The sequence below is a fragment of the Ranitomeya imitator genome, chromosome 1, assembly GCF_032444005.1.
Source record: "Ranitomeya imitator isolate aRanImi1 chromosome 1, aRanImi1.pri, whole genome shotgun sequence".
In the NCBI taxonomy this organism is placed as follows: domain Eukaryota; kingdom Metazoa; phylum Chordata; class Amphibia; order Anura; family Dendrobatidae; genus Ranitomeya; species Ranitomeya imitator.
Window position 1 is genome coordinate 307583154 of NC_091282.1, and position 440163 is coordinate 308023316.

General features: G+C 44.6%; 2 protein-coding genes across 3 annotated transcripts; one reads left to right on the forward strand and one right to left on the reverse strand.

Annotated features, from left to right (window-relative positions):
- The first annotated feature begins 36187 nt into the window (after positions 1–36187).
- CIT (citron rho-interacting serine/threonine kinase) lies at positions 36188–291049 on the forward strand. Of its 2 annotated transcripts, XM_069758420.1 has the most exons (49): positions 36188–36224; positions 57567–57664; positions 63378–63525; positions 65954–66129; positions 66678–66779; positions 74367–74509; positions 76794–76887; positions 76972–77175; positions 77255–77408; positions 126177–126360; positions 128368–128473; positions 129223–129366; positions 141156–141275; positions 150140–150310; positions 153710–153763; positions 173670–173723; positions 191265–191405; positions 191683–191808; positions 192529–192624; positions 197282–197398; positions 197840–197949; positions 198049–198223; positions 219047–219244; positions 219341–219394; positions 223113–223310; positions 224402–224595; positions 225705–225752; positions 241666–241801; positions 248270–248374; positions 248453–248593; positions 248670–248777; positions 248885–249047; positions 259259–259423; positions 259557–259694; positions 259818–259998; positions 261780–261871; positions 262059–262163; positions 263677–263846; positions 267277–267357; positions 267623–267758; positions 270363–270502; positions 272101–272193; positions 278057–278165; positions 279652–279780; positions 279879–279959; positions 280102–280180; positions 280258–280437; positions 281345–281645; positions 289866–291049. In XM_069758420.1, the coding sequence occupies exons 2-49, from the start codon at positions 57569–57571 to the stop codon at positions 289887–289889; spliced, it is 6264 nt and encodes a 2087-aa protein (XP_069614521.1). In that variant the 5' UTR covers positions 36188–36224; positions 57567–57568; the 3' UTR covers positions 289890–291049. The 2 variants fall into 2 exon arrangements, with proteins under 2 accessions (XP_069614521.1, XP_069614530.1); XM_069758429.1 differs by lacking the exon at positions 225705–225752.
- Positions 291050–335710: 44661 nt separating this feature from the next.
- Positions 335711–365376, reverse strand: PRKAB1 (protein kinase AMP-activated non-catalytic subunit beta 1). Its single transcript, XM_069758441.1, has 7 exons — positions 365158–365376; positions 342238–342404; positions 339355–339448; positions 337969–338083; positions 337596–337729; positions 335941–336009; positions 335711–335867 (listed from the first exon to the last, which is right to left on the reverse strand). The coding sequence occupies exons 1-7, from the start codon at positions 365299–365301 to the stop codon at positions 335790–335792; spliced, it is 801 nt and encodes a 266-aa protein (XP_069614542.1). The 5' UTR covers positions 365302–365376; the 3' UTR covers positions 335711–335789.
- Between the last annotated feature and the right edge of the window lie 74787 nt (positions 365377–440163).

Here is a 440163-nt window from a genome sequence, read left to right on the forward strand (position 1 = left end):
GAACCTCTGTCCGAGACGATGTTCTCTGGAATGCCATGCAAACGAACCACATGCTGGAAAAACAATGGCACCAAATCAGAGGAGGAAGGCAATTTAGACAAGGGTACCAAATGGACCATCTTAGAGAAGCGATCACAAACCACCCAAATGACCGACATCCTTTGAGAAACAGGGAGATCAGAAATAAAATCCATGGAAATATGCATCCAGGGCCTCTTCGGGAACGGCAAGGGCAAAAGCAACCCACTGGCACGAGAACAGCAGGGCTTAGCCCGAGCACAAGTCCCACAGGACTGCACAAAAGAACGCACATCCCGTGACAAAGAAGGCCACCAAAAGGATCTAGCCACCAAATCTCTGGTACTAAAGATTCCAGGATGACCAGCCAACACCGAACAATGAACCTCAGAGATAACTCTACTAGTCCATCTATCAGGGACAAACAGTTTCTCCGTAGGACAACGGTCAGGTCTATCAGCCTGAAACTTCTGCAGCACGCGCCGCAAATCAGGGGAGATGGCAGACAAAATTACCCCCTCTTTAAGAATACCCGCCGGCTCCGGAACACCCGGAGAGTCAGGCACAAAACTCCTTGACAGGGCATCAGCCTTCACATTCTTAGATCCCGGAAGGTATGAAACCACAAAATCAAAACGGGAGAAAAAGAGCGACCATCGAGCCTGTCTAGGATTCAACCGTTTGGCAGACTCGAGATAAGTCAAATTCTTGTGATCCGTCAAGACCACCACGCGATGTTTAGCTCCTTCAAGCCAATGTCGCCACTCCTCGAATGCCCACTTCATGGCCAACAACTCTCGATTGCCAACATCATAATTGCGCTCAGCAGGCGAGAATTTTCTAGAAAAGAAGGCACAGGGTTTCATCACCGAGCCATCAGAACTTCTTTGCGACAAAACAGCCCCTGCTCCAATCTCAGAAGCATCCACCTCAACCTGAAACGGGAGCGAAACATCTGGCTGGCACAACACAGGGGCAGAAGAAAAACGACGCTTCAACTCTTGAAAAGCCTCTACCGCCGCAGAGGACCAATTGACCACATCAGCACCTTTCTTGGTCAAATCAGTCAACGGTTTAGCAATACTAGAAAAATTAGCGATGAAGCGACGGTAAAAATTAGCAAAGCCCAGGAACTTCTGCAGGCTCTTCACAGATGTCGGCTGAGTCCAATCGTAAATGGCCTGAACTTTAACAGGGTCCATCTCGATAGTAGAAGGGAAAAAAATGAAACCCAAAAATGAAACCTTCTGAACACCAAAGAGACACTTTGACCCCTTCACAAACAAGGAATTAGCACGAAGGACCTGGAACACCATTCTGACCTGCTTCACATGAGACTCCCAATCATCCGAAAAGACCAAAATGTCATCCAAATATACAATCATGAATCTATCCAGGTACTCTCGGAAGATGTCATGCATAAAGGACTGAAACACAGATGGAGCATTAGAAAGCCCGAATGGCATAACCAGGTACTCAAAATGGCCCTCGGGCGTATTAAATGCTGTTTTCCATTAATCGCCCTGTTTAATTCGCACAAGATTATACGCCCCTCGAAGATCTATCTTGGGGAACCAACTAGCCCCCTTAATCCGAGCAAACAAATCAGACAGCAGCGGCAAAGGATACTGAAATTTGACTGTGATCTTTGTTGTGAATTCTGTGGTCAAGCTCCCTCCTGTGGTCATGAGTGGTACTTCGGCTGGTTCTGTCTATGAGCTTCCTCTGGTGGATGTGAGTGGGGCTGCGGCTTCTGAGTTTCCTTCCTCAGGTGACGAGGTTAAGTCGTTAGGTGCTGCTCTATTTAACTCCACCTAGTTCTTTGTTCCTGGCCTCCAGTCAATGTTCCAGTATTGGTCTTGCTCTCTCCTGGATCGTTCTTGTGGCCTGTCTGCCCTGCATAAGCTAAGTTTTGCTTGTGTTATTTTTGTTTGCTATATTTTCTGTCCAGCTTGCTATATTGGTTTTTCTTGCTTGCTGGAAGCTCTGAGACGCAGAGGGAGCACCTCCGTACCGTTAGTTGGTGCGGAGGGTCTTTTTGCCCCCTCTGCGTGGTTGTTTGTAGGTTTTTGTGCTGACCGCAAAGCTATCTTTCCTATCCTCGGTCTATTCAGTAAGTCGGGCCTCACTTTGCTAAAATCTATTTCATCTCTGTGTTTGTATTTTCATCTTAACTCACAGTCATTATATGTGGGGGGCTGCCTTTTCCTTTGGGGAATTTCTCTGAGGCAAGGTAGGCTTACTTTTCTATCTTCAGGGCTAGCTAGTTTCTCAGGCTGTGCCGAGTTGCATAGGGAGCGTTAGGAGCAATCCACGGCTACCTCTAGTGTGGTATGATAGGATTAGGGATTGCGGTCAGCAGAGTTCCCACGTCTCAGAGCTCGTCCTATGTTAGTAACTATCAGATCACTTTGTGTGCTCTTAACCACTAGGTCCACTGTGGTTCTGAATCACCTGTTCATAACAGTACTGGAGGCCCAAAGTACTAATGCTTCTCAATAGAGGGAAAAGAGAAGTTCTGAGACCATTTTTTTTTTCTCTGTACTGTGTTTTGTCTTTCTTTTCCCCTAGACATTTGGGTGGTTCAGGACACAGGTGTAGTGATGGACATTAAAGGTCTGTCTTCTTGTGTGGATCATCTCACTGCAAGAGTACAAAATATTCAAGACTTTGTGGTTCAGAATTCTATGTTGAAGCCAAGAATTCCTATTCCTGATTTGTTTTCTGGAGATAGAGCTAAGTTTCTGAGCTTTAAGAATAATTGTAAACTGTTTCTGGCTTTGAAACCCCGCTCCTCTGGTGACCCAGTTCAACAAGTTAAGATCATTATTTCTTTATTACGTGGCGACCCTCAAGACTGGGCATTTTCCCTTGCGCCAGGAGATCCTGCATTATGTAATATTGATGCGTTTTTTTCTGGCGCTCGGATTGCTGTATGATGAACCTAATTCAGTGGATCAGGCAGAGAAAAATTTGCTGGCTCTGTGTCAGGGTCAGGATGAGGTAGAGATATATTGTCAGAAGTTTAGGAAGTGGTCTGTGCTCACTCAATGGAATGAATGTGCGCTGGCAGCAATTTTCAGAAAAGGTCTCTCTGAAGCCCTTAAGGATGTCATGGTGGGATTTCCTATGCCTGCTGGTCTGAATGAGTCTATGTCTTTGGCCATTCAGATCGGTCGACGCTTGCGTGAGCGTAAAACTGTGCACCATTTGGCGGTATTATCTGAGCATGGACCTGAGCCTATGCAGTGCGATAGGACTTTGACCAGAGCTGAACGGCAAAAACACAGACGTCAGAATGGGCTGTGTTTTTACTGTGGTGATTCCACTCATGCTATCTCCGATTGTCCTAAGCGCACTAAGCGGTTCGCTAGGTCTGCCACCATTGGTACGGTACAGTCGAAATTTCTTTTGTCCGTTACTTTGATGTGCTCTTTGTCATTCTATTCTGTCATGGCATTTGTGGATTCAGGCGCTGCCCTGAATTTGATGGACTTGGAGTATGCTAGGCGCTGTGGGTTTTTCTTGGAGCCCTTGCAGTATCCTATTCCATTGAGAGGAATTGATGCTACGCCTTTGGCCAAGAATAAGCCTCAGTACTGGACCCAGCTGACCATGTGCATGGCTCCTGCGCATCAGGAGGATATTCGCTTTTTGGTGTTGCATAATCTGCATGATGTGGTCGTGTTGGGGTTGCCATGGCTACAAGTCCATAACCCAGTATTGGATTGGAAATCAATGTCTGTGTCCAGCTGGGGTTGTCAGGGGGTACATGGTGATGTTCCATTTCTGTCTATTTCATCATCCACCCCTTCTGAGGTCCCAGAGTTCTTGTCGGATTACCGGGATGTATTTGATGAGCCCAAGTCCAGTGCCCTACCTCCGCATAGGGATTGTGATTGTGCTATCGATTTGATTCCTGGTAGTAAGTTTCCTAAAGGTCGTCTGTTTAATTTGTCTGTGCCTGAGCACGCCGCTATGCGGAGTTACGTAAAGGAATCCTTGGAGAAGGGTCATATTCGCCCGTCGTCGTCGCCATTGGGAGCAGGGTTCTTTTTTGTGGCCAAGAAGGATGGTTCGCTGAGACCTTGTATTGATTACCGCCTTCTAAATAAAATCACGGTCAAATTTCAGTACCCCTTGCCGCTGCTGTCTGATTTGTTTGCTCGGATTAAGGGGGCTAGTTGGTTCACCAAAATAGATCTTTGTGGTGCGTATAATCTTGTGCGTATTAAACAGGGCGATGAATGGAAAACAGCATTTAATACGCTCGAGGGCCATTTTGAGTACCTGGTTATGCCATTCGGGCTTTCTAATGCTCCATCAGTGTTTCAGTCCTTTATGCATGACATCTTCCGAGAGTACCTGGATAAATTCCTGATTGTATACTTGGATGATATTTTGGTCTTCTCGGATGATTGGGAGTCTGACGTGAAGCAGGTCAGAATGGTGTTCCAGGTCCTGCGTGCGAATTCTTTGTTTGTGAAGGGGTCAAAGTGTCTCTTTGGTGTTCAGAAGGTTTCATTTTTGGGTTTCATCTTTTCCCCTTCTACTATCGAGATGGACCCTGTTAAAGTTCAGGCCATTTATGATTGGACTCAGCCGACGTCTCTGAAGAGTCTGCAAAAGTTCCTGGGCTTTGCTAATTTTTATCGTCGCTTCATCAATAATTTTTCTAGTATTGCTAAACCGTTGACTGATTTAACCAAGAAGGGTGCTGATGTGGTCAATTGGTCTTCTTCTGCTGTGGAAGCTTTTCAAGAGTTGAAGCGTCGTTTTTCTTCTGCCCCTGTGTTGTGCCAACCAGATGTTTCGCTCCCGTTCCAGGTCGAGGTTGATGCTTCTGAGATTGGAGCAGGGGCTGTTTTGTCGCAAAGAAGTTCTGATGGCTCGGTGATGAAACCATGCGCCTTCTTTTCCAGGAAGTTTTCGCCTGCTGAGCGTAATTATGATGTGGGCAATCGAGAGTTGCTGGCCATGAAGTGGGCATTCGAGGAGTGGCGTCATTGGCTTGAAGGAGCTAAGCATCGCGTGGTGGTCTTGACTGATCCCAAGAACTTGACTTATCTCGAGTCTGCCAAACGGTTGAATCCTAGACAGGCTCGTTGGTCGCTGTTTTTCTCCCGTTTTGACTTTGTGGTTTCGTACCTTCCGGGCTCTAAAAATGTGAAGGCGGATGCCCTGTCTAGGAGTTTTGTGCCCGACTCTCCGGGTTTGTCTGAGCCGGCGGGTATTCTCAAAGCGGGGGTAATTTTGTCTGCCATCTCCCCTGATTTGTGGCGGGTGCTGCAAAAATTTCAGGCTAATAGACCTGACCGTTGCCCAGCGGAGAAACTGTTTGTCCCTGATAAATGGATGAGTAGAGTTATCTCTGAGGTTTATTGTTCGGTGTTGGCTGGTCATCCTGGAATCTTTGGTACCAGAGATTTGGTGGCTAGATCCTTTTGGTGGCCGTCTCTGTCGCGGGATGTGCGTTCGTTTGTGCAGTCCTGTGGGATTTGTGCTCGGGCTAAGCCCTGCTGTTCTCGTGCCAGTGGGTTGCTTTTGCCCTTGCCAGTCCCGAAGAGGCCCTGGACACATATCTCTATGGATTTTATTTCGGATCTCCCCGTCTCTCAAAAAATGTCGGTCATTTGGGTTGTTTGTGATCGCTTCTCTAAGATGGTCCATTTGGTACCCTTGTCTAAATTGCCTTCCTCCTCTGATTTGGTGCCATTGTTCTTCCAGCATGTGGTTCGTTTACATGGCATTCCGGAGAATATCGTTTCTGACAGAGGTTCCCAGTTTGTTTCGAGGTTTTGGCGAGCCTTTTGTGCTAGGATGGGCATTGATTTGTCTTTTTCCTCGGCTTTCCATCCTCAGACAAATGGCCAGACTGAACGAACCAATCAGACCTTGGAAACATATCTGAGATGTTTTGTTTCTGCCGATCAGGATGATTGGGTGTCCTTTTTGCCTTTGGCTGAGTTCGCCCTTAATAATCGGGCCAGCTCGGCTACTTTGGTTTCGCCGTTTTTCTGCAATTCTGGTTTCCATCCTCGTTTCTCTTCAGGGCAGGTTGAGTCTTCTGACTGTCCTGGTGTGGATACTGTGGTGGATAGGTTGCAGCAGATTTGGACTCATGTGGTGGACAATTTGACATTGTCTCAGGAGAAGGCTCAACGTTTCGCTAACCGCAGGCGCTGTGTGAGTCCCCGACTTCGTGTTGGGGATTTGGTTTGGTTGTCATCTCGTTATATTCCTATGAAAGTTTCCTCTCCTATGTTTAAGCCTCGTTTCATTGGTCCGTATAGGATTTCTGAGGTTCGTAATCCTGTGTCTTTTCGTTTGACCCTTCCAGCTTCTTTTTCCATCCATAACGTATTCCATTGGTCATTGTTGCGGAGATACGTGGCACCACTTTAAGGGAGGATATTAGCGAAGGGAATGAGGATGTCGAGTCCATATGGGTCGAAATTCATGGAGGGAAAAATGGTAACAAAATTCTCATTGGGGTCTGTTACAAACCCCCAAATATAACAGAAACCATGGAAAGTCTACTTCTAAAGCAGATAGATGAAGCTGCAACCCATAATGAGGTCCTGGTTATGGGGGACTTTAACTACCCGGATATTAACTGGGAAACAGAAACCTGTGAAACCCATAAAGGCAACAGGTTTCTGCTAATAACCAAGAAAAATTATCTTTCACAATTGGTGCAGAATCCAACCAGAGGAGCAGCACTTTTAGACCTAATACTATCTAATAGACCTGACAGAATAACAAATCTGCAGGTGGTTGGGCATTTAGGAAATAGCGACCACAATATTGTGCAGTTTCACCTGTCTTTCACTAGGGGGACTTGTCAGGGAGTCACAAAAACACTGAACTTTAGGAAGGCAAAGTTTGACCAGCTTAGAGATGCCCTTAATCTGGTAGACTGGGACAATATCCTCAGAAATGAGAATACAGATAATAAATGGGAAATGTTTAAGAACATCCTAAATAGGCAGTGTAAGCGGTTTATACCTTGTGGGAATAAAAGGACTAGAAATAGGAAAAACCCAATGTGGCTAAACAAAGAAGTAAGACAGGCAATTAACAGTAAAAAGAAAGCATTTGCACTACTAAAGCAGGATGGCACCATTGAAGCTCTAAAAAACTATAGGGAGAAAAATACTTTATCTAAAAAACTAATTAAAGCTGCCAAAAAGGAAACAGAGAAGCACATTGCTAAGGAGAGTAAAACTAATCCCAAACTGTTCTTCAACTATATCAATAGTAAAAGAATAAAAACTGAAAATGTAGGCCCCTTAAAAAATAGTGAGGAAAGAATGGTTGTAGATGACGAGGAAAAAGCTAACATATTAAACACCTTCTTCTCCACGGTATTCACGGTGGAAAATGAAATGCTAGGTGAAATCCCAAGAAACAATGAAAACCCTATATTAAGGGTCACCAATCTAACCCAAGAAGAGGTGCGAAACCGGCTAAATAAGATTAAAATAGATAAATCTCCGGGTCCGGATGGCATACACCCACGAGTACTAAGAGAACTAAGTAATGTAATAGATAAACCATTATTTCTTATTTTTAGTGACTCTATAGCGACAGGGTCTGTTCCGCAGGACTGGCGCATAGCAAATGTGGTGCCAATATTCAAAAAGGGCTCTAAAAGTGAACCTGGAAATTATAGGCCAGTAAGTCTAACCTCTATTGTTGGTAAAATATTTGAAGGGTTTCTGAGGGATGTTATTCTGGATTATCTCAATGAGAATAACTGTTTAACTCCATATCAGCATGGGTTTATGAGAAATCGCTCCTGTCAAACCAATCTAATCAGTTTTTATGAAGAGGTAAGCTATAGACTGGACCACGGTGAGTCATTGGACGTGGTATATCTCGATTTTTCCAAAGCGTTTGATACCGTGCCGCACAAGAGGTTGGTACACAAAATGAGAATGCTTGGTCTGGGGGAAAATGTGTGTAAATGGGTTAGTAACTGGCTTAGTGATAGAAAGCAGAGGGTGGTTATAAATGGTATAGTCTCTAACTGGGTCGCTGTGACCAGTGGGGTACCGCAGGGGTCAGTATTGGGACCTGTTCTCTTCAACATATTCATTAATGATCTGGTAGAAGGTTTACACAGTAAAATATCGATATTTGCAGATGATACAAAACTATGTAAAGCAGTTAATACAAGAGAAGATAGTATTCTGCTACAGATGGATCTGGATAAGTTGGAAACTTGGACTGAAAGGTGGCAGATGAGGTTTAACAATGATAAATGTAAGGTTATACACATGGGAAGAAGGAATCAATATCACCATTACACACTGAACGGGAAACCACTGGGTAAATCTGACAGGGAGAAGGACTTGGGGATCCTAGTTAATGATAAACTTACCTGGAGCAGCCAGTGCCAGGCAGCAGCTGCCAAGGCAAACAGGATCATGGGGTGCATTAAAAGAGGTCTGGATACACATGATGAGAGCATTATACTGCCTCTGTACAAATCCCTAGTTAGACCGCACATGGAGTACTGTGTCCAGTTTTGGGCACCGGTGCTCAGGAAGGATATAATGGAACTAGAGAGAGTACAAAGGAGGGCAACAAAATTAATAAAGGGGATGGGAGAACTACAATACCCAGATAGATTAGCGAAATTAGGATTATTTAGTCTAGAAAAAAGACGACTGAGGGGCGATCTAATAACCATGTATAAGTATATAAGGGGACAATACAAATATCTCGCTGAGGATCTGTTTATACCAAGGAAGGTGACGGGCACAAGGGGGCATTCTTTGCGTCTGGAGGAGAGAAGGTTTTTCCACCAACATAGAAGAGGATTCTTTACTGTTAGGGCAGTGAGAATCTGGAATTGCTTGCCTGAGGAGGTGGTGATGGCGAACTCAGTCGAGGGGTTCAAGAGAGGCCTGGATGTCTTCCTGGAGCAGAACAATATTGTATCATACAATTATTAGGTTCTGTAGAAGGACGTAGATCTGGGTATTTATTATGATGGAATATAGGCTGAACTGGATGGACAAATGTCTTTTTTCGGCCTTACTAACTATGTTACTATGTTACTATGTTACCTGTGGTTCCATCCGTTGATCCTCCTGCCCCGGTTTTAGTTGAGGGGGAGTTGGAGTATATAGTGGAGAAGATTTTGGATTCTCGTATTTCGAGACGGAAACTCCAGTACCTGGTTAAGTGGAAGGGTTATGGTCATGAAGATAATTCCTGGGTCTTTGCCTCTGATGTTCATGCTGCCGATCTGGTTCGTGCCTTTTATTTGGCTCATCCTGGCCGGCCTGGGGGCTCTGGTGAGGGTTCGGTGACCCCTTCTCAAGGGGGGGGGGGTACTGTTGTGAATTCTGTGGTCAAGCTCCCTCCTGTGGTCATGAGTGGTACTTCGGCTGGTTCTGTCTATGAGCTTCCTCTGGTGGATGTGAGTGGGGCTGCGGCTTCTGAGTTTCCTTCCTCAGGTGACGAGGTTAAGTCGTTAGGTGCTGCTCTATTTAACTCCACCTAGTTCTTTGTTCCTGGCCTCCAGTCAATGTTCCAGTATTGGTCTTGCTCTCTCCTGGATCGTTCTTGTGGCCTGTCTGCCCTGCATAAGCTAAGTTTTGCTTGTGTTATTTTTGTTTGCTATATTTTCTGTCCAGCTTTCTATATTGGTTTTTCTTGCTTGCTGGAAGCTCTGAGACGCAGAGGGAGCACCTCCGTACCGTTAGTCGGTGCGGAGGGTCTTTTTGCCCCCTCTGCGTGGTTGTTTGTAGGTTTTTGTGCTGACCGCAAAGCTATCTTTCCTATCCTCGGTCTATTCAGTAAGTCGGGCCTCACTTTGCTAAAATCTATTTCATCTCTGTGTTTGTATTTTCATCTTAACTCACAGTCATTATATGTGGGGGGCTGCCTTTTCCTTTGGGGAATTTCTCTGAGGCAAGGTAGGCTTTATTTTCTATATGTAGGGCTAGCTAACTCTTAGGCTGTGAGTAAAGATGAAAGTCACAAACGCAGAAATGAAACAGGTTTCAGCAAAGGGAGGCCAGACTTACTAAACAGACAGAGGATAGGAAAGGTATCTTTGCGGTCAGCACAAAAAACTACAAAAGACCACGCAGAGTGTGCAAAAAGACCTCCGCACCGACTCACGGTGCGGAGGTGCCATTCTGCATCCCAGAGCTTCCAGCTAGCAAGACAAAATCATGATAACCAGCTGGACAAGGAAACAATTAACAAATAATAACTATCAGGAACTTAGCTTCTGCTGGAGAAGACAGGTCACCAGAAAGATCCAAGAGCGAACTGAACCAATGCAGGAACATTGACAGCTGGCATGGAGTAACGATCTGAGTGGAGTTAAATAGAGCAGCCAACCAAAGGATAAACCATGTCACCTGTGTAAGGAACCTCAGAAGCAGCAGCTTCACTCACAGCCACCAGAGGGAGCCCATAGACAGAACTCGCCGAAGTACCATTCACGACCACAGGAGGGAGTTCAACAACAGAATTCACAACATAGCCCCAACCCTAACCCTAACTTTAGCCCCAACCCTAACTGTAGCCTTAACCCTAGCCCCAACCCTAACCCTAGCCCTAACCCTAGCCCTAACACTAGCCCTAACCCTGGCCCTAACCTTACCCCTAGCCCTAACCCTAACCCTAGCCCTAACCCTAATGGAAATAAATACATTTTTTTAAATTTTTAAATTTTTCCCTAAGGGGGTGATGAAGGGGGGTTTGATTTACTTTTATAGCGGGTTTTTTAGCGGATTTTTATAATTGGCAGCCGTCACACACTGAAAGACGCTTTTTATTGCAAAAAATATTTTTTGCGTTACCACATTTTGAGAGCTATAATTTTTCCATATTTGAGTCCACAGAGTCATGTGAGGTCTTGTTTTTTGCGGGACGAGTTGACGTGTTTATTGGTAACATTTTCGGGCACGTGACATTTTTTGATCGGTTTTTATTCCGATTTTTGTGAGGCAGAATGACCAAAATCCAGCTATTCATGAATTTCTTTTGGGGGAGGCGTTTATACCGTTTTGGTAAAATTGATAAAGCAGTTTTATTCTTTGGGTCAGTACGATTACAGCGATACCTCATTTATATCATTTTTGTATATTTTGGCGCTTTTATACGATAAAAACTATTTTATAGAAAAAATAATTATTTTTGCATCGCTTTATTCTGAGGACTATAACTTTTTTATTTTTTCGCTGATGATGCTATATGGTGGCTTGTTTTTTGCAGGACAAGGTTACGTTTTCAGCAGTACCATGGATATTTATATCCGTCTTTTTGATCGCATGTTATTCCACTTTTTGTTTGGCGGTATGAGAATAAAGCGTTGTGTTTTGCCTCATTTTTTTTTTTTTTTAAACGGTGTTCACTGAAGGAGTTAACTAGTGATATAGTTTTATAGGTGGGGTCGTTACGGACGCTGCGATATTAAATATGTGTAATTTTATTGTTTTTTTATTATTTAGATAAAGAAATGTATTTATAGGAACAATATATATACAGGTCCTTCTCAAAAAATTAGCATATAGTGTTAAATTTCATTATTTACCATAATGTAATGATTACAATTAAACTTTCATATATTATAGATTCATTATCCACCAACTGAAATTTGTCAGGTCTTTTATTGTTTTAATACTGATGATTTTGGCATACAACTCCTGATAACCCAAAAAACCTGTTTCAATAAATTAGCATATTTCACCCATCCAATCAAATAAAAGTGTTTTTTAATAACAAACAAAAAAAACATCAAATAATAATGTTCAGTTATGCACTCAATACTTGGTCGGGAATCCTTTGGCAGAAATGACTGCTTCAATGCGGCGTGGTATGGAGGCAATCAGCCTGTGACACTGCTGAGATGTTATGGAGGCCCAGGATGCTTCAATAGCGGCCTTAAGCTCATCCAGAGTGTTGGGTCTTGCGTCTCTCAACTTTCTCTTCACAATATCCCACAGATTCTCTATGGGGTTCAGGTCAGGAGAGTTGGCAGGCCAATTGAGCACAGTAATACCATGGTCAGTAAACCATTTACCAGTGGTTTTGGCACTGTGAGCAGGTGCCAGGTCGTGCTGAAAAATGAAATCTTCATCTCCATAAAGCATTTCAGCCGATGGAAGCTGCCCTTGATGAAACACAGTGGACCAACACCAGCAGCTGACATGGCACCCCACACCATCACTGACTGTGGGTACTTGACACTGGACTTCAGGCATTTTGGCATTTCCTTCTCCCCAGTCTTCCTCCAGACTCTGGCACCTTGATTTCCGAATGACATGCAAAATTTGCTTTCATCAGAAAAAAGTACTTGGGACCACTTAGCAACAGTCCAGTTCTGCTTCTCTGTAGCCCAGGTCAGGCGCCTCTGCCGCTGTTTATGGTTCAAAAGTGGCTTTACCTGGGGAATGCGGCACCTGTAGCCCATTTCCTGCACACGCCTGTGCACGGTGGCTCTGGATGTTTCCACACCAGACTCAGTCCACTGCTTCCTCAGGTTCCCCAAGGTCTGGAATCGGTCCTTCTCCACAATCTTCCTCAGGGTCCGGTCTCCTCTTCTCGTTGTACAGCGTTTTCTGCCACATTGTTTCCTTCCAACAGACTTACCATTGAGGTGCCTTGATACAGCACTCTGGGAACAGCCTATTTGTTGAGAAATTTCTTTCTGGGTCTTACCCTCTTGCTTGAGGGTGTCAATGATGGCCTTCTTGACATCTGTCAGGTCGCTAGTCTTACCCATGATGGGGGTTTTGAGTAATGAACCAGGCAGTCAGTTTATAAAAGCCTCAGTTATCTTTTGCATGTGTTTAGAGTTAATTAGTTGATTCAGAAGATTAGGGTAATAGGTCGTTTAGAGAACCTTTTCTTGATATGCTAATTTATTGAGACAGGTTTTTTGGGTTATCAGGAGTTGTATGCCAAAATCATCAGTATTAAAACAATAAAAGACCTGACAAATTTCAGTTGGTGGATAATGAATCTATAATATATGAAAGTTTAATTGTAATCATTACATTATGGTAAATAATGAAATTTAACACTATATGCTAATTTTTTGAGAAGGACCTGTATATATTTTTATTTCTTTTGTTTGAATTTTTATTTTTTTATTTTTTTTTACACATGTGAATATTTTTTTTTACACTATAACATTGCCCCAGAGGGGGCATCATGTTATAGTGTAATGGCCCTTTCACATTAAGCGACGCTGCAGCGATACCGACAACGATCCGGATCGCTGCAGCGTCGCTGTTTGGTCGCTGGAGAGCTGTCACACAGACAGCACTCCAGCGACCAACGATCCCGAAGTCCCCGGGTAATCAGGGTAAACATCGGGTAACTAAGCGCAGGGCCGCGCTTAGTAACCCGATGTTTACCCTGGTTACCAGCGTAAAAGTAAAAAAAAAAAAAAACACTACATACTTACCTACCGCTGTCTGTCCCCGGCGCTCTGCTTCTCTGCACTCCTCCTGTACTGGCTGTGAGCACAGCGGCCGGAAAGCAGAGCGGTGACGTCACCGCTCTGCTTTCCGGCTGGCCGACGCTCACAGCCAGTACAGGAGGAGTGCAGAGCACAGCGCCGGGGACAGACAGCGTTAGGTAAGTATGTAGTGTTTGTTTTTTTTTACTTTTACGCTGGTAACCAGGGTAAACATCGGGTTACTAAGCGCGGCCCTGCGCTTAGTTACCCGATGTTTACCCTGGTTACCAGTGAAGACATCGCTGGATCGGTGTCACACACCCCGATCCAGCGATGTCCACGGGAGATCCAGCGACGAAATAAAGTTCTGGACTTTGTTCAGCGACCAACGATCTCCCAGCAGGGGCCTGATCGTTGGTCGCTGTCACACTGAACGATATCCTTAACGATATCGTTGCTACATCACAAAAAGCAACGATATCATTAACGATATCGTTATGTGTGAAGGTACCTTAAGATCGCTGATCTGACACTTTGCTGTGCATTGTGTCAGATCAGCGATCTGACGTGCACTTTTCTTATGCTTCCCAGTGCCTGCTCTGAGCAAGCGCAGTGAAGCCACCTCCCTGCAGGACCCGGATGCCGCGGCCTTCTTGGATCTGGGCCTGCAAGGAGGAGTAGGAGGTAAGAGACCCTCGCAGCAACGCGATCACATCGCGTTGCTGCGGGGGTCTCAGGGAAGCCCGCAGGGAGCCCCCTCCGTGCGCGATGCTTCCCTATAGCGCCGGCACACCGCGATCATGATTGATCGCGGTGTGCCAGGTGTTAATGTGCCGGGGGCGGTCCGTGACCGCTCCTGGCACATAGTGCCGGATGTCAGCTGCGATAGGCAGCTGACACCCGGCCGCGATGTGCCGCGCTCCCCCCGTGAGCGCGGCCGATCGCGCTGGACGTACTATTCCGTCCTTGGGAATTAGGGCCCACCCCACATCGACGGAATAGTACGTCCAATGTCAGAAAGGGGTTAAAATTACTCAGAAAGCCAAATTTATTGAACTACTTCATCACGGTGGGCAGGTAAATATGGGCTTGAGAGACGTGTAATAGGAGAGTATCTGTGTATAGAGTAGTGATGAGCGAATATACTCGTTGCTCGGGTTTTCCCGAGCATGCTCGGATGGTCTCTGAGTATTTATGACTGCTCGGAGAATTAGTTTTCATCGCCGCAGCTGAATGATTTACAGCTGCTAGCCAGCATATGTACTTGTGGGGGTTGACTGGTTGCTAGGGAATCCCCACATGTACTCAGCCTGGCTAGTAGCCGTAAATCATTCAGCTGCTGCGATAAAAACTAAATCTCCGAGCAATCATAAATACTCGGAGACCACCCGAGCATGCTCAGGAAAACCCGAGCAACGAGTATATTCGCTCATCACTAGTGTAGAGCTGATTTTTAATTTAGTTTATCTGATGCTGCTTTTCCCATCCTTCGCATTTAGCACCCACCGGTCTCAAGCTTCTCGGATATCCACATTATCAGCGAGCTCTAGCAGCTGGATATCAGCCTGTGGGCCAAATCCTGACTAATGACAGCCCATTCTTGTGCTTTGAATTTATCAAAATTCCTGTATTCTTGTTTTTCCATTTGATGGGATTAAGATCTGTGGAGTTATGAAGCAGATATATAAAGCGAGGTCAGGAGATGAGACTGCCCCGTTCGTGGCAGACAATGGCTTTGTTTTCAGCCATCATCAGCCTCTAAGAGCAGCAGGTGGAGGTGATTGCTGAGCTTCTGCATTTCAGATGTCAATCTCCTACAGTAGTATTTATAGTGCGCAGTCCAGGGTGAGTTTCATTCCACCCACCCTTTGCCCCTTGATGCGGTTGTAAGGTGTTGATGGGTCACCATGGCTGCTGAAGATCGCCGTGCCTGCTATGACAGTATTCTTGTATAAGTGATCAAATTGTTGCAGGTTGACGTTCGCTAAGGGGATTAAAAAAAAAAAATAGAAAACATAAAAAATTGAATCAACCATCTTTCCTCCATTAAAAATAAAGACAATAAAAAAATGTGAAAATAAGCATGATATTGCTGCATCCGTGAAAGTTGGATCTATCAAAATTTAAAATTACGGTAACACAATTGGTAACCCTGTAAAGATAAAATTGAAAACCCATGTTTTACACAAAGAAAAGGTCCCAGTATACAGTATATCTTCTAAAAACAGTTTTTATCCTTAGGTGTTTGCACCACATAGAGTACCTTCTGTTTCAGTCATAGGGATGGTGCTTTGTAACGGTTCAGTCACGGTCAGCCAGGATCCTATTGTAATTATTCACGTCCGCCGCATTATGATTGACTGCAGTGACTGGCCCGATGTCAAAGCAACCACCTAGCAAATCCCACATTGCCCATTCGCTTCCCGGGCATGCACACTGGGTGTACAGTTTAAGCTTTGTATCGGAGGTGCACAAACTTCACACTAGACCTCAAGCAGCTTGGATTGTGTGCCTCTCCACCCTTCCTCCAGACTCTTGGACCTCAATTTCCAAATGAAATGCAAAATTTACTTTCATTTAAAAACAACACCTTGGACCACTGAGCAACAGTCCAGTTCTTTTTCTCCTTGGCCCAGCTAAGATGCTTCTGGCATTGTCTATTGGTCATGAGTGGCTTGGCACAAGGAATGCGACACTTGTAGCTCATATCCTGGATAAGTCTATGTGTGGTGGCTCTTGAAGCAATGACTCCAGCAGCAGTCGACTCCTTGTGAATCTCCCCCCAAATTTTTTAATGTCCTGTTCTTAACAATCCTTTCAAGGCTGCGGTTATCCCGGTTGCTTGTGCACCTTTTTCCTTCCACTCAACTTTCCATTAATATGCTTCGATACAGCACTCTGTGAGAAGCCAGCTTCTTTAGTCATGACCTTTTGTGACTTACCCTCCATATAGAGTGTGTCACTGACTGCCTTCTGGACATCTGTCAAGTCAGCAGTCTTCCACATGATTGTAGAGCCTACTGAAACAGACTAAGGGACCATTTTAAACAGTTCCCTGTGCCGCTGCGTAGCTGAACATGTGCTGTGATGTCTTTGCTCTGCTGCATGACCAGCTGCATGTGCGGTCCCTGGCTGCCGCTGTAGAAGCTATCCACTGGTTGCAAAATCATCTGCAGCTGGTGCATGACTTTCCATGTGTGTTCGAGCTAGCAGTCGCTGCCAGGTGCCCTAAGCCACAGTTCCTGTGCTGTCTGTGCTGTAATGGTTTCTGTTTGTGCTTAGGGTGCGTGCGGCCACACCTACCCTGCTTTTATTAGGGTTTGTGTGTACACCTGTGTTGCTTGCCTCAGCCTATCGCTGAGGGGCAGCACCTACAGTATGTAAACTCCCTCTTTCCTGTTGGGCGTTGCCAGAGCATTGCATTGTGTTTCTGAGACTTGCCTTGTGTGTGAGGTATCCAGCTCCTGTTCTGTCTGCATTATGTTCTGGGAGAACCGATACCTGTTTTTCTGCCTATTTTGGGGGCAGAGTTCCCAGATCCGATAGCATCTTGTTTTTCCGCCTGTTCTGGGGCAAAGTACCCAGATCCCTTAGTATCTTGTTTTTCCGCCTGTTCTGGGGGCAGAGTACCCAGATCCCTTAGCAAGGCTGGCTCCAGATTTTTGTGGGCCTCGGGCGAAAGAGCCTCAGTGGGCCCCCCTCTTTAGCACATACCACGATTCATGATGCACAGATACAGCAGAGAAATATACCACGGCCAAGTAGCATATAACACAGCCCACGTAGCATATAACACAGCCCACGTAGCATATAGCACAGCCATGTAGAATATAACAGCCACGTAGCATATTGCATAGCCACGTAGTATATAGCACAGCCCACGTAGTATATAGCACAGCCCACATAGTATATAGCACAGCCCACGCAGTGTATAACACAGCCCATGCAGTGTATAACACAGCCCACGTAGTATATAGCACAGCCCACACAGTGTATAGCACAGCCCATGCAGTATATAGCCCAACCCACGTATTATATAACACAGGCCACGTAGTATATAACACAGCCCACATAGTATATAACACAGCCACGTAGTATATTGCCAAGCCATGTAGGATATAGCACAGCCATGTAGTATATAGTGTTATGATCTGGTGGCCTTGGAGCAGCATGAGACGTACTCTGGAGAAGGTGGTCCCTGTACTGACCGCAAACCCTGAACCTAGCAGCGCAACTAGAAGTAGCCGTGGGGGGTACCTAACACTCCCTAGACCCCTCGGCACAGCCTAAGATCTAACTACCCCTAAAGACAGAAACAGGAAACCTATCTTGCCTCAGAGAAAATCCCCAAAGGATAGATAGCCCCCCACAAATATTGACTGTGAGAGGAGAGGAAAATAACATACGCAGATATGAAATCAGATTTTAGCATAGGAGGCCATACTAGCTAAAAAGAAAGAATAGAACAGAGTACTATGCGGTCAGTATAAAACACTAGAAAATATCCACCGCAGAAAATATGGATCACCACATCTGACTAAAGACATGGGGGTATATCTGCATCTCCAGAGAAATAGCTAGGCTGCAAAAAATCCTTCACAGACCAAGCTGGACAAGACAAAAACATGAAAATGCACAGAACTATAAGGTCCACTGCAGGTGGACAGCAAAAACAAAGCCAGGACTTATCTTTGTAGAAAAACACAGCAAACTGGAGAGACCAGCAGGGAAGTGAATCCTTCAAGAACAATGGACAACTGGAACTGACTAAAGGATCCAGCAAAGCTATATACCCCAGTCAGTTTTGCAATTAGTAGATACACCTGTCCACTCCTGCAGTCCAGGCACAACTGCATTACCCTCTACAACCACCGGAGGGAGCCCAAAAGCTGAATTCACAACAGTACCGCCCCCCTTGAGGAGGGGTCACAGAACCCTCACCAGAGCCCCCAGGCCGATCAGGATGAGCCCGATGAAAGGCACGAACCAAATCAGCAGCATGGACATCAGAGGCAGAAACCCAAGAATTATCCTCCTGGCCATAACCCTTCCACTTGACAAGGTACTGAAGCTTCCGCCTCGAAAAACGGGAATCCAAAATCTTCTCAACAACATATTCCAACTCCCCATCGACCAATACAGGGGCCGGAGGATCAACAGAGGGAACAACGAGCTCCACATATTTCCGCAACAAAGATCTATGGAAGACATTATAAATAGCAAAAGAGGCCGGAAGCGCCAGGCGAAAGGACACCGGATTAATAATCTCAGAAATCCTATAAGGACCAATAAATCGAGGCTTAAACTTAGGGGAAGAAACCTTCATAGGAACATGACGGGAAGATAACCAAACCAGATCACCAACCCGAAGCCGGGAACCAAAACACCGACGACGGTTAGCAAAACGCTGAGCCTCCTCCTGAGACAGCACCAAATTGTCCACCACACAAGCCCAAATCTGCTGCAACCTGTCGACCACAGAATCCACACCAGGAAGGTCAGAAGGCTCAACCTGCCCAGAAGAAAAACAAGGATGAAAACCAAAATTACAAAAAAAAAGGCGAAACCAAAGTAGCCGAACTAGCCCGATTATTAAGGGCAAACTCGGCCAATGGCAAAAAAGCCACCCAATCATCCTGATCAGCAGACACAAAGCATCTCAAATAGGTCTCCAAGGTCTGATTAGTTAGCTCAGTCTGGCCATTTGTCTGAGGATGAAATGCAGAGGAAAAATACAAATAAATGCCCAGCTTGGCACAAAAGGCCCGCCAAAACCTAGAAACAAACTGGGAACCTCTGTCGGACACAATATTCTCTGGAATACCATGCAAACGTACCACATGCTAAAAAAACAACGGAACCAAATCAGAAGGAGAAGGCAATTTAGGCAAAGGCACCAAATGAACCATCTTAGAAAATCGGTCACAGACAACCCAGATAACCGACAGTCTTTGGGAAACAGGAAGATCGGAAATAAAATCCATAGAAATATGCGTCCAAGGTCTCTCAGGGACCGGCAATGGCAAAAGCAACCTACTAGCGCGGGAACATCAAGGCTTAGCCCGCGCACAAATCCCACAGGACTGCACAAAAGAACGCACATCCCGTGACAAAGAAGGCCACCAAAAGGACCTACCAACCAAATCTCTGGTACCAAAAATCCCAGGATGGCCAGCCAACACAGAACAATGAACCTCAGAAATCACTTTACTAGTCCATCTATCGGGAACAAACAGTTTCCCCACAGGACAGCGGTCAGGCTTATCAGCCTGAAATTCCTGAAGAACCCGTCGCAAATCAGGGGAGATGGCAGAAAGAATCACCCTTTCCTTCAAAATGCCGACCGGCTCAAGAACCCCAGGGGAATCAGGAAAAAAACTCCTAGAGAGGGCATCCGCCTTAACATTCTTAGTACCAGGAATGTACGAGACCACAAAATCAAAATGGGAGAAAAACAGGGACCATCGAGCCTGTCTAGGATTCAGCCGTTTGGCAGACTCGAGGTAAATCAGATTCTTATGACCGGTCAGGACCACAATACGGTGCTTGGCCCCCTCAAGCCAATGTCGCCACTCCTCAAATGCCCACTTCATAGCCAACAACTCCCGATTGCTGACATCATAATTGCGTTCCGCAGGCGAAAACTTCCGAGAAAAGAAGGCACACGGTTTCATCAAGGAACCATCAGAATTCCTCTGAGACAAAACGGCCCCTGCCCCAATCTCAGACGCGTCAACCTCAACCTGAAATGGAAGAGAAACATCTGGCTGACGCAACACAGGGGCAGAAGTAAATCGGCGTTTAAGCTCCTGAAAGGCAGAAACAGCCGCGGAGGACCAATTCGTCACATCAGCGCCTTTCTTGGTCAAATCGGTTAGAGGTTTAACCACACTGGAGAAGTTGGCAATGAAACGACGATAAAAATTAGCAAAGCCCAAGAATTTCTGAAGGCTCTTCACAGATGTGGGCTGAATCCAATCATGAATGGCCTGAACCTTAACCGGATCCATTTCTATAGATGAGGGAGAAAAAATGAAACCCAAAAAAGAAACCTTCTGCACTCCAAAGAGGCACTTTGACCCCTTCACAAACAAAGCATTATTACGGAGGATCTGAAATACCATCCTGACCTGTTTCACATGAGACTCCCAATCATTGGAAAAAATCAAAATATCATCCAAATATACAACCATGAATTTATCAAGATAACTCCGAAAGATATCATGCATGAAGGATTGGAACACAGATGGGGCATTAGAGAGTCCGAATGGCATCACAAGGTATTCAAAATGGCCTTCGGGCGTATTAAATGCAGTTTTCCATTCGTCACCCTGCTTGATGCGAATAAGATTATATGCCCCTCGAAGGTCAATCTTAGTAAACCAGCTAGACCCCTTAATCCTAGCAAACAAATCAGTAAGCAAAGGCAGCAAGGGAAAACCACAACGTCTGGCAAATTCTAAGTCCATTAAGTTCAGAGCGGCGCCTGAATCCACAAATGCCATGACAGAAAATGATTATAATGAGCAGATTAAGGTCAAAGATAACAGAAATTTTGGTTGTATAGTACTGATGGCAACAGAACTAGCGATTCTCTTAGTACGCTTAGGGTAATCAGAAATTACATGAGCAGAATCGCCGCAGTAAAAACACAACCTATTCTGACGCCTGAATGTTTGACGTTCAGCTCTAGACAAAATCCTATCACACTGCATAGGCTCAGGGCTCCGCTCAGAGGACAACGCCACAGTGTGCACAATTCTGCGCTCGCGCAAGCGCCGATCAATCTGAATGGCCAGAGACATAGAATCACTCAGACAAGCAGGCGTGGGGAACCCCACCATAACATCTTTAACGGATTCAGAAAGACCCTTTCTGAAAATTGCCGCCAAGGCATCCTCATTCCATTTAGTCAGTACAGACCATTTTCTAAATTTCTGGCAATACAATTCTGCCACTTCTTGACCTTGACACAGGGCTAACAAGATTTTCTCAGCCTGATCCACAGAATTAGGCTCATCATACAACAACCCCAATGCCTGAAAGAACGAATCAACATTAAGCAAAGCAGGATTTCCAGATTCCAGGCAAAATGCCCAATCCTGTGGGTCACCACACAGCAGAGATATGATGATTTTAACCTGCTGAATAGGATCACCAGAAGACCGGGGTCTTAATGCAAAAAAACAGTTTACAGTTATTTTTGAAACTCGAAAATTTGGATCTGTCACCAAAGAATAAATCAGGAGTGGGAATCTTAGGCTCTAAGGCAGGAGTCTGAACAATGAAATCTGAAATACCCTGTACCCTAGCAGCAAGCTGATCCACCCGAGAAACTAACTCCTGAACATTCATGTTAATACTAGACTCCGTAGCCACCCAGAGGTAAAGAGGGAGGAACAGACCAAACAGGCTAAGGAAAAAAAAATGGCTCAAAATCTTTCCACCCTTCTTCTGAGATGCAATTAACTCATTGTCGGCCAGTTGTACTGTTATGATCTGGTGGCCTTGGAGCAGCATGAGACGCACTCTGGAGAAGGTGGTCCCTGTACTGACCGCAAACCCTGAACCTAGCAGCGCAACTAGAAGTAGCCGTGGGGGGTACCTAACACTCCCTAGACCCCTCGGCACAGCCTAAGATCTAACTACCCCTAAAGACAGAAACAGGAAACCTATCTTGCCTCAGAGAAAATCCCCAAAGGATAGATAGCCCCCCACAAATATTGACTGTGAGAGGAGAGGAAAATAACATACGCAGATATGAAATCAGATTTTAGCATAGGAGGCCATACTAGCTAAAAAGAAAGAATAGAACAGAGTACTATGCGGTCAGTATAAAACACTAGAAAATATCCACCGCAGAAAATATGGATCACCACATCTGACTAAAGACATGGGGGTATATCTGCATCTCCAGAGAAATAGCTAGGCTGCAAAAAATCCTTCACAGACCAAGCTGGACAAGACAAAAACATGAAAATGCACAGAACTATAAGGTCCACTGCAGGTGGACAGCAAAAACAAAGCCAGGACTTATCTTTGTAGAAAAACACAGCAAACTGGAGAGACCAGCAGGGAAGTGAATCCTTCAAGAACAATGGACAACTGGCACTGACTAAAGGATCCAGCAAAGCTATATACCCCAGTCAGTTTTGCAATTAGTAGATACACCTGTCCACTCCTGCAGTCCAGGCACAACTGCATTACCCTCTACAACCACCGGAGGGAGCCCAAAAGCTGAATTCACAACAATATAGCACAGCCACATAGTATATAGCACAGCCACGTAGTATATTGCACAGCTACGTAGTATATAGCACATAGCACAGCCCACGTAGTATATAGCACAGCTCACATAGTATATAGCACAGCTCACGCAGTATATAACAAAGCCACGTAGTATATTTCCCAGCCACATAATATATTGCACAGCTACGTAGTATATAGCACAGCTCACGTACGTAGTATATAGCATAGCCCATGCAGACGCAGTATATAGCACAGCCCATGCAGTATATAGCACAGACTTTCATCCATTTAGTATAGACAGTCTAGGCTAGGACTAGTCAACCAGGCCTGGCTCACAGCAGGCTGCAATTCCGACCCCCCCACCCCCGCAATGCATTGGGACCAGGTCCAGGAACTTGGAGGAAGACTCACTCACTCGATGTTGCTTCCATTGTGGACACAGCCTGGGACCGGGTGCACCGTTCGTGCACCTGACTGCTGCTCCTGCCTCCTGTTCTGCTCATCATTCTTTTTGGCGCTGCCACTGCACCTGCGCTGCCGCTGGACTCCTGGATGGTGGACACGTGGATGACAGCAGCCGGATCTCTTCTCTGAGCTCTTAGGATGACGAGATCTCACGACCGGAAGTGTCAGGATAGAGCGACCACCGGCCCGGAAGTGACTCGTATCCATGGTGATGGCGGCGCAGGCGGTGACTGGTGAGTATTGCAGCTGTGTGAAACTCAGTCCCAGCAGCAGGCCCGGCCCGGCAGTGACTCTGGCTGCGTATCCATGGTGACGGACGGTCCCGACTCCCGGAGGTGAGTATTCCGGCTGCAGCTGCGCACCGTAAATGGGCCCCCCGTCTCGCCAGGGCCCCGGCACTTGCCCGGGTACGCCGGGTGCTGACGCCGGCCCTGTCCCTTAGTATCTTGTTTTTTTGCCTGTTCTGGGGGCAGAGTACCTAGATCCCTTAGTATCTTGTTTTTCCGCCTGTTCTGGGGGCAGAGTACCAAGATCCCTTAGTATCTTGTTTTTCCGCCTGTTCTGGGGGCAGAGTACCCAGATCCCTTAGTATCTTGCTTTTCCGCCTGTTCTGGGGCAGAGTACCCAGATCCCTTAGTATCTTGTTTTTCCACCTGTTCTCTGGGCAGAGTACCCAGATCACTCCCTGACGAAGCAACGTGTGAAACCCGCATTGGAGTGAGTGGTAGCATTGGCACCACGTGGGAAATGAATCCTGGTTAGTATATGGACATATACACTATATTTCTTAAATCCCCTTGCTAGGAATTATCATATATGACTTGCACTTTGGCACTTTATGATATATTTTAAGCTATATGCACTATGTTAATTATGCACTGAAAACACTGTATTTATTTGGGTACTACCAGGATTTCATATGTATACAGCACTTTATGGACTATGTAGTCTGATGAATAATGAAATTATTAGTATGATATATGCATTTCCCTGTTATTAAGGATCTATATAGCACCTTGTTTATTGTAGATCAAAATTAAATCATGTGTGGTTATCTGCTCTCCTTGTTTTTATTTTTGTCTTATGTGTTCTTTTATCATGTTTTTGTGTAAATAAATCTGATTGGTGTCTTTAATAAATTATTTATACTTTGAAGATAATGTGGTTGATTATGTGGTTATTATAGTTTTAGTTGTTCAAGTGGTTTTCTTTTGGTATAAGAGTACCCAGATCCGCCTATCCTTGAGGCTGCATATCCAGTACCTCACCCTGTCTGAACTGTGTCCTCTGTGTTATGTTCCTGAAGTCCTTTTGTGTCTGGCTATGAACGTCCTGGGCTCATCTCTTAAAGATGGAGTCCGGTGTTTTTGCTGAACGTTTACTATGTTGTGCTCAGCCTGTTATGCGGTGCTAACTCCGTCTGGCCCAGGTCCAGTCTGGCGGTCTTGCACCATCCCGCCTGAGTTCCTTCCTAGGTCCGATGCCCGGAGCCTGACGGCCGTACCTAGGGACCTGATGACTACTGCTGCCTGGTCCTGTGCCATCCGTGTCCCAGCTGATGACCTGGGCTGCCTCGCCAGTATCCTAGATGTTTATCCAGTGTCCCTGATGTCCTGATGTAACCGATGCCCTGACGCCTGTGTCCCAGATGTCTCTCCGATGCCCTGTGCTGCCACACCTGTGTCCCAGATGTCTTTCCGGTGTCCCCGATGTCCTGATGCCCTGCCTGTGTCCTGATGTCTAGCCTGTGTCCTGATGTCAGCCAGTGTCCTGATGTCTAGCCAGTGTCCTGATGTCCAGCCAGTGTCCTGATGTCCAGCCTGTCTCCTGATGTCCAGCCTGTCTCCTGATGTCCAGCCTGTTTCCTGATGTCCAGCCTGTCTCCTGATTTCCAGCCTGTCTCCTGATGTCCAGCCTGTCTCCTGATGTCCAGCCTGTCTCCTGATGTCCTGATGTCCAGCCTGTCTCCTGATGTCCAGCCTGTGTCCGATATCCTGTGGTCCAGCCTGTGTCTGATGTCCTGTGGTCCAGCCTGTGTCTGATGTCCTGTGGTCCAGCCTGTGTCCGATGTCCTGTGGTCCAGCCTGTGTCCGATAGCCTGTGGTCCAGCCGATGTCCAATAGCCTGTGTCCTGTCTTCCAGCCTGTGTCTGATAGCCTGTGTCCTGTGGTCCAGCCGGTGTCCAATAACCTGTGTCTTATGGTCCAGCCTGTGTCCGATAGCCTGTGTCTTGTGGTCCAGCCGGTGTCCAATAGCCTGTGTCCTGTGGTCCAGCCTGTGTCTGATAGCCTGTGTCCTGATGTCCAGCCAGTGACCCGATGTTCCACCGATTCCCTGGGGTCAGCCTTGTGATGACGTTTTTCCTCGGTCGGTGTCTGTTGTTCTCCTGCTGAGCCTGTGCTACGCCTGAGGCCTGAGAGAGAGGCCGCCCTAGTATGCCCATGCCAGATGACCCTGAACTGCATCAACCCGTGATGACCCCTGACGTCTGTCCAAGGTCGGTGTCTGATGTTCTCCTGCTGAGCCTGTGCTACGCCTGAGGCCTGAGAGAGAGGCTGTGCTAGTATGCCGTGCCAGATGACCCTGGACTGCATCAACCCGTGATGTCCTCCTGCCTTTGTCTGTTATCCTGAGACGTGTATCCTTCCTTAATGTGTGGAATCGGGATCCTGACATCATTGTTTTGTTTATGTACTATGATTTCATTTAAGTAAACTTTGTTTCTTCATACCTGAAGTGTGTAGTGTAATCTAGTTCTGCATATTGCCATCTGCTCAGCAGCCACAGACCCTGTTTGCTGCCCTTCCCTAGTCTGGGTAGGTCTAGGTTACTCTATGTGGTCCAGTGGGTCCACATTCCGTTCCCTCTTGGGATGCTCGCCCACGTCGTCATGGTCTGGTGACGTGGAGGTGTTGGCTCGGCCGCGTCTGCGGTCGCAGTCGTAACAATAACTTTTGGGTTTTCATTGGCTGCAAGCCATAATCATCAACATGAACAGAAACACTAGTTCATTCTGTTTGTAATGACTCTATATAATATGAGTTTCGCTTTTAGTATTGAAGAACTGAAAAAAAAAAATTACTTCTTGATATTATAATTTAGTGAGAAGCACCTGTATCTTAGCATTGCATAAGCCAATAGAGAAAAACGAAGGAACAATATGATCTACAGTGCAATTTTATTAACAATAACAAATAAGTACATATACAAAATGACAATATCATAAATATGGAGTGCCCCCAGACACAGGGCCACGAGTTCTCGGTACCGGGCCTCTCTGGTTCGGTTCTGAGGCTGTCACGGTGGCTAGATCCAGTCCGTGACCCTGCTAAGGGGCGTCCAGTAAAGGGATTTGTACAGTCTGTCAATGGTTCGTGACGCCACCTGTGGTGTTCGGTCAGGGCGACCGACGCTACTGTGGGGTCCACTGGGGTGATGGAATGGCAGCTTGATGGTATAACTTCCCACAGGTGAAGTATGTCCACAGAGCTTCCCAGCAAGGTGGATGGTGATGGTGTAAGGCGCAGTCAATAACGAGGACACAAGGTTGCAGTCTCTTTACCTCTTTACTGAAGGCATCAGGATCTTCAATCCAGAGCACGTTTAACAGGGCTCTCAGAGACTGGCCGGTCCGATGGGCACATCCAGAGTTTCCCTCGCAGATGGAAATAACGCCTGTATGTTGTAGTCCTACCCTGCTGAGCATTCGGAATAGTCCTCACAACTGCTGTTCTCGTTCGTTCGTTCTCTACAGCTCTCTCTCTCTCTCGTTCTTTGGTTCCAGATGTTGCTAGTTTCTAACGTCCCCCAGATATGTTATGGCTAGGACGCCACCCGTTTGACGGGAAGGCTTGGAGGTCTTCCGGGACCCTAGAGACGCCCCTCTCCCAATGTTGCCCCCTATGTCTTCGTAGGTGTAAAAGGTAGACAGCCAACCTATAATCAACTGTCCAGCGGAATTTGAAGTAAGGCCTGAAGTCAGTTACTCCTACGGTGATCCGGCCACCGACTACGCGCCTCAGTAAGATGTTGCCTTCCTCTCTCGGCACGACTCTTACTGGCTCTCCTTTGTGCTGATCTCGTTTACACTGTTCCACAATATTCTTCCCCTCTTGTCTCTCTCTTAGGATACCACCGCAAGGTGTGCAGGTGCGGTTCCGTTACGTTCTGTTCTGTTCGCTAGGCGCCTGCCAGGTTCCCACGCCTGACAGGGACCCCCCTGTGTCTTCTCCCTGCAACACCCCCTGCCACGGGATGTTGCCTGGTTCCAACCCAGTCAGCTTCTGACTATCTTCCTCCCCAGCCCCTAGTTTTACCAGTGTGAGGAGTGGCCCAATAAATAAAGCCTTTTGCTCCCCCTAGTGGCCGGAGTGTGAAGTGTAATGTGTTCTGGTGATGCCTGGTCAGGATAACTCTTTAGTGCCATCAGACGTACCGCTGCTCCCCTTAGTGGCAGAGCGCTATACTGCAACGACCAGGTCTCTGGGGCGCTGCACTACCCCCCGGTTAAATCCAGTACTCCTGGACTGGGAAGAAGAACAACAATATAATGCAGTGAAAGACATACAAAATTTTGAATGCTAAGAAGAAGTAAATAGAAAATGTGCTTCCCTTTATGGGAGGTAAGGACACTTGAACGTTACAAACAAAAATAACAGTTAAATATTTTTAAATAACATTATGACTATGAATAACTCTCAGTACCCAGCCGGGTATGCTACTAAGTGCAAATTTTTGAACCATAAACTAACTCTTCCTTTAAGGGCGTATAAGCTGAACCCACTAAGGGCCTACTATCAAGTACTACAACAACTCAACTTTCTTTTCCGTTCTCACTTCACCAATGCAGGACCGCCTAGCTCCTTGGCTGGGCCTACTGTAATTGTGCCGACCATCTTCCTACAGTTCTCAGGAGGACTCTCTCTCTAACCCCTACGGGTTCACTTTAAGCTTTCCTGTCCTCAATCTCTATCAACATTATCTAAATTTGAACATCATTAACATTTTAACTTTTATTGCAATCATGTAAACATTCCCTTTAAGAGGGACCCAAGTCTCTAGTGCAGACTCTCTCTCTGTCTGCAAGTTCCCGGAAAGCAAGACCTTCTGCGTCATGTCCAGCAGCATTATCTTCGCAAAGTCTTCTTTCCCTTGTAAAACCAGTAGGGAGCACCTTTAAGAAGGTGCAAACTATATACAAAACAGTTCTGAATCATTCACCGTCCATGATCCGGCAGTCTTTAAACAATGATGAACTTGTACAAAAGCAGAAAAAGGAATGGAAGACAATAGGGATCCCGGGTAAACAAAGGGATCCCTAGGAGTTAACCCTGGACGGTTTTAAAGCAGCAGCAACATCAGGAAACAGTTAACTATGTACATTGTTCAGGTTTTCGAGGTTTATTTCCTCGGCGTTATTGGCTGTGACAACTCCACCGGCAGCAGTGGGCGGGGCCATCCCCCCGGGTACTTGCGGGCACTCGGTGTTGTGACAGGAGATCCCGGGCTCCAGTCAGGGGTCTGTGTGGCGATTGTTCTAGACCTCGCAGCAACCGAGGCGCCAACCACTCCCGAAGTCGAGCTCTCCGCCACCACTGTAGTGACAGTATCCACAGTGCAAGTGGTGGTTTTCACAACAATACATGTAGGGGCCACCACCGTGGTCTTGGTGACGGTCGTGGTCTGATCACAAGGGGGCACCCTCGCCACGGGGGACGGCTTCTCCAGCACCTTGTTTGGTGATGGCATGGGGCCTGGCTGCCTGCGTACGTTGAGGGCGAACCATCCCCTCTCCCCGAAGTGCCGGGTGTAGGTCACTTCGTCCCCCTTGTATAGATCCCGATCCGGGTGGCCTTCCCTGAGATGGGACTCCACATCTCTCCGGTTGACGAAGACCTCGGAGTATAGATCCGGCTCCTTGATGAAGCCCCATCCTCCACGGAGCCTGAACTCTACAACGGTGCCCTGCCTGCGCGGGGCCTGGTGGGTGGTGCAGTCCTTACGGGCCCGGTCTTTCACTGCGAGGTCCCGCCGGTAGTGGGCTTCTCGCTGGGCCTGGTGCTGTCTCTCCTTCTCCTCCCACTGCCGATCCAGCTGGACCTGGTACTGCTCCCAGCTAAGAGCCTCCACCATCTCTCCCTCCTGCGTCTTCACCCCGGGGAACCCCATGATGTTCGACCCCGGGTTCACCCAGTGGCACACCGTATGCTCCGCGTAGACCTCGCCTGGTATGGTAAGCGGCGAGATCGGGGCCTTTAGGAAGTGCTCCATGCCCGTGGATTGGTCCCATTGTGAAAGGCGCTGGAGTCTACGGGTCCCAGGGAGAGGGGGCGCAGCGACCGGGCCTATCAGCAGGTCTTCCGCGTCCGGGGTGGGATCAGCGGACTCACCAATCGATGCGGCGTCCTCCGGTGCGACCGACTCCAACGGGGGTGAAGGTTCCAGAGTCGGGAGTCCCTCTGCAGGTACCTCTTGGCACGAGGCCTCTGTCTCACGCCGCCACTGGAGAAGCTGCTCCACAAGCCCCTCCATCTCACCCTGTAGGAGTCCGGTCCCGGATGTGGGGCTCTGGCTGTTGCACTCGTCCGGGTAGCTGGGGGAGCCCTCCGCTTCAACCCCACTGTCTGGGCCTGAGCGGTCAGCCATGGCGTCAGCCACGTGGGTCGCTTCCTGGTCTCTTTCCCGCTCTCTTCTTCGTGGGCGGTTGCGTTTCTTGTTCCTCCGCCCCCCATTGAGGATCAGGAGGCGGATCTCTGCTGCTGACGGACACATCCTCACGGTGCAAAAGTATTTAGACTGGGCGGCCATTATCTTTTGCGCTCTCCAGCTTACTCACGCCCACTTCCACGCCCTTCTTCTTCTCCTGCGCCCCTCGTGGCGCTACAATGGCGGTGGTTTTGGTGGGAATCTTGCAACAATATCAGTACACAGTCTTTGCAATAAATCACAGTCCAGCACGTTTCAGTCACAGTTCCAAGGCACACATGACCTGCTTCTCAGGCTTAAGTACGATCCTGTTCGTGACGCCAAGTTGGAGCGCCCCCAGACACAGGGCCACGAGTTCTCGGTACCGGGCCTCTCTGGTTCGGTTCTGAGGCTGTCACGGTGGCTAGACCCGGTCCGTGACCCTGCTAAGGGGCGTCCAGTAAAGGGATTTGTACAGTCTGTCAATGGTTCGTGACGCCACCTGTGGTGTTCGGTCAGGGCGACCGACGCTACTGTGGGGTCCACTGGGGTGATGGAATGGCAGCTGGATGGTATAACTTCCCACAGGTGAAGTATGTCCCCAGGGCTTCCCAGTAAGGTGGATGGTGATGGTGTAAGGCGCAGTCAATAACGAGGACACAAGGTTGCAGTCTCTTTACCTCTTTACTGAAGGCTTCAGGATCCTCAATCCAGAGTATGTTTAACAGGGCTCTCAGAGACCGGCCGGTCCGATGGGCACATCCAGAGTTTCCCTCGCAGATGGAAATCGTTGCCTACCAATAGCGCCTGTATGTTGTAGTCCTACCCTGCTGAGCATTCGGAATAGTCCTCACAACTGCTGTTCTCGTTCGTTCATTCTCTACAGCTCTCTCTCTCTCTCGTTCTTTGGTTCCAGATGTTGCTAGTTTCTAACGTCCCCCAGATATGTTATGGCTAGGACGCCACCCGTTTGACGGGAAGGCTTGGAGGTCTTCCAGGACCCTAGAGACGCCCCTCTCCCAATGTTGCCCCCTATGTCTTCGTAGGTGTAAAAGGTAGACAGCCAACCTATAATCAACTGTCCAGCGGAATTTGAAGTAAGACCTGAAGTCAGTTACTCCTACGGTGATCCGGCCACCGACTACGCGCCTCAGTAAGATGTTGCCTTCCTCTCTCGGCACGACTCTTACTGGCTCTCCTTTGTGCTGATCTCGTTTACACTGTTCCACAATATTCTTCCCCTCTTGTCTCTCTCTTAGGATACCGCCGCAAGGTGTGCAGGCGCGGTTCCGTTACGTTCTGTTCTGTTCACTAGGCGCCTGCCAGGTTCCCACGCCTGACAGGGACCCCCCTGTGTCTTCTCCCTGCAACACCCCCTGCCACGGGATGTTGCCTGGTTCCAACCCAGTCAGCTTCTGACTATCTTCCTCCCCAGCCCCTAGTTTTACCAGTGTGAGGAGTGGCCCAATAAATAAAGCCTTTTGCTCCCCCTAGTGGCCGGAGTGTGAAGTGTAATGTGTTCTGGTGATACCTGGTCAGGATAACTCTTTAGTGCCATCAGACGTACCGCTGCTCCCCGTAGTGGCAGAGCGCTATACTGCAACGACCAGGTCTCTGGGGCGCTGCAAATATATTCTACAAAAATGTAAAAAGTACATGCAAAATATTATAACCTAGTTAAAGGGACTGGCTGCAAAACATAGGAAAAGATAGGACCACGGATCTATACGAATTCCATGTTCAAATAACATATCATTGCCACATTAGAGACAACACAAAAATGTATCTGTTGTAATTCTACATACAGTTGTCTCCTAAATTGGTACAAAAATGGTTGGACTAATAATAGTACCATGCAGGAACATTGTGCACTGCCCAACTAAAATATGTACTCTGATAATAGTTGTGAGCAGAAGCACACAAGTTATGATGAACTACAATGGTGTTATATAATATACATAATCCCACCAACATGACAACAGTCTGGGAGACAAACCCCCCAAAAAAGGAGTTTCTTTGGGCACCCAGACAAACTAAATCCGCTCCAAAACTATCAAATGATATCCGGAGGACAAGGAGCCAAACATGGAATAAATTTAAGATCTTTATTAGTAGATACAAAACATTAAAAGTAAACAATCCTAAATGAGTCAGAGTAAAAACGTTACCAGTGAACATATAAAGGGGAAAATCCCCTCCCCCAACAATCCCTCATGTATCGTACATAGACGCAAGAAGAGGCAGAGTGTGATGCGAGCCTAACAGGAACACCAAATAGTGAAGCCCATGTAAGTAGGGGCACACTGAATATCATACGTAATCTATCCCAAATGTATGGGGGTAAAACAGTGTACCCAGCGAACAAGGAGGGCAAAAAAGATAAAAGTGACCAGGTGGCTTACTGTAAGAGGGATGAGGAGGGAAGGGCGCAGCCAGAGAGCGACCCCCGACGCGCGTTTCGTGGCGCTGCACGCCGCTTTCTCAAGGGGATAAGGAGTGATGAAAAATAGGACCTTAAAATGCCCCCCGACCCCGGTCACATGGGTGTAACCGGCCAATGAGCGTGGCGCAAGCGGCGCATGCGCCCTGCAGCAGCAAGGCCCTGGCATGAAGATCCGGCGTCAAAGAGTCCTGGAGCAGGCGCAAAAGGTGGAGAGATGCCCGCCCCCATGTCAGAAGCGGCCGCATACAGCGCGATGCGCACGGTCACCAGAGAGGGAGAACCACCGCAAATAGCAGGCACAAATAGGTATAACATTAGGTAAATGCAGCGTGAGGAATGGATACATAGTAATCATGCATGCAAAAAACAGTTTACAAGACGCTGTCATGCTAATGCATATAGGGTCTGCTTGTGCGGTAGTCAGCCACTTCATGGTCCAGTTAGGATGTAATTGCTTGTAATTAATCGGATCCATACGTGGTCGGGCCGGTAAAAATAAGGTCCATATAGTCATATACTGGTAATGAAGAAAAAAGAAAATAAGAACAATTAAAAACACAGCAAGAATGACGGCAACTCTGACAAACATGGTGGAAAACCCAAAGAAGAGAAGAAACAGGAGATGATAAATACAATCACAGAAGGGGGTACATGCAATCATAAAGTTGCATTATAGATAAGGCGCGAAACTCAAGGATTCATTTAGGCCTTTAGGGGTCACAGTGTCTAATAAGACGATCCACTTAGTTTCAATCTGAGCCAGGCGTTTCTTGTTGTCACCACCCCTAATACCCAAGTGGAGCGCATCAATCCCTCTAACAGAAAGTAATCTCGCATCGCAGTTATGGTATAACCTAAAATGACGAGGAATCGTCTTAAGGCACTGTCCTGGCCGCAACAATGTCCCGCACGTGCTCCCGTACGCGAACACGAAGTTCGCGGGTAGTAAGACCAACGTATACCTTAGGGCACAGACAGGTGGCATAATATATAACATTGGTAGTGCCGCAGGTTATACGCTGTCTTATTTGGAATTCTCTAGAACCATCGCTTGAAAAAAAGTTTGAGCAGCGCAGGACATTGGTGCAGGCAAGACAGTGCCCACATGAGTAAGAGCCAGGACGAGGGCCACCAGAACCAAAGACATTTATAGGGGCAGGAACATAATGGCTCCTAACCAGAATGTCACTAAGATTTTTACATCTTTTAGGAGTCATGAGAGGGAGATCGCCCAGGGAGGCAGCCAGGGAGGGTTCAGTTTGGAGGACAGACCAGTGCATTGTGAGGATGGAGCGCATATTTTCCCACTCATGATTATAGGTAGAAATAAATCTGATGGGTGCACTCCCACCCACAGCACGACGTCGTTTATTAGAATGTAATAGGTTACTCCGAGGAGTCTGTCTGGCACGATCATAGCCGGCTTTAATTGATCTGCGGCTGTAACCGCGGGCCATGAACCTTTGCCTTAGATCATTGGCTTGATGCTCAAATCTAGTCTCAGAAGAACAAATTCGCCGCATCCTGAGAAACTGCCCGACCGGGACGGCCCTGACAGTGGCTAGATAGTGTGCAGAGGTGGCGTGCAACAACGAGTTAACAGACGTAGGCTTCCTGAAGACATCCGTCTGGATGCGCTGGTCAGAATCAGAATGATGTCCAGGAAATCAACAGTAGTTGCGTTGAAAGTATAGGTAAGACGTATATTGCACGAATTGTCATTAAGACTCCTCATAAATTCCCCGAGCTGGTGGACGGACCCCCCCCCCACAAGAACAGAATGTCGTCAATATAGCGATACCAGCACAGCACATGGGCAGCGAGCGGTGGGCCTCCGTTGCCAACAGTCTGGGAGACAAAACCCCCAAAAAAGGAGTTTCTTTGGGCACCCAGACAAACTAAATGAGCTCCAAAACTATCAAATGATATCCGGAGGACAAGGAGCCAAACATGGAATAAATGGTGTTATATGCCCATCAAATAGAACATACTGATAACGTGTTCTGCTGTAAAAACAGCAATGCATCGTTTAACCTGCTAAACAATAGTATAACAATAGTATAACATGTCATTACTAGGGCTACATCAGTATAACCATAAATTACCTGCAGTCATTGCGCAACCGAGATGTGTGGTCTACCAGCTCACCTCGACGCGCGTTTCACCGCCTCTGCAGTTTTGTCAGGAGGTAAGTAAACGCTGTGTCTGTGAATGTTTCATACTTGGTGTTGATTGCGTCACGAAGAGGAGAGCGGCGCTCAAGGGGAGCGTCCCCAAGAATGTATTTACTTACCATAGTTTTGCAATTGCAGAATATTTTGGAATCAGTCACAATCCGTCAAAGTGTTGAAAAGACGGATCCTGTGCTGATTGTCAAAAACGGATGCAATGGATCCGTTTTTTTAATGGATCCGTCGAAGCAGAGGCTGCAGGAATTTTAAAGGAATAGAGTTTGAGAGAGAGAGAGAGAGATTTTCCCTGAATGGAAAAATGGGTTAAATTAAAGGAATAGAAATTCTTCCAGCCATGCTCAGTTCCAAAAAATGGAATCTGTCGCTGGATTCCGTCTTTTGACGGACAGCGACGGGTCCTGCGCCCATAGGTTTCCATTATAGCCAACGACGGACGGCGCAGGATCTGTCTCAATCCTCCTAACAAAGCTGCAGAGGTGGTGAAACGCGCGTCGAGGTGAGCTGGTGGACCACACATCTAGGTTGCACAATGACTGCAGGTAATTTATGGTTATACTGATGTAGCCCTAATGACATGTTATACTATTGTTATACTATTGTTTAGCAGGTTGAACCATGCATTGCAGTTTTTACAGCAGAACACGTGATCAGTATGTTCTATTTGATGGGCATATAACACCATTGTAGTTCATCATATAAACTTGTGTGCTTCTGCTCACAACTATTATCAGAGTACACATTTTAGTTGGGCAGTGCACAATGTTCCTGCATGGTACTATTATTAGTCCATTTTTGTACCAATTTAGGAGACAACTGTATGTAGAATTAGGACAGATACATCTTTCTGCTGCCTCTAATGTGGCAATGATATGTTATTTGAACGTGGAATTTGTATAGATCCGTGGTCCTATCTTTTCCTATGTTTTGCAGCCAGTCCCTTTAGCTAGGTTATACGATTTTGCATGTACTTTTTACGTTTTTGTAGAATATATTTATGACATTGCCATTTTGTATATGTACTGGTTATTGTTAATAAAATTGCACTGTAGATCATATTGTTCCTTCATTTTTCTCTATTGGCTTATGGTCTGTATTGAAGGGATCATCATTTAATGATTTGTGAGGTACAATTCCTTTGGCTCATTGCAGTCTGCTCCTTTGCTTTTTCTTCAGCGTGTGGTGAGGCGGATTCTGCCTCTCCTGGCATACGGCCTAGTGTTTGTTTTTTATTTTTTAATTAGCTTTTCCTTACTTTGTTTTTTTTTTATCAACCCCAGGATAAGAAGCAAAAAAGGTTAACTGTCTCGGTTTATAAAAAGGTCGCCGAGTCCTGGCCCCTGGGGGGGGGTGCAGACCCCCGTGTGACTGGCTGTCATTGCCATCGTACACGAGCAGCGCGGAGCTAAATAATGACAGTTGGCCAGTGTGCTGGACTACCACTAGAGGGCGCTACAAGCTGGAGGTGAGAGGAGTGACTGTGAGGCCGGAGAGGACATGTTTCTTATGGGAAAACATGGCGGAGCCTCTCGTCAGCGATGCAGGCAGCCGTTGTGAGACTCGGCATTGGTTATCCTGGGAGAAGGAGGCCAACACTAGGCGCGGACCAAGAGAAATGGTGTAGATACATCCAAGTACAGGGCGTCCTGTGAGGGCAGCCGCCGCCGGGACCGCCCCGGAAGTGACGTCACACGGTTCTCATATGTTGTTTGAATTTAATGGCGGTAAGGAGCGGAGACCGGTGAGTCCGCGGTGCGGGGGTCGGTGTGCCGGGGGTCGCTCGTCAGCTGTCTCCCTGTATAATACATATGGAGCTGTAGACCGCTGCTGTATTGGAGCACAACCAGTGTTGTGTACTTCTGGGGGGCACAGACCCCCTGTATAAGTGATGGGGCTCCTTATTGTGGGGTCAGTCTGGGGTCGGTTGTGTGCTTGTTTGTAGGGATAAGATGGGGATTAATACGTGTGACGGGTAATGGGCCCCTGTCAGCAGGAACACGCAGGTATGGTGTAGAAATCTGCAGCCGCTTATTGTTAATCTTCATGATAAATGTTGGGGTAACATGGATATTCCTGCTGGCCGGTTCTCTTGAAGCCACACACAAGTGCCGCTTTTTGACATGACCCCCTGAAGCTGCACTGAGACCTTGGGTTGTAACAGGGTGGTCTTCTTAAATGTAACCAGCGCACAAAGTTTGGGTTAAAAATGTGTAAGAAGAGCGCTGAGTAAGGGTGGTCCTCACTATTCCCACTGCAGCGTTCTACGATGGTTCCAATTCTTCATATTTTCATTAGCGTGCTGCCAGTGATTTAGGGTCACATGCTGCATACCCCGCGTACTACACGGACCCTCCATCCCCAGCCCTGATATCATCCAAGTGGATGCAAATGTCACCAGCCTTGACAAAAAAGAAGTGACATGCTACTTTTAAACCGCAGCGGATTTTCCGCAAAGTGTGCACAGCATTTTTTTTTTTCTCATTGATTTACATTGTACTGTAAATCAATTGCGGATCTGCAGCGTTTCTGCACCTCAAAAAACGCTGCGGATCCGCAACATGTGCACATACCCTAAGAGTTTTGGCAGGGTAAATGCTGTGTAAGGCTACGTTCACATTTGCGTTGTGCGCCGCTGCGTCGGCGATGCAACGCACAACGCAAATAAAAACGCACCAAAACGCTGCGTTTTGCGACGCATGCGTAGTTTTTTGCCGAAATTTGGACGCAAGAAAAATGCAATTTGTTGCGTTTCCTGCGCCCGATGTTTGCGGCAAAAAAAACGCATGCGTCGCACAACGCATGTCCATGCGTCCCCCATGTTAAATATATAAATAAATATAAATAATATACGCTGCATCGGGAAACGCTAATGTGAACGTTACCTAAAACATACTCGGTTTTTGCATGCGTTTTTGCTGCATTTTTACTTGCCTTCCCTCCACCCCATTAACTTGCATGGGTTATAAATGCTGAAAGAGCCAACCTGCTGCAGACTTGAAGAAAGAACCCTCCTTTGATGGTTCAAATCTGCAAGACAAACCTAAGCAGCATATGCATGAGATGTCCAAAATCTCACTCACTTTGCTGGTATTGTAAAACGCTGCGTTTATTCTGCGGCAAAAACACAATGTGCCAACAAACCCTAATCATTGGTGTGACTGTACAGTATGTGAGCACGTGATTTATTGCAAGGACTCTGTCAGCACAGAATGACTGTTCAAACCAAGTACAGGCGCTCGGTTCTTCATGGTGGCGCCAATCATTTCTATGCACCTTCCCACCTGCTGGTTTTCCCTATATCTCCACCCTCCGTCTTCTTTCTTTGACAGCTCTGCCTTCATAGAGCCAGAGAAGGATGGAAACCAAGCAGTTTGGAAGGTGTATATAAATGATGCACCGAGCGCCTGTACTTGGTTTGAACAGTCATTCTGTGCCGACAGTCGATTCATGGTGCCCCAAACAAGGATGGCATGAATCAGAGCTTGACTGCACAATTATGTAGAGGAATGTTTTTCTTTGAAACACTGTAGCACGGGGGCCCGACAGGCTCCTTCCTGCACCGCTTCGGGTGAGTGACAGTTCGCTCCCATGTGTGCACATTAGAAGAGGCCTGTCACTCAGCTAGAGCAGTGCAGGGAGCAGTCGGCAGGGCCCACATCGCGCTAGGCGGTCTCTTCTGGTCTTGAAACTGCTTTCTCTGAAATGCTGGTGCTGAATTCGTGCAGCCAGGGCCTCACTAATGCTGCCTTTTTTTTGGACAGCATGGATCTACTACCAGACTTCCTTTATAAATGTAAAGTGTTTGGTTTTTACAGCCTCCTTTCTAAGTAAATATCAGGCCCCATTGAAAATAAAAACAATGAATTCTCGCTTTCAACAGTGTCGCCATTCCTGCAATGTCGGCAATATTATTGCATAACATGGTTTCATAGTTTTGAGCTTGAAGGTAGATTTAAAGGGGTATTCCTATCTCCAACATCCTATCTCAATATGTAGTACGTGTAACAAATAATAATGGCAAATGCTTCCAATTAGAAATGATGTAGTATAGTTTTTCTGATTCGCTATATCGCTTACCCCTTGTGCCGCGCTTGGTTGTTCATGGTTACGACCACTCGTATAGTGAGTTAGCTGTTCATCATCGTAACCATGGATACCTAAGCCACTGCAATGCCCTGCACAGGGGGAAAGCTACATGGCAAATCAGAAGAATTATACTACTTTTCTAAGGCAAACAGGATCATGGGGTGCATTAAAAGAGGTCTGGATACACATGATGAGAGCATTATACTGCCTCTGTACAAATCCCTAGTTAGACCGCACATGGAGTACTGTGTCCAGTTTTGGGCACCGGTGCTCAGGAAGGATATAATGGAACTAGAGAGAGTACAAAGGAGGGCAACAAAATTAATAAAGGGGATGGGAGAACTACAATACCCAGATCAGATAGATTAGCGAAATTAGGATTATTTAGTCTAGAAAAAAGACGACTGAGGGGCAATCTAATAACCATGTATAAGTATATAAGGGGACAATACAAATATCTCGCTGAGGATCTGTTTATACCAAGGAAGGTGACGGGCACAAGGGGGCATTCTTTGCGTCTGGAGAAGAGAAGGTTTTTCCACCAACATAGAAGAGGATTCTTTACTGTTAGGGCAGTGAGAATCTGGAATTGCTTGCCTGAGGAGGTGGTGATGGCGAACTCAGTCGAGGGGTTCAAGAGAGGCCTGGATGTCTTCCTGGAGCAGAACAATATTGTATCATATTATTAGGTTCTGTAGAAGGACGTAGATCTGGGGATTTATTATGATGGAATATAGGCTGAACTGGATGGACAAATGTCTTTTTTCGGCCTTACTAACTATGTTACTATGTTACTATATAATTATTATTACACCTGCTACATATTGGGACAGGATCTTTGAGATTGGAATACCCCTTTAAGTCCATCGGGTTCAACCTACAGCCTAATATGTTGATCCAGAGGAAGGTAAAGTCCCCATGGAGCAGACATTAGTTGCTCTATTGCTCCATATTAGGAAAAAAATTCCTTCCCAACTCCATACATCAACCAGACTAGCTCCCTGGATCAACGCCCCATCACAGGATCTAGTGGCTGTAACCTGGAGCCAATCAGTGGCCGCTGGTCGGCTACTACCTTGACTATTTTGTCAGGGCAGCCCTCCACTCTGATGGAGTATTGATGAGGTAAAGCTGATTATCTGCCATTTATGCAGTGGTTATGTGACACAACAATGACGAGCCATGTACCATGAATAGCGGCACTGACATAGGAACAGCAGAAGGTGAGTATCCATTGCTTTTATTTTAAATGAGGCACTGAAGTAGTTAAGTGGGGGTTATCCAGTAGTCGACAACACCTTTAAACGATTTCTCCCTTTTTCAAATAATATTGCTCCAAATTCTCATAGGGGGGGGAAGCTCACTCAGCCACCCAGTGTCCAGCGACACATTTTCACTGCTGCTCCGTTTTTTGTTGATTAGCTGCAGCAATGACGTTATATCGTCATTGCTGCAGCCAATCACAGGACTCAGTTGCTTATGCACTTTGTCTACTAGGAGTTTAAGGATTGACCAGTGTTTTCAAGGTGACATCGTGCTGCAGCCAATCAACAGACCAGAGCATCTGAAAGAGGCAATATTGGATCCCGCGGAGTAAAAGCTGTTTATTTTTTTTTTTTTGCCTATGTGAACATTTGGAGCAATAATCTTTGTCAGTGAGCATGTACTATGGCAGCATCAGTAACTCTTATCACTCTTCTCCTGAATGATACTATGCTGTGGTTATAAATCTGCTCAGAAGAGGAGAGATAATGGCCATGAGCTCTGCTATCGGAACAAACGCACTGACCGGTATGATTATTGTCACGTGTTAGATTCCAGAAGAGTTTTGCCTAAAATCTGGGATAATCCTTTTTCCACATCAGTTTTGAGTCTATTGACACCACCTCAATTTTTATAGTTCTCTACAGCCTCAAACCAGTAAGAAATAAAAAAATAAATGATTTTGGAATATCTCCCCTTTGCAATTATTCTTCTGACCGGAGCTATGACTTTGCTGTATCATCCAATCATGGGAAACCTGTAGGGATTCTGACGCCGCACTGCCCGTCCAGGGAAATGATTGTCAGATTATTAGGTGTAGATTAATGCTTTGTTAATATCAGATCACTGTGTTTCAGGGTGGCACCAACTTCCTTCTCCCTTATGGTGTCGGTGTGACTCTGGAACATGTTGATCAGTTATCTATAAATCATTAGTCTGCACTTAATAGTCTGTTGTTTATATTTCCGGTGGAGCAGGACAGCATGAAAGTCCAATCACTAAAGGGGACAGTGACGTGTCACATTAGTTCTTTCTCATATATTGACCTGTTCCAAGATTATATATTACGGTACATTTTTATTAGTGATGAGCGAGTGTACTCGTTCCTCGGGTGACCTCTGAGTATTTATGAATGTTCAGATTTAGTTTTCATCACGGCAGCTGAATGATTTACAGCTACTGCCCACCTTGAATACATGTGGGGATTCCCTAGCAACCAGGCAAGCCCCACATGTACTTATGCTGGCTAGTAGCTGTAAATCATTCAGCTGCCGGGGATGAAAACTAAATCTCCGAGCAGTCATAAATACTCGGAGGTCACCCGAGCCTGCTCTGGAAAACCCGAGCAACGAGAATACTCACTCATCACTAATTTTTATGTTAAATTTAGACATCACACTTTCCAATTAACTAATTTCTACTGCTCAGAGCCTCTTATCAACAGACGGCAGATTGAGTCCTACTATTGTGCAAGCCAATGAGATTTGGCACATTAAGAGCCACTAAAGAATGAACAGATGATTATTCATACTATTGAGACTGGGAATACACAAGGAGCTCACCCAAGACATTTATCGGGACCCTATGGCAGTTTATGAGAAACAGGCAAGGAGAACATCCTAGCAGCTAGTGTATGCAGCTAAAAGCGACTCTGTGATCAGGATTTTGCTCTGTAAACTACAGACATTGTCAGGTTGTTGCTGTTATACTGATTAAGATGATACCTTGGTTGATGAAATCTTGTTGTTCTTGTTTAATCTGTATTTGCAGTTTTCAGTTTGTGGGGCTTCGGGGTGGCCTGTGGGCGGGACTTTGTGTGGTGCTCTGCTTAGATATTCATACTGATGGCTTTTGACAGGTCACTGGCCCTTCAGTGACCTGCCCCATATTTTCCATACTGCATATCATATTGTGTGGTTGCAAAAAATAGACGCTACTGCACATCCGCTTCCGGCACCATTTTGCTGGACGAAAAAAAATTGTCTGCAGCTAAATAGTGGCGGTTGCACAGTAGCATCTATTGGTAAGAAATAGATGTTACTGCGTAGGCGCCGCTACCGCCAATTTGTTGGATGTAAATTTTTGTTCTAAGCCCACAATATTATATGCATTATGTAAAAAAAGGAAACAGGTTACTGAAGGATCAGTGACCTGTCATAAGCGAATAAGAATACATATGTAAACAGGTCACCACATAAAGACCCGTCCACAGGCCGCCCCGGTGCACGAGAACTTCAATATCTGAAAACTGCAAATACAGATTAATCACTAACCACAAGATGGATTTCATCACCAGGTATCATTTTAATCAGTATAAAAGTGTCAATCTGACAGCGTCTGTAGTTTACTTAGCAAAATCCTGATGACAGGTTCGCTTTAAAAGGGTTCAAGCACGACTTGAAACAGATGTTTTTAAGCGATGTTAGAGCAGGTTCTTGTCAGGCTTAGTACCAGCTTTGTGGATGACCTTAAGGTCAAATTCATGTGTTCAGTATTTCAGTGTTCAGTATTTGGTCAGTATTTTCCATCAGTATTTGTAATCCAAAACCAGGAGTGGGTGATAAATGCAGAAGTGGTGCAAGTTTTTCTATTATGTTTTCCCTGATTGTTCCACTCACAAATTCTGATGTAAAATACTGACCTAATACTGACCTTGTGAACATGGCCTAATTGTTCTGCTCAGTCATCCTGACAGTTGTACACGCGTTCTGCTCAGTCATCCTGGCAGTTGTACACCCGTTCTGCTCAGTCATCCTGGCAGTTGTACACCCGTTCTGCTCAGTCATCCTGACAGTTGTACACCCGTTCTGCTCAGTCATCCTGGCAGTTGTACACCCGTTCTGCTCAGTCATCCTGGCAGTTGTACACCCGTTCTGCTCAGTCAGCCTGACAGTTGTACACCCGTTCTGCTCAGTCAGCCTGACAGTTGTACACCCGTTCTGCTCAGTCAGCCTGACAGTTGTACACCCGTTCTGCTCAGTCAGCCTGACAGTTGTACACCCGTTCTGCTCAGTCAGCCTGACAGTTGTACACCCGTTCTGCTCAGTCATCCTGGCAGTTGTACACCCGTTCTGCTCAGTCAGCCTGACAGTTGTACACCCGTTCTGCTCAGTCAGCCTGACAGTTGTACACCCGTTCTGCTCAGTCAGCCTGACAGTTGTACACCCGTTCTGCTCAGTCAGCCTGACAGTTGTACACCCGTTCTGCTCAGTCAGCCTGACAGTTGTACACCCGTTCTGCTCAGTCAGCCTGACAGTTGTACACCCGTTCTGCTCAGTCAGCCTGACAGTTGTACACCCGTTCTGCTCACTCAGCCTGACAGTTGTACACCCGTTCTGCTCAGTCAGCCTGACAGTTGTACACCCGTTCTGCTCAGTCAGCCTGACAGTTGTACACCCGTTCTGCTCAGTCAGCCTGACAGTTGTACACCCGTTCTGCTCAGTCAGCCTGACAGTTGTACACCCGTTCTGCTCACTCAGCCTGACAGTTGTACACCCGTTCTGCTCACTCAGCCTGACAGTTGTACACCCGTTCTGCTCACTCAGCCTGACAGTTGTACACCCGTTCTGCTCACTCAGCCTGACAGTTGTACACCCGTTCTGCTCACTCAGCCTGACAGTTGTACACCCGTTCTGCTCACTCAGCCTGACAGTTGTACACCCGTACTGCTCACTCAGCCTGACAGTTGTACACCCGTTCTGCTCACTCAGCCTGACAGTTGTACACCCGTTCTGCTCACTCAGCCTGACAGTTGTACACCCGTTTTGCTTCACTCAGCCTGACAGTTGTACACCCGTTTTGCTTCACTCAGCCTGACAGTTGTACACCCGTTCTGCTTCACTCAGCCTGACAGTTGTACACCCGTTCTGCTCACTCAGCCTGACAGTTGTAAACAACTTTCGGCTTTGTTAGCATCACATGCTGGGCACAAAGATTGACTGGTTGGGTTTACAACAAAGTATGGAACAGGACTGAAGCAAGTAAAAGAAAGCCCATTCTGCTCAGTCAGCTGAGCATGTTTTTTTTTTTCTTTCCCCTTCCTGGAATGAGTTGCAGCTTGAAATATTTGACGGCGGGCATTGTGGACAGCTCAGATAACCACTTTTAGGGCGGTTTCACACGTCCAGATAATTCCGGTACCGGAGTTGTCCGTGTACTCACGTGGCACATCCGTGTGTCACATGTGCAGCAGCCTTCTGCCGCCCGTGTGCCGCATCAGGACCACACGGATGGCCGCCGTGAAGCAGCTCTCCAGTTAGTGCTGTCCTCTGCTTGTGGTGCTGAAGCCGGCTGTCATCGCTTCTTCCCTGCTCGGCCACCGATAAGCGCGAGCCAGGGAGAATGAAAGAAAGCAAACCCGACGTGGGGTTCCCCCCTACATTATACAGCCAACCCGGCAAAATTCAAAGGTGCGGGCTGGTAAGGGGCCATGGATATGGCCACCCCAGCCTAAAAACAGCAGCCCGCAGCTGCCCAGAAAAGGTGCATCTATTTGATGTGCCAATTCTGGAGCTTTGCCCAGTTCTTCCCACTGCCCTGTAGCACTGGCATACCTATCCATTACTAATCACACAGATGTTAAATGTTTAATAAAACACACACACAGTAAGAAAAAAGTATTTTAACCCCTTTACCCCCAAGGGTGGTTTGCACGTTAATGACCAGGCCAATTTTTACAATTCTGACCTCTGTCCCTTTATGAGGTTATAACTCTGGAACGCTTCAACCGATCCCGGTGATTCTGACATTGTTTTCTCGTGACATATTGTACTTCATGATAGTGGTAAAATTTCTTTGATATTACCTGCGTTTATTTATGAAATAAACGGAAATTTGGCGAAAATTTTGAAAATTTCGCAATTTTCCAACTTTAAATTTTTATGCAATTAAATCACAGAGATATGTCACACAAAATACTTAATAAGTAACATTTCCCACATGTCTACTTTACATCAGCACAATTTTGGAACCAAATTTTTTTTTTTTGTTAGGGAGTTATAAGGGTTAAAAGTTGACCAGCAATTTCTCATTTTTACAACACCATTTTTTTTTAGGGACCACATCTCATTTGAAGTCATTTTGAGGGGTCTATATGAAAGAAAATGAACAAGTGTGACACCATTCTAAAAACTGCACCCCTCAAGGTGCTCAAAACCACATTTAAGAAATTTATTAACCCTTCTGGTGTTTCACGGGAATTTTTAGAATGTTTAAATAAAAATGAACATTTAACTTTTTTTTCACAAAAAAATTAATTCAGCTCCAATTTGTTTTATTTTCCCATGGGTAAGAGACGAAATTGGACCCCAAACTTTGTTGTAAAATTTATCCTGAGTACGCTGATACCCCATATGTGGGGGTAAACCACTGTGTGGGTGCATGGCAGAGCTCGGAAGGGAAGGAGCGCCATTTGACTTTTCAATGCAAACTTGACAGGAATTGAGATGGGACGCCATGTTGCGTTTGGAGAGCCACTGATGTGCCTAAACATTGAAACCCTCCACAAGTGAGACCATTTTGGAAAGTAGACGCCCTAAGAAACTTATCTAGATGTGTGGTGAGCACTTTGACCCACCAAGTGCTTCACAGAAGTTTATAATGCAGAGCCGTAAAAATAAAAAATCATATTTTTTTCGCAAAAATGATCTTTTCGCCCCCAATCTTTTATTTTCCCAAGGGTAAGAGAAGAAATTGGACCCCAAAAGTTGTTGTACAATTTGTCCTGAGTACGCTGATACCCTATATGTGGGGGTAAACCACTGTTTGGACGCATGGCAGAGCTCGGAAGGGAAGGAGCGCCATTTGACTTTTCAATGCAAAATTGTCTGGAATTGAGATGGGACGCCATGTTGCGTTGAGAGCCATTGATGTGCCTAAACATTGAACCCCCCCCCCCACAAGTGACACCATTTTGGAAAGTAGACCCCCTAAGGAACTTATCTAGGTGTGTTGTGAGAACTTTGAACCCCCAAGTGTTTCACTACAGTTTATAACGCAGAGCCGTGAAAATAAAAAAATCTTGTTTTTCCCACAAAAATTATTTTTTAGCCCCCAGTTTTGTATTTTCCCAAGGGTAACAGGAGAAATAGGACCACAAAAGTTGTTGTCCAATTTGTCCTGAGTACACTGATACCCCATATGTGGGGGAGGGGGGGGGGAACCACCGTTTGGGCACATGGGAGAGCTCGGAAGGGAAGGGGCGCCATTTGGAATGCAGACTTAGATGGAATGGTCTGCAGACGTCACATTGCGTTTGCAGAGCCCCTAATGTACCTAAACAGTAGAAACCCCCCACAAGTGACCCCATATTGGAAACTAGACCCCCCAAGGAACTTATCTAGATATGTTGAGAACTTTGAACCCCCAAGTGTTTCACTACAGTTTATAACGCAGAGCCGTAAAAATAAAAAAATTTTTTTTTTCCACAAAAATTATTTTTTAGCCCCAGTTTTGTATTTTCCCAAGGGTAACAGGAGAAATTGGACCCCAAAAGTTGTTGTCCAATGTGTCCTGAGTACGCTGATACCCCATATGTTGGGGTAAACCCCTGTGTGGGCACACGGGAGAGCTCGGAAGGGAAGGAGCACTGTTTTACTTTTTCAACGCAGAATTAGCTGGAATTGAGATCAGATGCCATGTCGCGTTTGGAGAGCCCCTGACGTGCCTAAACAGTGGAAACCCCCCAATTATAACTGAAACCCTAATCCAAACACACCCCTAACCCTAATCTCACTGGTAACCCTAAACACGCCCCTAACCCTAATCCCAACCCTATTCCCAACCGTAAATGCACAGCTGCAGGCTTCACAGTGCCTGCTCTGAGCAGGCGCTGTGAAGCCACCTCCCTCCCTGCAGGACCCGAATGCCGCGGCCATCTTGGATCCGGGCCTGCAAGGAGAAGGAGGACGTAAGAGACCCTCGAAGCAACGCGATCACATCGTGTTGCTGTGGCGGTCTCAGGGAAGCCCGCAAGGAGCACCCTCCCTGCGTGATGCTTCCCTATACCGCCGGCACACCGCGATCATGTTTGATTGCGGTATGCCGGGGGTTAATGTGCCGGGAGCATGTCCGTGACCGCTTCTGGCACATTGTGCTGGATGTCAGCTGCGATAGTTAGCTGACACTCGGCCGCGCTCCCCCTCGAGAGCGCGGCCGATCGCTATGATGTACTATCCCGTCGGTGGTCATACGGGCCCACCCCACCTCGACGGAATAGTACGTCAGATGTCAGAAAGGGGTTAATGAAATAAAACGATACACGCAGTTTTTTCACCTTTATTCTTTTGCCATTCCAAGCGAAGCCATCGATCTCCTGGAAAAAAGTCAAAATAAAAAACCAACAATATACCCATACCTGTCCGCCATATAGTCAAGTCCCACGCAGTAATCTATATCTGGGGGCATTTACATTTTACAACCAGGAGCAATGCTAATGCGGCCGCTCCCGGCTGTAAACGACTGGGGAATGAATGAAATGCAGGGAGCGGAGCCTCAGTGACGTCATCGAAGCTGCGTCCACTGGCAGCATGAACTCAAATGAACTCTGCAGCGTGGGAAAATCAGTTGGCATTAGTTCATGCCGCCAGGGGGTGCAGCTTCGGTGAATACATGTGGGGATTCCCTAACAAACAGGCAATCCCTGCATGTATTGAGGCTGTCTAACAGCTGCAAATCATGCAGCTGCGGCGACACAAACATAATCTACGAGCACTCCCAAGATACTCGGAGAACACCCGAACATGCTCGGAAACCCTGAGTAAAGAGTATACTCGCTCATCACTATCTAGCAGTTGTTTTTTTTTTTGGGTGGGGGGTGTACTGAAGAGGAGAGCAGTCTGGCAGCAGCTTATAGTACTCCCCTCTTAAGGTACCGTTACACTAAACGATTTACCAACGATCACGACCAGCGATACGACCTGGCCGTGATCGTTGGTAAATCGTTGTGTGGTCGCTGGGGAGCTGTCACACAGACAGCTCTCTCCAGTGACCAACGATCCAGGGAACAACTTCGGCATCGTTGAAACTGTCTTCAACGATGCCGAAGTCCCCGGGTAACCAGGGTAAACATCGGGTTACGAAGTGCAGGGCCGCGCTTAGTAACCCGATGGTTACCATTGTAAAAGTAAAAAAACAAACACTACATACTTACATTCTGATGTCTGTCACGTCCCCTGGCGTCAGCTTCCCGCACTGTGTAAGCGCCGGCCGTAAAGCAGAGCGGTGACGTCACCGCTGTGCTCTGCTTTACGGCTGGCGCTGACACAGTCAGTGCGGGAAGCTGACGCCGGGGGACGTGATAGACATCGGAATGTGAGAATGTACTGTTTTTTTTTTTTTTTTACTTTTACAATTGTAACCAGGGTAAATATCGGGTTACTAAGCGCGGCCCTGCGCTTAGTAACCCGATGTTTACCCTGGTTACTAGTGAACACATCGCTGGATCGGCGTCACACACGCCGATTCAGCGATGACAGCAGGTGATCAGCGACCAAAAAAAGGTCCTGATCATTCCCAGCAACCAACGATCTCCTAGCAGGGGTGATCGTTGGTCGCTGTCACGCATAACGATTTAGTTAACGGCGGTATCGTTGCTACATCACAAAGAGCAACGATATCGTTAACGAAATCGTTATGTGTGAAGGTACCTTTACTGAGAACAGATGGTCAGGCTGAGCATGTGTGTACAAGGTGAAAGGGGGTTTTCTTAAAGCTAGCTTGTTCATGTAACAGTTATATAATGTTGTTGGCTAGATAATTGCCAGAAGACATTTTACTAAAATCTGCTATGAAGGTTCTGTGTATGATTACCAAAGACATCATATTCAACACATTGTATCCAACTTAGCTGTATCTGCTAATGGTCTGCAGCAGAGGTGGGCAATTAATTTTTCTGAGGGGGGCTACATGATACTGTGACTGTTGTGGAGGGCCGAACCAATAGGCTGAAATTAATTAAGCTCAATATTAATATCAATATATAATTATGAATATAATAATTATAATATTAATTATCACTCAATATTGAGCAGAATTAAGTATGAGAAAGTATGAGAAGCTTTGAGAAAGCTGGACCGCGAAACGCGCGTCAGGGGCATCTAGGGAGGCTGTGGGAGACGTCCCTACTCATGGGTAAGCGCTGATTTATTTGCAGGAGTTCTGGACATATGGGTTATGGATTGTAACATAGAATTGTGATGGCCGAGTCCTTGAACTCTGCTGGATTTGATTATAACTCTTCTGACACCATGAGGGAATACATTTTGTCTCTCATTTACTCTCTAGTCTATCACTAGTTTTTTTTTCTTTGGCCTCCTGTGTATTTGGGTCTACATTGGAATATGTATACTGATGTATTTGTACACATTATATTGAATAAAAATTTATATTTTTATAATGATTGGTGGGACATTTTGCTTACTCCATCTTTTTGTGTATACTGTTTTTGAGAGTAGTCTCTTTCAGTTACCTTTTTTGGGTGACTATGATGGGAGAGTGGTACTTGTTCACCCTCGGCCACAGTGTTATAGTGCGCTTAACGACTTTTCGATTGAATGATACTGTGACTGTTGTGGAGGGCCGAACCAATAGGCTGAAATGAATTAAGCTCAATATTAATATCAATATATAATTATGAATATAATTATATTAATTATCACTCAATATTGAGCAGAATTAAGTATTCCGACATTACCCTATGTACCGTTTGAACCTGAATACAGCCTCTTCTGTATATCGTATGAGCCCAAGTTACAGCCAAAGGCAAAGAGACGTACATATGAGCAAGGATCACAATAAAAAAATTACAAATTTTATTAGTACATTCAATACCACAGATAAGATTTAAAAACATTTAAAAAGAAGCGATGATTGGCACCCAATACAAAAAATAAATACATGTATGTAAACATTGTATAATAGCTGGTCATCCAAACACAAGCATCATTATTGGAAAAATATGAAAACCACACTGACACTTCCTGCCCCTGATGAAGTGTCAGTGGTGATAACGCGGGTTGGGCTGACAGGAGCCGCTCTCTGCCTTTGCACCGTCATTACTGCACAATAAGCTTTGGTCCTGTGAGCGTATCCTAGCTACTCATAGCAATCAAATGGTTATTTGCTTAATTGATTATGGATACATTGAGTTAGCTGAGCTCTGAACCCAATCCTTTGGGACACTCTATATTGTTGGTTTATTTTCTCTGGATACATATCATTAGACGGTTTTGATATTTTTCCAATAATGATGCTTGTGTTTGGATGATCAGCTATTATATAATGTTTACCTACATGTACTTATTTTTGTATTGGGTGCCCATCATCGCTTCTTTAGTTCACCTAAATGAATGAGACATGATATTGTTACAGGTCTGTACTTTCTCTTGAACCACAATACTGTTTATAACATCTCTATGTACCCTTTTCAGCGGCACATATACTCGTTGTTTGGAGGTATATTTATATGTGTTATTTATTGGTGCTAGTTGGCAATCTGCAGCTCCTGCACACAATGGTTATATATGGTGTAACCTTTTTAAATCTCATATTTGGTGTTGAATGTACTAATAAAATTTGTAAAATTTGTTTTCTTGACATATTGCAGGTTGATCCCTCTAAATATACACTTGATGGTGCCCTCCTTTTGTGTTTTTATGGATATCGTATGAGGCCCACACGGCCTCCCCACGTCCAGCATATGAGGCCCACATGGCCTCCCCACGTCCAGCATATGAGCAACACACAGCCTCCCCATGTCCAGTACATGAGGCCCACACAGCCTCTCGATGTCCTGAATGTGAAGCCCACGCGGCCTCCCCATGTCCACAGTAAGACCCCCATAGCCTCCCCCATGTCCACAGTAAGACCCCCATAGCCTCCCCATGTCCACAGTAAGACTCCCATAGCCCCCATGTCTACAGTAAGATCCCCATAGCCCCCCCTTGTCCACAGTAAGACCCCCCTAGCCTCCCCATGTCCACAGTGACACCCATAGCTTCCTCATGTCCACAGTAAGACCTCTATAGCCTCCCCATGTCCACAGTTAGACCCCCCCCAGCCTCCCCATGCCCACAGTTAGACCCCATAGCCTCCCCATGTCCACAGTAAGACCCCCATAGCCTCCCCATGTCCACAGTAAGATCCCCATAGCCCCCCTTGTCCACAGTAAGACCCCCATAGCCTCCCCATGTCCACAGTAAGATCCCCATAGCCCCCCTTGTCCACAGTAAGACCCCCATTGCCTCCCCATGTCCACAGTAAGACACCCATAGCTTCCTCATGTCCACAGTAAGACCCCCATAGCCTCCCCATGTCCACAGTAAGACACCCATAGCCTCCCCATGTCCACAGTAAGACCCCCATAGCCTCCCCATGTCCACAGTAAGACACCCATAGCTTCCTAATGCCCACAGTTAGCCCCATTGCCTCCCCAAGTCCGCAATAAGACCCCCACAGCCCCCCCATGTCCGCAATAAGACCCCCATAGCCCCCCATGTCCACAGTAAGACTCCCATAGCCCCCCATGTCCACAGTAAGACCCCCATAGCCTCCCCATGTCCACAGTAAGACACCCATAGCTTCCTCATGCCCACAGTAAGACCTCTATAGCCTCCCCATGCCCACAGTAAGAAACCCATATCCTCCCCATGTCCACAATAAGACCTCTATAGCCTCCCCATATCCACAGTAAGACACCCATAGCTTCCTCATGTCCACAGTAAGACCTCTATAGTCTCCCCATATCCACAGTAAGACACCCATAGCCTCCCCATGTCCACAGTAAGACCTCTATAGCCTCCCCATATCCACAGTAAGACACCCATAGCTTCCTCATGCCCACAGTAAGACCTCTATAGCCTCCCCATACCCACAGTAAGAAACCCATATCCTCCACATGTCCACAATAAGACCTCTATAGCCTCCCCATATCCGCAGTAAGACACCCATATCTTCCTCATGTCTACAGTAAGACCTCTATAGCCTCCCCATATAAGCAGTAAGACACCCATATCTTCCTCATGTCTACAGTAAGACCTCTATAGCTTCCCCATATCCGCATTAAGACCTCTATAGCCTCCCCATGTCCACAGTAAGACACCCATAGCCTCCCCATGTCCACAGTAAGACCTCTATAGCCTCCCCATATCCACAGTAAGACACCCATAGCTTCCTCATGTCCACAGTAAGACCTCTATAGTCTCCCCATATCCACAGTAAGACACCCATAGCCTCCCCATGTCCACAGTAAGACCTCTATAGCCTCCCCATATCCACAGTAAGACACCTATAGCTTCCTCATGTCCACAGTAAGACCTCTATAGCCTCCCCATGTCCACAGTAAGACCCCCATAGCCTCCCCATGTCTACAGTAAGACCCCTATAGCTTCCTCATGTCCACAGTAAGACATCTATAGCCTCCCCATGTCCACAGTAAGACACCCATAGCTTCCTCATGTCCACAGTAAGACCCCCATAGCCTCCCCATGTCCACAGTAAGATCCCCATAGCCCCCCTTGTCCACAGTAAGACCCCCCTAGCCTCCCCATGTCCACAGTGACACCCATAGCTTGCTCATGTCCACAGTAAGACTATAGCCTCCCCATGTCCACAGTAAGACCCCCATAGACTCCCCATGTCTACAGTAAGACCCCCATAGCTTCCTCATGTCCACAGTAAGACATCTATAGCCTCCCCATGTCCACAGTAAGACCCCCATTGCCTCCCCATGTCCACAGTAAGACACCCATAGCTTCCTCATGTCCACAGTAAGACCCCCATAGCCTCCCCATGTCCACAGTAAGACACCCATAGCCTCCCCATGTCCACAGTAAGACCCCCATAGCCTCCCCATGTCCACAGTAAGACACCCATAGCTTCCTAATGCCCACAGTTAGCCCCATTGCCTCCCCATGTCCGCAATAAGACCCCCACAGCCTCCCCATGTCCGCAATAAGACCCCCATAGCCCCCCATGTCCACAGTAAGACTCCCATAGCCCCCCATGTCCACAGTAAGACCCCCATAGCCTCCCCATGTCCACAGTAAGACCCCCATAGCCTCCCCATGTCCACAGTAAGACCCCCATAGCCTCCCCATGTCCACAGTAAGACCCCCATAGCCTCCCCATGTCCACAGTAAGACCCCCATAGCCTCCCCATGTCCACAGTAAGACACCCATAGCTTCCTCATGCCCACAGTAAGACCTCTATAGCCTCCCCATGCCCACAGTAAGAAACCCATATCCTCCACATGTCCACAATAAGACCTCTATAGCCTCCCCATATCCGCAGTAAGACACCCATATCTTCCTCATGTCTACAGTAAGACCTCTATAGCCTCCCCATATCCGCAGTACGACACCCATATCTTCCTCATGTCTATAGTAAGACCTCTATAGCCTCCCCATATAAGCAGTAAGACACCCATATCTTCCTCATGTCTACAGTAAGACCTCTATAGCTTCCCCATATCCGCATTAAGACCTCTATAGCCTCCCCATGTCCACAGTAAGACACCCATAGCCTCCCCATGTCCACAGTAAGACCTCTATAGCCTCCCCATATCCACAGTAAGACACCCATAGCTTCCTCATGTCCACAGTAAGACCTCTATAGCCTCCCCATATCCGCAGTACGACACCCATATCTTCCTCATGTCTATAGTAAGACCTCTATAGCCTCCCCATATCCGCAGTAAGACCTCTATAGCCTCCCCATGTCCACAGTAAGACACCCATAGCCTCCCCATGTCCACAGTAAGACCTCTATAGCCTCCCCATGTCCACAGTAAGACCCCCATAGCCTCCCCATGTCTACAGTAAGACCCCCATAGCTTCCTCATGTCCACAGTAAGACATCTATAGCCTCCCCATGTCCACAGAAAGACCCCCATTGCCTCCCCATGTCCACAGTAAGACACCCATAGCTTCCTCATGTCCACAGTAAGACCCCCATAGCCTCCCCATGTCCACAGTAAGACACCCATAGCCTCCCCATGTCCACAGTAAGACCCCCATAGCCTCCCCATGTCCACAGTAAGACACCCATAGCTTCCTAATGCCCACAGTTAGCCCCATTGCCTCCCCATGTCCGCAATAAGACCCCCACAGCCCCCCATGTCCGCAATAAGACCCCCATAGCCCCCCATGTCCACAGTAAGACTCCCATAGCCCCCCATGTCCACAGTAAGACCCCCATAGCCTCCCCATGTCCACAGTAAGACCCCCATAGCCTCCCCATGTCCACAGTAAGACCCCCATAGCCTCCCCATGTCCACAGTAAGACCCCCATAGCCTCCCCATGTCCACAGTAAGACCCCCATAGCCTCCCCATGTCCACAGTAAGACACCCATAGCTTCCTCATGCCCACAGTAAGACCTCTATAGCCTCCCCATGCCCACAGTAAGAAACCCATATCCTCCACATGTCCACAATAAGACCTCTATAGCCTCCCCATATCCGCAGTAAGACACCCATATCTTCCTCATGTCTACAGTAAGACCTCTATAGCCTCCCCATATCCGCAGTACGACACCCATATCTTCCTCATGTCTATAGTAAGACCTCTATAGCCTCCCCATATCCGCAGTAAGACCTCTATAGCCTCCCCATGTCCACAGTAAGACACCCATAGCCTCCCCATGTCCACAGTAAGACCTCTATAGCCTCCCCATATCCACAGTAAGACACCCATAGCTTCCTCATGTCCACAGTAAGACCTCTATAGTCTCCCCATGTCCACAGTAAGACCCCCATAGCCTCCCCATGTCCACAGTAAGACCCCCATAGCCTCCCCATGTCCACAGTAAGACACCCATGGCTTCCTAATGCCCACAGTTAGCCCCATTGCCTCCCCATGTCCGCAATAAGACCCCCATAGCCCCCCCATGTCCGCAATAAGACCCCCATAGCCCCCCATGTCCACAGTAAGACTCCCATAGCCCCCCATGTCCACAATAAGACCCCCATAGCCTCCCCATGTCCACAGTAAGACCCCCATAGCCTCCCCATGTCCACAGTAAGACACCCATAGCTTCCTCATGCCCACAGTAAGACCTCTATAGCCTCCCCATGCCCACAGTAAGACCCCCATAGCCTCACCATGTCGACAGTAAGACCCCCATAGCCTCCCCATGTCCACAGTAAGACACCCATAGCTTCCTCATGCCCACAGTAAGACCTCTATAGCCTCCCCATGCCCATAGTAAGAAACCCATATCCTCCACATGTCCACAAAAAGACCTCTATAGCCTCCCCATATCCGCAGTAAGACACCCATATCTTCCTCATGTCTACAGTAAGACCTCTAAAGCCTCCCCATATCCGCAGTAAGACCTCTATAGCCTCCCCATGTCCACAGTAAGACACCCATAGCCTCCCCATGTCCACAGTAAGACCTCTATAGCCTCCCCATATCCACAGTAAGACACCCATAGCTTCCTCATGTCCACAGTAAGACCTCTATAGTCTCCCCATATCCACAGTAAGACACCTATAGCTTCCTCATGTCCACAGTAAGACCTCTATAGCCTCCCCATGTCCACAGTAAGACCCCCATAGCCTCCCCATGTCTACAGTAAGACCCCTATAGCTTCCTCATGTCCACAGTAAGACATCTATAGCCTCCCCATGTCCACAGTAAGACACCCATAGCTTCCTCTTGTCCACAGTAAGACCCCCATAGCCTCCCCATGTCCACAGTAAGACCCCCATAGCCTCCCCATGTCCACAGTAAGATCCCCATAGCCTCCCCATGTCCACAGTAAGACCCCCATAGCCTCCCCATGTCCACAGTAAGACCCCCATAGCCTCCCCATGTCCACAGTAAGACCCCCATAGCCTCCCCATGTCCACAGTAAGACACCCATGGCTTCCTAATGCCCACAGTTAGCCCCATTGCCTCCCCATGTCCGCAATAAGACCCCCATAGCCCCCCCATGTCCGCAATAAGACCCCCAAAGCCCCCCCATGTCCACAGTAAGACTCCCATAGCCCCACATGTCCACAATAAGACCCCCATAGCCTCCCCATGTCCACAGTAAGACCCCCATAGCCTCCCCATATCCACAGTAAAGGAACCTTCACACTGAACGATATTGCTAGCAATCCGTGACGTTGCAGCATCCTGGCTAGCGATATCATTCAGTTTGACACGCAGCAGCGTTCAGGATCCTGCTGTGATATCGTTGGTCGCTGCAGAAAGTCCAGAACTTTATTTCGTCGCTGGACTCCCTGCAAACATCGCTGAATCGGCGTGTGTGACGCCGATTCAGCGATGTCTTCACTGGTAACCAGGGTAAACATCGGGTTACTAAGCGCAGGGCCGCGCTTAGTAACCCGATGTTTACCCTGGTTACCAGCGTAAAAGTAAAAAAAAACAAACACTACATACTTACCTTCCGCTGTCTGTCCTCCGAAGACCTCTATAGCCTCCCCATATCCACAGCAAGACACCCATAGCTTCCTCATGTCCACAGTAAGACCTCTATAGCCTCCCCATGTCCACAGTAAGACCTCTATAGTCTCCCCATATCCACAGTAAGACCCCCATAGCCTCACCATGTCCACAGTAAGACCCCCATAGCCTCCCCATGTCCACAGTAAGACACCCATAGCTTCCTCATGCCCACAGTAAGACCTCTATAGCCTCCCCATGCCCACAGTAAGAAACCCATATCCTCCACATGTCCACAAAAAGACCTCTATAGCCTCCCCATATCCGCAGTAAGACACCCATATCTTCCTCATGTCTACAGTAAGACCTCTATAGCCTCCCCATATCCGCAGTAAGACCTCTATAGCCTCCCCATGTCCACAGTAAGACACCCATAGCCTCCCCATGTCCACAGTAAGACCTCTATAGCCTCCCCATAACCACAGTAAGACACCTATAGCTTCCTCATGTCCACAGTAAGACCTCTATAGCCTCCCCATATCCACAGTAAGACACCCATAGCTTCCTCATGTCCACAGTAAGACCTCTATAGCCTCCCCATGTCCACAGTAAGACCTCTATAGCCTCCCCATGTCCACAGTAAGACCTCTATAGTCTCCCCATATCCACAGTAAGACACCCATAGCCTCCTCATGTCCACAGTAAGACCTCTATAGCCTCCCCATGTCCACAATAAGACACCCATAGCTTCCTCATGTCCACAGTAAGACTTCTATAGGCTCCCCGACACTCTGCTTCTGCTCCTGTCTTGGTGTCTCCTGTGCGCTGACTCTCCGCAGTACACAGATGACGCGATGAAATGATGTCATCGCATTAGCTGTTTCTCACGCTGATTGGTGGAAGTAGTGGCCTGAGGCCCCTCCTCCACCAATGCAGTCAGCATGGATATAGACAGCGGAGACATCGAGTGGGCACGGTGTGGACCGTGGGCCACTGTTTTCTGCCCCATAGCTGTCCGCGGCCCGGACTGAGACAACCAGAGGGCCGGATCTGGCCCGCGGGCCGCACTTTGCCCAGGTCACGTTTGCAGGTATAAATCTCAGTGTATGGCTTTCTAAAGCTGAGCTCAGGAAAATTTAGGATGAATCCTACAAAGGGAGAAAACTGCTAGAAAAATATCACACAGGTGATCTTGTGGTTAGAGATACTGCCTTTGTGTCCAGGCCTCTTCAGAAAATTCACCTGTAATCGTCGGTACGCTTTTAATACTGACAGAAGGCTATTATAATTTCCTGCCTTTAATATGCACTGTCATTTTCTAATATAATTATATTTTTTTCTAGAAATGTTGAAGTTCAAAGTTGGAATTCGTGGTGGAGCAGACAGTCTATCATCAGAGCCCCTCACCAGCAGAGCTACACGGCTCCATAACTTTTTACAGGTGTTTTGTATATGTAGTTTCTTTAGTGTCCTCCCAAATTCACAAGTTTTCCCCTATCCTTTAGGCCCGGATGCAGACTGCCATATTTTCGGTCTCAGTGTGATCCAGCAAAACATCGGTTTGCACTCGGGCCAATGTCTATAGGACCGTTCATATGTCCAACATTTTCCTCGAACGAAAATTTGCTGCATGCCTGAGTTTGATCCGATATTCGGATCCCACTCAGCCATGCAAGTCAGTGAGTCCGTGGAAAATATTGGAATGTGCTTGGATGTCATCTGAGTCCAGTCTGATTTAGGCTACTTTCACACATCAGGTTTTTGCCGTCAGGCACAATCTGGCAAGTTTTGAAAAAAACGGATCCGTTTTTTTCTCATAGAGTTGTATTAGCGCCGGATTGTGCCTGATGGCCACACGTTTCATCTGTTTTTTGCCAGATCCGTCCAAAATTTCTTTTCTGGCGGACTGAGAAAACGTCCATATGAACGATTTTTCTGTCTGGGAACAGGAAGTCAGAATTTTAAGCCCGATAAACCAAAACTGATCCAGCAAAAAAACGGATCCGGCGCATCAGTTTTTCGCAATTTGCACCAAATCCTTCTTCTTTTTTTTTTTTAATGGACGGATTATGCCTGAAGGCAAAAAACTGATGTGTGAAAGTAGCCTAAAGCTGACTGACAGAACGGATAGGATGAAGTAATTTTTTCTCCATCTTCTCATTCGCGAGAATCCGATCACACTCGAATCACAGTTTGATTTTCGTAGTTGACCCGTATACTGTGAGATGAAAGAATCTACTGTTATTTGCACCTGCCCTTAGTCATAGGATCCATATCATTAACAGATCTCCATATGTATTCATATGGGAGAGACCTGTCAATCACTTGGAGCATGGCAAAGCCGATTAGTGGCTGTGGTGGACTGGTTAAGATTAAGACATACCCAGCTGCAATTACGCAGCCTGGCTATATAATTCATGTTGCACATGGGTTGGATAGCATGAATCTAGTAACAAGTTCACTTTTAATAATATTGAAGTGAAAACAATTATGATTGACGATGCAGAAAATAAAGGAGATGCAGGAGTACTAATCGTAGAAATACACTGTGTTCCAAATTATTATGCAAATTGGATTTAAGTGTCATAAAGATTTAATTGTTTTGTTTTTCAAATAAACTTGTGGATGTTATTGTGTCTCAGGGCTCAATAAATAGCTGAAATCAATCTTAAACACATGTGATAATTAGTTTTCCAGGTGATTCTAATTAAAAGAAAACTACTTAAAAATGATGTTCCACATTATTAAGCAGGCCAAAGGTTTCAAGAAATATAAGAAATAAAAAGGATCTCTCTGCTGCTGAAAAGCGTTAAATAGTGCAACGCCTTGGACAAGGTATGAAAAAATTAGATACTTCATAAAAACTTTGTGATCATCATACTGTGAAGAGATTTGTGACTGAAACAGAGCACAGACAGAGTTCATGCAGATAAAGGCATAATGAGGAAGGTTTCTGCCAGACAAATTCATTGAATTAAGAGAGCAGCTGCCAAAATACCATTACAAAGCAGCAAACCGTTATTTGAAGCTGCTGGTGCCTCTGGAGTCCCTCGAACCTCAAGGTATATGATCCTTCAAAGGCTTGCTGTGGTGCATAAACCTAATATTCAGCCACCCCTAAACAGTGTTCACAAGCAGAAACGGTTGCAGTGGGCCCAGACATACATGAAGACTAATTTTCAAACAGTCTTGTTTACTGATGAGTGTCGAGCAACCCTGGATGGTCCAGATGGATGGAGTAGTGGATGGTTGGTGGATGGCCACCATGTCGCAACAAGGCTGCGACGTCAGCAAGGAGGTGGAGAAATCATGTTTTGGGCCGGAATCATGGGGAAACAGCTGGTGGGGCCCTTTAAGGTTCCTGAAGATGTGAAAATGACCTCTGTAAAGTATATAGTGTTTCTGACTGACAACTTTCTTCCATGGTCTAAAAGCAGAAATGTGCCTTCAGGAGCAAAATCATCTTCATGCATGACAATGCCCCATCTCATGCTGCAAATAATACCTCTGAGTCATTGGCTGCTATGGGCATAAAAGGAGATAAACTCATGGTGTGGCCACCATCTTCCCCTGATCTCAACATGATAGAGAACCTTTGGAGTATCATCCAGCACAAGATCTATGAGGGTGGGAGGCAGTTCACATCAAAACAGCAGCTCTGGGAAGCTATTCTGACTTCATGCAAAGACGTACAAGCAGAACCTCTCCAAAAACTCAAGAATGCAAGAATTGTGAAGGTGATATCAAAGAAGGGGTCCTATGTAATGTAACTTGGCCTGTTAAGATGTTTTGGAGTTACCGTATTTTTCGGACTACAAGACGCACTTCCCCCCCCCCCCAAAAAAAAGGGGGAAAATTGGGGGTGCGTCTAATAGTCGCAATGCAGATTTACCATGGCGGCAGAGGTGCGGGGATGAGGAGGCGCAGTAAGCGGGGTCCCTTTCTCCGGTGAGGTGATGCAGCAGCCCGGTAAGCAGCAGAGCCGGGTGAATCCTGTTGTTATCGGTGGGGGCGGCCATCTTCCTGAAGCCGCGCGTGCGCAGATGAAGCGCTCTGCTTCCCGAGGCTTCAGGAAAATGGCCGCCGCGATCTCCATCTGCGCACGCGCGGCCTCCCGCGGCCATTTTCATGAAGCCCCGGGAAGCAGAGCGCTTCATCTGTATCACCTCACCGGGGAAAGGGAGCCCTCTCACGCCATACCTCTCACTGCGCCTCATCCCAGCACCTCCTCATCCCAGCACCTCTGCCGGTAATCACTGCTGCAACCCTCCCATGGACACCAGGCCGTGGCATCGCCCACCTAAGCAGGAAGGGACCCTGCTCAGGTGCACACCACACCGCATCACCCCACCTCTGCCGACACCATGCCTTCTGTGACCCTGCTCTGCCACCGCCAGCCCTCAGGTAAGATATTGTACATTCGGACAATAAGACGGACCCCCATCTTATAAAAAAATCTTTTTTTTCTGCAATTTTCACCCCAAATTTGGGGTGCGTCTTATGGTCCGGTGCGTCTTATAGTCCGAAAAATACTGTAAATGGCTTTTTTGTTCAGTGAATGTGACCTCCTAATGCTGCAAATTCCACAAATGAGCATTTTCAGTTCTTTAAAACATATCAAATGTTTAGAAATTCTACTGTGCCTAATACCGTAATTTGGAACAGTGCATTTTGAGTTTTTATTCATTTTGGAGATTATACTGTCATCATTGGGAGGTTTCTTCAATAAAATTCGATGTATACTCTAACGGGTGATGACTTTAATTAGACTGACTGTCATTTGCACCGACCATTTAGGAAAATCCGAGAAAAATATCATCTGCATAATAATTTGGAACATAGTGAACATGAAGTATGACTGCGGTACAACTGTCAATGTGAAAGTGGTATCGCAATCTGAATTCTGTTCTGCTGAAGGATTCTGCAACCCATGTAGCATAAATGTAGAAAATCTCAGCACTCAGAAAATTGATGCAAAAAGATACAATTGCTAGACATCACATGATGAGAATATTACAAGCACTTGATCCAAAATGCATGTAAGAGCCAATACTGCTAGACATTTAAATGGAACCTGTAGCCTCAAAAAACATTATCTGCAGATATAGTGATAATCAGCAGGTAAATAGTATTTAATCCTGTCCAAGCTGTCTTACTGGAAATGTGCTGAGTACATTTCTGACGGTGTTGTCACACACCAGTCAAGATGATCGCCTCCATGCCATGCTGCATTGATGCAAAAGGAGCCCCAACCAAGTATTGAGCGCATCTACTGAACATACATTTCAGTAGGCCAACATTTCAGATATTCTAATTTACTGAGATAATGACTTTTAGGTTTTCATTGGCTGTAAGCCATAATCATCAACATTAACAGAAATAAACACTTGAAATAGATCACTCTGTAATGACTCTATATAATACGAGTTTCACTTTTTGTATTGAAGAACTGAAATAAATTAACTTACTGATGATATTGTAATTTTGTGAGAGACACCTGTATTTCATTAACCCCTTTCCGACATTGGGCATAATAATACGCCGATGTTGGACACCCTCCCTTTGATGTGGGTTCCGGCGGTGAGCCCACATCTTTTCCGGCACATGTCAGCTGTTTTGAACAGCTGACATGGGCTGCTAACAGTTGCTGGAGGAATCGCAACAGCGGAATTTAAAGATGCGTTTCCGGCAAGCGCGCAGGAAATCCCACCCATCGGCACCCGTGTCACATGACCGCGGGTCGCCGATGGGTTGGCATGACAACCAGGGGTCTCCAGCAGACCTCTATGATTGTCACTGCCGGATTGCTATGAGCGCCTCCTGGTGGTCGACGCTCATAGCAAGTGAACAATTCTACATACAGGCGATCTGATCATCGCCTGTATGTAGCAAAGGCAATTGGGTTACGGCAACTTCTATAAAAAGCATGGCAAAAGTAAAAAAATCTTTTTTTTAGAAATATTAAAAAAAATAAATCAATATATATGTATATATATATGTATATGTATGTGTGTATATATATATATATATATATATATATATATATATATATATATATATATATACACACACATATATGTTCAAATCACCCCCCTTTTGCCCCCATTCGAAATAAAACAATACAAAATAATCAAACATACACATATTTGGTATTGCCGCATTCAGAATCGCCCGTTCTATCAATATAAAAAAAATTAACCCGATTGGCAAATGGCGTAACGAGAAAAAAAGTCAAAACGATAGAATTACATTTTTTTGGTTGCTGCAACATTGCATTAAAATGCAAAAGATCGTATCTGCACCAAAATGGTGTATTTAAAAACGTCAGCTCGGCACACAAAAATAAGCCCTCATCCAACCCGAGATCATGAAAATTGGAGCCGCTATGGTATCGGACCGGATCGGAAAATGGCGCAATTTTTTTTTTTAACAGTTTGGAATTTTTTTTCACTACTTAGATAAAAAATGAACCTAGACATGTTTGGTGTCTATGAACTCGTAATAACCTGGAGAATAATAAAGGCATGTCACTTCTAGGATTTAGTTAACATAAGTGCCCCCCCCACGACATGTTAAAACCAATGGTGTCGTTGAAAAGTACAACTCATCCCGCAATAAACAAGCCCTCACATGGCCATATTGACAAAAAATAAAAAGGTTATGGCTCTGTGAAGAAGGGGTGCAAAAAATGAAAATACCTCCATCATAACTTTCCCACTAAGAAAGTTAATTTTAATCAACATTTTAATCAATATGTCTTTGAATAATAATAACTTTTGATGATTATACCACAGCTCCTGGGCAGGGGAGGAAAGAAAAGATTATAGAGACAGGACAGCAGGGGTTCACAGCTGATTCTTTGAGGTAAAAAGAGGGAAATGTTTTACCTGACAGAAAGAATCAGCAGCAATCCCCTGCTGTAATGTTTGTGTCCTTTCTTTTGCTTCCTCCCCTGCCCAGGTATGGTGCCGGCACTAGAGGTGTTATTATTTTACTGGGGGGAAAACTGGTGAACAGAATGGTTTATCCAAGTACTGGACAACCCTTTAAAAGAAACAGTACTGATAGAGGTTCACAGGCAGATTATACATGGAGCAGACTCTAACATTACTGTTATATGCTGATGTTCTTTATTGAGTATTATTTGTTTCTAGGGAAAATCATCATGTCAGTTTCCTTTGCAACAACAACTGTGTGCTCTGACGAGGGAAGGGCTTCTGGATTCCTTATTTGTCCTCTTTGAAGAATGTAACAGTCCAGCATTACTGAAGATTAAACATGTGTCTAACTTTGTCAAAAAATGTAAGTTTAGTTCAGTTAACTTTAAATCATCTTGGTCTCATTTATCACAAGCGCCTACCTGAGAAATAGGCCTTGCTGCTTATAGCAACCAATCAGGGCTCTGTTTGTATAAACTGCTTGAGGGCTTTTCCCAAATTGTACGTTATCACCATCCATAGGATATGCACTTACTCATCGCCTGGACTCTCAGCAATCCCCGAAAAAAGGACTCTGCGGGGCTCTGCCTGAGTGGAGCTGAGGTAAAAGCGTGCGCACCGAGTTTCATTATGTGACTGCTGAAATAAGCATGTGCTATAGTCTGCTAACTTTGCCTGTCCTATAGTCAGAGAATGCACCGGAGCATCATCCTCTGCTTAGTTTAGACAGGGCCCTCTATATAACCTACTGTCTTGGGGAATTACCTTTAAAGAAAAGTAGAAGCCTGTGTATGGGTAGAGAATCACATCACAAACAGGTTTCTCAGAGTGTGTATGAGGGTAGCCTCTAAATATACAGGGTGGGCCATTTATATGGAGACACCTGGGTGAGCCATTTATAAAGTTGGATCCAAAATGGCTGACTTCAAAATGGCCGCCATGGTCACCACCCATCTTGGAAAGTTTTCCCCCTCCCTTATACTAATGTGCCACAAACAGGAAGTTGATATCACCAACCATTCCCATTTTATTTAGGAGTATCCATATAAATGGCCTACCCAGGTGTATCCATATAAATGGCCCACCCTGTAATGCCCTCTCAGGCCGCACTTCGTTTGACGACACAGAAACCCAAAACGAAATTTCAAGACGGAGTTAGTAGATTTTACAAATATATAGTTGATTTTACTTTAGCACTTGACGGCACATTTATGCAGAGGATTGCAAGTGCAAAACTTAAAGGGGCTGTCCGGTCCCAATCGATAAGTCTGCAGTCCATCTGTGTGAGTGGATTCGCAGCTTTCTGAGCCGGGATCAGAATGTATGTATGATTTATACATACTCCTGCTTAGAGCCTTTCCAGTTGTATAGAGTGAGGCCGTGGCCCATCAAGTGATGCTGACGTCTAGTGGGCGTGGCCGGCTGGAGGGCGTGGCCTTGCACCATACAAATATGTAGAATGGAGGCTGCGCCCACTGGCCACCAGTATGTATAACTCGTGTACCTGCTGGTCCCGGGTCAGAAACCAGTGAATCCCTGCAGTGCACAGTGTGTACGTTGAGGGGGTATTCATAAGTCTGCAGTCACACAGAGTGACTTCGATCTTCTTCTTATCCCTATGACACACTCACTATCATGTTCTGCTGCAGAACTCTTGCTGCAGGGCCTGGCTAGTTGTTAACCCTTCCCTGCCCAGGGGAAGATAGGGTGCTACCTGTTTTCCCATTAACTTCACATAAAAGGATTACAATAAACAATAACAATAACCATAAAATCACAGCATCTGCCACAGTAGAAAGATATGTCAATCTAATATATGCTAAACTGTGTGTCATGCAGTAACATACAAATAGGCCATGTAATCGTATCCGTAAACACTTTATCGATGTGCCTGCTTCATCTATCTGTCCAAGGTGCACTTTGATTGTTTTTACAGACAAATAAAAACCACTAGATAAACAGTTATAAATGAGATATAGGCTTCAATTCATCAAGATGGCAATTGCTATTTTCCCTCCCTTCAATGAATGGACCACACTGCTTGCTGAGTGATGTAGTTCTTTCACAGTTTCTCTGCACATAAATGCTCTTCATCTGCGAACTACAACACAGTCTTATTCATTGTGAAGACATTTGCAATATATACCCATTCAATAAGTTGTCCTGAGTACTGCTGTGCTGGAAAAAGCCAAACTGGCCCTTAATGCTTTGCTCTCTGTCAGCGAGTACCAGGGGTCGACTACCCACTGATCATAATGGCACAGAATGGTGGATGCCCTTAGGGGATACAATTTCCGTGAAAGGACATACTTGGCCTGCAACAATGTTTAGGTCAACGTACCACGCACATAAATGATGGGACCCGAGGTTTTCCAGCGAACATTGCCCAATCAGACTGCCTCTGTTATCTTGTCGTATTCATCAGAACAGGCCACCACCTTCCTTCATTTCAAGATCCAGTTTTGATGCTCATGTCCATTCTATGTGCTTTCAACTGTGAACAGAGTTGTCCTTTCTTGAACCCCTTTTAGTAGGTACTGTCCACTCTATACCAGGTACATCTCATCAGATCAAATGTTTTGGAGAGTTTATGACCCAGTTGTGTAGCCATCACCATGAAGCTTTTGTCAAATTACTCAGGTTCTTGCCTATTTTTCCAACTTCAATGACTAATTGTTCACTCACTGCCTCATTTATTCCACATTTTGACATGTGCCATTATCACAAGATAACATTAAATCTTCTCCGTGTTTTATGGCTGATCAGTGTATATTCTTGTTGTCTTTCTTCAGATTCTGAAACCATTGCAGAGTTGCGTGAGCTCCAGCCTAACATTAAGGATTTTGAATTAAAGAATGTAATCGGACGCGGTCACTTTGCAGATGTACATGTTGTCAAGGAGAAGCCTACCGGAGACATATATGCTATGAAAATGATGAAGAAGAAAACACTTCTTGCACAGGAGCAGGTTTTTTGCAGCTTTTTTTTTTAACTAAAGAGGGCTGCGATTTGGGGCTTTCACTTTGGGATGTATAATGAACTTAGCTTTAGTTAAAGGGGATTGTATCATCTTCTTAAACCGTCAACAGAACAGAGCAGAAAAGAAGCCTCTGCTCTGTCAATGTGACGTCAACAGAGGCAGCTGAATCTCTGGCAGGAGCAGTTTGTGCCGGTGAAGAACGGTGCTTGGCACAACCGGCAGGTTTTATGCCAAGTCCTCGATGTCCCCTTGAAGGGTTCATTCACAGTATTTGGTCAGTATTTTGTATGTGTTTGCCAAAACCAGGAGTGGAATTTACAGATAAGACCTATAATTGAAAGATTGACACCTGGTCTGTGTTTTGCCGACACATCTGGTTTTTACATACAATACTGATCAAAATACTGATGTGTGAATAAAGCCTAAATAGATCTGTATAGATGTTTTTGATGGCATAATAAAAAGTTGTGTATTGATAAGGTTGAAATGAAATATTTCATAAGATATGATGGTATTTTATTGCCTACTTTGTTTAGGTTTCTTTCTTTGAAGAAGAACGAAATATATTAAGTAACCATAATAGTCCATGGATACCAACACTACATTATGCCTTCCAGGATAGGGAGCACCTTTACCTAGTAAGTAATCTGATGAATCTAACGAATTCAAATGCAGCATTTTACAGAGGTCAAGCAGAATTGGTATTCAATTCCAGAGCAAAACTGTCCAAATAATATGATGAGAGATTCTAACTCTGTAAGGGTGGTTTGTCACAAACTGGGCAGAGCTTCAAATTTAAAGCGAGGCTATACATGTGCTTTAGAAGGAAAATGCTTTGTTTTAATCGTGAAGTTTTTTAGTTTTTTTTTTAAATAACAATTATACTTTCTGTTGATAGGAAAAACATTTTTTTTACTCTATAAGACTTTAAAACCACTTGTAAAATATTGTAAATATGAATTATGCCACCCAAAAAGCACATTTATAAAATGCTTAAAATCTTTGTGTTTTTGTAGTAGCAAGAAGATTCATAAAATCATGTGTGTGAAGTAGGAGTTAGGCCACATTCACACGTTGCTTTTTATTCTGCGGGTTCTCCCGCAGCGGATTTGATAAATCTGCAGGGCAAACCCGCTGTGGTTATCCCTGCAGATTTATCGCGGTTTGTCCTGCAGGTTCCGCTGCGGGACTTACCCCTACTATTGATGCTGCATATGCAGCAATATGCAGCATCAATAGTAATGTTAAAAATAATAAAATCATGATGATATACTCACCCTCCGACGTCCCGATCTCCTGGGCGCTGCAGGCGGCGGTACGGTTCCAAAGATGCTGTGTGACCAGGACCTTCGGTGACGTCACGGTCATGTGACCGCGATGTCACCGAAGGACCTGGTCGCATAGCAAACCTGAGACCGGACGGCCGCGTGCAGCGCTGAGACTTCCGAGGGTGAGTATATCATTATTTTTTATTTTTATTCTTTTTTTTAAATACAAATATGGTTCCCGGGGCCTGGAGGAGAGTCTCCTCTCCTCCACCTCGGGTATAACCCGCACATTATCCGCATTACTTCCCGCATGGTGGGCACAGCCCCATGCGGGAAGTAAGCGGATCAATGCACTTCTATGGGTGCAGAATCGCTGCGATTCTGCACAAAGAAGTGACATGGTCCTTCTTTTTTTCCGCAGCAATTCAGCGCTGTTTTTTTCGGGTTTTTCCGCATCATGTGCACTGCGGTTTCTGTTTTCCATAGGGTAACATTGTACTGTACCCTGCATGGAAAACAGCTGCGGACCCGCAGCGGCAAAATCGCCGCGGTTCCGCAGTAAAAACCGCATAGTGTGAACATGGCCTTAAAAGGGAGTCTGTCAACACAAAAATTATTGTTAAAACCATCAGGGCTGTGGAGTCCGAGTCGGAGCCCGTTTGGTGGAGATGGAGTCGGTATAAAATGGACTGACTCAAACTCCTAAAATATACAGGTCCTTCTCAAAAAATTAGCATATAGTGTTAAATTTCATTATTTACCATAATGTAATGATTACAATTAAACTTTCATATATTATAGATTCATTATCCACCAACTGAAATTTGTCAGGTCTTTTATTGTTTTAATACTGATGATTTTGGCATACAACTCCTGATAACCCAAAAAACCTGTCTCAATAAATTAGCATATCAAGAAAAGGTTCTCTAAACGACCTATTACCCTAATCTTCTGAATCAACTAATTAACTCTAAACACATGCAAAAGATACCTGAGGCTTTTATAAACTCCCTGCCTGGTTCATTACTCAAAACCCCCATCATGGGTAAGACTAGCGACCTGACAGATGTCAAGAAGGCCATCATTGACACCCTCAAGCAAGAGGGTAAGACCCAGAAAGAAATTTCTCAACAAATAGGCTGTTCCCAGAGTGCTGTATCAAGGCACCTCAATGGTAAGTCTGTTGGAAGGAAACAATGTGGCAGAAAACGCTGTACAACGAGAAGAGGAGACCGGACCCTGAGGAAGATTGTGGAGAAGGACCGATTCCAGACCTTGGGGAACCTGAGGAAGCAGTGGACTGAGTCTGGTGTGGAAACATCCAGAGCCACCGTGCACAGGCGTGTGCAGGAAATGGGCTACAGGTGCCGCATTCCCCAGGTAAAGCCACTTTTGAACCATAAACAGCGGCAGAGGCGCCTGACCTGGGCTACAGAGAAGCAGCACTGGACTGTTGCTAAGTGGTCCCAAGTACTTTTTTCTGATGAAAGCAAATTTTGCATGTCATTAGGAAATCAAGGTGCCAGAGTCTGGAGGAAGACTGGGGAGAAGGAAATGCCAAAATGCCTGAAGTCCAGTGTCAAGTACCCACAGTCAGTAATGGTGTGGGGTGCCATGTCAGCTGCTGGTGTTGGTCCACTGTGTTTCATCAAGGGCAGGGTCAATGCAGCTAGCTATCAGGAGATTTTGGAGCACTTCATGCTTCCATCGGCTGAAATGCTTTATGGAGATGAAGATTTCATTTTTCAGCACGACCTGGCACCTGCTCACAGTGCCAAAACCACTGGTAAATGGTTTACTGACCATGGTATTACTGTGCTCAATTGGCCTGCCAACTCTCCTGACCTGAACCCCATAGAGAATCTGTGGGATATTGTGAAGAGAAAGTTGAGAGACGCAAGACCCAACACTCTGGATGAGCTTAAGGCCGCTATTGAAGCATCCTGGGCCTCCATAACATCTCAGCAGTGTCACAGGCTGATTGCCTCCATGCCACGCCGCATTGAAGCAGTCATTTCTGCCAAAGGATTCCCGACCAAGTATTGAGTGCATAACTGAACATTATTATTTGTTGGTTTTTTTGTTTGTTATTAAAAAACACTTTTATTTGATTGGATGGGTGAAATATGCTAATTTATTGAGACAGGTTTTTTGGGTTATCAGGAGTTGTATGCCAAAATCATCAGTATTAAAACAATAAAAGACCTGACAAATTTCAGTTGGTGGATAATGAATCTATAATATATGAAAGTTTAATTGTAATCATTACATTATGGTAAATAATGAAATTTAACACTATATGCTAATTTTTTGAGAAGGACCATTTACATTTACAAAGCTGTGACTGAAAAAGATCACAGCAGCACCAAGAAACCAGAGACCAGCACTTCCCACCAGGCAAAGGATGAGGAAAGAGCATCTCAGACGTCAGTTACAAGATATTTTGTAAGTGACAAAGTTACTGTAACAATGACAGCAGATGTGTTTAAAAGACAGCTCATCAAGCTTGTTGTGAAGAACTGTGTACCATTACCATTATTTGCACGACCAGCTTTTACAACTCTTAATGGAGAAATAGGTCGCAAACTTGGTGTTTCTCTGGAAAGAGAAAGTATTAGAAAATTAGTGATTGAAGAAGCCCTTAACCAAAAGGAAGATCTTAAAAAGATTCTCGAGACGTTTTGTATTTCTTAAAATGGATGCTTGGACACGTCACAGAGTGAACTATTTTGCTATCAACATTCGATATGTTTGTGACAACAAAAAAAAATTGTTACTAAGACACTGGCAGTAAAAAATACTAAAGATCATCACAGCAGCCAGTTTCTCCAGACCTTAGTGGAAAAAGTTCTGCAAGATTATGATCTAAAAAAAGAACAGGTTCTTGCTATTGTAACTGATAATGCTTCAAACATAAGTACAATTAAACTGATGCTTCAAACATAAGTACAATTAAACTGATGAACGAGAATAATGAAGGTGAACAGCAGCTAGAAGAACATTTTACATTCAGTATGTTGGAGATGGAATGCCACAGTCCTGTTCCCATAACGGAGGAACAATCAAATATTACTACAGAAGAACAGCAAAATGATTCTTTACAATTAGATGATCTAGTTGAAGCTGCTTCACACCTCTTAACTATTTATCACATGCACTGTGTTGTGCACACGCTGCAGCTGTCAATAAGAGATAGTCTGCAAGAGGGACATGCTGGCACTCTGATTAGCAAAGTGAGGAAATTGTCTATTGATTCCATCTTGAAGAGATGTGGTGGAAAAGGGGCTATTGTGGTTCAAGCCACTCGGTGGGGCAGCATCTATTCAATGATTGAGTGATTGCTTGAGCTGAAACCCTTCCTTGTAGATATGGCCAACCCTCAGGTTACACTACATGAGTCAATGGACACAGGTGGCTGAATTGAAGGAATTTCTTCGTCACTCATTTACAGTGACTAAAACCTTATAAGCTGAGGATTTACCGTATTTTTCGCTTTATAAGACGCTCCGGATTATAAGACACACCCCAAATTTTGAGGAGAAAAATAGTAAAAAAAACTTTTTTAATAAAATGGTGGTGCTTCTTATAATCCATGTATCTTATTGCTTAGCGGGGTGGTGGCTGTGGTGAAGCGGGGTCTCAGCGTTGCTGCTGGAGGAGGTGGGTGTTGCCGTCTCACTCTATCCCATGCTGCCACCATGCTGTGTCCCCGAAGCTTGCCATCGCACTCTGTCCCTTGCTACCGGGTGCTGCCACCATGCTGTGTCCCTGATGCTTGCTGCCACACTCTTTTACTGGGTGCTGCTGCCGCGTTGTATCCCTGATGCTTGCTGCCACGCTCTTTTACCGGGTGATGCTGCCGTGCTGTGTCCCCGATGCTTGACGCCATGTTCTATCTAATGCCGCTGCTCTCTGTCCTGTGCTGCATGGGGAGGTCTGCAGTTCCATCCATGCTTTCCTGTGCGGTGGATTCCTTCTGTGAAAATGGCCACCGGGAGGTGGCGCATGTGCAGATGGAGATCTCGGCAACAAGATCTTGGGAGATGAGATTTCAGCACTGAGATCTCATCTCCAGAGACCTCCCGGCGGCCATTTTCCTGGAAAGAATCCACCGCACAGGAAAGCATGTATGGAACTGCAGAGCCCCCCCCACGCAGCACGGGATAGAGAGCGGCAGCAAGCACCTGTGACACAGCGTGGCGGCAGCACAGGGGACACAGCGTGGCAGCAGCAGCACACGGCAGCATCTGGGATAGTGTGGCGGCAAGCATCGGACACCCGCAGCGGCAGCGCCGATAAGGTATGTCCGCATTGTAAGACGCACCCCCCATTTTCCCAAAAAATTTTGGGGAAAAAAGTGCGTCTTACAAAGCAGAAAATACGGTAACTCCTGGCATTTTTTATAAAGAAACTTTATAAAGAACTTGTTGTTTTGCTTGTCCCAAAGAGGAGGTTTAATCGCAGATGGCATTGCTGCTTCAATGAAACGAAGAGCGAGACACCGCTATTAGAAAATAACATTCATCTGGCAGCTGTTTATGTGGACCCGAGTCATCGTATATTGATGGATGATCAACAGCTTACTAAAGGAAGAGAAGCTCTGATTGAGGTAGCAGTTAGGATGAGTGGGCTACAGGATGGCCAAGAGCAAGAGGACTCGGGTTATGCCAGTGTTGCTGCTGCCGTTCCTTCATCCTCATCAGATGAGGAGTTTGATTTCGACAAGTATTTGGATGACATGGAGCAGGCAAAGCGTTGCTGCAGGGAAAAAGATTCCACTCCCATAGAAAACAGATTGATGATATTTCAGCAAAATTTTTCACTTGCTGTCAAAGAAGTAGAAGAGTTCAATCGTTCTTCAAAACTGACTGTGCACGAGGCAATTCCTTTATACCCTGAAATTGTTAGAGATGTTGCCCATGTGGTTACTGCTTTGCCACCAACCCATGTTAGTGTAGAGAGGTTGCTCTCTAGTCTTAAAATAATTAGGTCAGATTTGAGGTAATCTATGATGGAGGTGATACTATTTCTCAGAACAAATTCATACACTGCACAAATGCTATTCAGTACGTTTTTGTTGAAAACGTTTTTTTTCCCCACTTGTTGCAGAGTGTATACTAAATTGTAAATATGCTAAGTTTTTTTTGTTCTAAAGTTGTATTTCAATAAATATATATATTTTATGTTCTATCTAAATGGCTTGATTATTGTATCATAATAAAGATTAAAAGCCTGATGTTACCATTTTACTACAGTAAATTTATCACTTAAACTTAAACATGAGCCATGTATGAGGGAGTCGTGGAGTTGGAGTTGGAGTCGGTGTCATGGAAATTGAGGATTCGGAGTTGAAGTCGGAGGTTTGGCTTACCGACTCCACAGCCCTAAAAACCATGCACAGGTGCTCGGTGCACCCTTGGCATCACCAAAGAGTTCAATGCCCCTTCAACCATACTTGTTTTGCATTTATGCCCCCCCCATTCCTTTGACAACTCTGCTTTTACAGGAGTGAAAGAAGAGCAGAGATAGAATATATGTAGGTGGGAAGGTGCCATTCAAAATGCACTTGAGTACATGTGCTTGGTTTGAACAGTCATATTGGGCTGATGGACTTCCTTTAAAAAAAAGTTGTCCACTACTTGTAAAACTTCTTCTCATACCCCACGCTTGGCAAAATAAAAAAGCCTATACTCTTCTCCCATGCCGGTGCCGTTCCTGCGGTGTTGGCACTCTCTCTCCCTGGGGCTTCTGTGCCGTTGTTGTGACATGTGACCCCTGCGCCCAATCAGTGCTGCAGTCACTGTCCCACCTCCTGTCTATTTAAACATGAAGAGGAAGTCAGAAATCCGCTGTAGCCCAGACTTCCTCTTCATGTTCAATTTGTCTGAAGGCAGCGACAGTGACTCCAGCGCGGATTGGGCGCCAGGAGCCCATGTCACAACAACCGCACGATAGCCCTGGGACCGTAAGTGCTGACACCGCTTTAACGGCGCCAGCACAGGAGGTGAGTAAAGATTTTTATTTTATCAGGGCCAAACATTTAGGAAGGGGTTGTCTAAGTAGTGGACAACTCCTTTAAGAGTGTCTTATCACAGACAGCACGTTGAGTATGGCAGCTGATTCTATGGGGAAAAAAGCTGTGATCAGCAAGACCTATCCTCTACAAACACTTTGATCCACTCTTTTAGAACCTCTGCTTTGCTTTAACCCCACATGTCCTTATTCTCTAACAGTGCTTCTGGACAGTGATTATCTTCTTGTCTCATCACAGTGTATGAGGAATATGTTCTGGATGGCTTATGACAGCTGTTTTGCTCGTGTATAATTATCACTTTTGTGCAGACAGAAATGGTCCTTTTATTCACATATCACTTGCAGACTAATATATCTTCAAGGTTTTCTTTTTGATAGTTTTTTTTTCTTAACCTATAAAATCTCTTAAAAACACAACTGGTTCGTGCTTTCAACTTGGACAGGGCCATTGAGGTCACTTTTTGGCTGCAGTGCTGTCAGATGACAAGGCCTCCGCAATCACCCAACTTCAACCCAACTGAGATATTATTGGATGACTTAATTTCTGGAAAACCCTTAAAAACTGTTGGGGTGCCAATGCATGAACAGAGGTGTCTAAACTTTTCAGCAGCAGCATGTGTGTAAATATATATATTTTATGTATTTGACATATCACAGAGGAAAATTGCAACATAATATTTACTTAAAAGGCACATTTGTTGGATATGGCCTGTACATCTGATACATACGGTGGGTATTTAGATATTCCGGAGAAGTACGGACAATTTGACTGAAGCTGAAATCATAGAAACTGTCTTGCCTAATGTAAGCTATTACCATACATTCCGCTTTTATAATCTTTGTTTTGATTTTTATTTAATGCAATTTTTAGGCAACTTAATTATATTAGCAAAAATTGACTGTAACCTGTTGAAAACTCTGTAGGTTATGCAGTACCAGCCCGGAGGAGACTTGTTGTCCTTATTGAATCGCTATGATGACCAGTTTGATGAAAGTATGGCCCAGTTTTATTTGGCAGAAATAGTCCTTGCAATTCATAGTGTTCACCAGCTGGGATATGTACACAGGTGAGGAACGGGACATGTTATCCGAGACAAGCAGTTGTTTAGTTCAGTGATTCATCTGCCTATTGGTGCACACAGTAGCATAATGGGGGCAATATGCTCATGATACACTGTGGAGGAGTAAACCAGGAATTAAATCTACTGACTGCTATCCTTTAATATAAGCCACATTGCTATATAAATATGTTTTTACTTTAAAAAGTATTCACACGAACCTGCTCTGATTGACAGAACGGGAAATGTTTATCCTTCGAATAGATTGCCCGTACTCATGGCTCATGCTCAATCACTGCTCCATTCATTCCCTATGGGCCTGCTGAGGGCTGCACTCGAGAGTTAGGCTCCGTGCCTACCATCAGGAATAGTAGCGTTGTGGATGTGCGTCCAAAATGCTGCGTTCTAATTACCGAACTTGTGTTTAGGTACATGAGAATTATCCGCATGTCATGACATTCTATTGTTGAATATACGCAGCAGAGACTAGCATTTCCGCTACAGAAATTGACATGCTGCGGCACATAATCCCGCACCGCGGGTGAATTTACGCAGCGTTAAATAGAAGCACAGTGGTCATGGGATTTCTATAAATCAATAAACAGCAAAGAGTCAGAAGTTATCTGATCTACATAAGCCTAACCAATATAGTACAATGAAATTACAGCAGGGTTAGGAAATAAATAAAACATAACCTTTAATATAATACCTAAAATAAAGTAGCCAAAAAACATATAAGACTACAGACCATTATAATCACAAAGTGCAAGTGCTCATGTGTAACTGCTCAAGTAAAAAATTGATTTGATCTCACCAACGTAAATTCATTCTCTCAGTTTTTAATCCACCATTGAACACCATTGAAGAGAAAAAGGCGGGAGGGAGGGGCCTAATTGGTGTACCCGATGGTTACCCTATTGGTGTCCGTGTCACTATTTAGGGAAAATTTGGTCCAATTTTTCCCTGGACAGGGGCACTGACACCAATAGTCAGCTAGCCAGGATTGACTTGTCACTGCAAGCACCCACATTGTTCTTATTCCCCTCCCCCCGATGAACCCCCTGAACAGGGGGAGAAACACGTTGGGCGGTTACACTGGTCGTTTGGGTAATCAAGGAACAGGCTCACACTTGGCTACTTGTCAGGTCAGGAGTAAAGCAGGGACACGACAAGGAATAATATAGGGATTTATACTAACTTTATCCCATCATTAGGCCCCTCCTCCCACCTCTCTTTCTCTTCAATGGTGGATTAAAAGCGGAGAGAATGAATTTACGCTGGTGAGATCAAACCAATTTTTTATTTGAGCACAGTTACACATGAGCACTTGCACTTTGTGATTATAATGGTATATTGTCTTATATGTTTTTTGGCTGCTTTATTTTAGGTATTATATTAAAGGTTATGATTTCTATAAATCCCATCCACTGTGCTTGCAGTGTAGAAAGCTATGTCTAAAACACTGCTATTTCTGATTGTGGGCATGTAGCATTAATGGAGTGGTGGTTGGGCCTATCTATAGTCTCCCATGTAGCTAAAGATATTGGTGAAAACTTATGAAACTGTATTAAAGATAAAACGCCTTTGTCACTAAAATACATTTGAACTTAGTTAGGATATGCCATGAATGCAAGATTGGATGCGTCTGAGCTATGTGACCCCAGTAAGTAGGTTAAAGTTAGTGGCACTAGGAAGGCATCGGGTTCCTCTGGCTTGAGCTCCACTATTTTTTTTTTTTTTTGTGGAGTTCACATTATTGAAATTTGCCTTTAAAAGGAATATGTCAGCAGGTTTTTGTTTTGTAATCTGTGAGCAGCACAATGTAGGAACCTTTTGCCTGACTTCAGTGATGTGTTTTTTACTATGCTCGGTGTTGCTGTTTCAATAAAAACAATGTTTTATCAGCAAGATCCGTACGGATTAGGTGTCTTGTGACTCCTAGTCAACTTCTCTTCGTCACCCCGTCCCCGCCAGCGATTAACAGTTTTCTTTCCATGTACTGTGTACACAGCAAGCTGCCAACCAGTGATGTGGACAGTCATGCAGGGCTCAGCATTCTGAGCACTGCTAGATCTGCAGCAAATATTGTATAAAATTAACACCATGCAGACTCTCTGGAATCCGGGTCTCAGCCCCTACACCATGCTGCTCTCGGGTTACATAACAGAAACATGCTGACAGATTCCCTTTAATGCATCCGCCAGAGCTGACATTATTTGATACTGTAAACAGTGATTTTATAATCCTGTGTGAGAGCATTAATTTACTATAAATGTTATGTCTTATTCAATAGAGATATTAAACCAGAGAATATTCTCATCGATCGCACTGGTCATGTTAAACTAGTAGATTTTGGGTCTGCAGCAAGGCTAACATCAAGTAAAGTGGTAAGTCCATTGAGTGTCCTTGGGCTATAACAATCTGATCTCTGCACTCTGCTGCCCTATTACATGTCATGCCTCTCATTTCAGATGAATGCACAGCTGCCTATTGGTACACCAGATTATATGGCTCCAGAAGTGCTCATGGTGATGAATGGGGATGGAAAAGCTGCTTATGGTCCTGAATGTGATTGGTGGTCTCTGGGCATCATTGCTTATGAAATGTTTTATGGAAAATCTCCATTTACAGAAGGAACAGCCATAAAAACATTTAACAACATCATGAACTTTCAGGTTACTAAATTATTTTCTTGTTTTATTGGATATGTTATTACCTTTTGCATAGTTTAATTGTCCTTAATTGGTTTTGCAGCGTTTTCTAAAGTTTCCAGATGAACCCAAAATCAGCAAAAATTTTCTTGATCTTATTCAAAGTTTACTCTGTGGACAAAGGGAAAGATTGAAATATGAAGATTTGTGCTGTCATCCATTTTTTGTAAACGCTGACTGGGACAATATCCGAAACAGTGAGTGATTAATAAATATATATAATATGTGTGTGGGAGGGTGTCTTAAAGGTGTAGAAAAAAATTCTGTAAAGTATGAGTTCTTTCAAACACAGAAATGTTGATAGTTTAATTTTGTCCCTGGTAAAAAATGCAAATTGAATGAACAAAAGAGAAATATAAATCAAATCAATATTTATTGTGACCACCCTTTGTATTCAAAATGGCATAAAACATCAGTTTTTGATGCATCAGCTTTTGAAGGGACTTGTCAGAGAAGATTGTTCCAAACAGAATCATAGAATGTTAAGGTACTGTCACACTAGACGATATCGCTAGCGATCCGTGACGTTGCAGCGTCCTCGCTAGCGATATCGTCCAGTGTGACAGGCAGCAGCGATCAGGCCCCTGCTGGGAGATCGCTGGTCGGGGAAGAAAGTCCAGAACTTTATTTCATCACTGGACTCCCCGTAGACATCGCTGAATCGGCGTGTGTGACACCGATTCAGCGATGTCTTCACTGGTAACCAGGGTAAACATCGGGTAACTAAAGCAGAGCACAGCCACAGCGGTGAGTCACCGCTGTGTGACTCACCGCTGTGCTGTGCTTTCACTTTCACTTTACGGCCAGCAGTCAGTGCAGGAACCACACGGCAAGGGACAGACAGCTGAATGTAAGTATGTACTGTTTGTTTTTTTTACGCTGGTAACCAGGGTAAACATCGGGTTACTAAGCGCGGCCCTGCGCTTAGTTACCCGATGTTTACCCTGGTTACCGGGGACCTCGGGATCGTTGGTCGCTGGAGAGCTGTCTGTGTGACAGCTCTCCAGCGACCAAACAGCGACGCTGCAGCGATCCGGATCGTTGTCGGTATCGCTGCAGCGTCGCTAAGTGTGACGGTACCTTTAGAGTTGGAAGGGACCTCCAGGCTCAATGCAGGATTCACTAAATCATCTCAGGCAGATGTCTGTCCAGCCTCAGGGCAGATAAGTACGCCTGCAGACTATGTGGATGATGCAGGGACGTGTCATCCACATGAACCAAGAAGGAGGACACCTTCGCAAGAAGATGGGAGGTGCTGGACCAAGAAGAGCGACACCCCTCGGACTGGACCTCTCCACAGGTGAGTATAATAAAAACATATATTTTATTTTATTTTTTTTTATTTTTAAAAATATTTTCTCCTTTGCCTTATTGGGGGACACAGACCCTGGGTGTATGCTGCTGCCATTAGGAGGCTGACACTAAGTTGAAACAAAAAGTTAGCTCATCCTCTGCAGTATACACCCTCTTGCTCGCTCCCAGAGAACCACTTCTTGCTTAGTGTCCGTAGGGGGCACATGGATGGGTCTGCTATTCAGACCCAAAACTCCTTATTATTTTACTTTTTAATTTTGACTTTTTACTTTTTTAATTTTTATTTTTTCCATCGACGAATCCTTTCAATGTTCCAATCTCCCCGAACCTTCAACAGGCGAGCACGGAGAGTGTCGCCTCTCCGTATCCTCTCCTGCGACGTGGGATGCCAAGCCTGGGCTGATTCTTAGGGGCGACGGGTCCCTTTAATGATACTGAACTCCCCACACCTTCAACGGACGAGCACATGGAGTGTCGCCTCCACGTATCCTCTTCCACAGCCAGGCCTATTGCCGGACATTCAGCACTGTCCCATCCTAGGTGATTAACCCTTTGGACGTACAGAGTCCACCTCGTGGTGTCCGAGCAGCCCCCACTGCACCACCACTGTTAAAGCGGATGGTACAAGGAGGCGGACGGTCCCTCTCCACCTCCCTATAAAAGGGATGGTGGATTGAGGGTTATCCCCTCATCCCTGCACCGTCAAAGACAGCAGCGGCAGCAAGGGGACTTCAGCACCTGCCGCATACAGCTGGGTTATCTGCCATCTAGCAGCTTCTCCAGGTAAGTGCCGGGCCTGGGGGGCTCTGGACAGGCGGTCTGGGGCAACGCTGACAAGGGGGCTCATTCTGGCTGTGAGGGTGCACTGCTGGATCCCTTTTTCCATCGGCGCCGGCCGGTGCCAAAAAATGTAGCCTCCGGCTTTGGCCGATGTGTAGGCTGCATCCCGGAAGCCGCGCCCACACTCGCCTGAGACAGGAGCGCTCATTTTTCTCGCCAATCCCCCCCTACGCCCCCACACTCTACCCCTGGTAACACTCCCGCTGGCTGCAGAATTTTAGGCCCCGGCTTGGGCCTATTCATGGAAGTCATGAGGCTCCGCCCAATAAATTACATCACGGCTGTGGCTCCGCCCCCTTATTGGGCGCCTCTCGCTTTCTGCGAGACTTTACCGCCTCTGCAATTCCCGGTGGCCATCTTGGTCCACCCAGCCGGCTCACACAGGGGCGACGGCTTTGCATTACAGGGGCACAACGACTTTGCACAAGACCTGGCAGGCGACTCTTAGCGCAAAAACATAGCGCTAATTCAATGCGGACTCCAAGAACATCAGTACCCGGGTAAGGAAGCACTGCGCTCTTCCCTTCCAGTTTCCCCCTGTAGTATTTCCCAGTCTTAAAGGCGCCATGACACATTGTCACGGTCCAAGCTCCCAAAGGGTCTAAAAAAACTATTAGTCTTATTTAATTTGCAAAGCCCGCGACCTCAAACACGTTCAGGAGCCCTCCGCCGCCCCAATGCCAGTGTACCTAGTTCCCCTGAGTGGGCTGCGTAACTGAAGCAATCTATGGCTTTGCTGGCCAGAGATTGAATTCCTCCGTGATTCCTCTGTGGATCGGAGCATGAGCAGGTCTGATTTTAAATGGATCCTCTCCTACACGGAGAGGCTAGCAGGGGCTGCAAGTACTCTAGAAACGTACAGGCGTCTAGAAATTTGATCAGGGGTCCGTGAGCTCTGTTTCTCGCTCTCCCTCACCAGAGATTTGCAGAACAAGACTGAGTTTGAATTGGATGTTTTCCCGGTTCTGCAATCGCCAGTGTTCCAGAAAATGGGGAACTCTCTTATTGAAGCCGTCAATCAGACTCTAATGGTTGACGAGGATTCTGGTTCTGTCCCGTAACACACAATCCCTTCAAGAGGACTAATCACCCTCATACAGCGTTTACCATTCACCCGGTGGTCCGGTTTATACTTTTCCAGCGCTGAGAGCGACCTGATAAACGCTTAACAGGTCAGAAGCCTCTCGTGCGAGGTACCCCCTGTTTCAGCTAATCTTCGGAAAGATTGAGCTGAATCTCCTGCTGTGAACCCGCCAGTATTTTGTCCGCTATTTGGAATCCTATCCTTGCTGGATGGATCTTCACCCACCCACCGTCAGAGAATTGGACTCGCTCTGTCTTTGAGGCCTCGGGTTTAGCACTATCTATTGTTTGCCGCGGCGTGAGTAGCTAAAGCCATGGTCTCCTGGATGCCTCTTTGGATGCGGCCAGCTGCGCTGCACTATCAGCAGCAAATGCCATCACGTTCAGAAGGACATTATGGCTCAGTGAATAGAAAACTGACTGTGTGCAAAAAGTCTCTGACATCTCTTCCTTACTAGATTGGTTGTTTATTTAGAGTGAAGCTGGTTCAGCTTGTCTCTGATGCTACGGGAGGAAAGAGCAAATTTCCTCCGCAGCAAGGCTTAGACGTCATTTTTTTGGCATCAACAACAAATCCTTTTTCGGACACCACAGATTCACGCTAAGCTCAAAGGGTTTCTTCTCTAACCTGTTTGAAGTTCGGTCATTACTTTGGCTGCATGTCGTCCTGGGATCAAAATCCCACCATAGTTTCTCGGAGCTGCAGCACCCTTGGGCAACAGTCCTGGGTAAGTGCTCTGACCCTGAGGCCCCATTGGTTTTCCCTGCAAAGGATGCATGGGATTAACGTGTCATGGGGTATTCTGTGGTACAGCCTCATTTTGCTGGGGCTGGGATCTAGACTGCACTATACCCCCCGAGTGGGTTTCGTCGCTATCACAGGCCAGGGCGTCACTGGTCACAGCGATACAGTCCCTTCATGATCCTTCCCCTATCAGTCAGGGTCTTCACTAGCCTGTCTCGGATGATTCCTCCATCTCTAACGCAGCACGTTGATTCAGTGGTTAGGACTACAGCCTTGCAGCGCTGGAATCAGATCCCACCAAGGATCATGCAAACTCTCCAATAAAAGAGGGGTTTTTCTAGCATCCATCGACAACGGGATGCTTTCCTCCATATTCCGATTTTCCCCTGTCTAGACATTCCTGTTCTTCGCCATTCCCAAACAGCATTTTCAGTTCACACAGTGCTCTTGAAGGTCATGACGGCCGTTTCGTCCATCTTGCACTCTCCGGGCGTGATCGTTCTGCCCTACTAAGACGACTTTCTCATCAGGGGTCCGTCCTTCCAGGACTGCGCAAAGTGCCTTCGCATCAGTGGTGATACTCTTCCGCACCTGAGCTCGCTGATAAACGTATACAGGCTTTCCCTCATTCCAGCCCTTTTGAGAAATGACCCTGGATACCTTCGAGGGTTAGTGATTCTCTCTCAGGACAAGGTCTGAGCCCTTCAACAGGGAGCCCTCGCACTTAGCCACTCATCCCATCCTTCTATCCGGTTTGCCATGAGGGCACTGGGGAAAAATGCAGCAATTAAAGCGGTCTTTTTTCGTTCAGCTGCTTCTCCGTCCCCTGCAGCATGAACCCGTTCTCGATCGCCAGTGCCGCTTGCCCCGGTGGGTCAGGCAAACTCTCAAGTGGTGGACATTTGAGATTATCTCTCTTCCAAGGAAAAATTCTTTCTCCCGGTTTAATGGCTAGTGATGACTACCGATGCCATTCTCCTTGGCTGAGGAGTAGTCTTCGTCACCTCAGAGCTCAGGGGTGCTGGTCAACTCGGGAGAAGAGCCTTCCAATTAATGTCTGGGAAATCCAAGCAATCAGGATAGCCCTGCAGCAGTTCCATTATCTCCAGGCGGGTCACCCCATCCAAATTCAATCAGACAAAGCCATGGCTGTCGCATGTATCAATCATTAAAGGGGGTAACCCGCAGCAGGGTGGCCATGCACGAGGTAGCCCATATTCTCCGATGGGCAGAGAGGAACCTCTCAGTATTTTCAGCAGTCCATATCCCAGGCGTAAAAAAAACAAAAGAAAAAACTGGGCGGCAGTCTTTCATATCCGTCAAAGTCTCGCCTCAGGACAGTGGGAGGTCTTTCGACAGATATGTATTCGTTTAAGGACTCCAGACGTGGATCTGATGGCTTCAAGATTGAACGCCAAGGTTCTCCACTTCAGAGCTCGGTCTCGGGATCCTTAGACCGTCAAGGTGCATGCACGGGTCTCTCCTTAGCTTCACTTTCTTTAGTTCCGAGAGTCATCAGGAAGATCTAAGCGGAGGGGACTCCAGTAATCTTTGTTGTCCAGGTTTGGCCACACTGGGCGTGATATGCTGATCTACTGCAGATAGTCGCCGATGTCCCATGGCGACTGCGGGATCATCCAGATCTGCTCTGCCTTTGTCCGTTTTTGTCATGAGAACTCAGGGGCCCTATGTTTAATAGCTTGGCTGTTGAAGCCTACGAGCGATCTCTAGCTGGGTTCTCTCATCAGAGGTTTCCCATCATGATTAGCGTGTCAAGCCTGCATCGGCTAGCATCTATCGCACACCTGACCTGATAACCTTTTTTCGCATGGTGCAGGCACTGCGGACGTTCTCATGTCTTTGTTCCTACCATTTTGGGAATTTCTCCAGAATGGTCTGGAATCAGGTTTGGCGCTCAGCTCTTTCTCCCTCTCTCTCAAAGGCCAGATCTTGGCCTTATCTGTTTTATTCCAGCGCAGGATTACTTCCATTCTGTAAGTGAGCATTTTCTTTCAGGGAGTCTCCCATGCGGTATTCCCCTATGATATGCAGTTAGAGGCCTGGGACCTTATACTGGTCCTGGGTGCTCTTTAGCAGACGCCTTTCAAACCGTTGCAGGATGTCTCTGAAAGTCATTTTTTCCTGTCGCAGTGATGTCTATCAGACAAGTCTCTGAGCTAGCCACTGTGTCCGGTCGAGTTCCTTTCCTTTCATTGAATCGTCTACGTTCTCTGTTTTCCAAGGTGGTCTTGTCTTTCCACCTTTTTGTCCAGCACCAGTACATCAGGTGGAATGAGCTCCTCACACCCTGGACATAGTAAGGGCTCTCAGAAGGTGCATCTCGAAGACGGTGCCCTTCAGTAAGTCAGACGCCCTATTTGTGCTTCCTGAGGGTCTCAGGTAGGGTTTAGCCGCTTCAGGCCACAATACCAAATGGATTCACTTGGTTTTTCAGAAGTCCTACTGCGTCAGAGACAAACCTATCCCAGTGGGGGTTAAGGCACACTCTACTCAGTCGGGGGACGTTCTTTTTGTGTCATTCGGCTTCAGGCATCGGCAGAACAGGTCTGCAAGGCTGCAACTTGATACAACCTATGCTCTCAGACTTCTGCACATGCGGCCCCTTGCAGACGTATTCTGGAAGCGGCGGTAGTGCAACTTTAGTCAGTTGGTACATGGGGTTTGATCTGTGATGTGATTCCCCACCCAGGGACTGCTTTGGGACATCCCATGGTCTGTGTCCCCCAATGAGGTGAAGGAGAAATAGGGATTTTTGTGTACTCACCGTAAAATCCTTTTCTCCGAGCCAATCATTGGGGGACACAGCACCCACCCTCTTAATCTTTTGGCTTGCGCTTGTTTTTCTTTAATTTGATGTGTTGTACTTTGATATGATGATAATGATCTTCTACTGCTTTTGAACTGAACTGGTTCTCTGGGAGCCAGCATGAGGGTGTATACTGCAGAGGAGGAGCTAACTTTTTGTTTCAACTTAGGCTGCTGCCACTAGGAGGCTGACACTAACACCCAATGGTCTGTGTCCCCCAATGATTGGCTCGGAGAAAAGGATTTTACGGTGAGTACACAAAATCCCTATTTTAACCTCTTTCTCACATTGGGTGTAATAATACGTCCCTGTGCCCTGGGCCTTTTTAACCAGAGAAGGATTATTACGTCTAGGCTGTGTGTAAGCGCGCGATCGCCGCTGGGTGTTAGCGGATTCTGACAGCTGACACCTGGCACTTAGTGCCATTAGCGATTACGCACCGCCCACGGCACTTTAACCCCCTAAATGCAGAGATTGAAAGCGATGGCAGCATTCCTTGAGCTGGTAGAGGGATGACAGCCCCTCTGCCCTTGGATCCGAGACCCCACAGCGGGACTTGGGGTCTGGATCGTTGTTATGGTGACCCAATGTCGTCATGACATCGGGTCATCAGAACTAGGAAAGTTGCTGATCATGCGCAGTGCATGATCAGCAACTTTCTTTGTCAGTGCAGAGCTGACAGTTTGTACAGCATGAGGATGCTGCTGCATCCCCATGCTATACAATTGACCAGCCTGCAAAACATGATAGTCCCATAGTGGGACAGTGAAATTTATTTTTTAAATAATTTTAAAAGTATTTTTCAAAAAATAATAAAAAAATCAAAAGATATTGTACCCATAAATAAATATTTGTATGAAAAAAAAAATACACATATTTGGTATTGCAGTGACCGGAACGACCTGGCCTATAAAACTGTCCCACTAGTTAGCCCCTTTAGTGAACACCATAAAAAATATAAATAAAAAACAAGGCAGAAAACAATGCTTTATCATTATACCGCCGAACAAAATATGGAATAAACCACAATCAAACAGAAGGATATAAATAAACATGGTACCACTGAAAACGTCATCTTGTCCCGCAATAAACAAGCCACCATAAAGCTCCACCAGCGGAAAAATAAAAGTTCTAGCTCTAACAATAAAGCAATGCAAAAATAATAATTTTTTTATGTAAAATAGTTTTTGTGTAAAAGCGCCAATAAATAAAAATATATAAATGAGGTATCGCTGTAATCGTACTGACCCGAAGAATAAAACTGCCTTATCAATTTTACCACACGCGGAATTACATAACCTGGTCAAAAGTTCACATACCCTGTTGATTCTGGCCTGATAACATGCACAGAAGTTGACACAAATGGGTTTGAATGGCTACTAAAGGTAACATCCTCACCTGTGACTTGTTTGCTTGTAATCAGGGTGTGTGCATAAAAGCTGAGTGAGTTTCTGGATCCAGACAGACTCTTGCATCTTTCATCCTGCCGCCGATGTTTCTGGATTATAAGTCATGGGGAAAGCAAAAGAATTGTCAACGGATCTACGGGAAAAGGTAGTTGAACTGTATAAAACAGGAAAGGGATACAAAAAGATATCCAAGGAATTGATAATGCCAGTCAGCAACATTCAAACTGTGACTAACAAATGGAAAATCAGGGGCTCTGTGAAAACAAAACCATGGTCAGGTAGACCAACAAAAATGTCATCCACAACTGCCAGGAAGATTGTTTGGGATGCAAAGAAGAACCCACAAATAACATCAGCTGAAATACTGGAGTCTCTGAAAACTAGCAGTGTGGCAGTTTCAAGATGCACGATATTTGAAGAAAAATGGGCTGCATAATCGAGTCGCCAGAAGAAAGCCATTACTGTGCAAATGCCACAAAGTATCTCGCCTACAGTATGCAAAACAGCACATAGACAAGCCTGAACTTTTTGGCCACAACCATAAACGTTACATTTGGAGAACGGTCAACAAAGTTGAAGGAAAGATGAATGCAGCACATTATCAGCAAATATTGGTAAATTTGCACTTATCAGCCCAGGAGCTGCACATGGGACGTTCTTGGACGTTCCAACATTTGACTTTGAATGTAAAATTTCCTGGAATCATTAGTAAACGTCATGTCCCGTTTGATGAGCCCCTGATGAACCTAAACAGTGGAAACCCTCAAGTGACCCCATTTTGGAAACTAGACACCTTAAAGAATGTATTTAGATGGGTGGTGAGCACCTTGAACCCCCAGGTGCTCACAGAAGTTTATAATGTTGAGCCGTGAAAATGATAAAATCACAGAGCCCGATTTTCCATTTGTTAATCACAGTTTGAACGCTACTGACTGGCATTATCAATTCCTTGGATGTATTTTTGTGTCCCTTTCATTTTATATAGGTCATCTACCATTTACCGTAGATCCGTTGACAATTCTTTTGCTTTCCCCATGAATCACAATCCAGAAACGTCAGAGGTTGGATGAAAGATGCAAGAGTCTGTCTGGATTCCAGAAACTCACTCAGCTTTTATGCGCACACACACTGATTACAAGCAAACAGGTCACAGGTGAGGATGTTTCCTTTAGTAGGCATTCAAACCCATTTGTGTCAACTTGTGCATGTTATCAGGCCAGAATCACCAGGGTATGTGAACTTTTGGCCAGGGTCATTTGGATGTTTTGGGTTGTCATTATGATTTAAAAAGAGAAAACACAGTAGTTTGACAATAAATGGCTTCACCCATCGACTAACTATGAGTGGAGAAAAATTTTTGGTGTTATCATTCATATTCTCTGAAAAAAGGCCAAGAAAGACAAATTTTTTTGCCTGCGGTATGTAAACTTTTGAGCACAATTGTATACCTGGATGGGCTCATTATACCAGAAATGAGGCACATATATTCGAGGATGGGACACATATATACCTGGATGTGGCACATATATGTCAGGAAAGGACACATTATAGCATGATGGGGCACATTATAGCATGATGAGGCACATTATAGCAGGATGGGGCACGTTCTAGCAGGATGGGGCACGTTCTAGCAGGATGGGGCACGTTCTAGCAGGATGGGGCACGTTTTAGCAGGATGGGACACTTTTTAGCAGGATGGGGCACGTCCTTGCAGGATGGGGCACGTCCTAGCAGGATGGGGCACGTCCTAGCAGGATGGGGCACGTTCTAACAGGATGGGGCACATGTATAACAGGACGGGGGACATGTATAGCAGGACAGGGGGATAGCAAGTAATGGTAAACTGACTGAAAGGAGAACTAGTCTGAACTGGTGCATAACCAAAAACATCTTACATAGCAAATTCATGAATGGCTGCACTCAATTGTACTAAAGCAAGGGAATGTGTGATACATGAAATGTGAATAGCATAATGGCTTGTGAAATGTATGAAAAAACACATGAGATGCTTAGCACAAAATTTGGCCAAAAAAGTGAGATCATCCACCAACGTCAAGGTAATCTCATGGATTGGATGGGTCCCTGACCTGACTGCCTAGTGTGAACACTTACCTCTGGCTAATATCATGGTAAAGCCTGCATTTATAGGAAGGTCGGAACCAAATGTGTTTGGATGTAATTAAAATCACCGCATGGTGAAGGGCGGGGCGTTCAAGTCAGAAAAAATAGTACATAGCAAGTAATGGTAAACTGACTGAACAGGCTTTACCATGATATTAGCCAGAGGTAAGAACAGAATGCTATAAATAACGAGAATCCAATAAGTAAGAGATGTTGCTGTACATAACAAGAGAGGGAACTATGTAATAAGGGACAACAATACACATAACGAGTAGAGGCTATGATAGATATAAAATATTTACCGGTACACACAATCTTGGCTGCCATTAAAGCATTTCTTGCCCAAGGGCCCCAAGCGGTCCATGTTCGCCTCTGTACTGCACTTTATCTCCCATTCACTTCTTACAGACAGGTCATCAGTAGTTTAGATGTACAAAAAGTAAATGCCAGCTCACCTGCTTGCAGCTCAATTAAAATAAACAGGAGCACAGAAAACGTCCTGATGTAGACGTGAAGCATGCAATAGAAAAAACAATGGTTTCCAGCTCCAATAAAACATGAATTTATTTGTTTTTATTAGAGCTGAAAATCGTCATTTTTCTATCAATAGTTTAGTCTTACACAACCCCATTAGTTCAGAACCTGCTTCATCTGCAGGATGGGCAATTATAATATGTATAGGGGTCTGTAGAGTCTCTGCCAATGGCAAAAGTCATTCTGTGTCTGATGTTTTGTTGCAGTGAGAGACAAGGCTACTTTCACTCCAGCGTCGGTACGGGGCCATTGCCATGCGTCGGCCCGACGCAAACTGCGAAAATAATGAACAACGGGGGCAGCGGATGCAGTTTTACAACGCATCCGCTTCCCCATTGTAATGTCCGGGGAGGAGGGGGCGGAGTTTCGGCCGCGCATGCGCGGTCGGAAATGGCGGACTCGACAGACAAAAAAACGTTACATGTAACGTTTTTTGTGCCGACGGTGCACCAAAACATGATGCATCCGTCGCACGACGGATTCGACGTGTGGCCATGCGTCGCTAGTGCAAGTCTATGGAGAAAAAAAAGGCATCCTGCAAGCACATTTGCAGGATGCGTTTTTTCTCCAAAACGACGCATTGCGACGTACAGCAAACAACGCTAGTGTGAAAGTAGCCTAAGCTGCTTCTAGAAGGGTCTGATAGCGGTTTTTGGCCCCCTTGAAGTAAACAAACATGCTAGACTCAGGATACAAAGATATTTTAGCAGCACAACAAATAAAGTTATGCTGGTGAACCACCACACGCTCAAAATTGCTTAATAGTGTCTGTCATTTTCAACCAAAAAGTCTTTGACCATTATAGTGTTAATGTATCAGGAATGACTTGCATAAGATTGTGCAGAAAACTGAGTCATTGTGGTAGTCATGTCACTAAATGTGCAGTTTCCTAGGTAGCATTGCTTTGTAAGGATCAAGAAACTCAGACGTGGTTAACAGTAAACCTCCTTGGCATTGATTTGCCAGTAAAGATGAAAAGATCCTCACTCGCTTTACTGTACTTATAGGCAGTGTGTCAACTCTAAGATCCATGTCAAAGTAAGTTCATATCCTTCTAAGGGACGGGGTGCTCATTCCTAGTTATCATAATTATCAGTAGAAGCAAAATTGTATTTACCCCCAGATCGTGCCTTTGTCGATGTGTACAGCTGAGGCCGATCCACGTGGCAATCAGTGAGGGTCCTGGGGAGGAGACCCTTACCAGTCAATGATAGATCCTGTATAGGGCGCGACCAGTTAGTGAAGCGTGGACTGCGTCTGTCGCTGATTGTTCGCGGCCGTCCGGGGCTGACCAATCAGTGAAGCCAGGGCCGGCTCCAGGTTTTTGAGGGCCCTGGGCGAAAGAGTCTCACAGCCCACAAAGCATATAACACAGCCCACGTAGTATATAACACAGCCCACGTAGTATATAGCACAGCCATGTAGTATATAACACAGCCACGTAGTATATAGCACAGCCACGTAGTATATAGCACAGCCACGTAGTATACAGCACAGCCCACGCAGTATACAACACAGCCCACGCAGTATACAACACAGCCCACGCAGTATATAACACAGCCCACGCAGTATATAACACAGCCCACGCAGTATATAACACAGCCCACGCAGTATATAACACAGCCCACGCAGTATATAACACAGCCCACGCAGTATATAACACAGCCCACGCAGTATATAACACAGCCCACGCAGTATATAACACAGCCCACGCAGTATATAACACAGCCCACGCAGTATATAACACAGCCCACGCAGTATATAACACAGCCCACGCAGTATATAGCAATGTGGGCACCATATCCCTGTTAAAAAAAAAAAAAAAAAAAATTAAAATGAAAAATAGTTATATACTCACCTTCCAGCGTCCCCCGGATCCAGCCCAGGCCTTTAGCGATGCTCCTCGTGACGCTCCGTTCCCAGTAATGCCTTGCAGCAATAACCCGTGATGATGTAGAGGTCTCGCGAGACCGCTACGTCATCTGGGGTCATTGCCGCAATGCATTCTTGGGACCGGAGCGTCGCGAGGAGCGGGAAAGGCTGCTGTGGACGCCGGAATGTGAGAATATAATGATTTTTTTTTTTTTTTTTTTAACATATGTTTTTACTATTGATGCTGCATAGGCATCAATAGTAAAAAGTTGGTCACACGTACAGGGTTAATGGCAGCGTTAACGGACTGCGTTACACCGCGTTATGGACCTTAGTCAATTATGTATATACTAGATCAGGGGTCCCCAACCTGTAGCTCGGGAGCCACATGTGGCTCGCGGTCCCATGAATTGTGGCTCGCGGATGTCTGTCAGCTTGGTGCATTAGCTCCAGTTCTAGAAAACAGGTATGAAGAGCACATCTGAAAATGGTGAATTTTGTGAGCAGCCCTGCACAGAAGAGCAGATCTGGATTTACATATACTGGTCTTAGGGGTTTTGAGAAAATTTAAGTATGGTACACTGGAGACAAGATGACACCACTCGTCAGAGGAGATGTTTGAAGCTGGATGTGACAGTGTCTTGGGAGTGCTTTATAGGAGAATACTGAGTGGGGGTATTGTAGGAACCCCTGGATCTTAGTATACTGCTTTGGGGTGATTGATTTTTGTGGAAAAGCTTTGGTTACTATTATGCCTGTAATGGGGGCTTTGGTTGCCACTATTGTGAGGGGGCGGGAGCTGAATGTGGCTCGCGACCCTCTCTCAAGGCTGGATGTGGCTCGGGGCCCTCTGTCAGAGCTGAATGTGGCTCTCCAGGTCAGAAACGTTGGGGACCACTGTACTAGATGGTGGCCCGATTCTAACGCATCGGGTATTCTAGAATATGCATGTCCACGTAGTATATTGCACAGCCCACGTAGTATATTGCCCAGCCACGTAGTATATTGCCCAGCCACGTAGTATATTGCCCAGTTACGTAGTATATTGCCCAGTGACGTAGTATACAGCAGGGGTGTCAAACTGCATTCCTCGAGGGCCGCAAACCATGCGCGTTTTCAAGATTTCCTTTGCTTTGCACAAGGTGCTGTAATCGTTGTGTGTAGGTGATTAAATTATCACCTGTGCAGTACAAGGAAATCCTGAAACATGACCTGTTTGCAGCCCTTGAGGATTGCAGTTTGACACCCCTGGTATACAGCACAGAGCCATGTAGTATATTGGTCAGTCACGTAAAATATTGCCCAGCCACGTATGTCACAGGTTAAAAAATAAACATATACTCACCTTCCGAGGGCCCCTTGTAGTTCGGTCACATGACCGTGACGTCATGGCAGGTCATTCTCACGCAGGACCTGTGATGACGTTGCGGTCACATGACCGTGACGTCATGACAGGTCCTTGTCCCATACCATTCTTCGCATCGGAACCTGCCGGAGGTCACCGGAGCGTCGCGAAAGGTGAGTATATAATGATTTGTTATTTTTTAAATTATTTTTAACATTAGATGTTTTTACTATTGACTCTGCATAGGCAGCATCAATAGTAAAAACTTGGTCACACAGGGTTAATAGCGGCGGTAACGGAGTGAGTTACCCGCGGCATAACGCGGTCCGTTACCGCTGGCATTAACCCTGTGTGAGCGGTGACTGAGGGGAGTATGGAGCGGGCGCCGACTGCAGGGGAGTAGGGAGGGACTAATCGGTCTGTGGCCATCGCTGATTGGTCGCGGCAGCCATGACAGGTAGCTGGCGAGACCAATCAGCGACTTGGATTCCATGGCAGACAGAGGCCGCGACCAATGAATATCCGTGAAAGACAGAAGGACAGAAAGATGGAAGTGACCCTTAGACAATTATATAGTAGATAGATGCGCCAGAGATACACTAACCATAGATCTATTACCTCCCTACTATCCACCAGTGCATTAAAATTAGTGCCATTGACTCGTCCTCCTCTTTGCAGGACCAGGTAAGTTTTAGTGGAGAATGTTGTCCTATTTTCTGTCGTCTAAATTTGGAGTGGTTTTTATACTAATGAAAAATACGGTGTGTATATATATAAATTTTCTTTGGACAGTAGACTTCAGTGCTTAAAGGTGTTTTCATTACTATTTGACCCCTTTTATATGTCCTAATTCCACCCCATCAGTGACTTCTTCTTGTCATTCTATCTGATTCTGATTCAGTTAATAACTATGCAGGTCACAAAAAGCAGGCTTTTTTTTACATAAATAGTACCAGAGTTCTGGAGCTTTTCCTTTATATATCTGCTTCCTGAAGTTAAACTGTAGTCACAGATCACATAGTTGCTGTTATGGATCTGACCTAATAAGCAGCCAAGGAACATGATCTATTAAACAAATTGCATTTAACCTTACTCTGGAGATAGTGACTTGCATATTATTTTTTTTAGCTTGCTTTAATTGTTATATAATGCCCTCAGCACCAGGTACCCTGTCTAAAAAGTAACCCATAATGCAGTCCCCTTAAAGAGCACACTCATCAAATCTTTTATCATCAATATATCATAGTCCTCATATAGCTCTGTGTACTTACAATTGCTCATTGTGTCCTGTTGTCCAGCTAATTCTTCTCTTCTCTGCTCAATGTGGAAACAGGAAGTCTCTTTTCCCTGCATTTATCATTCCTCTGGTCAGCTCCAGCCCCCCCCAGTAACTTTTGCAGTGACTCAGGACTCACACAGGGAAAATTGACTTCCTGTTTCGACATACAGTTTAACCCCTTCATGACCGCCAATACGTCTTTTTACTGACGTGAGATATAAGAGAATAGCCTCCCCATACAGGTGACAATCCAGCAGCTGTCGGCTATAGCTGACAACTTGTTTGCACCGTCCATATCTGTTTAACCCCTTAGATGCTGCAGTCAAGTGACTACATTATATAAATGGTTAACAGAGTGTGGGGGCTTCCTATTTAACACCCAGAGATCATGATTTTCTGGCCCTGATGTTTGCCATGGCAATTTGCCGCCTTAGAGTCTGCCGGCTACAGTGGTCTGCTTAGAAGTTAGCAATCACAGTTTTTAATATGTCGAAAGGTGCAGTTTTTAAAATGGTATCACTTTGGGGGTTTTTCCAATATATAGGACAAAGTCACTTCAAACCTGGGTAGATCCCTAAAATAAATGAATGTTGTAAATTTCCATGAAAAAGTACTGCTACATTTTTAAACCTCTTAAAACGCTAACAAAATAAAACAACATTTTACAAACGGTGCTGATGTAAAGCCGACATGTGGGAAATGGTATTTATTAATGTTTCTCTGGTATGAATATCTGGATTAAAGGGATAATCATTCAAAGTTTGAAAATTGCACATTTTTTTTATACATTTTTGACAATTTTTTTTTAGAAATAAACTCAAAACATATTGACCTAAATTTACCATTATTATAAATTATAAAAAGCGATCAAAAAATGTCACGTGCCCGAAAATGTTACCAATAAAAACGTTAACTCGTCCCGCAAAAAACAAGACCTCACATGACTCTGTGGACTCAAATATGGAAAAATTATAGCTCTCAAAATGTGGTAGCTCAAAAAATATTTTTTGCAATAAAAAGCGTCTTTCAGTGTGTGACGGCTGCCAATCCGAAAAATCCGCTAAATAACCCGCTATAAAAGTAAATCAAACCCCCCTTCATCACTCCCTTAGTTAGGGAAAAATAAAAAAATTGTGCTGATGTAAAGTAGACATGTGGGAAATGTTACTTATTAAGTATTTTGTGTGACATATCTTTATGATTTTGGAAGTGCATTTGAACAGCAAGGTGGATTGCTGTTGAGGGGAACTAGGGAAAAAAAAAATCTATAAATCTTCAGCATAGTGAGTGTGAGCGAGCTGAGTGTGACCAAGAGCGTAAGGGTACTTTCACACTAGCGTTTTTTTTAATCCGTCACAATGCGTCGTTTTGCAAAAAAAACGCATCCTGCAAAAGTGCTTGCAGGATACGTTTTTTCCCCATAGACTTGTATTGACGACGCATTTGCGACGGATTGCCACACTTCGCATCCGTCTTGCAACGGATGCGTCGTGCTTTGGCGGACCGTCAGGAGCAAAAAACGCTACATGTAACGTTTTTTCTCCTGACGGACCGCTTTTTCCGACTGCGCATGCGCGGCCGGAACTCCGCCCCCACCTCCCTGCACCTTACAATGGGGCAGCGGATGCGCCGGAAAAATGCATCCGCTGCACCCATTGTGCAATGCAGCAAACGCTAGCTTTGGAATCTCTCCCCGACGCATTGCGACGGGGAGATTGCGAAGCTAGTGTGAAAGAAGCCAGAGTGTGGACGGCGGTAAGTGTGACTTGTGATTCAGTGAAGAGGTATTTGGAAAGCCTTTAACAAATACCTGTGTGAATTGGGTGAGTTGCTGAATTGGGAGTAGCTATATTCATAAGGGGTTAACCTAGGGTGGGGGCTCATAGTTAAGGGTTTATAAGGGGCAGCTGTTGGGGGCTCAAGTCCTTTTTGGAAGTGCATTTGAACAGCAAGGTGGATTGCTGTTGAGGGGAACTAGAGAAAAAAAAATTCTATAAATCTTCAGCATAGCAAGTGTGAGCGAGCGGAGTGTGACCAGAGCGTAAGTGTGGACGGCGGTAAGTGTGACTTGTGATTCAGTGACTTTGGAGTCAGGGAGTTTCCAAGGGAGGAATTACTGAATTGCTGTCTGTTTTGTATTAATACTTTGTATTTATTTATTTATTTTTTTATTATTTAACTTTTCTGTCTGGTGCAATCCCCATTAGGAAATGTGCTCCACTCTTGTTAATGGCTACAGGCTCTACGCTAGGGATGGACTGCACCTCAATGGGGAAGGTGCAGCTGTGCTGGGGGAGAAAATGGCTAGAAGGTTGGAGGATTGTTTAAACTAGGGATTGGGGGGGAGGGTATTCAATTTATAGGAGGGGAAGATAGTGCAGACAGAGACCTGGGCACAAATAAGGAAGTTGGGGGTGGCGGTGGCATGGGGGGTGGGGTTAGAACACTTAATAATTTAAGAAAGAGTAGAGGTACAGAGAGGAACATCAAGTGCATGTATACTAATGCCAGAAGCCTCGCCAACAAAATGGACGAATTAGAACTAATGTTGTTGGAGCATAATTATGACATGGTGGGGATATCTGAAACGTGGCTGGATGAGAGCCATGACTGGGCTGTTAACTTGCAGGGCTATAGCCTGTTCAGAAATGACCGTACAGATAAACGAGGGGGTGGGGTGTGTCTATATGTAAAATCGTCCTTAAAACCCATCCGGCGTGATAATATAGGTGAATTTAATGAAAATGTAGAATCCCTGTGGGTGGAGATAAGGGGAGGGGGAAAAAATAATAAATTACTGATAGGGGTTTGTTATAAATCTCCAAAAATAATGGAAGCAATGGAGAATATCCTTGTAAAGCAAATAGATGAAGCTGCGACTCAAGGAGAAGTCATTATTATGGGGGACTTCAACGAGCCTGAAATAGATTGGGGAACAGAAACCTGCAGTTCCAGCAAAGGTAATCGGTTTTTGACAACTATGAGAGACAATTACCTTTCACAACTGGTTCAGGACCCAACAAGAAGGGGGCACTGCTAGACCTAATATTAACCAACAGGCCAGACCGCATAGCAAATATAAGGGTTGGGGGTTACTTGGGAAGTAGCGATCACAAAATAATAAGTTTTCATGTATCCTTTAAAAAGATGTGTAATAGAGGGGTTACAAGGACACTAAACTTCAGGAGGGCAAATTTCCAACGGATGAGAGAGGATCTTGGTGCAATTAAATGGGATGATATCCTGAGACACGGGGGGCGTGACCGGATGTGGAGCTGAACGGACATTCCTGTTCTTCGCCATTCCCAAACAGCATTTTCAGTTCACACAGTGCTCTTGAAGGTCATGACGGCCGTTTCGTCCATCTTGCACTCTCCGGGCGTGATCGTTCTGCCCTACTAAGACGACTTTCTCATCAGGGGTCCGTCCTTCCAGGACTGCGCAAAGTGCCTTCGCATCAGTGGTGATACTCTTCCGCACCTGAGCTCGCTGATAAACGTATACAGGCTTTCCCTCATTCCAGCCCTTTTGAGAAATGACCCTGGATACCTTCGAGGGTTAGTGATTCTCTCTCAGGACAAGGTCTGAGCCCTTCAACAGGGAGCCCTCGCACTTAGCCACTCATCCCATCCTTCTATCCGGTTTGCCATGAGGGCACTGGGGAAAAATGCAGCAATTAAAGCGGTCTTTTTTCGTTCAGCTGCTTCTCCGTCCCCTGCAGCATGAACCCGTTCTCGATCGCCAGTGCCGCTTGCCCCGGTGGGTCAGGCAAACTCTCAAGTGGTGGACATTTGAGATTATCTCTCTTCCAAGGAAAAATTCTTTCTCCCGGTTTAATGGCTAGTGATGACTACCGATGCCATTCTCCTTGGCTGAGGAGTAGTCTTCGTCACCTCAGAGCTCAGGGGTGCTGGTCAACTCGGGAGAAGAGCCTTCCAATTAATGTCTGGGAAATCCAAGCAATCAGGATAGCCCTGCAGCAGTTCCATTATCTCCAGGCGGGTCACCCCATCCAAATTCAATCAGACAAAGCCATGGCTGTCGCATGTATCAATCATTAAAGGGGGTAACCCGCAGCAGGGTGGCCATGCACGAGGTAGCCCATATTCTCCGATGGGCAGAGAGGAACCTCTCAGTATTTTCAGCAGTCCATATCCCAGGCGTAAAAAAAACAAAAGAAAAAACTGGGCGGCAGTCTTTCATATCCGTCAAAGTCTCGCCTCAGGACAGTGGGAGGTCTTTCGACAGATATGTATTCGTTTAAGGACTCCAGACGTGGATCTGATGGCTTCAAGATTGAACGCCAAGGTTCTCCACTTCAGAGCTCGGTCTCGGGATCCTTAGACCGTCAAGGTGCATGCACGGGTCTCTCCTTAGCTTCACTTTCTTTAGTTCCGAGAGTCATCAGGAAGATCTAAGCGGAGGGGACTCCAGTAATCTTTGTTGTCCAGGTTTGGCCACACTGGGCGTGATATGCTGATCTACTGCAGATAGTCGCCGATGTCCCATGGCGACTGCGGGATCATCCAGATCTGCTCTGCCTTTGTCCGTTTTTGTCATGAGAACTCAGGGGCCCTATGTTTAATAGCTTGGCTGTTGAAGCCTACGAGCGATCTCTAGCTGGGTTCTCTCATCAGAGGTTTCCCATCATGATTAGCGTGTCAAGCCTGCATCGGCTAGCATCTATCGCACACCTGACCTGATAACCTTTTTTCGCATGGTGCAGGCACTGCGGACGTTCTCATGTCTTTGTTCCTACCATTTTGGGAATTTCTCCAGAATGGTCTGGAATCAGGTTTGGCGCTCAGCTCTTTCTCCCTCTCTCTCAAAGGCCAGATCTTGGCCTTATCTGTTTTATTCCAGCGCAGGATTACTTCCATTCTGTAAGTGAGCATTTTCTTTCAGGGAGTCTCCCATGCGGTATTCCCCTATGATATGCAGTTAGAGGCCTGGGACCTTATACTGGTCCTGGGTGCTCTTTAGCAGACGCCTTTCAAACCGTTGCAGGATGTCTCTGAAAGTCATTTTTTCCTGTCGCAGTGATGTCTATCAGACAAGTCTCTGAGCTAGCCACTGTGTCCGGTCGAGTTCCTTTCCTTTCATTGAATCGTCTACGTTCTCTGTTTTCCAAGGTGGTCTTGTCTTTCCACCTTTTTGTCCAGCACCAGTACATCAGGTGGAATGAGCTCCTCACACCCTGGACATAGTAAGGGCTCTCAGAAGGTGCATCTCGAAGACGGTGCCCTTCAGTAAGTCAGACGCCCTATTTGTGCTTCCTGAGGGTCTCAGGTAGGGTTTAGCCGCTTCAGGCCACAATACCAAATGGATTCACTTGGTTTTTCAGAAGTCCTACTGCGTCAGAGACAAACCTATCCCAGTGGGGGTTAAGGCACACTCTACTCAGTCGGGGGACGTTCTTTTTGTGTCATTCGGCTTCAGGCATCGGCAGAACAGGTCTGCAAGGCTGCAACTTGATACAACCTATGCTCTCAGACTTCTGCACATGCGGCCCCTTGCAGACGTATTCTGGAAGCGGCGGTAGTGCAACTTTAGTCAGTTGGTACATGGGGTTTGATCTGTGATGTGATTCCCCACCCAGGGACTGCTTTGGGACATCCCATGGTCTGTGTCCCCCAATGAGGTGAAGGAGAAATAGGGATTTTTGTGTACTCACCGTAAAATCCTTTTCTCCGAGCCAATCATTGGGGGACACAGCACCCACCCTCTTAATCTTTTGGCTTGCGCTTGTTTTTCTTTAATTTGATGTGTTGTACTTTGATATGATGATAATGATCTTCTACTGCTTTTGAACTGAACTGGTTCTCTGGGAGCCAGCATGAGGGTGTATACTGCAGAGGAGGAGCTAACTTTTTGTTTCAACTTAGGCTGCTGCCACTAGGAGGCTGACACTAACACCCAATGGTCTGTGTCCCCCAATGATTGGCTCGGAGAAAAGGATTTTACGGTGAGTACACAAAATCCCTATTTTAACCTCTTTCTCACATTGGGTGTAATAATACGTCCCTGTGCCCTGGGCCTTTTTAACCAGAGAAGGATTATTACGTCTAGGCTGTGTGTAAGCGCGCGATCGCCGCTGGGTGTTAGCGGATTCTGACAGCTGACACCTGGCACTTAGTGCCATTAGCGATTACGCACCGCCCACGGCACTTTAACCCCCTAAATGCAGAGATTGAAAGCGATGGCAGCATTCCTTGAGCTGGTAGAGGGATGACAGCCCCTCTGCCCTTGGATCCGAGACCCCACAGCGGGACTTGGGGTCTGGATCGTTGTTATGGTGACCCAATGTCGTCATGACATCGGGTCATCAGAACTAGGAAAGTTGCTGATCATGCGCAGTGCATGATCAGCAACTTTCTTTGTCAGTGCAGAGCTGACAGTTTGTACAGCATGAGGATGCTGCTGCATCCCCATGCTATACAATTGACCAGCCTGCAAAACATGATAGTCCCATAGTGGGACAGTGAAATTTATTTTTTAAATAATTTTAAAAGTATTTTTCAAAAAATAATAAAAAAATCAAAAGATATTGTACCCATAAATAAATATTTGTATGAAAAAAAAAATACACATATTTGGTATTGCAGTGACCGGAACGACCTGGCCTATAAAACTGTCCCACTAGTTAGCCCCTTTAGTGAACACCATAAAAAATATAAATAAAAAACAAGGCAGAAAACAATGCTTTATCATTATACCGCCGAACAAAATATGGAATAAACCACAATCAAACAGAAGGATATAAATAAACATGGTACCACTGAAAACGTCATCTTGTCCCGCAATAAACAAGCCACCATAAAGCTCCACCAGCGGAAAAATAAAAGTTCTAGCTCTAACAATAAAGCAATGCAAAAATAATAATTTTTTTATGTAAAATAGTTTTTGTGTAAAAGCGCCAATAAATAAAAATATATAAATGAGGTATCGCTGTAATCGTACTGACCCGAAGAATAAAACTGCCTTATCAATTTTACCACACGCGGAATTACATAACCTGGTCAAAAGTTCACATACCCTGTTGATTCTGGCCTGATAACATGCACAGAAGTTGACACAAATGGGTTTGAATGGCTACTAAAGGTAACATCCTCACCTGTGACTTGTTTGCTTGTAATCAGGGTGTGTGCATAAAAGCTGAGTGAGTTTCTGGATCCAGACAGACTCTTGCATCTTTCATCCTGCCGCCGATGTTTCTGGATTATAAGTCATGGGGAAAGCAAAAGAATTGTCAACGGATCTACGGGAAAAGGTAGTTGAACTGTATAAAACAGGAAAGGGATACAAAAAGATATCCAAGGAATTGATAATGCCAGTCAGCAACATTCAAACTGTGACTAACAAATGGAAAATCAGGGGCTCTGTGAAAACAAAACCATGGTCAGGTAGACCAACAAAAATGTCATCCACAACTGCCAGGAAGATTGTTTGGGATGCAAAGAAGAACCCACAAATAACATCAGCTGAAATACTGGAGTCTCTGAAAACTAGCAGTGTGGCAGTTTCAAGATGCACGATATTTGAAGAAAAATGGGCTGCATAATCGAGTCGCCAGAAGAAAGCCATTACTGTGCAAATGCCACAAAGTATCTCGCCTACAGTATGCAAAACAGCACATAGACAAGCCTGAACTTTTTGGCCACAACCATAAACGTTACATTTGGAGAACGGTCAACAAAGTTGAAGGAAAGATGAATGCAGCACATTATCAGCAAATATTGGTAAATTTGCACTTATCAGCCCAGGAGCTGCACATGGGACGTTCTTGGACGTTCCAACATTTGACTTTGAATGTAAAATTTCCTGGAATCATTAGTAAACGTCATGTCCCGTTTGATGAGCCCCTGATGAACCTAAACAGTGGAAACCCTCAAGTGACCCCATTTTGGAAACTAGACACCTTAAAGAATGTATTTAGATGGGTGGTGAGCACCTTGAACCCCCAGGTGCTCACAGAAGTTTATAATGTTGAGCCGTGAAAATGATAAAATCACAGAGCCCGATTTTCCATTTGTTAATCACAGTTTGAACGCTACTGACTGGCATTATCAATTCCTTGGATGTATTTTTGTGTCCCTTTCATTTTATATAGGTCATCTACCATTTACCGTAGATCCGTTGACAATTCTTTTGCTTTCCCCATGAATCACAATCCAGAAACGTCAGAGGTTGGATGAAAGATGCAAGAGTCTGTCTGGATTCCAGAAACTCACTCAGCTTTTATGCGCACACACACTGATTACAAGCAAACAGGTCACAGGTGAGGATGTTTCCTTTAGTAGGCATTCAAACCCATTTGTGTCAACTTGTGCATGTTATCAGGCCAGAATCACCAGGGTATGTGAACTTTTGGCCAGGGTCATTTGGATGTTTTGGGTTGTCATTATGATTTAAAAAGAGAAAACACAGTAGTTTGACAATAAATGGCTTCACCCATCGACTAACTATGAGTGGAGAAAAATTTTTGGTGTTATCATTCATATTCTCTGAAAAAAGGCCAAGAAAGACAAATTTTTTTGCCTGCGGTATGTAAACTTTTGAGCACAATTGTATACCTGGATGGGCTCATTATACCAGAAATGAGGCACATATATTCGAGGATGGGACACATATATACCTGGATGTGGCACATATATGTCAGGAAAGGACACATTATAGCATGATGGGGCACATTATAGCATGATGAGGCACATTATAGCAGGATGGGGCACGTTCTAGCAGGATGGGGCACGTTCTAGCAGGATGGGGCACGTTCTAGCAGGATGGGGCACGTTTTAGCAGGATGGGACACTTTTTAGCAGGATGGGGCACGTCCTTGCAGGATGGGGCACGTCCTAGCAGGATGGGGCACGTCCTAGCAGGATGGGGCACGTTCTAACAGGATGGGGCACATGTATAACAGGACGGGGGACATGTATAGCAGGACAGGGGGATAGCAAGTAATGGTAAACTGACTGAAAGGAGAACTAGTCTGAACTGGTGCATAACCAAAAACATCTTACATAGCAAATTCATGAATGGCTGCACTCAATTGTACTAAAGCAAGGGAATGTGTGATACATGAAATGTGAATAGCATAATGGCTTGTGAAATGTATGAAAAAACACATGAGATGCTTAGCACAAAATTTGGCCAAAAAAGTGAGATCATCCACCAACGTCAAGGTAATCTCATGGATTGGATGGGTCCCTGACCTGACTGCCTAGTGTGAACACTTACCTCTGGCTAATATCATGGTAAAGCCTGCATTTATAGGAAGGTCGGAACCAAATGTGTTTGGATGTAATTAAAATCACCGCATGGTGAAGGGCGGGGCGTTCAAGTCAGAAAAAATAGTACATAGCAAGTAATGGTAAACTGACTGAACAGGCTTTACCATGATATTAGCCAGAGGTAAGAACAGAATGCTATAAATAACGAGAATCCAATAAGTAAGAGATGTTGCTGTACATAACAAGAGAGGGAACTATGTAATAAGGGACAACAATACACATAACGAGTAGAGGCTATGATAGATATAAAATATTTACCGGTACACACAATCTTGGCTGCCATTAAAGCATTTCTTGCCCAAGGGCCCCAAGCGGTCCATGTTCGCCTCTGTACTGCACTTTATCTCCCATTCACTTCTTACAGACAGGTCATCAGTAGTTTAGATGTACAAAAAGTAAATGCCAGCTCACCTGCTTGCAGCTCAATTAAAATAAACAGGAGCACAGAAAACGTCCTGATGTAGACGTGAAGCATGCAATAGAAAAAACAATGGTTTCCAGCTCCAATAAAACATGAATTTATTTGTTTTTATTAGAGCTGAAAATCGTCATTTTTCTATCAATAGTTTAGTCTTACACAACCCCATTAGTTCAGAACCTGCTTCATCTGCAGGATGGGCAATTATAATATGTATAGGGGTCTGTAGAGTCTCTGCCAATGGCAAAAGTCATTCTGTGTCTGATGTTTTGTTGCAGTGAGAGACAAGGCTACTTTCACTCCAGCGTCGGTACGGGGCCATTGCCATGCGTCGGCCCGACGCAAACTGCGAAAATAATGAACAACGGGGGCAGCGGATGCAGTTTTACAACGCATCCGCTTCCCCATTGTAATGTCCGGGGAGGAGGGGGCGGAGTTTCGGCCGCGCATGCGCGGTCGGAAATGGCGGACTCGACAGACAAAAAAACGTTACATGTAACGTTTTTTGTGCCGACGGTGCACCAAAACATGATGCATCCGTCGCACGACGGATTCGACGTGTGGCCATGCGTCGCTAGTGCAAGTCTATGGAGAAAAAAAAGGCATCCTGCAAGCACATTTGCAGGATGCGTTTTTTCTCCAAAACGACGCATTGCGACGTACAGCAAACAACGCTAGTGTGAAAGTAGCCTAAGCTGCTTCTAGAAGGGTCTGATAGCGGTTTTTGGCCCCCTTGAAGTAAACAAACATGCTAGACTCAGGATACAAAGATATTTTAGCAGCACAACAAATAAAGTTATGCTGGTGAACCACCACACGCTCAAAATTGCTTAATAGTGTCTGTCATTTTCAACCAAAAAGTCTTTGACCATTATAGTGTTAATGTATCAGGAATGACTTGCATAAGATTGTGCAGAAAACTGAGTCATTGTGGTAGTCATGTCACTAAATGTGCAGTTTCCTAGGTAGCATTGCTTTGTAAGGATCAAGAAACTCAGACGTGGTTAACAGTAAACCTCCTTGGCATTGATTTGCCAGTAAAGATGAAAAGATCCTCACTCGCTTTACTGTACTTATAGGCAGTGTGTCAACTCTAAGATCCATGTCAAAGTAAGTTCATATCCTTCTAAGGGACGGGGTGCTCATTCCTAGTTATCATAATTATCAGTAGAAGCAAAATTGTATTTACCCCCAGATCGTGCCTTTGTCGATGTGTACAGCTGAGGCCGATCCACGTGGCAATCAGTGAGGGTCCTGGGGAGGAGACCCTTACCAGTCAATGATAGATCCTGTATAGGGCGCGACCAGTTAGTGAAGCGTGGACTGCGTCTGTCGCTGATTGTTCGCGGCCGTCCGGGGCTGACCAATCAGTGAAGCCAGGGCCGGCTCCAGGTTTTTGAGGGCCCTGGGCGAAAGAGTCTCACAGCCCACAAAGCATATAACACAGCCCACGTAGTATATAACACAGCCCACGTAGTATATAGCACAGCCATGTAGTATATAACACAGCCACGTAGTATATAGCACAGCCACGTAGTATATAGCACAGCCACGTAGTATACAGCACAGCCCACGCAGTATACAACACAGCCCACGCAGTATACAACACAGCCCACGCAGTATATAACACAGCCCACGCAGTATATAACACAGCCCACGCAGTATATAACACAGCCCACGCAGTATATAACACAGCCCACGCAGTATATAACACAGCCCACGCAGTATATAACACAGCCCACGCAGTATATAACACAGCCCACGCAGTATATAACACAGCCCACGCAGTATATAACACAGCCCACGCAGTATATAACACAGCCCACGCAGTATATAACACAGCCCACGCAGTATATAGCAATGTGGGCACCATATCCCTGTTAAAAAAAAAAAAAAAAAAAATTAAAATGAAAAATAGTTATATACTCACCTTCCAGCGTCCCCCGGATCCAGCCCAGGCCTTTAGCGATGCTCCTCGTGACGCTCCGTTCCCAGTAATGCCTTGCAGCAATAACCCGTGATGATGTAGAGGTCTCGCGAGACCGCTACGTCATCTGGGGTCATTGCCGCAATGCATTCTTGGGACCGGAGCGTCGCGAGGAGCGGGAAAGGCTGCTGTGGACGCCGGAATGTGAGAATATAATGATTTTTTTTTTTTTTTTTTTAACATATGTTTTTACTATTGATGCTGCATAGGCATCAATAGTAAAAAGTTGGTCACACGTACAGGGTTAATGGCAGCGTTAACGGACTGCGTTACACCGCGTTATGGACCTTAGTCAATTATGTATATACTAGATCAGGGGTCCCCAACCTGTAGCTCGGGAGCCACATGTGGCTCGCGGTCCCATGAATTGTGGCTCGCGGATGTCTGTCAGCTTGGTGCATTAGCTCCAGTTCTAGAAAACAGGTATGAAGAGCACATCTGAAAATGGTGAATTTTGTGAGCAGCCCTGCACAGAAGAGCAGATCTGGATTTACATATACTGGTCTTAGGGGTTTTGAGAAAATTTAAGTATGGTACACTGGAGACAAGATGACACCACTCGTCAGAGGAGATGTTTGAAGCTGGATGTGACAGTGTCTTGGGAGTGCTTTATAGGAGAATACTGAGTGGGGGTATTGTAGGAACCCCTGGATCTTAGTATACTGCTTTGGGGTGATTGATTTTTGTGGAAAAGCTTTGGTTACTATTATGCCTGTAATGGGGGCTTTGGTTGCCACTATTGTGAGGGGGCGGGAGCTGAATGTGGCTCGCGACCCTCTCTCAAGGCTGGATGTGGCTCGGGGCCCTCTGTCAGAGCTGAATGTGGCTCTCCAGGTCAGAAACGTTGGGGACCACTGTACTAGATGGTGGCCCGATTCTAACGCATCGGGTATTCTAGAATATGCATGTCCACGTAGTATATTGCACAGCCCACGTAGTATATTGCCCAGCCACGTAGTATATTGCCCAGCCACGTAGTATATTGCCCAGTTACGTAGTATATTGCCCAGTGACGTAGTATACAGCAGGGGTGTCAAACTGCATTCCTCGAGGGCCGCAAACCATGCGCGTTTTCAAGATTTCCTTTGCTTTGCACAAGGTGCTGTAATCGTTGTGTGTAGGTGATTAAATTATCACCTGTGCAGTACAAGGAAATCCTGAAACATGACCTGTTTGCAGCCCTTGAGGATTGCAGTTTGACACCCCTGGTATACAGCACAGAGCCATGTAGTATATTGGTCAGTCACGTAAAATATTGCCCAGCCACGTATGTCACAGGTTAAAAAATAAACATATACTCACCTTCCGAGGGCCCCTTGTAGTTCGGTCACATGACCGTGACGTCATGGCAGGTCATTCTCACGCAGGACCTGTGATGACGTTGCGGTCACATGACCGTGACGTCATGACAGGTCCTTGTCCCATACCATTCTTCGCATCGGAACCTGCCGGAGGTCACCGGAGCGTCGCGAAAGGTGAGTATATAATGATTTGTTATTTTTTAAATTATTTTTAACATTAGATGTTTTTACTATTGACTCTGCATAGGCAGCATCAATAGTAAAAACTTGGTCACACAGGGTTAATAGCGGCGGTAACGGAGTGAGTTACCCGCGGCATAACGCGGTCCGTTACCGCTGGCATTAACCCTGTGTGAGCGGTGACTGCGGGGAGTATGGAGCGGGCGCCGACTGCAGGGGAGTAGGGAGGGACTAATCGGTCTGTGGCCATCGCTGATTGGTCGCGGCAGCCATGACAGGTAGCTGGCGAGACCAATCAGCGACTTGGATTCCATGGCAGACAGAGGCCGCGACCAATGAATATCCGTGAAAGACAGAAGGACAGAAAGATGGAAGTGACCCTTAGACAATTATATAGTAGATAGATGCGCCAGAGATACACTAACCATAGATCTATTACCTCCCTACTATCCACCAGTGCATTAAAATTAGTGCCATTGACTCGTCCTCCTCTTTGCAGGACCAGGTAAGTTTTAGTGGAGAATGTTGTCCTATTTTCTGTCGTCTAAATTTGGAGTGGTTTTTATACTAATGAAAAATACGGTGTGTATATATATAAATTTTCTTTGGACAGTAGACTTCAGTGCTTAAAGGTGTTTTCATTACTATTTGACCCCTTTTATATGTCCTAATTCCACCCCATCAGTGACTTCTTCTTGTCATTCTATCTGATTCTGATTCAGTTAATAACTATGCAGGTCACAAAAAGCAGGCTTTTTTTTACATAAATAGTACCAGAGTTCTGGAGCTTTTCCTTTATATATCTGCTTCCTGAAGTTAAACTGTAGTCACAGATCACATAGTTGCTGTTATGGATCTGACCTAATAAGCAGCCAAGGAACATGATCTATTAAACAAATTGCATTTAACCTTACTCTGGAGATAGTGACTTGCATATTATTTTTTTTAGCTTGCTTTAATTGTTATATAATGCCCTCAGCACCAGGTACCCTGTCTAAAAAGTAACCCATAATGCAGTCCCCTTAAAGAGCACACTCATCAAATCTTTTATCATCAATATATCATAGTCCTCATATAGCTCTGTGTACTTACAATTGCTCATTGTGTCCTGTTGTCCAGCTAATTCTTCTCTTCTCTGCTCAATGTGGAAACAGGAAGTCTCTTTTCCCTGCATTTATCATTCCTCTGGTCAGCTCCAGCCCCCCCCAGTAACTTTTGCAGTGACTCAGGACTCACACAGGGAAAATTGACTTCCTGTTTCGACATACAGTTTAACCCCTTCATGACCGCCAATACGTCTTTTTACTGACGTGAGATATAAGAGAATAGCCTCCCCATACAGGTGACAATCCAGCAGCTGTCGGCTATAGCTGACAACTTGTTTGCACCGTCCATATCTGTTTAACCCCTTAGATGCTGCAGTCAAGTGACTACATTATATAAATGGTTAACAGAGTGTGGGGGCTTCCTATTTAACACCCAGAGATCATGATTTTCTGGCCCTGATGTTTGCCATGGCAATTTGCCGCCTTAGAGTCTGCCGGCTACAGTGGTCTGCTTAGAAGTTAGCAATCACAGTTTTTAATATGTCGAAAGGTGCAGTTTTTAAAATGGTATCACTTTGGGGGTTTTTCCAATATATAGGACAAAGTCACTTCAAACCTGGGTAGATCCCTAAAATAAATGAATGTTGTAAATTTCCATGAAAAAGTACTGCTACATTTTTAAACCTCTTAAAACGCTAACAAAATAAAACAACATTTTACAAACGGTGCTGATGTAAAGCCGACATGTGGGAAATGGTATTTATTAATGTTTCTCTGGTATGAATATCTGGATTAAAGGGATAATCATTCAAAGTTTGAAAATTGCACATTTTTTTTATACATTTTTGACAATTTTTTTTTAGAAATAAACTCAAAACATATTGACCTAAATTTACCATTATTATAAATTATAAAAAGCGATCAAAAAATGTCACGTGCCCGAAAATGTTACCAATAAAAACGTTAACTCGTCCCGCAAAAAACAAGACCTCACATGACTCTGTGGACTCAAATATGGAAAAATTATAGCTCTCAAAATGTGGTAGCTCAAAAAATATTTTTTGCAATAAAAAGCGTCTTTCAGTGTGTGACGGCTGCCAATCCGAAAAATCCGCTAAATAACCCGCTATAAAAGTAAATCAAACCCCCCTTCATCACTCCCTTAGTTAGGGAAAAATAAAAAAATTGTGCTGATGTAAAGTAGACATGTGGGAAATGTTACTTATTAAGTATTTTGTGTGACATATCTTTATGATTTTGGAAGTGCATTTGAACAGCAAGGTGGATTGCTGTTGAGGGGAACTAGGGAAAAAAAAAATCTATAAATCTTCAGCATAGTGAGTGTGAGCGAGCTGAGTGTGACCAAGAGCGTAAGGGTACTTTCACACTAGCGTTTTTTTTAATCCGTCACAATGCGTCGTTTTGCAAAAAAAACGCATCCTGCAAAAGTGCTTGCAGGATACGTTTTTTCCCCATAGACTTGTATTGACGACGCATTTGCGACGGATTGCCACACTTCGCATCCGTCTTGCAACGGATGCGTCGTGCTTTGGCGGACCGTCAGGAGCAAAAAACGCTACATGTAACGTTTTTTCTCCTGACGGACCGCTTTTTCCGACTGCGCATGCGCGGCCGGAACTCCGCCCCCACCTCCCTGCACCTTACAATGGGGCAGCGGATGCGCCGGAAAAATGCATCCGCTGCACCCATTGTGCAATGCAGCAAACGCTAGCTTTGGAATCTCTCCCCGACGCATTGCGACGGGGAGATTGCGAAGCTAGTGTGAAAGAAGCCAGAGTGTGGACGGCGGTAAGTGTGACTTGTGATTCAGTGAAGAGGTATTTGGAAAGCCTTTAACAAATACCTGTGTGAATTGGGTGAGTTGCTGAATTGGGAGTAGCTATATTCATAAGGGGTTAACCTAGGGTGGGGGCTCATAGTTAAGGGTTTATAAGGGGCAGCTGTTGGGGGCTCAAGTCCTTTTTGGAAGTGCATTTGAACAGCAAGGTGGATTGCTGTTGAGGGGAACTAGAGAAAAAAAAATTCTATAAATCTTCAGCATAGCAAGTGTGAGCGAGCGGAGTGTGACCAGAGCGTAAGTGTGGACGGCGGTAAGTGTGACTTGTGATTCAGTGACTTTGGAGTCAGGGAGTTTCCAAGGGAGGAATTACTGAATTGCTGTCTGTTTTGTATTAATACTTTGTATTTATTTATTTATTTTTTTATTATTTAACTTTTCTGTCTGGTGCAATCCCCATTAGGAAATGTGCTCCACTCTTGTTAATGGCTACAGGCTCTACGCTAGGGATGGACTGCACCTCAATGGGGAAGGTGCAGCTGTGCTGGGGGAGAAAATGGCTAGAAGGTTGGAGGATTGTTTAAACTAGGGATTGGGGGGGAGGGTATTCAATTTATAGGAGGGGAAGATAGTGCAGACAGAGACCTGGGCACAAATAAGGAAGTTGGGGGTGGCGGTGGCATGGGGGGTGGGGTTAGAACACTTAATAATTTAAGAAAGAGTAGAGGTACAGAGAGGAACATCAAGTGCATGTATACTAATGCCAGAAGCCTCGCCAACAAAATGGACGAATTAGAACTAATGTTGTTGGAGCATAATTATGACATGGTGGGGATATCTGAAACGTGGCTGGATGAGAGCCATGACTGGGCTGTTAACTTGCAGGGCTATAGCCTGTTCAGAAATGACCGTACAGATAAACGAGGGGGTGGGGTGTGTCTATATGTAAAATCGTCCTTAAAACCCATCCGGCGTGATAATATAGGTGAATTTAATGAAAATGTAGAATCCCTGTGGGTGGAGATAAGGGGAGGGGGAAAAAATAATAAATTACTGATAGGGGTTTGTTATAAATCTCCAAAAATAATGGAAGCAATGGAGAATATCCTTGTAAAGCAAATAGATGAAGCTGCGACTCAAGGAGAAGTCATTATTATGGGGGACTTCAACGAGCCTGAAATAGATTGGGGAACAGAAACCTGCAGTTCCAGCAAAGGTAATCGGTTTTTGACAACTATGAGAGACAATTACCTTTCACAACTGGTTCAGGACCCAACAAGAAGGGGGCACTGCTAGACCTAATATTAACCAACAGGCCAGACCGCATAGCAAATATAAGGGTTGGGGGTTACTTGGGAAGTAGCGATCACAAAATAATAAGTTTTCATGTATCCTTTAAAAAGATGTGTAATAGAGGGGTTACAAGGACACTAAACTTCAGGAGGGCAAATTTCCAACGGATGAGAGAGGATCTTGGTGCAATTAAATGGGATGATATCCTGAGACACGGGGGGCGTGACCGGATGTGGAGCTGAACGGACGTGCGAGGCTCGAGCTCCCTAACCACCAGCTATCATAAGCGGCCCAAAGCACAGTGAGGTGACCGGAGGAGGTCAGATCCGAAGGTAAGATAAGCCAGGCGGTGGTGCACTCCAGGAATGAAGCGAGGGAGAAGGAGGGGGCAGGCGCCCAGCAGGGTCCAGGTCTTTGAAGCGATGGGTAGCTGGATCCAAGATGGCGACCGCAGCTCTCACCACGCGGCCGCCGGCAGCAGCAGGAGTAATGGCAGTGTGAAGCAAAGGTCAGAGCTGCGCAGTGAATCACTCCACCAGCCCCAAACTCCCAGCAAAACTGCAAGATCCCTGAGCACACAGAGCTATTCACCAACGCTGCAGTCCCTGCTTTCCCCCCCTGCTAGGAATGCTGAAGGTTCAGAGCCTGAAGATTTACAGCCACTAAACACAGCCCTGACCGTCTCCTCAGACTCTCCTATTACAGATTCCAATTCTGCCCCAGTCACTGTAGCCACACTCAGATCCCTGCTGGGAGACCTGAAGCAAGCCATTCACACTGATATCACAACGGCTTTCACTGAGCTACATAAAGAAATAACGCAGATTGGCGACAGAACCTCACACATAGAGGGGAAACTGGAGGAATATACTACGGCGCACAACGAACTAGTAGACGCGCATAATGAAGCGGACGAAGAAATCATGGCCCTAAAACTGAAGCTTGCAGACCTAGAAGACCGATCCAGGCGCAATAACCTACGTTTCAGAGGAATCCGAGAGTGTGTCAGCGCACACACTAAAGGAGTTTCTAATGGACTTCTTCATAATTCTGGTGCCGTCAGCAGAACAGAGGGACCTGCTGATTGACAGGGCACATTGGATCCCCAAACCAAAGTCTGCTCCCAGCTCCGCACCGCGAGACGTGATAGCCAGGCTGCACTTCTACCACTTCAAGGAGGCAGTGACCAAGTCAGCGTCAGCAAAGCAAGAGCTTCCAGAAAGATTCCGGAACATTCTAGTGTTCACCGACTTGTCTGCGACAACCCTGAACAGGAGGCAAGAATTCTCATCCGCAACCAAGATTCTACGGGACAACAGTATTGTCTACAAGTGGGGATATCCAGTAAAGCTCATCGTGACGAAAAACGGAACTTCACACGTCCTTGCGTCTCCCAGAGAGGCCATGACCCTGCTCCAGGATTGGTCCCTGACATCAGTGGATGAAGATACCAGCTCCCCACTAAAGAAAAGACCCCCAACGCTGAACAAAGAATGGACCTGATTCTCACGCAAGTAAACTGTTACCATATGTATCCCCTGTGTGCCTATGCCGGGACACCACACTGTTATTTTTTTTTTGCCTGGCAGGTTGAAGGGGCATGAGAATATTGCTTTCGTTTTTTCTATTCTCTCCCCCCTTTAATACTGGATAGGAACGACTATCCAGTTGGTTCACATAGAACCGGACTCTGAGTTGTACAAGTTGTACTTGTTCTGGTTGTTGTTAATTACTTTAACCCCTTTGTTTCCCTTATTATTATCCTGTATCTGGTGACTGATTGAATTTTTTTTCTTTTTTGTAACTGATGGTATTTCAAATATCTAGCATTAATGCGAAAGGCCTAAACAGCCCTTTCAAGAGATCGTTATTATGGAAAGAAGCCCAGGCACTCAAAGCGGACATACTATGTGTCCAAGAAACTCATTTAAATTGTGAAGATACACATAGACCACAACATAAAAATTTCCCCCATATCTATGTGTCATATGCGGCGAAAAAGAAGAGAGGGGTAGCGATTGCAATAAAAGACACTGTAGCGTTCCAGCTTGTTGATAGCGTTCTGGATGATGAAGGCAGATATGTAATATTGATATGTAGTATCAATAACAAGGTGTATACAATTGCATCTATATATGCACCCAATACAGGTCAAATCACTTTTATTAAAGACCTCATAACTAAATTATCCAAAATAAAACAAGGATCCCTGCTAATCTGTGGAGATTTTAACATCGTCCCGATCCCCAATATAGACAAATCTTGGTGCTCAAAGAAAAAGTCCCAATCCCATGCGTTGTCCCAGTGTCTTATATCAGAAGAACTGTATGACACGTGGAGGGTCCTTCATGCTTCTGAAAGGGATTATACATATTACTCCCACCCACACAAAGTATATTCAAGAATAGATCTAATAGTAGTGGATAAATGGCTCCTACAAAATATACAATCAGCAAAAATTGGGAACATAACCTGGTCGGACCACGCTCCTGTAACATGCCAAATTAAAGAGACGTACAATAATTTAACTTATTCTCCGTGGAGAATTAATAACTTCTTAATAGCCTCAGATAATATTAAATCCCAACTTAACAACCTTCTCCAGGAATTTTTTGATATCAATAGTACCCCTGACATATCCCCGACCACAGTGTGGTGCGCCCACAAGGCCTATATAAGAGGGCGGCTAATACAGATAGCAGCGCAACACAAAAAATTGAGAATGCGACAAATAGAAGAGCTCAATAAAAATATAGCAACATTGGAAAACATCCATAAACATAGCCCATCACCCACGGTATATAGAAAACTGCAAAAGGCAAGATACGAACTATATCAGCTATTCCAATATAAATATGAGCAGAATTTGAGGCGGAATAAAGCGAAATATTATTGGCAGGGGAATAAGGCGAGTAAAATACTTGCCAATAAGATTAAAGTGAGATTAACAAAGCAAAAAATAGCTCACATACAAGATGATCAAAAGAACAAAATATACAACCCTAAAGAAATTGCGAATACTTTCGCAAAATATTACTCCTCACTCTATAATCTCAAGACCGACAACCTTATCCCACAACCCAACGCTGAGCTAATTAATAATTTCCTGAATAGCATATCCCTACCCCAAATCCCAGAGGATAAATTGATGGCAATAAATCAACCTATAAGCCAAAAAGAAATCCAACAAACCATTCAGGCAACAAAAAATAATAAATCCCCAGGACCGGATGGTATAACTAATGAATACTTGAAGTTATTCAACCAAATATTGTCCCCACATCTATTATTAGTCTTCCAAAATATATTTGAAACAGGCAAAATACGAGAAGAAATGTTACAAGCGACTATAGTCCACCTCCCCAAGCCAGGGAAAACGCCCGATCATCCAAGTAATTTCAGGCCAATATCCCTTCTAAATACTGACCTCAAGCTGTACTCAAAAATCCTAGCAAATAGACTCTCCGATGTGATCCCTTCCCTGGTGCACAGAGACCAGGTTGGATTTATCAAATCTAGACAGACATTGGACGGCACCAGACGAATGATTGACCTCATCCATGTGGCGGGGAAGGACAGGACGCCTTCTCTGCTCCTATCCCTGGACGCGGAGAAGGCGTTCGATCGGGTGCATTGGGGATACCTGTTTGAGGTTCTGGCCAGATTCGGATTTACGGGTAATATTGCTAAAGCAATCACTCTGCTATATTCTCACCCATCAGCATCGGTTTCTGTCTCTGGAATGATGTCGGACAGGTTTACTATTACTAACGGGACGAGACAGGGGTGTCCGCTATCACCCCTTATATTTGCTTTGGTGATTGAGCCTCTAGTGCAGAAAATTAGATCACACTCGATGATATCAGGAATTCAGGTGAATAAAACGGAACACAAAATAGGTTTATTTGCTGATGACATCATTCTAGCGTTAACAAACCCGACAGAATCATTACCGGCAGCAATGCAAGTAATCGATTCATATACTAAAATATCATATTATAAGCTGAACGTGTCTAAATGCCAGGTATTAAACCCAACCCCTCTCACAAAACACCCCAAAAACTTTGAGAATAAATACCCTTTTAAGTGGGAAAATGACCATATTAAGTATTTAGGTACTCGGCTGACACTCTCGGCAGATAAAATGCTATCATTGAATTATGAGTCTGTGAGGAAGAAAATCCAAACTGACATGTTACGTATGAAGAAACACGAACTATCATGGCTGGGCAGGATTGCTTCGGTGAAAATGTTCATTCTCCCACAAATACTGTATTTGTTCCGCAATCTCCCCATCATATTCCCAATGAAAATATTAAAAGAGATTCAAGCAATGATTTTAAAATACATTTGGCAAGAGAGAAAACCCAGAGTCCAAGCGGACACGCGTTACATCCCTATGAGTAAGGGTGCCCCTCAGTGGTCCGGTACTACAGGGCCGCATTATTCGAACAGTTACGATTCATGTGGAATAATGATGATGATCGGCACTGGATAGCAATTGAAAAACATTTGATGAGAACCTCCAATGTCTCAGCTTTTTACCATGCACATCAAACTAAAGTCCCTAATAGAAACCTAAAAATGTCCCCAACAATAGACGCGGCTCTGGAGCTATGGAGAGTGTTGACTAATAAATTAGGCTTTATACAAACCGCATTCCTCAAAGCTCCTATAGAGACACTGAAGCATTGTATCCCGGACCTCAAACTTAAAAATTGGAATTTACCCAAATCCACCTCAATTGGGAACTTGTATGAGGGGGAGGAATTAATTACTTTTACATCAGTGAGAGATAAATACAATGTTCCTCAAAGGGATTTTTACAAATATTTGCAGATCCGGCATTTTCTAACTGAAAGGAAAAAACAGATGCCTGCACCGCCATCTAAACTTTACTCTATGCTGATGAACCCGACATCACAGATTAGGGCGCTGTCCACAAGCTACGACTGTATGTTGGAGAATACCCTGCCCTCTCTAACTACATACCTGCAAAAGTGGGAAAAAGACCTAAACTGCACATTCACACCGGATCAGTGGAGGGCAGCCTTCTTAGTTATTGGAAGCCAATCTAAATGTACTAACCACATAGAAAACGCCAAGAAATTGTTATATCGGTGGTATTTCACTCCCAGTAGATTGTCTAGGATGTTCCGCACTTCCCCAGACACGTGCTGGAGGTGTGGGAGACCCCTGTGCAGACATGTTACATATATGGTGGAGTTGTGACAGAATTAGACGTCTGTGGGAAGCCATAGATCTTCTGATGTCCCAGATTTGTGGTATACCGGTGAATCTTAATGCACAGCAGGCGTTACTCGCTATTGATTTGGACTCGTTTCCCTATGAGTTCCGTACAGTGATTGTACATATTATTGTAGCAACAAGAATCAAAATTGCTAGTTACTGGAAAAACTCCAAGTGCCCCTCACTGCCCGAGGTCGTATCACTTATCAACGAAAATTGCCTATCAGAAAAAATAATCGCTACATCTAATAATAATATAGCTCAATTTCATAAAAAATGGAACAATTGGTTATCTTTCCGTTTAAATACCGTTCTTAAATAACTTTGCAGATTCGCATATAGAGAATGTGATTGGATAGTTATTGTAATGTCACCATATCCCCTATCCTCTTCCCTTCCCTAATCCCCATAACGTTGTGTTAATTATTAAGAATTTAATGTCAATAAGATGTAATGCTCGACACAATTTGTAAATAAATAAAAATTTATGTTTCAAAAAAAGATATCCTGAGACACAAAAATACACAATGAAAATGGGAGACGTTTATTAACATCCTGGATAGGACCTGTGCACAGTATATACCGTATGGGAATAAACATACTAGAAATAGGAGGAAACCAATATGGCTAAATAGAGCTGTAAGGGACCCAATAAGTGACAAAAAGAAAGCATTTAGAGAATTAAAGGAAGTAGGTATTGAGGAGGCATTAAATAAATACAAAAAAATAAATAAATTCTGTAAAAAGCAAATCAAGGCAGCAAAGATTGAGACAGAGAGACTCATTGCCAGAGAGAGTAAAAATAATCCCAAAATATTCTTTAACTACATAAATAGTAAGAAACTAAAAAATGATAGTGTTGGCCCCCTTAACCCCTTTCTGCCATCTGACGTACTATTGCGTCCATGTGGGGTGGGCCCTACTTCCCAAGGACGCAATAGTACGTCATGCCCTTTAATGCGACACTGCGACTTAAGTCGCAGTGATCGCATTAAAATTCCGACGCCATCTTACCTGCAGGAAGATGGTGTCGGCATCCTAGGGCCTGTCGCCGCCCCCCCGGCCTCCCGATCGCTGTGATTGGCTGCTCAATTCTGAGCAGCCAATCGCAGCCTTTCTCATTGTTTCAGCCAATCAATTTGGCTGAAACAGTGAGGTCCCAGCCTAGGATCGAGTACCGATGTACTCGATCCTAGGCCAGTGCCTGGCAATGCCAGGCATGTGCCCAAACCCCCCCGGGATTGGCGCGATCGCGATAGATCGATCGCGCCAATCGCAGGGCACAGCGGCGGTGTTACCGCTCTGTGCCCTGCCCCTATCTGCGCACTCTGCAGCCCCTGGCCATGGCTCCGGATCTCCTGCCATGGCTCCGGAGCATTCAACTCTGATTGGCGCGATCGACGATCACATCGATCGCGCCAATCGCAGGACACAGCGACGGTGTTACCGCCGCTGCTGTGTCCTGCCTACCTGCGCGCTCTGCAGCCCCGTGTTCCCAGTCTGATTGGCGCGATCGATGTGATCGTCGATCGCGCCAATCACAGGGCACAGCAGCGGTGTGACCGCGCTGTGCCCTGCCGGTGACCTGCCGGTCACCTGCCTGTCACCTGCTGGTGACCTGCCGGTGACCTGCCTATGATCGGAGCTGTGAGCTCCGATCATAGGCTGGTGCATAGCAACACCAGCGTCACCAGGGCCTTCTTTGATTGGTGGGATCGATGTGATCATCGATCCCACCAATCACAGGTCACAGCAGCGGTGTGACCGCTCTGTGACCTGTCTCACCTGCCCCTGACCTGTGTAACTGCTCTGAAGGAATCCTCACACTTGGTGAGGATTCCTTCAGAGCGGTCACGCTTTGAGATCCCCTCCTGTGCTGAGACTTGTGGTGCCACAGTAGCCTGTGACACCACAATTCTAGCTAAAGAAAGAAGAGAGAAGAAAGAAGAGAGACTACAAACCGTAAGTGTTGATACCCCGATCCCGGCCCGAGCTCTATTCATCCCCCCTTCTCCCGTCCCCCCTTCTTCCATCCCCCCTTCTTCCATCCCCCCTTCTCCCATCCCCCCTTCTCCAATCCCCCCTCCTTGCGCCGTATCCGTGCCCAAATTTAGCAGCCGCCGAGCGTTGATTGGTGACGCAGTTCACCTATCAACACTCGTGCTCGCTTTTTTTTTCCCCATCCCCGTGCGCTCCTCCAGCCGCTGCGTCTAATCCGTGCCTTTTCTTTTTTTTTTCCCCCATCCCCTTGCGCTCCCCCAGCCGCCGCATCTAATCTGTGCCTTCCCTTTTCTTTTTTTCTCTTTCCCCATCTCCGTGCGCTCCTCCAGCCGCTGCGTCTAATCCGTGCCTTTTCTTTCTTTTTTTTCCCCCATCCCCTTGCGCTCCCCCAGCCGCCGCATCTAATCTGTGCCTTCCCTTTTCTTTTTTTTTCTTTCCCCATCTCCGTGCGCTCCTCCAGCCGCTGTGTCTAATCCGTGCCTTTTCTTTTTTTTTTCCCCCATCCCCTTGCGCTCCCCCAGCTGCCGCGTCTAATCTGTGCCTTCCCTTTTCTTTTTTTTTTCTTTCCCCATCTCCGTGCGCTCCTCCAGCCGCTGCGTCTAATCCGTGCCTTTTCTTTTTTTTTTTCCCCCATCCCCTTGCGCTCCCCCAGCCGCCGCGTCTAATCTGTGCCTTCCCTTTTCTTTTTTTTTTCTTTCCCCATCTCCGTGCGCTCCTCCAGCCTCTGCGTCTAATCCGTGCCTTTTCTTTTTTTTTTCCCCCATCCCCTTGCGCTCCCCCAGCCGCCGCATCTAATCTGTGCCTTCCCTTTTCTTTTTTTCTCTTTCCCCATCTCCGTGCGCTCCTCCAGCCGCTGCGTCTAATCCGTGCCTTTTCTTTCTTTTTTTTCCCCCATCCCCTTGCCCTCCCCCAGCCGCCGCATCTAATCTGTGCCTTCCCTTTTCTTTTTTTTTCTTTCCCCATCTCCGTGCGCTCCTCCAGCCGCTGCGTCTAATCCGTGCCTTTTTTTTTTTTTTTCCCCCATCCCCTTGCGCTCCCCCAGCCGCCGCATCTTATCTGTGCCTTCCCTTTTCACATCCCCGTTCGCACACCCAGCAGCCACCGAACTCTGATAAGTGAACCGTGTCACTTAGAGCTCTCGTGCCTGGCGTTTTTTCTACATCCCAGTTCGTACACCCAGCAGGCGCCGAAATTTGACGCGGTTCACTTATCAGAGCTAGGGCCTGCTGTTTTAGACTTTTCCTTTCACAAGTATTTTTTTCTCCCCTTTACTTTTTCTTTCCCTTTAGCTTTTTCTTTTAAGAATAGTTTGCACCAAACACTATCCCCCCACACGTACACATAGTTCCCAATAAATTACACCCAAGCACCATACTCATAAAAAAAATGTCCCGCTCGTCCCGTTCGTCCCAACAGCGCTATTCAGCGGAGGAGGCATATGCTTTCCTTGCCTCCGACACTGATAGCGAGGGAGAGGATCCCACTTTTCATTATTTTTCTGATTCTTCCTCATCCTCTTCCTCCTCCTCATCTTCCTCCTCCGGCCCTGCGGAACCGCCACGCAGACGCCGCAGGACAGAAGTGCCCATCATTCATGAAGATGAAGATGAGGCAGGGCCCACTCCTGAAGATGAACCAGCGCGCCCCTCTTCGGACCCCGTATGGACCTCGCCCCCCGAAAATTACGAGCCACTGATTCCTGATTTTGTGGCAGAATCAGGAATCAGTTTTGACACCACCGGCCTCACAGAAATAGACTTTTTCAAAGTCTTTTTCTCTGAGGATTTTGTTAACCTCATGGTGGAGCAAACTAATTTGTATGCTCGTCAATTTTTGGAGCAAAACACCAGTTCATCATATTCTAACTGGTCTCCTGTAGACGCAGTTGAAATGATGCAGTTTTGGGGCCTGATGCTTCATATGGGGCTCCTGAAGAAGCCAGAAGTTCGGCAATATTGGAGTGCTGATATTTTATTCAACACTCCAGTGTTCCGAATGGTCATGGTCCGAACGCGTTTTGAGGCCATCCATAAATTCCTGCATTATTCCGATAATGCACAGTGTCCCGCACGAGATGACCCCAACTTTGACCGTCTGTTCAAAGTTCGGCCTGTCATCGAACACTTCAACAAAAAGTTCGGTGAAGTGTATGTGCCCAAAAGGGACATCTGCGTGGATGAGTCCTTGGTTCATTTTAAGGGGCGGCTCAGATTCCGTCAATACCTGCCCAGCAAGAGGGCCAGGTACGGAATCAAACTCTACAAGCTGTGTGAGAGTACCTCAGGGTACACCTACAGCTTTAGAGTCTACGAGGGGAAGGACAGCAGGATTGAACCGCCTGAGTGTCCCCCTGTCCTGGGAGTGAGTGGGAAAATAGTGTGGGATTTGGTGCACCCACTGCTGGATAAAGGTTATCACCTCTATACTGATAACTTTTATACCAGCATCCCACTCTACAAATCCCTCTCTGCGCGAGGTACCGCAGCCTGCGGTACTGTCCGCAAAAATCAGAGAGGCCTCCCAAAGACGCTACTTGGGCAGATGCTCAGAAAAGGTGAGAGCAGAGCCCAATGTAGCGACCACCTGCTGGTGGTCAAGTACAAGGACAAGAGGGATGTCCTTCTCTTGACCACCATACACGGTGATGGCAGTGCCCTCAGCACTGTACGGGGTACCTCTACACAGGTCTGCAAACCGGACTGTGTACTGGGGTACAACCAAAAGCATGGGGGGCGTTGATCTCTCCGATCAGCTCCTCCAACCGTACAGTGCTTTGAGGAAGGCCAAGGTGTGGTACAAAAAGCTGTCCGTGTACATCGTACAAATGGCAATGCTCAACGCTTTCCTGCTGTCACAATGTGCACGCCACAGCGATACGTCGTACCTTCAGTTCCAGGAGGTAGTGGTTAAGGCCCTGTTATTTGGCACGAGGGAAGGAGCGGGCCCCAGTACTTCCGGAACTGAAGGTGCTCGTATCGTACCAGGTCAGCATTTCCCGGGGGAGGTCCCGCAAACTGCAAAAAGAGGTAGGTCGCAAAAAAGGTGCCGAGTGTGTTACAAAAGGGGAATACGCAAGGACACCACTTATCAATGCGACACCTGCCCCGAAAAACCTGGCCTGTGTATGAAGGATTGCTTCAGATTGTACCACACCTCCATGCACTACTAATTTACTTTACAGGAAACAGTAGATTAGTTCCAAAAAGGGGGCACATCTATGTAAGTTCATTGGGGGTCTAGTTTACAAAATGTCACTTGTGGTTTTTTTTTTTACTGTTTGGGCACATCAGGGGCTGTGCAAACGGAACATGATGTCCGCGTACCATTCCATCAAAGTCTGCTTTTCAAAGCGTCATTACTTCCCTTCCGAGCCCCGAAGTGTACCCAAACAGTAGTTTTCTCCCACATGTGGGGTATCAGCGTACTCAGGACAAATTGGACAACAACTTTTGGGGTCCAATTTCTCCTGTTACACTTGGGAAAATTAAAAATTGGGGACTAAATGATCATTTTTGTAGGAAAAAATAGGATATTTTATTTTCACGCCCGGGCGTTATAAATTTAAGTGAAACACTTGGGGGTTCAAAATTCTCACCACACACCTAGATAAGTTCCCAGTTAGGTCTAGTTTCCAAAATGGGGTCACTTGTGGGGGATTTCTACTGTTCAGGCACATCAGGGGCTCTGCAAACGGAACATGATGTCCGCGTACCATTCCATCAACGTCTGCTTTTCAAAGCGTCACTACTTCCCTTCCGAACCCCGAAGTGTACCCAAACAGTAGTTTTCTCCCACATGTGGGGTATCAGCGTACTCAGGACAAATTGGACAACAATATTTGGGGTCCAACTTCTCCTGTTACACTTGGGAAAATTAAAAATTGGGGACAAAATGATCACGTTTGTGGAAAAAATAGGATTTTTTATTTTCACGCCCAGGCATTATAAACTTTCGTGAAGCACTTGGGGGATAAAAGTGCTCACGACACATCTAGATAAGTTCCTTAGGGGGTCTAGTTTCCAAAATGGGGTCACTTGTGGGGGGTTTCCACTGTTTAGGCACATCATGGGCTCGCCAAACGCGACATGGCGTCCGATCTCAATTCCAGCCAATTTTAGATTGAAAATGTCAAACGGCGCTCCTTTTCTTCTGAGCCCTGCCGTGCGCCCAAAAAGTGGTTCCCCCTCACATGTGGGGTATCAGCGTACTCATGACAAATTGGACAACAACTTTTGAGGTCCATTTCATCTTTTTACCCTTGGGAAATTAAAAAAATTATTGCTGAAAGATCATTTTTGTGACTAAAAAGTAAAATGTTAATTTTTTCCTTCCATGTTGCTTCTGCTGCTGTGAAACACCTGAAGGGTTAATCAACTTATTGAATTTGGTTTTGCGCACCTTGAGGGGTGCAGTTTTTAGAATGGTGTCACTTTTGGGTATTTTCTGCCATATAGACCCCTCAAAATGACTTCAAATGTGAGGTGGTCCCTAAAAAAAATGGTTTTCTAAATTTTGTTGTAAAAATGAGAAATTGCTGGTCAAATTTTAACCCTTATAACTTTGTAGAAAAAAAAAATGTTGTCTCCAAAATTGTGCTGATGTAAAGTAGACATGTGGGAAATGTTATTCATTAACTATATTGTGTCACATATCTCTCTGGCTTAACAGAATAAAAATTCAAAGTTGGAAAATTGCGAAATTTTCAAAATTTTCGCCAAATTTCCGTTTTTTTCACAAATAAACGCAAGTTATATCGAAGAAATTTTACCACTATCATGAAGTACAATATGTTACAAGAAAACAATGTCAGAATCACCGGGATCCGTTGAAGCGTTCCAGAGTTATAACCTCATAAAGGGAGAGTGGTCAGAATTGTAAAAATTGGCCCGGTCCATAACGTGCAAACCACCCTTGGGGGTAAAGGGGTTAAAAATAGTCTGGGTGAGATGGTGGATGAGGATGAGGAAAAAGCCAATATGCTAAATGACTTTTTTTCATCAGTATTTACACAAGAAAATCCCATGGCAGACAAAATGACTAGTGATAAAAATTCCCCATTAAATGTCACCTGCTTAACCCAGCAGGAAGTGCGGCGGCGTCTAAAAATCACTAAAATTGACAAATCTCCGGGCCCGGATGGGATACACCCCCGAGTACTCTAGGAATTAAGTACAGTCATTGATAGACCATTATTTTTAATCTTTAAAGACTCCATAATAACAGGGTGTGTACCACAGGACTGGCGTATAGCAAATGTGGTGCCAATATTCAAAAAGGGGACAAAAACTGAACTCGGAAATTATCGGCCAGTAAGCTTAACTTCTACTGTGGGTAAAATCCTGGAGGGCATTCTAAGGGATGCTATACTGGAAAATCTGAAGAGGATTAACCACATGACCCAGTATCAGCACGGGTTTACTAGGGACCGTTCATGTCAGACTAATTTGATCAGTTTCTATGAAGAGGTAAGTTCCGGACTGGACCAAAGGAACCCAGTAGATGTAGTGTATATGGATTTTTCAAAAGCCTTTGATACGGTGCCACACAAAAGGTTGATACATAAAATGAGAATAATGGGGATAGGGGAAAATATGTGTAAGTGGGTTGAGAGCTGGCTCAGGGATAGGAAACAAAGGGTGGTTATTAATGGAAAAAAGGCAGGGAGCCAGCACACCGAGGAAATGCAGGAAGCACGGATCTCCGCGTTTCGACCAAGCTGTCTTTATTACAGCTGTGATAAAGACCGCTTGGTCGAAACGCGTCGCTCGCCTTACTATGTGTATGATGCCGTCCCAGGAGTTGTCTCCTTATTTTAATATGTTGGATTAAACTTTTATATTTTATTTGGAAGCTGGATTATCTTTTCGTTTTCTTGGTTATTAATGGAACACACTCGGACTGGGTAGCGGTTAGCAGTGGGGTACCACAGGGGTCAGTATTGGGCCCTCTTCTTTTTAACATATTTATTAATGACCTTGTAGGGGGCATTCAGAGTAGAATTTCAATATTTGCAGATGACACTAAACTCTGCAGGGTAATCAATACAGAGGAGGACAATTTTATATTACAGGATGATTTATGTAAACTAGAAGTTTGGGCTGATAAATGGCAAATGAGCTTTAATAGGGATAAATGTAAGGTCATGCACTTGGGTAGAAGTAATAAGATGTATAATTATGTGCTTAATTCTAAAACTCTGGGCAAAACCGTCAATGAAAAAGACCTGGGTGTATGGGTGGATGACAAACTCATATTCAGTGGCCAGTGTCAGGCAGCTGCTACAAAGGCAAATAAAATAATGGGATGCAGTAAAAGAGGCATAGATGCTCATGAGGAGAACATAATTTTACCTCTATACAAGTGACTTGTTCGACCACACTTAGAATACTGTGCACAGTTCTGGTCTCCGGTGTATAAGAAAGACATAGTTGAACTGGAGCGGGTGCAGAGAAGAGCGACCAAGGTTATTAGAGGACTGGGGGGTCTGCAATACCAAGATAGGTTATTACACTTGGGGCTGTTTAGTTTGGAAAAACGAAGGCTAAGGGGTGATCTTATTTTAATGTATAAATATATGAGGGGACAGTACAAAGACCTTTCTGATGATCTTTTTAATCATAGACCTGAAACCGGGACAAGGGGGCATACTCTACGTTTGGAGGAAAAAAGGTTTAAGCATAATAACAGACGAGGATTCTTTACTGTAAGAGCAGTGAGACTATGGAACTCTCTGCCGTATGATGTTGTAATGAGTGATTCATTACTTACATTTAAGAGGGGACTGGATACATTTCTGGAAAAGTATATTGTTACAGGGTATATACACTAGATTCCTTGATAGGGCGTTGATCCAGGGAACTAGTCTGATTGCCGTATGTGGAATCGGGAAGGAATTTTTTTCCCCAAAGTGGAGCTTACTCTTTGCCACATTTGCCTCTGGTTCAACATGTTAGGGCAAGTTAGGTTAGGCTATGGGTTGAACTAGATGGACTTAAAGTCTTCCTTCAACCTTAATAACTATGTAACTATGTAACTATGATTTAATTGCATAAAAATTAAAAGTTGGAAAATTGCGAAATTTGAAATTTTCGCCAAATTTCCGTTTTTTTTCCACAAATAAACGCAGGTAATATCAAAGAAATGTTACCACTATCATGAAGTACAATATGTCACGAGAAAACAATGTCAGAATCACCGGGATCCGTTGAAGCGTTCCAGAGTTATAACCTCATAAAGGGACAGTGGTCAGAATTGTAAAAATTGGCCTGGTCATTGACATGCAAACCACTCCTCTGGGGTAAAGGGGTTAATACACCTATTTACTATTCACTTGCCTTATGCACCATAGTGCCACCCCTTCTAGCAATTCCCCACAATGGGTATACCTAGCACAGCATTGATCCTCCCCTACGGTATGGTGCTGGCCTCCACCGATAGATCTTGAGCTGAATGCTAGCGCTGACCCTGGACTGAAATTGTCCAGCATTGGTAACATGCACCAGTAATCTCCCGCAAACTATGGGCAGACCAATGTGGAAAGTGATCTGTCCCTGTACTGCAGTGTAAGGCTTTCTGAAGGCCTAGGAGAAAATGACTGCATTTTTATGGGTAGCCTTCGAATATAATACATTCCTGGTTTGTGCTGATTGCACGGTATCTTGTAGCATTGACACCTGCAAATATCAAGGCCTGCTTCAGTGTGTAGGTGGAAATAAATATATAATTGTGCGAATCCTCAGCTCCTCATTGGATGGCAGATCCACACATGAAATCAAAGGTGTCCGTGCACACAAGTATATATACGGTTTTATTTTTTCTATTTGTTTGATTTTTAGTAAATTATTCTTTTTTTTATTGATCTGGACCACACCATCCCCCTTCTTAGCTGCTTCCACTTAGGATCACAATCCTCATTAGTCCCGGTAGTAAATCTGTAAATGATACAGTTCCAATCGCCCGCATCCATACTCGTTAGATGCGTTCCTCATGTAACTCATTTTAGGTTTGCACGGCGGTGGGCGTGAGATGTGTACGTATAGGAGGCTGTTTGGCAACCAGTGGCCTCATTGTAATTTAAATTGACCTGTTCGGCTGCCCCTCGCCCTCATTGTTCCTGCTCACTGTGCAGAAATGAGATGCTGCATTCCACGGCCTGTGTGACCCTAGGAAAAAAGAAATCTGCAAGCGAGGCAGTATCCTAAGCCGCCCTGTGAACTGGCAAGAAGCATCTGCTATGTGTATGAAATAATTCACCCCTAATTGCATTATTTAGGCAGATTGGGCAATCTGTGATATTGCAGTCATGCTGGCAGTTTGCACAGCTAAATTACTGAATCGCTCATGTGCCACATATGCTTTTTTTTCTCGAACTGCTTGCTTTGGAATACACTGCTCAATGACAGTAAAGTGTGATATTTTTTTTCCTTTCCCATATCCTATTGGCCCAGAGGAGATTTATTCTGGATCCATGGTAACAGTATTGGAACCGGGAGGATCTTCAATATCACAATGCCTGCTATCTCAGTAGCTGCCTGATGGACTGTTGAGAAGGGCAGCACATTTCTGTATCAATAATGCCCCTTCAGAAGACGGCTCCAGCTAGCCATGCATTTCAAAGCCGCTGTGAACTAGAAAGGTTTGAGCCATTCCCCCGGCATCCGTCTACTTGCACATCCTCTGAATATTTTAGCTTGCCTCTTGCACAGACACCGTCGTCACATCAGCATGATGGTTGAGTGTATTGAGAAAGCAGGGCAAACATCCTTGTAACTGCGCGCCTGAAGGGGTGGCATTGACCATCATTGATGGCTACTTGTTCTATCAGGTGAAATGATCTCGGAACTCTAGTAATCTTGGAGAAAGGGGGCTGTTCTTGCTCGGAGGGGATGGAGGGGTTAATATCGTGTTGCTGTAATAGATTTCATAGCAGTGACTCAGTCTGCCAGTTCCTGAGAGAGCACAAGCTGCAGTGCTGGTGCAGCTAATGAAGCGGGTTCTTGGGTTGTAATCCTCATTTCTCTCATTCTGACCAGCTCCTCCTCCATTCGTTCCTACATTAAAGTCTGACGATGACACCTCAAATTTTGACGAACCGGAGAAGAATTTACGGGCTTTACCCTCTTCGGGCCACTTGAGCGCTGCAGGTTTCTCGGGCGAAGGGCTGCCGTTTGTGGGCTTTTCATACATCAAGGCTCTTGGCGCATTCACCAAATCTGAGTAAGTACAACGAATGTGTGACTGTCCTGACTTGGCCGGAGAATGCAGGTTCCTGTGACCTGCAGTGCTGTTTGTATGCTATCTGCATCACACTACGCCTGCTGACATGAAGACATATACATCTCCATGGTTTCTTCTGTTTTCTCATGTACCTACTGATAAGTCCATATTAAAGGCTACCTTACCTAATGTGATTGCCTGCTGGATCCAAGTCTAGTCTGATACCTTCTAGAATGAGATGTAATAAGGCTTGAAAAGAACATCTAAAATCAACAGGCTATGGTATAAATGAATACATCCATATAGCCTGGCTGGTGACCTGCTGGGTTCTGGGTTCTGCAGAGGTTTTCTGGACCAGCATTAAAGTACTTAACGTCTATACATTTATTTCATTAGTAAAATGGGAATGCTTTCTTCAAACTTTGGCTAGAAAGGGTGGATCCGCCGTTTCACAGTCTGACCCTGGTAAACATGTCAGGAGGAAAGAGTCAGGTCCTGGTGGATGTGCTGAAGCCGTGGTGGTAATCCTTCAATATTCAGGTTGTAACACCTTTAAGATGAAAGGACGCCAGGCTTCTCCGAAGAGTCTTTGATATTCCATAGAAGCACATTTATCTGCATAGTTCCTGCAGCAGTGGAAGTGTGACACATCTACATTGTATCGGGAGTACTTTAATAACCTGGCTGCTGTTATGCAATCGCCGTTTATGTATTCGTGAGCTCCATTCGAAATTACCCTTCTATTTTGAGAGGAGTCTTGGAGATGGATGGCACAGATTTTTTTTTCTTTTTGCCTGACCCAATATTTGAAGCTTTTGCAAATAATCCTGTATAATGGCACAATGGCCTGCTCTATCCCAATATTGGAAATTGGTTTTGCACTGTATTTGTTGTGCATGATTTTTGGCTCTTAAAATCGTTGCTCATGTCTGGTGACCAAGTCTGAACTATTAATATACATTTTATTAGTCATTACTGTGTAAGGCTTTTCTAAATGACAATTTTAGTGCTTTAATCATTTTTATTATATTTTGTATAGGCAGCATAAAGGGTCGTTGCTGTATGGCCCAGATTTGTAGCCTTTTGGGGCTCGTTGCGGGCCTAATAGGCTCAGCAATGATGTTGGATCATTTCCATAATCTTACTTGCTTATATGGGTAATACACATCATGTTTTACTTAAAAAATAAAATTAAATAAAAAGAAATCACCGTTTCTGTATGATCGGCCTATTGGCTGGCCAGCTAACATATAGTAGTAGTAGTAGTAGTAGCTAATTTTGATCAAGTAGTGAACAATATATTTTTATGTACTATGGTATTCCGTATAGCGCCAACTTATATTGCAGCACTATATAGACATTATCACCACTCACTGTCCCCATTGGGGCTCATAATCTAAATCCCTCTTTTTTTTTCTTCTTGTTTTTAGTTATTCTTATAGGTTAGAATTTCCAACATTGCTTTGGTGATCTTTTTTCAATAAGCCCCCGGTAGGAGTGTCGCAATCATAACAGGAAGTCCTAGAAAATCTGTGATCATTAATATAATTTATGGCTATTTGATTAATGCCAGAGATTTTGGCTTTTAGCAACCTTTATTTTTGAGTGCACTTACGTGATATTACTCTAGGTAGGAGGCAGGAATTATAAATTATTCTTGCATCATATGAAAGGCAATGTGATGTCATGATGACCCAGATTTGTGCATCCCGAGACATGAGTAATTGATGGAGGATGACACTGGCAGTGGTTGCTTTTGTCATTTCTATGTGCGACAGATGATTACTGAAGGTGTATGAATGGTAGGGGAATGAGATGTTAGCAGGAGATGTATGACGAGGGTTATTCAAGTGAATTAAGAAAAGGCCTTCAATGACTAGACTGAAAGGCAATGTCACCTTTTAGATGGTATTCAATGACCGAATGTTGGCTTGTGAAGATAAATATCGTATGCATACGTATGTATTTAGGCTTTCGTTTTACAATGTTCTATCATCTGTTATTCAGGTCCATTGTTTCTGGCTTGGACTCTCCAGCCAAGGCAAGCTCCATGGAGAAGAAGTTATTTCACAAGAGCAAAGAGCTGCAGGACACACAGGACAAATGCCACAAGGTATTTAAATCAACACTTGGCCTCCCTGTTTGCAGCAGAAATTTACTTCCAGTGCGTTCCTGGGGATCAAGAGAGTGGTTTTATCTTTTGGGTCATAGAGCACTTGAGCGACAAGCGTCCGTCATAAAGATGTTCTCACAGATTAACAGTCCTTTTAGTCTTTCAAGTCTCGACTGACTACACTGGATCTCCCACGTTACACCAAGTATAGGAGAGAACCGCCTTGTGTGGGAGACAAGGACAGCTGACTACGTCAACGGATCGATTAATCTGATACTTATGTGGTGTTTTCAAAAAAGTAGACCTTCCTTCTATGCTCATGTAAATCATATTATATTAACTTTTGTATGCAACCGATGGTCTTGCCCAAAGAAAATGGCTGGAATGTGATTATTCTTTTATACTGGACACTTTCTGAAGGACCCATATTTTTTTTATTCACAATATATGTGATAATGATGAGGCAAACCATCTTCTCTCCAGATCTGGATTTGGGATAATACTGACGGGACATGAGCAGGTGAAAATGACTATCTTACCGGAAAGCTGTACGCTGTGGGCTTTTTCATTGGACTGTGTGTAAATGTGACCAGCCAGCCTGTGGATGACTTTGTGAGCCCACCATTAGAAGAAGTGAGCTCGCTGCGACTAATTCGGGCACTAGTTGTGGCAGTAAATAGTTCTTATTCTTAGACGGATTTGCCTACCGTCAGCTGTGTAAATCCTTTGCATTTTTATGTATGTTACAGATGGAGCAAGAAATGACTCGACTACATCGTCGGGTTTCTGAGGTGGAGGCTGTACTCAGCCAAAAAGAAGTTGAATTAAAAGCATCTGAGACACAAAGATCTCTCCTGGAGCAAGACCTGGCCACCTACATCACAGAATGCAGCGTGAGCATCAAACCATGTTCTACTGTAGGGATACTATCCGCGATGTTGTTTATTACATTCTACATATCAGAAGGCTTCTGATTCATAGCAAATACCGTAATAATGTGAAGCACTAAGTTATCCTTAGTTATATATGTGTTTCATTGTCCTCCCCAGTTATTGGTTTATATAAAAGAATTATTTTTTCTAGATTGTTGACTACAGTTGTCTGAGATTCAGATTTTACATAAGTTTAATGCCATGGTCACACTATCAGTATTTGGTCAGTATTTTACATCAGTATTTGTAAGCCAAAGTCAGGAGTGGGTGATAAATGCAGAAGTGGTGATGTGTTTCTACTATGATTTTGGCTTACAAGTACTGATATAAAATACTGACCAAATACTGAATGTGTGAGCGTGGCCAAATAGTGAAAAGGGAAATTGCCAGATCACATATGTTTTCATCTTTTGATTTTGGAAAGCTTGGAGCAGAAGATGTTGGAAGGCGGTGATTAATTGAAAAAGGAGTTGGGCTCGTCCAGCTTGATCCATAAATGTAAGTGGATAAATGTTTGAAATAAAGTGCTAATTTTAACCAATTTGAATCAAGCTAGACAAACCCACTTCCTTTTAAAAAAAAAAAAGTGTAATAGTGCAACTTGTTGGCTCACAAGATCATTCAGGATGATTATTAAGATGGTCATACACTCTAGTTAGCTATTCCCCAGCTGAGCATGCATGGGGAAATTGGAGTGAACTGCTACCAGTCACCTGTGGAAGCCTGTCTCGCATAAGAATGGAAGGATTGAGCATGTTGAAGATCAACATGCCCAACATCTTCTCGTTCGTCTGTCATCTGCTGTTGTGGGAGTTGAAGAATCGCCATCCGTATTAGATGGTCAGCTTGTTGTGCTGAAATCAGCATGTTGATTTTTGCTTTCATCTTCGGTGTATGGGCACTTTTACGCACTTAATAGGCACGTTGGACACTTGTACGTCATAGTGGTATAGTTTGAACAGTTGTAAGATGGATTGAATGCTCTATTGATTAGGGGAAGTAAATTTTACCTACTAGTAATATATTGTATTATTTTTTTTACATTGATGATAGTTTGACCAAGTAGCACTGCCACTGTATGCCACTTATACGTTTGTGTAGGAAATACATTTTCCAGTTGGAGTATTTTTTATGTTGGTTTAAAAAGTAGGATATATATGTAACAATATCAGGTAAGTAAAATCTGTAGTGCCCTATGACTCAAAATAGAAGCCTCATTTTTAGTTGTTGTCTGAAATTACCCTTTGAAGTTACTCCAACCTTGTTCACATGGCAGTATTTCACTTCAGTATTTTGTAAGGATGCTTTCACACTGCGGTCAGGCACCCGTTGAGTGGTGGTAGTAGACTGCGCCTAAGTGTCCGCCTCCAGTAGGCATACACTCCCGAAAATGATGTGCGACAGAGCTGACGTTCGCTCTGCCGAGCCTGAGTGCAGTGCGAGAGCACCCAAAGCTAAAACCAGGAGTGGGTCAGAAATACCGAAATTGTGCAGATATTTGTGTTACACTTTTTCTCTACAGTTTGGCTTATAAATACTGATGTAAAATGCTGACCAAACTGATGTGTGAATGTGTGCTGATTCTCATCTTATTTGCACAGTTATTTGCTCTATAGCCAATCCATTTGATAGAATTGGTCCCTCTTGTTTTCCACGGATTCCAGAGATAATAAAATGTAACAATATTATTATGAGTTAGAATAAGTTAGAATGCAATTATCAATCAGATTCATCTTTTTTTAATATCTGTCAGTTTATTCAAAAATCTATTGTAATTGAGGCTTAGGGTCAAAAAAACATTTTTTTTATGGGGATACAGCACATTATCTACTTTTGATCAGTAGGAAATGTGCGATAACTGACTTGAACAATGCTTGTCCACAAGCGCAGACGTTATCGGCCGACTGCAGTCCACAGTCTGTAGGAGATGTTACTGCTAAATTCCTGCACTCGATGTATAAAGATAGCCCAGGTTCTTATATTAGACAATTCTTCCAAAAAAATGATTCCTAAAATATAGTGAAACTTTTTGCTTATATTAAGCAACTACCAAGCACTACCAACATTCCAGCACTCCCAATATTCGTTTACTATAAAGTCCCATTCATAAGCTTTGATAACTCATCCTGTTTTATTGCTCTAGCTTGTGTCTCTGTTTGAAGTATCAAAAATTGAATGCATAATAGAGTGCATGGCAAGGCTTAAATATATATATATATATATATATATATATATATATATATATATATATATATATTAAATTTGGAAACAGAGAAGTGGTTGCGCTTGTTCGGTTGTAAGTTGCTTTAAAGAGGTATATAATATTGATTAACCATCCTTAGATTTGGTCATCAATATCAGGTCTTTGGGGGCCCCAATACTTGACACCCCGGTCGATACCTTGGTTTTAGCTCCATTTTGCGGCCAAATGTAACCATTAATCACAGCTGAACAGTACCACTCTGCTGATTTTGCAGAAGCTGCTGCCGAAAACTGCAGATCAGCTACTATTTTCTTCTGCTCTGCAGTACCATGCAGCAACCTCTACACATTGAACAAAACTGTGCTGCTCAGGTCTGTTCAATGTTTCCATCCAGTGGAGCTATCAGTAGGTGTTCTGGGTTTCGGACCCCAATCTATCTGATATTAATCACCTGTCCTGAGGATGGATAGGTCATCAATATTTTATACCTAGACAACCACTTTAGATATATCAACCAAACATCTGATTCTAGCGGGAGCAGCGAGCTTCTAAAATGCATGAGGGTGTACCAACTGTACCACAGGAACATCTGTCACGGGAAATGATGCTTGGTTACGTTGACGGTGTCATGCTGGAATCATTTGTTTTCAGGTTATCAGCCGGTTGGAGGAAAATAGTAAAACTTAACTTTTAATCAATAGGTTAAAATCTAGAAAGTGCCGGAAAATAGTGCAAAAAAGTGCTTGTGCTTCAACCATAAGTGCAAATAAAAACCAAACAAATAGCAATTGTACATACCACGTATCTCAATTTTTAGAGACAGTAATTAGGGCTATTGTGTCAAAAAATCCTTTAGCGCCCCTAAATATCATGAAAGATTAATATATCTGTCTCTTGCAAATAAAAGACTCTTCTCTTTCAGATCTCTTATGCAGTCAGTTATATCACCATAGACAAACCACTTCATATATACCCACCTTAAATATACAGCAAGACCACAGAAGACGCATCTCTGTATATAGGTATCAGTGCAGTCAATATCTGACCCTCAATTGCACTTATATTATGTGGTCAATTGTTCACCGCCAATATGCAAGTGTCTCTTATGGAAACATTTAGTGGTAGTACAACATTTAAGAAAGCTCAGAGATTACAGACTCTCCATATTGTAGTATATTACCCAAAGACATCACCAGAATACATAAGTACCTCCCACCTGGGGCAGGCATGTTCGATACATGACTCAAATGGGTATATTTCTCAAAGAAAAGGGTTTTATACTCATCTGCTCGTTTACCGTAGGTTTGATGTCGCTACCCCCCCTGATGAGTCAAAAGATGAAACGCGTAGGGAGACACCAATCGCTAAAAGGATAAGGCGGCATGGCAAACACAGACCAATGCCGGACATGAGATCCTGGATACTCAGATAAGGCACCGGTTGAATATCTGGTCGCGCAGATGAGTATAAAACCCTTTTCTTTGAGAAATATACCCAATTGAGTCATGTATCGAACATGCCTGCTCAGCCTGATCTTCTTCATAGCCTGCTATTTTCACTACATAATGCAATACTGTATTGCTGTGGAGTCGTAGTGGAGATGAATCTGTGCTACACTTTCTGTAAATGCTCAGTAGTGAGACAGTGCTGTGGAGTCGTAGTGGAGATGAATCTGTGCTACACTTTCTGTAAATGCTCAGTAGTGAGGCAGTGCTGTGGAGTCGTAGTGGAGGTGAATCTGTGCTACACTTTCTGTAAATGCTCAGTAGTGAGGCAGTGCTGTGGAGTCGTAGTGGAGGTGAATCTGTGCTACACTTTCTGTAAATGCTCAGTAGTGAGGCAGTGCTGTGGAGTCGTAGTGGAGGTGAATCTGTGCTACACTTTCTGTAAATGCTCAGTAGTGAGGCAGTGCTGTGGAGTCGTAGTGGAGGTGAATCTGTGCTACACTTTCTGTAAATGCTCAGTAGTGAGGCAGTGCTGTGGAGTCGTAGTGGAGGTGAATCTGTGCTACACTTTCTGTAAATGCTCAGTAGTGAGGCAGTGCTGTGGAGTCGTAGTGGAGGTGAATCTGTGCTACACTTTCTGTAAATGCTCAGTAGTGAGGCAGTGCTGTGGAGTCGTAGTGGAGGTGAATCTGTGCTACACTTTCTGTAAATGCTCAGTAGTGAGGCAGTGCTGTGGAGTCGTAGTGGAGGTGAATCTGTGCTACACTTTCTGTAAATGCTCAGTAGTGAGGCAGTGCTGTGGAGTCGTAGTGGAGGTGAATCTGTGCTACACTTTCTGTAAATGCTCAGTAGTGAGGCAGTGCTGTGGAGTCGTAGTGGAGGTGAATCTGTGCTACACTTTCTGTAAATGCTCAGTAGTGAGGCAGTGCTGTGGAGTCGTAGTGGAGATGAATCTGTGCTACACTTTCTGTAAATGCTCAGTAGTGAGGCAGTGCTGTGGAGTCGTAGTGGAGGTGAATCTGTGCTACACTTTCTGTAAATGCTCAGTAGTGAGGCAGTGCTGTGGAGTCGTAGTGGAGATGAATCTGTGCTACACTTTCTGTAAATGCTCAGTAGTGAGGCAGCGCTGTGGAGTCGTAGTGGAGATGAATCTGTGCTACACTTTCTGTAAATGCTCAGTAGTGAGGCAGCGCTGTGGAGTCGTAGTGAAGATGAATCTGTGCTACACTTTCTGTAAATGCTCAGTAGTGAGGCAGCGCTGTGGAGTCGTAGTGAAGATGAATCTGTACTACACTTTCTGTAAATGCTCAGTAGTGAGGCAGCGCTGTGGAGTCGTAGTGAAGATGAATCTGTGCTACACTCTCTGTAAATGCTCAGTAGTGAGGCAGCGCTGTGGAGTCGTAGTGAAGATGAATCTGTGCTACACTTTCTGTAAATGCTCAGTAGTGAGGCAGTGCTGTGGAGTCGTAGTGAAGATGAATCTGTGCTACACTTTCTGTAAATGCTCAGTAGTGAGGCAGTGCTGTGGAGTCGTAGTGAAGATGAATCTGTGCTACACTTTATGAACATTCTCAGTAGGGGGCAAAAGAAGCCACATTTTTTTAAACTTCTGAATGTTTTTAGCACATTCAAATAATGAGAAAAAAGCATAAGCAAATAAGGGACCCCTAATTGTACTAACCTGGACAATCATGTAGACAGGTGACTTTTACCATACTGTCAACACCGTACAAACATAACCTAAAAAATAATGGTGGAATTGCATATTTTCACCATTTCATCTCACATGGATTCAAACCCCCCCCCCTCCAATATTTTTCAGTTTTTCAGAACATTGATTAAATGGATAGTGTTATACAGGCGAGTATCTACACAGCCAACTGCATGGATCTCAGCTGCAGATCCTTCATATGTGCTATACTTCTGCTTCTCCTTTGTTTGTTGGCCCCTTGTGGCTGTCAGACCAATGCTTGAGAGTGGCTGTCATTCACTAATTAGGACAACGGGTATATATTAAGCAATAATCCAAACAAAATTGCTTGTTGTGACTGATAAAAAAGTTAATGTTATGACCTGTCACTGTCATGATAGCATGTCCTTCGTTAAGAGGTTGTCTGATGAAATTGCAGTGATGACGTACCTGTAGGATATATCATTAATATCAGATTTGTGGTTGTCCGGGCAACACATTGTTTAGCTGTTACAAACTCCATCGGCTGTCTGATGTAAACACTTAAAACGGAGCCGGAAAGCACTGCTTTACTCAATGTGTAGCCGCTGTTGCTTGGTTCTGCACAACATCTGCTATCAAAAGAAAAGGAGCTGTTCTTCAGCACCCAACAGCGGCTGCTATATGTTAAATGGCCCCTTCAAACTGTTTACCATCTGTTCTCTATCAGAGCAAATATCAACTGATCAGGATAGGTCATCAATATTATTTTACCACCCCATATAATTGTATGACTTGGGTATCTGCTCTTAGCTCTTCATGCGTGGTATGAGTCGCCCGCCATGGGGTACTCGGTACCGGGTCCTGCGTTCACAGGGGGATGTCACGGTGGCGACCTGGTCTGTGCCCCTGGGCGCCCATGTAAAAGGGAAAGGTCTTTAAAGGAAATAAAGTTTATGTTCGTGACGCCACCTGCGGTATTCGGTCTGCTTTAAGGGGTCCTCTGGGGTGATGTTATGGCAGCTAGATGGTATAACTTCCCACAGGTGAAGTATATCCCCAGGGCTCCCGGTGTGTAGATGGAAGATGGTGAATGGCGCAGTAAAGAACGAGGACACAGGTTTGCAGTCTCTTTACCTGGTTTACTGAAGACTTCAGGCAGCCACAGTCCAGGGTACCAGATCACAGGGCAGGCAGGGTCCGGCTGGCTTGGAGGCAAGTTAGGAGTCCCCTTATCCAGGTGGAAATCAAAGCTTTCCTCTAGCGCCGTGGTGTTGTAGTCCTTTACTGCCTATGGCTTCAGATAAGGTCCTCACGGATGTTCTCTCTCTCTCTGTCCCCCGTATAGGATAGGACACAACCCGTATGACTGGTGACTTGAGCCTGTTTATAGGGAATCTAACACGCCCTGGACTCTCTAGGTGTCACCATGTCTCCTGGGTTTTAGGGCGGACAGGTAACTTGAAGTTCAGCTGTCCTGCCTGTCTCTGATGTAAGTCGTGGAGTCTCTTACAACCTCGGTGTTCCGGCTACCGGTCTCTGCGCCTCAGAAGGAGTCAGCCTGGTCGTGTCTGATCTCCCACTGATATCTTCTCCTGTGCTTCGCTCTCCTACATGCTCACTGTAATATATTCAGCTTTCTGTGTGTCTCTTTTCAGGAGCTGCAGCACTGTGGCTACACAGCTCCGTAAACCCTCTTCTGCCTCAGACTGATCCAGTCTGTTTCCTGGCAAGAACTGACTAACTTTCCCTACAAACTACCATATATATGGGGAATCACTTAGTAAATAGGATCAAAAGCTCCCCCTGGTGGCCTGGAGTGTGAATGTGTTACATGCTTGTGTTTACCTGGTTACAATTATCCCTTCTTGCCTCCAAACGTAACATCACTCTCCCCATGAGGAAAGCAATGCTACAGTGACGACCAGGACCTTGGGGCGTCACAGGTACATTTATTGAGTTTGTCTTTGAAGTTCAGCATTTTGTCCAACAGACTAAAAGATGTCAATGTCTGCAGTGCTGCAACTCCAGTCACTGTATCTTCAGGCTGACATTATGCTTTCCATTACCTGTTGTTAAACTCTTTCACTCTGTATGAACCAATGCCAAGGCTTCTTTAATGACCAAAGCCATTGTTGTGGCCTTTCTGTCCTATGTGTTTTTCTAATTTGGGTATCTCCATTAACCTAAGATTTGGGGTACAGGTCTCTCCCTGCTTGTGTGTACCGGCAGAGACCTGTTAATCCAGTGCAGCGAGCGGGCAGAAGCCACCGGGGACCTGCCTGTCTGACTAGTCTCCAGCAGCTATTAAAGTATGTTTTTCTCTTAAGCTTTTCAGAGTCAAATATACCTGGGTGAGATCATACAGCCACTGCATGATACATGTTGACCGTGGATTGGACAGCTTGTTTCAGCTGACAGGTTCCCTTTAACCAGATATTATAGTGGCTAGTGTGACCTAGGCACCATAGAATACAAGGATAGATGCCAAAACCAGAGATATTTGGATTTCACCCAATATTTTCATGTAAAAGGCAGCCAAAGCCTATAGCAAATGCCCACAAAGAGTGATGGACTGTTTTCTGTGTGGGGTTGGAATGGCTGTTTTGTTGATGGCTCTGAGGTGGTTGGGGAGAAGGACTAGTTTGTATTCTTTGCCAACAATGAAAGCACATAGAGAAAATATTTCATGCAAATAATAATATATTCCATTGCGCTGCATATGTCCCTCTGTCTTCTGCTCCCACCATATAGGATCGCAGTGGAGAGCTGGTATACAAAGGTTCAGCATGTACAGTTATTCTCTGACATGTGTTTTTGGCAGGATGCAGAAGTCATAAGAGAAGCCTGTATTTTGTTGAAAATGCTCGTGAGAGCATCCGCAGGGAATCTGATGTTCCTCTACCCGTTAGCTCTATTACTCCCACTTGTAAAGGAGTGATTCACCTAATAGGTATATATTAGAGAATTGCTGTAAATCGAATTTCCCAATCTATAAGTGGAACGGGTGACATGGAGTCTTGGATTGGGTTGCACAACCTGTTCACATAGTCCTCTTCTCTACAGCAGATTGCATCTGTTTGCAGGTGTCACATCAATGACATTATGCCATTACTAATGACAGCTCTTTAGCACACTGCTGTACTTCTCAGAACAAGGTTGGTCCAGGGGCTGGTGACTTGTGTTAAAGGAGCTCTGGAACAGAAAGCTGCTTGTGTAATTCTCATCTGTGTATGGTAATGCTGCTGGGGCTTCTTAGAAATGGAGAAATGTCATAAAGTAGTGATCATAGGGAACAAATGTTTGTAATAAAACCTATTGAAGAAACTACAGAAAGCTTCTCCTAAGCCTGGAATAATGGAGCAATAGATTTATGAAGCAGCCTAACGTCACTATGAAATTACAGGCGCATAGGTTTATGCAGTTACTGTAAAGTCCATACTTGGCACCCACCAGCTCTACTTACCAGGTAGGCACATGCCCGGCTGCTTATTCCACTCTTTCTGTAACTCCCATAGACTTTGACGTCAGTGTTATTCTATTTTGGGGGTTCAGAAAGTTTAAGTTATTTAATTTACTTGTGTATATAGCGGCATTAATTTCCACAATGCTTTAAGGACATCGTCATCATTGTCCACTTGGAGCTCACAATCTAAATTCCCTATCAGTATGTCTTTGGAGTGTGGGAGACAATCATAGACCTTGGAAAAAACCTATGCAAACATGGGGAGAACATACAAACTCCTTGCAGATGTTCTTCTTGGTGGGATTTGAACCCAGGACCCCAGCAATGAAACGCAACAGAGCTAACCATTGAGCCACTGTGCTGCCCGTCTCTTTCCAGGCTTTCCTATAGGAAAGCTTGAGTTTGATGTAGTGTCCATGCATGTACGATAAATGCCCTAGCAAAAGCAAGTGTTGTTTATCAGTATTATAGAATTGCCAAAAACATGAATGTAGCACTAAATAGTTGTGGTCCATTTTGATGGTAGATGAAGAATAACTTTGCATTGAAATATCTAAAATATAAAGCTGAATGTGTATGTGTGTGTATGTATGTGTGTAGGTCCGGGAGTAGCGTCTGCACCGTCACAGCTACAGCCACAAAATTTTGCACAGTCACACGTCTGGACCCCCAAAGCGTCATAGGCTATGTTGTGAGGTGAAATTTTAACCCCGCGTGTTCCAATTCACCAAACAATTTTGCCCCTACTGCATAATGGGGGAAAAAGTGAAAGGAAAAGTGTTGGAGGCAAATTGACAGCTGCCAGATGTGAACAAGGGGGACTTAAAGAATAAGAGCGATGGCGCCAAAGAGTATATACCGTACAGTTGCTAAGGTGGGGCCCCGACATGGGATACTCGCCACACACGGGGATATGAGAACACACACACAAAATGCGCCACACACTACCACGTGCTTGAACACATTTACCACCCTCAGCACACATTTCACCACACATACACCAACCTCGCCACATAAAAGTCAAAACACGCCACGTGCAAAACTAGGCTCACGCAAAACTCGCCACACGTGCAAAACTCACCTCATGGAAAACTCGCCACACGCAAAACTTGCACACGTGGAAAAATTGCTACATGTACAAAAGTTGCAACACATGCATAAGTTGCCTCACACAAAACTTGCACCTACTCAAAATGCTCCACACATAAAACTCGCCACACGCAAAACTTGCCATGCGCAAAACTTGCTGCACACAACTTGCTAAACTAACCTGTCACACGCAACTCGACACACAAAAAGTTGCTACACACATGTCGCCACCCAAAGCTCATCTCACAAGTCGCTACATGCATGTCGCCACATGCAACTCAACACACAACTTGACACATGAAACTCGCCCTAAAACACACACAAGTCTGGTATTATCCTTCAAAAATAAAAATCTGATTAATAAGCAGACAAACTACAAGAGCAACAAATGTACCATATAGGAAATACGGCAGCTGTCAGTCACATGACCTGTCTATTATGTGTATGCGCAAGCTAATATATACTTCCAGAGGGGAGGGCTTCCTGTTGGCTGGGGATTTATCAGGCTGCCAATTTAGCTTACAAATACTGAGGTAAAAATACTGACCAAATAATGTGTGAACAAGGTCTAATACAGGAGGAGATGACCTACAGGTACATACTATATACAGGGGAGATGACACACAGGTATATATTATATACAGTAGCAGATGACACACAGGTATATACTATATACAGGAGGAGATGACATACAGGTACATATATATACAGGAGGAGATGACTTACAGGTATATACTACATACCTGAAGGAGATGACATACAGGTATATACTATATATGAGGAGATGACACACAGGTATATACTATATACAGGAGGAGATGACATACAGGTATATACTATTTACAAGAGGAGATGACATACAGGTATATACTATATAAAAGAGGAGATGACACACAGGTATATACAGAGGAGATGACATACAGGTATATACTATATACAGGAGATGACATACAGGTATATACTATATATAGGAGGAGATGGCATACAGGTATATACTATATACAGAAGAGATGGCATACAGGTATATACTATATACAGGACGAGTTGACACAGGTATATGCAATATACAGGAGGAGATAACATACAGCAGGTATATACTATATACAGGAGGAGATGACATACAGGTATATATTATATACAGGAGGAGATGACATACAGGTATATACTATATAAAAGAGATGACACACAGGTATATACAGGGGAGATGACATACAGGTATATACTATATACAGGAGATGACATACAGGTATATACTATATATAGGAGGAGATGGCATACAGGTATATACTATATACAGAAGAGATGACATACAGGTATATACTATATACAGGAGGAGTTGACACATAGGTATATGCAATATACAGGAGGAGATGACATACAGCAGGTATATACTATTTACAGGGGAGATGACATACAGGTGTATACTATATATAAGGGAGATGAGAAACATGTATATACCTAGGGGAAAATGAGAGGTGTGAGGTGAAAATGAAAAGGTGTGAGTGCAAAATGAGAGGAATGAGGGAAAATAGTGGAGTGATTGGAAAATGACAGATGTGAGGTCGAAATGACAAGTGTTAGGGGGGAATGAGAGGAGCGAGGGGGAAAATGAGAGATGTGAGGGGGAAAATCAGAGGCGTGATGGGAAAATAAGAGAAGTGAGGTGCTATCACTAACCACAGATATTTACTATGCCCAGGCAACGCCGGGCTCTTCAGCTGGTACTTCTATAATATTGCTTTGATGAATTTTGTCGATAAATCCAGCATCCTGTTCCTAACCTCTCTACTCCCATTAGTTTCTAATGACAGTAAAATATCTTACGTCTCCGTGTTACTAATCAAATATTTTATACATTTAAAATGTTCCATGCCACAGAGTTTAAAGCGCAGCCTAGAGCAGGCCCGGATGGAGGTCTCCCAGGAGGATGACAAGGCTCTGCAGCTTCTTCATGATATCCGAGAACAGAGTCGGAAGCTGCAAGATATTAAGGAGCAGGTAAGCTCTGTCCTCTCAGCTAATTAGTTTGGAAGCCTTCTAGGTAAGGGTTCCTAAATCTGCCTTGATGTCTGAATCCTTCTCTAACTTGTTCTTTAGCTTAACTTTGCATTTTTATGATATTCTCAGTAACTTCCAATGAGAGTGTTTCTAGCCGGATTCACCATACTTTTAAGACCTATAAGACGCACACTGGTCCATAAGACGCTCGTCTAGAGGAGGAAATTAGAAAAAAAATTGAAGCAAAAAAATTGGTCAATTCTGTACTAATATCTCTTATCCTGGTATACATGTTCCCCTCATCCCCATCCTGGTGTGCATGGCCCCCTCATCCCTATCCAGGTATGCATGGCCTCCTCATCCCTATCCTGGTATGCATGCCCCCTTATCCTTATCCCTATCCTGGTATTCATGGCCCCCTCATCCCTATCCTGGTAGGCATGTCCCTTTTATCCAGGGCCATATTTAGAGTTTATGCTGCCCTAGGCACTTTTCGTGCTGCCTCCCCCATTGGTGAGTATGACACTGTCGGCAGTGACTTAGGCTACTTTCACTTCAGCGATTTTTGCCATTTGCGGCAGACCCGGCAGTTTTTCCGTATCTGCCGCGCAACAGATCACTTACAGCAACAGTGCATTCGGCCTCATTCATTCCCTTCTGCTATAAGGACACGTGCATCTTTTGCGGTTTTGCCGCGATCCAGCAAATGTGGTACTTGCAGCAACGGGAAAAAAAAAAGCTGCTACCAGTGTTTTTTTTTGTCTCTTTGTAAGTGCAAAACCGCAAGTGCCGCACATGTCCGCAAGTCCCATAGGGAATGAATGAGGCCAAATTTATGTATATACCCATGTAGCTCTTTCAAAGACAATTCCAGCAATATTTTTACATGTTCGGTCAATTCATCTGAAATCAATTTGCATACATATGCAAATGAGGGAGTAGATCTGTTACTCCAGCTCTATACCCGCTCAGTGCCACCTCTTCCTGATCGACTTATATCTCTTTTTTCCAGAAAGAAACACAGCATAGAGGCTGTCAGTGAACCAAAAGGAGGTGGCACTCTGTGGGAAATAGAGCTGGAAATAGAGCTGGAGTGATAGAGGGTTAAGATCCACCATAGTCGTTTGGCATTATTTATATATCAATTGAAATGCTGATTTCTGAATAAGGGAGAAAGGGACTGACCATATAAAGGTATTTATGGAGTTTGTCTTTGAAAGAGCTACATGCACATATAAAAGGTTTGGAGGGGTGAAATCCGCAGATAGACTGCCTTTAAATAAATATACTGTCACTTTCCCTGTGTTTGTACGGCTAAGTAATGAAGAGAAAATGAGTGGCAGCCATAGATCTCACTTCCAGTTAATGTCCCATGAACCCGAGAGTCGACACTGGTGGACTAGAGCCAACACAAGTGGTCAGTCTTCACAGAACTGCGGTGACAGTGCGGGCAAGGCTTTCACTAGGATTTTTGGGGCCCCACATTGGCAACATTTTTGGGCCCCCTTATGACTCCGCCCAGATTCCACCCCAGTTCCGCCTGCACACCCTTAAGCCTTCCACAGTCCCAATGCCCGCTCTTGGAAAAACTCATCTTCTGCACCACGTCCTCACCAATCTGATATTAAAGGGAACCTGTCACCCCTGCGCACTGCAGTACTTTGCTCTGCCCTCAACAGGGTAGATAAGCCCCCGATGTTACCTGAAAGAGAAGAAAAAGACGTTAGATTATACTCACCCAGGGGCGGTCCCGCTGCTGGTCCGGTCGGATGGGTGTCTCTGGTCCGCTGCGGTGCCTCCCATCTTCATTCCAAGACGTCCTCTTCTGATCTTCAGCCACGGCTCCGGCGCAGGCGTACTTTGTCTGCCCTGTTGAGGGCAGAGCAAAGTACTGCAGTGCGCAGGCGCCGGGCCTCTGACCTTTCCGGCGCCTGCGCACTGCAGTACTGCAATGCTGTAGATAAGCCCCTGATGCCGGTGGGCTTACCTTACCCGCGATTTTCGGGGTGACAGGTTCCCTTTAACAGTTCTCAGCAGACAGCAGATCACATACATAGCTAGCAGCTTTTGTTTTGGCCAAAATAATTTTTAAGCCGCCACCACAACAAGATAGACTCTTTTGGTCGGGCCTTAAGCTACTCTAACCTAATAAACATTTCTTAAAATATCCAATACTCTTTTTAGGTATATTTTTATTTATTTTTAAGGGATTGAGTCACATATATTTTTTAGAATGACAATTAATACTACATACAAGAGAGGAATACTATCACACCATGACCAGATGACTTATTACCACCACATAGTGATGGAATAATACCACATACAAGGAACAAATACCTCCATACCGTGACGAGATCACATATTACCATCACATAGTGACCAGATAATACCATATACAGGGAGAAATACCGCCACACCATAACCAGATCACATACTACCACCACATAGTGACCGAATACTACAATACTGATCATTAATAAGAAAAACACAACACTAATGCCATTATATACAGGAGCTCTGTATATAATGTCAGTGTATAGGTAATACAGTGATCACCAGTGACATTGACCTGCCTAGGTTGACTGGACCTGCCTAGGTTGAGTAAAGAAGACTGTGAGTTGTTGGAGGAGCCGATTGGGGAGGAAGAATTGGGGGCCGCTTTGGCGGGGGTTGCTGGGGGTAGGGCTCCGGGGGCGGATGGTATTCCAGCTGAGATGTACAAGGTATTGAAAGAAACTTTGTTGGCCAAACTGTCGGAGGTGTATAATAGGTCATTGGAAAGAGGGGAGTTACCTGTTTCAATGAGAGAGGCTATCGTGGTCGTTATCCCTAAGGCCGACAAGGACCCACAATTACCAGAATCCTATAGACCATTCTCACTTTTGACGGCTGACATTAAGATACTGGCAAAAGCTCTGGCAAACAGGTTATCTAGGGTGATTGACAGACTGGTTCACCCGGATCAGTCAGGCTTTATGCCCAATAAATCAACGGCACTTAATCTGAGAAGGTTATTTTTAAATTTGCAAATCCCTTCTGACAATGTTGGCAAACGGGTTGTGGTATCCTTGGACGCTCATAAGGCTTTTGATTGCGTGGAGTGGAGTTATTTGTGGTCAGTACTGGAACGAATGGGGTTTGGACCTAAATTTATCTCATGGGTGCGGCTGTTGTACTCTTCTCCGGTGGCCAAAATTAGAGTGAATGACGCTCTCTCTGAGACTTTCTCTTTATCTAGAGGTACTAGACAGGGCTGCCCTCTGTCCCCGCTGCTCTTCGCCTTGGCGGTGGAACCCCTTGCCGCAAAGATCAGAGGGTCCCGGGAGGTGAAGGGTTTTATGTACGGGGAGGCGGAAGAAAAAGTAGCGTTATACGCTGATGATATCCTGCTCTTCTTGGAGGATTCCGAGGGGACCTTGGTAAAGACGGAGGCCATTATTGAGGAATTCGGGAGTTATTCGGGCTTAAGGATCAATTGGGACAAATCGAATATGATGTTGATAGATGGGGATAGTGGGGACGGTGATGGGGGGGACTCTGTCACAAGGTTGAGGCTAGTTGAGAAATTTAAGTACTTGGGGATTCAGATCGCACTCCCTCTGACTAGCTTTGAGGAACTGAATTTGGCACCTCTTCTGCGTAAGATACGTACCAAGGTCCAGGCGTGGAAAAAGCTACACTTATCGGTAATTGGTAGGATAAACCTGATAAAGATGATTGTGATGCCGCAGTTACTCTATGTGTTGCACAATTCCCCTATATGGATATCGCAGAATAGGTTTCGGAGGATTAGATCTTTGTTTGGTGAGCTGATCTGGGGTGGGAAGAGCCCCAGATTTAAACAGGAAACCCTACAGAGACCAAAGACGGAGGGAGGGGTGGCATTGCCCAATCCGTGGTTGTATTTTTTGGCCTCACAGTGTCAGCATTTCAAGGGATGGGGAGATGGGTCAGGTGGGATGCGGGCACCTTGCAGCCTGAGATCATTGATTGGGACAAAGGTGTTGAGTGAGGGCCTAGAGGGGGGACATTTCCGTGAGAAAGGTTCTAAATTTTGCACTGTAAGGCTCATTCACAAGGTGTGGGATAAAGTTAAAGGAATTAGGGGTGTACGGGCACTCACTAGATTCTCACCCATTTGGAACAACTGTGTCCTACAGGAGTTTAGACAGATGGAGGGATTTCATATTGGGAGGGAGGCAGGCATCTCTCGGATGGGCCAGATTTTACATCAGGGTAGAATTAGAGACTTTGAGATACTGCAGGAAGAATTTTTACTCCCGGAGTCTGAGATGTACCAATACCGTCGTCTTTCTCATGCGTACCGGGCACAGTGTAAGAGAGGGCCTGTTGAAATCCAGGTGGATCTTATGCTGGATTTTATCCTTGAAGGGGGAGGCACGAAGGAGGTGATTTCGGGTATATATGAATTCCTTCTATTTTCTTTTCTGGCGGAGCACCCTATTAGAGCAAGGGCGAAATGGGAGGCTGACCTGGGGGCGATTGATGATGACCGATGGGAATCAGTATTGGATTATGTGCCCAAGATATCAATGAGTGAGCCTGGTAGGCTGTCACAATTATTTGTCATTCATAGGGCTTACAGAACCCCAGACATGTTATTTAAAGCCGGATTAAGGCCTAATTCAGAATGCCCTAGATGCTCGCAGTCCGAAGCGGGCATCCTTCATATGTTGTGGCAGTGCCCCAGGCTGTCCTCCTTTTGGGTGGTGGTGTTGAATAAAGTGGGTTTGGCATATAGTTGTAATGTGCCTCGGGATCCTCTGGTATGTGTTTTTTTGGCTATGTGGAGGAGGTAATAACTGATAAGCTGTATAAAACGGTTATAGCTAGACTGTTATTTATTGCGCGAAAGTTGATCGCCAAATTCTGGATTAGGGAAGAGCCACCAACAAGGAGAGACTTTATGAAGCAAGTGGACCATATCATTGCTTTGGAGAAGAGTATCTACGTTAGGAGGAACAAGATGGACCTCTTTGACAGGTTGTGGAGCCCGTGGCTTGAATCAATGTGACCTGAAGACCTTTTGCCCCTATGGAAATATTTTTTGACAAGTCATCTTCCTCTTCTTGTACTTTTGTATGTGATAATTTAGTGGGGGATGACTCTTGACAGGTCTCTAGTGGGTGGGGGGAAGGGGGGTGGGAGTTTGGTTTGGGACTAAATAAGTTTTCTAACAAAAAAAAGTATTGTGTATTTGTATATTGCTGAAAACAAACTATTCCTTTTATTGTTTATGCACAATTTTGATGGTTTAATAAAAATATCTGATTCAAAAAAAACCAGTGACATTATACACAAGAGCTCTGTATATACTGTCAGTGAACAGGTAATAAAGTGTATAGTGTCAGTGTACAGGTAACACACTGACTCACCAATAACATCTCTAGGTGAAGTCCTTCATCTTTGCTGTTCTTTTTCATGCAGTTCAGACCACCATAATTTTTTCCAGCCAGGACTTGTCTCTGCATAAAATAACACATAGTTACCTAGAGCCTCGCTTCCTGAGCACATTCCCCACTTTTTTCCTTTCTTCTACTACACTACACATCTGAATACTGACGTGCACCCACCATTAATATATAATTAGTTATTATTTATCCACCAATATGCCTCCACCAACTATAAAAAGCCATTTTCCCCACTTAATAAACATATACATTAATTAGCCCCTGTACTCTTTCCCACAATTCGTTACCAGCCACTGCATCCTCAGCGCCCCCCACTATGTGCCTCCAGCTCCCCCGATTCATTATATTTACATGCCCCTTCCGACCCAATTCATTGTCATGTGTTCTCTCTCCCCCACCCCCACCCTCTATTCATTATCAACTGCTCTCCCCCCACATTCAGTACATCATTTACTCCCACCACCCTCAAAATTAATCATTATTTGCTCTCCCCACCTTCAATTCAATTGCTGTCCGCTGTCCCTCACTTCATCATTTGCAGTCCCCCTCACGTCATCATTTGCAGTCCCCCTTCCCCTCACTTCATCATTCGCAGTTCCCCATTTTCCCCTCACTTCATAATGTTCAGTCCCCTTCCATTCATGTGCAGTCCCCCGTCCCCTCCCTCACATAATTTGCAGCCCCCCGCCATCATTTGCAGCCATCCCCCTCTCCATCATGTCCAGATCCCCCCTCCATCCTTCATGTGCAGATCCCCCCACCATCCATCATGTGCATACCCCACTCCATTCATCATGTGCAGATCCCCCCTCCATCCATCATGTGCAGATCCCCTCTCCATCCATCATGTGCAGATCCCCCTTCCATCCATCATGTGCAGACCTCCCTCCATCCATCATGTGCAGATTCCCCCCCCCCTCCATCCATCATGTGCAGATCCCCCTCCATCAATCATGTGCAGATCCCCCTCCATCATGTGCAGACCCCCTCCATCCATCAAGTGCAAACCCCCTCCATCCATCATGTGCGGACCCCCCTCCATCCATCATGTTCAGACCCCCCTCCATCCATCATGTGCAGACCTCCCTCCATCCATCATGTGCAGACCCCCCTCCATCCATCATGGGCAGATCCCCCTCCAACCATCATGTGCAAATCCCCCCTCCATCCATCATGTGCAGATCCCCCTCCATCCATCCTGTGCAGACCCCTCCATCCATCAAGTGCAGACCTCCCTCCATCATGTGCAGATCTCCTTCCATCCATCATGTGCAGATCTCCTTCCCTCCATCATGTGCAGCTCCCCCCTCCATCCATCATGTGCAGATCCCCCCTCCATCCATCATGTGCAGATCCCCCCTTCATCCATCATGTGCAGATCCCCCCTTCATCCATCATGTGCAGATCCCCCCTCCATCCATCATGTGCAGATCCTCCATCCATCATGTGCAGACCCCCCTTCATCCATCATGTGCTGATCCCCCTCCATCCATCATGTGCTGATCCCCCTCCATCATGTGCAGATCTCCCTCCATCCATCATGTGCAGATCCCCCCTCCATCCATCATGTGCAGATCCCCCCTCCATCCATCATGTGCAGATCCCCCCTCCATCCATCATGTGCAGATCCCCCCTCCATCCATCATGTGCAGATCTCCCTCCATCCATCATGTGCAGATCCCCCTCCATCATGTGCCGATCTCCCTCCATCCACCATGTGCAGACCCCCCTCCATCCATCAAGTTCAGACCACCCTCCATCCATCATGTGCAGATTCCCCCTTAATCCATCATGTGCAGATCCCCGTAATGTCCAGACCAGACCACAGGCAGATATTTATTACACCCCCCACCCCACTTTCTGGGACTGGGTGCAAACAATGCCAGTGCTGCTGCTGTGCCCCAGCTTCCAGACAGAAACGAGCCTGAGGAGTCTGAGGGAAGTGGTGAGTCACTGACAGAGCCATGCAGCAGGCAGCGCGTGGGCAGGAGGGAGATCATGTTTACTTACTGTGTACTGCTCTGCCGCTGCAAGTCCCAGGCCAGCAATGTGTGTCCCAGCCAGGTCGGGAGACACGGAACCGCCATTCCACCTCAGCCCCACCCCTGGTAAGTGGAATGTGTGTCAGCAGGGAGTAGGGAGAGTCGACACCAACACCACATGTACTGACTGCCGCTCTGCCGCCCCCTGTCTTCAGGGATGCAGCGACATCCTCTCCTCACTCACTCCTCAGCAGTGACTCGCCAGAGACCCAATCCCCCCGCAGCAGCTGGAAGACTGAGGTGGGTGGGCGGGGCGACCCCGGACTTTACAAAAAAAAAAAAAATAATAACTTGCTCACGTGCCACCCCCCTCGAATTGTCCCGCCCTAGGCAGGTGCCCTCAAGTGCCTTGTTGCAAATACGGCCCTGCCCTTATCCCTAGCCTGGTAGGCATGTCTCCCTCATCCCTAACCTGGTAGGAATATCCCTCCTATCCCTAGCCTGGTAGGCATGTCCCCCTTATCCCTAGCCTGATAGACATGGCCCCCTCATCCCTATCCTAGTAGGCATGGTCCCACTCATCCCTATCCTGGTAGGCATGGTCCCCATCTCCGTCCTGGTATGCACGGCCCCATCCTTATCCTGGCATGATTGGCCTCCATCCCTATCCCGGTATGCATGGCCCTAATCAGAAAAAGATTAAAAAAACCATAAACCATTATACTTACCTTCCTGCACTCCCTCGCAGAGTCTTGTTCCGATGCCAGCAGCTGATTTATGCTTGTAAGCAGCGCTTGGCAGGGACACCATGCGCTACTTACAAGCCGAGGACAGCTGCCAGAATACTCGCTGCTCTCCACTTCAGGACTATGTGCGTGGAGAGCAGTTAATATTCATTGCTCTTTAATAGCGGGCACAATGTTAGACACGGGCTTCCTGCAGCTGCCGGGCATTCACGTGTGGCTGTTACTAAAGGGAATGAATATTCACTGCATTCCACGCCTATGGGATTGGAGAGCAGTGAATATTCATTGCCTTAAGTAGCGGGCACACGCGAATGCCAGTCAGCTGCAAGAAGCTGGCGGCTGCGACTAACAGCGCTTCCGCTATTAAAGAGAAATTAATATTCACTGTTCTCCACACCCATGGGCGTGGGATGAAGTGAATATTAATTTCTTTAGCAGCGGGCACAGGAGTTGGCTGCAGCCGCTGGCTCCTGCCTCCTGTGACCCGCTGCTCTGCCATTGCCGCTCTCCCACCTCAGCCAGAGCAGGTACATCCGGACTAAAAGATGCACCCCCCATTTTCCTCCACACTTTTGGAGGAAAAAGGTGCGTTTTATAGTCCGAAAAATACGGTAATATTGAAACAGCAATATTGTGAAAGGGTATGGTTAATTCGTGCTGAGAAGTGATTAGTATTTACTGGTTGATGTCGCTCCCTTCAGGAGTTTCAAGCCCAACTGGAAGAGATGAAGTTGATGATGCAGCAGTTAGAAGAAGACCTCTTAGCTGCTCGAAATCGTAGTGACCTGTATGAGACAGAATTAAGGGAGTCAAGATCAGCAGCAGAAGAATTTAAACGCAAAGCTACAGATTGTCAGCAGAAACTTCTGAAGGTAATCCAGCTTTTCAGCTTAGCATATTATACAAATTTGAATTTATATTTTAATATTTTTTTTTTTGCTATAACCTTTGACCCTAATGTCATGATAAAAACTGAAGACATGACTATAGATGATATCATAATTTTTATTTATATGGTACCAATGTATTCTGCACCAGTTTACAATTAAGCCTGTAAACATAGGGATGAATGACCTTATATGACCATATAATCAAAACATCCAACACCGCGGAGACACCATCACGTGTTTCTCAAAAGGGAAAACCACCTATGCCATGTTTTGATCTCCCCGAGGTCATTCATCCTTATGTTTATAGTCCTTTTACTAGGCACTGCTCCTAATAGCCAGTTTCCTACTCCACACTAATGAGGGGCAAATACCCCGAAACAGCTGTCTGTGGATGGATACCATGTTTTGGCATAGGTGGTTTTCCCTTTTGGGATGCCACCCTTCCTGTGGTTGTTCCTTCCCGGTGAAAGACCTGGCTATTTATTGCTTGCGTTGAGAAACACGTGATGGTGTCTCCGCGGCTTTTCTCCATGCATTTGCATATTTCCCATAAGGGATGGGGGCAGTGTTCTGGATCACTGCGTTGAGAAATACGTGATGGTGTCTCCGCGGTGTTGGATGTTTTGATCTCCCCAAGGTCTTTTCTACATGCTTTTCTGCGGCTTTTCTACATGCATTTACAATTAAGCCTGGACATGTGCAGACAATACAAAGTAACAAAAAGTTCAACAGTTACAGGGGGAGTGAGGGCCCTGCTCGCCAGCTTACCATGTATAAGGAAATGGGGGGACACAATAGGCAGAATATGCTTTTCATATATAGTGCAGCCTTCATTATAATAAATAAGGGTTTTACTTTCATATAAAGCTGCATGATCCAGTCATCAGCCAGTATCTGTCTAAGTGCAGTTACCGTTACTGGGTGCATAGTGGGTGAATAGGAGGGAGCAGATAATAATTAACATTCAGAAGGAGAGAACAGTGGAGAGTTAGGTTGTTGAGCTGAAGTGAGAGACCTGTCTAAAGAGATGTGTTTTGACAACACTCTTAAAAACATGTGGGCTAGATATGTCAGATCATTTGGAGTAGTGCATTCCAGAACACTGGCGCAGCACAAGAGAAGTCTTGGAGACGGAGGTGCGAGGTTCGGATTATGGAGGATATTAGTCTTGGATCAGTTGCAGAACGGAGGGCACTGGTAGGGTGATGGAGATGAGGGATGAGATATAGGGTGGTGCAGAACTATGAAGAGATTTGTGGGTGAGAGAGATAAGATTGTATTATATTCTGTAGTAGATGGGCAACCAGTGTAATGACTGGCACAAGATGGAGGCATCGGTGAAGCGGCTGGACAGAAATACGTCTCTGGATGCTGCATCCAGGACGGATTGGAGAGGAGAAAGTTTGGTTAGAGGGAGAGCTATCAGTAAAGAGTTGCAGTTGTCCAGACAAGAATGAATACAAGTCAGTAAGAGTTTTTGCAGTTTCAAAGGTGAGAAAAGGACGGATTCTGGAGATGTTTTTAAGATGCTGGTAACATGAGCGAGTGATTGGAATAAAGGAAAGTTCTGTGTAAAATATGACCTCATGACAGCGAGTGTGCTGCTTGGAAATTCATGGTTGAACCACCCAAGGTGCTTGCAGTATCGAGTATAGGTAGGATAGTAGAGGAAGAAACCTGAGAAGTTCAGTTTTGGAGAGATTCAGTTTTAGATAGACGGAGGAAATGATATTAGAGACAGTGGACAGACAATCCCTGATATTTTGTATTAAGGGGGTGGGGGGTATCGGGAGAAGAGCTGTATAATTGGGTGTCATCAGCGTAGAAATGGTACTGGAAACCAAATCTGCTGATGGTTTGTCCAATAGAAGCTATATATATAAGGGGCCTAGGACTGAGCATCGAGGAACCCCGTTAGTAAAGGGGAGAGGAATAAGAGCTGGCAAAAGATGCAGTGAAGGAGGAGAACCAGGAGAGGGAGAACAATAGATTCTTGTTTCTTTTCATTTAACTCTTTGCTGTTATCAATGCTTCCATCGTTGTGAATACAGAAAGAGCACAAATGTCTCTTAAATACTAACCTTCCTAATTTATTTATTTTTAAAGCACCACTCCAGCATGTTTTTTTCTTGTTTGTTTTTAAATTGTAGCCCTGGAGTGGTTCTACTAATATAAGCTCGCTGCCCATAAGGTTTTACTTATCAGTCGCCTCTTCTCTTCTTGGTGCCACTCTGGTTGGTCTCTGGCAGTTTGTGACCTGCCATAACGCTCCATTGTTTCCTGAGTGGATTGGAAGTCACAACTCAATGTAAATCTATGAGAGCCAGAACGAGTCTCTCATACACTTACATTGAGACTGACTTCCGGTCAATTAGCCATTGCGGTCACAAGATGGCGGCGCGGGACCGAAGCAGCCCTGGGAAACGCAGAAGACGTCAACTAGTAAGTATAAGACTGGGGTCAGGGAACTTGGATTAGGGGCACCAATCCAGCGCTACAATTAAAGCAAACAAACAAAAACCACTGGAGTGGTTTCTTAGGGTACGTTCCCACAATCCGCTTTTTGATGAGTTTTTGATGTTGCAGATTTTCTGCACCCATTAAGTAAAATGGGATTCTTGCATTTTTTTCAAAAATACACAGCGTAAAAAACTCAACAAAAAGTCATAGTGGGAATGTAGATTAAAAGGAAATCTATTATCAGATTTTTGCTACCACATTTGAGAGCAGCCTGATGTAGGCAAAGAGACCCTGACCCACACCAGGCTCTCCATAGACAGTAAGCTGCTTATCACAGAAGGGGGCTGAGGTGGGCCAGGGCTCACAGGACCAGCTAGCCACAGTATTGTTACTCACAAGGTGTAAGTAATCAACACCACACAGCTGGAGATTTGACACATCATTGAGTTCAGTGTTTTAACCCCTACATCATTCTGTCCTCAGGTTACATACAAAAACCTGCTGACAAATTCACTTCAATTAATCAATAGTACAAGTGAAAATAAACTTTGTAATGCAGATATGTCTCTCTCTCATTCTGGACTGATAATTCATTTTTAATTAATGGGTAAAATCTGTCTTCAGTGAATACAGATTTCCCCATTATTGAGTTGGACATGATTAATGCTGCTCATAAGATTCTATGGAGAAAGGAATGGAGGAGAAAGTGGCAGACATTCTGCTGCAAGATCTCCTGAAAGTACACAATTATATTTTGTATTCTGTTCTGCTTTCCTTTCATTGGTGTGTCACCCACTTCAAAAGACCGGATGTGATATTTTTCACCCCTACTTAATACTTAACTAGAACTAATGGCAGTTTTAGTAGATTAATCGTGTAAATTATAGAAAACAATATTTACAAAGTGTTTTTTTTGTGCAGGCTAAAGATCATGGCAAGACTGAAGTTGGAGAACTGCATACTAAATTGGAGAAGGTAATAATAAATAATAATAATTTTATTTATATAGCGCCAACATATTCCGCAGCGCTTTACAAATTATAGAGGGGACTTGTACAGACAATAGACATTACAGCATAACCGAAATCACAGTTCAAAATAGATATCAAGAGGAATGAGGGCCCTGCTCGCAAGCTTACAAACTATGAGCAAAAGGGGAGACACGAGAGGTGGATGGTAACAATTGCTTTAGTTATTCGGACCAGCCATAGTGTAAGGTTCAGGTGTTCATGTAAAGCTGCATGAACTAGTTAACTGCCTAAGTATGTAACAGTACAGACACAGAGGGCTATTAACTGCATAAAGTGTGTTGCGAGAAACCTGATTGTTTTTTTTTTTTTTAATGGGCCACACAGGGATAGTTAGGTTAATGCGCTGATGTGGTAGGCCAATCTGAACAAATGAGTTTTTAGGGCATGCTTAAAACTGTGGGGATTGGGGATTAATCGTATTAACCTAGGTAGTGCATTCCAAAGAATCGGCGCAGCACGTGTAAAGTCTTGGAGACGGGAATGGGAGGTTCTGATTATTGAGGACGCTAACCTGAGGTCATTAGCGGAGCGGAGGGCACGGGTAGGGTGGTAGACTGAGACCAGGGAGGAGATGTAGGGTGGTGCTGAGCCATGGAGTGCTTTGTGGATGAGGGTAGTAGTTCTGTACTGGACTGGCACAAGGTAGAGGCATCGGTGTAACGGTTGGTGAGGAATATGATCCTGGCTGCAGCATTCAGGACAGATTGGAGCGGGGAGAGTTTTGTTAGAGGGAGGCCGATTAATAGAGAGTTACAATAGTCCAGACGAGAATGAGTAAGTGAAACAGTAACAGTTTTTGCAGAGTCGAAAGTAAGAAAAGGGCGAATTCTAAAACTGTTTTTGAGATGCAGATAAGAAGAGCGAGTCAGTGATCGGATGTGGGGGGTGAATGAAAGCTCGGAATCAAGTATGACCCCAAGGCAGCGGGCATGTTGCTTTGGAGCCGCACACGGAGATGACAATGTCAGGCAAAGGTAGGTTAATAGAGGGAGAAAACACGAGGAGTTCAGTTTTTGACAGGTTCAGTTTCAGATAGTGGGAGGACATGATGTTAGAGATAGCGGTAAGACAATCACTGGTGTTTACTAAAAAGGTCGGCGTCATAACAGGAGAAGAAGTGTATAATTGGATGTCATCAGCATAGAGATGGTACTGGAAACCAAATCTACTGATTGTTTGTCCAATAGGGGCAGTATACAAAGAGAAAAGGAGGGGGCCTAGTACTGATCCTTGAGGAACCCCAACAGTAAGGAAAAGGTGAGAGGAGGAGGAACCAGCAAAAGATACAGTGAAGGATCGGTCAGAGAGATAGGAGGAGAACCAGGAGAGAACGGTGTCCTTGAGGCCGATGGAGCGGAGCATATTGAGGAGGAGCTGATGATCCACAGTATCGAATGCTGCAGAGAGATCCAAGAGAATTAGCATGGAGTAGTGACCATTAGATTTAGCTGTTAGTAGGTCATTAGAGACTTTAGTGAGGGCAGTTTCAGTAGAGTGTAAAGAGCGGAAACCAGATTGAAGAGGGTCGAGAAGAGAGTTATCTGAGAGATAGCGGGTAAGACGGGAGTGGACCAGGCGTTCAAGGAGTTTAGAGATGAAGGGAAGATTAGAGACAGGTCTATAATTAGCGGCACAGTTTTGATCGAGGGATGGTTTTTTAAGTAATGGATATATGATGGCATGCTTAAATGAGGATGGAAAAATACCGGAAGTGAGAGAAAAGTTGAATATTTTTGTTAGGTGAGAGGTGACAGCTGGGGAAAGGGACTGGAGGAGATGTGACGGAATGGGGTCACTGGTGCAAGTGGTTGGGCGAGAAGATGCAAGGAGCCTGATTACTTCTTCTTCTGTAACTGGTTCAAAATCAGAGAGTGAACTAGATGCAGTAGGGGAGGGAGGACAGTGCATGGTATGAAGAGATTGGGAGATGATTTCCTGTCGAATGTGGTCAATTTTTTCTTTGAAGTAATTGGCCAGATCGTCAGCGCGGAGATCCGTGGTTAGGGCCTGCACTCTTGGGTTGAGTAGGGACTGGAAAGTGTCAAAGAGACGTTTAGGGTTATTGGACAGTGAGGTGATGAGGGTGTTGAAATAGGTTTGTTTGGAGAGATGAAGGGCAGAGTTGTATGTTTTTAGCATGAACTTATAATGGATGAAATCTTCGGGTAGATTAGATTTTCTCCACAGATGTTCGGCGCACCTGGAGCACCGCTGCAGGAAATGTGTTTGTAGTGTGTGCCACGGTTGTTGCCGTCTGTGCCGAGTTGTTTTATGTATAGGAGGTGCAGCTTCATCCAGAGCTCTTTGCAGGGTTTCATTGTAATGTTTCAGAGCAGAATCAGGACATGAGATGGAGGAGATTGGGGCCAATGAGAACTGCAAGTTCTTCATAAGTTTCTGGGTGTTAATGGCCTGTATGTTTCTATAAGTGTGGAAAGTGGGGGTCATTTGAGCGGGATGACAGTTCTTGATAGAGAATGAAAGAAAATTGTGGTCAGAGAGCGGGAGAGAGAAGTTTGTGAAATCATCCACTGAGCAAAGCCAGGAGAAGACTAAGTCGAGGGAGTTTTCATCTTCATGCGTTGGAGAGTTAGTAAGCTGTGAGAGGCCGAAAGAGGAGGTTAGAGATAAAAGGTGAGAAGCAGATGGGGAGAGGGGAGAAGCAATGGGGATGTTGAAATCACCCATGATGAGGGTGGGGATGTCACAGGAAAGTGTCGAAGTCAGGTGGCAAAGGTAAATATTTTGTCGTCTTTTTATTTGTCTCCATCTATTTGATGTGAAAGCAGATTTGTCACCAAGATTGTGCATTACTAACTGATTGAGTTGTAAGACAAAAAAAATCTCATATGTGTTGAGGCTCGTTTGTTTAGATAGAAAGTTATTTAGAATGGCTTTATATTATTATAAAGTGTTCCTACCTGAGAATGTTATGAGCCCTTTTTTAGCTAAAGGGAACCAGTCAGCAGGATTGTGCTCAGTAACCTACAGACACTGTCAGGTTGGGGCCGTTATACTGATTAAGATGATACCTTGGTTGATGAAATCCATCTTGTGGTTGTTGTTTAATCTTTTTCAGTTAATGAGATTCTCGTGCTGTGGGGTGGCCTGTGGGGGGTCTTTATGTGGTGCTCTGCTTAGCTATTCATATTGATGACTTATGACAGGTCACTGATCGCTCAGTGACCTGTCTATTTTACATACTGAATATTATATGTATTGAAAAATTGAAAAAAAAAATCACATTCAGCAGGCAGGCACCTGTGCTACAGTGTGATCACATGTATAATATGCATTAAATTGCTTTATTTGCGGATATAAATTTATTCAGAAAAAAAATAATTCTTCTCGAATGGCGCCGGCCGATAGTAGCATCTATCGGATCACCGGGACGGCTACTGCGCCGACGCGTCTGGCTCCATTTTGAGATTTTTTTTTCAGAATCAATGTATGTGACGAAATAAAACAATTTAATGCACATTATATATGTGATCATGCTGCATTGCAGGCGCTACCACTTGGGCCTGCCTGCTGAAGGTGATTTTTTTTCCCCCATTAATAATCAGTATGTACACCAGTGGGCCGGTCACTAAGGGATCAATGACCTGCCATAAGCCGTCAGTATGAATACCTAAGCAGAGCACCACATAAAGACCCCCCACAGGCCACCCCCGAGCACAATAATCTCAATAATTGAAAACTGACGTCATAACCTTGGAACGCTTCAATGGATGGCACTGATTCTGTTTTCTCATGACATATTGGACGTCACGATAGTGGTAAAATCTATTTGCTGTTACTTGCGTTTATTTGTGAAAAAATCGGAAAGTTGGTGAAAATTTAGCAATTTTCAAACTTTTAATTTTATTTACTGAAATCAGAGAGTCATGTCACAGAAAATAATTAATAAAGAAAATTTCCCACATGTCTAATTTTTGAAACATAATATTTTACATTTGACCAGTGATTTCTCATTTTTACAACAAAATTTACAAAACTATTTTTTTTAGGGACCACCTGAAATTCGAGGTGCCTTTGAGGGGTCTATATTACAGAAAATACCCCAAAGTGATGCAAGTGTAACTGGAGAAATTGCACCATACGATTTCTCCAGTTACAATTTGTTGTGCAATTTCTCCTGAGTTCACTGATACTCTATATGTGGTCGAAAATATTTTTGAGGCACAGAGCAAAGCTCAGACTAGAAGTAGCGTCATATTGTAGTGCAGATCTTGCTGCACTGGTTTGAGGGTGCCATGTCACATTGGCAGAGCCCTTGAGATGCCAGAACAGCAGAACCCCCCCATAAGTGACCCTATTTTACAAACTAAAGGTACCTTCACACTGAGCAACTTTACATCGAGAACAACAACGATCCGTGACGTTGCAGCGTCCTAGATAGCGATCTCGTTGTGTTTGACACGCAGCAGCGATCCGGATCCTGCTGTGACATCGCTGGTCGGAGCTAGAAGTCCAGAACTTTATTTGGTCGTCAGGTCGGCGTGATTCGTCATGTTTGACAGCAAAAGCAACGATGCCAGCAATGTTTTTTCACGGAGCTAACAACCAGCGAGAACGATAAGTACGTCACTGGATCGCTCCTGCATCGTTCTGGAGTTGCTGTGTTTGACGTCTCTACAGCAACCTAACAGCGACGCTCCAGCGATCTAGTTTAGGTCGGATTGTTGTCTATATCGCTGGAGCGTCGCTAAATGTGACGGTACCTTAACCCCTTCATGACCATGGGATTTTTCATTTTTCCGTGTTCGTTTTTCACTCCCCTCCTTCCCAGAGCCATAACTTTTTTATTTTTCCGTCAATTTGGCCATGTGAGGGCTTATTTTTTGCGGGACGAGTTGTACTTTTGAACGACATCATTGGTTTTAGCATGTCGTGTACTAGAAAACGGGAAAAAAATTCCAAGTGCGGTGAAATTGCAAAAAAAGTGCAATCCCACACTTGTTTTTTGTTTGGCTTTTTTGCTAGGTTCACTAAATGCTAAAACTGACTTGACATTATGATTCTCCAGGTCAGACCTAAGGTCAGACACCTAACATGACTAGGTTATTTTTTAACTAAGTGGTGAAAAAAATTTCCAAACTTTGCTAAAAAAAAAAAAAATTGCGCCATTTTCCGATACTCTTAGTGTCTCCATTTTTTGTGATCTGGGGTCGGTTGAGGGCTTATTTTTTGTGTGCCGAGATGACGTTTTTAATGACAGCATTTCGGTGCAGATACGTTCTTTTGATCGCCCGTTATTGCATTTTAATGCAATGTCGCGGCGACCAAAAAAACGTAATTCTGGTGTTTCGAATTTGTTTCCCGCTACGCTGTTTAGCGATCAGGTTAATGCTTTTTTTTAATTGATAGATCGGGCGATTCTGAGCGTGGCGATACCAAATATGTGTAGATTTGATATTTTTTTTTATTGATTTATTTTGATTGGGGCGAAAGGGGGGTGATTTAAACTTTTATATTTTTTTTTATTTTTTTAACATTTTTTTCAACTTTTTTTTTTTTTTTTTACTTTTGCCATGCTTCAATAGCCTCCATGGGAGGCTAGAAGCAGGCACAACGCGATCGGCTCTGCTACATAGCAGGAGGTGTGCTGTGAGCGCCGACCACAGGGTGGTGCTCACAGCCACCGGCGATCAGTAACCATAGAGGTCTCAAGGACCTCTATGGTTACAATGGAGACGCATCGCCGACCCCCGATCATGTGACGGGGTCGGCGATGACGTCATTTCTGGCCGCCCGGCCGGAAGCGGTAGTTAAATGCCGCTGTCTGCGTTTGACAGCGGCATTTAACTAGTTAATAGGTGCAGGCAGATCGCGATTCTGCCCGCGCCTATTACGGGCACATGTCGGCTGTTCAAAACAGCTGACATGTCCCGGCTTTGGTGCGGGCTCACCGCGAAGCCCTGCATCAAAGCAGGGGATCTGACCTTGGACGTACTATCCCGTCCAAGGTCAGATAGGGGTTAAGCCTCTCAATGAATTCATCTAGGAGTGCAGTGATCATATTGACACTAGAGGTGTGTCACAGAATTTTATACCATTGGGCAGTGAAGAAAAAATAATTAAATTTTTACATCAAAATTGTGTGTTAGCCCCAAATTTAACATTTTCATACTGGGAAATGGGTAAAAATGGCACCAAAATTTGTCCCATAATTTCTGCTGAATTTAGAAATGCCCCATATGGGGCTGTACAGTACTGCTTAGACTCGGGAGGGTTGGAGCGCTATTTGCATCCTGGAGCACAGATTTTCCTAGAATAGTTTTCGGACTCCATATACAGAGCCCCACAGAGTGTTAGAAAAGCAGAATCCCCCCTCAAGTGACCCCATTTTGGAAATTATACCCCTTTGGGAATTTCTCTACCGGTGTAGTGATGATTTTTACTCCATGTATGTTTTCCAGAAACAAGCAGAAGTGGATGTTGCTGAGTGAAAATTGCAAAATGCCATTGTAGTGCCCAGTACGTAATGTCCAGCTCATGCTTCTGGGGACTTGCTTTTTTTGTGGATTGAACAGAAGCTTTTATTGGGAACATTTTACATAACATTTGGGATCACATTTATCCAGCGCTCTACGCTAAGCACTTAATTTGGGTTTTCCATCTAAATCTACAAGTGACGTGATTCAGATGAACACTCCGAGGGATCCACTCACTATGAGGCAGCAGAGTTGCTCTGGATTCCATCTGGCCTCTGTTCAGCATTGTCCTTCTTTTCGGAAGTGCACAAAACTGTGGCCAATCACAATTTTATGCTCACCTAAAAAAAGATGGACACTGCCGGATCACAGGTCAGACGACGTCCACAGTGCCTCCATCTGCCTCATTATAGCGAATCTTCCTCCAGGGGTTCTTTCTGAATGATGTATTTTTTAAATTTACACGGAAACCCCGATGTCAGCGCTCAGTACAGAACACAGGATAAATGTACGCCGAGCCTCACTGCGATCTTTGGGAGGCAGAATGTAAAAATCAACAGCTTGTGAAGAATTGGCTATATTTTTTATGCCGTGCCTCATGTGGTATAAGTAATTAGACGATTTTATTCTTAGAGTCCATGCGATTACAGCGATACCAGATTTATATTGCGTTTTTATGTTTGGCTGCTGTCACACACTAAAAGATACTTTTTATTGTGAAAACTAGTTTTTGCTTCGCCATATTTAGACAGCTATAATTTTTCAATATTTTAGCCGACAGAGTCATGTGAGGGCTTTTTTTTTGTGGGTCGAGCTGACGTTTTTTATTGGTACCATTTTTGGGCACATGACATCTTTTAATCGTTTTCTATTCCGATGTTTGTGAGGTAGAATGAGTAAAACCAGTATTTAATTTTTTTTTTTTTTTTAAATACCATTCCGCATGTGGTAAAATTGATAGGACAGCTTTAGGGTATATGCACACGCTGCTGTTTTTTTATGCATTTCCACGGCGTTTGTGGACGTGCGGAATTGCCTCAAATCCGCAGTGCGTTGTGCACACAATGTTTATCAATTGGAAATTCAAAAACGCTGTGCACATGCTGCGGAAAAAAGCACGCGGATTCGCAGCATGTTTTTTTTTCTGCAGCATGTCAATCCTTTGTGCAGAACTGCAGCGTTTCTGCACCCATTGACTTCCATTGTGTCAGGCCAATCCACAACAAAACTGCAGATGTAAAAAAAATCTGCAGTTTTGCTGCGGAAATGGGTGCGAGAAACGCTGCGGCCCGGGAGGAAGGAAGTGTGTGGGCAGTGACTGTGTGCGTGTCTCTGTGTGCGGGTCTGCTTGTGTCGGTCTGCGTGGCTGTGTGCGGGGTCGGCAGGGCTGTCAGGGGGTCTGCCGGGGCTTTGTGTGTGTGTGTGTGTGTGCAGGCATCGTCCGATGGGTCTACAAGTCTCATCCGGCTATGCATGCTACAGTGACAGTGATTGACACATTAGCCAATGATGGGACAGTAGAAGTCCCATCATCCGACTAATGTGTTGAATGTAAAAACAAAAAACATATACAGTACATATAGTTCATACTTACCATCTACACCTAATTCCGGAAGCTCTCACTCTCATGAAAAAAAATTTAAATAATAAACCAACAATATACTCCCTGTGTCCGACGTAATCCAATTAATACGATTGTCCCACGACGATCTCCCGTGGAGAGCTGTCACATCAGCTGATGCGACTGCTCTCCAGGGGCTTCGGTGATACAATGAGGGAGATAATTGTATCATTTCGCGGCCGACAGGTAACAGTAGTTCACCTGTCACTTTGCGTTAAAGGTGGACTACATCGGACAGGGAGTATGCTGTTGGTTTTTTTTTTTTTTTACATTTATTTTTGCAGGTGGTCGATGGCGTCGAATGGCTATAGGAGTACAATAAAAATTATGAAAAACTGTGTTGTTTTATTTCATTAAAATACTTTATTCTTATGTGTGTGTTTTTTTTTTTTTAACCCTTTTTTACTATAAGATTAATAATGGATAGGCGTCTTATTGACGCCTCTCCATTATTAACCGGGCTTAATGTCACCTTACAATAGCAAGGTGACATTAACCCCTTATTATCCCTGTGGTGAAATATGTATATATATATATGTGTGTAGTGACATATGTCTAGGGTTATATGTGTAACTAGCAGTAGTTGAACATCTGTCCTGAAGGCTGCATGTCTCACCCAAGTGTTAATATGTATTTTCCTGAGACAAACAGACTTCTGTCTCCAAATGTCACCAGGGGGTCTTGCAATTATGATATTAGCCTGAGGGGCTGGTCTAGAAATGTGACCTCCAGACTAAAGCTATAAATTAAACCCATATACCTAGAATCGTGTTCACATAATGGGGGCAATCGATCTGGTGTGATCCAATCTACATTCATCCTACCGTCAGAAAGCAGACTACCAAGTTAGATGATTTCTGTAAGTTTTCTCCTGATATTTTATACTGTTTTGCATAAATTGTATGTCTTTTTTATCATATTTTTTTTATAATTTTTTCTTACTGTAAGCACTGAACATTTTTGTATTAAAGTATAAAACTTTAACAAGTTGAACCTTGAATGTTCTAACGAATCCATAACCTAAGGTGTGTGAGCCTTATGAGTGGTAGACATTATTAGTATTAATATTTCCGGGACTCATCGCCCGTGTATGAGCGGGTGTGCGGCCTGGGTCGGTGTGTTATTTATGCTCCGATTACAGCATAGGACAGAGGTTGAATGCTGGACTGAGAGTGGGGAGATAGATTAACCCTTGCAGGCACATCCCCAAGTCACGTGCTGAGAACGGATGCGTGACGAATTAGTGACACCACGGAGTGGGGATCCGTGACAACCCCATATGGCTCCTCTACACCGCAGTGGGAAGGGATGGGCTAAGTACCAGAATTGCGACATGACGATGCGCCATTTCTCGGGCGATTGCAGGCTGGTGTTTGTAGCTATGAATATCAGCCCGCAGCTGTCTGTAGACTTTCTGGCGACCCTCTATTTTAATAGCCAGTAAAAGCTATGCAGACAGATGCGGGCTCATATTCATAGCCTGGGAAGGTGCCATGGATATTACGCCCTTCCCAGGCTACAAATATTGGCCCCCGACAGTCGTCTTTCCCCTTCTGGCGCAGAAAATTCCATCGGAGCCCACTCCATTTTATTCTCCCCTTTTTTTTTTCAAAATTAAACATATTGTTCATTAATAAACATTGGCCTTGCTATTATATATATATATGGATATAGCTATATCTATGGATATATTTATAGATATATCTATATACAGTGCCTTGCGAAAGTATTCGGCCCCCTGGAACTTTTCAACCTTTTCCCACATATCATGTTTCAAACATAAAGATACCAGATGTAAATTTTTGCTGAAGAATCAACAAGTGGAACACAATTGTGAAGGTGAACGAAATTTATTGTTTTTTTTTTTACATTTTTGTGGAAAATCGAAGAGTGGGACGTGCAATATTATTCGGCCCCTTTACTTTCAGTGCAGCAAACGCACTCCAGAACTTCATTGTGGATCTCTGAATGATCCAATGTTGTCCTAAATGCCTAATGATGATAAATATAATCCACCTGTGTGTAATCAAGTCTCCGTATAAATGCACCTGCTCTGTGATAGTCTCACGGTTCTGTTTGAAGCACAGAGAGCATCATGAAGACCAAGGAACACAACTGGCAGGTCCGTGATACTGTTGTGGAGAAGTTTAAAGCCGGATTTGGATACAAACTGATTGTACTACAACGTACTGGTTATTCCAACATACTGGACATTATAACGTCAGTTTGCAATTTTCACTCAGCAACATCCACTGCTGCTTGTTTCTGGAAAACACCCATGGAGTCAAAATAATCATTAAACCTGTAGATAAATTCCCAAAGGGGTATAATTTCAAAAATGGGGTCACTTGAGGGGGATTCTGCTTTTCTCGCACTTAGAGGCTCTGTATAATGAGTCCGTAAACTATTCTAGGAAAATCTGCGTTCCAGGAGGCAAATAGCGCTCTGTCCCTCCCTAGTCTCGCTGTATGGCAAAGTAGTACTGTACAGCCTCATATGGGATATTTCTACATTCAGCAGAAATTGTGGGACACATTTTGGTGCCATTTTACCCATTTCCCAGTATAAAAATGTAAAATTTGGGGCTAACACACAAACTGGGTGGTAAAAATGTAATTATTTTTTCTCTGATCGCCCATGACGGCACCACGGAGAGAGGGGATCCGCCCACCAAGGACAGGAAACCTACGGATAAAAAGGCGGTACCACTCTCCTGCATCAGTTAGTTTCCTGTCCTTGATGGGAGACCTACGGACTTACCGGTCAACGTTGGAATTCCGGGGCCAACCAGTCCGACTCAGGCAGCTGGGGTCCCTCTGCCTCGGCTGGGGTGGTGACCCGAAGCACCACCGCTGGGGGCTAGTGGGCCTCTAGGGTGAGTGGGGGAGGTGACAAGGAGTTCGCGGTCACCTCCCCAGGTAAGATGCAGCAGCGGCAACATCCAGCGGAGTCCCTCTGTGGTTGCGGGAGGTGCGGCGCGGCCCTCCCCTAGAACGCGTCAGCCTGCACACTGCACTGCCATCGGGCATGCAGAGCCGCGCGGTAGGGTCTGCATAGGACCGGGGGTGCCGGTCAGCAGCGCCATATCTGCACTCCGGGCGGCCGTCTTGAGAGTCCGGTGCATGCCCGGAGTTGCGCTGGTCTCGCGAGACGCTGTGGCTTGGATCTGTGCAGGCGCCTCTGAAACCCGACTGCGCAGGCGTCGGCGCTCCTCGCCGTTGTCTGGACGCCACTGCGCAGGCGACGCCGATCTGACGCTTGGGCGTTCCAAAAGGCGCCGCAGAAGCATCTGCGCAGGCGCCGGCGTTCAACGCTCCTCGCCGTCGGCTGAGCGCTACTGCGCAGGCGCCGAAAAAAAAAAAAAAAGCGGCGGGAGCTTTAAAAGTGAGAATTTACTTCCTCCCAGTGGCTCTGCAGTATATCGGCAAGAGCCTTGGGAGCTACTAGTTGTCGCAGCATCAGCGCAGCATGCGTTATTGGCAGTGACAGCAGTCCAGCAGCAGTATGAGCAACCCGGCATCTCCCTTGCCTGAATCACCTCCACCTATAGCATCGCCGCAGCAGCAGCAAAAGAGGCGACAGCAGAAAGGTCACCAGGACACCAGCAAAGAACGCCAAAGGTCTCAACACAGCAAGGAGTCCAGCACGGCGTCGGGGAAAAAGCCAGAAGCAGAGAATCCCCAACCGGTATTTATGGGTCCTGGAGGTGGTAAGTTGATCTTCGTGAAAGTTAGAGACAGTAAGATTATTATTTGTCTCTTTTAGGGGAGGAAAAGCGTAGGTAAAACAAAGCACAAAATCTGTGCCATCTGTAAAGAGGATCTTCCACCCGCATGGGAGAAGCAGCTATGTAATTCCTGCATACAGCAGACTGTATCCGAAAGCCTGCCTGGGTTTGCAACAGATCTTAAAAACCTGATTAAAGAACAGGTGGAAGACACCTTTAGATCCCTTAAAAGGGGAAAAAAACGGAGAAGGACCAGACACAGGTCCCCGTCCCCAGTCTCTAAATCTGACAGCGATAGTGCGAGTTCAGTATCCTCCTCCTCCTCCTCCTCATCTTCATCATCCACTTCTTCCTCAGGAGGTCACAATTGTTTCCCGCTAGAGGACACCGATGGCCTCATAAAGGCAGTGAGGAGTACTATGGGATTAGTAGACTCCCACCCTAAAAAGTCAGCACAAGACATCATGTTTGGGGGCTTAGAACAAAAAAAGAGAAGAGCTTTCCCGCTTAATGAAGCAATTGCAGCGTTCATTAAGAAGGAATGGAAAAAACCCATGAAAAAGACTCTCCTAACTCCAAAAAGGAAATACCCCTTCGAGGATGAATCCTGCTCCTTTTGGGAAAAAGCCCCCAAATTAGATGTAGCAATTGCTAAAGCATCAAAGAAATTCGCTCTCCCGTTTGAGGACATGGGGGTCCTAAAAGACCCTATGGACAAGAAGGCGGACGCCTTCCTCAAGGGCTCTTGGGAGTCAGCGGGAGGAGGCCTGAAACCGGCAGTGGCAGCAGCTTGCACATCCCGCTCCCTAATGATCTGGTTAAATCAACTAGAGGGTCAATTAAAGGGGAAGACTTCCCGAGACTCAATGCTGAAGACATTACCTGTAATAAGGGGAGCTGCGGCTTTTCTGGCTGACGCCTCGGCAGACTCTATCAGATTAGCTGCCAGGTCAGCAATGTTTGCCAATGCGGCCAGGCGTGCCCTCTGGCTTAAGAATTGGCCTGGCGATCTGCAAGCAAAAACAAAACTGTACTATCCCCTGCGAAGGAGAGTTTTTGTGCGGTTCCACATTAGACGACATCTTGGAAAAAGCAGGGGACAAGAAAAAGTCCTTTCCCTCTCTAGGTCTCCTCTCTTACCGGAAGCCCTTTCGGAACAAGAGATTTTTCCGCAAGAACCCTGGGAGAGGCCAGGGAAAGTGGGAGGATAAGAGGAACAAAAACAAGGGGTTCATCTTTAACAAAAACCCCAGCGATAACAAGAAACCTTCTCAATGAAGGTTCGCCCCAGGTGGGAGGGAGATTATCTCTCTTTCTCCCAGCCTGGAAAAAGATTACCTCCAGTCAATGGATTCTGAACATTATAGAATCAGGTCTGAGGCTGACATTCAAAAGATGCCCCCGTCCCTCTTTTACGATGACATCTATAAGATCTTCGGCAGAAGAACAGCTGGCACTGGAAAACGAGGTCATCGGGTTAATAAAAAAGGGAGTACTCCTGGAGATTCCCCTACAAGAAAGAGGGCAAGGGTACTATTCCCCTCTATTCCTGAGGAAGGAACCAGACGGTTCCTTCAGGACCATTATAAATCTAAAAAAACTAAACGATTACCTGGAGGTTCAAGCATTCAAGATGGAAACGATAAAATCTATCAAGATGTTGTTTCCCCAATGCTTCATGGCGGTCCTGGACCTAAAGGACGCATATTATCACGTCCCAATACACAAGGATCACCAGAGATTCCTCTGGATGGCAGTTCACATCAGGGGAGTCCTAAATCACTTCCAATTTTCAGCTCTACCATTTGGTCTTGCCATAGCCCCGAGGGTTTTCACAAAGCTGATAGCAGAGGTAATGGCTCACCTCAGGGAAGAAAATACCCTAATCGTTCCATATCTGGACGATTTCTTGGTGATAGGCTCCTCCCCGCAACATTGCGAGGATCAACTGGCAATAGTGATGCATTCTTTGAAGGAATTGGGTTCTCTAATAAACATAGGAAAATCCAGACTAATGCCTTCTCAGGTCCAGGAGTACCTGGGTCTCACTCTAGACTCCAAAAAGATGGAATGTCGGCTCCCGGAGAACAAGATACAAAAACTAAAAAGTTTAGTATCGAGAACCCAATCTCTCCCCTCCATAACACTCCGTCAGGCCATGTCCCTCTTAGGCTCCATGACCTCTTGCATCCCAGCAGTCCAGTGGGCCCAATTACATTCAAGAGATCTTCAATGGCAGATATTGTCGGAGCAAATCCATCTAGGAGGGCATTTAGACGGGCAGTTAACTCTATCTCATCGCACCAGTCACTCTCTGACATGGTGGAAATCGCAGGAAAATCTTTCCCGGAGAGTCCCGTGGGTAATTCAGATCTCGAAAGTCCTGACTACGGATGCAAGCCCTTCAGGGTGGGGGCTCATCTGGGCGACCTAGTAACCCAGGGCATTTGGTCTCCATCTACAGTAAACAAATCCTCCAACATGAAGGAGCTCCTTGCAGTAAAATATGCCCTTCAGGAATTCTTGGGGGTCCTTCACTCTCACCATGTAAGAGTAATGTCGGACAATCGGGTGGTAGTATCTTACCTAAATCACCAGGGGGGTACCCGTTCCAAAAATCTAATGGAAGTGACCAAATCAATCCTGCAAATAGCCGAGAGCAACCTCTTATCCCTAACAAGCCTACACATAAGGGGAGTAGACAACTACAAAGCAGACTTCCTCAGCCGGTCCAGTCTAAAACAGGGGGAATGGGAACTAAATCAGGTGATATTCACCCAGATCACAGAAAGATGGGGTGTTCCCAAAATAGATCTCTTTGCGAGTCATCTAAACAAAAAAGTAACCTCCTTCTGCTCCCTAGCTCCCCTGGGGAACCCAGTAGCTGTGGACGCTTTCCTGATATCTTGGGGTCACCATCTGGTCTATGCCTTCCCTCCTCTTATTCTGATTCCAGCAGTGCTGAGGAAGATTCGGGAGGACGGGGCGCTGGTCATCTTAATTGCCCCGTTCTGGCCGAAGAGACCTTGGTTCTCATGGATGAGGAAGATGTCAATATCCGACCCTTGGGTGTTGCCAGACCGCCAGGATCTATTGTCGCAGGGCCCAGTCTGTCATCCTCGAGTCAAGAACTTGCACTTGACAGCTTGGCTTTTGAAAGGAAATTATTAGAAAGCAGGGGGTTCTCTCCAGGATTAATCTCAACTCTGTTACAAAGTAGGAAGCCGGTTACAACAAAACAATACGGCAAAATAGGGAAAGAAATTCCCCTTGCTTCCATACTAGAATTCCTACAAAATGGGTTGGAGATGGGTTTAGCCACTAGCACCCTAAAAGTTCATGTGGCGGCATTAGGAGCCCTATTTAACTTTGACTTGGCTTCAAATAGGTGGGTCTCTAGATTCATCAGGGCGGCAGGAAGATCAAGGCCTCTTCCAGTAAAAGTTGTTCCTCAATGGGACTTAAACTTGGTCCTTAAAGCCTTGACTAGTCCGCCATTCGAACCATTACACGAATCTACAATAAAAAGCCTATCTCTCAAAACAGCTTTATTAGTCGCCCTTACTTCTGCCCGTAGGGTTAGCGATTTAAAGGCTCTTTCAGTTAACCCTCCTTACACACAGTTCTTAAAAGATAGGGTCATTTTAAAAACAGACCCAGCATATCTCCCAAAAGTGGCTTCAAAATTTCACAGGTCTCAAAAGATATCTCTCCCCTCCTTCTGTCCCAATCCTAAAAATAAGGAGGAACAAACACTACATACACTAGATGTAAGAAGATGTCTCTTACATTACCTAGAAGTCACTAGAGAGAGTAGGGAGGATTCCTCTCTGTTTGTGTGTTTCCAGGGTCCCCGGAAGGGGAAAAAAGCATCTAAAGCCACCATAGCAAGATGGATCACGGACGCCATCAGTTTCTCATACTCGGCAAGTGGGATGTCCGTTCCCGGGGAGGTTAAGGCTCACTCAACAAGGGCAGTAGCGACTTCCTGGGCCGAGAAGGCCGGAGCTTCCATTGACCAGATATGTAGAGCTGCTACCTGGTCCTCACCATCCACATTCTATAGGCACTATAGATTGGACCTAATTTCCTCTTCAGACCTTACTTTCGGTAAAAGGGTTCTGGAGGCGGTGGTCCCTCCCTGAATGTACTATCTATGCAATTCTCTCCGTGGTGCCGTCATGGGCGATCAGAGAAAAATATAGTTCTTACCGATAACGGTATTTCTCTGAGCCCATGACGGCACCCGTACATTCCCTCCCTTCACTTGTGGGTGCTCACATCAAAATAGTGCCATAGTCTACTCATAGTTTTAAAGTCACGCGGTATCTAGTTATGATAAACAGTTAAAATTAACAAATGTTTAGTAGTCTCCCATCGTTCTCTATGTAAAACAACTGATGCAGGAGAGTGGTACCGCCTTTTTATCCGTAGGTTTCCTGTCCTTGGTGGGCGGATCCCCTCTCTCCGTGGTGCCGTCATGGGCTCAGAGAAATACCGTTATCGGTAAGAACTATATTTTTCTTCACTGCCAAGTGGTATAAAATTCAGTGACACACCTGTGGTGCCAATATAATCACTGCACCCCTAGATGAATTCATTGAGAGGTTTACAAATAGAGAACAAGACCAGCACATCCAAGCTAGTGTGAACAGGCGCCAACAAAAAAAAACAAAAAAACAAGTTGAGAAACGATAAAGGTTGCACCATTATTTACCAAGAATGATTACTCTAGAACATTGAAAATGCATTACTGCCATAGAAAATAGGAAAAAATCGATATATAATGTACATTTTTCCTATTTTCTTTGGCATTGAGAAGTTTAGATTGTAAAATGGGGTCATTTATGCTATTCTGGCACCTCAGGGCCTCTGCCAATGTAACATGGCAGCGACAAACAATTGCAGCAGTATCTGCACTGTAATATGACGCTTCTTCCCTTTTGAGTTTTGCACTGTGCCTCGAAAGTAATTTTCAACCACATATGGAGTATCAGTGAATTCAGGAGAAATTGCACATTTTCTCATGTTACCCTTGTGAAAATACGAAATTTGGAGCTGAAAAGGATTTTTGTGGGAAAAATGTGATTTGACTGAAGCCTGTCTCCCCTGACTTCTCCCCAGCTTCTAGAAATTCCAAAAGTCGCAACATTTTTAGTGCAAAATTTTTACAAGTCTTCAGAGTGTTGTTTTTTTGGTGTGTGTATGTATGTATATGTGTGTGTGTGTGTGTGTATATATATATATATATATATATATATAATTATACTAGATGGTGGCCCGATTCTAACGCATCGGGTATTCTAGAATATGTATTTGTGTATGTATATAGCAGCCACATAGTATATAGCACAGGCCACGTAGTATATAGGAGCCATTTAGTATATAGCAGACAAATACTACATGGTCTGTGCTATATACTATGTGGCTGCTATATACATACATATTGTAGAATACCCGATGCGTTAATACAGGCCACGCAATATATAACAGTGGCCATGCAGTATATAACACAGCCACATACTATATAACACAGCCCACGCAGTATATACACTGGCCACGTAATATATAGCACAGCCCACGCAGTATATAGCAGTCATGTAGTATATAACACTGCCCACGCAGTATATAGCAGCCACGTAGTATATAACACTTCCCACGCAGTATATCAGTGGCCACGGAATATATAGCACAGCTCGCGCAGTACATAACAGAGCCCACATAGTATATAACAGTGCCTATGTAGTATATAACACAGCCCACGCAGTATATAGCAGCCAGGCAGTATATAATACTGGCCACATAATATATAGCACAGCCCACGCAGTATATAGCAGTCATGTAGTATATAACACTGCCCACGCAGTATATAGCAGCCACGTAGTATATAACACTGCCCACGCAGTATATAACAGTGGCCACGTAATATATAGCACAGCTCACGCAGTACATAACACAGCCCACATAGTATATAACACTGCCTATGTAGTATATAACACAGCTGCGTACTATATAACACAGCCCAGAGGGACACAGGGCAGAGGGACGCCGAGGTTTATCCACATGTGGCTGACTACAAGGTACACTCTTTAATATATGTATATTTAAGCTCATTTGTGAGGGTGCACGGGTTACAGGGATATTGAGAGGATTAGTGTTTAGCTACCCAGTTATGGTAATGTTATAACAGTCAGGCAGGCACATGCATCCTTGGCTTATCATCTTGTATGGATTTTACTATATCTTCGTGACACACGACATGTATATATTCTGATGAGTCAGTCCATTGTTTAGGGTTAACCTATGGCAGAGTTGTCCCTTTTCTTGTGGTTCCAGTACCCTTGTCTGTCAATAATTATATGTTGTTTTTATGAAGATTATTTCAATAAAATATTGTTTTTAAATATAGTACCATGGTGAGGTCAGTCTATATTTTTTGGTCACACCTTTAGTGATATATTTAACTGTTTATCGTACAGTGTTCCCCATTATGGAGGGGCGTTGAGAAATAGTATTGAGCAAATTTTGTGGATATATAACACAGCCCACGCAGTATATAGCAGCCACGCAGTATATAACACAGGTGACGTAGTATATAACACAGGCCACGCAGTATATAGCAGCCACGTAGTATATAACCCTGCCCACGCAGTATATAGCAGCCACGTAGTATATAACACTGCCCACGCAGTATATAACAGTGGGCATGTAATATATAGCACAGCCCACGCAGTACATAACACAGCCCACATAGTATATAACACTGCCCATGTAGTATATAGCAGCCACGCGGTATCTAACACAGCCCACGTGGTATACAGCAGTGTGGGAACCATATCCCTGGTAAAAAAAAATAATTAAAATAAAAAATAGTTATGTACTCACACCCTGGGATCCACCGAAGCTCCGGCGATACGCGCGCGGCTGCTGCCATCTTCCGTTCCCAGGATGCATTGCGAAATTACCCAGATGACTTAGCGAGTCTCGCGAGACCGCTAAGTCTTCTGGATAATTTCGCAATGCATCGCCGGGAACGGAAGATGGTGGCAGGCGCGAGCGTATCTTCGGACGACGGAGGGTGAGAATAGCAGGTTTTTTGTTTTTTTATTATTTTTAACATTACATTTTTTTACTATTGATGCCGCATAGGCAGCATCAATAGTAAAAAGTTATGGACACACAGGGTTAATAGCAGCGGTTACGGAGTGCGTTACCCGCGGCATAACGCGGTCCGTTACCGCTGGCATTAACCCTGTGTGAGCGGTGACTGGAGGAGAGTATGCGGGCGCCGGGCGCTGATTGCGGGGAGTAAGGAGTGGCCATTTTCTTCCGGACTCTGCCCGTCGCTGATTGGTCGTGGATGTTTTGCCGCGACCAATCAGCAACTTGGATTTCCATGACAGACAGAGGCCGTGACCAATGAATATCCGTGACAGACAGAAGGACAGACAGAAAGACGGAAGTGACCCTTAGACAATTATATAGTGGATGTAGACACATATACTAACTGGATATAATATTTAAACTGACTGTCTAAGGTGTAGATCAACTTCTTTGCTCCCAAAATAGCAATCACAAGTGTAAGTGTGGACTTCACAACACCTCTGAAGAATCCTGAGGTATCTAACACCAACGTCGTTTTTTGATGGACAAGGGCAAAGAAGAGCCCTGGTTGTTTTTGTTTTTTTTTGAGGGGGGGTTTTGCCTGGAATTTCTGGACTGTTGGCCCTGATTCAGGTCTTTACGTCTAGGTCATGCTACGCTGAGGAAGGTGGATTTTCATATAAACTTTATTGAAAGCATGAAATACTTGGTTTTGATTACTACAGATGAGAACACGTTTCAAGAAGTTCCATTGTAACATTGCTTCTAGCACGTTCTCTAATCACTAATTTTTAACAATTATTTGCTATGTTAATATCTTGCATTTTAGAGTTTATTTTGCACATTTAAAAATTAAATTTCTGATATTGGCAATGGAAACTGTCTCCACTGTATAGCATGCAATGTCTGATGCTCCTCCACAGTTCAGCTGTTAATTTGCGGTTCTCATTTATATCACCAGATCAATGCCGACCAACTGATTAAAATCCAGGAGCTGCAGGAGAAGCTTACTAAAGTAAGTGGTGGGTTTGATATCCGGTGAATGATACTGCTAGCCGTCACAGAAATTTTGTGGTTTCTAACTGATAGGAGGAGTATTAGCAGGAACTTTAGACATATTTTCTTTTAAACAGCCACATATGTAGGTAGAAGGAGATATGGGCTTTGGTTCATTAAGACCATTGTTTCCCACCACACCAGTCTTAGGCTACGTTCACATTTGCTATATTAAGAAAAAAGGAGCGCACTCAGCTATCTTAGGTTGGTGCTGGCTGTACTTGGGAAAAACCCAACAACAAGTCCAATATAGAAAAATCAGCCGCACTCTTATGGTATATCTTTGCAAAAATGTGATGTATTTATTCACATGTGTTGAGACAAAATTTTCATATATATATACACACACACAGCAGGGAGTATAAACGAAGTAGTAACGTTTCGACCCTGCCTCGGGTCTTTCTCAAACTGCGTTTTCTAGATAGTGTGAAAAATAAGAAGTGTGGTCCCTTTAAGGGCTCCTATTGTTGTGGTGTCAGGCCGTCCTGCTTCTGTGGGCGTGTGTGGGCCCACAGAAGCAGGACGACCTGACACCACAACAATAGGAGCCCTTAAAGGGACCACACTTCTTATTTTTCACACTATCTAGAAAAGCAGTTTGAGAAAGACCCGAGGCAGGGTCGAAACGTTACTACTTCGTTTATACTCCCTGCTGTGTGTGTGTATATATATGAACATTTTGTCTCAACACATGTGAATAAATACATCACATTTTTGCAAAGATATACGTTCACATTTGCGTTGTTGGGCGCAGCGTCGGCGACGCAACCAACAACGCATGTACACAACGCAGCGTTTTGCGACGCATGCGTTGTCATAAGATCGTACAGAGCAGGAATTTCGGCACAGGGAAAACGCTACAAGTAGCGTCCTCTGCGCCCTGTCTGTGTGTCAATATGACGCATGCGTCGTAAAACGCATACCGACGCATGCGCCCATCAACGCAAATGTGAACGTAGCCTTAAAGATTTTATGCAGGGCTACGTTTTTAGGCCCATAGCCTAAGTGCAGAGAGCCGGTTGTCAATCAGCATGATTTTGGCAGTCACGCTACATCTATAGATCAAAGCAGAAGAGAAACCGCTGCTCTGTTGACTTGACATCCATTGAAGTCAATGAATGACCGCTCTGTGCCAGCAGAGATCGGCACTAGACACAACAGGAAGTTAGGTGGCAACTACCGGCTTGTAGTAAACAAAAAAATTAGTCCTGAATAAACCCCTTAACTACTTTCCGACATGTGCCGTAATAGTATGCACATATTGGAATTCCCCATGTTTGGTGCTGGCTCCGGCACTGAGCACCAAACAGAGAGACAGCGATATTTAACTTGTGCTTACAGGAAGCGTGTCACTGACTTCACCCATCGGTGACCCGCGATCATGTGACGGCATGACAACCCGTGTTACAAAAAAAAAATCTGATAACTGAGAAAATGACATGCAACATATAAAAGAGTACAATTCTGAAACTATACAGATGCCAAAGGAAAGAAGGGAAGGGGATGCATGGGACCATTGAGAAAATCTGAAGAAATATTATGAATCTTGTTGAGCCCAGTAAAAGTTCCCTAAACTGAATTGAAATAATCAATTTAGTCATTAAGTGTATTTGTCACATTCAAACCTTTGAATTTCACTGATATGGTCTACTAGATATGTATGTGAAGGTGGTGTAGTTTGTTTCCAGAAACAAGCGATTAAACATCTCATAGCAGTTAAGTAATGGAAAGGCAATCTAGAGGATTTAGTGCCCATGTCTTTAGGTGCTACATTAAGCCCTTTACGACCTTGGACATATAGGTAAGTCCAAGGTCCTCTCCCTGCACATGGCAAGCTGATCTGATCAGCTGTCATGTACTTCTCACAGTCACGGGTGGATCTGTGATCCACCCTCGGCTGTTAACATGTTAAATGCAGCTGTCAATCAATTCTTGCGAGCCGGAAGAGCGTAAGACATATGCCCATCGGCGTCCCGTCACTTGATCACGGGGATGGTGAGGTGAGTGGAGAGTCATTCATCATTGTGTATATTTCTGAAGTTAGCCCTTTAGTAGGTGGGGATCACCTACACTTCCTCTCAAAGACAGTAGGAGAGACTTGAGTAGATAATAAGAGAAAAAGCCGTATGTATTTTCTGTGAATAGTGGTACTGCTCACATTTAGGAAGATTAAATGTGGCTTTTTTAGATTCAAAAGAGAGAATGTCCTTTGTATTGGCATTGTTTTGGTCTGAAAATCTGAAAAGACCTTTCTGGGGAATGGGGATAAGATTAAAAAAAAATACTGCAGATTTACTTGAGGACAGAAAATAAACAAAAGTCTTTGTTTTTTTGCAATATACCCACACATCCCTTGTCAATAAACCCAGTAAATTAGGTGTGGGGATGGGTGTGGTACTTGACATAGGAGGCAGTTAGGGTGAATAGGTGCAATGCTCAGTTTTTCTCTTTCAGTTAATTTATTGAATTCCACCTCTGAAACCCACAAAGTGAATTAGAAAAGCTGAACAACCCAATAATAATGAATTACCAGGTACTGCTAAGCCTCCTTGCTTTTTAAAACAATAGAGGTATTAAATAGCAACATTCCAACGCTCACAATAAATATAAATATATATGTTGCTGTATAGTGGATAAATTTGTAACCCAGTCGTACACAACGAAGTAGATAGGGAGTGTGGGAACCACAGAAAAAAGACCAATAGGGGTAATATACGTATAGAAAACTTTATTCATAACAAATACATTACAATCATAAAAACGTCATAGTAGACTAAGGACAACAGAGCTACAAGGTGAAATACTGGTGGTGATTGCGCCAACCAGTCACCACCATACAAAAAACACGTGTGGATAGGAAAAACTCCGGCTATCGCAGGGGATATGTATAATAGTGTGATATGTGTACCGGTACCTCAGGTCGCTACATACATCATAAGATGACAGAGTCCATATACATACAAAGATATATCTATATATATGCCACAGTGGGATAGTAGTATAGAACAATGTAGCAACCTTAATGATAGTACAGCGATGTGTGGCCAACAACATCGCATTAGATGTATATAAGGGCCGTCACATCTGTCTATCCCTCCCCCTTGGTCATATACGACCATAAGACCCGCAATAAGACTGCCCGGTAAATACCAGGACTAGCCACCGTGGATACATCCGGCAAATTACCTGTAACAGGGGGGAATCTGAGATAGCCAGGTCCGGTCCAACACGTGCGCCCGACGCGCGTTTCGGAGCGGATGCTCCTTCGTCAGGGGGCGTCTAGCTTTTTACTAGATACTAAAACTTTTTTAGAAATACGGTATGTTTTTAAACCGCCCAACCTCCCCCCAGATAAATCTAAAAAAGGCTGCTAGTCTGTCTGTTAGTTCACAGAGAGAACTGCAACTTAGAGGGCTCCTAGTACATAGAGCAGTTTTGGTAGTCGTGTGATGGCTCCAAGGCTGATATTCAGCTAAAAGTATGAAATAAGGAGTGTTTTCCATTTATTTAATAATGCCTTTAATTCACAGAAGAGTTTTATGGAAGTTTTTTTGTGTTTTCTCAAGACCATGAGTAAGGCAGAAAGTTGAAACGCTTTGTTCTGGTTACCAGTACCCTACTTTTGAATTGCCATTGGAGCCTGTTTTAATCTGAATATTATTAAACATTAACTTTTGCTTACATAGAATGCAGCCTTATTCGCTGGATCATTACTCCTCTATTTCATGTACAGTAAAACATCATCTTCACACAAGCATACCTGAAAGATGCTATTTCTCAATTTGACCCTGGCTATGTCAGTATTTTGGATTTTCTTGACCACTAGCTGTTCAGTGCATCATACAACTGATAAAAGGGACAGCAGACAGCCCTTGCTTATACCATTATCAATACAGAATCTGTATAAAGTACTAACGATGCAGCTTTATAGCATCTGTGGGAGATGACTAAAGAGCATGGAGGGCTGATAAAAGCGGGCTTGAGAACCCAAACCTCTTCATGATGGTGAATAAGAAATGCTAGCTCAGGTGGTCAAATGCCTTTTCAGCATTAAGACTAAGCGGTATTGCTGTCTGTCTTCTCTTATTGACTATGTCCACTAAATCTAGGACTCATCCAGTAATGTCACAGCCTTTAAAGAATAGTACGGAACCTGCTTTATCTTTGTTCATGAAATATGGTAGCCAGGGATTTAGCCGTTTTTCAAAAATGTGTGTGAAATTTAAAAAATCCGAGTTTATGGGGGTTATAGGCAGGAAGAGACTACTATCTTTGGAATTTCTGCCTGGCTTAGGGATCAGAATAATGAAAGAATGTGGCAGTGGAGTTGGAATAGGAGATCCCTCCCAAACAATATTGAACATGTATGTCATATGGGGAATGAGTACTTCTGCAAAGGTTTTATAATATTTGTGGGGGGGCGTGACCGGATGTGGAGCTGAGCGGACGTGCGAGGCTCGAGCTCCCTAACCACCAGCTATCATAAGCGGCCCAAAGCACAGTGAGGTGACCGGAGGAGGTCAGATCTGAAGATAAGATAAGCCAGGCGGTGGTGTACTCCAGGAATGAAGCGAGGGAGAAGGAGGGGGCAGGCGCCCAGCAGGGTCCAGGTCTTTGAAGCGATGGGTAGTTGGATCCAAGATGGCGACCGCAACTCTCACCACGCGGCCGCCGGCAGCAGCAGGAGTGATGGCAGTGTGAAGCAAAGGTCAGAGCTGCACAGTGAATCACTCCACCAGCCCCAAACTCCCAGCAAAACTGAAAGATCCCTGAGCACACAGAGCTATTCACCAACGCTGCAGTCCCTGCTTTTCCCCCCTGCTAGGAATGCTGAAGGTTCAGAGCCTGAAGATTTACAGCCACTAAACACAGCCCTGACCGTCTCCTCAGACTCTCCTATTACAGACTCCAATTCTGCCCCTGTCACTGTAGCCACACTCAAATCCCTGCTGGGAGACCTGAAGCAAGCCATTCATACTGATATCACAACGGCTTTCACTGAGCTACATAAAGAAATAACGCAGATTGGCGACAGAACCTCACACATAGAGGGGAAACTGGAGGAATATACTACGGCGCACAACCAACTAGTAGACGCGCATAATGAAGCGGACGAAGAAATCATGGCCCTAAAACTGAAGCTTGCAGACCTAGAAGACCGATCCAGGCGCAATAACCTACGTTTCAGAGGAATCCCTGAGAGTGTGTCAGCGGATACACTAAAGGAGTTTCTAATGGACTTCTTCACAATTCTGGTGCCGTCAGCAGAACACAGGGACCTGCTGATTGACAGGGCACATCGGATCCCCAAACCAAAGTCTGCTCCCAGCTCCGCACCGCGAGACGTGATAGCCAGGCTGCACTTCTACCATTTCAAGGAGGCAGTGACCAAGTCAGCGTCAGCAAAGCAAGAACTTCCAGAAAGATTCCGGAACATTCTGGTGTTCACCGACTTGTCTGCGACAACCCTGAACAGGAGGCGAGAATTCTCATCCGCAACCAAGATTCTACGGGACAACAGTATTGTCTACAAGTGGGGATATCCAGTAAAGCTCATCGTGACGAAAAACGGAACTTCACACGTCCTTGCGTCTCCCAGAGAGGCCATGACCCTGCTCCAGGAATGGTCCCTGACATCAGTGGATGAAGATACCAGCTCCCCACTAAAGAAAAGACCCCCGACACTGAACAAAGAATGGACCTGATTCTCACGCAAGTACTCTGTTACCATATGTATCCCCTGTGTGCCTATGCCAGGACACCACACTGTTATTTTTTTGCCTGGCTGGCAGGTTGAAGGGGCATGAGAATATTGCTTTCGTTTTTTCTATTCTCTCCCCCCCTTTAATACTGGATAGGAACGACTATCCAGTTGGTTCACATAGAACCGGACTCTGAGTTGTACAAGTTGTACTTGTTCTGGTTGTTGTTAATTACTTTAACCCCTTTGCTTCCCTTATTATTATCCTGTATCTGGTGACTGATTGAATTTTTTTTTCTTTTTTGTAACTGATGGTATTTCAAATATCTAGCATTAATGTGAAAGGCCTAAACAGCCCTTTCAAGAGATCGTTATTATGGAAGGAAGCCCAGGCACTCAAAGCGGACATACTATGTGTCCAAGAAACTCATTTAAATCGTGATGATACACATAGACTACAACATAAAAATTACCCCCATATCTATGTGTCATATGCGGCGAAAAAGAAGAGAGGGGTAGCGATTGCAATAAAAGACACTGTAGCGTTCCAGCTTGTTGATAGCGTTCTGGATGATGAAGGCAGATATGTAATATTGATATGTAGCATCAATAACAAGGTGTATACAATTGCATCTATATATGCACCCAATACAGGTCAAATCACTTTTATTAAAGACCTCATAACTAAATTATCCAAAATAAAACAAGGATCCCTGCTAATCTGTGGAGATTTTAACCTCGTCCCGATCCCCAACATAGACAAATCTTGGTGCTCAAAGAAAAAGTCCCAATCCCATGCGCTGTCCCAGTGTCTTATATCAGAAGAATTGTATGACACGTGGAGGGTCCTTCATGCTTCTGAAAGGGATTATACATATTACTCCCACCCACATAAAGTATATTCAAGAATAGATCTAATAGTAGTGGATAAATGGCTCCTACAAAATATACAATCAGCAAAAATTGGGAACATAACCTGGTCGGACCACGCTCCTGTAACATGCCAAATTAAAGAGACGTACAATAATTTAACTTATTCTCCGTGGAGAATTAATAACTTCTTAATAGCCTCAGATAATATTAAATCCCAACTTAACGACCTTCTCCAGGAATTTTTTGATATCAATAGTACCCCTGACATATCCCCGACCACAGTGTGGTGCGCCCACAAGGCCTATATAAGAGGGCGGCTAATACAGATAGCAGCGCAACACAAAAAATTGAGAATGCGACAAATAGAAGAGCTCAATAAAAATATAGCAACAATGGAAAACATCCATAAACATAGCCCATCACCCACGGTATATAGGAAACTACAAAAGGCAAGATACGAACTATATCAGCTATTCCAATATAAATATGAGCATAATTTGAGGAGGAATAAAGCTAAATATTATTGGCAGGGGAATAAGGCGAGTAAAATACTTGCCAATAAGATTAAAGCGAGATTAACAAAGCAAAAAATAGCTCACATACAAGATGATCAAAAGAACAAAATATACAACCCTAAAGAAATTGCGAATACTTTCGCAAGATATTACTCCTCACTCTATAATCTCAAGACCGACAACCTTATCCCACAACCCAACGCTGAGCTAATTAATAATTTCCTGAATAGCATATCTTTACCCCAAATCCCAGAGGATAAATTGATGGCAATAAATCAACCTATAAGCCAAAAAGAAATCCAACAAACCATTCAGGCAACAAAAAATAATAAATCCCCAGGACCGGATGGTATAACTAATGAATACTTGAAGTTACTCAACCAAATATTGTCCCCACATCTATTATTAGTCTTCCAAAATATATTTGAAACAGGCAAAATACGAGAAGAAATGTTACAAGCGACTATAGTCCCTCTTCCCAAGCCAGGAAAAACTCCCGATCATCCAAGTAATTTCAGGCCAATATCCCTACTAAATACTGACCTCAAGCTGTACTCCAAAATCTTAGCAAATAGACTCTCCGATGTAATCCCTTCCCTGGTGCACAGAGACCAGGTTGGATTTATCAAATCTAGACAGACATTGGACGGCACCAGACGAATGATTGACCTCATCCATGTGGCGGGGAGCGACCGGACGCCTTCTCTGCTCCTATCCCTGGACGCGGAGAAGGCGTTCGATCGGGTGCATTGGGGATACCTGTTTGAGGTTCTGGCCAGATTCGGATTTACGGGTAATATTGCTAAAGCAATCACTCTGCTATATTCTCACCCATCAGCATCGGTTTCTGTCTCTGGAATGATGTCGGACAGGTTTACTATTACTAACGGGACGAGACAGGGGTGTCCGCTATCACCCCTTATATTCGCTTTGGTGATTGAGCCTCTAGCGCAGAAAATTAGATCACACTCGATGATATCAGGAATTCAGGTGAATAAAACGGAACACAAAATAGGCTTATTTGCTGACGACATCATTCTAGCGTTAACAAACCCGACAGAATCATTACCGGCAGCAATGCAAGTAATCGATTCATATACTAAAATATCATATTATAAGCTGAACGTGTCTAAATGCCAGGTATTAAACCTGACCCCTCTCACAAAACACCCCAAAAGCTTTGAGAATAAGTACCCTTTTAAGTGGGAAAATGACCACATTGAGTATTTGGGTATTCGGCTGACACTCTCGGCAGATAAAATGCTATCACTGAATTATGAGTCTCTAAGGAAGAAAATCCAAACTGACATGTTACGTATGAAGAAACACGAACTATCATGGCTGGGCAGGATTGCATCGGTAAAAATGTTCATTCTCCCACAAATACTGTATTTGTTCCGCAATCTCCCCATCATATTCCCAATGAAAATATTAAAAGAGATTCAAGCAATGATTTTAAAATACATTTGGCAAGAGAGAAAACCCAGAATCCAAGCGGACACGCTTTACATCCCTATGAGTAAGGGTGGCCTGGGGTGCCCCTCAGTGGTCCGGTGCTACAGGGCCGCATTATTCGAACAGTTACGATTCATGTGGAATAATGATGATGATCGGCACTGGATAGCAATTGAAAAACATTTGATGAGAACCTCCAATGTCTCAGCTTTTTACCATGCACATCAAACTAAAGTCCCTAATAGAAACCTAAAAATGTCCCCAACAATAGACGCGGCTCTGGAGCTATGGAGTGTGTTGACTAATAAATTAGGCCTTATACAAACCGCATTCCTCAAAGCTCCTATAGAGACACTGGAGCATTGTATCCCGGACCTCAAACTTAAAAATTGGAATTTACCCAAAACCACCTCAATTGGGAACTTGTATGAGGGGGAGGAATTAATTACTTTTACATCATTGAGAGATAAATACAATGTTCCTCAAAGGGATTTTTACAAATATTTGCAGATCCGGCATTTCCTAACTGAAAGGAAAAAACAGATGCCTGCACCGCCATCTAAACTTTACTCTATGCTGATGAACCCGACATCACAGATTAGAGCGCTGTCCACAAGCTACGACTGTATGTTGGAGAATACTCTGCCCTCTCTAACTACATACCTGCAAAAGTGGGAAAAAGACCTAAACTGCACATTCACACCGGATCAGTGGAGGGCAGCCTTCTTAGTTATTGGAAGCCAATCTAAATGTACTAACCACATAGAAAACGCCAGGAAATTGTTATATAGGTGGTATTTCACTCCCAGTAGATTGTCCAGGATGTTCTGCAGTTCCCCAGACACGTGCTGGAGGTGTGGAGACCCCTGTGCAGACATGCTACATATATGGTGGAGTTGTGACAGAATTAGACGTCTGTGGGCAGCCATAGATCATCTGATGTTCCAGATTTGTGGTATACCGGTGACTCTTAATGCACAGCAGGCGTTACTCGCTATTGATTTGGACTCGTTTCCCTATGAGTTCCGTACAGTGATTGTGCATATTATTGTAGCAACAAGACTCAAAATTGCTAGTTACTGGAAAAACTCCAGGTGCCCCTCACTGCCCGAGGTCGTATCACTGATCAACGAAAATTGCCTATCAGAAAAAATAATCGCTACATCTAATAATAATATAGCTCAATTTCAGAAAAAATGGAACAATTGGTTATCTTTCCGTTTAAATACCGTTCTTAAATGACTTTGCAGATTTGCATATAGAGAATGTGATTGGATAGTTATTGTAATGTCACCATTTCCCCTATCCTCTTCCCTTCCCTAATCCCCATAACGTTGTGTTAATTATTAAGAATTTAATGTCAATAAGATGTAATGCTTGACACAATTTGTAAATAAAAATTTATGTTTAAAAAAAAAAAAAAAAAAAAAAAAAAAAAAAAAATATTTGTTTGTTTGGACCAGGGTTTTTCCATTATGGAAGGTCCTTTAGAGTAGTTAAGACCTCATCTCTAGTGATGGACTGTTCAGGAAGCCAAAGCTTCTTAGGCAATTTAGGGAGATCACTTGAGGACAGATGCTTAAATTTCAGTGTATCCCTTTTACAGGCATCTTTTGGTAAAGTACCTGACAGATAGTCCAATCTACTATATAAAGCTGAATGTGTGTGTGTGTATGTCCGGGATTGGCATCTGCACCGTTGCAGCTACAGCCACAAAATTTTGCACAGTCACACGTCTGGACCCCGAGAGCGTCATAGGCTATGTTGTGAGGCGAAATTTTAACCCCGCGCGTTCCAATTCACCAAACAATTTTGCCCCTATCTACATAATGGGGAAAAAAGTGAAAGGAAAAGTGTTGGAGGCGTCGCAGTTACAGAAACAAAATTTTGCACAGTCACACGTCTGGACCCTGAGAGCGTCATTGGCTACGTTGTGAGGTGAAATTTTAACCCCGCGCTTTCCAATTCACCAAACAATTTTGCCCCTATCTACATAATGGGGAAAAAAGTGAAAGGAAAAGTGTTGGAGGCGTCGCAGCTACAGAAACATAATTTTGCACAGTCACACGTCTGGACCCTGAGAGCGTCATAGGCTATGTTGTGAGGTGAAATTTTAACTCCGCGCTTTCCAATTCACCAAACTATTTTTCCCCTATCTACATAATGGGGAAAAGTGAAAGGAAAAGTGTTGGAGGCAAATTGACAGCTGCCACATGTGAACAAGGGGGACTTAAAGAATGAGAGCGATGGCACAAAAGAGTATAAACTGTACAGTTGCTAAGTTGGGGCCCCGACATGGGATACTCACCACACACGGGGATATGAACACACACACAAAATGCGCCACACACTACCACGTGCTTGAACACATATACCACCCTCAGCACACATTTCACCACACATACACTAACCTCGCCACATAAAAGTCGAAACACAAAAGTCGCCGCTCAAAACTCGCCACGCGCAAAACTCGCCACATGCAAAAACTAGGCTCACGCAAAACTCGCCACAAGTGCAAAACTCACCTCATGGAAAACTCGCCACACGCAAAACTTGCACACGCGGAAAAATTGCCACATGCACAAAATTTGCAACACATGCAAAAGTTGCCTCACACAAAACTTGCACATACTCAAAAGGCACCAGACATAAAACTCACCACGCGCAAAACTCGCCATGCGCAAAACTTGCCGCACACAACTTGCTACACTAACCTGTCACATGCAACTCGACACACAAAAAGTTGCTACACGCATGTTGCCACACAAAACTCAACACACACAACTTGACAAACGAAACTCGCCCTAAAACACACACAAGTCTGGTATTAGCCTTCAAAAATAAAAATCTGATTAATAAGCAGACAAAACTACAAGAGCAACAAATGTACCATATAGGAAATACAGCAGCTGTCAGTCACACCTGTCTATTATGTGTATGTGTGAGCTAATATATACTGCCAGGGGGAGGGCTTCCTGTTGGCTGGGGATTTATCAGGCTGCCAATTTATCTTACAAATACTGAGGTAAAAATACTGAGCAAATAACGTATGAACGAGGTCTAATACAGGAGGAGATGACACAGAGGTATATACTATATACAGGGGAGATGACACACAGATATATACTATATACAGGAGAGATGACACACAGGTATATACTATATACAGGAGCAGATTACCTACAGGTATATACTATATACAGGAGGAGATGACATACAGGTATATGCTATATATAGAAGATGACATACAGGTATATACTATATACAGGAGGAGATGACACAGATATATACTATATACAGGGGAGATGACACACAGGTATATACTATATACAGGAGGAGATGACATACAGGTATATACTATATATAAGGAGATGACATACAGGTATATACTATATATAGGAAGAGATGACATACACGTATATACTATATATAGGAGGAGTTGACATACAGGTATATACTATATATAGGAGGAGATGACATGCAGGTATATACTATATACAGGGGAGATGACACACAACAGGTATATACTATATACAGGAGATGACATACAGGTGTATACTATATATGGGAGATGACAAACATGTATATACTGAGGTGAAAATGAGAGGTGTGAGGTGAAAATGAAAAGGTGTGAGTGCAAAATGAGAGGAGTGAGGGAAAATAGTGTAGTGATCGGAAAATGACAGATGTGAGGTCGAAATGACAAGTGTTAGGGAGGAATGAGAGGAGTGAGGGAGAAAATAAGAGGTGTGAGGGAGAAAATGAGAGATGTGAGGGGGAAAATTAAAGATGTGATTGGGAAAATGAGAGGCGTGATGGGAAAATAAGAGAAGTGACGTGCTATAACTAACCACAGATATTTACTATGCCCAGGCAACGCCGGGCTCTTCAGCTAGTCTATAATATTTGTGAAAAAGAGCAGATATCTCAGGGGTGGTAGATTCATTAACCAGATATTGAAGTTTTGTGGAGTGTTGCTTAGAATTTGATCTTGGAATAGTTGAGCTAATAGGGTATGAGTTCTGTGGAGACACAGGGTCAGTGGGTGTTTTTGTCCGCTGACTCGGCTGTCTATAAAAAGACTGCATGGTCAAGGGATCATACCACTGAATACCTGCTTTCTCTTTTCATGGGTATAAAACTACTCGGACAACACAGGGTGAGGGTAAAACAGTTTGGCAATAATTTATTGAACCTCCAACACACAATAGCATATAGAAACGTCCTAGCAAATATGCAAGATGGTACAAATTACAGAATCTCACCCTTCCGCTGACTCGGCTGGTTCAGAGCTGCTTCCAAGGCCGACTACCGCTTTTGGCGGGCCCCCACAGAGAGGAGTAATGATAAGTTTAGGGATATCGATAAGTTTAGGAATCTAAGGCTGGGTTCACACTTTGCGGTTTTTACCGCGGAACTGCCACGATTTTGATTCTGTGGGTCCACAGCAGTTTCCATAGCGTTTCCATTTACATGTAAACCCTATGGAAACCGCAAACCGCTGTGCACATGCTGCGGGAAAAACCGAGCAGAAACGCAGCGGTTTAAAACCCGCAGCATGTCACTTCTTTGGGCAGAATCGCTGCGATTCTGCACCCATAGGAATGCATTGAACCGCTTACTTCCCGCATGGGGCTGTGCCCACGTTGAGGGAAGTAAGCGGCTAATGTGCGGTTCCTACCCGGGGTGGAGGAGAGGAGACTCATACTTGGGGTGAAAAAAAAGAATAAAAATAAAAAATCATGTTATACTCACCCTCTGAAGTCTCAGCGCTGCACGCGGCCGTCCGGTCAGAGTTGCTGTGCGACCAGGACCTGCGGTGACGTCGCGGTCACATGACCGTGACGTCACGAAGGGTCCTTCTCGCACAGCATCTTTGGAACCGGACCGCCGGGTGCAGCGTCGAGGAGATCCGGACATCAGAGGGTGAGTATAACCAATTTTTATTATTTTTAACATTACTATTGATGCTGCATATTGCTGCATATGCAGCATCAATAGTATAGGCGGAAACCCGCAGCGGAAACCGCGGAACAAACAGCGATAAATCTGCAGGGAGAACCGCAGTTGTTTTGCCCTGCAGATTTATCAAATCCGCTGCGGGAAAACCCGCAGAGGGACGCCGCAAAGTGTGAACATGGCCTAACTGAGAGCAGTGAGGTATGTGGCCAGGTGACCTGATTGTCCCAACCTGGATTCTTTAAGACGTCTCTGGGGTTTCAGTGATTGATGGTCAATGAAGCAGTCCTGTGTTCTTCCGGCTGGGGCTGTGGTCCCTTCAGCTGACATCTTGTAGAGTCTGTTGACACAGAGGAAAAAGTCTCCTTATATAGTTCACAACTGTCCTTCAACCAGCATCCAGTGGTCAATAGAAAGATGTGATGAGGTTAACTCACATTGCTAGATTATGTTATCTATTGTATTAATCACCAAGGTGTCCCAAAATGCAAAGATATTGGTACTTCTCAATACATCTAACACTAGAATAACCATTAATAAGTAGTCAACTCAATGAAGCTCACCAATCATGAAGTCATTTAAAATTTAACATGTATTAGAAATATATAAAAGATCCAAATAACCACTTGAAGAATACTTAAACACAGACAATATCCCCAAATCTGAGGGGAACATCCACCCACAGGCCAGCACATATGGATTAATCAAAAAATCAATGAAAATTAATAACCACTGGATAATAACATGGTGACAGCCCTATCCGGTGAAATAAACAGCCAACACCTTACCAAATGAGTGCCCGTATAGTGGATGTCCTCCTCCGGCGCCCCGACGCGTGTTTCGCCCTCTGCTTTTTCCGGGGGCGTGACTACAGAGGTGAGGAGGGTTTATTTAAATAAGGTGGTGGCCAATGAGAGTGCCGATAGTGTGAGGAGGGTTCGTAAGGCGGAAGTCCAGTGAAGGTTCAACGGCGCATGCGTCTGTCACAAACATGGCTGTCACCATGTTATTATCTTGGCACTCGTAGCGGTTCTCATCAGTTCATAGTCGTTTGAGATGCTGTTTTGCACTTATTATATATAGATCTGATGGGTACTATAGGTGTGTGCCTATGTGATTTAGGTGTTCCAGTCTTGGCTAACTGTATGGTACAGCTTTCCTTGCCAATGGTTATTAATTTTCATTGATTTTTTGATTAATCCATATGTGCTGGCCTGTGGGTCGATGTTCCTCTCAGATTTGGGGCTATTGTCTGTGTTTAAGTATTCTTCAAGTGGTTATTTGGATCTTTTATATATTTCTAATAAATGTTAAATTTTAAATGACTTCATGATTGGTGAGCTTTATTGAGTTGACTACTTATTAGTGGTTACTCTAGTGTTATATGTTATCTATTGGCATAGTTTTTCTTACTCTGTTTTGCACAACAACAAACTGGCTGGCCTGGACAATATATAATCGACATATCAGCAACCATTAATGTTCAATAACCCTGTATCACTGTCTTGCAAAGATAGCAGACAACAAGTTGTAGCAGCTGATATAAGATGCAAAACATACCATTCATCCATTTAGAAATATCAGTTTAAAGGGAACCTGTCACCCCCCAGGCGTTTTTAACTAAAAAAGCCATCTTGTGCAGCACTTAAGGTACCGTCACACTGAACGATATCGCTAGCGATCCGTGACGTTGCAGCGTCCTGGCTAGCGATATCGTTCAGTTTGACACGCAGCAGCTATCAGGATCCTGCTGTGCCATCGTTGGTCGCTGTAGAAAGTCCAGAACTTTATTTCGTCGCTGGACTCCCTGCAGACATCGCTGAATCGGCGTGTGTGACGCCGATTCAGCGATGTCTTCACTGGTAACCAGGGTAAACATTGGGTTACTAAGCGCAGGGCCGCGCTTAGTAACCCGATGTTTACCCTGGTTACCAGCGTAAAAGTAAAAAAACAAACACTACATACTTACCTTCCGCTGTCTGTCCCCGGCGCTGTGCTTCTATGCACTGTGAGCTCCGGCCAGCCGGAAAGCAGAGCACAGCGGTGACGTCACCGCTGTGCTTTCCGGCCGCTGTGCTTACACAGTGCAGAGGAAAGCAGAGCGCCGGAGGACAGACAGCGGAAGGTAAGTATGTAGTGTTTGTTTTTTTACTTTTACGCTGGTAACCAGGGTAAACATCGGGTTACTAAGCGCGGCCCTGCGCTTAGTAACCTGATGTTTGCCCTGGTTACCAGGGAACCGGCATCGTTGGTCGCTGGAGAGCTGTCTGTGTAACAGCTCTCCAGCGACCAAACAGCGCCGCTGCAGCGATCGACATCGTTGTCAGTATCGCTGCCACGTCGCTTAGTGTGACGGTACCTTAATGCTGCATTTCGTCAAGGTGGCTCTTTTAGTTGGGGTCCTTGCCAACGCTGAACTATTCGTTTTTAGAATTTGCTTTTCCTACCTGTAGTTTGTCAGGGGGGCATGTCTTTTCCCCCCTGACACAAACGCCTCCCAGCCATTACTCAGGTTCTCCGGGCGCCGCCTCCACTTCCTTCATTAACGTCCCCGGCGCCTGCACTGTTTTTTTTTCGGGCATGCGCAGTTTGCGCTGCCCTTTGACTCCCATCACATCATGGAAACTTACAGCGCATTTTTTTCTGTGTTTTTTTTCTTTTCTGTGATGTGTTGTGCTTAAATTTGTGATTCTCCAGAATTTCTTTTAGTCTATGCCTGATGAAGAGACCTGAGTAGTCTCGAAAGCTTGCAATTTGTTACCATCTTTTCAGTTAGCCATTAAAAGGTATCTATCCACTGGCTAACATGGTACCAAGATACAGTGCCGGCAAAAAAAATCTTTACAAGACTGCCAAATAGCAAAACTGGCTGAGCTGCACATAGCAACCAATCAGAGGGCAGCTTTCGCTTTACCAGAGAAGTGAAAACTGAGCGTTGATTGGTTGATATTTGCAGCAAAGCCAGCTTTAATATTAGACAGTTTTTTATTATCTCCCCCATTGTGTACACTTTTAAAAAGTGAAATTATGATGTGGATTTTATATGTAAATTTTTTTTTTGCTTCGCAAATGTAAAGATTTTTTTTGCCGGCACTGTATATATCTTTCCTGTATCTATAAAGCTGAAGCATTTAAGCTGGTTCCTCCTTTTACTAACTAACTGCCTTGATTGTGCTAAAAGTTAGTATCAATTTTGGTCTATTGCCTTCATTACGGTGCAGTCGGAATGTTGTATTACACTCGCACGAATATCGCATTACAGTTTTCAAACTTGCCTCTGGCTCTCCTGACCTGAGCGTGATGGCTGCATAGAATACATGCTGTCACGCTCAGGTCAGAAGAGCAAAAGGCCAGTCCGATGATTGCAATGCAATCTTCGTGCGAGTAATATGGCTGTCTGCTCTCTATCTGTGACAGTAGAATCGCCTTTCTCCTTTTTTAAGAGGAGAGCCCTCTGCAAATAGTGACCCAGCATAACCGCCTTATATATTTAAAAAAGCATACCCAGGGATGTATCTGAAAACTTATTTTAATCTAAGGGATTTAATTTTAAGGTAGTTATCCACAGAATCTCTCTGAAGAGGGTTTTTTTTTTTTTTTTTTTCAAATTAAAAACTCCTCGAGTCTTCAATGACAGGTTCGTATGGTAGGGTGATTTTTTTTTTTTTTTTTAAGTTCTGTAGTGACTCACGTGATCATACCATGTTATTGAGCAAATATAAGGTTAAGCAAGTAATTTAAAAAAAACAAAACAAAAAAAAAATACCCCTAAGGTTTTTGTGTCCAGGTGTTACTTCGTATTGAATGCCTGTGTTCAAATGGCACTACACTTGTATAATAAGGAGAAAAGTATTATTTAATCTTCGCATTGGCTTCTAATCAATAGTTTTTGCCTCTTTTTCAACAGCAGGACCAGAGACCATATTGCACAGTGGGTTTTGCGCACGTTCAAAGGCATGAAATGTTGTGTAGTTGTCTATATCTTCTCTGTCCTCAGGCAGTAAAGGCCAGTTCTGAAGCTACTGAACTACTCCAAAACATTCGACAGGCTAAAGAGCGAGCAGAGAAGGAGCTGGAGAAGCTTAAAAATCGCGAGGATTCGAATGATGGCATAAAGCAAAAATTGTTTGAGGCTGAGGTGGGTCCTTTGTCCATTGATTTAGTTTTACTTTCTCTTTCTCATGTTTGTTAAAGAACATGGACATCTTCTATGGTCTTTTATTTGAAAGCATAGCCTTCAGGATCTATAGAATATGCCATAAATGTAAATCTAAGAAATACACTTTCAAATATTACACATTGCACTGTTATTGGCTAATAATTATTATAATATATACCATTTTTATTTGCAATTTTAGGGACATTGTTTATGTGCAAGATCTGCTTCCCAACTTGTAATTGTGTTTGGATTTTAGGAGAGACGTCATTCCTTGGAAAACCAGGTTAGAAGACTGGAGAACGTTGAGCGAAGAGAAAACAAGTTAAAGGAAGACATTCAGACCAAATCTCAACAAATTCAACAGATGGCTGATAAAATAATGGTATAGTCAGAGCCTTAAGGTAGCCATAAACATTGGTGCACAGTTGATAGATAATTTCAACCAGAGTGATTGATCACTAACAGAAATGTATCAATATAAAACATTATATCCAACGGACGATATGTTGGCCATGTTTAAAATCTCCTTCTTATAGTCGCTTGTACATGAAAGTTCTTTCCATAAAAAAAACATTCCCAAAACATTCCCAGAAAGATTGTTCATCCATCATAAGTCCTAGAACCTACTATGTTCACCAGTTGTAATCTCAGTCTGTGACTGGCCAGCTTTAGGCTATGTGCACACGTTGTGGTTTTTACAGCGGATCCGCAGCGTTTTTGATGCTGCGGATCCGCAGCAGTTTTCCATGTGGTGTACAGTACCATGTTAACCTATGGAAAACATAAACCGCTGTGCACATGCTGCGGAAAGAAACACAGCAGTTTATTTTCCGCAGCATGTCAATTCTTTGTGCGGAATCCGCAGTGGTTTTCCATCTGTTCCAATAGAAAACTGCAGATGGAAAACCGCAGCAGAATCCGCATTAAAAACCGCGTTAAATCCGCAGTAAAAACCGCAGCGGGTTTTCACTGCAGATTTTGCAAATCCGCTGCGGAAAATTCCGCAATGGAATCCGCAACGTGTGCACATAGCCTTAGTGTATGCATTTTTATTTATTTTGTAGATTTTGTTTGATCCGTTTGTGTATGTATTCTTGCCTAGGAACTTGAAGAAAAATACCGAGAGGCTCAAATGGGAGCCCAGCATTTGGATGTCCATCTGAAGCAAAACGAGCAAGTGTATGAGGAGAAAGTCCGAGTAAATAAATCTTTTTACAACTTTTTGCCCTCACAATATTTGTGTTTGTAGAACTTTGATAACTTATTCATAGTTAACCACAATTGGATGTGTTTAAAAAAATACATGTGCCCCTGCTGTGTACTGTGTAATGGCCGTGTCTGACAAAGCAGGAACATGGTCTGATCATACCACAGCTCCTGGGCAGGGGAGGAAGCAAAAGACAATATACTAACAGGACAGCAGGGGATGGGATGGCAGCTGATTCTTTCTGAGGTAAAACATGTTTTATACAGGTGAGGAAATGTTTTTTCTCACAGAAAGAAGCAGCTGTGATCCCCTGCTGTCCTATCTTTATACTCCTCTTCCTCCTTCCCTGCCCAGGAGCTGTGGTATGATCAGACCATGTCCCTGCACGGTCAGACACGGCCATTACACAGTACACAGCAGGAGCACATGTATAAGATTATCTCAGCACAGGAACATTTTTTAACTCATCCAGTTGTGGAAAATAATTTTATTCTAAGGTTTATTAATTAAAATGTACTTTGTTTGAGGCACCATCCCTTAACCCCTTCCCGAAATGTACCGTATATGGACAACATTGTGGGATCTGCCTCATAATGAATGGATCCATGGGGGGTTTCCTCTGTCATGTCACTCGCATATTTAGATGGAAACCCCAAAGTAACTGGTCAGCGTAGAGCGCCGGATAAATGTGATCCTAAATGTTATGTTAAATATACCCAATAAAAGTTTCAACTCAATCCACAAAAAAGCAATTCCACACTCAAATCCATCATCTGTTAGCAGAAATATAGGGGACTTCAACGTTATTGGTAGTACAAAGGCTCTGGAAAAGCGAAATGGCTCTTCATCCCGCAAAAGAAATTCAGCAAATTCGGCAATCCCAAATCCAAATGTCCCCCTCCATTCTGAGCCCCAGTGTGCATAAACATCATTTAGTGCCCACATTTTTGGCATTTCTGCAGCGATGAGAGCTCGCCTAATTTACTGGTGCATGTCTCAAGAAGCATGAGCTGGGCATAATGTAATGGTCACTACAGCGTACTGGTCACTACAATGGCAGTTTGCAATTTTCACTTGGAATCATTTACTACTGCTTGTTTCTGGAAAACACCCATGGAGTCAAAGTTGTCATTACACCTGTAGATAAATTCCCAAAGGGGTATAATTTCCCAAATGAGGTAACTCGAGGGGGGATTCTGCTTTTTTAGCACTTAGGGGCTCTGTACATGGAGTCCACAAACTATTCTAGGATAATCTGCGCTCCAGGAGGCAAATAGCGCTCCATCCCTCACGAGTCACTCCATATGGCTAAGCAGTACTGTATAGCCACACATGGGGTATTTCTACATTCAGCAGAAATTGTGGGACATATTTTGATGCCATTTATTACCCACTAGCTGAAGAGCCCGGCGTTGCCTGGGCATAGTAAATATCTTTCATTTTCCCCCTCACATCTCTCATTTTCTCCCTCACACCTCTCATTTTCTCCCTCACTCCTCTCATTCCCCCCTAACACTTGTCATTTCAACCTCACATCTGTCATTTTCTGATCACTCCACTATTTTTCCTCACTCCTCTCATTTTGCACTCACACCTTTTCATTTTCACCTCACACCTCTCATTTTCACCTCATCACCTCAGTATATACATGTTTGTCATCTCCCTTATATATAGTATACATCTGTATGTCATCTCCTGTATATAGTATATACCTGCATGTCATCTCCCCTGTATATAGTATATACCTGCTGTGTGTCATCTCCCCTGTATATAGTATATACCTGAATGTCATCTCCTCGTGTATATAGTATATACCTGTGTGTCATCTCCCCTGTATATAGTATATATCTGTTTGTCATCTCCTCCTGTATATAGTATATACCTGCATGTCATCTTCTATATATAGAATATACCTGTATGTCATATCCTCCTGTATATAGTATATACCTGTAGGTCATCTGCTCCTGTATATAGTATATACCTGTGTTTCATCTCCTCCTGTATATAGTATATACCTGTATGTCATCTCCTCCTGTATATATATGTACCTGTATGTCATCTCCTCCTCTATATAGTATATACCTGTGTGTCATCTCTCCTGTATATAGTATATATCTGTGTGTCATCTCCCCTGTATATAGTATATACCTGTGTGTCATCTCCTCCTGTATTAGACCTCGTCCACACGTTATTTGCTCAGTATTTTTACCTCAGTATTTGTAAGCTAAATTGGCAGCCTGATAAATCCCCAGCCAACAGGAAGCCCTCCCCCTGGCAGTATATATTAGCTCACACATACACATAATAGACAGGTCATGTGACTGACAGCTGCCGTATTTCCTATATGGTACATTTGTTGTAGTTTGTCTGCTTATTAATCAGATTCTTATTTTTGAAGGATAATACCAGACTTGTGTGTGTTTTAGGGCGAGTTTCGTTTGTCAAGTTGTGTGTGTTGAGTTGCGTGTGGCGACATGCATGTAGCGACTTTTGTGAGATGAGTTTTGTGTGGCGACATGCGTGTAGCAACTTTTTGTGTGTCGAGTTGCATGTGACAGGTTAGTGTAGCAAGTTGTGTGCAGCAAGTTTTGCGCATGGCGAGTTTTGCGCGTGGCGAGTTTTATGTGTGGTGCCTTTTGAGTATGTGCAAGTTTTGTGTGAGGCAACTTTTGCATGTGTTGCAACTTTTGTGCATGTGGCAATTTTTCCGCGTGTGCAAGTTTTGCGTGTGGCGAGTTTTCCATGAGGTGAGTTTTGCACTTGTGGCGAGTTTTGCAAGAGCCTAGTTTTTGCATGTGGCGAGTTCTGCGCGTGGCGAGTTTTGAGTGGCGACTTTTGTGTTTCGACTTTTATGTGGCGAGGTTGGTGTATTTGTGGTGAAATGTGTGCTGAGGGTAATATGTGTTCAAGCACGTGGTAGTGTGTGGCGCATTTTGTGTGTGTTCATATCCCCGTGTGTGGTGAGTATCCCATGTCGGGGCCCCACTTTAGCAACTGTACGGTATATACTCTTTGGCGCCATCGCTCTCATTCTTTAAGTCCCCCTTGTTCACATCTGGCAGCTGTCAATTTGCCTCCTACACTTTTCCTTTCATTTTTTCCCATTATGTAGATAGGGGCAAAATTGTTTGGTGAATTGGAAAGCGCGGGGTTAACATTTCACCTCACAACATAGCCTATGACGCTCTCGGGGTCCAGATGTGTGACTGTGCAAAATTTTGTGGCTGTAGCTGCGACTGTGCAGATGCCAATCCCGGACATACACACACACACACACACACATACACACACACATTCAGCTTTATATATTAGATTTTCCAGTATTAAAATGTAAAATCTGGAGCTAACAAATCTTGGTGGTAAAAATGTAATCATTTTTTCTTCACTGCCCAATGGTATAATATTCTGTGACACACATATGGTCTCAATATGATCCCTGAACCCCTAGATGAATTCATTGAGAGGTGTAGTTTTTAAAATGGGGTCACTTATGCGGGGTTCTGCTGTTCTGGCACCTTAGGGGCTCTTCCAATGTGATATGGCACTCTAAAACCAGTCCAGCAAAATATGAACTGTAATATGGCGCTACTTCCCTTTTCTCTGTGCCTCAAAAGTAATTTTCGACCACATATGGGGGTATCTATGTTCTCAGGAGAAATTTCACAACAAATTTTGGAGTCTGTTCTCTCCCATTACCCTTGTGAAAATGCAAAATTTGTAGCTAAAAAATATTTTTCTGGGTAAAATGTGATTTTTCTCATTTTCACAGCTCAACATTATAAACTTCTGTGAAACACCTGTGGTTTCAAAGTGCTCTCTATACATCTCGATAAGTTTCCTGAGGGGGTCTAGTTTCCAAAATGGAAATTACGTGTGTGGGTCTTCCACTGTTTAGGCACATCAGAGGCTCTCCAAACACGTCATGGGGTCCGTTAATTGTGACTGTAAATTTTACATTCAAAAAGTAAAATGGCGCTCCTTCACTTCCTAGCTCTGCCGTGTGCCCAAACAGTGGTTTTCCTTCACATATGTGGTATTTGTGTGCTCAGGAGAAATTGCACAACAAATTTTGGGGTCCTTTTTCTCCTGTTACCTTTGTGAAAGAAAAAAAATAGGCCTAAAATCACTGTAAATGTGATGTGGTCCCTAAAAAAAAAAAAAAAAAAGGTTTAGAAAATTTTGTTGCAGAACTGAGAAATCAATGATCAAACCTTCTAACTTCCTAACAAACAAAATTGTTTCAAAAATTGTGCTAATGTAAAGTAGACTTTTGGAAAACGTTATTTATTAACTATTTTGTGTGAGCTGACTCTGACTTAAGAGCATAAAAATTAAGTTTAAAAATTGCCAAATTTCTGATTTTTTTTTCCACGAATAAGCGTATGTCATATAACACAAATGTTACCACTATCATAAAGTACAGAATGTCATGACAGAACATTCTCAGAATCAGTGGGATCGGTTGAAGGATTCCAGAGTTTTTACCTCGTAAAATGACAGTGGTCAGAATTGAAAATTGGCTTGGTCAGGAAGGTGAAAACGGGGTGAAGGGGTTAAAAGAGCTTACCAATATACCTTTATTGACAGCTTTATTTAGTTTTATACTTATTATTAGCCACCTTTATGTTTTTTCTTTCTAAATTCATAGAGTCTTGAAGCACAAATTAAGAGGGATTTGGAGGAAAATGAATCTCTGGAGCAGCTGCGCCTCAAAAATGAGGAAGAAGTGTGCGAGAAGAACAGAATCCTAAGTGAACAGAAAGCAGTATGTGCTAAAAAAAACATTTTTTGGTTCTACTTATGTTAAAATATTTTAAAAAAAAAAGCTAAATGTAGGAGTTAAGCTATGTGCACACGGTGTCTTTTAGAAGCCAGTTCCACCACTGAGTTTTGCTAGGAAAAGCCGCTTCATAAAACCACCAGCTGTTGTTTTCCTTAGCCAGCTATGCTGTTGTACTTGCAGTGGCTCCGCCATCGGTGTAAGTGGCCTGAAGAATGAGCATATCGCTTCTTTTAACCACTCAAGGATTTCTGAACTGACGTAAGACGGAACACAGCAATTGCGTTGTTTGGAACACTTTTGTGGCATGCGGAATCTTCCAGAAAAAGCCACCGTCTGCACATAGTTTTAAATGGCTTTTTTTTTTCCCAAGAAACCATTCAGCTAATGCTAAAAGGGTAATTTATGATGCGATATATCTTGCAGATGATCAATGCTTTGGAGTCAAAGATCAAGTCTTTAGAACAAAGATTAGCAGAACTTTCTGAAGCCAATAAACTAGCAGCAAATAGCAGCTTATTCACGCAGAGGAATATGTGAGTATCCGATATAAAAGACACAAAAGCATATTGCTTGTTCAATTCTTAAAATGTTTTGTTGTATTTCCCAAATTGCATAATTATTTCTGTTCTTAGGAAAGCCCAAGAGGAGATGATATCGGAACTAAGACAGCAAAAATTTTACCTAGAGACTCAGGCGGGAAAAATAGAGGCCCAGAATCAGAAGCTTGAAGAACAGTTAGAGCGAATTAATAACCAGGACCACACTGATAAGAACCGGCTCCTGGAATTAGAGACAAGATTACGAGAGGTAAAGCAAATATTGCGGAAGGAACTTATGTCTTGTGGTTAAATGGAAATCTCAGTTTAATGGTTTTAGCAGGTTGTCACCAGCTTTCTAATAGAGGTTTCTTTTTTTCCGGTAAACAGTGCGATCCTTTGTAATTTAGCTTTTTAGCGTTACCATTGTTGAATAGGAATAGTGAATTGTATTGTATATACAGCATTTATACATTACACATTATTGGAATTTAGTTGAGTGATCTGATTCCGTTTTCTGAGTTTGTTTTCTGTCACGAGTATCCGCAGCCTGCATGCTGGCAGCATAGCATCAAGACATAGTTGCTGAGCTGATCCTTTATATGAAAGTGGATAGCAGCCGGAAGAGTATAACCCAATAGAATTAAAACATAACTTTTACTAACACTGTTTAAAACATGGACAAAAAATACACAACACAAACACAAAAAAAAGGAAGGTGCTCACGCCGAAAACTGTGCTCTAATAAAAAATTGGTTTGGTCCCACCAATTGTGGATGAGGGTACCCATGCCAATAGTAGAGGGTCCCAGGGAGGGTCCATTAGTTGTAGGATCAGACAGAGGGGACGGGGACCTTATCACTAAACCCCTGTCGTGCCCCAGCAATAACTCCTGTCCTCACAAGGACAGGCCCAAATGAACCCTACTACGGACACCCCCCACCATGTGTAGATGTAGTCAACGCCTCCCAAGGCGTGAGCACCTTCCTTTTTTTTGTGTTTGTGTTGTGTATTTTTTGTCCATGTTTTAAACAGTGTTAGTAAAAGTTATGTTTTAATTCTATTGGGTTATACTCTTCCGGCTGCTATCTACTATTTACCCTGAGAGTTGTGCAACAGCTTGGTTTATCCAAGCTGCAGCTGTTTTGTTTATATGAAAGTGCTTAAAATATTATTGTGCCTTTGGACACTAGCTAAGAGAGACTAATGCAAATTCACAGTTATGAGTCCCCCGTATTCATGAGGTAACATACACCATCTCTCTCGCATCTGATGTGTATAGCGGCCTCCCGACTCTCCTCCTACAAAAGATGTCAGGGGAGAGAAGCATTGGGCACGTGGTATTTCAATGACTGATCCTTTTGTTTTTAGAGGAGATAAGCCACTTGTCCTTGGCTTTCACTTCTCTCTCCATTGAAAATACATGCATGGTCAGCTGAGCTGAGCACGTATATACAGTACATGAGTGTTACGCACGATAGCTGTCTGCCAAACAAACTCTCGGCCAGCAGGTACCTTGTGTATGACCAGCTTTAGTGAATATTATACAGATGGCACAATAATTTGACACTCCATTTGATAAAATAATTGAGCAGATTTGTTATTATTATATACTGCCCTTAACCACTTCCCGAAATATGATTTACATGTACATCAAGCATCAGGTTCCATTCTTTGAATTGAGCCCAGTAGCTGAGTATGAATCATTGCCGGCAGATGCAACCTCAATATCGGATAGGCGCATCTAGTGCAGACAAACTGGGGAGTGCGATTTTCCACAAGCCCATCAGACTCCCCCGCAACTCGTTTGTGAGTTGCCAATCCGTTCCAATGCCAGCCAGGGCTCCATTGAACACCCCTGCTATAACGGTGCTCCTTTGAAGACCAGCCTGTTATACAAGACCATGATTTCCCTATCGCCTCTCATTGGGGGACACAGGAACCATCGGTGTATGCTGCTGCCACTAGGAGGCTCACACTATGCAAATAAACAAGTTAGCACCTCCTCTGCAGTGTACACCCCACCGACAGGAAGTAGGATATTCAGTTTAGCTTAGTGTCAGTAGGAGGTGGACACGGGTCTTTCATTAGACCCTTATCTACCTCAATGTGCATCGTTTCTTTTCAGGTTTTCCATAGGGATACAGGGTGAACAGTCACACATTATGGACTATGAGTACGGCATGTACTGCCACCCGATATTCTCATAGATCCGACAGCATGACCATGATCCTAGCACACAAGCGTGCTCAGAAGTCCGGTCCTAGCTCCGTCCCCCACCCACTCGCCCACCAGAGCCTGTCGGTAGGAGAAGATGAGAACGTCCACCAGCAAGTTCTGGACGTCTTTTTTTTGCATTCCGGAATAATAAGGTATATTTCTCATTTTCCTCAAGTCTTTCCGGAAGAAGATATACAGATGAAGGTGGTGAGTATTTTGTCATGATCCCAATGGCAGGGGATCACAAAAGGACAAGCACACAAAAAACAGAACAAGCTCTAGGGTGATGGAAACTGAGCTGACTGCGATCCTGAACCTAATTCACAACACTAGCAGTAGCCGGGGAACGTGCCTACGATGATTCTAGACGTCTCGCGCCAGCCGAAGGACTAGCTTCCCCTATTAGAAGAAACAAAGACCTCTCTTGCCTCCAGAGAAACACCCCACAGAAATAGCAGCCCCCCACAGGTAATGACGGTGAAATGAGAGGAAAGCACATACGTAGTAATGAAAACAGATTCAGCAAAATGAGGCCCGCTAAAACTAGATAGCAGAGGATACAAAAGTGAACTGCGCGGTCAGCGAAAAACCCTACAAAAAACCATCCTGAAATTACCTGAACTCATGTGCCAACTCATGGAACATGAGGAGTAATATCAGCCCACTAGAGCAACCAGCAACAAGGAATCACATAACTGCAAGCTGGACTAAAACAAAAATAAAGCAAAACGTGGAACAGGAAAATCAAAAACTTAGCTTGTCCTGATGATTACAGAAGCGGAAAGCAGAGGTAACAAGACACACTGATTACATTGATCGCCGGCGAGGAAATGACAAGAAAGCCAGGTTAAATAGGAAACTCCCATATCCTGATAGAACAGGTGGACACCAGAGACCGCAGAGAACACAAGTCACCCAGTACCATCTGTAACCACCAGAGGGAGCCCAAAAACAGAATCCACAACAGTACCCCCCCCTTGAGGAGGGGTCACCGAACCCTCACGAGAACCACCAGGGCGACCAGGATGAGCCCTATGAAATGCACGGACCAAATCAGCAGCATGAACATCAGAGGCAACCACCCAAGAATTATCCTCCTGACCATAACCCTTCCACTTGACCAAATACTGAAGTTTCCGTCTGGAAACACGAGAATCCAAGATCTTCTCCACAACATACTCCAATTCTCCCTCCACCAGCACCGGAGCAGGAGGCTCAAGCGAAGGAACAACAGGTACCTCATACTTCCGCAACAACGACCGATGGAACACATTATGAATAGCAAACGATGCCGGGAGATCCAAACGAAACGACACAGGGTTAAGAATTTTCAAGATCCTATAGGGACCGATAAACCGAGGCTTGAACTTAGGAGAAGAGACCTTCATAGGAACAAAACGAGAAGACAACCACACCAAGTCCCCAACACGAAGTCGAGGACCCACGCGGCGACGGCGATTAGCAAACTGCTGAGCCCTCTCCTGGGACAACCTCAAATTGTCCACCACATGACTCCAAATCTGATGCAACCTATCCACCACCATGTCCACTCCAGGACAATCAGAAGGCTCCACCTGACCAGAGGAAAAACGAGGATGAAACCCCGAATTACAAAAGAAAGGAGAAACCAAGGTAGCAGAACTAGCCCGATTATTAAGGGCAAATTCGGCAAGCGGCAAAAAGGTAACCCAGTCATCTTGATCAGCAGAAACAAAACACCTTAAATAAGTTTCCAAGGTCTGATTAGTTCGTTCCGTCTGGCCATTCGTCTGAGGATGGAATGCAGACGAAAAGGACAAATCAATGCCCATCTTAGCACAGAACGTCCGCCAAAATCTAGACACAAACTGGGATCCCCTGTCAGAAACAATGTTCTCCGGAATCCCATGCAAACGAACCACATTCTGAAAAAACAGAGGGACCAACTCAGAGGAGGAAGGCAACTTAGGCAAGGGGACCAGATGAACCATCTTAGAAAAGCGGTCACACACAACCCAGATGACGGACATTTTTTGAGAGACAGGGAGATCCGAAATAAAATCCATGGAAATGTGCGTCCAAGGCCTCTTCGGGATAGGCAAAGGTGACAGCAATCCACTGGCCCGAGAACAGCAAGGCTTAGCCCGAGCGCAAACTTCACAAGACTGCACAAAAGAACGCACATCCCTCGACAAGGAAGGCCACCAAAAAGACCTGGCCACCAAGTCTCTAGTACCAAATATTCCAGGATGACCTGCCAACGCAGAAGAATGGACCTCGGAGATGACTCTACTGGTCCAATTATCCGGAACAAACAGTCTTTCAGGCGGACAACGATCAGGTTTATCCGCCTGAAACTCCTGCAAAGCACGTCGCAAGTCTGGGGAGACAGCCGACAAAAGCACCCCATCCCTAAGGATACCAGTGGGCTCAGAATTTCCAGGGGAATCAGGCACAAAACTCCTAGAGAGAGCATCCGCCTTCACATTCTTTGAACCCGGCAGATATGAAACCACAAAATTAAAACGGGAGAAAAACAGTGACCAACGAGCCTGTCTAGGATTCAGACGCTTGGCAGACTCAAGGTAAATCAGATTTTTGTGATCAGTCAAGACCACCACACGATGTCTAGCACCCTCAAGCCAATGACGCCACTCCTCAAATGCCCACTTCATGGCCAAAAGCTCCCGATTACCAACATCATAATTCCGCTCAGTGGGCGAAAACTTTCTAGAAAAGAACGCACATGGCTTTATCACCGAGCAATCGGAGCTTCTCTGTGACAAAACCGCCCCCGCTCCAATCTCAGAAGCATCAACCTCAACCTGAAAAGGAAGCGAAACATCTGGCTGACGCAACACAGGAGCAGAAGAAAACCGGCGCTTAAGTTCCTAAAAGGCCTCCACAGCCGCAGGAGACCAATCAGCAACATCAGCACCCTTCTTAGTCAGAACCGTCAAAGGCTTAACAACACTAGAAAAATTAGTTATGAAACGACGATAAAAATTAGCAAAGCCCAAGAACTTCTGCAGACTCTTAAGAGATGTAGGCTGCTGTTATGGCTGGCAATCAGGCAACACAGCGTGCAGTAATCAGCGCACATACAGAGATCTGGCAATAACCCAAAACAATAGGACGAGCTCTGAGACGTGGAATCTCTGTAGACTGCAGTACCTGATCTATCCTCACACAACTGGAAGCAGCAGTGGATTGCGCCTATCACTACCTATGCAACTCGGCACTGCCTGAGGAGCTGACTAGCCTGAAGATAGAAATACAAGCCTGACTTACCTCAGAGAAATACCCCAAAGGAATAGGCAGCCCCCCACATATAATGACTGTTAGCAAGATGAAAAGACAAACGTAGGAATGAAATAGATTCAGCAAAGTGAGGCCCGATATTCTAGACAGAGCGAGGATAGCAAAGAGAACTATGCAGTCTACAAAAAACCCTAAAACGAAAACCACGCAAAAGGGCAAAAAGACCCACCGTGCCGAACTAACAGCACGGCGGTGCACCCCTTTGCTTCTCAGAGCTTCCAGCAAAAGATAATAACAAGCTGGACAGAAAAAACAGAAAACAAACTAGAAGCACTTATCTAGCAGAGCAGCAGGCCCAAGGAAAGATGCAGTAGCTCAGATCCAACACTGGAACATTGACAAGGAGCAAGGAAGACAGACTCAGGTGGAGCTAAATAGCAAGGCAGCCAACGAGCTCACCAAAACACCTGAGGGAGGAAGCCCAGAGACTGCAATACCACTTGTGACCACAGAAGTGAACTCAGCCACAGAATTCACAACAGTACCCCCCCCTTGAGGAGGGGTCACCGAACCCTCACCAGAACCCCCAGGCCGACCAGGATGAGCCACATGAAAGGCACGAACAAGATCTGGGGCATGGACATCAGAGGCAAAAACCCAGGAATTATCTTCCTGAGCATAACCCTTCCATTTGACCAGATACTGGAGTTTCCGTCTAGAGACACGAGAATCCAAAATCTTCTCCACAATATACTCCAATTCCCCCTCCACCAAAACAGGGGCAGGAGGCTCCACAGATGGAACCATAGGTGCCACGTATCTCCTCAACAACGACCTATGGAATACATTATGTATGGAAAAGGAGTCTGGGAGGGTCAGACGAAAAGACACCGGATTGAGAATCTCAGAAATCCTATACGGACCAATAAAACGAGGTTTAAATTTAGGAGAGGAAACCTTCATAGGTATATGACGAGAAGATAACCAAACCAGATCCCCAACACGAAGTCGGGGTCCCACACGGCGTCTGCGATTAGCGAAAAGCTGAGCCTTCTCCTGGGACAAGGTCAAATTGTCCACTACCTGAGTCCAGATCTGCTGCAACCTGTCCACCACATAATCCACACCAGGACAGTCCGAAGACTCAACCTGTCCTGAAGAGAAACGAGGATGGAACCCAGAATTGCAGAAAAATGGAGAGACCAAGGTAGCCGAGCTGGCCCGATTATTAAGGGCGAACTCAGCCAACGGCAAAAATGACACCCAATCATCCTGGTCAGCGGAAACAAAACATCTCAGATATGTTTCCAAGGTCTGATTGGTTCGTTCGGTCTGGCCATTAGTCTGAGGATGGAAGGCCGAGGAAAAAGATAGGTCAATGCCCATCCTACCACAAAAGGCTCGCCAGAACCTCGAGACAAACTGGGAACCTCTGTCAGAAACAATATTCTCAGGAATGCCATGTAAACGAACCACATGCTGGAAGAACAAAGGCACCAAATCAGAGGAGGAAGGCAATTTAACCAAGGGCACCAGATGGACCATTTTAGAAAAGCGATCACAGACCACCCAAATGACAGACATCTTTTGAGAAACGGGAAGGTCAGAAATGAAATCCATCGAAATATGTGTCCAAGGCCTCTTCGGGACCGGCAAGGGCAAAAGCAACCCACTGGCACGTGAACAGCAGGGCTTAGCCCTAGCACAAATTCCACAGGACTGCACAAAAGCACGCACATCCCGTGACAGAGATGGCCACCAGAAGGATCTAGCAACCAACTCCCTGGTACCAAAGATTCCTGGATGACCGGCCAGCACCGAACAATGAAGTTCAGAGATAACTTTACTAGTCCACCTATCAGGGACGAACAGTTTCTCGGCCGGACAACGATCAGGTTTATTAGCCTGAAATTTCTGCAACACTCTCCGCAAATCAGGGGAGATGGCAGACACAATGACTCCTTCCTTGAGGATACTCGCCGGCTCAGATAACCCCGGAGAGTCGGGCACAAAACTCCTAGACAGAGCATCCGCCTTCACATTTTTAGAGCCCGGAAGGTATGAAATCACAAAATCAAAACGAGCAAAAAATAACGACCAACGGGCCTGTCTAGGATTCAAGCGCTTGGCAGACTCAAGATAAGTAAGGTTCTTATGATCAGTCAAAACCACCACGCGATGCTTAGCACCCTCAAGCCAATGACGCCACTCCTCGAATGCCCACTTCATGGCCAGCAACTCTCGGTTGCCCACATCATAATTACGCTCAGCAGCAGAAAATTTCCTGGAAAAGAAAGCACATGGTTTGAACACTGAGCAACCAGAACCTCTCTGTGACAAAACCGCCCCTGCACCAATCTCAGAAGCATCAACCTCGACCTGGAACGGAAGAGAAACATCAGGTTGACACAACACAGGGGCACAGCAAAAACGACGCTTCAACTCCTGAAAAGCTTCCACGGCAGCAGAAGACCAATTAACCAAATCAGCACCCTTCTTGGTCAAATCGGTCAATGGTCTGGCAATGCTAGAAAAATTACAGATGAAGCGACGATAAAAATTAGCAAAGCCCAGGAATTTCTGCAAACTCTTTAGAGATGTCGGCTGAGTCCAATCCTGGATGGCCTGAACCTTAACCGGATCCATCTCGATAGTAGAAGGGGAAAAGATGAACCCCAAAAATGAAACTTTCTGCACACCGAAGAGACACTTTGATCCCTTCACGAACAAGGAATTAGCACGCAGTACCTGGAAAACCATTCTGACTTGCTTCACATGAGACTCCCAATCATCTGAGAAGATCAAAATGTCATCCAAGTAAACAATCAAGAATTTATCCAGATACTCACGGAAAATGTCATGCATAAAAGACTGAAAAACAGATGGAGCATTGGCAAGTCCGAACGGCATCACCAGATACTCAAAATGACCCTCGGGCGTATTAAATGCCGTTTTCCATTCATCTCCCTGCCTGATTCTCACCAGATTATACGCACCACGAAGATCAATCTTAGTAAACCAACTAGCCCCCTTAATCCGAGCAAACAAGTCAGAAATCAATGGCAAGGGATACTGAAACTTAACAGTGATCTTATTAAGAAGGCGGTAATCAATACACGGTCTTAGCGAACCATCCTTCTTGGCTACAAAAAAGAACCCTGCTCCCAATGGTGACGACGATGGGCGAATATGTCCCTTCTCCAGGGACTCCTTCACATAACTGCGCATAGCGGTGTGTTCAGGTACGGACAAATTAAATAAACGACCCTTAGGGAATTTACTACCAGGAATCAAATCGATAGCACAATCACAATTCCTATGCGGAGGAAGGGCATCAGACTTGGACTCTTCAAATACATCCTGAAAGTCCGACAAGAACTCTGGGATGTCAGAAGGAATGGATGACGAAATAGACAAAAATGGAACATCACCATGTACTCCCTGACAACCCCAGCTGGTTACCGACATAGAGTTCCAATCCAATATTGGATTATGGGTTTGTAGCCATGGCAACCCCAACACGACCACATCATGCAAATTATGCAGTACCAAAAAGCGAATAACTTCCTGATGTGCAGGAGCCATGCACATGGTCAGCTGGGCCCAGTACTGAGGCTTATTCTTGGCCAGAGGTGTAGCATCAATTCCTCTCAACGGAATAGGACACCGCAAAGGCTCCAAGAAAAATCCACAACGTTTAGCATAATCCAAATCCATCAGATTCAGGGCAGCGCCTGAATCCACAAACGCCATGACAGAATATGATGACAAAGAGCACATTAAGGTAATGGACAAAAGGAATTTGGACTGTACAGTACCAATAACGGCAGAGCTATCGAACCGCCTAGTGCGTTTAGGACAATTAGAAATAGCATGAGTAGAATCACCACAATAGAAACACAGTCTGTTCAGACGTCTGTGTTCGTGCCGTTCTACTTTAGTCATAGTCCTGTCGCACTGCATAGGCTCAGGCTTACTCTCAGACAATACCGCCAGATGGTGCACAGATTTACGCTCGCGCAAGCGACGACCGATCTGAATGGCCAAGGACATAGACTCATTCAAACCAGCAGGCATAGGAAATCCCACCATTACATCCTTAAGAGCTTCAGAGAGACCCTTTCTGAACAAAGCCGCTAGTGCAGATTCATTCCACAGAGTGAGTACTGACCATTTTCTAAATTTCAGACAATATACTTCTACATCATCCTGACCCTGGCATAAAGCCAGCAGATTTTTCTCAGCTTGATCCACTGAATTAGGCTCATCGTAAAGCAATCCCAGCGCCTGGAAAAATGCATCAACATTACTCAATGCAGAATCTCCTGGTGCAAGAGAAAACGCCCAGTCCTGTGGGTCGCCGCGCAAAAAAGAAATAATAATCAAAACCTGTTGAATAGGATTACCAGAAGAATGAGGTTTCAAGGCCAAAAATAGCTTACAATTATTTCTGAAGCTCAGAAACTTAGTTCTGTCACCAAAAAACAAATCAGGAATCGGAATTCTTGGTTCTAGCATCGATTTCTGATCAATAGTATCTTGAATCTTTTGTACATTTACAACGAGATTATCCATTGAGGAGCACAGAGCCTGAATATCCATGTCCACAGCTGTGTCCTGAAGCACTCTAATGTCTAGGGGAAAAAAAAGACTGAAGACAGAGCTAAGAAAAAAAAATGATGTCAGGATTTCTTTTTTCCCTCTATTGGAAATCATTGAATGGCTCCTTGTACTGTTATGGCTGGCAATCAGGCAACACAGCGTGCAGTAATCAGCGCACATACAGAGATCTGGCAATAACCCAAAACAATAGGACGAGCTCTGAGACGTGGAATCTCTGTAGACTGCAGTACCTGATCTATCCTCACACAACTGGAAGCAGCAGTGGATTGCGCCTATCACTACCTATGCAACTCGGCACTGCCTGAGGAGCTGACTAGCCTGAAGATAGAAATACAAGCCTGACTTACCTCAGAGAAATACCCCAAAGGAATAGGCAGCCCCCCACATATAATGACTGTTAGCAAGATGAAAAGACAAACGTAGGAATGAAATAGATTCAGCAAAGTGAGGCCCGATATTCTAGACAGAGCGAGGATAGCAAAGAGAACTATGCAGTCTACAAAAAACCCTAAAACGAAAACCACGCAAAGGGGCAAAAAGACCCACCGTGCCGAACTAACAGCACGGCGGTGCACCCCTTTGCTTCTCAGAGCTTCCAGCAAAAGATAATAACAAGCTGGACAGAAAAAACAGAAAACAAACTAGAAGCACTTATCTAGCAGAGCAGCAGGCCCAAGGAAAGATGCAGTAGCTCAGATCCAACACTGGAACATTGACAAGGAGCAAGGAAGACAGACTCAGGTGGAGCTAAATAGCAAGGCAGCCAACGAGCTCACCAAAACACCTGAGGGAGGAAGCCCAGAGACTGCAATACCACTTGTGACCACAGAAGTGAACTCAGCCACAGAATTCACAACAGGCTGCGTCCAGTCACAAATAGCTTGAACCTTGACGGGATCCATCTCAATAGTAGAAGGGGAAAAAATATACCCCAAAAAAGAAATCTTCTGGACTCCAAAGAGACACTTTGAACCTTTTACAAACAAAGAATTGGCCCGCAGGACCTGAAACACCTTCCTGACCTGCTGAACATGGGACTCCCAGTCATCAGAAAAAACCAAAACATCATCCAAATACACAATCATAAATTTATCCAGATATTCACGGAAAATATCGTGCATAAAGGACTGGAAGACAGAAGGAGCATTAGAAAGTCCAAAAGGCATCACCAAATACTCAAAATGGCCCTCAGGCGTATTAAATGCGGTTTTCCACTCATCACCCTGCTTAATCCGCACAAGATTATACGCACCCCGAAGATCAATCTTAGTGAACCATTTAGCCCCCTTAATGCGAGCGAACAAATCAGTCAACAATGGCAAAGGATACTGATATTTGACCGTAATCTTATTCAAAAGACGGTAATCTATACAAGGCCTCAAGGAACCATCTTTTTTGGCCACGAAAAAAAAACCTGCTCCCAAAGGAGATGAAGATGGACGGATATGTCCCTTTTCCAAGGACTCCTTAACATAATCCCGCATAGCAGTATGCTCTGGCACTGACAGATTGAACAAACGACCTTTTGGAAATTTACTGCCAGGAATCAAATCTATAGCACAATCGCAATCCCTGTGAGGAGGAAGCGAATTGAGCTTAGGCTCCTCAAAAACATCCCGATAATCAGACAAAAATACAGGAACCTCAGAAGGAGTAGATGAAGCGATAGAAATCGGAGGTGCATCATCATGAACCCCCTGACATCCCCAGCTTAACACAGACATCGTTTTCCAGTCCAAGACTGGGTTATGAGTTTGTAACCATGGCAGACCAAGCACTAAGACATCATGTAAATTATACAGTACCAGGAAGCGAATCACCTCCTGATGAACGGGAGTCATACGCATGGTCACGTGTGTCCAGTACTGAGGTTTATTCATAGCCAAAGGTGTAGAAGTCAATTCCTTTCAAAGGAATAGGGACTTCCAGAGGCTCCAGACTAAACCCACAGCGGTTGGCAAATGACCAATCCATAAGACTCAGGGCAGCGCCTGAATCCACATAGGCATCGACGGAAATGGCTGATAATGAGCAAATCAGAGTCACAGACAGAATGAACTTAGACTGTAAAGTACTAGTGGCAACAGACTTATCAACCTTTTTTGTGCGTTTAGAGCATGCTGATATAACATGAGCTGAATCACCACAATAAAAACACAACCCATTTTTCCGCCTATAGTTTTGCCGTTCACTTCTGGACTGAATTCTATCACATTGCATTGTCTCAGGTGCCTGTTCAGAAGACACCGCCAAATGGTGCACAGGTTTGCGCTCCCGTAAACGCCGATCAATCTGAATAGCCATAGTCATAGACTCATTCAGACCTGTAGGCGCCGGGAACCCCACCATAACATCTTTAATGGCCTCAGAAAGGCCATCTCTGAATTTTGCAGCCAGAGCGCACTCATTCCACTGAGTAAGCACCGACCATTTCCGAAATTTCTGACAATATATTTCTGCTTCATCTTGCCCCTGAGAGAGAGCCAATAAAGCTTTTTCAGCCTGAATCTCTAGGTTAGGTTCCTCATAGAGCAAACCCAATGCCAGAAAAAACGCATCCACATTGAGCAACGCAGGATCCCCTGGTGCCAATGCAAATGCCCAATTCTGAGGGTCACCCCGCAGGAAAGATATTACAATTTTGACTTGCTGAGCAGGGTCTCCAGAGGAGCGAGATTTCAAAGAAAGAAACAACTTGCAATTGTTCCTAAAATTCAGAAAACTAGATCTATCTCCAGAAAAAAACTCTGGGATAGGAATTCTAGGTTCAGACATAGGAGCATGTACAACAAAATCTTGTATATTTTGAACCTTAGCAGCAAGATTATTCAGGCTGGAAGCCAAACTCTGGACGTCCATGATAAACAGCTGAGGTCAGAGCCATTCAAGGATTAAGAGGAGGTAAGACGCAGCCAGGCTGCCATTAAGGCTAGGCAGCAAACTCTGAGGGAAAAAAAAAAAAAAAAACTTCCTCAGACTACTTTTCCTCCTACTTCAGCCAATACGATTACCACTTTTCGGGCCGGCGATACTGTCATGATCCCAATGGCAGGGGATCACAAAAGGACAAGCACACAAAAAACAGAACAAGCTCTAGGATGATGGAAACTGAGCTGACCGCGATCCTGAACCTAATTCACAACACTAGCAGTAGCCGGGGAACGTGCCTACGATGATTCTAGACGTCTCGCGCCAGCCGAAGGACTAGCTTCCCCTATTAGAAGAAACAAAGACCTCTCTTGCCTCCAGAGAAACACCCCACAGAAATAGCAGCCCCCCACATGTAATGACGGTGAAATGAGAGGAAAGCACATACGTAGTAATGAAAACAGATTCAGCAAAATGAGGCCCGCTAAAACTAGATAGCAGAGGATACAAAAGTGAACTGCGCGGTCAGCGAAAAACCCTACAAAAAACCATCCTGAAATTACCTGAACTCATGTGCCAACTCATGGAACATGAGGAGTAATATCAGCCCACTAGAGCAACCAGCAACAAGGAATCACATAACTGCAAGCTGGACTAAAACAAAAATAAAGCAAAACGTGGAACAGGAAAATAAAAAACTTAGCTTGTCCTGATGATTACAGAAGCGGAAAGCAGAGGTAACAAGACACACTGATTACATTGATCGCCGGCGAGGAAATGACAAGAAAGCCAGGTTAAATAGGAAACTCCCATATCCTGATAGAACAGGTGGACACCAGAGACCGCAGAGAACACAAGTCACCCAGTACCATCTGTAACCACCAGAGGGAGCCCAAAAACAGAATCCACAACAGTATTTAGAAAGTGCCCCATCTGTTTGCCTCAGGACATTTAGGTTAGGGTTTCCCTTTAGGGAGGCGGGGGGCCTTTTCCTAGGGGAAATACCAGGGCTTTCTGCAGGACTTTTAGCCCAGCTCAGGCCCCCTCTCTTGTCCCCCTCCCCCCCAGTCTGGATGCGGGCATCGGCGCTTGAGGGGCTACCTTTTCAGAGGCACAGGGGTGACGTTCGCTGCGGGAAGGCTTATTCGCCTCCTCCTCTCATCCAGGCGGTCGCCGGTTTCTAATTTAGGCCCCGGCTTCTCGGGCCTACTGACGGCCGCCGGGTTCCTATCTAGGCCCCATCTTCTCGGGCCTACTTAGTTGTGGCGGTCGCCGGTTTTTAATTTAGGCCCCGGCTCCTCGGGCCTACTCCGGCGCAGTAACTCCGCCCCCCATTTACTGAACTCCTTCGTGCAGGCTTTCTCCGGCCCGTACCTTCTTCCTGCAGCGGCGCTTAGCTCCGCCCCCATAGCAGTGCCCCCATCTGGCGCCATATTGTTCCCCTGGTGTGCGCGCTTGTCTCTGCCCACTTCTTCCTAGCCACCGCTCTCTCTACAGCCGGCACCATCATCCTGCCCGAGGCTTGCGCTGTCGGCCCCTCTCCTCTTCCGGCTTTAATGAGTGGGCCTTTTGCCCTCCCGCCCTTTTCCCTGCAGCATGCCTTTTCTGTTTCCTCTGGCGTTGCCATGGGTCGTCGCATCCAGCAATGCATCTGTCTGCAGGACCGGCTCCTCTACAGCCTGGAAGCTACAGGACATCTGCTGTGAGTATATCTGCACAGCAGACTGACACTCCCCTCTGCTTCTGTCCCCTAACCCTCTGGCACCATGTCTAATTCTAAGGGAGAACGCTCCCGTCCTGCTTCTTCTGCTATCTTGGTCCGTCACTTTGTACGTTCGCCCTACATAGCAGACTTCCCTCCCTCTGTCAGGACTGCAACAGCGCCACGGTGTCCACCGCCTTGGACATCCCTGCTGTCCGAGGGAGTGAGTTCCCTTTCCCAGGGTGGGTCTCCTCTCTGTCCCAATCCCTGCGATCTCACCCGAGTGTCTCAGACCCTAGTGTCTGTGCTTGATAGTTTGCCCCTGACAACTTCCGCTGTGGCCAGCGGGTCACAGGAAGCTCTGTCCGAGCCTACCAATATTGGCCGCAAAGGATCTAGACAGGAACGCCGGTCTGAGTTGTTTTTTTCCAGTTTTCCTCCCCCGTGTCAGATGAAGCGTTCTCTGATGCGCCTTCGGTAGAGGTTTTGATGCTGGATTCTTACCAAATCGCTAGCATGGGGGATATGGTTCAGAACCTCATTGCTGCAGTTAACCAGACCTGTGGCATCAAAGACTCTGCTACGGAACCCGCAGGTCAGGCGGTTTAGTTTAGACGGTCCAAGCCACCTTTCAAAGTTTTCGCCCCTTATTCTGAATATGAGGAGCTAATGGTCAGAGAAAGAGAGAATCCGACCAGATGCTTTCAGAGGACAGCGCCTCGGCGTGTTATAACTTTTTTTCCCCGGAGCACCGCCAACTGGACAGCTCCCTCCGTGAACCCGCCAGTCTCCAGACTATCTACCTACACAGTCCGGCCCTCTTCCTGGTGCAGCATCTTTGAAGGAATCTAATGGTAGCCTTTAGAATCCTTTGCGAAGTCAGCCTTCGAAGAGTCCACTTTTTGCCCGGCTTTTGCCTCCTCATGGGTTTCAAAGTCTGTGGCCAAATGGGCAAAGCAACTCCGTCAAGGCATTCTGGCGGGGCCCAACCAGAACAGCTAGCTGAGCTTGCCAACCAGATTTCTCATGTAGTGAGTATTTGGTCTCTGCCTTCCTGGATGCCGCGTCTCGTGCAGCTCAGGCATCCAGCAATGTCGTTGCCATCCGCCGGACAGTTTGGCTTAAGGCCTGGCAAGCGGACCTGTTTCGAAGAAGTCCCTTACCACCTTGCCCTTTCAGGGATCGCGGCCTTTGGTTCCAGACCGGACCAAATTATTAAGGACGCGACCGGGGGGGACAAGTTCCCCTTTCCCCCAATCCAAACCTCGCCGACCTCTTCCTCTACAGCAGAGGTCGCAAGCGCGCCAAGATAGGAAGAAGTTTTCCTTTAGGCCCACTTCTTCCTGGCTCTCCTGCTATTCCCAAGGAAGATCCACCAGGTCTAGACCTGGAAGATGTACCTCAGCATGATTTTCACTGGGATCCCGGCGCATCTCCGAAGCTGAGCAGTTGTCTTCCTTTCTTCAAAGGGGTTTGGCTTACGGCGATGGAGGATACATGGGTCAGGGAAGTGGTATCCTCGGGATACAAAATCGATTTAGTTTCTTAGCCCTGGGATCGCTTTCTTCGAATCTCGCCCTCCAAAAGACCCGACTTTGGTTCCGGGTTTCCTTGCAGCCATCGTCTCTCTCCTCAGCACGGGGGTAATCGTTCCCGTTCCAGAAAGAGAAGGATTCACAGGCTTCTACTCGGACCAATTCTGGATCTCAAGTTACTGAATAAAAGGGTTCGCCCGCGACTTTCAGAATGGTATCCCTTCGTTCGGTAATCACTTCCATGGAGGCATAGGAATTTCTGTACTCCATAGACATTCTGGACGCCTATTTTCATGTCCCTATATTTCCAGCACATCACAGATTCCTGCGTTTTGCGGTACATCAGGAGCATTCCCAGTTTGTAGCCCTGCCTTTTGGTCTCACAACCGCTCCCAGGGTCTTTACAAAGATCAGGGCAGCCTCGCTGGCCATCTGGAGGGTCAGATGTCTGGTACTCATTCCGTACCTCGATGATATTCTCTTCAAGACTCCATCCTTTTCTCAGGTCCAGGAAAGCTTGTCCATCGTTCTCGACACCCTGTCCCGTTTCGGGCGGCTTGTCAACAAGAAGTCCTGCCTTATTCCGACTCAGCGCCTCGTGTTCCTAGGCCTGCGGTCCGACACCTGTCGAACCAGGATTTTTCTTTCCGAGGAGAAGTGAGCTTCGCTCCGTCGGAAAATTCGCTTGTTTTAGGGTACCCAGCTTACATCCTTCAGAACGGCCATGAAGACCCTGGGAAGAATGGTGGCAACATCACAGCGATCCCCTTTGCTCAATTCCACTCACGACCTCTTCAGCAAGCGAACCTTTGGCAGTGGGACAAGTCTGTCCTTTCTCTGGATCGTCCAACTCGTCTTTCGCCCTGAGTCAAGCGGTCCCTCAATTGGTGTCTGACGTCTCCTCTCATCTTCCTAGGTCGGTCCTTCATTCCGTTCCTGGCAAGTTGTGACGACGGATTCCAGCCTTCTCGGCTGGGGGGTGGGTTTTTGTCCCCAGACTGTCCGGGGACGTTGGTCGGCGCTGGAGTCTTCGCTACCTGTCAACGTCCTCGGAATACGGGCCTTTTTACCTTTCCCTCCTTCACTGGGAGAGACTTCTCATGGGTCTACCAGTCTGAATTCAGACGGACAATGCCACGGCTGTGGCATATGTCAAACACCAAGGAGGGATTCGGAGTTCCTTGGCGTTTTCCGAGGTCTCCAAGATCCTCCTTGGGTGAGGTGACTATTTTCCAGCGACATCCGCGGTGCATATCCCCGGTGTAGACAATTGGGCCGCAGACTTCCTCAGCCGCGAGGGCCTTGCGGCAGGGAAATGGTCCCTGGGTCAGGTGGTCTTCCACCAAATTTGCCTTCTATGGGGGACGCCGGATTTGGACCTCATGGCGTCCCGCCTGTATAGGAAGGTCCCTCGTTTTCGTCTCCAGATCCCGCGATCCTCTCGCGGTGGGTGCCGACGCTCTGGCCATTCTTTGGTCTCAGTTCGTGCTTCCCTATCTGTTCCCCCTCTTCCTCTGGTTCCCAAACTATTGAAGATCAAAGCGGAGGGGGTAATAGTCATCCTTATCGTTCCGGATTGGCCCAGGAGGTCTTGGTTCGCGGAGATCGTCAACCTTCTCGCGGACGCTCCCGGGAGGCTTCCAGACAGATCCGGTCTGCTGTCTCGAGATCGAGTGATTCACACCATGATCCAGGCTCGGAAGCCTTCGTCTTCCAGGATCTACTATCGTACCTGGAAGGCTTACTTCCGTTGGTACGAGTCCAACCGCGTTTCACCCATGTACTTTTCCCTGCCTTCCACCTTGACCTTCCTTCAGGCAGGACTGGGTTCGGGCCTTGCTCTTAGTTCCCTAAAGGGCCAGGTTTCTGCGCGCTCTATCCTTTTTCAGAAGACGTTATCTTCTCGGCCACAGGTTAAGACCTTCCTTCAAGGAGTGGCCCATGCTGTTCCTCTGTACAGGTCCCCTGTGGACTCTTGGGATTTAAATTTGGTGCTGGACGTTCTGAAGGTTTTCCCCTTTGTGCCTCAGGGAGTTTCCTCTGTCAGTTCTATCTTGGAAGGTGGCCTTTTCTTGTGGCCATCATTCCTATCCGCCGCATTTTCCGAGTTGGCGGCACTTTCTTGCCAACCTCCTTTCTTGGTTATCCACCAGGACAAGGTGGTCCTCAGGCCTCCGCCTTCCTTCCTTCCTGCGGTGGTTTCCACCTCAACGAGGACATTGTTCTGCCTTCCTTTTGTCCAGCTCCGACTCATCCCCTGGAGTGATCGTTGAACAAGCTGGACCTCGTCAGGGCAGTGAGGATCTACCTGGCTAGAACGGCCGCTTTCCAGAAGACGGATTCTCTTTTCGTCATTCCTGATGGCACGCGTAGAGGCCTGCCGGATTTCAAGGTGACTATTGCTCGCTGGATTAGAACGGCAATTTTTGTGGCTTACCGGGTCAAGAACAGAGTGCCCCCTCCTGGGATAAAGGCTCACTCTACCCGAGCAGTCGGCGCTTCCTGTGTGGTACGCCACAGGGCTTTGTTTTGCAAAGCAGCAACCTGGTTTTCCATCCACACGTTCTCCAAATCTTACGAGGTCCATACCTATGCTTCAGCGGACGCCAGCCTGGTCAGAAGGATCCTGTAGGCGGCAGCGGTGGGTCCTCTGACTTGATGGAAGTCTGTTTTTCCCACCCCAGGGATTGCTTTGGGATGTCCCATGGTTCCTGTGTCCCCCAATGAGAGGCGATAGAGAAAACAGGATTTTTGGTTACCGTAAAATCTGTTTCTCGGATCCTTCATTGGGGGACTTAGCACCCTCCCAAGTTGAACAGCTCTGTTTATTGTGTTATACTGTTAATGTTTGAGTTCTTTGAACACTCTTTGAGTGTTTGAAACTGTTAATCTGTGGAGCGCTGCGGAATTTGTTGGCGCTATATGAATAAAGATTATTATTATATTATTATTATTCTCTTTTACACGTTGCTTCTCCTACTGCTTTCTCACTAACTGAATATCCTACTTCCTGTCGGTGGGGTGTACACTGCAGAGGAGGAGCTAACTTGTTTATTTGCATAGTGTGAGCCTCCTAGTGGCAGCAGCATACACCCATGGTTCCTGTGTCCCCCAATGAAGGCTCCGAGAAACAGATTTTATGGTAAGCAACCAAAAAAATTTTTTTGGGCATATACTGCAATACTATAGTATTGCTTTATACAGTGTACTAAGCTAAAGAAAATAAATACAGGATGAAAGGAATTAAAAAGATAAAGATAAAAATGAATACAAAAGAAATAGTAAAAAAACATACTATATATTTGGTATTGCCTCACTTGTAAAAGTATAACCTATCAAAATATAAAATTAAGAGGGGAGGCTACTGGCATTATGCTGATTGACAGCTGGCCTCCCCAAATTAGGCAGCAGAGAGATGCCTGTCAATCAGCATTACACCAGTAGTCCCGCCCTGTCAACAGGAAAATAAACTGCTGCTGTGTTGATGCGATGTCAACAGAAGTCTCTGATCTCCCTGTGCTGGCAGAGAACTGTGTTGGGCACAACAGGCAGGTGGGTAGCAACTACCTGCCTATTAGTGCTTATGTAGATTTTTTTTTTAAAGTTCTAGATATCTCCTTTAAATAAAACTATACTTTTAGTGTCACCCTGATTGTACTGACATGGAGAATCATGTTGATAAGTATTTTTTACTAAACATCTAGAACCCTGGTACAAATAGACCCATGGTAATAATAATAATTTTTATTTATATAGCGCCAACATATTCCGCAGCGCTTTATGCTTTAAGGTAAAATATATAATTTTTATTTAAACAATGTTAAAAAATCACAATACATGAACTGTAAAACAGCAGAGTGTCTCAAAAGGAGACGCTACTAAAAGACTCAGAAACACCAAATCAGTATGGCTATATCATCAGCTGTCCAAATGGACTATATAATGTTTTAGGAAAAAGAAGAAAGAATAGTCAAAGATAATAATAATTAATATATACCTTGGAAGTATGGGTATGAGTAGAATAATGGCCACTTCAGATAAAATGGCTCACAGGCAAGGACAAATATAGTAGCTGTCCATTCATGATAAATAAGGTGCTTAGTGCTTGTACAATAATTGCCTCATAACAATACCATCCTAATACTCTCTAGCACTATCCCATAGGACAAAATGGTATCTACAAAAGGTATATGTGGAACACTTTGTATGTCTGGAAGCAATATTATATAAGTCTTGTATAGCCCTATGGCATAAACGCCAGAACACAGCAGTGTTGAGGAAACATATAGCAAAGATCATCAATACATATTGTGCACAAAGAATAATAGAGAACCAGATTCACCTGGAGAGTTAATTGTGGCGTTTCCTCACCCCGACGCGCGTTTCGCCACTGGCTTCTTCCGGAATGGATCTCTTAATGCACTTGAGTCCATTTGTACCAGGGTTATAGATATTTAGTTGATGTGAAGTGCCATTATTTGATTATATTTTGGACTCTCTTGATAATTTAAGTAATTTTTACTGGACAATTAGCACAGTAAATTGCGAAATTGTAGGCCTTTTTGCACAATTTTATATCTCCTAGAATTTTTTTTTCTCCCATTTTCCAAACACACTGATTGTAAAATAAAAAAATAAATTGTCAAAACTACAGCTCGTCCAGTAAAAAAAACAAGCCCCCCATGTAAAATAAAAGTTACAAAAGCGCAAAAATGTAAAACTGACTGATCAGGAAGTCGAAGTCTTGTGCCAGAATCACTTTGAGGAAGTCCTTAGAGTTCATTATTATACTGATGCTAATTTTCACTATTGCAATCAACAAATTCCGAACTATTCAACCAGTACTGTTTTTAAAAAATATGTTCTATCTTACTCTTTTGATGGGTTTCCTATTTTTATCATGTAGATTAGCCTGGAACATGAGGAGCAGAAGCTTGAGTTGAAGAGGCAGTTAACAGAGCTGCAGCTGACTTTACAGGAGAGGGAATCCCAAATCGCCTCTTTACAGTCAGCACGTTCTGCTCTAGAAAGCCAGCTGCACCAAGCGAAAACTGAATTAGAAGACACCACTGCAGAAGCTGAGGAGGAAATACAAGCCTTAAGGGTATATTAAACCCCCAGACGTGATGTGTTTTAATTTACTATAAAACTCAATATGACTTTGGAAATCTTTTTTTTTTTCCTCATTTTTATTTTTCAGTCGCACAGAGATGAGATCCAGCGTAAATTTGATACCTTACGGGACAGCTGTTCAGTGAGTTGTGACCATTTTTAATGATTTGTTCTATTAATGTCTAAATTTTGTCATGATGGCTCCCTACAACACATTCTTTTTTAAATTGCAGCCTTATTTACCTATTAATCCAAACACTGAACTTAGTGGAGGAATATATAATCATTGCTATGCCAGCACACACGTTTTGTAACTTCCCTGCCCTTTTTCTGATTCTATGAATTTTCTTAAAATGGGAGCAACTTAGTTAAAGAGATTGTGGCCAATTGCCCTTCTGCAAATCTATTATAATATTTCCCAGATTTTATTTTCTGGCTGGCACAAACAGTTCAGTGGTTCTAGATAAGTCCCACCAGTGTGTTTTTTCGTTTGAGAACCTATCACTAGATTAATGATGCCCAAACCACAAGCAACTTGAATCAAATCCTGGCTTCAGCTAAGTATATTTTATTGTAAAATACTGCGGCATCCCAGAGAAAACATAGTTTGAAAAGTAGGCTTGGAAAGAAAGGAAAAGATGTTACTAGTTCGGCGCTTCACCTGGCTGGCTCCAGTTGATTGACACAGCTCTCCGATGTGTGTACATGGGATACCTGTCAATCACCTGAAACACGGCTGAGAGTGGACAACTGGGGGCTGCGCCAAACTAGTCACATCTCTTTCGATTGCACCTGGCTAGCTTTTCAAACTATGATTTCTCTGAACAGCCGCGGCTTATCAGAGTTAGGCCCCTTCACACGTCAGTGTCTCCAGTACATCTGGTGACAGTTTTCACACGTAAATGATACGCTAACACACATAGACTCATTCAAGTTTATAGGTCTGCGCACATGTCTATGTTTCCACGGACCATGGGAAAAACATGCTGACGTGTCAGTGGTACTGCTTTCATTAATTCCTGACGCCGGCTGCTGGAGGCAGCTCTCACCAATGTTCAATGCTTGCGCTGATCTCACAGGACAATGGTGAGTGTTGTATTCAGCCCCCACTGTCTACATCAAGTGTAAAAGGAAGAATAAAATTAAAAAAAAAAACATTATACTCACCTTAACACCTAATCCCCTGAAGCCATTGTCCACTGTAATAAAAAAAAGACCCCACAAAAATAAATCTCTGATTTATATCTGTAATTTTATTGATCGCTGTAATCCATCTGTGCGACATTTGCTGAAGAGCGGGAGAGAATGACTCACTGCTGTGAGAGTGGGCTCATGAACTGTGCTGACCTCCATGAAGTCATGGCAGTTCACCTTGAGAACTCTCTCGGTGAACTGAGATGATCTCATGGAGGTCAGCGCAGAGTATGGGCTCGCTGTAGCAAGTAATTCTCCCCGCTCTTCAGCATGAGCAGTCGCCTCAGGCCACCGCTCATGCTGATGGGCAAATGTCTCACAGATGGATAATGGTGTGGGACATTATGGATTCTTTCAACTTCGGACAGGTGAGGGATATTGTTGTTTTTTATTTTTTATTTTTTTACAGGGAACAATGGCTTCAGGGTATTAGGTTTTAACCCCTATCTGACCTCGGACGGGATAGTACGTCCGAGGTCAGATCCCCTGCTTTGATGCAGGGCTCCGCGGTGAGCCCGCACCAAAGCCGGGACGTCAGCTGTTTTGAACAGCTGACATGTGCCCGTAATAGGCGCGGGCAGAATCGCGATCTGCCCGCACCTATTAACTAGTTAAATGCCGCTGTCAAACGCAGACAGCGGCATTTAACTACCGCATCCGGCCGGGCGGCCGGAAATGACGTCATCGCCGACCCCCGTCACATGATCGGGGGTCGGCGATTCGTCTCCATTGTAACCATAGAGGTCCTTGAGACCTCTATGGTTACTGATCGCCGGTGGCTGTGAGCGCCACCCTGTGGTCGGCGCACACAGCACACATCCATTTCTGCTACATAGCAGCGATCAGCAGATCGCTGCTATGTAGCAGAGCCGATCGCGTTGTGCCTGCTTCTAGCCTCCCATGAGCTATTGAAGCATGGCAAAAGTAAAAAAAAAAAAAGCTGAAAAAAATGTTAAAAAAATAAAAAAAATATATAAAAGTTTAAATCACCCCCCTTTCGCCCCAATCAAAATAAATCAATAAAAAAAATATAAAATCTACGCATATTTGGTATCGCCGCGCTCAGAATCGCCCGATATATCAACTAAAAAAAAAAAACATTAACCTGATCGCTAAACAGCGTAGCGGGAAAAAAATTCAAAACGCCAGAATTACGTTTTTTTGGTCGACGCGACATTGCATTAAAATGCAATAACGGGCGATCAAAAGAACGTATCTGCACCGAAATGCTATCATTAAAAACGTCATCTCGGCACGCAAAAAATAAGCCCTCAACTGACCCCAGATCACGAAAAATGGAGACGCTACGGGTATCGGAAAATGGCGCAATTTTTTTTTTTTTTTAAAGCAAAGTTTGGAATTTTTTTTCACCACTTAGATAAAAAATAACCTAGTCATGTTTGGTGTCTATGAACTCGTCCTGACCTGGAGAATCATAATGGCAGGTCAGTTTTAGCATTTAGTGAACCTAGCAAGAAAGCCAAACAAAAAACAAGTGTGGGATTGCACTTTTTTTGCAATTTCACCGCACTTGGAATTTTTTTCCCGTTTTCTAGTACACGACATGCTAAAACCAATGATGTCATTCAAAAGTACAACTCGTCCCGCAAAAAATAAGCCCTCACATGGCCAAATTGACGGAAAAATAAAAAAGTTATGGCTCTGGGAAGGAGGGGAGTGAAAAACGAACACAGAAAAACGAAAAATCCCAAGGTCATGAAGGGGTTAAAGTGAATATAATGTGTTTTTTTTAAAAAAAATTTGTTCTTCATTTTACACTCGATGTAGACAGTGGGGGCTGAATACAACTCTCAACGTTGTGCGCTGATTGCAAGAACAGGTGACAATGATGTGAGCTGTCTTTAGCACCTGGTGCCTGAGAACAGTGCGGAATGTGTCGGCTTTTCTCAGGCTCGTGTACATGTGATACTGATGCGGAACACGTATGCCACACAGACACAGTTATCCCTGGTACAGGTTTTACCAGTACCGGAAATATCAGGATGAGTGAAGGAGGCCTAAGACATACCTGCTGCCTGAAGCAGGGGGACAGATTTTTCACTCTGAAGTTTTATTACCTATTCACAGCTGATATCCCAACTGATCACAAAAATAAAAGTCCCTATCCCAGTACCTCCTGATGTTTGCTATAATCATGTGATACCCCTGTTTTAGTGATTGGGTCCCTCGGTAAACATTTATATATCAGCATTGCTAGAAATACATAAAGAGGGCAGTTTATTACAATCAAAGAAGCACAGTGTGAATGAAGCCTGGAAGTCGCGGTTCATCTTTGCTGGGCTGTAGTTTTCTGCTTTGGGAAATTATGGTTTGTTATGTATGTCATTTCACATATCTGATATTTTTTTTTTAAACGTTTTAGCAATTGCACTGAAAAAAATGTTCCAAAGCACACGTGAAATGACTTCTGTCGTTCTTTCTATTATGATGCCACTTTTCACATATGTACTAAACAAGTTACCTGTGAAGAACAGGGCATTTCCATTGCATTTTTTTTTTTGCAACAGTTCTAAAAATTGCTGCAAAATATTTAACAGTTTCTATAAACATGTTTCTGCTGCACAAAGATGTGACAAATGGAAAAATGCACCCAAATTCTCGTTAGATGGACACAATAAGATACAGCCTGAATACTCTGTCTGCAGGTTCTTACAGACCTAGAAGATCAGCTGAACCGTATGAGTGAAGAAAATGCAGAGCTGAACAATCAAAACTTCTACTTAACCAAACAGCTGAATGAGGTCTCGGGAGCTGCAGAAGAAATAGTACAACTGCGAAGCGAAGTGGACCACCTACGGAGAGAAATTACTGAGCGGGAGATGCAGCTTACTAGTCAGAAACAGGTAGCGTTCTGTCACTTCTTCAGTACATGTACAGTGCAGTAACACATACCAACTTTACATGCTTTGCCTTATATTCATTTTTGCCATAGAAAAGGGTCTAGGTTATTACTTAAACAGCGAGGTGGTATGCCACAAAAATGGCAATTCTGTATCAGTTTTGCATTAGACTACATTTCTAGCAGTTGTCCTCATACACTTATTCGGTCTGCACAAACTGGGAGAGTACTAGTGAAGAAACTGCTTAGGACTAATGTTTCTGCCTAGCATTACTGCTTTTGAATGGAGTGACGCAGCCCAAAAATATAGTTGTGGATTTTATTTGAAGAAAAATATGTCTCCTTGTTTTTAAAGGGGTTCTCCACCTTACACAATCTCTACGTGCTAGAAAGGTGTGTTGATGGTAATTATAAAGTGTTTTGTTGACTGGGACCCAATGGTCAGCTGTAATCTAGGGGGAATCCTAGCCACTAGACCAGCTAAATATTAGTGTTGGGGCTCATTCATACGTCTTTTTCACGTAAGGGTTCTATACATGTTTTTTACTGGTAGCCCTTGTACCTAGTATAGTCTATGACGTTGTTTACATGTGCAATTTTTTTTCACGGACTGAGTGCTCCTCGCAAAATCGCAGATACGTGTTCGAATTTGATCCAAGTGTCCTATCATAATCGGCAATACAAGTCTGTGTCCGTGAAAAATCATACAGATGGCATCCGTGTTCTGTCTGTTTTTCAGAGTGCTAGGTAGGAGAAGGTAGAGACATTATTTTATTTTAGTTTCTCATCCAAGAAAAACTGATGAAACTCTGAACAAATTCACAGTTGAAACTGGGAAAAATTTTTTGTACGTGAAAAAAAACATGTATGTTTGAATGAGCTTTTAGACAAAGGACATCTGTGTAACACAGGATCTGCTCACTAGTATGGCCAAGAGATGAGGGTTCCAATGAAGTCCCCCTCCCTACATTAACTCCACCTCTTGCGACAACTTTTATTTTAAGTTTTTACACCATATGCATAGACAGTAAAGCCTTAACTTTATAAAAGGATTTGTGAAAAATAATTGTAAAAGGTGTGCTGTGATAATTACAGACCATGGAAGCTCTTAAAACCACATGCACAATGCTGGAGGAGCAGGTAATGGATTTAGAGGCACTGAACGATGAGCTCTTAGAAAAGGAACGTCAGTGGGAAAGCTGGAGAAGTTCACTAGAAGACGAGAAGGCACAGTTTGAGTGTAGACTCCGAGAAGTGCAACGACTTCTGGATACTGAAAAGCAGGGCAGGTAAAGACCTGGTATTTTTCTTTTAAACCTTTCTATTTGTGCTGTGCATAGACTTTGTATCACTGGACATTCAGCTTATTTGAAGCTCAACAAACTGTAAAAACATGCTGATCCTTGTTTGCATTATTGTAGACCTGCTGCTCCTGTTCATCATAGGCTATTATAATACGAAGCATCTTTCATACACCTCAAAGGGTTATCTGGCCACCCAAACATCTCCCTCAAAAATGCTCGAGAGTGGCATAAAATCATAAAGGAAGTAATACTTAATCGCCACTCCGCTAACTTTATTTTCCACTGCTTTCTGGGACACCTGGGCAATATCCTTCCGGCTTTGCAGCTGGACAACCCCTTTAACATGAGCATATGTTATACAATGCTTTCCTGTAGTCAAAGAGACTGTGGTTTATTTTTCTAAAACACCCTGACCAAGGAGTCTTTTCTACTATTCACTATAGTCTGGAGTTGTAACTTTGAGTCTACACTGAGCACTGGCCACTCTCCACAAAGAGAGATGTTACCCCTTAGACCCCAATCCTAGGACTCTCATAAAGCCAAATCAAATCTCTTGCTTTACACTGGGGAGGGGCAACACCCCGAAACACATTTCTGCATATTTTGGTTGACTTTTATCTCAAGTCATCTGGCAATTCTCGTTATAGGGCCAATATTGACTTTTAGAATTGCTGCTTCCCATAGGTGGCACTAGAGTTCAAGTCCGCTTCCTCTCTGAATAGGCAATTTTCATATTTAATTTCCAAGAGGAGCACTGCATGGCCTATAAGTCTCTTTACACTGCCATGTCAGGCATGTCACTCTCCACATGTTGCCCATTAGACACAGGGCACTGAAGCATTTTTCATGCATGCTTGGTTTCTTTGCTCCTTTTATCCTTTGAAATAAGTGGATTAGGTGGTAGGGATTTACATCTGTCTATGTCTAGACCAGTGACTCTTGTTCGTGGTCTTCTGTGATTTATTAGCAGTCACAACTCAGTAGCAGACGGGAGTGAAAGTGATGTGTATTCAGACTGTAAAAGCAGGAAGATTATAATTCTGTGAGGTTATTATTGGCTCATAACGTTCAGTGTCTCCTGCTCTGTACCGCAGTTGGCGCCAAGCGGAGAGACAGCATCTTACAGGCTCTGGGCTAAATAGGTACTTGTCTTTTTTCCTTTTTCTATAAAAAAAAAATGGACACAAGAATTTATATTATTATTTATGATTCCAACACTGCTTTACCTGGAGCAAACCTTTTCATACATACCATTAGACTTGCTGTCTTTTTACTTTACCATTTTAACATTGACATCATCATCAAATGCATAAATTGCTATTCCAAAGTATCATGTAGGTGATACTAGCAAAAAATCCAACCCAGGTCATGCGAACTGATTCTGTAGGTTTTTCCATTGCTACTAATCTTTTTCTACTGGTCCAAACAAGATAAAACACTATTCAGAGGATGTTTGGCCCTTACAATTGAGATATATTTTGGCTTTTTTTTCACACTCTCTCTCTCTCTCTCTCTCTCTCCTTTCATCTTGTTCTTAGAGAATCTAGCTCTCTTTCCTTTTTTTTAACTGTTTTCTTTAAACATAGACACAATGTGGCCTTAATTGAGCTTTATTCATACATAAAGGTACAATAAACAGAGCAAAATAAAAATAGAATTGAACGAGGACACTACTAGAGAGCAAACATGGTATGACAGGCCATAACTAGTGGGCCGTCCCTGATAAAAGCCCAAATTGTTATTAAATATGTCACTTAAAACTAAATTTTAGATTTTGTGCAAGAACTTTAATGCCCAAAAATGATAAAAATATTCTAGGAGTGATACCTTTATTGGCTAACCAGAAAAATATATATTTGCCAGCTTTCAGAGCACAAAGGCTCCTTCTTCAGGCAGGTCTACAAAGGAATTATTGAAACAAGAGCACAACATTTAAGAGATATCACAAGACTGTTGTGCATAGGGTGGATGGGGTGATGCCTCCTAATGATAAGCCAAGGAAATCAAATTAAGGTTTTTGTTCTTGCATATGTTTTATGCTCGTACTTGCTACAAGGTACTGCTATTATGTGTTGGGCATCAAATGTGGCACTGTTAGACTAGGCATGAAATGTGGCACTTTTAGACTAGGGATCAAATGTGGCACTATTGCATTAGTCGACCAGTCTTAAAGGGAACCTGTCACCCCCAAAATAGAAGGTGAGCTAAACCCCCCAGCATCAGGGGCTTATCTACAGCATTCTGGAATACTGTAGATAAGCCCCCGATATATCCTGAAAGATGACAAAAAGAGGTTAGATTATACTTACCCAGGGACGTTCCCGCTGCGGTCCAGTCCGGGGCCTCCCATCTTCTTACGATGACGTCCTCTTCTTGTCTTCACGCTGTGGCTCCGGCAAAGGCGTGCTTTGCCCTGTTGAGCGCAGAGCAAAGTACTGCAGGCGCCGGGAAAGGTCGGAGAGGCCCGACTCCTGCGCACTGCAGTACTTTGCTCTGCCCTCAACAGGGCAAAGTACGCCTGTGCCAGAGCCGCAGCGTCAATGTAAGAAGATGGGAGGCCCCGGACCGCGACGCCCATCATATCGGGACCACCCCTGAATGAGTATAATCTAACCTCTTTTTCTCATCTTTTAGGATACATCGGGGGCTTAATTACAGCATTCAAGAATGCTGTAGCTAAGCCCCTGATGCTGGTGGGCTTAGCTCACCTTCGATTTTGGGGGTGACATGTTCCCTTTAACTTCTTGTAGTTTGTAGGATATAGCTCCCCCTGTTATTAGTTCTATTTTCTCCTAGAACGTCCACCTTATGTGTCCAGTAGCTCAGTCATATCATTTGAATTATCACACACACACTTCAAATTTTAACACCAAAAAGGAAAGGTCGAGCAATTCTGGAACTCACAGAATCAATAGACATGTTAATGATAGGCAAATGATGAAAAAGTGGAAACAAAATTTTAAAAACATCTCAACGGCATGAAGAGGCCTTCACGAGGGAATGTGACACTGGTTCTACCAGGATTATGGTGTAGTGTGGCATAATATTACGGTCGCTGGACCCCTGTAGTCTTAATTTCAGATAAAATAACAGCTTGGCATTACATTGATTTGGTGTCCAACGAGCCATTTTTCAACACAACAATACCAGTTATCATGTTGCTTGTTCTACTGTGAGCTACTTTTGTGGCTTAAACATGATTCCATGGCATGCAGGGTCTCCAAACTTGTCTCCAATCAAGCACATCTGGAATGTTGTGGTTCAGCAAGTGTAAAAGGAGCTGCCGGCAGTGGATCTTGATGATTTGTTTGTCAAAAGCCCATTCAGTGTGTCAGAACATTCCTCAGACAACGATTAATAACCGGTTTGATAACATGCCAAGGCGTGTGTTTTTGCTCTTGTTGCTCATATTCTATACTGTATAAATCGAGGTGCTTTGAACATTTTGATTCCATTTTTTCATCATTTGCATATCATTAACATGTTTCTAGATTGTGTGGATAAATATCTCCACGACTTTTCCACCTTGGTGTTGCAATTATGCAAGCTAAATGTTGTGTGTGCATGTGTGTATACAGTGAGAAAAATAAATATTTCATACACTGCCGATTTTGCATGCTTTCCCACCTACAAAGAATTGGAGAGATCTGTAATTTTATCTTAGGTACTCTTCAACTGAGAGGGACAGAATCTTAAAAAGAAAAAAAATCCAGAAAATCACATTGTATTATTTTTACATAATTAACGGAAACCTGTCAGCAGGACTGTGTTGAATAACCTACTGACAGTTTCAGGTCGGCGCCGTTATACTGATTAAAATGATATCTGGGTTGATGAAAACCATCTTGTGGTTGTTATTTACTCTTTATTTTCAGTCAAGGCTATGCTCTTGTTCTGGGGCGGCCTGTGGGGGGTCTTCATGTGGTGCTCTTATTAGGTATTCATTAGTATGGCTTCTGACAGGTCATTGATCCCTAAGTGAACTGCCCCCTAATACCTAATCAGAGAACCACATGAAGACCCCCCCCCCCCCCCCCCACAGGCCGCCCCGGAGCACGAGCATATCATTAACTCAAAACTGAAAGTAAAGATTAAACAACAACCACAAGACGGATTTCATCAACCAAGGTATCATTTTAATCAGTATTACGGCGCCGACCTGACACCTTCTATTGTTTATTGTGCATGATCCTGCTGACAGGTTCCCTTTAATTTGCATTTTATTACATGATATTAATATTTGACACAATAGTACAACATAACTTAATGTTTGAAAAATAATCCCAAAGATATTCTTCCTACAAAAATACCATGCATGAAGTAGCATTAATGCTAAATTGCATATTATAAAGGGCAGAGCGACTCAAATATATATAATAATACAGGAGAAAAAACGAGTCAGAAGCTCATAATATACAAACGTACACAAAACTTTTATTAAATATCCATATACATAAAACTAGAACTGTTAGTATGCAAGTCCATACAGTTCTTGGAGCAATCAGTAATGTTTATAACAATATGAGGTACATGACAAAAATTCCTGTATTATTATAACTTAATGTTTGGTACATAAACCTTTGTTTGCAATTACGGAGGTCAGACGTTTCTGATCTGGAGACTGGCTAGTCCACTCCAGGACCTTGAAATACTTCTAAGGCCGGCTTCACACTCAGCGTATGAAAATACGGTCCGTATATTACGGCCGTAATACGCTGAAATGTCCCGAAAATAGTGGTCCGTAGCTCCTCCGTAGGCAGGGTGTGTCAGCGTTTTTTGCGCATGGCATCCTCCGTATGTAATCCGTATGGCATCCGTACTGCGTGGTTTTCTCGCAGGCTTGCAAAACCAACATACCGCTATAGAAATGATCCATGTGTCCCAAAAAGAAAAAAATATATATATATATACTGTCTATATATATATATATATATATATATATATATATATATATATATATATATATATATATATATATATATATATATAATATATATGTCATTAGACACATATATGTATATATATTATTTTTTCCAGCGCTATACAGCTTGAAAGCCGGTAATTCAATTACCGGCTTTTTCTTTCTCCTTCCTAAAACCCGACATGATTTGAGACATGGTTTACATACAGTAAACCATGTCTTCTCTCCATTTTTTTTGCAGATTCCACACTACTAATGTCAGTAGAGTGTATCTGCAAAATTTGGCCGTTCTAGCTCTTAAAATAAAGGGTTAAATGGCGGAAAAAATTGGCGTGGGCTCCCGCGCAATTTTCTCCGCCAGAGTAGTAAAGCCAGTGACTGAGGGCAGATATTAATAGCCTGGAGAGGGTCCATGGTTATTGGCCCCCCCCCCCCTGGCTAAAAATATCTGCCCCCAGCCACCCCAGAAAAGGCACATCTGGAAGATGCGCCTATTCTGGCACTTGGCCACTCTCTTCCCATTCCCGTGTAGCGGTGGGATATGGGGTAATGAAGGGTTAATGCCACCTTGCTATTGTAAGGTGACATTAAGCCTAATTAATAATGGAGAGGCGTCAATTATGACACCTATCCATTATTAATCCAATTGTAGTAAAGGGTTAAATAAAACACAAACACATTATTTAAAATTATTTTAATGAAATAAAAACAATGGTTGTTGGAGTATTTTATTCTACGCCCAATCCAGTCACTGAAGACCCTCGTTCTGTGAAAGAAAAAACATAATAAACCAACAATATACAACAATAACCAACAATATAGCCAATTTTTTCCGCCATTTAACCCTTTATTTTAAGAGCTAGAACGGCCAAATTTTGCAGATACACTCTACTGACATTAGTAGTGTGGAATCTGCAAAAAAAATGGAGAGAAGACATGGTTTACTGTATGTAAACCATGTCTCAAATCATGTCGGCTTTTAGGAAGGAGAAAGAAAAAGCCGGTAATTGAATTACCGGCTTTCAAGCTGTATAGCGCTGGAATAAATATTAATATATATACATATATGTGTCTCACTGACATATATATATATATATATATATATATATATATATATATATATATACCTATTCTATGTGTACACATTTATTCTACCTATTCTACTGTAAGCTGTCAGTGTGATTTTACTGTACACCGCACTGAATTACCGGCTTTTCTCTCTAACAGCGCTGCGTATTTCTCGCAAGTCACACTGCTTGTCCGTGTGTAATCCGTATTTTTCACGCTTCCATAGACTTTCATTGGCGTATTTCTTGCGCAGTACGGTGACAAACGCAGCATGCTGCGATTTTGTACGGCCGTAGAAAGCCGTATAATACTGATCAGTAAAATACGGCAGATAGGAGCAGGGGCATAGAGAATAATTGTGCCGTATTTTTTGCGAGTTTTACGGACGTAGTTTCTGCGCTCTTACGTCCGTAAAACTCGCAAGTGTGAAGCCGGCCTAACAGAGCTACTCCTTAGTTGCCTTGGCTGTGTGTTTTGGGTCATTGTCATGCTGGAAGACCCAGCCACGACCCATCTTCAATGATTTTATTGAGGGAAGGAGATTGTTGGCCAAAATCTTGTGATACAAGACCCCATCTGTCTTTCCTTCAATGCTCTGCAGTCATCCTGTCCCCTTTGCAGAAAGGCACCCCCCCTGTATGATGTTTCCCCACCATGCTTCACAGTTGGGATAGTGTTCTTGGGGTTGCACTCATACTTCTTCCTTCAAACACGGCGAGTGGCATTGATACCAAGTTCTATTACTCTGTCGCCTCATTGGGGGACACAGGACCATGGGTGTTATGCTGCTGTCCATTAGGAGGCGACACTATGCATAATCTGAAAAAGATTAACCGTGACTCCTCCTTTGCAGTATACACCCCTGGACGGCGTCAGCCTTCTCCAGTTTTTGCTTAGTGTCGCATAGGAGGCACACCTAAAAATTTTTTCTTTACTCTGTTTTTCCGACGGGATTACAGATGAAGAACATCCCTTTGTCCGGCCCCGGGTTCATAGAGTGGAAAAGGCTCTGCATACGCTTGACCTTGTCAGGGCATTGCGTATATTATGTCTAGGACTGCGTCCTTCCGGAGGTCTGATTCTCTTTTCCTTCCGGAAGGCGGCCGCAAGGGTCTGCCAGCTTCCAAAGCTACCCTTGCCAGGTGGATCAAATCCACCATACAAGAGGCCTACCGCCTTAAGAATTCTCCTCTTCCAGCCGGTATTACGGCACACTCTACACGGGCGGTAGGGGCCTCCTGGGCCAATTCGGCACCAGGCTTCGGCACAACAAGTGTGTAAGGCGGCCACTTGGACTAGCCTACACACGTTTACAAAACACTACAGGGTTCATACCCAGTCCTCAGCGGACGCGAGCCTGAGTAGATGTGTTCTGCAGGCGGCGGTGCCCCAAGTGTAGGGGCCTGTCTGCACAATATTCGTCCATTGCTTTCCACCCAGGGACTGCTTAGGGACATCCCATGGTCCTGTGTTCCCCAGTGAGGCAACAGAGTAAAGTAGATTTTTGTGTACTCACCGTAAAATCTCTTTCTCTTAGCCTCTAATTGGGGGACACAGCTCCCACCCTGTTGCCCTTTCCGGGCCATTGTTACTGTTGAGTTCTCATATTGTTTTCTTGAGCTTGTCCATAGTTGCCTTCTTATAGGCATGGTAATGTTATTCATGTTACGTTCCTCCTACTGCTTTTGCACAAAACTGGAGAAGGCTGACGCCGTCCAGGGGTGTATACTGCAGAGGAGGAGCCACGGTTAATCTTTTTCAGATTATGCATAGTGTCGCCTCCTAGTGGACAGCAGCATAACACCCATGGTCCTGTGTCCCCCAATTAGAGGCTAAGAGAAGAGATTTTACGGTGAGAACACAAAAATCTCCTTTTTGTTCTCATCTGACCACATGACATTCTCTCATGCCTCCTCTGGATCATCCGGATGGTCATTGGTGAACTTCAAACGGGCCTGGATATGTGCTAGTGTGAGCAGATGGACCTTGCGTGCCCTGCAGGATTTTAATCCATGACAGCGTAGTGTGTTACTAATGGTAATGTTTGAGACTGTGGTCCCAGTTCTCTACAGTCATTGATCAGGTCCTCCCATGAAGTTCTGGGTTGATTCCTGAATTTTCTCAGAATTTTCCTTACCCCAAGAGGCGAGATGTTGCATGGAACCCCAGATTGAGAAAGATTGACAGTCATCTTGTGTTTGTTTCATCTTCTAATAATTGTGCCAACATATGTTGCCTTCTCACCAAGCTGCTTGCCTATTGTCCTGTAGCCCATCCCAGCGTTGTGCAGGTCTACTGGTCCCTGTCCCTGGTGTCCTTAGACTGCTCTGGTTTTGGCCATAGAAGAGCGGTTGGAGTGTGAGTGATTGAGTGTGTGGACAAATATCTTTTATACAACTAACGAGTTCAAACCGGTGCAATGAATACAAGTAATAAGTGTAGAGTAGAAGGGCTTCTTAAAGAAAAACTAACAGGTTTGTGAGAGCCAGAATTCTTGCTGGTTGTTAGGTGATCAAATACTTAAAAATCATACAATGTAATGTTCTGTTTTTTTATTTTTAGATTCTTTGTCTAACAGTTGAAGTGTACCTACGATATAAAATACAGACCTCTCCATTCTTTGTAGGTGGGAAAGCTTACAAAATCGGCAGTGTATCAAATACTTATTTTCCCCACTCTATGTATATTTGTGTGTGTAAGCATGTATATATGCTAACAGTACTGTACAAAAATGTTATGCAGATGTGGTTTCAAAAATTAAAGTGTTAGTAGATTATTTTTATCAATTGCTTAAAATAAACTGTTAACACTTCTGTTTTTGAAAGAATTTAAAAATGTTGCAATGTACTGTCTGTATGTACATATACGAGGGGTGTTCATTAAAGATTTCCCCTGACCCACTTCCTCTGGACTGAGAGCAATGAAACTTGGCACAGTTATTAGTCCTTCTCTACATAGGTGTCACCTAGGGACACACACTTCTCCCATCTCTTTAACCCCTTTCTGCCAGCTGACGTACTATTCCGTCAGCTGGCAGATCCCCCGCTTTGAGGTGGGCTCCGGCGATGAGCCCACCTCAAAGCCGCGACATGTCAGCTGTTTTGTACAGCTGACATGTGCTCGCAATGAGCGCGAGCGGAATCCCGATCCGCTCACGCCCATTAACTAGTTAAATGCCGCCGTCAAGCGCTGACAGCGGCATTTAACTAGCGCTCCCGGCCGCGAGGCCGGAAGTGCTCTCACTGCTGACCCCGTCACATGATCGGGGGTCAGCGGTGCATTGCCATAACAACCAGAGGTCTCCTTGAGACCTCTATGGTTGTTGATGGCCGATTGCTTTGATCGCCACCCTTTGGTCGGCGTTCAAAGTACACCTGCCTTTCTGCTACATAGAGGTGATCTGTACTTCACCTCTATGTAGCAGAGCCGATCGTGTAGTGCATGCTTCTAGCCTCCTATGGAGGCTATTGAAGCATGCCAAAATTTAAAAAAAAAAAAAAAGTGTTTAAAAATATAAAAAAAATAAAATATATAAAAGTTCAAGTCACCCCCCTTTCGCCCCAATCAAAAAAAAAATAAAAAATCACAAATACACATATTTGGTATCGCCGCGTTCAGGATCGCCCGATCTATCAATAAAAACAAAAGATGAACCTGATCGCTAAATGGCGTAGCAAAAAAAAAAAATCAAAACGCCAAAATTAAGTTTTTTTGGTCGCCGCAGCATTGCATTAAAATGCAATAACGGGCGATCAAAAGAACGTATCTGCACCAAAATGATATCATTAAAAACGTCAGCTCGGCACACAAAAAATAAGCCCTCACCTGACCCCAGATCACGAAAATTGGAGACGCTATGGGTATCAGAAAATAGCGCAATTTTTTATTTTTATTTTTATTTTTTTTTTTTTTTTAGCAAACTTTGGAATTTTTTTTCACAACTTAGATAAAAAATAACCTAGACATGTTAGGTGTCTATGAACTCGTAATGACCTGGAGAATCATAATGGCAAGTCAGTTTTAGCATTTGGTGAACCTAGCAAAAAAAGCCAAACAAAAAACAAGTGTGATATTGCACTTTTTTTTTGCAATTTCATCACACTTGGAATTTCTTTCCTGTTTTCTGTTACACGGCATGGTAAAACCAATGATGTCGTTCAAAAGTACATCTCGTCCTGCAAAAAATAAGCCCTCACATGGCCATATTGACGGAAAAATAAAAAAGTTATGGCTCTGGGAAGGAGGGGAGCGAAAAACAAAAAAACGGAAAAAGCTCTGGGGTGAAGGGGTTAAGCTACTGTAAACACCTCGCTTGTGCAAGTTAAGAGGTTGCTCCAAAAGCCACATTGTGACTTTGGAAATCAGAGTCTCATCATCTGGAAAATGCTTCCCCTTCAAAAATAACTTCATTGTTGGAAACAGGTGGAAGTCCGATGCTGCAAGATCGGGTGAATAAGGGGGATGCGGTAGAATTACGTACAAAGCCTCAGGAGCATGCTTCCATTTAGGCAACTTGTGAGTTTTGAATTGGTGCATTGTCTTGTATGCCCCAGTGATCATATTACCCTTTGCTAGGAAATCCATCAGTACTACTCTGTGCTGATCCCAAAATACTGTGAGCATGACCTTGCCTGCCGCGGGTTGGGCACGGGCCTTCTTTGGAGGTGGTGAGTCATGATTCTTCCATTGCATCGACTGGACTTTAGTCACAGGATCATAGTGATGGACCCAGCTTTCATCCTCTGTGATCAGTCTGTTGAACAAGTCCTCCTGGTTTCCATGGCACATCGTCTATAGAGCCTGAGAGCGTTTGACTCTTTCCTGCTAGTGGAAAGGTGTGACCACCTGAGGGAACCCAGCGAGCGCATACCTTATGCATGTGAAGATGGTCTTGGATGATTTTTTTCCACGGCCCTCACAGATTTGACATTTTGGCCTAGATGGCGATTTTCCAAAATGGCGACCTCCACTTGCTGGATGGTGTGTTTATCAATAGCAGAGTTGGGTTGCCCTGGAATTGGAGCTTTGTGCACCGAAGTCCGACCACATTTGAATTGACGTTGCCAGTTCTTGACTACATCATATGATGGGGAATCATCACCATCAACCTCTTACATCTCATCGAACGTCTCCTTTGGTGTGCGGCCTTTCAAGTAAAGGAACTTGATGACTGCTCTGTATTCCACTGTTTCCATTATCAAACCACACAAAACTTCAGCACCTTTAAAATCAAGACCGATATCAGTTGCAAATTGGCAAGTAATCTATAGAGACTTATAATAATAATAATAATAATAATTTTTATTTATATAGCGCCAACATATTCCGCAGCGCTTTACAAATTATAGAGGGGACTTGTACATACAATAGACATTACAGCATAACAGAAATACAGTTCAAAACAGATACCAAGAGGAGTGAGGGCCCTGCTCGTAAGCTTACAAACTATGAGGAAAAGGGGAGACACGAGAGGTGGATGGTAACAATTGCTATAGTTATTCGGACCAGCCATAGTGTAAGGCTTGGGTGTTCATGTAAAGCTGCATGAACCAGTTAATTAATTTTTTTTTTTTTTTTTTAATATAGGCCACACAGGGATCGTTAGGTTAATGCATTGAGGCGGTAGGCCAGTCTGAACAAATGAGTTTTTAGGGCACGCTTAAAACTGTGGGGATTGGGGATTAATCGTATTATCCTAGGTAGTGCATTCCAAAGAATCGGCGCAGCACGTGTAAAGTCTTGGAGACGGGAGTGGGAGGTTCTGATTATTGAGGATGCTAACCTGAGGTCATCAGCGGAGCGGAGGGCACGGGTAGGGTGGTAGACTGAGACCAGAGAGGAGATGTAGGGTGGTGCTGAGCCATGGAGTGCTTTGTGGATGAGGGTAGTAGTTTTGTACTGGATTCTTGAGTGGATGGGTAACCAGTGTAATGACTTATGTCATTACACATGTGTAGATTCAGCGTCCGGTGATAAATAGAAGTGGGTTTGGGGAAATCTTTAATGAACGCTCCGTGTGTGTATATACATATCTTAATATATACTTACATTGTAATGTCTTCACATCCTGTTCCATCCAGATGTGTCAGAATTCCAAGAGGCGGAACTTCACCGACCACCATATTGGGACACCCAAGTGATGGGTGTCTCAATATGGAAACTGCTGGTTGTACCAGCCTCCTGCGCAGTACCACCAGTGGAACACCGTCGGAACACACACACACACACACACACACACACACACACACACTGTATACGCCGTACGCACCACGCGCACAAACTTTATACGGCTTCCGCAACACACACTGTATACGCCGTACGCAGCCTCTTGCGTGGTACTACCAGCAGAAACCGCCGTGAACACGCTGCCGCCGGGTTCAGCCGAATGATTCACTGACCACCGCCATCTTTATACAGGAGGAGCGCATGCGCAGTTTTAATATGACCGCCGCTATCTGCACAAAGATGGTGGCGGCCTGATTTACTGCGCCTGTCGAATTCCGCACAGGCGCAGTGAATCATTCGGCTGATCCCGGCGGCTCGAAGTGTCTACAGGCAGAGGAAGCCAGTCACATTAAAGGGGTTTTCCCACGAACAAAAGTTCATTTTAAAAATTGTCTGTGTCTCACCGTGTACGGAGCACACCACATCTCCTGGGCAGGGGAGGAAGCAAAAGACAATACTGACATTACAGCAGGGGATCACAGTGGATTTCTTTTGTCAGGTAAAATATTTCACTGACTGTTTTTAAACAATATTTTACCTCACAAAAAGTATCCTCTGTAATCTCCTGCTGGAGATCAGTATTGTCTTTTGCTTCCTCCCCTGCCCAGGAGCTGTGGTATGTTCTGTACACGGTGAGGCACAGACAATTTTTAAAATGAACTTTCGTTTGTGGGGAAAACCCCTTTAAAAAGCAAATATCAATGCCAACGTGGCTTCTTCTAAAAAGTACGCCAATGACAATGAAAGGAAAGCAGCAAAGGCGCAACGTCGAAGACAACAACAGGCAAATGAGACTCCTGAAGAGCAACAGCATCGCTGGGACAAAAACAATGCATATAAGCGTAGGCGTCAAGCACATGAGTCCCCTGATGCAAAAGTCATTAGATAAGCACAGGATGCCGTTAGGCAACAACAGCACCGCAAACAGAAATCTGCAGTCTTAACAAGAGACAGATCACAAGGGAGAGACAGCTCAAATGGGATGGCACATGAGGGGAAAACATAGCACAGGACGGAGAGAGACCGCAGTCAAGGGGGATAGCACATGGCGTAGACAGGTCAAAGAAGAGAGCACAGACGGGAGAAGTCAGCACATGGGGAAAGAGAGAGTGGATAGGTGGGTGAGCACATGGGGGGGAGAGATTCTCAACGCTGCAAAAACCTGCCCCCATCATGACATTACCGCCCTCTTGATGGGATTGAATCGGGCCTCCATCTAGTGTGTGTATATATATATGTATATATATATATATACATATATATATATATATATATATATATATATATATATATATATATATATATATATATATATATATTAATAATAATTTTATTTATATAGCGCCAACATATTCCGCAGCGCTTTACAAATTATAGAGGGGACTTGTACAGACAATAAACATTACATCATAACAGAAATACAGTTCAAAACAGATACCAGGAGGAGTGAGGGCCCTGCTCGCAAGCTTACAAACTATATATATATACATATACAACCTCATTTTCAAAAAGTTGGGACGCCGTCTAAAATGAGAATGTAAAGAATGCAATGACTTGCGAATCTTATAGCCACATTTTATTCACAACAGACTATAGAACACATAAGGTTAACCCCTTCACGACATTTGCTGTACATGTACGGCACAACCATTATTGTGGAATGATTCTAACATTTCTAATGATAATAATAATGATCTAAAGGAGAAGTGTAATATTTAATTGTTGGATATCTCCTTTAAAAAGGTTATCCAGGACTATATTTAATTTTTTTCCTATGGGCTTAAAGGGGTATACCCATCTCCAAGATCCTATCCCAATATATAGTAGGTGTAATAATAATATTAGCAAATGCCTCCAATTAGAAATGTAGAATAGGTTTTTCTGATTCGCTGTCTTTACTCTTTACACTTTCCTTTACACATGAGTGTCTTTACTCATGACTAGGACTTTAGGTATCCTTGGTTATGACCATTGATATAGTGATAGTAGTGATGAGCGAATATGTTTGGAATAGGGCGTTATCCGAATATGCTCATGTGCTCACCAAGTATGTCTTCGGCGTGATCGAAAAATGTTTAAGTCCTCGCAGCTTGGCTGTTAGACAGCCGCAACACTTGCAAGAATTATAAAAACTTGATTCCAGCTCACCAAGTTGCTCTATGCTCAGACACCGGCCTTGCATCAAGGAAGATAGAAAAAATTGTCCAGTCCTGTTGACCCAAACTCCAGTTTTTTCTATTTTACTTACAGGGATTGGCTGTTTATTAAAGGGAACCTGTCACCCCGAAAATCGCGGGTGAGGTAATCCCACCGGCATCAGGGGCTTATCTGCAGCATTCTGTAATGCTGTAGATAAGCCCCCGAGGTTACCTGAAAAAGGAGAAAAAGACGTTAGATTATACTCACCCAGGGGCGGTCCCGCTGCTGGTCAGGTCGGATGGGCGTCTCCGGTCCGCTTTGGCGCCTCCTATCTTCTTTCCATGACGTCCTCTTCTGATCTTCAGCCACGGCTCCGGCGCAGGCGTACTTCGCTCTGCCCTCTTGAGGGCAGAGGATAGTACTGCATTGCGCAGGCGCCGGAAAGGTCAGAGGCCTGGCGCCTGCGCACTGCAGTACTTTGTCTGCCCTCAACAGGGCAGAGCAAAGTACGCCTGCGCCGGAGCCGTGGCTGAAGATCAGAAGAGGACGTCATGGAAAGAAGATAGGCGCCGGAGCGGACCGGAGACGCCCATCCGACCTGACCAGCAGCGGGACCGCCCCTGGGTGAGTATAATCTAACGTCTTTTTCTCCTTTTTCAGGTAACATCGGGGGCTTATCTACAGCATTACAGAATGCTGCAGATAAGCCCCTGATGCCGGTGGGATTACCTCACCAGCGATTTTCGGGGAGACAGGTTCCCTTTAAGCATTCGCTGCATGTGTTGCGGCTGTCTGAGTAGAGTAGCTTCTTCTCATCTGCTCTGCTCTGTTGACGGGGCATTAATACCAATGTCCTGCTGATTGAGAACTGGCTCTCCACTACCTAACGGGAAGTTGGCTGTCAATTTGTATGACATCGGGAGTTACGCCCCATCGACAGAGCAACTCGGGAGTGGAAGAGCTGCTCTGTTGACGCAAGGTCAATTGCCGACAGGAACGGTCCATGATCACTCTGAGCCAGCACTGGCAAGGATAGGCAGGTAGTTAACTAGCTGGCTGTCAGTTCTTAGCTCCTTGAGAATAAAATATTCTCAGATAACTCCTTTAATATTAGTCATTTCTAGAACTCTGCCATCGGTGATTTCTTAAATTGAAGGACGTAGGTCACTGGTTTATTACAAGACCTAATTGCTGTAAACCAACCAGGCATGTGCCATCTGGGCAGGGAGATTTATTGTTCTTCATCTTTTAAGAAGCTTTTGCACTTCCTTCTGAGTAAGACACATACTTTGTAATAGTGTGCCTTGCTAATTACCAATTACCTCTTTGTATCTTCCCTCCTTTATGAGGATCTTAAAGTGAAATGTATCCTAAAAGACAGATCTTTCCATCCTTCCATTTCTTGTTTTAATGCACCATTAATCCTTTCTGTTTTCAGCAAATGTTACCATTTTTTTTAAGCCATGTTCTCCAATAACTTGTCATGTTTTCACACCATTGTCATCTATTTACATTAATGTTAATTATCTTATTCTGGTAGGTTTTATGTACAGTATTTCATAACCTTCTATTTAGAGGAAAGATTTATGGAGATTTATTTACAATTGACTTACAAGATGTATCTTTACAAATAGCGTTTCTCTGCTTTCACTTGCAGCTAAAGTTTCCATAAAATTTGTAAGAACCCCCTTATCTAATCATGTCCTCTTATTTAAGCAGATCCCCTGCATTTTGCTGGTCACATGAGTCCTTCTGCTGGGAATTCTTGCAGCTAGCTTTATGGCCAAAAAATCCCTTATGCCACGGCTGCTTACACTTTTATACTTTCATATTTTTCTTAGAAATCAATTCTTTGTCTCAGACAAAAAACGTAATACTCTTAACAGGATACTCTATAAATTATATTCATGTGCAGAGTGATATTTTGAACCATTGCCCCAATTGAGTCAATCATTCGGACCATGTATACACTGCTTAGAAAAGGTCTCAAGTAGTATCTTTAGATATGCAAGTAATGATTGTGATCAGACAATGAAAAGGCCAGATCATTGCAGTGCTGGCACTTATGTCACTTGGCCCTAGATGTTAATACGACGTATAATTATGTAAGGCTGAGTAAGATTTTACTTTGAAAAAATTATTGACATGTATTTCCAGTAATTCCAGCAACATTAGCAATTGTCCCCGTATGTGTATAAAGACTTTGGTATCTAAAGGGAATCAGTTTTTAAGATCATTGGGGGAGACGATACCTGCAGTGTTTTAGAGAAAAAGGAGCGCTTGCTGTAAAATACAGTATCAAGTATGGAGCGAATGATACCAATTATCTTTGCGCTATTTTGATGTTCATAACATTTAGGGTCTGATTAATCAAGGTGTTTTCACCAGTTTTCTGGAGTAAAATGCCTTCACATGTCTCAGAATTTTTCTCAAAACAAAGTTGCATAAAAATGTTGTGACTTTTTCATTTTACACCAGTCCAATCCATCTCCGCCAAAGTGAGACATATCTATACACTCCAGTGGGGCCTTCATTAAGACTGGCATGCAAAACGCCTGTTTTATTGAATCTATCCAAATATGTTTTTCATTAATATTATTGAAAGTAAAGTGTTATAACTCTCAATGGGTCTCCAGTTTTAGTAATGATGCATTGAAAGTTTGATCTACTTATTTGTAGTTCTTATTTATCTGTATTTCCAGAGCTCGGGCAGACCAACGCAGCACAGAATCTCGCCAAATGGTGGAACTGGCAGTTAAAGAACATAAGGCAGAGATTTTGGCTCTTCAGCAAGCTCTTAAGGATCAGAAACTCAAGACTGAAAGTCTGTCCGATAAGGTTAGTGTATTAGCTTGCAAATAATTTATGTATGATTATGGCATTGGCAGCATTTTTTTATTACGGTACTTAAATCTATTTTTGGCTAAAAATTATTTTTGTTATAGGGTTTAATGAAATGTATTGCTTCTGCTGCTAGGTGTATCACAGTAAATAGTAGATTGAATTAACAATGAATCAATCAGTGAGCGAGCTCCTCGGGCTTTGGAACCATTATGACCTCATTAAAGTCCATTTAAAAGATAGTATAGGAGAGGACTGATGCTGTCATTATTCACCAGTATGGCTAATGTGAGCGTGCAGTCATGTGACTGCAAGTAAACGATTTGCATACATGCAGTCACATGCCAACTAGATGTGCTCTTCTACCTCAATTTATTTGTATTAAAAGAAGCCAGGCACGTCTAGTTGGTGTGACCGGAAGTATGCAAATCGCATACTTGTGTTCATGTGATCACATGCTGTCACCGGCAATTCCGGTAAATCTTTCACCAAATTTTCCATGCAGAATTTGTCTAACCTTCTGCATTCGTTAGTATGAGGGGAGAAGCAGTGCTGAGTTGAGCTGTGTCACATCACAAACCATTCAATCAGCACTCTTCCTTTTATAGCACAGTTAAAGGGACTCTGTCACCTGAATTTGGAGGGAACAATCTTCAGCTATAGGGGCGGGGTTTCCGGGTGTTTGATTCACCCTTTCCTTACCCGCTGGCTGCATGCTGGCTGCAATATTGGATTGAAGTTCATTCTCTGTCCTCCATAGTACATGCCTGCACAAGACCCTAAGTGATACAAAGAAAGTTAGCTCCTCCCCTGCAGTATACACCCTCCTGCTGGCTCTCAGCTAACCAGTTCGGTGCAAAAGCAGTAGAAGATCAATAACAATATATGAGCGTATAGCATGTCATATTATATATGAGAGTTTAGCATGTCAGATTATAAAACAAGCATAAGCTAATAACAGTGTGGGAGCTGTGTCCCCCAATGAATGGCTCGGAGAAAAGGATTTTACGGTGAGTACACAAAAATCCCTATTTCTCCTTCGCCTCATTGGGGGACACAGACCGTGGGACGTCCCAAAGCAGTCCCTGGGTGGGGACAACATCAGATCAGGCCCTGTGTAACCGCTACTTACAAGTGCGCCACCGCGGCCTGCAGAGTCCGCCTGCCCAGACTCACATCTGTGGAAGTGTGGAAATTATAGTGCTTCAAGAATGCATGCAGATTGGACGAATCTTCAGGCTTGAAAGGCGTGCTTTGCCGACGCCTGGTGCCTAGCACCCTCGATAGACAGGGAGATAGGCTGAATCCAACACGGAAGGACTCCTGGATGGTGAAATGAATCCACCAGGCTAACATGGCCGATGAAACTGCTTAACCCTTCCTGTAAACGTCAGGAAGCCTTCCTCTTACCGTCAGGAAGCCCAAATAAAGCGTCCACCTTCGAAAGGACACCGTCCTCGAGACGTCCCTACTCAGAGCACTCACTTCGTCCAGAATATGGGGAACTCATTCCATTTTGTGGACTGGTGCCGAAAGAGACGAGGGAAAAAACGATGCCTTCAGAACAGTGGTAATACAATACCACCTTGGTAACAAGGGACGAGGATGGCCTGAGGACAACCTTGCCTTGAAGGTAATAAGGGAAAAAAGTCTGAAAAGAAAAGAGCAGCTAGCTCCCAAGACTCTTCAGGATGAGGAAATCGCAGAGAAAAAAGGGCGACCTTCCCTGATAATAAAGTATGTCCGGATCAAAAGGAGTCTACTGTAAAACTCCCAGGACCATTAAGGTCCCAATGATCTAACGGTATGCGATAGGGAAGAACTCCCTGCGAGAAAGTCCCTACTTGCAGTTTTGTTGCAATAAGTCAGAAAGATACTAGCTCCACAAACAAAAAACTGACATGGTCAGTGCGGATCTCCGAGGATCACTGGGGCCCTTTCTGCTTTCGGAAGTAGTGGAAGGGTAGTTATGGAAACTGGTACCACGGAAGAACAAGAGCATGCAGTGTGAAGACTCTTGGATCTCGAGGCCGAACCACAAACTCGAGTACATTGGCGTTCCGTCTGGACGCCATCCGATCTACAACTGGAGAGCTCCAGTAAAGGGAGATCTGATGGAAGACTTCCGGGTGAAGTTCCCACTCACTTGAGATGGAACCCTGACGGCTGAATATGTTTGCCGCCCAGAGTTCTACTCCTGGGATATGTACTTCCGAGATCACCGAATGATAGATCTCGGCCCATCACAGAATCTGAGGTACCTCGGCCATGGCGCCTGACCGTGGGTACCTGCTAGATGATTGACATATGGCACAGCCGTGGCATTATCCAATTGAATTCGGATGGGGTGACCCGCCAGAAGGCAGTGGACCTGCTGTAGGACTACCGTTCGGATCTCCAGAGCAATGATCGGGAGAAGACGACTGGCATTGGTAGTTACTAATAACCAATGAACCGGGAGAAAGGCCCTGGATGAAGAAGCTCAGAGACTACCGTATGAAAGTCTGTTTGACTTGCTGAAAACGAGCGGAGCAAAGGAAACTGCTTCCATTGTCGTCACCATTTTTCCTCAGAACCCTCCTAGCAAATCGAATGAAATGAGGGGATGAGTGATCAAGTGTGCGAGCTCCCTGTTGAAGGGCGATGACCTTGTCTCGAGGGAGAATTACCATCCTTCTGGAAGTGTGCAGGATCATCCTCAAAAAGGATATCTGCTGGGCTGGAAATGAGGAAAACTTGTCTAAGTTTAGCTGCCAGCCCAAGTGAGAGGGTATCGCAAGTGATATAGACGACTCAGAGTAGTGCTGGAAAAGCGGCTAGACAGTCGACCAAACAGGGCAGGACGACCACGCCTCTAGGGTGCAAGAGGAACATGACAGCCGCCATGACCCTTGCGAACACTCTGGGTGCGGTAGCAAGGCCGAAGGACAAGGTCGTGACTTGAAAATGCTGTTCACGAATGGAAAGCGAAGGAATTTTGAAAGAGGAGAAAAATAGGAATGTGAGGGTAAGCATCCCGAAAGTTGATGGATGCCAGAAACTCCGCCTTTTTATGTTGAAGTATTGGCTGAGCGGAGGAACTCCATCTGAAGAAGGGAGGACCTTATCAAAGGTTGTTAGAAGTTTGAGGTCCAGGATCGGTCTTACTTTTCGCTCCACTTTTTTGGAGCCAAGATCCCTCAGATCTAGACTGTCCTGGACAACCCTTCCACTGCTGGTTGGGTCTGTAGGAAACATACGATCCTCTGTAAAGGTACCGTCACACTTAGCGACGCTGCAGCGATACCGACAACGATCCGGATCGCTGCAGCGTCGCTGTTTGGTCGCTGGAGAGCTGTCACACAGACCGCTCTCCAGCGACCAACAATGCCGGTAACCAGGGTAAACATCGGGTAACTAAGCGCAGGGCCGCGCTTAGTAACCCGATGTTTACCCTGGTTACCATCCTAAAAGTAAAAAAAAACAAACAGTACATACTTGCCTACAGCCGTCTGTCCTCCAGCGCTGTGCTCTGCACTCCTCCTGTACTGTCTGTGTGAGCACAGCGGCCGGAAAGCAGAGCGGTGACGTCACCGCTCTGCTTTCCGGCTGACCGACGCTCACAGCCAGTACAGGAGGAGAGCAGAGCACAGCGCTGGAGGACAGACGGCTGTAGGTAAGTATGTACTGTTTGTTTTTTTTTACTTTTAGGATGGTAACCAGGGTAAACATCGGGTTACTAAGCGCGGCCCTGCGCTTAGTTACCCGATGTTTACCCTGGTTACCAGTGAAGACATCGCTGAATCGGTGCCACACACGCCGATTCAGCGATGTCTACGGGGAGTCCAGCGACCAAATAAAGTTCTGGACTTTCTTCCCCGACCAGCGACAGCACAGCAGGGGCCTGATCGCTGCTGCCTGTCACACTGAACGATATCGCTAGCGAGGACGCTGCAACGTCACGGATCGCTAGCGATATCGTCTAGTGTGACGGTACCTTTAGTCTCCCGCACAAAAGATTTGATTGGCCAGTTGTACTGTCTTCGGGAGAAGGTTACTGGTGTGAATCGAAGTAGTTAAGGTCTCCAGCCAGGAGACCATTGCTCTAGCAATCCATGCGGCGGCTAGGGAGTGTAGAGTGCTGAACCCGAAGCCGCAAGATGGAACAAATCAGATTTGCTATGTTCGGGTCCGTGGTATTTTTATTTGATGATACATCGGGCAGGGATACTGGTAGGTATACCACAGGAGAATCTGCCAAGTCGCAGACTGTGCGGCTGCATCCAGCAGGTCATCGTCTCTTGCCATCGCCGCTCTGTTTTGACGGTGCAGAGTTAAAAATTAGGAACCCTCGATCCACCAATCTCTTAACAGGGAAGTGAAGAGGGATCGTCCGCATTCTTGCATCATCTGCTAAATAGTGGAGATGCAGAGGGGGGTGCTCGGACGCCAAAAAGGGTGCCTCTGTACATCCACAGAGTTCAGGTCTCCAGGTGGACAGGACAGGATGTCTGGCGTTGGGCCTGGATGCAGAAGAGGATACATGGAGGCGACACTCCGTGTGCTCGTCTGTTGATGGTGTGGGGAGATCGGTGCCCTTTAAAGGACCCGTCACCCTTAAAAATCAGACCAGGCATGGCATCCCACGTAGAGGCTTCTGTCCAGTGAATTCTTATCCGGACTGAATGGCAAATGCACTATGAGGGAGTTTAGTCTCCTTATGAGGGACACTGCGTAGTCTAGAGCAGAACCGGAGTCCTCGTCAATGTACAGAGATTGGTTGTTACTGAAGCTCTGGCAAGTCCAGGTCCAAGGCAATATCCGATCTATATTCATAGTCTTGTTCTCAGCAAATCCTTGGGGAGAGAGATCAGGAAATGAAAACTTCTGTTTTCTAGATGCCTGTACGTTTCTAGACGCCTGTATGTTTCTAGAATACTCGCGGCCCCTGCTAGCCGGCGGCTCCCATGTAGAAGAGGGACCATGTATATCGGTCCTGCTAGCACTCCGAGCCACAGAGGGATCACGGAGGGATTCAATGTCTTGGTCAGAGAAACCATGGATTGCGGTCAGTGACGATGTCCACTGAGGGAATTAGGTACTCTGGGATAAGCTGGGATCAGCAGCGGAGGGCTCCTGAGCTCATTTAGGGTGACCGGCTTCAGATTGGTCATGTGCCTTTAAGACCAGGGAATACTGGTCATGTGCCTTTAAGACCAGCGAATACTGGTCATGTGCCTTTTAGACCAGGGAATACTGGTCATGTGCCTGTAAGACTAGGGAATAGTGGTCATGTGCTTTTAGGACCAGGGAATACTGGTCATGTGCCTTTAAGACCAGGGAATACTGGTCATGTGCCTTTTAGACCAGGGAATACTGGTCATGTGCTTTTAGGACCAGGGAATACTGGTCAGGTGCCTTTAAGACCAGTCATGTTGCAGAGTCGTTGTACCCCTTTAATGCAAAGTCGTCGCCCTTGTGTGAGCCGGCCAGGTGGACCAAGATGGCCACTGGGAGTTGCAGAGGTGATAAAATCTTGCAGAGAGCGAGAAGTGCCAATTCCGGGGGCGGAGCCTCAGGCACGATGTGGGCGGAGCCTCGAGACTTCCATGAATAGGTCCAAGCAGGGGCCTATATTTCTGCAGCCGGCGGGAGCAATACCAGCGGTAAAAGTAAGGGGCGTTGTAGTGGCCGAAAAAACTGAGGGCTTCCGTGCCAGGCGAGAAGCGCCAGAAAAGTGGGCAGAGCCACCTTAGGGCGCCATAGTGTGCTTCCGGGGTGCGGCCTACACATCGACCGAAGCCGTGGGCTAAATTTTTGCAGCCGGCCGGAGCGTTACCTCAGGGAGGTGGGCCACAAGGAAGCTGCCTGTGAGCAAAGGGCCCACCACTGACAGGATCCACTCACCATCGGTGCGCGTCCCGGCATGGAGCTGCCGCGGATGACTGCAGGTCAGGTATTGCAGCGTGGATGGTGCAGGGATAGAGGGATAAGCCTCAATCCATCATCCCTTTGTTAGGGAGGTGGAGAGGAACCGTCCGCCTCCTTGTGCCATCCGCTTTAACAGTGGTGGGACAGTGGGGGCTGCTCGGACGCCAAAGAGAGGGGCCTCTGTGCTTGCCTGTTGATGGTTCGAGGAGATCGGAACCTTGTAAGAATCCGTCGCCCCATTCGTCCGTGGAAAAAATAAAATAAAAAATGTAAAAGGTGAAAATAAAATAAGAAAGAGTTTTGGGTCTGAATAGCAGACCCGTCCGTGTGCCTCCTACGGACATTAAGCAAGAACTGGTTAGCTGAGAGCCAGCAGGAGGGTGTATACTGCAGGGGAGGAGATCACTTTTTTTGTATCACTTAGTGTCAGCCTCCTAGTGGCAGCAGCAAACACCCACGGTCTGTGTCCCCACTGAGGCGAAGGAGAAATATCAATTTCAAGATATTTCCTTAACATTAGAGAATAAAACACTAATGATTTCATCAATCACACAGCTAAATGATCTGGAGAAGAAACACGCCATGTTGGAAATGAATGCACGCAGCTTGCAGCAGAAACTGGAGACTGAGCGTGAATTGAAGCAGCGACTCCTTGAAGAGGTATAAGGGCTATCTCCATATATATCTCAGAGCCTTTTGGTTTTCAGACCACTGAAATGTCCTGTTTTATGTGAGCAGCAAGCTAAACTTCAGCAGCAAATGGACCTTCAAAAGAATCACATCTTTCGTTTGACTCAAGGACTTCAGGAAGCTTTGGATCGCGCAGACTTGCTGAAGACAGAAAGAAGTGACTTAGAATATCAGCTGGAGAACATGCAGGTAAGGATTTTGTGGCATAGTTTGAAGGTATCATTGGTCAGTTCCCTGGTGGAAGACGTGGTATTTCATCCCTTAGGCTCTCTACTCTCATGAAAAAGTAAAGATGGAGGGGACCATTTCTCAACAAACTAAACTCATTGACTTCTTGCAAGCAAAAATGGATCAACCATCCAAGAAGAAAAAGGTGAGCGTTTGTGTACAAAAGCATTCAATAAACATATATGCTTTTAGTATGTTTTATTTCTTCACCAGCTTGAAGCAGTTTTACAAAAATAGTAGCCTGTGTTGCAGGGTTTATTTGGCAGGCGCAGGGATGACCCCAATCAAACATCACAAATACCTGTGCAGTACAATGAGTTAAAGGTGGCACTGGAGAAGGAGAAGTTACGGACAGCGGAACTTGAGGAAGCGCTACAAAAGACAAGAGTAGAGCTGCGATCTGCCAGGGAGGAAGGTAAGATGGTCATTATTATTATACATTTTTATAGCGCCATTTATTCCATGGCGCTTTACATGTGAATACGGGGTAAATATAGACAAATACATTAAACATGAGCAGATAGCAAGGCACGCGGGTACATAAGGAGGGAGGACCCTGCCCGCGTTGGGCTCACAGTCTGCAGGGGATGGGCGATGAAACACTAGGAGAGGGTAGGGCAGGTTGGGCGGCGGTTCAGTAACTTCAGGATCACTGCAGGCTGTAGGCTTGTCGGAAGAGGTGAGTCTTCAGGTTCTTTTTGAAGGTTTCTATGGTAGGCGAGAGTCTGATGTGTTGGGGTAGAGAGTTCCAGAGTATGGGGAAAGCACGGGAGAAGTCTTGGATGCGGTTGTGGAAGAAGAGATGAGAGGGGAGTAGAGAAGGAGGTCTTGAGAGGATCGGAGGTTGCGTGTAGGTAGGTACCGGGAGAACATGTCACAGATGTATGGAGGAGACAGGTTGTGGATGTCTTTGTATGTCAGTGTGAGGGTTTTGAACTGGAGTCTCTGGGCGATAGGAAGCCAGTGAAGGGCTTGACACAGGGGTGAGGCTGTGGAATAGCGGGGAGACAGGGAGATTAGTCGGGCAGCAGAGTGTAGGATGGATTGGAGTGGTGCCAGAGTGCTAGAGGGGAGTCCAGAGAGTAGGAGGTTGCAGTAGTCGAGGTGGGAGATAAGGGCATGCACTAGTGTTTTTGCAGTGTTGCGATCAAGGAAAGCACGGATCCGGGAAATATTTTTGAGTTTGAGACGACAGGAGGAGGCAAGGGCTTGGATATGTGGCTTGAAAGAGAGGGCAGAGTCGAGGATCACCCCGAGGCACCGTGCGTGTGGGACTGGGGAAAGTGAGCAGCCATTGACATTGATGGATAGGTCTGGTGGAGGGGTAGAGTGAGATGGGGGAAAGATGATGAATTCTGTTTTGTCCATGTTCAGTTGTAGAAAGCGAGCAGAAAAAAAGGCTGAAATAGCAGACAGACAGTGCGGGATTTTGGTAAGTAAGGAGGTGAGGTCAGGTCCGGATAGGTAGATCTGCATGTCATCAGCGTAGAGATGGTACTGCAAACCGTGGGATTCTATGAGCTGTCCCAGGCCGCAAGTGTAGATGGAGAAGAGTAGGGGTCCTAGAACAGAGCCTTGAGGAACACCGACAGACAAGGGGCGAAGTGAGGAGGTGGTGTGGGGGAGGGAGACACTGAATGTTCGGTCTGTCAGATATCACAAGATCCAGAAAAGGGCCAAGTCTGTGATGCCAAGAGATGAGAGGATTTGTAGCAAAAGGGAGTTGTCCACAGTGTCAAAGGCAGAAGACAGGTCCAGGAGAAGGAGGACAGAGTAGTGTCGCTTGCTCCTGGCAGTTAGTAGGTCATTGGTGACTTTAGTTAGGGCAGTTTCATTTGAGTGATGGGAACGGAAGCCTGATTGTAACCGATGAAAGAGGGAGCAGAAGGAGAAGTGGGAGGACAGTTCAAGATGGACGTGTTGCTCCAGCAATTTGGAGGCATAAGGGAGAAGAGATATCGGGCGATAGCTAGACACAGAGGATGGGTCGAGGGAGTGCTTTTTGAGGATGGGTGTGATCTTTGCATGCTTGAAGGATGAGGGGAAGACACCTGTTGAGTGAGAGGTTGAAGAGGTGCGTTAGGGTTGGGATGAAGACCGTGGAAAGGTTAGGGATGAGGTGTGATGGGAGCGGGTAAAGCGTGCAGGTGGTGAGGTGTGATCTTGACAGGAGGGTGGAGAGCTGATCTTCCGTCATGGTGGAGAAGCTGGTTTTGGAGGAGCAGGGTTGAGCAGCTAAGAGGGACAGTGGGCGCTGTGGGCCAAAGCTTTCTCTGATCGTATCGATCTTCTGTTTAACCCCTTCATGACCTTGTGATTTTTTGTTTCTTTATCGCCTCTCATTGGGGGACACAGGAACCATGGGGTGTATGCTGCTGCCACTAGGAGGCTGACACTATGCAAATAAAAAAAGTTAGCTCCTCCTCTGCAGTGTACACCCCACCGACTGGCATTATACTCTTCAGTTTAGCTTAGTGTCAGTAGGAGGTGGACACGGGTCTTTCATTAGACCCTTATCTACCTCAATGTGCGTCGTTTCTTTTCAGGTTTCCGGAGGGATACAGGGTGAGCAGTCACACCTGTAGTCCCACAATGCGGACTATGAGTACGGCGTGTACTGCCACCCCGTATCCTCATAGATCCCTCTCCAGGACCAAGAGCCTAGCACACAAGCGTGCTTAGAAGTCCGGTCCTGCCTCCGTCCCCCACCCACTCGCCTTCCAGAGCCTGTCGGTTGGAGGAGACGAGGACGTCCGTCTCCACCACGGACGTCTAATACTTTCCACGCTTTAAGGTTAGTACCGGACGGCGTGGGATTTTAGGTGAGTATTTTTTTCCCCTAATCAGCTCTCCCACGGCGCCTTACAAGCGGATTCCTTCCTTTCCTGCGGCTGCATCTTTACTGTGCGGTGCGGTGCCTTACAGGCAGCCGCGCTGCTATTTCTGCGGCCGCACTTCTATTACTGCGGGCACTTTTCCTGGCATATCGTTTGCCCTGATGTCCGGCAGCTTCCCCTCGGTGGCCGCACTTTTACAGGCAGTCACACTGCCTTGTCTGCGGCCGCACCCTTTCACCCTGCGGCGCGGCTATCTGGGGGGGCCGTACCTTTTAGGAGCCTGCTCGCTGCCCGCCGTTCTCTCCAGCGGCCGCCGCCTTCTAATATAGACCCCGGCGGCAGCGCTCCCCTTTCTATGCGGCGGCTGCCGTGCATCTTAGCCGGGCAGCGCCCGCCCCGCTGTTTACCTCCAGCGGCCGCCGGCTTCTAATCTAGGCCCCGGCTTTTCCGGGGCCTGCTTCCGGCGTCGGCGGCAGCGCTCCCCTTTCCATGCGGCGGCTGCCGCGCCTCTTAGCCGGGCTGCGCCCGCACCGCTGATTACTTCCGGCGGTCGCCGGCTTATAATTTAGGCCCCGGCGCTTCCCGGGGCCTACCTCCGGTGCCGCGCTCCGCCCACTCCCGTTTTAATTGGGCGGGCTTTCTCCCGCCCGACAATCTGTCCGGCGCCATCTCAGCTGACTCCTCCCCTTCCTCTACGCCGCTGCTCGGCATCTGGATTTTAACTCATCGCGCTCCGCACCTTCCTGAGCGCACATCATGCTTGTCCTTCCAGCGGTCACCATCTGCGCGAATTGCAGCAGGGGCTCGTCTTCTCTCTGGAGATCCACCGCAGCTGGACAGCTTCCTCTACCTGGTATCCGTTTTCTCATCTGCCGTGAGTATCTGCACTGCAGACTGACACCCCCCTCTGCTCCGCTGTCCCCTAACCCTCTGGCTTTTCTTCAGATCTCCGCTCTGTCAGGCCTGCAGCAACACAATTATTCCTACCGTCCGAGAGTGATATGCCTCCTCTCTGTCACAATCGGTGGCCGATCTAACACGGGTGTCTCAAATTTTGGTGTCCGTGCTGGATTGATTACCTCTGCAGACCCCCGCAGTAGCCAGCGGGTCACAGGAGCCTCCGTCCGAGCCCTTCTTGATAAGCCACAAAAGGTCCAGACAGGAACGTCGGTCTGAGTCCTCTTCTCGCTCCATCTCGCCACACGGTTCTCCTCTGCGGTAGGCGTCCTCCTCCCCTGAGTCAGGCAAGGCGTTCTCTGGGAAGGTGCCCTTTCTTATGCCCCCTCGGATGATATTTCGGAGCTGGATTCTAACCAAATCGCCACTATGAGGGATATGGTTCAGAATCATTGGAGCTATAAACCAAACCTGTGGCATCAAGGATCCCTCTACGGAACCCGCAGATCCGGCGGTTTCGTTTAGACGGGCTAAACCACCTTCCAAGTTTTTTTTTTGCTCCTCATCCTGAATTCGAGAAAATCATGAACAGAGAAAGAGCAAACCCGACCAGTCGTTTTCAGAGTGGAAAACGCCTTGGTGTTTTGTATCCTTTTTCTCCAGAACCTACCGCCAATTGGACGGTCTCGGTGGATCCCCCGGTTTCCAGGGTGTTCACAAACACGGTGCCTCCACTGTCCGGCGGAGCATCTCTGAAGGATTCTAACGACAGAGTTATAGAATCCTTCGCGAAATCTGCCTTGGAAGCGGCTTCAGCGGCTCTATGTCCAGCTTTTGCTTCCACTTGGGCCTCAAAATCCATCTCAAAATGGGCCAAGGATCTACGGCGAGGTATCCTGGACGGGGCGCCTCCCGCGCAATTAGCGGAACTTGCCAACCAGATTTCCCACGCCGGTGAATACCTGGTCTCCGCCTCCCCGGATGTCGCGTCTTGTGCGGCTCAGGCTTCCAGCAATGCCGTTGCCATCCGCCGGACTGTTTGGCTCAGGGCCTCGCAGGCGGACTTGTCTTCCAAAAGTCCCTCACTAGTCTGCCCTTCCAGGGCTCTCGTCTCTTTGGTTCCCAGCTGGACCAAATCATTAAGGACGCCACCGGGGGTACAAGTTCTCTTCTCCCCCAGGCTAAGCCTCGTCGCCCTCCTCCTAGATGGCACTTTTGCTCTTTTCGGCCTTTTCGTCGCTTCGCTGCGTCAAGCTCCCATTCCCAGCAGCAACAGAGGCCACAGGCACGTCAAGAGAAGAATGCGGTGGCCTTTAGGCCCACTCCGTCCTGGCGTCCTCGCTACTCCCAGGGTAGATCCTCCAGACCCAGGACTGGAAGATCCACCTCCGCATGGCTCTTGGCAAGACTCCAGCCCAACTCTCAGGTTGGGCGGCCGTCTTCTCCTTTTCAGGGACGTCTGGTTTTCCGCAGTAGAGGACGCAGGGGTCATTGAAGTTGTATCCTCGGGATACAAGATAGAGTTCACCTCCCGACCCAGGGATCGTTTCTTCCAATCCCGTCCTCCAAGAGATCCCGCTCTAGTTCCGGGCTTCTTCGCAGCCATCGCTTCTCTGCTCAAATCCGGGGTAATCGTTCCCGTCCCAGAGAAAGAACGGTTCACGGGTTTCTACTCGAACCTTTTTGTGGTACCGAAAAAAGACGGCAAGGTTCGCCCCATTCTGGACCTCAAATTGCTGAACAGGAGAGTTCGCCTGAGACACTTCAAGATGGAATCCCTTCGTTCGATAATTGCTTCCATGGAGGCCCAGGAATTTCTAGGCTCAATAGATATCCAGGACGCCTACCTCCATGTCCCGATATTTCCCGGACATCACCGTCTCCTGCGCTTCGCAGTGCAACGAGAACACTTTCAATTCCTCGCCCTGCCGTTCGGTCTCGCAACAGCGCCAAGGGTGTTCACGAAGATCATGGCGGCGCTGATGGCCATCTTGAGAGTCAGAGGCTTGGTCCTATGTCCATACCTCGACGACATCCTCCTCAAGGCTCCGTCCTTTGCTCAGGCTCACGAAAGCCTGTCTATTGTTCTCGACACCTTAGCCCGTTTCGGGTGGCTGGTCAACCGGAAGAAGTCCTGCCTTATTCCTTCTCAGCGCATCATCTTTCTGGGCATGCTTTTCGACACTCGTCAGACCAGAGTCTTCCTTCCCAAAGACAAGAGATCCACTCTTTGTCGGGACATACGCTTGCTCCAGGGTCCTCGGCCTCCCTCCCTCCGATCGGCCATGAAGGTTCTGGGGAGGATGGTAGCTACATTGGAAGCGATTTCTTCGCCCAATTTCATTCGCGACCTTTTCAGCAAGCCATTCTGTCTCAGTGGGACAGGTCTGTCTTCTCCCTGGATCGGCCGATCAGACTCTTTTCTCGGGTCAAACGGTCCCTCAACTGGTGGCTGACGTCACCTCTCATCTCCCAGGGCAGGTCCTTCCTTCCAGTTCACTGGCAGGTGGTGACAACGGACGCCAGCCTGTTCGGCTGGGGTGCAGTTTTTCGCCACCTGACGGTTCAGGGCCGTTGGTCGTCGCAGGAGTCATCTCTGCCAATCAATGTCATCGAAATTCGGACCATCTTTCTGTCCCTCCGCCACTGGGAAAGGATCCTCAGTGGCCTTCCAGTCCGGATCCAGACGGACAACGCCACGGCTGTGGCATATGTCAACCATCAGGGGGGGACCCGGAGCTCCTTGGCCCTTGCCGAGGTATCCAAGATCCTCCTCTGGGCAGAGGCAACGGTTCCGGTGATATCCGCGGTGCATATCCCCGGCGTGGACAACTGGGCCGCCGACTTCCTCAGCCACAAGAGCCTCGCGGCAGGGGAATGGTCCTTGCATCCGGAGGTCTTCCATCAGATTTGTCTTTGATGGGGCACTCCGGACGTGGATCTCACGGCGTCTCGAATCAACAGGAAGGTTCCGCAGTTCGTCTCCAGGTCCTGTGATCCTCTCGCAGTGGGCGTCGATGCTCTGGCCATTCCTTGGTCTCAGTTCGAGCTGCCCTACCTGTTCCCACCCCTTCCATTTCTTCCCAAACGGTTGAAGATCAAAGCGGAAGGGGTGTCGGTCATCCTGATCGCCCCGGATTGGCCCAGGAGAGCTTGGTTCGCGGAGCTCGTCAACCTTCTCGCGGACACTCCCTGGCGCCTTCCAGACAGGCTCGATCTGCTGTCCCAGGGTCCGATCTGCCACCCGAATTCTCGGTCGCTCAGTTTAACGGCGTGGCTGTTGAGACCGCAGTTCTAAGAGCGTCCGGCCTTTCAGTCCGGGTGATTCACACCATGATTTAGGCTCGGAAGCCTTCGTCTTCCTGGATCTACTACCGTACCTGGAAGGCTTACTTCCGTTGGTGCGAATCCAACCGCGTTCCGCCTATGGTTTTTTCCCTGCCTTCTCTTTTGGCCTTCCTTCAGGCAGGACTGGATTCGGGCCTGGCTCTTAGCTCTCTAAAGGGCCAGGTTTCTGCGCTTGCCATACGCTTTCAGAAGAACTTGGCCTCTCGGCCACAGGTTAAGACCTTCTTTCCAGGAGTAGCCCACGCTGTCCCGCCGTACAGAGCCCTTGTGGACGCAGAGGACTTAAACCTGGTACTGGACGTTCTGAGGGTTTCCCCCTTTGAACCTCTTAGGGAGATTCCTCTATCGGTTTTATCTTGGAAGGTGCCCTTTCTTGTGGCCATCACGTCTATTCACGGCGTTTCCGAGCTGGCGGCCCTGTCTTGCCGTCCTCCGTTTTTGGTCATTCGCCAGGACAAGGTGGTCTTCCGGCCTCCACCTTTTCTTCCTAAGGTGGTTTCCACCTTCCACCTCAACGAGGACATCGTTCTACCTTCCTTTTGTCCAGCTCCGACTCATCCTCTGGAGCGATCGTTGAACAAGCTGGACCTCGTCAGGGCAGTGAGGATCTATCTGGACAGAACGTCCACTTTCCGGAAGACGGATTCTTTTTTTCGTCATTCCTGATGGCACGCGCAGAGGCCAACCGGCTTCTAAAGCGACTATTGCTCGCTGGATCAGAATGGCAAATTTGGAGGCTTACCGGGTCAAGAACAGAGTGCCCCCTCCTGGGATTAAGGCTCACTCTACCCGGGCAGTCGGCGCCTCCTGGGCGGTGCACCACAGGGCTTCCGCCCTACAGCTTTGCAAAGCGGCAACTTGGTGTTCCATCCACACGTTCGCCAAATTTTACAAGGGCCATACCTATGCTTCGGCGGACGCCGGCCTAGGCAGAAGGATCCTGCAGGCAGCAGGGGTGAGTCCTCTGGCCTGATGGAAGTCTGTTTTTCCCGCCCTAGGGACTGCTTTGGGACGTCCCATGGTTCCTGTGTCCCCCAATGAGAGGCGATAAAGAAAACAGGATTTTTGGTTGCTTACCGTAAAATCTGTTTCTTGGAGCCTCCATTGGGGAACACAGCTCCCTCCCAATGTTTCTCAATTTCTATGTTCTATGACTGTTCTCACGTTTACAGTTCTCAAGTTTCTGGTTATGGTTTTCAACCTTGTTATTTATCTCCTACTGCTTTCTCACTAACTGAAGAGTATAATGCCAGTCGGTGGGGTGTACACTGCAGAAGAGGAGCTAACTTTTTTTATTTGCATAGTGTCAGCCTCCTAGTGGCAGCAGCATACACCCCATGGTTCCTGTGTCCCCCAATGGAGGCTCCAAGAAACAGATTTTACGGTAAGCAACCAAAAATCCTGTTTTTTCCGTGTTCGTTTTTCACTCCCCTCCTTCCCAGAGCCATAACTTTTTTATTTTTCCTTCAATTTGGCCATGTGAGGTCTTATTTTTTGCGGGACGAGTTGTAGTTTTGAACGACTTCATTGGTTTTAGCATGTCGTGTACTCGAAAACGGGGAAAAAAATTCCAAGCGCGGTGAAATAGCAAAAAAAGTGCAATCCCACACTTGTTTTTTGTTTGGCTTTTTTGCTAGGTTCACTAAATGCTAAAACTGACCTGCCATTATGATTCTCCAGGTCAGTATGAGTTCATAGACACCTAACATGACTAGGTTATTTTTTATCTAAGTGGTGAAAAAAAATTCCAAACTTTGCTAAAAAAAAAAAATTGCGCCATTTTCCGATACTTGTAGCGTCTCCATTTTTCGTAATCTGGGGTCAGTTGAGGGCTTATTTTTTGCATGCCGAGATGACGATTTTAATGATAGCATTTTGGTGCAGATACGTTCTTTTGATCGCCCGTTATTGCATTTTAATGCAATGTCGCAGCGACCTAAAAAACGTAATTCTGGCGTTTCGAATTTTTTTCTCGCTACGCCATTTAGCGATCAGATAATGCTTTTTTTTATTTGATAGATCGGGCGATTCTGAGCGCGGCGATACCAAATATGTGTAGATTTGAATTTTTTTTAATTGATTTATTTTGATTGGGGCGAAAGGGGGGTGATTTAAACTTTTATATTTTTTTTATTTTTTTCACATTTTTTTAACTTTTTTTTTTACTTTTGCCACGCTTCAATAGCCTCCATGGGAGGCTAGAAGCTGGCACAACTCGATCGCCTCTGCTACATAGCAGCGATCTGCTGATCGCTGCTATGTAGCAGAAATGGAGGTGTGCTGTGAGCGCCGACCACAGGGTGGCGCTCACAGCCACCGGTGATCAGTAACTATAGAGGTCTCTAGGACCTCTATGGTTACCATCCTGACGCATCGCCGACCCCCGATCATGTGACTGGGGTCGGCGATGACGTCATTTCCGGCCGCCCGGCCGGAAGCGGTAGTTAAATGCCGCTGTCTGCGTTTGACAGCGGCATTTAACTAGTTAATAGGTGCGGGCAGATCGCGATTCTGCCCGCGCCTATTACGGGCACATGTCAGCTGTTCAAAACAGCTGACATGTCCCGGCTTTGATGCGAGCTCGCCGCCAGAGCCCGCATCAAAGCAGGGGATCTGACCTCGGACGTACTATCCCGTCCGAGGTCAGAAAGGGGTTAAAGAAAGAGGCGAAGTCTTCAGCAGAAATGAGGGGGGAGGTGCTGGGGGACGGAGTAGAGAATTGAAAGTGTTGAAAAGCTGTTCAGGGTTGTGAGACAGGGAGGATATGAGAGGTGAGAAGTAAGTTTGTTTTGCGGCAGTGAGCGCAGACTTGAAGCTGGCGAGGGACTGCTTGTATGCAGTGAAGTGGTCGGCAGAGCGGGATTGCTTCCATCTCCGCTCAGCAATCCTGGATGCCCGTCTCAATTCTTTGGTCAGGCTGGTCAGCCAGGGCTGCCTGTTAATTGTACGAGTTTTACTATGCATGAGCGGGGCGGCCGAATTGAGTGTTGCTGTTATTGTGGTGTTATAAAAAGTGGCAGCAGCATTTGTGTCATGAAGGGAAGCTATGTCTATGAGAGGGAGAAGGGACTCTGAGAGTTTTTGTAAGTTTTTGTGTCATTCCTCATTGATTAGTGGGTGCTCCCTTGGCTTCTATAATGTTTAGTCAAAGCCAATAGCAAATGGAATAGAAACCATTGTCTCACAATGCTCAATGTGAAAAATGAAAAATTGAGAAAGTTTAGCTCATAAATTGGCCAAGTTGTGTATATTGAAGCCACGTTAAGGCATTTCTCGTTTCCAGGACCTAGCAATGCCTTTCCTCTCTTAGATTAAAGTCTTCATCTGTATGGGAACATGAATCCTCTGTTAGACTAAAATCTATATCTCGGTGGAGGGGTAGTGTTCCTGCTGTGTTTTAATCAATTTTAATTACTGAACGGTCTCTAGTACCTACAGAGGTTTACCTATTGATATGTATGATGAATGCATCTTGTAATCACTCTGCATATATTTTTATGCTTGTGAATGGGCTTTTTAGTGTGCATTTTTCCCTATTATGCAGCGGCACATCTGAAAGTGGCTGATCATCCACTTCCATCTACACCGGGAACAGCAAGGCAGCAGATTATAATGTCTGCACTGGTCAGGTCTCCAGAGCATCAGCCAAATGCGGTCAGCTTGCTGGCCCCTCAGTCCAGTCGTAGAAAAGAATCCTCTGCTCCTGAAGGTGAGAACGTGTGGAGCAAATGTGCCAGTAACTATTTATGGTGACAGTCTAGTCTCTTATTTTGGAATTATCTGAACTACTGACTTGATGTATATCATGAAAGAAACCAACTCTCTTATTTTGATTTCTGCAGAATTTAGTCGTCGCCTTAAAGAACGAATGCATCATAATATTCCGCACAGATTTAATGTTGGTCTTACTATGCGGGCAGCCAAATGTTCTGTATGCTTAGACACTGTGCACTTTGGGCGCCAAGGAGCTAAGTGTTTAGGTAAGAAAAATTGTAATATTTCACATGACCATAACACATGAGACATTAGTAAGGGCTTATAGACACACTCGTCACTTCCCAAGCAGAATTTTTAATATCCATTTCTATTTGTTTTTCTATAAGAATGTCAGGTCATGTGTCACCCAAAGTGTTCCTCCTGCCTCCCAGCTACATGTGGCCTCCCTGCAGAATATGCTACACACTTCACCGAAGCCTTTTGTAGAGAGAAGATGAATTCCCCTGGAATGCAAATGAAGGACGTGACTGGCTCTCTGCGCCTGGAAGGCTGGATGAAGATCCCACGGTATGTCACACGCATGCCTGGGAAGCTAGTCAGACAAATGGGTTCCCGGTAGCAGCATACCACCACCCTTTCCCCATTAATGACAGGTCCCTCTCTGTATGCATGTATAAGGAGAGACCAGTCAGTCATGGCAGCGGGCGGGGACAAGCCACCGTAGACTGGCCCCTTGGACTAGTCGTCTTTGCGTCTTTGTCCACTGAGGCTTTTAAAACATTTTTTTTTCTGTAATGACACAGCGTTTCAGAGTCAAATATACATTGCTGTGATTATACAGCCGGGGCCTCATACATACTGCCTGTGGTTTGGGCAATATATTCCTTGCTGTAAGGCTTCTTTTAAGGCCAGCTCATTTTGTGACTCACATAGAAGTGAATAGTCAAAGGTGAAGAAATGTGCAGCCATATTTCCATTCATTTTATATCCACATGCAATAGTAGGTGGCTGTCTCGCTACGTGGCATGGGAGATTCCCAATCTGGAGATAAGGGAAGTTCACACTAGGCGTTTTTTCAGCATTTTTTTTTTCCGACAGCAAAACCTGATCTCTTGGCAGGAAAGAAGCTGCAGAAAAAAAGCATGTTTTCCTTGTTTTTTCTTGTATTTTTTTCCTGCGACTTTGGCATGCTAGATTTGTTTCTTGTGCATGCTGATAAAGTTTAGTGTTGAAACAAAAGTCCTATTCTATAGAATCCGATTTTGGCACAAAAAACACAGCAAAACCTGATACCTGGGTTTTTGGTGTGTTTTTTTCACATGCTCCATTGTGCAAAAAACCAAGCAAAGCACAAAATCCCGATGACAAAAAAAACAACTGTGTGCATGGGATTTCTGATACCTTATAGACTTTGCTGTTACTGTAAGGGTATGTGCACACGTCAGGATTTTTTCCTGACAAAATCCTGAGAATTCTGCCAGAAATCCGCGTGCTTTTTTTGCGCGGATTTCTCGCGGAATTTGCGCGGATTTTTTGCGGATTTTTTTTTCTTTCCGGAATGTCCTTTTTGATAGGAAATCCACAAAAAATCCGCAAAAAGATAGAGCATGTCCGGATTTTTAGCGGCATGCGTTTTTTTTTTGCGGAAAAAACGCTAATATATGCACAAAAAATGCGGAATGCATTCTAAAAGATAGGATGCATAATGTTAGCATTTTTTGACCGGATTTATAGCGTTTTTATAGCGAAATTCCGCAAAAAAAACCGCTAAAAATCCTGACGTGTGCACATACCCTAAAACGCAGCTGACAATTTGCATTAAAAAACACTTAAAAAAAAATGCAAAAATGCCTAGTGTGAACTTAGCTCTAAATAGGTCCCAGAAGTGGGCTCTCCATCCATCAGACATGCAATATATGGAATAAGTTTTGTACTTGTGAATGTCTTCTTCTTTTACTATACTGTGTTTCAAAGCACAGCATTTTTTTGGGTGCTGTATGAGGGCATGTTTTTGTTTCCTTTTGCTGGACTACTCAGTACATACAATTTATTGACTACTATTGCGTTTTTTGGCAACAGAGGCTGAATAAATAAAAAAGCAGTAATACTGGAATTAGGTTTTTATCTTTTGTATTTATGTTTATTTTCATTTGGTATGTCAGTGTAAAACTGATTGGCAGCCTGTTAGATTCTGCTTTTGTCCGGAGCCTAATAGACATCTGTGCGTTGGTTGTGTTTTTCTCTGATTTTGTCCTCATTGTGCTATACTGAGATAAATTATTATGGATGCTATCATTTCTTATTCTTAATATCTAAGCATTTACTTTATCTACAATTTAATTTTTTAGAAACAACAAACGAGGTCAGCAAGGTTGGGACCGAAAATACATTGTTCTGGAGGGATCGAAGATACTAATCTACGATAATGAAGTAAAAGAAGGTATTCATTGCATCACTTAAAAAAAAAAAAGAATGCTGAGCTTTTTGTCTTATACATGTAAGTCACTGCCTTTTATACCAAGTGGCTGTTTCTTTACACTTGCTAGTTACACTGGTTAGTCTTATTCACTACTGATATTTCTATTTAACTTACTAATTAGTTTGAATCTTTGGATTGTTGTCCGCAGGAGGACAGCGACCTATGGAGGAGTTTGAGCTTTGTCTTCCTGATGGTGATGTAACTGTTCATGGAGCTGTGGGATCCACAGAACTTGTAAATACTGCAAAATCAGGTGAGAAACTAAAACCTAAGGGCAGAATTGCAGAAGATCAAGTATAACATACAGTAGATCATATATAAATAAATTCGTGGAATTATTAAAATCACATGATCAAAAGACATGTTTCCGATATACAAATGATGAAAAACTGGAAACCAAATTTTCAAAACATTTGATATATTCAGTATTAAGTATGAGCGTCACAAGCAAAAATACAAGCACTTTCAAATCTTGGCTGCAAGCAGTGAGGTTAAAAGTGTTGTCCACTACTCTTCCCAACAGTAAAATAATAATACCTTTATTCACCTTTTGGCACTGTTCTACCAGGGCTCGCTTGACATTAGTTAGTGAGCCTAAAGGTACCGTCACACTAAGCGACGCTGCAGCGATACCGACAACGATCCGGATCGCTGCAGCGTCGCTGTTTGGTCGCTGGAGAGCTGTCACACAGACAGCTCTCCAGCGACCAACGATGCCGGTAACCAGGGTAAACATCGGGTTACTAAGCGCAGGGCCGCGCTTAGTAACCCGATGTTTACCCTGGTTACCATCGTTAAAGTAAAAAAAAACACTACATACTTACCTTCGGCTGTCTGTCCCCGGCGCTTTGCTTCTCTGCTCTGGCTGTGAGCACAGCGGCCGGAAAGCAGAGCGGTGACGTCACCGCTGTGCTTTCTGGCGCTCACAGCCAGAGCAGAGAAGCAGAGCGCCGGGGACAGACAGCGGTAGGTAAGTATGTAGTGGTTGTTTTTTTTTACTTTAACGATGGTAACCAGGGTAAACATCGGGTTACTAAGCGCGGCCCTGCGCTTAGTAACCCGATGTTTACCCTGGTTACCAGCGAAGACATCGCTGAATTGGCGTCACACACGCCGATTCAGCGATGTCAGCGGGACGTCCAGCGACGAAACAAAGTTCTGGACTTTCTGCCCTGACCAGCGATATCACAGCAGGGGCCTGATCGCTGCTGCCTGTCACACTGGACGATATCGCTAGCCAGGACGCTGCAACGTCACGGATCGCTAGCGATATCGTCTAGTGTGACGGTACCTTAACAGTGGACACCGTGTCTGACACATACAAAATCCATACATTATAATTGGGTATTCAGTGAAACTCACCTGGTATTAACCAGAGCCAGGTCCTCTGCACATACTGAGCCTTTTGTGTAACTGTGGGTGGAACCCCACAGTCCTTTTCCTATAAACCTTTAGCACATTGATGAAGGTCTAGATGACCGAAACATTTGTGTATGTATTAATTTTTGGATCACATTAAACCACAATTTCTCAACTACCCATTGTGTGCGAAGTTATCTACACAAGATTATACGGTTTGGGAACCTACTTATGCATCGGTCTTCATAGTTGTGCTAACGCTTTATTATTACTAGTTTTCCGTACACTGTCCAGCTGTAGCCAAAGATGAATTGGCGATATTTGTAGAAAGAATATTATGCTGCCCTGTAATCACTGGTCATGCCCAGCCTGTGTACTTTAACAGTTGTCTTACAATGCTCTAACAGATGTGCCATACGTGATGAAGGTGGAGTCTCACCCGCATACTACTTGCTGGCCGGGACGCACTCTTTACTTGTTAGCACCTACTTTTCCTGATAAGCAGCGTTGGGTCAATGCCTTGGAGTCGGTGGTTGCTGGTGGAAGAGTATCTAGAGAGAAAGCAGAAGCTGATGCTGTAAGTAGAAGAATAACAATTAAAACATATTTATTTTTGCTTTTACCACTTTGATGTTACATGTTCGTCATATTTATATTTGTCACTTCATCAACCAGCTAAAACATAGTTATGAAAACCTGCCCATAAGTCTAAAGAAATGTCCCTTCCATCAGTGACAGGGAACCATCCGGTAGACTGATGCAACACCAAATGACTGAGAAATTCTCAAGACAAAATTTAACATGTATTTACCTTTTCAATAAAATTAGTCTTTGGATCACTTAAACGTTTTCAACATGGAGAAAATAACCCTGTTTTTCCTGTGATAAAAATATGCAAACACTTTTTAGGCAACCTTTTGAACAACAGTAGATATTTGTTACCTCTCTGTGATAGACATTTTCTCCCTTGGAAATCTATTCGGGGCTTTTCAATCCAATACGAACCATGATCAGTAGTAATTGGAACATAACTATTGGTACTTAGCCGTCCACATTTATTTCTATCATATAAGCAAGCAGTGTGTGACCGTTACATGTGTCTAAAGCTGTTGGCTGCTTTATTTTCGATCATATTTTAAAGTTACCCAAAGTAGACTAGCTCCTGGGCCGATGCTTACAATTCTTCTCCGTGTGCACTATAAAGCACGACTGATGAGACATACTTACCTACCGCTGTCTGTCCCCGGCGCTCTGCTTCTCTGGTCTGGCTGTGAGCGCCGGGCAGCCGGAAAGCAGAGCGGTGACGTCACCGCTCTGCTTTCCGGCCGCTGTGCTCACAGCCAGACCAGAGAAGCAGAGCGCCGGGGACAGACACGGAAGGTAAGTATGTAGTGGTTGTTTTTTTTACTTTAACGATGGTAACCAGGGTAAACATCGGGTTACTAAGCGCGGCCCTGCGCTTAGTAACCCGATGTTTACCCTGGTTACCGGCATCGTTGGTCGCTGGAGAGCGGTCTGTGTAACAGCTCTCCAGCGACCAAACAGCGACGCTGCAGCGATCTGGATCGTTGTCAGTATTGCTGCAGCGTCGCTTAGTGTGACGGTACCTTTAGATCAGGCTTTCCTCTTTTTGTTGTTCAGACTGAAACAAAAAGAAAAAAGAAGTTTTTACAGCTCGCTTTTTTTTATTTGCCCCTTTAAAATGTAACTGCAATTGTCAACCTGAGGTCTTGCCTGTATTGCAATTCTTAGAGAAATGAAAATTTCCTTTAAATTAGGCTGTGTTATCAGATCTCGCTACACTTTCTGTAGCACCGCATTGTGCGTGTCTTTGTGGCTTAGACGTGTATCGAAAATAAAAAAAAAAATATATGCAATTCATATCAGCATAAACAAGTTTGTTATATATTCCTCAATATTTTACCTAGGTGTAACCTGTGGAACCGTAAAAATAAATGAGATGTCATTATTATTATGGTGTCATTTTCCAGTAGTCTAGTGTTTGTGTGTTGCACGTTTTGTTAGCTCCAGTGGTATTAGCAGTATGTGGGTATGGGGTTGGCCACTTTGTGTTAACATTTCAGTAAATATGTTGGAGACCTGATTATGTGCGGCATACTTAGAGATGGTTCCTTACTTTGTGAAGCCATGCCCTCTTGTATCTGCTTTACAGACTGCCCACCCTGAGCAAAGCCACCGATGAAGAGAATTGTGACCAGACACTTTCATCAGTGGCCGCCACTGAAGAACACTGTGCATGCGCTATTCTCCCATTTTCCCATTTTTTAATGCAGGTTGCTTTTGGATATGTCAGGATACATTCCCCTTCATCCGTGGCCATGTCCGACATAGGAGTGCCCTATAGTGCATGCCGTAGGAGAGATCAGCGCTAATAGGGTCTTATCCGAGGAATACAGTGAGCTTTATACTCAGATTATAAACTCACCTGTTCAATCTGTTAAAAACACATATAATGTAGAAAGATCAGCTGCAGCGGATCCACGGGTCAGCGAGCGACCATCAGACTGTAAAGGGAGTTAGTGGACAAATTCCGCTCTGCCAACAGTATGCGAAGTAAAGGTGGTGGTTTATTTCAACGCGGTTTGAAGTATATCATTACCACATGGTGGTTTCTCATGAAGAGGAAGTAATATACTTGGAAACACATTGAAATAAACCACCACCTTGTACCACACTGGGATATACGTCTCCATTCTGTCAGCAGAGTAAAGTTTGTCCACTAACTCCTTTTACAGTCTGACATAGTGCGTGGAGGGAGTTGTATTAAGAAGGGGGCCTGGATTACCAAAGTAAAAAACTGGTGATGACATAATATAACGAAGTGCACTCATGTCTCCAACCTATTTGTTAAAATAATCATTGAGTGGCCCACCCCTTTAATAATACAGGTAAGCACATTTAAGGTTGCTTGATAAGTCTTTGTAAATTAAAAAGGTTTAAAGGCATGACATTTAATAATAAAAAAAATACAAAATAAGTCACCATAGATAATCTGCTTGATTGTAAAGGTCCGTTTTAGTTATATACTGCTTGCTTTTAGATCAATCAATATGGCCGATATTTCAGGTCCTGACTACTAAATGTGTCTAGTAATGTGTCTAGCATGCTGAAACTGCTGAACCGCGTCTAGAATGTATAACATTAGAAACAGTCAGCAGCGCAGAGTGAATGATTACAAGAGACGTCTCATCTCATAACACCCCTTTAACATAGCGGAAAAACAACTTATGTGAAAGCTGTAATAATGGCCATATTAATTTTCACTTTGCTTCCGCAGAAATGGCTGAAAGGAGTCTTGTGTTTAGCAGAAACCATTCCTTTACTCCGTGTGATGTGTCTAGTATGGCAGCTATTCCAATAAGTGGGACTGGGGTATAATGCCAAATTCATCCCATCAACAAGTGGGAACATGTACGGCTGTTGAACAAGTCCCGATCATCCAACAATTCTAGCAATAAAGCTTCTGAGAGCTAATGATATGACTATATACCGGTATATGGCGGCACAAAGGCTGACCGCAGGAGTCCTATACAGCGGCAATTATTTGAATGGCTGCCACAAGTGTACAGTCTCTGCATATCTAGACAGTATAGACTTGTGATTGCTTCTAACTGCTGCCCCCCTTGTATAAGTTTAGTATGTAACTGTATGTTGCTCTTTTCATGACATCAGGATGAGTATTTTGGAGGTGACATGTGTTGTAGAAAAGGTAATTATCACACAGATGGTCTTGACACAAGTCTGTTGTGTTTGTTACCTCTTGTTACACTAGCGGCTGCGTTACTCGCTCTCCTTATGTGTCACTGTCACTTTGTGTCCCACCCTATTGGTGAAATATCAATGTGAAAGTAGCATGGCAGTTTTTTTTTTCTTTAAATCTCATTCTTGAATGATGTTCTTTGCATTACACAGGCGCAGTACATATGTAAGCTTAGATCATGGCATTCTGTGGACTTATGGTATTTTGTTTCCCTTTACGATCACAGAAATTGCTTGGAAATTCCCTTTTAAAACTGGAAGGGGAGGATCGGCTGGACATAAACTGCACTATACCTCTAACAGAGCAGGTAGGCATGAATGCAGAGTACACGGAGCCAGGCAAAATCTGCACTGGGAAGTAAGGAGCCCCCAAAATACATTATAGCCTCATTGTATTATGTATGATCTTACCTTTATGTATCTAATGCATTGCTTGCGCACATTACACCAAATCAGAGACCACGTGAAACCTCTCATGTGGAGAGTACATCATACTGCTCATTCCTTTTTTCTAAATAAATAGATTATATCTGTCCTTGCATTGTACATCACAGCGTGCGTTTTTCTTTGCAGATTGTTCTGGTCGGAGCCGAGGAAGGCCTCTATGCTCTGAATGTGTTAAAGAATTCTCTCACTCACATTCCTGGAGTCGGGGCAGTGTTCCAAGTTCATATCGTGAAAGAGCTAGAGAAACTCCTACTTATAGCAGGTAACTGCATGGTTAAAAAAATATAATATAGAAAGATTTCAGATTCTTCTTATTACAGTCAAATTTATAAGGACATATATCACAGCTTGGTTTGAAATCTTTTTAGGTTCACAATACAAACTGCATACATAACATAAAGCTCAAATGACCGGTTGAGGCTGGTGTACTTACGTTGAAAAATTACTGTCAGTTTTCCAGCCTGTTACTAAAATACTCACCTTAACATCAGGATTGTTTTTTAGCCATGTAGACATGGACTTTCAAAGTTAATCCACCAGCCTTATAAGGTTCAAGATTTATTGAGTAATGTAAGCAGCTTGTATTCTGAACTCTTTAGCCTCAATATACAGGGTTAAGAGAAAAGCTAAGGCAACAGCGTTACTTTGAACATCACATCTATTTAAGATCAATATGATTATTGTGACAAAACTGCTAAAATAATCTGCACCCGCTGGATTATAGGTTGTAAATGGCATGTGACTTTTCCATCATAGTCCACAATATAAGTAGCATGTTACTTGCTTGCGATTGGCTGCCTCCACCGATTGCTAAGCTGAATGAGCAGCTAAAATCAAACTTCAACAACTTTCTGTTGAGTCCATCTTCAGTCTTGGCTGTTACAAGCTCCCAGGTGATTTCTTCTGTTCATTCAATTTAGTGGTTCCTAGGGGTCTCAGCTTGTCACTATGACATGCCAAAGAAGGTATAGTTACATCGAGCTGATGGCCATTTTGAGGGATAGTTAACTAATCAAGGTGAAATGCATTAATTAGCCTTGTCTATGCAAAACCCTAATAGAGGGTTAAGTCAGGTATTTTGTGGGCATCTTTTATCCATGCATACAAGTCGTGAAAGAGTGGCACACTCAACCAGCTAAGCTGTAATAGCATCAAATGTATTCTATGTGTTAGCAAGTGAACGCCTGAAAAGTAGGATATTGTATTGTTCTGTTATGGGACCGGCTCTCTGATTTGAAATGATTTGGCACAAAGCCAGATTAACCCCTTAACGACATGTGCCGTACATGTACACTGCATGTTGTGTCTCTCCCTTTGATATCGGCTTCGGCACTGAGCCCACATGTTTACTGGCACATGTTAGCTGTTTTGAGCAGCTGACATGTGCTCCTAACAGCTGCGTGTGGAATCGCGATCCATCCGCTGCTGTTAACCTGTTAAATGCCGCTGTCAATCTCAGAAGTACGTTACTAATCCCGCCCATCGATGCCCATGTCACATGACTGCAGGTCACCAATGGGGTTGGCATGACAACCTGGGGTCTGCAGCAGAACCCTGTGGTTCTCATTGCCGGATTGCTATGAGCACCGCCCAGCTGTTTGCGCTTATAGCAAGTGAGCATTTCTGCTACATAGAGCAGGACTGCAGCCCTGCTCTATGTAGCACAAGCGATCGTATGATCGTGTCTTCTAGTCTCCCATGGAGAATATTGAAGCAAGTAAAAGAGGAAAATAAAAAGTTTCTATAAAAAGAATTAAAGCGATCGGTAAACGGCGTAGCAGAAAGAAAAAGTAAAAATGCCAGAATTACGGTTTTTTGGTCCCACAACATTGCATTAAAATGCAATAACGGGCGATCAAAAGATTGTATCTGCACCAAAATGGTATCATTAAAAACGTCAGCTCGGCACGCAAAATATAAGCCCTCACCCGACCCGAGATCACGAAGAACGGAGACGCTACATGTCTTGGAATATGGCACTTTTTTTTTTTTTTTTATAAACTTTTCCACTTAAATAAAAAAAAAAAAAACAACCAATACATGTTTGGTTTCTACGAACTCTTAATGACCTGGAGAATCATACTGGCAGGTCACTTTTAGCATTTGGTGAACATGGTTAAAAAAAAAAAAAAAATCAATTGTTGAATTGCACTTTTTTTTCACAATTTCACCACATTAGGGTTTTTTCCCCCCCTTTTTCCAGTACACGACAGGGAAAAACAAACAGTGTCGTTCAAAAGTACAACTCGTCCCACAAAATACAAGCCCTCATCTGGCCATATTGACTGAAAAATAAAAAAAGTTATGGCTCTAGGAAGGAGAGCAAAAAAAAAAAAAACACACGCAAAACTGAAAATGGGCTGCGGCGCGAAGGGGTTAAAAGGGTTTTCCACCACTTTGATAACGAAGACCTGTCCTTGGGATAAGTCATCAATATCCGCTTGATCGTGGTCTGACACATGGTATCACCATCCATCAGAGGTTATTAGCTCTGGCAGGCGGATGTAAACGGGCAGAGGCCGGAGCAGGAAGCTTCGCTCTATACACTGCCTCGTGGCCACTGCCGGTTGCCACCGATTGGCTTCTATTATATAGTCGGCAGTGGCCACCAATTAGTGTATGGAGCTAGGCTGTTCTACTCCATACACTGTTTCTTCCAGCTTCTGCCTGATCAAACAGCGGATCACTGGGGGTGCTTGGTGGCAGATCCCTAGTGATCTGACATTGATGACCTATCCAAAAGATAGGTCATCAATATCAACATGGTGGACAACCCCTTTAAGGCTCCCACTACTTGTTCCATGCTGCACGTAGGGATACCCAGCAGCCTCCTTATTTACCTCCTGAATGTTCCTTATGTTTGTAGGAGAAGAGCGTGCATTGTGCTTAGTTGATGTGAAGAAAGTGAAGCAGTCCCTGGCCCAGGCCCACCTGCCAGCACAGCCGGAGGTTGCTCTCTCCGTGTTTGAGGCCGTTAAAGGCTGCCATCTATTTGCTGCTGGAAAGGTAAGTGACAGTATTATGGGACTGCAGATCTTGTATGTGTTTCCATAAATTGGCCTTGTAATCCTGTGTGTACAAGCTTGGCGTAACAACATGTAGGGGAGAAGACTGAAGGAATGCCTTTACAACATTAGGAAAGTGGGTAACACTGCACTTCGCTTCCTGAAGGATCGGGTGGTTAGTGAGGTGATTGCTTTCACATATATTAGCCCCTAGGTATGATGCTTGAATAATTTTCCTTATATAGATACATTCCGTGAACTCCGTATCCTGCATTACTACCCTTCTATAAATGTTTGCTGCAGTAATCTCACATCTACTTGCAAACATCTCCTGCTGAAAAAGTTGTTTCCATTGCTTTAATTAAAGGAAACTTTTGCTAGATTTTTATTTTTTTTTACCTACAAATCTTCATACTGGTGAACTTTAGGTAACTACCCATGCTACTGTCGAAACAGTCATTTTGTAGGAAGGAAGTTTCCATACAGTATGCAAATGACTGGAGCAAAGGCAGGTGGTATGGACATTGATGAGCCGATATTGATCTGTGAGGTTCTAGGGCAGGGAGAAGCTGGTGTCGTATGGAGGCAGCATACAGCGAGCGTCTGCTGGTCTGTAGAGGCGTAATGGGCTTCCAAGACGCCTTATTGAGGATTTGGCACCTTTAGGGCTTGATCACTGTAGCATTGTGCTGTGTTTTCCTTTTATGGAAAATTGCAGCCTTTTACATTCGCAGCAAAATAAATGAGATTTCCAAAATAAGTTTGTTTAGCTTTTTTAAGCTTCAGTACATTTTTACAAAACCACAGACTGTAGATTATGTTAGCGTTTTTGCTGCATTTTTTTCTACCCATTCTGTTGACTGCCTAAAAAAACCAAGTCAACACGTGTAATGTATGCAGTATTTTTCCTGCCACCATTCATTGTGTGAATACAACCCTTACTAGGCTTTTGTCATTTTCAATCAGTATTCAACATGTGTAACTTACTAGAAATATAGGATACAGCTTTTATGCCAAAAACATGGAGTAAAAACTTTGATAAATTGGAAAATGTTGGCACTACTCGGAGTTGCTCCAAAATGTTCAGATTTTTGGTATTTTAATGCCAATTTCTCCTAGTTCCTCCAAAATAGGTGAAGCTGGGGTGGAATGTGAGCGTGGTGGGGCGGTGACACCATAGCCTGCCTAATTCATGGTGAGCTCTAGGAGGGCAGTGTTTCCTACATTCAAATTCTCCCTCCAGTACCTGACCGGTGTGAGACTTCTGGTCTAGATGCTCCAGATTTATGGAGAGGCATGCACCACTACATGAATAAGGGGCTTCTGACTCCACCACACCACCTCATTAAGACCAGCGACAAAATCGATGGCCTTGATGAATCGTTGCCATGATTGTTTTTGTGGTTTTGTAAAAGTGTGACCGCATTTGTAGTACTACTTGTAATTGGGTGTGTTGATAATGCCCCTATAATTATACCATCAGTCTCCTATTACATAACCGAGAAGAAACTGACCCAGTGCATTGTTGTTGGAAAACTGAGAAAGAAATGTATGTAGGAGCACAAATGTGGTATTTGTAACACTTCTGTGTTGTTGTAGATTGAGAATGGATTATGCATTTGCGCTGCCATGATAAATAAGGTGGTGATATTGCGATACAATGAAAACCTCAGCAAATTCTGCATAAGAAAGGTACGTGCCCAATTTGTTAATCTCTCCCTAAATGTTGTCTTCCCACTTTTCGGTTATTGTCCCATATTTGGATATAGTCATTTTTAATCATGAACCAGTCACTTTAAAAAGAGATGTAATGATCCCTTGAATAAAATTTATAACATGGCACTTTTGAAGTTAGCGTAAGCTCACATTTTTGTGTGCACATTCTGTTTCGGTGGTCCCTTTAGACCTGGGCAAAGCGCGGCCTGCGGATGACATCCGGCCCTCAGGCCATATGCTGTATATTGGGGGGGGCATTGTAGGCTCATACTGTATGTAAGAGGCTATTTGGGGCTCATACTGTATATAGGGGACTATGTGGGTCGCATTCTATAAGAGGCTATTTGGGACTCATGAAGCATATAACCAACTATGTGAGGCTCATGCTGTACATGGTAGGCTATGTGGGGACTCACGCTGTATATATGAAGGCTCTGTGTGGTTAATGCTGCATACAGAAGGCTATATGGGTCTTATACTGTATATAGGAGATTATATGGGGCTCACAATGTATATATGGAGGCTATGTGGGGCTCATGCTGTATATAGGAGGCTAAGTGGGGGCTCACACAGTATATAGGAGTCTATGCAAGGGCTCATACTGTATATAGGAGGCTATGTGGGGACTTATGCTGTATACAGGAGGTTATGTAGGGGCTCAAATGGTAAATGGGCTATCTGTGCATACTTAAAAGCTCAATAATAAGTGATACAAATAATATTAATATAAATGAATGTAAATATTAATAATGAGCAGAATTTCAGCCTATTGGTTTGGGCCTCCACAACAGTCATGGTCTTTCGGGAAAAATACTTGCCCACCCCTGCAGAGGAACAGGCAAACTGAATTCATGTCAAAAATGGATATCATTACTGATGCCAAAAGACGCATTGATTATAGGGGCAGTCGGGGTACTTTTTGTGTCAGTCTTTAGAAAGGAAGGCAAATCATGCACATGAATTTAATCCAATATGTGAACAGAAATGTGAACTAAACTGATTAATATAGAGAATAAATATGTAAAGAATAATCCACATCATGTTTTTATTTTTTGAGCAGCCTCCAAAAAAGGCGATTAAGGTAATCTGTTACCAGGTTTTTGCTACCTCATCTGAGAGCAGCATGATGTATGGGCAGAGACCCTGACTCCAGCAATGTATCATTTACTGGACTGTTTGCTTTAGTTTTCATAAAATGCTTGAATGCCTGGCTACAGGTTTCCTAGTCCTCTAGTGATAATCTCCTGATGATAAAACTGCAGCGAACATCCCAGTAAGTGAAACGTCTGTCTACACTATACTGATTTCAGATTAGGTGGCAAAAACCTTCTGACAGATTCCCTTGAAGTTGCAGTATTGTAAGTGACAAATGAAATACAATAAATAGGTTTTTGAATGGACTAATAAATGAATGAGGAAGGATAAGAACTAGTGATGAGCGAGTGTACTCGTTGCTCGGGTTTTCCAGAGCACGCTCGGGTGGTCGCCGAGTATTTTTTAGTGCTCGGAGATTTAGTTTTCGTTGCCTCAGCTGCATGATTTACAGCTTATAGACAGCTTGAATACATGTGGGAATTCCATAGCAACCAGGCAACCCCCACATGTACTCAAGCTGTCTAGCAGCCGTAAATCATTCAGCTGCGTCAACAAAAACTAAATCACAGTCACAAATAGTCGGAGACCAACCGAGCGTTCTCTGGAAAACCCGAGCAACGAGTACACTCGCTCATCAATAATAAGAACATAATCAAAACATATATAATATTTGAAAAAGTAATATTTGACATTGTGTGAGTCTCTTTCTAAAAGATACCCTCCTGCCTAAATTTACCCTAAAACAAAGAGGTAACCTTAATTAGGAAATATTACTATGGCAGGACCAAGGAGTAATAAATCTATGGGATTAGGTAAATTTTCAAGCCTTTTTAACCCTTATGTGGGAATGTGATAAGTTAATTAGACCAGTGCTTTTGTTTTAGTTTGAGAACCACATTCAAATCTGAGAGATGGTCAAGAATCATAGAATGAAGGCGTTGGAAGGGACCTCAAGGGTCATTGTGTCCAACTCTCTGCTCGATGCAGGATTCACTAAAGCACAAGTGCCAAGCAACCCCACAGAGAAAACTAGATACAGTAGTTCCCAAAACAATATGACTCACAGAAAGTTGAAAAGAACGCTGAGGAGGCGGCTCCAGGCGCCAAGAGGGCATGAGTGACGGCGGCGCTGCGTCTGCATTAGGGGGGGAAAGACCTGCCCCCAGGACTATTTCAGGGTATTTTGGACAAATTGCAAAATCGATTATTTCTGCAGTTACAGCACCAAGAACTAAAAGAGCCACCTTGTCAGAATGCAGCATTAGTGCTGCAAAAGGTGGCTCTTTTAGTTGCAAACGCCTGAGGGGGTGACAGGTTCCCTTTAAGATCTTTGCAAAAATGATGTCTAAAGGATTACAGGAATTTGATATCTGCCAATATTCAAGTCATTCAGTATCAAACTTATATACAGTTGTGCTCAAAAGTTTACATACCCCATCAGAATTTTTGCTTTCTTGGTCTTTTTTCAGAGAATATGAATGAGAACACCAAAACATTTTCTCCACTCATGGTTAGTGGTTGGGTGAAGCCATTTATTGTCAAACTACTGTGTTTTCTCTTTTTTAAATCCAAATGACCCTGATCAAAAGTTCACATACCCTGTTGATTATCGCCTGATATCATGCACAGAAGTTGACACAAATGGGTTTGAATGGCTACTACAGGTAACATCCTCACCTGTGACAAATGCCAGGAAAATTGGGATGCAAAGAAAAACCCACAAATAACATCAGCTGAAATACAGGACTGTCTGAAAACTAGCAATGTGGCTGTTTCAAGATGCACAATAAGGAGGCACTTAAAGGGAACCTGTCAACCCCCCAGGCGTTTGAAACTAAAAGAACCACCTTGTGCAGCAGTAATGCTTCATTCTGACAAGGTGGCTCTTTTAGTTATTGGTGCTGTAAATGCAGAAATAATCCGTTTTGTAATTTGTCCGAAATACCTGTCTTCAGTCCTGGAGGCAGGCCTTTCTCCCCCTGCTGCAGACATCACACAGCCGTCACTCAAGTCTTCTTGGCGACGGGTGCCGCCTCCTCAGCGCTGTTTTGAAATCTGCCGGCGCCTGCGCTCTTTTGTCTTGCCTGGGGCAGGCGCAGTGAGCGCTGCCCGTCTGACCTCATATGCAGTCTCGCTGACTGCGCCTGTGCGGACGCCCTGCTTGTGATCCCAACCCCTCAGTGTCTTATAATTTATTCACACTGCGGGGCTGGGATTCCTGGGCATGCGCACTGCATGTCTAAGCCACTCACCCAGGTCGCAGTGCGCATGCCCAGGAATCCCAGCCCCGCAGTGTGAATAAATCGTAAGACACTGAGGGGTTGGGATTACAAGCAGGGCGTCCGCACAGGCGTAGTCAGCGAGACTGCATATGAGGACAGACGGGCAGCGCTCACTGCGCCTGCCCCAGGCAAGACAAAAGAGCGCAGGCGCCGGCAGATTTCAAAACAGCGCTGAGGAGGCGGCGCCCGTCGCCAAGAAGACTTGAGTGACGGCTGTGTGGTGTCTGCAGCAGGGGGAGAAAGGCCTGCCTCCAGGACTGAAGACAGGTATTTCGGACAAATTACAAAACTGATTATTTCTGCATTTACAGCACCAATGACTAAAAGAGCCACCTTGTCAGAATGCAGCATTACTGCTGCACAAGGTGGCTCTTTTAGTTTCAAACGTCTGGGGGGGGGGGGGGGGCAGGAGGGGGGGTGACAGGTTCCCTTTAAGGAAAAATGGGCTGCATGGTTTTGGTGGTGTTCATATTCTCTGAAAAAGGCCAAGAAAGCAAAAATTATGCCAGGGTTTGTAAACTTTTGAGCACAACTGTATAGTTTGTACAGTTGCATAACTAAACAATATTGATGCCTTGTCCAGGCGCTAACTGAACAGTATTGACCCTGGCTACTTCAGGCACGGCTAAGCTATTCTCAGTTTGGTCACACAAAACCGGTATTGTCCAAAGCAACCAGTGATACTTGCAGATTAGTGCATGCGGTCTGTGCAGTCTTCTGAAACAGAGATTCTGGCTCTTCTTGCTCCAGCCCTTGCGGTATGTGCGCACACAGGTGGGATGTCTGTGGATTTTACTGCACCTGTTTTTGTAAATCCGCAGGTAAACCGCACTGCGGAATTACCGCGGTTTTTGTGCGGATTCCACCTGGGATTCCTATTGTGGAGCAGGTGTAAACCGCAGTGGAATCTGCACAAAGAATTGACATGCTGCAGGAATGTAAACTGCTGCGTTTCCGCGCGTTTTTTTCCACAGCACGTGCACAGCGGCTTTTGTTTTCCATAAGTTTACATGGTACTGTAAACTCATGGAACACAGCTGCAGATCCGCAGCAAAATCTGCACCGTGTGCACATAGCCTTACACAGCCCACTCTGCTCCGCTCCCCCAGCTGACTGACCAGTGAGCAAATGGCCTGGTTCCAGTCCTAGCTATTTAGGTGCACCTAATCAGGACCTGGAGTTCTAGGAGTTCAACCTTCGACTATCTGGCTTTCCTGCAAAATATATATATTTATCTATCTCTGAGTTCACTAGAAGAAGTGTTACACAGCTGCAGGAACAGAAGTAGATTTACAGAAAGGAACAAGAACATGTTTTGAAATAATCCTTTGATATTCTCAGCAGGACAGTGATGGGTGTAAGCATAGGAAACAGTTCAGAGCTTAATCTGAATTATTGGGGGTTTTACCATTTGAGGTAAATCGCACATTTCCAGCAGAGTGGCACACAATTAAAGATTAATCGGGTGCTTTTCTATGGAATGTAAATTTCACCCTATATAAAATGAACCAAACAAATGGATAAAATCTTTGAAAGCAAATAATATGGTCTGATTAATGCAAAAATGTGTCAAATTTTAGAGACCGTGCTAAGATAAGGAGTGTATGCTGAGGTTAAGTAGACGCATCGAGTTGTGACCTAATCAAAAGTAAAGCTATGAGATATTGCTAGGAAGCTTGGAAAGATGGCGTCCGAATCATCATTTGGGGCTTTTTCAGATCTTATTACTTTGTCTTGTGGTATTCGTTGACATTTTTTGTTTTCTTGCTCTTTATTTTCATCTTTAACTGTTTTAGCATGTTCTGGTAAAATGTTGCCAATTTTGCACCAAAAATTTCAGGCATAACATAAAAAACACCCTACGGGGGAAAGGACTAGAGGACATTCGCAAAAAAAAAATAAAAAAAAAGTTGCAACTTTTTTTAAAAAAAGTCTTAATGGTTGAATTAGTCATAAACATCTAGAAACTGAAACACAAGTAACATAGACTTAAAAAAGGCACAAATTAAAAACACTTGCAAAACACCAAAATCTAGACAAAAGAGGTAAATATGCAATATAAATCAGGACTTTAATATTTTGTATAACTGTTAGGAGAAAATAATAAAGAGATAGTAAGCAAACCAAAAATGATTGTATTATGTTTTCTAATGTTCCACTATGTAATTGTTGAATTCTCCACCACTCCGGTGGTCCTGGACTGTCGTGGTTTACTCTGCTGCAGCAATGCTGTGCCCGTAGACCATCGTGACTGATGCCGCCAGTTATTGCCCTCGGTGGTGATGCTACGATGTACGGCACAACAATTAGAGGGGTGTTCAGACATATCTTCACTGTAGCAAAGTAAACCAGTATCAGTTATGTTTTTATTTTAGCATATTTCCTGCCTTGTAGACTTCTTTAGAAATGTTTGAACCTTTTAACAATTCTTGTCTGAAATGTCAAATTTTGTTGTAATGTAGGAGATTGAGACCTCGGAGCCCTGCAGTTGTATCTATTTTACCGGCTACAGCATCATTATTGGAACCAACAAATTCTATGAGATTGAGATGAAACAATACACTCTGGAGGGTGAGGAATTACATGGTGACTAATTCAGACTAAATCAACTCAATCAATGCTGAAAAATATTATCTCCAACCGTATTATTGAGGGGGACGTCCTGAACAATTCTGTTTCCTTCTAGGGAAGCCTCTAGCTCCATACCAACCACAAGAAAACTTGGTGTAGGGAGGCGGTAACTCATTTTCTAATCCTTGCCAAGCACTGCATTGAGTCTCACAAGTCCTGACTCTCTTGCTCTGCATTCTTGAGCAGGTATAGGCTATGTGCACACGTTCAGGATTTCTCGCAGAAAATTCCTGAGAGAAACCGGACATTTTCTGCAAGAAACCGCATGCGTTTTTGACGCGTTTTTGCCGCGGTTTTTTCTGGACACTTCCCAATGCATTTTGTAGTGGGAAATCCGCAAAAAAACCCGCAAAATTAATGAACATGCTGCGGTTTTTACCGCGATGCGTTTTTTTCGTGGAAAAAAACGCATCATGTGCACAAAACATGCGGAATTCATTCTAAATGATGGGATGCTTATTGTATGCGTTTTTTTTGCGGTTTTATAGCGTTTTTATCGGGAAAAAACGCGAAAAAACCACAACGTGTGCACACAGCCTTAGCCTTTGGCTATCCCTGCTGTAAAAGGTTTGCTGCTGCTGTGTTCTGGGGAACCATTGTTCGGAAACACTGGCCAAGGGTTTCGTATGTTGCCTTACTAGTTGACCATATTAGTATGCATGTACCTAGGTATCGTTTTTCATGTAGAGTTTATGGAGCAAAACTCGAACTGTGATTGATATTTGTGCGCTATAAGGCAATATTTCCTCTGCGAATTAAAAAAATAAACGCTCGGAAATGTGTGACACTAATGAAGGATTGGGAACAAGCTGTTTTTAGAATATTGAGTGATTCATAGTAACATCTTGCATAAAATCTCATCTATAGAGGATATTGAGGTACCTTACAGCACCTCTCTTGGATTTTTTTTTAAGTTCTTGCTGGAGTGATCTCTCTAATGTCTGCTCCCTGCCCTAGTACCAGCCGCCATCATCTGCTCTTCCTGGCGCCACTTCAGTCCTGTTTCTGAAGCTCTCATAGACCCATTGAGAGCTTTTGACTGCAGCTTCTGACTGGCTGAAAGTCAGAGGTAACAGTCACAAGCTCGTAATGTAAGTGCGTGAGCGCCTCGTTCTGGCTCTCATAGACTCACCTTGAGTAATGACCTCTGATTCGCCCAGCAAACTCTGGAGTGATCTGGAAGGTCACAACTCCTAAGTATATTAGAAGGGGCAAGGAACATGATTAAATCACTTCAACGGTAGTGTTTTAAGATACAATTATAGAGGCCTAGTCATTTAAAGGGTGAGTTTCTATTATGTCAAAATATCTGAGAGGCCTACAAGGTGCACCATTTATATAGCACCAACATATTCAGCAGCACCGTGAACTGAACTGATGAGGAACAAAAATGTAAATAATAATTCACCGTTTTTTGTTTTTCTAGAATTTCTGGATAAAAATGACCATTCCTTGGCTTCTGCTGTGTTTGCCTCCTCATCCAATAGTTTCCCTATTGCTATAATGCAGGTGAACAGCACAGGACAGAGGGAAGAGTACTTGCTGTGTTTCCATGGTAACAGCCTGATTTTAATATTTTTTTATTACATTGGACTTCTAATGCAGTCGGTATTCTCGAATGGAGGAAACACAGTCTGTAATTTTATCTTCTAGAGTTCGGAGTGTTTGTTGACTCGTACGGAAGACGCAGTAGAACTGATGATCTAAAATGGAGCCGGCTGCCTCTTGCTTTTGGTAAGTTTACTAGTTCACAGCTTTTTTGTAGGCTTGTAGGTTTCTTTATAATTTCTCACATTAGAAATCTTGTCTGGAGCCTGTGAAAGAAAAAAAAGATACATTTTTGAAGCATTAAATTTTTGTCTTGTTTGCTTTTTAGCATACCGGGAACCATACTTATTTGTGACTCATTTTAACTCCTTGGAAGTTGTTGAGATTCAGGGACGTGCTGCTCTGGGGTAAGTCCTTTCTCATATACAGGACATTATTTCAATTATTATGTGTCTTTGTCAATTGTCATTATTTCACATTGCAGAGCTCCAGCCAGGGCTCATTTGGATATTCCAAACCCACGTTATTTGGGACCAGCCATCTCTTCCGGAGCCATTTATTTGGCATCAGTGTACCAGGACAAGCTCCGAGTGATCTGCTGCAAGGGCAATCTGGTGAAAGACAATGCAAGCGATCTCCACCGAGCCCCTTCCACTACACGGAGGTGGGTTGTTTGCACAAGTACATACCTAAAGGCTCATGGGACTGGGTGTAAAAATTCACTTTGCTTTACCCCCAGTTTGAGTCCAGTGGCTTACGGTTATCAGCCTGCGGTAGCTAGATGAGTGGCTTCATGAGTCAAAAGGGAATAAAGGGGCACATGTGGGAGGGTGACTAAGAAGTTGCCAAGGATTTCATCTGACCAATAGAGGCTATAAGCTCATTTTTTACAAAAGTCTTTCCAAGGTTGTTGCCTAAACTGAAAATGGGTATGTAATTTTAAGTGGGATAACTTCTCCATCCTAGTCAGCTGTGCAAAGTAGAGGTACAGAACAGTGGGATTGGTGATTTTGCCATTGTCAAGAGGTCTGTCTATTTTGGGTTCTGGGGAATGATCTTGTTAGGAGGGCCATATGTTTAGGAAATTAATACTACCATGGCCTGACTAATGTCATACAAGAACTCCTGAATGGGGGACTAAGATGTTTTTATTTCTTCACTCTCAACCAAATGTGTTGGTATGTTCCAGTGGTTTTATTACACCATCAGAAAGTGGGTGAACTTTCAGAGCAGAAGAGCGTATGAGATTTTATGGTAATAGCCCATGTAAAGGTTGACTCCTGGAGTCTGACACATGCTCTCTATACCCTCTCTGATGTATTTGTATCAGGAATACTTAGGGTATGTTCACATGCAGGGTTTTTGCTCCAGATTTTTTTTTTTGCATACAGTACACACATTTTTACATGCATTTTTGGTTGTGTGTTTTTTTTTTTTTTTTTTTTTTACATTCATTGGGTATGACATTTTCAGGGCTGGAGGAGTTTTTCAAGTGGTGTTGGTAAGGGGTTCTGTAAATGCGGTATTTAAAGGTATTTAAAGTAAATCTACAATGTTCTCTTGTGTGGCAGTCCGAATAAGAGAGGCCCTCCTTCATACAATGATCATATAACTAAAAGAATAGCAGCCAGTCCAGTACCAGGAGAAGTCCAAGGTCTGGTTCGTGAACCCAGTACACCACATCGTTTTCGAGAGGGAAGGACAGAGATACGCAGGGACAAGTCTCCTGGGCGACCCCTAGAAAGAGAAAAGTCTCCTGGAAGGTTATTGAGCACCAGAAGAGAAAGGTCACCTGGACGATTATTTGAAGATAGCAGTAGAGGTCGTGTACCTGCAGGAGCTGTAAGAACTCCTCTTTCTCAAGTCAATAAGGTATTATAATAAAGCACATACTTCTGTACTTGTTGTTGAAATGGTATTCTAATATATATAGATGAAAATAAATGACATTTGTAGCCAGTTTTCTTCTATTAAATAATTGAGGCGGTTGGATAGTACATTCAATATTTTTTACTGATGCGGAAGCATACCATGCATTTGAGCCTTATTGGTTGGATTGCTGGGTATGTGTTTTATTTTGCTACAGGCCAAAAGATACCACATCAGTAGTATCGTGCAAGTCTGTCTGTTCTGTAGTTTTTGCGGAGAATAATTTTCACTTAATGTAAGGCTATGGACACCTTTTGGAGCCCTTCTTGTTAACTGAAATGGATGTTTTTCACTAAAAATCATTTTTGCAATTGGGTTCTGATGATGAGCGTCGGCTGCATGTATTCTTATACACTGCAGGCTGCTCAGTCCTATTCAGTGTGACTCTGACGACTGAGAATCTCTCTGCTCTCCTGAATGTCAGCTGACATCTATTACAAACAAATAGGATATAAAAATGAAGTCCATTAGTGAGAGCAGTGAGGAGGGGTCAGAGATTTCACACTTAACAGGACTCCTCCGTATGCAGTAGTTGAATATATAAGACAAATACGTGACCATTTTTAATAAAACACAATGACAAAAAATGTTTTTTAGCCAATAAAGAATCCATCATTCTAGTAAAATATGCCCCCAAATTCTCCATAGCCTTAAAAGTACCGTATTTTTTGGACTATAAGATGCACCGGACTATAAGACGCACCCAGGTTTTAGAGGTGGAAAATAGGGGAAAAAAATATTTGAAGCAAAAAAGGTGGTAAAATATTTAATAACATAAACATACTATTATATGTGTTGTTATTATATATAATAGTATGTTATGTTGGAAGCTGCGGGTAGAAGATGGTGCTGCGGGACCAGTGTGGTGTCTGTGAAGTATGAAGATGCTGGAGGGTGAATATAAGAATGGGGGCACAGGGCTTATATTTAAAGCACCACCTTAGCACTGAAAAATGACACTGGAGTGCTGCTTTGAGATCCCATTGGGAGAACTATAACTCCCAGCATGTCCTGCAGAACCTATGGCATGCTGGGAGTTATAGTTCACCACAGAAGTGGCAGAGTGCTTTATTGTGTGTTGTAGTGACTAACCTTTTAATTGTGGCAGCCAGCCACACTGTGGTGAGGTAAAATGCTGGAGCATCCCATCCCATGACACCACAGAGCGCTCCCTCTTGTTGCCTCTCCACAGCACAGGAGTAAGCTTGCAGATTGTAGTGTGGTGTCTGCAGGACCTGTGATGACATCAGAAGAAGGAGGGCTCTTTGCTGCCATTTGATGCTCCAGCCCGTCCTCTTCATGACATCACACAGGTCCTTGTGCTGGAGCACTCAGCATCCAGCACAGCCCTGGCAGGCAGGTACACAGCGATCTTGTCCCCTCTGGCCCCAGCTGCTGCTGCCTCCTCCACCAGACACACAGATCTCCCCAGCTGCTGCAGGAATCCAGCGCTGGGGAAACCATGTGTGTCCCTGTGAAGGAGTATTCATTTGCAGTTTCAGACTCACTGCTCAGCTGACAGGTGGGCGGGGAAGCAGCTAATGAATATTCACTGCACTTTAATGATCGGGACCATGTGGTTTCCCCAGCACTGATTCCTGAAGCCCTGCAGGGAGATTTTTCTGCCTCCTGCCTCCCAGTGCAATCCCACTCGCTGCTGCCCCCTCCCCACATTACATCCCTACCATAAGAAGCACCCACACTTTCCTCTCAAATTTGGAGGAAAAAAGTGCATCTTATGGTCAGAAAAATACGGTACATGCCATTCTGGTACATTGTCATCTGGTGAACTAGATTGGTAAACAGCTAAAATACCCCTCTTTGTTAAACAGTGCTACATTACTTACACATAACTTTCTATCAATATATGAAAAAAGCAATTCTATAATATTATCATAATGTATTTTGATATAATATTGCACACATGTGGTAACGTAGTCAAAAACTTAAAAATTTTCAAAGTCCCCTTCACTGTGACCTGACAGTTTATAAGGCTCTAGTCATGTGGAAATCTGATACATTGCATAATAAATGCAAACTAAGGGTACTGTCACACTATACGATTTACCTACGATCACGACCAGCGATATGACCTGGCCGTGATCGTAGGTAAATCGTAGTGTGGTCGCAGGGGAGCTGTCACACAGACAGCTCTCCAGCGACCAACGATGCCGAGGTACCCGGGTAACCAGGGTAAACATCGGGTTACTAAGCGCAGGACCGCGCTTAGTAACCCGATGTTTACCAGCGTAAAAAAAAACAAACAGCACATACTTACATTCTGGTGTCCGTCAGGTCCCTTGCCGTCTGCTTCCCGCATTCACTGACTGCCGGCCGTAAAGTGAAAGCACGTCACCGCTGTGCTCTGCTTTTACTTTACGGCCGGCAGTCACTGAGTGCGGGAAGCAGACGGCAAGGGACCTGACGGACACCAGAATGTAAGTATGTGCTGTTTGTTTTTTTTCAGTTTTACGCTTGTAACCAGGGTAAACATCGGGTTACTAAGCGCGGTCCTGCGCTTAGTAACCCGATGTTTACCCTGGTTACAAGCGAACGCATCGCTAGATCGGTGTCACACACACCGATCTAGCGATGCCAGCGGGAGATCCAGCGACAAAAGAAAGTTCTAAACGATCTGCTACGACGTACGATTCTCAGCAGGATCCCTGATCGCTGCTGCGTGTCAGACACAGCGATATCGTAACGATATCGCTGGAACGTCACGAATCGTACCGTCGTAGCGATCGAAATGGCACTGTGTGACGGTACCCTAAGGGTAAGCTCACACAGGGCGTTTTTGCTGCTTTGTTTTCTGCAGCAAAGAAGCTGCATCAAAAATGCAGTTTTTGGTTCGTTTTTTCTTGCGTATTTAGTACGTTTTTTCTCTTTGTCCAGGCTAATGTCCTTGGAATTTCAGCAGCAAAAACGCAGCAAATAATGATACCTGCATTTTTGCTGCGTTTTTTTTCAACACCCATTCAAGTCAATGGGTGAAAAAAGAAGTGACATGCTCTATGTCCAAAAAACTTAGCAAAGCACAAAATCCTGATCACACAAAAAACCAATGTGTGTGCATGAGATTTCTGAAATCTCATAGGCTTTGCTGTTACTGTAAAAAGCAGCTGAAAATTAGCATAAAAAGTAGCAAAAAAAACGCCCTGTGTGAACTTACCCTAAAGCGTCCATTGACTATAATGTTCTGTCCGGTTTTGTTTGCACGGCGTGCAGCACAGGTTCATTTCCACTGTATGTCTTCCACAGGTTGCACATGACATTTCTTAAGAGTAAGTTCTAAAGCCTAGCAGATTTTCTGTCCAGATGAAAATCTACTGTTTGCTAAGATTTTTCTCCTTGAGAAACGAAGTTTGGCATACTCTACAATAGTTCCTAAGGTTGTAGGGTTACTGAACTTGGTGATTGGCTGCAGCAATGATGCATGATTTTGGCATGACATCACTGCTGCAGTCAAAACACAGAGTCTCAAGCAGAGGCAGGGAGCCAGCTCTGGACCCAGTGAGGTTGAATGTGTGCGCTTTTTTTTATATTATTTTAGAGTCTTTGGGGTCCACTTTTCTGCGTGTGAAAACCCTGTCTACTTCTCAAATTTCATAAATGCACGTACTGATGTGTAATGGGACAAGAAATGCCTAAATTCTTTAGGGCTTAGAATAGGGCTTGCCTTCCCCCAACATGCCCATTAGGCTTAGCTTAGGGCTTATCTTCCCCAACCGGTGACGCGATACCACCATGCCCAATAGGCTTAATATCCGAAATTTGAGCAGATAGGAGACCATCCGTTTACCCAGGTTTACAGTAAGTGACAGTATAATGGTGGGCAGGGCTTTATTGGGATCATGAGTACAATATAAGTATATATTATGCTGTACAATTTTAAAAGCGGTTCTATGGGACAATAAAGGGGTCCTCCAGGCTGAAATGAAACTTCTGCAGTGACTCTGTGTGATAGCAGAAGGTTCTGTCACAGTTCACCTGTTTTCCCTGTGCAGGTGGGTGGTAACATAACCATTGCCGTCACATATGCCGTCACATATGCCCTAGTCTCATCCAGCTTCTGTCAGTAGAAGAGAACTGAGAGAAGCGTAGAAGTCTAGCCAACATGTGACGGCAAGCATGCGAATGCCATTCATAAGGTCTAGTGATGAGTATACTCGTTGCTCGGATCTCCCAGAGCACGCTCGGGTGGTCTCAGAGTATTTGTAGTGCTCGAGATTTCGTTTTCCTGGCCTCAGCTGCATGATTTACGCCTGCTGGACAGCCTGAAGACATGTTGGAATTCCTTAACAAACAGGCATTCCTCGCAGGTATTCAGCCTGTCTAGCAGCTGTAAATCATGCAGCTGAGGCAATGAAAACTAAATCTCTGAGCACTAAGGGAATGTTTCTACATTCAGGAAACGCTGCATAGAGACGCAGCGTCAAACACGCAGCATCCAGATGTTACAGCATAGTGGAGGGGATTTCATGAAATCCCGTCTCCACTATGTGTGGTAACACGCATCTGGCAGCCCTGCGATTCCGGACATGCTGCGTGTCTTTTTAGATCGCAGCATGTCCGTTTACCTTGCGGCGACGCTGCACCGCCGCAAAGCATAACACAGGGCCCTATGTGTGGGGTGCGATGAGTCCAGATGTGTGCAATGAACACATCCAGCATCATCGCATCTCCAGAAGGGGGTGGAGCTTTGGGCGGAGCGAGTTTGCCGCTCTGTCAAAACCGCCGGCCATCCTGAACGTGGACACGTACCCTAACAAATACTCGGAGATCACCCGAGCGTGTTCGAGTATACTCGCTCATCACTAGTAAGGTCACATTATCACCCACTTACATGGGGAATACTGAGGGAAGGGTGACAGTATGTGCGTCGCACACAGCCACAAGACCGGCACTGACTGCAGACTTTTAATTTCAGCCTGGACAACCCCTTTTAAAGGGATTACGTCACCCATTAATGTAATTAGGAACTAGTTTAGATTTTTGTTTTTAATACACTTTTACCATATACAGACTTGTCATTTTACATTTCCTACTATTTGCCAGCAGAGGGAGTTAATATGAAAATGTACTAAAGCAATCAATAAAACTGGCTATAAATGTGCTCTGACTCTTTCCCTGCTGCTCATCTGACACTTCCCTTACCCATGTGGTTATCCAGGGGTTAAAACTATTTATGTAGTAGTAACGCTGTAAGAAATGGTGTACAAACAGCAGACATTTAAACTGTATATCTGCATTTCCAGATATTTTACAACATAGGAGTGGTAACTGTCATGCTGGACCCCCAACAGGTTCACCATGGACCGCAGTAGATTAGTGGACAGATTTTTGTCCTCTCCTCTTTAGTTTGGAGGTGTCTAATCTCTGCGCAGCTGCCAGGTCTAAACTAGGCTTGGCTCCTTCTATAGCTCCAGTCAGTCTGTGTATGTGATGGCGTATGCTTACCTCACAGCTGATATATCTCCAGCATAGGAGATACAATTAACAACTGTCCCCACTGTCCTATGCCCTGAGTGTACCATACATAATCAGTGTAGGTGTCACATTATTGTAGGTGCTATAATATGAGCGAGCACCCTTGTGGAAGAAAAATGTTTTGTTCTTTTATAGAGAATCTGTCAGGCAGTTTGTGCTGCCTAACCCATGAGCAGCATGAATCAATCAGAGCCTGGCTGCATGACTGCACCAACTTGCATTATTCACTGAAACGCTCTGGGGTTTCTGAGAAAATATACTTTGAAGATCTGGATCGTGACCATTGCCAAATATCAGCCTAGACAAGCACCACCCCCAGCCGGGTCTTCCTAATGTTTGAGATGATTGATTGACAGGTCTCTCCCTATGTACATTCGAGAGTGATGCCTGTCAAGAGCTGGTCAGGGTTAATGCTGGACTGATCTCCAGCTATGTTCTCTGGCTGGATCTTCAAAGTATATTGTTTCTGAATAGCAGGCGCGTTTCAAGTAATAATATACAGCTGCTTCTCACAAAATTAGAATATCATCAAAAAGTTAATTTATTTCAGTTCTTCAACACAAAAAGTGAAACCCATATATTAAGAGTCAGTACAAACCGTGATCTATTTCAAGTGTTTATTAATGTTGATATTTATGGCTTACAGCCAATGAAAACCCAAAAGTTATTATCTCAGTAAATTAGAATAATTATCAAAAAACACCTGCAAAGGCTTCCTAAGCATTTAAAAATGTCCCTTAGCTCCACAATCATGGGGAAGACTGCTGACTTGACAAATGTCCAGAAGGCAGTCATTAACACACTGCACAAGGAGGGTAAGCTACAAAAGGTCATTGCTAAAGGAGCTGGCTTTTCAGAGTGCTGTATCCAAGCATATTAACGGAAAGTTGAGTGGTAGGAAAAAGTGTGGTAGAAAAAGGTGCAGAAGCAACCGGGATAACTGCAGTCTTGAAAGGATTGTTAAAAGGCCATTCAGAAATTTGGGGGAGAATCACTAGGAGTGGACTGCTGCTGGAGTCATTGCTTCAAGAGCCACCACACACAGACGCATCCAGGACATGGACTACAAGTGTCGCATTTCTTGTGTCAAGCCACTCATGACAAATAGACAACACCAGAAGTATCTTACCTGGGCCAAGGAGAAAAAGAACTGGACTGTTGCTCAGTGGTCCAAGGTGTTGTTTTGATTTGGAAATGAAGGTCCCAGAGTCTGGAGGAAGAGTGGAGAGGCACACAATCTGAGCTGCTTGAGGTCTAGTGTGAAGTTTCCACAATCAGTGATGGTTTGGGGAGCCATGTCATCTGCTGGTGTAGGTCCATTGTACAGCAGTCTACCAGGAAAGTTTAGTGCACTTCATGCTTCCCTCTGCCGACAAGCTTTTTGGAGATGGAAATTTCATTGTCGAGCAGGACTTGGCACCTGTTCACATTGCCAAAAGTACCAATACCTTATTTAAAAACAACAGTATCACTGTGCTTGATTGGCCAGCAAATTCGCCTGACCTTAACCCCCCTATGGGGTATTGTCAAGAGGAAGATGAGACACCAGATCCAACAATGCAGATGAGCTGAACGCTGCTATCAAAGCAACTTGGGCTTCCATAACACCTCAGCAGTGCCACAGGCTGATCTCCTCCATGCCAGGCCCCATTGATGCAGTAATTGATGCAAAAAGAGCCCCAACCAAGTATTGAGCGCATTTACTGAACATACATTTCAGTAGGCCAACATTTCAAATTTTAATATCATTTTTCAAGCTGGTGTTATAAAGTATTCTAATTTACTGAGATAATGAATTTTGGGTTTTCATTTGCTGAAAGCCATAATCATCAACATTAACAGAAATAAACACTTGAAATAGATCACTCTGTTTGTAATGACTCTATATAATGTATGAGTTTCACTTTTTGTATTGAAGACCTGAAATAAATTAACTTTTTGATAATATTCTAATTTTGTGAGAAGCAGCTGTATGTGGCTGCAGTCGTGGAGCCAGGCTGAGATTCATGCTGCAGGTGGTGTGAGCAGGATGATTCGAGTGTCTGGTTCTCTATTATACAAATAGTCTAAAACGTGTCCTATTTCCTTTAGTAGTAATAGCCTAGAGCAGGCCATTGATGTGTTATCATTGGGGGCTTATCACACATTTTAAAGGTAATCTGCCCACGGGATTTCACCCTTAAACTACTTATAAGCACATATAGTTCTTTCAAAGAATAGGGTAGCAATACCGTTACATGGACAGTCCATTCCTCCATCACTGACAGCCTATGTGCTATGTGACTTCAGAAAAAGGAGGCAGCGGGGAATCGAGCTGGAGTGACAGACTTCAGATCTACAGCTTCAAATCAATTCAAACGCCAATTTCTAAGTAATGGAGGAACGGATTGGCCATGTAAAGGTATTTCTGGACTTGTCTTTGGAAGAGCTACATGCACGTATACATTGTTTGGGGGTGAAATCCTGCTGACAGGATCCCCTTTATGCTCAGGCATGGGTCAGGGTGTCTGTTTAGTTGGAATATATGTGAGGGGCCCATATACGTTATTGTCCAATCTTACATACTTATTTCTTGTGTGTATGGTTGGCCTGAGTCTATGGTGAAAAACACATGCTATATTAGATAAGACAAATAAGTCGGATTTTATCTTTTTTTTGTTTTGTGTTTTTTAGGTTTGGGACCAGTCTTCAGTGTAAATGAACAGGACTCTCCAGCAACAGATAAATGACACAACACGGGGGAATATCTTTATGTCTGCTTTCCACAGGCATATGCTTTTTCTATTCTGATTGTTTGTAGCAGACCAGAACTCTTGTGCTATGTGAAGACCACCAACCATCTGCAGCTCTGCCTCTCATCACTTGTTTCGGTTTTCTTCCTCCATTCTGTGGGCGACATTCTTATTTTTGTTACAGTAATAGGTCATTTTGCCTCTCTGCAATATACAACTGATGTCGAAGGTTTGGTTACATTTGCTAAATGATAAATTAATATTTTAATAGTAAATTGAAGATTTTAGACAATAACTCCTTTCTGCTAAGAATTCTTTATGGAGCTTTGCATTAATTCTAACATCATGGGTAAAGGCACAGCAAAGCCAATGCTTTCACATAAAGGCACTATACAAACACGTATTTATTCACCGGTTACTATGTGATGTTTCTGTTCTGCTAACTTCCTAATGCTTTTGCTACCTCACTTACAAGTCAAAACTTGCTTTATAAAACCATCACATTAATGTGCCAGGAGTAACATGTCTGAAAAGGTGCTAAATATTTTCTAGGTGTCAATGATCAAGATCTTATATTGGATTCTCATTTTTCAATTGAGAAAGTTTGTAACCTGCCCACTTCTGATAACATGTGTATATGTGGTAAGCTGGACTTTGACTATGTACATATATATGTATCTATATATTTCTGTTTCTCTATTATGCATAACTGCATGAAAGATCGATCACCCTGGAAGCCTCCTGATTTACGTAAACGTAACAATCAATATGTTTTAATAGGGCAACGCTAATTGAATTAATTGGGTACTGCTAATGCCCAGTCGAAATTTCCTGGAGATGTCTGTCCCTTCCAATGCTTCCTTCCCTATAAATGAGGATTGTACATACTTTACCACAAAGTTTATATTCATAAAATTGAATATGTTTCTACTTTTTTAAGGTAAATTGTGCATTTTTGAATTTTGCCTTTTGTGAAATGTGTGGAGGGCACGAACAGGCGAGGACCGCAGTCCTATCCACTGATGTATGAGCGTCAAGGGTGATTGTAAAGTGTGGATTGCTTGATTTTTATTATGCTTTGCTGCTCTTTGCTCAGAAAAGAATAAATGCACTAACTTAAATTAACATTTGGCCTTGGGGAAAAATATTCTAGGTTGCTGAAAGGCTTCACACGTGGGTTTTACATTTATTTACATAAGAATGCCTAAAAATGGAAAATCTCTTTCCCATGAATCAGGAACACAAAGTAGACATCTTCTGTTTGGCTTGTAAACTGTACGTCTCTGCCAGTTCTACGGGATGAAACATTCAGTTGACAAAATAAGAGATTTTTGTCATACCGTGGAAATTTAGCTTTAGAAGAGCCTAGTCAGTACATCAAACCTCAATTTCCCAAACTACACAGCACTGTCTCACTACTGAGCATGTACATAAAGTGCAGCACAGATTTATCTCACCTAAAAGCCCAGACCCTTAGATCAGGAACAGAATAGACATTTCTAGGACATTTCATAACTTTCCCAAATTCTTATGAAAACATTTACAGCTCATCCTGCATTACGTACTACTGGACCCAATTTATTATATATTTTAGGAGTTTGTCCTATTTATACCGACTCCACAGCCCTGGTCCCTACAAAAACATTCAGGGACCAAGATTAATACTGAAGCAAAAAAATATTAAAGTGCAGTGTGGTTAATTGGTTCACAAACACGATATGCCTTTTCACAAACTAACTCTGCCAAGATATGGAGAAGTCATCCTCAACAAACGTAAAGTGAGGGATGGATAGTGATTATGCAGCTATAACACTTGTCTTCAAGTCTACACAAATTGGAGGACACCCAACTCTACACTCATGTCATCAAACTGGATCTGATTACCTTGCACCCATACATCAACTAGGGGAGATCTTTGTTCTTGAACATTATTGCAGCAATAGACGTTAAACACAATAATTTATACCAAGAAGAACAAGGATTATTACTTTTACATGGATTGACACCCTTCCCCCGTCCTTTATTTCTCTATATGAAACTTATATACCACATAATGGTATATAATATGTTATAATAAAAATATATATTCACTCTGAGAATGTATTATTCCAGAAAGTGAAAGTTTGCCGTGGACATTTAGGCTTTTGAGTCTGGGTTATGGGTGCTAGTATTTACCTCATCACTGAATACTTGTATACTTTTGCCAACACAGCGCTTAGTTAGTCTTTCTTCATATAATTGTGTGAATGCTGTATATTTTGTGCAAAAACACGATTGACTCTCAGAGTTTTCTTTTTTTTTTTAAATAAAATAGCTAGCATTCACAAGAGCTGGACATACAGTATAATTGTATGAATAAAACCTTAGGAGTACCTCTCAACCCCTGGGAAACACTGTGAAGTAACTGAAAACCTATAGAATTGGGAAAAGTAAAATAAATGACTGTATAAGTTAGTGATGAAATGCTAGCCCTGTAAATGGGTATTTTGGCGTTGCTCCCTTCTGCGCATTGGGAGGTGAGCATTGTCGTCTTATCCCCACAAAGCCGATAGGCCGATTCTTCAGCAACATGTTTGCTGCACATGGCCAATTGTAATGAAGCTGATCGAAACGATGCCGATCATGCACGTATCCTGGCAGGTATGTAGAGGACAGCACATAATCACTCACCTCCCAATGCAGAAGTGAGTACTGCCAGAATATCTTTGTAAAAGTTCACAATCACACTTGCGTTTGGCTGGTCTGCCTATGGCTGCGTACGTCCTCCCTTAAGCTCCGCCTACTTTTGCATGTGGAAGTAGGTGGAGCTTAAGGGAGGAAGTACGCAGACCAGCCAAACGCAAGTGTGAACCCAGTCTTCGCCAAAGAAAGGAAGCTTGGAATGGGTGAACTCTTGCTCTCCGCTGTCTCACTGCTCTAACACATTGTGAGACTTCCCACCTCTGAGCTGAGAGATACCAGTGAGTAGCAAGAAAACACAGGTGACATCGGATTAACTGTCTTCATGCTGGATTTAGTTACATAAGTAGTAATGTAAGATTGATTGCAGTGTATTATGGAGCAGCAGATAGAGGATAAGCATAGGTGAATCATGGCAGTCTTCCCTTCATTGTGGCTGCTCTGGGCATTGTGTTTACATATTGAGACACTCAGAATAACCGTAAAAGCAGCTCTTTACTTTTGCAGACTTCCTTTTTTTATATGCACCTATGCCCTCTTGTGGATAAAAGCAACTAAATCTGCCCTCCTTTATCTTGGCTTTAACCCCTTTACCCCTCAAGGTGGTTTGCACATTAATGACCGGGCCAATTTGTTACAATTCTGACCACTGTCACATTATGTGGTAATAACTCTGGAACGCTTCAACGGATCCCACTGAGTGTTTTTTCGTGACATATTGTACTTCATGATTGTGGTAACATTTCTTCTATATAACTTGCGTTTATTTGTGGAAAAAAAAACGAAGTTTGGCAAAAATTTGGAAAATGTAGCAATTTTAAAACTTTGAATTCTTATGCCTTTAAATCACAGAGATATGTCGCACAAATTAGTTAATAACATTTCCCACATGTCTTCTTTACATCAGCACAAAACAGATTTTTTTTTTTTCGGTTAGGAAGTTAGGATTAAAAATTGACCAGCGATTTCTCCTTTCTAACAAAATCTACAAAACCATCTTTTTAGGGACCACCTCACATTTGAAGTGACTTTGAGGGGTCTATATGAGAGAAATACCCCAAAGTGACACCATTCTAAAAACTGCACCCCTCAAGGTGCTAAATACTACATTCAAGAAGTTTATTAACCCTTCTGGTACTTCATAGGAATCTTTGGAATGTGGAAAAAAAATTTAACATTTAACTTTTTTCCACAAAAAATGTTTACCGTACTTTAGCCCCTTAATTTTTTTTATTTTCACAAGAGTAACAAGAAAACAAATTGACACCAAAATTTGTTGTGCAATTTCTCCTGAGCATGCCAATACCTCATATGTGAGGGAAAACCACTGTTTGGGCACACAGCAGGGCAGCAGGGCTCGGATTGGAAGGAGCGCCATTTGACTTTTTGAATGCAACATTTGCTAGAAAATTAGCAGACACCATGTTGCATTTGGAAAGCTCCTGATGTGTCTAAACAGTGGAAATCAACCAAAAGTGACACCATTTTGGAAACTAGACCCCTCAAGGAATGAATGTATTTAGATGTATGGTGAGCACATTCAACCCTCGGGTGCTTCACAGAAATTTATAACCTTGAGCCATGAAAATAAAATTAATAATCACTTTCCCCACAAAAATTTTATTTTATGCCGTTTTTTTTTTTTTTCTATTTTCACAAGGGTAACAGGAGAAATTGCACCATAAAATTTGTAATACAATTTCTCCTGAGCGCGCAGATACCCCATATGTGAGGGGAATATTACTTTTGATGCACACTGCAAAGCTCAGAAGGTGAGATGCGCCATATTGGCGTTCAGATTTTGCTGGAATGGTTTGAGGGTGCCATGTCACATGTGGCAGAGCCCCTGACATGCCAGAACAACAGAAACCACCCATATGTGAACTCATTTTACAAACTACACTGCCCAATGAATTCATCTAGGGGGTGCAGTGATCATATTGACACCAGATGTGCCTTACAGAATTTTATACCATTGAGCGGTGAAGAAAGAATAAATTACATTTTTACTACTGAAATGTTGTTTCAGCCCCAATTTTTTTTTTTTTTGTAGGGGCTAATAGAAAAAATGTACTGTACCAATACCCTACATGTAAATCGGGAAATATTTTTCAGGAACAGTGCAAAGCTCAGAAGGGAAGCAGTGTAATACTATAGTGCAGATTTTACTGTTAGACCACGGTCACACATTCAGTATTTGGTCAGTATTTTACCTCAGTATTTGTAAGCCAAAACCAGGAGTGGAACAATTAGAGGAAAAGTATAATAGAAACATATGCACCACTTCTGCATTTATCACCCACTCCTGGTTTTGGCTACAAATACTGAGGTAAAATACTGACCAAATACTGAATGTGTGACCGTAGCCTTATGGTTTGCAGGTGCGATGACCCACTGGGAGAACCTCTGAATTGCCAGAACAGCAGAACCCCCCTATTAAGAGACCCCATTTTACAAACTACATCTCAACAAATGTATCTAGGGGTGTAGTGATCATATTGATGACATGGGTGTCAGAATTTTATACCATTGGGCAGTGAAGAAAAAACTACATTTTTTATCACCAAAATGTTGTTTCAAGCCCAGCTTTTACTTTCGCACAAGAAGCGGGTAAAAATTGCACCATAATTTGTCCCACAATTTCTACTGAACATGGCAATGCCCCATATGAGGCTGTACAGGACTAAGCCATACAGAGGGACTCGGGAGGGATGGAGCGCTATTTGCCTCCTGGAGTGCAGATTTTCCTAGAATAGTTTGCTGACTACATATACAGAGCCCCTAATTGCTAGAAGAGCAGAATCCTTCCTCAAGTGACCCCATTTTGGAAATGTTACTTCTTTTCGAATGTATAGGTGTAGTGACTATTTTACACCATGGGTCCAAGCAGCAGTGGATGTTGCCGAGTGAAAATTGCAAACTGCCGTTGTAGTGACCAGTACGCTGTAGTGACCACTATATTATGCCCAGCTCATGCTTCTGGAGGCATGCACCCATAAACTATGTTGGCTCTCATCGCTTCAGAAATGCCAAACATGTGGACGCTAAATGTGATTTCGACACACTGGAGCTCACAAGGGAGGGGTGAATTTGGGTTTGGGAGCACGGAGTTTCTTTTGAGGAGCCATATCGCTTTTCCAGAGCGTTTGTACTACTAGTAACGTGCAAGCCTTCAATATTTCCGTTACCAGATGACAGACCTGAGTGGGGGCTTGCTATTTTTGTGGATTGAGTTGAAGCTTTTATTGGGAACATTTTACATGACATTTAGGATCACATTTATTTGGCGCTCTATGTTAAGTACTTACTTTGGGTTTTCTATGTAAATCTCTGAGTGACATGACAGATGAAAACCCCTGAGCGATCCATTCACTATGACTTCAGCGATGTCCTTTTCAGAAGTGCACAAAACTGTGGCTGACGGTACTTTTATGCACGCCTAAAAAGACCGACACCGCCGTATCACAGGTTCTATGGCATCCACAGTGCCTCCATCTTCCTCATTATAGGGAATCTTCTGCCAGGGGTTCTGTTTGAATCACGTATTTCAGAGGTTTACAGAGACCCCGGTGTAAGTGGGTAAGGATCTTTAGGAAGCAAAATGTAAAAAAAAAAAAAAAAAGCAGGTGAAAAATAGTTTTTTATTTTTTACGCCGTTCCTCATGCAACTTTTTATTCTTCAAGTCGGTGCGATTACAGCGATACCAGATTTATCGGGTTTTTATGTTTGGCTGCTGTCACACACTAAAAGACGCTTTTTATTGCAGAAACTAGATCACCATATTTTCAGAGGTATCATTTTTTCACTTTGAGTCATGTAAGGGCCTGTTTTTTGTGTGACGAATTGATGTTTTTTGCTGTACTATTTTCAGACATTACATTTTTTGATTGCTTTCTATTCTGTTTTTGGAAGGCGGAATCAACAAGGACCAGAAATTCAGGAATTGTTATTTTTATGTCTTTCCACGTGTGCCAAAATTGATAAGGCAGTTTTATTCTTCAGCTCAGCACGATTACAGTGATACCCCATTTATATATATTTTTTAATAGCGCTTTTAAACAATAAATACTATTATAGAAAAAAAACTTTTTTTTGCATTGCTTTATTCTGAGAGCTATAACTTTATTTTTCAGCTGATGGAGCTGTATAACTGCTTGTTTTTTTGCGGAACAAGATGATGTTTTTAGCAATACCATGTTTGTCTTTTTGATTGCTTTTTATACCACTTTTTATTTGGCGGTATAATAAAAAAAACGCTAAAAACAATGTTTTATGTTCACTAAAGTGATTAGCAGAACATTTTTATAGGTCGGGTCGTTGCGGATGCGGCAATACCAAATATGTGTACTTTTATTGTTTATTTTTTTCATTATTTATGGGTCCAATATATTTGATTTTTTATTTTTGTATTTTATTTTTAGTTTGTTCCACTAAGGGACTTTTTTGCAGGCTGATTGCTTATATGCATCACTATGCTACGTACGCTGTCAGCGCTGCACTGACAAAGTTGATCCATCATGCTGTGAGCATGATCAAGCAACTTTTCTAGCTCTGATGACCAGGATGTCACCATGGCAACAATCTGGACCCTACGATGACGTTGCAGTGTCTCCTATCCAAGGGCAGAGGGGCCTTCTTCCCTCTTCCTGCTCCCGGTATGTTGCGATTGAGTTACATCGCAGTATTTAGGGGATTAAAGTGCCGGGAACGGCGCAGGACTGCTCCTGGCACTAAGTGCAGTTGTCAGAATCCGGTGGCGATCACGCGTGCACAGCCTCTGGTTGCAGGATCATATTCATACGGCACAGATCATTAATCCCACGGATGTGTGGATATGTCTTGGGTGAGAAAGGGGTTAAAATACACAGAAGCATTTTTATATATGGCACATGGTGATAAGTAACAATATTTTGCAATAAAGTTCAAGCTCCTGCCATGAGATGTGAAAAATTACTTCCCGATTTACGTTTTGCTGCCCATTGGGATGCATTGATGAATTAGTTATAAATATTCCAAAAGCACCAACACTGTTCACCGTACATTAGCAGTGAATCCTTTTTAAATTGCTGTGGATGCCGTTCCTAGGACTGCTGACCAGTAGTAAGTTTGTATGCAAGGGGGAAAAAAAAAAAAAAAGCTAGATCGGCATATCCAAGAACAGGTAAAATTTGTAAACTTTATTCTATAATGATTAGAAATGTAAAATTTTCATATCCTGATGGTTTAAAAAAAACAAAAAAAAAAACACCGCCATGTTTCTGGCACCCTTTGTCAGAGTATAACCAAGTACCATGGCAGCACAAATTGAAAAGAAGCATCCATCAATCATGTCAGACATCCATTACTATTATTGCAAATGAACGACGTAGCCAACTGTCTAACATACAAATAAAACAATATATCAGTGCATATTGTGCCATTAATGTAGAATATAGTTTAATGGCCACATTCCTATAGTTCAGTTCACAGTTTTGTATTTAATTTGATAATCCAAAAAGATTTCTGCTGCCAACAACCACCTCAATTGGTGTTTCTATCGTGTTTGTCTTAAAGGGAACCTGTCACCCCCAAAATCGAAGATGAGGTAAGCCCACCGGCATCAGGGGCTTATCTACAGCATTCTGTAATACTGTAGATAAGCCCCCGATGTATCCTGAAAGATAAGAAAAAGAGGTTAGATTATACTCACCCAGGGGCGGTCCGGTCCGATGGGCGTCGCGGTCCGGGGCCTCCCATCTTCTTACGATCACGTCCTCTTCTGGTCTTCACGCTGCGGCTCCAGCGCAGGCGTACTTTGTCTGCCCTGTTGAGAGCAGAGCAAAGTACTGCAGTTAGCAGGCGCCTGGAAAGGTCAGAGATGCCCAGCGCCTACGCACTGCAGTACTTTGCTCTCGCCATCGCAGCGGGACCGCCCCTGGGTGACTATAATCAAACCTCTTTTTCTTACCTTTCAGGATACATCAGGATAAGCTCCTGATGCCGGTGGGCTTACCTCATCTTCGATTTTGGGGTTACAGGTTCCCTTTAGAACAAAACACTGATAATGCCCCCTTTCATTTACAGTAAGCTGTGGAGGCAGATTCTCAGGGAGACTAGTGCATGAACCAAAAATCGTAACTGCTCATTTACATATTGCAGAGAAATCCATGTTTTTCCTAAGTGTATTTTAAGCATCATCATGTGGACATATTAATTTTCAAATGATTATGGAATAAAGTTTAAAAATGTACAAAACTGGTTACGGTAATTTCTCTGCTCATATCGTAGCCATATTGGAGTACAAGGATCCATTCAGATCTTATATAGCATCAGCTCCCTATTGCCATTGGTATCACTTTTGCTCCTCTGGTAAAGTGAGTAACACCCATGTCACTGTCATACGGAGATAAATAATCTGCTCTGCTAATGATATCATTGCATTCTTAACATTGCATATTTTGTTCCCCTTCACCCGGTTTTTATGGGTTCGAGGACAGTAACCATCACTTTGTTCGGTAGGTGACCCATTGGTAGAGTCCCCTTGGTGATTTGTCAGTCATTACACCATGACATCCGCAGTTGGGACTTGCCAGCTTTTACTTGGCTGCTGTCCAGGACAGAATTCATCAGTAAGGGACAGCAGTCACTCATCTGCGATTGCTACAATTCATCTCAGCACAGAACCATCATAGGAGTTCAGACACCCACCATATTAAGCTCATGATCCAACTCTGTCCCCCTCACTTCCTTCTGTTGTCAAGGTGAGCATCTACCATCCTCAAGTGTCTTTTGCCAGGTTGTTTTATACAACATAACTAAAAAAAAAAAACTAGCAGTTTAGTGTGATGATATCAAGCCCTTCTTTGTTCTTTTCAAACAATAAAAAAGCTCCGTTTGTTTAGACTTCAATTCTGCATGTGTCAGTACGATTGGTGACCACTGTCACCTATTGCTAATCAGGTCTTTACTCCAGGTTTTCATTGGATCTTTGTGTTTTGTTTTTTTGTTCTTAACCCCTTTACCCCCAAGGGTGGTTTGCACGTTAATGACCGGGCCAATTTTTACAATTCTGACCACTGTCCCTTTATGAGGTTATAACTCTGGAACGCTTCAATGGATCCTGGTGATTCTGACATTGTTTTCTCGTGACATATTGTACTTCATGACAATGGTAAAAATTCTTTGATAGTACCTGCGTTCATTTGTGAAAAAAACGGAAATTTGGCGAAAATTATGAAAATTTCGCAATTTTCCAACTTTGAATTTTTATGCAATTAAATCACAGAGATATGTCACACAAAATACTTAATAAGTAACATTTCCCACATGTCTACTTTACATCAGCACAATTTTGGAACCAAAATTTTTTTTTGTTAGGGAGTTATAAGGGTTAAAAGTTGACCAGCAATTTCTCATTTCTACAACACCATTTTATTTTAGGGACCACATCTCATTTGAAGTCATTTTGAGGGGTCTATATGATAGAAAATACCCAAGTGTGACACCATTCTAAAAACTACACCCCTCAAGGTGCTCAAAACCATATTCAAGAAGTTTATTAACCCTTCTGGTGCTTCACAGGAATTTTTTGAATGTTTAAATAAAAATGAAGATTTAACTTTTTTTCACTAAAAATTTAATTCAGCTCCAATTTGTTTTATTTTACCAAGGGTAACAGGAGAAAATGTACCCCAAACATTGTTGTACAATTTGTCCTGAGTATGCCAATACCCCACATGTGGGGGTAAACCACTGTTTGGGCGCATGGCAGAGCTCGGAAGCGAAGGAGTGCCATTTGGCTTTTCAATGCAAAATTGACTGGAATTGAGATGGGACGCCATGTTTCGTTTGGAGAGCCCCTGATGTGGCTAAACATTGAAACCCCCCACAAGTGACACCATTTTGGAAAGTAGACCCCCTAAGGAACTTATCTAGCGGTGTGGTGAGCACTTTGACCCACCAAGTGCTTCACAGAAGTTTATAATGTAGAACCGTAAAAATAAAAAATCATATTTTTTCACAAAAATTCTTTTCGCCCCCAATTTTTTATTTTCCCAAGGGTAAGAGAAGAAATTGGACCCCAAAAGTTGTTGTCCAATTTGTCCTGAGTACGCTGATACCCCGTATGTTGGGGGAAACCACCGTTTGAGCGCATGGCAGAGCTCGGAAGGGAAGGAGCGCCATTTGGAATGCAGACTTCGATGGAATGGTCTGCAGACGTCACATTGTGTTTGCAGAACCCCTAATGTACCTAAACAGTAGAAACCCCCCACAAGTGACCCCATATTGGAAACTAGACCCCCAGGGAACTAATCTAGATGTGTTGTGAGAACTTTGAACCCCCAAGTGTTTCACTACAGTTTATAACGCAGAGCCGTGAAAATAAAAAATCTTTTTTTTTCCCACAAAAAATATGTTTTAGCCCCGAGTTTTGTATTTTCCCAAGGGTAACAGGAGAAATTGGACCCCAAAAGTTGTTGTCCTATTTGTCCTGAGTACGCTGATACCCCATATGTTGGGGTAAACCCCTGTTTGGGCACACGGGAGAGCTCGGAAGGGAAGAAGCACTGTTTTACTTTTTCAACGCAGAATTGGCTGGAATTGAGATCGGACGCCATGTCGCGTTTGGAGAGCCCCTGATGTGCCTAAACAGTGGAAACCCCACAATTATAACTGAAACCCTAATCCAAACACACCCCTAACCCTAATCCCAACAGTAACCCTAACCACACCTCTAACCCAGACACACCCCTAACCCTAATCCCAACCCTATTCCTAACCGTAAATGTAATCTAAACCCTAACTGTAACTTTAGCCCCAACCCAAACTGTAGCCCTAACCCTAGCCCTAATCCTAACCCTAGCCCTAACCCTAGCCCTAATGGGAAAATGGAAATAAATACATTTTTTTAATTTTTCCCTAACTAAGGGGGTGATGAAGGGGGGTTTGATTTACTTTCATAGTGGGTTTTTTAGCGGATTTTTATGATTGGCAGCCGCCACACACTGAAAGACGCTTTTTATTGCAAAAAATATTTTTTGCGTTACCACATTTTGAGAGCTATAATTTTTCTATATTTTGGTCCACAGAGTCATGTGAGGTCTTGTTTTTTGCGGGACGAGTTGACGTTTTTATTGGCAACATTTTCGGGCACGTGACATTTTTTAATCGCTTTTTATTCCGATTTTTGTGAGGCAGAATGACCAAAAACCAGCTATTCATGAATTTCTTTTGGGGGAGGCGTTTATACCGTTCCGCGTTTGGTAAAATTGATAAAGCAGTTTTATTCTTCGGTTCAGTACGATTACAGCGACACCTCATTTATATAATTTTTTTATATTTTGGCGCTTTTATACGATAAAAACTATTTTATAGAAAAAATAATTATTTTGGCATCGCTTTATTCTCAGGACTATAACTTTTTTATTTTTTTGCTGATGATGCTGTATGGCGGCTCGTTTTTTGCGGGACAAGATGACGTTTTCAGCGGTATCAGGGTTATTTATATCTGTCTTTTTGATCGCGTGTTATTCCACTTTTTGTTCGGCGGTATGATAATAAAGCGTTGTTTTTTGCCTCGTTTTTTTTTTTTTTCTTACGGTGTTTACTGAAGGGGTTAACTAGTGGGCCAGTTTTATAGGTCGGGCCGTTACGGACGCGGCGATACTAAATATGTGTACTTATTGTTTTTTTTATTTAGATAAAGAAATGTATTTATGGGAATAATATTTTTTTTTCATTATTTTGGAATATTTTTTTTTATTTTTTTTTACACATTTGAAAATTTTTTTTTTTACTTTGTCCCAGGGGGGGACATCACAGATCAGTGATCTGACAGTGTGCACAGCACTCTGTCAGATCACTGATCTGACATGCAGCACTGCAGGCTTCACAGTGCCTGCTCTGAGCAGGCTCTGTGAAGCCACCTCCCTCCCTGCAGGACCCGGATCCGCGGCCATCTTGGATCCGGGGCTCGAGCAGGGAGGGAGGGAGGTGAGACCCTCGCAGCAACGCGATCACATCGCGTTGCTGCGGGGGGCTCAGGGAAGCCCGCAGGGAGCCCCCTCCCTGCGCGGTGCTTCCCTGCACCGCCGGCACATTGCGATCATCTTCGATCGCGGTGTGCCAGGGGTTAATGTGCCGGGGGCGGTCCGTGACCACTCCCTGCACATAGTGCCGGATGTCAGCTGCGATAGGCAGCTGACACCCGGCCGCGATCGGCGGCGCTCCCCCCGTGAGCGCCGCCGATCGCGCTGGACGTACTATCCCGTCCATGGTCATAGGGGCCCACCCCACATGGACGGGATAGTACGTCCGATGTCAGAAAGGGGTTAAAGGGAACCTGTCACCCCGTTTTTTCAGATTGAGATAAAAATACTGTTAAATAGGGCCTGCGCTGTGCGTTACAATAGTGTATGTAGTGTACCCTGATTCCCCACCTATGCTGCGAAATACATTACCAAAGTCGCCGTTTTCGCCTGTCAATCAGGCTGGTCAGGTCAGGTGGGCGTGGTGACATCGCTCTTTTCTTCCCCAGCTTTCCGTTGGTGGCGTAGTGGTGTGCGCATGTCCAAGTGACGAATCCACTGCGCGCACGTGAAGAAACAGCGCGCGATCTGCGCTACTAGCCCTGTCATCGGTGGGGGCGGCCATCTTCCTGGGGCCGCGCGTGCGCAGATGGAGTGCTCTGCTGCACGGGGCTTCAGGAAAATGGCCGCGGGATGCCGCGCGTGCGCAGAAGAGATCGCGGCGGCCATTTTCCCAAAGCCGAGTTTGCATCTCGGCTTTGGGAAAATGGCTGCCGCGATCTCTTCTGCGCACGCGCGGCATCCCGCGACCATTTTCCTGAAGCCCCGTGCAGCAGAGCACTCCATCTGCGCACGCGCGGCCCCAGGAAGATGGCCGCACCCACCGATGACAGGGCTAGTAGCGCAGATCGCGCGGTTTCTTCACGTGCGCGCAGTGGATTTGTCACTTGGACATGCGAACACCACTACGCCACCAACGGAATGCTGGGGAAGAAAAGAGCGATGTCACCACGCCCACCTGACCTGACCAGCCTGATTGACAGGCGAAAACGGCGACTTTGGTAATGTATTTCGCAGCATAGGTAGGGAATCAGGGTACACTACATACACTATTGTAACGCACAGCGCAGGCCCTATTTAACAGTATTTTTATCTCAATCTGAAAAAACGGGGTGACAGGTTCCCTTTAAATAAAAAAATAAAAAATCTATATACAGTGCCTTGCGAAAGTATTCGCCCCCTGGTACTATTCATCCTTTTCCCACATATCATGTTTCAAACAAAGATACCAAATGTAAATTTTTGTTGAAGAATCAACAACAAGTGGAACACAATTGTGAAGTTGAATGAAATTTATTGGTTATTTTAAAAAATTTTTTGGAAATTCACAAACTGAAAAGTGGGGCGTGCAATATTATTTGGCCCCTTTACTTTCAGTGCAGCAAACTCACTCCAGAAGTTCATTGTGGATCTCTGAGTGATCCAATGTTGTCCTAAATGCCTAATGATGATAAATATAATCTAAATGTGTGTAATCAAGTCTCTATAAATGCACCTGCTCTGTGATAGCCTCATGGTTCTGTTTGAAGCACAGAGAGCATCATGAAGACCAAGGAACACAACAGACAGGTCTGTGATACTGTTGTGGAGAAGTTTAAAGCCGAATTTGGATACAAAATTATTTCCAAAACTTTAAACATCCCAAGGAGCACTGTGCAAGCAATCATATTGAAATGGAAGGAATATCATACCACTGCAAATCTACCAAGATCCGGCCATCCCTCTAAACTTTCATCTCAAACAAGGAGAAGACTGATCAGGGATTCAGCCAAAAGGCCCGTGATCACTCTAGATGAACTGCAGAGATCTACAGCTGAGGTGGGACAGTCTGTCCATAGGACAACAAATCAGTCGTACACTGCACAAATCTGGCCTTTATGGAAGGGTGGCAAGAAGAAAGCCATTTCTGAATGATATCCATAAAAAATGTCATTTAACCCCTTTCTGACGTACTATCCCGTCGAGGTGGGGTGGGCCCGTATGATCACCGACGGGATAGTACATCATACGCGATTGGCCGCGCTCACGGGGGGAGCGCGGCCGGGTATCAGCTGCCTATCGCAGCTGACATCTGGCACTATGTGCCAGGAGCGGTCACAAACCGCCCCATAACCCCCGGCACACCGCGATCATACATAATCAAATATATATTATTCCCATAAATACATTTCTTTAAATAAAAAAAAAAAAACAATAAGTACACACATTTAGTATCGCCGCGTCCGTAACGACCTGACCTATAAAACTGGCCCACTAGTTAACCCCTTCAGTAAATACCGTAAGAAAAAAAGGCAAAAAACAACGCTTTATTATCATACCGCCGAACAAAAAGTGGAATAACGCAATCAAAAAGACAGATATAAATAACAATGGTACCGCTGAAAACGTCATCTTGTCCCGCAAAAAACGAGCCGCTATACAGCATCATCAGCAAAAAAATAAAAAAGTCCTCAGAATAAAGGGATGCAAAAATAATTATTTTTTCTATAAAATAGTTTTTATCGTATAAAAGCGCCAAAACATAAAAAAATGATATAAATGTGGTGAAGCTTTAATCGTACTGACCCGAAGAATAAAACTGCTTTATCAATTTTACCAAACACGGAACGGTATAAACGCCTCCCCCAAAAGAAATTCATGAATAGCTGGTTTTTGGTCATTCTGCCTCACAAAAATCGGAATAAAAAGTGATCAAAAAATGTCACGTGCCCGAAAATGTTACCAATAAAAACGTCAACTCGTCCCGCAAAAAACAAGACCTCACATGACTCTGTGGACTCAAATATGGAAAAATTATAGCTCTCAAAATGTGGTAACGCAAAAAATATTTTTTGCATTAAAAAACGTCTTTCAGTGTGTGACGGCTGCCAATCATAAAAATCCGCTAAATAACCCGCTATAAAAGTAAATCAAACCCCCCTTCATCACTCCCTTAGTTAGGGAAAAATTAAAAAAAATGTATTTATTTCCATTTTCCCATTAGGGTTAGGGGTGGGGTTAACACTACAGTTAGGGTTGGGGCTAAAATTATGGTTAGGGTTTAGATTACATTTACGGTTGGGATTAGGGTTAGGGGTGTGGTTAGGGTTACTGTTGGGATTAGGGTTAGGGGTGTGTTTGGATTAGGGTTTCAGTTATAATTGGGGGGTTTCCGCTGTTTAGGCACATCAGGGGCTCTCCAAACGCGACATGGCGTCCGATCTCAATTCCAGCCAATTCTGCGTTGAAAAAGTAAAACAATGCTCCTTCCCTTCCGAGCTCTCCCGTATGCCCAAACAAGGGTTTACCCCCACATATGGGGTATCGGTGTACTCAGGACAAATTGTACAACAACTTTTGGGGTCCATTTTCTCCTGTTACCCTTGGTAAAATAAAACAAATTGGAGCTGAAGTAAATTTTTTGTGAAAAAAAGTTAAATGTTCATTTTTATTTAAACATTCCAAAAATTCCTGTGAAGCACCAGAAGGGTTAATAAACTTCTTGAATATGGTTTTGAGCACTTTGAGGGGTGCAGTTTTTAGAATGGTGTCACACTTGGGTATTTTCTATCATATAGACCCCTCAAAATGACTTCAAATGAGATGTAGTCCCTAAAAAAAATGGTGTTGTAAAAATGAGAAATTGCTGGTCAACTTTTAACCCTTATAACTCCCTAACAAAAAAAAATTTTGGTTCCAAAATTGTGCTGATGTAAAGTAGACATGTGGGAAATGTTACTTATTAAGTATTTTGTGTGACATATCTCTGTGATTTAATTGCATAAAAATTCAAAGTTGGAAAATTGCGAAATTTTCAAAATTTTTGCCAAATTTCCATTTTTTTCACAAATAAACGCAGGTAATATCAAATAAATTTTACCACTACCATGAAGTACAATATGTCACGAGAAAACTGTCAGAATCACTGGGATCCGTTCAAGCGTTCCAGAGTTATAACCTCATAAAGGGACAGTGGTCAGAATTGTAAAAACTGGCCCGGTCATTAACGTGCAAACCACCCTTGGGGGTAAAGCGGTTAAAGTTTGCAACAAGCCACTTGGGAGACGCCCAAAAACATGTGGAAGAATGCACTCTGGTCAGATGAAACCAAAATCGAACATTTTGACAACAATGCCAAACGATGTTTGGTTTTAAAGGCAACACAGCTCATTACCCTGAACACACCATCCCCACTGTCAAACATGGTGGTGGCAGCATCATGGTTTGGGCCTGCTTTGCTTAAACAGGGACGATGGTTAAAATTAATGGGAAGATGGATGGAGCCAAATACAGGACCATTTTTGAAGAAAACCTGTTGGAATCTTTAAAAGACCTGAGACTGGGACGGAGATTTGTCTTCCAACAAGACCATGATCCCAAGCATAAAACAAAATCTACAATGGAATGGTTCACAAATAAACGTATCCAGGTGTTAAAATGGCCAAGTCAAAGTCCAGACCTCATTCCAATCGAGAATCTGTGGAAAGAGCTGAAACTGCTGTTCACAAACGATCTCTATCAAACCTCACTGAGCTAGAGCTGTTTGCCAAGGAAGAATGGGCAAGAATTTCAGTCTCTCGATGTACAAAACTGATAGAGACTTACCCCAAGCGACTTGCAGCTGTAAGTGCAGCAAAAGGTGGCGCAACAAAGTATTAAGTTAAAGGGGCCAAATATTGCACGCCCCACTTTTCATTTTAACCCCTTAGTGACAGCCATATTTTTTAAATCTGACCAGTGTCACTTTATGTGGTAATAACTCCGCAATGCTTCAACAAATCCCAGTGATTTTGAGATTGTTTTTTCCTGACAAATTATACTTTATGATAATGGTAAACTTAGGTCAATATGTTTTGTGTTTATTTATAAAAAATATCAAAAATTTGAGAAAAACGTTAAAAAATTAGCAATTTTCCAAATTTGAATGATTATCCCTTTAATCCCGATAGTCATACCACAACAAACCATTAATAAATAACATTTCCCTCATGTCGGCTTTACATCAGCACCATTTGTAAAATGTTATTTTATTTTGTTAGCATTTTAGGAGGTTTAAAAATGTAGCAGTATTTTTTCAAGGAAATTTACAAAATTTATTTCTTTAGGGACTTATCTATGTTTGAAGTCACTTTAGGGATCTCATATATTGGGAAAACCCCAAAAGTGATACCATTTTAAAAACAGCACCCCCTGACATATTGAAAACTGCTGTCAGGTAGTTTATTAACCCTTCAGATGCTTTACAGGAATTAATGCAAAGTGGTATGACAGAAATGAAAATGTGTATTTTTACCACCTAAATGTCTCTAACTTCTGAACAGATTACTACAGCAATCAGACTCTAAGGCCGCTATTTGTTCATGAACTGCCATGGCAAATATCAGGACCACAAAATCATGATCTGAGGGCACCAATTTAGGTAAAGAGGAAGCCCTCACACTCTGTTAACCATTTATAATGATGTAGTCACTATTGACAGCAGCATCTAAGGGGTTAAACAGAGTTGGACGGTGTAAACACTGATCGTGGCTGATGCAGCAAGTTGTCAGCTATAGTGTCCAGCCGACAGCTTCTGGATTGTCACCTGTATGGGGAGGCTATTCTCTTATACAGGTCCTTCTCAAAAAATTAGCATATAGTGTTAAATTTCATTATTTACCATAATGTAATGATTACAATTAAACTTTCATATATTATAGATTCATTATCCACCAACTGAAATTTGTCAGGTCTTTTATTGTTTTAATACTGATGATTTTGGCATACAACTCCTGATAACCCAAAAAACCTGTCTCAATAAATTAGCATATTTCACCCATCCAATCAAATAAAAGTGTTTTTTAATAACAAACAAAAAAACCAACAAATAATAATGTTCAGTTATGCACTCAATACTTGGTCGGGAATCCTTTGGCAGAAATGACTGCTTCAATGCGGCGTGGCATGGAGGCAATCAGCCTGTGACACTGCTGAGATGTTATGGAGGCCCAGGATGCTTCAATAGCGGCCTTAAGCTCATCCAGAGTGTTGGGTCTTGCGTCTCTCAACTTTCTCTTCACAATATCCCACAGATTCTCTATGGGGTTCAGGTCAGGAGAGTTGGCAGGCCAATTGAGCACAGTAATACCATGGTCAGTAAACCATTTACCAGTGGTTTTGGCACTGTGAGCAGGTGCCAGGTCGTGCTGAAAAATGAAATCTTCATCTCCATAAAGCATTTCAGCCGATGGAAGCATGAAGTGCTCCAAAATCTCCTGATAGCTAGCTACATTGACCCTGCCCTTGATGAAACACAGTGGACCAACACCAGCAGCTGACATGGCACCCCACACCATCACTGACTGTGGGTACTTGACACTGGACTTCAGGCATTTTGGCATTTCCTTCTCCCCAGTCTTCCTCCAGACTCTGGCACCTTGATTTCCGAATGACATGCAAAATTTGCTTTCATCAGAAAAAAGTACTTGGGACCACTTAGCAACAGTCCAGTGCTGCTTCTCTGTAGCCCAGGTCAGGCGCCTCTGCCGCTGTTTATGGTTCAAAAGTGGCTTTACCTGGGGAATGCGGCACCTGTAGCCCATTTCCTGCACACGCCTGTGCACGGTGGCTCTGGATGTTTCCACACCAGACTCAGTCCACTGCTTCCTCAGGTTCCCCAAGGTCTGGAATCGGTCCTTCTCCACAATCTTCCTCAGGGTCCGGTCTCCTCTTCTCGTTGTACAGCGTTTTCTGCCACATTGTTTCCTTCCAACAGACTTACCATTGAGGTGCCTTGATACAGCACTCTGGGAACAGCCTATTTGTTGAGAAATTTCTTTCTGGGTCTTACCCTCTTGCTTGAGGGTGTCAATGATGGCCTTCTTGACATCTGTCAGGTCGCGAGTCTTACCCATGATGGGGGTTTTGAGTAATGAACCAGGCAGGGAGTTTATAAAAGCCTCAGGTATCTTTTGCATGTGTTTAGAGTTAATTAGTTGATTCAGAAGATTAGGGTAATAGGTCGTTTAGAGAACCTTTTCTTGATATGCTAATTTATTGAGACAGGTTTTTTGGGTTATCAGGAGTTGTATGCCAAAATCATCAGTATTAAAACAATAAAAGACCTGACAAATTTCAGTTGGTGGATAATGAATCTATAATATATGAAAGTTTAATTGTAATCATTACATTATGGTAAATAATGAAATTTAACACTATATGCTAATTTTTTGAGAAGGACCTGTATCTCAGGTCAGTTAAAAGACGTATTGGCTGTCATTAAGGGGTTAAATAACCAATACATTTCGTTCAACTTCACAATTGTGTTCCACTTGTTGATTCTTCACCAAAAATTTTCATTTGGTATCTTTATTTTTGAAGCATGATATGTGGGAAAAGGTTGAAAAGTTCCAGTTGACCGAATAGTTTCGTAAGGCACTGTGTATATTATGAAAATTTTGTCCAGTTTAATTAGTGATCAAAATTTCAGTTCTGCATCCTTGAAGCTGGTTAATGACATCACCAATCAATAGTCAGGTTTGCATAATTTTTTTTCCTTTTTTTTCATAAAGAATTTTTAAGCACCATTCTAATGGCTTGGTTAGTGCAGCCCAGGAGTGGTGCTACCAATGTGAGAGCCCTGAACCTAATATACTCACCCCCTGCTGTCCTCAGCTCCCTCGCGGGGAGTCTTGTGGCCGTAACTTCTGACTTACCAAAATCAGATAATGGTCATAAGCTCAGAATACATCAATGAGAGCCAGAATGAAGTTCTCAGAGACTTGCATTGAAAAGCGACTTCCAGCTCAGCAAACATTTCAGCGATCCAACGGGTCACAAACTACTGGAGCCCAAACAGAGTAGTGCTGAGAACAGATGAAACCAGTGGCTGGAATGCAACCTTACAGTAGTTGCACCACTCTAGCACTGCAAAATGTAACAAAAGACACACTGGAATGGTGCTTTAAAAAATATATACGGTAATTGTATTGTAGTTTAGTTATATTGAACTAGATTGCCGTTCTGTATTGGTCTTCAGTTATCGATTCCATCGATTTTTTTTTTTTGGAGTACTTTGTGGCGGAGTTGTAATCATGATTAAATTATTTTTGGAGCAAAACTGATAAGTTTCACCTAAAAATGTTATCTACATACATTTGATATCTGTGTAATAAAACTAGATTTATGTTGCCAGACTGATGAGGCATATGCTATATTAGTACTTACACAAAGTGCCAATGATATTCCTTATGTTGACATCATCCCTATTTTACCTTAAAACCCATAAAAAAACCCAGTGTAAATAAACCCTAAGTTGGTTTCTCAAGATATCATTGTGTCATCCCCAGCGATGAAGAAATTATCATCATCAGATCCCTGACATTTTTGGGAATGCCAGGGATCCAACAACACTGGGTTCTAAGACACTTCTCAAATCAGTTTAACAGGTGAACTAATATGTGCGCAGAGTACCAGTAATTTTTATCCCAAAATCTCACATCTACACATGCCAAACCCCATAGGAAGACCTGTTACACTTGTAAAGATATGGACATTTCAGGTCATTTTGCTCAGAGTAGAGCTGGTTAAAAATACACACACATACACAAACCTTCACAACACCAAAACAAGGACACAGAAATGTATACGTCCATTTAAAAAAAAAAGGCTGGGCCCAGCTGAGTGGGGGGATGAGAAAAAAGTTGCTTCTGATTACTCGGGCTACGAGTCGGAAGATTTTTCTCCGAACGCAAGCCCATTGAGAAGAAGGACAAAAAATGCATAATCTGGTTTAGAGGACTCTACTTCACATTTCCTGAGCATGATGGATGCTCATATGAAAATAATAACCAAACAAATCAGAGAGGAAATGCACCTCAACTTTGAAAAACACTCTAGCCAGATACATAAGTCAATGGAGATGTTTACTGAAAAATTAGGAAAGCAGGAGGAAAAAATTAAGGGGTTGGACCACAGCCGAAAATAAAGATCTCAGGTCAGAAGTAGACCGTCTCAGATTAAAAATGGCTGACCTGGAGGACAGAAACAGACGTAACAACATAAAAATTCGTGGTATCCCCGAAAACGTCACTCCAGAAAAACTCCTCAACTACGCACAAAATTATCCCATCCATATCAGCCCAAGAGCTCACAATAGATAGGATCCACAGATTGCCTAAACCCACAAGCGTTGCTGCAGACCTCCCTAGGGACACAATACTCAGGAACAGCTGCAAAACTTCATTAAAGTGGAGAAAAGGTTCCCTGAGCCCTTTGAGAATTTAAAATTATATGCGGATCTTTCAAGAGAGACTCTGGAGGGCAGGAGAGCTTTCAAAAAGGTGACAAACTCTTTAAGAGATATGGGTCTCTCATACAAATGGGGGTTTCCGCTGAAGCTTCTGGTAGAATACAAAAGTAAAATAATCCCCATTAGCACTCCTGAAGATGGAGAAAGGTTCATTTCCTCCATCACTTAGTTTGATTTAAAGGTTATTTTTTCCCTGACTATTTTATATGACTTTAGCCTGTTGCCTATACATGGGTTTTTGTATGAGGTTCCAAGGTTCAAGACTTTACAAATGTTATATTGTTCATATTAAAATTTGTATTCCTTTGTCCACTTTTTCTATATCTTGGAGGATGCCTCAAGTTCCATCCTGAGCTCTTTCACGAACTTTCCCCCGGTCAGAGAAGAACCCACTGGAGGGTTTCTCCAGAGAGGACAAGTTAAGTTTCAAGTGTGTGTTGTTCTAATTTGTATCTTTGTTTTACTGCACACTAAAAGTAATTTCTAAGTCGTTATTTAGGTTATTTCTGTTATATAGTTCCTAATTCTACTTACAGGTATCCACAGGTGAATAACCTCTCCACTTCCCCCTATCCTTAACCAAACATGTCTCTTAAGATAATGTCATATAACGTTAGGGGTCTTAATAGTCCGAGAAAAAGGTTCTCTATCAAAAATGAACTGGTTAGATCAAAGTCCGACATCATGTGCATACAAGAAACCAAATTCAAATCCAGTGATCACCCAAAATTTACAGATAGAAAGTTCTCACAGGTTTTTGAATCTTGTGGTAACAAAAAGAAAGCCGGTGTTATAACTATAATTAGTCACAAGGTATCATTTGAACTCATCAAAGAATGTAAGGACTCAAATGGCAATTTTCATATCCTAATCGGTAACATAGATAACCATCCTTTCACCATTGTCAACATATACGTCCCGAATAAAGGCCAAATTAGATTTCTGAATAGGCTCATGAGAAGAGTGTTGGAGATCAAGAAGGGAGATTTAATAGTGGTGGGAGATTTCAACGTAGTGCCTGATGGCCACCTTGACTCCTCATCCCAGAACAGGCATAAATCTTTGACCCTAAACAAATGGCTCCACCAAAATGAAATGTATGACATTTTCAGATGTCTCAACACCACTTCTATTGAGTACACTCATTTTTCTGACGTGCATCATTCCGCCTCGAGGATCGACCTGATAATCTCCAACATTTTTTCATTACCAAAATTCAGAAAAATTTCAATCCTTCCAAAAACAATCTCAGACCACTCCCCTGTCATTGCAGAACTAACATACGGTCCAGCATCAAAATCTCACATTTCATGGAGGTGCAACTCTTCTATTCTTTGTAACCCAGTCCATAAAAACGCGATAAACCAAACTATTAAAAACTACTTCAGAGAGAATGATTCAGACTCAACTGACCCATTTACCCTTTGGAATGCCCACAAGGCTGTGATCAGAGGGGCCTTAATCCAAATTTCTGCTAGGGAAAAAAAACAGAGAAGGGCCAAAATAAAGGAGTTACAGTCAAAAATAAAAATCAAGGAATCAGAACTTGTTAATTCAACCATCCACTCTCACAACTCACATACCGAACTGATATCCCTCAGGCAAGAGTTGAGGACCCTAATCTCCTCCTTTTACGACGCGTCAATCGGGTCTTTAAAATTCAAACAGTTTGCCTCCCTAAACAAGCCTAACAGGTTCATGCTAAACAGATTGAAAAAGCAAAGGATCCAAAACAGGATCATAAAAATAACACCCCCAGGTGGTCGTATGCTCACGCACCCGCAGGACATAGTGGATGCGTTTGCTGCCTTTTATTCAGAATTATACAATCTCAACTCAAACCCCCATCTAGTACAACAATTGGACACTGATATTAAAAAATTCCTATCAAACCTTAATCTACCTAGACTCACGCCCGAAAACATAGATGTACTCACCGCCCCGTTCTCCCCTGAGGAGATCTCCGAAAACATTAAAAAATTAAAATCTCTGAAAGCCCCAGGGCCAGACGGCTTTACCAACGAATATTTCAAATTTTTCAGTGAAATCCTAGCCCCACACATGTCTAAAATCTTTAATTCTGCTGCAACTTTGGGCAAGTTCCCAAAAGAAATGTTGCAGGCCTCAATTATCTTAATCCCCAAAGCTAAAGGTGACCCTGTTCAACTTCCAAACTACAGGCCAATATCCCTAGTCAATTCAGACATCAAACTATATTCCAAAATCCTTGCAAATAGAATCAATAATTTCCTTCCAAATTTGATAATTAATGATCAGATAGGGTTTGTCAGGGGCAGACAGTCGAGTGATGGAACTAGAAGAATCATAAACCTGGCGAAACTTATCAATTCAAAAAAAATCCCCTCAATTTTTGCCTCATTGGATGCAGAAAAGGCGTTTGACCGCCTGAACTGTTCATACTTAAAACTCACTCTGCAGCAATTCGGTTTTAACCCAAATTCCATCTCTGCAATTATGGCTCTGTACTCGGGTCCCACCGCCAGAGTTTCTTCCAACAACCACCTTTCATCTCCTTTTTCAATCACAAACGGTACATGTCAGGGCTGCCCCCTGTCCCCCTTACTGTTCGCTTTGGCGATGGAGCCTTTGGCTCAGTCAATAAGAAAAGATAACAACATAACTGGCATTCAAACAAAAAATAGAGAATTCAAAATAGGCCTTTTCGCCGACGATGTCATCCTGACCCTGACGAACCCTCCAGTATCTGTTCCTACTACCCAAAAATTATTAGATACTTTCTCCCAGCTCTCATACTTTAAAATCAACAAAACCAAATCCCAAATTATGCAATTTAACCTCGATCCCATTCAAATTAAAGAATTATCAAAAGCAACTTCGTGGAGCTGGGCAACTAGCGATTTCACCTACCTGGGGATCAAAATCACTAAAAATATAGATTCTCTCATTCCTACCAATCTTGACTGCCTAATCAAAACCATCTCAACTGATCTGAACCACTTTGTAGGGAGAGAGCTCTCCTGGTGGGGAAAGAACTTATCAGTAAAAACATTTATAATCCCTAAAATCCTATATATATTTAGGTCCATCCCCGTCCCTATCCCAACCTCTTACGTAACTAATATCCAAACTCTGATCAACAAGTTCCTATGGAACAATAAAAAAGCGAGAGTAGCTGTCAGTACTCTCTATAGAAATAAAGCGTCAGGGGGAATGGGCCTTCCCAATATTCTGGCTCATTACCATACAAACCTGATTAAACAAAGTTGCTCCTGGTGGTCTAAATCAGAACCCCCAGCCTGGCTGGAGATCGAATCATCCTTGAACCTGGACAGAGCTCCTAGAGAATTGATCCTAAACCGGCTTATGAACATAAAAAATTCCAGTAATAAATCCCACCCAATTTTTATTGCAATAAGTAATGCATGGTCCAAATTTGCTAGGCCCAAAAGAGGAACAGATAGATTCAAATCTTTGAAAAATCTGGCTATTTCCTATATATTCGAGCTGTATAATAAATTGATCAATCCCAAATGGTCCGATTACAAAATCACAAAACTTTCCCATATATTCGACGGAAAAAATTTTGCACCTTTTAATTCTCTCAAAAACACTTATAATATCCCCTCTTCTATGTTTTGCGAGTACGTGATCATCAAGGATCAATGTCAGGAATTCTTATCAAAAAAGCCCAGTTTCTCTGAAGCGGCTCTAAATCTGACCTGTAACCCCGACCATAAAATTTTCTGGAGCTACAGATATATCTATAGCTGGTTTAACCATGATTCAGACTTCGCGAAATCTCCTTCCATGCTGAAATGGGAGCAAGATCTCCAGACAATAATTGACCCAGATGAATGGGAAAATGCCTTGGTCCACTCATACTCAGCTTCCATTTCTATGTCATTACAAGAGTCCTATTTCAAACTAGTCACGCGCTGGTACCTCACCCCAGCAAGACTGTCCATGATAGGGGATCATACCTCCCCAGACTGTTGGAGGGCGTGCGGACACAGGGGCAATTTGCTCCATATTTTCTGGAGCTGTCACTTAAATCACTTTGGTCTAAAATCTCTGGTTTGATTGGAGTACTTCTGAATAAAAATTTCACCTTGACTCCTCAGATGGCATTGCTCTCTGTGGGATTAAGCGACACACACTTTCCTCTCAAAGCGTTGGTCATTCATATTCTTTTGGTCACTAAAAATGCCATCGCATACAATTGGAAAAAGCTTAAACCTCCATCATTCCAAGAGATCAAAGAGCGTATTGACCTCCATAGAACATACGAGCAAAAATTCGCCCTAAATAATGACAGCCTCAAAAAATGCTCAAAAAAATGGGCTCGTTGGGAAGAAGCTTTCCCGTAGCAATTTTCAGTTGAAATAGGCACAAAGTGAACCGGACTTTGATTTAACGTGTCTGTAATTCAGGACTGGCCAGTGAGTCCACCCTTCTATCGTGATCAAATGTATTCTAATTATTCACCTTCCAAACGTTGTTTTATTATTTGACAAATACGGCTACCTGTTGTCGCTTACTTCAAGTGTCTTCTCTCCCCTTTCTCTTCCCATGTTCTCCCCCCCCCCTCCTTCCAGCCCCCCTCCACTCTCCCTCCCCTCTACCCTCATCCCCCCTTTCCCTTTTCCCTTCCTGCCCAGTTAATGGTTAAAATCCAATAAAGATTATTTGGAAAAAAAAAATACACACACATACATCCAAGACTTGCCTTTTGGAGCATGTATTTACTATTGTCAGCAGCATATCTAGTCAGCGACATGCGCCACCTTGGAATAACATTTCTGGCTCTGTGCAGTCAGAAAATAGACTAATATTTCTGGAGTAAGAAATGCTGGCACCAGTGATAAATATGATGGATGGGTATAGCCATGCCCCAGCTATGCCAATTTTGGTTGCACCTTTAACCCCTTCATGACCTTGGGATTTTCCGTGTTCGTTTTTCGCTCCCCTCCTTCCCTGAGCCATAACTTTTTTATTTTTCTGTCAATTTGGCCATGTGAGGGCTTATTTTTTGCGAAACAAATTGTACTTTTGAACGACATCATTGGTTTTAGCATGTCGTGTACTAGAAAACGGGAAAAAAATACCAAGTGCGGTGAAATTGCAAAAAAAGTGCAATCCCACACTTGTTTTTTGTTTGGCTTTTTTTGCTAGGTTCAATAAATGCTAAAACTGACCTGCCATTATGATTCTCCAGGTCATTACGAGTTCATAGACACCTAACATGACTAGGTTATTTTTTATCAAACTGGTGAAAAAAAAATCTTTGCTTAAAAAAAAAAAAAAATTCCACCATTTTCCGATACCCGTAGCCACTCCATTTTTCATGATCTGGGGTCGGTTGAGGGCTTATTTTTTGCGTGCCGAGCTGGCGTTTTTAATGATACCATTTTGGTGCAGATACTTTCTTTTGATAGCCCGTTATTGCATTTTAATGCAATGTCGCGATGACCAAAAAACGTCATTCTGGCGTTTCTAATTTTTTCTCGCTACGCTGTTTAGCAATCAGGTTAATGCTTTTTTTTTAATTGATAGATCGGGCGATTCTCAACGCGGCTATACCAAATCTGTGTAGGTTTGATTTTTTTTAATTGATTCATTTTGAATGGGGCGAAAGGGGGGTGATTTAAAGTTATATTTATTTTTTCTTTTTCACTTTTTTTTTTTACTTTTTTTTTTTACTTTTGCCATGCTTCAATAGCCTCCATAGGCTACATAGCAGCGATCTTTAGCAATGCAGGTGTGCTATGAGTGCCGACCACAGGGTGGCGCTCACAGCTAGCCGGGATCAGTAACCATAACCATAGAGGTCTCAAGGACCTCTATGGTTACTATACAGAAGCATCGCTGACCCCCGATCATGTGACGGGGGTCGGCGATGACATCATTTCCGGCCGCCTGGCCGGAAGCGCCAGTTAAATGCCGCTGTCAACGTTTGACGGCGGCATTTAACTAGTTAATAGCGGGGGGTGAATCGCGATTTCACCCGCCGCTATTGCGGGCACATGTCAGCTGTTCAAAACAGCTGACATGTCCCGGCTTTGATGCGGGCTTACCGCCGGAGCCCGCAGCAAAGCGGGGGTTCTGACCTCGAACGTACTATCCCGTCCGAGGTCAGAAAGGGGTTAAAGAATTTTATGCCAAAAGAAACACATAGATGAATCATATTCAATATTTTGGTTCATACATTACAAAGATAATGCCCACTCAAAAGTGAACCCATGTTTGACTGATTATTTAAGATTATGCCCATGATTGGTCATTTCAGTATCACATTTGTTGAGAAATATATACCTTATCAAAACATTTACAAGTCTATGGTTCACTTTAAAAGGGGTTATCCAGTCTTGGGTTACAAGTCTGCAGTCCCTGTTACTTCAGACTTGTGAATCCACACAGTACATTTATGAATTGCTGTTAGAATTGTCTGGTGCTGGGAGCTTTACCAAAAGAATGCAATTTGCAAATGTGGTCACTTGCTGACTAGACATGCACAGCTACGCTCAGTACAGTGTATTGAACATGGCAGAACAAGTCTAGGTTGTATTCAGAATTAATTCACATTTATACTCTAAGGGTATGTGCACACGTTGCGGATCCTCTTCCGCAGCGATTTTTTGCAGTGCAGAAATGCTGCAGATCCGCAATTGATTTACAGTAGAATGTAAATCAATGAGAAAAAAATTGCTGTGCACACTTTGCGGAAAATCTCCTGCGGTTTAAAAGAAGTAGCATGTCACTTCTTTTTTTGTGAATCTGCAGCGTTTTTGTACCCATTCCATTATAGAAAACCGCAGGGGTAAAAAACGCAGCAAATCCCCCCCCCCCAAAAAAAAAAAAAAAAAAAACGCAGGAAAAATGCACAAAAACGCTGCTGAACTGCACAAAAATGTGACAAGTCCACAGGTGCGTTTTCTGTCAGGAGAGGCAGAATCCGCACCAGAAATTCCTAAGGCTGATCAGCAACGTATGCACATAGCCTAAGTGATTCCGATTAACCATATACAGTTTAGCTGTTCTAGGATTTTCCTACAGGAAAGAAATATATCTTGGTACCGTGTTAGCCAGTAGATAGAAAAATATTTAGAATTGAGAGTCCTCAGTGGTTGATACCTTTTAATGGCTAACTGAAAAGATGGTAACAGATTGCAAGCTTTCGAGACTACACAGGTCTCTTCATCAGGCAAAGACTAAAACAAATTCTGAAGAATCACATATTTATGCACAACATAGTATAGAAAAAAAAAAAACAGTGTGAAAAACCATGGATAAGCCAGGTGACATGAAGCAGAATTACCATGGGTGATAAACAGTTACGTCCATAAATATTGGGCCAATTCTTAGATAAGGATTGTTTTATTGTCCTGTGATTAGGGTCTCTGTTGTGATGACCCCACATGGTCTGAGGGGCAAGTTCCTTAGTTGATGTAAAAAGACATAAATCCGTGTGACACATTTATTCCTGCAGTATGAAAAGTCGTCATCGGTTTATATTCCCAGACTCTTCTGTCTCTCTGCGATTTGAAGCTACCTTTTAGCACAAGTAATTTCATGTCCATAATGTTGTGATTTGGGAGACAGAAATGTATTGCCACAGGTATATCCATTCTTTTTTCTCTTGTGTGGCGATGAGAGTTCATCCTTGTTCTCCGTTTCTGCCCTGTCTCCCCCACATACAGACCCCCAGTTGGACATTTAGTACAAATAATTAGGTACACCACATTAGAAGCGACACAGCTGAAAGTACCTGGTATCTTGTAGTCCTGATGTGAATTGGAGATCTTTATCTTGTCCGTGGTCATTATAAATGGACAGGTTTTACATTTTTTCTGGTTGCAAGGAAAGGTACCTGCAGCTGTTGGAGAGGACAGGGAGCTCTTGACAATGATGCTTCTTAGATTTGGGGGCTGCCTAAAACACAGTAGTGGGGGGGGGGGGGGCCTGGAAAAATGGATTGTAAGCGGGCATCTTTTTGCAGTAAAGGTTGTAATTTCCGTGCAGCTCCCCTTAGCACCTCCAGATTTGGATTGTAGGTAACCACTAGAGGTATCCAGTTATTTTCTTCTTTAGCTTTGTAATGTAGCAGGTGATTCCTTGATATTCTGGTGGCTCTTGTGATCTGGTTATCAATTGTTCATGGATGGTAGCCCTGATTTCAAAAAGGTCTTTCTGAGGCGACCAAGGTGTTCATCCCTATCCATTGGGTTGGAACATATACGATTGTATCTGATGGCTTGGCTGTAGACAGAGTTTTTTATGTGTTTTGGATGGAAACTGTCCCATTTAACCCCTTTACCCCCAAGGGTGGTTTGCACGTTAATGACCGGGCCAATTTTTACAATTCTGACCACTGTCCCTTTATGAGGTTATAACTCTGGAACGCTTCAACGGATCCCAGTGATTCTGACATTGTTTTCTCGTGACATATTGTACTTCATGGTAGTGGTAAAATTTCTTTGATAGTACCTGCGTTTATTTGCGGAAAAAAAAAACGGAAATTTGGCGAAAATTTCGCAAATTTTCCAACTTTGAATTTTTATGCAATTAAATCACAGAAATATGTCACACAAAATACTTAATAAGTAACATTTCCCACGTCTACTTTACATCAGCACAATTTTGGAACCAAAATTTTTTTTGTTAGGGAGTTATAAGGGTTAAAAGTTGACCAGCAATTTCTCATTTCTACAACACCATTTTTTTTTAGGGACCACATCTCATTTGAAGTCATTTTGAGGGGTCTATATGATAGAAAATACCCAAGTGTGACACCATTCTAAAAACTGCACCCCTCAAGGTGCTCAAAACCACATTCAGGAAGTTTATTAACCCTTCTGGTGCTTCACAGGAATTTTTGAAATGTTTAAATAAAAATGAACATTTAACTTTTTTCACAAAAAATTTACTTCAGCTCCAATTTGTTTTATTTTACCAAGGGTAACAGGAGAAAATGGACCCCAAAAGTTGTTTTACAATTTGTCCTGAGTACACCGATACCCCATATGTGGGGGTAAACCACTGTTTGGGCGCATGACAGAGCTCGGAAGGGAAGGAGCGCCATTTGACTTTTCAATGCAAAATTGACAGGAATGGAGATGGGACGCCATGTTGCGTTTGGAGAGCCACTGATGTGCCTAAACATTGAAACCCCCCACAAGTGACACCATTTTGGAAAGTAGACCCCCTAAGAAACTTATCTAGATGTGTTTTGAGCGCTTTGACCCACCAAGGGCTTCACAGAAGTTTATAATGCAGAGCCGTAAAAATAAAACAAAAATTTTTTCCCACAAAAATTATTTTTTTAGTCCCCAGTTTTGTATTTTCCCAAGGGTAACAGGAGAAATTGGACCCCAAAATTTGTTGTCCAATTTGTCCTGAGTGCGATGATACACCATATGTGGGGGGAACCACTGTTTGGGCGCATGGGAGGGCTCGGAAGGGAAGAAGCACCATTTTGAATGCAGACTTAGATGGAATGGTCTGCAGGTGTCACATTGCATTTGCAGAGCGCCTAATGTACCTAAACAGTAGAAACCCCCCACAAGTGACACCATTTTGGAAACTAGACCCCCTAAGGAACTTATCTAGATGTGTTGTGAGAACTTTGAACCTCCAAGTGTTTCACTACAGTTTATAACGCATAGCCATGAAAATAAAAAATTTTCCCACAAAAATTATTTTTTAGCCCCCAGTTTTGTATTTTCCCAAGGGTAACAGGAGAAATTGGACCCCAAAAGTTGTCCTATTTGTCCTGAGTACGCTGATACCCCATATGTTGGGGTAAACCCCTGTTTGGGCACACGGGAGAGCTCGGAAGGGAAGGAGCACTGTTTTACTTTTTCAACGCAGAATTGGCTGGAATTGAGATCGGACGCCATATCGCGTTTGGAGAGCCCCTGATGTGCCTAAACAATGGAAACCCCCCAATTATAACTGAAACCCTAATCCAAACACACCCCTAACCCTAATCCCAACAGTAACCCTAACCACACCTCTAACCCTGACACACCCCTAACCCCATTCCCAACTGTAAATGTAATCTAAACCCTAACCGTAACTTTACCCCTAACCCTAACTTTAGCCCCAACCCTAACTGTAGCCTTAACCCTAGCCCCAACCCTAGCCCTAACGGGAAAATGGAAATAAATACATTTTTTTAATTTTTCCCTAACTAAGGGGGTGATGAAGGGGGGGTTTGATTTATTTTTATAGTGGGTTTTTTAGCGGATTTTTATGATTGGCAGCCGTCACACACTGAAAGACGCTTTTTATTGCAAAAAATATTTTTTGCGTTACCACATTTTGAGAGCTATAATTTTTCCATATTTTGGTCCACAGAGTTATGTGAGGTCTTGTTTTTTGCGGGACGAGTTGTCGTTTTTATTGGTAACATTTTCGGGCACGTGACATTTTTTGATCGCATTTTATTCCGATTTTTGTGAGGCAGAATGACCAAAAACCAGCTACTCGTGAATTTCTTTTAGGGGAGGCGTTTATACCGTTCCGCGTTTGGTAAAATTGATAAAGCAGTTTTATTCTTCGGGTCAGTACGATTACAGCGACACCTCATTTATATCATTTTTTTATGTTTTGGTGCTTTTATACGATAAAAACTATTTTATAGAAAAAAATAATTATTTTTGCATCGCTTTATTCTCAGGACTATAACTTTTTTATTTTTTTGCTGATGATGCTGTATGGCAGCTCATTTTTTGCGGGACAAGATGACGTTTTCAGCGGTACCATGGTCATTTAGATCTGTCTTTTTGATCGCGTGTTATTCCACTTTTTGTTCGGCGGTATGATAAAGCGTTGTTTTTTGCCTTTTTTTTCTTACGGTGTTTACTGAAGGGGTTAACTAGTGGGCCAGTTTTATAGGTCGGGCCATTACGGACGCGGCGATACTAAATATGTGTACTTTTATTTATTTAGATAAAGAAATGTATTTATGGGAATATTTTTTTTTTTTTACACATTTGGAAAAAATTTTTTTAACTTTTTTACTTTGTCCCGGGGGTAGACATCACAGATCGGTGATCTGACAGCTTGCACAGCACTCTGTCAGATCACCGATATGTCTCAGAGCACTGCAGGCTTACCAAGCGCCTGCTGAGCAGGCACTTGGTAAGCCACCTCCCTCCCTGCAGGACCCGCATGCCGCGGCCATCTAGGATCCGGGCCTGCTACAGGGAGGGAGGTAGGGAGACCCTCGCAGCAACGCGATCACATCGCGTTGCTGCTGGGGTCTCAGGGAAGCCCGCAGGGAGCCCCCTTCCTGCGCAATGCTTCCCTGTACCGCCGGCACATCGCGATCATGTTTGATCGCGGTGTGCTGGGGGTTAATGTGCCGGGAGCGGTCCGTGACCACTCCTGGCACATAGTGCCAGATGTCAGCTGCGATAGGCGGCTGACACCCGGCCGCGCTCCCCCCGTGAGCGCGGCCGATTGTGTATGACGTACTATCCCGTCGGTGGTCATAGGGGCCCACCCCTCCTCGACGGGATAGTACGTCTAATGTCAGAAAGGGGTTAAGATATATTGGACGGTCAATTGGCTTCTGATACAGGGATGTCTCTATTTTATTGTTCTGCAGCGTAATGATGGTGTCCAAAAAGTTGATTTCAGTGCAGGAGTAGTTGAGTGTCAAGTTGATGGTAGAATGAAATTGATTAAACTGCTCATGGAACATCTTTAGCTGTGGCTCAGACTCCGTTCAGATGATTAAAATGTCATCAATGTAGCGGTAGTACGCCAGAGGCCTGATGGGACATGAGGACAAAAAGTCGTTTTCAAGCTTGGCCATGAAAAGATTTGCATACTGTGGGGCCATTTTACTTCCCATTCCTGTGCTAGTCTCCTGTAGATAGATCTTCTTGTCAAACTCAAAGTAATTGTGGGTGAGGATGAATTTTATAAGTTTCACCACAGAATTTGCATCAGTCCCTGCGTTTTCCAGGAAGAATTTGCAGGCATTTAATCCATCCTGGTGTGGGATATTGGAGTACAAAGATTCCACATCCATGGTGACCAGGATGGTTCCTTCTGGTAGAAGACCTATTGCTGATAGTTTATTCAATAGGTCAGTTGTGTCCTGAATGAAGCTGGGTGTATCTTTTACCAGGGGTTTAAGAATACCCTCTACCCATCCAGATACCTGTATCAGGTCAATGGTTCTTATGGATTCGTCGGCAAGACAAGATACCAACTTGTTAGTGCCTTTTAATAATCCTGTGTAGGATCCGACTCCAATTTTTTGTAGTAGTGTGTGTCCATAAGTTGTCTGTTTGCTTCCCTCATATAGTCTGAGGTGTTCATCATGACTATTGCACCACCCTTGTCAGCAGGTTTGATGATTTCTTGGTGGTTTTCAGAGACTGTATGGCCTTTCTCTCCTGGGCACTGATGTTAGATGCTTGTCTCTTGTATCTATGATGGTGGATTTTATCAAATGTCTGAAGGAGTCTATATAGTTATCCAAATGAGGGTTGCGTCCAGGTGGAGGTGTCCAGTTTGACCTCTTCTTTGTTGTTAGGATCCCTTTTCCTTCAGTCCAGGTGGGTTCTGAATCTTCTGTATCATTGAAATATTCCCTCAGATGCAGTCTCCTGAAAAAATGTTCCATATCACTGTAGAGTTCAGTTTTATCCAGGGCCTTAGGACAAAAAGAGTCCTCTAGAAAGCACAGCCAGCTCCACATTATTGGGTTTATAATCTGAGAGATTAATGACACAGTTATTTGTGCCTGGGTAATTTTTGCGCTGTGTCTTCTGTAAGTGTTTTCCTCAGGGTTTCAAATTGCCCTTGCACTGTACTCTTTATGCTGTAGCAGACATGCAAAAGATGATTCCTTAATCTCTCAGCAGTCCTGTCACACAGGTTTTGTGCATAATGGGTATTGTAGGTACCGTATATACTCGAGTATAAGCCGAGATTTTCAGCCCAAATTTTTGGGCTGAAAGTGCCCCTCTCGGCTTATACTCGAGTCACGGTAGCGGTGGGGTCGGCGGGTGAGGGGGAGAGGGCGCTGAGGTATACTTACCTAGTCCCAGCGATCCTGGCGCTCCCCCTGCCGTCCCACGGTCTTTTGTGCTGCAGCTTATTCCCCTCTTCAGCGGTCACGTGGGACTGCTCATTAGAAAAATGAATAGGCGGCTCCACCTCCCATAGGGGTGGAGCCGCGTATTCATTTCTCTAATCAGCGGTGCCGGTGACCGCTGATAGAGAAAGGGGCTGCGGCACCGAAGACAGCTGTGACAGGCAGAGGGAGCGTCAGGAGCAGGTAAGTATGTAATATTCACCTGTCCGCGTTCCAGCCGCCGGGCGCTGCTCCATCTTCCCGGCGTCGCTCCGCTCCGACTGTTCAGGTCAGAGGGCGCGATGACGCATATAGTGTGCGCGCCGCCCTCTGCCTGATCAGTGAGAGCGGGGAGACGCCGGGACCGGACGCTGGGAGCTGCAAGCAAGAGAGGTATGTGTTTTGTTTTTTTTTTATTGCAGCAGCGGCACAGATTTATGTGGAGCATCTATGGGACAAAATGAACGGTGCAGAGCACTGTATGGGGCACATCTATGAGGATATATGAACGGTGCAGAGCACTGTATGGGGCACAGCTATGAGGATATATGAACGGTGCAGAGCACTGTATGGGGCACAGCTATGAGGATATATGAACGGTGCAGAGCACTATATGGCACAGCTATGGGGAAATATGAACGGTGCAGAGCACTGTATGGGGCACAGCTATGAGGATATAAGAACGGTGCAGAGCACTATATGGGGCACAGCTATGGGGAAATATGAACGGTGCAGAGCACTATATGGCACAGCTATGGGGAAATAATGATCTATTTTTATTTTTGAAATTCACCGGTAAATGCTGCATTTCCACCCTAGGCTTATACTCGAGTCAATAAGTTTTCCCAGTTTTTTGTGGCAAAATTAGGGGGGGGGGTCGGCTTATACTCGAGTATATACGGTATGAAGAATTGGGTTTGTAATCCAGAGTCCTTTTGGAATTCATTTAATGTCCATAATGTTGTGATTTGGGAGACAGAAATGTATTGCCACAGGTATATCCATTATTTTTTTCTCTTATTGTATGGCGATGAGAGTTCATCCTTGTTCTCAGTTTCTGCCCTGTCTCCCCCACATACAGACCCCCAGTTGGACATTTAGTACAAATAATTAGGTACACCACATTAGAAGTGACGCAGCTGAAAGTACCTGTTATCTTGTAGTCCTGACATTATGGACATGAAATTACTTGTGCTAAAAGGTAGCTTCAAATTGCAGAGAGACAGAAGAGTCTGGGAATATAAACTGATGACGACCTTTGACACTCACACTGCAGGAATGAATGTGTCACACGGATTTATGTCTTTTAAATCAACTAAAGAACTTGCCCCTCAGACCATGTGGGGTCATCACAACAGAGACCCTAATCACAAGACAATAAAACAATCCTTATCTAAGAATTGGCCCAATATTTATGGACGTAACTGTTTATCACCCATGGTAATTCTGCTTCATGTCACCTGGCTTATCCATGATTTTTCGGTTTTTTTTTTTCTTCTCTTTACTATGTTGTGCATAAATATGTGATTCTTCAGAATTTGTTTTAGTCTTTGCCTGATGAAGAGATGTATGTAGTCTCGAAAGCTTGCAATTTGTTACCATTTTTTCAGTTAGCCATTAAAAGGTATCAACCACTGAGGACTCTCAATTCTAAATATTTTTCTAGGATTTTCCTGACATTTTTAGTTGCATTTAACATTGAAAGCTATGGTCCAGAAACAGCTTAAAACACAGCATTGTTGAGAGTGATCAATCAGGAGAACACAAAAAAATAAATTTCCACGGTATTAGACACACCATGGAATACTGAAGATGGTCATCAAGAAGGGGTTTACATTTGACACAATGACATTAACTAGAACAGGACTTACCTCAAAATTGAAGTAAAGTCAAGAAAATTGGTCCCAGAGGCTGCCAAGAGGCCAAAAGCAACATTAAAGGTGCTGCAGGAATTTCGGGCAAGTATTTGTTGTGTACTTTGTGAAAACCTCCCTAATTCATCTGTCTGACTTGTGGGATAAGGTGGGAAGATAAGCCTTTTCCTTCAAAGAAAACCAGCCAATCTTGGCTGTGTATTGCCAAAACCTACATCAAGTATGCAAAAAAAAAAAATTCACAACAAGTAGGAACACGTGCAGTCATTCATTTTTTCTTTAACGGACAGCACTCAGTGAAAAATACAGTCGCATGAACAACCCTAAAAAAGGTGGAAAAAGTTTTGAAATAATTGTTTGAAATGTTTATCTTTTTCACATGGCAAAAATCTGGCATTTCAACGGGTGTGTATACTTTAAAGGGAACCTGTCACCGGAAAAAAAAAAAAAAAAAGCTATTATCCTGTAGATGTGGGGTTAATCTGCAGGTTAAACGCCTGCCTGCACTTAGCCCAATGCTGTGGGGAGAAAATAGAGATTTTTGTATACTCACCGTAAAATCCTTTTCTCCGAGCCATTCATTGGGGACATTGGGTGTATGCTGCTGCCACTAGGAGGCTGACACTAAGTGATACAAAGAAAGTTATCTCCTCCCCTGCAGTATACGCCCTCCTGCTGACTGTCAGCTAACCAGTTTGGTGCAAAAGCAGTAGGAAATCAATAACATATGAGCGTATAGCATGTCAGATTATAAAACCAGCATAAGCTAATAACAGTGTGGGAGCTGTGTCCCCCAATGAATGGCTTGGAGAAAAGGATTTTACGGTGAGTACACAAAAATCCTTATTTCTCCTTCGCCTCATTGGGTGACAAAGACTGTGGGATGTCCCAAAGCAGTCCCTGGGTGGGGACAACATTAGAGCAGGCCCTGTCTATCCGCCACTTACAAGTATGCCACCGCGGCCTGCAGAGTCCGCCTACCCAAACTCACATCTGTGGAAGTGTGGGAATTATAGTGCTTCAAGAATGCATGAGGACTGGATGAATCCGCAAGCTTGCAGCCGTGCTTGCCGGCGTCTGGTGCCTAGAGCCCTCAGACAGGCTGACATCCAACACGGAAGGACTCCTGGATGGTGAAACGAATCCACCAGGCTAACATGGCCGATGAAACGGCTAAACCCTTCCCGTGACCATCAGGAAGCCTTCTTCTTACTGTCAGGAAGCCCAAATAAAGTGTCCAACCTTCGGAAGGATGCTGTCCTCGATACCTACTTGGAGCATTCACTTCGTCCAGATTATGGAGAACCCATTCCGTTTTGTGGACTGGAGCCGAGAGATGAGTGAAGGACGATGCCCCTGTAATAGTGGGAATACAATACCACCTTGTTAACAAGGGAAGGGGATGGCCTGAGGACGACCTTGCCTTGATGGTAATAAGGAAAAAAGTCTGAAAGAACAGAGTGGCAAGCTCTGAAGACTCATCAGCAGGGGTGTCAAACTGCATTCCTCGAGGGCCTCAAACCATGCGTGTTTTCAAGATTTCCTTAGCATTACACAAGATGCTGGAATCATTCTCTGCAGGTGATTAAATTGTCACCTGTGCAATGCAAGGAAATTCTGAAAACTTGACCTGTTTGCAGCCCTCGAGGAATGCAGTTTGACACCTCTGCTCATCAGGATGACAAGATCGCAGAGGGAAAAAAAAGGGAGCAACCTTCCCTGATAGTAAAGTCTGTCCGGATCAAAAAAAGGAGTCTACTGTAAGACCCCTAGGACCATTAAGGACCCAAAGATCTAACAGTATGCGATAGGGAAGAACCACAGGTGAAGACTCCCTGTGAGGAAGTCCATATTTGCAGTTTTGTTGCAGTAAGTCGGAAAAATACTAGTACCGCAAACTAGAAATTCTGACATGGTCAGTGCAGATCTCCCAGGATCACTGGGGCCCTTCCTGCTTCCAAAAAGATCTCGTAAGTAGTGGAAGAGGGGTTATGGAAATTGGTACCATGGAAGAACAGAGCATGTACTGCGATGGCTATTGGATCTCGAGGCCGAACCATGAACTCGAGTACATTGGCGTTCAGTCTGGACGCCATCCGACCCACATCTGGAGTACTCCAGTGGAGGCAGATATGATGGAAGACTTCCGGGTGAAGTTCCCACTCTCTTGAGGAAAAACCCTGACGGCTGAATATGTCTGCCGCCCAGTGTTCTACTCCAGGGATATATACTGCCGAGATCATGGAATGATAGATCTCGGCCCATCAGAGAATGTGAGGTACCTCGGCCATGGCGCTCGACTGTAGGTAACTGCTAGATTATTGACGTATGGCACAGCCGTGGCATTATCCAATTGAAGTCGTATGAGGTGACCGGCCTGAAGGCAGTGGACCTGCTGTAGGATTGGCCGTACCGTTCGGATTCCCAGAGCAATGATCGGGAGACGAAGACTTGCATTGGTAATCACTAATAACCATTGGACCAGGAGAAGGCCCTGGATGAGGAAGGAGCTCAGAGACTACCCTTTGAAAGCCTGATTGACTTGCTGAAAACGAGCGGAGCAAAGAAAAGTGCTTCCATTGTCACCATTTTTTCCTCAGAACCCTCCTAGCGAATCGAATGAACTGAGGGGGATGAGTGATCAAGTGCCCGAGCTCCCTTTTGAAGGGCCATGGCCTTGACTTGACTTCTGGAAGTGTGCAGGATCATCCTCAAAAAGGATCTGCTGGGCTGGAAATAATGAAAACTTGTCTAAGTTTAGCTGCCAGCCCAGGTGAGAGGGTATCGCAAGTGATATAGACGACTCAGCGTAGTCCTGAAAAAACGGGCCAGAAAGTCGACCAAATAGGGCAGGACGACCACGCTACTAGGGTGCCATAGGAACAAGACAACCGCCATGACCCTTGCAAACACTCTGGGTGCGGTAGCCAGGCCGAAGGGCAAGGTCGTGACTTGAAAATGCTGTTCGCGAATGGAAAGGTGAAGGAATTTTTGTAGGAGGGAAAAATAGGAATGCGAGGGTAAGAATCCCAAATGTCGATGGATGCGAGAAACTTCACCTTTTTCTGTTGAAGTAATGGCTGAGCGGAGGAACTCCATCTGAAAAAGGAGGACCTTGTCAAATGTTGTTAGAAGTTTGAGGTCGAGGATCGGTCTTACTTTTCATTCCCCCTTTTTGGAACCAAGATCCCTTAGATCTAGACTGTCCTGGACAACCCTTCCACTGCTGGTTGAGTCTGTAGAAAAAATACGATCCCTTGTTAGTCTCCCGCTCTGAAGATTTGATTGGCCAGCTGTACTGTCTTTGGGGAAAGGTTACTTGTGTGAATTGAAGTAGTTAAGGTCTCCACCAGGAGACCATTGCTCAAGCAACCCATGTGGCGGCTAAGGAAGGGTAGAGCGCTGAACCCGAAACTAACCAGATTTGCTATCTGACAGTCCGTTGTATTTTTAAATGATGACCCATCGGGCAGGGATACTGGTAGGTATATCACAAGAGATTCTACCCGGTAAGGCTACTTTCACACTTCCGTCTTTTCAGATCCGTTGCAATGCGTCGTTTTGGGAAAAAAAAAAAAAAAAAAATGGATCCTGCAAATGTGCCCGCAGGATCCGTTTTTTTCCCATAGACTTGTATTAGCGTCGGATCGCGACGGATGGCCACACGCCGCATCCGTCATGTGACGGATCAGTCGTGTTTTGGCGGAACGTTGTCTGGAAAAAACGTTCAATGTAACATTTTTTTGTCTGCGTCGCAAAAACGTACAGCGACGGATCCTGCGGCGTCTGTCGTTGGCTAGAATGGAAGCCTATGGGCGCAGGATCCGTTGCTGTCCGTCAAATGACGGAATTCAGCAACAGATTCCGTTTTTTTTTTTGTTTTTTTTACACTGAGCATGCCTTTAATTTAATCCTTAATTAGCTGCTGCATCGACGGATCCGTCAAAAAACAGGATCCAGTGCATCGTTTTTTTACAATCTGCACAGGATTCGTCTTTTCAACACTGTGACTGATTCTACAAGACGGAAGTGTGAAAGTAGTGTCTGCCAAGTGGCAGAATGCAGGGCTGCATCCAGCAGGTCAGAAACAAGCCATCTCTTGCCATCGTCGCTCTTTTGACGGTGCAGAGTAGAAAATTAGGAGCCCTCGATCCACCATCCTCTTAACAGGGAAATGGAGAGGAATCGTCCGCCTTCTTCCATCATCCGCTAAATAGTGGTGATGCAAAGGGGGGTGCTCGGACGCCAAAGAGGGGTGCCTCTGTACATCCCCAGAGTTCAGGTCCCCGGGTGGACAGGGCAGGTTGTCTGCCATTACGTCTGGATTCAGTAGAGGATACATGGAGGCGACACTCCATGTGCTCGTCTGTTGATGGTGTGGGGAGATCGGTGCCCTTTAAAGGACCCGTCGCCCTTAAAAATCTGACCAGGCATGGCATCCCACATAGAGGCTTCTGTACCAAGATTGGTTGATGGTATAAATAGGCGAGTCCATCCTTTTCTGAAGCTCTGGCAAGTCCAGGTCCTAGGCAATATCCAATCCATATTCAGAGCCTTGTCATCAAATCATTGGTGAGGGATCAGGAAATGAAAACTTCCGTTTTCTAGATGCCTGTACGTTTCTAGAATACTTGCAGCCCCTGCTAGCCGACGGCTCCCAGGTAGGATAGGGACCATATACACTGTGTTCGAAATTATGCAAATTGGATTTAAGTGTCATAAAGATTTAATTGTTTTTCAAATAAACTTGTGAATGGTATTGTCTCAGGGCTCAATAGATAACTGAAATCAATCTTAAACACATGTGATAATTAGTTTTCCAGGTGAAAACTTATTAGACTGTCATTTGCACCGACCATTTAGGAAAATCAGAGAAAAATGTCATCTGCATAATAATTTGGAACATAGTGTATATCGGTCCTGCGAGCACTCCGAGCCACAGAGGGTACACGGAGGGATTCAGTCTCTTGGTCAGAGAACCATGGATTGCGGTCAGTGATGAAGTCCACTGAGGTGAACTAGGTACTCTGGGATCAGCGGCGGAGGGCTCCTGAGCTCATTTAGGTGACCGGCTTCGGATTGATCATGTGCCCTTAAGACCAGGGACTACTGGTCGTGCACCTTTGGTACTGATGTAGAGTCGTTGTGCCCCTTTAATGCAAAAACGCCCCTGTGTGAGCCGGCCGGGTGGACCAAGATGGCCACCGGGAGTTGCAGAGTTGATAAAATCTCACAGAGAGCGAGGAGTGCCAATTCAGGGGGACGGAGCCACAGACACGATGTGGGCGGAGCCTCGTGATTTCCATGAATAGGCCCAAGCCGGGGCCTAAATTTCTGTAGCCGGCAGGCGACACCAGCGGTAGAAGTGAGAGGTATTGTTGCCAGGCAAGAAGCGCCAGAAAAGCTGGCGGAGCCATCTTAGGCTACTTTCACACTTCCGTCGGTACGGGGCTGTCGCAAACTGTCGGCCCGACGGATATTGTGCTAAATTTAGCACAACATGCGCAGCGGATGCAGTTTTACAATGCATCCACTGCCCATTGTGATGAGCGGGGAGGAGGGGGCGGAGTTTCTGCCGCGCATGTGCGGTCGAAAATGGTGGACACGTCGCAGAAAGTTACATTGAATTTTTATGCCGACAGTCCGCCAAAACATGACGCATCCGTCACACGACGGATGCAACGTGTGGCCATACGTTGCAATGCAAGTCTATGGAGAAAACACATCCTGCGGGTAACTTTGCAGGATGCGTTTTTTCTCCAAAACGATGCATTGCAACGTAGCCCAAACGACGGAAGTGTGAAAGTATCCTTAGCACTTCCGGGATGCGGCCTACACATCGGCCGAAGCCGGGGGCTAAATTTTTGCAGCCGGCCAGAGTATTACCTCAGGGAGGTGGGGCACAGGGAAGTGGCTGAGGCTGCCTGTCAGCATGTGGAAATCCCGCTGCAGATGGATCCACTCACCATCAGTGCACGTCCCGGCATGGTGCCGCCGCGGATGTGGGTTTCAGCGCTGTTCTGCTGCAGGTCAGGTATTGCAGTGTGGACGGTGCAGGGATAGAGGAGTAAACCTCAATCCACTTTGTTAGGGAGGTGGAGAGGAACTGTCCGCCTACTTGTGCCATCCGCTTTCACAGTGGGGGCTGCTCGGACGCCAAAGCGAGGAGCCTCTGTACATCCACGGAGTTCAAGCCCCTGGGTGGTCAGGGCCAGTTATCGGGCATTAGGTCTGATGAGGAAGAGGATACGTGGAGGCGACACTCCATGTGCTCGTCCGTTCAGGGTGCGGGGAGATCGGTGCCCTTGAAGGGACACGTCGCCCCCTAAGAATCAGCCCAGGCTTGGCAGCCCACGTCGTAGGAGAGGATACGGAGAGGCGACACTGCGTTCTCGCCTGTTGATTGTTTGGGGAGATCGGAACCTTGAAAGGATCCGTCGCCCCATTCGTCCGTGGAAAAAATAAAATAAAAAATGTAAGAGGTTGAAAATAAAGTAAAGCGCTTTGGGTCTGAATAGCAGACCCGTCCGTGTGCCTCCTACGGACACTAAGCAAGAACTGGTTCAGGCTAGAGCCAGCAGAGGGTGTATACTGCAGGGGAGGAGCTAATCTTTTCTATGTTTACTTAGTGTCAGCATCCTAGTGGCAGCAGCATACACCCACGGTCTGTGTCACCCAATGAGGCGAAGGAGAAATAAACTTTATTCCCCCTTGCAGGTCATGTTGCAGTCAGGGGGGCGGCAACCGTTCAGTCAACGCGCTGAGTATACAGAGTTGTGGCTTAACCCCACCCCCAATGGAGAATAAATGTCAGTCAGGGCCGGGGACGCGGTTACAGCTGCCATTCTGTATCCTCAAAGCAGTGTATGAACCGGAGCCACGCCCCTGACAAACCCAAAAGCTGCCGAGGGAATAAAGTTTATTTTCTCCACAGCATTTGGCTAAGAGGGAAGAGGGGGCACCAGGCAGGATAGTAACATTATAAACCAGTAGATGAACCACATATCTGCAAGTTAATAGCGTTCTTTTTCTGGTCACAGGTTCCCTTTACATCCACCGTAGTAACCAAAATGGAATAATTCTGGGAATTTTAGCACCTCCAGAACGAGCTAACTGGTGCCTGGAAAGTGTCCTAATAGAAATGAAGGGGATACTATGTGGAGTCTCCTTTTTAAGTTATGCACACTATGGCCACATATGGGAACATTTTTAAAAACCTGCATAATCAGCATTAAATATGATCTGCTGTGTTACAGAAAAACAAGGATTAAATATTGAAAGTGGTCTTAAAAAAAATAAAATAAATAATATGAAAATGTTTCAATATCATGTCAAGTTTGTGTCAATTCCTGTGGACCAGATGAAGCAGACTTGGACACCCACATCCAGGTTTCTGGCTGTTACAGTCTGGCCCGCAGCAGCCGAAGAAACACTGACTGCCCACTCCCTACCTGAAGTCCCAATTTCCTGAAGACGCAGAGAGCTTTCAGTACAATAGTGGAGGAGGGAGTAGCTGGCCCCTTCTTCCACCATTCAGCGTGTGTGACAGACTTCACCAAGAGCATAAGCCATACAAATATCCTAACCGTTTAGGAGTATCTTTTGTGTACATACATAACATACCACACAAAACTACAAACATGACGGTGGGTTTTATATGTTTATATACTTTTTTTAAAAGGAAAATCCTAAATATAGATAAATACACTGTACAGCAAAAAAAAAAAAAGTATGAAGGAGAAAGAACAAAAAAAAAAAAAAAAAAAAAAAAAAATTCAGTTCTATCCTATACTTTCTAGTCTTGGGGCACTTAATCATGGATACACATGCATGGGTCTGGACATGTCATGTAAGGAAATCAGCAGGTTTTGGCTTTTTCATCCAAGGTTAGCATGAGGCTGAGACACTGATTTCTGCAATATGTCACTTATTCGGCTGTGTACAGTTTCAGTACAATGAGTGTTTTATCAGCAGGAGATTATCACTGCTTGACTAGGTGCCCATGTGCACCCTGGCCACCACCGATTAGCAGCTTACTGCCAATATACACAGAGATGCTAGTCAAGGGCATGAGTGTGGTTAGCTTTCAGAGCTCTGCTACATCGTAAAACTCTGTATCACAACTGCTGCCTAAGTTATACAAGTGACACATTGCTCAAATTAGTGTATTTTTCTACATTATGCTGCTCTCAGATGAGGTAGCAAAAAACCTGGTGACATTACGTTTAAGTGTATCCTACGTGAAATTTTAAGCTATGTGCACACACTGCGGATTCGCAGCGGATCTGCAGCAGTTTTCCATGAGTTTACAGTACCATGTAAACCTATGGAAAACAAAATCCGCAGTGCACATGCTGTGGAAAAAAAAAAACCATGTGAAAACGCAGCGGTTTATATTCCGCAGCGTGTCAATTCTTTGTGCGGATCCCGCAGCATTTTACACCTGCTCCATAATAGGAATCTGCATAAAAACCGCAGTAAATCCGCACTGCGGTTTACCTAAATCAGTGTGGAAAAATCCACACACCATTCCGCAGCGTGTGCACATACCCTTATTCTTGTGAAATAAGAGTACAGACAAATCTAAAATAGAACCCAACATCTTTGAATTTCTAGTCTGCAGAGCTACCTAAAGACAGCAGCGATCTACATGGCCATTATTCCAGTAAGAGCCCTACATGCCAGGCTTCAATTGTCTACCATTTGGATACACAATTTCTCAATCGCTCTCACTTCATAGTGGGCAAAGTTTCCATTTTCCTCAATGGTCTGTGGATCTGGATTGTGGACCATTGTAATGCTCAATACAATAGTGACAGATATAACGGAGTTTGAAAAAATTTAATATTTAAAAAAATGTCGGAAAAGGGTGTAAATAGAAGAAAAGTCTATTGATGCAGCTCATATTGGCTTGTACAGCAATGTGGTGACGTATTTCTTCTTGTAACGGTGAGTAGCACTTAAGACCATCACGCCATCCTGGAAGAAGAGAACGAAGATGTGAAGTTGTATTGTCAATGTGTTTTAAACACACTGGTATTAATGTGCTTACCTTGATGGAAAGGGCATACAGGTGATTTAACATAACATGGTTTGGTTCTGGAAGCAAGGCTGGGTCACACTGAAAAACAGACAAAGTCAGCACTGCGAGCTGCTAAAATTAAGAACTTATTTGGGGTATGCGATTGAGCCACGAGTTTAAAGGGAACCTGTCACCCCCAAATCAAGGGTGTGGTAAGCCCACCAGCATCAGGGGCTTATCTACAGCATTCTGGAATGCCCCGATGTATCCTGAAAGAAAAGAAAGAGGTTATATTATACTCCCGATCTGGTCCGATGGGTGTCGCGGTCCGGCGCCTCCCATCTTCATCAGATGACGTCCTCTTCTGGTCTTCACGCTTCGGCGTACTGATTTGCCCTGTTGAGGGCAGAGCAAAGTACTGCAGTGCGCAGGTGCTGGGCCTCTCTGACCTTTCCCGGCGCCTGCATACTGCAGTACTTTGCTCTGCCCTCAACAGGGCAGACAAAGTATGCCTGCACCGGAGCGTGAAGACCAGAAGAGGACGTCATCCTATGAAGCTAGGAGGCCCCGGACCAGACCACGACGCCCATCGGACCGGACCGCGACGACCATCGGATCGGACCGCCCGCATGAGTATAATATAACCTCTTTTTCTCATCTTTCAGGTTACATCGGGGGCTTATCTACAGCATTACAGAATGCTGTAAATAAGCCCCTGATGCCGGTGGGCTTACCTCACCCTCGATTTTGGGGGTGACAGGTTCCCTTTAAAACCACTGATCCTACCCCACTTGCTTCCCAGAAATACAAGATTATTCACTTACTTTATGAAATGTGCTGGCAAACCAGGCTTTCCTCATTCTTCCAATAATTTAAAAGTACAGCCCAGTGTCGGACTGGGGTGCCAAAGGCCCACAAGTAACCAACTCCAGGGCCCACTTAACTACATGCAAATATGATATTTTCCTCAATCACAAATTTATACAACAATGAACTGGGGGGATTTAAGTGAATTAAGATGCTGCCTTTGTCTGTACATTGTGATGCAAGTATATTGTGCCAAGTACTGCTCATATAAGAGTGATGGTCCACTCTTGCACCGGGGTCCACCGGAGGATTCTCCTATGGGCCAGTCCAAGCCTGAGCCCATGCATTTCTGGTTGTACCCTGAACACCCACTAGGTTAGCCCTTGTAGCCAGTTTTATGGCAACTGTCCCACAAATGTAGTGATGCTGAAAACAGCATGTGATGAGTGAGTAAACCATACGATGTTTAGTGGTTAAAGAAGGGGAGAAAAAAAAAAAAAGGGTCAGAAAATTGTCACAAGCAAAACTGGGTTGAATTTATCAAAAACAGTGCAGTTGCCCTAGGCACTTTAAATCAGTTTTCCAAAGGATCATTGGAGGAAAAATTGAAATTTGATTGACTCCTAAAGGCAACTGCTTTATTTTCCTTTGCTTACGGAATGTTGGAGATTTACCAAAATGGGTGCAATGTCCAATTTCCCTATGGAACAGAAGCAAAAATCTGCTTGCCATCACCTGACTGCTCTTAGGTTGGAGTACAAAAAAAATAACACAGCAGACAGCCAATTACTTTGCTCATGATTTTTTGTTTGTTTACAAACCATGCTATTAAATACCTCATAAAAAGTCAAAATTTACCTAAAAAGCTGAATACTTACAGAAATGCCAGTGTCTTTGTTAAGGATAACTTGAAGTAGATGAGGTGGAAGGATAGGAGGGGATTTGTTACGTTCTTCTAACTTACAGCTGTATGGATCTTGCAGGTATGGACCAGGCGGGGAGCTAGACAATTCTGGGTAAGCAGAAGCAAGTTACTCGAAAAAGGCAAATTCTCTTCTGGGGCATTACAATTTATATATTAAAAAAAGGAATTTGTTAATCACAAGTTACAGAACAGTGCTCAGTTCAATTTTGCTAAAATCAAAACAGCACTTTAGAACACTGGACTTCATACAGTCATCATTTACAGGTCCACGTGTACAATTTTATATTAAAAGTGGAATGTGAAAGATTATGACAGAAGAGACCTACCTGACACATCGGAGCCTTTTTGAGAATCTACCATTAAGGCATCAAATACTTCAAAATCGGTTTTCTTCACAGTAATAACATTGTTTATAGTGCCGAGCTGGCTGGTTGTTACCGGCTACAGAAAGGTAAAAACAAAAGGAAACATCACGGAGGATTTACTACATCTGTCTTAGGATTAGATGCACGTTTTAAGACCATTAAAGTGGCTCATATGAATGATAAATTTGGCATGTTAAAAAACCAAAATAAAACACAGTCTAGTTTAATTTTACACAACATAGTTGGCTCAATCTACTCCAGAAAGGTTCATCAAATAGCCATAGCATTCCATGGCAGCCAAGTCAAAAGTCACGACCCCTTTTCAAGCAAATAGGAGGGGAAAAAAAAAGTGTCTAAAATACACAGCAAATATGGAGAGCTCTCCATGGGATATACATTTAGCATAAATAAGGTACCTGCCATGCAGGACAGTTTTTGCTTTCAAAGAGGTGGTCCACTAATTTTACATTGATGGCCTATCTTTAGGATAGTCAATATCTGATCAGCCAGGGTCTAACACTCGGCACCCCCACGGTTCAGCATCGGTGTTGGCAGCGGCCGGATGTACTCACTTGCCGAGCTGCTCTGTCTACTTGTAATGGCCATGGTTGGGTACTGCACATCCACCTACTATTGATTTGAATAAGAAGCGGATGTGCAGTACATACAGAGCAGCTCGCTAAGTGAGTAAATCTGGCCGGCGGATGCCGATGACCGCTGATTGGTGGGGGTGTCGGACCCTGGCTGATCAATCATTGATGACCCATCCTAACTCCATCAATATAGAAGTAGTGGACAACCTCTTTGGCCACAAATTGAAGTATAATCTAACTTGTTTTTCTTATCTTTCAGGTTACATTGGGGGCTTATCTACAGCATTACAGAATGCAATACAGAGTACTGTAGATAAGTCCCTGATGGCGGTGGCTGCAGCTTATACGAAAAAGTAGGTGACAGATTCCCTTTAAGCATACGAGATGAAAAGGTTTCTTTAAAAGCAGCATCCATATTCAATCTGTCTATTTACTCAGCAGTTATTAATCTTTTACAGGACTGTTTACAGTTTCCCATAATGCGGCTATTAAAATCGGATGCCATACTGATGGTCCATAACCATTTGATTTTTTACCCCTTGCACTATACAGATTTCATAGTCAAATCGCAGAGCGCTGAATACAGCCAAGAAAAAAAGACCCAGATCTGCACCGCCTCGAGTATCATTGGTCTGCGTGCAATGTGATTTTTTATCAGATTGCTCACACAAATGTATAACTATCGGATGAGTGCTATCACTCACTGATTAAACTTAATGAATTTGGCCAAAAGAAAAGGTCTTTACTCAGTTACCTCAGCAGGGTCATGTGTCCACTGGCCGTCAACAAAAAACTTGTACTGGTGGTCACCTTCTGGCAGGTCCAATATTGCTACAAAGTTGTTATGGCTGGAACATAATGAAAGGGGAATTAGGTGCAATGACACATTGTATAGCAGCTAGTCCTAAGTACAAGGATAGAAAGAAGAGATTGTATAACTATTATCTATTGGTTAGTGCTCAGCCAAGCACTAATGGAGCAGTGTACGACGAGCATTTCTGAAACCTATTTGAATAGGGAAGGCAAAGGTTTATTTTACCACACGTTCTTTAATCTCTACTCAAGTGAAAAACAATTTTTTAAACTCTTAGGGTACGTTCACATTTGCGTCGTTGTGTGTTGAGTCGGCGACGCAACGCACAACGCATGCAAAAAACGCATGGTTTTGTGATGCATGCGTTCATTTTTGGCTTGCTTTTGGACGCAAAAAAAAAAAAATGCAACTTGCTGCGTCCTCTGCACCTGACGCTTGCGCCAAAAATGACGCATGCGTCACAAAACGTAAGTCAACACATGTCCATGCGCCCCCATGTTAAATATAGGGGCGCATGACGCATGCGTCACCGTGGCTGCGCCCGACGCAACGCTAATGTGAACGTAGCCTTATACATACAAGAAAAAAAGAGCAGGTACTTGCCATCTTGGGGTCCTGCACAGACTCTCCTGCATGTTGGCTACAGGCGTGAAGTAGTCTACATCTGACAAGCCTCCGAGCACAGCGACTGGCTGTAGTGGTGAAGTGTGCTATAGTCCCATCACTACTGCAGCCACAAGGTAGAGCAATGGCAGAGAGCTGGCGCTGGACTATTAAGGCCAGGATAGAAAGACCACTTTGTGTTGCCATCATGCAACCCCTAGGTATGGAATATACAGTGGGTACGGAAAGTATTTAGACCCCTTTACATTTTACAATTTGTTTCATTGCAGCCATTTGGTAAATTTAAAAAAAAAAAGGCATTTTTATTTTCTCATTCATGTACACTTTGCACCCCATCTTGACTAATAAATTTGCAAAAATGTCTACATTTCCTTTTTTTGTTTTTTCTTTTCAAAGAAAAACTATTAGTGACACCCATACTCTTAGATCAGCCAGGCTGCCCAGTGCTAACCAAAAGCATCCTGTGTGAACAGAGGCCACAATTTACAGAGGAATCTGGGCCCACCTGCACTCTGAAGTGTAAAGTGCAAAAAACACATAGCAATATGTGTGAGGTATTAGTTGATATTCTGGCCAAAAATATGGAAGCGCGAAAATGTGGGCACCCTTGGCGTGGGTTGCGCGCTTCCATGTTTTGGCCAAAATATCAACTAATACCTCACATATACCTCACTATGTGTTTTTTTGCACTTTACCCTTCAGGGTGCAGTTGGGCCCAGATTCCTCTGTAAACTGTGGCCTCTGTTCACACCGGATGCTTTTGGTTAGCACTGGGCAGCCCACCTGATCTAAGAATATGGGCATCACTAATAGGCTGTAAGCCAGATGCTCTGTATCACCTGTATGTGAATAACACCGAATACAGCTTAGTATCTTTTGTGCACTAATATACCAAGCAGCCGCCCCTCCTCCACAGATTGATGGCTGAGAGCGGCTGTTTCATCGGTATTGCTGCACCTGTGTTGCCTCCATCTTTAATCAGGTCCACTGCACCCTGATACTGCAATTGTTTGGAGGCCTGGGCAGGTGAGCGTTGTTGCCTTTTTTTCTGGTGTTTTTGTTTTTTTTTTTTTTTTTAATTTTGGAGAATTTTTAAGTCCTCTTTTTGTGTCGGTGAGCTACTTATTGACTGACACATTGGATTGCAAATAAATATCACCTCAATTTGACTGTAGAGCCCAGGTCTTCATATAAGACACACATACAGAAGTATCCCATTGTAGTATGGTAATGATCAGAACAAAGTCATTTCAAGAAGGTTTTTAGGAGAAAAAAAAAAAAAACCAAAAACCCACACAACCACCATCCTTCCCTCAAACAAGTAAACCATTGTGCGGCAATACAGACAGAAGAATATTATAAAAATAAATAAAGATGTAGGCTTTTGAACTTAGGGTGACAGCATTATTTTTTCTCTCAAAAAAGGCCCAACGTAGTCAATGTATGCTCTGGACATTTTTTTTTTTTTTTAGTAATTTAATCCTATATTTTCCACCATAAATTATTGGACTTAAATGTAAACTTTCTTTATTTGGTCTCTGCAGAGTCACCTATATATGCTGCATAGTTAGCGGGAGAATTCTTCCCAGTGGTAGATCCATCAGGCTAGCTTGCCGACAGCTCGGCTCTACACAAACTTCTCCTCTAATACAAAACACATGCAATTGTAGAAAAAATTAATAAAATAAAATGCAAGGAGTCTAGGCCTATCCAAATGTTTGCAATGCCCAGAATAGAAAAAAAAAGGTAGCACTCACCCGCCGACTGAAGTTTTCCTTTATTCAAATCATTGGCATAGCGTGTTCAGCTGGTGAACTTCTGGAAATGACAGCTGTTTCGCGCATTGTGCGCAAAACGGCCGTCGTTTCCACAAGTCCTCCACTATCCTCCTGCTGAACCCACTATTCCAATGATTGAATAAAGGGATCTTTTAAATCGGAGGGCGAGTGCTACCTTTTCTTCCATTTTGGACATTGTAATCACAAATGCGTTTTTCTGGTATGCACCTGTACTCCGACGGTTGATGGTGTTTTGCCGACAGGCTGAATAGGTTGGACATAGCAACTTCAGCCACGGATTTAGTGCTGGGAACGTTTTTATTTAAATGTGCCCACAGACAGAACAATTCTCATTTTTTTAATATATTTTCACACCGGCTATTCTCCAATAGAACAACGTTACTAATAGTGAACGACGTACCTCCTTATGAGTGGAATCTTCCCCCAGTTATTAAATGACCCAGATAGGTAAATTTCCTTCCCACCGCCAGTCCAGCGAAACACAGTTGGCCGAGCCTGTGTCGGAGCTTTATCATTTACTTCTAAGTCATGCTGCCATGCTAGAAATTCATCCTTCTCCAGCGGTGCCTGTGACAAGAACATCAGTTTTAACAAAATATCTGACAGATGGGTATTACTTGCAGGTAGAACTTTGTTCATTGCTTTCCTTTAAACATAAACAGCTCCATAATAAAGTCATAGCCTAAAAGCCATCATCAAATACATATGATCTGCAGGCAGATTTATGACCACTGATATTCACATGGAAGCACATCTGAAATTGTGATGTTGGTGGGAATAATCATGAAGGGCAGTAAGTGATGATTCTGGAGAGCCAAGATCGGAGATTACAGGGGAATGTTATGTTACACAAAAGGGTTTTTCTAAGTTATAACCGTACAGCTATGAAAAAATAAAGTTAATTTTGATCCTTTCCTATACTACATTTTATAAGAGGAAAATACTGTAGGCATCCAAAGTAACATTATGTGGCGGACAACTGTACAGCAGGGCATAGGCCAGCACACTCACATGAAATGACTGCACTATGGACACAATAGCCTCACAATTGAGAACAGTGACCGTAAATGACATGTAATATACTTGCCTTAATTACTTTGCACGGTTAAATTTAAGCTATGTGCACAAGTCAGGAATTCTTGCAGAAATTTCCTGAACAAAACCGGACATTTTCTGCAAGAAATCTGCATACGTTTTTTTTTTTTAACGTTTTTTGCGCGTTTGTGCTTTTTTTTGTGGAGGTTCCCAATGCAATAATATAGTGGGAAATCCTCAAAAAAAAAAAAAAAAAAAAAACGCAAAATTAATCAACATGCTGCGTTTTTTACCGCGATGAGTTTTTTTTTTGCAGAAAAAAAAGGTAACGTGAGCAAAAGAGAAGGACCATGGCTACATCTACGCCTAAAAAGAAGGGGAAGAAATGTGCCATGTGTAACGGAAAACTACCTGACGCATATGGGAAGCAATTATGCCCAGAGTGCATCGCGAAGGTGGTCAAAGATGAACGCTCCTCATTTATGACTGACATCAGGACGGAGGTTCAAAGTACCGTTTCAGAATTTGTTGCTCCGTATTCCGCCCGGGTGGGCCCTAGACCAAAAAGACCACAGTGGGAGATGGAGTCCATTTCTGAAGGGGGAGGAGGTTTCAATCACTGACGCAGAACAGGATGAAAGGGAGGGATTTGTATTAGGCCTCCCAGAATAAAGGACAAAATAAATAAATATGTATGTCTTTACTTGGGAAGATACGGACGCTTTATTGTCTGCTGTCAGAAATACTATGGGAGTAGGTGATACTTGTCAACCTCCTTCCATCCATACAGCATGAAATGTTTGGCAGCCTGAGACGCCGTATGAATAAAGTATTTCCTGTCAATATACACATTAAAGCCATGTGTATTAAACCCATGTGTATTAAACCCATGGGAGTGGGAGGAGGTAGAGAGAAAAAAAAAAAACCCTCACTATCCCAAGAAGTTTTAGGACACGTCTCCCATTTGAAACGGAGGACATTAATTTATGGGAAGAAACCCTGAAAGTTGATATCCCAATAGCCAAGGTAGCAAAGAAAATGGAGATCCCCTTTGAAGACTCCTCATGCCTTAATGATCCTATGGATAGAAAGGCAGAGGGTCTTCTAAAGAAGTCATGGGAGTCCTCAGCTGCTGTAATTAAAGCAAATATGGCCTCAACCTTGGTAGCCAGGTCCATGAATATAGTTGGCAGACTTAGAGGCCCATTTAAAGAATAAGACCCCAGAAAAGAGATCATGGAATCTATGCCGTTGCTCAAAATGGCACCAGCTTTAATGGCGGATGCCTCAGCGGAATCCATTAGATTCGCCGCAAGGAATGAAGCCCTAACAAATACAGCAAGACGAGCAATATGGCTAAACCTGGTCAGGGGATTGTAACTAAGAATAAATTATGCTCCATCCCCTTTTTCAGGCCTTCGAGTTTTTGGTCCAGAAAAACCCTAAGAAAGTGGTGTCCTTTCGTAGACCATACTCCCATCAGAAACCAGAGTACAAAGGAAAGGAAAGACGGGTAGATGGAGCTACACAAAAGGCGGTAAGGGAAGAAGTACCCTTTCTGGTTCGTCAAGTAGTTCTCGCAGACAATGATGCCAGGCTGGGGGGGGGGGGGGGTTAGGGGAGGCTTTAGAAGTTTCTCCCAGCTTGTTTAACCCTGCTGTTCTGTTCGGTCTGGGGAGACCTATTTTGAACTTTGGTATTTTTTGGGGTGTTCAAGATGCGGTTCTGAAACTTGTGGTTGATTGACTTAAATGAGGATGGGTCGGTCGGCCACGGGTTTCAGAGCCGCATCTTGAATATTTTAAAGAATATTGAAGTTCAAAGTCGGTCATTTTTGACCAACAGAACAGCAGGGTTAAAAAAAATATCTAAAAAAAAAATCCATGGATGCTATAGTAGGTAGCAGAAGGCTACAGAATCGAATTCATAAAGTTACCCCAAGGAAGATTCCATCTATCAGCGGTCCAGTCTCCCCAAGTTACCAAAAGACTGCTATCAGACGGTAGAGAAATTAATACGTTCTGGAGCAGTGGTTCCGGAAGCAGAGAGGTCTGGGGTACTATTCGGGCCTTTTCTCAATCAAAAAACCAGGGTGAGATTATCGCACGATACTAAACTTAAAATCTCTAAACAGATGGGTTGCATACAAAAGATTCAAGATGGAATCTATAAAATCTACAACCCCACTAATTAAAACAGAATATGGTAATAAGCACGCTAGATTTGAAAGAAGCATACTATACGTACAAATTCATCCCCACAGCCAGCGATATCTAAGATTCACGCTGATAAAAGGAAAAGAAGTGCGTCATTACCAGTTCAGATGTCTCCCCTTTGGTCTTTCCTCCGCACCACACATTTTTTCCAAACGGATGGCAGAAGTGATGGCTTTTCTCAGGGAGCAGGAAATGGTGATTGTCCAGTATTTGGACGATTTCCTATTGATGACAGAATCCCCCCAGCTGCTCAGAGACAGATTAACATCAACCGTCTTATTAATAAACAACCTAGGTTGGATAATAAACTGGGAGATTTCAGACCTAGTGCCAGGGAAACAAGAAAGTTTTCCTAGGAATTCTCCCGGATTCCGAGAGACAGATGCCCTTACGCCTACCAAAGAAAAAGCAGGAAGAACTAGAGTCAAAGTCTTAGCCTTTAAAAAGAAATATCAGGTGTCAGACGCTATGAGAATACTGGGACTGATGACAGCTTCTATTCCAGGAGTCCGGTGGTGTCAATTCCACTCAAGGCAACTGCAACATTAAATCCTGCCAACTTGGAACAGAAGGACGGATGGTCTGAACAAAAAAAATAAATAAAAATAAAATAATTAAAACTATCAACATTGACACAAAAATCTTTGACCTGGTGGACGTCCAGAACAAACCTGAAGGGGTTTATGTGGACAGTCCCCATTTGTATTAATTACCACAGACACAAGCGGCAGAGGGGCACAGGTGCAGGATCAGTACATACATAGCATCTGGCAAAGTTCATATCCTCCCGGATCATCCAACCTTTGAGAATTGCAGGTGGTCTGGGAGACGCTAAGCCGGAGCAGACCAAAGCTAAAAAACAAGCACATCCGTATTTTATCAGACAATGTTACTACAGTGTCCTTCCTCAGGCAACAAGGGGGCCCAAGACACCACTGTCTACAATCAGTCGCACAAAAGATCTTCCTTTGGGGGAGAGAAAATGGTGCCCTCAGTGAAAGCAATACATTTGAAGGGTTCCCAATATGTAGTGGCAGATTTCCTCAGCCAGGAGAAAATCCAGCAGTCGGAGTGGGAGCTGAACTGGGAAGAATACGGTCATGTAATACGACAATGGGGTACTCCCCGAATGGACCTGTTCGCCACAAGGAAAAATTCAAACACAAGAAAATGTATTTCTCTAAATCAGGGAGACAGACCAACAGGGGTGGATGCACCATCTCAGAAGTGGGACATGGGTCTGGCATATGCTCCCCCCCCCCCCCCCCCTTTACTCTAATCCCAGCAATTCTGAGGAAAGTATGAGAAGATCAGGCCACAGTCATTATGATAGTACCCTTTTGGCCCAGAAGAAGTTGGTTTCCCCTTCTCAGGAAGATGGCCATAGACGACCCCCGTCAGAGACACGATCTACTGTTCCAGGGACTGATTCACCTTCCCAAAGTGAAGAGCTCCTACAGCTGTCAGCCTGGATCCTGAGCGGGAAATGTTGAGGTCGAGGGGTCTCAGATGTCATCATAACGACTATTCAGAGTAGTAGGAAACCAGTGACTTTGGACATATACGAAAATATGGAAAAAATTTGGTTCAGAGTTTCCTGAAGCGGCGACAGAATCTTCTAATCCCGACGTTCCCAAAATTCTAGAGTTTCTACAGGCAGGATTTTAAAAAGGCCTGAGGCCTAGTACTCTTAAAGTACAGATCCCAGCCTTAAGTGTTTTTATGGACTACCCACTGTCATCCCATCCCTGGATTGAGAGTTTTGTAAAAGCCACAGGCAGATTAAGACCCACAGTTAGGGCCTATGTCCCACCATGGGATTTGAACATTGTCCTAAACAGTCTGTAAACCTCCATATGAACCATTGGAGGACTCAAAACAAGATCTCTCTCCCTTAAAGCTGCATTCCTTGTGGCCATAACTACAGCCAGATGGATTGGGGAAATGCAGGCATTTTCCATAAAAAGTCCATACCTAAAAATTCTAGAGGACTGCATTATCCTTAGATCAGACCTCGCTTTTCTGCCAAAAGTTGGCATCCTCTTTTCACATGAGTCAGGAAGTAGTTTTGCCTTCCGTCAAAATTATAAGGATGATCGGGAGCAGTCTTTTCACTCTCTAGATGTCAAGAGGATAGTCCTCTGATACTTGGAGGCCACAAAGGACTGGCGAATAGATTGCAATCGGTTTGCACAATTTTTGGGGGAAAAAAAAATAAGGGAAAAAAAGCATCAAAGGCAACACTGGCTCGATGGGTCAGATCAGCAATACACCTGACCTACACAGCTGAAGGAAAATCACCCCCAGTCAATGTTAGAGCTCACTCCACGAGAGCAGTAGCCACATCTTGGGAAGAGCAAGCGCGTGCCTCGGTGGCCAGATCTGCAGGGTCACAACCTGGTCAAATCTAAGTACCTTTTGCAAACACAATAAATTGGATGTGTTAGCAGGCAAAAAAAAAAAAAAAAAATTGACCTTTGGGAGGAAGATCCTCCAGGCAGTAGTCCCACCCTAAATGTATCCTCTGGCACTCTCCTGATGCTGCCGACAGGAGGGACGTCCTGGAAAGTAGGCATTAGACCTACCAGTAATAGGCTTTCCAGGAGTCCATCATGACAGCACCAATTATGTTCCCTCCCTTTAAATAATTCCTGATATGTGATGATAACGTATGTAGAAGGAATGTGAAATAAAATAGAGTTGCATTCATCCTGGTGTGGTACTTGGAATATCACTGAGAGGGTGGTGGAGGGAGAGGCCTTTTAACCTCGTGTGTTCCCGTCCCTATCAAGGATAAGAAGAACAACCTCCCGATGGTGCAGTCATGATGGACTCCAGGAAAACCTATTACCGGTAGGTCTAATCCCTTCTCAAGCAAAAAAAAAAAAAAAATATGATAATTACTTACCGGTAATTTGATTTTCCAGAACCATGACAGCACTGTACGTGAGATGGCAACCGCCCCCAGGAACAGGAAACCTGCAGCAGAGATAAAAGGGGGCAGCACCTCTCTCCTCAGTTTGTGTCAGAGTATGGAAGATGACCGCCTTGTTAGTACATACACGTATGTCACATTCATTTTGTATAGTCACTTGTCTCTATATATGTATATTCCTTTTTTTCTTTTTTGTACATCACACAACCATCACCAAGATAGGGCAGGAATTAATGCGGTGCCGTCATGGTTCTGGAAAATCAATTTACCTGTAAGTAATTATTTTTTTCCCATTCACCATGACAGCACCGTACACGAGAGGAAGAAATAGAAAGACTCCTAGGGTGGGACAACAGCAGATAGTACTTTTCTCCCAAAAGAAAGGTTTGACAGACCTAAGACTAGCCTATAATGTCAGTAGAAGGTGGAGGGTGAAGACCATACCGCCGCTCTACAAATTGTTCTACGGAAGCATTTGCCCTTTCTGCCCAGGATGTGGCGATAGCACGCATGGAGTGAGCAGTAACACCTAGTGGGGGAACTTGACCAGAGGAATATGAAAGTGAAATAGCCGCACGCAACCACAGGGCAATAGTTGACCTTGAGGCCTTTTTTTACCCCCGTTTGTCCCCTGGAAGGAGACAAAGGGCTGGTGACTGACGCCAAGTTTTTGTGGCTTCTATGTATTGAAGCAGGCAGCGTCTGACATCAAGACAATGGAAGGTTTGTTCTCCCTGGGATTTTGGTTGAGGACAAAATGAGGGCAAAGTTATTTCTTGGTCTCTATGGAATTTTGAGCTGACCTTTGGAAGGAAGGCCGGGTCAGTTTTCATAGTCACTTTGTCATCCTGAAAGGTAGTGTAAGGGGGGTTTACCAAGATAGCTCGCAGGTACGTCGACCTGACGTTAGGGCAACCAGGACAGTTTAAGGTTAAGGCCTTTATTGAAATGGAAGAGAGAGGCTCAAAAGGGGGGGGCGGGGGGGGAGGTGTTTTTGCATTTAAACTAAATTTAGATCCCAGGGAGCGACCTTGGGTAGTAATTTTGAGGGTCTGGCTGCAAAGAAGGCCCGGATGAACCTATAGACCCAAGGGTAGTCAGCAAGTTTTTGATCAAACAATGCACTCAGGGCAGAGACTTGCACTTTTAAAGGTGCTAGTAGATAGCCCTGTTTCTAACCCTTTCTGAAGAAATTCTAGAATTTCTTTTACCGGAATTTCTTGGTTCATTTCTGACAATTGTAGCCCCGAGGATTCCAGGAATTTCTGCCAAATTTTATGGCATTTGTCTGACGTGACCTTTTTCCTGCTGGCGAGCAACGTGGTCACCAAAGGGTTCGAGAATCCCTTTGCTAGTAGGAGCCCCCTCTCAAGTTCCAGGCGGTGAGATGGAGCCTGTGTACTTGAGGGTGTTGTACTGGTCCCTGGTGTAGGAGGTTCGGAGTATCCGGATGGATCCATGGGTCCAAGATAGACAGGCGTCTGAGCCACGTTGTGAACCATGCCCTTTTTGGCCAAAAGGGAGCGATAAGGATTACTCGTGCCTTGTCTTCCCGAATCAAGATTAATGGTATCGGGGGAAATGCATATGCTTGATGAAAGTTCCATCGTTACAGAAGCGCATCCACTCCCTCCGGGTATTCTCTTGGGTTCAGAGAATAGAACTTCCTCACCTTTCCGATTTTCTTTTGTGGAAAACAAGTCTATTTCTTGAGTGCCCCAGCTGGCACAGATTTTCCCAAATATTTCCTGCTTAAGAAATCGGTTACCAGATTCTCTGACCCTTTTAAATATGTCCCTGCTAAGGAAACACCAGGGTTACTTACTGGTAACAGGTTTTTCCGGAACCCATGACGGCACACCTGAGAGAGGGGATCCGCCCAGCCAGGACAGGAAACCCTACTGAAAATAAAAGGGCGGTACCTCTCCCTCGCTTCAGTTGGTTTTCAGAGCATGAGAGGCCCCCCTGGTTAGTACACATGGCAATCCAACACCACATCATATTAACTAAAAAAGCACCCAAAACAATAGTGCACACCGAAAAGGTGATAAAGGGGGGGAATATACAGGTGCCGTCATGGGTTCCAGAAAAACCTGTTACCAGTAAGTAACCCTGGTGTTTTCCCTTCCCCCATGACGGCACACCTGAGAGACTTTTGTAGAATGAAACCTTAGGGAGGGACCACCGCTTGGAGTACCCTTCTACCAAAGGTTAGGTCAGCAGAGGAGGAAAGGTCTAGCCGGTAGTGCTTGAAAAAAGTTGAGGGTGAGGACCAGGTAGCAGCCTTGCAAATTTGATCAATTGATACCTCAGCCTTTTCCGCCCAGGAGGTAGCCATGGCTCTGGTAGAGTGAGCCTTGATGCCTTCAGGAACCGGAGTGCCACCCGCAGAGTAGGATAAACTAATGGCCTCCCTAATCCATCTAGCAATAGTACTTTTAGCTACCCCACACCCTCTTTTGCTACCCTGAAAGGCTATGAATAGGGTTTGGTCTTTCCTCCACTGACTAGTCATAGATATGTACTGTAACATAGATCTTCTCACATCTAGCATGTGGAACTTTCGTTCCCCTGGATTTTTGGGATTACTACAGAAAGATGGTAAGGTAATCTCTTGAGTCCTATGGAACTTTTGAACCACCTTGGGGAGATAAGCCGGGTCTGGTCTTAGAACGATCCTGTCATCAAAAACCTGAGTATAAGGAGGGGATATTGACAGGGCTTGCAAATCACTTACCCTACGTGCCGATGTTAGGGCTACTAGAAGAACTGTTTTGAGGGTAAGTAACTTAGGTGATAACTCCTGTAAGGGCTCGAAAGGGTGTTTAGTTAGGTGCTGGTTGCTAACCCAAGATGTAATCCTGCTTGCAGAAATTCTAGGATAGGACCCACTGGAGCCACCTCCCCCAATGGTTCACCCAGGAAGTCAAGAAATTTTTTCCATGTCCTACCATAGATTCTAGAAGTTATGGGTTTTCTGCTTTTCAACAGGGTGGAGATTAAACCTGGTGAGAATCCATGGCGACTTAGTAACGCCCTCTCAAATTCCAGGCTGCCAGATGGAAGCCCTTCACCTGAGAGTGGGTTACTGGGCCCTGGGTTAGTAGGTCCGGAATTTCTGGCAAAATCCATGGATCTGTTACCGACATCTGTCTTAGAAGGGAGAACCATGGTCTCCTTGGCCAAAATGGAGCTATGAGGATAATCCTCGCCTGATCCTCTCTGATCTTCCGGATCACAGCTGGGATCATCACTATCGGGGGGAATGCGTAGGCCAGAGAAAACTTCCAAGGTATTAGTAGGGCATCTACTGCGAAGGGATGTTCTCTTGGATTCAAGGAGCAGAATTTTCTGACTTTTTTGTTGTGAGAATTGGCAAACAAGTCTATTTCTGGTGAGCCCCAGGCTTGGACTATTTGTTGAAATATCTGGGGGTTTAAGGACCATTCCCCCTGTCTTAAGCCTCTGCGACTCAGGAAGTCTGCTTGAGTGTTTTCTATGCCCCTGATGTGTAGTGCCGACAGAGATAACAGGTGTTGTTCCGCCAGTTGGAAGAGGAGTTTTGACGCATTCATGAGGCCTTTGGACCTCGTTCCCCCCTGATGATTGACATACGCCACCACTGCTCGATTGTCTGTTAGGATTCGAGTATGGCGACCCTGGAGTAAAGGGAGAAAATGTCTTAGGGCTTTCTCCACTGCCCATAGCTCTTTCGTTTGATCCATAGTTTTTTTCTCGTATGGACCAGGTACCTTGTACAGAGTGAGATCTCAGATGAGCTCCCCAACCTGTACCGCTTGCGTCGGTCGTGATGATGTCTATGACCGGATTTTTCCACCGGACCCCCTTTGTCAGGTGGTGTTCTACAGTCCACCAAGCTAGGGAATCCCTTACGCTCAGGGAGAGACATAGATTTCCTTCTAAATGCCTTCTTAACAGTCTTTGAGCTGAGAGAACTTCCCACTGTAGATGTCTTAGGTGGAATTGTGCCCATTCTACTGCCGGTATACACGATGTTAACGAGCCTAGAAGGGACATCGCTTTTCTGAGAGTCATTGCGGGTTGACGTATTGCTGTACTGGTCAGGTTTATTATCTTGTCCACTTTGTTTTGTGGAAGGAGGCAGAGCTGACGCTCGGAGTCCAGTATTAACCCCAGGAAGGACTGTATTTTTACTGGCAATAGTCTGGATTTGGGGATGTTTATTATCCAACCCAGCTCCATTAGAGTTGATGTTACCACTGATATTTGATGAGTGCAGTGGGACTCTGACCTCCCTATTACCAGGAAATCGTCCAGATATGGGACAATTACTACATCCCGGGACCGGAGGTAAGACATCACTTCCACCATCACTTTGGTGAAAACTCTGGGGGCTGTAGACAGGCCGAATGGAAGAGCTGTATATTGAAAATGCTTTACCTGATTTTGAATATAGAGAGCTACCCTCAAGTATTTCCGATATTCCTGATGTATTGGTATATGGTAGTAAGCATCCTTTAAGTCTATTACTGCCATGAAGCAGTGTTGGAAGAGAAGTTTTATGGTCGTGTTTATAGACTCCATCTTGAAAGTGTAGTTCTCTATGGATTGGTTGAGCTTCCTTAGATTTATAATAGTTCTCCAAGAACCATCCGGTTTTTGGATCAAGAAGAGGGGGGAGTAAAACCCCTCTCCTTCCTCCTGAACTGGGACTTCCTGAAGAACCTTTTTGTGGACAAGTCCCAAGATCTCGGTTTCTAGGGCAGATTGTTCCTGCTGAGACTTCCGTCGGGGAGTTATTATGAAGTTTCGTCTGGGAGGACAGACGAATTTTATTTTTAGGCCGTCTCTGATGATGTTCGTGACCCAGATACTGGGGGAGATATTTACCCAGGCCGGAAAGAAGAGGGAGAGTCTTCCTCCCACTTATGGCGTAATGTCATTGGGGGGATTTTTTTGCCAATGTGGAGGGGCCTTTAAACATATAGCCCGATCCTCTTTTATCTCTAAAATCCAAATTTTTCCTCTCCCCTGGGGGGCGACCTCTATTATATCTTCTCCTCCGAAAAAAAGGTTTTTTAGGATCTTTAGGGATGTTGGGAAAACCTTTCTTCTTATCTCCTGCATGTTCCAGGATGTCTTCAAGTTTTTTCCCGAAGAGAAGTTGGCCGTCACATGGAGTAGAACACAGTTTGTGTTTAGATGGCAAATCCCCCGGGCAACCTTTGAGCCAGAGGGCTCTTCTTGCCGCGTTGGACAAACCCGCGGCTCTAGCTGTTAGTCTTGCGGAATCCGCAGAAGAGTCTGCCAAAAAAGCTGCTGCTCCTTGTAGCAAAGAAATATTTGCAAGGATGTCAGTTCTGGGTACTTTGTTTTTCAGCTGATCTTCTACCTGATGTAGCCAGACCATTAGGGCACGGGCCGTACATGTTCCCGCAATCGCCGGCTTAAGGCCCCCCGCTGAGGCTTCCCAGATGTGTCTCAGGAAACTATCTGCTTTCTTATCAAGCGGGTCTTTGAGAACACCAGAGTCCTCTAACGGAAGGGATGATCTTTTTAAACATTTGGCTACTGCCCTGTCAATCTTAGGGATTTTTTCCCAGGACTCAGTCTTTATCCTCAAAAGGATATCTCCTTTTGGATGAAGAGGGCAAGGAACCCATTTTTTCGGGCTTTTTCCACTCTGTCAATTAATGCTTTTATTTTTGCATTAACCGGAAACGTGCGTTTCCTTTTCTCTTCTAGGCCACCAAACATGACATCTTCTAGTGACCTAGGTGTCTCCTCTTTAAGCCCCATTGCAGATCTAACTGCTTTGACCAGTTTATCTACGTCCTCAGTTGGGAAACATGGACGACCTCCTGAATCACTGTCCGAGGAGGAATCTGAAGACTGGACAGAGGCCGAGGAGGTAGAGGGAGACCGGGATGTTTTATGACTCCCCTGTCTCTGAGAGGCATCTGAGTCTGTGGACACCTTACGGCTTCTCCTTCTTGGTTCGCTAAGGGCCAATTTTAAGGAGTCTTTTATTTCAGCCTGTATTATGGCTTTTAGACTAGTGGCAAAATTAGGGGTCTCTTCTTGTATGGTTTTAGTAATGCAGTCAGCACAGAGATCCTTCTGCCACTGAACTGCAAGCGGGTTTCTACAAAGGGCACACTCTCGGTTCTTTGTTTTACCAACCGCTTTCCTGGACCCCTAGTGATCAAAACAGACAAAAATGGACCCTGTTACCATAAGGGTGACATTCACGTAGATCACTCACCACTACCGACAATCAAGGGTACCGATTTTGGAGGCTGGACAGATGCACGTGAAGCGTCCCTCCTGGACGCCGACGAATCCTGCCGGACAGAACGACTGCTGTTCCTACCACTTATGCGGCTGCTCTTGGTATGCTGGTGGCTCGGCAAGGCATCTGGTGAGAGCTCCATTTGCTGCTGCTGCTGTGAAGGCGGCTGCTGCTGCTGCTCCTGTTGTCCTACTTCCATGGTGAAGTTTATGGACATGAGCGCGTCTTCTGTGGTCTAACCCCCTTTTATGGGGGGACCACTGCACTCCCCGCCTCCTTCGGTGCCCAAATTAACCCCCTCCCACTCTGCCGTGCCGCCGGAGTTCCCTTTCACCGGCCGGCGTTCTCATCATGGGCGCCGCCATCTTGGATCCGGCGCCCGCCCCCGACGTCACGCAGGCACGCCCATTCCCAGCGCGCCTTGCGCGTGACGTCAGACGAGCAACCCGGAAGCGGCCACCGCACCTGGACGCCGGCAGAGAGGGGAGGGCGGCGTGGCAGCCATGGAAGGGAACACAGCCCTCTGACCATGCTGCTCAACGCCCGCTCGGACGCAGAGACCCGGGGGACCTGCGGACGGCGCTTCCAGACTCCCGAACCCGACGCACAGTCGCTGCCTGATTCTTCCATGCCGGGACGGGACCTGGGTAAGTGAACCGCCGTGTTCAGTAAGAGGGTCCCTGTCAGGACAGGAAACCCAACTGAAGCGAGGGAGAGGTACCGCCCTTTTATTTTCAGTAGGGTTTCCTGTCCTGGCTGGGCGGATCCCCTCTCTCAGGTGTGCCGTCATGGGGGAAGGGAAAAGGTTTTTTGCTCATATAAACAGTTCTTTGGCCTCTGTCATAAGGGATGCTGATCTTGTGCCCCCCTTATCGATTTATGTAGGCTATCATTGTGTTGTTATCGGACAACACATGTTTTCCCTGTATTTTTTCCCCTACATGAAGAAGTGCTTGCCTCACTGCTGACAGTTCTTTTAGATTGGAAGATGCTGCTCTCATTGAGGCCCCTCATTGGCCCTGTAGGACTGAGGAGAGAGGTGCTGTCCCCTTTTATCTCTGCTGCAGGTTTCCTGTTCCTGGGGGCAGATGCCATCTCATGTACGGTGCTGTCATGGTGAAGGGAAAAAAAATAAATAAACTACACTGATCAGTACTGCCCAATAGTTTAACACTGGTCCTCGTGCTATACGATCAGACATTGGATAGCACTCGTCTGATTTATACGTGAGTGAGCTCTAACAGTTTAAGGCTAAGTGCACACGATGCGGATTTTGCTGCGGGTCCGCAGCAGTTTCCCACGAGTTTACAGTACAATGTAAATCTATGGAAAACCGAAAACGCTGTGCCCATGCTGCGAAAAATGCGTGGAAATGCAGCAGTTTACATTCCGCAAGCATGTCAATTCTTTGCGCGGAATCCACAGCGGTTTTACACCTGCTCCATAATAGAAAACCGCAGTGGAATCCGCACAAAAACCGCGGTAAATCCGCAGAGGACCATTCTACGTGTGCACATACCCCAACAGAGTCCCTATATTGCTCTGTGGCAGTATGGATTAAATCGTTCCTTCATTAGTAAGTCATGTAACAACCCTTGAAGGATATGTGGATGGGGTTCAAGAGCTACACTTTCCATATGCAGCAGATACAAGCTATATCAAATAGTCGGCAGCTGGAGCAGAGTTCCGGCCTAGGCTTTTATCCGCTTAAAAGATCCTGTTAAAGGAGTTTCCCCACAAACAAAAATTAATTTTAATCAATAGCTCTTGGAATAATTTCCCCAATTGGATGTGTTTAAATAAACTGTTCCTGTGCTGAGATAATCTTATACATGTGCCCCTGCTGTGTGCTGTGTAATGGTTGTGTCCGACCGTGTAGGGACATGGTCTGATCACACCACATACTACTCTTTTTGCATCGTCCTCTGCCCAGGAGCTGTGCTATGATCAGACCATGTCCTTGTACTGTCAGACACGGCCATTACACAGTACAGAGCAGGGGCAGATTCATAAGATTATCTCAGCACAGGAACAATTTATTTAAACACATCCAGTTGGGGAAATTATTATTCCAAGATCTATTGATTAAAATGAATATTTGTTAAACATCCAATTGTGCAATTATTTTAAGATCTATTGATTAAAATAATGTTTGTGAGGAAAACCCCTTTAATTTCTGAAAGCAGCGTACACACACAGCTCTCATCAGGTCCCTGCATCGCATTGCGGGGAGCCAATGGGTTACTATGACAGCCGGGGGATTGCTTAAGACCTCCAGCATGGTCATCTTGCTACTACTCAGCCACAGCTTTTAATAGGGGAGTGTAGGCTTTTTATAGGCACTGTACAGCAATACTGTGGTATTGCAATATAAAAGCGATCAGACAATCGGTACATAATGCATTTATATTGTCAAAGAGGTCTTCATATAATGGCCATGAATGAACGGTATGATGAAATTACAGTATTTTCTACCTGGACAGATTTTTCTGGATTGTATGGGTATATAGTGCCATTTTCAAGAAAAGTCACCAGAAAATTGTTGTTTATAGTTTAGGTTTTTGAATGAATAAAGATACGACAGTTTATTAAATCTAGTGTGTACTTTACACCACTTTGGTTCCCCCTTTTCCCCTTTTATAAAAAGGACTACTCAATTTTGATGTACCGTATATTACTTTATGTAAATTTGATCATAAAGGTAAACCGTTTTAAAGAGTAAAAAAATTGATTTAATGGAGTATCCTATGGGACTTCGCCATATGATGTAATATAGCAGGACAGAATTGCCTTCTGCGCTGCCTACAAGTGTGGCACCATTCCAAAGTGCAAATCCAACACCTTCTAAGAAGCCTGATGCTCCAGCGTCCAGTCTCCTCAACTGCCTCTCCGATCACTGAAGAAAGACTAAGGTAAAGTGCACTCAGCCTAAGGACTTATTCAGCAATTGTTATTGAACGCAAAGAAAATGGTCCACGTTTCAGAAGAGTTTGGTCAGTATTTACATCAGAGTTTGGTCAGAGTTTCATCAGTTTTTCTCTGAAGAAAGATACAAAAATGGGAGATTCCTGGCAAGTTATAATAAGCAACATCCAGAACCTGGAGTCTATAGATTGACCTCTCCCAACATGTTCCCCAGTTCATGCATCTTTCTAAGCAGGAACTACACATGTGAGACTTTGGGCACGGCCACATTCACATGATCAGTATTTTACATTACTATTTGTTAACCAAAATCAGAAGTGGGACAATCAAAGGAAAAGTATAATAGAAACACGCCACCACTTCTGTATTTATCACCCACTCCTGGTTTTGGATTACAAATACTGATGTAAAATACTGAATGAGTGAACGCGGCCTAAGGGGTTGGCCATTACACTCAAGACAAAGCAGTGTCACCTTATAGCACCACTCCAGCAGTTTTTTGTTTTTTTTTATTTCAGTGCTGCAGTGTTGCCATGAACACAAGTTCCCTGCCCGTAGTAATATACTCAGCAGCCGCCGTCTTCTGCTCTTGCGCCATCTTGTTCCCGCAGCTTCGGACTGACTGGGAGTCAGACGTAACAGACACAAGCGCTCAGTGTAAGTCTATGAGACTCGTTCTTGCTCTCATACAATGACATTGAGAAGTGACCTCCGTATCACAAACACTACAGCGATCCGGCAGGTCACATCCTGCAGAAGACGACCGAAGCGGCACCGACAACGACAACAGGCGAAGACGGCGGCTGGCAAGTGTAACAACATTAGTGCCAACATTCTTACTCTGAAATAAAAAACAAAAACAATAGGAATAGTACCTTAATGTCTTAAGCACACATTAGAAATCATGGCGCAAGTGTGAACATACCAAGTAGAATATTAAAATTGGTGATCATCATTACCCTAGAAATGAAACTACAGTGGGTATGGAAAGTATTCAGACCCTTTTAAATTTTTCACTCCGCACCCCATCTTGACTAAAAAAAAAACTAACAAAAAAAAACAAAACACGAATGTAGAAATGTTTGCAAATTTATAAAAAAAAAAAAAGAAACACTGAAATATCACATGGTCATAAGTAATCAGAACCTTTGCTCAGTATGGAGTAGAAGCACCTTTTGAGCTAGTACAGCCATGAGTCTTCTTGGGAATGATGCAACAAGTTTTTCACACCTGGATTTGGGGATCCTCTGCCGTTCTTCCTTGCAGTTACTCTCCAGTTCCGTCAGGTTGGATGGTGAACAGCCATTTTCAGGTCTCTCCAGAGATGCTCAACTGGGTTTAGGTCAGGGCTCTGGCTGGGACAGTCAAGAATGGTCACAGAGTTGTTCTGAAACCACTCCTTTGTTATTTTAGCTGTGTACTTAGGGTCATTGTCTTGTTGGAAAGTGAACCTTCACCCAAGTCTAAGGTCCAGAGCACTCTGGAAGAGGTTTTCATCCAGGATATCTCTGTACTTGGACACATTCATGTTTCCTTCACTGGCAACCAGTCGTCCTGTCAGTGCAGTTGAAAAATACCCCCCGTAGCATGATGCTGCCACCACCATGTTTCACTGTTGGGATTGTATTGGGCAGCTGATGAGCACATACCGCTTAGAATGATCACCAAAAAGTTCTATCTTCGTCTCATCAGACCAGAGAATCTCATTTCTCATAGTCTGGGAGTCATTCATGTGTTTTTTTTTTTAGCAAATTCTATGCAGGCTTTCATATGTCTTGCACTGAGGCTTCCGTCATGCCACTCAGCCATCAAGCCAGACTGGCAGAGGGCTGCAGTGATGGTTGACTTTGTGGAACTTTCTCCCATCTCCCTACTGCATCTCTGGAGCTCAGACATTGATCTTGGGGTTCTTTACCTCTCTCACCAAGGCTCTTCTCCCACGATTGCTCAGTTTGGCTGGACGGCCAGGTCTAGGAAGATTTCTGGTGGTCCCAAACTTCTTCCATTTAAGGATTATGGAGGCCACTGTGCTCTTAGGAACCTTGGCTACTGCAGAAATTCTGTTGTAACCTTGGCCAGATCTGTGCCTTTCCACAATTCTGTCCAGTTCCTTTGACCTCATGATTCTTATTTGGTCTGACATGCACTGTGAGCCCTTATATAGACAGGTGTGTGCCTTTCCAAATCAAGTTCTATCAGTTTCATTAAAAACAGCTGGACTCCAATCAAGGAGTAGAATCATCTCAAGGAGGATCACAAGGAAATGGACAGCATGTGACATAATACATACAATTTTTCTTTTGACATAGCACCATTAATTCCATGGTGCTGTACTTGAGAAGGGATTACATACAACGCTATAGCTATCGTTTACAGCAAACAAATTTACGATGACAGACTGGTACAGAGGGGAGAGGATATGAGTGTCTGAGAAAAAGGTCTGAATACTTAAGACCAGGCGATATTTCAGTTTCTTTTTTAATAAATTTGCAAACATTTTTACATTTCTGTTTTTTTTTTTCCAGTCAAGATGAGGTGCAGAGTGTACATTAATGAGGAAAAAAAATGAACTTTTTAGAATTTACCAAATGGCTGCAATGAAACAGAGTGAAAAAATTAAAGGGGTCTGAATACTTTCTGTACCCACTGTACACCAGGGAAGCTCCCAACATGCTAAACAGCTCCATTGAGGACCATTAAAATATTACCATATCGGTGCTAGTAATTGAATTATGAAAAAAAAAAAAAAATATTAGAACATTAATCATGCAGGTAACAAATCTGTCAAGTGATGAACACAAACTAATCTCCCAAAAAAAGATTTTTGGAATTCCATCATCGGCTATCATTTTACAAGATAAAATAGCAATGTCAAATCTGTATGAGAGCCTCTGATGCAGATGTGAACAGAGCTGACAAAAGCCGAAAGACCATCCTTTTCTGTAATAGATTTCATTACAGGGAGTGTATTTTATTGAAAATATATTAAAGGGGTTGTCCAAGCTTGGGACAAAAGTCTGCCATTACCCCATGTTTACGATTCCCTGGCATTCCTGGTGCGACTAGGCGATCATGTGACCTTAGGCATGCGATTTGCATACTTGTGTCAGCTCAGCTTCTCTCATTACAACAGAATTGAGAAAAGTCAGGTCATACTAGTCACCACCATGTCAAGTGAACGCCGGGTCACTCCTGGAATAGTTACTGCACGGTGGCCCAATTCTGGAATCTAAAGTGAAAGTAATTGCACTTGTCCCAGAGGAATTGGTTGAAAGGATGCCAGGGATGGCTGTCAGATGGAAAGCGTGGGGTCAGCATGCCTCCATTCCATGCTTTGAAGCAGATGTGCATGTTTTTTGGTAAGTTGTGCCAGTTTTGAGTTTGGTTAAACTTAAAAGTTCATGTCTTACCATGTGTTTTATCCTTTTGATTTATGGAGCACCAATACTGAGATGGGGACTTACCACTGGGATTAGAGTAAAGGTACCTTCACACATAACGATATCGTTAACGATATCGTTGCTTTTTGTGACGTAGCAACAATATCGTTAAGGAAATCGTTATGTGTGACAGCGACCAACGATCAGGCCCCTGCTGGGAGATCGTTGGTCGCTGAACAAAGTCCAGAACTTTATTTGGTCGCTGGATCTCCCGCTGACATCGCTGGATCGGCGTGTGTGACACCGATCCAGCGATGTCTTCACTGGTAACCAGGGTAAACATCGGGTTACTAAGCGCAGGGCCGCGCTTAGTAACCCGATGTTTACCCTGGTTACCAGCGTAAAAGTAAAAAAAAAAAAACAAACACTACATACTTACCTACCGCTGTCTGTCCCCGGCGCTGTGCTCTGCACTCCTCCTGTACTGGCTGTGAGCGTCGGTCAGCCGGAAAGCAGAGCGGTGATGTCACCGCTCTGCTTTCCGGCCGCTGTGCTCACAGCCAGTACAGGAGGAGTGCAGAGCACAGCGCCGGGGACAGACAGCGGCAGGTAAGTATGTAGTGTTTGTTTTTTTTTTACTTTTACGCTGGTAACCAGGGTAAACATCGGGTTACTAAGCGCAGCCCTGCGCTTAGTAACCCGATGTTTACCCTGGTTACCGGCATCGTTGGTCGCTGGAGAGCGGTCTGTGTGACAGCTCTCCAGCGACGCTGCAGCGATCCGGATCGTTGTCGGTATCGCTGCAGCGTCGCTTAATGTGAAGGGGCCTTTAGTTATGGTGCTTGGGGTCTATTCTATACCATGTTCTATTTTACTTTTGTTATTTTCATGGCTCTGTCTTACTTGGACAGAATAAACTTTGTATACAGTACAGACCAAAAGTTTGGACACACCTCACTTAAAGATTTTTCTGTATTTTTATGACTATGAAAATTGTAAATTCACACTGAAGGCATCAAAACTATTAACACAAGTGGAATTATATACTGAACAAAAAAAAAGTGTGAAACAACTGAAAAATAAGTCTTCTACTCTAGGTTCTTCAAAGTAGCCACCTTTTGCTTTGATGACTGCTTTGCACACTCTTGGTATTCTCTTGAGCTTCAAGAGGTAGTCACCAGGAATGTCTTCCAACAATCTTGAAGGAGTTCCCAGAGGTGCTTCGCACTTGTTGGCCCTTTTGCCTTCACTCTGCGGTCCACCTCACCCCACACCATCTCGATTGGGTTCAGGTCTGGTGACTGGGGGCCAGATCATCTGGCGTAGCACCCCATCACTCTCCTTCTTGGTCAAAATAGCCCTTACACAGCCTGGAGGTGTGTTTGGGGTCATTGTCCTGTTGAAAAATAAATGATGGTCCAAATAAACACAAACCGGATGCGGTGGTAGCCATGCTGGTTCAGTATGCCTTCAATTTTGAATAAGTCCCAGTGTCACCAGCAAAGCACCCCCACACCATCACACCTCCTTCTCCATGCTTCATGGTGGGAACCAGGCATGTAGAGTCCATCCGTTCACCTTTTCTGCGTCGCACAAAGACACGGTGGTTGGAACCAAAGATCTCAAATTTGGACTCATCAGACCAAAGCACAGATTTCCAGTGGTCTAGTGTCCATTCCTTGTGTTCTTTAGCCCAAACAAGTCTCTGATGCTTGTGGCCTGTCCTTAGCAGTGGTTTCCTAGCTGCTATTTTACCATGAAGGCCTGCTGCACAAAGTCTCCTCTTTACAGTTGTAGAGATGTGTCTGCTGCTAGAACTTGTGTGGCATTGACCTGGTCTCTAATCTGAGCCGGTGTTAACCTGTGATTTCTGAGGCTGGTGACTCGGATAAACTTATCCTCAGAAGCAGAGGTGACTCTTGGTCTTCCTTTCCCGGGGCGGTCCTCATGTGAGTCAGTTTCTTTGTAGCACTTGATTGTTTTTGCCACTGCACTTTGGAACACTTTCAAAGTTTGCCCAATTTTTCAGACTGACTGACCTTCATTTCTTAAAGTAATGACGGCCACTCATTTTTCTTTACTTAGCTGCTTTTTTCTTGCAATAATACAAATTCTACCCGTCTATTTAGTAGGACTATCAGCGGTGTATCCACCAGACTTCTGCACAACACAACTGATGGTCCCAACCCCATTTATAAGGCCAGAAATCTCACTTATTAAACCTGACAGGGCACACCTGTGAAGTGAAAACCATTCCCGGTGACTACCTCTTGAAGCTCATCAAGAGAATGCCAAGAGTGTGCAAAGCAGTAATCAAAGCAAAAGGTGGCTACTTTGAAGAACCTAGAATATAAGACAATTTCAGTTGTTTCACCCTTTTTAAGTATATAATTCAACATGTGTTAATTCATAGTTTTGATGCCTTCAGTGTGAATGGACAATTTTCATAGTCGTAAAAAAACAGAAAAATCTTTAAATGAGAAGGTGTGTCCAAACTTTTGGTCTGTACTGTATATCTTTTGCAGCCTAGTTATCTGCTGTTGTAATCATGAGCAGTATACAAATCTTGTCTTCAGCTGTCGTCCACTGCTGATATATTGTGCCACCCACATCCTTTGCTTGGCGTCCATCGCCCACAGACCATTATAGTATATTGTTATCAGATGTTTTCTACAGGATCCTGTATATAGGATATAGTGCGCTATTACGCTGTTCCATACGTCATTCTTTGACGTATGGTGATGTAAATTGGCCTGACGGAATGCAAAGGCCAATTTCACATGGCATTGGCACAGTGCATTATGTAAGCTCTCAGAACACACGTCACACACATCCCTATACCCGCATTCACCCTGTAGACGCCAGCTTGGTCTCAGCACATGTCACACACATCCCTATACCCACATTCACCCTGTAGACTCCAGCTTGGTCTCAGAACACACACATCCCTATACCCACATTGACCCTGTAGATGCCAGCTTGGTCTCAGCACACGTCACACACACATCCCTATACCCACATTCACCCAGCAGACGCCAGCTTGGTCTCAGCACACATCACACACATCCCTATACCCACATTCACCCTGTAGATGCCAGCTTGGTCTCAGCACACATCCCTATACCCACATTCACCCAGCAGACGCCAGCTTGGTCTCAGCACACGTCACACACATCCCTATACCCACATTCACCCAGCAGACGCCAGCTTGGTCTCAGCACACGTCACACACATCCCTATTCCCACATTCACCCTGTAGACGCCAGCTTGGTCTCAGCACACGTCACACACAGCCCTATTCCCACATTCACCCTGTAGACGCCAGCTTGGTCTCAGCACACGTCACACACATCCCTATACCCACATTCACCCAGCAGACGCCAGCTTGGTCTCAGCACACGTCACACACAGCCCTATTCCCACATTCACCCTGTAGACGCCAGCTTGGTCTCAGCACACGTCACACACATCCCTATACCCACATTCACCCAGCAGACGCCAGCTTGGTCTCAGCACACGTCACACACATCCCTATACCCACATTCACCCAGCAGACGCCAGCTTGGTCTCAGCACACGTCACACACATCCCTATACCCACATTCACCCAGCAGACGCCAGCTTGGTCTCAGCACACGTCACACATCCCTATACCCACATTCACCCAGCAGACGACAGCTTGGTCTCAGCACACGTCACACACATCCCTATACCCACATTCACCCAGCAGACGCCAGCTTGGTCTCAGCACACGTCACACACATCCCTATACCCACATTCACCCAGCAGACGCCAGCTTGGTCTCAGCACACGTCACACATCCCTATACCCACATTCACCCAGCAGATGACAGCTTGGTCTCAGCACACGTCACACACAGCCCTATACCCACATTCACCCAGCAGACGCCAGCTTGGTCTCAGCACACATCCCTATACCCACATTCACCCAGCAGACGCCAGCTTGGTCTCAGCACACGTCACACACATCCCTATACCCACATTCACCCAGCAGATGCCAGCTTGGTCTCAGAGCACACGTCACACACAGCCCTATTCCCACATTCACCCAGCAGACGCCAGCTTGGTCTCAGCACACATCCCTATACCCACATTCACCCAGCAGACGCCAGCTTGGTCTCAGAGCACACGTCACACACATCCCTATTCCCACATTCACCCAGCAGATGCCAGCTTGGTCTCAGAGCACACGTCACACACATCCCTATTCCCACATTCACCCTGTAGATGCCAGCTTGGCTGAAGGTCAGGTTTTGTCTTTTTAGTGTACAGTGCGGGCATTGGGCTGTGCTGTTCCATATGGCGGCATAGCAGAGCTCACAGGTACAGTGTACATTGTACTGACCCCATTTCCTGATGCCTGGCTACTAGGAGGACCAAGCAGTCCACAGTAGGTGCCTGCCAGCCAGAGTGCTGTTGTAGAGCCAGCTAGTGCCCCGTGTGCTGTCGGGACAGCAGCTCCCTCACTGCCAGGTGCCTGTGCCAATCACTGTCAGCAGGAGCCAGCTGCCTCCCTGCTGCCCACACAGCTTTCACCTTGCTCTCCTCTGCCGGGTACATGTCCGCGTCCTCAGGACTGTCCATTAGTATTTTGGCTCGGTCCTCTCCCTTTGTGGCGCTCCCGCCGCTGTCCCTTCGCCCCTTTAGGGGTCCAGGTCGCTCGCTGCTAGTGTTCCCCATGTTCTCTGCAGGACAAACTACGCCGAGGACTTTGTTTATGGTCCTGCCGGCTTCCGCTTCCTGTTTCCGGCCGCGGCGGTGGTACGCAGTGCGGTTCACGCCTCTCTGTCGCCAGATAACTAGCTGTGCTGGGACAGTGAGGCAGTGGGGCCGACTTATATGAGCGCGGTGACGTCACCACACGCCTGCTCTACAGTGACCATGCTCCGACCTGTGTGTCTATCGGTAGTCACCCAGGGCTGGCATTGCACTGTGTCCAGGCAACCAGCATAATATCTACAGAATTGTGCCAAACTCCATATTTTATGTCATGTATGCCTGCTATGGAGTCTCTGCATCTGAAGATTTTTCTCTTTAAAATCAGTGACTGATGGTTGAGAGCCCGGAGAATGTCACATGTCACATCAGAGCAGTGATGCAAATAACTCATAAACATTGGCATAGATTTATCAAAACTGGTGCAAACAGAGCATGGTGCTCATAGCAAGTGCTTGGATGCTAGCGCTCAGAATTCTCAGGCCGTTTAACCCCGTTTTCACCTTCCTGACCGGGCCAATTTTTACAATTCTGACCACTGTCCCTTTATGAGGTTATAACTCTGGAACGCTTCAACGGATCCCGGTGATTCTGAGATTGTTTTTTCGTGACATATTGTACTTCATGATAGTGGTAACATTTCTTCGCTATAACTTGTGTTTATTTGTGAAAAAAAAACAGAAATTTTGTAAAAAATTTAGCAATTTTCAAACTTTTGATTTTTAGTCCCTGTAAATCAGAGTCATATCACACAAATAGTTAATAAATAACATTTCCCACATGTCTACATCAGCACAATTATGGAAACAATTTTTTTATAGGAAGTTATAAGGGTTAAAAGTTGACCAGCGATGTCTCAATTTTACACAAAAATTTACAAAACCATTTTTTTAGGGACCACCTCACATTTGAAGTGACTTTGAGGGGTCTATGTGACAGAAAATACCCCAAAATGACACCATTATAAAAACCGCACCCCTCAAGGTGCTCAAAACCACATTCGAGAAGTTTACTAACCCTTCAGGAGCCTCACAGGAATTTTGGGAATGTGGAAGGAAAAAATAAACATTTACTTTTCTTTCACAACAATTTTCCTTTAGACCTATTTTTTTTTTACTTTCACAAAAGTAACAGGAGAAAATGGAGCATACATTTTGTTGTGCAATTTCTCCTCAGCATGCCATTACCCCATTATGTGGGGGAAATCTACTGTTTGGGCACACGGCAGGGCTCGGAAGAGATGGAGCGCCATTTCATTTTTTGAATGTAAAATTTGCTGTCATATTTAGCAGATGCCATGTCATGTTTGGAGAGCCCCTGATGTGTCTAAACAGTGTAAACCCCCCAACAAGTGACACCATTTTGGAAACTAGACCCCTTACGGAACTTATCTAGATGTGTATTGAGCACCTTGAACCCACAGATGCTTCACAGAAAGAGCCGTGAAAATTTTAAAACACTTTTTTCCCAAATTATTTTTTTTTTAGCTCCATATTTTGCATTTTCATAAGGTTAGTAGGAGAAATTGCTCCATAGAATTTGTTGTGCCTTTTCTCCTGAGTACGCCGATACCCCATATGTGGGGGAAAACCACTGTTTGGGCGCACGGCAGGGCTTGGGAAGGGGCGCCATATGACTTTTTGAATGCAAAATTTGATGGAATAATTAGCTGACACCATGTCCCATTTGGAGAGTCCCTGATGTACCGAAACAGTGGAAATCCCCACAAGTGACACCATTTTGGAAACTAGACCCCTTTGGGACCTTAAATAGATGTGTATTGAACACCTTGAACCCCGAGGTGATTCACAGAAGTTTATAACGTTAAGCTGTGAAAATAAAAAAAATTACATTTTTCCCACAAAAATCTTTTTTAGCTACAAATTTTGTATTTTCACAAGGGTAAAGGAGAATAGGGACTGCAAAGTTTGTTGTGCAATTTCTCCTGAGTTCACCGAAACCCCATATGTGTTCGAAAACTACTTTTGAGGCACACTGCAAAGCTGAGAAAGGAAGTGGCACCATATTACAGTGCAGATGTAACCCCCATAAGGGACCCCATTTTTAAGTCATACCCCTTTGGGAATTTATCTACAGTTTTAGTGATGATTTTGACTCCATGGGTGTTTTCCAGAAACAGGCAGCAGTGGATGTTGCCGAGTTAAAATTGCAAACTGCTGTTGTAGTTACCAGTACGCTGTAGTGACCAGTACCTTACACCCAGCTTCTGGAGACACGCACCTATAAATTAGGTAGGTGCATTGCATTAGAAAGGAAGGAGGGCACTCACCGATCTGAAGCTTGACTTGACTTTATTGAATGCTCATAAAAACATCATGGCCGGGAGAGTGAACAAGGAGCTCCTGTGAGCAGTGTGGAGACGATGGCCGTTTCGCGCTCTCACTGTGCTTCCACGGGTCTCTATAAATCAGGTAGGCTCTCATCACTACAGAAATGCCAAACATGGGGCTAAATGTTGTTTAGGCATACTGGGGCTCAGAAGGGAGGGCGGGCATTTGAATTTGGTAGTGGAGAATTTGCTGAATTTTTTTTGTCGGGTGAGGAGCCATTTCGCTTTTCCAGATCCTTTGTACTACCGGTTACGTGGAAGCCTCCTATATTTCCGTTAACAGATGACAGATCTGAGCGGGGACTTGCTTTTTTTGTGGACTGAGTGGAAGCTTTTATTGGGAACATTTTACATAACGTTAGGGATCACATTTATCCGGCGCTCTACGCTGAGCACTTCGCGGTTCCATCTAAATCTCTGAGTGACGTGATTCAGATGAAACCCCCGAGGGATCTACTCACTATAATGAGGCAGCAGATTTACTCTGGACTCCGTCTGGCCTCTGTTCTGCGGTTTCCATTTTTTTCAGAAGTGCACAAAACTGTGGCCTACGGCACTTTTATGCAATCCTAAACAGATGGACACCACTGGATCACAGGTCCTATGGCGCCTACAGTGCCTCCATCTGCCTCATTATAGGGAATCTTCCGCCAGAGGTCTGAATCACGTATTTCAGAGATTCGCACGGAAACCCCGGTTTAAGCGCTCAGCGTAGAGTCCAGGATAAATATGCACTGAGTCTTACTGCGATCTTTGGGAGGCAAAATGAAAAATCAACAGCTTGTGAAGAATTGGTTTTATTTATTTTTTATGCCATTCCTCATGCGGTATAAGTGATTAGGCAATGTTATTCTTCAGGTCGGTGCAATTACAGCAATACCAAATTTATATTGGGTTTTTATGTTTGGCTGCTGTCACACACTAAAAGACGCTTTTTATTGCAAAAAATAGTTTTTGCATCACCATATTTTGAGAGCTATAATTTTTTCATATTTCGGCGAACAGAGTCATGTTATGGCTTGTTTTTTGCAGGGCGAGCTGACGTTTTTATTGGTACCAATTTCGGGCACATAACATTTTTTGATCGCTTTCTATTCTAATTTTTGAGAGACAGAATGAACAAAAACCAGCAATTGCTTTTTTTATACTGTTCCGCGTGTGGTAAAATTGGTAAGACTGCTTTATTTTTCAGGTCAGTACGATTACAGCGATACCTCATTTACATCTTTTTTTATGTTTTGGTGCTTTTACACAAAAACTAATTTATAAAAAAAATTATTATTTTTGCATTGCTTTATTCTGAGAGCTATACCTTTTTTATTTTTCTGCTGATGGAGCTGTATGGTGGCTTGTTTTTTGCGGGACAAGATGACGTTTTCAGCTGTACCTTTTTTTTTACATCCGTCTTTTTGATAGCGTTTTATTGCACTTTTTATTCGGCGGTATGATGATAAAGCATTGTTTTTTGCCTCGTTTTTTATTAATGTTTTTGCGGTGTTCACTGAAGGGATTAACTAGTGTGACAGTTTTATAGAGCGGGTCGTTACGGACCAAATATGTCTACTTTTATTTTTTATTCACATAAATGTATTTATTGGAAAAATATTTATTTTTTCTTTATTTGGGGATTTAAAAAAAATATATTTTTACACATTATAATATTTTTTTTCAACTTTATTACATCGTCCCAGTATGGGACATGACTATATAATGTCAGGTCGCTGATCTGACACTTTGCACAGCACAAGGTCAGATCAGCAATCTGACAGGCAGGGATGGAGGCATGCCAGTGCCTGCTCTCAGAGGGCGCTCACAAGCCACCTCCCTGCAGGACCCAGAAGGACACCACAGCCATCTTGGTGCCTGGGTCTCCATGGAGACCATCAGAATAATGCGATCACATTGTGTTATTCTGATGGAAGCACGCAGGGAGCCCCCTCCCTGCGCGATGCTTCTCTATGCCGCTGTCACTACTGACAGCAGCATCAAAGGGGTTAAATGCCCACGATTGCTGCTAGCACCGATCGTGGGCGTTGCTGCGGGGTGTCAGCTGTGACATACAACTGACACCCGCACGCGATCACCGACTCATGTCGTGAAGGGGTTAATTACATAGTTAATACAGTTGAAAAAAGAGAAATTTCTGTCAAGAAAGTTCAACCGAAGGATGGGGAGGGATAAAGAGAATTTTGAGACAAGCGGTCTGACTGGTTACTGTGTACAGAGCCTCCATTTTTCTTTAATCTACAAGTTATGAATCTCCCTGTTGCTTCGACAATTCCTTCTCAATCTGTCTGTTTCACTCCCCCTGTAAAATAATAACTTATACTCATCTCCGGTGTCCGCGTCGTTTCAGCCGTGTCAGCACTAGCTCTCCTGAGGCTTGTGTGACATTGTTATGTCACGTGATCCCTGCAGCCAATCAACGCTGGACTCCCTTTAAATGACGTGACTTCTTCCCTTTGACGTGACATCTTCTCTGATTGAAGTCGTTCCCCCTCCTTTTGTCATCAACTCTTTTGTCATAGTACAGATGCCATGATGAGATTTCACGGCCAGAGTTTATCTCTCCACATTTCTATCTTCTACAGCCTTCTGCAGCACTTCCCGACACGGTGCCCTTAAAAATATAAGTATATTTATTAGTGATGAGCGAATATACTCGGTTCTCGAGATTTCCCGAGCATGCTCGGGTGTCCTCCGAGCATTTGTAAGTACTTGGAGATTTTGTTTTCTTTGCCGCAGCTGAATGATTTACATCTGTTAGACAGCTTGATTACATGTGGGGATTCCCTAGCAACCAGCCAACCCCCACATGCACTTATGCTGGCTAACAGATGTAAATCATTCAGCTGTGGCACTGAAAACTAAATCTTCGAGACCTTACAAATACTCGGAGGACACCGGAGCGTGCTCGGGAAATCTCGAGTAACAAGTATATTCGCTCATCACTAATCTTTATAATTCTCCATGAATAAAAATATCTGCCTGCATACTTTGCCACTGAATAAATAATTGCCTCTGACACAAAATTTCCCCCACACTGCCTTTCTACGTAGTGTCCCCCCACATTGCCCCCTCCATAAAGTCCACCACCACATTGCCTCTTTCTGTAATGTCCTACCCATACTGCACTTCTCCATAATATCCCCCACACAGTGCCCCTCTCCATAATATCTCCCACACACTGCCCCTCTCCATAATATCTCCACACTGCCCCTCTCCATTATGTCCTCCCACACACTGCCCCTCTCCATAATGTCCTTCCCCACACTGCTACTCTCCATAATGTCCTACCCACACTGCCCCTCTCCATGATATCCCCAACAAACTGCATTTCTCTATATCTCCCCCACACATTGCCCCTGCCCCTCTGAATAATGTTTCCCACACATTGCCAATCTCCGTAATATCCCCCATACTTGCCCCTCTCCATAATATCCCAGTCACACTGCTCCTCTCCATAATGGGGGCTGACAAGCGCTGCTCAGCCATTGTCCTGGTCATAAAGTGTTCAAATATATTTGCATCTGAAAGACACAAATACAATTAAATATAGGAAGATGAGAACTGGAGTCTCCCTGTTCTCTGCAGAAAGCAAATATTCCCTTGGTGGGCTGAATGCAGCCTGCAGGCTGTATGTTGTGCAGGCCTGATGTAGTGGCTGCAGAGCGGAATAAAACTGTAGCTTAAAACAGGTTTCTCAGTGTGTGAGATGTAATGGTACAGCAGCCCAGATCTCCTGGTCTAAATTTCTATATGAGTGCAGCTGTGTTTAGCTGTGTCACATTATAAACCTTTCTGTCAGCTCTCTTGATTACTAAGTATGTGAGCAACACACTTGTGTCTGCTGTTCTAAAGCTCTCCAGTGAGATCAGGTCTGTCATTACATCTCACATAGGACTTGCCTGTGATAGGCAGATTTACAGTAGCTGTGATTTTTTCAGTGTGGCTGGCTGAGTTAATTGAAGCATGTTTTCTTCATGTAATGTGGGATGTTCTGAGACATTGTGCTTGTTCCAAATTAAATTGTAATATCCAAATACGTATAGCAGAGAGACACACAGACACACTTACGTATGTGAACAGAACTCTGTTTATTACATCATCTGTCAGGGTTTATATAGGTTTTCATTGGACACACATTGTAGCAATATAATTGGCTCAGCCAGTCAAATGGCGCTCCTTCCCTTCCATGCCCTGCCTTGCACCCAAAAAGTAGTTTTCCTCCACATATTGGGTATTAGCATACTAAGGAGAAATTGCACAATTGTCCTGTTTCCCTTGCAAAAGTAAAACAAAATTAAGTCTAAAGGAAATGTTTGTGAAAAAAACTTAAAATGTTTATTTTTTTCTTCCGCATTCCATTAATTCCTGTGATGCACCTGAAGGGTTAATAAACTTTTTGAATGTGGTTTTGAGCACCTTAAGGGGTGCAGTTTTTGAATGGTGTCACTTTTGGGTATTTTCTGTCATTTAGGCTCCTCAAAGTCACTTCAAATGTGAGGTGGTTTTGTAAATTTTGTTGTAAAAATGAGAAATCGCTGGTCAATTTTTAACCCTTTAACTTCTTAAGAAAAAAAAATTATGTTGCACAGATTGTGCTGATGTTAAGTAGACATGTGGGAAATGTTATTTATTAACTATTTTGTGTGATACCACTCTCTGATTTAAGGGCACAAAAATTAAAAGTTTGAAAATTGCAAAATGTCCAAAATGTTTGCCAAAATTTCAGTTTTTTAAATAAACTAAAGTCATATCGAAAACAGTCTCAGAATCAATGGGATATGTTGAAGCGTTCCAGAGCTATCACCTCATAAAGTGATAGTGGTCAGAAATGTAAAAATTGGCTCGGTCAGAAAGGTCAAAATTGGCTCGGTCGCTAAGGGGTTAATTCATGTAATACATGTTGTTTATACACTGCTCAGCCATTTGCCTCATGTATTTCTGTGTTACCTGTATACATGTACTGATTCCTTGTTATTTCATTGCACCTAGTTTCACCGAATGTTTTTACTAATGTTCAATAAACTGCATAGACTTCAAGATACAGTCTTCTTATTGGACTATAGTAGATCGGTTTAGCTGCCTGTCAGACTACGCACACACCTCAGGGTAACATGTAGTGAGGACAGAACATCCACACATGAGTGATTTTTCTCATATGTAAAAACATGGACCTTTGTTCATCAGTGTTTGGGATCCGAGTATTATTGTGTTTGGTCTGTGCGTCAGATTTTATCATCAGTGTAAAAAATAAATAAATGACAATGTTAATCACAGACAGCACACTGGTACCATCCATGTGCTGTCCGTGATTTTTACAGACCTTTGGCTAATTTTGGTCAATGACGCGGATGTAAAAAGAGATTAGAATGGGTCTGTGTTGTATCTGTGAAAACACAGCTAGTACACGTACTTGAGAAACAGACATCTGAATGAGGCCTAAAAAAAGATGACTATACAGTTTGCAACATATTTATCACCTGATCTGTCCAACACACTTCCTCCAATAGTGGCTTTAGGGAACAGCACGGTATTCCACATAAACACGATTATTTGTACCGAAAGTTCAAATATCTGTTTGTTTGTTTTCTATACTGAGCACATAATTTTGGAGGGATTTCATATCAGTCAAATAATGGAGAACATCATCATCTGTTGATTCTTGTATTATTGTACAAGCACCGTATCTTTAGGCACTATAATGATCGTCACCAGGTTTTTTGATGCAGCAGGAGATACGTCAGAAATGCTTGAATAGATGAGACTGATTTCTAGTTTGTTTTGTTTCAATGGAGGCAATTATTTGTAAGTTTTTTATTTTACATATGGGTAAACTCTTTCTATTTCAGGATTCTATTATCTTCAAATATATTCCGGAGAGAGCTGGTATTACTACGCGTCAGTCCAAAAACCTTCGCGACCTCCTTGTGCAAAGCCACTATGTTGGTGACTCTAAGGCTGCCGTCACACTAGCAGTATTTGGTCAGTATTTTACATCAGTATTTGCAAGCCAAAACCAGGAGTGGGTGATAAATGCAGAAGTGGTGCATATGTTTCTGTGAAGGGTTCCTTATGAAATATAAATTGTAATATGTGTAACAAATATAAGGGCACCTTATGAAAGGTTCTCCATTTTGTGCTTTGACTCCATTTTCTTGTTGGTTAAAGATACATTCTGTTATTTAATTAGGTAAAAGGTTACAGCTGCCATGAAGTAATTTTATCTTGTTTTTCATAAGCCTGTTATTCAACTAGGCTATGGTTCATAATTGGCATAAAGACCTTGAGTGTTCTAACTCGAGCCAGGGAGGGGACTCAGGGGTGTCTCGCTATACAAGACTGAGGCACCTGTTAGTATGTCTTTTTTTATGCCAAGAAGACATGACCATATCTGTAGTTTCCGTTTTTTCTGTATCCTCATGGGTTAAGTTTTTCCTGCATTCTTATAGCTTAAGAACTGTGAGGATGTTCTTATGCTGATTGGTTGAAGTATAATTTCTATGACTATAAAGAGTGATACACAATAAACGGGGGCCCAGAGATCTGCTCGATCCCCCATACAGAGACATACGTCTCCGTCTGGTCATTTTCAGTTGCCGGCAATGCCCTGTAGATTAATTTGTAAATCACTGAGTTAACTGTGAAGGATCACTTTAGATCCTCCCTCAACAGTTGGCACCCAACGTGGAGCCCCAAACAGGAACGCCTGTGCCCCCCGGAGGACAACAAGACGAAGGACCCTCAGACTGGACACAGGCACTGGAAAATTGGGACTGATCATCCCCCACAACAACCACGGTAAGTTGGCAGTTATACTGTCCAGACTGACCGTTTGGTGTGGTTTTCCTGTGTTTGTGCTGCAAAGAGGATCTGTCGTTTGTCCCTGATGATGGGGTGATTCTTGGGTGGAATCATATAGAGGTGTAGTTCCGTTGGGAGCCCAGTGCTCGAACCGTACCTCATAAGGGACGGACACCCCGGATTGACCAGTGATGTAATTCTCTTTATAGTCAAAATATCCTGAATTCCTGATCACTGTTAGAATCGGGCACGGTGAGGTGATCGAAGATTGGGTAGGATACGTAACTCAGGTATATATTGATATAAATATATCCAGAGGTATCCGGAGGGAAAGTCTGAGACGCCCTCCTCCTTTCACTGAGTACTGCATTTTTGGGTTGTCCCAGCGGGGGACAGGTAGACCCAGTGGAATAGACTATACGGCCGCTCTAGTACTATGCACGACTAAAGTAAGGAATCAGTTTCCGTGGAAGTAAAAGAAAACTTTGAATTTGTGTGATGAATCTGATATTGTTAGCCCAAAGACGGGGAAATAAATCTGTCAGGAATGCAGGAAAGATATTCTCAATCATGGGTTTTCTAAGGTGGTCTGGCCCATGAATTGTGTGATTAATTTTTTGTAGAAATTAATTAAGTCTGAGAACTGCTGTATTCTGTTTCTGTGTAAATTTCTAAGATACCTGATGGGAGGGGTAAGTCAAACATCTGCGCTATTGCTTTCTTTTGTGTTGAGGAATGCTGTGATTTTCTTATCTCTTCTGTGTCTCTGGTATAGAGGGGGCACGTAGCTGCGTTCTCTCTGAAATTTCTATCCTTGTGTAGTATGTGCTGGGAGATCTGTGTTTTGTTTAAAGCAACAATATTGTTTTGCAGTAGAAGGAAATATTGTAAATTGAAAAAGGAAAGTTGTCTATTACTATGATAAAAAATGGATGTTTTGTGGTGTAAGAAGAAACTGAGAAAGTGACTGAGATTAATGTGTTGAAAAAGCAAACAATTAAAAATTTGGGACAGGGGGTCTCCCTGCTAGATAATATGGTCCCTCCCCAGGAAATTAAGTCTCTTCTCCTGACTGTAAGCCCTATGCCCCTTAACCCCAAGGCACCAATATATCCTATACTGCCGAGAAGTTCTATGGGCGTCTTATGGTAGTATTTAAAGATCTGGGATTCTCATTGTAAAATAAAGCCCATACACACTTTTTTGTAGTAGCTTTAATGTCCGGCCTTAAATCTGAATTTAAAGAGGCAATAATGTCAGTCAGATCCGATATCGAGACTTCCACTCCGAATGATGCATTAAAAGTAGTACAAAGTTTTCAGAACAACTTAACCCATTCTGCATCAGCAGGGAAATTAAAGGTTAAATCAGTAGCCGCAGCGATTCTTGCTCGCTCTCTAGCCCCCACCGCAGCTACAAGGACACAGCTCCGTTCCTTATCAGTGGCCCACGCAACAGACTTTAGCTCCTGCCCTCCCCACCTTACACAAATCCAGTCCCATAACTCCAATATCCCTTTTAACCCTATGTCTGGGAATCTCGCTCCCCAGCCCTGCCATGTCAATTCTCAGATCAAGAGCTTGTTTTAATTAGAGTAGATGGCAGACCCAATAAATATACTCTTACAAAACCCATCCCTGTCTGAAGTCACGGCCCAGTTCGTAATCTCTGACACATGTCCGGTAAATTTACTAGGGGCAGATTTATTATCACAGTTCCGCTCCAGAATACAATTCCAAGATGATGGTCAGATGGTACTTACGTTATATAACCCCTATGCAGATGAACACAATGAGATCTGGATCCTACACGCCCTTTCTACAGTTATGATGGCCCTTATAGGCCCAGATTCACCCCCAATAATGCCTGTAGAACCAGTAAAAGTGTTTCTCAAACCTGGTGCCCCTTTTCCCAAAGTCCATCAGTACCCTTTGAAATATGATCAGGAGTGGGCCTCAAGGGTCAAATACAAACGTTACTCGATAATGGTGCCTGGCCCCTGGCACCCTGTGTTTCCCCATGTAACACGCCCTTGTTTCCCGTTAAGAAAAAGACCCCACGGGCAGTTAATGCAGCTACTGTTCTAGAAACTCCGGTGGTGCCTAATCCACATACTCTCTTGTCCCAGATACCTCAGGATGCTGCTTGGTTCACAGTCATCAACCTTGCCAATGCCTTCTTCAGCATTCCATTACACCCAGATTGCCAGTTTCTGTTTGCATTCACTTATCACGGACGACAATTGACGTTGACAGTTATGCCACAAGGGGCCCAAAACAGTCCCAATCAGTTTGCAAAAAATATGGGCGAGTGTCTTTTATCCTGGCAGTTAAATCACCCCTATGTCACGCTGCTTCAGTATGTGGCTGATCTTTTGTTGTGTGCACGGACAGAGCAGGAAGCCATTGTTGCCACTCTTAGCCTCCTCAAGTATCTGACGGATCTGAACTGTCGGGTTTCGGCCTCTCAGCGTAAACAGTTACAAGAAACACTGACTCTACAGGAACCTGATGATCCACGACAGACTGAAGTTTTCTGCCGGACCCCACGAGACCGCTTACTGACGATGCAGAGAATGTCTCCAAAGGAAGAGGTGAAGCAGTGGAAGGCTGATGGAGCATGTATGGACAATGGTCTCTGAAAAAAGGACCAATTTGTGTGTCTCCCTAAGTGGATGTACCCTGCTATTGCCACATGGGCACATGGGCCCACACATCGAGGAAAAAACCAGGCCCTTGACATGGTACAAAAATTCTACTGGGCTCTAGGTATTTCTACAGTCCTGACAGCACTCAACCGTGCATGTAATATCTGTCAGACCTGCAATCTCAGTCAACTTCAACGTGTACCCCCGAAGCATCTTGCTAAGCCCGACTATCCTTTTCAAAGGCTCCAGGTGGACCACATCACGTTGCCTAAGTCTGGAAGGTATGAATATTGTCTGGTGGTTGTCGACATGTTCTCCAATTGGCCGGAAGCATTCCCCGTTACCAACATGACTGCAAAAACCACAGCAAAGAAACTGGTGATGGAAGTTATATGCAGATATGGTGTTCCAGAAGTTGTTGAAAGTGACCAAGGTCTGGCCTTCTCTTCTTGTGTGTATCAGGAGATTCTGACAATGCTTGGATCCACTGTAGCCCTCCATACTCTGTACTCTCCACAATCTAGTGGGAAAGTTGGGAGGCTGAACGGCACACTGAAGGGACAATTGACCAAAATGATGCAGGAGACTACGGCTCCATGGCCAGAGCTCCTACCCATTGTACTGTACCACATTTGTACTACCCCTATTGCAAAACATGGTCTGTCCCCTAATGAGATATTGTTTGGTGCTAGGCCCTCAGTTGCAAATTTCCAGCCTCAGTAGTTATCAGAAGAAACTGACTGTTCAATATGTTATTCAGCTTAGTAAAAATGTTGCTAACACCCATGTTTTAGTTTCTTCTTCCCTTCCAGATTCAGCAGAAACCAACACTTGTCACAATTTGAAGCCTGGTGGTTTTATGGTCGTGAAAAGCCATGTCAGAAAACACGGGCTAGAACCCTTGTATGACGGTCCCTACCAAGTCCTCCTCATCACTCCTATGTCAGCAAAGCTGGAAGGAAGGCCGACATGGATCCACGCATCGCACTGCAAGCTGGTCAAACAAACTAGTAGCAAATAAGGGAACATAATGTTTTAGTTTTTCGTATTTCCATTTAATTATATTGGTAACCGTATGGGACAGCCTAAATTCTCCAACATCCTTGAATAATAAGTTTGTACAATATCATGAAAGATTAATAGTACAGATGGATATAGCCAATAAAATTGTCAGTTCTATTTTCATTTACCCTATGATTACACAAATGTGGGATAAATTGCTTAGGGCCACAGATTATCTAGATGATCAAATTTGGGATATATTGGATATACTTAATACTACTGTTGCTGTCCAAAACCAACTTATCATAGTAGTCACTAATCAACACACTGTAGTACTGGACTACTTAACAGCAGCACAGGGTAGCATGTGTCAGATTATTGGACCCGCTTTCTGTCATTATACAGATCCCAATAGTACTCTAAAGTTAAAGCTAGAAGACATTCAAAAACTCAGAGATCAATATGATAAAGACAATGACCGTAATAAGGACAGTTGGTGGGCAGATATCTTCTCTTTTCTTAATCCAGCCAATTGGTTTGAGGGACTTGCGGGCTGGATAGCTGGAATCTTGCAAAGTTTGTTAAACATCGCTGCCTTTATCCTTGTCATGTACAGTCATGGCCAAAAGTATTGACACCCCTGCAATTCTGTCAGATAATACTCAGTCTCTTCCTGAAAATGATTGCAAACACAAATTCTTTGGTATTATTTTCTTCATTTAATTTGTCTTAAATTATAAAACACAAAAGAGAATGAAGCAAAAAGCAAAACATTGATCATTTCACACAAAACTCCAAAAATGGGCCAGACAAAAGTATTGGCACCCTCCGCCTAATACTTGGTTGCACAACCTTTAGCCAAAATAACTGCAACCAACCTCTTCCGGTAAACATCAATGAGTTTCTTACAATGCTCTGCTGGAATTTTAGACCATTCTTCTTTGGCAAACTGCTCCAGGTCCCTGATATTTGAAGGGTGCCTTCTCCAAACTGCCATTTTTAGATCTCTCCACAGGTGTTCTATGGGATTCAGGTCTGGACTCATTGCTGGCCACCTTAGAAGTCTCCAGTGCTTTCTCTTAAACCATTTTCTAGTGCTTTTTGAAGTGTGTTTTGGGTCATTGTCCTGCTGGAAGACCCATGACCTCTGAGGGAGACCCAGCTTTCTCACACTGGACCCTACATTATGTTGCAAAATTTGTTGGTAGTCTTCAGACTTCATAATGCCATGCACACGGTCAAGCAGTCCAGTACCAGAGGCAGCAAAGCAACCCCAAAACATCAGGGAACCTCCGCCATGTTTGACTGTAGGGACCATGTTCTTTTCTTTGAATGCCTCTTTTTTTCTCCTGTAAACTCTATGTTGATGCCTTTGCCCAAAAAGCTCTACTTTTGTCTCATCTGACCAGAGAACATTATTCCAAAACGTTTTAGGTTTTTTCAGGTAAGTTTTGGCAAACTCCAGCCTGTTTTGTGCACATGTCAGGGTCTAGTGTAGGCTTCAATAGTCAGAACACGGCAGCCGTGAGGCCTGTTTAGTAAAGGCCAGGGAGGTTATACGTAGAGTAGCATCATTCTTTGTTTATTGTTTGCATTTACTTGTGTAACATATATTGAGTCTGTAACAGTTGGAGCATCGTGCTATTTTACGGACAAGCTAAAGAATATAACTCTTGTAAATTATCTTTTGCCATTGCATACCCGTTTTCATCTTCCTCATCCACTTCATTCCTTGCCTTCCAATAAATCTACCCTTTGTTATTTGCACCTCATCTTGTGTACAGTAGTCTTCCTGCACCGTGGTGGTCCCCCGGCCATCGCTTCATGATCATTACATCACTGCAGGTCCTCAAACACTTGCAGGTCCTGCAAGGGTATGGTGAGCACCCTCCCATCTGCACTGCTGTGCTCACATAAAACCAGCCTATTAAACTCTGTACCAACCTCTCAGCACCTAGTGTGCTGGAAACACAAAAACATTCCGGTTTCACATCACTGACCGCTGCATGCTCTGTGACACGTACCTCCTTTCCTCCACAAAGCCAATGACTCTGTCACACTATAAAGAAGAGATACATATGCACAGATATCAAAGTTGTAATATAGCATATAAAATGCATCAGGAATGTATCAGGTGCAGATGTTAGATGGTCATAAAGAACAAAAGTCAGTCTAGTACGGTAGTGCGCACAGCTTTCTGTCAGCTCCATGAAACGTGGTCTTCTCCTTGCTTCATGGTCCTGGAGGTGCTCCTGGAAACTGTAAATCCCTTTCTCGGTATCTTTGTGGCTCCTTGAACTAACACAGGACAGCCACCCTCACTGCACCCAGAAAAGTCTGTCAAATTTCACAAGTCCACTCCTTTACAGGCTGGGGGTCCTCTCTTGCAGCTCTATCAGGACACAGTTCTCTCTTCCAGCTATCAGCACAAAGTTCTCTCTGCAGCAGCCTCAGCTCACACACGCTGTTTAGGCTCCACCCCTGCCATCTGCACAGTCTAATGCAGGGGAGAAGCAGAACATTCCATCCTGCCAGACAAGGGGGTGCAGTCTCTTAAAGTAACAGCGTGTTCCTTACTGTCCATAACAGCACCACCCTCCTACAATCACATGACTACTACATGTGATATATGCCTAGACCTGTGGTTCAGTCGGGGGTGTGTTGGGAGAGAAGTGGAACTCCTACATGGCTCCCACAGGAGCTAAGGATGCTGTGTGCGTGACCTGCAGTGCAACCTACAGGACAAGGACTCTGAGAGACTTTACCTTTATTTTACCTTTTTGTCATAAAGGCTTTATTTGTTTTCATGAACCATGTGAAGGTTTATGCTGTCTAAAATAAACCAGCAGGTGAATTTCTACTAGAACTGTTCCTGTTCTTTGTGATGCAGTGCAGCGAGTCAACTCCTCAAACGTACGGATAGAGGCTGTGGACGACTGCATTGCACAGATGAAATCCGCCATCCAGCACAAGACGTCCGGCAACATGGAGGAGCTGTGAAACATCTCGTTCAGGCACAGGAACAACATCAGCTCGCCAGTCAACAGGCACAGCTAGCACAACAGGAAAGAATAAGCTGTTGGTACAGCATCTTCAGCAATTTCTGCAGCAGCAGCAACAGCAGCAGGAGGCGCTGATGCTGCAAATGGAGCTCCTCACAGAGGCGGTTCAGGTAAGGCTGGCGGTCTCCTCTTCATCTCCGAAAGGTGATGCATACACTTGGAAAACGGTAAGACGAGCTATGCAGAAAATGACTACGGGGGATAATGTGGAAGCCTTCTTGACAGTTTTTGAGCAGGTGGCTGAGCAGGAGAGACTTCTGCCGTAGCAATGGGCAGAGGTACTGGCATCATCTCAGATGGGGGAGCCCCAGAAGGCATATTATGACTTAGCCCTCTAGGATGCCAAGGAGTATGGGAAGTTAAAAACTGAGATACTGGCCCGCCTGGGGATGACAATGTCTGTAAGGGCTCAGCGAGTCCACCGCTGGGCATATGCTGGTGATAAACCAACTTGCTCGCAGATGTTTGACTTGCTACACCTCCCTTAGTGCCATTGCCGGTGATAGAAATTCCCTTCGAGAGAATCGCTATGGACCTGGTGGGTCATCTTGTTAAGTCGGCACGCGGCCACGAATACATCTTGGTTGTGATGGATTATGGGACCCGATACCCCGAAGCAGTGCCACTGAGGAACTCATCAGCTAAGGATATTGCCCCTGAGCTGATACATATCTTTGCCAGTATCGGTTTGCCTAAAGAAATCTTGATGGATCAGGGAATGCCGTTTATGAGCAAGGTGATGCGGGAGCTGTGTAGAGTCCTCTAGATCGCTCAGCTGTGAACCTCCGTGTACCATCCGCAGACCGATGGCCTGGTTGAGCACTTCAACAAGACCTTGAAGTCTATGCGCAAGAGGGTTGTTGAGCACGATGGTCAAGGCTGGGACTATCTGCTCCCTTTCTTGCTTTTCTCCATTAGAGAAGTTCCACGGGGTTCTCGCAGTTTGAGCTTCTGTACGGCCGACATCCACGAAAGCTCCTGGATATCGCCAAAGAAACCTAGGAAGCCGAGGTCATTCCACACCAAAGCGTGACAGAGCATGTCACCCAGCTGCAAGAGAGGATGGCTCACGTAATGCCTATAGTGAAGGAACATCTGCTCCAGGCACAGGAGGCCCAAGCCAGGGTGTACAACCGATCAGCCAGGCTGAGGCAGTTCCAGCCCGGTGCCCGCATGCTAGTACTCATACCAACGGTGGAGAACAAATTCCTGGCCAAGTGGCAAGGCCTGTATGAGGTCGTGGACAAACTTGGGGACGTGAATTTATAAGGTACACCGGCCTGGTCGCAGGAAGCAGTACAGGTGTACCATGTGAACCTGCTCAAACCCTGGTGGGCCATGAAACACTGGAAGCTCCTTGCCTGGGAGCCCATCCTGAAGCCAAGGTCGAGGAGATCGTGATTGCGGAGACGTTAACGCAGACCCAGAAGCTGCAAAGTCTAGAGCTGCCACAGCAGAACCGTGATCTATTCTTGGAACTGCCAGGGCGCACACAGGTCGTTGAAGACGACATTTTAAGCAATACATTTTGTATTTTTTTTATGACAACAAAAAATGGCCAACATAAAAAAAAATTCAATGCTTTCCGACCTCAAAGAATGAAAACAAAACAAGTTTATAATCATTTAGAAACAACAATACTAATGTTTTAACTCAGGAAGAATTCAGATATCAATATTTTGTGGAATAACCATGATTTTTAATCACAGCTTTCATGAGTCTTGGCATGCTTTCCACTAGTCTTACACAATGCTTCTGGTGCAAAAAATTTAAGCAGTTCTTTGTTTGATGGCTTATGACTATCCATCATCCTCTTGATTATATTCCAGAGGTTTTCAATGGGGTTCAGGCCTGGAGATTAGGCTGCCCATGACAGGGTTTTGATGTGCTGGTCTCTTAATTTTTGCCAGAGCTGTATATTTTATATATATGTTTGTTTTCCTTTTGTTCTTGACATGCTGACATCTACTTATATACAGTATATTGAAGTGATGCACTATTTGAACATTATAGTGTCTTGCGAAAGTGTTCGTCCCCCTTGAACTTTTCAACCTTTTCCTACATATCATGCTTCAAACATAAAGATACCAAATGTAAATTTTTGTTGAAGAATCAACAACAAGTGGAACACAATTGTGAAGTTGAACGAAATTTATTGGTTATTTTAAATTTTTGTGGAAATTCAAAAACTGAAAAGTGGGGCGTGCAATATTATTCGGCCCCTTTACTTTCAGTGCAGCAAGCTCACTCCAGAAGTTCATTGTGGATCTCTGAATGATCCAATGATATCCTAAATGCCTAATGATGATAAATATAATCCACCTGCATGTAATCAAGTCTCCGTATAAATGCACCTGCTCTGTGATAGTCTCAGGGTTCTGTTAGAAGCACAGAGAGCATCATGAAGACCAAGAAACAACAGGCAGGTTCGTGATACTGTTGTGGAGAAGTTTAAAGCCTGATTTGGATACAAAATGATTTCCAAAACTTTAAACATCCCAAGGAGCACTGTGCAAGCGATCATATTGAAATGAAAGGAGTATCATACCACTGCAAATCTACCAAGACCCAATCGTCCCTCTAAACTTTCATCTCAAAGAAGGAGAAGACTGATCAGAGATGCAGCCAAGAGGCCCATGATCACTCTGGATGAACTGCAGAGATCTACAGCTGAGGTGGGACAGTCTGTCCGTAGAGCAACAATCATTCGTGCACTGCACAAATCTGGCCTTTACGGAAGAGTGGCAAGAAGAAAGACATTTCTCAAAGATATTCACAAAAAGTGTCGTTTAAAGTTTGCAACAAGCCACCTGGAAGAAACACCAAACATGTGGAAGAAGGTGCTCTGGTCAAATTAAACCAAAATCGAACTTTTTGGCAACAATGCCAAACGATATGTTTGGCGTAAAGGCAATACAGTTCATCACCCTGAACACATCATCCCCACTGTCAAACGTGGTGGCAGCATCATGATTTGAGCCTGCTTTTCTTTAATAGGGGCAGGGAAGATGGTTAAAATTGATGGGAAGATGGATGGAGCCAAATACAGGACCATTCTTGAAGAAAACCTGTTGCAAAAGACCTGAGACTGGGACGGAGATTTGTCTTCCAACAAGACAATGATCCCAAACATAAAGCAAAATCTACAATGGAATGGCTCACAAATAAACGTATCCAGGTGTTAGAATGGCCAAGTCAAAGTCCAGACCTCAATCTAATTGAGAATCTGTGGAAAGAGCTGAAAACTGCTGTTCACAAACGATCTCCATCAAACCTCACTGAGCTCTAGCTGTTTGCCAATGAAGAATGGGTAAAAATTTCAGTATCTCGATGTACAAAACTGATAGAGACATACCCCAAGCAACATGCAGCTGTAATCACAGAAAAAAGGGGCGCAACAAAGTATTAAGTTAAAGGGGCTAAATAATATTGCATGCCCCACTTTTCAGTTTTTGAATTTCCATAAAAATTTAAAATAACCAATAAATTTAGTTCAACTTCATAATTGTGTTCCACTTGTTGTTGATTCTTCACCTAAAATGTACATTTGGTATCTTTATGTTTGAAGCATGATATGTGGGAAAAAGTTGAAAAGTTCAAGGGGGCCGAACACTTTCTTGAGGCACTGTATGCCTCTTGTTCTGCTCTAGCCTGTTATCTGATATATTATATAGAGTGAAACCCTGATAGGTTTCCCATAGAGGTAGAGGTCGAAAAGACCCCACCGATCCCTGAGCTGGAAGTGTCTTCTGTTAAATTCAGGAGAGATCAGCTCCAGGATCCCACTCTGGCCCGGGCACGAGAAAGGGTGATAGAAATAAATGTAGTGGCTCAGCAACCGGGTGCCGAGGCAGTTTTCCCCCGCATGGCTATCCACCAGAATTTGTTTACAGGGTGGATAAAATCCATCAGGCGGTTCTTTAAATGGCTCACATCGACATGCTGGGAGGGCACTTGGGGGCCAAAAAGACCCAGTAGCGCATACTGCAGTATTTTTTTTTGTCATAGGGTCTACTCGGAGGTCCAGAGGTACTGTGATACATGTCCAGAACGCCAACTGTTATGACCTGGTGGTTAGGAGCACCCGGCACGACCTGATAGTTAAACTCACGCAGGACAAGCTCTGGGATGTGGGAGCTCTGCTGATCGCAGGCCCTAATCCTATCACACACACTAGAAATAGCCGTGGAGCGTTCCTGACTCTCCCTAGACGCCTCTTCACAGCCTAAGAGTTAGCTAGCCCTAGAGATAGAAAATAAAGCCTACCTTGCCTCAGAGAAATTCCCCAAAGGAAAAGGCAGCCCCCACATATATTGACTGTGAGTAAAGATGAAAGTCACAAACGCAGAAATAAAACAGGTTTCAGCAAAGGGAGGCCAGACTTACTAAACAGACAGAGGATAGGAAAGGTATCTTTGCGGTCAGCACAAAAAACTACAAAAGACCACGCAGAGTGTGCAAAAAAACCTCCGCACCGACTCACGGTGCGGAGGTGCCACTCTGCATCCCAGAGCTTCCAGCTAGCAACACAAAATCATGACAACCAGCTGGACAAGGAAACAATGAACAAACAATAACTATCAGGAACTTAGCTTCTGCTGGAGAAGACAGGTCACCAGAAAGATCCAAGTGCGAACTGAACCAATGCAGGAACATTGACAGCTGGCATGGAGTAACGATCTGAGTGGAGTTAAATAGAGCAGCCAACCAAAGGATAAACCACGTCACCTGTGTAAGGAACCTCAGAAGCAGCAGCTTCACTCATAGCCACCAGAGGGAGCCCATAGACAGAACTCGCCGAAGTACCATTCACGACCACAGGAGTGAGTTCGACAACAGAATTCACAACAGTACCCCCCCTTGAGGAGGGGTCACCGAACCCTCACCAGGGCCCCCAGGCCGATCAGGATGAGCCAAATGAAAGGCACGAACAAGATCGGCAGCATGAACATCACAGGCAAAAACCCAGGAATTATCTTCCTGACCATAACCCTTCCACATGACCAGGTACTGGAGTTTCCGTCTCGAAACACGAGAATCCAAAATCTTCTCCACCACATACTCCAACTCCCCCTCAACCAACACCGGGGCAGGAGGATCAACGGAGGGAAGCATAGGCGCCACGTGTCTCCGCAACAATGACCTATGGAACACTGTTGTGAATTCTGTTGTCAGGCTCCCTCCTGTGGTCATGAATGGTACTTCAGCTGGTTCTGTCCATGGACTTTCTCTGGTGCCTGTGGGTGTTTCTGAGTTTCCTTCCACAGGTGACGAGGCTAATTCGTTAGTGGGCTGCTCTATTTAACTCCACTTAGATCTTTGCCCCATGCCAGCTGTCAATGTTGTACTATGGCTCTAGTTCGCTCCTGGATCGTTCTTAGTTCCTGTTGCTCAAGCAGAAGCTAAGTTCCTCTGTGCTATTTTGCTTGTTTGCTATTTTTTCTGTCCAGCTTGCTGTTGTCAATATTGCCTTGCTTGCTGGAAGCTCTGGGACGCAGAGGGGCGCCTCCCGCACCGTGAGTCGATGCGGAAGGTATTTTTCCCTGCACTCTCTGCGTGGTCTTTTGTAGGTTTTTGTGCTGACCGCAAAGTAACCTTTTCTATCCTCGGTCTGTTCAGTAAGTCGGGCCTCACTTTGCTAAATCTATTTCATCTCTGTGTTTGTATTTTCATCTTTACTCACAGTCATTATATGTGGGGGGCTACTTTTTCCTTTGGGAATTTCTCTGAGGCAAGGTAGGCTTTATTTTTCTATCTTCAGGGCTAGCTAGTTTCTTAGGCTGTGCCGAGATGCATAGGGAGCGTTAGGCGCAATCCACGGCTATTTCTAGTGTGTTTTGATAGGTTTAGGGATTGCGGTCAGCAGAGTTCCCACGTCCCAGAGCTCGTCCTTATTATCAGTAACTATCAGGTCCATTATTTGTCCAAACCACCGGATCATAACAGTACAGCTGGCCCAAAGTATTGATGCATCTCAATAGAGGGATAAGTGAAGCTCTGAGACCATTTTTTTTCTTTGCAGCGTGTTCTGTCTCACTTTTCCCCTTTACCTCTGGGTGGTTCAGAACCCAGGTGTAGACATGGACATTCAAGGTCTGTCCTCTTGGATGGATAATCTCACTACAAGGGTACAAAACATTCAAGATTCAAGATCTTTGGTACCAGAGATTTGGTGGCTAGATCCTTTTGGTGGCCGTCTTTGTCACAGGATGTGCGTTCTTTTGTGCAGTCCTGTGGGACTTGTGCTCCGGCTAAGCCCTGCTGTTCTCGTGCTAGTGGGTTGCTTTTGCCCTTGCCGGTCCCGAAGAGGCCCTGGACGCATATTTCTATGGATTTTATTTCGGATCTCCCCATCTCTCAAAAGATGTCAGTCATTTGGGTGGTTTGTGATCGCTTTTCTAAGATGGTCCATTTGGTACCCTTGTCTAAATTGCCTTCCTCCTCTGATTTGGTGCCATTGTTTTTCCAGCATGTGGTTCGTTTGCATGGCATCCCGGAGAACATCGTTTCGGACAGAGGTTCCCAGTTTGTTTTGAGGTTTTGGCGATCCTTTTGTGCTAGGATGGGCATTGATTTGTCTTTTTCCTCGGCTTTCCATCCTCAGACAAATGGCCAAACCGAACGAACTAATCAGACGTTGGAAACATATCTGAGATGCTTTGTTTCTGCTGATCAGGATGATTGGGTGTCCTTTTTGCCGTTGGCTGAGTTTGCCCTTAATAATCGGGCCAGCTCGGCTACTTTGGTTTCGCCGTTTTTCTGCAATTCTGGTTTCCATCCTCGTTTCTCTTCAGGGCAGGTTGAGTCTTCGGACTGTCCTGGTGTAGATACTGTGGTGGATAGGTTGCAGCAGATTTGGACTCATGTGGTGGACAATTTGACATTGTCCCAGGAGAAGGCTCAACGTTTCGCTAACCGCCGGCGCTGTGTGGGTCCCCGACTTCGTGTTGGGGATTTAGTTTGGTTATCGTCTCGTTATGTTCCTATGAAGGTTTCCTCTCCTAAGTTTAAGCCTCGTTTCATTGGTCCGTATAAAATTTCTGAGGTTATCAATCCTGTGTCATTTCGTTTGGCCCTTCCAGATTCTTTTGCCATCCATAATGTGTTCCATAGGTCGTTATTGCGGAGATACGTGGCGCCTGTGGTTCCATCCGTTGACCCTCCCGCTCCGGTGTTGGTTGAGGGGGAGTTGGAGTATGTGGTGGAGAAGATTTTGGATTCTCGTATTTCGAGACGGAAACTCCAGTACTTGGTCAAGTGGAAGGGTTATGGTCAGGAGGATAATTCCTGGGTTTTTGCCTCTGATGTTCATGCGGCCGATCTGGTTCGTGCCTTTCATTTGGCTCATCCTGGTCGGCCTGGGGGCTCTCGTGAGGGTTCGGTGACCCCTCCTCAAGGGGGGGGGGTACTGTTGTGAATTCTGTTGTCAGGCTCCCTCCTGTGGTCATGAATGGTACTTCGGCTGGTTCTGCCAATGGACTTTCTCTGGTGCCTGTGGGTGTTTCTGAGTTTCCTTCCACAGGTGACGAGGCTAATTCGTTAGTGGGCTGCTCTATTTAACTCCACTTAGATCTTTGCCCCATGCCAGCTGTCAATGTTGTACTATGGCTCTAGTTCGCTCCTGGATCGTTCTGAGTTCCTGTTGCTCCAGCAGAAGCTAAGTTCCTCTGTGCTATTTTGCTTGTTTGCTATTTTTTCTGTCCAGCTTGCTGTTGTCAATATTGCCTTGCTTGCTGGAAGCTCTGGGACGCAGAGGGGCGCCTCCCGCACCGTGAGTCAGTGCGGAAGGTATTTTTCCCTGCACTCTCTGCGTGGTCTTTTGTAGGTTTTTGTGCTGACCGCAAAGTAACCTTTTCTATCCTCGGTCTGTTCAGTAAGTCGGGCCTCACTTTGCTAAATCTATTTCATCTCTGTGTTTGTATTTTCATCTTTACTCACAGTCATTATATGTGGGGGGCTGCCTTTTCCTTTGGGGAATTTCTCTGAGGCAAGGTAGGCTTTATTTTTCTATCTTCAGGGCTAGCTAGTTTCTTAGGCTGTTCCGAGTTGCATAGGGAGCGTTAGGCGCAATCCACGGCTATTTCTAGTGTGTTTTGATAGGTTTAGGGATTGCGGTCAGCAGAGTTCCCACGTCCCAGAGCTCGTCCTTATTATCAGTAACTATCAGGTCCATTATTTGTCCAAACCACTGGATCATAACAGAACACATTATGGATGGCAAAAGAAGCTGGAAGGTCCAAACGAAATGACACAGGATTAAGAACTTCAGAAATCTTATATGGCCCAATGAAACGAGGCTTAAACTTAGGAGAGGAAACCTTCATAGGAACAAGACGAGATGACAACCAAACCAAATCCCCAACACGAAGTCGGGGACCAACACAGTGCCGACGGTTAGCGAAATGTTGAGCCTTCTCCTGGGACAATGTCAAATTGTCCACCACATGAGTCCAAATCTGCTGCAACCTGTCCACCACCGTATCCACACCAGGACAGTCCGAAGGCTCAACCTGCCCTGAAGAGAAACGAGGATGGAAACTAGAATTACAGAAAAAAAGAGAAACTAAAGTAGCCGAACTGGCCCGATTATTAAGGGCGAACTCAGCCAAAGGCAAGAAGGACACCCAATCATCCTGATCAGCAGAAACAAAGCATCCCAGACACGTCCCCAAAGTCTGATTAGCTCGTTCGGTTTGGCCATTAGTCTGAGGATGGAAAGCCGAAGAAAAAGACAAATCAATGCCCATCTTAGCACAAAAGGACCGCCAAAGCCTCGAAACAAACTGGAAACCTCTGTCCGAGATGATGTTCTCTGGAATACCATGCAAACGAACCACATGCTGGAAAAACAATGGCACCAAATCAAAGGAGGAAGGCAATTTAGACAAGGGTACCAAATGGACCATCTTAGAGAAGCGATCACAAACCACCCAAATGACCGACATCCTTTGAGAAACAGGGAGATCAGAAATAAAATCCATGGAAATATGCGTCCAGGGCCTCTTCGGGACCGGCAAGGGCAAAAGCATCCCACTGGCACGAGAACAGCAGGGCTTAGCCCGAGCACAAGTCCCACAGGACTGCACAAAAGAACGCACATCCCGTGACAAAGAAGGCCACCAAAAGGATCTAGCCACCAAATCTCTGGTACCAAAGATTCCAGGATGACCAGCCAACACCGAACAATGAACCTCAGAGATAACTCTACTAGTCCATCTATCAGGGACAAACAGTTTCTCCGTAGGACAACGGTCAGGTCTATCAGCCTGAAACTTCTGCAGCACACGCCGCAAATCAGGGGAGATGGCAGACAAAATTACCCCCTCTTTAAGAATACCCGCTGGCTCCGGAACACCCGGAGAGTCAGGCACAAAACTCCTTGACAGGGCATCAGCCTTCACATTCTTAGATCCCGGAAGGTATGAAACCACAAAATCAAATCGGGATAAAGTTTGAGTGCTTCAACAAAAACCCTCAAGTCCATGCTCAAAAAGGTGATCTCCAAGGACGGGAAGGATTGGGACATGTTATTGCAATATCTTATGTTCGCCATTTGCAAGGTACCGTGGACTTCCATGGGATTTTCACCCTTTTAGCTACAGTATGGCAGGCATCCTAGGGGTCTGCTGGTTATAGCCAAAGAGACATGGGAGCAGGTACCTATGCCACATAAGAGTGCCATTGAGCACTTCGCCAATATGCAGGGCCGAACGTCATGTCTATAGTAAAAGAGCATTTGGTGGATGCTCAGGCAGCGCAGGGCCGTGTATGTAACAAAAAGGCCTCGGTATGTTGCTTTAAAGCAGGAGATCTGATTTTAGTCTTGGTACCCCCCGCCAACAGCAAGCTTATGGCCAAGTGGCAAGGGCCATATAAAGTTGGGAAAAGGTGGGGGAAGTAAACTACAGAGTTTACCACCCCGGGAAAAGAAAACCCAAACAGTTGTATCGTGTCAATCTGTTGAAAGTGTGGAAGGACCAGAAGTGAATGCATTGCGAATGAGGTAAAACAAATGCTCCAGCTAGAAGTATTTGAGGAGTCCCAGAGTCACTGGTCTAGCCCCATTGTGCTAATCCCAAAGCCGGATGGATCATTATGGTTCTGTAATGACTTCCGTAAATTGAATGAAGTGTCAAAGTTTGACCTTCATCCAATGCCCCGGGTGGACGACCTGATTGAGCGACTGGGACAGGTCCAGTACTTTACCACGCTCGATCTGACCAAGGGTTAATGGTAGGTACCTCTCACAGAGTCAGCAAAAGAGAAGACCGCCTTCATAACACCGCAGGGTCTGTACTGCTATGCCGTCCTGCCCTTTGGACTACATGGGGCCCTAGCCATGTTTCAGAGGTTGATAGACATACAGTATTGCTGGAACCCCATTGGAAGTATGCTTCAGCGTACTTGGATGACATCATCATCTTTAGTACTGCCTGGCATACCCACTTGTCCTAAGTGCAAGCGGTGGTAGATTTGCACAGAGCCGCGGGCTTGACAGCGAATCCCAAGCAATGTGCGATGTGGTTCGAGGAAGCCCGATACTTAGGATACGTGATCGGTCATGGGGTTATCAAACCCCAAATAAAGTCGAGGCCATTCAGAAAAGTCCCCGACCTATTACCACCAAACAGATGAGAATATTTCTCGGAATCATCGGGTATTGCCGGAGATTTATTCTTAATTTTTAGTGGAGAACAACACCCCTAACTGTTCTCCTTAAGGGGAAGAAGACGGTCATGGTTCGGTAGAACCCCCAGGCGGAGGAAGCGTACCATTCTATGAAGGTGGTGCTGTGCAGACAGCCCATCCTCATTAGCCCCAACTTCCAGAAACGCTTCATTGTGCAGACCGATGCCTCTAGCGTGGGCATAGGAGCAGTCCTGTCGGTGGAGGTGAATGGAGAGGAACATCCGGTGATCTACCTAAATAGGAAACTCACCCTGGCTGAGGAAAATTATAGCATAGTGGAGAAGGAGTGCCTCGCCTTTAAGTGGGCCTTGGAGTCCCTACGCTATTATTTACATCGGGCTGGTTAGTCGCAGGGAAATGCGAATGCCCTGTCATGGGCCCCCTGTATGGTGACAAATGTTCATCCCCACAAGTTTGAACAGAGGGTGGATATGTGAGGCAGTGACAGGTGCTATATGCGAGGGTCGCTATGTGTCCCCCATGATGCCCATAGAAGGGTATTGAGGCCGCTGGAGTGCATTGCAGTCACAGGCATAGCTGTGATTGCAGTGCAAAATGAAAGTAAGTTTGGTCTTGAGCAAGCTATTATTGGTCTTGAGCAAGGTAGATTTAAGAAAACCCAGCATGGGCTTTTATTTTTGGAGCGAACTACAGCATGGTAGAGGGGCAGTTAGCTCCCTCCAGGTCAGGTCTTACAAGTGGCCCATGGCCACAGAGCCCAGTTAAAAACCCTGCAGTAAGGGTTTGGATGTGTCAATCTTGGTTTGCAAACTTACAGACCAGGTGGCTATGCAAAACTCAGTCTGTGTGAGGTAACACGGAGCCAAGCAGAGCCAAAAGACCTAGCACCCCTCAACGTGACACGGTGGTGCAATTGTCAATGGCAACCAGTCTCAGATTAGGTCTGTTTTGATGCCTGGCTGCGGTCCAGAGGATTCAGTGTGTCCTGAGTATGCTTATACCCTATATGTGGGCTAAACCACTGTTTGGGCACATGGCAGAGCTTAGAAAGGAAGGAGCGCCGTTTGACTTTTCAATGCAAAATTGGCTGGAATTGAGGTCAGACACCATGTTGCATTTCGAGAGCCTCTGAAGTGCCTAAACAGTGGAAACCCCCCAATTCTAACTCCAACCCTAACCCCAACACACCCCTAACCCTAATCCCAGCCCTAACCATAACCCTAACCACACCCCTAACCCCAACACACCCCTAACCCTAATCCCAACCATAACCCTAACCACAAACCTAACGAAACACACCCCTAATCCCAACCCTAACCATAACCCTAACCACAAACCTAACCCAAATTCCAACCCTAACCCTAATCCCAACACTAACCCTAATCCCAACATTAACCTACCCTAATCCCAACCCTAACCCTAACTTTAGCCCCAACCCTAACCCTAACCCTAATGGGAAAATGGAAATAAATACATTTTTTTAATTGTATTTTCCCAAACTAAGGGGGTCATAAATGGGGGGTTTGATTTACTATTTGTAGCTGGTTTTTATAGCGGGTTTTTATGTTTGACAGCTGCTACACACTAAAAGATGCTTTTTATTGCAAAAAAATAGTTTTTGCATCACCACATTTTGAGAGCTATAATTTATCCATATTTTAGCCCACAGAGTCATGTGAGAAGAGGTGCGAAACCGGCTAAATAAGATTAAAATAGATAAATCTCCGGGTCCGGATGGCATATACCCACGAGTACTAAGAGAACTAAGTAATGTAATAGATAAACCATTATTTCTTATTTTTAGTGACTCTATAGCGACAGGGTCTGTTCCGCAGGACTGGCGCATAGCAAATGTGGTGCCAATATTCAAAAAGGGCTCTAAAAGTGAACCTGGAAATTATAGGCCAGTAAGTCTAACCTCTATTGTTGGTAAAATATTTGAAGGGTTTCTGAGGGATGTTATTCTGGATTATCTCAATGAGAATAACTGTTTAACTCCATATCAGCATGGGTTTATGAGAAATCGCTCCTGTCAAACCAATCTAATCAGTTTTTATGAAGAGGTAAGCTATAGACTGGACCACGGTGAGTCATTGGACGTGGTATATCTCGATTTTTCCAAAGCGTTTGATACCGTGCCGCACAAGAGGTTGGTACACAAAATGAGAATGCTTGGTCTGGGGGAAAATGTGTGTAAATGGGTTAGTAACTGGCTTAGTGATAGAAAGCAGAGGGTGGTTATAAATGGTATAGTCTCTAACTGGGTCGCTGTGACCAGTGGGGTACCGCAGGGGTCAGTATTGGGACCTGTTCTCTTCAACATATTCATTAATGATCTGGTAGAAGGTTTACACAGTAAAATATCGATATTTGCAGATGATACAAAACTATGTAAAGCAGTTAATACAAGAGAAGATAGTATTCTGCTACAGATGGATCTGGATAAGTTGGAAACTTGGGCTGAAAGGTGGCAGATGAGGTTTAACAATGATAAATGTAAGGTTATACACATGGGAAGAGGGAATCAATATCACCATTACACACTGAACGGGAAACCACTGGGTAAATCTGACAGGGAGAAGGACTTGGGGATCCTAGTTAATGATAAACTTACCTGGAGCAGCCAGTGCCAGGCAGCAGCTGCCAAGGCAAACAGGATCATGGGGTGCATTAAAAGAGGTCTGGATACACATGATGAGAGCATTATACTGCCTCTGTACAAATCCCTAGTTAGACCGCACATGGAGTACTGTGTCCAGTTTTGGGCACCGGTGCTCAGGAAGGATATAATGGAACTAGAGAGAGTACAAAGGAGGGCAACAAAATTAATAAAGGGGATGGGAGAACTACAATACCCAGATAGATTAGCGAAATTAGGACTATTTAGTCTAGAAAAAAGACGACTGAGGGGCGATCTAATAACCATGTATAAGTATATAAGGGGACAATACAAATATCTCGCTGAGGATCTGTTTATACCAAGGAAGGTGACGGGCACAAGGGGGCATTCTTTGCGTCTGGAGGAGAGAAGGTTTTTCCACCAACATAGAAGAGGATTCTTTACTGTTAGGGCAGTGAGAATCTGGAATTGCTTGCCTGAGGAGGTGGTGATGGCGAACTCAGTCGAGGGGTTCAAGAGAGGCCTGGATGTCTTCCTGGAGCAGAACAATATTGTATCATACAATTATTAGGTTCTGTAGAAGGACGTAGATCTGGGTATTTATTATGATGGAATATAGGCTGAACTGGATGGACAAATGTCTTTTTTCGGCCTTACTAACTATGTTACTATGTTACTATGTCTTCCATTTTCTAATTATTGCTCCCACTATTGATTTTTTCACTCCAAGCTGGTTGGCTATTGCAGATTCAGTCTTCCCAGCCTGGTGCAGGGCTACAATTTTGTTTCTGGTGTCCTTTGACAGCTCTTTGGTCTTCACCATAGTGGAGTTTGGAGTCAGACTGTTTGAGGGTGTGCACAGGTGTCTTTTTATACTGATAACAAGTTTAAACAGGTGCCATTACTACAGGTAATGAGTGGAGGAAAGAGGAGACTCTTAAAGAAGAAGTTACAGGTCTGTGAGAGCCTGAAATCTTGATTGTTTGTTTCTGACCAAATACTTATTTTCCACCATAATATGCAAATAAAATGTTAAAAAAACCGACAATGTGATTTTCTGGATTTTTTTTTCTCAGTTTGTCTCCCATAGTTGAGGTCTACCTATGATGTAAATTACAGACGCCTCTCATCTTTTTAAGTGGTGGAACTTGCACTATTGCTGACTGACTAAATACTTTTTTGCCCCACTGTACCTCAAGCGGGATGCCAGTTCCAGGGGAGGTTAAAGCTCATTCAACTAGAGCAATGGCGGCTTCCTGGGCAGAAAGAGCCGACGCTTCAATTGACCAGATATGTAGAGCGGCTATTTGGTCTTCACCCTCAACCTTCTTTAAGCACTATCGGTTGGACTTAACTTCTTCTTCAGACCTTACCTTTGGTAAAAGGGTTCTGGAAGCGGTAGTCCCTCCCTAATGTACAGTCTCTGCAATTCTCTCCATGGTGTCATCATGGGGGACAGAGAAAATGGTAGTTACTCACCGATAGCGGTGTTTCTCTGAGCCCAGGACGGCACCCGTACATTCCCTCCCCTCACGTGTGGGTGTGCACACTATTATAATGTTTAGTTAAGTAACTAAGCGATAAACACGCGGTATCTCTATTAAGGCTTAGTAATGTTGAAACATTTTAACTATTAACCTGATATTACCTTCATGCTCTGTAAACAACTGATGCGGGAGAGAGGTACCGCCTTTTTATCTGTAGGTTTCCTGTCCTTGGTGGGCGGATCCCCTCTCTCCATGGTGCCGTCATGGACTCAGAGATACACCGTTATCGGTGAGTAACTACCATTTTCGTGGCCGATGTTATATGCGATCCAGTAAATGTATACTGAGATAACAAGTTATAATGTGTGGTTAGATGTATGTGAAATATATAACCACAGTCTAACATTGCTGGATAGTTAATGACCAGACATGGGAATGAACACGTACTAATTCATACATTGTTGCTTCTAATTTTGTAAACCAGTGTAATACAAAGCGAACTCCTGTTTATGCACATGGGAAATGTGTTTGTTCCTATGTATATTTTCAATAAACTTAGTTAATAGAAAATGTTTATAATAATTAATAATTGAGACAATTGAAGTTTATACTGTTGGATTGGTCCTCGGAGCAGTCAAGGCTGCCCACTCTAGATCAACTGTACTACAGATGTATTCATCCTTAGAAGCAGTGCCTCACAGAGCCACCGTATGGCGATGCAGGCAGTGCTTGGGGCCGAGACTTCAAGCACACAGCACCATATGCATGAGACCGGAATGAATTTACGCTAATGTACATTATAGAGCTTCAAATACATTGCCTTAAAAATGTCTTACCTTTTAAAAAAAAAATATATATATATATATATAAGAGATTTGATAAAATTGTGTGTGTACTCCTTACACATAAAGGGTTATTGTGATCGTAAAATTGTTACATTTTAATTTACCCAACAGCAACTGAAGCAGGTTTGTCCATAACTGTATATTAAGAAAGTGTTATTTAAGCACTTCACCAATTTTTTCTAAAAAGATAATGGCTCTATTTTATTTTTAGATATGGGCTGTACACACTATGCGCATTTTTCATCCTTTGTATATATGTCTTCACTTATGTATTCATTCACTTTGTGTGTATGTTTTCACCCTCCTCAGCGCTTTCGTATGTAGAGACGTTGGCTGGGTGACTCATCTTTCTCAAGCACATCCTCATCTTCAGTTTAATTCAGTGAGACAATGGCATTCACATATATTGAAGCTAATGGCATAAGTGTCCTATTCAGGTCATTTGTAAGGGTTGCCGAATTGAGCTGGATCAGGAAATGCTGCAATGAATAGTCTTGAATGCATCGAACAGAACACTAGGTAGACATCTAACAAAGTTCCCTGTTCTATACATCTTTACAGTCCTCCTCCAGATTTTACGTCATAAGCGATTGTAACATCATGGCAGTTCAGTTTGTCTATACAGCTTGTTTTTCCTGTAAGCGTCATCATCGTTAACTGTGTATTTTAAAATGAAAATACTTTTACAAGTGAGAAATTAAAAACCATATATTTAGAAGTCCCCGATCTAGAGTTACAGATCCAAATACAGAAACACTGCGGTCTTGCAAAATGCAGCTGTCTGAACCAAGTGGCAGCTGCTAATCTAAGTATGAGCTGAGACCAGCACTTTAACCTGACCATCTGTCCATGTTCATAACAAGTGGGAAAACTTTCAAGAACATCTCACGCTCCTCCGTAAGACATTCATATAAAGTTATTCTGTCTTAGGCAGATTTTTCAAAATTTTCAAATACATTCTGTTCAGTGGGTTCTTTGATGTCATAATGGGGCTCCTTGTGTCCCAACTGTCATCTTGTCTAATTAGATGTGGTTGATTTGAAACATGATTCTTATGTAAAATCTAGATCTTGTACAATCCAGGAATCTCTTATGCATGCAGAAATATACACAGATCTTAGGTTATGTTGATGTATTTATTTTCCATTAAAAATTCACCTCTTAAATAACTTTGGATGCCATGCCTTCTTTTTTTACAGGAAACTTTCTATTTTATATGACTTGGCTGAGTGCGCTTGTAAATCTTATACTGGAGAGTCCCTTTTTATGAGGCCAAAAATAAATCTTATATTGGTTTTGGATTATAGGATAAAGATGATAATTTAAATGAATGTGAGTATATGTAAGGATAACTCCCCACATTGCTACTATATAAAACGTATGGGGTATATGCACATTTTAAAAGTATTTGCTGCATCAAAAATGTATCTTTTGCATGAAAAATGATACATAAAAAAGCGTTTTTTATGTGTTTTTTTCCCCATTAATTAGAATGAGTGTAGAACACTGTAAAAAGGCTGAAAGAATTTCAAACAGATATGATACAGATCTGAAACTGCTTCTAGTCTGCAAGGAAAAAAATGAGTAACATGTTGATTAGATTTCAGAAACTCAATGACTTTTCTGGGACAGTAAAATGTTATGTTTTTAGCATAAAAAAAGCCCGAAATACATGAACTGTGACTGTCAAGGTGAAAATATATGTCTTTATACACTTTTGTACTTTTATATATTCTTATGCTGTGAAACAATAAGTTTTTCCCCTTCATGCTTATTAATGCATATGTAATTGTATTTAAGATGGCTGCCAGTATTCACCTTTGCCTTAGTTTTTGTTCTTGCCAAGAATCTACTTTCGTTTCTGAAGCTAAAGTATCGTTTCTGGAGAAATGGAAACTTAAAGTGACGTGGAGGAAGGAGGATCCATCATATGACGTCAGACTAACCAGAAGGACTGAATACTAGATACATTGCTTAAACCCCGCCTAACCCCGCCCTCTGCACACCTTCCCCCAATAGATCATATAGTGTTGTGTATTAGAAAAATAAAGTAGTTGCTGTGACGTTCCCACTACGTGTGGACACACGAGCATGCAATGAGATTGAACCAGCATTGTGTCTGACTCATTCTTATCCGGTACCAACATGCTCTTAATCTGATTTGGAATGACTGGTGGATGAAGGGTATTGTCGTGATGACCCCGACAATTTGGCGCAACCAACCTGGGGCGTGGCCGGCGATCCGAGACCCCCTGGACCCATGCCTGGACGTCCGTGGACGACACCCGTAGTGGCTGACCTCGAGGACTGATCACCCTCTAAACACGGTAAGTGGAGATCACATACTATGTATGTGTCACACTTGCTAGTGTTTCAGCCATTATTGGTTAGTCTGTGGTCTCCTTGGGTCTGGGGAGTGACCGGTCGAGTGGTGAGACCGAGCACGATCTCGTGCCACGCTTCGAACCAGCAACTGAGAGACGTTGCATTCTGCGCGTCCTCGTGTACACCACACCTCCTCCACCGGTCATTGTACTCCATTCAACCACCCTACCCGTGACTATTGTCTAGTAGTGATAGAGTGAAAGATTGAAGAAGTTGTGGATTGGGGGCGGCTGAGAGAAAGGGATAGAGAGACGCAGCCTCTGTGATATTGTACACGTTGGTAATTAAGACGTCCCAAGTGGGGGGACCACCAGAATCACATTGGTAATTAAGACGTCCCAAGTGGGGGGACCACCAGAATCACATTGGTAATTAAGACGTCCCAAGTGGGGGGACCACCAGAATCACATTGGTAATTAAGACGTCCCAAGTGGGGGGACCACCAGAATCACATTGGTAATTAAGACGTCCCAAGTGGGGGGACTGTCATGATCCCAATGGCAGGGGATCACAAAAGGACAAGCACAAAAACAAAACAAGCTCTAGGGTGATGGAACCTGAGCTGACCGCGATCCTGAACCTAAACACACAACTAGCAGTAGCCGGGGAACGTGCCTACGATGATTCCTAGACGTCTCGCGCCAGCCGAAGGATTAACTTCCCCTATAAGAAGAAACACAGACCTCACTTGCCTCCAGAGAAACACCCCACAGAAATAGCAGCCCCCCACATGTAATAACGGTGAAATGAGAGGAAAGCACATACGTAGTTATGAAAATAGAATCAGCAAAAATTAGGCCCGCTAAAGCTAGATAGCAGAGGATACAAAAGTGAACTGCGCGGTCAGCGAAAAACCCTTCAAAAAACCATCCTGAAATTACTTGAACTCATGTGCCAACTCATGGAACATGAGGAGTAATTTCAGCCCACTAGAGCAGAGGTCCCCAACCTTTTTTGCACCAGGGACCGGCTTTAAGCAAGACCAGTTTTCCATGGCCCGGTGGGGTGGGGGTGGGGCAGGGGTGGGGCTCTGGTCATATGGGGGTGGGGTTATGGAGGGGTGGAGCTTAGTGCATACTTATCATGTAATTATGACATTTATAATGAGAATGTGATTCACACATTCTCACACACACATTCACACACACACACATTCACACACACACACATTCACACACACATTCTCACACACACACATTCTCACACACACATTCACACACCCCTCTCACCTCTCCTCGCACTCTACCACAGCATCTCATTGCCTTCCTCTGACACAGCCGGCCGCTGAATGATGACGTCATCCAGCGGCGCGTCTGTGTGAGAGGAAGCAGGAAGACAGATCGCTGGGCAGCGGAGCTGCGGGGATTTCTCCCTGCCCGTCGCAGCCACCCTGCAGGGGCTCCCCTCCACCTCTGCACACGTTGGGAGCCGGCGCTCTGCAGCTTCTCTGTGCCGGCTGTCAGCTTGACAGTCGGCACAGAGAACAGCTGACTCCCTGACCGGGGGCGGCAGAATGCAGCCGCCGGGGGAGACACTGCGGACCGCCGAATGAGGCGGCCCGACTGCGCCCCTCCCTGCCGGCTGCACCCGGGGCAAATGCCCTGGCTGCCCCCCCCCTAGATACGCCACTGGGCGTGTCAGTGAGGAGAGCCTGCCGCCCCACCCCATCAGGAACACACCATGCTGCGCAGGAGGGCTGCGTCAGTAAGACCCGCCTGATGCCCCGCCCCGTCCTGCATGATGTTCTCTGCCGGGAGCTGCGAGCTGTCACAGAGCGTGCTCTGACCAGGCGCAGGGCCGCGAAGCTAGCTGTCAGCGGTGCCGCGGACCGGCTGAAAAACCTCAACGGCCCGGTCCTGGTCCGCGGACCGGCGGTTGGGGACCTCTGCACTAGAGCAACCAGCAGCAAGGAATCACATCTCTGCAAGCTGGACTAAGACAAAAATTAAGCAAAACGTGGAACAGGAAAATCAAAACTTAGCTTGTCCTGAAGATAACAGACGCGGGGAGCAGAGGTAAAAAGACACGCTGATTACATTGATAGCCGGCGAGGAAATGACAAAAAAGCCAGGTTAAATAGGAAACTCCCATAACCTGATGGAACAGGTGGACACCAGAGACCGCAGAGAACACAAGTCACCCAGTACCATCAGTAACCACCAGAGGGAGCCCAAAAACAGAACTCACAACAGTACCCCCCCTTGAGGAGGGGTCACCGAACCCTCACGAGAACCACCAGGGCGACCAGGATGAGCCCTATGAAAAGCACGGACCAAATCGGCAGCATGAACATCAGAGGCAATCACCCAAGAATTATCCTCCTGACCATAACCCTTCCACTTGACCAAATACTGGAGTTTCCGTCTGGAAACACGAGAATCCAAGATCTTCTCCACAACATACTCCAATTCACCCTCCACCAGCACCGGAGCAGGAGGCTCAAGCGAAGGAACGACAGGTACCTCATACTTCCGCAACAACGACCGATGGAACACATTATGAATAGCAAACGATGCCGGGAGATCCAAACGAAACGACACAGGGTTAAGAATTTCCAAGATCCTATAGGGACCGATGAACCGAGGCTTGAACTTAGGAGAAGAGACCTTCATAGGAACAAAACGAGAAGACAACCACACCAAGTCCCCAACAAGAAGTCGAGGACCCACGCGGCGACGGCGATTAGCAAACTGCTGAGCCCTCTCCTGGGACAACTTCAAATTGTCCACCACATGACTCCAAATCCGATGCAACCTATCCACCACCATGTCCACTCCAGGACAATCAGAAGGCTCCACCTGACCAGAGGAAAAACGAGGATGAAACCCCGAATTACAAAAGAAAGGAGACACCAAGGTAGCAGAACTAACCCGATTATTAAGGGCAAACTCGGCAAGCGGCAAAAAGGAAACCCAGTCATCTTGATCAGCAGAAACAAAACACCTTAAATAAGTTTCTAAAGTCTGATTAGTTCGTTCCGTCTGGCCATTCGTCTGAGGATGGAATGCAGACGAAAAGGACAAATCAATGCCCATCTTAGCACAGAACGTCCGCCAAAACCTAGACACAAACTGGGATCCCCTGTCAGAAACGATGTTCTCCGGAATGCCATGCAGACGGACCACGTTTTGAAAAAACAGAGGGACCAACTCAGAGGAGGAAGGTAACTTAGGCAAGGGTACCAGATGAACCATCTTAGAAAAGCAGTCACACACAACCCATATGATGGACATTTTTTGAGAGACAGGGAGATCCGAAATAAAGTCCATGGAAATGTGCGTCCAAGGCCTCTTTGGGATAGGCAAAGGTAACAACAATCCACTGGCCCGAGAACAGCAAGGCTTAGCCCGAGCGCAAACTCCACAAGACTGCACGAAAGAACGCACATCCCTCGACAAGGAAGGCCACCAAAAAGACCTGGCCACCAAGTCTCTAGTACCAAATATTCCAGGATGACCTGCCAACACAGAAGAATGGACCTCGGAGATGACTCTACTGGTCCAATTATCCGGAACAAACAGTCTTTCCGGCGGAAAACGATCAGGTTTATCCGCCTGAAACTCCTGCAAAGCACGTCACAAGTCTGGGGAGACAGCCGACAAAATCACCCCATCCCTAAGGATACCAGTGGGCTCAGAATTTCCAGGGGAGTCAGGCACAAAACTCCTAGAAAGAGCATCCGCCTTCACATTCTTTGAACCTGGCAGGTATGAAACCACAAAATTGAAACGGGAGAAAAACAGTGACCAACGAGCCTGTCTAGGATTCAGACGCTTGGCAGACTCAAGGTACATCAGATTTTTGTGATCAGTCAAGACCACCACACGATGTCTAGCACCCTCAAGCCAATGACGCCACTCCTCAAATGCCCACTTCATGGCCAAAAGCTCCCGATTACCAACATCATAATTCCGTTCAGCGGGCGAAAATTTTCTAGAAAAGAACGCACATGGCTTCATCACTGAGCCATCGGAGCTTCTCTGTGACAAAACCGCCCCCGCTCCGATCTCGGAAGCATCGACCTCAACCTGAAAAGGAAGCGACGTATCTGGCTGACGCAACACAGGAGCAGAAGAAAACCGGCGCTTAAGTTCCTGAAAGGCCTCCACAGCTGCAGGAGACCAATCAGTAACATCAGCACCCTTTTTAGTCAAATCCGTCAAAGGCTTAACAACACTAGAAAAATTAGTTATGAAGCGACGATAAAAATTAGCAAAGCCCAAGAACTTCTGTAGACTCTTAAGAGATGTAGGCTGCATCCAGTCACAAATAGCCTGAACCTTGACGGGATCCATCTCAATAGTAGAAGGGGAAAAAATATACCCCAAAAAAGAAATCTTCTGGACTCCAAAGAGACATTTAGAACCCTTTACAAACAAAGAATTGGCCCGCAGGACCTGAAACACCTTCCTGACCTGCTGAACATGAGACTCCCAGTCATCAGAAAAAACCAAAACATCATCCAAATACACGATAATAAATTTATCCAGATATTCACGGAAAATATCGTGCATAAAAGACTGGAAGACAGAAGGAGCATTAGAAAGTCCAAAAGGCATCACCAAATACTCGAAATGCCCCTCAGGCGTATTAAATGCGGTTTTCCACTCATCACCCTGCCTTATCCGCACAAGATTATACGCACCCCGAAGATCAATCTTAGTGAACCATTTAGCCCCCTTAATGCGAGCGAACAAATCAGTCAACAATGGCAAAGGATACTGATATTTGACTGTAATCTTATTCAAAAGACGATAATCTATGCAAGGCCTCAAGGAACCATCTTTTTTGGCCACAAAAAAAAACATGCTCCCAAAGGGGACGAAGATGGACGGATATGTCCCTTTTCCAAGGACTCCTTAACATAATTCCGCATAGCAGTATGCTCTGGCACTGACAGATTGAACAAACGACCTTTAGGGAATTTACTGCCGGGAATCAAATCTATAGCACAATCGCAATCCCTGTGAGGAGGAAGCGAACTGAGCTTAGGCTCCTCAAAAACCTCCCGATAATCAGACAAAAATACCGGAACCTCAGAAGGAGTAGATGAAGCGATAGAAATCGGAGATGCATCATCATGAACCCCCTGACATCCCCAGCTTAACACAGACATTGTTTTCCAGTCCAGGACTGGGTTATGAGTTTGTAACCATGGCAGACCAAGCACTAAGACATCATGTAAATTATACAGTACCAGGAAGCGAATCACCTCCTGATGAACGGGAGTCATACGCATGGTCACTTGTGTCCAGTACTGAGGTTTATTCATAGCCAAAGGTGTAGAGTCAATTCCTTTCAAAGGAATAGGAACTTCCAGAGGCTCCAGACTAAACCCACAGCGATTGGCAAATGACCAATCCATAAGACTCAGGGCAGCGCCTGAATCTACATAGGCATCGACGGAAATGGATGATAATGAACAAATCAGTGTCACAGACAGAATGAACTTAGACTGTAAAGTACCAATGGCAACAGACTTATCAACCTTTTTTGTGCGTTTAGAGCATGCTGATATAACATGAGCTGAATCACCACAATAAAAACACAATCCATTTTTCCGCCTATAATTTTGCCGTTCACTTCTGGACTGAATTCTATCACATTGCATTATCTCAGGTGCCTGTTCAGAAGACACCGCCAAATGGTGCACAGGTTTGCGCTCCCGTAAACGCCGATCAATCTGAATAGCCATAGTCATGGACTCATTCAGACCTGTAGGCGCCGGGAACCCCACCATAACATCTTTAATGGCCTCAGAAAGGCCATCTCTGAATTTTGCAGCCAGAGCGCACTCATTCCACTGAGTAAGCACCGACCACTTCCGAAATTTCTGACAATATATTTCTGCTTCATCTTGCCCCTGAGAGAGAGCCAATAAAGCTTTTTCAGCCTGAATCTCTAGGTTAGGTTCCTCATAGAGCAAACCCAATGCCAGAAAAAACGCATCCACATTGAGCAACGCAGGATCCCCTGGTGCCAATGCAAATGCCCAATTCTGAGGGTCACCCCGCAGGAAAGATATAACAATCTTGACCTGCTGAGCAGGGTCTCCAGAGGAGCGAGATTTCAAGGAAAGAAACAACTTGCAATTGTTCCTAAAATTCAGAAAACTAGATCTATCTCCAGACAAAAACTCTGGGACAGGAATTCTAGGTTCAGACATAGGCGTATGTACAACAAAATCTTGTATATTTTGAACCTTAGCAGCAAGATTATTCAGGCTGGAAGCCAAACTCTGGACGTCCATGATAAACAGCTGAGGTCAGAGCCATTCAAGGATTAAGAGGAGGAAAGAAGCAGTCAAGCTGCAAAAAAAAAAAACTTCCTCAGACTACTTTTCCTCCTACTTCAGCCAAAACGATGACCAATTCTTTCAGGCTGGCTATACTGTCATGATCCCAATGGCAGGGGATCACAAAAGGACAAGCACAAAAACAAAACAAGCTCTAGAGTGATGGAACCTGAGCTGACCGCGATCCTGAACCTAAACACACAACTAGCAGTAGCCGGGGAACGTGCCTACGATGATTCCTAGATGTCTCGCGCCAGCCGAAGGATTAACTTCCCCTATAAGAAGAAACACAGACCTCACTTGCCTCCAGAGAAACACCCCACAGAAATAGCAGCCCCCCACATGTAATAACGGTGAAATGAGAGGAAAGCACATACGTAGTTATGAAAATAGAATCAGCAAAAATGAGGCCCGCTAAAGCTAGATAGCAGAGGATACAAAAGTGAACTGCGCGGTCAGCGAAAAACCCTTCAAAAAACCATCCTGAAATTACTTGAACTCATGTGCCAACTCATGGAACATGAGGAGTAATTTCAGCCCACTAGAGCAACCAGCAGCAAGGAATCACATCTCTGCAAGCTGGACTAAGACAAAAATTAAGCAAAACGTGGAACAGGAAAATCAAAACTTAGCTTGTCCTGAAGATAACAGACGCGGGGAGCAGAGGTAAAAAGACACGCTGATTACATTGATAGCCGGCGAAGAAATGACAAAAAAGCCAGTTTAAATAGGAAACTCCCATAACCTGATGGAACAGGTGGACACCAGAGACCGCAGAGAACACAAGTCACCCAGTACCATCAGTAACCACCAGAGGGAGCCCAAAAACAGAACTCACAACAGGGGACCACCAGAATCACATTGGTAATTAAGACATCCCAAGTGGGGGGACCACCAGAATCTCAGTGGAGGGGTCTCACTAGGAGACTGCCTCCCAATGTTTAGAATATCGTGACAGGGCAGACTGTAATCACTGGTGTTCAGGTTAGGGAAAAATATTGAGCGCGAGGCTCTTTATTCATAACACGTTGAGCGCGAGGCTCCGTGTTAGGACACAAGTGTTGCTGTCGCTGTCAGCGGCCTGCTGCAGAAGGGCGTAGTATTCTGTGAGTCATGTTGCGTCTCTTATAGCAGAAGAAGTCCGTGCCCCACGAGTTAAGTGAGGATGCTGTGGAAGTCAAGACAATAGTAGAGTCACGGGAGGGCAAGAAGGCAGTCAAGAATGTTGAAAGATAAAGGACTGTTAGAACAAGCGCAAGCTCATCTGCGAGTTGCGCGAGATTTAAAGAATGAGGAATGGAAAAAGGTTGATGGAGAGGAAAGATGAAAGGATGCAGAGCCCGTGTTTGGTTATAAAATACCTCAATCATTAGTTTTTCTAGGGTGTACTGGCTTATGAGTTGTGTGAAGGTTTTGTAGAAATTAATTAAGTCTGAGAACTGCTGTATTTCGTTACTCTGTGTGGTTTTCCGAGACACCCGATGGGAGGGGTCAAACAGCTGCACTGTGCCTTTCTTCTTTGTGTTGAGGAATGCTGTCATGTTCTTATCTGTTCCGTGTTTCTGGTATGGAGGGGTTCGAGTCGCTGCGTCCTCTCCTTGTGTAGTAAGAATTATTGTAAGTTTAAAATGAAATATGGTGTCCGGACGATGCATTAAAAGTAGTACAAAGTTTCCAGAAGAACTTAACCCATTCTGTATCAGCAGCTGCGCTCTGTAGCCCCCACCGTAGCTTCAAGGAGCAGGAATGGCAGCTTCAAGGACGCAGCTGGTTCCTTATCAGTGGCCCACTAGACTCCAGCTCCAGCCCGCCTCCCTTACACAAATCCAGTGTCATATTCCAATATTAATTTTAAACCTGTGTCTGGAAATCTCTCTTGCCATGTTAATACTCAGACCAAGACAAGACAGATGGATTTGTAAACATTGCGGTCAGACAAACCCAGACTGGAGAAATGCTTGTATATTCTGTGCTGCAACCCAACCTAAGTGAATTACGCTGAATCCTGTCCAGATAAGATCACATGTAGTGATATAAGAAGCTGACACAGGATTGTGGTTAGTGGGGACATTAACTTTGGGAGTAAGCTGACAGTAATCCTTTTGGGAAGGAGCTGTAGACCAGCATGTCATGTCACCCCCAACCGGTCATCTAGTCACCCCCACCACCAGAGAACCAACCACATCAGGTAGTGTAAGACCGATACAGGAGTATTATCCCTGGAAGCCCTCTGACTAGCTAGCTACGCTAAAATAATTGGCTGACCCTGAGAACAAACCTTTCCCATTATACAGACAAAGACAATATGATGGACGTATAAGTGCACCTGAGCAGACCTAGAGAGTTGGTGAGCCAAGATGATGGTCAGATGGTCCTTACGTTATATAACCCTTATGTAGATGAGTATAATGAGATGTGTATCTTACATGCCCTTTCCCGATCAGTTTGCAAAAAAAAAAAAAAAGGGGGGGGATAGTGTGTTTAACCCTGTCAGTTAGAATATCCTTATGTTATGCTGCTTCAGTATGTGGGTAATTTTTTGTTTTTTTGTTGTGTGCACAGACAGAGCAGGAAGCCATTGTTGCCACTGTTAGTTTTCGCAAGTATCTGGCAGATCTGTCGGGTTTCGGCCTCGAAACTTCGGTTCTGCCTTGGTCAAGTGATATTTTTGGGTCACTGTCTCCTTCAGGGTGCCAGACACCTCACAGAAGAAAGGAAAAATAGCCGTCAGCTACAAAGGATGAGACTGAGCTCCAGCGTTTCCTTGGACTATGTACTTATTGTTGTCCGTGGATACCGGACGCATCCCGCATAATGCAACCTCTCTACAATGCCCTGAAAGACGGTTCCAGATATGGTGATGATTTTGGCAGATTCCACACTGGATACGCTGTTACTACAGAAGACACTGTATTGCACGCAGCTGCACTCCCTCCCTCCCTGTCGGCACAAGAAGCAGAACGTCAGGATCTGTCTACTGCATGTGTTCTGGCCAAAGACAGGCGGGCTAATATATACGGACTCACAGTATGCATTTGGTATTGCTCATGATTTCGGAGCCCTATGGACCAATCGAGGGTTTGTTACTACTGCCGGGACTCAGTGAAGAATGCTGAAGCTGTTAAAGCCCTCATGGACTCAATCGAATTACCTACTCAGGTGGCCATTATCAAAGTTAAGGAGCACGGTACTATGGAACAGACCACAGACTGATGGTAACGCCTTTGCGGATATGCAAGCAAAAGCTGCTGCTCTCCTGCCTGTTGAACAGCCCATACCAGCTATGGTGACCACACGCTCTCAGCGTAAACAGTTACAAGAAACACTGACTCTACAGGAACCTGATGATCTACGACAGACTAAGGTTTTCTGCCGGACCCCGCAAGACCGCTTAATGACGATGCAGAGAATGTCTCCAAAGGAAGAAATGAAGCAGTGGAAGCTGATGGAGCACGTATGGACAATGGTCGCTGGAAAAAGGACCAACTTGTGTGTCTCCCTAAGCAGATGTACCCTGCTATTGCCACGTGGGCGCATGGGCCCACACATCGAGGTATCTGTCAGACCTGCAATCCCGGTCAACTTCAACGTGTAACCCCGAAGCACCTTGCTAAGCCTGACTATCCTTTCCAAAAGCTCCAGGTGGACCACATCACGTTGCCTAAGTCTGGAAGGTATGAATATTGTCTGGTGGTTGTCGATATGTTCTCCAGTTGGCCAGAAGTATTCCCCGTTACCAACGTGACTGCAAAGACCACAGCAAAGAAACTGATGATAGAAGTTATATGCAGATATGGTGTTTCAGAAGTTGCTGAAAGTGACCAAGGCCCGGACTTTCCTTCTCATGTGTATCAGGAGGTTCTGACAATGCTTGGATCCACTGTAGCCCTCCATACTCTCCACAATCCAGTGGGAAAGTTAAGAGGCTGATCGGCACGCTGAAGGGACAATTGACCAAAATGATGCAGGAGACTACGGCTCCATGGCCAGGGCTCTTATATATTCGTACTACCCCTATTGTAAAATATGGCCTGTCCCCATATAAGATATTGTTTGGTGCTAGGTTCTCAGTTGTAAATTTTCAGTCTCAGTAGTTGTCAGAAGAAACTTACCATGCTGTTCAATATGTTATTCAGCTTAGTAAAAATGTTGCTAACACCCATGTTTTAGTTTCTTTTTCCCTTCCAGATTCAGCAGAAACCGATATTGGTCACAATTTGAAGCCTGGTGGTTTTATGGTCGTGAAAAGCTATGTCAGTAAAACTTGAAGGAAAGAGCACCTGGATCTACGCTTCACACTGCAAAAGAGACCGAACCAGCGCTTAGTCACAGTGGTGATCGAAGGAAAATGTTGCTGTTGTTTTTGGTCCTGAGGCTGGGGGCCATCTTCGCCCCTACCTTTCCAGCCCCTATTGTAAATAAGAATTCCGGTGCCACTATTCTCTGGGTAAATCTAACGGCCCCGGTAAATATCTGGTGATTTGATTTCTGCAATGTAGTCAAGTGCCCCGAGACTCAACGGGTGGTAGAGGGAATCATCCAGTATTATATATGTGTTAGAAGTTTTCTCCATAGAAACACAAACAGCCCCGAGGAAAAATTTATGGTTAGAATGGGTAAGATACAATGTACGAGTCCAGAATATCTCTGTAGGATGTATTGCTTGTGCTGCAGCGAATACACATCTATACACACATGCATTGTTTTTTCCTGATGACAATACCACTGCCTGTGTTATGAATCTGTTGAAGGGTTTAAAGCCCACTGATTGCTCAGATTATGTTCCACTAATTCATGAAGAACCTAAACTAAAGGTCCCAGGGGGAATAACCGTATTAGCTGACAATTATACCTGCTATAATTCCCATGACACTACAGGTACACCAGTAGGGGTCTTCGAGACAGGTTTCTGCAAAGAGAACAGTTCTCTAGATACTGACTTGCTAGCTAATCATACACAGTATATGTACGACATTTATTGGTTATGTGGAGATGGTAAGCTCCATCCTAGGTTGCCTAATGCCTGGATAGGTCAATGTACCCTTGTTAAACTAGCTATGCAGTTCAAGATTTTACCTTGGGATCCGGAGACACCTGATGAATATACCAGAAAGAGGAAAAGTCTCGATCAGCTCCACATGAGTTATGAAGAAGATCCATTAGTATATGTCGATGGCATTGGAGTGCCAAGGGGGGTGCCTGACCAATTTAAAGCCCAGAACCAGATCTATGCTGGCTTTGTTTCTTTAATCCACAAGTGCAGATTAATAAAAATGTTGATGGGATCAATTATACATATATTACAGTGAACAAAGGTTTGTCAATTTTATCTGTGATGCCTTCCAGGGTATAGTTGAGGAGTTGGGCCCTAACACTAGAATGACCCTCCAAAACCGACTAGCCCTTGATATGATCTTAGCTGAGAAAGGAGGAGTCTGTGGGATGGTGGGAGAGGAATGTTGTACCTATATCCCTCAGAACTCTGGGGTAAATGGAAAGACCATGATAGCCCTTAAAAAGATAAATGGGTTAGCAGCAGAATTAAAATCTAATGCTGGAGTAGACACATCTTTCTTTTCCGGCTGGTTGGGTGGGCTCAAAGGATTCCTTCAACAAGCTTGTCTAGTACTGATTGCTCTTCTTGTAGTTGGATCGATAATTTTCTGTTGTGTTATTCCCCTGTATAAAAAGGTTATCACTGAGGCAACTCCGACTGGCACCTTCCTCAACCAAGAAGTAGACCCACCAGAGTACGACGGCACTGATCCAGGGGAAATCCCCAAGTACGTCCCCCTCAAGAAGTTAGACAAAACCCCCAATTCTCAGATGATGCTAAGAGATTTAGTTTAGGGACAGCGGGAGAACTCCATGTGAAGCTAGTGAAGGGTTCAGCTGCCTGGAGGCCTCTCACAAGAGGAGAGCTTCTGAGGTGTCTGGATGAAGAAATCCACCTCCCCTTTCCCCATCACATGGACAGTCTCGAAGGATCTTTCTTTTTAGGGAAAAACTTAGTGTTTAGGGGGGATTGTCAAGGTGAAAATATATGTCTTTATACACTTTTGTACTTTTATATATTCTTATGCTGTGAAACAATAAGTTTTTCCCCTTCATGCTTATTAATGCATATGTAATTGTATTTAAGATGGCTGCCAGTATTCACCTTTGCCTTAGTTTTTGTTCTTGCCAAGAATCTACTTTCGTTTCTGAAGCTAAAGTATCGTTTCTGGAGAAATGGAAACTTAAAGTGACGTGGAGGAAGGAGGATCCATCATATGACGTCAGACCAACCAGAAGGACTGAATACTAGATACATTGCTTAAACCCAGCCTAACCCCGCCCTCTGCACACCTTCCCCCAATAGATCATATAGTGTTGTGTATTAGAAAAATAAAGTAGTTGCTGTGACGTTCCCACTACGTGTGGATACACGAGCATGCAATGAGATTGAACCAGCATTGTGTCTGACTCATTCTTATCCGGTACCAACATGCTCTTAATCTGATTTGGAATGACTGGTGGATGAAGGGTATTGTCGTGACGACCCTGACATGACCATACCCTAAAAGGTTCTTCTCCTGATCCCGTTAGTGATCCCTTCCTCACAGACTGCACAGCTCTCCTTTCTACACAATGGCTGCTGGTGGAGGAGCATGTGACTATTCCTGTTCACCAGCCTTGTCCAATAGAAAAACACTTCACATGAGGAAGCAGTTAGAATTGGAGGAGGCTGATGGGCAGGACTGGTCACATGCTCCTCCACCAGCAGCCATTGTGTGAAAAGGAGAGCTGTGCAGTCTGTGAGGAAGGCGTCACTAACAGAAACATTAACCCCTTCATGACCTTGGGATTTTTCGTTTTTCCGTGTTCGTTTTTCACTCCCCTCCTTCCCAGAGCGATAACTTTTTTATTTTTCCGTCAATTTGGCCATGTGAGGGCTTATTTTTTGCGGGACGAGTTGTACTTTTGAACGACATCATTGGTTTTAGCATGTCGTGTACTAGAAAACAGGAAAAAAATTCCAAGTGCGGTGAAATTGCAAAAAAAGTGCAATCCCACACTTGTTTTTTGTTTGGCTTTTTTGCTAGGTTCACTACATGCTAAAACTGACCTGCCATTATGATTCTCCAGGTCAGTACGAGTTCATAGACACCTAACATGACTAGGTTATTTTTTATCTAAGTGGTGAAAAAAAATTCCAAACTTTGCTAAAAAAAATAAATAAATAATTGCGCCATTTTCCGATACCCGTAGCGTCTCCATTTTTCGTGACCTGGGGTCGGTTGAGGGCTTATTTTTTGCGTGCCGAGATGACGTTTTTAATGATAGCATTTCGGTGCAGAAACGTTCTTTTGATCGCCCGTTATTGCATTCTGTAATGCTGTAGATAAGCCCCCGATGTTACCTAAAAGAGGAGAAAAAGAGGTTAGATTATACTCACCCAGGGGCGGTCCCGCTGCTGGTCAGGTCAAACGGGCGTCTCCGGTCCGCTGCGGCACCTCCCATCCTCATTACAAGATGTCCTCTTCTGATCTTCAGCCACGGCTCCGGCGCAGGCGTACTTTGCTCTGCCAAAGTACTGCAGTGCACAGGCCCCGGGCCTCTGACCTTTCCGGCACCTGCGCACTGCAGTACTATCCTCTGCCCTCAACAGGGCAGAGCAAAGTACGCCTGCGCCGGAGCCCATATGATGATGTCATGTGTTTGGAAGCTTCTGACAGGAGGAAACCCACACAAACACAGGGAGAAGATACAAACTCCTTGCGGGTGTTGTCCTTGGTAGGATTTGAACCCAGGACCTCAGCGCAGTGCTAACCACTGAGCGACAATGCTGCCCTGCCAGTTTCAGCTATACCGCCACATCCACCTCCTCCTCCTCTTGGACCTGTTCCTCCTGGTTCAAGATTCTTATTCTTTATTTCAGCACTGCTTAGCGTAGAGACAGGATGCAGCTGTAGTGAGGGACAGTATTAGGTTTTACGTGTGTGTAGTTTTAAAAAAACACTCAATGTGTACTTTGCAACAGTGTCTGTGATATTACCGTGCGTAACCAAATGTTTTTAAAATGTTTAACAGTGTCGGTGCCTGTACGAGTAGTGTGCCTAAAAAATAATTTTACTCTACCTTTGTGGGCGGGCCTAATGCTCATTAAAGGATGTAACTACTCATTCCAATTACAGAGCCTTTAAATTGTCATTTTGTCTCGCAATATCAACTGCTGAGAAGTGGTTAATTTGCTTGACTGCCACCTTGCTTGGATGTGTTACATGTTCCTCAAACTCCCTTTCCAGAATAGAACCCCAATTCTCCATTACCCGTGTGTACTCTGCAACCTCGCCTGTGAGCCGTTTGAGATTGGATTCCAGTTCCTTCACTTTTTGTTCCACCGGGTCTCCTCTTAATCATGGCCCCAGTTCGAACAAACATAAAAATAGAAACGGAGTACAATTCCATTATCCCTAGCTGAAGTATTCTGGCATGGTTGCCTGTTTTGAACACTCATTTTTCCAAGGGATACACTTCGGGCCCCCGGGCAAAGACATCACAAGACAAAGGTGCTGGGACTGGCAGTAGCAAGCCTCATGGCAGACACCAGCTATATTCAGAATCAAACCATAAGATTTTTATCTTCGACTGCTCTACTATACTCTACTAAAGATAAAAGTTTGGCTCTGTGGGTGAAATTTGTAGGCTACTTTTGTTAGGGTAATCTGTCCAATGCTCTGTGGTAACATTTTTAACTAGACTGTTGGTACCGTAGCAAGCCTCGCTGCAGACCGCCAGCTCGATCCAAGATCGTACTAACAGCTTTTCATCTGTGGCATTTGTAACATACTTGAATATAAGCCAACCCGAGTATAAGCCGAGACCCCTAATTTTGCCACAAAAAACTGGGAAAACTTATTGGCTCGAGTATAAGCCTAGGGTGGGAAATGCAGCAGCTACTGGTAAATTTCAAAAATAAAAATAGATACCAATAAAAGTAAAACTAATTGAGACATCAGTAGGTTAAGTGTTTTGAATATCCATATTGAATCAGGAGCCCCATATAATGCTCTATAAAGTTCATGATGGGCCCCATAATATGCTCCATATTAAAATATGTCCCATATAATGCTGCATAAAAGGTTAATGATGGCCCCATAAGATGCTCCATAGAATATTATGCCCCATATAATGCCTCACAAAGGTTGATGGCCCCATAAGATGCTCCATAGAATATTATGCCCCATATAATGCTGCACAAAGGTTGATGGCGCCATAAGATGCGCCATAGAATATTATGCCCCATATAATGCTGCACAAAGGTTGATGGCCCCATAAGGTGCTCCATACAATATGCCCCATATAATGCTGCACAAAGGTTGATGGCCCCATAAGATGCTCCATAGAATATTATGCCCCATATACAGTAATGCTGCACAAAGGTTGATGGCCCCATAAGATGCTCCACAGAATATTATTGTCAGGCTGCTGCAGTGCAGTACAGCGCAACCTTCACCAGGAGGAGCTTGAGAGGAAAGTGAGACTGCACACACAGGGCAGCAGAACAGACGCCACCAAGTGGCGAGAGAGTGGCCAGACAAGCCGAGTCAAAAGCACGAGATAACACGACTGTATAATAGGATTAGACAGACGGATAGTCAGGACATGATCCATCCAAAAAAGGGCAGACACTAATAAACACTGGAACGGATCATGACTGTACCCTCCTCTCAAAGGGGGCTACCGGACCCCAGGTTTCCCAGGATAACGTGCATGAAATGCCCGGATCAATTGATCAGCATGGACAGATCGTGCCGGTACCCAAGATCGATCCTCGAGACCATAACCCCTCCAATGGACCAAATACTGAAGTGAACTACGGACCATACGAGAATCCATGATCCGTTCAACTTCAGATTCGGTCTGACCATCCACAGAGACAGGAGGCGGAGCTGATGCAGGTCCAGCGGAAGATGGTACAAAGGACTTAAGAAGGGATTTATGGAACACATTGGGGATCCGAAGTGACTGAGGAAGGCGTAAACGAAAGTCAACTGGATTGACCACCTCAATGATCTCGTAAGGACCGATAAACCTAGGACCAAGCTTAGTAGAAGGAATCTTTAGACAAATGTTCTTGGTAGACAACCACACTTTATCTCCTACCAGAAATATAGGTCCATCAGACCGTCGCTTATCAGCAAAAAGTTTATGTTTGCACTGAGCTGTCATGATCCCAATGGCAGGGGATCACTAAAGGACAAGCACAGATACAAACAAGCTCTAGGGCGATGGAACCTGAGCTGACCGCGACCCTGAACCTAACACACAAATAAAAGTAGCCGGGGAACGTGCCTACGATGATCCTAGACGTCTCGCTCCAGCCGAAGATCTAACTACCCCTATTAGAAGAAACACAGACCTCTCTTGCCTCCAGAGAAATACCCCACAGAAATAGCAGCCCCCCACATATAATGACGGTGAAATGAGAGGAAAGCACATACGCAGTATGAAAACAGTTTCAGCAAAATGAGGCCCGCTAAAGCTAGATAGCAGAGGATACAAAAGTGAACTGCGCGGTCAGCGAAAAACCCTTCAAAAAACCATCCTGAAATTACTTGAACTCATGTGCCAACTCATGGTACATGAGGAGCAATTTCAGCCCACTAGAGCAACCAGCAGCAGAGAATCACATATCTGCAGGCTGGACTAAAAACCAAATAAAGCAAAACACCAAAACAGGAAAATCCAAACTTAGCTTGACCAGAAGGTTCTAGGAGCAGGGAGCAGAGGTAACAAGACACACTGGATACATTGATAACCGGCGAGGAAATGCCAGCAAAGCCAGGTTAAATAGGAAACTCCCATATCCTGATGGAACAGGTGGAACCCAGAGACCCAGGAAAGACAAGTCACCCAGTACCATCAGTAACCACCAGAGGGAGCCCAAAAACAGAACTCACAACAGTACCCCCCCCCTTGAGGAGGGGTCACCGAACCCTCACGAGAACCACCAGGGCGACCAGGATGAGCCCTATGAAAAGCGCGAACCAAATCATCAGCATGAACATCAGAGGCAACCACCCAAGAATTATCCTCCTGACCATAACCCTTCCACTTGACCAAATACTGGAGTTTCCGTCTGCAAACACGAGAATCCAAGATCTTCTCCACAACATACTCCAATTCTCCCTCCACCAGCACTGGAGCAGGAGGCTCAATCGAAGGAACAACAGGTACCTCATACCTCCGCAACAACGACCGATGGAACACATTATGAATAGCAAACGATGCCGGGAGATCCAAACGAAACGACACAGGGTTAAGAATTTCCAAGATCCTATAGGGACCGATGAACCGAGGCTTGAACTTAGGAGAAGAGACCTTCATAGGAACAAAACGAGAAGACAACCACACCAAGTCCCCAACAAGAAGTCGAGGACCCACGCGGCGACGGTGATTAGCAAACTGCTGAGCCTTCTCCTGGGACAACTTCAAATTGTCCACCACATGACTCCAAATCCGATGCAACCTATCCACCACCATGTCCACTCCAGGACAATCAGAAGGTTCCACCTGACCAGAGGAAAAACGAGGATGAAACCCCGAATTACAAAAGAAAGGAGAAACCAAGGTAGCAGAACTAGCCCGATTATTAAGGGCAAACTCGGCCAGCGGCAAAAAGGTAGCCCAGTCATCCTGATCAGCAGAAACAAAACACCTTAAATAAGTTTCCAAGGTCTGATTAGTTCGTTCAGTCTGGCCATTCGTCTGAGGATGGAATGCAGACGAAAAGGACAAATCAATGCCCATCTTAGCACAGAACGTCCGCCAAAATCTAGACACAAACTGGGATCCCCTGTCAGAAACGATGTTCTCAGGAATCCCATGCAAACGAACCACGTTCTGAAAAAACAGAGGGACCAACTCAGAGGAGGAAGGTAACTTAGGCAAGGGTACCAGATGAACCATTTTAGAAAAGCGATCACACACAACCCAGATGACGGACATTTTTTGAGAGACAGGGAGATCCGAAATAAAGTCCATGGAAATGTGCGTCCAAGGCCTCTTCGGGATAGGCAAAGGTGACAACAATCCACTGGCCCGAGAACAGCAAGGCTTAGCCCGAGCACAAACCTCACAAGACTGCACAAAAGAACGCACATCCCTCGACAAGGAAGGCCACCAAAAAGACCTGGCCACCAAGTCTCTAGTACCAAATATTCCAGGATGACCTGCCAACGCAGAAGAATGGACCTCGGAGATGACTCTACTGGTCCAATTATCCGGAACAAACAGTCTCTCAGGCGGACAACGATCAGGTTTACCCGTCTGAAACTCCTGCAAAGCACGTCGCAAGTCTGGGGAGACAGCAGACAAAATCACCCCATCCCTAAGGATACCAGTGGGTTCAGAATTTCCAAGGGAGTCAGGCACAAAACTCCTAGAAAGAGCATCCGCTTTCACATTCTTTGAACCTGGCAGGTATGAAACCACAAAATTGAAACGAGAGAAAAACAGTGACCAACGAGCCTGTCTAGGATTCAGACGCCTGGCAGACTCAAGGTAAATCAAATTTTTGTGATCAGTCAAGACCACCACACGATGTCTAGCACCCTCTAGCCAATGACGCCACTCCTCAAATGCCCACTTCATGGCCAAAAGTTCCCGATTACCAACATCATAATTCCGCTCAGCCGGCGAAAACTTTCTAGAAAAAAAACGCGCATGGCTTCATCACTGAGCAATCGGAGCTTCTCTGTGACAAAACCGCCCCCGCTCCAATCTCGGAAGCATCAACCTCAACCTGAAAAGGGAGCGAAACATCTGGCTGACGCAACACAGGAGCAGAAGAAAACCGGCGCTTAAGTTCCTGAAAGGCCTCCACAGCCGCAGGAGACCAATCAGCAACATCAGCACCCTTCTTAGTCAAATCCGTCAAAGGCTTAACAACACTAGAAAAATTAGTTATAAAACGACGATAGAAATTAGCAAAGCCCAAGAACTTCTGTAGACTCTTAAGAGATGTAGGCTGCGTCCAGTCACAAATAGCCTGAACCTTGACGGGATCCATCTCAATAGTAGAAGGGGAAAAAATATACCCCAAGAAAGAAATCTTCTGGACTCCAAAGAGACACTTTGAGCCTTTTACAAACAAGGAATTGGCCCGCAGGACCTGAAACACCTTCCTGACCTGCTGAACATGGGACTCCCAGTCATCAGAAAAAACCAAAATATCATCCAAATACACAATCATAAATTTATCCAGATATTCACGGAAAATATCGTGCATAAAGGACTGGAAGACTGAAGGAGCATTAGAAAGTCCGAAAGGCATTACCAAATACTCAAAATGACCCTCAGGCGTATTAAATGCGGTTTTCCACTCATCACCTTGCTTTATTCGTATAAGATTATACGCACCCCGAAGATCAATCTTAGTGAACCATTTAGCCCCCTTAATGCGAGCAAACAAATCAGTCAACAATGGCAAAGGATACTGATATTTTACGGTAATCTTATTCAAAAGACGATAATCTATACAAGGCCTCAAGGAACCATCTTTTTTGGCCACGAAAAAAAAACCTGCTCCCAAAGGGGACAAAGATGGACGGATATGTCCCTTTTCCAAGGACTCCTTAACATAATCCCGCATAGCAGTATGCTCTGGCACTGACAGATTGAACAAACGACCTTTAGGAAATTTACTGCCTGGAATTAAATTTATAGCACAATCGCAATCCCTGTGAGGAGGAAGCGAACTGAGCTTAGGCTCCTCAAAAACATCCCGATAATCAGACAAAAACACAGGAATCTCAGAAGGAGTAGATGAAGCGATAGAAATTGGAGGTGCATCATCATGAACCCCCTGACAACCCCAGCTTAACACAGACATTGATTTCCAGTCAAGGACTGGATTATGAGTTTGTAACCATGGCAGACCAAGCACTAGGACATCATGCAAATTATACAGTACCAGGAAGCGAATCACCTCCTGATGAACGGGAGTCATACGCATGGTCACTTGTGTCCAGTACTGAGGTTTATTCATAGCCAAAGGTGTAGAGTCAATTCCCTTCAAAGGAATAGGGACTTCCAGAGGCTCCAGACTAAACCCACAGCGATTGGCAAATGACCAATCCATAAGACTCAGGGCAGCGCCTGAATCCACATAGGCATCGACGGAAATGGATGATAATGAACAAATCAGAGTCACAGACAGAATGAACTTAGACTGTAAAGTACTAATGGCAACAGACTTATCAACCTTTTTTGTGCGTTTAGAGCATGCTGATATAACATGAGCTGAATCACCACAATAAAAGCACAACCCTTTTTTCCGCCTATACTTTTGCCGTTCACTTCTGGACTGAATTCTATCACATTGCATTATGTCAGGTGACGGTTCAGACGACACCGCCAAATGATGCACAGGTTTGCGCTCCCGTAAACGCCGATCAATCTGAATAGCCATAGTCATAGACTCATTCAGACCAGTAGGCGCAGGGAACCCCACCATAACATCTTTAATGGCCTCAGAAAGGCCATCTCTGAACTTTGCAGCCAGAGCGCACTCATTCCACTGAGTAAGCACCGACCAGTTCCGAAATTTTTGACAATAAATTTCTGCTTCATCTTGCCCCTGAGAGAGGGCCAACAAAGCTTTTTCAGCCTGAATCTCTTGGTTAGGTTCCTCATAGAGCAAACCCAATGCCAGAAAAAACGCATCCGCATTAAGCAACGCAGGGTCCCCTGGTGCCAATGCAAATGCCCAATCCTGAGGGTCACCCCGCAGGAAAGATATAATAATCTTGACTTGCTGAGCAGGGTCTCCAGAGGAGCGAGATTTCAAAGAAAGAAACAACTTGCAATTGTTCCTAAAATTCAGAAAACGAGATCTATCTCCAGAAAAAAACTCTGGGACAGGAATTCTAGGTTCAGACATAGGAGCATGTACAACAAAATCCTGTATATTTTGAACCTTAGCGGCAAGATTATTCAGGCTGGAAGCCAAACTCTGGACGTCCATGATAAACAGCTGAGATCAGAGCCATTCAAAGATTAAGAGGAGGAGGAAGTAGCCAGGCTGCAATAAGGCTAGGCAGCAAACTCTGAGGGAAAGAGGGAAAAAAAAAAAAAAAAAAACTTCCTCAGACTACTTATCCTCCTACTTCAGCCAATACAATTAACACTTTGTGGGCCGGTTATACTGTCATGATCCCAATGGCAGGGGATCACTAAAGGACAAGCACAGATACAAACAAGCTCTAGGGCGATGGAACCTGAGCTGACAGCGACCCTGAACCTAACACACAAATAAAAGTAGCCGGGGAACGTGCCTACGATGATCCTAGACGTCTCGCTCCAGCCGAAGATCTAACTACCCCTATTAGAAGAAACACAGACCTCTCTTGCCTCCAGAGAAATACCCCACAGAAATAGCAGCCCCCCACATATAATGACGGTGAAATGAGAGGAAAGCACATACGCAGTATGAAAACAGTTTCAGCAAAATGAGGCCCGCTAAAGCTAGATAGCAGAGGATACAAAAGTGAACTGCGCGGTCAGCGAAAAACCCTTCAAAAAACCATCCTGAAATTACTTGAACTCATGTGCCAACTCATGGTACATGAGGAGCAATTTCAGCCCACTAGAGCAACCAGCAGCAGAGAATCACATATCTGCAGGCTGGACTAAAAACCAAATAAAGCAAAACACCAAAACAGGAAAATCCAAACTTAGCTTGACCAGAAGGTTCTAGGAGCAGGGAGCAGAGGTAACAAGACACACTGGATACATTGATAACCGGCGAGGAAATGCCAGCAAAGCCAGGTTAAATAGGAAACTCCCATATCCTGATGGAACAGGTGGAACCCAGAGACCCAGGAAAGACAAGTCACCCAGTACCATCAGTAACCACCAGAGGGAGCCCAAAAACAGAACTCACAACACTGAGCTTTCCCAATGTCCTTCTGGACCTCCCTCCACACCTCCCCCAACCGTTGCACTGCCGTATAAGCCCCTGGACATCCTAAATCCAGCCTAGAAAATTCACCAAAATGGGGGTGAAAACCGTAGTTACAGAAGAATGGAGAGGTGCCTGTGGACTGGTTAATCTAATTATTAAATGCAAATTCAGCCACGGGCAACGAAGAACACCAATCATCCTGCTGAGATGTAGCAAGACACCTCAAAATCTGTTCAAGTGACTGATTGGTCCTCTCTGTCTGCCCATTGGTCTCAGGATGCTAAGCAGAGGAGAAGGTCAAACAAATACCCTATCTTTTACAAAATGCCCTCCAAAATTTGGACATAAATTGTACCCCTCTATCAGAAACCACACTCAAAGGCACGCCATGCAGCCGTATCACGTGCTCAACAAACAATCTAGATAGTGTCTCAGCTTTAGGCAATCCTGCCAGAGGTACAAAATGCGCTTGCTTACTGAATCTGTCAACCACTACCCAGATTACAGTTTTGCCATTGGAGGGAGGGAGATCAGTGATAAAATCCATAGAACTTGGACTCATTTGCCATCCGGAATTGGCAATGGCACCAATTCCCCGGCCGGCCGGTTATGGGAGCTCTTAGCACGGGCACAGGTATCACAAGCAGACACAAACACAATGATATCAGAGTTCATAGAGGGCCACCAAAACAGCCTAGCAATAGCTTTCCGGGTGGCAGAGATCCCCGGGTGACCACTAAGAGCAGAATCATGGGACTCCCGGAGAATCCTCAATCTGTACTGAACTGGGACAAAAAGCTTATTGTCAGGCAAAGAGGGAGGAGCAAGAGACTGAGCCTCTCGAATCTCCTGCTCCAATTCAGAGGATACCCCCGCAGCAACCACCCCGTGCTGAAGAATGGAGGAAGGAGGTTCGGGGGATGATATCGGATCAAAACTGCAAGATAAGGCATCAGCCTTGACATTCTTGGAACCAGGCCGAAAAGTGATTGAAAAATGAAAACGAAAGAAAAAAAGCGACCACCTAGCCTGTCTAGGAGTTAATCATTTGGCAGTTTCAATATAAGACAAGTTCTTGTGATCAGTAATCACAGTGATCCGATGAACCGCCCCCTCCAAAAAATGCCTCCATTCTTCAAAAGCCAATTTTATAGCCAATAACTCCTTGTTCCCAACATCATAGTTCCTCTCAGCAGAAGAAAACTTCCGGGAGATAAAGGCACATGGTCTTAAGTTGGTCAAAGTAATGGGTCCCTGAGACAACACCGCCCCTACTCCCACCTCTGATGCGTCCACCTCTACAATGAATGGTTTAGATGGATCGGGCTGAACTAATAGAGGATCAGACATAAAACACTTTTGTAATGTAATAAATGCTTCAACTGCCAAGGATGACCAAACTTTGAGATCAGCCCCCTTGCGAGTGAGATCAGTGAGTGGCTTGACTACCTGAGAAAACCCCCCGATGAATTTCCGGTAATAATTGGCAAAACCCAAAAAACGCTGCAACCCCTTGAGGTCTCTGGGTTGCACCCAATCAACAATGGCCTGTACCTTTCCGGGATCCATCCGAAACCCATTCGCAGAAACGATGATCCCCAGAAAAGAAAGCTCCTGGACACAAAACAAACATTTCTCTGGTTTAGCGAACAAAGAATTTCCCCGTAACCTGTGAAGAACAACACGTAAATGACCAATGTGAGATTCCTTGTCAGGCGAGAAAACAAGGATATCATCCAGGTATACAACCATAAAGCGCCCGATAAAATCAGAAAAAGCATCATTTATGAAGTTCTGAAACTATTATGAACAGGTGATTCAGAACCACAATGGACCTAGTGGTTAAGAGCACACAAAGTGACCTGATAGTTACTAACATAGGACGAGCTCTGAGACGTGGGAACTCTGCTGACCACAATCCCTAATCCTATCATACCACACTAGAGGTAGCCGTGGATTGCGCCTAACGCTCCCTATGCAACTCGGCACAGCCTGAGAAACTAGCTAGCTGTTATGAAGGCAATCCAGTAACACAGTGTGCAGTAATCAGAGCACATACAGTGATCTGACAATAACCCAAAAACAATAGAACGAGCTCTGAGACGTGGAATCTCTGTAGACCGCAATACCTGAACCTATCCTAAACACAACTAAAGGCAGCTGTGGATTGCGCCTGACACTACCTATGCAACTCGGCACAGCCTGAGGAACTGACTAGCCTGAAGATAGAAATACAAGCCTGACTTGCCTCAGAGAAATACCCCAAAGGAAAAGGCAGCCCCCCACATATAATGACTGTTAGCAAGATGAAAAGACAAAACGTAGGGATGAAATAGATTCAGCAAAGTGAGGCCCGATATTCTAGATAGAGCGAGGATAGCAAAGAGAACTTTGCAGTCTCCAAAAAACCCTAAAGCAAAAAACCACACAAAGGCGGCAAAAAGACCCACCGTGCCGAACTAACGGCATGGCGGTACACCCTTTGCGTCTCAGAGCTTCCAGCAAAAACGAATAGACAAGCTGGACAGAAAAAACAGCAACAAAAGCAAAGAAGCACTTATCTAAGCAGAGCAGCAGGCCACAGGAAAGATCCAGAAGCTCAGATCCAACACTGGAACATTGACAAGGAGCAAGGAAGACAGAATCAGGTGGAGTTAAATAACAAGGCAGCCAACGAGCTCACCAGAACACCTGAGGGAGGAAGCCCAGAAGCTGCAGTACCACTTGTGACCACAGGAGTGAATTCAGCCACAGAATTCACAACAGTACCCCCCCCTTGAGGAGGGGTCACCGAACCCTCACCAGAGCCCCCAGGCCGACCAGGATGAGCCACATGAAAGGCACGAACAAGATCTGGAGCATGGACATCAGAGGCAAAAACCCAGAAATTATCTTCCTGAGCATAACCCTTCCATTTAACCAGATACTGGAGTTTCCGTCTAGAGACACGAGAATCCAAAATTTTCTCCACAATATACTCCAATTCCCCCTCCACCAAAACAGGGGCAGGAGGCTCAACAGATGGAACCATAGGTGCCACGTATCTCCGCAACAACGACCTATGGAATACATTATGTATGGAAAAGGAGTCCGGGAGGGTCAGACGAAAGGACACAGGATTGAGAATCTCAGAAATCCTATACGGACCAATAAAACGAGGTTTAAATTTAGGAGAGGAAACCTTCATAGGAATATGACGAGAAGATAACCAAACCAGATCCCCAACACGAAGTCGGGGACCCACACGGCGTCTGCGATTAGCGAAAAGTTGAACCTTCTCCTGGGACAAGGTCAAATTGTCCACTACCTGAGTCCAGATCTGCTGCAACCTGTCCACCACAGAATCCACACCAGGACAGTCCGAAGACTCAACCTGTCCTGAAGAGAAACGAGGATGGAACCCAGAATTGCAGAAAAATGGAGAGACCAAGGTAGCCGAGCTGGCCCGATTATTAAGGGCGAACTCAGCCAACGGCAAAAAGGACACCCAATCATCCTGGTCTGCAGAAACAAAACATCTCAGATATGTTTCCAAGGTCTGATTGGTTCGTTCGGTCTGGCCATTAGTCTGAGGATGGAAAGCCGAGGAAAAAGATAGGTCAATGCCCATCCTACCACAAAAGGCTCGCCAGAACCTTGAAACAAACTGGGAACCTCTGTCAGAAACAATATTCTCAGGAATGCCATGCAAACGAACCACATGCTGGAAGAACAAAGGCACCAAATCAGAGGAGGAAGGCAATTTAACCAAGGGCACCAGATGGACCATTTTAGAAAAGCGATCACAGACCACCCAAATGACTGACATCTTTTGAGAAACGGGAAGGTCAGAAATGAAATCCATCGAAATATGTGTCCAAGGCCTCTTCGGGACCGGCAAGGGCAAAAGCAACCCACTGGCACGTGAACAGCAGGGCTTAGCCCTAGCACAAATCCCACAGGACTGCACAAAAGTACGTACATCCCGTGACAGAGATGGCCACCAGAAGGATCTAGCCACTAACTCTCTGGTACCAAAGATTCCTGGATGACCAGCCAACACCGAACAATGAAGTTCAGAGATAACTTTACTAGTCCACCTATCAGGGACGAACAGTTTATCGGCCGGACAACGATCAGGTTTATTAGCCTGAAATTTTTGCAACACTCGCCGCAAATCAGGGGAGATGGCAGACACAATGACTCCTTCCTTGAGGATACTCGCCGGCTCAGATAAACCCGGAGAGTCGGGCACAAAACTCCTAGACAGAGCATCCGCCTTCACATTTTTAGAGCCCGGAAGGTACGAAATCACAAAATCGAAGCGAGCAAAAAATAACGACCAACGGGCCTGTCTAGGATTCAAGCGCTTGGCAGACTCGAGATAAGTAAGGTTCTTATGATCAGTCAATACCACCACGCGATGCTTAGCTCCTTCAAGCCAATGACGCCACTCCTCGAATGCCCACTTCATGGCCAGCAACTCTCGGTTGCCCACATCGTAATTACGCTCAGCAGCAGAAAACTTCCTGGAAAAGAAAGCACATGGTTTCAACACTGAGCAACCAGAACCTCTCTGTGACAAAACCGCCCCTGCTCCAATCTCAGAAGCATCAACCTCGACCTGGAACGGAAGAGAAACATCTGGTTGACACAACACAGGGGCAGAACAAAAAAGACGCTTCAGCTCCTGAAAAGCTTCCACGGCAGCAGAAGACCAATTAACCAAATCAGCACCCTTCTTGGTCAAATCGGTCAATGGTTTGGCAATGCTAGAAAAATTACAGATGAAGCGACGATAAAAATTAGCAAAGCCCAGGAACTTTTGCAGACTTTTCAGAGATGTCGGCTGAGTCCAATCCTGGATGGCTTGGACCTTAACCGGATCCATCTCGATAGTAGAAGGGGTAAGATGAACCCCAAAAATGAAACTTTCTGCACACCGAAGAGACACTTTGATCCCTTCACGAACAAAGAATTAGCACGCAGGACCTGGAAAACCATTCTGACCTGCTTCACATGAGACTCCCAATCATCTGAGAAGATCAAAATGTCATCCAAGTAAACAATCAGGAATTTATCCAGATACTCACGGAAGATGTCATGCATAAAAGACTGAAAAACAGATGGAGCATTGGCAAGTCCGAACTGCATCACTAGATACTCAAAATGACCCTCGGGCGTATTAAATGCCATTTTCCATTCATCTCCTTGCCTGATTCTCACCAGATTATACGCACCACGAAGATCTATCTTAGTGAACCAACTAGCCCCCTTAATCCGAGCAAACAAGTCAGATAACAATGGCAAGGGATACTGAAACTTAACAGTGATCATATTAAGAAGGCGGTAATCAATACACGGTCTCAGCGAACCATCCTTCTTGGCTACAAAAAAGAACCCTGCTCCCAGTGGTGATGACGATGGGCGAATATGTCCCTTCTCCAGGGATTCCTTCACATAACTGCGCATAGCGGTGTGTTCAGGCACGGATAAATTAAATAAACGACCTTTAGGGAATTTACTACCAGGAATCAAATTGATAGCACAATCACAATCCCTATGCGGAGGTAGGGCATCGGACTTGGGCTCTTCAAATACATCCTGATAATCAGACAAGAACTCTGGGACCTCAGAAGGAGTGGATGACGAAATAGACAAAAATGGAACATCACCATGTACCCCCTGACAACCCCAGCTGGATACCGACATAGAGTTCCAATCCAATACTGGATTATGGGTTTGTAGCCATGGCAACCCCAACACGACCACATCATGCAGATTATGTAGCACCAGAAAGCGAATAACTTCCTGATGTGCAGGAGCCATGCACATGGTCAGCTGGGCCCAGTACTGAGGTTTATTCTTGGCCAAAGGTGTAGCATCAATTCCTCTCAACGGAATAGGACACCGCAAAGGCTCCAAGAAAAACCCACAACGTTTAGCATAATCCAAATCCATCAGATTCAGGGCAGTGCCTGAATCCACAAACGCCATGACAGAATACGATGACAAAGAGCATATCAAGGTAATGGACAGAAGGAATTTGGACTGTACAGTACCAATGACGGCAGACCTATCGAACCGCTTAGTGCGCTTAGGACAATCAGAAATAGCATGAGTGGAATCACCACAGTAGAAACACAGCCCATTCAGACGTCTGTGTTCTTGCCGTTCAACTCTGGTCATAGTCCTATCGCACTGCATAGGCTCAGGTTTAATCTCAGACAATACCGCCAGATGGTGCACAGATTTACGCTCGCGCAAGCGACGACCGATCTGAATGGCCAAAGACATAGACTCATTCAAACCAGCAGTCATAGGAAAACCCACCATGACATCCTTAAGAGCCTCAGAGAGACCCTTTCTGAACAAAGCTGCCAGCGCAGATTCATTCCACAGAGTGAGTACTGATCATTTCCTAAATTTCTGACAATATACTTCTATATCATCCTGACCCTGGCACAAAGCCAGCAAATTTTTCTCAGCCTGATCCACTGAATTAGGCTCATCGTACAGCAATCCGAGCGCCAGGAAAAACGCATCGACACCACTCAATGCAGGGTCTCCTGGCGCAAGAGAAAATGCCCAGTCCTGAGGGTCGCCGCGCAAAAAAGAAATAATAATCAAAACCTGTTGAACTGAATTACCAGAAGAATGAGGTTTCAAGGCCAGAAATAGCTTACAATTATTTTTGAAGCTCAGAAACTTAGTTCTATCACCAAAAAACAAATCAGGAATAGGAATTCTTGGTTCTAGCATAGATTTCTGATCAATTGTATCTTGAATCTTTTGTACATTTATAACGAGATTATCCATTGAAGAGCACAGAGCCTGAATATCCATGTCCACAGCTGTGTCCTGAAGCACCCTAATGTCTAGGGGAAAAAAAAGACTGAACACAGAGCTGAGAAAAAAAAATGATGTCAGAACTTCTTTTTTCCCTCTATTGAGAATCATTAGTTTGGCTCCTTGTACTGTTATGAAGGCAATCCAGTAACACAGTGTGCAGTAATCAGAGCACATACAGTGATCTGACAATAACCCAAAAACAATAGAACGAGCTCTGAGACGTGGAATCTCTGTAGACCGCAATACCTGAACCTATCCTAAACACAACTAAAGGCAGCTGTGGATTGCGCCTGACACTACCTATGCAACTCGGCACAGCCTGAGGAACTGACTAGCCTGAAGATAGAAATACAAGCCTGACTTGCCTCAGAGAAATACCCCAAAGGAAAAGGCAGCCCCCCACATATAATGACTGTTAGCAAGATGAAAAGACAAAACGTAGGGATGAAATAGATTCAGCAAAGTGAGGCCCGATATTCTAGATAGAGCGAGGATAGCAAAGAGAACTTTGCAGTCTACAAAAAACCCTAAAGCAAAAAACCAAAGGGGGCAAAAAGACCCACCGTGCCGAACTAACGGCACGGCGGTACACCCTTTGCGTCTCAGAGCTTCCAGCAAAAACGAATAGACAAGCTGGACAGAAAAAACAGCAACAAAAGCAAAGAAGCACTTATCTAAGCAGAGCAGCAGGCCACAGGAAAGATCCAGAAGCTCAGATCCAACACTGGAACATTGACAAGGAGCAAGGAAGACAGAATCAGGTGGAGTTAAATAACAAGGCAGCCAACGAGCTCACCAGAACACCTGAGGGAGGAAGCCCAGAAGCTGCAGTACCACTTGTGACCACAGGAGTGAATTCAGCCACAGAATTCACAACAGCTAGCCCTGAAGATAGAAAAATAAGCCTACCTTGCCTCAGAGAAATTCCCCAAAGGAAAAGGCAGCCCCCCACATATAATGACTGTGAGTTAAGAAGAAAATACAAACACAGAGATGAAATAGACTCTAGCAAAGCGAGGCCCGACTTACTGAATAGACCGAGGATAGAAAAGATAGCTTTGCGGTCAGTACAAAAACCTACAAACAACCACGCAGAGGGGCAAAAAGACCCTCCGCACCGACTAACGGTACGGAGGTGCTCCCTCTGCGTCTCAGAGCTTCCAGCAAGCAAGAAAAACCAATATAGCAAGCTGGACAGAAAATATAGCAAACAAAAAGCAACACAAGCAAAACTTAGCTTATGCAGGGCAGACAGGCCACAAGAACGATCCAGGAGAAAGCAAGACCAATACTGGAACATTGACTGGAGGCCAGGAACAAAGAACTAGGTGGAGTTAAATAGAGCAGCACCTAACGACTTAACCTCGTCACCTGAGGAAGGAAACTCAGAAGCCGCAGCCCCACTCACATCCACCAGAACCAGCCGAAGTACCACTCATGACCACAGGAGGGAGCTTGACCACAGAATTCACAACAGTACCCCCCCTTGAGGAGGGGTCACCGAACCCTCACCAGAGCCCCCAGGCCGACCAGGATGAGCCAAATGAAAGGCACGAACCAGATCGGCAGCATGGACATCAGAGGCAAAGACCCAGGAATTATCTTCCTGACCATAACCCTTCCACTTAACCAGGTACTGGAGTTTCCGTCTCGAAATACGAGAATCCAAAATCTTCTCCACTATATACTCCAACTCCCCCTCAACCAAAACCGGGGCAGGAGGATCAACGGATGGAACCACAGGTGCCACGTATCTCCGCAACAATGACCTATGGAATACGTTATGGATGGAAAAAGAAGCTGGAAGGGTCAAACGAAAAGACACAGGATTAAGAACCTCAGAAATCCTATACGGACCAATAAAACGAGGCTTAAACTTAGGAGAGGAAACTTTCATAGGAATATAACGAGATGACAACCAAACCAAATCCCCAACACGAAGTCGGGGACCCACACAGCGCCTGCGGTTAGCGAAACATTGAGCCTTCTCCTGAGACAATGTCAAATTGTCCACCACATGAGTCCAAATCTGCTGCAACCTATCCACCACAGTATCCACACCAGGACAGTCAGAAGACTCAACCTGCCCTGAAGAGAAACGAGGATGGAAACCAGAATTGCAGAAAAACGGCGAAACCAAAGTAGCCGAGCTGGCCCGATTATTAAGGGCGAACTCAGCCAAAGGCAAGAAGGACACCCAATCATCCTGATCGGCAGAAACAAAACATCTCAGATATGTTTCCAAGGTCTGATTGGTTCGTTCAGTCTGGCCATTTGTCTGAGGATGGAAAGCCGAGGAAAAAGACAAATCAATGCCCATCCTAGCACAAAAGGCTCGCCAAAACCTCGAAACAAACTGGGAACCTCTGTCAGAAATAATGTTCTCCGGAATGCCATGTAAACAAACCACATGCTGGAAGAACAATGGCACCAAATCAGAGGAGGAAGGCAATTTAGACAAGGGTACCAAATGGACCATCTTAGAGAAGCGATCACAAACAACCCAAATGACCGACATTCTTTGAGAGACGGGGAGGTCTGAAATAAAATCCATAGAGATATGTGTCCAGGGCCTCTTCGGGACTGGCAAGGGCAAAAACAACCCACTGGCACGAGAACAGCAGGGCTTAGCCCGAGCACAAATCCCACAGGACTGCACAAACGAACGCACATCCCGCGACAGAGATGGCCACCAAAAGGATCTAGCCACCAAATCTCTGGTACCAAAGATTCCAGGATGACCAGCCAACACCGAACAATGAACCTCAGAGATAACTCTACTCGTCCATTTATCAGGGACAAACAGTTTCCCCGCTGGGCAACGGTCAGGTCTATTAGCCTGAAATTTTTGCAGCACCCGCTGCAAATCAGGGGAGATGGCAGACAAAATTACCCCCTCTTTGAGAATACCCGCCGGCTCAGACAAACCCGGAGAATCGGGCACAAAACTCCTAGACAGGGTATCCGCCTTCACATTTTTAGAACCCGGAAGGTACGAAACCACAAAGTCAAAACGGGAGAAAAACAGCGACCAACGAGCCTGTCTAGGATTCAACCGTTTGGCAGACTCGAGATAAGTCAAGTTCTTGTGATCAGTCAAGACCACCACGCGATGCTTAGCTCCTTCAAGCCAATGACGCCACTCCTCGAATGCCCACTTCATGGCCAGCAACTCTCGATTGCCTACATCATAATTACGCTCAGCAGGCGAAAACTTCCTGGAAAAGAAGGCGCATGGTTTCATCACCGAGCCATCAGAACTTCTTTGCGACAAAACAGCCCCTGCTCCAATCTCAGAAGCATCAACCTCGACCTGGAACGGGAGCGAAACATCTGGTTGGCACAACCAGGGCCGCCATCAGGGCATTACAGCCGTGACTGGCGTATGGGGCCCGGTGAGCAGAGGGGGCAGTAAAGCTGGACACAGGGTGGGGGCCGGGGGGCAGTAAAGCTGGACACAGGGTGGGGGCCCAGGGCAGTAAAGCTGGACACAGGGTGGGGGCCGTAAAGCTGGACACAGGGTGGGGGCCCAGGGCAGTAAAGCTGGACACAGGGTGGGGGCCGGGGGGCAGTAAAGCTGGACACAGGGTGGGGGCCCAGGGCAGTAAAGCTGGACACAGGGTGGGGGCCGGGGGGCAGTAAAGCTGGACACAGGGTGGGGGTCCAGGGCAGTAAAGCTGGACACAGGGTGGGGGCCGGGGGGCAGTAAAGCTGGACACAGGGTGGGGGCCCAGGGCAGTAAAGCTGGACACAGGGTGGGGGCCGGGGGGCAGTAAAGCTGGACACAGGGTGGGGGCCGGGGGGCAGTAAAGCTGGACACAGGGTGGGGGCCCGGGGGCAGTAAAGCTGGACACAGGGTGGGGGCCGGGGGGCAGTAAAGCTGGACACAGGGTGGGGGCCCAGGGCAGTAAAGCTGGACACAGGGTGGGGGCCGGGGGGCAGTAAAGCTGGACACAGGGTGGGGGCCGGGGGGCAGTAAAGCTGGACACAGGGTGGGGGCCGGGGGGCAGTAAAGCTGGACACAGGGTGGGGGCCGGGGGGCAGTAAAGCTGGACACAGGATGGGGGCCGGGGGGCAGTAAAGCTGGACACAGGGTGGGGGCCGGGGGGCAGTAAAGCTGGACACAGGGTGGGGGCCGGGGGGCAGTAAAGCTGGACACAGAGTGGGGGCCGGGGGGCAGTAAAGCTGGACACGGGGGGGCAGAGTGCTGGGCAGAGTGCTGGACAGAGATGGGGCAGAGTGCTGGACAGAGATGGGGCAGAGTGCTGGACAGAGATGGGGCAGAGTGCTGAACAGAGATGGGGCAGAGTGCTGAACAGAGATGGGGCAGAGTGCTGAACAGAGATGGGGCAGAGTGCTGGACAGAGATGGGGCAGAGTGCTGGACAGAGATGGGGCAGAGTGCTGGACAGAGATGGGGCAGAGTGCTGGACAGAGATGGGGCAGAGTGCTGGACAGAGATGGGGCAGAGTGCTGGACAGAGATGGGGCAGAGTGCTGGACACAGATGGGGCAGAGTGCTGGACACAGATGGGGCAGAGTGCTGGACACAGATGGGGCAGAGTGCTGGACACAGATGGGGCAGAGTGCTGGACACAGATGGGGCAGAGTGCTGGACAGAGATGGGGCAGAGTGCTGGACAGAGATGGGGCAGAGTGCTGGACAGAGATGGGGCAGAGTGCTGGACAGAGATGGGGCAGAGTGCTGGACACAGATGGGGCATGATTGCACACAGACTGGGCAGAGTGCTGGACACAGATGGGGCAGGATTGGACACAGATGGGACAGAGTGCTGGACACAGATGGGGCAGGATTGGAAACAGATGGGGCAGAATGGAGACAGATGGGGCAAGATTGGAGACAGATGGGGCAGGATGGATACGATGGAGACAGATGGGGCAGGATGGGGAGATCATATGGGGCAGAATGGATACCCATGAGGGCAGGATGGGAGAACATATGGCTGGAGCCTGGAATGAGACACACGGGGGCTAGGATGGTGAATATTACCATAGGGGCTAATTAAGGGATATTATTATTGCAGTGATGTATTTATTTTATTTTTTGAGTATACTGTTTTAAATGGGGGGGAGGTCCTGTTACTGTGTAGAGTGATACTATGTTGCCTTCTTCATGTGGTGTAATGTAGAAGTTGGGAAAATTAAGTAATGTGTTCTACAAGCGTAACTCGAGATAACTGTTTAATTTCCTGCAGAGACGAGTCCTGGCTGGATGAAGTGATGGCGGTCTGTGCTGGATGAAAGATGAAGGACTTCACCTAGAGACGTCACTGGTGAGTCAGTGTTACCTATACACTGACACCATACACTGTATACTATATACAGAGGTCCTGTGTACAATGTCACCAGTGATCACTGTATTACCTATACATTATATACAGAGCTCCTGTGTATAATGTCACTGGTGATCACTGTATTACCTGTACACAGACACTGCTTACTAATTACAGATCTCCTGTGTATAATGGCACTGATGGTGATAGTATTGTGGGTTTTTTTTTATTACTGATCAGTATTGTAGTATTCAGTCATTTGTGGTTATATGCGGTCTGGTCATAGTGCGGTGGTATTTGTTCCTTGTATGTAGTATTATAGGTCATTTTAAAAATTGAAAAATAAATAAAAATATACCTAAATTGTATTGCATATTTTAACAAATATTTAGTAGGTTACAGTAGAGTAGGGCCCGGCCAAAAGTGTCTACCGTGTTATGGTGGCGGCTTAAAAAATCTTTTGGCCAAAACAAAAGCTGCCGGCTATATGTGTGATCTGGTGATGGGAACTGTCAATGTGTGATAGGTGAGAAGAGGAGATTTTCCAAGAGAGAGTGGTGGGACTGTGGACAGTTCGTGGGGTGGAGCCTGGAGGCGGGGCTGGGGTGGAGCCTGGGCGGAGTTTCAAGGGGGCCCCGAAAATTTTGCCAGTATGGGGCCCCGAAATTTCTAGTGGCAGCTCTGGGCACAACACAGGGGCAGAAGAAAAATGACGCTTCAACTCTTGAAAAGCTTCCACAGCAGAAGAAGACCAATTGACCACATCAGCACCCTTCTTGGTTAACTCAGTCAACGGTTTAGCAACACTAGAAAAATTATTGATGAAGCGACGATAAAAATTAGCAAAGCCCATGAACTTTTGCAGACTCTTCAGAGATGTCGGCTGAGTCCAATCATAAATGGCCTGAACTTTAACAGGGTCCATCTCGATAGTAGAAGGGGAAAAAATGAACCCCAAAAATGAAACCTTCTGAACACCAAAGAGACACTTTGACCCCTTCACAAACAAAGAATTCGCACGCAGAACCTGGAACACCATTCTGACCTGCTTCACGTGAGACTCCCAATCATCCGAGAAGACGAAAATATCATCCAAGTATACAATCAGGAATTTATCCAGGTACTCTCAGAAGATGTCATGCATAAAGGACTGAAACACTGATGGAGCATTAGAAAGCCCGAATGGCATAACCAGGTACTCAAAATGGCCCTCGGGCGTATTAAATGCTGTTTTCCATTCATCGCCCTGTTTAATACGCACAAGATTATACGCACCACGAAGATCTATCTTGTGGAACCAACTAGCCCCCTTAATCCGAGAAAACAAATCAGAAAGCAGCGGCAAGGGGTACTGAAATTTGACCGTGATTTTATTTAGAAGGCGGTAATCAATACAAGGTCTCAGCGAACCATCCTTCTTAGCCACAAAAAAGAACCCTGCTCCCAATGGCGACGACGACGGGCGAATATGACCCTTCTCCAAGGATTCCTTCACGTAACTCCGCATAGCGGCGTGCTCAGGCACAGACAAATTAAACAGTCGACCTTTAGGAAACTTACTACCAGGAATCAAATCGATAGCACAATCACAATCCCTATGCGGAGGTAGGGCACTGGACTTGGGCTCATCAAATACATCCCGGTAATCCGACAAGAACTCTGGGACCTCAGAAGGGGTGGATGATGAAATAGACAGAAAAGGAACATCACCATGTACCCCCTGACAACCCCAGCTGGACACAGACATTGATTTCCAATCCAATACTGGTTTATGGACTTTTAGCCATAGCAACCCCAACACGACCACATCATGCAGATTGTGCAACACCAAAAAGCGAATATCCTCCTGATGCGCAGGAGCCATGCACATAGTCAGCTGGGTCCAATACTGAGGCTTATTCTTGGCCAAAGGCGTAGCATCAATTCCTCTCAATGGAATAGGATACTGCAAGGGCTCCAAGAAAAACCCACAGCGCCTAGCATACTCCAAGTCCATCAAATTCAGGGCAGCGCCTGAATCCACAAATGCCATGACAGAATAGGATGACAAAGAGCAGATCAAAATAACAGACAAAAGAAATTTCGACTGTACCGTACCAATGGTGGCAGACCTAGTGAACCGCTTAGTGCGTTTAGGACAATCGGAGATAGCATGAGTGGAATCACCACAGTAAAAACACAGCCCATTCTGACGTCTGTGTTCTTGCCGTTCAGCTCTGGTCAAAGTCCTATCGCACTGCATAGGCTCAGGTCCATGCTCAGATAATACCGCCAAATGGTGCACAGTTTTACGCTCACGCAAGCGTCGACCGATCTGAATGGCCAAAGACATAGACTCACTCAGACCAGCAGGCATAGGAAATCCCACCATGACATCCTTAAGGGCTTCAGAGAGACCTTTTCTGAAAATTGCTGCCAGTGCACATTCATTCCATTGCGTGAGCACAGACCACTTCCTAAACTTCTGACAATATATCTCTACCTCATCCTGACCCTGAGACAGAGCCAGCAAATTTTTCTCTGCCTTATCCACTGAATTAGGTTCATCATACAGCAATCCGAGCGCCAGAAAAAACGCATCAATATTACATAATGCAGGATCTCCTGGCGCAAGGGAAAATGCCCAGTCTTGAGGGTCACCACGTAATAAAGAAATAATGATCTTAACTTGTTGAACTGGGTCACCAGAGGAGCGGGGTTTCAAAGCCAGAACCAGTTTACAATTATTCTTAAAACTCAGAAACTTAGCTCTATCTCCAGAAAACAAATCAGGAATAGGAATTCTTGGCTCTAACATAGAATTCTGAACCACAAAGTCTTGAATATTTTGTACTCTTGCAGTGAGATGATCCACACAAGAAGACAGATCTTTAATGTCCATCACTACACCTATGTCCTGAACCACCCAAATGTCTAGGGGAAAAGAAAGACAAAACACAGTGCAAAGAAAAAAAAATGGTCTCAGAACTTCTCTTTTCCCTCTATTGAGAAGCATTAGTACTTTGGGCCTCCAGTACTGTTATGAACAGGTGATTCAGAACCACAATGGACCTAGTGGTTAAGAGCACACAAGGTGACCGGATAGTTACTAACATAGGACGAGCTCTGAGACGTTGGAACTCTGCTGACCGCAATCCCTAATCCTATCATACCACACTAGAGGTAGCCGTGGATTGCGCCTAACGCTCCCTATGCAACTCGGCACAGCCTGAGAAACTAGCTAGCCCTGAAGATAGAAAAATAAGCCTACCTTGCCTCAGAGAAATTCCCCAAAGGAAAAGGCAGCCCCCCACATATAATGACTGTGAGTTAAGAAGAAAATACAAACACAGAGATGAAATAGACTCTAGCAAAGCGAGGCCCGACTTACTGAATAGAACGAGGATAGAAAAGATAGCTTTGCAGTCAGCACAAAAACCTACAAACAACCACGCAGAGGGGCAAAAAGACCCTCCGCACCGACTAACGGTACGGAGGTGCTCCCTCTGCGTCTCAGAGCTTCCAGCAAGCAAGAAAAACCAATATAGCAAGCTGGACAGAAAATATAGCAAACAAAAAGCAACACAAGCAAAACTTAGCTTATGCAGGGCAGACAGGCCACAAGAACGATCCAGGAGAAAGCAAGACCAATACTGGAACATTGACTGGAGGCCAGGAACAAAGAACTAGGTGGAGTTAAATAGAGCAGCACCTAACGACTTAACCTCGTCACCTGAGGAAGGAAACTCAGAAGCCGCAGCCCCACTCACATCCACCAGAGGAAGCTCATAGACAGAACCAGCCGAAGTACCACTCATGACCACAGGAGGGAGCTTGACCACAGAATTCACAACATGAAACACTGCGGGCGCGTTCGTGAGACCAAAGGGCATGACCAAATTTTCAAACAGGCCCTCAGAGGTGAGAAATGCCATTTTCCACTCATCCCCTTCCTGAATGCGGATAAGGTTATATGCTCCCCTAAGATCGAGTTTGGAAAACCACTTAGCCCCAGACAATTGGTTGTAGAGATCAGGAATGAGTGGGAGAGGGTAGATATCTCTCACCGTAATTTTATTTAGTTTCCGGAAATCGAGGCATGGACGTAGACCACCATCTTTTTTCTTGACAAAAAAAAATCCCGCGGCCACAGGTGAGACAGAGGGACGGATGTGACCTTTGCGTAGACTATCCGAGATATAGTTTTTCATAGCAGTACGTTCCGAGCCAGAAAGATTGTACAAACAGGCTTTGGGCAATTTAGAACCCGGAATAAGATTGATAGTACAATCATAAGGATGATGGGGTGGTAAGACCTCAGCCTCTTTTCCGGAGAACACATCACCAAAGTCCTTTAGGTCAGGGGTGTCAAACTGCATTCCTCGAGGGCTGCAAACAGGTCATGTTTTCAGGATTTCCTTGCATTGCACAGGTGATAATTTAATCACCTGCAGAGAATGATTCCAGCACCTTGTGCGACGCTAAGGAAATCTTGAAAACACGCATGGTTTGAGGCCCTCGAGGAATGCAGTTTGACACCCCTGCTTTAGGTACTCCGGAATTCCTTCCGGACTAATGGCGGACACACACACAGCAGAAAGACAACCATTGGAACAATTAGGACCCCATTTAACAATATCACGAGATCCCCAGTCTATAACAGGATTATGCCTCTGCAACCAGGGGAACCCCAACACCAGTCCCGCAGAAAGATTATTCTTAACATAACATGAAATTCGTTCCTGGTGCAAGGAACCCACCTTGAGGAGGAACTCCTCAGAGACAAATTTAAGGACATTTTGAGCCAACGGTGTCTTATCAATGGCAACGATATGGATGGGAGTCTCTAGCCTAACTGTCCCTAACTTTAACTTGGACACCAGACTATAGTCAATGAATTTCATGGAAGATCCACAGTCCACAAATGCTGAAGTGGATGCAAAAACACCTCCATAACACAGTTCCACCTCTAGCAAAACTTTTTGAAATGACAAAAGTGGTACCTGAGAGTCTGGATGACCTCCTAGACCATCACCCAGACTCGGCAGCTTGTTACTTGATGGACAAGAGGGGCAGTCTTTCTTCCAATATCCCGGATCTCCACAATAAAAACATGATTCCCCATCACGTCGCCGTTTCCTCTCCTTCTCCTTGAAATTGATGGCACCAACTTCCATAGTCTCCTCAGACTTGACAGGCAAAATAGGAATCTCACGCTGGATAATTCTTCTCTCCCGTAATCTCCGGTCCATACGAATGGCCTGAGTCATGACCTCCACCACGGAACTGGCGTATGAAGGGCCAGCGTGTCCTTGCAATGATCAGAAAGTCCTCTCTCAAACAGGCATCTCAGAGCAGAGTCACCCCAGGACACCTCAACGGACCACCGCCTAAACTCAGAACAATACTGTTCAGCAGTGAGTTCATTCTGGGAGAGACTCATGATCATGTCCTCTGCAACCCTGACCCTGTCCGGTTCATCATAATTAAGTCCCAAAGCCTCAAAGAATCTATCCACAGACACACGTTCAGGGGCAGAAGCAGGTAAAGAGAAAGCCCATGATTGAGATCCCTCCCACAGTAAGGAAATAATTATCCCCACCCACTGACTCTCCAGAAGAGCGAGGTCTCAGAGAAAAAAAAAGCTTGCAACTCTCCTTAAAAGTATGAAATCTCTCCCTCTCCCCAGAGAAGGTATCTCGGAGTTTGACAGTAGGTTCAGGAGAGTGCAAAGAGACATCCACTGAGTCACCAGGTAGACTAACAACATGAGAGGTGTCTCCCTGTATGGTCATAACAGTCTCAATCAGTTTTTTCTGTAAATGAGTATGAGACGTGACAAGGGACTGATGTTTCAGAGAAAAATCCAGCACCATCTGTGTCAGACTCGACACTTGATCCGCCAAGTTATGCAGCGGATCCATGACCAGAGAAAAAAAAAAAGCAAAATCCCGTTTAAATGTATGGTCAGCTATAATGTCAGGCTGCTGCAGTGCAGTACAGCCAGGAGGAGCTTGAGAGGAAAGTGAGACTGCACACACAGGGCAGCAGAACAGATGCCACCAAGTGGCGAGAGAGTGGTCAGACAAGCCGAGTCAAAAGCACAAGATAGCACAACAATATAATAGGATTAGACAGACGGATAGTCAGGACGTAGCAAGGGATAAGTAAACCAGGTCGAGCAAAATACGGTACAATAGGGACAAATCAAGACAGAGTCAACAGCCAAGCCAGGAGGTCAGAATCAGAGAATCAAGCAGAACAGACAAACGCAGGGTAAGGGCAGACAGAGGAGGATAACAGACACAGGACAAGTCAGGGTTCACAGCAGGACAAACCAAGGGTTTCCAGAATCAGGTTCACAAGCCGAAGACAGAACTATAGCTGACACTGCCAGCAAGATTCATGGGAGCTAAATAGCAAACCTGAACCCAGAATGAGGCAGAGTAAAGTTAACCCTTGACATGATCTATCCAAAAAAGGGCAGACACTAATAAACCCTGGAACGGATCATGACAATTATGCCCCATATAATGCTGCACAAAGGTTGATGATGGCCCCATAAGATTCTCCATAGAATAATATGCCCCGTATGCTGCACAAAGGTTGATGGCCCCATAAGA

Bases quoted from the DNA above. Each gene is read 5' to 3' on its own strand.
- PRKAB1 (XM_069758441.1), bottom strand. From the start codon at position 365,301: ATGGGGAACACTAGCAGCGAGCGACCTGGACCCCTAAAGGGGCGAAGG. The intron at 342,405-365,157 runs GTGAAAGCTGTG...TTCTTGTCACAG, and splicing joins ACCCGGCAGAGGAGAGCAAG to GCACCGCTGGAGAAGGATGA. The intron at 336,010-337,595 runs GTAAGTATTCAG...TCTGTTTTTCAG, and splicing joins ACAAAGACACTGGCATTTCT to TGTGACCCAGCCTTGCTTCC.
- CIT (XM_069758420.1), top strand. From the start codon at position 57,569: ATGTTGAAGTTCAAAGTTGGAATTCGTGGTGGAGCAGACAGTCTATCA. The intron at 173,724-191,264 runs GTAAGTGGTGGG...CTCTGTCCTCAG, and splicing joins TGCAGGAGAAGCTTACTAAA to GCAGTAAAGGCCAGTTCTGA. The intron at 263,847-267,276 runs GTAAGTAGAAGA...TTACGATCACAG, and splicing joins AGAAAGCAGAAGCTGATGCT to AAATTGCTTGGAAATTCCCT.